Source organism: Sander vitreus, chromosome 16 (genome assembly GCF_031162955.1).
Source record: "Sander vitreus isolate 19-12246 chromosome 16, sanVit1, whole genome shotgun sequence".
NCBI classification, from domain to species: domain Eukaryota; kingdom Metazoa; phylum Chordata; class Actinopteri; order Perciformes; family Percidae; genus Sander; species Sander vitreus.
The window spans coordinates 16,888,360-17,380,992 of NC_135870.1; the positions used below are offsets into that span (position 1 = coordinate 16,888,360).

Below are 492,633 nucleotides of genomic sequence, written 5' to 3' on the forward strand. Positions count from 1 at the left end.
CCTGGTGGTCCTGAAGTCGATAATTTTCATCTTAACGTGCGTTCAAATTCAATGATAGATTCCCACATGATGAATGAGCCAGGTTGTTTTACAAACATTGTTTTTAGTTGTATTGTGAGTAGTATAAATGTCTGTTTAGATATATTCCACTGACAGTAGTCCATTTTGATAACTGACAGAGAAACAGCTACTGGCAGGTGATGGCGGCCACCTAAAGGTTTTTTTTGTTTCTGCTGGTCACTGAATTTTGGCCTTTGTTTGGTTGGGTCATCAGCTGCCATTCACCATTTGGCCTGTATTGGAAAAAGAATAATGGAGTTAATAGAAAGAGATTATACATGATACAGTATGTTTGTTTATTTGATGTATATTCATATATCTTAAAATATGTTGTGCAGCATCATTTTACTGCACCTGCTACATTCTGTTAAATGGGCAAACATACAATATTTGCTTATCAACTTTCTCCTTAAACCGCTATCTTCATTAGACCATTATCAGCCAATCTGCATTGTGTAATGAATAATTGGTACAAAAACAATGAATGATTGGTTGACAAAGTGTAAACTCAACAGCATTAAAAAACGATTAACCATTTTTATCAGCACATCTCTATATGTAAACCATATAACCAAACATGTTATTTAAACCGATTTTCCACGTCATCACGTTTTACGTACCTCCTATGCGCTGTAATCTCCATAGACCGTATAAAACCAGAGACGGTTTAGAATATATATATTCTCTAAACTCTCCCAGTAAACTGCTGCCTTTAGGTGGTGTGGGAAACGGGAAACAGCGACATCTCGATTGTAAGAATTCGCAGAAGCTTGTGGTGGTCGAGCATACGGTAAAGGCATAAAGATTATATGTGGGCATTTTCTTGATGTTTTTAGTTTGCATGATGTGAGAGTGGAGACTAATGTATATAGAAAAAATGAATTAAAAAATCCATATTCAATTATGATGATTTTTTTATTGATTGCACTTTTTTTGCTGGTATTTATTTTTTACTCCGTAATTGTCATGTTTGCCTTCGGTAGAAAATAAATAGATTGCCTATTAACCCCAAATTGAATGGCATCCTACAATAAGATTCTCAGCTCATTTGCTTCCTGTTGGTAACAGTCTATTCTTGACCTTGGATACAGTGTTTTGACCAACAACAACATCAACAACAACAACAACAAAGTAACACTCAAGCTCACAAGCTTTTTCTGTGGTATGTGTCAGTGGATGGAGTTTGCACAGTTGTCATGGGGATAGCTTTGTATGACAAAGTTTGTCATCATACTTGCTTCCATACAACAACTGAACAAACTCCTCCCACTAAAGAACAGCGTGATTTTTTTTTAAATAAAATAGTTTTTTTTACTTTTTATTGTAAACAAACAGGAAAGGACCAACTCTACTTTATCTTTCAATCACATTAAATCAAAATGGCGACTTTGTGAAAGGAAAAAAAAAAAAAACCTGTAGGTTGATAATGGACAAGTCTGCTAGGTGAAAAGTATTTTTTCATTTAGGAGTTTACGAGGAGACCATGAAGGCAGCATGTTAAACGTACGCACGCACCCTCACCCCCCTCCTCCCTGAAGCTCCGCTATCTTTAGCACCGCCACGGATTACAGTACGCAGTGTGTCACAGACTGCGTCCCGGTTCTACCTGCTCAGCTTATCGCCGTGTGTAACGTTACTCTGCTCTGTAGCTTTCTCGCATAAAAAAACAAATATAAACATCAAATAGAAGTGATGGGGGAATGACAACAAACTCCGTCCCCGTCTGCGGTTCTCCGTCCCCGAGAAGACCCCAAGGATGCTGCTGCTCTCCAGCCCGCGGAACGGACGCCTGCGCCGGGCCTCGCTGCTGCTACTCGCCACGGTCCTTCTCTGTGTAGTCCCTGTCAGTGCTAGCCTTCCAGGTAAATACACAACAACACACATTACAAACACAGAGTCAGCACCAGACAAACCAATTACCCTCGAAAGTGTAAGCTCATTTGTCTGTCTCGCCGTTAAGGGGGCATCTTTAACTGATGAGAACACCAAGACAGGGGCTTTTTATCTCACCGAGTAGAGCGTTTAGTGATACACGTGTGTTTTTACTTACTTTTGTATATAGTTGTTTAGGTGTTAGTTTTGTTGTTGGTAGATTAGCTTACTTGTATGGGATATCCCATGAGTTCAGATGGATGTTTTGGACAGGTTAGATATCTCTAGATATGTATACCTCTGAGTAGGTGACAGCAGAGCACAAGGAAAGAAGAAAAATACAGATTCCCTTCCCTGTTGGGTTACTGAATGCATTTCCTTGTATGCTCACAGGTCCATGTGAAAATAGCCATAGGAATATTTTAATACTGTGATATAGAGCTGCTTTTAAATTGTTGATTTTAAACTGTTTTAGATATTGGAAGTACCGTGTGTGTGTGTGTGTGTGTGTGTGTGTGTGTGTGTGTGTGTGTGTGTGTGTGTAATGGGTCTCCACACAGTGATGATTGCTGTTGATGTGTGCAGGGGAGATAATCTCCTTCTGAGCTTTTAACACTGAAACCCTGTGGGAGAACCAACAGCTGGACGCACACATAATCTTTAGCCTTTATCTTAGACACACACACACACACACACACACACACACACTGCCCTCACACTGACACTGAACATTTACTGCCTCGACCTGGACACAGGCTTGTGTGAATTTACAGACTTAAATATATATTTTGGAACCAAAACATAAACCCATCCATGGCATGGTTCACTAAAGTCTGCGCATGAAATCAAAAGTATGGTAGCTTAATTTTGCTTGTGCAAGACAAAGAGGATGGAGAGGATGTGGCTCAGTGTTGTTTTTCTCCCTGTAGGGTAACGTGTGACAATTTTCCGCTTTTCGTCAAAATTCAACCAATGCAAATATTATTGATTTTCTCTCAAGTGCTAAAAAACCAAAACTGCATGGAAAAACACTAGTGAAGTTTTCCAGTGTCAGAATAAAATCATAATTTTGGACAAGATGGAGAGGCAGACAAAGCTGTCAATACTGTTGCCTCCGATGTGTCTCTTGTTTTACATGTTCAGAAAGGAATGTGTGGTGTCGTAGGATCTTTCCAGTCAGATGTATTTTCAACACCTGTTGTATTTGAACGCAGCTTGTTGGTAACAATGTGTGACAGTGTGTCAGTATGTGGGCTATTGTTTTGAGTATGTTGTATTGAAATAAAACAAGGCGAAATAACATGTAGGCCTAATTCACTCCACGGTGAACATTTACAGCAGATTGCATAATGTAGCTGCACAGGAATTCTATTGGAGTCGTATCTTTTAAGTAAATGGTACTTTATTAAAGACCGTTTAAAATGTTGGAGACATCTACAGAACCTCAAAAAAGCACATTCAGAGTAACCAGTGAGTCAGGTTTCAGGGTGATTTTGCTGGAGTGTGACAACAGCACGAAGGGCATAATAATCAGGTGGCTGATTCAGCAACACATCGACACATCATCATGTGTAAATATGCCAGAAAGCTTTCACAGAACATTTGGTTCTTTTGATGGAAGTAATCCAAAATCTCTCCATGAACCCAATTGATTGCATACATGATGTCTAGTCTGCTGGCAAAGATACATAATTAATTACCTTTTAACATGCAGAATTTGTTGTGTAATTCAGGGTAAGTGAGGCATGTCGAATTAGCAGCAAAAAGTCTCTTTTTTTTTAACTGATTTATTTGCATGTTCTTGCTGCTCTAATTTTAGCACATTTTCCTATAGAAACATCATATTTACTTCTCAATATTCTAATTCAGCCTGATCATTGTTGTGCTGCCACGTTTAAATGCCAGGTTTGTCATTCACCAAACCCACATAGAACTGAGACACTGCCTCCTGCCTTTTCTTCCACCAGGATTAATCTTTAACGATTAATAGCTTCAGTGTCACACACACATACACACAGCCACTGGCTGCAGTGTTTTTCAATCACCATTTTTTGCCCTGCGGCAAAATTAGTCATCTGCGTACATTTTAGTAGGGATTGAGAGCAATGAAAAATTAAGGGGAACGACACACACACACACACACATTATACCTTGATTTGATATTGTATGGGAGTTCAGTGCTTCCAGGAAGTAATTTAGAATATGCAGTTTAGAGCTAACAAGTGCTCCCTCGGGTTTCAAATGGATCTGTTTGGTAGCTTGTGTGGTCTTTGAGGGGATTTGACATTAGCAGTGTTCATCAGTGAGAGAAAGGGGACATGACCACCCAATTATTGGGTGATAACCATCATACTGACATTATGCAACAGCCAGGAAAGATATTTAGCCCCATTGTGGTCTTTGAAAAAAAAAGTGGTCAGCCAATGCTTTGCTTTGCTGTGGTAGCTTCTTCAAGCCTCTCTCTCTCTCTCTCTCTCTCTCTCTCTCTCTCTCTCTCTCTCTCTCTGCCTGATCTTCGGCTTCGTCCTGTGAGTTTGTCGGCTACCAGACCTCTCCAGGAAATGAGAGGGCCACAATTAATCAACTTACAGAGCACTTACAGACCAAGCCAAGCCAGATGAAGCCATCGTTGGCACAGATTAGCTGGAATGAAACACACTATGCTCATTCAGTCTTAGTTCTACTCTTTAAGAACTCTTTAAACCAGCCAGAGGCCCACAATCATGAAAGAAAATGAAAAAATACTATATCAGGAAGCTTTTATTTGCCACATACTAGCTGCCATTGTATTTAAATCCCTTTAACTGTGTTCTGTTTGCTGGGTGTGCTGCTCTGCTCCACTCTAATGATAATTCCACGGTAATTATCCCCCCATGTAATGGGTTAGACTCGTCATTGTCTGACATGACAGAAGGAACTGCAACAGAAAAGACAAATGGCAGACAGCGGGAGAGATAAGACGGTAGAGACATAACTGCACCACGAGAGGTGAAAAACAAAGACCTGTTCCACCTTCTACAAACTTGAATTCCATTGAGGATGAAATTTGACTTTTTTTTATTTACATCCTTTTCGCCTTCACTGTATGTCTCAACTCACGTAACCACATCCACTGTATTTCCTCCCTCAGCATTATGATGTGTCTGTGTGTGTTAAACAGGTGCTAAGTCATGCCCCATTTTCCACCAAGCGTGGCAAAAAATGTTACATGTAGTCGTGGCATCGGATTGTGGTGGGAACCTAACACCTACCATACACTAGTATACTGAAACTGATAAGGTAGACAGTTTCCACACATTTAGTCATGTAATTCAGGCTTTTCTGACACTGTTTTCTGAGAAGCTATTTAAGTTGATGTGGCAGCTTTTTCCGCTATGTCGTTAAAGACTTAGACCTAACTAAATTTCGGATTAGAACTATTTTCAATGCCCTGGCTACGCAAAGCTGAGGAACAAGGAACAAAATGTGCTAATTTTTGTTGTAGTAGCTAAGCAAGCAAAACATACAGTAGTTTCTTTCTATATCCTCAGTTCTCATTTCAGTCTATCATACATGCTTATTTTCACACGTTTCGTTAAATCTGTTAACATCTGGGCACCATTATTTGAACTCCTAAATACTGCTTTCTTTTAATGTTGCTGATCGTAAAATGATGTTTTGTGTGTTTATTAAGTTCGTAGAAGGTTGTATTGGATATTGTGTATACTGCAATATGGAAAAATCCGGTATTACAGTATATGCGATTTCACTATATGACTATATCAATTCATGATATTGACCTTTTTCTGGGAGATCTATTGTGAACCTGTTTTTACATAAGATAAACTCACTGAACATTTTGTTTTTGGCTAATTCATTATTAAAATGGATCCCTAAAAAAGCATGACACTTGATCACATTGATGCAAAAAAAATTTATTAAGACAACTACGAGTCCATTGAGTTTTTATCGGAAATATTCAAAAATTGTTTAACTGCGTTTCTGTCCAACAAATCCCATATTTTCACACTTTGAGTAGATGACGCTTGGCCACAGGTAAAAAAGGATAGCGGCCACTGTATAATCAGTATGACAACATCTCTGACAATGATACATATTGTCTAATGGCTTACATAGCATAGCCAGTGTTTTCCCTAGCTTTGTGGAAAACTTAGGTGCGCGTATTTGGAGGGGGGTTTAGGTGCCATTCCTCGAGAAAATGTGATGTCTATCAATTTAAAAAATGCAACTTGCCCATACATTTAGTGTCTCTTTGTGGGATTTTGTCTCTTTTTGGTCATTTTCGTTTTCTTTGGGGTTGTTTTGGGTCTCTGTGGTCATTTGGCATCGCTTAGTCAGTTTGTGTCCCTTTGTGGTAGTTTTGAGTCTTTTTTTCACATAATTTTGGACCGTTATTATTACCATATCTGTGTCTGAAACGTTGGAAAAGCTAGAGCAGAGCTTAAATAAATAACACCCAAAAAGTTTAAAGACAAAACGGCTGCCCAACACAGCTTGGTGCTGCACCTAAACCTTATAATGGCAGGGAAAACCTGATATCATATGGACCTTTTTCACAGCAGACATTTTGACATGTCATAGTAGGAAAAGCACAGCTGAAATTGATAACCTTAACGATGGCTCAGTTCCATCAAGTGTCTCAGTAAGCTATTTCAGTGAGTCAGCATGCACAATACCAGGACCTCTCCTAAGTGGAATGCAGCCATCATTAATGGTTCAGAATACACCTGTGCTTTTCCTACTATGACATGTCTGCCATTGAAAAAGGTCTTTTGCCTAAATTCTATAATAATTCTATCTAATTCACAGCATACAATAGCAGTGTTTGTCTCAGCAAATGCCAATGAAAACAAAGCAGTAGAAACCGGCTGCTTGGCATCTGTTTGTTTTTGTCATTTGGGAGTGAGGCATGGTGAATAAACGGGAACGTAGCAGCATGGTTACACAAAAAGCCATACACAAACATGGGCACGCATACACACACTATCCATGTGGACATAAACAGTGTGGTTACATATCAAGTGAAGAGCACCAAGCAGAGCTCTTAAGTTTCCACTTGTTTTGGAGTGTTTGTCTTACTTCCTGTCTGCTATCAGAGAGTCAGGAAACGCACACAATGGGAATGTATGACCCTGCTGGCCTACCCATTTACTACTTCCTCTCTAAATCTCTCTCACATGCACACACAATTACAGATTGGGTGGCATTTGTTGTATTGTATCTGTAGAACAGCTTGACGGAGCACAAGTTAACGGTGACATGAGAGTGTGCCCTTGCTTGCCTGTGTGTCTCTGTGTGTGTCTGTGTGAGTGTAGGTGTTTATCAGGCTGTGTGAGAATGCCTCGGTTTGCCTCTCAGTTCTTCCTGGCAGAGCTGCTGCTGAGCACACAGCCTGGCAACAGCAGCAGCAGATGGTTAGGAAAGTCATTTTTCACTCGTTCCAAGGTCTACTTTCTGAGTCCCTGAGTTAAATAATGTTTTTTCACTGTCTTTGCCGATACCGAACGCCTTCATGTACTGCAGGAACGTGTCAGTTCCATCACCATCTTCCTGTCGGTCTCTTGTTTTGTACGCTTCTCTTCCCCTGTCTCCTTGATTGAGCTTTCTAATTAGCAACAGCACTGTGTGGGAGGCATGTTGGTGCAAGGCCACCCTCCTTTGGCGACGTCACATTCACTTTTGGGACTCCTTTGTTATGCCGGTAGATAGATTTGAGCTGCTTTGTCATATAAGTATCAGTGATGAGCATCTTCTTTGGTTCAGCTGTGTTTGGAAAAAAAGTGCCATTATGTACAGTTTTTGTGAGTTTGGTAAAATTATAATGATTAAATCTTCTGGTGCACCAAAATCATATTATCGTGGTTAGAACAAAAAGGATTTCATGCAACTGTTGGTAAATGGTAATGAATGCCGTTTTTGCTGTATTTGACCGGAGCTCATCCCTGATAGTCACACTCGCTTCACTTTTTCTCACCGTTGCCATGCCTCACATTTTAATATTGAAGCATGCATACAGTCGGTTTGTGTCTGGGTGTGTGTGTATATATAGGTGCTTGTGTGTGAGGACAATAATTATCTGCATTCATGTGACTGCAGTAGGTTCCACCATATTAACTTCCAACGTGATAAATAACAGATGAAATGCTGGCCAGTGGTGTTGAGATGCTAGCTTCATGATAATAAAGACTGCAGATTTTTTTTTTTATATATAGAGTGCATTGCTTTATCGATTTCATAACGGGGTTTAAAAACCTCTTCCTTTTTTGTCTTAGACACCAGTGATTCATTTATGTGCCAGGATTTCCACATTGTCTTTTTTGTGCATGATATTTAGGGTTGGGACAAATACATTAAATGATTCAGCAATCCACTGAGATACAGTCTCTTGCGATGGATCATTGCTACATTATTGCACCAATATCCCAATACACACTCCTGTGATTCTGAGGCATAGGTGTATCTTCCTTTTACAACGGACACATTTACTCACTCTTCTCATTACTGGCTGTCTAACATTTAAAGGATAGCACATGTGTATTATTGTGTGTATGTTTAAAAAAAACAAAGTCTGAGACTAAAGCATTTGTCTTAAAAAAAAAATCCGTAAAACTGAAAGCACTTCATAATGCAGTGAATAAATGTAATACATGACTAATTATTGCTTCTGTAAAAACGAATCTCTTTCAAAAGACTGACGCTGACAAAGAGCCAGTTGGATCTTGTATCGTTGTCCATAATCTTGAACTGAATAAGGCGCACCCTCACATTGCGTGACACAGTTTTAATATTTCTACAGATTCTGTCCCACTCCTCATCATCCAGTAATACTCAGATCCATTTCCCATGTCTTCTTGAGGGCTGACCAGGCTCCATCCCCCAGGTTCTGCATAAGCATACAATAATACCCAGAAGCCTCATGACCTTGTCTATATTTCAACAACACCGTATCTAAACATTCTGGTGCTTTTGGGGGCTGAAGAACTGGATCCAAAAATCCCCACTAACAGATGGCTACGTTGCAAATATCTAAAAAAAATCGAAACCACATCCTCAAAGGATTTGAATATGCCACCGAGATACAGATCCCCCAGTGTGACAATTCCCTTTTCTAACCAATACCTCCAAAAAGGGGGAGATCTACCAATACCTAATAACTTTGGATTTAACCTAATACTTGATGAAGTATTTAGATATGGATCCAGTTCGAACAGCCTGGGCCACTTTGGTCTAAATTACATTTAAGTGAGAGATTATCGGATGTGTTTTTGCCGGGTGAACTAATGTTGATGAAATCAGGAATGGGGGGGCTGGCATCTGAGTCACACTCACAGGGATGTGGAATAACTTGGCAATGGCGCAGAGCAGGTGAGGCATCAAATAAACGTAGAGGTGACGGAGTTGTTGCCAAGCCGTGGGAAAAGCTAAAGACAGAGCGTGACTTAAAACAACAACCAATGATCAAAGACGCATAGGGAGTTAAGCTTTCTACCCATAAATACAACAGTGAATAAAACATTGGCCCTCAGCCACAGATGTTTCACAAACATCCCAATCCTTTAGCTCTTTCTGTGTCTGACACAAACAAAAAACATAGCTTCTCAGATTACACACTCCACTGCTCACTCCCTGAGGCAGACCAGTCGTAAGAAGATGTGGATGTGTGTGTGTCCATTTCCCTTTGGGGTTGTGATGATGTATAGACTTGTCATATTGTGTGTGTTTGCATGGGTGTGTAATGTCTATGCCTTATTTGTTTAGCTATCAGTAGTGTTTGCACACTTGTGATGTTGAAAGATCGAGATTTGCATTATTATTTCTTTAAAGGTTTAGTTTCCAGTAATGTGGGTTTTGCTAATTTTAGCGATATACTATTATTTATTCTTTTAGTTCCACTATGGTTTTAGGATTTCTGTCAGATTTAAATACATTACATTAGATTAAATAGACTTAGTTTAGATAGACTGTATGGCTCCCAAATTGGGAAAATGACAGAAGTCCAGTTTTCATCCATCTTTAGCCACAGGTATTTTGTACAACAATTGAATTGGTAAATTTTGGTCTATTTTTTATTTTTTGTTTTGTAAAAAAAAAAAAAAATGTATTGATGGATGTATGCTTCCATAAATGTGTACACAGATACAACTGCCAGTCCCCTGCCCATCTTCTATCTGCTCGTCATCTCTGCAACACAGCTCTGAAACACCTGTCTGCACATGCGCTCCTTCAGTAACACATCTTTCCTGATGTTACTGGCCTTGTTGCCATGGAGGTCATTGAGACTTTTTTTTTATTTACATCCTTTTCGCCTTCACTCTATGTCTCAACTCACGTAACCACATCCACTGTATTTCCTCCCTCAGCATTATGATGTGTCTGTGTGTGTTAAACAGGTGCTAAGTCATGCCCCATTTTCCACCAAGCGTGGCAAAAAATGTTACATGTAGTCGCGGCATCTGATTGTGGTGGGAACCTAACACCTACCATACACTAGTATACTGAAACTGATAAGGTAGACAGTTTCCACACATTTAGTCATGTAATTCAGGCTTTTCTGACACTGTTTTCTGAGAAGCTATTTAAGTTGATGTGGCAGCTTTTTCCGCTATGTCGTTAAAGACTTAGACCTAACTAAATTTCGGATTAGAACTATTTTTAATGCCCTGGCTACGCAAAGCTGAGGAACAAGGAACAAAATGTGCTAATTTTTGTTAGAATGTTCTTTATGTTTGAAGTAACTAAGCAAGCAAAACATGCAGTAGTTTCTTTCTATATCCTCAGTTCTCATTTCAGTCTATCATACATGCTTATTTTCACACGTTTCATTAAATCTGTTAACATCTGGGCACCATTATTTGAACTCCTAAATACTGCTTTCTTTTAATGTTGCTGATCGTAAAATGATGTTTTGTGTGTTTATTAAGTTCGTAGAAGGTTGTATTGGATATTGTGTATACTGCAATATGGAAAAATCCGGTATTGCAGTATATGCGATTTCACTATATGACTATATCAATTCATGATATTGACCTTTTTCTGGAAGATCTATTGAGAACCTGTTTTTACATAAGATAAACTCACTGAACATTTTGTTTTTGAAACACCTGTCTGCACATGCGCTCCTTCAGTAACACATCTTTCCTGATGTTACTGGCCTTGTTGCCATAGAGGTCATTGAGACTTCCCCCTCAGCGATCAGCTGTCATGTGTAATTTTCTTCTCTTATGTAGCAATTGAAAAAAAATTAAGTTAAGTAAAGAGGAACAGACAAAGGGTTTTCAATATTGTTTTTTTTATTTTGTCTTAAGCACCTCTGTGAGTTGTGATTTATCAAAGCCACATTGCACAGGTAGTAATGATATGATACCGGTTTGTATTTTTAATGTCTAAATAATGTGTGTGTGTGTGTATGGATGGATGTATGTGTATATATATATATATATATATATATATATATATATATATATATATATATATATATATATATATATATATATATATATATATATATATATATATATATATTAGTCTCACTATACTGAAAATGCATGAGCCACACCAAGCTCAAACCTTTTTTTAACAACACTGTTCTGTCACCTATAGACTCGAACAACTCTGACCTTTAAAACCCATTATCCCTAAAAAAAAATCCAGGTTCATCCACTCTCTTCCCCCCTTATATCACCTCCAGTCTGTTATGTCAATATCAACACCCACTGTGCTGTTCACCTTTAGCTGGCCCGCTATGTAGCTCTGCCGGGCTCATTATCTGATAGCGTCCCAGTGGTCCACCTGCCCTCTGCTTCCAAACACACCTGCTGTGGTTCTGTGGCCCGCATCTTCCCTTGTGTGTGTGTGTGTGTGTGTGTGTGTGTGTGTGTGTGTGTATGTGTATGTCTTATCTAAACATGGTGTTTGAGCTCTGTTTTTGTTTCAAATGGGCAGTAATCAGGCCAAGTGGTTATCTAACCTGATTGTGGGCAGATCTGTGAGGGAGCCGCTGTAAATCACTCTTTACTTTGGTTTACCCTGACTCGGATTGTCAAACAGGTGGGGCCCACCATATTGCGAAATGCAGAAAATGATTCAAAATGTACTTTTGTCCAAACATTCTTGTCCTATCTGGCAAACCTCGCCCATATGTTGGCTGTGATGAGGTCACAGCAAACGCTAAAAACTATTTTCAAAAACAAAGCGACATCAGCAGACGCTCTATAGTCAAGGGCAGTTGTTTAATCTCTGAATGGAGCAGAAGAGCTGACACATCCACTAAGTGGTTGGTTGTGAAGTTGAAGCATCTCTTATTGACAGTATTTTAATAGTACTTCTTTCCGCACAAAGAGTGTTATTTAACTGCCTCATTAAAAGCATAATTTCTGCATCACAGCAATGTGGTTGGGATACTAATGAAACTGTTGTTGTCACTCTCTCTCTCACCCAGCTGGCAGTAAGTGCCATCATATAGACTGTGCCAAAGAGGGACGCCAATTCTGTAGGCCTGGCTCCTCAGAATGTGGTCCCTGCCTCTCCCCATTGGAGGAGAATGAAGAAGGACGCTGCCTGGTGAGGAATAGCCACCATCAGCATGGTATGAAATATACAAACATTTCACACACAAACACACTCATGCAGCTTTGCATTCACTACGCACACACAAGCTCATTTTCATTTGATCACATTAAAAGTGTTTACTACTTCAGGTGAGGTTGGTTCCCCTTGGTGAACTGAACTGATACAGAAAGAAAGGAAGTCAGAGAAGACGCTGTTCCTCTGATTTTCTTTCACTCACACTATCCGACTAGCTCATTTAGTGCATTTAAGTGCACACAAATAACTTGTTATGGTAAGATTAGGTCATTTTATATGAGATGGATGGCTGGTACCCTGCAGGCAAACGTCTAACACTACAAAGAAATAGTAGGGGAATTTCTTTTCTATTTCACATCTATGAATTTCGAAAGCAGACGGTTAGTTTTCACAGTCCACCACACTGTAACACAAGCATTACCTCTGTTCGAATTAGTGCTGAAGTGACAGTTGTTATTTTAATGATCAACTAATCGTTTAAGTTAGTTTTCAAGCAAAAATGACAAATATTCTCTGGTTCCAGCTTGTGAGGATTTGACGCTTTTCTTTGTCTTATATCATTGTAAATTGAATATCTTAGTTTTTTTTGACTGTTGGTCGGACAAATCAAGGAACTGGAAGACACCACCTTTCATAGACAAAGCAATTAGTGGAGAAAATAATTCCACAAACATATTTTTATGACTAGTGTCTGTTTCCTGAATGAAAACACAGAAAAGATTAGGCTTGACAAGAGTAAACTGAAGATGGATATATACTGACTAATTAAAACCTGCTTAAAGTGACCATATGTAACTTTTTAATGTTTCTGAAACTGTGTGATGTTCCACCTGATGATCATAAATGACCTGTAACAGTAAACGAGACTAACAGTGAAAAGAACGCTATTTTTATGTCGTTTTTATTAATGCCTCTGCCCGGGTCCGATTTTTCCCGCAAAGTCACAGAATGATTTTCGGCAGTTAGACGGCGCTACAGAGCACACAATCTGACGGGTCACAGATTTCATTCTAACACCGGAAAAGCCTCTGTTAGTGTTATTGTATTCAGCCAGGTAGAAGGTAACAGGAGGTTTCTTTATATAGGCCTTATTAAATTTTAATGTTATTTTAGAAGTTATCTGTTGTAGTTCTGGCTGATACTGGGGCAGGACCATCAGAGAAAAACTGAAATTAAACGAAGAACAACTAAAAGCTAAAAGGGAAAGTGAAAGACAACGGGTGAAATCACGAGTCACACTCGGTCGGGCTTTCAACAGATGGAGACAATTACGGGATTGTAAATAATTCAAAAATGTCCTTGAATTGGCCCTCAGGTATGTAATATGTCTATTTCGTTCATAAAATAACCTTAGATTGCGCGATGTGGTTGTACTCTGTGTGGTGTAGTAGTAGATGTGGTTGTAGTCTACATTAAATTACATCCCCCATCCATTTGGCGTGGGTGTTTTTATTCCTTTTAGTCCGTGTTTGTGTTGACCTACCCGACGCACGAGAGACGGGAGAGAATTTGGTCATTTTTCACAATAAAACATCTTTCAGACTCTGATAATCAGTTAAACGGAAATAATGTTTTTTGTTTTATGTGCGGCCCAGTACCAAATAACCCACGGACCGGTGGTTGGGGAACACTGCTTTAAATGACAGTTACGACCAGAGTGCATGCAAATGTACTGACTGACTCACTGCCGTTCTTTCTCTGCTTTCCTTAACATCTTCACTCCATGTTATTTCTTTTTCACTGCCTCTTTCAGTTTCAGTTGATCTCTGCATCCTGTTGCCCACAACTCTCTTCCACTCCACCTCTTTCTCTCAGTTGCCTATTGATTCTGTGCTCTCCTTCTCCTCCTCTGTCAATCTAAGTTTGATCTCTTTATTCCGCCTCCCTTTTAGTAGCTCATGTATCTCCTCTCAATTCGCTCCCATCTCGTCCATTTCTCTTCTCTCTTCGTCCTTGTTTTGGCCCTCGCTCTCCCTCCTCCCATCTATATCTATGACAACGATGGTGCCGTCTAAACCTCTGTTTATAATCCGCCCCTGCTGCGTCTGCGACACACACACACACACACACACGCGCGCGCGCGCGCGCACACCACCCCCACACTGCCGGCTTTAATCACTTAGACATACCTCTTTCTCTTTTTTTTCTCTCTCTCTCTCTTTCTCTCCCTCTCTCTCTCTTTCTCTCTCTATCTCTCTCTCTTTCTCTCTCTCCGTTGCTCTTCATCTCCATCACGGAATCTAATGTAATTCAATGAAAGAGCCAAGCTGCGAAAATAAATCTTATTTTTCAGATTTCCATGGCATGACATCGCACTGCTGGCACGCACACCGTGTTTCAAGACGGCGCAGCAGAAATTAGAGAGAAAACATATTGTGTGTGTGTGTGTGTGTGTGTGTGTGTGTGTGTGTGTGCGCGCGCGCGCTCTGCAGGATTAATCATTTAGATGGGTCTGTGGCAGTAGAGGATACAAACTTGGCTCAATTTATTGGCGGCAGCATTAGAGAGAGAAGTAAACATGAGAAGGAGATGAGTGTGAGGATGTATTGGAGAGAAAGGTCCCATCATGCAGAATAAGACAGGATGTTTTTCTTTTTGCAGCACACTGATATGATAATACAACCTGACCAGTTATTAGTATTTGGATTTTGGATTGTATCTCATATGTGATGATGTTGTTTGTGTGGTGTTCCAGCACACCACAGGCCTCAGCTTAAGCTCCCTGGTGGTTACATAAACTCCCAAGAGATCACAGAACACAGTGATCCGCAAGCGTGACCAACTCTGTCTCTTCTTCACACTCACATGCACACATACACACATACACACACACACACACACACACACACACACACACACAAAATTTTGACATGAACAGACAAAATTACTTTAATTTTACTCTCTTTGATATACCATGTTTGGTTTATTTGGTTTGTCAGGGGCAGCGCACATCTCTTAATGCATCAAAAAACAATAAAGAGCTGCAATCTAGCTGTTGCCTTGGTAGTTTGGCAGCATTACATACTGCAAATTACACCTCAGAAGTCACTCTGCTGTCACTTCAGGACTAAACAACTGCGTATCTAAAAGTTTTGTGCACTTGCCAAACCATGGAAACTACACATTGTCAAAACATTTGATTCTGACGCACGATTTGCATGCACCCCCAGTATAAGTCACTACATTCTCTCTCTTTTCTTTTCTTTTTCTCACTCACGCACGTGACTAAATCTTTGTTTTGTCAGCAAGCACAGTTTGCATCAGAAGATGTACCCATTTGTTCTTCCAATTAAATTTCTAACTTCAGTCTTACAAAGCACACATCCTCATCACCATCAAGCTGACTCACTGGCTCTGCAGCATGGTTGAATTTTCAGCTTTCCTACTGTTTTTCTTCTGCTTTGCTACACAATAACATAAAACACTTATTTTAAAGTTACATGTTTTGTGAGAATTAGATGCTGAGATTTTATGAGTGTCAGAAAGAAATTCTAGTCTATATGTACAAGAGTGGCAGGATGCATCCTTAGAATAAAAGAGACTGAAGCAGTCCAGTTGATCTAGGATACCCTTGTTTTACACCACCCAGGACTCTACCTCGTCAGGCTACTATAGCTACTGCTATAAGGCTGCTTCACCCCCAAATACCCCACCATGGCCTCTACACTGCCTCTGTTGGCTGCTTAGTAGGACTGTCAAATAATTAGGACTAATGGACATTTTTTGTCCATTAGCCATTTTATACAGTCTGGTTATCAAACATTACAGACTTGCACATTCACAATAATATTCACAATATGCTTTGACCTTTTGACTGCATCTTCATAGGGACAACATTTATTATTTTACAATGAAATCAATCGATTGTCAAAGAAAAAGTAAGACTTTTTTTAAAATTTATTTAACCTTCATTTAACCAGGTAGGTAGGCCATTGAGAACATTGCAACGGCGACCTGGCCAAGAAAAGCGTAGGCGTGCAAGACAACAAATAGTTTCACATTCAATACAGTACAAGAATAGAGAATACAAAATGCTACATAAAGTGCAGAATAAGTGGGCATTACAAATGGCATACAAATGTCGGCACGTAGTGAGGTGTAAGTTAGTCGATGGATGTGTAATATACATGAACAGAGAGTCTATATCAATGCTGAGAAGGTGTAAAGAATCAATAAACAGTTGGTCTAGTGGTCTAGTTAGTGAAGATCAGTTATAACACAATGTATATGAATAGACAGTCTAGATAAATGCTGAGGTGTAGTGGAGAGTCAAAATACAGTTAGTGCAAGTCTATTAAGTGATGTAGATCAGTAATAACACAGTAAGCAGTAATCAGTCTATATAAATGCTGAATGTAGAGAAGAGACAATATACAGTTAGTGCAAAGTGTGGTCTGGGTAGTGATGAAGATCAGTAATAACACAGTATACAAGAATAGACAGACTATATAAATGCTGAAATGTAGTAAAGAGTCAATATAGTCTATATACAGTTAGTGCAGATTGTGGACTAGATAGGGAAGTAGATCAGTAGATTGGCAAAAAATTGTGTGGCAACAATGGTGGGAAGAAAATAACGGTTGAGCATACAAGGGCAGATGAAAAGTGCAAAATAGCGTAAACAAATATGATATCAATGCAGGTGTGGATGTGCAACTATGCAGTGGGCCATGACAGATATAATGGGGTAAGGGTGTGCAAAAACAGTGGGTAAAAGACGGGGAACAGTTGGCACATACAGTGATCGGACAGGAGCACGGACAGAGGTGCTTTGAAGGCTGTAAGTGGGATAAGGGTTTTGAGTTTAGGGGTTTTTTGTAGTTCATTCCAGTCATTTGCAGCTGAGAACTGGAAGGAGTGGAGGCCAAAGGAGGTGTGGGCTTTTGGAGTGACCAAGGAGATGTAACTGCTTGAGCGAATGCTGCGGGTGGGTAAAGCTATTGTGACCAGTGAGCGTAGGTACAGCGGGGCTTTGCCTAGCATGGACTTGTAAATGAGTTGGTACCAGTGGGTTAGGCGTCGAGTGTGTAACGAGGGCCAGCCAATTAAAGTGTAGAGTTTGCAGTGGTGGGTGTTATAAGGGGCTCTGGTCACAAAACGTATGGCACTGTGATGGAGAACATCCAATGTTTTCAGGAGAGAATTAGAGGCAGTTCTGTAAATAACATCACTGAAATCGAGAATTGGAAATGCATGAACTTGGTTTTGCCAAAGTTTAGAAGTAATTGGAAGTTTACGACTACAGTATTACTCTACTAAATAATTATTGATGGCAGGGCTTGTGTTTAGCTCTCTCTTCCCTGTAATGTCATGGCTCTTATCTCATTTCTTGTGTTCAAAAGTATTATATCTATGCTTCTCTGTCATACAATTTTTTGCATCTGTGGCCTTGCACTTGTTGGTCAGTTTCACTGCCTGTACATTGCAGGAATTCAAGGTTATTATTCTGCTGTTGTAATCTCTGGATATTGTTTATTAAGGATCCCCATTAGTCATCACTGTAGTGAAGACAGTCCAACACAAGACAAACATAAACAAATATTATAAAGCAAAATACATATTGTTACTGTATATCAGAACATTGAAAACATCCTGGATTTTATAAAGGCACAGTAGCATGTTTTTCATGCTATAAAAACAACAAAACAGTAACTTGAAAATCCTCCTGGATGGAGTCAAACATGTCTAATATTTCACATACCTAACTCAGAGAGGATGAAAGTGCACGATAGGTGAACAAGTGAGGCATTTAGCATTTTTTATTGGAAGTAGGACCTGCTTGTATTTGACATGGAGGTGTGCGCCGCCATTGGTAAACATACAATATGCCTCGAAGCCATGTCCTTTGTTCAGAAGCTGCACAGACAGCAGTTAAATTGTGTATGTGCTAAAGACAGGTCTGTCTCCATGTAGCCCGGTGTACAGACTCTTTCTGTCCTCCTGTAGCTCGTTTTATTTAACATCCACACATATGACTTAATTGGACTCTGTATCCCCATTTTTGTTTATGCGTGTATAAATGCTTTTATTATTTAATATACAACAGCACAGTTAACAAACTGTAAAAACTAAGTCTCTGAAATGCCTGTTGTAGCGGCTCAGCGTCACACAACATGAACAAATATCCTGCAGCAGTTTACTTTGGTAACATGAAGTTAGGTCACGAAACTGATGGAGAGCCAAATTACAGATTTGGTTCACTAACAATGAAATAAACATTGTTTTACACCTTGTCAGTGATAGAGTATGTTGCTAACAAGGTGCATTGCATTCAACCTGTTAAAATGAATGGGCTCACCATCTGATATCACTACTGTTATATAAGATTTATGGTTGTTGATGTTAATCCCACCATTTCACATATATACCATTATTACACTTTGATTAATCTGTCAAATAGCTTCACCCTCACATTTGCTGTGAATTATTACAATTGGAAACAGTCTCATATTGTAAATGCATAGTGTAATGTTCAGCCAGAGCATCAAAATGCAGAAATTGTTTGAAAGATGTATGGCAGACAGGTGGGACTGTTTACTGAAGGTTAACATTGTAACAGATTTCCTGTATTTACCCGAAGAGCAGTAGACTAACTTTGCGACTCGCTGTCACAATTAAAAGGTGCACTACCTTACCAACTTTAGATTTTATGGGCAAATTTACATTTTAGCTGTGCGCCACTCCCTCGTACTAAAAACTACCTAAAAAAGTAGATACGAGTTTCTGTTTAAACTGTGACCTTTTTGGTCTGTTTCCTTTTAACGGTCTTGTAGACCTTTCCTTCAAATGCTGTGGAAAGAGCAGAGAAATAGAAAGATCTGAAAGAGGCAGGGCCCTTTTAGTATTTTCTTAGCTGTCAAGGCAGTAAAGAGAATTTGAGAAGGAACTATGAGTCAGACCTGTAGTCTCCCTAACTGTTTCTCTCTTCCTTCTACATACTCCACAAATTAAATGTCCCACTAGAGGGCAGCACAACACACTTTGTATAAATCAGTAATCTATGGACAGGACTGAGGACATGCTCACTGTGAGGGGGAGGCGCTGTAAACACTTCCAACTTGCCCTTCTTCGAAGAACTCAACATGGTGACGCGTCAAACTGGTAGTGTGATGAAATCAAGGAAGTTCTTTGTTGTAGCACTGAAATTATGAGTTGATTGACACAATATCAACCATATAAAAGATGGATGATAGATATTTTTGCCTGGTTTATATGGCATTTCTGTCACGCCACCTTTTGGTGCAAAATATAAAGAAAAATAGACTCATCTGAAAGGATTTCAATTCTTCAGATGTAAGGTTTTCTTTTTTCTAGTGTTAGGATATACACAGTACATTTTGCAATTTCCACACAAATGTTGGCCAAAAATTAGGAAATAAACAAGATCTGATCTAGTTGTCTGACAGGACAGCTAGGTGAGAACGGGGAGAGAGAGGGGGAAGATGTGCAGGAAATCGTCACAGGTCGGATTCGAACCCTGGACCTCTGCGTCGAGGCACAAACCTCTAAGCACATGTGCGCCCGCTCCACCCACCGAGCCAACCTTGCCACCAATTTAGAGTTTTTAAACAAGGACAAGGGGGGCAGGAAGGGAGAGTATGTGTGCGTGCATGTGGTTTGGGGGAGGAAGAAATGTGAATGTTTTTTAAGTGGGAAAATAGAACAGCACAGATGTGTGTGTGAACCTCAATCCCTGTTGAGCTGTTTAGTATTTGTTTGTTGTACCCAACTGCCCCCTGCGTGCCTCTCAAGAGGTTATGGGTCATTATCAAGCCGGTGACAAAACTCTTACACAAGGAGAGGTGTGCATGCTTAGTCAGTGTGTGACAAACCACACACATACACACAATGACCTTTTTTTTTTAGGTGAATTATCAGCCTATGTAGGGTCCTGAGGTGTATCCCTATAAATAAATACTGCTCATCCATTTTTAACTATTTCCCTGCATATTTTAAATCAATCTACACTTTAGAAATACAACCAATAAATAGCTCATCTTTTCTTTTTTAAATCTCCTCTAAAATTTAAACCTGTATAACCACATTCTCCTGGCAAGCACACGGGCACGGTTGGAGCTCTGAGCCACCTGCAAAGTACAGATGGTGCATCCCGCCTCCACAGAAACCTGCCATGGAGTGCACTAAATGGCCATTAGTGGAGGAGGGTAAGAAAATAACAAAGCAGGCAGTGAAAGTGCTAGCATGTCATATCATACACATTAGCTCAGCCAGATGGCCAGCCTTCTGGAGCGAAAGTGACACTGTAATCATTAATGTAATGTAGGTGGTTGTAAAAATGTGTAATAACGCATTTGTTTCGATAGTTATCGATATTTATTTTCCCGCACTGGTTTCTTCATGGATGTTATGTATACAAAACAACCGTACATGTATTAGTCCGGGATGCTAAATGGATGATGGCATGATCTTGCGTGATCTGCAAAAATGAGCTTTTCTTATGCAAGCACCTTCAGCATTTTTGCACCTTTGAGCTTTGAGTGCAAATACCTATAATTTGATATTTGATCAATTGCAGGGTAACTTCATAGAGGGAAATTGCACTTTGATCACCGCCAATTAGAAGTGAGCTATGGGATCTATTGTGAATGTAGCAACTGAAGCCCAGTGAAGCCAATGTTTGGGTGATTGCCCCGGCCCCCTGCAGTGCTTCCTCCCCCGGCCACACACAAACTATCGGCCCTAGTCGCCCTGGAGACCTCAGCAGTACTGTAGGAATGTGGCTCACTGTCTGGCCTCGAGGGCTGTTAACAACAGTTTAGTATTGTCTCCTTTTTTTATCGGTCAACAAACAAACAACAGTCATGGGCACACTCCCTGTTCAGCACTTCAGAGGCAGGACCCCGAAAAACCCATATATACATGCCTAAACCATATGCATGGACTCTCAGTCTCTACCTTTCTTACATGCAATAGTTAACCAGTTACCTACAGTCATGTATGTGGACAAGCTGCAAAATGTTGTTTTCCAGACCTAGAAAAGCCCAACCTCAAGCTAACGGGATATGACTAGGGACAACAACTAAGACAATTTGAGCTGATTTGTTGATTAGTGATCTGCAACTATTATAACTATATAATCGTTTAATCGTTAAAGTATTTTTTTGAATGTTGCAAATGAAGTTACTGTCAGTGGTTACTAACTGATTTGTATGTTATGTGTATGAATGAAGGTGCTTTGTTTATATTAACAAGCCGTTTGTGTCACTGTCAGCAGTACAACATTTAGTAAAATCTGGATTTCCTGTTGCCTTTTTTTCCTTTTTATTTTTATCTTATACTTAAAAACAATTGAAGACAGCTTAATGTATGTTCAAGTTAATCAGTGAAATTTGGAATCTTGTCTGTTTTTTATGTAAAGTGACATTCTACCCTGACGTGGATGAAGAGATTGATTATCTTCACTCCGTCATCGAAAAACAGGAAGTGACAGAGATCAGACCACCAAAAAAGCACTCCAAACATCCTGGTAAGAGCCCTGAGAGCAATCTTTAAAACAGAAATATAACTGTAACGGTAACAAACATATCACTTCCTGTTTTGAGTTGTGTAATTTACTTCAACTTCTTCTAGTATAGAGAGTGAGTATTCTTTGGAGTGATACAGGACTTAATTTTTTCCCCTCTAATTGAGGATAAGCTCCATCAGATATCGTGTAGTTTCCCTCATGGTATCCTTTGATTATGACTACTGTCTCTGTTTGTGTCTTCCTCGATCTCTCCAGCTGCCGTCACCTCCCAGACACATGATAAAAAAGTCAAGACAGATGCCTCCAAACACAAACAGAAAAGCCAGGATCGTGTCTCAGTAGAAAACGTGAATGCTCCCACTACGGCCCCCCGCCCTGTAGTTTCTGCATTTCCTGACACACCAACCCCCCAGCCCAGGGCCACTGGAGTTGCGGGCCACACCGGTCCTATAGCTGTGCCAGCATCCCAAAATGACAACTTTGTCAGTGAGTATGATTTTTGTCCTCAGCACAGGTCAGAAGGTTCAACTGCACCCAGGAAGTGAAAGCCTGATGGTAGAGAATGTATTGCTGATACAAGATACTGCTGTAAACAGACAGAAAATCAAATAGAAATTTAATCAAATTACATGTTGTTAAAAATTGGGTAATTTTTGTTCTACATTTGTCCCAAAAGAGAAAAGTTAATTCCTTTCATCCCAGTGTGATTATTGCTTCTCGTGTTTGTTGCATATCATTTTGATGATGGTCAATAAAGATGACCATAACAACTCATAATCAGCTCATTATGATGATGATAATAATAATAATAATAATAATAATAATAATAATAATAATAATAATAATAATAATATTTAGCACCTATAAAAAATGTCTCAGCAGGGTAGTCAATCGCTCATTATATAATCCTAAACATGCTTTGTTCCCCTTTTTATTGTCCTCTTTCTTGTGTTTGAACCTGTAGTTATGATCTCGCTGTGTGTGGTGGTGGGCGCTGGGGCAGTGATCCTGGCAACCGTCTGTTACATCAAGTAAGTCCGAACACCTGAATTCATAAGTAATGCAAGAGAAAGCTAAATTTGGTCTTTTTGCAAACCAAATTAAATACAATACAAAGACCAGTCTGAGTTTGTGTTAGTGAGATACAATTGCATAATAAACCACATTATGTCATAAGATCTGTGAGCTCAGTTGTAAGGATGGTTTAATGCCAGATGATGGAAACAGCCCTCAGTATTGCAGGAGACTCAGATTCACGATGCCCTCCTACAGGTTGCAGAAAGAATCGCGCCTGGCTCAGAAGGTGGACTACCCTGCTTTTGGAGGGGCAGGCTTGCACCCTGCCACAGCCAACGGTTCCTCGGTAAACGCATGGCTTCACCTAACTACTAGAGCTTGTTTTCATATCTCACCTCTTCTTCTGCAAAAACCACACGATGTGATTGTGCACTGACAACTGAAGCGTATTCAAACGTGTCATCCACACTTCATTGTTCTGTTGTGTCTTCAGATCGGAGATAAGACTCTGGCCCAAAGTGCTCAAATGTATCACTACCAACATCAGAAACAGCAGATGCTCTCAATGGGAAAGTACGTCTTTTTTTCTTTCTTTTTTTTACACTTTCTCTGCCACTTCCTCCCTTTCCCATTTTTTTCTTGTCTCTCATGTCTTAGTGCAGACTTCAAATTTTCAACCATATCATCTGACCTTATCACCTCTTTTCTTTTTGACTGTCTTTTTTTTTAATCTTCAGTAACAAACCTGAGCAGAAAGTCCTTGACACCGAGGTCACATCAGATGAGGAGGAAGTGGGAGGAGACTTCACAGTATACGAGTGCCCTGGACTTGCACCGGTGGGTAGACACACACACACACACACACACACACACACACACACACACACACACACGCGCAAGCGCAAAAAAACTAATTATTTCTGATGTTGTTTAATTACTAACAATCAATTTTCTTCTGTCCTTGACAGACTGGAGAGATGGAAGTAAAGAACCCTCTGTTTGATGACTCGACTTTACATTATCAGGGGAATCACAAATGAATGCTGAACACTTTACACCAAACATATATATACACACAGGCATACAAGCCACTTATCTGGAAGAAACCACTTGATCTCACATTGCATGCATAGAAACTGAGGATCCTGGCAGAGGAGGTGATAAAAATGATTGTTTTCTTGTCGGCCCTTTACTATATCAGCCCCTGAGAACGACTTTTAATACTACAAATGTTGGATTCCTTATTCATTTATTTCTGTCACTTATTTAGAGCGTTCCTTTCTTTTAACATAAGGTTTTCAGTGGGTTTGGTCCTGTTTAATGTTAACCTCTTAAGTTAAGATTTTCTCCTCCACTTTTGTTACTTTCCTTCATTTCTGCAGCTATTTCCAAAGAATGTGATACAATAGCAGACATGTGTACAACACACAGACATAGAAATAGGTGCCCTCCCTTGTTTTGTCATGCATAGGTAGTGACTACACCACTTTCCTAACAGATACCCAGGAAATATTTAAGCTCAGATCTCTGATACCTCTGTAAAAACTCCCTAGCACAACACAAGATTTAGCATTAGAAATGTTACCGCTGGTGTTGCTAATTTTATTCCTTGTCATATAAGCTGCACATAAAGATTTTAAGATTATGGAATATAAATATACAGTATATGAAAATGAAGTACTTGATGATGTCTGTTTGCATGGTTTGACTGTACTGTGTTTGAATCATGGCAATGCTTTGATGAATCATTTGGCCTCTTGTATGTATGCATCCTGCTGCTGGAGGAGGAATGTACAGTAAAAGTGATTTATGAGCACTTAAATGAAATGAAGCTGACGGACTATACTGGTGGATGTGTAGGTGGTAAATATCACTATCTTGTATCGTCTCTCTTTCCTCTCTGTCCTCTTGTCGGTCCCAAGTTAACTTTGTGCTGCAAAATGTACATACAAAGAGTGAATGTGTTCACTTTTTATAGATATTTGTACATGCAGACCAAGGATTGAAAAAAAGTTTTTACCACATGTGAAAATGACTTTGTTTCCTTTTCTGCTTGTCATTGTATACACTCAATAATAAGATTTAAAAATCTATTTTTTTCTGGACATTTAATGCCTTTTATTGGTGATTGTGGCGAAATGAGGGAGAGAGATGCAACAAAGGTCCAAACGTTGGACATTGCTGTTTTTTTTTGTTTTTTTTTTACAAAATGAAGTCCGATGCATTTAAATGTAGATTTTGACTTGCCGAATCAGCAAGTCAATGTGCAGCGCTATAAGCCTTTCCTGTTTAGATGAACACACTGTCTATGTCAACTGAACATCTGATGAAACATTTGTCTGTGTCATTTCAACTTTAAACAGTACTTCTGTTGTCTTGTTGCATTCTCTTTTGTTATGAATATCGTTCCGATCTAGAAAGCTTCGACGCAGCATTATTATGAGTCCCACTTGCTTTCTTGGCAAGAACCGCCCTGCATAGCACTCAAGTGCTTTGATTGGCCAGACCTCAACCAATCAGGGTGGGCGATTGGTTTCTTGGCAGGTCTTGCCAAGAAATCAAATAGGATTCATAAAAACGCTGTGTTGAGGCTTACATCATACTGAAGTGGCTGTGGTTTAATCTTAACTTGGTTGGAAAAACAGACGCCAGTCAAACGACACATCAGGATGACAATTTATAACACAGACAAATGACAGGGAGTGCACCTAGACAACCGAAGTACAGTTTAAAATTCACAATTCACTCACACAAATGTTCAGCTGAGCAATTGACATAGACAATAAAATTGTCAAAGTAGTTTTGTAACAACTATAGTACAGTTTAAAGTTGAATAGACAAACAACTGTTTCATCACATGTTCAGTTGACATGTGACATAAATTTGGCGCAAATAGAACCCCATATCTCTGCCTCAAGCTGTTGCTGACTGGTTTTTGTTGATCCTGTTCAACCTTGTTTTACCTTCAGGACACAAATGACTAAGAAAGGGAAAGCTTCTATGTACCTCCGTGTGGGTTTTGTGTATGTGGGTATGTTGGGAGGGGATGGGTCAGTCTCCTGTCCTCATTGAGCCACATGCCAAAGGCCATTAAAAGCCCTTTGTGCCGGTGGACAGTGGAAGGAAGGCGGCCATTGGCCCTCGGATAAAAACCTGGGTGGGAGGAGGACGGTCTGTAAAGGTGGGTATCAAAGGCAGGGCCGTTAGGAAGAAAATCAAAAAGCCATCAGACTTGTTTGTGGGAGACGTTTGTGCTGCTCAACAGGATGGGCTGTATTTACATTCCAGGGGCTTCATTGCAGAAAAATAAAATTCTATGTTCCTATTACAGAAGCATTTAAGAAATGCATGGCTGTGTCCTATCCTATCTCAGACCTCATATCTTAACATAAGAAACCCTACCTATAACTGTAAATTTGATTCTTCAATCTGCACTTTCCTTTCATGACTGTATCTTTGATTCGAATGTACCAATAGGCTGCTGGACATGGACAAGCCATAATATCAACGGCTCTCACTTATCACTGGCTAGCTAAATTGCTATCATGGACAAAAAAATTAAAATAAAGACCTTTTCTCTTTGGGGGAAATGTATATTGTGGTGTGAGAGTACAGATAGCTTATGTGTCAAGTGCATTTGTGATCTGTACAGCCACTGGCAGAGCCCCTCCCTTGTAGGCCTCTCCGGAGCCAGACGTAGTAGTAACTTAAAAGTAATGACTGATATTTATGCCCATATTTGTGTTTTGGGGAACCCAGACATTTATAACTTATCATGTATACCAATATTATGAGAAAACATCCACTCTTAGGGCATTTCTAATAAATAAAACTTCTCAGAAGTGCTTATTTAGTAACTACATGAACTGCAAAATGAAACTCACACATCAGTGTGTCATTTTCACATAACAAAATACATACATCCTCAAATGAAAGACATTGATATTTATGAGTATGAGTTGCGGTCACCGCAACATTTCCACCCAAAGCTAAAACATGCTTATTGGATCTCATCTTTAACATGTTTCTCACAGCAGAACCTACGATTCTCATAGAACACACACATACGCCCAGTATTTCTTTTCTTTGAATTCCTGCATCCTATAGTCATGGTGCTAAGAAAGAAAAAATTAGCAATGGGTAATCTGATACTTGATATTGGGGTTTGTTTGGTTCTATTGCTTAAAGTAGAGGTAGTTTTTTTGTTTCAAATATTTTTATTATGAAGCTTAATTTCAAAAATCAAAGAGGTAGTTTTTTTTATCCACTGGTGTGACTAGTTGAGGTGTGCAACACATTCACACTGCAGCTGCATCAACAGGCCTCTTTTATCTGAAACTTTCTCCCTTTCTCTGTTTGACCGGACTTTCTCTGCGAGCAGACCTCTGAGGTGTCTTGAAGAGGCCACTTAAAAAGAACTAAAGACAAGATCTGAGACATCTGGGGGGTTTTCAACTAAATCCCCAGATACTCCCCTCACACATCTCCTCACTGTACTGAGCTTTTCAATACTGCCCCCCCCACACCCCTCCCCTCCCTCCTTTGGACACCCTGAGAGCTCTGTCCTCTGCTGTCCCTTTCTCTCTGAAGCCCTGCCTGAAGTCTACTATCTCTCTTGCTGTCTGTCTTTTGCATGACAATTATTCCCCCAAGTCCATGGCTCAGGACAATGCTTGCATAGTTGGGGTTTGATGTCTTTTAAGCTATTGACCCGGTTCCCTGGTCCTACATAACGTATCTGGCAGGGCAGAGAGAGGGCTGATAAGAAATTATGTGTATATTCAATTACTGCTGTTTGCAACCTGATGTGACCAGAGAGGCCATCAGATAGGTTTGAAGTGTAACCAAATTACATTTCTGCTAGACTTCTTTATTATCATATTTCTGGCGTTTTTCCAGTCCACATTTTTTTGTTGTTGAAAGAATGCCTCTAAATCTCCTCTGGTTAATAATTAAATAGCACAAACTGCAAAAGTAACATCATTGTGTAATCAAATTGTTCACCAGTCAGGTATCACTTCATTTTAAGGGGCCACAAGGCACAAAAAAAAGAATAAACTGTGCTACAGGCTTAAAAAAAGGATGAACATGATGCTCATTCCTCTCAAACCGGATAAATGAACAAGAGATGTTCCAACACAGCTTGATTATTGCACCTGCAGACAGCACCTTGGTCCTCAGACCAGTTTTGGACCCTTAGGCCATATCAGACTGGATGCCAAGGTATTCAGGGTTCACCAGGGTGAAACTTCAGCGTGGTGTTTGTTTCAGAGGAAGGGAGGGGAGGAGGAGGTGGGTGTGGGTGTGGGTGTGGGGCTGAATCAAAGGGTTGAGACTTATTGTTCCAATCTGAAAAGAAGCTAATAGTCGACCATCGCAACTCGAGATCTGAAATCAACGGGGTGCCCCGGGGCCAGGTCGTACAATGGCACCCCTCTCCCTTCCCGCAGTGTGTCTTCCTGCCGCAATCTGCGGCCAACGGCTCGCGCTGGGGGAGCGCATCTGTACAGTGCTGCAGCCTTCCAGGCTTTTGAACGACCATCGATCAAGGGTGAATAGGAGAAGTTCAGCTGAATGGTGTTGTTGGTTTTATGAGTCAGTTCTCACTATTCTTCCATTTTTAGTTTGGCAAGAAATTCTGAATCAAAAGTAGGCCTAGCTCAGTGTCCAGTGTTTTATAACATTATGATTTTGCTTTTCAAAAAAAGTGCAAAAATCTGCTGTAAAATAACCCTGGTTGTTTATACAAATAGAAAAAGTCTCCAATACAATTAAGACAATTTAACAGACCCAAGGCAAACATACCCAAATATCCAACTGGTAAAAATAGAGATAAATAACGACTCATGTGTGGTCCATCATGTACTAATTTTCCCCACTTTACCACAAACAAGCTTTCAGAACACAAATAAAAATAAATTAAAAAAGTAAATTTCACCCTTCATTTAGTGACTTGCAGGTCATTTCAAGTATCCATCATACATTAATGTGTTGCTTAAGCTGTAAAAACATTCTTAAATGCATAAATTAGCTTGGCCCTTATCTGTTTTAAATTCATTGTGGCCCGATTCATTTTTTAACGTTATGTTATTCAGGATTACAATGTCAATCTATTTAATTTAGGCCTAGTTGACATGTTAGTGATTACGATGAATTCAGGTCTGAATGACAGGAATTTTAATATCAAAGCCATCTCCTTAAAGGGGAATAACTTAAACAAACCGAGCATTATAATTCATGAATGAGGTGAGCAAGTTATAGTGTTACATGTATTTACAGGAGCAGTGACCCGTGTCTATTTAGCAATGTAAATATGCTTTTTAAGGTGACTTCAAACTGTTGAATTATTAATATGTTCCTGTGTAATGGTTTTACATTACACGTGATGAGTTTTAAACTCGCTTAAAAAGCAAAAAACAACATTGCAGGTCTGCAGCAAAAATGGCTCAAAGTTTATGTGAAAACACGCCCACTACTTTGGGAAGAATCAAGGTCATTCACAAATTCACCATCAGCTGTGCGCAATTGTCTGCGCCAGCCAATGGGCGAAGAGATGGGACGATCGCCAACACCCGCAGCTGTGATTAGGAAAACCTGTGGAGCCAGCCCAGTATAGGAACATTTGCTTGATGGTGAGGTGAGTGGCGGTGGTGTTAAAGACAGAACTTCATGGACTAGGCCGTAGGCGTATTGGTGGTTATGTTGCACCAAAACAACTGGTCAGGCCTATGTTTTTGCACAATTTCCGCCTTAACGGACTTTTCTCGGACAGGTGCTGGGTTATTTCTGAGCTTCTTCCTCTCCCATCTCTATTTGATGTGTGCGTAAAAGTGAAACGGATGAGCAAGTTCTGAATCAGTCGTTGCAAACTTAACTTTCAATTTTGGACGCGCGCTAGGTTTCCCACGCGGTTTGGAAGATGTCTGAAAGATCGCAGAGTCCGGAGTGCCAAATCCGGCCGTATGACTTCAGCCGGACCAACCCTTGCACCCAGGTTTTGGGTCATGAGACTTTGGGCAGCGCTGCGTCATTCCAGTTTCCTCACAGCGTCCTACCAGACCCGAGCCTCCTCTACAACAAAAATGCTTATAGTGGCATCACACCGGCATCCGCGCAGACCTTTTTCCCTTTTCCACCCGTCACCAGTGACTATAGGGGATCCGAGCTGCAGACTGGAGATTTTGGGCAACCCAAGTACTGGTATCCCTTTGCTGCGCCCGAGTACACCAGCCAGGTACCCGGCGCTACAGCAGCTACCCAGCCTACAAACCTGAGTCCCCCTATAGCCGAGACCCGGGAGCAAATGAAACTACCCGACATAAAGACGGAGAAGGACCTCGATGAGGACTACTCAACGGAGACAAAGATTCAGCAATACCCAACGCCGCAAGCCTCCGCCATGTCCCATGGAGTCTTCTACTCTCCGGCCTGGAACCCCTCCTTCTGGCCCGGGATCACCCACATTACACCACCTGGCAGCAATAATCAAAATCCTTCAACATCCTCTGCATCTTCACCATCTATGTCCCCTTCACCCCCAAGCAACGGGCTTTCAGGGAGCACGTTTTTCAGCGTGAACACGACCCAGGCTGCCGCCGGGCCCCAGACGCAAAACCCGGCCTCTTCCACGCGAAGCAGCGGGTCCTCCAGCGGCGGGTGCAGCGACTCTGAGGAGGTAGGAACAGTCATTGAATTAGGACTCCAATTTTAACCAAATAAGCACTGTACCATTTTGTGAGAAGCAATGCAACTTCTAGGGGAACCTCTTAGAAATGACTCCAATGCCACCTAAAAATGTGCCCAAGTTTTCCATCTCAATGTTTTCATATTTTAAATGGTCTTGCTCAGGAGAATCTTTCCACGGAAGAACTGGAGCAGTTCGCTAAGGAGCTGAAACACAAGCGCATTACCTTGGGTTTCACTCAAGCTGATGTTGGCCTTGCCCTGGGTAACCTTTATGGTAAGTGGTTTCCATTGTAGATACTGATTTGTGCATTTTCTAGTTCAGAGTTGTAGTTCTAGTCCAGGTAATTTACACATAAAAAAAGTCCAATGCAAATCTGTAAAATCGTCATGACAAAGACCCCAGTCATCCGAGAACTAGTCTATAAACACTTTATGGCGGGCTAGTCCAGTTGGACACATTTTGGGAATTTGTATTTTGGTGTAGATCAGGACTTTATTAGGCCTTGACCTACATCACTAATAAAGGAGCATCTGGTCAAGTGTATCCAGATTTGTCAAGTATCACTTAAACTGTCAACAGTTTAGAAGAAAACAGATTTGGACTCTGCTGGCGTTGATGAATCTCACATCATAGTTTGGGCTTTTAAGTTAATGATCCTTAAACTTATTGTGCTATGTGAAATTTGTTTGTGTGTAGGTAAGATGTTCAGCCAGACGACCATTTGCCGCTTTGAGGCTCTTCAGCTGAGCTTCAAGAACATGTGCAAGCTGAAGCCCCTTCTTCAAAGATGGCTGAATGAGGCAGAGACCTCGGACAATCCCCAGGATGTAAGTCTGCTACTCTGACATCTGCCGATTAGTTTACAAGACAACAGATGATCGCCAAGCTTCTTGGGATCATTGGTCTTTTTAGGCCTGACTTCCTGCTGAGCAAACCTGAGTCAAGGCCCTCTACTCTTGTGATGTGTAATATGCCACCTAGTGGCCATCATTGAGCAGTTTAATGATGGGACACCTTATTTGAACCTTGAACACCCTCCCCCCCCCCCCCCATATGTGATGTCTTTTTTTATTTAGCATACACATCTTCATAAAAAATGCTGTATTCAACACTGCCTGAACCCATAGTAACGTGTTTTTCGTTCCTCAGATGTACAAGATTGAGCGAGTATTTGTTGACACCAGAAAGAGGAAGAGGAGGACCAGTCTCGAGGGAGCTGTGCGCTCGGCTCTGGAGTCTTACTTTATCAAGTGTCCCAAGCCGAACACCCAGGAGATCACACACATCTCAGACGACCTGGGCCTGGAGAGAGATGTAAGTAGAAGCTCTAAAAGTGATGCCATTTGTGTTTTTTGGAGGGTGGGGTGGTTGTGTCTGGTTGGTCCAAGTCTTTTTTTTTTATTTTTAAAAGACATATGCTGTTCCTGGCAGGTCGTACGTGTTTGGTTCTGCAACCGAAGACAGAAAGGAAAGCGCCTGGCCTTGCCACTAGATGATGAGTGCGACGGCCAGTACTACGAGCAGAGTCCTTCCCCACTGAACATGGCCCCCTCCCCCATTCCCAACCAGGGTTACCCTGCTTCCAGCTACCACGGTGCCCCTCCTCCCACACTCTACATGTCCCAGCTTCATCGGCCTGACGTCCTGAAACAACCTCTGCACCCTGGACTAGTTGGTCACCTGACTGGATAAACGTGCTCAGGTAGTCCAAGCCAGAACCACAGATTGCCTTCCCAAGCCTCTTTCCAACCTCACCAAGCTGAAGACATGCCTCTAAATGCTGTAATCAGATGGACCGCTCATATTGCCGTATTGTGGGATAGAAACATTGCAAGTGTGGAGGCTCCTCTTCTGACCACAGTGGTGAGATGGATCGAAGTGGTTTCTTGTTCCTGTAGTGATGACACTTAATGAACTACCATGGGCAACATCCTCGTACCATGACCTGCAACTCCAACAACTGCTGACTTCAAACTTATGAAACATTTTAAACTGAATGTGCCTTTCTGTTTTTTTTGTATTCTTAGATATTTCATAGTAAGTTATTCCATAGGCTTTAATCATTGCAGGTATAGATCAATGCAAAAGTGAGATTTGGTGCTGAAGAGGTCCAGGTGTGGGGTTGATGGTTTTGTAAATGCGAGCAAGGTTATAGCCAGGGTATTCCCTCTGTATGCGAAGTCCTTGGCAGGTTTTCTGGGGTGCAGATGAGAAAAGATCTGGGTTATCGAAGGAATAACAATGTGAAGGCTTGAAACCAAATTCATCTTGACAGTTTAGTCAATGTTTGTGCAATACTTGGTGTCATATCTGAATAGAGCAGCTGCAATATTTGCCTGAACTGTCAGTCATTGAAATGGAAAATGCAAATTCTTTAATTTTTCCATTGCTTTTGCACAAAGTTGCTTTTGTAATGTTGAATATTATGTTTTTATTTTTTTATGTCCCGTTTGTATACCAAACCCAGATTTTGGCCCTATGGTTGATTATCATCGACATCTTTGACCACTATTTTATATCGTCAATTTGGGAGGGGGGTGTTGAGATTCAAAATAAATACTTTGAGGGAATATGATTAATGACTGACTTACAATTGTCTTAGCTGCTAATCTGCCAATTGCACACTGTCAGTATTTTCTCAATGTCTCAGGTGAATGGCAGTAAGAAGTCTGATTTCAGTCAATGGTGTCAAATTTGTATTTCAATTTTCTTTTGTAGGGTTTTATGTTTATGAAATGTTTAACACTAGATACTATAAGTCAAGTTTGGGTGCTTATTTGAGTATTTCTAATGTCTGGTCTTTTTAAGAAATATTTTACTTGGATGACTGTAGTTTGTAGACATTAAATACTATTTAGTCACTCCTCTTGACTATACCTCACATGACTTATGTATTAACAAGACCCAAACTTAAAGCTTTAGTGCGTAACTTTGATATCCATGAACGTCTGTTACATTCAAGCCGTTGCCGAATGAGTTGCTACAAAGCTAATTAAGACTAACGGCTCCAACCAACTCTATTTCTCAGTATGGCTATGTGCAGAAGATTGTCTCGTCCGGTGACTTTCATGCACAGAAAATTTAAGTGAAGATAATTACCTCTTCTGAGGAGTTCATGTTTTCTTAATCCGCCATGTCCTCCTTGGTTACTAACAACTGCGTGGAGGAGGGTGGGGGCTGTGCGCGATCATAGAAGGCTTGTATCACGTGGATGCGCCGACAGTTTTGTTGTTACTTAAAATTCCTCATGGGGGAGACAGAAACTATGCACTATAGCTTTAAGGGTTGTCAACATTGACAAAATCCAAACCAGTCATTTCAGTATTAAACATTTTGTCTCAAATAATTTTAAACATATTTTCTAATGTGACTGTACATTCAAAGACACTAACCAGTAGTTTTTAATGTAACATTTTCCTGACATTTGTTTGATTAAATAATTTATTGAAATGTTAGCTACACTGAAGTTTTAAATCAAAACACCCTTAACATTAAATGTATCTGCATCTAGGAATCAAGTCAAACTGTTGAAACTGTCCATTTGTTGAGAGATGTAAACTGCTGAAGTTTTTTTCTCCAGTAAAATTTGTTTATGTCCCACCCTTTTGTTGGCCAGTTGCAGCTTAAAACAAGCCTAACTCCTATGGTCAACCCCTAAATTTACGACCATATGGATGCAGACAGTCTGAGGAACCGAACAGTGAGGAAACTTTCTTTGGTCTTAATGAGGAATCTCAACAAACTGAATCATTGCTCAAAGTAGCTGAAAATACATCGGTAGTAGGAAGTAGTTCATGGTGTTTCCTGCAATAAGACTCCGTGACGATTTATCTCATGTAAACCCTCGATTTTATTAGCAATGGAAGATGATCGTGAAAGAAACGAAACCAGCCCAAACTTTATGAAACGACAACCTTGAACAGCTTCAATCCACAAACCTGAAGAAACGATGTAAATGTGAAATGACAAACATGGCTTTTTGATATCCAATTCAACACTGCCTGAAAATATAAACGCTTACATTACTGTATTTGCAGCAGTGTGGAGTTTGGTGTCAATTTCAAGATTTCAAGATTTCAAATAATTCTTCCAAAACACTAACATGTTCTCTTCCAACAGGAACATTTAGTCAATCACTGCACAATGTCATACAAAACACTAACATCACATGGCATTACAGAAACTGCATTATTTGATATGTGTCAGGTCTGTCCTTATACAATAGACAATAGTATATTGTATTGACCATAGATTGTGTTTTGCACTGCAGTTTCTCTTGAAGCCTCTACATTTTTGTTTTGTTGGGTTTAGTAAATGCATGCATTTTGTTTCTTTTGCTGCAGAAATTCAATACCAAAAATGAATGACCCATCTCAGAGTAGCTTTATAGAATGTACGGTCTATGAAAAAAAGAAGACAGAGACAGAATTGTCCTGGTACTCGGCTTCCTCTGCCTCGTGCAGGCATTTCCCTCCTTTTTTTGTGTTCATCTATATTGTTCAAATAGGACCTCTTTTATGTTCTACCATATGGTCATGCCATTGAAAGAACCTCAACACCTGAGTGTGTTTCCTAGATGGGAATCAGTTGTGGTTGATCTTTTTGCATAGCTTCAATCAGCTGTTTCTCAGTAGCAATGGAATAAAATGGAGGGAGTATATTTGTGTTTATTTGTGAACAGCTGTTCACTTTGACTTTAGCCTATAAGTTAGTTTTAGAACATTATGTTATCTGTTCTGACATACAGTGTGAAAGCATTTGCAAATTGGTCAGTAAAGATCCATTGTTTTGGTCTTGGTTGAGCTTGTGTGTAAAAGAAGTTCAAGCATTTTAAATTTGTGTTAACTGTATGCATTTTGTGTCAAAGCAACAAGAAATGTGTTAAATGTATAGCCTACACAGACGGATGTTGTGCTAACTGTGTTAAGAGTTTAGGAAAGTTCTTAAAAGTATTGAAAAAATTGTCATAGTGATCGGAAAAAACTGTATTAAAGTTGTTCATGTTTTTGGGACCCTCAATTTCAATTCATTACCTAGGCTACATTTAAGAGTTTTCTGTTATAAAGGCCTCAGCCACTGTGTGTCGAACGAAGACCACTCAGAAGTATAATGGATGTAGCCTACTTTAATAAAATTACATCAGACTGTCAGTGCCGTTTACAGTAACGTTTGTGCGGGTTGGGTGTCCGCACAGTACATGTTGACTGGGACTCATTGCACAGTATACAGTATACGCTATAGGCCTGTGTTTATATCAGTGCCCTCAAAGTGGACTGGACTATAAATTTAGAAGAAATACTCAACTTTATTGGAAATACACTTCTTTGCTTTCTTGCAGAGAGCTAGATGAGAAGATAGTAAGATGATAATATTCTCAAATCTGTATGAGAAATGTGAAGCTACATCTGATTAGCTTAGCATAAAGACCGGAAACAGAGGGAAACAACTAGCCTGTCCAAAGGTAAAAATAATAATAATCTTAAACTGTTACCACAATTTAACACGTTATATTTCATAACTTTGGACAGCCAGGCTAGCTGTTTCCCAGTGTTAGTCTGTGTGCTAAGTTAAATTAGCCGGCTGATGGCTGTAGCTTTGTATTTATTGTGCATACATGAGAGTGGTAACGTTATCAATCCTCTCATCTAGCTATCTCATGGCAAAAAAACCTGAATAGCATTTCCCAAAATGTCAAACTATTCTTTTTTGGGCATTTTTAGGCCTTTCTTTGACAGGACAGCTGAAGACATGCAAGGGAAGAGAGGGGGGTTGGGGAACGACATGCAGCAAAGGGCCGCAGGTCAGAATCGAACCCCGGCCCGCTGCTTCAAGGAGTAAACCTCTACAGTACATATGGGCACTGGCTCCACCAACCGAGCTATCCAGACACCCTCAAACTATTCTTTTAATCCTAGAGAGGTCAGGTGTTTGTTTGATGTAAAGTGCTACGGATATCAGTGCTAGAGATATAATTCATATTGTTCTTAATATCAAGTAACGTTAGTTGAAGCATGTTAGTTGTGTGCATATATGTTTCCACAGTGTCCTTGGCCAAGGTTTCCTAAATCTCAATTATGCTAATTGGTCAAAAATGTGGTGACACATTAATCACAATTATGCAAGCTCAAGTGTTATTAGCATTGACCCAGGCCTCTAGGTTGGAGTAAACTTTTTCCTGAGGTAAACAGTTGTATTGTGAGCAGATCTTACACAGTCTCTCCCTCCAGTCTGTGTACAGCTTTACTCTCCACTCATGTTTCCAGGAAAAATATTCACTGTAGCGTTTTTTGTCCTCTGCAAGCTGTTGTAGATACTTTCCTAGGTCTTTGACCGATGCAAACTCATCAACATGGATGAAAGAATGAGGTGGAGCCACAGCTTTGTAGTCGCCTAATGACGGTCCCAGGACGACAGGCACGGCCCCGCCTTGGTAAGCATTCCTCCACAGCTTCTCTGTGATGTAATCTTTGGTGACTGAGTTCTCAAAAGCCAAATAGAAGTAGCAGCGAGAGATTGTAGGTAAGAGGCTGTTGGAGGGAAGGGGTGTATTTGTCCAACGACCGTAAACCTTCACTGGAACTATGGCATTGAGCTCTTTGTAGAATTTGCTTCTTTTGTGGTGGCTCATGTAGTTGCTGACCACCCAACAAACCAGGAAGCTCTTATTCAGAGGGACTTCTTCCACCAGATGTCCTTCAGCCTCCTTTGGTAGAAGCTCCCCATAGGGTACAGTGATATCAGCATCCCTCCGGTAGGTTATGGTCATGTTGAAGATATTTGCATACTGATGCAACTTTCCCTTGTTATTAGAGGCTTCCAAGGACATCCAGGCCCACCTCTGGCCCTGTGGCCGTGGAAGGTCAAGGGGCAGCTTTTGGCGGCCCAGTGCCAGCTCTATGTTGTGGAACACCACCACATCAGCTGAGGGGAACAAGGAGCGCTGGTCCACCAATCTACAGCGAGGGATGCGGTAGAGGTCCCAGCACACGTCACCTATCAGGTTGAATGACCTGCCGAAGGGCCAGTACCACAGCAGGATGGTGACGTTTCTACTGCTGCTACAGTTATGGGAGGTGGAGTGATTTATGGCGGTCAGGGCCTGGAATCCTTCCCGCCATCCATTAAGAAGCCACAGCAGTAAAACACAGAGAAAAGCGAGGAGGAAGCTCTTCTTCATTGAGCTGAGTACAGTCTTCATAGTGTTATCACACCCCTGTCACAAAAGGAATTAAGAAGTAGGATTATAAAGGAGCAATGAGGTTTTGTGGCTTTACCATTTGTCTTAAACAGTTGTTAAATGGTCATATTGGGGATTTTTGCAGGTTTAAGCCTTTTTGGTCCAAATCACAAATACTTGACATCACAACCACTAAGCAAACTATGCTGCCATTTTTCAGAAATGTGGATGCATTTTTCTTAGTGTTTCATGCATCCATTAATTTCCATTATACATATTTCATTTACATTATATAAAAATCATTGCTGTAACATTATGCAGCACAGATCTTTAAAATCAATCTGTGGATGCCAGATGGTGTAGGCATTAAGGCACTGATGATAACCGTAAACGTTGCCAGTTTGAGTTTGGCTGGGGATCTTTGGTGCATGTCATTTCCCGTCTCTCTCCCCTCATTTCCTGTCATCTCTCTACTGTCAACCAGTGGCATAAAGTGTCTGCAAAATTAGTATGTAGTATGAATGGAACGGAAGTATGATTGGAAACCAACGACCAATTTAGAATTTAGCACATCTTTACAATACAAAAAAAATAAAGTTTAAAAGTTCTGTCCAAAATCCATACAAACCTCTATCTATTTGTGCTTTTTTTTCTTTCTTTATCACATTGACATCTTTAGGCTCTCAATTAAATGATATCCGTATCTGCTGTAATAACAAATAGTATTCACTATTCCTTTAACCTTTTGGGTATGAAAACAGTGGAGAATTAGAGTCACCCCTGGACAAACAGTTTGGCTTAATGTATACATGAAAAGTAGCCCAACGTATTTAGGGACAACATTTCATCATAATATTTTTAGTGCTACATCAAGTTTACAATCAAAATGTACTCAAGGTTACAACTGGAGGCCCACAGACAGTAACACTGCAGTTGGTGAGAGCATGACCTTTCACTACAGTTTTATATTGTCGCTATGACAATCTTTTCAATTCTTTTAACAGCTTTTCTAAACTCTTAACGCACCAACACACCTACAACACACAATTGGCAAAACAGTTAATTTCATTCTCAAAATCACACATTGTAAACTAAACTCTAACACTTATTTTCAAAATACAATAATCCACTAACACAATGTACTATGTCTACCAAAACAATGCAATCATGTCTCAAAATCAAATATACATACATACATAATAAATACACTAACACATGTTCTCTTCCAACAGGAACATTTAATCAATCACTGCACAATGTCATACAAAACACTAACATCACATTAGTGTTTTGTATAGAATTACAGAAACTGCATTATTTGATATGTGTCAGGTCTGTCCTTATACAATAGACAATAGTATATTGTATTGACCATAGATTGTGTTTTGCACTGCAGTTTCTCTTGAAGCATCTACATTTTTGTTTTGTTGGGTTTAGTAAATGCATGCATTTTGTTTCCAATCCAGGGGATATATCAATTTACAATATGAACAGCTGTTCACTTTGACTTTAGCCTATAAGTTAGGTTTAGAACATTATGTTATCTGTTCTGACATACAGAGTGAAAGCATTTGTAAATTGGTCAGTAAAGATCCATTGTTTTGGTCTTGGTTGAGCTTGTGTGTAAAATAAGTTCAAGCATTTTAAATGTGTGTTAACTGTATGCATTTTGTGTCAAAGCAACAAGAAATGTGTTACAGTTTTTTCCGATCGCTGTGACAATTATTTCAATACTTTTACCAACTTTCCTAAACTCTTAACACAGTTAGCACAACATCCGTCTGTGTAGGCTATAGATTTAACACATTTCTTGTTGCTTTGACACAAAATGCATACAGTTACAGTTTTTTCCGATCGCTATGACAATTTTTTATACATTTAACACATTTCTTGTTGCTTTGACTGTAACTAAAACTGTAATTGTATAGCCTACACAGACGGATGTTGTGCTAACTGTGTTAAGAGTTTAGGAAAGTTGTTACAAGTTTTGAAAAAATTGTCATAGCAATCGTAAAAAATTATAACATACATAAACAGCTCAACCCCAACTCAACAGAAACTTGTGTATAAGCTTCCATTTTGCTATATAGACAAAAACGGGAAATTAAGCTTTAAGAGAATATAATAAGTGCTGTTGCCTAATCTGAAAAACCCACATTAGGATCCACCCATTGACATTATTTTACAATCGGTCACCACTTTTATACAAACATTTCATGCTGTTACTTTTTACATTTTTTCTGTAGGGGAGAAAAGAATGAAATAATTGTTCAAATAACAAACTAAACATTTCAGTTGATTATTATTTAATGAATTAGCATTTATCAAATATATAATTCAATCATTTAGTCATAGAAACAAGTTGCTAACTGCTGTACAGTATGTGTTTTCTCTTGGGAGCAGAACTGTGCAAAAGACATTTAAATTGTAGGGTCTCACTCTGTGTAAGACAAGGAAAAGCCCTTTAACTGAACAGTGTGCAAATAAGGAACTAATGAAGATTCACACAGGAAGAGGGAAACACTAAGAACTTAGAGCTGTTGAGAGTACTACAAAACCAGTAAGACTTTTTTTTGTTTGTGTGTTTTTTTTATACTAAAAAACAAACATAACAAAAATACTAGACGAAAAAGCAAGCGCACATAGCAGAAAAACACCAAAACACAGTACATAATTATATACATATTTACAGAGATGTATAGTAATGAAGTAGAACTACTTCACTACTGTACTTAAGTAGAACTACTTCACTACTGTACTTAAATACTAAAAGGCTGTATCTGTACATATTTTCAATGAGTTTAATACTTTTACTCCAATACATTTTTTATGTGCTGCATCGTTAGGCTAAACATTTGAAATAATATAAACAATATGATATTCAAACTTTTGACTGCTTTCTTTAATAACTACACAATTTTTAGTAGACTGGTGGACCAGCGCAACACAATACTTGTACTTTTACTTTCAGTACTTGAGTAGTACATTTTAAAATAAACTACTTGCAATACTTAAGTACAAAAAATGTTGAATACTTTAGTACTTCCACTTAAGTGTGGTGCTTAAAGAGCACTTCAACTTCTACTCAAGTCACTTTTTTGATAGAGCACTTGTACTTTTACTCAAGTCTGGGTCTCTAGTACTTTATACATGTCTGCATATGTATTACTTCATCCTGTGGACTTTATTAAACTAGGATGGGACCTCAAAATGATAACTGTCTAAAGGTTCTAAGACCACAGTGTTTGCAGATATTGACTTTTCTGTCTAAAATCATAGAACTAGCAAGATGTTTTTCTTCCTCAAACCACCGCACAACAGCTCAAACCACATCACACCACACCAGAACTAGAACATTTAAAACTGTTGCACTTGTTATCTTATACCATAAAACAGTGCTCACTTAAAGTTTATTTCATTCCCTTTCTTGTGAGACTTAAATATTTACCTACTTCCTAAGAACAGTTTAGTGATTTATCATATAATGAGAAAGTGTAGTTTCTGTAACACATTAGTGTACAGAGACAACTATATACACACAGTCTTTGCATAAGAATACTTGCCAGCAGAGGTGATGATGATTCGATTTTATTACAATCATTCATTTATAAGTGAACCTCTTTAGTTGAGACTTTAAGACCAACTGTGAAAAGGATGTGGTCAAAGATTTCTGTTGGCAGTGACACTGTTCTCCTCACTGGCTGCTGTGGAGCGATAGAAGGTGCAAAGGGCACATCCATTTACTTTCAATCCTAAATGTATTTATTAACAGACTAAACTATCAGCTTCGGCAGACACTGATGATTTTGTACCGCTTGCCATAATGGGAATACAAAAGATATGTGGAAAACAACACATTTCAGTAGTCAGAAAACCCCAAGCTTCCTCAAACTTACCTGATCATGAGATGAGTGGTCTGTCCTTCGTCCTCAGTCACCACTGATACAATGTTTGGTTGCAGCTGGTAGGAATGTGATGGTGAGCTTGTGGCTCTATAAGAGATTGTTGAATGTGATTTAAGATCAGCATCGTGCTACGTGATATGAGAAGGTGTTTGGTGCATGTGTGCACTGATGGTAAAAGAGGAAGTGTTGAACGGAATGAAGATGGGGGTTACACAAGGGTGAGCACACGCCATTGAGTTGTCAGTGTAGCTATGTTGTGAAGAGTAAAAAAGATTACCAAAATGTAGTTATTTGGTATTTATTGACCACATAAATCTGGATGTTTTTTTTTAAGTTAGTGCTGGATGTATGGTGGGTTGTAAAAAAGTGTGTCCTTGATACAAATGAATGACCAGAAAAAGCATTGATGTGCAGGGTAATAAGCACATTTTGACAAAGGCACTGAATGGTAAAATGGCCTTATGTTTCTTTTTGTAAGGACTGTGTGCATGTGTGGTTCATGTTTTGTAATCATTTGATTCGTTTCTGTTATTAATCATGCTTTTTTTCTTTTACAGTTATAAATTCCACTTACACAGTTATAAACTTTAGTGCATTAAAACATGACATGATCTCCAATCACAAATAATCTTCCACGCAGACTGAGCAGCAAAAAGCTGTTGTGCTGTTTGAAGATGTAAAACTACATTCACACCGCAAGTCTTAATGCTTAATTCGGATTTTTTGCTCAGATCCGATTTTTTGTTTGGCTGTTCACATTACCTTTTAAAATGTGGCCTATATCAGATTCCAGTGTGAACTGTTTGCGGTTTCGAACTGACCCACATGCGCAAAAGAACAATTAAAGTTAGGGATGTTATGGAGGAAGTAAGCATTTTCGCATTTTTTCGCATTTTAGCATTTTTTTTAAATTTCATAACAATCATCACTTTTATTCATGATCTTAGAAGAAAATACATTATCTATCTTTAACACAGTTGTAATATGTACTGTATATATTTTTATTTAACTAAAACAATGCACTGATGGTTTCTTGTTTGTTTACAGCTGTCCTGCAGCTGAGCTTCACATCTTACGAATATCTGAACAGTACAGAGACAGGACTAAATTATCTGTGTGACAGCTTATACTGCATTTGCTATCAAAACCGTGTCCAATCCAAATCCTAAAATGCAGCTTCAATTTATGTCAGGTTTACAGTTGTGCTTTCATTAATGTCTAATGTATTGCACCATCATCTGCTAGCTAACTTTTTTTGAAACTAACAATTACTATTTTTACTTTCATAATATTCAGTTTCACAGTTTATTTATACAATGTCTATCTTCATTGTATGTATACTGAGCATCTTGGGCACAACAGTTCAATCTTATGTTATATTCTTTCTGAATGCTACACTTCATTAAATCTCCTGCAGGACCCACACAAACTCTGCCTACTCCACATTCCCTATCCCCCCTGCATTGCTATTTCTCATCAGTCCACCAGATGGTGGACTTTTCCTACTTTCCCCATCACCTGATTGCTCCACCCATTTCTACGCCTGCATTTCATTTCATCATGAGCCTCTCATTTCATACTCCAGCCTACTTCCATTCATTCCCTGCTGAACCATTAAACATGAACATCATGAACATGACTCTTTTCCAGAACTTAAACCGACTTTGCCCTTTATCTGAACCTGCCTTCCTGCCCTCCTGTATCTGAACTTTCCTGTCTGTAAGCCTTTATACAACTCCAGGTTTGAAATAAATCATTGAACTGTCGCCTTCATCTGCATTTGGGTACTATCCCTTTTTCATTTATCACCGCATTGTGACATTGTATCATTGTGATCATTGTATTTTTTCTTATTGAACTCCTCCTTTTATACATTGTTTAAGACCACTTAAACAATGTCAAAAACAGTGAATATATTTGACTTATTTTAACATAGTGTTTGTTTTAGTAAAGATAAGGCTGCAATATATCCCAGTGGTTCCCATCTTAGAGGTTGGATAAATTAAGACACAATAAGAAAATAAACATTTTCATTTCTGCTACAGAGCTTATTTTTATTTTTTAATGTGCAATACTAGATAGTGTCCCTCTTGATGCTTCTAAAAACCATTAAAATAAAACAATCTTAATGTAATGTAAAACTGATAGGAGGGTTTTTAAGGGCTGTGAGTGGGAGTTTATTTACATAATCTTTCGGATTTAGTCAACAACAACAGCAACAAATAACCCAGTAGCTTCTGTTTTGTTTCTGTCAGTGTTACCAGGGATGATTGAGTTGATAGAAATGAGAACACCACTCAGTGAGATCTCTTCATAACGATACTGCATATTAAATTATTTTAATTCACCTTGTACAATCTATGACTCCAATTTGTGGATTCCACAGCACAGAGTCATAAGTGACTGTCAATCACACCCTCATGATTTCCTCTCTGGTGTGTCCACGCCTATGAAATGACACTTTCTGGTTTGGCTTAAGCCATATATCTCCATCAATCTGTTTCTTTCTGACCTTTATCTCACTTCTCTTAGCTCCTCTTAGTCTCTCTTTATGACAACTTGCGACAACGTTGCTTTGTTTCTGCCTCCTCTCTCTAACCCTAGGTGAATACCTGCAAGCTGAGAGCATTTTCTGCCAGTCATAAATGCTGATGAACAACTGAATGTAGGCTGTGAGATCTTGGCAAAACAAACACATCAAACTGAGAGGACGACAGGAAACAAGCAGGAGACACACAAAAACATTATTGACAACTCAGAGAGCGAGAGAGGCAGATATGGAGGCAGGTGTTTTATTTCCAGTGAGATGTGTTAAACTGCCCTCAGTGTGACAATTTTTCCAATTCTCAGTATCTTTTTGACATGAGAAAATACGCCCCAAAGTATGTAAACACTTGTTCTGAAGCTGTTTTATTGTGTAATGGTTAGTTGGAAACTCATAATCAATACTATGATATTTTAGCAGTTCCTGTTTCAACACGACAATCCCTCCATGCACAAAGCCCGGTCCATAAAGAAATAGTTTTTCTAAAATAGATTCTGAGAGTTTCTCATTAATGCCCTTGAGGCTGAATGGGACCAAATCCCTGCAACCAGGTTGCAAAAATCCTGTGGAAAGCCGGAAATCAGAAGAGCGGAGGCTTTTGTAGCAGCATATTAATGCCCTTAGAATAAGATGTTAAACAATCACATATATTTGTAATGTTCACGTGTTTTACAAATTAAGCACTTGAAGGAAATAAACATAGGTGTGTTGTTTAATCATTGTAAATCAACATTTTAAATATACATTATTCTAGCTGTACAAATTATTCAAAGTCAACTGTGCAGTGCAAATTCTATGACTGTATTCAAAACGCACTTTACTATCTTGTGATTTCTGTGACATGCTAATAATGTAACTCATTTTAGTCAAAGTTACAGAGAGAAAACAGGGACAGACAGATATGGATAAAGATCAAAGTGGACAGACTGAGACACGTACAGATTGAGAGAGGCAGGTTTCTGTCAGAGAATATGCTGGAAGGCTAAGAGGAGAGATCCAGATATGCTGGTTTGACTGGAAAGGCTGGAGGGGTGTAGCAAGTCTCTCAAAGCGTGACAGGTGTGGTGAGAGACTAACAAAAAACAGTAACAGGCACACAGAAGAGAAGAGAGGGAGAGGTCAAACACTGAAATAAAAAAGAAAGTACAGGTGGAGTGAGGATAAAGCAGTGTTCTTGTATCCAGTGCTGACTGTGAGTATAGTCTTCAGTAACACATCTTACTACCAGTGACGTGTGTTTGAGTGTAAGAATCAGATTGCAAAAATAGGAATGTAAACTTCACAGTCACAGATTTAAAAATGTTTGACTTGTTTTTGCATTGACTGATTTGTGACACAGAAAGATGGCCGAGGCCCCGAAGGTTGAACTCTTCGTTAAGGTAAGACCTACAATAATTGTGATGTCTGTGTGTTTGAAATAAATCCTGCTTATAAACACTACAGATGTGGATAAAACAGTATAAATTCAGTGTCTGTTATTATACTTATGATATATTTGTTTTTAACAGAAAACATTCAGTAACCTTGTAGATAATCCTGTAATCCTTAGTTTCCTATTTTAATCTTAGCCCAACTTCCAGGAGCTTGGGTATTGTTTAGCTACATGATTTTCTGTTCTTTTTTTTTTTTTTAGCTCATACTGTCTTTCAAATATGCTGATGAAGAATGCTTAATCACACTATATCTATCTCTTGTTATTTAAGGACAGTATCAGAGTGGATACTTGTGGTGAAGAGTAGAAACTGAAAAGAGGCCTGTCCAGTTTGTTAACCTGTGTCCTGCCCTTTCAAAAATGCATTTGCCTCCATGCACACCTGTGACTTAATTATATCAGGCTGTAGTGGAAAATGTCTGCTATAGCAGAGACACTATCTAAATTCTGGGTTTTTTAATATCTGGATGTAAAGCAGCCTCAACTCTCCATTTGAAATTCCTCAGCGGTTAGTTTAAACTGTCAGAGCAATGCAGGCTCGACAAGAATGCAGGTATTCATAATCTGGCTAGATACATTACAGTGCTGATGCAAGAACCAACTTAGCATTGTCCCATTTAAAAAAAAAAAGTTTGCTTCTATTGTCACTGTTGTGTTTACAAATGAATGTCTGTTTGTCTGTCAGGCCAGTGTTGATGCTGAGAGTGTGGGGAACTGCCCTTTCTGTCAGAGACTCTTCATGATTCTTTGGATGAAAGGGGTCAACTTTACCCTCACCACTGTAGACATGAAGAGGTGAACATTCTTTTTTTCTTTTTTTGTAAAGTTAGTGGTCTTGTCTTTGACACTGACAGAGGTTTGACACATACAACTTACAGTATATTGTGATGGAATACAACAACATGCAGCAACTCCCTTTATGATGTACTCACAACAAAAATAAACATTGCAATATTTTCTAAAGTTACATTTATGGCAATTGCATTTTATCATAGTTTGTCTTATTGTTCACACACACTATATTTCAACGAGAGGTTGATGTGATGCATACTGTACAGCTCACAGGACAATGCTTAATGTTAAGGTTGGAAGGGGAATGCACTTCAATATATCATTCATCCATCCAGAGTTCAGACAGGGTTGCAACCTATGGCAGCACACATGGGTGAAAAGGGTACAATAGACAAACACATATACAGTATTCTTTTTTTGTAAGATTTTGAGTTTAGGAGGAAATGAGGGGGTGAGGGTGTCCTACAGACAGCACCTTGTCCTGAAACCGTAAACACAAGTTAGGAAATGTATCCAAAGTAAATGTGAAGAAACTGTTAAGGCAAACTGTAAGGCCTATAAAAGTGATCTTATTATTCCTTTCTTACTCATTTGTCATTTTTATTATTTGACGAACTTTGGGGAAGCTAAACCTTGTTTGTTGTTTGCTGTTCTGTTGCAGGGCACCTGATGTGCTGAAGGCTCTGGCTCCAGGCTCTCAGCCTCCCTTCCTCATCTACAACGGTGAGGTCAAAACGGACACTAACAAGATTGAGGAGTTCCTGGAGGAAAAGTTAGCCCCACCACAGTGAGAAGACTATAGTATATAGTAGAATATGTTTTCTGTCAAGTATTTTTCACTTCTTAAACACACTGAATATCTCATTCATCATCGCATTGACACACCCCCATCACATTTTTATTCTATCAATGGCAGGTATCCAAAATTGTTCTGTCGATACAAAGAGTCCAACGTTGCCGGAGAAGACATCTTCCGAAAATTCTCAGGATATATAAAGAATCCCAATCCTGGATTAAATGACAGTAAGGACATTAGTTGGATACTTCAAAAATGAATTTACATTTTTTTTATATAGCCACATGATGGAGACCTGGAGGATAACAAAAGCCTGTTACACCTTTCTGACTTTCAGTGCTGGAGAAGAAATTTCTGTCAACTCTGGTGAAGCTGAACATGTACCTTGAGACGCCTCTCCCTCACGAGCTGGACAAGAACCCAAATGCCACTGAGTCTTCACGCCTCTACCTGGACGGTGACACCCTCACCTTGGCAGACTGCAACTTGCTTCCCAAACTCAACATTGTCAAGGTGAGCAGAGTTCAGCAGTATAAAAAAAATTATTTTCATCATTGGGACAGAGATCTAGTTTATTAAAGAGGTGTTAAAAGTGTGAGCTGTTCCTGGACTTTAAATTCTACTATCATGTCCTTTTTGCAAATAATAGAATCTTAATTCCCCCAGGTGGTGTGTAAAGAGTACCGCAACTTTGCCATCCCTAAAGAGCTGAAAGGTCTGACACGTTACCTGGATAATGCCTACAAACAAGATGAGTTTCGTTACACCTGCCCAAATGACTCAGAGATCCTCATTGCCTACCACTCTGTGGCAAAGTACCTGAACAAATAAATCAAGGGGGTGAGCTGAAGCAGTGTAAGTGAAAACACTTACAAAAGGTGACAAAATGCCTGAAAACTGTAAATTGATCTATGTTTTATTTGTGTCAAAATAAGAAAATTGTTTGCAGTGGCATGTTCAATAGTTGGCTTTGTATAAAGTGTTGTTTTCATCAATTGGGTTTTAATATATTTGCCAACTGCTACTTCACAGTTGCTTAATTATTTACAAATGTGTATTTGTGTATGTAGTGTTGCATGCTCTGGTTGTACTAATGTGGATTTATTCAGCCCCTGTAAAGATTGAGAAAGCACTGCAAATCCCAGAGGACATTTATGTTATGTTTCATTGTGCACGCATGTATTGTGCATGCATGCATTTAGATCATGTTGATTGCAATTTATTAATTACATTTTGACATGAAATCAGATGCATTTTTAAATCAAATATATTTTCAGACAATTACTAGTGTAAACATAAAAAAACAAATGGCCTTGGCTGTAGATAAGGCAGACTGTAAAGCTACACCCCTAAACATTTTTCAAGAGTCCATCCTCTTTGTGTATGTGTGTATGTGTGTGTGTGTGTGTTTGTGTGTGTGTGTGTGTGTGTGTGTGTGTGTGTGTGTGTGTGTGTGTGTGTGTGTGTGTGTGTGTATCTCAGTAGTGACTCACTTATGTAATGTAATGTAACTGAATAAAGAAAGGGCGAAGAAAAAGAAAACTATTTTGATATGGTAAACATTAATGAATGTGTGAAAAAGTTTGGTTTGGGTTGTAAGAATATTGAGTGAGTTTGCAATGATGTGGCATTAAAGTGAAAGCTATGTACATGTCAATGTCAAGAAAAAAATATATTTAGTTATATAGTATGTTGCCTGGAAGTTAATGAATGACATTATATGTAATAATAGAGTAGTAAGTAAATAACATGTAAGCAGCATTTACATGTAACTGGTCAAGGTGGTGTTAATTTAAACTACTTTATAGACAGAATGTCCCACTGGGGATCAATAAAGGTGTATCTTGTCTTATTTTACTTTTGGGTATTTTATTATACTGTATAACAATGCATTATATTTCATATGCTCAAGATTTAGAAAATCTTAATCTTTAAACTGGTAACGACAGCTGTCAAATAAATGTATTGAACTAAAAAGTAGCCTACAATATTTGCTATATAAAGTATAAAGCATAACATGATAATACTTACTCAAGTAAAGTACAAGCACCTCAGCATTGTAGCCTACTTAAGAACAATACTTGAGTAAAAGCACTTAATCACGTTCCACCATTTGATTTGATTAAAAGCCAACTTCTTTTGTTAGTGTTGTGTAAAGACCAATGTACCAATGACTATATACAGTCTATGGCAGGGGTCTTCAACATTTTTTAAGCCAAGGAGGACCCCTTATCTCAGAGAGAGACGGAGCAGGGACATCCTACTACATATTGTATAAAAATTAAGTTGCATATTAAACTGGCCTACGATAACGTGTGGGCGGCCTACCTGATTGGACAAGTGCTTTGAACGGTACCAAGGCAACAGCAAACATTAAAAACGCTATTGGTGGATGTATGAACATGGGCGGGACTAAGCAAGTGACAGGAAGCATACAGAAAACTTTGTTAGCTAGCTAACTATGCTCCATCGTTTGTTTGGCAATGTTACTAGCTTGATGCAGGACATCAACAATCTTCAAAAAGTAAGCCTACTGATTTCTATCCACTGATAATTTCATAATGGTTAGATGCGAAGTTGACTTTGGTTATTAAGTATGACTGGCACGACGGCTAACCTTAGACAGCCAGCTGCTGGCTAGCGTTGTTTTAGCTAACGTCAAGCTAACGTTGAACCTGCAACCAGTTGAAATCAACAACAGCCGCCTGTTATTGCGGGCTCATTATACTAACGTTAGCTTGTCGTTATGTTATGTCGTTATGTCCTATAGCTAGTCATATAGTTGTATTTGAATGAAGACACGAAGCCAGATGATTAGGGTGGCTGGCGGAACATGCTGCTAACTCACAAATTCATGTTCCTCTTTTCATAGTCTCCCCATTGTTCCTCCTGAAAAATCAATCAATTTGTGTTTCATATTAAATCGTACGAGGTACAACTTGTGAGCTTTCCATGAAACCTAACTTCCTCATATCTGCCGGCGTATTCTTTATTACCATTCTTGTTTTTACAGGATGGAATGCCATGGAGAGGATGATGGAGAATTGTGCAGATGGATGAGTTCAGTAAGCACCACTATTTATTTTAAAACAACTGGCATAACAGTGGTGACTGATAATTGGAATAAAGCAACTGTGCTAACCAAACTATGTTTTTAGGTGCTGGTTAACAGCAAAAATGACATCAGAGCACGAGTGCAACAGTTTGTGGAGGAAAGGATGCAGACCACCATGGTATGAAATAACAATTAATTGTGATAGCCTAGGCTTTCGACAAGCTGCATAAACGTGCTATGTCCCAAGGCCATACTGCTACAACATACTGTTTGTTTTGAGCATGTATTATAAGCTAATTTTCATGATATACTGTTACGTACAGTTATTATAGTACAATGAATCAATACTATGCTGTTTTGTACTAACATACCATGACTTTTAAATGTTACATGTGACTTTATTTAGTCTCTTTTTCCAGTGTGAATGCACTACATACTCAAAACCTGCTTTAAATTATTATGTGGTATTAAACTGGGACACAACTTTGGGATGTCAATGAATGATAATGAAGGAAAAGGTTACTAAACCAGCAGATAAAATGTCCTATTCTGTGGGAAACTACACTACAGTGAGTTTTCATGTGTCCACACTATTATTACAATGCTCTTGTTGGTCTTTCTAGCTCACAGGTGTGCTGATTGGAGCTGCAGTCGCAATCTCACTAATTGGGATTGTAGTACTCTTCCTTTACAGGAGATTCAAGCTTGCTCGTGAGTCATCCAACCTCTTCTTGAACTTCATACTTATTCTAATGCTATAATACATATTTTGTTCGTCTGCCCCTTATATGATAAGGATAAGGCTATTCAGAAAGTTCTATATTTTCTTTTTTAAGTTGTCTATAGAATGTGGTCTTAACATGGTTTTATCTGCATTTTGTTTTTTGGATTCTGTGTCAAGGTAAACAACAGCCTGGTGTACCTCAGTATCGCTTCAGAAAACGAGATAAAGTGCTCTTCTATGGAAGGAAGATGATGCGAAAGGTTTTACCTTTTTTTCCATTTCTATCACAGTCAACAGTCATACACAGATATTTACAGTTGGTTCATATCAGTACTACAAATTAGGTAAATAGGCTTTTATATGTATTTTAGGGCAGAAATTATGCAGTGAAAATTTCGAATTTCTACATTTTCCCTGCTTCAAACTGAATGTAATCCTGAGAGACTGAGTGTTTGTATCTTGTTGCACCACTGCATTAAACATACTCCACTGGCAATATAACCACTAAGGTTCCAGTCACTTATCATTGTAATGCATACTGATGCCGTAAGAATGAAAATTAATCGCATGCATTTAACTTAGTAATAAATGCAAATCCTCATGATAGTATAAACTCCTTACATTTAGTCAAGCATTTTTTTTATTCTTTTTTTTCTCCATCTGTCTCTATTGATAAGGTCTGCTGGTGTCTGCACACAAAATATATTTTTTCTGTGTGCCGGAAGCAACAGGAAAGTTTAAAGTCATAACTATTTGTTCAAACTGTTTTTTTTAAGGTTCAGACGCTGTCCTCCATTCCTCCTTCCACCTCTGCCTCAGTATCAAAGCAGCCACAGCGCATACGCAAAAGAACCAAAGTTCTAAGCATAGCTCGCAAGTATGCTCCAATAATACCTACCTAATAAATTTTGGGTGTGCAAGTGAATCCTTGAAACAATTTTTCCGATTTGTTTAACCCTTGTTTAGTGGAATTTGTTAAATATTGTTTTGTGCTTCAACAGAATCCTGAGGATCCGCAAAGATCCTCCCACCCTGCAGCCCAAGGAACCTCCTCCTTCCCTGCTGGAGGCTGACCTAACAGAGTTTGATGTGCAGAGCTCAAACCTGCCCTCCGAGGTCCTCTATATGCTGAAGAATGTCAGGTAGACAAATGTACAACATTTCTTTAAGATTTAGCCTCTCCTATTGTTTCTTTGGGATGTTTTCATAATGTGTGTGTTCTGCAACTTGTTGTAGGGTCTTGGGTCATTTTGAGAAGCCCCTGTTCCTAGAGCTGTGTCGTCACATGGTGTTTATCGAGCTGCAGGAGGGTGAATGTCTGTTCAGGCCCGGAGACGATGACGATAGCATCTACGTGGTCCAGGATGGACGACTGGAGCTCTGCATTCATGAGAACGTATGTGGATGGCATGTTGATTTTAAGTTAATTTTCTTTTCAGAAAATCTTTGTTCTGTGGTATAGTGGTTCTTGTGCACTTTCACATTTTATGAGTAGCTTACCTATAATATATTTATATAATATATTACACACAGTCATTTGATCCATTGTTAATAGACAAAAATATAAAATAGAGAAGAGAATCTTTAACATTTGTACAAGGCTCTTGTTTTTTTAGGCAGAGGGATAAACGTGAGTGAAATGTGTTTTTTCTTTTTATACATGATGATAAAACTGGGACAGGCCATCAGCGATGATGCCTCTGATCATTAAGACGTGAATTTTGTGTAAAGCAAAGGCACATAATCACTTTAATCAGTGTAGTGTGACTGTTTCAACATCCTCCTCAACCTTCCAGTACGCATTAGCATAGCTCATAATAAGATATGATCAGGAGAGGGCAGTAATGCAACACTTTTCTAGATCCAGTCTGCTGTTTGAGGATCAAGAAGTAGAAGAAAATTATGGCTCTTCACACTTTTTGTTTGTGTTTAAATGTCATGTCTGCTGCTGGCTTCTGTCAATATACACAAATTAGAAGTGCCATCTAATTTCATAGTTTAAGATCTCGCCATTGTGGCTAGTTTTTAATGTCCTCCTCCTATCCCACTGGAATCCTGCAGATTTGTTTGAACAATGCAATATATATGTGGCTTCACAGTAAAGTTTGAATAAAGATTGTTGGTGTCATTTCTTGTGTGTGTGTTTCCTGTGTTTTTTTTTAGGATGGTACAGAACCAGTGGTGAAGGATGTGGCCCCAGGAGACAGCGTCCACAGCCTGCTCAGTATTTTGGACACAATCACTGTGAGCTCCTTATTTCTCCATCTGCACATCAGACTAACTTCTCCACTTCTGTCCTCTTTTGCCCTCTGATCTGTTTGTGTCCTCTTTCCACTGTTCATATTTCTACTCCTGCTTCTCTCGTTAAGAGGCAATTCTTTTTAAACTTCCTGTTCAACTTAATTAGTTTGTCCTTTACACCCATATATCTGTGTCAAGTATTTCATTTTATGTTTTTTCCAGTGACATGCTCTGTTTTGTTTCTATTTCCTACTGTATGTTGTCATACTTTGTTTTGTTCCTCCATTAAGGTGATGGTCACAAATGTGTATTTGATTAGTCAACATCTTGGAAAAATTCGTTCAGAACAAATTTAATTGATTGGTTAGTAGGGCTGGGCGATATGGAGAAAATCAAATATCACAATATTTTTGACCAACCACCTCGATGTCGATATTCTAGGGTTGACAATTGGTGCTTTCACAAAATATCTTCCACATTTAGATTTTAGATCAATAATCATCAGCAATGTGGACATAATGTCTAAGTGGTTAAAGGTAAATAATAGAACAGCTAGAACAGTCTGGTAAATTCAGAAAAGTACATCACTTTACTGTAATGCAGCCTTTGAAACCAGGAAAAGCCTAAACTTACCATGTAACGATATTACAATTCTTCAAAATCTAAGACGATATCTAGTCTCATATCACGATACCGATATAATATTGAAATATTGCCCAGCCCTGTTGGTTTGTCTTCAGTACAAAAATTAAAAAATAAAACCAAGCTTGAAAAAACTTGCCGGTAATGGAAACTTTGATCATTAATCAAAGAAATGATAAATGATACAAATCTGTATCTTACAGTATGATACAAATTTGTTCTACATGTTTAAGATGCTACAAGCACAAAGAACAAGTTCATATAATAAAATTGAGATGTAAAACAATGCATAGTCTAATTCATTATTCCATGGACAGTTCTAAATAGTTGGCTATTAACACTAAAGTCTAAGATTTATGTGAGGTTTTAGTGACTGCGCTCTCTTTGCTTAACTTTTTCCTTTTCTAACTGTTTTGTCCTGCCTTTGCCAGGGTTATCCAGCGCCATATAAGACTGTATGTGCGCGGGCTGCAACTCGCTCCACCATCTTACGTTTACCTGCATCAGCCTTTGAGTCTGTGTTTAAGAAATACCCAGAGACACTTGTTCGCGTCATTCAGGTAACGTATTGTTTACCAACAAATATACAGTATGTAGTTGAGCTTTTCCTTGAGGCAATTTTTCCTCCCTTTGGAACACATCATTAGAACATAAAACATATTATTTGAATGTAATGACAATCTGATGTGTATGTTCTGCTCTGTTTAACTCTTTGTTTTTGTATGTGTTGCAGATAATCATGGTGCGCCTCCAACGAGTCACCTTCTTGGCATTACATAACTATCTGGGCCTAACAACTGAGCTCTTCAATCCGGTAGGAGTGAAATTAATTATTTGTGTACAGTACACACACAGTCACACAGAGAGGCTCACATTGAATACCTAATTACCAGTGGGTATGGATTTGTACATAAACAAGCACAGAAAGGCACATACACACTCCGTCACACACATGCAAGCTAATTTCACACAGCATTAAGCACAGTATCATAACTCGTTCCTTCATAAAGCTCAGTGAAAATGATTATAACCCCTCCACAGAAAACGGGGAGGCCAGTAACCTTTAAACCTGGCTTGCCTCAGACTTTATGATGATGTTTGATGATGAACCAAAAATACTTTTTGCGTAGAAGGGCGTTCTTCTTTGCCAATTCCTGAGGGCTTTAAACAATGGATTTTAGATTGTAGTCATACGTCTTCAAACATCCTCATATAACTAATAAATTAAATATGAATGAAAATTCAAACAAAAAATACAATCAAATGTAAATCAGACATTCTAAATCAAGACAGCAGTATGCAGGCGTAATTGGAAAACAGTGTAAAAAAAGTGATTTCATACAAATGAGAAGAATGGGGGAAAAATTAGAAACACATTAAAGAAAACCCATCTATAAAAAGTGCATTTTAAAATAACATTGATGGGACTACAAAAACGTATAACTGTACTATGTAAAACAGTCACAGTTAAAATGAATGAGACCCCTATTCAAACTGTTGAATCGACATCGATACCATTGGTATTAGTGCATCCAATTTTAGATCGCTCTGTCAGACAGGTAGGGTGGGCAATATACTGACACTGGTTTTTAATTTTTCCCAGAAATTTGTAAATTTGCCCAGTGATGATCTAAATGTGTACATTTTCCTGTGATTCAAATCTATTATGCATAAACTATTTCATGGTTACTCAAAATGTAACTTTAGTCCTCCTGACTAACTGAATTGTGCACTTGTTTGTTTTGTTGACTAATGGACAGGAAAGTCAGGTGGTGCCCTTGTCCAATATAAACAGTGTGATGGGAGAGGCGACTTCTGGGAAGATCACTCGTCGTTTGTGCTTCCAGGACGAGTTACACGCTGGGACCATCGAGAGCCCCACAGAGACAGGTCACATACACATAATTCTAAACACACACTGCACACATATTTGAAATTGTACTTTGTGTTGTGTTGAGACTGATCCAGTGCTGGCACTTAACAATAAACAGATGGTGTAAAGGACAGTTCTCCAAACAGCTACAGGAAGCCGCGATCCATCTCGATGCCCACTGCCGACTGCACTGGTAGGTCACTAACTTGGACATAAGCAATCACCAAATGGCATACGTCTGAACAATTATCTAAAAAGCAAGGACACACACACACACACACACACACACACACACACACACACACACACACCGACATACCTAAACTCATAATCCTCCTTTTCCTGCAGGTAATGACCTGAACATGGCTTGTGAAAGAGCTCGAGTCACTATAGATGAGGCTCCATCCAGTCCTGTCACTCCCAAAGTAAGACTACTGCCAAGTCACTGGTTGGCTGTGTAGATGTAACACCATATCCCAGCATCCTCTGCATCTTATGCTGCTGCTTGTCTTGTTTTTTTTTCTCATTAGTCACTTTTCTTATGTCTGTTTTTGTAGTCCAATCTGAAGAAGAGTGTGACAATGCAGCACACACCCACTGAAGTGTTTCACTACACAGAGAGTGGGGGGCACTCTGATGCCATCCACCTCAGCAAGAGCTGCACAATCCTCCAGGCTGCTAAGAAGGACCTGCTGGGAATCATCCAGCTGCAGGTGAGAGCTTGATCACAGAAAATTATTTGGTATAAATATGCATATTATTGCATGCATATTATGCAATGTGACACATTTTATAGGGACATTCCGATCATTGTTTTTGGATATATTAGAGGTGCAGTAGGTAAGACTTATAAAACTAACTTTCTGTCATATTTGCTGAAACTGACCCTATGTTTGAGTAGAACTACATGAAGCAGGTAATTAAAAAAATAAATCCAGCTTCTCTGGCACCACCTACAGCCTGTAGTGCGATTTGGAAAAATCCACAGCTCCCTGTTCAGATCCACCAATCACGGCCGGGGGGGGGGTCTAACTGCGTGTCAATCACTGCTCATGCACACGCATTCATTCTCCCTTGTGGGGGGAGGGGCTTAGGAGACCGTTTTGGGCTTTAGCGGAAAGGGGGGGGACTGAGAAGTTGTCGATGTGCAACATTTTTTGGCTAAGTCCTGGATGTTCGCAATCCTACCTAGGGCACCTTTTAAATTGGCTGGTCTGATGCATTAGGAGAGTTCAGTGTCTTTTGTGATTATATAAATAAGCAGTTATTCAGAATATTGTTTTGTTGCAGGACCCCAGTCTCCTTGAGGGCAGAGTGACCCTCCATCAAGTCAAAGCTGGTTCTGTGGTGGCTCGTCAGGGAGACCAGGTTAGAACAGCAACTTACAAAGCATTCACAACGTTCTTTCTGTTTCATGACACTGACTATGTTTACATGCACATAATATTCAGTTTTTTTGCCCTTGTTCCGAAAAAGACGTTATTCCGACTAAGCTGTTTACATGGCTAATATTCCCGTGTACATGTAGATGTGTGAAATAAGATTTTTTTCAAAGTTTACCAGCGGTGGCGGACTTGTTGGACCGTGCGAACCCAGCGTCCCTCTTTCATTCCTTCAACCAGCTTCTTGAAAAGGTCGGCGTAGCGATGTGTGCGCATATCCAAAACACTGTTGATATCCAAGTCTTTGATAATGTTTAAAAGTAGCAGTGTTTCTCCTTCTTATCGGGTCTGCAGCCTTGCAAACTGTTGGCTGGTTGGTTTGTGTACAGCAACCATAGCAAAGCACAGAGCTTACCGTAAGCCGTAAAAAGGCAAGAGGCCGTAAACTGCGGTTAAAAACCCCGATTGCAGACTGATCTCATGAAGTGGCGTAATTCGTATGCCATTATTGGCGCGTTATCAAGACGCATACTCACTTTTTAGCGTGTTTATCAACGCCGTTTGGCCTCCATTGACTTACATTACCTTGCGATTGCGTGTGAATTTTAAGCCATAGTGAGTAATATGAAAGAAAAACGCAGGACTTTCACCCAGGAGACTGGGGATCGTGTCCTGCGTGTTTTCCTAAAGTCAACCGTCGCTTTCTTCTTTTACTAAACCCAACCGTCCCGTTCTTCTTTTACTAAACCCAACCGTCCCGTTCTTCTTTTACTAAACCCAACCCGTTCGCCGTGATGCTAATCCGTCTTTCCTGCTCCGTCTCTGTGTCGCTCTTACACTGTTGCCCCTGGCAACCGATAGCGTAGGATCCCAAAATGGTGGGTGGGCTAAGACACCTCCCAAATCGTCACGTGACAGCAAGCTACCATGACGTACGTCCTCATTGTCAATAGGGCGTAGACATACACGCGGATAGCTCAAAATGCGTACAGATACTGTGTGCACTTTCCTAAAGCCAAATGGCGTGTATGTTTACGCAAAGTCATGATGTCATGTTGCCGATTGAGACGCGCATTCTGAAAGCGCTGTGTACATGATGCCTCTAAAACCCGAATAATACCTGAATATCCCACGTCTTAATCGGAAAATGCTATGTTCGTAAAAAGGCCTTATTCGGAATATTCAACCGGGAATATGCTGTTTACATGATCTGTACCAAATTCGGAATATTGTCATATTTGGAATAATAGTGGAATATTGGTGTGCATGTAAACGTACTCACTAAAGGTTTAATGTAATGGGTTTTCCACGTTCACGCTTGTCTTTTTTTTTCACTGCTGGAGGGTGTAGAGGCATTGCACGACAAGGTTCACTGATAGAGCTGTGTGTCTTTTAATGGGTTAAACTTGTTCTGTGGTAACATCAACAACAAAAATGTAATTGCCTTGACTTATTGTATTCCAGTACAGTATTTAAGTTTTGTTCGAGTGCAGCTCCTGTCTTCCACCTTCTCTGTTACACTTGATCTGGCAGCATTTTCCACAAATGTGTTGTAAAAAACTATTTCAACGCAGTGATCCCCAGCCAGATATGTAGGACAAAGGCCTGAACGGAGCCACACAAATAAATGAAATTTAGATAGATTTCAATCTTTTCTCTTTAAACTTAAGGCAGCTTGGTCTGTTCAGATGCACACATTTTCTGACAACTTGTAAAGTCATGTAAGACAGTTGCAAACCATTAAAGTTTTAAGTGCTGTTTTTTTGACTCCTCAAGATAAACGGAGATTAACTTTTTGTTTGTTTGAAATACAAAAGTACAATTCATAACTTATCAATAATTAACTAATGCTGTTATCATTATTGTGAAATATATATATTTATATATATATATTTTTTTAACAACAAATCAATGTGTGCCATTAGCACACCTGATTCTCAGCATTCAACCTTCAGACTTTCAGATAGATATGTGCTCTTCTTCTCTCCCCTTGGTGCTTTAGGAGGTGAGCATCCAGTTTGTGATCTCTGGCCTCCTCCATGTTTACCAGCGGATGATTGACCGTGAAGAAGAGACGCGTCTGTTTGTGACGCACCCCGGAGAGCTTGTTGGTCAACTTGCTGTCCTGACCGGAGAGCCCCTCATATTCACTGTTCGAGCCCAGCGAGACTGCAGCTTCCTCTCCATTTCTAAAACCCACTTCTATGAGTCAGTCACAAAACTAACATACTTGCACTCAAGAAACATGTTTAAAAGAGCAACGGGAATGGTCTGTTGGCTATCTTCTACCTTGTTTTTCTGTTGATTTTTGTCTATTCCTCAGGATAATGCGTGTGGAGCCAAAGGTAGTGCTGAACGTTGCTCACACAGTGGTGAGGAGGATGTCATCTTTTGTCAGACAGATAGACTTTGCTCTCGACTGGATGGCTGTGGAAGCTGGCAGGGCGGTGTACAGGTATTCTACCGATAACCTTGTATATGTTGGAAAAATGGTCTTCAGACAACAACAACAACACAGTGCATTAATGTAAGAGCAGTCAATCAGCTTTAGATCCATTCCAAACAAGTCAACAGTGGAGGTTTTGGTTCACATGCTTGTTTGCACATTTGCAGTGAATTAAAGTTATCTGTATATTTTTCAGGCAGGGAGAGAAATCCGACAGTACTTTCATAGTGCTGAGTGGTCGACTGCGCTCTGTGATCTTGAAGGAAGATGGCAAGAAGGAGCTGATAGGAGAGTACGGACGCGGTGACCTGATTGGAGTGGTAAGGACCATGATGGGAAAGACAGATGGTGGATAGTTGGAAAACTATAAATATCTACTTTTTTGTTGTTGTTTTTTTTTTTTACTTCTAGTTTCTTCATAAATATTAATGACTGTATATCGGGATGAAGAGTTCTGAGGTTTTTCTTCAAAGTCTTAAAAAAAACATGCAGATTTAAAAATCCAGGAAAATTGTGTGTCATTAACAGTAGTTAATCATCACATAACATTCTCTGTCAGTATGTACAGTTGATAAAACAGGTGCTGCCAGTATGTTCTTCAAAAACATGACCATAAGACCACACTAACTGCCAGTAAATAAAAACTCAACCGAGTACATCTTATGAATATTTAGGGGCAAAAAAAGTGACTAAACATTAGCTGCAAGCTAACAGAAATTGAATTTAAACAACAACAAAAACATCAAGATAATACTGAATCTTTATTCTCCCTATATACATTACTGTATGTCATAGTTTACATATACTTCTATTCCTTTATTCAGCATACATCATAAAATAAACACTTTGTCTCAGGCTCTTTTTGGGACTCAAAACACATTTAGATTAGATTTTGCACCAGCATAACTATTGAATGTGTGGGGGTGTGCACAGTGCAGTCGTTTCGTCCTTATCTTGTTTGAAAAGAATATGATACGTGTATGTTTCCCAATATTGGCCTTCATGAGTTGGTGCCTAAAAGTGGATACTCATGCCAGGTTTGTGTTTTCATTTTGATAAACTATATAAAACAAAGTCACTTTGTTACACTTCACCCACTTTCCTATTGGTTTGTCTGGCTGATCTCTGCCACAATGCTTCTAATAATACCTGGGTCGATGGATGCTATGGTTACTGTTACCTGGAGGAGGGAAGCTGTCATTGCAGCTCCTGCGATGGTGGCTAATATTCAGAGACATATTTAGCATGGCTGTGTTGACGTCAACTCTGGATGATGAGATGGAAAGATGTTATTTTTACCTTTTTTTTTTTTTTTTTAATTTTATTTATTTTTTTAACTTGAATATAACTCAAACTCTTGGAACGAACAGTCATGGACTAATTTTGTAACGTAAAACTGATTAAAAAACTTAAATTACAAAACCCACTTACATAAGAATGTATGTATTCCCCAAAGTATCTGTATCTTGAAGTGAATATTTATTTGGTAGTACATTATGTCATGTGTTGTAATGATCTGGGTTTCTTTTCGTGATGGACCTTTTTTTGTTTTCTGACCAAGTAAACCATGTGCTGTGTCCTTTTTGTTTCTCTGCAGGTGGAGAGCCTGACCCATCAGAACAGAGCCACCACAGTGCACGCTGTACGAGACTCTGAGCTGGCCAAGTTACCAGTAGGAGCTCTCAGCTCCATCAAGAGGAAGTTCCCACAGGTGGGGTGAACCTCAATGACAGTTAAATTGTCAGCTGATGTGAAAAAAAAAATTATTTGTGGTTTAGTGTATAGCGATGATGGGATTGAACCTAACCCTTGACACTGAGCATTTGAATAAATCATCATCAACTGGACAATAATATGGGAAAGGGTTCCTGTATTTATTTTTCTTAACATTTTGAATGTAAAATACTTCACATAACTGATGTTTTAAAGCATTGATGTGTACATGGTGAGGAAACTGCAGCTGTCTGTCTGATGAGTGATGAGACTGTGTCTCTTATAATGTTGTGCCTCTCAGGTTGTAACCAGGTTGATCCACTTACTGGGACAGAAGATCCTCCAGCAGGTCAATGGTCCTCTCACAGGTGTGTGTGTGTGTGTGTGTGTGTGTTACAGGGTTTGCCCCACTGGTGTTGGTGTTTATTTCAACTCACTATTGAAGGGGAGATTTACTAATATGTATGCATGTGCCCAGCTCGCAGTTTGGCCGTTCGCACTCCTGGCAGTAAGTGGGATGTAGGTAACCCAGCCTCCAACCTCTCCACTGTGACAGTCCTGCCTGTATCAGAAGATGTACCTCTTACCGCCTTCACCCTGGAGCTGCAGCATGCACTCATGGCAATAGGTAAGAAGAACAAAAATACAGGAGCTCAAAGTTTCCTGAATGCATGTTTCACTGCCATTCTCCACAGAGAGGTCAGAGCTCAGGGTCGAGGACACTTTAGGTCCTGGATGGCTTTTTGTAAACATTTAGCCACCACACTTACAACTTAGGTGTAATGTGTCTGGTCATCTTGTATAATAGGTACTACCCGCTACGACGTAACGGCTCTGGATTCTCTCCTGTAGATGAATTTTAGATGTCCTGTTTTACTCCAGTTCGTAATCTGAATGGATGGTGCCCCCCTTTCCTCTGCTGTATGTGTGATTTGAGTCTAGTAAGATAAGCAGGTTCAGTTTATAGTGAAGTGAGGAATTAGGTTTTATTACAACAAGAACATTTAAGGCCAGTAAGACGGGTGACAAACCTGGTGTATGTATGTGCGTTTTAGGGAGTTAGTTACCTGTACTCTCATCACAGCTCCCTGCTTTTTGTTTTATTGTAATATTTTGATTAAAAGCACTTCATCCACTCATGCTAGTCAATAGTCAATGTGTCTGGTTTAAGCACCTGTCTAATCCACTTGACTTAGACAGGTGCTTAAACCAGACATATTGACTGTAACTGCTGTGATATTTCACACACAGGTCCCACTCTTCTGCTGACCAGTGATACTATCAAACAGCGACTTGGATCTGCAGCACTAGACAGGTATGTTTTGTCGCTGACTAAAAATGTGTGGGAATGTTGCGTTCTATTTAGAACCCCCCAAATATTCATACTACTACTCATAACTACTAGTTGGCCGATTTAGATTTTTGCTTGGGCTCTCTCTTTCTGACTCACTCATTAAATTCTGTTTAAGTATGCTTTATTGGCACAAAAGGAAAATGGATCTACTGTGTGCTGCCATTAATGGACTCCTTTTCAGTGTCCATGAGTACCGTCTGTCCAGCTGGCTGGGCCAACAAGAAGACCTCCATCGCATAGTTCTTTACCAGACTGACTACACACTGACCCCGTGGACACAGCGGTGCATCCGTCAGGCTGACTGCATCATTATTGTGGGACTAGGAGAGCAGGACCCTGCTGTTGGGGAGGTAAGGTGTTAGGGGTAGGTTACAGGGGAAGAAAGGTGAGAGGAGAATTAGTAGCAAGCTATGGGTTTAGGAATTATTTTTTTGTTTGATGTGTTTAGGGTTGCTTAACTCATCATTTGTTTGTTCTTTAAAACATCAAAAAATAGTGAAAAATGCCCATCACAAGTTTCCAAAGTCCAAGACAACATCTTCAGATTGCTTGTCTCCAACCACCAGTTCATTTTTATTCAATTTACAATTGCATAAGACAAATGAAAGCAACACATCCTCGCATTTTTGTCAATACTTCAATATTTTAAAAAAAAATAATTGAGGAGCAAAGTGTGGATGGATGTTGTGAAAGAGAGGTGGGGTGCAAGAGAAAGAAGGTGCCTGTCCAGCTGATGAAGGGGAGGTAATTGCCTTCCAAGGGAAAAATGGGCACAGAGAAAAGTAAGGAATGTATCCTCGTTTAACAGGAGATTGTGGGAGAAATGGAAAGATGGATCAATATTTGCTCAGGCTCAGAATGAGTCATAGCTCTGGGGTTATCTTTCAGAGCACACACACAGACACCCTCTTACCTAGCACATACATTAAACCTTTAGCAGAGGGCCTGATGACTGAGTAACAGATCTGACCTTCATCTCAGACTGATTTTTTTTTAAAGACAAACCAAACGGCCTTACACTTAAAAACATGTGAACGAAATAAACTAAAATGTAATTAGAGATTCAGCTCTCAAATAATCTCCCATTCTGCTCTTATTGAGAGAGAGAGAGAGAGAGCGAGCTCCTTGATTTGCCCCTTTTTTAAAACACATCTGAAATTATTCCCAAACACAAATATGTAATTGCAATCGCATATCTGTATACGTGTTGATATTGGGCTCACTTTAGTCCAGTGTAGTAATGAGTTTGCAGTATCTTTCGGGGCCAGCACTCAAAATTGTGTGCAATCGCAACACAGGAGCCACTCTGGGAAAAAAAGTGACAGGAATAAAATGTTCTAAAACATCTGTGCTCGATGTCTTCCCTCTAGCTGGAGCGTATGTTGGAAGGAAGTGCAGTGCGTGCCCAGAAGCAGCTAGTGCTGTTGCACAAAGAAGATGGCCCCCCTCCCAAAGGAACTGTGGACTGGCTAAACATGCGAAGCTGGATCTCCAGGCACCTCCATCTCTCTTGTCCCCGAAGGGTCTTCTCTAGGAGGAGCCTGCCCAAACTGGTAGGAATGGACAATATGACCAGAGTTGACCAGATGAGTTGTTTTTTATGACCCCCCCCCCTTTCTGGCTGTTCCCCCTCTCAGACTCGTTTAGTATTTTCTCATAACCTTTTCTTATTCAACATATTTTCTCTCATCCATTCAATTCTTCTTTCACCACCTCACTCATTCCTCTCTACTTTTATTACAGTAATTCCCCTGTTTTTCAGTTGGAGCTATATGAACGTGTGTTTGAGAAGCCAGCAGACCGCCACTCAGACTTCTCCCGCCTGGCCCGGGTCCTCACAGGCAATGCTATTGCTCTTATCCTGGGAGGAGGAGGGGCCAGGTAACCAACCTGCTGTCTGTCTTTCCAACAGTAATTTCTAAAAGTTCATGTCATAATTTACTGCATCTAGCACATGAACTTTTAAATATAACATTTGAATTCTGACGCCTCTTCTGGGCTTAATGGACTTTATAGTTGCCAGAGCCTCAGACCATGATTTCAAAGCTTTTTGGGGTTAATCTTCCTGTGTTTTTTGGGGGTAAATAGTTACATTTCTTTCTGTCTTGTGTGATTATTTCTCCACCCTCCTGTTCAGGGGTTGTTCACAGGTGGGGGTAATGCGAGCTCTCTGCGAGGCCGGCATCCCAGTGGACCTCATTGGTGGCACCTCTATTGGTTCCCTGATGGGGGCACTATATGCCGAGGACCGTAGCCACAGCCGCATGAGGATGAGGGCCAAAGAATGGGCAATGGTGAGAGTCAATGCAACAATGACACTAGTCTTGTAATAAACCCAAATGGGAAATATGAGAGCCGGTGATATTTTAATCTGTAGGCATTTAAAATGTTATCCCATAACCCGAAATATTAACGGAACATCATTAAAACGTACTTCAAGGAAAAGAGAAACAGTTTAGAACATAGTCCCCATGAGCCATTGCAGTGCTTCGGCGCAGAGCACAATGGCGTCCTGTCGGCCGTTACAGTATTGTTCACACAACTATGCTAAAGTTAAAGAATACAAACGCCCGTGTCTTCCATGTATTCCCTGTATTAGCCTACTGCTTGTGTCGCTATGACCACCTTCTCCACCTTTTGCATTCATTTACGTTTTGTGAATGTGCCTCTGAGGCACTGTGGCTGCTCTCTGTGTTCGTCTGTTTACTTTGCCTTTGATTACCATAACAATCAGTGTCGGGAAAAGGGGGTTGGGTGCATCGGGAGTGGACAAAAAAAAAAGACAAATTATATTTAGTAATTCAACATGTTAATTTTTAAATTAATTTAAACTAAGTGCAGTGCTGTCTTGGTTCAGAAGTTGAAACCGGTGTTTTTAAGATGACCATTATTATCCAGTGATCTCTAAACAGCTGTCGGATCAAAACATAAGGTTGTCAGGGCAACATTACGGAACATATCCTAGTTAGCGGCAACGAGCGCTTCCTCATAGGAAACAACCACACAGACAGCGCAGAACGGTTTTACCACAGATCATGTGTAGGCAGCTTAATAGGCTATACTAATCTACCTCCCACATTAGCCTACCCGAACCTTCACCTCACCCGCTGTCTATGGACGGAGGAGGAGAATGACAAACAAATCTCCCCGGACGGATTTAAACCAGTGACGTTCTACCAGTGAGTCTTAGGCCCACAGGACACCCCTTCCCACAGTTGTTTTTAACCTTTTGAATTAACTTAGTGCAGTTCTGATGTATCATGACCTTGATCAAACATCTTCAGAATGTTACACATCTGCTGACTGCAGAGCATGGAGAGACAGCCTAATCATGTCTAGAATTAGAGCAAATAATTATGACAAACAAGTGGTTTATATGGGGATCATTTAGTAGACCTTATTCTATTTGTGGAAGAGAAGCTGATTTCAACAGCTCCTCTTCCACTTGCGTCAGTGTGGCGAGAGGAATATTTTCAACCAGTAGTAATTTTCTGTTTGTGATTCTGTCGTTGTGTAGGGGACTCTAACAGCATTTTTTAATTTAATTTTAATGCAGTTTAGACCTTTTTATTCTGCTTTTTATATAACTAACCAAACTGTGCCGATTAACCACCAAAAGTAACAGGTTGGTGTTACACACACAGCCCTGGATGGTTTGACCATTAAGCTCATGAACAGAACCTTTTTAGTTGTAATATGGAAATGATTCATGTCTTTAATCGTGTGACCATCCATGACGGCTGATTTAAGACACCTAAGTTTACAGGCTGAACATGTGGTATGATTCGTCTTCCCCCAGTGTATCCAGACCCTCCCCCTCTGGCTCTGTCTTTGCTTCTGAACCTTCCCTCTAGAAGCAGCTGGCTGGGTTGCTGCTCCTTGGTATCAGATTAAAAGAACTACTTTTGTAAAGTTTGTCCTTTGCAAAATCAGGACAGTTTGCTCTGTTGAAATGTTGATGCCTTTTTATCAGGAGTGAATTTACCTTTTTAAAATTGTTCTAATTACCATGACCACACCAGGAGGAAGGAAAAACAATAAAGGAACCTTCATATACAGCACTGTCAAAAACAATGAATGAAAATCCATCAGATTTTCTTTTATGTCAAATTAAACTGTTCATTTTCAGGGATTAATTCTGCTTCGTACTGGAAAAAAGCTGATATTGCAATTGTGTAGATAAAAGAAGCCATTTGACCTTCATTTTCCCTCGCAGGAAATGACATCGGTCTTTAAGAAGGTTTTGGATTTGACGTACCCAATCACCTCCATGTTCTCCGGTGCTTCCTTCAACTCCAGCCTCAGCAATGTCTTCAAGAGCAAACAGATTGAGGTGAGTTTAAGAACCCAAATATTACAATGAATTAGTGTCAGCTGATAAAGACGGTGGTGGCGCAGGATGAGCAAATGCATCATGTGAACTTATTATGTTTATCTTTTTGGATCTAACCTTTTGTGTATGCAGGACCTTCGGATCCCGTATTTCAATATTACAACTGACATCACTGCCTCTGCCATGAGAGTACACACTGATGGTAGGCACAGTGTTCTGTTTCTTTTTGTTATTTAAAAGAACCCTTTGTTACTGTTTGCTTAAAGTGTCAGTTCATCTAAATGACAATAGAGTTTTCATACCTAAAGTTGTATGTTGCAATGCTATTTCTGTTTTATCTGCCTTCTGCCACTACTGTCCTCATTTGTGAACTGACCCACTGATTAGTCTTACTGATGAGTCTATTTTCTTTCATTTCAGGTTAGTTGCTTTCAATTAAATAGGCTTAATAAGCACAAAACTTGAGTTACCTGTGTGCCGTTTCAGGTTCTCTGTGGCGGTATGTTCGAGCCAGCATGTCTTTGTCTGGGTATCTGCCTCCTCTCTGCGACCCCAAAGATGGACACCTGCTGATGGATGGAGGCTACATCAACAACTTGCCAGGTGTGTTACACTTTCAGTCTTTTAGTTTTAATAATTTATACCTGCCTAGGCATTCTTTCTCTCAGTGCCTTGATCATGTCAATTTTTACTATTCTAACACTCATGTATGATTGATTATTTCTTTTCCCCCCCTCCCCCTTCTGTCCCACCTTTTTGTTTCCATTTCTTCCTCTTCTCTTAGCTGATGTGGCGCGCTCCATGGGGGCTAAAGTGGTGATAGCTATTGACGTGGGCAGCCGAGATGAAACCAACCTCACTAATTACGGCGACTCGCTCTCAGGCTGGTGGCTGCTATGGAAACGCCTCAACCCCCTAGCTGAGAAAGTAAAGGTAATGGATTGATTAAAAATAAAGACACAGCAGACTGTGCGAGGATACGTTTTTAAAAGTAAATGAGTTCTATGAATAACAATGAGGACTTTTTTAGAGGTGTTTTTCAGTGATGCGTATGTTCATTTCTACACTTGCTACACTTATGGTCTTAGGTGTTAAACATGGCAGAGATTCAGACTCGGCTGGCCTACGTGTGCTGCGTTAGGCAGCTGGAGTCTGTGAAGAGCAGTGACTACTGCGAGTATATCAGACCTCCAATCGACAGATATGGAACACTGGAGTTTGGCAAGTTTGATGAGATTGCTGTAAGTTTAAGCAACAAATATCTGACAAATTCCCACAAGGCATTGTGGGGTATCTTTTTGATAATTTTGTCTATCAGTAGAGAAAATAATATTGACATGTGAGCGTTTGTGTAATGTAGGAGGTGGGATACCAGCATGGAAAGACTGTGTTTGACGTGTGGATTCGCAGTGGAGTGGTGGAGAAAATGTTGAAAGACCGACACCAGGAGGAGTTCTTCAACACCCAAAGCAAGAACAATGTAAGGATGGAGGGAGGGAAAAAACATATGGGAATGCTGTAGAATATATGACAACAGAACCATTAAGGACAGTTCCATGTAAAGCAACAACAGAGTCTAGGCATAATTTTGATTTGTGGTTTAAGGTATAACTATAGATTCTCATCACAACTCAGGGAAGTAGCTGACGGGGGACGTTTCTATCTTGCATTCATGGTTTAATCAAAGCTATTTAAAAACATGTAACAAACAGAGTTGCAATGAAATACTATGTCTTAATCACTTTTTGTTTTGATCGTCTGAATTTTGCAATCAAACTGATTAGCTCAAAAACACATTATCTCAGTAACTGCTCTAATTAGTCCCCATCTGTGCAAAAACAAAGTAAAATTCTTCTTGAGTTTGGTCGGTATGGCAATCTCATTTGCAGGCCAGTATGTTTAATCGACCACATGGGTAATGGTTACATTTTCTTTAATTTTTTGTAAATCGTTTCTACATTATGTCCTCATTGTCAGCTGCATTTCATCAACAGCCCCATGTTTGCATCACTCTGCTCTAAAAGTACAGAGAAACAGATTTACCGTACACCAAATTTGTCCCCCAGCAATGGCCAAGAAAGACAAACGACAAACTAAACAAGGAAGGACACTGAATGCTCAAGAAAGAATGAGATATTTACCCCCAATCTGAACAACATGATGGTGAAGATAAAAATAGCTGGGTTGATATTGAAAGGAGTTCTGACAATAGCCCCAAAGCAACAAACTAACAAATGAACCTGAATGATTGTGGAGTTAAGGATGGAGCTGCAGCCATTGTTGTAGATTTGAAACTTATAAATAAATCAAATTTTCATACTTAAAAATAGTTATCCCGCGTAGGCAGTTAATGAGTGCCTTTTCTATTTTCAGGTGCTACTGTAGGATGCAACTCTCAGGGGAAATAATGGATCTCTTACCGTGATGGATTTTACATTGTGTGTTCTGTAATGTTGCACAAAATGCTGAACAAAACAAGTGGCAACAAAAAAGTGGTTACAGTGGTTAAGATCCAGAATAGGCAGCTAGTGATTGATTCAATTACAGTCAGTGAGTGATCATTAAATTGTTAAATGTGAGGCAATAGCCTGATTTGGCCCTAACCAAAAACTATGTTTGCACAATAAAATAACATTAAGGTTAGTAAATCCAGTTTAGAAAATCGATCGAAATGAGCTTTCAAATAACGACATCAAAAGGAGGATCGGGGATTTTTACCATTTGGCCTTAGTGTGGTACATTACCAAAACAATAAGGCGGTTATAATACCATATAGCCTACTTTTTTCAAGAAGAATTTGAAAATGTGAATGACCTTTATCAGGTCATAAAACCAATTATCTGTTATCTTACAAATCAAGACTCCATAGTCTGACAATGACATAGTTGTCAGTGCTAAAAAAAAAAAAAAAATGTTTATATCGAAAATTTAATTTAATTGTGACCTTAAAATCGAAAATTGAATCGTCAATTTAGAGAATTGTGATACCACTAGTTATTTTTGACATCGTGTTTTACATGGTGGAGGGCCTGTCAATCTGGAAATGTGTGGACTTCTCCACATCATCTTTTGGTGTCTTAATCAGCTTAAAAAAAGGAAGTCACAATGCAGCAGTTTAACGGTGTGGTATATGTGCACACTGTTGCCTAAATGGAGACATAAAGACAAAATCCAAATCGGCTCCCTTCTTCTTAGTGAAACTGCTGGCTGCTATTAAATGTTTTCATTAACAGTGTATAATACGTAGGTACTGTAAGGAGGAATACGTTAAAGTATTCTAACAGACAAGGTGTTGACGCCTGGCAGCTAGCGTAGTTAAAGCACCCAGTACATGACATTTATGAGAGTGTGTTTCTTTCAGGTGGTGACGTGTCCCAACGCTTCCTTTACTGACCTGGCAGAAATTGTGTCCCGTATCGAGCCTGTCAAACCCGCTCTGGCTGATGGTAAGAGTATTGACTGACGCTCCCTTTCAGCCATACCCATGCTTATGCACAACACAATGTCTACGAGAAGGCATGCTTTTACTGTTTCTCCCCCATGTTTATCTTTTCCGTGCTTGCTTTTTTTGTTTTTGGATGGGTTTTCTTTTTCCTGTCATACTCTATTTGCAAATGAATCTGTTTAACATCAAGGACGAAATGGGTTATGTACGGTGGCCCTGAAGTGCAAATCACAACAGCAATAAGAAAAACGCAACAACAAATCATAAAACACGACGGCAAATAGGAAAACAAAACGGCAAATATGAAAACACGACGGCAAATAGGAAAACACGACAGCAAATAGGAAAACAAAACGGCAAATAGGAAAACAAAACGGCAAATAGGAAAACACTTCAATAAATCACAAAACGCAATGGCATTAACTTCTACCGGAAAAGGTAGGGCCTATCTAGCAGAACGGACCCTCCTAAATCTTGAAGCAACCCTGTGATTTGTTGAAGTGTTTTCATATTTGCTGTCGTGTTTTCCTATTTGCTGTCCTGGGGCCTGTTCATTCTACAAAAGTAGAATGAAGAAATCCAGGATAACTGAAAAAGCGCAGCTTGACTTAGTGTGGTCCGCTCATCGCGGCTTAATCGGTTGCACGTTTGCCGAGCCAGGATGAGAAGGTGAAGCTATGTCAAGGCAGGTGTAGATAGCTGGGATAAGTGCACGTTCACGGCTTTCTTAAATAGACCACGGTATCGATCACAGATTTACTGATGCAGAAATGGAGAAGACGCGTGCGGCATATGTTTAACCCGCTGAGCAGCAGCTGTTAATGGAAAATTACGAGGAGGTGAAACATATAATATACAAAAAGGGAAATACGGCTGTTGTTATCAGACAGAGAGAAAAAGTCCAACAGACAAAACAATGCGTAAGGATTTAAAAAGATCTACTTAGGGCCTACTAGTCACTCCACATTTTTACAAAGTTTTAATTGCTTTAAATATGCTTGTTTTGTGTTGGTTGTATTGCTGTATTTGTTTTTATGTGCTAAATGGGTTTTACTGTAAAGTGTCTTTGAGTAGCCTGTAAAGCACTATATAAAAAAAATGTTTTATTATTTAGCCTACTTTGCCTTAAAAGTGAGCAGAGGGAAATCATGTTCCTCTGGAAATTTACCCTAAGGACTAGGCTTAATTTCAAACCCTTATTCATAATGAGAGAATATGTTTTACAACCATATCCACAAATCTCTATAAGCTATAATTCTAAATATCTTTCTACAATTGATGTTCATACAGAACAAACATGACTGGACAAAAACTAGAAAAAGAAGTAAGTGACTTCAATACACACTGTAAGCATATCTGTAAAACAATATAGCCTATTATTCATGTTTTTTTCTCACTCCCAAGCTCCAAGATGCGTGACGGCACCAAAATAAAAAGATTAAGAAGCTTTGTGGCATTCCAACACATTCTCACTCCCATCTCAAAAAATACGGACGTTTGGTCAGGTGCCATTGTCGTCGTTATTGACGCTAAAAGTCGCTGCACGGTGTGGGAGGATCCCCCTGCCTCACCCCGCCTCTCCATGTTGCACGGGGCATATTCACGGGGAGAGCAGCAGAGGAAAAGCCCCTTTCCTCCGCATTGTCCCACTTTATCTCCGGTGCATGTGCAACCATTTCTTACCATCCAAACAACTGCAATAGTAGGATTTAAATCAAACTTGTGACCGCAATAGTGACAAGTAATGCATGTTAATAAAAAATAAAGCAGAACACATTCAGAAGACAACGGAATAACTGTTAAACACGTTTATTTCGGATCAGAGCAGCAGCTGATTTAACACGAGACTCCAGGATTAATCTTAGCCTAGCTGTTAGCCTGCTCTATAAGATTTTTTAATGAATTTTGACATACTATACTATGACTTCTTATAACATTTTATGACATACTATACTAAGACTTTTTTTATATTTTTATGACATACTATGACTTTTTGATGGCAAACTATACTATGACTTTAATAAAAATTCTATGACATACTATGACTTTTATGACGTACTAATCTATGACTTTTTATGCAATTTTTGTGACATACTATACTATGACGTTTTATGACATACTATGACATTTCTTATGGCATACTATGACATTTGTTACGATATACTATGATTTTTTTGTATTAAAAATAATCTAGTTTATGTGTGGGAAATGGCGTATGCATGGTTTTTGTGTGTAGGCATCGTTTAGTCGCTGGTCTGTATGCCATAATGGGTATTTGTTAAGAGGGAACTCCTGTGACATCACACTCCTCAAGATCACAAAGTTTCATAATTACTTTTTATCAAAGTTTAAAGTTTATTGGTCAAATAGTCAAGTCAAATGTATTATATAGCCCAATATCACAAATTTCCCTTAAGGGACTTTACAATATGTACAGCATGCACCCTCTGTCCTTTGACCCTTGCTTCAGATAAGAAAAAACTCCCTAAACAAAACCCTTTTTAATGGAGGAAAAAACAGATGAAACCGAGGAAGGATCTCTCTCTGAATAGATGTTGTGTGTACAGTATAGACCAACATTATAAAATTACAATATAGACAATCCATATGACAAGATTATACATACATATGTGAACATATATTAATAGATTTCAATGGATGGAGGATGTCAAGCAGCTTCCAGGTGTCTCCAAACAGCTAGAGTCTGAGCCACATGACCTCCTCTCCACCATGAAATCTGGAAAGAGAACAGGATACACAAACACACAAGAAGCAAAAATGAAGCACATCATTCACACAGATAGGAGAAGAGAAAACTGGTTATACAAGTACATGTAGTGAAATCATTGACCTCCAATTCCTTTGCCATAACACATGTAAAAGATGAGAGAGAGATAGAGATATATATATATAAAAAAAATAAAAGCCTAATAACAGAGTGTTTATATATTTAAATAATATTTAGAAACTATCTTTAAGTGCAACCTACAGCAACCAATGTTGTTTTTCTCAGACATCTCCATCCTTCTCATTCTTCCTCTTCTTTCTATTTATAACTCATTTGTCATCCATCACTCTTCACACTGCCCTGTTTGTCACAGTTTTTCACATTTTTGCTTTTCTGACTCATTCACCTGTACACCCACTTTCATTTGTCACCGCTTCACCCACAATGTGCTTCTTTGCTTTCTGTCCTCCACTCCTTCCCTTCATCAGAGGAGTCAGACTACCACACTGACTATGAAGAGGAGGCAGTGGAGAGCGCTCTGTCTGACATGGAGCTATACAATCGCTACGGAGAGCACACTGAAGGGGAGGAGACTGCTGACACGGTGCGACCCACTGCTTAAAAGACACACTATGGGGTTTCTTTTCTATACAACATAGCCTATGCATTTTAGTCATGTCTAAAACAAGTATCTCATGGTAAATATTTACCTTTGCAGTGTACAGTGCACACTACATTTAATACTTTCACTTTTATTGGGCACCATAACTTCTTGTTAAATCTAGACGTTTGGAAAGTCAAGTGTCCTGTTTGGTTTGTGCAAAAAGAAATTAAAGTTTACTCTGGAGCCAGGCCAATCCATGCTTTTAAAGGTGATCAATTTTACCATAAAATATATCCTAAAAGTAATTAGAAGACACTGTAGGGCCACCTAATTAAACTAAAATGACATGTCTAACAGCCAGGGCCTGAGAAAGTTGTAGGGCTATGACTTGACCAAAGAGAGGGGGAAACAATTTATGATGCAAAATAGAGAAAAAGTTTTAAAAAGAGGCATGAAGGTCAAGTGACACTAGACAGTAAAGCTGTGTTAGTACTTTTAAACTGGAATGCCTTCTCCTACTGAATAAATCAAAGATTATAAACCTGTTACTCATATTTCGGACACAAACTGGAGTAAAAAGATAATTGGTAAGAATGGATTGGTGGTGTCCAGCACAGGGCATTAAAGAAAGAGATCTCTTGTCGGAGAGATTTTAAGAGCAGGATGAAACAGTTCAAACCAGATAAAATTTGAGATTATTAAAGGATAGATCACATTTTTAGAAGTCTATCCTTACCATATTATTATGGGCCCCGTAATCATTCCTTCTGTTCATACTGGCCTGTTTTTAAGTGATGAGGTTGATGATGCTTTATAAAACAGAGGGAATACAATTACCAATAGAAAGCAAATGCATTGGACAAGGGCCATGTATCATAGTAGCCATGTTATTTGATAGTGACCCATTCAGTAAGAGTCTATTTCTTTACAGTTTGATTAGATGTGTAGAATATTATTCAGATGAAATGTAATTTAACTCCTCATCCCTTCACTGATACATAACCTTACTTCTGATTCCCAGGATGAAGAGCTGGAAGGGAGACGTGCATGCCACATTACGTCACTCACCAGCAGCCACCCCCAGTCTCCCACCGTCTCTGACATTCCGTCAAACCAGGAAGTCCTTTCCAAACAGTCCGTTAAGTGAAGACCGGTCTAATGAACTCTGCCCGATTAGGTCATCACAATTTAACCTGCCTGTCTTTAACCCTCCAGTCTGTCCCACATCATGACTGAAGACCTGTCCCCTGCCACTATGACTGTCATCGTGACTGCGATTACCATTTTGCCCTCTGTAACATGGCCTCGTTAGCTGTGTGCTAAAATACAGGCAGCTAGGATCACATTTACTCAGCTGCAAATCCTATGCATTCCTATTATACAGCCACAAGTCTAATTATTTCTCATATTGAGATAGTCAAGCGTATTCTCTGTAGCTTTACATGAATCAGTCCAGTGGAAGATAGGTTAGGATATTTCCATGAAATATTTATTACATGAAGCTAGGTGAAAACAATGAATCTTTTTTTAATTATAATATCTGTAGACAGATTTGAGATCGTTAGTCAGTTCACCTAAATTCCCAAATAACACTCCCCTGTTATCTAGACATGCAGATAGTTTTGATATGATTTCCCCAAGTGTTGACACATCCATCTGAGATTTCTGCCACACAGTGTTAAAAGTTTACACACAAAAAATTCAACATGTCAAAAGAAAAACACCAAATTTGTTTTTTTGTATTGTCTTAAAATTCATACCTTTTCAGACCACTAAACATTATTTAAATGAAAGCAAAGAAGGAAGAGTCACTCTTTGATGGGTCACGAATATATATTACCCTGCTTTGTTTTAAGGGGCCAAAAATGTCGGGGATACACAGCTCTGAGTAATCTACAGAACAGAGTCAACAGTTTCTATCGGAACTGATTCCTCAGTAGAAAGTAGGTCCTGTGCAAATTGTTGACAGTGAGGTCTGTGGTAGTATCTGCGACACTGCTTCTAAAGACAGATATGTTTTATGAATTTTTAAAATGTAGTTTTTCAAGTGTGAGCGCCACAAGAAAAAGTCCATTCACCTCACTTGTATTTAAAGCGACCAAAATCTCAGAAACTTGGGCAAATAATACCAAAACTATCTAGGTGGCTAGATACCACTAGAGGTAAGTAAGACAAATACATGTTATCAATGCTTTTACACCACTTTATCAGATACACCTGTACAATCTGCCATAACGTCTATCTTTACAAAGATTTTTTATTACTGAGGTCATAGTTCAAGGTGGTGGTGTGCTGGACTGCATTAAATTGAAAGGTGTTTCTATTTTTTTTCGTCCTCCCTATCGACAAACATGACTGAGACAGAATAATCGAGGGGGCAGAATATTAAAAACAGTTATCAGTTATGACTACCTACGACCTCAATGCTAGAACATTGAATTATCACCTTTTATGACGATGTTAAAGAAAACAATTGATTATAGGCATCATTAAGTACACTTTACGGCAGAACAGTTGTATTGGATTGCACTTTGTGCATTTGTACCTATTAAAGTATTGCATTGTTGTATTCAGTTTTGAACCTAACCTGTAATGTTTTATACGCTCAGTCTACATTCTGATTCACATCAGGACTGATTTACAGAAAGATAGCAAAACAAGCAGCACACTCAATGGCCATGACTGCCCAGTGTGCCAGGGACATAGATGGAAGAAATGATTGCAATCCACTTCATAGCACTAGTTTCCCCTCTCAGTTTGCAAAAGAACTCTGAAGCTCCACTCGCCTCAATATAGTTCATGCACAGGGGATAAGAGCAGAAGGACAGTTCTTCACTAGAACATGTTGTAACATGTAACTTGTCAAGACATGTTTTCGATTTTTTTTTCTCCAGTGATTTGGATCTAAATATTCTTTTGAAACTGCCATTAAGATAATCAGATTTTTGTTGCATTATTGCATACATAGTTTTATAGTCAAAAAAGTGAATAAATATTCACCCTAGATGATTTTATGCACAAGCCACAACAGCTGGACAATCACTCCAGCAATGCACAAATATACTAACAAATCGTTTTAATGTATAGCCTTGTTTAAAATGCCTCTCTGTAAGACACTTTAGAGTTAACTTAACCTTAACTCAAATTATTGATTAGTGTGATATTTATTCTCTTCATTTTTGATTAATGTGATCTTTATTCTTCCAATTGGCAGATTCATATTTTGGTCTACGTCAGAATGTCAATGTCAACATTTCTTAGAGCTCAAGGGGACATCTTTAAATAGTTTTTGTCTGACCAACCGTCCAAAACCCAAAGATATTCAGTCTACTACAACAAAGCCTCACATCTGAGAAACTGGAACCATCAAATGTTTGGCATTTTTCTCAATGAATTGAGTATCAAAGTCAGTAGTTTTCTGTTGATTGACTAATCAGCCCTAATAACCTTATAACCAGAGCCCCAACAATACTGCATAACAACTTTTTTGAATGAGGATCTTCGTAATTTGTTTCTAAACTAATTAAGATCAAAATATATACTGAGTGGGGACATTTTTGTTAATAAACAAACTTGTCTGTGTTAGACAACCTATGTAAAAGTGATTATACTGTGATTGTATGACACATGATAAAATACAAATATACTTGCAATAAGCTCATATCAACCGGTCAATTTATCCGTCAGGCTCTAGTCATTAGAATATCAATGCAACTTTTTATGGTTTTATTTTCTTCCCACTTGATATAGCACCCTGCGAGCCTCACCGTATGAAGCTGTGATCTCAGCTAATACTGGTGCTATAGTGCCTGCCACCATACATGTGTAAACAGTAGGAGAAACCCTGTGATGATAAACACTATGGGGATGCCATATGGTGTTGTTAAATGAAGTCTGGACACAGAATGAGTAAGGCAGAGAGGGACACGTTTACTAATGCGGTAATGGTCTTTGCACTGGTGTTTTCTTTTGTACTTTTGGGCGTTCTCCAAAAACGGAACACAATGAATTTATGTCTGGCAGAATGAATGTTTCGCTACTTTATTAAATTGGACATGGTAATGTGTGGATGTGGATGAAGTGCTTATGTAATGTGTGGAACTGTGCCAAGTTAATATTACAAAGCCTTAGATGACCCGTACAGAAAAACAACCACTTGTGCCCTCATTTAACATTAGTGTCCAATGATGAATGTTTGCCAGTAAGCCTGTACTGTAGGCCATCAGTTATTTGTCAATATTTATGTTACTTGAAAAATATAGTTTTTGAAAATTGTTACTAATAAATCACTGTTTGCTGTAGTATTCTGCATGTCTTTAATTTCCCAATAAGCCATCTGACTTTGTAGTTTGCTGTAGAAAAGAAACAACTTTAACTTTTAACGATTATTTTCACATTTGGTTAATATGTTGAAAATTGGTAATAAATTATTAAAAAGCCATAGTATAGTTGAAAAAAGTTATAGGATGTGGAAAAGTCATGAAAAAGTCATAGTATTTGTCAAAAAGTCATAGTATGGGATATGGAAAAGTCAAGTCTATAAAGAGGAAAAGTATAGTATGTCAAAGTATAGTATGTTGAATAAAAGTCAGCATATTGTGTGGAAAAGTCATTAAAAAAATCATAGTATAGTACGTGGAAAAGTCATAGTATGTCGAAAGAAAGTCATAGCATTGTATGTCGAAAAAAAGTCATAGTATACTATGTCAAAAAAAGTAATAGTATAGTATGTTGAATAAAAGTCATAGTATAGGATGTAAAAAAAAGTCCCTAAAAAGTAATAGTATAGTATGTCAAAAAAAAAAGTATATGTCAAAGAGTCATAGTATTGTATGTTGTGAAAGTCTTTTAGAAGTCATAGTATAGTATGTCAAAAAAAGTCAGCGACATCCAGTGATCAGACCGCCAACCTGACGTCCAGCGACCAGACCGCCAACTTGACATCCTGCAACCAGACCGCCAACCACCTCACACAGTAACTTATGTACTTATGTTGAATAAAAGTCATTGTATAGTATGTCAAAAAAGTTCTAAAAAGCCACAGTTTAGTATGTCGAAAAAAGTAATAAAAAAAAGTCATAGAATGTCGAACAAAATCATAGTATATTTGGTCGAAAAAAGTGATAAAAAGTCATAGTATAGTATGTCGAAAACATTTATAAAAAAGTCATAGTATAGTATGTTGAAGAAGTCATAGTATGTCCAAAAAAGTCATAGTATAGCATGTCGAAAAAGGTGATAAAAAAAGTCATAGTAGAGCATGTTGAAAAAAGTCAAAAGTCATAGTATAATAAGTAATAGTATATAGTATGTCGAAAAGAAGTCATTATGTAGTGTGTCGAAAAGTCATAGTATAGTACGTCGAAAAAGGTGATAAAAAAAGTCATAGTACAGCATGTCGGAAAAAGTCAGCAACATCCAGTGACCAGACCGCCAATCTGACGTCCAGCGACCAGACCACCAACAACCACACACTTCTGTACTTATGTTGAATTGAAGTCATTGTATAGTATGTCGAAAAAAGTGATGAAAAAGGCATAGTATAGCCTGTCGAAAAAAAGTGATAAAAAAGTAATTACGTAGTATGTTGAAAAAAGTCATAGTATAGTATGTCGAAAAAAGACATGTCAAAGAAAGTGATAAAGTCATAGTATAGTATGTCGAAAAAAGTGATGAAAAAGGCATAGTATAGCATGTCGAAAAAAAGTGATAAAAAAGTAGTCACAGTAGTGTGTCGAAAAAAGTCATAGTATAGCATGTCGAAAAAAAAGTGCATAAAAAAGTCATAGTATAGTATGTCGAAAAAGTCATAGTATAGTATGTCGAAAAAAAACTGATAAAAAAGTCATAGTATAGTATGTCGAAAAAAAGTGATAAAAAAGTCATAGTATAGTATGTCGAAAAAAAAGTCATAGTATAGCATGTCGAAAAAAAGTCATAGTAAAGTATGTCAAATAAAGTATGAAAAAAGTCATAGTATAGTATGTCAAAAAAAGTGATAAAGTCATAGTATAGTATGTCGAAAAAAGTGATGAAAAAGGCATAGTATAGCATGTCGAAAAAAGTGATAGAAAAAGTCATAGTATAGTATGTCAAAAAATAGTATAGTCTAGAATGAAAAAAGTCATAGTATAGTATGTCGAAAAAAGTCATAGTATAGTATGTCGAAAAAAGACATATGTCAAAAAAAGTGATAAAGTCATAGTATAGTATGTCGAAAAAAGTGATGAAAAAGGCATAGTATAGCATGTCGAAAAAAAGTGATAAAAAAAGTCATAGTATAGTATGTCGAAGAAGTCATAGTATAGATGTCAAAAAAGTCATAGTATAGCATGTCGAAAAAAGTGATAAAAAAAAGTCATAGTATAGCATGTTGAAAAAAGTCAAAAGTCATAGTATAATAAGTAATAGTATATAGTATGTCGAAAAAGAAGTCATAGTATGTAGTGATAAAGTCGAAAAAAAGTCATAGTATAGTACGTCGAAAAAGGTGATAAAAAAAGTCATAGTACAGCATGTCGGAAAAAGTCAGCAACATCCAGTGACCAGACCGCCAATCTGACGTCCAGCGACCAGACCACCAACAACCACACACTTCTGTACTTATGTTGAATTGAAGTCATTGTATAGTATGTCGAAAAAAGTGATGAAAAAGTCATAGTATAGTATGTCGAAAAAAGACATGTCAAAGAAAGTGATAAAGTCATAGTATTATGAAAAAAGTGATGAAAAAGGCATAGTATAGCATGTCGAAAAAAAGTGATAAAAAAGTAATTACGTAGTATGTCGAAAAAAGTCATAGTATAGTATGTCGAAAAAAGACATATGTCAAAAAAAGTGATAAAGTCATAGTATAGTATGTCGAAAAAAGTGATGAAAAAGGCATAGTATAGCATGTCGAAAAAAAGTGATAAAAAAGTAATTACGTAAGTGATAAAAAAGTCATAGTACAGCATGTTGAAAAAAGTGATAAAAGAGTCATATCATAGTATAGCATGTCGAAAAAAAGTCATAGTATATAGTATGTCGAAAAAAGTGAAAAAAAACTCATTACGTAGTATGTCGAAAAAAGTGATGAAAAAGTCATATAGTATGTCAAAAAAAAGTGATGAAAAAGTCACAGTATAGCACGTTGAAATAAGTCATAGTATAGTATGTCAACAAAAGTGATAAAAAGTCAGTAATATGTCTAAAAAATTGAGAAAACAGTTAAAGTATGTCAAAAAGTGATAAAAAGTCATAGTAAGGTATGTCGAAATAACTGAGAAAAAAGTCATAGTATAGTATGTCGAAAAATGATAAAGTCATAGAATGTCGAAAAGAGTCATAGTATAGCATGTCGAAAAAAACGTGTTAAAAAAAATCATAGTATAGCATGTCGAAAAAAGTGATAAAAAAGTCATAGTATAGTATGTCGAAGAGTCATAGTATAGCATGTCGAAAAAAGTGATAAAAAAGTCATAGTATAGTATGTCGAAAAAAAGTGATGAAAAAGGCATAGTATAGCATGTCGAAAAAAGTGATAAAAAAGTCATAGTATGTCGAAGAGTCATAGTATAGCATGTCGAAAAAAGTGATAAAAAAAGTCATAGTATAGCATGTTGAAAAAAATCATAGTATAGCATGTCGAAAAAGGTGATAAAAAGTCATAGTATAGCATGTCATTAAAAAATCATAGTATAGCATGTCGAAAAAGGTGATAAAAAGTCATAGTATAGTATGTCTTAAAAAATCATAGTATAGTATGTCGAAATAAGTCATAGCATAGTATGTCTAAAAAAGTCATAGTATAGTATGTCAAAAAAAAGTGATAAAAAATTCATAGTATAGCATGTTGAAAAAAGTGATGAAAAAGACATAGTATAGTATATCGAAAAAAGTGATAAAACATCATAGAATAGCATGTCGAAAAAAGTCATAAAAAAGTCATAGTATAGTATGTCGAAAAAAAGTGATGAAAAAGGCATAGTATAGCATGTCGAAAAAAGTGATAAAAAAGTAAGATATAGTGTGTCGAAAAAGTCATAGAATAGCATGTCGAAAAAGGTGATAAAAAGTCATAGTATAGTATGTTGAAAAAAGTGATAAAAAAAGTCATAGTATAGTATGTCAAAATAAGTCATAGCATAGTATGTCTAAAAAAGTCATAGTATATAGTATGTCAAAAAAAAGTGATAAAAAAGTCATAGTATAGTATTATGAAAAAAGTGATGAAAAAGACATAGTATAGTATATCGAAAAAAGTGATAAAAAAGTCATAGTACAGCATGTTGAAAAAAGTGTTAAATAAGTCATAGTATAGCATGTTGAAAAAAGTGATAAAAAAAAATCATAGTATAGCATGTCGAAATAAGTCATAGTATAGCATGTCGAAAAAAGTGATAAAAAGTCATAGTATAGCATGTCAAAAAAAGTGATAAAAAGTCATAGTATAGTATGTCGAAAAAAAGTGATAAAAAAAGTCATAGTATAGTATGTATGAAAAAAAGTGATGAAAAAAGACATAGTATAGTATATCGAAAAAAGTGATAAAAAAAGTCATAGAATAGCATGTCGAAAAAAGTGATAAAAAAAAGTCATAGTATAGCATGTCGAAATAAGTCATAGTATAGTATGTCTAAAAAAGTGATGAAAAAGGCATAGTATAGTATGTCGAAAAAAGTCATTAAAAAGTCATAGTATAGTATGTCAAAAAAATATATAAACAAAGTCATAGTATAGCATGTTGTAAAAGGTGATAAAAAGTCATAGTGTAGCATGTTGAAAAAAGTCATAAAAAAGTCATAGTATGTCGAAATAAGTCATAGTATAGTACGTCTAAAAAAGTCATAGTATAGCATGTCAAAAAAAGTCATAAAAAAAAGCATAGTATAGCGTGTCGAAAAAGGTGATAAAAAGTCATAGTATAGTACGTCGAAATAAGTCATAGTACAGCATGTTGAAAAAATTGATAAAAAGTCATAGTATAGCATGTTGAAAAAAGTGATAAAAAGTCATAGTATAGCATGTCGAAAAAAGTCATACTACAGAATGTCGAAAAAAGCGAGGAAAAAAATCATAGTATAGTATGTCGAAATGAGTCATAGTATAGCATGTCGAAAAAAGTGATAAAAAAGTCATAGTATAGTACTTCGGAAAAAGTCATAGTATGTTGAAAAACGTCATAGTACAACATGTCGAAAAAAGTGATAGTCATAGTAAAGTATGTCGAAAATAGGCATAGTATAGTATGTCGAAAAAAGTGATAAAGTCATAGTATAGTATGTCGAAAATAGGCATAGTATAGTATGTCGAAAAAAGTGATAAAGTCATAGTATAGTATGTCGAAAAAAGTTATAGTATAGCATGTCGAAAAAAGTCATTAAAAAGTCATAGTATAGCATGATGAAAAAAGTGATAAAAAAAGTCATAGTATAGAATGTTAAAAAAAGTGAAAAGACATTACGTAGTATGTCGAAAAAAGTCATGGTATAGTATGTCCAAAAAAGTGATGAAAAAGTCATAGTATAGCATTTCGAAAAGAATTTAGAAAAAAGTCTTAGTATAGCATGTTGAAAAAAGTCATAGTATAGTATGTCTAAAAAAGTGATGATAAAGGCATAGTATAGCATATCGAAAAAAGTGATGAAAAAGTCATAGTATAGCATTTCGAAAAGAATTTCGAAAAAAGTCTTAGTATAGTATGTCGAAAAAAGTGATAAAAAAGTCATAGTACAGCATGTCGAAAAAAGTGATAAAAAAAGTCATAGTATAGCATGTTGAAAAAAGTCATAGTATAGTATGTCTAAAAAAGTGATGATAAAGGCATAGTATAGCATGTCGAAAAAAGTGATAAAAAAGTCATAGTATAGTATGTCAAAAAAATATATAAATAAGTCATAGTATAGCATGTCGAAAAAAGTGATAAAAAAGTCATAGTATATCATGTTGAATAAAAGTGATAAAAAGTCATAGTAAGGTGTCGAAACAATTGAGAAAAAAGTCATAGTACAGCATGTCGAAAAAAGTGATAAAAAGTCATAGTATAGCATGTTGAAAAAAGTGATTAAAAAAATCATAGTATAGCATGTCGAAATAAGTCATAGCATAGTATGTCTAAAAAAGTCATAGTATATAGTATGTCAAAAAAAAGTGATAAAAAGTCATAGTATTATGAAAAAAGTGATGAAAAAGACATAGTATAGTATATCGAAAAAAAGTGATAAAACATCATAGAATAGCATGTCGAAAAAAGTCATAAAAAAGTCATATTATAGTATGTGAAAAAGTGATAAAAATCATAGTACAGTATGTCAAAAAAACTGAAGAAAAAGTCACAGTATATCATGTTGAAAAAAGTCATAAAAAAGTCATAGCATAGTATGTCGAAATAAGTCATAGTATAGTATGTCTAAAAAAGTCATAGTATAGCCTGTCAAAAAAAGGGATGAAAAAAGCATGGTATAGTATGTCAAAAAGTGATAAAAAAAAGTCATAGAATGTTAAAAAAAAAAAAGTGATAAAAACGTCATATGTAGTATGTCGAAAAGAGTCATAGTATAGCATGTCGAAAAAAGTGATAAAAAAGTCATAGTACAGCATGTCGAAAAAAGTGATAAAAAAGTCATAGTACAGCATGTCGAAAAAAGTGATAAAAAAGTCATAGTATAGAATGTCGAAAAGAGTCATAGTATAGCATGTCGAAAAAAGTGATAAAAAAGTCATAGTATAGCATGTTGAAAAAAAGTGATAAAAAAGTGATAGTATAGAATGTCGAAATGAGTCATAGTATAACATGTCGAAAAAAGTGATAAAAAGGTCATAGTATAGTATGTCGAACAAAGTCATTAAAAAGTCATAGTATAGTATGTGAAAAAAATATATAAAAAAGTCATAGTATAGCATGTTGAAAACGGTGATGAAAAGTCATAGTGTAGCATGTTGAAAAAAGTCATATTATAGTATGTCGACAAAAGTGTTAAAAAGTCATAGTACAATATGTCTAAAAAATGTATAGAAAGGTCATATTATAGTATGTGAAAAAGTGATAAAAATCATAGTACAGTAGGTCGAAAAAACTGATGAAAAAGTCACAGTATATCATGTTGAAAAAAGTCATAAAAAAGTCATTGCATAGTATGTCGAAATAAGTCATAGTATAGTATGTCTAAAAAAGTCATAGTATAGCATGTCAAAAAAAGTCATAAAAAAGCATAGTATAGTATGTCAAAAAAAGTGATAAAAAAAGTCATAGAATGTTAAAAAAAGTGATAAAAAACGTCATATGTAGTATGTCGAGAAAAGAGTCATAGTATAGCATGTCGAAAAAAAGTGATAAAAAAAGTCATAGTATAGCATGTCGAAAAAAAAGTGATAAAAAAGTCATAGTACAGCATGTCGAAAAAAAGTGATAAAAAAGTCATAGTACAGCATGTCGAAAAAATGTGATAAAAAAGTCATAGTATAGAATGTCGAAAATAGTCATAGTATAGCATGTCGAAAAAAGTGATCAAAAAGTCATAGTATAGCATGTTGAAAAAAAGTGATAAAAAAGTGATAGTATAGTATGTTGAAAAAAGTGATGAAAAATGCATAGTCAATAGTATGTCGAAAACAGTCATTAAAAAGTCATAGTATAGTATGTGAAAAAAATATATAAAAAAGTCATAGTATAGCATGTTGAAAACGGTGATGAAAAGTCATAGTGTAGCATGTTGAAAAAAGTCATATTATAGTATGTCGACAAAAGTGTTAAAAAGTCATAGTACAATATGTCTAAAAAATGTATAGAAAGGTCATATTATAGTATGTGAAAAAGTGATAAAAATCATAGTACAGTAGGTCGAAAAAACTGATGAAAAAGTCACAGTATATCATGTTGAAAAAAGTCATAAAAAAGTCATTGCATAGTATGTCGAAATAAGTCATAGTATAGTATGTCTAAAAAAGTCATAGTATAGCATGTCAAAAAAAGTCATAAAAAAGCATAGTATAGCGTGTCGAAAAAGGTGATAAAAAGTCATAGTATAGTACGTCGAAATAAGTCATAGTATAGTATGTCGGAAAAAAGTGATGAAAAAGGCATGGTATAGTATGTCAAAAAGTGATAAAAAGTCATATTATAGTATGTCAAGAAGTGATAAAAAAGTCATAGAATGTTAAAAAAAAGTGATAAAAAAGTCATATGTAGTATGTCGAAAAGAGTCATAGTATAGCATGTCGAAAAAAGTGTTAAAAAAGTCATAGTATAGCATGTCGAAAAAAGTGATAAAGTCATAGTATAGTATGTCGAAAAAAGTGATGAAAAAGGCATAGTATAGCCTGTCGAAAAAAAGTGATGAAAAAGTAATTACGTAGTATGTTGAAAAAAGTCATAGTATAGTATGCAACAGGACAATGACTCAAAACACCGGAGCAAGTCCACAACAGAATGGCTTCAGAAAAACAAAATCCGCCTTTTGGAGTGGCCAAGTCAGAGCCCAGACCTCAACCCAATAGAGATGCTATGGATTGACTTGAAGAGGGCCATACATATGAGATGTCCAAAGAATATGAGTATAGTACACATGCACGTGCGCACACACACACACACACACACACACACACACACACACACACACACACACACACACACACACACACAGCAATGGATTACACATACCAATGGGTGATTAATCCCACTTTATTGATGTGTCCTATAATCGCCTACCCTCCCTGGGGAACGCAGACTTGCATCAGCTAATTAATGAGCATGCAGGGGGGAATTTAGGTCACAAGAAGGGAGAAGAGAAAAAATCGATACATCACAGGGAAGAAAGCGGAGGGCCTACAAAATGGGGTGAATGAGTACAGGCTCCCAGGATATGAGAGTCTTTTGACAGAAAGACAAAGAAAGAAGAAGAGGTGCCATTGTGCTGGTCTGGTGGCGGACAATGACCCCACTCTGGACTGAATTACTGCGACAGGCAGCAAGAGATTTAGAGAGCCATTTTTTTTTTTTTAAATGAGGCAGGCGAAGTGGGGAGACAAGGGGAAGTTTTTGCCCTCAAACAGATGAACAGTTTGATTTATAAAAGGTCATATGTAACGGTCCAGCGCCACATACTGTATATCTCTCTCTTTCCATCTTTCCATCCACACAGCGCCGCTCTTTTCCCTCCCTTCCTCCCTCTCGTTCTGCTGCTCTCATTCTCTTTCCCCTGCCTACAGGCTTTTGGAAAAATTGGGACAAAAAGGACTTAAACAGGTAAGTGGGTCACACCTTTTGTTGCCGTAGTGAAAGTACCTCCGTGACGTGTGAATACAAAAATAGAGTGTCAACATAGAAAGGTCCCCGTACAAAAGTGTATTAGTACCACTTACTGAACCTAAAATCATTACATGAAGGTAATAATACAATATGTAACTTAGGAGCTGGTCACATTTTTACAAACTAAACAATTACACCCAAAAAAATCAATAGATAAATCAGAAATAAAAAATAATAATTACTGGTCATCTACCAAAGCATGCTGCTAGGTAACAATTACATGCACACTTAAGACACAATACCTACACACTGCTATATCGTTCCCGTTTGTTCTTTTATTCCAACGTTTTGACCGGAACCAAAATGGAACCAACGTAAGAAAGACCATTTCTGGTGAAAAGGTTTGCCTTTTTACGTAAAATTACAGAAGATTGGAGGGAGAAAGCTGTGTGGGAGCAATTTTTTTTGACAGATGCAGTCTTAATAAATTACAACTTAGATGTGAGTTCAGGTTGGACTACACTTGGGATCTTCCACAAAAGCAACAATTCTGACAATTTTTGAGGCCTCACAGCTGAAATCATTCTGCTGCAGTCACTTCTCTTCACTACCCTCGAGTTCATAGCTCTGTCAGCATGCAGCTACCACTTGTGTAAATCTTCCCCTTTCAGCATGTCTCTGCCATCTAAAACATGGGACACTTTGTTCCAGAACAGAAGCAGCAGCAGCCATATCTCAACATGCTCCCTTCTTAGTAAAAAAGCTCTCAAGAGATGATTTTCCAAACTGCAGCACCGGGTGTCATTTGAGGTAAACCAGTTCATTTTAGTGCATTATATTCACTGTAAAAAAGTTGCTGCAATTGCAAATGGGAGCGTTAAAAGAGCACTCGACATTTGAGAGCTTTAGAACAAGATGTTGTCTGAATGTTAAAAACTACTTTGGAAATAATTCCTGCTGGAGGTGGATCAAAAGGTGGGTTGTGTAATGCCTTTATTTTACCATTTTTTTCCCCCCTAGCTGTCAAAACACTGCAATTAAAAGAGCAAAGCTAACAAGTCAAAGGAGACAGATCCATATTTATCAGATGGCTTTAACAAAACAAAATAATGCTACAGACATAAATGTCCATAAAGTAGATCTGGCCTCAGTGTGATGAGTTACTATGATAAATTAGTACTGAACTTATTAATCGAATAGTCAATCAACAGAGAATTAATTAAGAACAAGTTTGATAGTTTATTAATCAGTTACGCCATTTATCAATCAAAAATACCAACTATCCAACATTATTTTTCTCTGGTTTATATATAAATGTAATGTCTTTACATGTCTATCTTTTGCAATAATTGGTTGGACAAATAAGGTTTTGAAGATGTCATGCACATTGGGCAACTGGTGAAGGCCATTTTTCACAATTTGTTCCACATTTTACAGACTATATGATTAATCACAAATGAAAATGACCATCAGTTGCATACCTTGTTCCAATAAACATTCCAATAAAGCCAAAAACCACACTAGATTTTAGCTCATCCTAAAAAAAAATTACAGCGTGTAAAAGCAGAATGAAGCTTGAATCTTATTGCAGGTGGCAAAGCAATGACCAGAGAGCCAGATTTAGAAATCCCCCCCAAAATAATCACACATTGATAACTTCAGATTTTCTTGTGCCACGTACAGAAACTAAATGCCATGTGGATTTGATTTGTGTCAGGGATACAAGCTCCAATAGAGGACAAAGTAATTTTTCACAAAAACCTATTCAACAGCGTGCTCTATCTGCTCTGGGCTCTGTAGGGTCCAGTAAATTAAGGTTGTTCATTATCTCGAGATTTTTTGTCTCGGTTTCAATCTGTCACAGGGTGAGTCAGACGATCACGGCCTCAGGCCTGTACAGGATGGAGCGATAAGAACAAAATGAGATTGCATGTTGTTCCAGTACAGACATTATTAACATGCAGCTGTTGCCTCCTCTTTTTTAAAGCTGTTATAGTATGTGAGGACACAGAAGTGATGACTCACATACTGTATTACTTTACATAACACACATTTTACATCTCAGACATAAAGTTAAGTAAATGAAGCGCTTAAACAGTTACGGTAAATGTAACACCCCCGTGCATACACTAGTGAAGTACTCATTTACATAACAAAATTCAATCTGTGTGCACGACTGAACTGCTCTCATATACAGTACACCACTTTGACACCTTCGCTTTACTGAAACACTCACATAAGTCAACTACTACAGATTACCTGATTTACCAGATTACAACAACAACATGCTGAAATATGTGTGAAATGTTCAGCCCACCTGTATGCATGTTATTGTTGTGACTGAGGGAATATTTCTAAAGTGCTATTGTCTGAGAGGAAATTAGTTAATAAGCAACCAGGGAAACAGAGGACGTAGGAACAACAAGAAGACATTCGCCCACCACACAGGTTTCTACACTGACTATGATCACTAGGACACAGAAGGAAGAAGGATACTGTCTGAAGGAAAATTGAATATAAAATTGTCAACAGTCAATTTTGCACTATTGTAGAAGTCCACTCTTTTCCTCCTCTTACCATATCACTATGCCTGTTATGTTTGTGCAAATGTCTGGCAATAAACAATGTATGCAGCCCACATTTCCACACAGAAATGTAACTTTATCTATGATGTCTGTCAGCAACAACCTGTATCATCCAAGAAAAATTAGGCCAAAAAAAGGCCCATTCAGGCACTTTTCAGGCCATAGCAAGACTTCTGAATACTGGCATCTCTACTGTTAGGTTGTGAAAGTCAATTACGATCCACACAAGAAAACAAACCACTATTATTTATTGAAATATATTTAGCATGATGGTGAGCTTATCAATTAAATTCAATTGCCTTCAACATTTATTATCAGTGCACCCATAGTTGATTTTTTTAACATCAACTTTCCATGTACTGTAGATGTACAGCAGAAAGTATCAGTATGTATGAGCTGAAAATAAAATCACGTCCTCAACTGGCAGCTTGTGTGGGTCTGGATATGAGTCTGCTGAATCCCAGTCAGGATATGGCTACAGATTTGTGTGTGGGAGTGTGGGTCCTGTGCGCTGTGTGTAATATGTTCACAGACAACCTGCATCGGAGGTCAGGATGAAAACAAAGATGCCTTCATAGCTGCTGGTTGATCCAGCATAAGGTCTGGGCAGAGCTGTTGCCTCTTTCAGCTCTCTGCCAAGCTAATAATATCCTGCTAACGCTGAAGATTGGGAACACGAGGTGAGAGCACCTCACTGCCCAAGTACGTCACCGGGGTTTGCAGCTTCTAAAAAAGAATAACTTTTCCCCAGATACAAACAGGGTCATGGGTTATTTTAATACGCACAACAGAAATATTCCTACATACTTGATAGAGGCTAAAAAAAGAGCAAATACAGAATGCAATTATGTGAATAGTGTATTTTTACTCTTTTATGGGTTTGGTTGTGTATTTTGGGGTTGGTTAGATTAATGAAAGAAACATTTAAAACAGGTCAGGTTACTTTTAGTGTTGCGGCAGCACACAGCTAACAAGGTGGAAATGCAAAGGTTTTCATTTTAATCTCATTGTCAATTTGGTTGGGTGGCTACAGGCCTTAAAATCATGAATGATTATTTTTTTAATTTCCATGCTTTTTTTAAACAGTACTGTACCAAGTGTATGAAAGTTCAGTTACTTTGTCCACTTATTTTGGGCCATGTGAAGCTGGATTCTCTCCAAGCTTCCATTAAAGGATTGGCAAAGAAGAACTGCCTGATATTTTCAGTATATGAAACATCAGAATCCGGACCTCATAAAACTAGATCAGAGCTGTGATTTTGGCAAAAATAAAAATAAAAAGAGGATATTTGAAACGAAGCAGGAACTTGTATTGTTCACTAGAAGCATTCTGGTTTTATTACATTCGGTAAGAAAAGCAACCAAGTTCCCATTAAAACCTATAGTCTCACTTCTTCTAGTGTGTATTTTGGTGACATTTAAAAAAGGCACAAATAACTTTAAGAGTCAAAATGTCACCAACATTAGATCCAATGTTTTTCTACAGACCGTGATAAATATGTTTCAGTGTCCAAATGTTCACACATCTGTCCCACTCTGTTGGCCGGAGCAAAACTGTAAATACTGTTCCATTTTTCTTAGCGCTGTCATCAACATGGACTTTAGCATTGTCCTTCCCTTTTGAAACTGGGGTGTGTGTGTAGGTGAGTGTTAAGGTCTAAGGGAGTGCACAGTCTGTCAGCACCAGGGTCTCCAATAGCTCACCCACCCAGTCTTCTGATGGCCGCTTGTTTATCACTTTCTACTCTCGCTCTTCACTCGCCTGTTTGTTCGATTCTGTGCTGGATGGGCTGTCACCACCAGCCCCCTTCCCTCCATGTTTCATTGCTGTATGTATTCACTCTCCTTCCCTCTCTGCTGTACAACAACTCCACATTCAGACACCATCATATCTTACTAATCCAGACCTTTAACATTTTCCTCTCTCCCCCCTTATCCATTTCTCTCAATGCCCATGCCTTCCTGTGATTACCGTTTTTCGTTGCAGGAAAACACTTCCTCCTACAGTAAGTTGTCTCTCTCTCTCAATGTTTGCCAACCAACAGAGATCTGAGGCATTTTGGCAGGGCTGCCCTCAGAGGCATTAGGCCACATTGAGTGAGAAACCAAGTCAGAAAGACCCTTTCCCTAGCTGAGCAGCGAGACAGAGCAGATAGCTGTGACACAAAGGAGTTTAAATCAGATCAATGTGCCCTTTGTCATCTCGCTGTCTGCCCTGTCAGTCTGTGTATCTATCTGTCCATTTGTTGTCTGTTTGTTCCTCAGCATCTATTTTCTGTGTGTAATTAATCTGTCTATCTATCTGTCTATGCCTGTTTGATCCGTTTTGCCTGTGAAACCACAGGTGTCTGAGCAAGTTTATATTTACTACATATAATAAGTGATGAAAATCAGACATCACGATATTCTTAATAGGCCTGCACGATTAATCGTTATAAAATCGCGATCTCGATTCACCCTGTCCACGATTACATTTTTTAATAACTTATTATTAACTAATAAAATTTTATATATATATATATATATATATATTTTTTTTTTTATGACTTTGATTCTCATTTAATTTTACGAGCCGACTGCATCACAAACGCTACTACTTTCTTCTGTGAGTTTTAAACATAGACTATAAAAAAGGTTTTAAAGTGCTCCCAAGCGCTGCAGTGCTCTCCCTTCTCTTCATTGAAGCCTCTGTGTTTACAGGCTTGTGGTGATGCGCAATGTGCTATAGGTGCCAAAAAAAACCCAATGTTTGGTACTGACAATTTGTTTTGTTTTGTCATGGTTCATGTGTGCAATAAACATTACACTTCGTGAGAAAAAAATCGTGGCAGAGAACCGTGAAATCAATTCTAAGCTAAAAAAATCGTGATTCATATTTTTCCCCGAATCGTGCAGGCCTAATTCTTGACCAAATACATCAATGTTGATATTACGACAATATTGTAGGGTTGACAATTGGTGCTTTCACAAAATATTTACACAATGAGATTTTAGATAAATAATCATCAATAATGTGGATATAATGACAAAGTGGGTATAGGCAAATAATAGACTTTACTGTAATGCAGCCTTTAAAACCAGGAAAAGACAACACTTTTGCCATATTAACTATATTATGATATCCAAAATCTAAGACGATATCTAGTGTCATATCACAATATAATATCTATATATTGCCTAGCCCTAGTCTGCACCAAATATTGTACCAATCAATCTAGCAGATGTTGAGATATTTCACATGAGAAGTGAAAACTGCTGGTGGTGCTTCAGGAACATTCAGGGATCACCAAAGTCAGTAGGATTCATCCTCTATGGACGTACCATCCCTAGAGCCATTCCACTAGCATGGCTAAAAATTATTAAAGTTTTTTATATGTGAAATGTGTTCAAATATCCTTTTATTTAGGTAAGGTGTTGGTTTAGAGAACTTCTTTAAGCATCGAGCAGCTATTTTGTTGTTGACAAAAGCTTTCTCTTGGTTTAGTTTCCATCCATATGCCACTTATTACATCAGCCAGTGTGTGTGACCATTTCTATCCTGTTTGTGGATTTCTTTGTCTGTCAACTGTTCTTTGCCACATTCCTGTATATCTGCCTGTATCTCCAGGTGTCTCGCCCGCTGTTCGCCATGGTTCTTCAGGGAGAAGAACTGCAGCACAGGACAGAGAGACGCTTTCTGGTGCTTTGGCTTCATATTTAGCTTCATCATGATGTTCCTGGAACTACATTAAATCACTAGCCTCCCTGCGAAGGACACATTGTTCCTGGTGGTTTTTGGTATGCGCAAACAGAGTTCTCAGAATAAAGGAGCAGTGTTTGTGAGAAGGAAATCTATTGTTAGCTGATGTCTGGTGACATCATTGAGTTTCAATTTTACACCTTTAGCGTCTCTCTCTCTTTTTCTCTTTCACATACACACAAGAAGTGAATGAATCAAGCAAGGGTACATTTGTCTATTTGAGTAAACAATAATTCATCATTTCGGTCTCTGGGAGGACAGCCAGCGCTGGCCTCAGTCTCCCATTCATCTGCAGTGTAACACTGCTGCAGTGGAGCTCCATTCACTCTGGGCAAATCTTAAATATACCCAGTGGACACTTCCCAAAGAACCACTCAAACTTGTTTATATTCTAATACCTGCTAACGCTGCAGTTACCATAGAGAGAGTCCCACTGGATCTGCAAATAACACATTCATGCTGTTGTAGTTTTTTATGGTGTCTTAGATTGTTTTGCAGTTTTATATGACGCAAACCCACACCCAGAACATCATATTTCCTTCTTTACAGCTAACTGAATGTTGTAAGTACCCTTAAAGTGCTCTGTTATTGTCCTGAGGTAATGCCATTGAGCGGAGACCATTTTTTAAAATGTTCCTGTCGGTACATTCAAGGACAACATCAAAGATTTTAAATTTGGCTGCCAGACAGCAACTCTTTTACTGAAAGAAAATTAGGGGTGGGCGATCTGACGATTTTAGATCGTGATCAATCTTGAAGGCGTCCACAATCTACTTTTCAGTCTAATTGTAGAGATAGCGGTATTTTATGTTCTCTCATATTTGTTATCAAACTTCACATAATCGTATTGACTAGCACATCCAAGCTACGTGAACAAACCAATTGAGTAATGTAGTCAACTAGATGGCTATGCTGGACAAATTACTTCAAGTGGCTCTTTCTTGGGTAACGTATTGTAAAGTGTGAGTTATAGTTGTTATCAGCATGGCGGATGCCAAAAAATAACTTAACGTCAGTGGTATGGAAATGGTTTGGCTATGCAGTCTCATATATTTACCAAGACAAAGTTATCTGTAAACTTTGTCGAGCAACAGTGGGCTCTTCAGTAGGTTATACAACAAACCTACCACCTTAAAGATCGTTCTTCACGCAGCTTAACTCGTCAGCATCCCACGTGACAAAAACAAAACAGTTATCATTGACCGATACATTTGAGCGATCAAAAAAACTCAACCAAAGCAGCAAGCAATGTGTAAAGAGGTACTGTAACAGAGGTCACATTAGCGAAGGATATAGTGCCATTTAAAGTTGTTGACAATGTGGGATTTAAAACGCTGTTGAAAACTTTAGATCCTATGAGCTGCCGCAAATATTTTTCTAATACCGCCATCCAATATTGTGAATGTCCAATATTTTTATGACTTATTGGCCAGTAAGATATTTTTCAGAATTTGAAAATGCAATTTTGTGTTTACATTTTGCTACTTTTGAGTTGTGAGTACTTGAAAAGTGTTATTTTATGATTATGTTATATTTTGGTTTCTGTTTAAAACTTCAAATAAACTCAGCTTTAATCATCATTTTAAAACCTGTGTTGTATCTTTTATGCAATGTTGTGTTTTAGTGGTGCAAATGGAAAAATTCATAACTGAGAAAAAAGATCGCAATTTGGATTGTCGATCGTGATTGTGATTAAATAGATCATGATGTTATTTTTTTCGGCAAATTGCCCACCCCTAAGCCAAATTCATACTTTGTTTGTTCATATTTTTGGAATTTGATTTTCCAAAAACTTCCAAAAAGGCAGTGCTTTTAGGTCGCTCACTCTTAAATGTCAGATGTCAAAGAGTCCTGAAATGATAGCTTTTAAAATGGTTCCTTCATAATTTACAAAACTTGAAAAACTTAAATGTAATAATAAATATGACCGAATGTGCAGGAGTACCTATCTTGAGCAAGTTTTAAGTCTCTGTACAGCGAATCTTAAACCACACCGACATGAACTGAAATCTGTAGCTGCCTGAGAGGTGGGAGGAATCTAACCTACAGCCAAAATAATTAGTTGTTTAATCAAATAATGAATTAGCCAATGGACAGAAAAGTATCTGCAACAATTTATAATAGAAGCGAAATGCAATTTCATGCAATGTAATGACATTAATCATGAAAATATTAATTATTCCCAATTCAAATGCTTGAAAAATGGTCAGCAACAATGCATTATTTTAGCCATGCTAACTGTGTGGCTCTGGGGGCTGGCAGTGTTGGTTGGTTGGTCCACCATTTTGGTCCAGACTGATATATCTCAACAACTATAGAATGGATTGGCATGACAGTTTGTACAGGCATTCATGGTCCCTGAGGATAAATCCTAATTACTTTGGCGATCCCCTGATATTTCATCCATAGCCATCATCACGTCAAAATCAACTTAAAATTACAAAGAGTAAACTCTTGTGTGTGTGCGAAGGCAATAGAGAGGCAAAGTCCCTCCCCTTCCGGTGAACCGCCATGGGACCTTAACTCGGAAAAAATATGAACGGTAGTGAATGGGTAAAGACAAATAATTTTTTGATCCCGTTTGAATTGAGCCATGAATTACACATCATCAGTTTAATAGATCATTTCACAAGTCACGAAAGTCTCAGTTTATTGTTAAACCGTTGAAGTATAAGACTGTGAAAATGCGTAATTAGAAAGACTACACACTTCAAAGTCGGATGGATGACGTCTTGCTGTAACGTTACTCAAATGAGCAGCGGATCTTGCTTGTTCTTTTGCTTTTCTGCTGAAAACACTTCACTGGATAAAACACATCAGGTAAGATAACGTTACATGTGTTGTGAAACAGAGCTAAGCTAGCTAGCTAGCGATCAAGTTGAGCATCAAGCTAGGTGACGAAAATTGTGTCAGCCGAGAGATGTAGTTCACTGAGCGGTTTCACACAAAACTAAGTGGTCATATGACAAACCTACGGCTAACTGAGACTTTCTTCGGTTGAAAAATTATCTTTTAAATTGACGAACATCATATTTGTAATCCATGGCTCAATTCAAACCGGACCAAAAAATAATTATTATCTCTCAATTGATTCCAGTTCATATTTTTTCGAAAGATAGGTCCCATGGACCAGAAGTAGAAGGGCGTGACTTCGGCTCTCTATTTAAATCCAGCGCAGGAATGGCGGACTCAGCCATTAACAATGAAAACTATTATATGAGGAAATAATTATAGAATATAAATACACTAAATGGCTATTGCTGAAAACATGGCAAACATAAAATCAAAATTGGGTTTGATACAGTATCATGAAAATGTTAGGGATTATAACTTTAAAGCAATGCTTGGGCGCCTGGGTAGCTAACATGGTAGAGCGCGCACCCATATACAGAGGCTCAGTCCTCGACGCAGCAGCCGTGGGTTCGGTTCCAACCTGCGGCCCTTTGTTGCATGTCATTCCCCCTCTCTCTCCCTTTTCAAGTCTAGGCTGTCCTGTCAAAAATAAAGGCTTAAAAATGCCACACAAAACATATCTGCATAACCGTCTTTATATGCAATTTGTAGACTACACAGTTTTGTAACTGCTACATTAGACAGACAGAAATTCACAGAATCAAGCTACAAAGTGAAACAGTTCAGTCCCTCTTTCACCTACTTCCTTGACCATGACTCTTATGATCTGCTCCTGCAGACGCCGCATCAACCTGTGCCCCTTTTTTCCATTACACATTAGCTATCTGTTTCTCCTTCTCCACTTTTATTCCCATTTCTTCCAATCTCTCCTCATTTTACATCTTCTCCCCCTTCCATCAGCACTCTAACCAGCATCTCCTTTACCTCTCAGGGAATCAAACCACTACTCCTCAGCCAACCAGAGAGTGCAGGAATCTATTAAGCACAATAGTGGAAATATGTCACCTGGGAGCCGATGTTACGAGCAATTTAGTATGGAGGGAAGGGTGGAGAAGAGGAGCAATGGAAGAGGGAAGGTGTGCTGCAGTACCAAGGTGAGACAAGGTGGGGATAGACATGGGTGTCACGTACGAAGGCCTTCCCCCTCTCTCTTACACCCCCTCTCTCTTACACCCTTACACACCCTTACACACACACACACACACACACACACACACACACACACACACACACACACACACACACACACACACACACACACACAGAAATGCCATTAGTCTCAGAGGTATTTCTGGACCAGTAATGAGATTGGAGGACTGCCCTGTTAGAGTTATATCACCCTTAACAACACCATAAATTTACCTGCTTACACTGCAGTGGACAGATATACATATTTTTTTTTTTTGTACTGGATGGTTCATATCATATAGAGCCAGTGAATCAAAGTATTAATTCATCATCCTGTGTAAACTAGAACAGAGGTTTGGAAACACCAATAAAAGAGATATGTTGACTTAAATACAGAATACAACTTGTTTTTTTGAGAGTTTGTAGTGTACTTTTTCTTCTCTAGATTACAAGTACATTAGGGACCTGGACGTTTTACTGCATTAGTACAGCTATAGCTAATTACTTTGCATATCTTTTTCATTTCAATATACATGTGGGGTCATAAAATATGAGGTGTTGATGGAGTGTAAACTATGAATCTGATAGATGGGAATGTGTTGGCTTCATATTTTAATGTGGATCAAGTTTACTACCTAGAGCAGTAGGCTTTTAAAAAGAATATGAAGGTAATTTACTTTTTATCTGTAATTAATTTATAGTGTATTTCATTTTACTGTAGCCTGACTGTAATACTTCTGAAACATGGAGCATGTGCTAACTTCACTTACCAATAAAGTGTATTATGAGTAAAAGTAATTACATTTCAGATAAACCCCCCCTCTTTGTAATGTAACACTGTAAAAGGAGCCATTTAAAGTTTTAGTTGCATACTATTATGATTATTCTGTCAAATTACATTTCTTAACCATTTATGGACTAAATTGTGTTATATCCTCTGAGCTAAGCAGCGCGATCTGAAATGTTTAAAGTGGAATGCTGAACATTTACACACCATCAACACCTCTTATTTTATGACCCCATATGTATATTGGAATGAAAAACATATGAAGTAATAGCTATAGCTGTACTAATGCAGTAAAACTTACCGTTCCCTAATGTACAGCAGACCCAATTTAAGATAGTAGTATAATACTAATGTTAATCATATGATGTATATGTACATACTCATACATTTATATTTATATTCTATTTCTATGGCATGAGCCACTGAGAAAAAAATTATTTTGTCCTACAAGCCATGCATGTTATGTGTATTGGTCTGCTAATGCTAAAATAACTGCATATATTTAAACTTTACTCCACCAAGTGCTATGTGTGTGAATTAACAGCCTCTTCTGTCAGAAAGCACTGCAGAAGGAAGAAGTCACTGTTTGACCTTATAGCTGAAGGAGCTTTGCCCTGGCTTTTCTCTGCTTCACTATTAGGAAGAGAGCCTGCTGTTGTTCAGGAGTGTACAGATGACAGAGCTGACAGTGATAGCTGCCTTTGTAGAGCAAAGGGCCATCTCATCACTGTCAACACCATGCAGAGCTGCGGCTGAAGCAATTCAATGTACACATCTTCAAAAATCTTTTTGTATGCAGCCAATATCAAGTGTTGAGTCAGTGGCATCAATAACTTTCTCCAAAAGTAATGAAAAATAAGAATTATGACTTCAATATTGGTGAGAGAATTGGGGGGAAATGCTTAATCCTACTGGTTTTAGGTAAACAGATTCAGTTAAAACATAGACAATGATTAAGTATCTGATGGGGAGGCCAGAGCGGTTAGAAAATGAGGACTAAACAAATGAACAAGAGAAAGAGGGAAGAACACAGATGGAGGGGATAAAGGGGGGCGTTCAGCTGAGCTTTGTCATTCCCTGTGTAGTGTCATCCCCTCATCATGTGAATGAATTAAGAACTTTTATCCTCCACATTATCTACGGGATTCCACGGCTCATTTATATCACTGCTGCCTGTATGTCACAGGGGCGTGGGTGGATGAAGTGACTACGGGGATTCCCGTTAACCAGGGAGAATGACAATTACCATACAGCCACCCTTGCCCAGCAGAGACGAGAATGGACATGGAGCGATGGAAGATGAGTCACTAAGAGAGGAACCACGGTTTAGCTCTCTAATGAAGCTCATGTCCACTGGTGATAAATAATGAGGGCTGCCCTAAATCTCTGGGGAGTTTAGGAGGACGTGGAGGTAGGCACGCTGCGTGATGCAGGTTCACCCGGTGTACACATGTCCACCCCAGACATAGACACCCCTTTGTCAGGGATAGTCATACTCTCTATCTCTCTTTGTCTAACATCTTATTCCATTAGCCTGTTTCATTTCCCCCAGCCCTCTCTACCTCTGTCTATTAAATTTGTGTTTCCCATCTGCCCACTTACTGTCCTCTATTTTGAAGTCTCTGTTCTCTCCTTTCTGCGTTTCTCCTTGGGCTTATTTAGGGTCAGCCATCTTTTTCCAAGACTCTGCCAAATGCACTGTCTAGGTCATTCTCAACATTAGTATTCACAGCAGTCATTTGCCTTAGTGGTTCTCATTCCAGTTCAGGAGAGTGTCTGGTTTCAGCACCATGGAGAGCTACGCAGACTTTTACCTCCACATCAGGGAAGGTTTTTTTTGTAGTTTTGGTGATCATTCCTTCGAGTTTTGAGAACAGTTCAGTCACTGACTTGATCATAGGGGTGTGCAGGTGAGGTGGGGATTTACAACAGATGGAGATAATAATAGAAAAAATAATGTGAACTGCAGGTTTTGTTAGCTATAAAGGAGGACTGGCAATCACCGCTTTCATACAGTATGTAGTTTTCAAAGACAAACATGGAGACAGTGAATGGAGCCCCAAAGAGGCCTATATAACAGGAGTCAGTCAGGAAAAAAAGACATCTGCCAAACAAACTCCGTCAACAAAGATGAACAGCAGTCCCAAGTTAAAGGATAGATCTGGTGATATTCTACATGTTAGCCTTGTTTTTTAAGTAATATAATTTAAAAATATATATTTGTGATCCATTTTAAAGATTTACCTCGTCAGTGGGAAAGTATTTAGAGATGGCCGAAAAAACTTTGGATACTGGAATACGAGAGATTAAGTATTTTAAGGAGTGCTTAAATTGACTTGCAAACTAATATCATCCATCTTTGTACCAGTGTTTGCAATGTTGATTTAGTTACGTTTTGTATTTACATTATTTTGTCTACCCCCTGCATGCAATAGTCATCAGACACAAAATCAAGCACTTCCAATCCAAATGAACAGCACACTCCTCTGCCTGATGGTGAATATGAAATGTTAAAATGACAATGTAATTTTAAATGGAACAATTTGTCAAAAGCCATATTAACATAATTCCCAATTATTATTTAAACAGACCAAACAGCTCATTTAAGCTGCTGCTGGCAGCTTGTTCGCTCTGTTTAGCGGACAAGTCTAAGGTGCTGACATCAAGTACAAATTTGGGTGAATGCTACAGTCAAAGGAATCTGCTTGTATGGCAGCTTATTCCATGCACAGTCTGCCTGCCTGCCTGCCTGTTGAAGTGCTCATGGTTCGTTTATCAGCTCCAGTGAGAGTGTGTGCCATTGTAATTGTATTCACACAGGCTTCTTAGGGCGAGATTGATGTGGTGGCTAGTCCATGTATGCATAAGGGGAATGAATGTCTCTCGGCCGACCTTGTTTGTTAGTTTATTTGCCACTAGCTCTTTGGCTCTGAGAGGGTGGAGAAGCAGTGAAAACAGAATCACTGCACCTGAAGAAATATGGTTTGGATTTTTTTCTACGCTTATTTTGTGGGGGAGCAATATATCAGAGTTAGGCCAAGAATAGCCATCACAGTTTTTTAGTATTCTAGGTCTTTACAAGGACAAGTCCTGACAAAGCACTGTTTGGCTTTAGGAAGCTGCAGGCGGGGGAAATACAACTGCCCAAACTGATTTGGAGTACATGTTCTTGCTTTGTAGGAAAGATCTACATGTTTTATGAAGCTGCAGTAATATAATATGTTATATACATTTGTGATATGTTCTGGTAGACAAGGTAAACTGAGACTTGAGGCCTCCCTGGTTACCCCGTTAAACCTGACACACACACACACACACACACACACACACACACACACACACACACACACACAGCCCACTTTGTCCCTCCCACCCCACATATTGCACTATCCATCATCTGCCCATGAAAATCTCTCCTCCTCCAACAGCACACATTTCTGTGCCTTGCTTTCTGTCACTTTACTGCTGCCATCCATCTCTTCTCACCCCTCCTTGCTCTGTCAGGTGAGCATGTCACTGCCTATCCGTGACTCAGGCATTAGTGTTTCCTCTTTTGGTGTTCTGTGTGTGTGGGAGTATGTGGGCAGGCGTGGCTTTCTCCAGGGCACCTGGCTCTCCAGCGCAGCTGCAAGTGATCTCCTAATCAAGCTCCAGCATAAGTCCTCCTGAGATCCAGGCAGCCAGCACAAGTTTGTTTCAGTCACTTACGTGGTAACATACTCTCGGCCAAACTTCTAAACTTAGCACAAAAAGTAAGGAAATTTGTGTTTGGTAGATTATTTCTCTGTGGTAACAATGTCTTTTGGCAATAAATCTTATACCGTTGGAAAGCCTATTTAGTTCCCTTTCAAATGGTGGAAAAATTTGCCAAATCTTCTTTGCCAATGCCAAACAGCTTATTCTGCCATTGACTCGTTTGGTGTTTGGTGGATTTAAGTTTGAAGAAACAAGACATATTGGCAATTTAACAATTTATTCATTTCACAAACAGGAGCCTCAGTAGCGTGTGGAAGAATCATACACAGCCACAACAGACTGGCACCTCCTCCTCATGCTGGTCACCAGCCTGGTCACACACTACTGTGGGATGGCATCCCATTCTTCAACCAGCATTTGTCGCAAGTCAGCCAACGTGGTTGTGTTGGTCACTCTGGCACGAACAGCACGCCCAACCTCAATAAGGTTGAGGTCAGGACTGCTGGCAGGCCATTCCATCCTCTCCACTCCCACATTATGGAGGCAGTCTCTGATAAACCCCGCCCTGTGGGGGCGAGTGTTGTCATCTTGGAGGATAGAGTTCGGTCCCAGACTGTGGAGATATGGGAATGCCACTGGTTGCAGAATCTCATCTCTATATCTCTCTGCATTGAGATTGTCTCCAATAATGACAAGCCTCGTTTTTCCAGTGAGGGAGATGCCGCCCCACACCATCACACTGCCTCCACCAAAAGGTGTTACTCTATCGGTGCAGCAATCAGCATAGTGTTCTCCGCATCTTCTCCACACTTTGACCCTACGATCGAACTGCGGTAGGCATGAATCTGGACTCATCACTGAACATAACGTTCCTCCACATGTTCAGGTTCCAGTGCACGTGTTGCCGACACCAGCGCAAATGGGCCTGACCGTGAAGGGCAATGGCAGATAAGATTTGGCAAATTTTTTATGGGCGCAACCCACATACTCAGCGCTGCTGCTCATCCCACAAATGCATGTTCCTTACAAATGGGGCACCATTTGAAAGGGAACTAAACAGGCTTTCTAACGCTATAAGATTTATTACCAAAAAGCATTGTTACCACAGAGAAATAATCTACCAAACACACATTTCCTTACTTGTTGTGCTAAGTTTAGTATTCTAGTGAACCTTTTGTTGTTGAAGTTATCCTTAACACTGTGTTGTCTCTATGTGCGCAGAGAGACAACACTGCTCATATTAAAAAATATGAATCGATTTTTGGAATTCTATGAATCGATTTTGAATCGGTAGAGCTTGAATCGCGATTCGAATGGGAATCGATATTTTTGCACACCCCTACTATCTAAGCCTGAGAGAGAATCCATGGAAAAATATATCACTGACTCGTTAGCTGCTGGTCTTATCCGTCCCTCCTCCTCCCCTGTGGCCGCTGGTTTTTTCTTTGTCAAAAAGAAGGACTCGACTCTGCGGCCCTGTATAGACTATCGCGGCCTTAATGAAATAACTGAAGAATAAGTACTTTCTTTCCCTCATTGATCCTGCTTTTGAGCCTCTGAACCGAGCTAAGGTTTTCACCAAATTAGACCTGAGAAACGCCTACCATCCCATCCGCATCCGAGCTGGGGATGAGTGGAAGACAGCTTTCAACACCCCGCTCATGCCGTTTGGTCTCACTAATGCTCCAGCTGGTTTTCAGGCCCTTGTCAATGATGTCCTCAGAGATATGCTCAACCGTTTCATCTTTGTCTACTTGGATGACATTCAGATTTTCTCCCAGAACCTGGAGGAACACATCCAACATGTCAGGTTGGTGCTGCAACGTCTACTGGAGAACAAGTTGTTTGTGAAAGCTGAGAAGTGTGAATTTTATGCCCCTTCTGTGAGATTCTTGGGTTTCGTTATGGAGCAGGGACAGCTGAGACCGGATCCCAACAAGCTCAAGGAGGTGACTGAGTGGCCGACCCCCGCTACCCGGAAGCAGCTCCAGTGTTTCCTTGGGTTTGCCAACTTTTATCGTAGGTTCATCCGTGATTACAGTAAGGTTGCTGCCCCACTTACCTCCCCCTCTGTCCCCTTTACCTGGGGTCCCAAGGTACACACGGCATTCACTACGCTCAAGCAATTGTTTTCTTTTGCCCCTGTGTTAATCCACCCAGATTCATCTCTTCAGTTTATCGTGGTGGTGGATGCCTCGGACACTGGAGTGGGAGCTGTTCTCTCACAGCGGTCCCCTCAGGACAAGAAGTTGCATCCCTGCACCTTTTTCTCCCGGCGCCTGTCGCCTGCTGAACGCAACTACGATGTGGGGAATCGTGAGTTACTGGCGGTGGTGTTGGCACTGGAGGAGTGGAGACATTGGCTGGAGGGAGTGGAGCAGCCATTCCTGGTATGGACTGATCACCAGAACTTGGCTTATCTCCGTTCAGCTAAACAGGCTTGGTGTGCCCTGTTTCTTGGAAGGTTTATTTTCAGAGATCAGAGAAACCCACCATCGAGCCAGAGACCATCTTGCCCCCCGCCTGTGTGGTCTCCTCTTGTTGTTTAACACTGTGTGGTCTCTCTGTGCGCAGTCATTGGGAGTCAACGTCACCTACGCTACCTGCTACTCCACCAGCCCTGTGTTTCGTGCCTGCCTTGTCTACCTCCACTCCTCCAGCCATTTGGATTACCACCTACCTTTGTTGCAAGATTTCTGTTCAGTTGAGCATTCATTAAAGACCTGTTACTACCTCTAACCATCTAATCGGTGTCCGCTCTTGAGTCCCGACCTCACAGACACAACAGAGCAGGGTCCTCACAGATATGCAGCAGCTTTTTGATTCCCTCTCTTTGAACAGTGACACTGATTCTTGGCAAATGAACCATTACACTGATGTAGATGTCGACCTTTTCTTCTGTCCATTTTAATATTCGTTCACACAAAGTAATGCCGGCAGTGAAACATTATTTTCTCTCTTCTTGCCATCTTTCTAACCCTCATTTGCCCTCTAAGATGCATTCCTCTTTGCTTTCTTCCCATCACTGTCTTTCTTTTCCCTCATCTCCTGACAGCCTGCCTGCCTCAAGAGAATATGGTTTAGTGCAAAAGTCCTTGATGTTATTAAAGAGTAAGATGTAAAGTTTGTGTAACAAAAGTGCTACACAACAGCGTGGGACAGATTGATGCACAAATCAGAAGCCTTTTTGCTTAACGGGTTAGAAAGGCTTCTGAGTTTTTCCTTGATATATAAAAGCAGTGGCTGTGGTAATGGAGGTACTAGCAGAGCAGTCATTTACATGGTTGTCCATTTCCTCACTTCAGTAGCTTACTAGTTTATTCTTTAAATAAGAGAGATTCAACAGCCGTGCTAGTAGGTCTGTGAAGCTGTACTGAGGCAAAGCGGTGCTGTGAGCTCAATGCTAGTGGTAGCATGTAAACATGCTTACAATGACAACGCTAACATGCTGATGTTTAGCAGGTGTAACATGATGTTTACCATCTTAGATTAGCGTGTTAGTATGCAAACATTTGCTAATTTCTACTAAACAAAGTTCAGCTGAGGCTGATGGGAATGTTATTAGTTTTGTAGGTATTTAGACATGAAGCAAAGTATTGAACAAATATACATTTTAATCAGATGTTGGTACTAGATGAAATAGTCAGGGATCACCAAAGTCATTCGGATATATCATCTGGGGACCATGAATGTGCGTACAAAATGTGCCAATTCATCAAGTTGATTTTGAGCTATTTTACAGGATAATCAAAAATGCTGGCAAAATGTTGGATGAAAAGTCAAAGGGTCGCCAAAGTCATTAGGATTCATCCTCTGAGGACCTTGAACATCTGTACCAAATTTGACAGTTGTCGAGATATTTCACTCAAAACCAAAATTGTTTTCCTGAGATATTTTAGTCTGGACCAAAGTGGTGGACTAACCGCTAGCATAAAAACTAAAGAAGTGCACACTATTGATAGAAGTGAACACCCCACTAATCCAAACAGATATACTTACCTCCCTTGTTGGATAGGGAAGAAAGGCTATAAATCAAAGTAAAGTCTGGTGTTTGTAATAAATGTAATAAAAGACATTTATTACAGGAGGAAGATCTAAGAGCCAGAAAAACAACTAAACGCAGAAAGCTTAACAATCCTACTACCAGTAAAATGTAAAATCTCAGCACACTGGACAGTCACGTCATTAAAATCTCAAAAAAAGTATATTTTATGTGACCCATAAAGATAATGGTTCATATTGTGAATAATTAAAAAACTTATGAACTACTTGACTATGAAGCTTTGTGCAACCATCCTCTCTTATGGTCATGAGACTTAATTAAGCGTCAAATAAGGCAAATGAGATTATAATGCACTACCAAAGTTCATTACCAATGGGAGGCATCATTCTTTAATGCAGATTCAACCCTCTAAACCATCCTCCTTAAATTAAACAGTATATTTAAAGAAACAAGGATTTCAGAGTTCAGTGTTATTAACATCCCCTTGGGTCGGTATCAACGTTTAATATCGTCTCACTTAAAGCCTTTTCGAGCTTTACAAGTCTTAATCCACTCTTAAGCTATCCTACCCCCCACTTTACCATCTACACACACATTCATCACCCTCATCTTTATCCTAAAATTTGATTAGCCTCCAAAAATAGGGCACACTTCATAGTTTTGTTTCACGTTTGCATTGTACAGATTAAATATCTGGACTGCCCAAGAGGTATAACACATTCACAATTCATCATCACAATTTCTCACTTCTTCTTTCGCCCTGTCACCCAAGTTCTTCCCTGGTATTTTTATCAGCTGTTTTGCACACATTTTCTCACTTTTAGAGGGACTGAATAAGTCTCAGATAAAAGGACTGATATTATGTGACAGCTACATGTGTTGGGACTGTAGAAGTTTGATAATGCTGAAATAAAGTAGAGCTGGACTTTATCACTTAGGGAACTATCTATGATCCACCAAAACAACAAGACCAAAAGTCTACAGCCATGCTAGCTGCTCTGTGAGACTGTACTTTGTCACATGGGTGTTTTGATCTAAATGCTAATGCCAACATGCTCACTGTAGCCACGTTTTCATCCTAATGTAGCGCAAATTTTCAAAGAAATTGGCAAAAGAGAATGTGAATTAATGTGTTTCCATCCCCTACTGTTGTGAATATTAGGAGTTGGTTCATTGACATGAGCAATAGGTGGCGCTAACTCTTCCATTAGGTATGCCATTTCAGAAGCAGAAGGCGCAAAAAGATGACTAAATTAAAAGAGTGCCAGTCAAACCCAAAATGGTGGGGAAAAAATTGATGTGGTATTTATGTTCATTTCTTGTATTCGTTTGAGGAAGGTTACCAAAGTTATCAAAGTGACACTTTGTCTTTCGTTACAAGAGGTAAACAGTAGAAATATGCCGTTCACTTTACAAAATAATCCATCAGGAATGTGCGCTTGTATATGATTGGCCAACGCAGCACCTTGGCTAAAAATGTTAAGTTAAATTACACTTTTCACATTAAATGACTGTATACTGTATGTCAACTTGGTTCTACTCTTCATTAATACTGAATGAATTTTCATTTCTCAACCAAATCAATATTTGAGAAAAATCTGATTGACTGAGTGACTCCCGGGCTACTTGGCTGGCTGGTTTAAATCGTTGCAGACTTAAATATTGATCTGCTTTGCAATCAATCAAATGTGGCGAGTGCTTTTCAGGGTCAGAGGAGACACTAATGTTTTGGGCAGATGTGGATTTATGGCTGCATGTGTCTTTCTTGTTCTCCCATTTTCACTGCCTTTAATCTATTTTGTCATTACTTTCCTCACTCCTTTTCAGCATATTGTAGCATTACTGTAGCAGGTATTTGCTGGTAGTAGACACATAGCTGCACTCCTTTTATAGAATGATTAACATGAATCGCTTCTTTCATTCATCCTTGTGTCTCCCTTTCTCGCCTCTGCTCTCTTTGCTGTTCATTCACCCCTTCTCTTTCCATCATCTTTCTCCTCTTGTTTTTCTGGCTCGTGTGAGGAGCTCCACCATCCTGTCCTCCCTCCATTCATTCATCCCTCCTTCCCTCATGCTCATCTACAGTCCATCCACACACGTTCACCTCAGCCTCGTCAGAGCTGCCTGGAATTATTTACTGCTTAATAGCCTACAGCAGCTCACACCAGCCCAGTGGTGCTTTGCCTTTATTTATTTTCATTCCTTTTGTCTTTGTGTGTGTGAGAGAGTGACTGAGCGTGTGCAAGAGAAGCACATTTTAAAAGATTTAAAGCTCAAGGATGCCCTGCACATTGAAGCTGCTGGTGAAATGACCTGTGGCTTGAAACATTCACTGATTTGATGTTTGAAGGCTAATTGACCATTACTGGGTGATTCATCTGCTACCTGTGCATGTGCCCGTAGGTGCATATATGTGTGTGTGTGTGTGTGTGTGCGTGCGTGCGTGCATAGACCACGGTGACCAATACTCACTATCTTCTATCATTGACTAGTGATTAATTATCTCTGAGCAGTGCGAGTTAACACATCTTCTATACTGCTGGGACTTCACGGACGGTACAGTACGCTTTAGCCACCAAGCATTAGCATGAGCCACTCTTAGTGTAGCACATTGTAGTAAGCTGGATTGCTATTGAAATATCATATCATGTATAATATAAATTAAGTCTTTACTGGATTACTGTGTTGCAAAGTGGCATGCAATTAATGAAAACATGATGTTGTGTGGCAGAAAGAAAACGATGTATTACTGTTACTGAGTATAACTCTTTGACAATGTATGTTTTACAATTACTCTCAAACATCATCACCTGGTGTTTCCCGTGTTTTGACGAAAATTAGAACGAGGGGTCAAAGGTTATAATGACGTCATTGAAATGGAGGTCAACTGTTTAGGACATCAAGTCATTGCAACTATTGCAACCACAATTGCATAATAGGCCTCAGTGGTCCCCTAATACTGTATCTGAAGTCTCTTTCCCAAAATTCAGCATTGGTGCAGAATTACAGCCACTAGAGACAGTCCCACAATGAGCTTTCCTTAGGATCTGCCATTTCTGTGTCTGTAGCTTTAAATGCTATTGAGGAGGAGAGGGGGGGGCAAGGTGGAGGGTGGGGGTGTGGCCTTGACAAACTGCCACTTTGCTTGTTTGCAAGCCATGATGTCTCTTTCTCATGGGTGGGCCAAATTCTCTGGGCGGGCAAAGCAGAGAAAGGGGAGGTAACCTTGCTCCTTATGACCTCATAAGGAGCAAGATTCCAGATCGGCCCATCTGAGCTTTCATTTTCTCAAAGGCAGAGCAGGATACCCAGGGCTTGGTTTACATCTATCGCCATTTCTAGCCACTGGGGGACCATAGGCAGGCTGGGGGAATGCATATTAATGTTAAATGGGAAATTTTCATGCCATGGGACCTTTAAAGAAAGAAACCTCTCATAGGAGTGCTAATCAGTAGCTGCATGGTAATTTCTCCTCTACAGATACTCAGAGCTGCCCTTTGTGATCTGCCAGTCTCCTGCACTCTTTTGAATACTGATAACAATGGCTTGAAAAAAACATTCAACAGCAGACAAAAACAGCACAGTCTAAAGCTATTGTTATCATGCTATTTGAAGAGATGCTCACAGAGCACTGCAGCACCTCAACCTCACTGCTCCCTCTGTCCTTGGCTGTGGATGAGAACCATTTTGACGGTTGTGTGTGTGTGTGTGTGTGTGTGTGTGTGTGTGTGTGTGTGTGTGTGTGTGTGTGTGTGAATGTGTGAGAGAGAGAGAAACGGGTGAGAGGGGGTTTTTACCAAAATTACCATTTCCAGAACACAAGGCAATAACTAAATAACAACATGCAGATAATTGTTCAAAAATGGATGCGATTAAAGGCCGAGGTTCCTACATGGACGGCACCAGTGTCCCTCACACAGCCCCCTCCTCTCTGTGATGATGGTGATATCACTGCCCCAAGCATCCTCCCATTGCATTTTCAGATCAATGAGAGAGAGAGAGAGAGAGAGAGAGAGAGAGAGAGAGAGAGAGAGAGAGAGATAGGTCTGTGTATTTTCATCCACACGCTGACAGCTGTGCAGCTACCCCACGTACGTGCTCATATCCCATATCCGGAGAGAGAGAGAGAGAGAGAGAGAGAGAGGCTAACATTCCTCTTTATATGCATCTTTTGCTCTGCAGACGCGTGCGTGACATATCTGCTCCCGGATTTCCCTTCAACTTTTCTTTTTTGTTGTTGCGGTTTTTAAACTGTTTTCATTGTCGCATTTCCTCCGTCCTCCGTCCTCCGAGTCTTTGGAATGAACCGTTTTCCCGCCTGCGTCGTTTCCATGTCAGCATGGGAACTGCCGTGTCCAAAAGGAAGAATTTAAGAAACGATGCGATATCCTCTGTGGCAGCAAAAGTTAGGTGAGTGACACCCGAAGCTCTCCTCCTTTGTAACCCGTTATATAGCAGCATCAGAGAGACAGTTGACGAGTATTTCAGTCTTCAGGTGCGACCCAAGCAAAGACCATGTGTGCCAGTTGAATTACCACTGCGCTATCCCTTCTTTGTAATGCGCAGAGAGGCTCTTTGCCCTTTTCGCACGTCTGCTGACTGTCCCGTCTAGCCTGGGGCGTGCTTCTGAGTAAATGTGTGCTTAAATCAGCCCCCTCAAAACTGCACCTGTGATAAGCAAATGTAACCAACTATATGAAAGGTTGCCCTGTAATTCCATTAGATTGTGTTTTATTTGGACTACATTAGCTGGAAGAGGATATTTGCCCCTGGCGCGTCGGAGCTTTTACTGATGTGAATGAAGCATCATTGTGTAATGAAAGTCATGCAGAGGCAAAGCGAGGGCTGCTGTGACTCACAGTAACCATTATACATGTTCTCACGTTGGCATCACCTAATATAGACTATAATCTGCTGTGAAAAATAGCCTGCAATCTTATTTCTAATGGTAACTTAACAAAAACGTCTGGCCGCATAGACCCGAGCGGAGCGCGCAGCGAGGAGGCTGCTGCCTTCACCCAGCGGACAAATGAGCCAGTCGTCAATTAATCAATCACTGCAATCGATTCGGTCGTTTGCAGTGATCACCTATCACGGTCAGTTATTGGACCAGTCACATGGGGCAGCACTGGTAAGCGGCTGTTCATTTATTCAGCCTGGATAAAGCAGTGGGACTAAGACTGTTTGGCACGAGTCCAAGCCGTTAAAAGCTGTTAACGACTCACTTGTTCACTGTATGGGAATGTATGGATTGTTTTAATGGCTGAGTCCGGATCCAGCTGTTCTAGCACCATATAAAAGCTGTCTATGTGTCTGTCCTGTGCTGTCTGCATGACTAAGGTTGAGCTGAACCTGCAGTTTGAAAAGAAGCACGTGTGACTGTGTTCATGTGTCCACACATGAAGTGCGGACAGCGAGCTGCGATCTCGAGTGAGATCGGAATACAAATGTAGCCTTCCTTCAACAGTGGCCTTACAGCAGGCCCTGCTGTGGGACTTTAATTCAATCAATGACCTTGACTTGTGCAGACTCCAACGTCCACAGATGTGGGCTGATGTGCTATTACGTCATCATCTCAGAATGTAGGATATGTGTCTTCCTTACATTGCACAGCCTGTATGTTAGCCTTCTTTGCATGCATTGCAGATTGTGTGAGTGTGCGAGAGTCCATGTCAAACTGACATCTTATTTTCATGTCTTCAATGGAACTACTGAAAAACTATTACACATCTGACACAACTGGTAACTATTGAGGATGATCCTCCCCCCCTCCACACACACACACACACACACACACACACACACACACACACACACACACACACACACACACAGACACACACACACACACACACACACACACACACACACACACACACACTCCCCCTCTCTCTCCCACAGAACCACAAACACACACAATTCAGAGTTTAATTTTTCGGAGTTAATGGCAGAATGAACTTTGCCTCCCGTAGATGAAAAATGCAGCTGAATCACATCCAATATTGATCAGCTTTTCACCTGTAGTCGACCTCATGAATGTGGAAGCAAGCATTCAAAAGTGTTTTTTTTTCTGCATCACTCCACCTCACACACAAACATATCTATGTGATTTAAAGTCACGCATGTGTGCATATACTGCTCTCCATTTCACCTACATCTACTTGCTTCTATTCCCATTCTGTCTGAAGTACATGCTGGACTGCAGCGTCAGATCTATATGGACTTATTTCCATTACAGCCATTAAGTAGCAATGCACATTTATATTAAAGCAGTTTACCTTTAAACACAGTTTCTTTTTCCAATTTCATTTTCAATAATCTGTTTTGCACTAACATTAAGCAGCTGAATGCGCAGCAGTGTCCCTCTGTGAAACATCTGGAAACAACTGGACTTATCTGCTTAGTATCTGGGATTATCTGGGATTTAAGACTCTTTTCCCTGTTTTTGTTGATGCAAGATTATCTTTTTGTTTAAATATCTGGTGAAGCTCTAAAAGGTCAGTTTACTGCTATGTGGTTGCAACTCAGTTTCTGTTTATGTGAAAAGGTTAGTATGTGCCTCTGTGTGCAGTCTACCATATGGCATACCTTTATCTGCCTGCATGCTGGGAATTGTGTAATAGTTGAGGCACACACACACACACACACACACACACACACACACACACACACACACACACACACACACACACACACACACAGTTTTGACTCATCAGTTAGAGGACATACCAGACTCAGGTGCACACACACACACACACACACACACACACACACACACACACATATGGCCACACACCTTTCTCTTTCCTTCTCTCTTTTGCATATACCGTACACACACACACACACACTTTTCTGCACATTTAGAATCCTACAGGCAATTAAATGCAGGTGTATGTGTATACGTCTGAGTCATCATCCTTTATCAACAATTCCAAACATAACTCAACATATAAACTTATTCTTTTCTCTCTCTCTAAACACAAAAAGTCAAACACTCTTTTGGATCATGAAGACCCACTACGGACTTTTTTCACTCCCTGTTTCCTATCCAAAATGCCTAGAACTACACACATGACCATAACCTACTGTAATCTTAATAAGTACCTACCTAACACCATTACCTAATTTAAACCAAATTAACTAACTCTAAACCCAAGTCCTTATCCTAAAATACCCTCTTAAAGAAATGTCCTCACTCTGCAGGTGTAAGACTCACACAAACACACCCACATACTGCACATAAATCTACACAGAAACCCATTTATCATTCCTCACAACTTTTTTAATCTGTTCCTCTTGCATAAACCTTAGTCTGACAGAAACTCACAAAACATTTATTGAATAATATGACCTGTTTGTGGAGGCCATGGCATAGATAGTTTGTTACACTTCATTTATTTGCGCAATGAACCAACCAGTGCACTGCACACTGTGAAGACAGCAGTGGTCATTTATTTAAGTGTCTAAAAGCAACTCATATTTATTACTGTATGTTTTCCTGACAGGCGACATCTTGTGGTTGTGCAGATAAATACTGTCCTCTCCCAAAGCAAACAAAAAAATAGGCAACAGTCCTTTGTTCACACAATCATGTTTGTTCAATGTTCAGTTGCAAAGCAGGAAACATCGTGATATATATATATACCACCTCAAATATAGTCTAAATATTTGTAGAATTGAGCATAAAAGCATCTGATTTTGACATGGGGGACTAGGGTTTGTATGCTGTTTTCTATCAGTGTTGGTTTCATTAAACCATGAAGACAATGTTTCTCCATCCTTAACCATGATGATTATATGTACCAAATGTCATGGCAATCGGTCCCATGGTGGTCATGACATGCGACTAAAAAACAAAAAATGTCAACCTACTGGTGGCTGTAGAGGTGAAGTCAGGGGATCACCAAAGTCAGTAGGCTTCACCCTCTCTGGGCCACTAATGTCTCTACCAATGTTTATGGTAATCTACCAATAGTTGTTGAGATATTTCGGAGTGGAACAAAGTGGTGGACAGACTGACATTGTAATTGTTACTTGTTACTTAATTGTTACTTGCATGTCCAGAATATCTGTCTTACCGATAGGTGTTCCAGATCAGAAAACGCTCATAAGAGTCATTTTGGAAAGCACTGACAAATTACCTATTTTGTCATTGAGGAATGAGGATTTGTTAGCGGACAAAGAGTGAATAACCACAATCGTAGGCTTGCATACAATACACAGGAAACACTAGCTTCTTGTGCACGGTGTTCTTCTGTGCCTGTGTCATCTTATGCATGTTTATGGATTGCTGGTTATAAAACGGGTCACACTCTCCCCTCCAGCAGCTCATGAGCAGTACTAGCAAGAGACTGAGAGCGACAGGGTGAAAAAAGAGAGGATGAGATTACCTCCCATTTGCACAGCAGAATTCTGCGACACTGAGTGAAAAAGCAAATGCTTTGATCTTTCTATCAACCAGAGAGGAGGGCTGTGCTGGTTCAGGTGAAGGGCTTCGGACAACAACTATCACAGAGCTGTGGGGGTGTGAAAGATAGCATGAAAGATGAAAGGATTGGTTTCTACAGACGGATGCAAATGTAATATTGTGTCTTAGTTTATTCATGGCAGTCGGCAGGTGCAACTGTCTTTGTTGTAGACCAGGAGGCACTTTGTTCATGCATGTGAGGGCTGTTACCTAATTGTTTAAAATAAGTTCTGCAGAATCACTCAAGTTCAACAAAGGGAGGCTGTGTTTCTAATCATTCTTTGCTAATAACCTGCTTCATTGTGCTTTCTTATTTCCTTTTTTACTCATGTATTTCAAAAATATGTACCCTGTGTATTTTTGATTTTCAGTAGTATGGCTCAGTGCATCCATATTTGAGCATTTCTCCCCCCTCCTCTGTTCAATCAGACAGTGTAAGTCTTTGCCATTACTATGCTAATTGAGGCAGGTTTTATTGATTACAGTCTGAATAATGATTAGGGCTCCAGCAGTGTTGTGTGATTGTCTGTCTGTGGCTGTCTGCTATTGCGCATATTTATTCTCTTTTGTATTTATTCTTAAAAAAACAATCTCAACCCAAGTCGAAAGGTAGATGTTAAAATGTTAACCACTATTTTGAGCACCATTTCTACAGTGCAGTGACAACTGAGCGAGCTTAATTTGATGATAAAGACCTTGCAATATGGTTGAAAGCTCCAGAACAGACCAGTAAGTGAATCTTGAGTGAAGATTGGTTTGTCAATTTCCAAGTCCAAACTGTACCTTGCACAATATTTATGTATTTTGACATTTTTCTTTTACATTGTTTACATTCTTTTTTTACAATATGTTTTACTTTTTATCATTTTTCTTACTTTCCTCCATTTAAAAAAAACAAACAAAAAAAGTGAAAATGTCTGCTGCGAATTTCGAAAGTTGAATATAATTTGAATAGTAAAAAAATCAATACTTTTTGAATGCTGAAATTACTATTCGAATGCGATTTTTCTTTTTATAAATAGGTTGGCTAACGTTAGCTAATCTCCCTCTTCTAATGTCACATCTGATGAACAATAAGATACGTGAGTGAGAAACGCAAGGCATTGTGAGCTAACGTTACGTACTAAGTAACGTTAGAACAGGAGGGAGTGACAGGCTGTGGCTGGAAATCGGAAGAACGATGGGAAATAGTTTTAACATGACTTTAAAATCGACATCCACTGAGCCAAAATGCTTATGTTGTAATTTATCAATAGTTAGCTCGTTCTGGTTTCCTATCTGCGTCGCGAGTTATAGGAGCTTTAGTCTTGCTTTGCCAGACCCTCCTCCAAAGTGCGCTGGAGGAGAGTCTGGCTACTCCACATAGCATTCGGGGATGGGAGGAAAACGTGGTCTGGTTTATTGGCATTTCTTTAAAGCAATCACAATTGCCTTGGGCGGTGCTAAGCACTGGAGAAAAGCTGCGGTGCCACTGCAAAATAGGCTCGGAAGGAACTTGTTCTGGTGGAACACGTGTATGTTTAAAAGTTGTTTTAGTCGTGCAACAGAAAACAACAGAAAAAGAAAAGGTTAACCATAGTCCTCATAAATCGACCGGAGTTTAAAATGCCAACACAAAGGAAGCTCAAGGCAACAGATATCTGGCCTAAATGAGTGAAATCCGGCGGATTTTCCGGCGGCAACAGAGCAACCCGGAAGTGGAACGTCAAGGATATAGACTATAGGAGCTTAGCTTAGGAGCTTCATGGAGATAGCTAAAGTTAATGTTAGCTGTCCTAAAGCTGTCAGAGTTAGCTTTGACTTCATATATTACCTTCTAACAGCTGTATTCTCAGTAACGTGTTAATCTGCAAGAAACAGGTTGCTTATAAATCACTAAAATAGTAGTGGCAGCACCGTTTGGCTTAGTTATCAATGCCGTTAGCATCGTGGCTAACACTATTGTTACTTAGTTTATGACAAATCGTTTCGGCTGTGCTTTCTAAAATGATGTCATTGTGCTAACCGAGCAACTTTGCCTTTACAACAGAGCCGCTTCAATACACTAGTTAGATAATCTTTCATTACAGAGTTCTCTGTTGATTTGTGTTTGTCGCTGTGTGCGTGGTGGAAAATAATGTCGACAGCGTGCGGCGTGCCAGAAATGCAATGCGCCATGACGTAGATCCCCTTCAAGGCCAGGCTGATGTTGGAAGTCCCTCTAGTGGACAGGACGTGTAACAACAACCACATGCTTACAGTGGCATTGACAATGCATAACCCTGAGTAGTGTAGTACATATTTATAACAGGCTGCATTTGAGCATTAAATATTCAAATATTATTCGACTATAAAAAAATAATAAATTAAATATGAATGGTATAGAGGAAGACTGAGAGCTCTAATGTGTGTGTCTGTGTGTGTGTGGAAACCCAACTTAATTAGACCATCTGAGAGGAGGATTCAATTAAGGAGCATTAAGAGTGTGGAATCTCTTTGCTTGGCAGCCCATTGTTTACAGTGGAGAGAAGCCTGGGGAGACATCAGCTCTGATGATATTCAGACCAGTGGGAGCACTGCCAGGGGAGTGATGGCCTCGAGCCGCTTGTCCTCTAAAGATATACTATGGTCACAGTGTTAAACGGCATGAGAATCCACAGAGAAAGGGCATGAGATGATTAAATAAGGGTCAAAAATGGAATGAAATACTGTACAGTATGTTGCAGCATTATAATACATGACTCTCAATAAGTACCTGTATGTCAGTTTGTTAATATCAGAGTATAACCTGTGAGTCTTTAGGGTCCATCTTGTAGCCATGGAAATAATTTGTTGGTCAAAATTACATCCTAAAGTTACAATCTCCAAAATCTCCATTTCGTTCTCTTTGGCGGCAGCTATTTTTTTTGTACTTCACAGAGATCACAACAGTGTCGCCTGTGTGACATCAGTCAGTTGGCAGTTGCCTTCTTCTGAACATCAAATTTGTTTCCTTTTCTTTAGATTTGCACTTGTTTCAGCGTCTGTAGTTATTGCTTTTTGTTTGTTCTGCTAACGTAACTGTTTTCTTGCAAAGTTAGCAAAGACCAGAAAAAAACACAAGGCCGCTTCAGTCTGTTACGTTATCTCCGTCTACCCTCTCTGGCGGACCAACTACTGCTGGGTGATGAAATGAAATGAAAATGCGTCACTAACTGTGCGGCAGTTCGTAATACTGCAAATGCAAGGGCTAACCCCAATAAGCCATAGGCTCAATCACCATTCTGTTACCTCATTCGGTGATAGACAGTAACTTAACAGACATTTATTTAAATAAAAATCTTTAAGATTATCACTTAAATTTAATGATGGTGCAAGAAGCACCACCTTCTTACCTATTTGTCAAAAGCGTTATATATTTTTCTCTGTTGCAAATGATCTACCCATCTAATTATCTTATTGAAACTGGTTCTTTATTTTACATTTAATTACATTGACTTTACCTACAATCCACACATTACATTTACTTCAAATGTCCTCTGATTTGTAGCGAAAGATGGTTTGCTTGCCTGTCGCATATCCAAATATTGGTGGGCATTTTACATACTGTATGTCAGAGCAAACGGGACAATTGAAGTCATACAAAAAAAAGTCAAATAAGTAGAGGTGTAACGATACATCAATCTGGATCGATATATCGATTCAATGATCAACAATCCAATATCAACTTTAAGATGTGCCTTTATTTTGAAATTCACAGTTTATATCAGTTTTTTCTTTAAAAGAATAATTTGTTTTTCATTTAAATGTCTGGAAGAGCTAAGTAATATAATTGTCAAATCAAATTTTAGTTGCTTTTTGTTAGATGATATAAATGTAACTGTGTTAAATGGGCATATGATATTGTCTCATAATAATCGCAAGCCCCTGAATTGAAATAGTATCGTGGCAGACTTTGTGATATTAGCAAATATCGTATTGTTGTCCAAAGAATCAATATGATATAGTATTGTGTAGTCCTGTCATGATAACACATTTTGCTGGACAATAAATTGTCCCAGAAATTATTGCGATAAACGATAATATTGTCGTTGAGAGACCATTTTCATCTAATATAATGATAATGGCATAATAATGCAGGTACACCTTTTCAAAGATCAATAAACCTTTATTTCTAAAGAATATTTAATACTGGAACTGGAAGACATTTTAAATATCCACAATAAATGAACAAAACAACCAAAAACAATAAATAAAATGAACTCTCAGTCTCTGTTAACAAAAAATTTACTTGAATAAAAATCAAACACAACCAAAAACAATAAAATGGACTTTCAGTTTCTGTTAACAAAAATGCACTGGAATAAAAACCAAACACAATCAAAACATTAACGTGACCTGAAAACAGCGTGTAGTTTCTTTTTAGCATCTCACATCACACTTTCAGTCACTATCAGGGGCGGTGCTACATTGAATTACACCCAGGGTGAGACCCCCTTCGAGCACCCCCCCCAAAAAAAAACACAAAAAAAAACACAAAATTGAAGAATTTTTCAAAATTACTATATTATTGTGTATATTTTAAGTTCTGATTACTTATACTGCCATATTTTGTGCAGAATTGTGTTCATTGTCTTTTGAAAATGTTGGAGGTGGAGATTGTGTAACTTAAAAAGTGTTTCCTGTTGTAATTGCAATAGTTAAATAACTGGATTTTCTTAAGTGTGTTTTTCAAATGTTCTAATGAAAGATTTGTGCAATTGAGAAATATAATTTTCTCTTTCACTTATGTTGTTAAGTAGTCCTGTCGCGTCCACCCATGCTGTGCCACATTATACCCCGTAACGCCCTGCTGTGCCCTACTATGACATATGACTACTACGACTGTAGTCACTGTTCCATTATCTTTATTGTGACTATTACTGCCACTGTTCATCACACCCCAACTGGCACCGTCAGACACCGCCTACCAAGAGTCTGGGTCTGCCGAGGTTTCTTCCCGAAAGGGAGTTTTTCCTCGCCACTGTCGCAATAGCTACCGCTAATGCTTGCTCTTGAGGGAATTATTGTAATTGTTGGGGCTTTGTAAATTATAGAGTGTGGTCTAGTCCTACTCTATCTGTAAAGTGTCTCGAGATAACTCTTGTTATGATTTGATACTATAAATAAAACTGAATTGAATATATATAAATGTGCCAAAAATATATACAATCAGATATATAAAAAATGTAACAAGAGCAGAGAGCAACAATAATATAAAATATTAAGAATAATATGCAAATAAAATATAGAATAAATATTCTAAATAGCACAAATCCTTCATCACACAAATGTGAAAATGCACTAAAGAGAATCTGTTACACTATAGCACTAAGAACAGAAAACACAAACTAAAACTAAAACCTGACCTTTCTGGCCTTCCTTGATGCAAAATCATCAATGATATCGTATGAAATCTGCTCCCCTATTGAGTGATTGATACTGACGGAAAGGCCAGTGAGCCGCTCCTGGGACATGGTTGACCTCAGGTATGACTTGATCAACTTTAGCTTTGAAAAGCTCCTCTCTGCTTGAGCCACAGTGACTGGCAGAGTAAGTGCAATCCTGAGAGCAGTCCAAAAGTTGGGGTAGATCTCCGATAGATCCTTATCATCCCCCGTTCCACCCCTTGTCCGGACCGTTCCATTTGGGAGACCAAGCAACATAGGCGCCGATTTGTTTTCCTCCGCGGGTGCTCACGGGCGCACGCCCTTTAAAAAAAAAGTAGTCAAAAAATGTTTGCATTTCAGACGGCCGACACAAACACACACGCCTATCAACTCGATAATAAAGCCGTACAGTAGGCTCTCTTTCAACTCAGGATAGGATTGGAGATGAAAAGTTTAACTGACACATAACCGCGATCAGCTTCGTGTGTGAGTATTAGCGGAGCACCAACGGTATCGGCGACTATTTGCCAATTCCCCACACGGTGACATGATAGATAATACAATAGAAAACCGCTTCGAGGATTTTTTTTTTTAAGTGCTCGTGCCGCCCCCATGTGTCATGGGGTTGCCCGGTTCGCCCGTGCCAAAAACCGCCACTGGTCACTATGACCACTACTACGCTCAGAAAATTGAAATTGTGCCAAAATATGAACAATAACGTCGCTGTCAACAGGCTTATCTGCTAATGTTAGCTACCGACCGTTTAAAAAAAAAAAGCTTGAAAACCATCAAATAGACGGTACCCTAGGGTGCCGTTACCTGAAACCGGTGATTTAACGTCACCGCTCATTTTACACACAGTTTAACAACAAAACAAAACACTGAGTGAACATTACTACGTTTTTCATGTTGGTTTTGAGCGGTATGCACCCCCACTAACCTGGAAAACGTGGTAACGTTAATACAGTGTGTCGGAGGAATACAGCGTTCTCCTGCAACGGGAGGCAGAGGCAGAGGGACCGTCACTGCAGCTTTCGCTAACGTTAGCTTCTTGTCTCATCTGGGGTCTGATAAACAGTAAATTCATCAACTTCAGTGTCTACAATGCTATTTTCCAATAAACTGTAGATGTCATATTTCACAGGACCCGCGTGAGTGCGGATTTCATGTCGCGGCTTTCGTCGCTGTTTGTCACTTTGCCTAAGATTGAGTGACAAGTGTATGCGGCCTGTTGTTTATTTGGTTGCCATGACTTTGCGAGCGATGACATCCTGTCACTGTTCCAGTTGCTCACCCTAAAGGGGAGAGAGAGCGGATGACAGTTCGCTTGAGTTCAGTAGAGCAGACGGTTCTGCAGAGTCGTGTAGTTACGACTTTATGACTTTTCATAAACAGCTGAAGGAGCGGCGGTGCGCGGTGTACATAGCGGAAACCCTGTTGTGCGTCCCTATTTCTGATACCGTGGCGGCAGAGGAAAACAAACAAGCATGCAAATGGAAATTATCGCGCCTGGAAAAATTATCAAGCTCATTTTTATTTATCATGCAATTAATTGATTTATTGACTATCGTGACAGGCCTAGTATTGTGATAAAACTTATGATTTACACCCCTAATAAGAAAAGTAACACTGGAATAAGTAAAGAACAATGTTTCATCACCTGCATTCATTAGTAAGCACAAACTTAAAGAGACTAAAGAGATAAAGGGTATTTCTCACTTTTGTAATGTTCCCATCTGTCAAGTATCTAGTTATGTATTGTTCCGTCCAGATCCATTAAAAGAGATGAAGTGCTTCTGAGGTGTATCTTCCTGTTGTTGAGGATTCTTTTATGTGACTGCAAAGTGGAGTTTTGTGGTTTAGTGTTTAAGGAGGAGTGGAGTGTTTGTAATTGTGTCTGACTCATTCAGCTTATGAAATGCTGAGTACACTACAGTGTGTGCTGAACTGTAGACCCAGACAAGAGGATAAATATGCTTATGTTCACCCTCACTCAGCAGGAGCTTCAGGTTGTACTTTGCACCCACAGTAGTTAACATAACAGAATTAGAGCTAATCTTGGAGAGGAGTTTGGTCCAAGACATTGGACCATATAGCATCCTTGTTTCATGACATTGTAGTTGGAGACTGTCCTCCCAAAAAAGATGACAGCATCAGGAGTTTCAGCAAATGATCAAAACGACTGTAACGACTGTTAAAGTGACAAAGCTTACTTCGTAGTAATCATGACTGTTGTCCATCGCGAGAAAAAAAAGGAAGTCAAGCGATGTTATCTTTTGAATTACAAAGTCTGCATACAGAGGAGGTCAGGGTGGATGGGTCTGTTCGGCCGGTCATCCGACCCGCATGCATGAAAGATGTCACACCAGCGCGCTGTTGTGAGCTAATGTGTACAAAGTATAGAGGCTCCGTAATCTGAACCAGAGTGAACCAAGACGCCCCCCACACAATTATTACGTCCCATGTTGACAACAGCAGCGCATAACACTAGCTTCACTCTGACTGACAAAATAAAAACGACAGACGACTCAACTTGGTTCCCAGTTAAACAGCGACTTTCATTACTTTTCATCCTTTCTCTAACTGGGAATGTTGGTATTGGCAGTGTTAGAAGAAGTAGGCCTACTCAAAATGTGAAGTAAAATGATTAATACCACACATTACAAGTCCTGCATTCAAATGTTTACTTAAAGCTAAAAAAAAGTGCGAAAGGCGGCGGTATGTCCCTCTTTGGCTAAGGTATTTTAAAGATGGAGGCGCTACATGGCTGCCGTCATTCAAGCGACTCGCCTGTATGTATTCTGAATTACGCCCTGCAGTGCCCTGATATGCCATGAACTACTACGATTACTATTTCTAGTCACTGTTCCATTATCGTTATTGTGACTATTATTGCCGCTGTTCATCACACCTCCAACCGGCACCGTCAGACACCGCCTACCAAGAGCCTGGGTCGGTCCGAGGTTTCTTCCTAAAAGGGAGTTTTCCTCGCCACTGTCGCACTAAATGCTTGCTCTTGGGGGAATTACTGGAATTGTTGGGTCTTTGTAAATTACAGAGTGTGGTCTAGACCTACTCTATCTGTAAAGTGTCCTGAGATAACTCTTGTTATGATTTGATACTATAAATAAAATTGAATTGAATTATTATAAATGGCAGATTCTACGCTTACGAGAATACTTTGATTAGTTGGTGGAAGTAATTATACATGAATGAGCACATATTTGTGAAAGAACAAAGGGGTTTTTGAGATAGACATTTTTAGCACATTTACGTGTTCTTCATGTCTGTTCAAGATGGAGCTTTCAACTCTAATATAATACTTGACAGTTTAATAAATAATAATGCATAATATTTTAATTGTGATATTTTGTGAGAAAAATCTGAATCTGCAACGTAACCAGCAACCTTTCTCTGTCAGGTAGTCTAAATGTACAGTAGTACAATGTTTTCCTCTGAGGAAAACGTATGCAGTAAGTCATTAGTAGTATACAGTTGAGTTGCATAATTTTTAAGGGCTTTGGGGTCCTTCTGTATGTTATTTCGGGGTACAATGAGTTAGAATTGTAATATATTCATATCTAAACATATAATAAATAAATCTATAGCTGTTTGGGGGTTTACTTCGGGCTCCCAGGCAGTTGCATACCTTGCCTTATGGTAAAGTCTGCTCTTGTTTTTGTTTCCCGTGAACCAGAGTGTATTTCACCGGTGTTTCTGACTGTGAGTAGCTGCTACTTGATATGTGACGCAACTACGTCATGGCAGGGATAGGAGAAAAAAAACGCTCTGGGTTGTTTGCATTTCTTTAAACCAATCACAGTTGTCTTGGGCAATGCTATGCTTTGGACACAGCGACCGTGACTCTGCAAAAGGAACTTGTTTTTGTGGAACATTTGCACCCTACAAAAGAAAATGCCACATACAATATTAAATGAAGTTAACTGTTCACACAATACAGTAACGCAAGTTATTTAAATTAGCTGGATAAATGGTTAAAACATAATTTGCTCTTACCAGTGCATCGCCGTGTGTACTTCGTCCACATAATCCTCTCCAATCAGTCCCAACAAGTCCCAGTTACATAGTAAATGCCGTAAACATATTCTTTGTAAATCTTTACAACCATACCCCGAAAGAACCAAGCAAGCCTGCCTTGTTCCGCAATCCAATTTTTTTTTTTTTTAAACTTGCTATTTTCAGCGTGTAGATTGCAAGCTAAAAGTTTGTTGTTGTTTTCCGAAGCGAATGGAGTTTGAGAACGGCAACACACAGATCCATTGATCCAGACTACTTTCAGCATATCTAATCTGGTCTGATCTGAATCCAAGACACTGAACTTGAACCTGTGCCATCATTGTCACTGCTGTTTGACACGTTTCCTAGCGTACATACAGTATCACACGTAGTGGGCCTGTAGAAGCCCCTTTAGAGGTTAAATGACAAAGGATTTTAGGGATGAGTTGATGCAGCTGTCTAGAGGAGGAAACCGCGTCTTTCTTCCACATTGTCCTGACTGTGCTCCCTCTGTTTTCTCCAGTTCACCTATCATTTTTAATATGCCCCCATTTTTCTCTGTACACTCCTCTTCATCTCTCCTTCTCAGATACTCCCCTCCCTAACTGGTTTCTCTCCCCAAACCCCTGTCACATGTCTGAGAGCATGCAGGACGAATTTCATATCTGCCTGTCAGGCTCTTCCTCTTTCTTTCCACCTTCTATCTTGTTCTTCCTTTTTCACATGTGCGCAGGGTATCTCTCCCCTGCTGCATACCTGACATCCCCTGCTGCATACCTGACACCCCCTGCTGCATCCCTGACACCCCCTGGTGTCTGACAAAACAGACAGAGGGTTTGTTTAAAGGATGGATTGAGAGGCGCTTTGCTCTATCCGTTTCCAATTCTGTTTCCTCTCATGTATAATGGATGATGTGAGTCTCTTGCACCATTGTTTGCTGATTCTAATCAGAGTGCCTGGCCTGTTGAATAATAAAACAGTAGGGCAAAATGAAAATGTCTCAGAGCTTCAGAGGAACACCTGCTGATTAGAGTGTAGACTACATTTATCACATTTGTCCTTAACGGGAGTGGTTGCTTGTTACATCATTGCACGCAGACACACACAAGCCAACATCTCTAACCCTAACACACACACACACACACACACACACACACACACACACACACAGATAAAGGGGGAGGTGATAGTGTCAAAACGTATGCTCTTTAATTACTGATGTATATATTCACAAATAATTAATGTGGCAAATGATGCTGAGGGTTATTAACTTGAATAATGAAGTCATAGAAATGTGTGTCTGTTTTCACTGCAATCCTGCTCTTACTGTGTGTGCGCCTGCTGTGTTGGACAGGCTTTAATAATTGACAGAGTTGCCAGGAAGGAGGCCTTCACACACAGACTCCCCTGCATTCAGGGGATTCTTCTGCTCAGTCACCACACATCTGAGCTGCATGAGGAAAACGGGCCACTTTCCTAAATGTACTAAAGGATGTAAACAGTTAATTGACCCTTGACACTTTAACTGCAGCTGTAGACACATCAGGTTATTTTGCAGGATCGCATCAATATTAGCGTAATAAATTATGCATAATGTGTTACACCAGGTTAATTATGTATATGTAAAATAAATATATATATATATATATATATATATATATATATATATATATACACACACACACACACACACACACACACACACACACACACACACACACACCTAAAGGATTATTAGGAACACACTACTAATACCGTGTTTGACCCCCTTTTGCCTTCAGAACTGCCTTAATTCTTCATGGCATTGATTCAACAAGGTGTGGAAGCATTCTTTAGACATGTTGGCCCATACTGATAGGATAGCATCTTGCAGTTGATGGAGATTTGTGGGATGCACATCCAGGGCACAAACCTCCCGTTCCACCACATCCCAAAGATGTTCTATTGGGGTGAGATCTGGTGACTGTGGGGGCCATTTTAGTACAGTGAACTCATTGTCATGTTCAAGAAACCAATTTGAAATGATCCGAGCTTTGTGACATGGTGCATTATCCTGCTGGAAGTAGCCATCAGAGGATGGGTACATGGTGGTCATAAAGGGATGGACATGGTCATAAACAATGCTCAGGTAGGCTGTGGCATTTAAACGATGCCCACTTGGTACTAAGGGGCCTAAAGTGTGCCAAGAAATCATCCCCCACACCATTACACCACCACCACCAGCCTGCCCAGTGGTAACAAGGCATGACGGATCCATGTTCTCATTCTGTTTACGCCAAATTCTGACTCTACCATCTGAACGTCTCAGCAGAAATCGAGACTCATCAGACCAGGCAACATTTTTACAGTCTTCAACTGTCCGATTTTGGTGAGCTTGTGCAAATTGTAGTCTCATTTTCCTATTTTTAGTGGAGATGAGTGGTACCCGGTGGGGTCTTCTGCTGGTGTAGCCCATCTGCCTCAATGTTGTGCGTGTTGTGGCTTCACAAATGCTTTGCTGCATACCTCGGTTGTAACGAGTGGTTATTTGAGTCAAAGTTGATCTTCTATCAGCTGGAATCAGTCGGCCAATTCTCCTCTGACCTCTAGCATCAACAAGGCATTTTCGTCCACAGGACTGCAGCATACTGGATGCTTTTCCTTTTTCTGACCATTCTTTCCTAATCCCTAGAAATGGTTGTGTGTGAAAATCCCAGTAACTGAGCAGATTGTGAAATACTCAGACCAGCCCGTCTGGCACCAACAACCATGCCACGCTCAAAGTTGCTTAGATCACCTTTCTTTCCCATTCTGACATTCAGTTTGGAGTTCAGGAGATTGTCGACACCCCTAAATGCATTGAAGCAGCTGCCGTGTGATTGGTTGATTAGATAATTGCATTAACAAAAAATCTTACAGGTGTTCCTAATAATTCTGGTTGGCTCAGTTGGTAGAGCAGGCACACATATACTGAGAGGTTTATGCCTCAACGCAGAGGTCCATGGTTCGAATCTGATCTGTGACGATTTCCTGCATGTCATCCCCCTCTTTCTCACCTAGCTGTCCTATCAAATAAAGGCAGAAAAGCCCAAAATATAATCTTTTAAAACAAAAAAAAACTAGCATGCGTTAAATAACAGATTAAAGCTGCAGTATTTCTGAAAGGTAGTGGAGTGAAAATATTATGTCTCACAAAATAGAAATTATCACAAATGCACCAGTGCCTCAAAAGTATACTCAAGTAAATGTAGTTTGAAAGAGACTGTGCCTTATTGGCAAACCAACTACAGTCAATTGAAGGAATGGCAATCTCATCATGAGATTGCAATAGAGTAACTCAATATTATTAGCATACAGTATTCGAGTTACTCACATTGTCTTCTTTCCTCTCCTCCCTCCATCATTCTTAATTACTGTCATGAATCTATATACCTAATAGTTATTGCTGGGGTTCATTTCCTCTCAGTTCCAGATTGACATTGAAAGCACATCTTCAGAGTTATTCGTCTTTCTTTTGGCCTCTCTCTTTCCTCATTTTCCCCTGCTGTCACACACTGACTAGAGGAAGATTAGGAGGTCAGTGTCATTCAATTGCGAGACCTGGGACCTTTTAAAAAACAAAAAAAGCTGACGCCCACTATGATATTGAGTTTTTGCTGTATGTGGCTGAATGAACATCTGTAGCGTATTTCTCTTTTTCTGTGTGTGAGTAAAATAATAGAAAAAGGGAGCTAAGCACCAGATTCAGTACTGTGTTTATGGAGCTCACAGCTTCTATTTTCAGCACATCTCTAAGCAATCGTCTTCAGTTAAGTATTTTTCTCGACACGAAGATGCAGTATATACATTGACACATACATTCTGTGTGTGTATCAAACTAGGAAACAAACACTTCAGCCATGCCAGCTGCAATTACATCCACCGATGCAAACTGAGGTCACACTGAGAAATGAAGTCGAACAATCCTTCACTCTATCTCCTATAGCGGTCTCATACTCTGTCTCACTTTCAGTCTGAGGCTGCCTGAAGTGTGGAGATAAAACAGCTGCATCTTTAATCTGTGGGTGGCACAAGCCTACAAAGAAGGCAATTAGGTTTATAATTTACAATTTCCTTGCCCTTCTCTCTTCTCTACCCTTCCATTTCCTCTCCTTCCAACTCACCCCTCCTTTCCACCCATGAAGTAATGTCTTTATGTGTGTCATGTGTGTGTGTCCCCACAGAGCAGCGCGAGCATTTGGAGAGTACCTGTCCCACACACACCCTGAAAACCGAAACAGATCAGGTCAGCGTCTCAGCCATCCTGCCATTTGCCCATCCCTCTATCCTGCTCAGCCTATTCCTTTGTGGTCTCTGATCCTTCCTCCACCTGTTTCACCTCATCCTCTGTTGAAATGCCAGGCTGTGATCATTAGTGTGTCACTACAATAGCTGATAACCAAAGAAAGATATTATTCTCTGTGTCATCCTCAGCTTGTCATCTTCTTTTTCCTCTCTCTCTCTTCTCCTTGCTCCTCTAGCACCTTGGTATATCTTTCATTATTTAACGCTCATATTTGTCTTTTTTTTTTACCATCATTCTAGCTCATCCTTTTCGTGAAACCTTGGTGGGTCCCGACCAGGAGTCGCCAAGTGACACGATTGGCCCCAACAACAACAACCACCTCCATCCTTACTCCAACACCACCAAGGGCTGTGAGGACAACCGGGAGCCCAGCTTGGTGAAACCCCAGCTGGGTTTACTCCAGCCACCTCCCCCTTCCATCATCATCTCTACCAAAGCATCGCGACTGTCCCTAGAGCGCAGCTTCTCAGCAGAGGAAGACCAGCAGAAGTGCATTGAGTGCACCCTGCAGCCTGCCCGCGTGTACACCATCACCACCCAGCGGGGTATGCTGATGAGCAGCGGCCGGGGCAGCAAGGAGAGCCTAGAACTGGACGTCCTGAAGGAGAAGTCGGGGAGTGGCGGGGTTGGATCCAGAGGTGGCTTGATCCAGCCCTCCACTTCCCCTTCTTCCACCTCATCGTCTCCAACCCAGTTCCACCAGGCCAGCAGTGGTCGTGGCACCAGCCACCATCACAGAAACCATCACGACACGCACCACGGGAACCACCACCACAGCGTCTCGGGCACCAATGCCCCTTCCAGTAGTGGAGGAAGTAGCGGGGCAAGTGGAAGCAGCAGTAGCAACCAGCAGCAGTCTTTAGCCGTCGCTGGATCCCACTCCCATCATGGATCACACCACCACGGCCACCACCATCACCTGTCTCAACCCCCGCTGCAGACCTCTGTCAGTGCCCACAACATCCGCGGCTGGGGCGAGGGTGGAAAAGGGGAGGCGGAGTGCAGCGGGCTGGCCTGTGAGTCATGCAGCAGCACCCCCTCGCGGAGCCAGGGCTCCCTGGACCTGGAGAGCGCGTCCCGAGAGGCAGGCAAGCAGCACCGACGCCTAGAGAGGATGTGGAGTGTGGACCGGGTGACTGGTCTGGAGAGAGGTGAGAGGGCGGAGGACACAGAGGAAAGGAGAGGCGTTGAATTCCAAACAAGGGCGGGAGGGGGGCAGGGTTTGTTCAGAAGACCCCGTGAATGGCATTGGTTGGTTTGACATTGGACCAGAGATGAAATAGCATTTGACTAATTTCAATTACTTGCCTGACTGCATTTTTTAGGTAACAATTAGGGATTCATTTAAACATGCTTACCCATACGTCTAGTGTTTGTGACAGTTTAATTATATTTTTTAGTAATAATTCTAGGCTTCATAGAGGTTTAAAGCTCACTTTAGTGAAAACAAGTAACAGTCACACTTAACCCTATGGTGAGCATCTAGTAAGGAATAACAAAGAAACTTTGCAGTTTTTAATTGTAAGTTATTTTACTGTGACAAATCAGTCTAATGAAGAGTTTAGGCCTATGTCTGGATGAATTAAAGTAAAACATCCGTTAAAGTGAGTTAGTATTACAATTCAAATCTATTTCGTCTCAGCTCTGGTGGGGATTGAGGGTTTGTTGTTGGATGTGACGTGGTGGTCTGTATATCTGACTCTCCGTCTCCTCGTCTCTCTCCTCTGCTGTCTCCTTCTGTGTGTCTCCCTCTCTCCATTTGTGGAGTGGTGGACTGTGAAGTGCTGGTGCTGTTGCTTCCATATTTCTAATATATATTTATTACAATTGCCGATATGGTATAGATTTTTCAGTTTTTTCACTTAACACTGACATTATCAATTTTCTCTCTAATTGCAGAGGACACTAACTGGTTTCCCAAGGAAAATATGTTCAGCTTTCAAACTGCCACAACAACCATGCAGGCGTGAGTGTCGAACCTTTGAAGCACATATACATGTTGTATTTACACAAACACACATACATGCACACACAGCCACATTTAAGGTGTATGAAAGGTCAGGCTGGTGTGAGTTAACGGAACATACTTGTGTTTTTGCACATTTTAGGCCAATAACTACAAACTGCATACTTTACATCACCGCAAACCATTTTTCAAAGCTTGCTATAGGTTTTTAGATTGATTTCTTACCTTCCAGGTTGCCATTGATTTTCATTTCAGTAAGCTATAAAAACAGCTTGCAGACCCTTAAGGCTAACTCGAGGACAATCCATCATAGTGAATAATTTCTCAATTCTTCTTTTTGTTGTAAAAGTTGAATAATTGATGCATAGTAAAGTTGTAAGCAGGGTTTGTTTTGAAAGCTCACCTTATGGACCATTTGACATTTGATTCTTGGGAAAACGTGACCACAGTCTCATTATCACTTCCACAATGTCTGAGTTTGATTGTTGCTCTTATAGATTTAATTTGACTACACTGTTTGTCATTAAATGATTCATATAACAGTGATAAGTTGTTGAGTTAATCAAGCTTCAATTGTCTGCAAGTAAATTTTTCATAGCGTGCTAAAAGAAACCAATTATTCCCTTAAATCAAGTAAACTAACCTAAAAAGGCAAAGTCTGAAGCCATACTAGCGGCTGTGTGAGGCTGTACTTAAGCACAGTGGTGCTAACATGGTCACAATGCCAACATGTGGCTGTTTAACAAGGATGTTTACAATGTTCACAATCTTAGTACAGTGTATTCACATGCTAACATTTGTTAACTACAGTAGCAAACCATTCGTTTTGTGAGTATTTGGTTATGAATGAAAGTATTGGATGTATTGGATGACATTTTCACCTGTTGGTGGCACTAGATGAAAAGTCACAAGATCATCATTTATTAGAATGTATGCATCCAAAAGTTGTTGACATTTTAGTATGGACCGAAGCCGACCAACCGACCAGCAGACCTGCATTGCCATCCCCAAAGGCATGCTGCTAGCATTGCTAAAATTCGTACTTGACTGACAGGATGTAACGTGTGCAGTTTCTAGTTCATAGGCTAAAACACGTAATACCGATTTCTTAACACCGTTTCTTTAAAGAAAGTTTTAAAGAAAGCATAGTGTGTGAGTGGGAATGAGTGTGTGTGTGTCTGTATAAAAGTGCTTGTGAGCATCCATCTGTGTAAGTATTATAGCAGGCTGAGATTCTGTCCCAAGATCACCTGCAGCTGTAAAAGATATCTTAACTGCCACAACCACTTCACATAAAAAAGTAGAATCTCCAGCAGCTTCCAGCAAACCTCTGTTTTTTTGGACTCATTGCTCACTGGTGCCTAAACTGTGTTGTTTTTTTCTCCCTCTCCTCTCTTCTTGCTAATTAATCATGGGATACCCAACAACAGGATATCGTGAGTATACTTCCCTGCTGGCTTCATTTTTTTCTTAGCTAGCTTACCTCTTGTTGTTAACTGCTGTTACTTAACTATGATGTCTACCATTTAATCTTCATTTTTGGGTTTCATCTGAAAACTTACAGACCATAACGAGATGGAACCAAGGTGCTTGTTTGGGTAATTCTGGCCTGGCAAAAAAAATATTTTTTTAGGAAACATCAATCATCATCTGATTGACAGTTATGGATTATCAAGTAGAAACCTAGTCAACACAAATAATGCATTTTAATTAAAGTGAAAAAAAGCCAAAAGGAGGAAAATTTAGTAGGGATAAAGTCCAGTGTAATCTACTGCAGCTGAGTAAGTCTGCCAAGCTCAAGTTAGGAAAATGTCCGTCTGTGTCTTCTTGCCTGACCTAAACCCTGTCAGCTCACATCCAGCCAGCAGTTCTGTCAGTTTGGCACACACACACCTGCCCTCACTAAGGACACAGCGATAGATAGAGTTTGGCCATTTAAGATTTTTGTGGCAGGCATGTTAGTGCTCTAATTTGGCTCCACAAACGTCGCCAAATATCACTAAATGTGTGCTGGCTGACTATAAACGTATTTGGAACTGACTGTGGCAATTGGCTCTGGAGAGATTTGTTAAGAACAAGTATTTATAGTGCTAACATGATCCATATTGCCTTCTGGTAAAACTGTTCTATCAGTTGTAGTTTGAAAAGAAGTCAGTTATCAGTCAGATGTCCAGCTATCTATTGTCTAAGTCAAGTAAAACCTTGGTAGGTAAATATCCAATGTGAAATCTGGTGCGTGCAAATTGCCAAAAGGAAAGGAGTGTATAGGTGATCTTAGAAGTAGGTTAAGCAATCAGATAAATGTTAATATTCACAACAGTCATAGTGTATTATGCCTAAACCAAGCCAAGTCTTTGACATTTCATACTGCACAACCCCTGCTCCAACCACATCTCGCCCAACTAAACCCAACTAACCCAAGCTGCTCTTTGTATACTGACCAAGCTAACCTCTGGCCGCTAGCTTGAAGTAAATGTTGAGGGTTTATTCTAAATTCTTACAATAATAAAAAGGAAACAGTTGATGATATTCTATATATCTATATGGCCAGCCTTAACCTTTAAAAGAACATTTTGTTTTTTGGGGAATTCTACAAGCTACTTTCCACTACTTACCCAGAGTCAATCAATTATGTTTAGCACGGTTGGAGATGCTCTATCTCTAGCTCTGTCCCTGGACAAATGTTAATCAGCTTCACAGGATTGTTGGGTCACATCTTTTCTGATTAACAACAATCAAGTTTGATGAATAATCACACATCGGCAGTGATGCATTTCACACCATGTTTGTACTATGACACATAAAGTGGTGTCACTTTCTGCTACCCAGAACATTTTCAAAAGTTTAGCAATGCACAACAACTTGCACATACTGTTATACAACTACTAACTAATTCTAGGAAAGTATCAAGAATCATACAATTCCCCCAAAACAAACAAAATAATTAAATCTCAAGTGGAACTACTGAAAAGACACATAAGGTTACAAGATCAGTATCTCTATTGAAAGATGTATTATACCACATGTAGACTTGCACGTGTTGCACGGGTGAATAGAAAATAAGATTTGAGCTGGCGATGTTATTTGACTTTCTGGTCTTCATACTCAAAGCTAGCGGCTGCCTACCTACAATAGCTTCCCCTTCACAGCTAAATAAACCCTGCAGCTAAAGGCCCTGGCATCAGCCCCCCTTGCACTGTCCTACCACTCGTTACACCAGCATACTCGCGCTCTCATCCCTTTAATACTGTGCCACGTCCCGGCAGGGCTTTACGGAGATTTGTGCAGAGAAAAAGGAGAGAGAGGGAGCAGGATTCGGCAGAAGTCATCCAGAGGTATGAAGCAACCCCTGCCAGGGAGTGCTTTGCTGTCGTGCTGTTTGCAATTGTTTCTGGCTATAGCTCTATTGTCGCTTATTTACAGCCGCGTCCAATCGGACTAAGCCAAAGAGTCACAACGTGGTATTTGAAGGTGAGAACGTCAGCAGCTTTAAAAAGGATCTGCTTACTGGATGTCCTGCTACAGTGCCCCAATTTCTAGGCTGGATTTTTACTGCTACCCACAGAGAATCAGATTTTCATCCTCAGACAAAATTGAAAAATGAAATATAGCCTACACTGTATGAGTGGTTTTGTGGATTCTACTCAGCCACGCCTAGATTAACTAAATTGGTAGCAAACACACACCTAATCTGTGAGAATGTGACATTAAGAGTTATTCATTCAGCAGACTTCAGCATTCAAACCTACAGTACAACTTGGTATGTTACTGCAGCATTCTGTCACAAATATTTCTGTAATGCCCTTATCAAACAGGTAGCCTGGTTGACAGCAGACCCTTCTCAGTTGTAACTGAGAGGGGGTCTGGGCAAGCTTCATTCACATTCCATTTCCAAAGGGGCATCACCAACGGACGCCGCTCAAATGCCTCTGGGCGTAATTGGATAGCCCTTCAACCAATCAGACCAACGATCCGGGTGACAGCAGCGACAGCGGCATCAACAGGTTGCTGCGCTTCAGTGGCCGTTATGTTGAATGTAAACAAAAAGCTGCTTGCCGTCGCTGCGCTATCGTCATCGTGTAAAGCACGCCTCAATGATTGTGATTGGTGCCTCGAGTTGGAAAAATTGGAAATGGGCTTGAATGGGCTCTTGGCCAGACGGACTTGCAGAGCAAATCTCAAATTTGCCAGAAGTATGTCAGGGTTTTCCCAGGCTATCAAACAGGTTGAATTTGTGTAAAAAATAGCATAGCATTTTTTAAATCCATTGGAAACATGCAGTGAGATTCTGTAACACTTGCAGGAGTAATGACATCAGTAACAAGTCAACTGTCCCACTCAGGCCCAGATGCTCCATCACACAGGGGCAGATGGTGAAAGTGACACCATGCAGTATATCTCAATTCCTTGGACATCTCAGTGTCAGTGTCGCAATAAAATTTGTGATTTGAACATGAGGGAAATATATAGCAGAACAATGTTTTAGGAACACTTTGCCTCCTTGTACTAAAATCCACTGGAAAAATAGTCCTGCATCCACCAAATACCATCACTTGAAAAACAGATTGTATTTTATCACACTAAGGCCATGTCCACCCTAAGGCAGTCAGATTTTAAAATGCATGTTTATTTGTTTCCATTCTTGTCTTTTTGTTCTCATTAAGATGGGTATTTGGCCACTGAAAACAGATCAAACAGGAAAACCAGTTAAAAGGAAGACCTGACATTTCTTGATGATACACTATATGTTGTATTCCTGACTTGGTGGAACAATTTGTTCTTCAATCTTATTTCTTATTAACAACACTTTTAAAACAGCAGATATGGTGTAGAGCTGCTGGCTCAAAATTGGAGCATTTCTGTATTTTTTTATTTCAATCTGGACGGCAAACTTTAAGTAGGCAATAAAAACACCAGTCTGGGTTAAAACCTTTGACGCATAAACTGTTGTTTTTTTTTGCATTAGAATAGATATGGCCTAAGCCACACAGCAGAGCAGAAATTATTACTTTCATACGGTAGCAGTTTGCAGACAGTGCTTCTGTCAAGTACCACATTCCCATCACCACATAGAAGACAATATTAACCAGTAATAAACAACAGCAATGCATAAAGAAAAGGTAAAAGAGCCATTTCAGCACTGCTCTTATTTACCCCCTGTAAGTGCTTTTCATCATAGAAAAGTAGATTTTACCCTGTACTCTCACTCTTTGATGTGAGGTGTTCATTTTACTTTTCCTCATGCATTACCATCTCTAACAATGAATCTGGTTCTTTTCTTAGGAATTTCTGAAGACTGACTTTACCTTAGTACAATTTTCAGACTCTTTTACTTTACTTGAGTATTTCCATACTTTATACTTTTACTCCACCACTTATCTGAGGCAAATACTGTACTTTTTACTTCACTGCATTTATTTGAGAGCTTTAGTTACTAGTTACTTTGTAGATTCAGATTATTACGAGATACACTCAACATACAGTATAAATACAGTATACATACAGTATACATACAGTATAAATTCCGATGTATTATAGATACACAGCAGTAAATGAGTTAGTAGTAGTAAGAGCATTAGCCCCACCTTTACCTGCTGCACAGTAATGTTTAGTGCATCAATGATCCTAATCCAATAATTTTGCCTAATGCATAATATTCTGAAATAGGTCATTCTGCATATGGAATACTTTTATTTTAGTATGTTATGTACTATATTTAGATTGTAAAACTTAGACAAATCCCTTGGCAGCCAATAAGTAATAGTATAAGATAGTAAAAGTAATAGTAAAAGACATTATCAAAGAAACATAGAAGACTGAGCTCACACGTTCACAGATTAATTAGTTAAAAATATTAATAATTTAGGGAATAGTTCACTTATTTCAAATTGTATTACATCAGTACACCCATAGCAGTTATAAGCAGATGGGACAGGAGTAGAGAAACAAAATAAGTAAAATGTGAAAATGTAGGCGAAAATATGGAACATATCAATGGTAAAATGGATAGAAAACGAGTTATAAAGTTATAGAGCATTACAGAAAGAAGTGAAGAAGAGAGGAGGGCAAACCTGTCAGGTTGTCTTTAGCTAGAAGTGGAGGTGGCCATGGTGTGTCTCACATTTCCTCTATTTCTGACTAAATATCATTAACTGTGTCCACACCTCTCCATTGTGGGTAGCTGAAGTTTAAGCACAGGACATTCAGGGTGACTCTGTGTATTAGTGTGTGTTTAAAATCTCTTTCTCAAAGTACAAAGTAAGTAACAGGGATGTAATTAGTACTAACTTATATTTGCTCTTTATTAGACAATGTTTTGGCATGATTTAATTTGTGTTGCTCATAAAATCAAGCAGTGAAATTCACTGTTTGATGCTGCAAGTTAACTGTTGCTGACACTTTTATGGAGGTAAACCAAGGCCAAAGACTCCAAAGTCTATTCCTTTTATGTTGCTTCTATTTTTATATGCTTCTCCACTACGAGATAAACATGGTCCACTCTCACACTCACACACACACACACAAACCACATGCTGAGATCATTAATCATGAGTGTCGACTGGTAGCTTGGTGTAGTGAAGCTGTGTGTAGATGCAACATGGGAGGGAGGCAGAAAGATAAAAGGATGTTTATCTGGGGCTCTTGCATAGAACATCATGTCAGGATCTGGCAGAAAGTCGCAGAGAAGACTATAGAAAACCCTATTGCTTTGTTGTTATTAAATGCACTAAATGAATTTTATTGTTGCTAGGAGACTTTTGGGAGGCTACTACAAGAAGCAAAACCTTGCAAATTTAAACATTTACAGGAATGAGGGAACAGACCAAGTGTGATGACAACCATGTTGCCAAAATATAGGGTTCAAAAAGTAAATAATAGAAATGAATACTGTTTTACTCTTTGACAAATGTGTATACATTATCTTGATATAGTATAACAATTACAATGTTGCTCTATCAGGCTGATGCCACAGTTCTGCATCCGCGGCTCTTCTGATGAATAAGGATGTCGACAGAAATATATTTATCATTATATAGAGCATCATCAGCCTGTGATTAGCCTCAATGAGATACAGCAGTGTATATTCTTTATAACTACATTTGAATAATGAGGATGAGAAAAGCCTGCTTTGTGCATCCAGGTCCTTTAAGACCAAGGATGTTAAATGTGTTGTGTTTGATCTTTGTAACCATGACTCAGATAGAGCATGACCGATAATTTGCCGGCTGAATTATGTGTTGTGCTCTCAAGCAACGCCGGCATTATTACAGCATTATTTCCACTGACAGTGGAAGTGCAGTTGTGGAAGGTAAATGTAGATCAATCTCAAAGCACTAGTGAAAGATTTGGTCTGACCTTCACCACGTGGATATAGAAGTGCTCAAGAAATACATAATCTAATGAAAATCTGAAACTAACGTAAATGTAAAAGTGTATATAGTGTATATATAATCCAAGCTAGCAAGAGATATATACGTACGTGGTGGTGGCTCACCATAAATTCATTTCATGGAGCAGAGGCTTGTGGATTTTGCTAGATTGTTGGAACACCTGATGACAGCACAGAACAGCTGTGCCTGGTGTAAATACCTTTAGGCAGGGTAGGGCACTGCCAATTGTATGTTCAGCTGAACTAACCACTCTTTGCAGGGCTTTGCAGTACTGTTAGGTGCTGTTTCCATACCAGGCAGTGATGTTCCCCATCAGGATGTTCTCAATGATGCAGGAGTAGAAATTCCTCAGTAGAAATTCCTCAGTATTTGAGGGGATACCCTGAATTTCTTCAGATGCCTGAAGTGAAACAGTTTCTGCCTTGCATTTCTCACCACTGAGTCATTATGCAGCGCCCAGGGCAGACCCTCTGTGATGTTGACACCAAGGTACTTGAAGCTGTCCACCCTCTCCACTGAGGACCTATTGATATTAAGTTCCTTCCCTGCTTCTTCCCAAAGTCAACTATCATCTATTTAGTCTTGCTGGCATTCATGAGTTGATTGTTGTCCTCACACCATCAGGTCAGGTCTAGAGCTGGGCAATATATCAATATTATATCGATATCGTGATATGAGACTAGATATTGTCTTAGATTTTGGATATCATAATATCGTAATATGGCATAAGTGTCGTCTTTTCCTGGTTTTAAAGGCTGAATTATAGTAAAGTTATGTCATTTTCTGAACTTACCGGACTGTTGTAACTGTTTCATTATTTACACTTAGTCATTATATCCACATTACTGATGATTACTTATCAAAAATCTCATTGTGTAAATATTTTGTGAAAGCACCAATAATCAACACTACAATATCGTTGCGGTATCGATATCGAGGTATTTGGTCAAAAATATCGTGATATTTGATTTTCTCCATATCGCCCAGCCCTAGTCAAGGCCTTTACTTTTTTTCAGGTAGGCCTTTTTTCATTGTGGTCTGTTGTCAGGCCCACCACAGCTGTGTTGTCAGCAAACTTGATAATAGTGTTGTTGGAGTTTAAAGTGGCTACACAGTCAAGGATGTACAGGGAGTACAGCAGAGGACTCAAAACACAGCCCTGGGGTGCTCCAGTGTTAAGGATGAGAGTGGAAGAGGTGTGTCCTCCCACCCTCACCACCTGTGTTCTGCCTGTCAGGAATCGGTCTGCATGTCAAGGATTCACATGCACAGTGAGGTGTTTAATCCCAGGTCCTTGAGTTTTGTGATGAGCCTGAAGGGAACTATGGTGTTAAATGCTGAACTGTAGTCAATGAACAGCAACCTCGCATAGCTTTCTTTACGTGAGATAGGGTGGTGTGTGGAGGATGTGTGCTATGGCGTCTTCCGTCGATCGGTTTGGACGGTAGGTTGGGACGGTAGAACTGTAATGGGTCAACTGTGCTGGGTAGTGAGGAGCAGATGTAATCCTTGACCAGTTGTTCATAGCATTCCATCCCTACAGAGGTGAGGGCCACTGGGCGATAGTCATTCAGGCAGGCTGGTCTTGTTTTCTTGGGCACAGGAATGATGGTGGACTTCTTGAAGCACATAGGTATGACAGACTGAGCTAGTGACAGGTTGAATATCATTGTGAATACCGGCGCTTGTTTGTCAGCACAAAGTTTGAGGACCCACCCGTTGATACCGTCAGGTCCTGCTGCTTTCTTGGTGTTTACATGCTTGAACATGTAGCATCTGATCATCATTTTTAACGTATCGCTTAATACTAAGTATTAGTAAGTATGCCTTAATGTTAAAAAAAGATATTGGTCGATATATTTTTTAAATATGTTATGTGCTGTTGGGAATTCGTAGGTGTACAGATCCAATTATTGGCAAATTATCAAAGATGTTTTATCAATATTGATATTGTTATGAATCTGGTTATTAATAACTTTATCAAATCAACAAACAATCAAAACGGGGCACCACCCTGGAACTTCAGGGGCCAATAACCAAACTGTGAAATAGTCTCATTAGGTGGTATTCCCTCTAAAATACCGATCTTAACTTGGTTAAGATCTATCTGGTATTCTTTAAAGGAACAAAAGGAAGGGTGAATCCGAGCACTGACCTGTGTTCAACCAGCAATTATTACAATAAGTACACAAATAATCACAGACAACTGTTAATTAAAGTATAGTAGAATTTATTAACTTCAAAATCATCAATGGCCGATCAATAATTCTTCGATCAATTAAAACCAATATACTCTTTTTAAACTACAACAAAACAAAGCAAAAACACACCAGCATGTCTCTGTGAGATGCTGTGTGTGTGTGTGTGTGTGTGTGTGTGTGTGTGTGTGTGTGTGTGTGTGTGTGAGAGAGAGAGAGAGAGTGCGAGGAGGAAGGGGGTGACGCAACCCGGGGTTGCTCGGTCACGCACAGATTAGCCGTTAGCTCATTGAAGCTAGGCTATGTGTTAGCTGCACAAAGGCTATTTAGCCTCAAGAGGGCGGTAGTGGGCTGCTTTGCAACGCCACGTGACTAAGCTAGTCAGTTAGCTCTCAGACTAACGTGTGGTTGACAAAGAGGGACACACTAAAGTACTTCGCTATGTGCTAGCTGTGTAGCTATTCTACATACGTGACTCGCTGTTGGCCAGCTGTTCACTTGGGCGTGTGTATGTCCGTACATGTGTGTGTGTGTGTGTGTGTGTGTGTGTGTGTGTGTGTGTGTGTGTGTGCATGTGTTAGTGATAGAAGAAAGGAAGCCCCTTAGGAAAGGAAAGACACTTTGAAAAACCTGATTATCTCACTCAGTACCACTAAAACTCCATGAAAGGGGAGTTAGCAGGTAGCAATTACAGTTTTAACAAGCTAGCTGCAATATTCAACACAACATATCAACAATGCACCATGATCACAGTACATTCACAGTACTGCAACAGTAGCGCTTATTAATCGATCATATTAATGGTAAACAATGGCAACATTAGCCTCCACACATTAATAAAACACTATTCCTCTGCCCAGAAAACCTTAAGCCTTCTTACTGTGTGTTCAGTCCGTTCGTGTCTGTCTATAGCTTTCCACGCTAAAACAGAACGGGTCCGTGTCGCTCGTCAGCGGCAATGGAGAAACTTGCTGGACCCCAGGGCAGCAGGGAACAAGCCAGAGTCGACTTTGAAGAAACAACGGTGTCTGTGTCCGATTTCCTTCTAGAGAACGTGTTGTTCTCTTTGCAGCATTGAAACACGACGTGTGTTTCCAGGATCCCCTTAATTCAATCCACTTTGTTCAGAAATGGAAGTTTTGGGCACAAGAGCTTGTGTTCTTCCTTCAGCAGCGTTAGCCACCAGTGGAAGACATTCGTTTCTGTGTGTCAAAGGGTTTTATAGTTTAAGGCTCCATGCTGTGTTTGAGGAACCTCTGAACCAGCAAGGTGCGAACCTTATCTGCAGGACCCTCCCTCTGGCCATTTTACACTCTTCTCTTCATTTAGGAGTTTGGAGCAAGGGATGTGGAATTTACATGTAGGCCGAAACCCTCTGTTTGAAAGACCACATGGTCTCTGAGTCTTTTGTCTCTGAGTGCCGGTTGGTCACATGTGTTCTTTTGTACAAGATCAGTTTATGCACATTTGTTTGGATCCAACAGTGCTATAAATAAATAATAAATATGTAAGCAGTATTGGTCAGGCTCTAGACCCAAATATAAAAAAAATGATCAGGAATGAACTTCTTGGACAAATTCCAAGCGTGTTAAACACATACAGACACAACAAAGATCAACAAATCAACATCAGATCTGTCTGGAACAAAGAAATATTACCATCATGCTCTCTAATGCATCATTGCCTCTGATGTGGTTCTGTTTAGAGCAGATGCACCAAAACCTACAAAAAAAACTAAAGAAGGGTTTCCCGTTTGGCTGTTGTTACATGAATGAATCTCATGTGTCTCATAAATCTACAATATAAAGGATGAAAATAGGTACTTTGTCAAAGTGGCACATTACACCCAAACTACTCCTGTGACAAGTATTTTCCACTCACATTGACAAGAAAAAGTGTATATTTACTAGGGCTGTCAAAATAACGCTTTCATTTTGATTAATTAATGAGAATAAATAACGCGTTAAAAGAAATAACGCAGATTAATCCATTCCATATTGACGTTTGACCCGGAGCTGTTCTAGCCACCATTGGACTGGAAAATGAAGGAGGGAGACGAGAATGTTCTGCCTGGATTATTAATTGGAACATTTACTTGTAAAAATCTTCTTCCTGCCAACCCTGGCTACTGAAATCTGGTGCCACTGATATATCTGCGCTTCTCTCTGATGCTCTGAAACACAAACACCGCTGCACATGACGCTAGTTAACACTATACTCGACAGCAGCTAACGTTAGCCTACTGCTAGCTAGTAGCTGGATTAAACACGGTTAAAATGCTGACAGCTAACGCTAAATGGTGTAAAGTTTGACTGTGTTTTACTGTAGAGGATTCAACACCGGTATGTAACAATCTGCAGCTGCCGTCGGAGAAACAACACAGACGGTGCGTTCAATGAAACTGGTAAACTACAGCCTCGTGGTGCATTTGAAGTTAGTAAATGTCCTTTTCCCATATGATGGTTCAACAGCAATTTACTACTGAAATGAGTTATTGTTATTGTTATACATTATTATTAAATCATTTCATTTTGACCATATGGCCTTAGCAATAAAGAAGCCGTTCTTTAATGTCACCGACTGTTGTTTGGTACCCTTTTTTTTTCTTTTCTTTTTTTACTTTCTTAAAAAGTATCGGTTCAGGCACCGTTAATTATGTATGCGATTCATTTCGATTAATTAATCACAGAGTATGTAATTAATTAGATAACATTTTGTAATCGATTGACAGCCCTAATATTTACAAATAATGATCTCTTTTCTTTTAGTAGAAATAGAAGCTTGACACTAAACTCTCCTATTTGTCTCCCCTTGCTTTGTCATTTCCTGCCCACCCTCTCCTCTTTCTTTTCTTTACATTTGGGTTCTTCCTCTGTCCTCTGTTATCCCTCCACTGCTTTGATTTCTCTACCCACAGGAACTTCCGGAAGCATCTTCGGATGGTGGGCAGCAGGAGGATGAAAGCACAGAGTGAGTCAGAGATGTGTGTGTGTGTGTGTGTGTGTGTGTGTGTGTGTGTGTGTGTGTGTGTGTGTCTGTGTCTGTGTCTGTGTGTTTGTTATATGTTTGCTCAAATTGACTGTGATGTTGTTCACTCCACCATCATCTGTGTTTTTTTGTCGGTTCCCTGGTGTGGTTTTTGCATGTGTGTGGCACCAAATGCTGCTGCTTTACTGGGATTTTGTAACGCTCTATTGAATTACCTTGAGGAATTATATGATCGTCAGTGTGTGTGTGTGTGTGTGTGTGTGTGTGTGTGTGTGTGGTGTGTGTTGATAAGCCAGCGATATAAGTCGGTGCATGTGTGTATATTTGAGTGTGTGACTGTAGGTGGTCTTTTCCTGTTGCATCACTTCAGACAATAATGCTAAGTTGTATATTTAAAAAAAAGAAGCAAAAATAGATGATTGGTAATGATAAAGGGGTGTGTGTCTGTGTGACTGTCACTGCAAACATATAAGACACTAATAGAAAACCAAAATATAGTTCTGGATTAGATGTGGCTTTGTGATGTAACCGGTCTGTAATCTATTAGCTTGTCCACTGTATTGACATTGAAAATTAAACGGAAAGAAAATGGTGAAGGACAAAGTAAGCTTAACTATGAATCTATGCCCCAGTGAATAAAATCATTGGTTACATTTGTATTTGTGTCAATAGATGCAGCGTTAATGTGACAAGTAGCTTGGAAAGGTAATAAGTGTTGTAGAGAGTATGCAAAACCTGGTAGCACATGTCAAAGCTGTATTACCATATTGCAAACAATATGTTTCTGGACCATGGCAGATTTGTGTAGATGTATGTAGACATTTACTAAAACCCAAAATCTTTTTGATGCTGTAATGTCAAAGTTGTTCCACACCTCAGACCTGCTGTGAGGAGGAACTAGTTCTCCTGGAGACCATTTCTTCTCCATTTCTGCATAGCTTTGGGTGAACGGGCATTCTCCTCATGGTCATAGAATCTGGTCCCAAGACTGCAGTGTTGATTAAGTCAAAAAAAATAAATGATTTAGATCAATCTGGTTCCGACTATGAAAATCAACTCTAGTCAAGATCAGAGTATTTGTGATGTTTTGATGTCGTTACAAGTGATTTCTAAAAGAAAACCTTGTAATAGAAATGCAATCCAAAAACTGTTTCCTTTTGATCACAAGAAGAAAAAAAAACATTAAAAAGTTGACCCTCTGAATGCTTCAGGCTAATGAAAAGACATTTGTCCTTGAAAAGAACAAGTTGGTGTCAGCAGCAAAATGAACGGAGAAGCATTTGCAGGAATTAATCACCGCGAAAGCACAGAGGGAAACAAATTTGGAGCCTTGAGGGACACTGTTGATTAACCGTGTCAAACACTTTCAAGTCAAATATTGTAAGAGCACAGTGATTACTCTTCAAAGCAGAGCTGATTTTATCGAGGCTTGGTAAATTTGTGAAACAAGGACAGTCCTTTCAAATTCATACTGATGATGAGAAACAAGATCCTTTATATTTTGAATTTTTTATATTTTTTATTTTATAATTTTAAAGTTAAAGATAAATATGATTGTTAGCATACTGTATGTTTGTTTGACAGTTTGTATATGCAGGCATTTGTTTGTGCGTTTGTGCAGAGGAGGGATGGCATCATGTTGTATACTTTATATTTGTGAGCTGCATCCGCCTTTTCACTAATGTGCTTTAGGTGGCGAGTGTGTAGAGGAAACAGCCAATTTGCGGGTTTGTTAGTGTGTGTGTGTGTGTGTGTGTGTGTGTGTGTGTGTGTGTGTGTGTGTGTGTGTGTGTGTGACTATCTCTCCCCGCCTGCACTAGCATTCGCTGAGCGTAGATCGAAGAGTTTCAGCCGTTCCTGGAGTGATCCCACCCCTTTCAAGACTGACTCTCCTCATGAACCCAGAGACAGTGAGTTAACACAGACTCACGCATGTGCATCTACACGCTCACACACAGATGCTGACACACAGAGTTTCTTACAGTTGCAGTGGTGCAAAAATGGTAATTAAAACATTTTGGAAGGCTTTAACTCTGAAGTAACCAAATCACATTTACAAATGGTGTAAATCTATGTCTAAAGTAAATTGTGCTTGGGAAGTTTTTAGTTTGTAATCCTGACATGCAGAGAGAGAAGAAAAAGTAAAAATTGACCTGGACCTGCCAGGCCTCGCCTTTTAAATGATGTCAGACTACTTCAGTGCAGTCAAAAATTTGTCTACATACAAAACTGCAAGTTAAATATTACAATAACTGCCAGATATAAATATGTCCTTTTATGTAAAGTGTCCTATTGTTCTCAAGTGTTTACAATCTACCAAAATAGCTGCAGTAAGATTTGTGAGAACATATTTTGAAAAATGTGCTATGTCTGACCCTTGTCCCCTCATGTCTGACTGGCAGATTCATTACAGCTTAAATGTGCTTTGTGCACAGGTGGCTCATACCGAGTTGAAAGCTACTTAGCAGCATTTGTCAGCTATAAAAATGGGTTGGTGATCAGCACTTTGATATACGAGCGACTTACAGCACACCTGGAATGAGGCCAAATCATCTGTAGTCTCAAATGAAGGTCAACCAGTCACAAATAATGCAAAGTACAGTACACAATGTAGGGGGCGACAAATACTGCCAACTGCAAAAGTATTTTCAGTTTGGGAGATTCGTGCTTTTAATCGACATTGTATCAGTAGGAAATATTGCAAATTTTTCTCCACTTCTCCATTTATCTGATGGTTGATATTATTAGTTACAAATTCAGCCGTTTGTTAGTAGGATACACTGCAATGTCTCTTCAGAACAAGCCAATTGCATGGCTTCTGGTATTGCTGCTTGCAGCTTTGTCGAGAACCACTCATCCAAACAACTTCACACTCAATACTGCGCTTCCTTGAGTCCGGAGCAATACACCTACCATGACATAGTTACAAATTTGGGACCAGGCTACTAAGGAACAAAAGTGTTACATCGCTGATGCTTGAAATGAGTTTGCTACAATGTAACATCTCTGGTCTCTCTTTCTTCATCTGTTCTTGAGTGAGCTGGGATGATCAATGAGATTTTGTGTACTGATATTTGTATGTGGCTATGTGTATATCTATATGTAGTAGCTATGTGTACTGACTGTGGAAACAAATATCCTTCTGGGAAAATACATCTAAATCTGATCAAATGTACTGTAGTCAGCAAACTGTACACTGCATGCTGTTGGGCAGTGTATTAGTCAGTAAAAAGTTGCGATAAAAGTTGCGATGACTTTTGTATGTTTGTTGCAATGAAGTTGAGGGAGACAGTGAAAGTTGCAAAAAAAGTTGTGATTTCTTTTTTTTATAGTTCTTTAAAAATAAAAAGGAAACTTGTTTTGGGGAGAATAAAATTACTCTGGGCTGAGATTTCCTATAATCTTACCAAAAGGGCTCAGGATGCTGCAAATGTTGGTATAATATGAAAATGGCTGGTGGATTAAAGACAAAAATTAATAATTTATTGAATGAATCAAAACTAAACATATCTGTCAGTGGCTTGTTGAGCTTTACATTGTTAGTTAATTTCCTAACCTGGCCTGGGACACACATTCATACGGTTTGATAAAGTACTTATTGGACTTTAACTTATCATTGCACTTACAATAACGAGCGTAGCTGTCCTCAATTTAGGTCATCGTGTCGTCTCATCTCCAGATTTTCCTGCATCCACTGTATGTGTTTGTGTGTGCGTGCGTCAGTCGCAGGGGGAACTGAGCTGCAGCCGACAGGATTGAAACGGCAGCAGCTTTCAGCGACTTTAGAGTGAAAAAAACGTTACAGCGTACATTGATGTTAAAATGTATACAGTCTTTCGCTGTATGTTTTGTTGGTAAATGTGAGATGTTCGAGTCACACACGTCTCGCCTTCATCAGAAATAAGGAAATGATCAACCCGTGGCCGTTCTCACTCCTGCTTGGTCATTGGCTCTCAGAGTCACATACTGACAGCATGTGGGACTGCTGGGATTGGTTGAAGTCGCGGGAAACTTTAAGTTAGGTTATTGGTCAAATTTGCGAAAAAGTTGCGGTGATTGGTCAAAATTGCGAGTGGCACCAAATTCGCGGTGATTGGTTGAATTCGCATGAATTGGCGCAATCACGACATCGCGAAATCCTGGAGGGACTGATTAGTTTATATGGGTCCCCTCTCAATAAACTACACGGTGTGTACATAACACACTACTAATAAATATGTCCTGAGCTTGCACTCGACACTGCACTTCCTTAGGTCCTCAGCAAAACACCCACCAAGTGTGAAGTTGATCGGATGAACGGTTGTCGAGAAAATCGAAGGATATGGACACAGACACCTTCCATTTTAGTTGGATTTAACATATTGAGTTTGAAGTCATATTTTAATTTAACTAAGTAGCGTTGCAAAGGGGCGGAAATTTTCCAGTAAATTTCTGGAAACTTTGCATGGAAAGTTATGCTGGGGAACATTCCAATTTGGAAACTTTCATGGTAATTAATGGAAATTATGGGAATTTATGGAAAATTATGGGAATTAATGGGAATTTATGAGAATTAACTGTAAATGGTGGGTAATTCATACAAACTCCATCTTATAAAAACATAAAAATAAACATTTTGTTTTGTAATAAGCAGACAGGTATATATAGTGAATACAAATGTTGAGTTATTGTTGGATTCTAGAAATTATCTGTGCAGTGAGTGTGGCCTCAATAGCCCTGCAGTAGGCTAAATAGTAGCCCAAACCATTGACCTTTAACTTAACATATGAAGGTAGCTAGCATGCTGCCTTTGATTTACTATGGTTATACTGTAGTTATGGTTATATGCGTGCTAAGCTAACCATCAGCGCTGTCTATTGTTTCCAGCCTATCAAGAACAAGTGGGCTATACAATTAAGACACGTAGGTTAATAGCAATTGGTTATGTATTACCCCCCCCCCCAAAAAAAAAGAAAAAAAACTCCCGTATTTTAAAAACTAAATGTTGGCAAGTATGTAGTAGCCTATGCTGATTACTGTGTGCATGTCATTGACGAATATAGGGAGGACATTCAACTGAAGTTGCATTAAATCAGGTTGTTTTAACCAAGATTATGCTGCAAGATGTTTTTTTTTCAACTACATTTAAGTTCTCTGTTATAGACGAACAGTATTATAACAAGCGATATTACAAATATCCAGTTTTTTCCCCATTAATTCCCGTTTATTCCCATGGAAAGTTTCCAACTTTGAAAATTCCCAGAATTTTGCAACCCTAGAACTAAGTAATTAAATGTTTAGATATGTCAATAATGACATCCCTAATTTAACTTCTTAACCTTTTTCATAATTAGCCAACAGAAGGCGGCCTTATATGACTCACATTTTTGTGTGTGTTTTCGATGGTGATTTAGTTACTTGAAAGTTAAAGCCACTTTTCATCAAGTATGTACAAAGACCTCTCTGTTGAAGTAAGGTGACATTTTGTCATCACGGTTTTTCAGCTCAGTTCCACATTTAGGCAGATCAAGAACAACTACCACAAAAAATCCAAAGACACTTGCACATAAAACACACTATCACATGTACAAACTGACTGTCTCTGCTGTTGACTCTGACCCTGTCCATCTGTCTCCCTATGACCGTGGGTCTTTCTTCAACTTTGTGATGCTCTCTTTCTGTGAGTATGTCTTCCAAAATGGAGTGTGTGTCTCAGTCCGATTGTCCACTGGTACAAATGTTAACGCAAGGAACGTGTGTAAGTGTTTTTTAAAAGGCTTTTGAATACAAGTAGCAACACACTGTGTTTGCATGTGCTGTTTGTCTATGTTGATGTCTGAGTATCTGTGGATTTATGTTTTTTCTCCATCTCCATCTTCAGTGTTTCTGTGTTTCAGAGTGTGATAAAAAATAAATGAACTGTTGATGACAGTCTAATGGTGTGGTTGATGCCTCATTCTTCCTCTTTCCTGAGGGAAAGGTATTGCTCTCTGGAGGAGTGACATTAATCGTCAATCTTGCTGGTCATTTTCTCCTCTGTCATACTCTCTCTCTTTCTTTACTCTCTCTTTTCACACTGCTATTTCTCCCTAGGTACCTGCAGTCTTTTTTTATTAGATGGTTTACAGAACCTATTGACAACATTTTGATTGATAACAGAGGCCAATGCCAACATAGATATTTGAGAGTCCTATAGCGGCATACCACCCAATTATTATTTTAGGTTTGTTGTCTGAAATAGTAAAAATATGAGCAAAGCATTGATGTACAGTATTGATAACACACTCGAACACCAACACCGTAGGTAGCAAATATAAGAACACACATATGGCCATTCTAAATGTCATGCCATAAGCTGGCATTGTAAGTAAACTACAGTATTGGAAAATGGCAATTACATTTGAGTGTATTAGCACTCAAATAGGAATAGCAAATATCGGCAAGTAGTTTCTATCAAAGCACTGACCTATAAGGAGGATTAAAACTGTCAACAAAAACATACGTGAAATAATTACCATGACAAATCAAAAACTCTGCTGTTAATAAGTTGAATTCTCTGCTTACGCTAAAGTAATAGAATCGTTGTTGGTTGCATAGGTTTGATACCAATTAGTAAATATCCCTCAAGATGTGAAATAATATAACAGCTGTCTTATACCATAGTCCAAGGTAATACAGAGGCCCAGAATGACACTAATCAATGCCTCTGCCTCATCAAGTTTATAAAACAGAATCCAATATGGAAAAGTGTCTTCTTTCTCAAACATTCAGATTCCTAATATCACACATTACTAATTCTAATGAGTTATTTGATATTTCTTGATTCTGATAGTGTGGTATGATTATATTTGAGTATTTTGAGTGATCACAGTAATATTTAGTGGATCATTTTATAACCTGATAAAATACAAATATAGTGTTTAATATACATGACATGATGATTACATGTCAAAAAGCAAGATTTGATGCTACACAACACCTTCCCTTCTTAAAATAGCCGCGCTCTGATCCCAGTTTGGTTTTCATATCTTTCCTTGTTAGCTGATGCCAGAAATCCTGCTGCCACACTCACTATCAGTCACTCCTTTTTTCTCCTTCTGTCAGTGGTCTCTTTTTCCCTGTTCCATCTGTCTTATGTCACCACCATTATAAACAACTCCATCATGTTTCCTCTCCTCTGCACCCAGCTCTCTCCACTTCCTGGACACGTCCTTCACTCACAGATTTTCTCACCTTTCTTGCCTCCCACCCAACACTTCTGCCTACACCCTATTATCTCAAGTATTTTTGCTCACTGGAGTGTTATATTCTCTTCTAGGTGGAGACCTGCAGACCTCCTGTGGTACCTTGGATGAAGGAGGCCTCGATGACAATATAGACTGGGAGGAGGAGAGAGAGATGGAGAGGCTGGCCTGTGAAGGAGATGACTTTGTACCTCCCAAAATCATGGTAAGAGATCATATTGTTCACCAATTTAATATTAAGCTTAAATTGCCAGACTTACAAGGGACTTAGGTTTTTTTTTTTTTTTAAATGATCAAAATCAAAGCAACTGAGGCCGAGATATCCTTACTTTTAGTTTTAAAGGTCCCATGACATGCTGCTCTTTGGATGCTTTTATATAGACCTTAGTGGTCCCCTAATACTGTATCTGAAGTCTCTTTACTGAAATTCAGCCTTGGTGCAGAATTACAGCCACTAGAGCCAGTCCCACAATGAGCTTTACTTAGTATGTGCCATTTCTGTGTCTGTAGCTATTGAGGAGGAGAGAGGGGGGGCAAGGTGGAGAATGGGGGTGTGGCCTCTAACAAATGTCACTTTGCTCGTTTGAAAGCCATGATGTCTCTCTCTCATGGGTGGGTCACATTCTCTGGGCAGGCAAAGCAGAGAAAGGGGAGGTAACCTTGCTCCTTATGAGGTTATGAGGTCATAAGGAGCAAGATTCCAGATCGGCCCATCTGAGCTTTCATTTTCTCAAAGGCAGAGCAGGATACCCAGGGCTCGGTTTACACCTATTGCCATTTCTAGCCACTGGGGGACCATAGGCAGGCTGGGGGAATGCATATTAATGTTAAAAAACCTCATAAAGTGAAAGTTTCATGCCATGGGACCTTTAAATACAGATTAAATTAACTTGCACGTCAGCTGGATTGTCGCGGTATCACACGATAAGCATGGAATCCCGAGAGATCACCTATAGGCTTCAAGTAATGCGTTTGTAACCAATCAGCATCCTGTGAGGAGCTACTGGCAGCTATGGGACTGGTTTAGGTGTGTGTGACATCACAGAGAGGCAACTGTTCTTTCAAAACAACAATTCCGGCTCCTAAAGCGGTAACAGATGCTGCAATAGCATCAGCTATAATAAAACTGGAGAATATTTCTTCATTAAAAGAATACAAAAAAAAAACAGCACTGAAGGTTTTTTTAGACTGAAAAGACGTTTTTTAATGGCTTCGGCAAGAGTTTGATTTACCAACTGGCTCTGTTGGAAGTGAAGAAATCTGATTGGTTAAAGTTAGCCTGTGATTAGTCTGGCGCAACAACAGTATATTGTCAGGAGCCATCCTGCACATGCCAACGTTTCAGGACCATTTTTTTTCCCTATCCCAGAATGTAGGCCTACAGTATGTGTGGTGTAGCCAGACCTAACACCATCGCTGACACAGCGCTGTGGAGATAGGTCTGGCAATGTGAGACTAGCCCGTGATAGACACCTGCCAAGTATATTTACAATGATGGATTCTCAGATGATTCTGGGTAACAAACCATCTGGCGAGTCAGGTTACAGCTCAAGTCCCAAAAACCCTCTATCCTACATTTCCCACAATACAACTCTCTAGCATATATTGTTAAATCCTCCCTGCCTGTTAAATACTTGTCTACATGTCAAACTCCACACCCCACAATTTGTAAAAATAAAAAATAAATGTGGATGTGGAGACTTTGGAAAGGTCCCTCTGTCGGGTTAAGAAGTAAACTGAACTTGTGAAAATTGGTGTCTTTCCCTGATTCATAGTAAACAGGTAAAAAAAAATGGTTATTTTAGGATTACACAATGATGGCAGATTAAAATTAGCTTAATCTCAAGAAGGTACATTTATGCAAGTGCAGTCGCTTAAATGCACCTAATGTTTTGTCAACCATCTGGCTGTGAATATTACATAGAGCTGTACATGCCCTGCCGGCATGAGAGTGTAAGGGAGTTTGCTCCTTTCCCCTTTACTCTCATTTCCCCTTTACTCAACCGTTACTGTTACTCTTCTATTCCCCCCGAACCTTGCTCCATTTTCTCCATCTTCCACTCTTTCCTTTCTTTGCATCCTACTAAATCCGTCATTTCTTCTGCTTATTCGGTTCCTCTTTTTCCTTCAGCTGATCTCTTCTAAGGTCCCAAAGGCGGAGTACGTTCCCACTATAATCCGCAGGGATGACCCGTCCATCATCCCCATCCTCTATGTGAGTCGAACACACTCGGACATCGACATGTGTGCATTATGGACATACCAGGCATACGAGTTGTTTCTTTAAAAAGGGATTCCATTGCTATCTAAATTAAAGCATTTTGCAATTTTAAATGATTATGTTTTACGTGAATGTCTTTTTCCTTAGGACCACGAACATGCAACGTTTGATGATATTTTGGGTGAGTAAATATATATGAAAATGTAATTCCAATAAATGAGTGAATAAAACTCTTAAAAAAGAATATTCTAAAATAATGATAAAAATATAAAATATGGAAGTAACACTTGAAAGAAATGATTGAACTGAATGAGATGATTTTAAGGCGTAAGAGGTACACGTAACACTAGTGTCCAACTAATGAAAGTTGTCTCATAAAGATACAAATGAGTTGAACAAGTATAGAGACATAATTACTTTAAAATATAGTCACATATACATTTATTTATATACAGATAGACATATTTATATGCTATCCTGGGATGGAGGAGTGGAGTCTGAACTCTGTGGGAGTTAAAGGTCAGAAAAATAGCTACAGGCTAAACCTAACCTGCAATCAACATCTTAGAAAATATCGTAAATGTGGCTTAATCACTCTGTTGATTTAGAATCAGTTAAAATGCTCCGAAATTAAAGAAAGAAAATGATCATCTTGCTCACAACAGAAGCACTTACTGTACATGAAATGGTCCCTAGAGCTTCCCAAGATAATAATGAACTCTGCACTGAATAAAGCTCAAACAGAGTTAGTGAGAGGACGTCAATGAATAATTGATATAGATTTCAGGTTCCCATTTTACTGTCTTTCATTGACCTGTTTTATTTTGCTGTGACATTTTCTGCTGCATTAAGTACACACTGTTGAATTCAATTTAAACTACATCTTACGTTAGTGTCTCTGCTGTCTATTATTACACCTGTACTTGAACTCACCCCCCAGAGATTTCCTTTGTGTTCACCGTTCGCATTTCTCCCTCTCTCACTACACTGTGATTTGTCTCTTTTCATATTCATATTCTTTCGGTTCTCGGTCCCTGTCGTTAACATCAATCCAACCCTTTTTCTCTCTCTCTCTCACAGAGGAAATAGAGAAGAAGCTTACAGCTTACAGGAGAGGAAGCAAGTTCTGGAGGATGCTCATCTTCTGTCAGGTAAGGAACAAGGAGACAGAATAAGTGTAATACTGTATTTCTTGTAGAATGTAGGTTTTATTTGGAATATATGGGGTTAGGTTATGTGTTCATGCACTACATATGGAACTCCCTGAGTACCCAGCTAGATATGTAAAGTACCTTCCTTTGGGATGTAATCTCTCTATTTGTGTGTGTGTTTCTTAGGGAGGTCCCGGTCACCTGTATTTACTGAAAAATAAAGTGGCAACTTTTGCTAAGGTGGAAAAGGAGGAGGCCATGAGCCAGTAAGTTACCACTGAGTCCATCTCTGTTTGACAAGTTTATAGTAGTAGTATAGTAGTTTAGTTTATGTCTCCTATAGCCTCCTATAGTCAAATATCTTGACAATTTCCATTTCCTATGTCTTATAAAGCATTGACATGTGATGGTGCTTTACAAGACATGAAAAACATGACTGAGAGCCATTAGCTAGCTGTAAAAAGAGACGTAATTGAAAATTATTTTATTATTAAGATACCTTTGCTGTACTTTCATTGAGGCTTTTATTCCACTGATAATCAGAAAAAGGTTTCAATCAAAAATCCTCTGGTTAAAATCTCAACCAAAAGAAACTTGCTCACTCCTAAATAAATCTTCATTTTACTTTAGGCATTCAAAGGATTAAAGATTCTGACATAAATATGTCATGTAAAATGCTCTTTACGCTATTTTCAGAATATGAATACTATTTCTCAGACTTGATTTAAATCAAAAATGTTCCACTGTTAAGATTCAACACACTCGCTACATTGGTTTGTCATTTATGACCACAATATACTACTTTTTGGAGTGATGCATCTCTCCCAGGGGGACCATCTTTGAATAGTAGATGTTAACTTGTTTCAGATATATAAAACAAAAGGCTCACCTCTTGTTCCATATGTATATTCTGTTAAAACAGCGGTTAACCAATAAAGAGTGACAAGTGCTCGACGCAGGCTTTTCTTTTTAAAAGTTACATTTTGTGGATTTAATGGAACTGTCGATGATTGACTACATTCAGAATGAAAACTCTCCGAGGCGTGTAACTGTAGCCTTTGTCTTTGTTCAGATTCTGGAGGAGGCTTAGTCGCTTCATGAGTAAAATCAACCCAGAACCCAACATCATCCACATAATGGGATGCTATGTCCTGGGCAACCCCAACGGAGAGAAGGTACACAGACACTGATGCAAAAACACACACACACACACACACACACACACACACACACACACACACACACACACACACACACACACACACACACACACAAGCACTTCCTAACTACACGGCAGGGCTACAGAGATACAACATTGAGACTGCAAGACCTGTGGTTGGTCAGCTTGGCTGCTTATTTTTTCTCCAACAAAGTTGAAGAAAGGCCCATTCATGTTCTCTGCTTTCAGTAACACAAGCAGCAAAGCCAGTTCCTCTTGTATCACAGTGCATGAATGTACTGTAAACACAATCACTTCGGTTATCAATGACAGTAAGACAAGACCAACCCTCCCTTAGTCGCTCTTTGTCCCCAATCGAATGAAAGAATGTAAACAAGATTACTGTGGAGCATACAGGCAGATAATATACGACAGATACAGAGCGGTGAAATCTGATGCAGAACTATGACTCAATTCCTACGCTGGTGGGACCATCGCACACCGTCACGCGAGAGTAGAATTCCAATTCATTCATAATAAGGTCTCTGTTGATTTACACACTAAAAAGTTAAGCTTAATGTGTCACACAAATTGATGTAATAACTTAGGATGCCCAAGGAATATAGATGTTTTGTTCCCTGTCTCTTATCATTAAAGTGAACACTTCCTCGTGCTCACACCTGCCTCATTTCCCTGTTTGCTGCCCTCTGCTTTCATATTTATGCTCACTGTATCCTTTAGTCTGATAATCACCACAGTATCATCCTGGCTGTCTCAGTTTCTCCCGCTCTCTTTCTCCACATGTGTGACTATTATCTCACTCTGTGTGATGTTACTGGGAAACAGGCAGCTGAAGAGCATACAGAACATGCTGAGTGATGCTGCACCTCTCTCTACCTGGCAGGAACATATAATAAGATACATGACCATGTAAAAAAACACACACACACACACAAACAAGCTGGCAGACACACTCACGCATACACACACAGACGCACACCACAGCCAGCGGTGTTTGTCTGGCCTAACTGTCTTTTCCAGTCATGTCTGCCAAAATGCTTTGTTATATAAAGTGGATCTCTCCAGAGTTGATGGACAGTCTGGCATTCTGCAGAACAGACTGCACATCAGTGATATCTCCACCCCTACGACAAACACACACATGCAGTTGTTTCAGGAGAGCTACAAAATAGGTGTGTTTCTCTTTTCTTTTCTCAAGGCTTAGTCCCAAGATCCCAAAGTGATATTTTCACACTGGTAGCTTGTCTACTATAGTCTTTATAAAACATCAGTCAGAAAATAGAGTTAATGAATTTTTGCTTGTACCTCTCTGGAAGAATGTGTAAACACACATACCCTTTTAAGGATGTAGACATGTTACCAGCTGTGACCTAATTGTTAGTGCTTTCCATCAAACCTATTCTCCATTGGCAACTATACTACACGGGCAAAAGTATGTGGACACTTGAACATTAAACAGTATATTATATGCTGCTGGACCTTACTTTGTGCCTGGTGGCATTAGGCTCATTCGAGATGAGCCAGGTCTGCGCAGAATCGATCACCGGTGATCGCCGATCGCCCAATGCATGCCGGTTAGATTTTTGTCCGACTTGATCCCGACCTGCTCTGACGTTATGCACACGTGGTCAACGATAACCTCACGAGATCAAGGTGGCCGCAGGTTTGAGACGTAGGCAGCGCAGTTGCTTTTCACCGACTGCAAGACCCAGGCAGACACAGGGTATGCTGGGAAACGCCTGACTCTCAGCTGATTGGTTCAGAATCGACTCAACATGATGACGTTTTATATAAACCTTTTATTGTTTTTGAATTGGAGGGATTTTAATTGCCATTTGTCTGATTTAAAGGCTTATTCTGTACAAACCACGTGTGGCTGATAGTTACGTTTAGAAGTCAGAGAGACTAAATCTGTTCAGATTACGGATCATCTACACTGTGTTGTTAATTAAAATCAGCAAAGTATGTAGAGCATTTTGACAGCTACTCTGTCATAATAAAAACAACTGAAGACTGTGTACAAGCTGATATATGGGTCTGATAACATTTTATTAAATCGGAATCGGACCTAACAGGATGTGAGTGTTTCTGTGACTTCCTGTGCAACCTGAAGGCTGCTGGAACTGGCTGTAAACTGTCCGACTAGACAGCAGATTTTTGTCACCGCCCCCGGCTGCTGCCGCCTGCTCTCGTCCTCTTTACAGGCGAGGCGCAGTTTATCTCGAACGAGCCTACAGTCATGTTGAAACAGCAAACGGCCCTCCCCAAACTGCCGCCACAATGTTAGAAGCAGGTTATTGTCTAACATGCTGTATGCTGTAGCAATAGGAGTTTCCTTAATTGGAACTAAGGCTGTGTTCAGAGAGACAACAAGCGGAAAATGCAGAGGGCTCCAGCAAACAAAACTTGGGTTCGTCCAGCAAAAAAGTTGAACCTTGCTCAACTTTTACTTCAACGCAATGCAACGTCATTCATCAAGTTGCTGAGTTGTTCAGTCAAATATGTGCACATTCCTGGTTGATTACTTTGTAATTTGAAAAGCATAGGCTATTTCTTTGCCTCACATTGCTGTTAACATGATTGCCACCCTGATAACTTTGAAAAAAACCTGTCTAGGTCTGGGCAATATGGCCAAAATCTTCTATCCCGATATCCCTCAAAGTGGACTTTCTGGTTTCATGGTACTCATTGGTACCTGAAACAACATTCTCCCACCAATGCTGAGGGGCCTGGCACAAACCATGAAAAACAACCCTAGAACAACAATACACAAAAGTATGTGTCCACATACTTTTAGCCATATAGTGTATTGCACTAACTGTACATTTGTTTGTTAACTTCCTTAACAATCACATAACCTCCACCCAGAGACAGTACATTATCAACAGAACACATCACTCCCAGCCCGCCTGTTTGCCAAAGTTTTAATGGAGTCAGCTTGGGTCCCCAAACACACAACAGTAAGGGGCAGGACTTAAATTATTAACAGCCAGAAAGTTATTTCAAATACCAAAGCACATGTTGAGCTACAGCTTCCTGACTGCAGATTTGAAAAGCAAGCCATACACATAAAGAGCCTCAAGTCACATGCTGCAGCTTCACACGCACACTCACTCAATGATATATGTCCACATGCTGCATACGAACATGCGCAGTTGTGCTTGGGGGAACTTCAATCTTGATGTGTAATAAAATGTATATTTAAGCTTAATATTGACATGCCTGCAGCCATGATAGAGTGGATTGACTTGAGAGAGGTCAATTAAACCACCGCCACTCTGTTTGAAAGGTAAAAACACAGTGGCTAACTCATGATTAATAACATCACTCAGCAAGCACAACAAAGCTAATTTTGAAATGATAACTGTGTTGTTTTATTGATATGAATGTCATGTAATGTAAGAACTGAATGTTTGCTGCATTTCTCTTAGTTTTGAATCTGATGGGGAAAAAAAGGTAACAAGGCCAAATCAATTTGCTGATGTAAGAGGGGTGGATGTTGTTATACACAGTTACTGTATAAGGCTGCACTTCAGCAACAAAGACCACAACACTTAAGAAATGTTATGTTTTAAAACACAGTTTTGGGGATGCAGGAATAAAAATAGGCTGGGGATGGAGAACAGCCGGTCAGAGAGGCAGTCTGACCCAGTTTTCATTCTGAGATTTTTCAAGCATGTTTCGGTTTTCTCAGCACAATATCTGCATCACTTTTGACAACAGCCACTGAGAGCTTGCAAGAAGCCATGCAGGATAGAAACGAAACTACCCAACTTGCAAAACATTATTTGAGTTTTTTCATTTGCCTCCAGCTCTCTGCACTAAAGACAAAACACGCTGCCTGCTTCTCCCTAACCATTCTTTCATCCACATCTGGCATGCAGCCATCTTCTTTCAGCTTTTTCAAAGGACTGCAAACACAAGGAATGAAAGCTGCTTTTTCTTCACCACCTCCATTTTAACATCATAAAGTGAAAAACAAAAGTGCATTCGGCCTTTGATTTCCCTGACAGAGGGTTATTGAGATCCGTCAAGACTAAATTGGAGCGAGAAATCAGTAAGCTTCAATTTTTAATGGGCATGGCACTGCGTCAGTGAGACACTGCAGAATAACCTAAAATTGCTATACTGCAATTAAACAGTCATCATGTAATTAGAGATGCAATTAATAATTACTACATCTACTATGACTACACTCACTATTGATTAATCCATCATTTCAGGTCAAAGTGCTCGTTTTGTCTAACCAACAGTCCAAAACCCCAAAGTATTTCATCTAAATTATATAATACTGAGAAAAATCTGCAAATTCTCACATTTGAGAAACTGTAACTTGAAAATACTTCACAATCTTGGTTGATGGATGACATGGTGTGTGCATAGACTGTTATATATTATTAATAATAATTAATAATATTAATGGACAAGGCATCCGGTTTGGCGAAGTGCTACAAATGCGGAAGTGCCTTAAACCTGCATTATATCTGAATTCCAGCAGGGGGCGACACGTGCGGTTGCAAAAGGAGGTCGGTTTCTGTAGAAGTCTATGAGAAAGTGACTCACTTCTCACTTGATTTATTACCTCAGTAAACATTTTCATAATGAGTTAATGGTTTCAATCGCTAGTTTTAGGTCTTCTGCAACACAGAATGATGTTTATTTGTTTAATTATGGTCTCATTGATTTTAAAATCGGCGATAAAGCAGGGGATGTTTTAGGGCGTGGCTATGATGTGATTGCCAGTGAAAGTGTGTAACGTAACGTAGAGTGCAAGCAGCACCTCCCTCACTCCTCCCTCTCGTCTAAAATCGTCACATCTGCAACCAGGATGGCCGCGCCCGTAACGGCAAACTCGACGACGGATAGCAGATCTCCACAAACCAATGGGTGACGTCACACATGCGCTATCCATTAATATACAGTCTATGGGTGTGTGTCATCCATTCATTTTCTTAAGCGACTAATCATTCAGCGCTAATTTTCATATTGTATTATGAGAAAAAACACTTGCAGGACTACAAATGCAAGCTATCCATGAACATCTCAAAACGTTCTAATGTACAAATAAATTCAGTTTGATTTTAATCTTTCTTGGAATTTCCTGAACATGGGACTCTACACTAGGGATATAGTCTGGATCAACGGAAGTGCATTTCCAGGGTAAAGCCCGACATCTGGTGCAAATGGAGGGAATGATTGTAAAGATTTAGAAAGAATATGTTTATGGCATTTATCTAACTGGGACGTTTTGGGACTGATTGGTGGGTATTGCTCTGGACGAAGTACACACAGCGATACACTGGTAAGAGCAAATTACGTCTAACCATGTATCCAGCTAATTTAAATAGCTCACATAACTGTATTGTGTGAACAGCAGTTAACTTTGTTTAATATTGTATGTAGCGTTTTCTTTTGCGGGGTGCAAATGTTCCACCAAAACAAGTTTCATACAGAGACTATTTTGCAGAGGCACTATCGCTGCATCTGGAACTTAGCGCCACCCAAGACGTTTTTTTTCTCCTATCCTAAAATGTATCTGTGGTGTAGCCAGACCTTACTCCACAGCGCTGTGGAGATAGGTCTGGCAATGCGAGACTATTAGGGATATGACAGGGACTGGGCTCCTACTCTGAATCTTTTACAGGCTCTGCTGTTTCATGGAAAAACAGAGAGGATATATGGAGACAAGCAAGGTTACCTGCTCAGGAAGAATTGCCATATGTCTCTTTAGCAGTAATGAGCTGGATTCATTGCTGTTCTTGTTCAGTTTCTGTGTGTGTGTGTGTGTGTGTGTGTGTGTGTGTGTGTGTGTGTGTGTGTGTGTGTGTGTGTGTGTGTGTGTGTGTGTGTTCCTTTTCATGCACTGTGATAAAAGAGAAGTGGAACTGGCTTTGCTGCTTGTGTGTTACTGAAAGTAGAGAACATGAATGGGCCTTTCTTCAACTTTCTTGGAGAAAACATAAGCAGCCCAAGCTGACCAACCACAGGTTTTGCGGTCTCTATGTTGTATCTCTGTAGCTCTGCCGTGTAGTTAGGAGGTACACAAGTGCTAGTGCTATGCCGTAATCTGGACACTGGAGCAAGACTAGTCAATAGCTGACTAATCCCTAAATAATCATATCTTTTGTGAAATACTGTGTGCTTGTTGGCATCTTTTCTGAGTTAATATGCACATTTTGAATATGTGCTCTGGCTTGAAACTGTAGTGGTGTTAAAGATGAGCTTTCTTGTGTGTGTGTGTGTGTGTGTGTGTGTGTGTGTGTGTGTGTGTGTGTGTGTGTGTGTGTGTGTGTGTGTGTGTGTGGTGTCTGAAGATGCATTCTCCCCTGCTGCAATTGTATCCAAGTGCAGTAGGATTAATTGGTGTTTGCTTTCTTATCTTGGGCCAACAGCTGTTCCAGAAATTGAAGAATCTGATGAGGCCTTATTCTGTCGAGTTTGAGTCGCCGCTGGAGCTGTCTGCACAGGGTGGGTCTGAACAAACATACAAACACACCCCGAACATGCAGATCACACGGACACATGCATGCATAGTGATTCACACACGCGAATATACACATGACGAATCCAGTGCAGTATATGGAATATTTGTGAACAAACTTGAATGTCTTGTATTAACACCTGTTGGAGGATTTTACTCAAACAGCTGTTCTCTTATTTTAATTTAATTGAAATATAATTTATTTGAACAATGTGTCACTTGCTGTAACCGTCTCATCCTGTTCTTGTACTGTACACTCACTTGCTCTCCTTCCTCTGTATTCTCTCTATTTGGGTTGGCTATTTTTTTAATGCAATTGATCCAGGTCATATAAACTTTCACTTCCACCACACAGGAGAAAGTAGTCATATTACTTTGCACTCTTCTCCTCCCAAGCTCCAAGTGGGAGTAGGGACATACAGTAGGCTACTCTCTACTCAACACAATAGTTAGTGTTACAAAAGCCTGCTCTCAGTTACTGGAACAACTAGAAATTGTTGTCTGTTACACCCAGATCCAGACTTCCTCTTCATTAGCCCTTTACTTTCATCAAAGGAGAATTCCAGCCAATTTTTACATTAATCTTGATCGCTATAAATATGCGAGTACAGTCGATAGAAGAAAAAAAAAGAGCCAAATCGGTGCAGTCAACATGGAGTAGCTGCAGCTACATCTACGAGCTTCCACTTAGCTAAAACCTTGTCGGGGCAAGTCTTAGAGTGCCTTTGTGCCTCTTAACAGACACAAAATGCAATTAAAATGTCTGTGCAACATGAACAGGGACCTTACATGACAACAAGATGCGTTTTCAACTCATTGTTTAAATTCACCTACCCTGTCTCTATCCTGCCGGTAGCTAGCTCAACCTGCTAGCTGCCGTGTGTTCAGCCAGGCTTCTGTGATAATCATCACGCAGCAGTTCCGTGTGTATTTGTAGCTCATCCATTTTGTGTGTGATCGATCTGGTGTTGGTGAGTAGGAGGCTTGGCAGTGGTTCCCTTAGCTGGACTAGCAGGCCCGACCGGCATCCTTGCTTCTGATTCCTCCCCGCCTTCGTCGCCTCCCGCTCCCCACAACAATCCACCAAGCACCCGCTGTTCTGGCTATGTCCTCCAGAGGACAGGTCATGCCTTTGTGACAAAAACTTGAAGTTTATTCAAGCGGGCAAAATGATGACTGTGGCTTGCACAGTGATAGCATTAGAGAAGGCTAGCTGTAGTCTCGCGCTGAAGTCCCATTGTAGCAGGAAAAGGTACAACGGTACAAAGGTAAAACAGTGTGCAGATCGCTCCGAGAAGCAATCCTTGCAGGAATCAGAAGCAAGGATGCCGGTCGGGCCTGCTAGTCCAGCTAAGGGAACTACCATACAGATCACCACTGCCAAGCCTCCTACTCACCAACACCAGATCAATCACACACAAAATGGATGAGCTACAAATACACACGGAACTGCTGCGTGATGATTATCACAGAAGCCTGGCTGAATACACGGCAGCTAGCAGCTAGCAGGGCGAGCTAGCTACCGGCAGGATAGAGACAGGGTAGCTAGGTGAATTTAAACAATGTCTGACTTGAAAACGCATCTTGTTGTCACGTAAGGGCCCTGTTCATGTTGCACAGACATTTTAATTGGATTTTGTGTCTGTTAAGAGGCACAAAGTCACTCTAAAACTTGCCCCGACAACTGGCGTTTTAGCTAAGTGGAAGCTTGTAGAGGTAGCTGCAGCAACTCCGTGTTGACCGCACTGATTCGGCTCGTTTTTTTTTTCTATCGACTGTACTCGCATATTTATAGTGATCAAGATTAACGTAAAAATTGGCCGGAATTCTCCTTTAAGTTTTCCCTCCTGTACTCTTGGTGCGCATTAGATGTCCCAATCTCTGCACCCCTGATGATTTACAATGTACACATAACAGAGGCAATAACTGTAAAACACAACGGAAATCAATTTTCACAGGTAAACTGTGGTAAAAACAAAAAACTAATTCAGAAATGTATGACCAAAACTCCCGTGTTAAATTCATTGTCATATCAAACCACGCTAAACTTTCGTCCCATACAAATCAACCCTGTCGCCTAGAATTTACTACTAATTTGCAAATATGTTTAGAAACGACCTTAATGCCACCAGAGTTATAGTTTTTATCAACATTATGCTTTTAAAAATATCTGGAAAGTTACAAAATGTCAATATGCAATGTTAATTTGCAAATAATGAATTCAGCTCTTGCAAGCCAATATCCACTCATAGCACCTAAAGCATGACTGAAGTTTTTATGTTTATGTTTAGGCACTCACAGCTCTTGTTAAGGTTAGGAAAAGATTGTGATCTTGGTAAGTCGTATGGTATATTCTGCTTCCATAATGCGTGATTCAAACTTCTCCTGTCTCATTTACAAACCAAGGCAAAGAGGTGATCGAGTTGTACTTCGACTTCCGCCTCTACCGGCTTTGGAAGACACGGCAGCACTCCAAACTCTTGGAGTATGAGGAATTTTTGTGACGAAGAAACATGGATAAATGGTCCAGTGTCACGAGGAACCAGTTAAAAACTGGTCCAATGACTGAACATTGCTCAACTATAGTGCTCGACTCAATATAAATGGACATACCTGCTTTCATTCTGGAGAGGACCGGGAGAGGAGGAAGAGGGATGACAGGCAGGACAAGGACGCTGAAGACAAACAAAATGATGCTGTGCCTCTGCTCCTCCTCATTTTCAGTGTAAGGATCAAAGACTAACAGAAAGGGCCGAAGAAATACACATAAAAGAAAAAATTAGGAAAAAGCAGAGACAACTGGACTGTCCACATCTTAGTCACCAATTCCCTTTGCCTCTTGAGTTTGAAAGCAAAAGGAAAATCAAAAATTCAAATGTGTAAAAAGCAAATATCATTTTAGTCACATCTTTGTTGCAAAGACACACTTTTTGAGGCTGATGCGCTTCAGAAAAATCGCTGAAACTCATTCTGCCATAATGTGGTTCTGTGTTTTGACTGAACCTCTCAGATGATCTCAGACCCCCGGAGACATACATATACAGGTACATAAATAATCCATATGTCGATGTGTGTATATATCACATGAATATATTAGCATAGCTTTAGTCATGCAAATAATACTCTATATGAGAATAATGATGCATCATTTATTTTTGATGTGCATTGTTGTGCAGTTTCATATGGAAATACTTTGGAATAACTCAGGTTTTAGCCATGAAGTAATTCATCTGTTCGTCTATTCTATCAAGATATTGTAATCTTCATCGCCATTGCTTGGAATGAATGTATTATCTCTCTAGACATGTATCTTCTGTTTGAGGAATTGAGCTTCATGTTTTGGTAAAAAAGAAACAAAGAAGAAAAAGAAAGTGCAGATTTTGTGTGCGAGTGTGCTCGTTTTCCATGTCAAAAAAAAAAAAAACATGCAGATGTGTTCTGTGTATTTTCTCTTTCTGCTATTTTGTTGAAGCAAAAATAATTGTTTCTTTCGTTGTATCACCTTCACCCCCCCCCCCAATTTCCTTTTTTTCTGTCACATACACACAAACACAAAGACAGTCTAGCATGATTGATGATGTCAAGACGGATGTAACAGCCATCCAAGTGCTCCTGCCACTGTAGTGTAGGAGTTGCCCTATTGATCCCTCCTGCTCTTTCGCAGAAGGTTCAGGCCACTTAGTCGGCCCCTGTCAACAGCGCCAGCTGCTCTCACTATCTGCTAAACACTCTTGGCTTCTCTTAATGGCAACCAAACCAGCTTCCGCCAGCTCTCACTTCACTGGGCTATGATCCAGTCTGAGGACCCGAGTTCTCTGAATTAAACAGATCTGCCAGGGGTTTAAGCTGTTAACAGCCATCTGCTGCCCCTGCCAGGTGTCAGCTAGTCAAAAGGCCAGAAATACGCACTGAGTGTGTGTCTTGTCTTGTGTCCGAGAGACAGTCGCACCACCTGAATGACCTGAGCTGTCTCACACACTGTAGATTAAGGATGGGCAAATGCGGAGAGCAGCAGCTGAGCCTACTGCTGGACAGCAATCTGAAACAATGCGCAAGTGCTCACACGCACGCACGCACGCGCGCGCGCGCACACACACACACACACACACACACACACACACACACTAGAGGTGTTGAAATTAATCAAATAATTGATGCATCGAATCGTGGACATGGACGATTCTGCATCGATAATCGGCCGGGCCATAATCGATTATTTCTGTTTACAATTTAATGTATGCCTAACAACCTTTCTGTTTACATATTCTGTTATGTTTTGCACATTCAGGAAGTGCCATGTGCTCAGTGCTGTAGTTTTATGTATCCAATTTATTTAGCTTTAGAGCACTGCAGAATGTTTTGTTTTTTTAAGCTTGAAAAGCTATGAATTAAATATCCTATATGGCTTTAATAGAAAAATTTGACGCATCGAGATATCGAATCGAAGACATGATAATCGTAATCTAATCGAAAGATCAGTGAAGATTCACACCTCTAACACACACACACACACAAAGAAAATACTTGGGCTGGGACGAAAGGAAATTCGAAGAAAGAAAGAAATCAGGACAAAATTAAAAGGGGCACTCCACAGACTTTGCATGAGGTCAGTGTACTCGTCATGAGGAATACTACTCAGCCTGTCAACCATTTATTAAGATGTCTTCTAAAACAATAACCCTGGTGATGTCATTGAGACTTCAAATTTATAACAGAAATCCTTTGTTACAAACTGCCAGTGTGGAGTTTGAATTATGTGGTTTATGCCAGGATCAGACTACACGACTTTTTTGTCTTTCACAACAGTGGCTATGTCAGATTAGACAGACATAGTGCCATAAATTCTTTCTGTGTCTTGGACGGAAGAGTGGAAACACTACAAGTATGACAGCAATCACGTGCTGTCGCCAAGATTACGAGCAAGTTCATACAGTAGGTCGTCGGACACTCACGAAAATCTTTTAGAACTCACGAAAATATTTTAATTTGAAAGTTGTTGATCTGAAATACAGACTACTCTATTTCCTGCATAAACAACATAACACCTAAACTTGGACAGTGACACTCCAAAAGAACAAAAATCTCAATTTCTAGCATCCGTTTATTTGATTTCTCAGGTTGACATGTTTGAGCAAAAGGCTCTGCTTAAGGCAGATACGATCCTCACCCAAAGAAACAAGCTGCAGCCAGAGTATGGAGCTTTTGCGCTTCTAGAGTGCTGCAATGCAAGTTTTTATGTGTCTGACTTTTGAATAAAACAATGCTGCCGCATTTCAGTCGTAAATTTTACCTATGTGGCAGCAATCCAAGGAGACATTGCTAAGTCACGCCACGGCTCACTACTCAACCAATCACAGCAGTGTCCCACAATGACAACGGCCCCTGAATGTCAGCGAACCATCGCTGCAGAGCAACACTGCTAAGTGTGATTTTAAAGCCGGTCATTGAGTGTTCGCATAGGTAACTGGCGTACAGAAAGTTTACAGAGTGCACAAGGAAAAAGATTTGAGTTATTTAATAGAAGCCAGTGGTCCCAGCCCTGCATAACATGTACACAAAGATACTCTACATCTGTGTACTGTAAGTTAAATACTTTTCAATTTGTCGTTATTTGTGTGGATGTGTTAATATTTGGAGCATTATGTGCAGGCTTCTTTTGTGTTGAAGTCAACCAATCTCACTGGTGTGCTCTCTATCTCTCTACTGGCAGAACTCTGTTTTTATTTGCTTTTGCCCTCTCTCTGACATTGCAGTGCTGGCCTACAGTTTGTCTGGCACAGACAAGTGCTCTCTCAGCCTGAGTCATGCAGTACATGCTTTCACTCCAGATTTAAAATGCAACACTTACACAACCTGTCATATCACTGAGCCATTTTAATTCCAGCAGAAGCATTAAGCTGCCGAATTCTCAAAGACGCTGCCTTCAACAGCTGCTGGGTTTAATGAAATATTGTTTTTGGAACTTTACACCCTGGGTGTCATTTTCACATCAGAAACATGGACACCGGTTAATAAAAAAAACAAAACGCAGCAATATTATGGATTCTGTCAATTCAAAAAGCGTTTTTCTTATGCCATAGAACACATCACAAAAAAAATCTCATATCCAGTCTATAAAGAAATTACTAGTAATTCATCTTCTGTTTGAATCTATCAGGCTGAACTGACCGTGATGTGAAGAGAATTCTGACTCAGGAGTTTGAGAGAGCTATATTGTTTTCTTCTTCAGCAAAAAAAAACCCAAACAACCCAACCCATTTCACCGGAAATCTAATTAAAGATGCAAACGTGTCTATTTGTCTTTCTCTTGTCTGTGTTGTATTATTTGCCTTTTCTTTTTCTTTCACATATTGGGAAAATCAAACAAAAAAGGAGCAAGAAATCTGACCTTTTGTTTAATTAAAAACGTGTGTAAAACAGACTTGCGCTTAAAGATGTAGGAGACACAGATAATGCAGTTTGATAGGACTGCAGAGAAAAATTGCTCATTTTATCATTTCAATGACTTCAATTTCCCATCCCTGATTATCCAAAAGAACACATATGAAACTCCACTATCATCACTACTCTTTGTTATGTAACTGAACAAGGTTCCCCATTTCAAACGAGAGCTGTGACAACCATAACTTTAAGGTGCCTTATCTCTTATCTCTCTGTCCCAGAAACGCCTCGATCCCTAATCACCATGCACTCTGCCTCATATCTTCATCTCTTTTTCTTCTCTCCACTCAAATAAACATTGAGTTTGAGATGCAAAACAGAGTTTGCAAAGATCACAGTTTGTTAATATTCAACTGCAAACCATTGGGCCCAGTCCACACAGTGCGGATTGTCTCGAGGCTTAAAATCCACTTCTTTCCCTACTGCAACACCAAATTTTACAAACTTTCCTTTCACGTCTCTCTTTTATGTGGCAGACACAAACATGACAGACTACTTCACAGAGGAAAAAGTTGAGTGAAAATGCATGTGTGCAAAGAGACAAGATTAAAACTTTGTTAACATACAGAGTTAATGGAAGTGAGCATCCCATAGTAGGAAGCTACAAACTGCAGAGTGCATGAAGAGGCCATGCCTAGTTTAACATGGATAATATGGTACTCTTACACATCTGGTACTAGGCGTGTGTTTTTACGTCATACAATTGGTATTTGTATCCAGATTACTATCACAAAAATCACGTCTTCAGCAGACAATCTCTTCTTATGTAATGCTATGTAGCGTGATAAGCAACAGGTGACCATCAGTACATGGATATAAGCTTAAGGTTGGAAATGAAAAACCACAAAACAGGAGATCAGATAGATATTTAGATATTATGGTATGAAGACCAGTAAAGCAAGCTGACAAAAAAAACATTGGTTTTGTATGAAACATTTCTCTAATGCTCAGCTGAATACCAGGAGTGTGGAGAAAGAGTGAATTGACCAGCTATGGCCTGTGTGCCTGGTTAAGTTTCCCATCAGGCATGTGTAACGTTACTAGATCCTCGAAAACAAAGGAAAGAACCATGGTTGCCATGAAACCAATTCAGCCACCCAACATGAAGCGTCATAAGCCGAACAACAACCATAACAAAACTTAGCTCAGCCACCAATATTCAAATATATAGCGATACATAGATAGATAGATAGATAGATAGATAGATAGAAGGATGGATAGATAGATAGATAGATGGATAGATGGATAGATAGATAGAAGGATGGATAGATAGATAGATAGATAGATAGATAGATAGATAGATAGATGGATAGATGGATAGAAGGATAGATACATAGATAGATACATAGATAGACAGATAGATAGATAGATCGATAGATAGATAGATAGATAGATAGATAGATAGATAGATAGATAGATAGATAGATAGATAGATCTTACCTTGGTGGAGCAGTTAATGTTAGCTCTTTGGCAGGTGTTGTCCTTCCACAGCAGGAGTGGAAACTCCACTTGGGGCTTGAAGTGGCCGATAAACTAACGTTACTTGATCCACAACAAGGCAGCAACAGCATAGAGGAGTACATTATTCCTCCACAAAGACGTCGCGAATCAACACAATGTGGCTATTGGTAGGTTAGCTTCTTAATGACGTTACAGCTGCACAGACAAGTGGAAGTTTAAATACCCCGCCTAATTACGAAGGGTGCGTTTGATAGGCTATGTGTTACAGCCAGTGGCGTAGGTGGAGTGTGAGTGAATTGCCAGCAGTGATGGGAGAAGTAGGCTACTCGGATTATTTACTGTACTGTAAATTTCAACAAAATGTACTAGCTAATAGCAAACGTACTCATTAGGCAGAGTGGCGCATTTCAGAATAATGTAACGTTATATTATAGCCTATGTTAATTATTGGATTATAATGTTTATGCATTAAAGTATCACTTTAATGTTATGGTGATTCATTTATCTTCTGGGTAACTTGACTTCCCCCACGGGGATCAATACAGTTTAATCTGAATCTCTAATATAAGGCCTGCATGATCATTTACAGTATTTGTTGATTATATTTTGTCTAATGAATCTGAAGATGCAAAGTAATTAGTAACTAAAGTTTTCAAATAAATTTGAAACTTTCTAAAGTAGAAAGTAGCAGGAAATGAATATACTCAAGTAAAGTACAAGTACCTCAAAATTGTACTTACATAGGCTACTTGAGTAAAGGTACTTATTCCACCACTGAGTAAAAGTAAAAGGAAATACCACATTACAAAAATACCAAAACTGCAACACTGATCGCAAGTGAAGTGAAGTTGTCTGCAGGAAATAGCCTGCAGACTTTGTTTGAATCTTTTTAGAATACCAAAAGCAACAATCATAATATGTACCAGCCTTGTATTCCATGTTGAAAACTCCACATGGTCTCAATTCAAACATGGATTATTTGACATTTGGGCAGAATTAAAGGGCACTGTACACATATCAAGCATTGTTTAGTTTTTTTTTAACTCATGCTAGTTCATAATAATCAAGATTGTATACCATATCACATCCTCATATTCCAGTGGATTAGATCTGGATTAGTATTTCAAATATGGCTCAGCTTTAGGCAAACTAGATAAAGAATTCCTTTCCATCTGCTAACAATATGTTCAGTAAGGATATTGAGATTGTGAGTATTTTGCGACTGAGCTTTGTGTGAGTCGTTCCTCCACTTCCGTTTTCACTTCTTGAAGAAGAAGTGTTATATTTTTTCCCAGTAGCTTATCAATTTTAACACTTACATTAGAATTTTAAAATTATTGATTATTTTGTGAAATGACTTTAGACTTAAAAACAATGTGTTGATCTCTAAATCTCCCTTTCCTATAGAAGTACTACATCACACAAAGACTTTATTATTCAAATGTGAAATGAACAAAGTCTGACTAAGATATGGAGCTGCATGTTCATTTCTATTCAGCAGCTACTTCCTCTATCTTTAATTTTCATGACTGATGTCAAGTGGCTCACATTTTTTATCTCACTTTAAAGGCTTTTTATAGCATCATTCACATAGTCCTTTAATCTTTCCAAGTGCAGCACTGGAAGCAAGTTGATTTGGTTTTGCTCTGTTACTAATTGAAAGGTTATTTTGCTCTTTATTATACTTTTCTAATTGCTCAAACTTTTGATGTTATGATCTTTATTTTTGAAAGCAAGCGAGAGCAGCCAGCTTTAATTGAGCAGACTACAGATACGGTGTACTGAAGCAGGGAAAAGGGGTAATGAAAGAAATTGGTACCACTGAACTTAAACATCTCATCTGCAGAAGTAGATCTAAGCGTGTAGTTTTACAGAACGCTGAGCAAGCCTTTTGTCGTATAGTTTGAGTGCAATTTCTGTTCTTTTCTTACCTCGGGCAGCCTGCAGCAGGTAAACAATTAACTGAGCATGAAGACTGAAGGCTCAGATTCTGTCACAATCAGCACTTCTCATTTGCTGATGTGGGGTTTTAGGCTCCCTTATGTATCTCAGTGGGGAGCATAACACCACAAGACCCAAAGTGGCATCTAAGCTGCATTTACACTGTATCTTATATGATGAACACTTTTTCTGCAGTGAAGCCTGATTTGTGACGGCTTCAGCCCCGGAGACTTGACCAATTTCAAACCTGCCCTTTAGATTTTTTCCTGCTGATGTTTTGATGTTCATGGCTGTTTGTAAAATGGCTGATGCTCAATTGTTGTTGTTACGCTCTTTACACTTATGAGATTTATAACTCACAGGTTTACTGTGTGCATCAAACAGCGGTTTCTATTTGGATTTTAGTATCATAAAAACAAAAATCCCGATGATGCAATGCACAGAAATAATGTGTCCCGTTCCCGTATTTGTCTAATATAACATGTAATTTTTGGTGTGTTTTATTTACGTTAACTTGATATTTATATAATATTTATATTAGCCTGAATCTCAATAACAAAGGAACATGTAATCTGTCAAAAATAATTGAGAACCTAAAAGTTATCAGTCATTCCAGAGTCTTATCACTTGGACAGATGAACGGCAATGCTATGAAATTATCACAAGAGGTCAGTGTCACACTTTGTTTCCCAAGATGGTTCAAACCTTCTGAAGTGTGGAGACATTTGTGGAGGTCAAATTGTTATACGTATGTTGACATATTTTCCAAACTAAAAACTGACAAGTGCAGTGTAAAATGCAGGTGACACAAAGGCCAAATCAAGTCAACATCATGATTAAACTAGGAAAACTATTCTACGGGAGATTAAGGCATCACCTAGTAGATAGGAGTTAGTAAATATTTTCATTATTGGTACTTTGAATCATGGATTTATTTCTAACATACTCTTTCTTCTTATTTGAATCTTTTGAGGACACAAAATAATGTACTTTTCACATCACACTTTTTAAAACATTTTCTAAATGGACATTGGTAACACAGAGATGTAATGTAAATATGTTGCACCATTACTATGAAAAATAAATGTAAATGCCTCTGACAAACTCATGTAGCACTTCTGAGGAACATCATTTCAACAGCATTTCTCTTCTATTAGAAAATTAAGAAAGCTGGGCGGCCTCCAGCTCGCCCAGTAAGAGCATTCGCCCCATGTTGGCTGAGTTCTGCAGTGGAACAGGGTTCAATACTGACCTGCTGCCCTTTGCTGCATGTCATCCCCTGTCTCTATCCACTTTCAAATAAAGGGAAAAGTCCCAAAAAAGAAAATTAAGAAAGAGAGAAACCCATATCTGTTTAGCTAAAGTCTAACTCAGGATAACAAGGTCAAACTTTTGTTTTTGTTGTCTTTTGCACACAATTTGGACTCTTTTTCAGTTTGCTTGATGTCAGCATCTAGTGGCAATTAGAGGAACTGCATCTTCAGTCACTAAGGTATTAACTTCTGCATTTAAATGCAGCTTTCCTCATGCAAACACAAATTTAAAAAAGTAGTAGCTTCAGAAAATTTACTGAGCACATTACATGTCTAAATAGTGAGTCATAAACACAATATAAACGAACAAGGAAATCTTGTTGCCCCAATTAATCTGTACAGTTTGAATGTAGAAAATATGTAAATGCATTCCATTTAAAGCAGTTGCAAGAATATGGCAGATGTTGAAAATCTGCTGTCGTCATATACAAGGAAGGAACAAACTGTGATATACAGCTCCTGCCCAAGAGACAGACTCTGAAATGTTATGGTACACAGCACACACTAGTGGTGTATTTCTAGAACTGTTAACAACATTCAGGCCAAAAACTTTGCAGAAAGGCAATTATATTTTATTCAAAGATGAACAAGATACAGTTTGTATAGAATAATTATTTTAAGGTCCGTTTTGTTGTCAAAGACCTCACATGCTATGACAATACATTGGTGTTCAGTATGTTGGCATGCATTTAGGGAAAAAGAGCATCCCAAAGATCTTAATGAAATCAATTTACAGAATGTGAATCGTGTGAACAATAAAGGTTAATCACTTAGTCGGGCCCTTCTGACATGAGTGGGCAACGACTGTATTCAAACAATACAAACTACAAGTTTAAATATTGTACGTATAAAATATTCTTACAGCTTTTCTGTGGCTTGCCCTTGTCAGTCAGACCCAAACTGTCCTTCAGTTCATTCTTGTTGGTCGTGGAGGGCAGAATCTTCACACCAAAGGGGAAGTTGCTGTCTTGTTTTTCTTAGATAACAAAAGCAACATCCAGTATATGAGAATGTAATATCTCTTATCCCTATGTGGAAAGCGTGTTTTAATGAAGTAATATTTCACAGTATAACACAAATTGGAGGCATTTCTGCAATTACTTCTCTGGCTAAATCATGGGCATTAAAATATCATTGGCTATCATCATTGACTTATATCTTTTAGAAGTACAATGCAAGTAGTTTTATGGAAATCTATAGCCAGAGTGTCTGTCTCTATTTGCAGCACTCCACAGTGAGGAGTACAATTTAATTAGATCTTTCTGGAAAACACGTCGGGTAAGCAAAAATCAATTAAAATCAGTCAACTGCATACAGCCCTCCTCATCCAGCCACTGTACGTGACAATGTGCCAGGGCGTACCACTGCACCATACAGAGAAAGACACATCATATGCATAGTACTAGTCTTAGAAAACAGGCAGTTTAGAGTGACATGCAAGTAGTAAGTAAAAAGAAATCCAAAGTCCCTTTATTATACCTTCAACACATTAGTGTTGACGTAATGTGGAAGCATTAAATGTTATAATTAATATTGTGTCAATATTCTATGTTGGAGACGCATTAAATGCCGTACACTAACATATCAAAATATGAAATAGAAAACATGGTGGTAAACAAAAGGAAAAAAAGACAAGCAAAAATGCTAATTTTCTGTTTTAGGATCATCTAAAGTGAAACACATCAATACATAAGAAAAGTAGTTTATAATTAATTTAAAATATATTTGCAGTGGCCTACTCCTCCGATCAAAGCTGACAACTTTTATAGTTCAATACTCTACAAATATGTCATGCATAGATTTGTACAAAAAGTCAGCAGCTGCACTATGCTTCCATCCCGAATCTGACTTCGGTAGCCAGTTCTCACAACTTAGTGAAGAACAAATAGTTTAAAGGTCTGTTTACTTTTAAGTTACTGTACTATACTTTACAAAGTTAGACATAATTGAAGTTTTTTGGTGTCCTAAAAATGTGAGCTTTTAAAAAACACCAGTGATTCTTAACAATACAAAACAATAAAACAAGAACATTCACAATTTTAACTTGAGGTCATTATTTTCTGTTTTCAGTCTACATACAAGCATCCACTTTGAGAAGTGAAACAAATACATGACAGTTGAAACTCAACACAACCTTGTTTGTCCAAATAACTTAAAAGAACTTGTTTGCAGTTTAAACAATAAAAACAACAATTTGAACCATTGCAGACAGAAACATTTTGCACCAACACATTCTGCTTTTCTCATATGCATTTCGTAGATCAGTACCTTCGTTACTTAATTCGTTGTAGCTCTATGAATTTAAGAATACACCTACAAATCATACAAAGATTCCCTACAAGCACTAGCTTCGGAGAAGAAAATCCATTATTTTTCAATGCAATCTTGTATACTGTTTACGAGGAATTTGATTGTTCACAAAGCACTGTAGAAACTGTTTTAAAGCTTTCTATTGATTGACGTAAATAGGAGCTAGTGATACGACTAAAAGAAAGATTGTGTTAAGTGCGCCTATGAGCGTGCAAATGTTCATAAATAGCTTATAGAGTGTTTGCATTAGGAAAGTAAACACATGCATTCAATGAAGTAAACATTTTTTCACTCTGCTTTTTCATTTTGGGAAAACTGTACAGATTCTTTAAAATATGTTACAAAACTGGGCACTGCTACTCTGAAGCAGAGTGAACCAGACAATCATCGTCAAGAAACCTGCTCTACTAAAGAGAATGTCGAAAGTGATGGTTAAGACAACCATCCCAACCCCATAAACCATCACCAACTCCTGTTCCCATGCCCTGTATACCTGAAAGAATTGTCAAGTAAAGACAAGGAGAAACACAAGTGGCTAGACTACAATAAAACACAAAACTGTACAGTTGAAGCCTGAGACAAAGCATGCTAGGACTATAAATGCATGCGGGATAAGAGAAGGAGAGTGGGTTGGGCAATAAGAGCTGAAGACAGGTTCAAGGTTCAGGAGGATCCTCTAATGGACGGTTCCCATGGGACAGTCTCAAGTCCCACAACCCCAAACTGAGCCTTTTAAGAGGAGAGAACGGAATAAGAGCTTTCAAAGTGATGTTCTTAGATCCTTCGTTTCTCTTTTTTTCTGCGTCCGCCAGACTTGTCCACCTAACCCCGGGGAATGTACACAGGTGTCGGCAGCCAGTATAAAACTGTGAGTAAAGGGGGGTTTGTGCTGTGTGGTTGCAGGCAGGAAGATACCAGCGTGAATAATGAACCCTCTGCATCAGGAAAGAGCCTCATCCTCTCCCACGTAGGGCAAGTCCATACTTCTCATGCCATCACCGCTCTCCTGTTTCCTAAGTAACACACCAGAGACACAGCCTTAGATAACACACTGCTATGGGCCTGTATCACTAAACAGAGAAAGGGATAAGATACTCTTAAGCTATGTTTAGGAACTGAAACCAACCATTTAATTGTTACATAATGTGAGGCAGCGAACACGAAGGAAATGCTGTAGGGCAAGTTTAGATATCATACACAAGGGACAACTCAAGAAAATAAAGAGAAGGGAAAAAAATGGGGAAACATTATATTAAAGAAGTTAATCATTTTGTCAAGTAGACACAAATAAAGGTCCTTTGAATAAGTGTGGAGAGTGGGATTCATGCAAAGGATTAAGGAACAACTTAAAAAAAAGCATAAATGGATGCTTTGGGCTCATGATGAATGAGTGAATGATACTTGAAAATGCTACTTTTGTTTTGACTGTCAGACAGGCCTTGATTCAATTCTCTGAAGTTGTATTAAGTGTAGCACTATTACATGTAGCTGCTTACACATTAGCACTTTATAATATAATGCCAATGAACACAACACCAAAACTTGCAGCCTCAAGTATCACTGCAAAGTTGTATCAACACCTCTCTACACAGTGTCAACTACAACTGGATTACAATTGGGTTGTGGAGGTGTTCATGATATTATGTCCACATCCCCATAATATTGTGCATTATTCCACAGATCAGGTGCTCAGAACATGATAAGCTCTGGTCATTTGTCATGGCCTTGTTCATACAAAATAGTCAAATTTAGCTTTAACTATTTAAATAACTTCAATTATTATAATATGGTATGTCGTCAAATGGGATTTTCTGCACTACACACCGCATGCTTCACCAAAAGCACCCTTAGACAAAAGAAATACAGTAAATCAGCCTGCAGGTACTACAGACTCTAGAGCAGGGGTCTTCAATGTTTTTTAGGCCAAGGACCCCTAACCTGAAAGAAAGACGATCAGGGACCCCCTACTACATATTGTATAAAATAGAGTTGCATAATAAACAGGGACTACAATAACATGTGGGGTGGCCTAAAGCTTATACACATACCCTATTATGGTGCCCTACAATACTAAGCTATTAAAACAATAATTTATTTAAATATTCATATATAATCATGTTTTAATGTCAAAGACACATAAGCTTAACTGATAGCTACCATAGTGGCTATCTTACAGGACATTAACCGTATCATCATTGTTGTTGAGGTTGTTGTTTTTGAGGAATAGGCCGATTTATCTTTGCTAATAATATGTTGGATTCATGTTAATATTTTCAGACATATTTTAATTTTGGGGGGGGGGGAAAACTTTCAAAAAAGCATTAAACAATAATTTTGCGGCCCCACCTGCAATTACTCTGAGGACTCCCTATGGGTCGCGGAACCCCCCGTTGAAGATCACTGATCTAGAGCACAGCACAACATTCCCAAAGATGGCTTGTCCAATCAAAACTAAACTAGCACAGGCTAGTTTACACACTCGATGCACAAGAGTATTTGATCATTAAAGCAATATTAAGAAATACAGCTGCTTATATCATGCCAGGGGTCTTAAAAGTATACTATCTAGCACTTAAAGGTCCCATATTGTAAAAAGTGACATTTCCATGTCTTTTTTTTTTTAATCATACAGCAGGTAGAGGTGCTATAAAAATTCTGAGAAAGTACTGAAACGCTCAATCTCCAGAGAAAGTCACACAGCCCGTATTTAGAAACTGTGCCTTTAAAGGAGCCATCAGGATGTCCGTACAGTTGTGCTGTTGAATTTAAGTAAATCATTTACAACATTCTTTTGTTATAATTATATATTGTGCAGCCCTTCTATATATAGATAGACAGTTCTGCTACAGTGCCATTACAGTCATTCCCTCAAGACACGGAAACACTGACCAATCTGAGCAGACTGGGCTTTTTCGGGAGGGGGGCTTAAAGAGACAAGCACTAAAACGGAGCGTTTCAGACAGAGTGTAAATACAGGTATATTCAGACAGACAATAGGAAAAAATATTAAGTTTTTTAATCATGTTCTAGTTGAAACCCAAATTAGTAGTAGAAATCCAAAATACAAGTATGAACCTGAAAAAAGCATAATATGGGACCTTTAAACAGTACTACAGCAGGCAGGAGTTGTGCTAAAGTTATTTACCTTCGTTGGTTACAATGAATGTAGCAGTATCTCACATTGCCTGCTCTGCCTTTCCTGCAGGGCAGGAGAGGGAGAAGAGAAATGATACTTGACAAACATTCGCTGGCTATACTGTACAAAAGTGAAAAAGGACCCAACAGCTCTAAGTGAGAATATGGCAGTAACATCACACTGGTAAGAGTACTTTGACTCCTAATATTACTGCAAAACCGTTGCGAGAGACTTTAGAATCTTTAATGTGTCTGTAAATAATCCTTACGTGAGCTTTTGCCCTGGAGCACACAAACTGCTGCGGTCCTCTTTACGGCCCCAATCAAAGGGGTTCCCAAAGGAGCGCTTCCTCAGCATAGTTCTCACCATGATCTAAAAAAGAATAGTGAACAATAACACACAAATCCAAAATGTATGCTTAGAAATGGGATAAAGAAAACCTTTACTTTGATTTTAAACAGTGTCCTGTTGTAAAACAAGGGTGGGGTTATGGTAACAGCAACACTTTTTATTTTATAAACTTCACTTATGTAATGATATATCACTGTTCTTACTAGACAAATGTACAGAGACTTAGCAATTAATCCAGAAAAGCATTAATTCACAGTCACGTCTCAGTAGGTGACATCTGACAGTTGTAATGCCTCTCTCGGGGTAGTTGAATTGAAAACAAACTGTACCCACTGGTGATATCTGACTTAATGAAACCAGAAGCAAAAACAAATTAGACTTGGGCACGACTGTGTTGTTCATTAATGAATGTTTTTTTTATGAGACAAAAACAAGTTCATAAACTCACCACTGTAGCCAGGCTGGGGATGTGTTTAACAGAATTCTCCACCTCCTCCTCGGTCACCTCAATCAGCATACAACAATTGTCATCCTCCGGGGGAAGAGGCTCAGCGCCGTGCCTTGTCACCCATGGGTGCACCTGGATGGAAACGTGAGGAGTAGATCAAGTTAAAGTGATGGTTCGGAGTAATTTCACCCTAGGCTGCTTTGCACATTGACCTCGACCCAAACAACCCCCCATAAGCTTTTTTCCCTTGTTATAACGTTGGTCGAGTTAGCGTTATCAGCTGGTTAGCTTAGTGCAGGCGCTAATGGATCCACGTTTGTATCTCGTAAATTACCCCACTAATAATGCCCGGAATGATACCAAACTTCTACAGTAGTACAAATAGTTTCTGTACTTATAAAACGAGGCATTAGAAAGTTTGTAACTACACCAGAAGTATATTTAAATAACACTTGCCTGATGGATACTCCTCTCGGCTGCTACCGCGCTATTGGCGCTATCGCGCAGTACTTACATACTACTACTACTACATACTTCTGGTGTAGTTACAAACTTTCTAATGCCTCGTTTTATAAGTACAGAAACTATTTGTACTACTGTAGAAGTTTGGTATCATTCCGGGCATTATTAGTGGGGTAATTTATGAGATACAAATGTGGATCCATTAGCGCTTGCACTAAGCTAACCAGCTGATAGGCTAACTCGACCAACGTTATAACAAGGGAAAAAAGCTTATGGGGGGTTGTTTGGCTCGAGGTCAAGGTGCAAAGCAGCCTAGGGTGAAATTACTCCGAACCATCACTTTAAGCTATGCAGGTCACAGGTTACAATCTTTTGACAAACGCATTACTGAAAGACTTTCATAAATGTCATATTTAAATTAACATTACAAAACAGATTGGATTGTCATGTATTGTGTGTAGTATTGCCAAAGATCTAAAGCTGACAAACCATTTTTTTGTTCCAACCACAAAAGGTTTGTATTACACCACAGCACATTCACATCACTATCAGGACAGCTTAATGTGCAGATCAAAGAATGACTTCCTGTAAAATGCACTGGTCTCTCTTCATTTAGTCTCGCATTGCCAGACCTTCCTCCACAGCGCTGCGGAGGAAGGTCTGGCTAGTCCACACAGTATTCTGGGATGGGAGAAAAACGTGCTCTGGTTTATTGCCATTTCTTTGAACCAATCACAATCCTCGTGGGCGGTGCCAAAATAGCCTCGGGAAGGAACTTGTTTTGGTGGAACATGTACGTTCAAAGGTTGTTTTAGTCGTGCAACAGAAAACTCAGATTGGACAGATAGTCTAGCTAGCTGTCTGGATTTACCTTGCAGAGATCTGAGGAGCAGTTAACCATAGTCCTCAGAAATCAGCCAGAGTTTATAACGCCAACACAAAGAAAGCAGAAGGTAACGGAGATCCGGCCGAAAAGAGTGACATCTGGCAGAACTTCCAGTGGCACCGCAGCAATCCCGAAAGTGGAACGTCGTGGATATAGACTACTCTTCATTTAAACCCATTTACACAGACACTTCTTCTCTTTATAACGTTCTGTGTCAGGTGGTTTATACTGCTCTCCATGTAATATCAAATGTGCTTAGATGCAAAATAATGGAAACCAGCATCTTAATTGAAAGCGAGTGTTTACCTTAATCTGTGGGATTGATATTCTGGTCTCTGGATTCTTGTCCAGCATTTTCAGCAACAAATCTTTGAGATCATCTGAGATGTCAGCACTGCTGAGACAAAAATAATCACAGCTACTGATGAAGTCACATTTAAATCACATTTTGCAAAGTAGAAGATGATTGGAGGAGCAGAACTGACCGTTCAGGTAACTCCACAGGTTGTGTTTTGATTTTCTGGTGAAGACTAACGATGCGCTCGTCCATAAATGGACACTGTGAATGAAAAAAAAAAGATCTTGGTTTCAATAGAACACTAGCAGATTTGGGAGAAACTCCAAAACAACAAAGAAAAATCTAAATGTTCACTCTATTTATTTTTGCCAAAGCACACACTCACAACTCCAAAGACAAAGCAGTAAAGTGTCACTCCCATGGCCCAAACATCCAAAGCCTACGTGATAAAAAAACAAAGAGTTTACGTTAAGAAATTATTCCATCAATGCATGATAATTGAAATCCACCACTGTACTCCCCATAAATATATGAACTCTAGGACAGTAAATTATATATGAATATTAAGTACTAGTATTCATAAAGATTTAGTTACCAAAAAACAAAGGTTCATGCATTTCTGTAAATCATCCCCAGAGGGCACTAGTTAGCCAACTGTGTCTTCACCTTTCCAGAGAAGTTCTTTCTGGTCTCAGAGAGCGCTTCAGGGGCAAGGAAAGCAGGTGTTCCCACTGTGCTGGTCAGAAGGGCATCAGCCCCCTCAAACTGGTTACTGACTCCGAAGTCTGCTATTTTGATGTGTCCATCTTCTCCCACCAACAGGTTAGACGGCTTGACATCTCTGTGGATGATCCTCTGGTAATGTACTGTTGATAAATGAATTTAAAAAAAAAAGTATTACAGCAACAAGATCCCATTTGAGGAATTCTGTTTATTGCGAGATATCATGAAACTTCTCTTACAGAGGGGTCTTAAGTAGAGATGCACCGATTACAATTTTCTAGGCCGATTCAGATTTTTCACTGAGTTTGACCTGTCGATACCGATTTTAGCCGATTCCGATTTCATTTTTTCTAACCACTTTACAGCACATTTAATTTATATCTTTTCTTTAATAGAACATTTTACATTTTCCATAGAACATTTTTTGAACAGATAATCGATTGCTATAGAACTATATAAATTACTCCTGGTGTGGGAAATTCACACACATCTAAAGTGCAATGTTATGGAAGAACCATTTCATTCTTTTCACATCCAATATCCAACTAAATATATATATATACATATTTAGCTAACGCTAAACGGTGTAAAGTTTGACTGTGTTTTACTGTAGAGGATTCAACACCGGTATGTAACAATCTGCAGCTGCCGTTGGAGAAACAACAGAGACGGTGAAAAAAAAAACAACACAGCCGGTGCGTTCAATGAAACTGGTAAACTACAGTCTCGTGGTGCATTTGAAGTTATTGTAAATGTCCTTTTCCCATCTGGTTGTTGTTTTTGTTGTTAAACAGCAATTTACTAGTGAAATAAGTTATTGTTATTGTTATACATTATTATTAAACATTTAATTTTGACCATATGGCCTTAGCAATAAACAAGCCGTTCTTTAATGTCACCAACTGTTGTTTAGTACCCTTTTTTTTCTTTTCTTTTTTTACTTTCTTAAAAAGTATCGGTTCAGGCACCGTTAATTATGTATGCCATTAATTTCAGCTGATTGAGCGGCGGTGCCCTGATGTTGCGCGATGTTAATCATGCGGCGCCCGAGTGCATTTGACCTGCATAAAATCGGCATATGTCAAACTGACCGGCCGGTCGCCGGTCATGGCCGATCACGTGAAGATTGGCCAATTCCGGTCACCAGCCGGTCAATCAGTGCATCTCTAGTCTTAAGATAACATTTTCACCTTCTCAGTATTTTAATTTTAAAGGAACACGCCGACTTTAGCTTATTCACCGTATCCCCCAGAGTTAGATAAGTCCATACATACGTGCTCTTTTACAGCAGCCTGTAAAAGAACAGGCTCTTTGCACTAGACGCATCCAAGGTGGCGTGCGCCATCGTGACGTCAAAATGACGTAATATTCTGCCGGCATGGGCGTAAATCTGATCTAACAGTAGGGGGGGACAATAAACATAAAATTTCTGAAGAGCAATTTTTGAAGAGGACACAAATAATACAGCCACAATTATACTCGTAGAGAACATGTGTACACAGAGGAAAGCCTTAATACTATCATTAGTGTAGCATGGAGACTGTACCATTATCCTTCTTTTCAGCGTTTCTCTTGATTCAATAAAAAAGCTGACTAAATTGAACAAAATATTCTTCTTTAAAATCATGTATTTATTTTTAAGTTGTTTATAATCAAGCCACAAAAATACCTTAAAACATATTGACTTATTTTGAAAAAGTGTCCCCATATAAAATAAATACAATGCTTTTGTACACTTGTTAAATTAGCTGATCATAATGTAAATTAGTGAGCCACTGGTGAAGCTCATCTGCTCACACTGACAGCCACACACCTCCAAAAATATGAACTAAGCTCAACACACTTACCTGAGACTCTACACCTGACTGTCCCTGGTCTCCCTGAGACTCTACACCTGACTGTCCCTGGTCTCCCTGTTCCTCAGTTCTTTCTGTCTCCTTTGCCTGTGACATAGTGACGTTAGTATTTCCATAAGCACCCATTCTTATAAAGATGTTACCAAATTGTCTTGATATGAGGACTTATTGTACTTACTTGGCATTTTGGTGTAAGCCTACTGAAAAAGGATCTGTTTTACGTCATTTTTAACAACAACACAAATCTTTAACGTCAGATGTCTAAATATGAGTTAGTTTCATAGGTTCACCACGCGGTCATATTATAATTATAAAATGATCTTGCGTCCTCCACATAAATATTAGGTTTCTTCTGGGACAGAGGATATATATTTAACTGATCAGCCACTTAACTTCATATTGAGCAACACACAACTGTAGATCTTCAATATTAACCCTAATATCAGTTCACACACAAAACGTTCGGCTTATCGCCGTGGTAACGTTAGTTGTAGTGGGTGCATTTCTATCCAACAAGCTATAAGCTAGGTAACGTTACATTATATTACACTAACATAGCAAACTTTTTTGTCATGACTAATTTATTAATTACTCAGCATCATTTCTATTTGAGAAAAGAAAAACTTAATCCGATGTTTAATGTGAATAAAATAGCCTTGAACCGGCTACTTACTACACTCCTGTCGCTACCCGATGTGACTGTGAGTCTAGCGCAGATCCTACAGCATGCAGTGCACCAAACCACTGTGAGGCAAGGGAGGGGGGACTCAAAATGTTTCTAAACTTAAAAAGCATTTTTGGGGGTTTGTATTGTTTTTCTGCTTACACAGATATTTTAAGTATAGATCATTATGTTATTTACAATACACAGCATTGTTCTAATGATATTTCTAGGGGGGGACAACCCTTAGATGGGGGAGGGTCCTGACCCCCCCGACCCCCCCCCCTGGGATTTACGCCCTTGCCTGCCGGCGGGCCCGATTTATGGCACGCGAGCAGAGGTCTCTGCTCCTCACCACGGGGCCTCTCAGGTGCTGCGAGCAAATCACTCCGGCCAAGTAGCAGAAGCTGCAGTGCTTTGCCTTCTGAGAATATAGTTCCCAGTTTTGTAAACACATCAGTTGTTGGCTTGATGATGATGATAACATAAAAAATGGCTTGAGGAGGAATCTCTGGCAGTGCATTTAGACAGGAAGTCGGATAAACATTTAAGCAATTACAGCCATCAAAACATATTTTTTAACCTAACTACCAAGCCTTGTTCAGTTACAATTACTTATAATGAGATTTAAGGTTCTGACAGTTTCAGTGTCGCTGGTGCAGAGCCCTCCCTCTCCTCCTCTTAGTAGTCTCCTAGACGACCCTTTCGTGCAAAACCTCTCCTCCTGTGCTGAAATACATTAAGAGCCACTGAGCTGATGTGAAATGAGCCTTGTCGGTAGCTAGAGTCAAGAACAGCACAGACGAAGGCCTTATGTAAATGAAATGGAAGAATTGTAGGATAAAGACGGATCAAGATACAAAACAGCTTTATCTTGATAGCAGGATTATATTATTCTAATTTAGACAAGTCTGTATATAGTAGACCATTATCTCTATTACATGGAAGATATTAGAAAATACAGCAAGTACAGCTAATTATGGGATATTATTGTGTATTAGGCTAATTTTGCAACAAAAATGTTTCATTTAAATGAGAAATTAGTGTCTGATGATAATTAAGCACAGGCATAACGCAAAACATTTTCAATCCAGGTTGGAGAACTAAGAAAGTATTGAGTTTCCTTTTGTGGTAATTCATTTTAAGTCTCAAGTCAAAATGAATCTAAGATGATTCTATATTAAATTATCAGTAATGAATCAGCGTTCAATCAAAGTGTATCTGGATGCGTAACAAATCATGTAGGAGGGATAGATACACGACCCTAATCACCCATTCTTAATGCTCTACCATGCAGTCACAGACTGAGTGGAAAAGGAGGTTTAGAAGACTCACAATACTCGATTCCCCGGAGCAGATCTTGGAAATAAAAGCGTGACTGGTCCTCACTGAAAGGTTTATCTGTCGGCACCTCCATCACAGCCCTAATACACACACACACACACACACACACACACACACACACACACACACACACACACACAGTTAGCAATGATAATTAATGAGCTCATTCCAGTGACACAATCATGACCATAAAAGAGGCTTGGCTTACCCTTGATTGACCAGCTCAAAAACTGCGACAGAAACAAAGATGAGGTAAGTGATGAGTTAAGAAGACACAAACAAACACAAAAAACAAGATCTTTTAAGATGGATTTCTAACACCTTTGTTGTATGCTTACTTTATACATGACTGTAACTGTGTGTGTGTGTGTGTGTGTGTGTGTGTGTGTGTGTGTGTGTGTGTGTGTGTGTGTGTGTGTGTGTGTGTGTGTGTGTGTTGTTCTGAAGGCTGGCTGTATTTCTGTCTGGAACGTACCCATGTACAGATGGTCCTCGCTTGGGTCATCCAAAACCTGGCACCAAATCACAGAGAAATGGAAATGAGTGTAAACACACACACACATATGCACGCGACAGACAGACAGACACACAGACAGACAGACACACAGACACACACACACACACACACACACGATCATCTTTTGTATGCAGTAAAAACAAATCAAAACAAATTTATATACTACCTGATATATATGTACGAAATAGTATCATATTATATAAACTAAATAATACCACATTTGTAGTCATGTAGTACATCACATTATATTATTTTAATGTTTTTAATTATTTGGAAAGGGTAGTACTTTTCAGCACATCAGGTAACCCTAACAAAAGGTCCCTATATTTTTTTATGTAAATCTTTCCTATCCATCAGCTATCTTTCATAGGAGGACATTTTGGCTATTTCATCCATCCATTCCTTCACTGATATTATCTCCTTTAGTTTTCAAGTGTTGCAACTAGGGCTGTCAATCGATTAAAAAATGTAATCTAATTAATTACGTACTTTGTGATTAATTAATCTAAATTAATCGCATACATAATTTTTGCCCGGTGCCTTAACTTACTTTTTAAGAAAGTTTAAAAAAAGAAAAAGAAAAAAGGTTACTAAACAACAGTCGGCGACATTAAAGAACGGCTTGTTTATTGCTAAGGCCATATGGTCAAAATTAAATGATTTAATAATAATGTAATAACTATAACAATAACTTATTTCACTAGTAAATTGCTGTTGAACGACAAAAACAACCACCAGATGGGAAAAGGGCATTTAACAATAACTTCGAATGCACCACGACGCTGTAGTTTACCAGTTTCATTGAACGCACCGTCTGTGTTGTTTCTCCGACGGCAGCTGCAGATTGTTACATCCCGGTGTTGAATCCTCTACAGTAAAACACAGTCAAACTTTACACCGTTTAGCATTAGCTGTCAGCATTGTAACTGTGTTTAAAGTGCCCATATTATGGAAAAAAAACTTTTTCTGGGATTTAGGGTGTTCTTCTGTGTCTCTGGTGCTTCCACACACATACAAACTTTGAAAAAAATCCATCCATGCTGTTTTGAGTGAGATACGGTTTCTGAATGTGTCCTGCCTTCAATCTCCGGGTGAGCTGTTCAAAATCGGCACAGCTTGTGACGTCACAAGCCGAAACGAGCTGGCTAACCGTGGTGACACAGCTGTGTTTCTGTTGCCTGTAACGTCCGTTTTCAGAGCATCCGAGAGAAGCGCAGACATATCAGCACCGGCACACAGCACAGCATCGGCACCGAAATGAGGCGCCGAAATCCGTGTTGCTATTCGGTCTGGTAGATACCGGTCGTTAAGGCACCGGTGCCGTATTAGCACTGGATTTCGGTACCCAACCCTATTCAGGAAGAAGATTTTAATGTTCCAATGAGTAAATGTTACAATCAATGATCCAGGCAGCACATTCTCGTCTCCCTCCTTCATTTTACAGTTGAATGGTGGCTAGAACGGCTCTGGGTCAAACTTTAATATGGAATGGATTAATCTGCGTTATTATTTTTTTTTTAACGCGTTATTTTTTTCTCAGATTAATTAATTGAAATTAACGCGTTATTTTGACAGCCAGAGTTGCAACACTATCCTACTTCCAGTAATAAGTGCTGTTCTGCACCAGGAGATCTGGTGGACATTCAGACCACTTCCTTTGGCAACACGGCTAATAGGCAGTTTCAGTCATTGCTACTCTCAAACTCTGTTTTGCAAAATGCAATTTGAAATAATGGCGATACTTATTTGTTCCATTAGTGAGTTGACAACATACCTTTGTTGCTCTTTAGAGAGAAGAGGCATAATCAAAGGATTGTTTTACTGTATACGGTTTTAGCTTGAGTTGGCCCGATATCATGTTCAGATTTTACCTAAATCTAATACCTGCACTTTTTCCTTCCTGAAATGAAAGCCACTATGGATTGGAAAATGTTGTAATATTTGAATACATTACAGATATCACAACACACAATTCAGTTTAAAATGTTTTTAAGGAAAATCTCAGGTTAAGACTAAATGTAAACAGCAGAAATGTACCTACTTCTACTAGTTTCACCACATTAGAATGGTCAAGCTTTTTCAGGATGGCAATCTCTTGATAGACCCGCTCCAGGGGTCCTTTGAGCTGAAGGGGACCCTCTGGGACTGCTTTGGCTCCACGAGGGGGAGGTCTCCCTGATGGAGGAGAGAGGGACAGTGTGGGTGGACATGAGTCACAGATGGTAGAAGAACAAGATGGGACAACAACAGGGTTTCAGTATTGGTTTGCAGTGTTCATGTACCACTGGAGCATTACAAGAGACTGTGTTATCTGCTGTTTAAGCCATCTGGCCCTGGCTCCAGACTTACGTGGGAAACCTGCCTGCCTCATCAGCCTCCTCTTGGACAACACCTTCATCGCCTACAGGAGATGGATTTGGACAGAAGGGAGGATAAGAGAAGGAAGGCAGAGGGGTTGGGAGAGCCAAGTGGGCAAGAGATCCAGAGAAAAGATGAACAGAGAGGTAGACAAAAGAGGAGAGTAAGACACAGCGGAGTGTGGTGATGCATATATGACAGTGCACCCACTCACACACCTACAAATGAATATCCCAGCACCATTACATTGCTCTCCTCACCTTGAGCATCCTTTGTGACTGCTTACACTGTCCAGCATCATCAGCACAAAGGATTACAAACGTATAAAAGCTAGACTTACAAAAGAAGAACCCTGGTGCAAAATTACTGAAATGTAAGCATACATGTAATGCACAATGCCTTCTTATCTTAAAATAATACTCCAGAAAATGTGACAATACGTTGACACAAATTTGTGATTTTGGACTATATAAATAAAACTGCCATCTACCCTACTAGGTAATACGCTGACCATGGATAAGTACCTCATACAACCACATTTCAAAAAATCCGAACTATCCCTTCAAGCATTTATGTTATCGGTCTATCATAAGTTTGGCTTTTTCTGCATATTGAATTTTTTTTATACTGTCTTGAACAATTACCATTCCTGAAAACCATCAAGGCAGTGTTGAACAAAAACAGCTACATTGTTTGGTAGATGTTTTCCCTGTTCTGGAGAAATATACTTTTTTTTTAATAGCCTCAATTCCTTCAATTATTATGGCAATTATATAATCACTGAATGCGACATGTGGGCTTTGTCACTTGGGAGGAATATTAAAATAATCCCCATGTCATTGCCTGTCAACATCATGCAGCTTAATGAGAATTGCAGAAATAATCGTGACCGGCAAACAGAAAATCTCAAGCTGACGTGTTATAAACAGTACTCAGCAAGGCACAATTAACTGGAAACATTTTCATATGTGGAGGATTCAAATGAAATCACACCAGCAAATTTGACAAGAGGGTTTGATTATTATCAGGTTTGTCTGTGCGTCTGGGTAGGTGTGTGACAAGTGAGAGAAACAGAGACTGTGTTAATAGTTGGGAAGAAATCCCATCTGTATTTGTGTGTGCATGTAGAACTCACATAGTATGTGTTGTCATCCTCATTGTAAGCCAGCTTGACAACACCATAGGAGCCCTGGTCCAGGAATAAGTCAAATGGAACAGAAGCCAATAAAGTGAGATTGAGCAGCTGTCATTGTTCATGTGAAAATCACACTATGTGCAAAGAAATCTAAATAAATACAAATACACACAGGAACAAACACACAAACACACACACATACACACCCACACAAGGGAAGTGTGGGCTGACAGTGTACACTGAAAGAGTAGCAGCTGCTTCAAAGTGAGAACAGAGAAATTCAAATTATCTCCCCCTCTCTCTTTCATTTTTGATGTCAGGCTAATTAAGGAAACTGGATCTGGTTTATGTTATCAAGCTTCCCGTGCCCACACAGGAAATGCAGGATAAAAACTAGGCCCAATTAGTAGCCTGTGTGCACAAATTCATGCCCAAAAAACAAACAGAGAGAGAGCGAGAGAGAGAGAGAGAGAGAGAGAGAGAGAGGGGTGGGCGAGAGCAGGATCTGTTCCTGCTGGGGGAGCAGATTGGAGAGGCAGCACAGAGCTCGTCCTACAGTCCCAGAGATGATCTGATAACAGGAGCCTCTCGAACAGTCCTGAAAGGCTCTAATTGTCTCAGCTGAACACAAAACCACAAACACATTAACGTGTCTACCTTCATGCAGAAATCCACAGCGCCCATGCACATTCTGTCTTATGAAACCCTCAATCTAAAACATGCAAAGTACACACACACACACACACACACACACTTGTATCCACTAAGCCTCGCACAACCCTCAGAGAGCGCTATTTATACCAGCCTCTCACCCATCTTCCAACTCTCCCATGGTCTGGTAGTTTACACAGAGTTTGGGAAATGAGGACAGCCGGGAGAGAGGATAGCAGAGACTGTTACTGCATGTCCCTGATGATATGCGCTACTTGACAGACATGCAGTAGGCGGAAGGGAGAAGAAAAATGGAAGAGTCAGTGAAAGGGAGCAATCAGTGAGTTGTCTCAGATGGTACCTTTCCAATCTCATCTTTCAGCTTGTACTGGTTGAGTTGAACACAGTCCTTGAAGAGAGAAAGAGAGGTAAGAGAAAAGAGAGGAGAAAATGGTTTCTTTTCAAATGAAATCACATCAGCTATTTTAGCAGCTACAGTATACATCATGAGCGTTCTTACAAAATCAGCTTTTTCTAAGAACGCCGTACGAAATGCTATGCAATAGTATTTTCTTTTTTACGTTTCCATTTCAAACCAAAACTCGTGAATGCAGCATTTTGCACTTAGTGTACCCAAGGGTGTCAGTATGACTCTGCAATCACTGTCCCAGTTCAATGTCATTTTTCTCCCGACGTAAAACCTCTACAAATACAGGTTTGAGCTTAGAGAGGTAGGATGTTTTGCCAAGCTATCACAGTTTTGCAGTGCATTTTGTAGTCTTTAGAGGAAACTTAATAAAGAACTAGTCTTGTACAGGTGTGTAATCTATTCTGGTGAAAAGCAAGTGTGAATTTAAAACAATGAGTGACAGCAACATATTCAGTGTTGAGAACAACATGAACCCAGCCTACAGGGATTGAGTCATACAAACACCTAGGCATGCACTGACTAACCAGCTCTTTATTAAAAAAACACACATCTAAATGTAATTCATTTGATTTTTGGTCTCTGAACTAGATTATTAAAAGACGAGGAGAATTCCGGTTGATTTCAAAACGTAGCTCTGTTGTTTGTAAATTTGGAGTACTGTCAGTAGCGAGAAAAACAAAAACAATTGGTGCTGCCTACACCGTGTTATCCTCCTGCTAGAGTTAGCACCCAGGAGGCTGAAACCGGGCAAGTTTTAAACGTGCTTTTAGCCTCTTAACATGTTAGAAATGTCATTACAAGTGCCTACTCATGTGAAGTGATTCCTTCCAAGTGAACACAGTGAATCTGACTGCAGTAGATGTGAAAGAAATGCATTTTAAAATGTGTGCCAATTCAGCTCTGTTTAGTTCCGGTGTTGAGACTGCAAGACGCGTGCTTCGGGACCGTCTACAAACTACAACACCGAAAAGAGATACAAAATCTACATCTACTGCAGTCAGATTCTGCAGGTGTAGGCAACACTGATTGTTTTTGTTTTTCTTGCTACTGACAGCACTCCAAATTTACAAACAACAGAGCTATGTGTTGAAATCGTCCGGAATTCTCCTTTAAGTGCCAAAAAGACAGTAAGATGATGTGTGAATATAGAATTAAGAGGAATTACGATGACCAACAGCATTGCATGACACTTTACAGTAACGTCAAGGCTTGACAAGGATGTCTCCACCATAAGAGGATATTTCAAAATAGCTCACCTAATTAACCTTTACTAGTGCAGTGCCTGTTGAAAATGTGCCTGTTTGCAACGGGCCGATTGCTTGGCCTGTGGTATTGCTGGTATTGCAGAGGCAGACATTGTACTACTATATTTACCTGACAGAGAACGCTGCAGATTCAGAATGTAATCACAAAATATCACAATGAAAATGTGGAGTAATCAGACATTAGCCTCATGGACTCATGGCAGTGCGCTCCCCAACTGGCCCATTATGAGAGCTAATCAGCACCTATCTGCGTTCATCAACCACCAGAACCGGACCGTGTGTGTGCACGCGCAGAGAGAGAGAGAGAGAGAGAGAGAGAGAGACGTTGTGTCGTATGATCGTTAATGAATTTAACACTTCAGCAGAGGACGTGTTCATTTCCATACAGGTTTAGTGGCTTGACGGTTAACGGTGAAGTAGGAGATTTGATTCGCAGGGGTATTTTAGGCGACGGTAATGTTATTAGTGTTGTAAGTTAGCAGTAGACTTAATTAACCCGACCCAGGGTGAGTCTGATGAAAACTGATGTGTCTGCCCGGTTCAATTCTGAGATTTTCTCGCATTGCACAGCGCTCTGAAGGAATAATCTCCGAGATTACGTTATGTTCTGCCAGCTCACAGCAATTTAATACAATAGCAGGAAAAGAGTCCCCCCGCTGTTCTAAAGCGTTCTGCATGTGGCGTCTGCGTGTGATGTGCAGGTTACCTTCCCCCCAAACACGCTCCCAAACACAGACACACATATATACAGATACGTCTCGCTTTATAAGATAGATAGCCTGCATCACGCTCTGTCTGCACTCGTTGTCTGTAGCTGGTTGTGCTTTGCATGTGTGGGATTCTGAAACGTCCTTAAATTCGGGAATTGTCGTTTGTTTATTCGAAGTCAAAGACAGTCCAAAGTAGTGCAACTTTGCACATTTTTGTGGATCTAAGGCGTATGTGACATTTTAGCTGCCAAAGCTCCACTGCTCTGTCTCTGGTCCACAGTTTGAGAGGGGGAGTGGCCAGCTGCTAGAGCGGCAAAAGCCAATGTGTGCTTCTTTTACCTATATATTTAACGATATCTTTTGCATTTCTAATCCAAACAACGTCAACTTAGCACTGCACTTACTCGTCCCCGTAGCAAGACACCTGTCAAGTTTGAAATCCATCGGACTAACGGTTCAAGAGATATGCGCATAACATACAGTCAGACAGACGTTCCTGCAATTTATAGATAGATGTGTACTTTCTTTCCACATCTACAATATGTAATTCTGTGACAGCAAAAAAATTATATAATGCTAAAGGCTCTAAATATAGGACAACCTCTGCAGCCCCTACGAGAGATTCTACCTACATTTACAGGTTTCTGCATCTATGTGTAACAGGGATCACAGCTACTATCTACATCTACTGAGACCATAAGACCTTACCTTTGCATCCACAAAGTCTTCACTGAGTGTGTTGCTGATTTTAAGACAAATGCACATGTAGTTCTGCTTTACTTTCAGACAAGTATGATGCTGAATATTTTGATAACTAACAGATGTTCAAAATGAGCACAAGCCTGGCTCTGTGTGAACATTAGTTAGTTTGTTCATTCATGTGTAACACTTTATGCAATACAGCCCTTAAGGGAGTACACTGGTCAGATGGTGCTGAGACAATCAATTATATAATCACAATTATAACACTGGCTGTAGCCTCATATTAGCTAACTTCCCGGGATTGTTTTGTTATTTATAGGGTTGTTGTTGTGTTAGACGTATTGTTTGTTTGGGGACACATTTTAAGCAGCAAAATCAACTTCCCAGAAGGTCTTAAATTTCAAATTCTTGACCATACCTCGAGGTCTGTGATGGAAACACTGTGGGACTCCACCGTAGGCCGGCGGGGCAAGCGTGGAGAGGAGTGGGGTGATGTGATGGGAGAGTAGGGCAATGATGGGTAAATATAGCGCCCGTTGAGTCCCGGTGAGCTGCAGGGTGATGTCGCAGTTTGTGAGCGCTCCTGCAGAGATAGTTTCCGGTCTGACAGGGTTAATCTTCCCCTTTGCTCTTGGCTTTCGGGTAGCAGAGCTTCCGACTGGCCGACTGTGTGGGACAGCAGGTCGCAGGAAGGAGTCCGGAAAGATGCCGCCACAGAAGAAGCTGGCGTGGGCGTCTCAGAACTGTCCATTTCTTCGACCTGAGATGTGATGCATTTAAATCTTATTTATTTTTCTTAATGCATGGTCACATATGTAATGTTGTCTACGTATAGGCATTATAGGATGGTAAATATGTAGTATTTAGTTTGTATCAACCTTGAAACAATGCCGTTTGTGCCTATTTTCCAGCTGACATTCTACATTTCAACTCAAGGCATTAATATAAGTTAATGCGAGCTTTGCCTCCATTTTTTTGTAATAACAAAATAGATACAGTGCCATCAATACATGTATAATATAACACAATCCAATATAACCGATGGGCAAAAAAAACCTTTGTGAAATTAATAAACTTTAGTAGTTTTATGTTATGACTGTGTCAGGTGTGTTAAATGTTGATTCCACTCATGCTAATGTTTCCTAAATTTAGATTTATTTATGGATCTACAAAACACAAATAAATGCATGGGATATAATGTTAAAGTGAGAACACTAACTAACTACCTACTTGATTTGATGAAGTCTAGGAGGTATGAAAAAAGAACTATGGCCATGTTTCATCACGTGTCAAGCAATCATTTCATCCAGTATATGTCCAATTAGGCTCCAATTGAAACTCCAATTAGGAGTTTCATCTTACCTCCTTCTCCCCAGCCTCTCCAGGTTGTCTGCTGGGTTCGTACTCTGTGACCACGATGAGGGACTCCATGGGGTCTGGGGAAGGCGTCTCAGAGTGGGTGTTCAAAGGTGGAGCGGGACAGCTGCACAACAGATCAGGCAGGGGTTGTGAGGGCTGTGCTGGGGGTGCATGACCGCAGGGGGCCGGCGGCTCCGCAGAGGGCCAGGGAGTTACGTGACAAGGAAACATGGTGCCTCTTCACAAAGACTGACAACCACTGCTCCATCAGATGAGACACTTGGGGGGGTGGGGGGAATTGGTGCCTAAAACAAAAGGGCAAATTACAGAATAAAAAAATACACATGGAGAATAACTGCTGGCTTTTCAGACATCTACTGCCCTATTAACAGGTGGAGCCCTTAAAGGGTGCAAAGTACTGAGTAGGACAGAGCAAACTGACAATGGACAGAAAGAGTACATTTTGATTTATCTTGAAAAAGCTACCCTAAAAAGAGTACTACTCTTTTGAAAATCTAGTAATAACAGTAATATATAACAGTAATATTACAACACCCTGTATCCTCCACTAGGGGTGTTGAAATTAATCATTGCATCGATGCGTCGAGATGTGGACGTGGACGATTCTGCATCGATGCAGTGAAAGACAATAAACCATTATTCTCTACTGATGTTTCTTTTGTTTTTGCCTTTTGTCTGCTGTGTTCAGACTCCGCCACATTCAGGAAGTGTCTTTTTTAGGGCAGATGCAATACAAATGGGAGTTCATATATATCTGACTGCTTGAATTTGATGATGAAAAACATGTTTAGCAATATATATTAAATTTGAGGAGATGGCGCATCGTGATATCGAATCGTTGACAGGATAATGGTAATCAAATTGAATCGTGAGACCAGTGAAGATTAACACCCCTATCCTAGACCATATATTATGCAAGTAGGAAGAACAAATATTGATAAACAATAACCTGGCCTACCTGAAGTATACTCCTCATACTATCTCAATGCCCAGTGAATTTCTTACTGTTTTACAAGTGTGGCCATGCAGGAACGGACTTAAAGCAACTGTGAAGTGGGAGTCCAGATAAACAAAATCTGAGGGTAGGCTAATTATATCTCTTTAGCCAAGATTAATTTAGGGCTGGTATAAATCCTGTGACAAATATGATAAAATGTATATGCATAACTAACGCTTAATTACCTCTGCACACAGCTGGAGCACAGTGTTTGACAGGCAAGCATGAACCAAGTTGTGGGTGTAATAAAAGGGTGTGAGAAAGAGATGTTGTTCACGAGCTGTGAAACATATGTAGATACAGCTCTTTCCATATTCAACATCCGTGAATCTGGACTTGTTCCACACATTTTGTTAAGTGCTAATTAATGCATGCAAACGGGTCTCGTATCACAAACTTGGACAAAGTTGACATGTCTATAAAAGCAACAGTTCAGTCTGCTTTTGATGTCAGTTATACAACATGGTTAATTATTATATGTACAGCATCTAACCAATATCTCCAAGTCCACTCAGCTTGTTATCTGCACATTATACGTAATAGGAATAGAGAGAGAAGGAAAGGAGGGATGGAAAGAGACAGAGACAGAGAGGATCTCTTGATTTCCGTCATGGTTTTGACAGGATTGTGGCACTGTCTGTGTGGGAGCTGAGCAAATCTCACAGACGCAGGAAAACAAAGGAAAGCCATAAGAAAAACAAGACAATGGGAGCTCCAGCCATGTTGAGAATGAGAGCTATGTGTGGGAAGAGACACCCACTCCAGGTGGCCTCTCTACCTCCATTGCCAGCCTATATATAGCGATGAAAACTCCCAAAGAGGAAGAAAGAATCACCACACATTTACAAAGAGACTCATACGAAGCATAACTGTTTTAATGGTCAGCAACTCACTTCCTGGTCTTGTTGACTGCCTGGTCTCTAGCTGTAAATTTGCCATTACAAAAAGTACTCCATCGTCATTTCTAAGGTGTAATCATGTAAATCACAAGTTTTTATCACGATACGATACTATATTGATTCTATGGACAACTATACAATATTAGCTGATATCGCAAAGTCTGCCACAGTACGTTTTGGATTTGATTCAATTCAGGAACCTGCGATCGATATGAGATAATATCACATGCCCATTTAACACAATCAGTTACATTTATATCAACTAACAACTTAAAAAAAAATATATATTATTTTTAATTTAAAAAATAAGTACAAAGTGGGAATTAAAAAATAAAGGTGCATCTTAAAGATGATATGTGTCGATGTTTTCACTTTGCATCGATGATATTGGATCGTTGATCATTGAATCGATATATCTAACCAGATCGATGTATTGTTACAACCCTAGTTCCATGGTTACTAGGTTACAACCCTAGTCAAAACCATGGAATGTTACAACTTGTCCTACAATACCCAGTATCAAATGCAAAGGCTTTGGGTTAGGAATGTCGCTTATCTCTGGAAGAGACCTAATAATATTCTTTTCCTCAAGTCTGTCTAACATACACTCACCTAAAGGATTATTAGGAACACCCTACTAATACCGTGTTTGACCCCCTTTCAACTTCAGAACTGTCTTAATTCTTTGTGGCATTGATTCAACAAGGTGCTGGAAGCATTCTTTAGAAATGTTGGCCCATACTGATAGGATAGCATCCCCCACACCATTACACCACCACTACCACCACCAGCCTGCCCAGTGGTAACAAGGCATGACAGATCCATGTTCTCATTCTGTTCACGCCAAATTCTGACTCTACCATCTGAATGTCTCAGCAGAAATCGAGACTCATCAGACCAGGCAACATTTTTACAGTCTTCAACTGTCTGATTTTGGTGAGCTCGTGCAAATTGTAGCCTCATTTTCCTATTTTTAGTGGAGATGCGTGGTACCCGGTGGGATCTTCTGCTGGGGTAGCCCACCCGCCTCAATGTTGTGTGTGTTGTGGCTTCACAAATGCTTTGCTGCATACCTCGTTGTAACGAGTGGTTATTTGAGTCAAAGTTGATCTTCTATCAGCTTGAATCAGTCGGCCCATTCTCCTCTGACCTCTAGCATCAACAAGGCATTTTCGTCCACAGGACTGCAGCATACTGGATGTTTTTCCTTTTTCAGACCATTCTTTATAAACCCTAGAAATGGTTGTGCGTGAAAATCCCAGTATCTGAGCAGATTGTGAAATACTACAGTCCGTCTGGCACCAACAACCATGCCACGCTCAAAGTTGCTTAAATCACCTTTCTTTCCCATTCTGACATTTGACGTTTGGCGTTCAGGAGATTGTCTTGACCAGGACGACACCCCTAAATGCATTGAAGCAGCTGCCATGTGACTGGTTGATTAGATAATTGCATTAACGTGAAATTTAACAGCTAGGCAAGGCAAGGCAGCTTTATTTGTATAGCACATTTCAGCAACAGGGCAATTCAAAGTGCTTTACATGAAAACAGATTAAAAAATTAAAAACAGATTTACATGAAAACAGATTAAAAAATAAAAAAAACAGATAAAATACGAGAAAAAAAAAGAAGTTACAGCTGTTCCTAATAATCCTTTAGGTGAGTGTATTTTCCCAGTAGTACCTCTACATTGTCATGACTATTCTGAAAAGCAGACACTCTAGTGGAATTTACTGTTCAGGTAAAATGATCCTTCATTCATCTGAAAAAAGAAGCTCTTAAAATCCAGTTGGACTTTTACGCACACTATCACTGCCACCAAAGCAACACAATGTGCCCTGATAAGTGGAATGGGCCTCAAGGGAGTACAACATATAGAGACATGACCCTGGATGAGACTCGCAATGCACCAGCTACAGTGGGCTTTTAATATCCCGAAAAGAGAGGCAATTTACCAAACTCAACCTACTTTAACCTCAGTTAAATGGCGAGGCCCATTTCCATTCACATTAAGAGGTCTCGGTGCAGTTTCTACATTGGTGATGGGAAAATGTCTTTTACATGATACTAACACATAGCAAGACACACAATATCACTGCAAATCTCATTCTCCGCCCAGCAGGGTTTGGAAATTAGCCCTGAATATCAGTCAGACAGTAGTCCACTTTGTCTTTGGTGGTTTAATGTCTGCATTCATTATCTGGCCAGCAGGATTTGCAGTAGAATGAGAATTCAACAAAAGGCAGCTGAATGCCAGCTGAGTTTCTGACGATGTTTCTGTGTCAACAGCCACTATATTGGAAGTGAGTTTTTGAAACTGCGAACTACTATTAGCCTAAGCACTCATCAGAATCCCTTACCTTGGACCTGAGAAAGCTACTTTGACAGAGCGTTGACACAACTAACCCACAAATTAGGGGGGGGGGGGGACAAAAGCTGAACCTTGGTGGGACAAAACAGCGTAGCCCCAAAGTCTAGTTCCTAGACAAAGATGCTTTATATGGATGACTAAACTGCTGGCTAAAGCCCTAAACTTCCTTGATCCCTGGTGATCACACCAGCTAGACGAAGAACAAGCAGTTAGATTTGAGCCTTGTGAAACACAAACAGATGTCGCCTAGCTCTAGATGCTGTACTGCGACTCTTATAACAAAAGTCGCATGACTGACCTGACCTTCACTATCTGAGCAAGAGGGGAGGGGGAGAGAGGAATTATCAGAGCTTGCAGGAGGTCCAAGCCATGTACAGCATTAATAACAACACAGACACACAAGTACAACACAGTTCCATCTGGAGCAGAGGAGGATCCCCAGCTTCATTAAAAGATCAACAAGCAACCCTGTCAGTGATCTGCGGAGCCGTGCAAAAGATAAGCTCCTGTAAATGGAGGGATGAGCGTCCTCGACCAACTTAACTGCAGTGTTATCGCACAATCACAGCTGAATAGTCCTGAAGAATCTGAAATCTCTAATCAACATATCAACAACAGTCAACATATTCAACTCCAAAATGCACCACAATTAGTCAGTGTTGTGAAATAGCCTTTAGAATTGTTTGCCCATTATCAACTCTGAATCAATCATCAAATCACAGATTATGTTATTAGGGCTGCTACAAGATTATTTTTGTTAATGAATTGTCCGAAAATGGTGAAAAATGAGCAACATAACATCCAAGAATCCAATGTGACATCTTAACCACACCACTATATCATTATAATGGGGCATTCATTTTGATCAGGAATTTTGCAACTCCTGTTTTAAATTTACGGATTAATATAATTGTTGGTCACATCCCAAAATACTAATGAAAATACTGAAAGAGACCCAATTAAAAAAAAGAAATAACATTAAGGTCGATTATGGATGCTTTCTTTTATAAAAGGGCATGCGACTTTGGATTCTTAAAAAAGATAACAATAGAAACAGTTTTACAATCCACATATACAGACTATGGTATTAACTAAACGTTGACGCAATCAAACCATAGACCAAGACTCATTAACGTTATCTTATGTTAACTCTGAAATTTAAGAAATACAAAAAAAGGTTTAGTTTCCCTAGTGCAATTACGGTCATGATAATCTTATACTCACAACTGAGAATTGACTCTACAGTCTTTTTGATCGACGCTGTCACAAAACCACAGAGGAAACGAGTGTCACCGTCGTTTGAGGTTCCATCAAGCTAACTTAGCGCTGAGCTTCACATAGATATATATATATACTATGTGAGCTTCAAAGCCTAAACAGCTCAGCTAACGTCAGCAGCTGTCTCAACTGTCAAGATACAGATGTTGCTGGGCAGGAGTCAAGGATGCTAGTGCGACTGAGTAACGTCCACAGTACGCCCGATGTAAACGCTACACATGACAACAAAAGTCAAATCATATCTGTAAAAAAAATAACCAAAAGATTACCTTAACCTGTAATTTAGGCCTACAAAGTCAGAATTGTGAGGTTTCTTCTCCTTCTTCAGCTGCGGTGTAACGTTACAGTAAGTAGCCTCTGTACTACTACGACAGCTAGCTAGCTGTTTGAGAAACTGAGAGAATGTAGCAGACTGATAACCGATGGACCAATCCAGCTGACCACACGAGTCCCGTGCTTCACATGGCGGAAGTGTTGAGGAAACGGGCAGTGTGTTAATTTAACGTAATAGTTTCAGCAATATCCTTCATTAAAACCTACATCCTCGGAGGAGTACGTTGGGCTACCTTTTGTTCTCCTTTTCGGTTAACTCACGACCTCCTCCAAAACACTTGGTGGCTCTTAAGCTATAAGCACTTTGTGGCCAAGTGGCTCTCTCTTGTGGTGTATTGGAGAGTTGCACTCCGGAATTAACAGCAACTTTGTTTTTACACCACATGAATTTTGTTTAGTTAGTAATTTTGTAAAAAAAAAAAAAAAAATGAAACTGCATAATACCCAGGTTTAAAAAAATATCGACTACAGTAGATGCATATCCTATCAAGCATGTCACAGTGACCAAGCATAGTGACCATGTTAGCTTGTTAAAAGACCGCCAACGTTTGATTTTTCAAGATGCACTGAAGCATATTTGCTCAGTATGTGGTGAAAAGTGTATACCTTTAGTGTCACACAGACTGAAAAATGGGCATTGGTTTACAATTTCACTGACAACAATGGAGCAATTTTCAGACATTGATCAAATGCATTCACGACATGCAAGGTGTAACTGGTGAATATTACCAACCCAGTCAAATAATTTGAATTTCTTAACTTTGATTTATCGTTTATGCATGCAAAAAATAATGCAAAATCCAACTGTGGCAGGTAGAATGCCGAGAACTAAGGTGATCAAATTAAGAGTAGCCATTTAAAATCCAAGTAAATCCGGCCTGCAGTGAGGAAAAACAAACTAGTGGTCACCAAGAATATATAAGTTGAGTTAACCAGAGGACAGGACACATCAAATTGAAATATGTTTATTTTCATAAAAAAATGAAAGTAAAGCAATAAACTGCAAAGCACAGGATTGCAAAAAATACCAACGATATCCAATTCAAAGAAGACAAACTGAAAAAACAAAAGACTATACAATGCAACAATCTTAAAGATGGAGCAGTTATCGCCTCTTCTGGAAGATGTTGCCTCGTCCCATTCCACCACGGCCCCGACCCCTTGCAGCCACTGCAGATTTAAAAAAAAACAAAAAAAAAACGACAAATTATACCAAAATGACAGCATATAGAGAAATGGACATTCTTTAGGACCTTGAACAGCGACAAAGACTATTGAAAGAAAATTAATTACAGAGGACAAAACAGAGACACCGGAATGTGGAAAGCATTTCTCTCCTGAGAGGTTTGAGTTCTTTTGCACAAATAAAGTGATCAGATGTGTAAACGGCCGAGGATAGCCGGGGAGATACTGGTGGTCCAAAAACCTTCCACTCACCTTGTGCTTTGAGAATAGCTGCCTTGCCCCTTCCTGCGCCGGATCCCTGGTTCTTGTTCTTCATACTCTTTAACATAGGAGCATTCTTTAACATGTCAGGTAAGATCAGGAAGCGGATCTTGCTGCCACGGATGTAGACTTGTTCCAACTGTGCCACCCGGCCGTCACGATAAGTTACTGTTATATTAGACATCTGTGGAGACAGAAAAATTGCAGTTTTAGCTAGAAAACACAGTTAAATCACATGGTTGAACGACAATCTTTTTACAGGCTAGAAGGGAAGGGGCTAGGCGAGAACACTAATTAAATTGAACTCAATCTAAACTACAGCTTGGCTAAATATGGCAGCGCAAGCATACATGTTTACACTGACAATAGGTCTTTTCAATCAGAGGTTCACAATCCTGGTCTTTCAACACTACAGCTCTGCTGCTTTCATTTCTTACCATACAAGTAACTAGTTAGCAGGATTGAGAGCCATGGCTCTAATACTTGAGGAACATGGTTGACAATAGGGGTGCACGATTCAGAAAATGTCACGATTCGATATCGATTTTCAGGCTCAAGATTCGATTAAAAATCGATTTAATTACAAAAACGATTTGATTAAAAAAAAGGATTCACAGTATGTAAATGTAGTTACTTTTCCCATGTGATTGCAGTAGACATAAAATAAAAAAAATTAAAAAAATATGAATCGATTTTGAATCGGTAGAGCTTGAATCGCAATTCGAATGTGAAACGATTTTTTTTGCACACCCCTAGTTGACAACTATTGTGTTCAATGAGACACGCCACCAGATAGGGGAGCACGCAAAACCTTTGATTAACTAGAAGTCAAGAAACTGTATTCATTCATGGTCCAAAATATTTAGCTAGTAGCTTCAAACCGAGTTATGTTGGAAATGAGCAGATGAGGAACACAAAGAAGTAACACTTAATCCATACAATACATTAAAACATGTCAATATAAAAAGCATACATGCCCCTAATTCCAATATATTGGAGGTTTATTTGGATCTCCATTAGGTGTTCATGTCAGGATAAACCAAAAAAATTAAATCAGCCATCAAGAAAGTTAGACAAAAGGAGGGTAATCTGTAACTCTCCTTAAATCTCACTCTCATTAGGCCTAAGTGTTTCCTTTCTGTATAGGTACTCGTGATATTATTCAAAACCCAAGGGCTCACAACAAAAACTGAGTTGTGTGTACAAGTAGTCGAGCATGCACGCTATTTAAGACAAAACGCAAGGAAAAGTAAAATTAAAAAAAGTGTCATAACACTGTGCGCAAATCAGGCTGTAAGGAGGAGCTTCATTTATGATTATTATTCAGCATTTATTGTCAAGGACCAACCTGGCAGTTCATGTTGTCCTCAGCCTCAATCAGCTTGCCCCTGTACACCTCTCCAGTGTTGGTCTCACAGGTCACAATGTGTCCCTCTGCCTCATGCAGCACTTTGATTGGTACGCCGATAGACATTTTTCAATTGTCTTCCTGAAAAAACATGCAACGTTATTGTAGGAAATGTTACACATGTTGCTGTTCCATAATAAATGGCAGTTACCAACATATTTTCTACAATCTACCTTTACTTCAATATATTTAGAAATTGTTTTATTTTATTTAAACTACTCAGAAATCACAAATTGGGCCAGTCAAAATCATGGTTATGCGAATCCATTAACGTTATTTGCATTAGCCATCTCTATGCTGCTTTAGCCCTGGAAAGTTACTGTATACCTAATCAGTCTACAACGTAGCAACACCTAGTGCTTACAACATTTCAGTTAACTACTACATACTAATCACAGGCCTTTAGCAGGATGCAGTGATTCATACATATGACCAATGTATTTATAAAAGCAGAGACACTTAACGTTAGCCATTAGCTAAATTAGCTATATTAGCTAACGTTAGTCCTCCATGAACTACAACAATACAACGCTAACGTTACCTAACAAGAGTTAAGCCCTGTATACATTATTTTTGAAGTAATTACTACAAACCAAAGCCTGATGCAATTTAAATACTTAATCTAACATTAACGCCCGATTCTTTACTAAGACACTTTTGAGTTTGTCAAACAGGCGGAACCATATTAGCCGACTGAATGAATGTGCTCTTAAATACAACACATACAAACACCACTGCTGGGTAAACTGAGTGATAATGCTGTTTTGCCCAATCTGTTAAGACGGTTACCTTGATTTTGTCTTGAAAACTGATTACTTTGTTGTTCCTTCTTGAAGAGTGCAACGTGCGTTTGTCGCTTTTCGCGTACCTTTTGGAGCCTTTTCCGCCTACCCACAATGCCACAGTGGTTCAATGAAGTCCTTCCTGTGCCATCCCGCGGTGCATTGTGGGATTGCACCGCTGATTTGTTTATGGAATTATATTTCTAATACCCTGTAACACCAAGCATCCACTTTTCATATATATATATATCTCTGTGAAACATACACTAATATACTTTCACTCTTTACTCATGTATATAAGTAACCTGTTAGATTTATTATTCTGTATTTTATTCTAGCATAATTTGTACTCTGCACCATTGCACATTGTCTCTATGTGTATATGCTTACACACTTTTTTACGATCATACTTATATATGTACATAACAGACAAATGTTTATCTTTGTTCAGCTTGCTGTCTTTGTTTTAGCTGTATGTCCAATCTGTGTATGTACACTGAGAGCAACAACAAACAGGAGTCAAATTCCTTGTCTGTGTGTACACTTGGCCATTAAAGCTGATTCCGATTCTGATTATTATACTGGTTTGTAAGGTGCTTATGGAAAATCTGCCTGGTGTTTTGCCAGAGGACTAAAGCTCTGTTTGCCTGACCCTTGGTCTTTTCTATAATCATACAGCAAGTGTTTTAATAGATTTATTCTCAAGAGGAACACAGTTAAAAGAGTTTAGGCCATCTATGCATAAATATCCATGTAAACCAACAACCTCCTAAATACACTAACATCACAGATGCAATAGTCTACATTTATTAAAATAATAAAATTAAAATAACTACATAGGGCATTCACTTTTTTTTATTTTCCTCCAGCGTGGTCTCTCACTATAGGAAAGTCAAGCCACTAGATATTAGACACCAGATGTTTTCTGTATGTTGTGGGTCCATGTCTCCACTGCATATTAGCCTGAGAGAGATCACAAAGAGAATCCTTAAACAAACATTGTTGTTGCCTCTAAACAACTGAGTTATTCTGCTAATTTGCTTGTACTATCAAAATGGCACGCAAAAACTTTGCATGCCAATGTCATGGTTCCCATATAGTAATTTATTACAACAGGTCTATGGCGTTCTATAAAGATGCCCACTGTATTGTACACTGTCAGGACATGCTTTTTTTATTGTCATAAAAATGATTCATGCTTGAATTATCCATAACCACATACTTTTCATAACTCCTCAAAATAGCACAAAAGAAACAAAGCATTAAAGTTAAATTGTTTAATTCATTTTAATACCCCTGGGCATGACCATAAAGTATAACTGATATGCATAGTTTTTGAATAGGCATACAGTACATAAGCTAGATACATACCCATATGTTTATTCCTGGAGACATGTCTCTGGGATTGCTTTAAGACATGTAACTTTGACGTCATTTTTCAAAACTCTAGACACAAAACTCACAACCAATGATCAAAATACACATTTTTCAATTGCTTGGATACAATACACATAAACCAAAGATCATTTGTTCATTTAACAAAGCTCACCTGCTCAATATGACACAACTTAACATCAAAGTACTACTATTTCAAAAAGCAATTCACACATTACATTTCAGATGATTGTCTATTCATTTCATTACAATGATCTAACTATAAATCGATACAACTACTCAAAATGATAAGTAACTGTTGAATTACTCTTAATGCATAGTTGTATGGAAACAGACAAACAATATTCCATGTTTAGATGATGAAAGTTTCAAGATAACAAGATTTATTGTCACCAATTAGTGTGGAGCATGAACCACATTATCTATGGATGTAATATTTCATCATCATTCTTTACTGTAATGTACTACTGTTTATCAGACACTGTTTCTATGGTCCCATGTACCACCTTTAAGACTATTCACTGTATTGACAGTACTGCACTGTAATGGATGCAGGCCCTTGGAATTGCTTGTCCAATTCTGTCAACTTGTTACTGATGATTGAGGTATATACTTTATATATAAAGTACTATATATATATATATATATATATATTTATACTGCTCAGTGGCCAGCAGATTAGACTGGGGTTGTACTGGGAAGCTTCCAGGTATGAATGTGGAACTGTGTGAATGTGACAGGTCGTCATTGCAAATGATTGTTCTAAATCAACTTACCTGGATACTGTAAATAAAGGTTAAATACAGTAAATATAAATATATATATATATATATATATATATATATATATATATATATATATATACTCGTACCACATTGGTCTGTAGTATTCTCTCTACTACTGCAGTACTTTTACAGGGATATATTTATATGTAGTACCATAATGAAACATGTATCACCTATTTTGTACTACAATATTTAATGATTGTACGAACGATGACCCAGTGAAACTATGGGTAGCTTGTGTGTGGGTGATCTAAAGTAACGTTTCAATGGTATTTCACAATAAATTAGTTTTTTGAACCAATGATTGTGCAAGTGCAATATTTCTTTAAAGATATGAATGCACAATGCAGTGTTTTGAACATTGGACAGCCTGTGTTACAAGTGATGACCGTTTTGAGTTTTGTGTCTAGAGTTTTGAAAAACGACATCAAGGTTCTGAAATTAGTAGCAAAGGGATTGTAAAAAAACTGTAATGCAGGCCTTTCCCACACTGTGAGGGCTTTCTAATGAGGAAAGAGAAAGCGTAATGGCATAATAAAAGACATCATCAAATGAACCTGCATTTCATTTCCATTGCATCAGGCTCATTGACTGGCGTCAGCAGCCAGTTTACTGTAAACACCTCTTGCTGAGTAGTCTGGGGTCATCTGTTTGTACTTTAAGTGTGTGTGTGTGTGTGTGTGTGTGTGTGTGTGTGTGCGTGCGCGCGCGTGCGCGCGTGTGAGTGTGTGTGTGTGTGCGTGTGTGTGTGTGTGTGTGTGCGTGCATGCGCATGTGTGTACATGTGTGTTTTTCAAGTTGTCTATTTGTGCAAACCTGACTCTGAAAGTAGCCACACTACAGGCATATGGAGTGATATTTGAATAACTCAAACAAGCTCTTTGTTTCGGATGGTTGGTAACTGACCTTTATACATTGGGTGACTTTGATACACATGTCACATAGTTGTTGAACCAGCAACAGACACATGTTGCCTGGCAGTGATTAAATCACTGATGAAACTAGTCAAATTTTCTGTTGCTGTAGCTATCCAGAGAAATTACTTTATCCTGAGTTGTCTGTTAGGACTGTGTTTTATGGTTCATTCAGACCATTCATTACTGCTCTTAGAAGGACATACTTCAGTCTGTGGGTGCTTCATATATGACAGTATGTATGCAACTGTGGTATGTATAGCTGATTCATTGTAGTTCTGTAGCAGAAAGTGAACTCAGCTGATGAAAAACAGTGAACTAATAAGTATTTAAGACTTTTAATTCTCTGTTGAGTAAAAACAATACATATGGCCATTACAAAAGGTGACCTGGTGCAACCTTATAAAAAAAGCAGTTTAAAGTCTGTTAAAAACGCATTGCAAGATACAGTACAGTTGATAAAGCAATGTTTTCTGTATTGCTTTGTCTTTATGTGTACATTGTTTAAAAGGCATGCAACCTAAAAAAAGGGAGATTTATCTTGGAAAACGAATACATAGATGTAATTGGACTGCATGTCAAGAAAATGTTATTATCAGCCTGTTTTAAACGTCCACGTGCTTTTGACAAATGCTGTTGTTTGCTTGGAGATGTGACCCAACTCAGAGATGGTTGATGAGAAAAAGTAACAAAGCAGACCAAAATATTCCCTGGCAGAAACAGATTTGCTGTTGCTGTTGATTTGTTGAGGCCATATTAATCCTTCTACATATTGTCACGTTTGCACTCTCTTTTGTTTTATGGCAGTATAAATATATTTTAAACATCTTTGTTATGAGACTTCTGTAAGCTCTGTTGGTCAGACCAAGTCTGTTTTAGGGAGAGAGCCTGAACATTCTCAAAAGTAATGCAACTTTTAATGTCTTTCACTTCCAAAACATCCGTTCCCCTCAGATGTGTGACCGACTCAACTCCATCCTCTATGATGCATGGTTGCTGCTGCATTGCTGGAAGGGTGCTACCCTTTATTTGGTGTCCGTTGGGTATGCAGCTGCTTGGTGCAGTGTTTAACATTGATGTCCAATAACAAGAGGCTTCATGAGCATCTTTTGGTGGAGTTCGGTCAGGACTGGGGTCCAGGATGTAGCTATTCACCACTGTGCCACCTGATGAACCCTCTCTACTGGTATAGGAGGAAGTCTGTATGATACTACTGTTGCCAACACTTCTGCCATCACCACTCCCAACCCTAAAGTCATCCCTCTGCCTGAGGATGTGCTGATGCAGGATCCTCCGAAAGGTCTGTCTGAACTCCCGAATGCGATAAGCATAGATGAAGGGATTCACAACAGAGTTAGCATGGGAGAGGATGATGGCAATGTTCATCAACCATATATGTGCGCGCCCACAGTCCTGACACAGGTGGTTAAAACAGTTGATGATGTGCAGCGGAAGCCAACACAGAGCAAACAATCCTACAATGATGGCCAGCGATTTAGCAGCATGCACTTCCTTCTGCAGGGTTGAACGAGATGAGATCGACAAAGACGTTATTTCTCCAGGAGAGGGTGTGTGCGCAACTTCCAGCACCATCAGCCGGAGCTGACGCCGAGCAGCCATAAAGATATTGGCATAGATGATCAGCATGACCACCAGGGGCACCAGCACACAGCCGAAAAAATTGAAATACACCATGTAGTCCAACGTAACCACTCCTTCAAACAGGCACTCCGTCATTCCGTCAGGGCAGATTTGGCTGTTGATTGCGGCGGTGGTATTCCAACCTGCATAACAGAGCCAAGGGTGATTAATTGCCAGTTTCATGTTTTAATAATGTCAAGCAAATATTTGCAGAAAGAATTCTATATGGTAAAACATTTTTCATTTACAGTAATTATGGCAAGTTAATGTGCATTGGTTGGGTTTCAGACCAGGTTAGCTGGATTAAGGCCAACATGAAAATGCCAGATGCATTTCTTGTAATTGTCAGTATTGAAATGAATGAAAACACTTTTCTCTCGAAATAGAATACAAATGCATTTCCCCATTTTTCTTAAGTGTCTTTTTCATGTATTTTCATATGTCGGACGTTGAGGCTTAAATCAGGTTTACTGTGAATAACTCTTTTCCAAAATTCAGATTTTCTGGCTTTAAACAACTGAAAATGAAACAAAATGTAAACCCAACCATCTCCTCAGAAATCTGTGGACGATGTAACAGATGGCACCTTTATGTTTTTCTACAGGCTTGGGTAAGTCAGGTTTACATTTGCCAAAATGAATCTCCTACCTCTGTTCCAGCCGAGCATGGGTGTCAGGCCGATGCCTACTGAGAGAACCCAGCACAATGTAATGAGGCCCTTTGCCCTATGTCCTGTCACCAGGCTGTGGTACCTGAATGGTTGAACAGAGCACAATGATACATTAGGGCTAGTTGCTTTATCTAATCTCAGTTTGATAGTTTCCCTATGAGGAAAAGTCAATATTTGGTTATTTAAATGAGGAGGAAATGGTCATGCATTCAAACCTTAATGCGTTAATTATTTAAAAAGCCAAAGCCAGAGTTGAATATATATATATATATATATATATATATATATATATATATATATATATATATATATATATATACTTACTGTAACCTCTCCAGTATCTTTGCCTGCTAATAAAAGACAAACCACACATCAAGTGTTTTAAATATCTGAATTCATTCTGCAAAGGTCTGTTAGCAACACAAAGGCCTTGATGACAGTATTTTTGTATGTTCTTCCTCCCGCCCATGCTAAAGGATGGAGTAAACACAGTGTGAGATGTGTCGTTGCATGACTCTGCAAACAACCTAGGGGGTGTGAATACATCTGTAGTAAAGGGCAATTCCTTCCTGTACTGTCATTTACCGACACACTTCTTTCTTTTCTAAGCTGTAACGTTAGCTCAAAGCTATGGAGATTTTATTGAGCAATGCAGTGAAATACAAAAATAACAAATATTACAGTTTTTTCCAACTGCTTACACACATTTTCAAAACTATGTCTCCTTTTTTCAAAACTCTACACACAATTCCCAAAACTGCACACACAAAATGCAAAATGCCTCACATCTCCTTCAAAATGAAACACTGCATTCAAAATACCATAAACACATCTCAAAATGAAGCATTTGCATCAAATGACAAACACTTTTTTCATAATAGTACATTTTTGGTTATACCATGTACACACTGTTGTTCTAAATCTAAAGCTCTTTTGTCTTTCTTAGGCTTATAGCTACATTTACAATGTTCTAGAGAGAAAGTAATCTGCTAAAAGTGGTTGAAAAGTGCACTGTAAACAACAATGTAATGTTACAGTAAAACAGAAAATATTTATTGGGCAAAACATTACGTTTGTAAGAGTAGCACAGTGTTATATACAGTAGCATGAAACAAGAAAACAAAAGTACAAACATATGTAAACCAAAGGTATCATTTTTGGAATAAAGAATATGTGTGTGTGTGTGTGTGTGTGTGTGTGTGTGTGTGTGTGTGTGTGTGTGTGTGTGTGTGTGTGTGTGTGTGTGTGTGTGTGTGTGTGTATGTTAACTTAAATATACAATAGCTTTATGTTATAATGTTGAAGATTTTTTCTTTGGTCTATTTCACTGACTCAAGGACATACAAAAATCAATAGTATTTTTGGGTCTGATATATAATTCAGATTCATGACCACTTGCACACAGTCACATGTGGCAGGCCATCTGAGCTATTAATATCCAGACTACTGGACCCGATTTTAAAAAGAAATCCTGCTTTCAACATTTCAATTAAGTCTTTTCATAATTGTTGCTCCATCCTCGAGTTATTAGTTGTTGTTTTTTTTGTTGGCAGCATTATTATGGAGATTGCTTCATGCAGACATGAGGAATGCACAAAAGAAATAAAAATAGAAAATCAGCATGAATAACCACGGTATTCTTGGTAACATTGTCCCATGATGTGACTGAGATCTTTCATGGCCAGGGTGGTGGTCGGTAGGCTATATTAAGCCTCCTATAACTCTGATTAATTATTAGCTCTCTGGTCTTTGGTGCCAGGGGGTGTGGTGCGGGCACCAGCGTGAGCACTCAGACACGTGAAGAAGCCGTTATGCAACTGCTCATGCAAATGCGTCACATGCTGTGGCTTACTTGATGAAATATCCACTCATGGCAGGAGTAAAGAATGCAGCTGTGGCTTTGGTTACACACAGATGAACAATATGAGTCAATGGTGTGTCAAAATGTCTTGTGCAGAGAGAATGAACAACACTCTTTATTGTAAGCTGCAAGACATTTTAAAGAAGTATCATTTGAATGGTGTTGATTCACATGGATAGAAATGATCAAAGCCTTCATCAGATTTAGTCCCTCCAACAGCACACAAACAGTAAACTAATAAAGCATGTGGAGACATATAGCTATGTCTGCCCACAACCGGCCAGATTAGCCTTAATTGAATTAGATCTCTCTATAAGATGTCATCTTATAGATCTCTCTATAATTCAATGTGTTTCACTACATGACATCTGCTTTGGATGCCTCTCACGTTTAATGGTTTACCCACACTATGCCTTGTGTGTGAGAAAATGTAATGTAAAATGTAAGGGAACTGTGCAACAGTTCACAACCAACAGCCAATAAAAATTAATTCTGCTAAAATCTTATTTACAAGACAAAATGCAGCTCTATTATCAAGTCCCAGAGAGATTTGGACAGTCTGAAAAGTGAATTTGGTGAAAGTGACAGCGTGGGAAAGCTGTCTCTAGGTTTCAGTTTTCAGCACAGTCGATGTGACCTTTTTGTTTCCTCTCACCTGAGTGGGTTCTTGATAGCAATATAGCGGTCTACAGCGATGGCCAGCAGGCTGAAGATGGAGCTCTGAGTGAGTATGAGGACGAAGCAAGCAATGAACAGGCAGCCGTAGAAGTTGGCACAGAAGCCGGTACTGATGGTGGATTGAGAGAAAACATCACAAGTAAAACAAACCTCAATATTACATTCTTTTAAATCTAATAAAGCAATGTTCCTTAAGTTATTACCCTAAATCAGACCCAGTCTGAAGATTACACTGAAGTGAAGTCCTATAAAAAAAAAAAAATGATTAAGAAATATTTAAACGAAATAAAAAAACTTAATGATACCTAATAGTGATAGCGAAGGGAATGGCCAGCAGCCCCACAGCAATATCAGCCACTGCCAGTGACACCACAAAGTAGTTGGTGATGTTCTGCAGGTTAGAGTTGAGACAGACAGCCCAGCAGACCAGGACGTTCCCAGCCACAGACAGGCAAGCGATCACCACCTCCAGGCCGATATAGACTAGCTGGTCATACCAATTCAGCATGGTTATTTTTTCCACTTTTTTGCTTTCTTTGCGTTTTCATCCCACGGATTCAGCTGCTTGATTTGTTTTTAAACAAAATACCTTCTTGGCACAACTTAAGGGAGGAGTGATTGTGTCACAGGAGGACAGCCAAGGCAGGACGTTCACACCACAAAATATTGGCAGAAGTCTGACTTAACTTTCTACTGTCACTCACACTATACCAGTCAGTTTTCCTCTTTGTCTCTGCAACCGTCCCCGCCGCTTTGCAGTGGTCTAAATAGAAAGAGAGAGAACACAATATCAGTCTAGTCTGTACAAACAGATAACCCCACACACACACACACACACGTGCGCGCCCATACACACACACACACACACACGCGCGCCCCCACACACACACACACACACACACACACACACACACACACACACACACACAGATTAGAAAAGCCATCTATCTTTGAAAGACAGGGGTGCAGTTTGTTTTCCATCCAGGGCCAAAGCAGACAGTCCAACAATGCACCTTTTATTTCAGGAAAAGTTTCCCAAAACCGTTCCACACACTAATCATTCCCGTCACTGACATGCTTTCCTCCAAATTCACTGATAACTACACAAATTAAACCACCTATAAATTTGAAAGCTATTGTACCAACATTTTGTTAAGCTATCTTTGCTGTGTTTTTTCAGGTTATTTAGCTAAATTCCTCTATATCAGGGGTCTTCAACGTTTTTCAGGCCAAGGACCCCTTAGCTAAAAAAGAGACGGACCCCTGACCACATATATTTTATACAATTGAGTCGCAAGGTGTAGGGCGGCCTAAATCCTTTATACATACCTTTTTATGGTGCGTACAATACCAAGCTTTTAAAATAAAAATTGCTGCCATAGTCGTATATTTATACATCATGTTTTTATGTTAAAATGTGGCACATTAAATCCTTAAAGCTAAAGTGCGTAGTTTCTGTCTCCCCCATGAGGAATTCTAAGTAATGACAACAAAACTGTCAGCGCGTCCACATGATACAAGCCTTACGTGACTGTGCACCACCCCCACGCCCCCCTTCACACTCTTCAGAAGAGGTAATTATCTTCACTCGATTTTCTGCGCGGGAAAATCACCGGACATCACAATCTTCTGAACATAGTCATACTGAGAAATACAGAGAGAGTTGTGTGGAGCTGATAGTCTTAATTAGCTCTGTAGCAACTCATTTTGCTTGAATGTAACGGACGTTCATAAATATCAAAATGTCACGCACTAAAGCTTTAAGCTAAACTGTATCTGTGTGGATGGCTGACGTATGGCTACCTTAGCTGTAGGCCAGAAAGCCTATCATCAGTGTTGTGTGCATTAAAAAGAATTACCTTTACTAATAATATTTTGGATTCATGTTAATGTCTATTTTTAGACATATTTCCATTTTAAACCATCTAACAATAATTTGTCTGCCCCCCTGCAGCAACTCTGAGGACCCCCTAGGGTTCCCAGAGCCCCTGTTGAAGATCTCTGCTCTATATTGTAAGCAGAGGGGATATTATAGATAACCTCCAGAAGAAGTGTGAGTGAAATGTAGGCCAAGTAATTCAGATTACTCAGATAGACAGAAAGAAGACAGACAGGTTTCCAGATCATGTCAGATAATAATAACCAAGGCTGCATTGATCCTAGTTAGGGCATTACTATTCATTTTCTCTCCAACGGTTAGAAATCATTGAAATTATCTTTGAACTACGGCAACGAAGTAAAGTTGTTGGGAAAGTTTGTGTGGAAGCCTGCTATGAATTTGAATGACAATAATTTGCCTCTTGCCTCTGATTTGCCAAACAAGTTCATCTGGTTGGAAGAAACACAAAAACATTCATATAACACTTGCTTTTACCTCCTTTGACTTGAAAGACAGAGAACAAAGCAGACATATGTTGAAAGTGAAAGTTATTGACGATTTATAAATATGACCTGCCCAGGTCCATACAGAGGGTAACATTTGATAAGATAAGATTCAACAAGATTGAATGTGCCACAAACAAAATGATTCTGTGTCAACAAAGGGAAAATGAACACTAGGAGCGATGCCTGGACCATGACAGCATATCTCAGAGAATAGGAATTTCCAGTCCAGTCATTCATTCAATTGAACTGTTTCCCATCCCAGTGTTCTCCTACTGGGTATCCATAGAATAATGTGCCACTGATGAGTGTGATCTTAACAAACAATTACCAACTACGTAAATTGACTAGTTTCAGTCTTCATATGTCCATATACTCTATAAGTCATCCTTGGAGCCCATGAGAATGCTCACTCACCTTCTCCCAACATCTAGTGGGGGATGTCAAATTATTATTTTTTTCAAATCTTAAAGCCTGTCAGATTCTCAACCTCTGAACAGCTTTGAAGCAGATGCAGCTTTGTATAAGGGAAACTGTGGTGCTAATTATTAATATTAAAACAGCTAAGTTAAGTTTAAATTCAGCGAAATTCAGTTAATGGGGAATTCCCCATTGACTAACATCAAACCACACACACTGGGGGGATGAAACTCACATTTCCTTTAACTGTTTTGTTAAATTTGTGTGGGTTATTCCTGTCTGTGACGGTTCAGGCTTGTCTCAATTAAACTGGCCTCACTTGTACTGTATGAGAGCAAAGCTCGTTAAAATTCCCTAACTGCCTAGTGTCTTTACATGGAAATGGAAACTGCCAGTGCCTGTGTTAAAAATCAGAAAAAAAGAACAGAAAAACAACCATTTGGTTCGCTCCACACGTTGTTCTTTGATTAATCTTCCTCTGTTGGCCACATATGACCCTTTAGCTCCACCAGCAGTGATCCTGCTTGGCATGTAGGCTACATCGGACCAATGTTCTACTTTTCCCCTATTGTTTCGCTGCTGAAATCTTCTCACAGACCAAAGGAATTTAAAAACCAGGCTTTATTCAGTGTGTTTATGCGGCGTCCAGTCAATTAGTTTTTTTTTTTTTTTTAAGACCTCAATAGGCTGCAAAAGTTTCTGAACCTGCACAAGAAAAAGAAAACAATTTCAAAGAGAAAAAATAAATAACTCACATAGCTTTTCCCCAACGCTTCAGTTTATAAATTACAACATTAAGCTATCATATGGCGAGCCCCTCTGGCTTAACCTTCTTCCAGTTGGCTGCTTTGACACAAACTATTCCCCTTTATTCTGATCGTGGCTATATGGACCTAGAAGCCTTGGAGGAAGTGATAAGAACATACACATCCTGCTGGTGGGGATCTGTCTGCCCTATCAATCAGTGTACCAGCTCAGCTCCACCAAAGTCAAAGGGAAAACAAACAAAAAGGGAAAAGCTGCTGTATTACTATTGGCAAAATCAGTGTGTGTGTAACTAACCAGTGAGGCACTGACATCATTATTGTAGACTCCTGATAGCAGGAACAGATAGGACAACAGAAACATCAGCTGAGCCAATTCTGAACAATCACTGCAGGGCATGTTGTGTGTAATAGATATCAAGAGATGATGAAAAGGCTTCAGCACTGATCACACAAACCTTTCCACAAACTGAGATGAATACACACACTCTAACTATTAGTCATTACAGTGCTTATGCATTATTATGTATGTATGCTTCTTTTTTACTTCAACCATCTAATTCATCAATTCATTGTCATAAAACTCCACAATTCTATCAGTGAAAGCTTCCATAGTTTAAGTTAAAATAACCAACAATTTACCGTCAATTTATAAAAAACAGTCGTTATGCCATAGATTATTGATCAAAACACCTGTTAAGCTCTTACTACTGGTGTTAGAAAACTATGCAAGCATCAGTTGACAAACACATTTAACAGCCTGAGCAAGCAGAAAACGACATTTCTTACCTTTTATTATTGTGAAAATAAGAAGTCTTTCCACCCAATCCACATGTTCAGATGTTCAGATGTTGGCGGAAGCGCACATTATAAAGTTAAAGAACACATACGTTGATGAGTTTACCCCAGTAAACTTACATGTAGTGAAAAAACACACTGAATAAAGCAACAAATGTGGTATATCCTCTGATATGACACCGCTGCTCATGTTTGCTTTGTCAGGAGAAGTTTGAAGGTGCGCACTGTCGCTGCGACAGGAAAAACACGTGTGTGTGTGTGTGTGTGTGTGTGTGTGTGTGTGTGTGTGAGTGTGTGAGAGAGAGAGAGAGAGAGAGAGAGAGACGTTGTGTCGTATGATCGTTAACGAATTTAACACTTCTTGGATATGTCAGCCATTAAGAACGCGAGAAAGTCCGTTCTGAATCCATGTGCACACCCTCCATCACGCACCTTGTTTGGTTTAGTGTAAATGAGGCTGTGCATAAAAATACACACGCAGTCAAATAGGAGGAAACTGAAATGCACTCTACACCACTTCTGGGTGTTTGTTGCTGCAGTGCATGTCAGCATCAGTTGTATCAGTCACATCCATGATTCACCACTTCTAAATAAGATTATCTAATTCCAAGCAAAAATGTTCTGGATGATTTCAAGGAAGTTTAAAAAAGTGTGGTGAGACTGCACCAAGTACCTGTATATCCTGTTCTTTGCTTGCTCTACATGAATGGCAGCTATTGTGTCTTCACTGATTTTATCAATGAATGAGGGGGGTCGGAGAGAGGGGGTAAAGCGAGCCTAGTGTATGTAACTTTCTTTAAGTTCGTAAAATAAAGGGCTGCAATCATGTGTACCCACAGTGCCCCATCTGCCAATATTGGGCTGCATCACATTGAATTATCACAGCTCTTTACACACCTCATGATTAGGATTATCCATCATTCATTGCATCCAACGTTTGCATGCTTTAATATATTGAAACAAATGAAAGCTTATATAAATATATTTCCCGGTTTTGTTGACAACAATAATATATTTATATGTATCTAAAACAAGTTAAAGAAGATTATAGCTACCTTTTAAGTTGTACCTTTCCAAACACATCAGGGAGAATCAACTAAGTAAAACTTTTATTGCATTCATGCTAAGTCCATCATGTCATAGTTTTCACCTAAGGAGCTACCTGCAATCTCAAATTTAAACAGAAGATCTGTCATTCTGTGTAGATACAAGGAGAGTTTATTTAACATTTTTGTGTACAAACATAGGCTGCAAATGCCTTCCAAACATGTTTGCCCTCAGAATACAGTATTCATTTTTACAGTTCTACAAGCAGAACATTGAATATTGAACAGGAAGTTCAGGAAGAGTTCCAAAAATGTAGGAAGTTAAAAAGAGAAAGTGTGTTGTGGTTGGTAGGCAAGTCTCCTCCTCAGCTTTACGTTATGTGTCGAATAAAACCAAACTAGCATATTTCCAAAGGTTGACGTTATCTAATTTAAAGTCAGTTTGATGTCGTAGAAGTGGCAGCAGAGGGTCATTTGAAAGTCTTAACTATAGCATGGAAATGTGATAATTACCAGAGTCATGTACAATAAATGGAAATTTGTAACTTTCATATAGAGCAATATGTTCCATATCTTCACGCTATTCCACAGAACAATTAATTATTGTATTTACTTTATCATGTACAGAGGGACTGAGGTTATGGAGGGTACATGCAGTTACACTGACAATCAACAGACCAAAAAAAATGCAGTTTTCAGAGCAATATAAAGACTCTTTTTTCCTCTACCACATACTGACAGCTTGGCATTTTAAAGAGACTAGAGGCGTACCGGCTCAACCCTTAATGATCATACGTCAGCGGACGCCACAATAAATAAAACGGAAACCAAATAATGTACTCTCTAGTATAATACATATCATACAACTCCATGGAAATGAAAGAGAATATTGAGTTGCGTGAACTCACAGGATCTACCATTGAAATGGACAAGATCCTGCATCTGCTATTCAGTTATCTAAAGCAGATAGCTAAACAGTCACAGTGACCAGTCTGGTGTACACCACATCTAACTTACAGAGATGAGCCGACAATGCAGGGGGGGGCTGTTCAAACCGGTGTTTGTAGTTGTACACAGTGGTTGTGATTCTGGGACAAAATAGTGACAAACAGTTGCAACTTTAACAGGATGTTTGATAAACAGACTGCAACATAAGACTTGTATTATCCCAAAGAAAGCACACCATATAAAGACCATTTTTCTAACATTAATTTTGCTTCAGATAATATTATATCATAAATAAATAGATCCAGTAGACCTTCTTATACCAAACAGGGACAAAGCATAAATAAATAAGAAGAAAAGGCATTAAAGGAGTAGAAACTTTAAGAGCCAAAACAAGGACATGTTGGGCAAGAAAAAAAGGACATGTTGGGCAAGAAAACAAGGACATGTTGGGCAAGAAATTCTGTCCTTTGTCCCATTAAGACTGACGCTAACACAGTTTGAATTCCAGCCACACAGTCAGATGAAGGGGGCAAGTAGAACGGGCATGTACAGTATGAGCTAAGACCATGCTTAAGGTTAAGGTCCTGTCTTAGTCTTTAAAAGATGAAAGGAGTGTGGCTTTCCACAGCAAAGGCAACAGGAGACTTAACAATGTTTCAGAATATCGCGCAAAACAAAAAGTGTCGAGGCACGATAGGGTAGAAGAGTGTAGGCAATCGGGACTTATTATAAAGATGACGGACGAATGGTGGATTCATTTTCTGTCTCACATACTAACATATAGATGAGGAAACAATGTGCGCATGCTACAGTAGGGCAAACGTAGTGGAAGTACATAAAGTGGGACTGAAGGCATGAAGACTTTCAGAATAAAATCTCGACATTGTTATTTATGGGGTTGATACAATAATGGTGTTTAAGTTCATATTGTCATGTGCATATGAGTGTTAGCATGTAGAGAGCTGATATGTATCCAAAAGGAAAGCCTCCTCTTGCTTTCGAAAGTCTAAAGACAATTATGTTAAGAACTTAAAATGTGTTATAACATTTACTCATATGTGCCCTCACCTATGTTATCTTAAACATGGACACAGCCACACACAAGCCCTTATCAGATTCACTAAACTGGTCAGTTAGCTATAGTTTTATACTGAAGATATATATGGGAAACCAACCATGAAATTTACCCTTAAACGATAGGTTCATACAAATTTTAATTTGCTAGAAAAGGACATGCTGTAATAATGTAAACCAGATACTCACAAGTTAGTTACCAACATCCCAAAGTCTATGATGACACATTTGTGAACAGGACAGCAATAACCATAGACCAAAAAAATTAAAAATCCATAAAACATGCCTGCATGTTAAATCAAGGACACAGAAATTAAAATGAGAAATATGCAATTTTAGAATCAACAAATGATCTTAAGAGATTTCTTTCAAATTGGCCATTGAGTTGAACACCTTCAGGCGTAACGGGATGAAGAACAGTTAAAGGGACAACGAATTAGTAGGACATTTCGCCATATGCATGAGATAAATAAAAAATATGTCAGGAGAAGATGAGACAAAACAATATTCCTTCATTAAAAACAACAGATATGCTCTTCAATGGACATAAATGTCGAGTGCTCAGGTCACTTGAATTGTAATACAGTAGTTCTAACATTGCAGGAGTGCACATCTGCAGCCACAGATTAAATGGTACAAAAAGAAACTGTCATATGTGTGCGAGTGTGTGTGCTCTATTATGACATTGCATAATGTCTACACTAGACTTTCAGGATTTGAGACGTTTCGCCGAGGAACACCCAGCAGTTAAAGAGCTTGTGCCTTTTTCCACAGCAGCATACAGTATGAAACTACAATGTGTGTGTTACCTTCATAATAATATCTAAATGAATAATCGATAGGCTGGACAGAACAGCTGAGTAGTTTCTATACGAACAAGGCTAAATCCTGCTTATTTACCGCAAGACTTGAAATCAAGGCTAAGACCTACCACTTTCTTAATCAAACAGAAAAAAAAGTTGACTTAGAAAAATTAACTGATTTCTCCCTCCCAGGCCCCCAAAATAAATTACAATAATAGCAACACTGTTAAACAAAAAGAAAGAAAAAAATACAACTTTAAGATTATGTACAATGCTGTATCTGTAATTACAACTGCTTCCTTTTTCTCCTAGATACAAACAAATGAAACAAAATTTGGCAAGATGTCCTATGTTACAGTAAGAAGGACATTTTGTCCGCAAAGATATGAACACAGGCAGTTCCTATGTTAGAAAATATATTGCTTCCTGGATATTTGAGGTGAAGACTTGACACACAAACAATACAAATAGAGGAACTTTGCTTTTATGATCGCGAAAAACCGCAGGCAGTCAGATTGCAGTGTATTACTAATCATCGGGTTCCTTTTGTTTCTCTTACAGTTCCTATTAGAGCTTTGTCTTTGACTCCAACGGGGTTTGTTTACGTTGTAAACACTTTAACATAACAGGTGCTTTCTGACACAAAGAAGAAAAGCCAGTATCATGACAGCTCTGGATTTTTTAAACTCCCACAAACAGCACAAATGTCTCCTCTTGTCTTTCTCAGAAACAATGCGCTGAGTTTATGTAAGACACGGTTAGAATTTTCCTCAGCAGGACATGTTGCGTATTGAGTCTTGAGCTGATGATTGTCCAAAATAAACACAGATTGAGAACAATGCCCAAACACAAAGGTAGAAGGAATTTCTGATTTGTTGGCAAACTAATTGAAGAATCAAGAAAGACATATTTTGTTCTCTTATGGATTGATTTTGATAACTTCTCGATGTTGTTTATAAACCACAACGCGTCTACACGCTGTAAAGGTTCAATGTTAAGACCAACAAAAGCATGGTGATGAAATTTAGATGGCAGACGTACCTACATCATCACTAAAGGTAGAAGAAATCCTATTAAATATCAGGTAATGACATATAAATGGCAAGGACCTCGCATCCTCTGAGCTTCAGAGGTCCAATGGCGCCCTCTTGTGTTTGAGGGGGGCAGGCATTGCCACAGACGATCCTTTCCAGCTGAGAGCCTAACGGAATCTGGTCAGTCAATTCAAAAACATACTACTATAGGCTCACTTTGAGCCACTGTCTCTTTTTCACTCCTTCATGGTCAAATCGTCAGGTCGGCAGAGTCAATGTTAGCTCTATACTTCAGTGGAGAAGAGAATGCTCTGTCGTTTACTGTCCGGGGTGGGGATCGTCTCCAGCTGGAGGAAATACAGCAACACCTGGACCTGCAAGGCGATAGGAAGAGGAAGCGAGACAAATTGAGGTTTCAGTTGTTCAACCGTGCAGCTAGCGGAGCAGCTTTTGTTTTAGAGAAAAAAGCTTCACAAAATTTAAAGATAAAAATGCCAGAAGAAGATCTGTGTGGCTTACCTGTGCCATGACTTCCAGCGACCAGCTGTCCCCCATACTGATGGGTTGGGTGGGGTTAGCGGGGATCTTGCTGTCCTTCTCGGAAGGCCTCAGCAAGGTCGGACCAAACACCGTTGCCAGGTTGTGGAGAGACATCTTGTTGATGCTTTCCTTCTCTGCCACCCTGAGGAGAAGAGGAGTCCATTAGTGGAGAGATGACAAGAGCACATGCAGAGATGGGTCTGTGTACTGAATATCAGAGATGCTAAAAGTTTTAATGCCTACAACATTACATTACATGTAATTTAGCTGACGCTTTTATCCAAAGCGTCCCTACTAAAAAAAATTTAACTTTCCCCATAGTTTTGCCTTTAACAAAATATCAAATATAACAGTGAATGAGAAATAGTTTTCTTCTTATGACTCTACATCTTTCAATCTCCTGCTTGGAAGTTCACATTTTCTTGATAATCAAGGCAGCTATAACATTGCATTATCAATTTTACACAATCATCCAATGTTTGAGCATCTTGTTATTCAAAATCACCATGGTAACCAGGAGATATGTTGCTGTTGCAGTTGAATGATATTCCACAGTAGTGACTGCTTATGCTTTAATAGTATAAAAGCCATTAAGGTGAATACTGCACACAACAGGATGCCATTTTGAGATTAGCATGTCATGTCACAGTGATATTAAGAGTCATTCTTCCATGCAAGTTTGAAATATTATATCAACATTTATTTATTAATTTAAAAAAAAATTAAAATCTATCTGAAATATTAAGTTATGTACATACACTTGTTTGCAGTTGGATGCACCTCCTGTATATTTACGGCTTGTTGTAGTGCATATATCTGTTTTATTAGATTTCTTTGGTGTATGTGGGCATTCCTGTCTACATTTTATGCAAACACAGTGTGTTTACTTACCTCTTCAGGTGATCCAAAAGGAAAAGGAATGTGACCAAGTTGGGTTCTGGCAGCGACAGCAGTAAGTTCAACATACAGCTTTCTTTGGCAACACTATCAGACAGGGCTGCACGGAAGCAAAGGAATTGAGTTTTTACATATTCTGCAAATGAAGGTCTTTCTCTTGCTATGTTTGAGAATGTTGATAGCCCTGTGACTTACTGATGCCGCCTGCAAAATTGGGGTAGAGCTCATCAGTGAAGAGTGGTTCTGGCAGCTCTCTGAAGTACAGCTTCAAGGTCCCAGCAATGGCATTGACGTCCATCTCACTCATCATCACTGACACATCTTTATGATCTGCAGGAGAGACACAAGAACAACATGAAGACAGGAGGTCAAGCAATGACCAAGGAAGATAAGACGGGGAAACACCTTGGCACAAGCAGCAGTCGCCATGCGTCTTCTCAGATTCTGACAATGCAAAATACCAGAGTTCATTCTAGGATCAGACATTTAGGGGGGGCTCAGCCCCTAATGAGAATGGGATGCACCCCTCCCGTTAAGGTTTTTTGACACTATGAAGGAACTAAACCTCACACTTTATAAGTCACAGTAATAACGACCAATGTGATAGAATGTTCTAACATTCAACAATTTTAGTTGTTTAAGTTTCAATTTGGGTTCTAATTTGCACCATGAAATCACCAACTTCTTCACAACTGCACTCAGCAGAAGGCGAAGGCGTGAGTCAGGCACAACCACCTCTGATTGGCCAACACTACGTTTCTGTTAACCCTTTCCTTGACTGGGTTACAGGTGGATAGCATCGGCGACAGCAACACAGGATATTAAACCTGTTGCAAGCCCTTTGAACCTGTAATTGTTTGTCCTTTGTCACTAAGAGACAAGTACGCAAACTCTCACTTGAAGCACTAAACCTGATTTAAAAAAAATTATAATTTAGGAGGGCTTGAGCCCCCCTAAAAAGGGTCTAAAATCGCCCATGTAAAATACACACACTCCACACAAGATACTTTCACAATTAGCACACACAGAATGCAAGTTCAAAAGGAATTAGTTCAAAAATCTGGTTAAATCATTTCACATCAGAGAAAGGCCTCATGTTAACTCACAGTCAGACACAGATTTACAATAATGATCACCTGAGCAACAGAAACAGAAATATTACAAAAAATGGTTTCCTTCAGGTGACGGTCAATTAATCCTCTTAGCCTTCTTTCCTAGAAAGGCATGGCAGTTGCAGTATTATAACCACAATAGGGGATGTAAAGACACAGCAAATATTGTACATATTCAAATATAATATAATCTTTTAGTACTATAACTATTTTTCAGTTTACCTGCCTTCTATGAAGGTTTAGGGATCTTAGAACAAGTCTACTAAATCTAATAGGAATAGCAATAAGAATTCCTTCATGAAATTCCAACACATACACACCAAGGAGAAATATGGTCACATTGACATGTTTACAAGTGACAAATGAAATAAAACACATTTTGACTTTATTACATGAAACCTCCTCTCCGGGGACCATCACCTTATTGTGGTGGAGAGGTTTGTGTGTCCCTATGAACCTGAGGGCTGTGTTGTCTGGAGCTTTGTGCTCCTGGTAGGGTCTCCCAAGGCAAAGTGGTCTCAGGTGAGGGGCCAGACAAAGAATGGTTCAAAAACCCTATGAGTGAACGAGGTAGAGATGGAGTGACCCTGCCCGGAGGAAGCCCGGGGCCCCCGTCTGGAGCCAGGCCCAGATGGAGGGCTCGTCAGCGAGCGTCTGGTGACCGGGTTTGCCACGGAGCCCGGTCGGGCACAGCCCGAAAAAGCTACGTGGCACCTATCTCTCCATCCCATGGGCCCACCACCTGTGGGAGGAACCGCTGGGGTCGGGTGCACTGCCATATGGGTGGCAGTGAAGGTCAGGGGCCCCGACGGACCAGACCTGGGCAGCAGACGCTGGCTCTGGGGACGTGGAATGTCACCTCTCTGTGGGGGAAGGAGCCGGAACTTGTGGAGCGCTACCAGTTAGATCTGGTGGGGCTTACCTCTACGCACAGTCTCGGTTCTGGAACCATACTCCTGGAAAGGGGTTGGACTCTGTGGATTCCGTCCTGGTCGTTGAACAACGGACCAGCTCTTTACTCTCGCAAGGATCCTGGAGGGAGCCTGAGAGTATGCCCAACCGGTCTACATGTGTTTTGTGGATCTGGAGAAGGCGTATGACTGGGTGCCCCGGGAGATACTGTGGGAGGTGCTGCGGGAGTACGGGGTCCCTTCTCAGGGCCATCCAATCTCTGTACGACCAAAGCGAGAGCTGTGTCCGGGTTCTCGGCAGTAAGTCGGACTCGTTTCAGGTGAGAGTTGGCCTCCGCCAGGGCTGCGCTTTGTCACCAATCCTGTTTGTAGTATTTATGGACAGGATATCGAGGCGTAGTCGGGGTGGAGAGGGGTTGCAGTTCGGTGGGCTGGGGATCTCATCGCTGCTTTTTGCAGATGATGTGGTCCTGATGGCATCATCGGCCTGTGACCTTCAGCACTCACTGGATCGGTTCGCAGCCGAGTGTGAAGCGGCTGGGATGAGGATCGGCACTTCTAAATCGGAGGCCATGGTTCTCAGCAGGAAACCGATGGAGTGCCTTCTCCAGGTAGGGAATGAGTCCTTACCCCAAGTGAAGGAGTTCAAGTACCTTGGGGTCTTGTTCGCGAGTGAGGGGACAACGTAGCGGGAGATTGGTCGGAGAATCGGCACAGCGGGTGCGGTATTACATTCAATTTATCGCACCGTTGTGACGAAAAGAGAGCTGAGCCAGAAGGCAAAGCTCTCAAACTACCGGTCAGTTTTTGTTCCTACCCTCACCTATGGTCATGAAGGCTGGGTCATGACCGAAAGAACAAGATCCAGGGTACAAGCGGCCGAAATGGGTTTCCTCAGGAGGGTAGCTGGCGTCTCCCTTAGAGATAGGGTGAGAAGCTCAGTTATCCGTGAGGAGCTCGGAGTAGAGCCGCTGCTCCTTCGCGTCGAAAGGACCCAGTTGAGGTGGTTCGGGCATCTGGTAAGGATGCCCCCTGGGCGCCTCCCTAGGGAGGTGTTCCAGGCACGTCCAGCTGGGAGGAGGCCCCGGGGAAGACCCAGGACTAGGTGGAGGGATTATATCTCCAACCTGGCCTGGGAATGCCTCGGGATCCCCCAGTCGGAGCTGGTTAATGTGGCTCGGGAAAGGGAAGTTTGGGGTCCCCTGCTGGAGCTGCTACCCCCGCGACCCGACCCCGGATAAGCGGACGAAGATGGATGGATGGATACATGAAACCTGCAGGGTATACTCACTGGTGTCAAAGGCTGTCTTCAACGCCTGGATATCAGTGGCCACTCCTGATACTCTGTAGATGCCCACCTCCTCCATACCCCTCCTTTCAATCTCCTCTAGGCACTGACGGACAATGTAGGGCACCTTGGAGCGCTCTTGCCTGTATGGAGACAAACATTAATGATCACAAACAAGCCATTTATATTAAGTAAAACTTACCGGCAGAAAATACTGAATAAACCACAAGGCACTAAACGTTTTGTTTATTGAAAAGAAGGAAAAGAACAAGGCTCAAAGCTGTGTTTTGCATTGTTATGACTACTGGAAGGGCTTGTAGTTACCTCTGACTCTTTGCTTGTGTTTCTGTAGAAATATTGTATCTACAGGGATAATTGATTTTTGCTGTTAAACCTAGTTGTTATCTCTAATTCTTATTTAAGCCACTCATTAGCAACAACAATGTTCAAAAACACACAACACACTGAACACATAACGCACTGATGCTTCTACTACATGCTTTCTCCCCCTTTCCCTCCCAACTGTCTCCCTTTTCCTTCTTTGACCTCCTTTGACAAAAGAAATTAAGGCGACAAAGTGTTCAAATTAACAAATATTTAAGTGTTAAGTCTGCAAGTGGGAAATAAATGGCAGGCTGCCTGTTTTTAGAGCTAATTGGCAAATGTTACATGCATTAACATAAACTATAAGAGACATGTGAAATTGAACCATCATCCTAACATTATGGGATTTGAGGAAAAAAACAAAAAGATTAGCATATCCATAAAAGAAGAGGAGGCCAAGAGTCGAGCCCTGAGGAACGTCACTGGAGAATACAAATGTGTCATTGATGCCTGACAGACCATTAGAAGCAAGGATAAATGGCGTTTAACAGTACAGTACAGTATTGTGTATTAAAATGTCAACTCACTTGGTCACTGTGGAGATCTTGACTCCAAACACACCCATGGGTTTCCGTGAGGGCATCCTCTTCAGGCTGAACTCTCGGCTGGTGAACTTCATGGAGAGTTTAACCTCGATCTGACACAGGAAAAAAGGGCTTTAAGTTAAAAAAGGTTTGCATGTTACAAGCCTGACATCCATCTGCAATGGCTTTCCATGATCTTGAGGAAATCCTGACATGTTGAAACCAGATGTAGTCTTCACAGAGAAATCCACTGCTAAACAACGTCCCCGAGATTGTATTCCTCATTGCTGTGTGCTACTATAATAAAGTCTATGTCCTCGGCGTCCAACTTCCGGGATTGCTCCGGTGCCGCAGGAAATTCCGCCAGATGCATGTTTTTTTGCCGATGTCCGTTTCCTTCCGCTTTCTTTGTGGTAGAATTTTAAACTCCGGTGGATTAATGAGGACTATGGTTAACTGCCCCACAGATCTCTGCAGGGTAAATTGAGACAGCTAGCTAGACTATCTGTCCAATCTGAGTTTTCTCACCCACAACTAAAACAACTTTTGAACGTACACGTTCCACCAAAACAAGCTCCTTCCCAAGGCTATTTTGCAGCGGCTCCGTGCAGAGCTTAGCACCGCCCATGACAATTGTGATTGGTTTAAAGAAATGCCAATAAACCAGAGCACGTTTTCTTCCCATCCCGGAATGCTATGTAGACTAGCCAGTCCCTCCTCTGCATCATGGAGGATGGTCTGGCAAAGCGAGACTAACTATAATATAAATGTGAGGCTCTATTGGAGCTAAGTAACAGTGACACCTAATATGAGTATTTTGAGAAAATTGATAATTATCAAATATGTCAACTTTTTAAACGTGAGGGGAGGAAATACAGGAAAGCAATACAAAAATAGAAGAAGTATAATAATTTACTCACCCCATTCATGGGAATAACTGTTCTCTGCCAGTCTTTGCCTTGGAGAGTCGGAGGGTCAAGCTGGTAGAAGCAGCACAAAAGGACAATACAGGTAAGCATATATTGGGTGATATTACATTTGAACTAAAGAGATATTTCAACACATCCCCCATAGTTGGTCCTTCAAGATTTGTAAGCTTTTTTTTATAATTATCTTCACTCGAGTTTCAAAGCGTGAAAGTTGTCGGACGACACCAATTTCTAAACACAGCCATACAGAGAGAGTTGTGTAGAGCTGATAGTCTTAATTAGCTTTGTATCAACTCATTTGGCAATGGCTTGAATGTAATGGATGTTCATTATTATAAAAAAGTTACGCACTTAAGCTTTAAGATTTACTTACTTAGATACTTTATGAAGCAGATACTACTTTTGTACTTTTGTAGTAAAGGATGTGAATACTTCTCTCACCACTGTCCATTGGTTTACGTGTCTGTTAGCTCTTCAGGATATTTAAAACATTTTTGAAATTAAGGAAGGTTATAGGCCATGGAAAAAGGAACGGTCTCACTATTTTCTCATGAACCACTGCAGCTACATGGATTTTTTTATGTTTATTTGTTTTGTTAAGATTATGTTATCTTTACATTTTGTTGTCATACTTATGTCCCGTTCAGTTATGTCAACAAAGCGGTGCATAAAGTTATAATTGCATCAACAGTAAAAAAAACTTTCCTCTATCGTAGTGGAATGTTTTCAAAGGTGTTTTTTTGTTGCGTTACATCCCTTTACTGCATTTTTCTAAATATGACAATCTAATTTGTTTAAAGAGCCTACATTCACACCCAGAAGTGCAAAAACACACTCAGATCTAAAGAGACATGCCATAAGGAGCAATAAAATCACACACATCTTGACACAACGAAACACACACAGTTTACTGTATGTTGTATGTTTACCTAGACTGAGCCCCATCTGGTTGTGTGAAAAGCTGGATCATGTTTCTCATAACTGAATCTTTCGCTGCTGAGAGTACTCTTTGATTTGAGCCGGTTATCCACAAAGAATTACATTCCACTAAAAACAGCAAAGCTCATTTTATAATGTATACAGTACACAATGTGAAAATATCATATATACCGTATATAGATAATGTGATTTGAGATAAAAATAGATTTCAATTTAAAATTTGATTAGAATAAAATGATGTAATTGTATTACATCATTAATTAGCAGCTGGTACCGAAAACGTTCCACAAAGTGGAGGGAACTCACAGATGAATAAGTCAGCAAAAAGCACACAAAACAGATGACAGAGAATAAAGAGAAATACATAATTGCATTATATTAGCATGTGTTAGAAACACATTTAGGCAGGTAAATGGTAATTTACACCTGGAAGGTATGTTCGGCTAACTGCCACTCTGACAAGTTTATTTTATTCTAAACATTTCTTTAGTTGTTAAACCAGTGAAACTGAGCAGTAATCTGTGGGATTTATCAGCCACTCTGTCTTCTACTGAAGACGGAAGGCAGTTTCTTGCCCTGGATTTATGTCCTGCGAGCAACTTTCTCACCACTCAGGCTGGTTTATTTGAATGACATCATCTATTAGGAAGTGATCATGTCACAGGTTTACCAAAGGAACCACTAGATGGAGTATGTGACTGTAATTCACAGTTTGGCAGACAAGGAGACTTATACTATTGTGGATGGCTACTGCAATTTGAACAAAGTGTTCAGGATACAGGCTGCTTAAAATTAACACTGCTCACATTAATTCAGTGTGTGTATGACACAACATGAAGCTAATGTTAAACCATGTGTTCTATGATTGGTTAATTTAAATATCACTCATATAAAAAGGGATCATTAGTATTTTCTCTAAAAGTTTGATATTTAGGGTTTTAATTTCTGAGTTTGTTTACGAAATACAAAATAAGACATTACACATCTTGACACCAGGTTCTGCAGTGTATAATCTGACACACACACACACACACACACACACACACACACACACACACACACACACACACACACACACACCTGCCCTGCTGTGGGTGGAGGAGTAAGAGAAGGAGGTTTTTGTAGGCTGTGAATAAAAGAAGAGACTCATGTTTCTGACTAAATCTTTCCATCTGTCTGTATCTTCCTCTCCCTCTCTCCTGTATCTTTGCTTTCCCTCTGTTGATCTCATGAGTGAATGTTGGCATTATCGCAGGCTGGCGTCATCTTAGCAACCTAATCACCTGCTATCTAGATCTGCTATCAACCTGCGATCAGCCAGTCTCACGGCCAGGCTGCTGAGGACAGTGTCTGTGTTTTTTCCCCCCCGAGGTATTATCAGGATTTTGGCCCTTTCTTTTTAACAATCAATCAATGCCATGAAAATAAAAGCTTTGCGTCATTCTATCAAAAATGTTGCACATCATCATCCTCCTGACATGCACTGAACAGCAATTTATAACCATTATAACAATATAACCGATCCTTACCCATCCATTACATATTAGGGTAATTCATCTAATCAGCCAATTTATACATTATGCTCAGTTTAAGTCATTCACTGAGCAATAATATGGATTTCATGCTTTGTGGCAGCGGTGGTGACATAACTGCCTATCAGTAATGAGTCATGTTGGGTCTGTTTGGGGGGGGGGGGTGACGTAATGTCATACCGGGATCTGTCCTTTCCCCATGATGCGGTCTGTGCTCTCTCCATCCTCTTTGTTCTGCTTGGTCTTGTTGTAACACTTCTCGTAGCAGAGCAGCCTCAGGGTCTGAGAGCCCTCCAGCTCAATCTCAAACTCCTGAGGGGAAGAAAAAAAACACAAAGGTACTGTAGTTGTAGGGAGATTTGCAAAAATGTTCAAGATGTCCATGAGTAGAATGACACTAATAAAGACGAGAAGAACAAGAATGGCAATATACCTCCAGAAACCCTACAACCTCTGCATCCACCCTACATTTTAATTCATACAGAGCTGACCAACATTCTGACTCTGTTATTGTGTATAGGAGCACTCTGCATATGTTTTGCACATCGTTCTGAGGCCCACACTATGTTGGTTCACTTAGCATTTGGACAGATGTGAGTCATCACCAGCAGCTCCTCGTTAGCCGATATTATTTCCACTCTGCTGAGCAAAATCCTCAAAGAGTCTTTGGGTCCACGATGGAAAACTGATTCCACAGACTGTGTCTTAATGCTCTCCTTCCTCTGTAGTGCTAACCTCCAACATCCAGCTGTGCCATGTACATGAGTTCATGTTTGTTTGTTTGTTTGTTTGTGTGTGTGTGTGTGTGTGTGTGTGTGTGTGTGTGTGTGTGTGTGTGTGTGTGTGTGTGTGTGTGTGTGTGTCTGCTTGCACGCATATATGGTATGCATAATGTGTGTGTTTTTGCTATACGTCTGCAGGGGTTTACTCAAAGATGGACAGCTAAATGATTACAGGACCAGATGTCAGATACATGACAGGCAGTACAAACTGTTCCAAGAAGGAAATGTGTTCATGTATGTCTTTGTTAGTTGAAAAGAAACAAGCATCATGATATGGTTTTCCAATAAAGGAAATGTAACATCTTACAAATCTGTGCATACATAGCAATACCATTTTTAACTTTAAAAGGCCTTCAGGTTGCAACATAGTCATGATTAAGTAATTAAACCGTAAAAATGTCAAGTATTTTAGAATTGACTCATAATTGACACCTCAATTATCTATATACAGACTCTGCAGGGACATTTTATTCCAACTGGAATATTTACAGTTGCATGCTGTATTGTGACAGTGTCTTACCTCGTTCCATTTGGGTTCAGTAGTGTATCGATACACTCTCGTCTTGGCTTTATTTGAAAAGAAGCCAAAGGAATCCACCTCCAATGTGCAGTAGAGATCTGATAGAGAGGAGAGGATTGAAAAGATATGACATTTATATTGGCTACTGAAGTGTTCTTTGTGAATGCATTACAGTACTGTAGCAATCAAACTGGCTGAATGTGAGATGTTATCCCAGAAAGCAAATTAGGAATGAATTACGTTCAATTTGTCAAAATGTGTTTCATGCAGGTGTTATGCAACTCAGTAAATATACCAAACGACAATCATAAATAAGTTCATTCTTATGAATTAAACAGACATTTAAGTAGTGAAACTTAAAAAAATAGCCTAAAATAAAAGTAAACACATACTTCCAAAAGTTTCCCACTGCTCTGTGATCACATTAAAGCTGAGCTTGCTCAGTAACTCATTTTGTCTGATTATCTGTATTTTCTGTTGTGTGCATGAAGGCTAAAGGTGAGTGACTCACTCAAGCTCTGTTTGAGGCCGGAGGCAGAGTGGACAATTACATTCAGGAACCCGTGGAGACCGGGGGATTCATCCTCTGGAAAAACAGTCAGTTAGCAGAGAAAAAAGAAAAAAAAGACAGCGAAAGGGGATTAGAAAAGCATGCAGATCTCTGTTTGTTTTGGAGCAGAAATGGACATGGAAGGAAGGGATAAAACAGCCTTGTACAGTATAAAACACAAGGCATAAACTTCTGTGTACTTTTTATTCCCATCTGAATTACAACTATTTAAACTAAATCATAAGTTTTTTTCCAGGGCAATTTCTCTAGCATTTCATGGTTAATAACAGAGCTGCCACACAAAGACAAACATATGAAATCAAGCAAGTGTAAAAGTGTAACCACACACCTATACATAGAGCCACAAACCGCTTATAATTTCACTGTGGAAATATCTACTAAATCCATCATATGATGAGGACAACTTTATTTTAGTAAACAAGATTTGAGTGTTAAAAACAACTTTTAAATGTAAAAATGAGTACCTTACCTTCTTTGTTAATGCTAAGTGGAATGTGGTGGACAGTCTGCAGCTTGACACAGGAGTTGGTCAACATTTGCAGCTCCATGGAAGTCAAGGAGGAAGTTTTCAAACCTTTAGGGAAGACAATAAATGTAGACTGTAAATGATAATGTATATTGGTTTCTCTTTCTCCATCATGTTTCTGTGCCTAGAATGTTCTTCACAAATGAAAAAAAAAATCTTGATTTGTAGATATTTCTGGGGCACTTACATTTCTTCTGCTGTTCCTTCATTAACTCCCTCCACTCTGCACGTTCATAGTCAGACGAAATCAGGAAACTATAACTCTGAAAACAAAAGAAACGGCTGTTAGTTCATCACTGATAAATCTGGTGAGAGGCAGACTGAACAATTAAAAGGACATCTGTGCTAATACGTTTTTTTTTGTTTTTTTTAAACATTCTTTTAATTTAAAAATTTTTTTTTTGTGTGCCTATTCTTCATGTACTGTATTGTGCTTAGGCCTGCACGATTCGGGGAAAAATATGAATCACGATTTTTAAGCTTAGAATTGATATCACGATTCTCTGCCACATTTTTTTCTCACGAAGTGTAATGTTTATTGCACACATGAACCATGACAAAACGAAACTAATTGGCAGTGCCAAACATAGATTTGTTTTGGGCACCTATAGCACATTGCGCATCACCACAAGCCTGTAAACACAGAGAAGTACATACTGACCATTTAAGTAATTGTGCTTAGCAAGTTGTACCTACTGACCACTATTGGACTACTACTATGTGATGTGTGTGGTATATTGTGATGTGTTGCTGGGTATGTGATATGAACTTTACACTCACTGATGTTCTGAACAAATATAGATAAATAAAGTTCATTGAATTGAGTATTGAAATTTAAACTCTGCACTTATGAATTCTTGTCCAGATCATCTTTAACACATAGAAGATATCATACAGCAATTGCTCCATACTGATACAAGAGATTCTAAGTATGAGACATATCAAGGAGAATGAATTTTGAGTAGTAGGAGGAGGGTGATGGGGCAGAAATGATGATTAAGTTGGAGAGTGCCATCACCTTTCCGTTCTTGTTGTAGACTCTGATGGGCATGCTCGGAGATGTTAACAGGAGCAGAGACTCCTGTTCAGACAGCTTCTTCCTGAGACGGTCGATGACTTTTGAACCCTTGTTGGCTCTCTGAAATCACAGAGGTGAAAACTTTTGACTGTGTGTTTATGTTTGTGTGGGGAAACCTTACCTTTATCACCTTACATTGGAAGAAATTTTGTATCCAATAAGTCGTATGAAACACTTTAAAAATCCCAGAGGACAAACTTGTACTGTTGTCAATCTAAAAATCTGACTTTTTTTCATAGTTCCTGAACAGATTTGGTATAACAGTGTATCAACGCTACCTTCTCTCTCTGAATCTCGCTGCGGAGGTGTGAGATCTTGACCTTCATGGCATCGAGCTCTTCATCGGGGACCTGGGGGATGGTAAGTGGCTCCGTCTCCTCGGGGCCCTGGAAGGTCAGCTCAGTCAGTGGGATGTACCACTTACTGTCATACTGTTGGTTTTTACTGCAGTGGGAGAGAAACAAAGAGAGCGGATGTGAAGGAAGTATGAAAGGAGGAGTGGTTTGATGAAGACAGATGAAAGATGTGGATGAATAGGGGGGATTGTCTGTTGTTTGAATTTTAACTTGAAAAGTGGAATGTGTGTTGGATAGTAAGATGTCACTCTGTTTACTTTTCCAAACATTTTTTGAAATCTTGTGTAACTCAGGTTTCAGAAATCTCATTTAACCAAAGAAAGAAATGTTTGAGAAATTTGAGATATCTGACCATCTTCTGCATGGCTGCAATGTTGGGAATCTATGTATTTTGGTGTATTTCACTGTGGCAGTCACTTTTACTTGGTGAGGATAAGTTAAAAAACAAACAAAAAACAGTCAGGTTTCTTACCCTCCGATCTGTTTCTTCAGTTTGGCGCAGAGCAGCAGATCAGTGAAAAGGAAGACATGCCGCAGCTTCCTGGCTCCCTCCACCAACTCCACCATGAAACTGTCCCTCAGAAGCTGACGGCTCTATGGCAAGAACAACACCAGTGGTGGGTCAGTAACTGTTACAACTTGTGGACAGGAAACAGTTAGTTTGCAGAGCCTTTGTATTGGGATGCATCCCATAGATTAATGGCTTCTCCTCTCTTCCCACCTTACCATTCCTGTTTTACCAGCAAGAAACGTGGAAGAGACAAGGCAAAGAACGGAATGGAGGTGACGAGGAACCCAGGGAGACTCCTTATCATCAAAAATGTCCACTTTACTCAATCATCAGTGACAAAGCTCATGTGCAACCTACTTATGTTCATTAAACATTAACCACATTATTACCCAAAAGGTGTGGAGGGTCTTGCATTAAATTGCATGAATTAAATGAATCACCTGCTAAATGCTTTTGTCATATTCTGGCATAATCATCAATTTTACAGTATATAGAGGAATGAATGAGTTAATGGCAGACTGGGAATCACTGATGTCAGACTATGTAATGAGATGTGTAATACTGTCATTTGCCAAAAGGGGGCAGTGATGTCATTTTCCAAATAAGAAAACCTATTTACAAGAATGGACTTAACAATAACAGGGAGCAGAGAAATGCCAAACCACAACTCAGTAGTAAATGATCCACCTTCACATGCTCATAACCTTGGTTTAACTTGTGGTGCGAGGTATAATAAACGGTTAGGCAGGTTATATATTTTTTTTAAGATAATTTTTTTCCCCCTTTATTAGATAGTGACAGTGGATAGACAGGAAAGGGGGAGAGAGATGGGGGATGACACGCAGCAAAGGGCAGCAGGTTGGATTTGAACCCGCCCCGCTGCAGGACTCAGCCTACATGGGGCGCACGCTCTTACTGGGTGAGCTAGAGGCCGCCCCTGCCTTCAATTTTTAGCTTGATTGTACCTATTTATTTGAGGTAATTACCTGATAATTTGTTTGAGAACAAACACTTGCAAAGCCATCACAGATAACAATGTATTAAAGACATTAAAGAGTAGGCACTGCTTGCTGACAACATTTGAGCTGCAGGTTTCTTGTTTTAATAAGAAACACTGACAAGAGGAATGACAGCTAATGGGCTATAACATTATCAATATGCAGAAAGAAATGAGTTGTACAGTCCATTTATTGCTGTCCTACAAAGCAAGCAAATCAGAAAGTAGTGGTGTCCACCAAAATCTGCTAACAGAAAATCTGTTTTTCTTCCTTCTCACTTCCATGTTGTTCCAGGGGCCACACCAGCAGCCAGCCAAGCCAACCTTACAACGCCCTGGCAGCAAGGCCATGCATCACACTTGGTCTGAACCAATCACATCCTTATCTTCATATTTGTGCCCTCCTTTCCCCTTCCTCCTCCCCCCTCCATCATGACCACACAGCTACTGTCACCGCCAGAACAGAAGTGAAGTGGAGCTGATTGCTTGTGTAGGAAAGGTTTGTGCTTACAAAAAAACCTGACTGGACATCTGCTTGCAAAGAGGAGGATCATGCTGTGTCACTCAGTGTTAACGCTTGTGCATGATGGAGAGGGTGAACGGAGGGTGAGCAAGACAGAGAGAGCCTGAGAGTACAGCAAAAGGGAAGTAAATGGCTGAAAGAGAATGGAGAGAAGGAGAAAGTGGAAAGAGAGACAGAGTAGCTCCCAACTGGAATACATAGCATGCTGCAGTTTCTTACTGTACTGATACCCAACACAGCTCCACTGCAGTAATCCGTTGTTGAGGCATTCATGCACATGCACTTGCAAACACACATGAAGATACTGCAGCAGATTACAATCCTGTTTTGATCCCCAAAATTAGGATCCAATTCCCACTGGTGGATGTAATTATTCATTACCAGCTACATAATGAAGCCTGCAATGATGACAATCTCTGATAGAGAACTTCCAGATGAGTTGCCTTCTGTCTCTATGGCATATTTCTCTAATGGCAACTGGCATCCTACACCTGTCAGACCAACGCACACAACAACTCATCTCATGATCCAGTTTATGTTGTAACACAGACTTGAGATAATGATGGAATTGCTCTTTGTAATGAGTCCCTGGTAAGTATTAACTGTAATGTTCATCTTTCAGGCTCAATCTTTGGGTTTTGGGACTTTGATGCCACAAGAACAGCACATGTATTAAGTTTTTCCACATGTAATGTAATCCCCCTGAGGATATTTTCTAACTAGAATATAAAACAAGGCTCCATCTTGCCTTACTTCCATCAATCTACATTCTGTCATGTCGATCTATTTTTAGGACAAGTTGCCTACTATACAGTAGTTAGAATAAGACATTGGTCAGACTGCTCTGCTTATTTTTGGCACATTACTCAAATACAACAACAAACTAAAGGAAGGAGGAAAACTGATGCCATACTGTGAGGCTATACATGTACTGTATATTAAAAGCACCAATGCATCAGTCTGATCCAATCTGATTTGTGGTGTAAAGGGCATTTAATCTACTGACAATTACATACAGTATATATATATATATATATATATATATATATATATATATATATATATATATATATATATATATATATAAACACCAAAGTCATTAGGATTCCTTACATTTTAATGGCTGAGACATTTCACTAAAACCCTAGAACCCCAAAAATGCCAACCTCATGGTGGCTACAGTATAAAGGAAAAGACAGGAGGCTACATCCTCTACCTGTTCATACCAGATTTGCACTACTACACTACAGTTTTATGTTTTATACTTCTATCTATTTTTATATTTGTAAGATTTCTTCTGTCTGTATTCTCCTCCTCCAACTTTTTTTTTAATTTAACTTTTCAAAGAGTAACTGTGCCCAGTCTATTAATCCTGTTTGCCCAGCCAGCTAGTGGTGGCAACATGCTTTTTTCCACACCCTGTGCAGCAGTGCTGTAGCATGGCACTATGGTACCACTCTACATCGCCAGTTGGCTGTGGTCACAATTATGACAGACCACACCTGACCACATAGCTATGATGTTGGGTGTATACCTTTAGACCAACAGAGGCCAGTTCAGCTGTTTTTCCTCCTTCCAAAAGGAGTGTGGACTTTTTCTATAGATGGTAATTAGAGAAGACAGTGAACTAAGAATGCTGTTCTCTAATTATCCTACAGAAAAGTACAAGATTAGATTAGGTTGGATTACTATACAAAAAATACCCTAACTGCAAAACTATAAACGCCGACTCATGCAGATTATAAATGAAGGGTCAACAGAATTGTTAGATTTATCTTCAGTTACAGGTAGATTAACTGGACTTCAAATGACCCACTGAGAAACTACGCAGCCCATCAAGCTTCAATAATAATAATCCTCTTCTCCGTTGATCTCATGATGAAGAGATGAAATAAAGGGAGAGATAACAGCTATCTTAAGGATTTACAGGCTTCTAACTGTGTAGGAGTGAATGGGAATCGGGATAAAACAAGACTGGCCAGTAAAATACTGTGACACAAAAGCAGCTGTTTAACCTGCCTATTTAAATCTGTCAATACAAAAACCTTAACAAAGGTTTTGACTCCATCAAATCAGAATTAAGAGATTATGAATATTCATTTCTGAATCAGAAACCAAACAGAAAAAACACATAAAAATAATAGCCTAAATAATGCTGTTCTAGTGAGTTTTATTATTTTAACACTGAAAGAAGGTGTTGACACACTCGCTAAATGCCTGCAGATCATTTTTTTCTCATTTAATCAAGGTTTATTGTTTTATCTTTGAATGCAGACACATATTGCAGTTCATCAGTAATCTGATGAATTTAAAAAATGTGCTTACTCTGCTGCTTTGCTCTGCTACTGGGGGGAAAAACATCCTTAACAAACCAGCTGTCTCAGCGCATCAGATGACATTTTCATAATATCGAACAGCCAGTAGGAGAAATGTGACTTCATCTACAGTATTTCTCATAATACCGAAGACCGAAACATCAGCAGCACCAACGTGGAAGGAGAGAAACGTGAGGCAGAACGCAGATTAAATATTGACCATCTTTTAGAAGAGCAGAGAGCGTGTGCACAAGTAATGGCATACATTTACAAAAGATCCGTGTTTATTTTTAGAACACACGCTCGGAGGGGCTTCTCTGTACTTCTCTGCTCTTGTGTGTTTTGTTGTTGTATGTGTGTAAAACAATTTGTGTATATGGGGACCAGTTATGATAGAGTGAAAGACAGACGTACAGACAGATGAAAGTGGTTTGCATTTCTACACGAAATACACGCACGCACCCACGCACGCACGCACACACACACACACACACACACACACACACACACACAGTCACATCAGGAGCACATCTTTCCCACAGGCAAACAAAGCAAAACGAGGAGGTGAATTAAGATTTAGGCAGCACCATCATTTGCATTTTAATTAAGCAGCTTGTGTTTGTCCCCTCCCCTCATCTGGCTGGGCCAGGGTCTCTGGGGGCCACTTGTGCTGCTCTGCTCCTGCATGCCTCCACTGAACAAACCACAGGTTTTCACTACTGTGTACACATGGAGGGTAAAAAAAAAAAAAAAAAGTGACACTTCAGCGCTCCTTGAATCGTCTAAATTTCAGGTCAGATCATAAATCAACAAAAGGGTTTCCCGCACCCGTAAATCATCACTTAACTCTGAGAACGGACAGATCAACACCATGCTAATGTTTGTAGACTCAGTGCTCCTTTGACATTTCTGACTGTTTGAACAGCTACTACAGAGCGCTGTGTGCAGCCAAACAAATCTTCAACAACAAATATTCAACACTTAAATTAACAAAAAGAAAGTTACAACTCATTAGTTCTGTAAAATGTGTGAGCCCAGTATCGCGATCAGCCACTAAAAGCTACTGTATAAATTTAATAAATAAAATGTTGCCTACACATATCCTGCACTCATCAAATTTGTGTTCACACAAATCATCACATCACACGAATAAAAAATAATGAGGGCAACTCCTTTACTAAGTTAAATCATCAGCGCTTCCAAAGGCCCGAGTTCCCCTTTGGACATCAAAAGGCACAGAAAAGTACAGTTAACACTGTAACAATGTTAATGTGCACAGACATTGTGGAGCGGTCAGAGAACAGATTCAGCTTCAGCAGAGCGACCATTTAGGAGGGCGAGGGTGTGCTGACTTGGTAACTCAAATTACTTGATCATTAGAGATATTAAAACAGCAATACAAACACATCTCTATTAGACGTGATTACATTTTTATTTTTGGCTGATGCTTAGTTTAAGCATCGTTCTTCTTATTAAATGCAACATCAGCTTCCCAACTTTCCAGGTAAAGACAATCTTTTTTTTTTTTAAGGTTATTCTTTGGGGCTTTTATGGCCTTTTATTGACAGGAGAGCTTGAAGACAGGAAAAGGGAGAGAGAGGGGGGATGACATGCAGCAAAAAGGGCCACTGGTTGGACTCGAACCCGGGCCCAAGGACTCAGCCTACATGGGGCGCACACTCTACTGGGTGAGCAATAGAGGTCGACCCAACGACAATCTTTTGAAGCGAGTTATTTGTCGCAGCTCCGACGATGACATGTAGACAAAAACCTCAGGCATATTATATACTCTAAAGGTATGATATAATGAGCCCCATTGATTTCCATGTGCTGCTTTCATGTAGCCATAATAAATATTTGATGACTGGTGTGGAGGTCTGGACAGACTTGGATGGAACTGGGGCCTGCGGGGATAGGAGGGGGAAGTGTGTGTGTCCGGGTGAGTGTGTGTGTGTGTGTGTGGAAAGGGTGCGGTAATGACCCCCCTGTGAGCAGAGGGAGGAGCCGGCACAGCCTTCTCCATTTATGAATAATTAAGTTGGAATCTGACAGTCAGAGCAGACCGGTGGCTCATTACAAAGCATTATGTACGGCAGTGTCACGCAAGCTATCAATCAAGAGGTGTCCATTCATGTGCGTCAAGTCATCTCCGGGGATGACAGAGACAGTGGGGGGTAGGTTTTGAGTGTGTGTGTGTGTGTGTGTGTGTGTGTGTGTGTGTGTGTGTGTGTGTCTTTGCGTTAGGGGAGATGGAGGGATGGGAAGCCACAGGAGAGAGACAGAGCAAACAGAGAATCACCCTCAACTAGGCAACCCTAGTATGACCATATAAGGGCATGGGTTCTGCTTTAGGCTGCAGATTGGCGGCTCCTGTGCACTCATTTGGCAGCGACTTCATGGTCATTTAGAAGGCGGGGTTATGACATCATCATGCTTAACACCAGAGCTGGAAAGAGAAGGGTACTCTAAAAATACTATTATCTTTACTATCAGCTGTCTGTAGAGCAGTGGAGGAAATAGATTGCTTTGTATCACCTTTGAGTCTTTTATTTTATTCTGTATGAATCAGAATTTGATGTATTGTTATTTGCTGCCGTTCATTGTCATGTTGTCAGAGATACATTAAAACAAAAACATTTCAAGCCACAACACAACATATATAGATGTTGTAACCCACAACAATCCATGCCTATCAGCTGTTTGAAGAAGAGCATGACAATATGGTATAAAACTGGGCTACATATTGGGGCTCATCACAACTCATCAAATGTTATGTAAATCTCACCTCTCCCTTCTTAACAGTCATAGACTGCCGTCGGGGTGTCGTCTCCTCATTGATGCTGGAGAGGAAGTTCTGGGAGATCCGCAAGGCGTCCTGCAGAAGCGGGTGGTCCGGGTGGCTGGTGGGCGTGTGTTTGAGCAAGTCCTGAAGTACAGTGGTAGATGGAGAAATATTAACTTTAAACCAGGTAAAAAAAAAACACATAAGGTATATGTATGAACAATTCATATTATTATTTGCCATTCTTCCTCTCTTTAATTCTCTTTTCTTTTCCTTTTTAGCTTATTAATGCATAAACCTCTGTCTAAAACAGCGTATATAGGTTATTACTTTTTCATAGAGGCAATAAACTAAGCCCTGAATCCTAAATCGTAAATTGTCAAATTAAGTTTAAAGACAGTCTTTATCTATAACTTAACTATCTTATCTAATACTATTCAGCATTGCAAAAATATTTCTTTATAGCGACATGGGTTTGGTACTGATGGAGAAAATGTTGTAAAGATCGTGATGGTGACAAAGCAGATTTGTAAGAAAAACATGAAATAAAATACAGTTGTTGGCCGGTTGGGTTTTGATCACCTGTGCCATGCCTATCAGGGTTAACTTGTGAGCATAACAATTTGTGATGTGACAATATTAAAATGTGTTGCTGCTTTAGCGCTCAGTCGTACTCACATGAAGTACCAATGTGCTGCGAGTCACTCTGTCCACTGGTTTATATAGCAATGCTGTACATGAAAAAGGAGAGAAACCAGACTGAATTACTATAATATGCTATATGTACATATTTTAATTTATGTATATATTTTAATAGATAGAATTAAGTGAACACTAGCACGATGTGATATGTGACTGACCTTCTAGAGAGTTCTTGGCCGTCTGGTCCTTAGAATCCTTGGGGCTCCTCACCTTCAGGTTCTGTTTGGAGACAAAAGGCAGGTTCAAAGAGGAAACCCCTTTTAAAAAGACCTTTAAAAAACAGTTTAGTATGGTTCAGCCATATGCAAAAAATAGTGAGGTTATTATCCTTGCTCAAGCACTGAGGTCATGCGCTTCCAGATTAATTATGCCATTCTCAGCAGCTTTTCCCCCCACCATCTTGCTTAGATGGCTCAGAGTCATACATCATTACTTAGGCCATTAACAACCACCGATGATGAATTCCCCATCCTGCATGTAGACACCAGCCTCAACGCTAACTGGTAGAGCTCATAAAACATAGACGAAGACTGATGGTGTACCAGAAACTGCTTGAAAAAATGTAGGAGCAGTGGTCTGTGTGTAGGTGATACTGAGCTCAGATTTTCCTGGTCAACGATGAGAATGAAACCAAGCAACGTTCCTCTGCATTGTTCCCAATTTAACTGATGTACACACATGTAACTGAACAAACACGCACACACAAAATTGCCTCTGGCTGCATTTGTAAAGAAATATTCAGCAGTACATGCAAATTTAAATGCAGGGAAATGTTAAAAGCTGCGTGGGTGAATAATGGGAGAGCGTTTTGCAAGTACACTGAATCAGGGACAAAACTGTTAAGCAGCCGCAAAATAAACCCTCTCTTTACAACACCTTGTCCTAATACCACATAATTTAATACTCTGCTGCAAGTCAGTTATCTTCTTTGTCATCTTTGTGTGACCATGTGATGCTGCCTTTCTCTTACAAACTGTCCACAGTTGGGCATGTTTTAATATATATATATATATATATATAAATAAATATAAATTAGTATACAGCTACACACGCCCAACTATTTTAACAATAGCAAATCAAAATGAGAAGAAAATGTTGCACATAAACAAAGAAAGTGTGCAGAAACAGGATATCGTATAGTATAGGCAGGAATTATGGAACTCCAACAAAGAATTACGTGTAATGTTGGTGAAAATCACATCTGTGATAAATGTTCAACTGAACATGTACTTGTGTGTTGTCCATATCTAAATTAGATACAGCATTGCTCCACACATCAAAAACTTGTGAAACTCAATTGGATAGGTTGCTGGTATGTAGGGGGTTAAGTGTCTGACTGAATGATTTTACACAGTGGTTAAATGACCCCATAACTGAGAGATCACAGCCTCAACTCCTGCAACAGCTTTGAGGTACAGTAGGAGCTAAACCAGTAACTGTTTCCAATTCCTTTCCCACATCTGGATTATCACTTTTAATAAAAACAGGTATTTCAACCCCTTAGTTGGTGTTGTTATCCATTCTTTCCTGTCTGCTTCTTACCTCGGAGATTTCAGCAAACTGTGTGTTAGCCTGGCAACACTTCTCCGCTGTCTCCACAGCCAGTTCGTAGTTATCCACAAATGCTCGGTAGACTCCAAGCTGGCTGGCCTGATGGAGAGAGAAGAGAAACAGAGGAGGTTGACATATTGAAATGTTGGTCAGTAAATGTGATTTGTGAAGAGCCTGCAATCCATCCTTTAAATCCAAAAAAATAATAATAATACAGTGACAGTAAACTCTAAATGAGCTTCTATATAGGAGAAATAAATAGCTGGTGGACAGCATTCCCTGTGCTCTCAGACAGAACAGTTCAAAGACAGAGGTGGGAGGATGGAGGATGGAGGAGGGAGGATGGAGAAGGGAGGATGGAGGAGCTATGAGCGAGGATGGAGGCGCTATGAGTGAGGATGAAGAAGGGAGGATGGAGGATGGATGGAGGAGCTATAAACGAAGATGCCTTTTCTTAACTTCCAGCACTTTCCTAAACGTCATACAAACTGCAACCTTGCTGCTGCTCTAAACATAAGACCAAACTACTTGAAATAAGTAGAAAAAAGAAAATGCATTAGAGAAACACAAGAGACATTGGACAGCCAGACAAATGGAGGCACAGCAGCATGATGTAGCATGCTCTTTATGGCCAGTCAGTACAAATACCTTTGATTGAACTGTTATTATAAAGCCTCCATTTTAAGAAATATGTATAATTGTGAAATATTGGACATCACAAATGAAAAGATAAAATAAACAGAAACTGCAGTAGTGGGATGTATAATCGTTAAAATTTCATATCTGAGCTTTAGTCCAGTCAGCTGCATCTGAGAAACCGCATATGACTCACAGACAATCAAACGAAACAACCAGCAAATAAAAGACACAGATCACGGTCACAACAACAGCATGTAACCACGGTGCACCTTCGCAGCCGGGCCCGTTTCCGTAGCAACCGGCGAGACCTGCACTGTGGCGGGATGAGTAATTAATGATTGGTGTAATGGAGGCTATGAAAGCACATTTAGGAAGCTGGATGGCTGAATAAAACTCTGCCTGCCAGTGCTGCAATCCATCTCGAAGGCGAACAAAGGGACAATCAATTCTCCTGAACAAAAGCCAGAGGAGAAGAGAGTACAGTGGAGATGGGCTATGTGTGTAAAGTCAAGAACCACACAACCACCCACACCCACAAGCCCCCCCCCCACACACACACACGTAAATGATTACCTTTAAAGCTCTTCATGAACTATCATATTGCTATATTTCAGACCTTTTAGCCCCATATGAGCCTATGTGGAGCTTCAGTGATTTGGGCAGATGTCTTTTCCAGAGAACAGGCTTAAAGGGTAATCCAGGTTTATTACAACGTGGGTCCTACTTTCGTAGATCTAGCCATGATTTCTATCTGTTATAGCAGCATTTTACTCAGCATTGAGATCTGGCACCATGGCAACAAGGCTGTAATAAAAGTCAACAGGGTGAGAAACGAGCGGTCAGATGATCAGACTCAGGTTTAGCCAGATTATCTAAATCTTTATTTGGAGATCGAACCAAAAGTGAGTCCACCCAAAAGTTGATAATAACCGCTCATTGCACAGGAACACTCATGCACAACTGCGGTAAGTACGGGTAAGTAAGTGCGGGTCAAATTCGAAACAGGAAGTTGGTCTGTAAACTATGATCGATGTAAACAATTACCAGTTTGTGTCTTCGTTTTCTAACTGACCTTCCTTTCCTATCCGATGGTAGGCCCAAGTTGCAACAAAACCAGAATGAATCTTTAAAACTAGGAGGCTCAGAGACTTTACAGTCAGGGCCCTGAGGCACTGGAACAACCCACGGCAGGAAATAAGTCTGGCTGAGTCAGTGCTTGTATTGTTGATTTTTAATTTGTTGCCTTGTGTATAGCACTTTGTAATTAGATTAGACTACAAATAAAGGACCACTACACATCTATAAGCCAATAACTATTCTTTTCTCAAACTGACCCCATTCGTCCCCTAACATCCTATTTTTAGGCACAACCCCTAACCCTTCTCACATGCCCTGATCATTGCTGTCATGGGGAGGTGTGAGATTCAATTCTGGCAGGAATGTGAAGTCAGTTTTCTAAACAAGGTTTACAGTTGTTATGTTATCGCTGGCTGACAACATGTGTATTGTAGTGTTTGGTAGATCTTAAAAAGTCCAGAAAATCGCCAAGAGCCACCGTGAAAAAACACAATAAACACACAATGGAAATGAGTACCTCTTTTGTTAACAAATAACATTCCTAACGTGTGTTTTACAAATACTCGATGAATTTCAGGCAGGAAAATAGTTAAAAAATGGATCTACAGTGTTTTGAACATACAGTACATCTGCACACTATGAAGAAGTAAAGTTGAGGAAGGCGAGGAGAAAAGCAATTTTCACAATCCTGCAATCCTGTGTCCTGCCCTGGGCCACACAATCTGCACTACCGCGGAGGCCATTCAGAGCATGACAGTTTGACTGTGGAGAGAACAGAGAGCTTGAATGTCTGCCAGCCACATCCACCGAGCTGCACACAACACCGTGAAGGCTTACAGAACGTGTGGCTGCAGCTACAGTATCATAGTGGAAAATGGCTTTGGGTGAAAATGCTTGGGTGTTTGGATTTCTCAGTTCGGGATTTGTCCTGTGTGAGAGTTTGCGTGTAATCCATAGCAGAAAACAACATTAAGAAAACAGCCTCATGGCAGACTTCGGCCATTATACGAGAAAGCTGGATTTAGCTACGGTACTTGGTTTGTAAGGGAGTTTAAGGAGACTGAGATATTTTCTTACACAGGGAAAAAAGCACTGTTTAGTCTACGATAATATAATGATATGAATAGACAGAATTAGAACAGATGACACCCTTCATTTGCCAGTAGAGCAGGAGTCTACAGCTATGCTGGCAGACCTGTGAGTGCTGCTTTGAGCTCAATGCTAACATAAGCATGCTGACATGCTAACAATGCCAATACCAACATGCTAATGTTTAGCAGGTATACCATGTTCACTATCTAAGTTTAGCGTGTAAGTATGCTAACATTTGCTAATTAGCACTAAACACAAAGTACAGCTGAGTCTGATGGTATCATCATCAATCCATCTCATAGTTGTTGAGACATTTCACACAAAACCTCATGGTGGCCCAAGAGGAAAAGTCAGAATAATCAAAGTCATTAAGCTTCATTATGGGGAAACATGCAAAATTTAGTTAAAGTGAAAATTCGGTAGGCTTCGTCCTCTGGAGACCACGAATATCTGTACGTATAACCTTTCATGGCAATCTAGCAGATGAGATTATTCAGTCTGGACAAAGTGGTGGACCAACTGACAGACCGACACGGCCATCTCTGGAGCCATGCTGCTAGCATCGCCAAAACCTATTGTATTTTAATTGTAAAATGCAGTGACCCAAAGAAAACCTGAAAAAGAAGTGACTGAGATATAGATGTGATGGAGCTTGCTGCTGGAAAACAAGACCTATCAGCTGTGTGGACTGGCTGCCCCTCAAACCTTAAAACTTGTGAGAAACAACTGCAAACAAGTGTCCAAAATCTAACATTATTCCACATATGCATGGTCTATTGGTCTATGGTCCAGGATTTATCCAAAACCTGATTTGGTTGCGATTACATTTGACAAAACCAAGGAACAGCCGAGGGGGAAATCAAGGATGTTTCAGCGAATTGCAGTTATCAATCACTGAAATTAAACGTCCCAAACTCAAACAAATCTTAGCAATCCTTCTGTCCAACAACATACTTTCTTCAATGATATAAGGATTCATCTTTGGATGAATGACAAACAAGCAGATGTCGCCTATTCTCTGACATATTGAATAATCTCACAAAATCACAGTTGCCACCTCAGAAGAATGTCTTCACTAAAAAAAATCTTCTGAGCAAAGAACAATTTGTAGGTTGGCTGTGTGAGGCCAAATAAAGGATCATTCTTTTATAAATTCACAGAATCAGGCTTTTTTTTGGTTCTCCATCTCCGAAGAGCAACATTCAAAGCCAGTTTATCAGTTTGCCGGTCTGTCTTCGTGGCGTAAAACCTTCACTTTGTCGCTGTGTATAAAGTGTGTGTCTAGGAAGAGAAGAAGTGTGATTTAGCCCTATTTTCAGCCTTCAAACACTTCTCTCTGACACTCATGCTCATTACCTGTCAGTGACGCTTTGCCTCTTCCTCTTTTCTCTCCGTCTCTTGCCTTTCTTGTTCTGATGTTTTATGATTCCTAAGCCTGTCTGCTCCCCTCGCAGATTTCAGAGTCATTGTGGAACAGCTCTATCAGAGTAGTTGCAGCAGCCCGTATCTACTTGCCTACCCAACTCTCATCCTCTCTCAACCCTCCCTCCCCCCAATCTTTGCCTGTATCACCTCCTTTACTCTCATCTATTCTCTTCCTCCCTCCCTCTCCAACTCCTAACGGAACGGCTGTCATATGAGATTTTTCATTCTTTTCATTTTTGTAGGCACAGCGTCTTCTCTTTCTGACTTTTATTAACTACTGTCTGGAGAGAGGGAGGGAATGGGTCAGAAACTGTGTGAGCGTGTGCATGTCTGTGTAGAAACAGTCTACAATCAATCTCTATTTTACCCACACTAGAACCATGACATCACATCTTTGTGGGGCAGTTTTGTTGGATGGAAAGGCTCATGTGAAGTCAAGAAGCAGTTTTAGGAAGGACAAAATATATATAAACAAGCTTTTAAAGAAATGATTAGATAAAAACTGGATTTTGGCGTATGGCTCCATGACGATAAAAAATACAAATTAAATCCTAATTTCTTAGCTAAGAGAGAAGAGGAGCCTCTTGAGATAAGTTATTAAGTGTGTGTGTATGTGTATATGTGTGTGTGTGTGTGTGTGTGTGTGTGTGTGTGTGTGTGTGTGTGTGAAGCTCCTATTTATAGCAGCTTCCTCGAGACACAAAGCACATAGTGCAGCGATGGCCTCAGCTGCCTGAGGCAGAAAGGCGGCTTTGTGAAACACGCCTGCACCTCCCTCTCTGTGTGTGTGTGTGTGTGTGTGTGTGTGTGTGTGTGTGTGTGTGTGCGTGCACGTGTGTGTTCAAGCATAAGTGAGTCTGAGAGGGGGAGAGACAGAGAAAGAGAGACAGGGAGAGGAGCAGTATTTCGGAGGGAATTAACAAATGATTCATTGTGGGTTAATTGACCCATTGTGAAAATGATTAAATAGACCCAGTGTACATTTGGCCCTGACATCCTTGGCAGAAATTACTGGAGGGAAGAGAGATTGCGAGCGAGCGGCTGTTAAGGAGGAAATAGGAAGAAAAGGATGATTCAGATTCAATTTGTCTAAATTTAAAATGATAAAGAAGAGCATCAGTACTAAAATCATTACATTTCAAATACATTTCTCTTATTGGTTTATTGAATCATGCTAACAGATTCTGCTTCTTAAAGCCTCCCAATTCAAGACACATTATTGTGAATAATGTCACTCTAGCACAGGGGTTTTGCTTTAGGTCTGCGTCTATAGGTCAGGAAATGCAGCTGTAGTACCCTGAATGTCTTCTCTAGTTCGGTCTATTTTTCTGGGTGCCCAATGTTGTCACTTTGATTAGGAGTAAAGTCAGGCAGTAGCATATGCCATCATGGGTACAGACACACAAACTGTAACCCCAAATGCCCCAACCCCTGAACTAATCTCTTTCTTTTTCCTCACCAGTTTCTGGAAGAGGTCCCCGACTCTTTGGTGGTGGCTCCACTGATGGACGCGGGGCAAAAGTCCGTCATAGAACTCCCTGTGGATCTCATAGAGCTCAGGCACTTTGAAGAAGATCGTTTCTATCTGGGCCACAGTAAGCACAGGCTGCGACGTTGTAGCTGCGGCCTTCAGAGGCTTCATAGGCTGAGAGGAACAAACAGTGGAGATAACAGGTATAAATAGGGCTGGGTACCGAATTCAATACTTTTTAGGTAGCAACCGAATTGCCTCTAAAGTGTTGAGTATCGAAAAATGCCTTGTCATTCAATTCCCAATTTCAATACCTAATGAGTCAATCTCATCAGCGACAATTTTCTACCAACATCTAATAATGCTGGGGATTGGCTGTCTAACGTTACATGTCGCGGAGGCAGGCAGGAAAAACTCTACGTTACACAGAGATGAGGCTCACGTAGTAGGAGCAGAAAAAGATTTTTTTTTATTTGTGCCGTAATGTTGTAATTTATTTTTGTTTATAAAATTGGTATCGAAAAACGTATCGTTAAGAAACCGGTATTGAAGTCACGTATTGGTATCGGTACCGGTATTGAATATTTTTGAATGATACCCAGCCCTAGGTATAAAAGTTGCTTTTGAACTGTAAGCACTTCAGACATTACTGCATTAGTTAGTTGCCTTTATGACTCTATTCTACTTCCAGCAGACACAGCAACAATATCAGTCATATTTCTGTCCACATGATGGATGTAAGTCCAATATTCATTCTTCTTCTAGCATTGTTTCAGTCTTCACAAACTCCTCATCTGACTCTTTAGCCACTACAGTAAATGCGCCACTATGTTTTATATACATTCATATCACCCAACCCTATAATGTTTTCATGTCTCTTTCTTTTTTTTAAGTTTGCAATTTGGTTTTGTGTTTTTATCTATTTATTTGGCTATTCTTAACTGTATCCATGTTCATATTTTGCAGATGGATCTAACAGCACTAAATAAAAATTAAATGTGATGAGTCTCTCAATAAATAATTCCATACTTAATACCCACTTTGCCTAATCAATCGGCCTATGCTAATAACATTCTACTGTGTGTGTGTGTGTGTGTGTGTGTGTGTGTGTTCTCACCAGCAGCAGTGCCTCCAGGTGACTGAGGTATGTTTCCTCGGTGGCCAAAATCCCAGACAGGACCCACTTCCTCATCTCCAAACCTTTTTCCAGGTCACATTCATTCTGTAGCAAACACACAGACATATAATAATAGAGTTAACGATACAGCAATACAATAATATGCACAACAAGTGATCCAATCATGTACGTGCCTTTATTTTTAACTTACTTATCTTCTTTTCTTAACTGTTTTCACACTGGATACTTTTGTGTCTGAGGCATGGCGAACATTCAAAGCATCATATTATTCCTTACACCAGCTGCTAAAAGGACTTCTAATATCACTTGTTTGTGAATCTCAAATTGAAGGGTTTCTAGTTCTTAGCTGAGCTTTGCAGGTTTGAGGTTTGTGAGTGTCACAGCCTAGAAAATCAAACAGCAACAACTGCACCTTCGAGAAAATCCTCCCCAGTTACCTCCCCATCCCCTTCAGCCCAGTCAAAGCTCACTGAGGAGTACGGACATGAAAGAAAACAGAGAGACAGACAGATTCCTTGGGCTGTCTTGTTTAACCACAAACTCTGAAATAACTCAAACAGGCAGGGTCTCCCATGGGAGCAGGGTTGGCGTATAAATATGTGTCTGTAAGAGAATGCGCAAGTGCCGAGAGCACGCACGCACGCACGCACGCACGCACACACACACACACACACACACACACACACACACACACACACACACACACACACACACACACACACACACACACACACACACACACACACACACACACACACAGCTCAGGTTGGGACGTGGAAACATCTGACTCCTTGGGCTATGAGGAGGAAAGAGAGGAAACAGGAAGGAAGGGTGAGAGACAATGACTAAAATAAGAAGAGGAGAAGAAGAGATGGAGAGGGAGAGCAAGACAATGCAGATTCAGGCAGAGTGAGTCCATTGAAACATTATTGGTTGCAGCAAATGTTCATCCTGTCCAAACTGGCCGCGACTAGATCCCTTCTGTGAGACAAAATCTACAGTCCTTGTTCTGCGCAGAAATGGCCATGAGAAATGCCAAAGGTGATATTAGGTTTCAGGTTATTTTAAGATAGACTTGAAAAAATGTGAACCTATCCACTATTTAGACCTGGTGATTATTTTTCAGATGAATCAATATTATATTATAATATATAATTTCCTCAGTCTAGAAAATGTCAGAAAATAGTGAAACATGGCCATCATAATATATTCCAGAGCTCAAGCTGGTGTCTTCAATTGCTTGTTTTGTCCAACAAATAGAACAAAAGCCAAATAAATTAGATTTACAACAACATAAAATTAAGAAAAGCTGCAAATCTCTACATTGTTTGGCATTTTGGTTAAAAAAATACTTCAACAATTAATTAGAAAAAATGAAATGTTTTTGAGTTTATGTCTGTGCATGTTAAGCCACTTGTAATTCTACAACTACATACAGCAGTATAATGTTCATGCTAAAACGATGTGGAGTATTCATGAGCTGCATTTTAGCATGTACTGCGAGTACTTGGATGTCTGTGGGAGTAAAGTATAACCATATTGTCCTCCTCTACATTAGTCTGTTTATCTCATCTTCAATAGTTAATATTTCTACTATATATTCTCTCTCTCTCTCTCTCTCTCTCTCTCTCTCTCTCTCTCTCTCTCTCTCAGGTGAAGCATAAAGGAAATCATTCTGACAGACATGTATTATGCATAACACAGAGCTGTCTGGGGATCTGTGCTGTATAAAACAATATCAGAAAAAGCTTTAATTGCTCATCATGAAAAATGGAAAAGTTTCTGCTTTTTGTATTAAGAGTGCAAATAAAATGGTACTGAAAGCAAATAAGTAATGCAATTATTAAACATGATATTCTCATTCATTTATTTACATTGGCTTTTAACATTGCATTACATGTCATTTAGCTGACGCTTTTATCCAAAGCAACATACAATTGCTATATATGTCAGACAGGAACTCAATGGCTGATGTATTGCAGTGGGAATCGAACCCAGATCTCCCACACCATAGGCATGTGGTTATATCCACTGCGCCACCCCCATATATTTGAATCTGTCTAACTCAAAAGAGAAAGCCTGGGGCAGTAACTGAGCCCTGAATGTTTGTGAATTAATGAAAAATGAATGAAGTTATCTGACTTTACCCTCACAGGATATGCCCGCTGGTAAAAGAGTGTGAGAAACACGAGGGTCCATTTGCAGCATCAAGAATATTTGAAGCAAATCACAGGGAGGAAACTTTAACATTCAACCACATGTTACTAACCTACTGTAGCAGAGTGGAGACGAAAGTGTTTATTCATCGTTTCAGACCTCAGACGACTCCCCTAGGAAGTACCCACATCTCCAGACATAACATCTTTTATTCATCGCCGTGGCAACTAATGAGCCCATCTCTGGGTTCAGACTAAAAGGGGTGTCTGCCTGCATTTTTTTGGTAACAAAATAAGAGACATTATTCCTGCTTGGGGTATATTTGGGATGGTGTGTCTATGTTCTCAACACGCCCAGTATGTGCAACAAGGCTAATATTTTACATTTGAACCCACGCTTAAACCCTTTCAGCTACACACCGGCTGTACCTAACATGATTTACTAATTCTGATTTGCTTCTGATTTGTTTATGCACAGATACTGTTCGTGGGAGACGCACGACAATCAATACAAACAGTGTTTATTTGACAAGCACAAGGACATAGCTCAGGAGGCGCAGATAGAACCCGAGCAGCAGCGACTGTAATAACATTATTCCCCATATGTCTCTCTCTTTCCCATGGAGTGGAGGAGACTGTCAGCTCATATAAACATTCAGAGCCAGGCTAGAGAGGAGAGAAGTGAGCGGCAATGCATGCCCTATTCCACACTTTATTAACCATTTTCATTTTTCAATCTCTTTAGCATCCTGTTCTGCCATCCCTCGCTTTCTGAAAGGCCTAATGTGATTGCTTCCTATCGCCACATGTCTGCTAAGTAATGGAGCGGTCTTAGAATTATCCTGTGCTGCAAGAGAAAGTCATTTCTTTTTTTTAAATGCAGCATTACTTATAGTTATTTAAACTGCACTTCAGCCAGATGTGATAGACTTTGACAGAGTTGGTGTCTGCAATTTTTTTTTTTTCTTCATTTGCAAGGAAACAAGCTGTCCAATGAGTGAATTTTCAGTACAGATGTGAGGGCTCATAACAGAGCAGATATCACTCTTTCTAAGCCTTCTAATCCACTGAAGACAGTTATCTAAAGGTTTAGGGCTGGCTCAGTAGGAAATGAAATGACCTCCCCTCTTCAGGTCTTTGCCTCAAAGTGTGAAGTCAGACAGAATGAGGGAGTAAAGAAAACGAGGAGGATTTAGATATTTAAATATAAATCAGGGATCCAAAGGAACAGAGAAAACGTTTAAAGACTCAAGAGGAATTCTGGGGCTGGCCACTGCAGTGTCCCACATTTGAATCCAGCCAAGTACCTTCGTTGCATCGTTCCCCATCTCTCCCTCTTTTTAATTTTTTTTCATTTCTACTGTCAACTATCTAATAAAATGCATTAAATACCCAAGAAAATACTTAAAAGGTGATTTCTGTTTAACCTGGAGAGGGGGAAAGTGGGATTTGGCTGTCCTTGTGCACTAGGATTAGATCACACTTCAGCTGACTTCCAATCAGTGCCCCCCCCCCCCCTTCAATGCAGGGAAGAGTCACATTTTGAGAGAAAATTAAATCAGCAGTATTGCTGATGGGGATGACTCATCACAGTTACATCATAAAAGAATCAGCCAATCAGAGCTCGTCTTGGCTCTGACTAATCAATTATAGAGGCCGACCGGGAGGATGTTTGAAGAGTGGTTGACCAAGGCCAAATCAAGGACGATGGCAACTCCATTTAAATAGCAGTTATTGAAAGCATAGCTGGCTGCATGGATAATATGTTGATGGAAAAATGTTGTTTGGCTGTATAATATATTTAACTGGCCATCAGATGCTGCTTCTGCCAACACTAACCAGACAAAGCGTCGGGTTCGCTCTAGGATTCTGCCTCTAAAAATTTGAGTTTATTCTGCAAATTGTCTTTAATGTACACTACAATGAATGTATCATTCTGCTCTGAGAGAAGAGGATGTTTGCATTTCTGTACTTAAAAATTGTCTAGTGCAACCTAAAGGAGAGACGACATATGTATGTGTGTGTGTGTGTGTGTGTGTGTGTGTTTGTGTGTGTGTGTGTGTGTGTCTGTGTGTATAAATTAAAACCATTGAGAGTTCCAAGCTCACAGGTCAAAGGTTGGATGCAGTCAAGGGACTTATCATTTATTGGCAGATTCGATCCATCAATCAGATTGAAAGGCACTCACTCGCTCACCAGCTCAGACTGAGGGGGTGGAGTAACTGAAACTGCTTCATGACCACTGATGCGATTACTTCCTCCAAGGGCACAGCGGAGAGAGGCAGTATTAGCCTATTATATTCTCCCAAAATACCTCTCTATCCTAATCAAACATTTGGCTCTAGCATGTTCATTTGCTACTCACAAATTCTTTGGAGCAAGAAATAATATGTAAATGCTAAAATAGAGCCTGGCTCTAGTATCCATGTTCATTCTCATCTTTGCTGACACTAGGTTTTGTGTGTGTGTGTGTGTGTGTGTGTGTGTGTGTGTGTGTGTGTGTGTGTGTGTGTGTGTGTGTGTGTGTGTGTGTGTGTGTGTGTGTGTGTGTGTGTGTGTGTGTGTGTGTATGTGTGTATGTGTGTGTGTGTGTGTGTGTGTGTGTGTCCTCTCCATGGTAACCTTTGAAGAGCACCAGACGTCATAGATCACTGGTTTTCTCCAGTAAACTGTAAAGGAAGGAGGGTAAGAGAATAAAGGGAGTGATGGTGTAATGGAGGCATTTTTGCCTAATACTCTGGATGAGAAAAAGCCAGACTCTGCGGGATGAGTTTCTTCACTGTATGACTGCCTCTGGGGTTATGAGGCAGGCAATATTGTCCTTTATCAATCCTCTCAAATGGCAGATTTGATTCCTCGTCAATTGACAGATTTTTGATGGATCGGGATTTCTCTAAGAATAGATTAGCCCACTTCCTGCGCGGCTGTATTGAGGTCAAAGTACGGAACTATTGGCCAATAAAGAGTGATTCCAGGCACGTTTGTAGGATTGTACATTCATATGGTATTATGCGTTGAATCAATAGTAAAAGAAAAATCTATCAAAATCAAAAAATAATTTGTGTCAATTTCCGAAAGACAGCTGTTGATAAAATTTGCCCGATGCAATAGCCAGCAGGAGGAGATAGCGGGATGGCGTACTAACCGACTTAGAAGACTCTAAGGATCCAGAGGAGAGCGTGTCCCGACTGCTGCGGCTCTTGGAGCTGAGGTGCGGTGAAGATGATGGCGAGTCATCGATGTACGGCAGGATGTCGTGGTGCCTCCGCTGCTCCTCTGCACGGTCTGCATCGTAACCGTACGTGGGAGGGGTCCCGGTGAAATGACCATCTGTGACAGGGAAGAGAAAAAGAACCTTAAGTACCTTGTACATTCTTCTAACTTTCTTTCGACCACTTTAATGTAGATATCAAGACATCTTTTGCAAATCAATAATAATTTAATATCTTTTACGAAACCCAACTTGAGTAAGCTTCAGTCTAACCACAGATCCATTAATGTTACCTGTGCCTTTACAATGCACACTGGGTAGATTCATACATTTACTGGTTGGCCTCATACTCACACATGCATCGCAGAGTTAATTTTCCAACACTAATTAATGCGGTTTTAGAAACTGGGGCACACAAAATGAGTTCCCCCTGCATCTTTGTTCGTGCACTCATACAAAAACATAAAGCTCTGAGAGGAAGCACTTGAAGAGGCCGACTACAAACTGGGTCAACGTTCAAATAATTTGAACACTGAGTGCAGCATCTCCGGGGAAATTTTCAGCAACTTCCCACTTCTGAGGTGGGCGCTAGGGGTGGAACGGTACATGTATTCGTATTGAACTGAAACGGTACGGGTGTCTTGGTTCGGTACATGAATTTACACGGAGAATACACGGTATAAAAATAAATAAAACTTACGTGCAAATTAATTAATGTAATGTGGAACTACTGTTAGATACGCGTTTCTTTAGGGACACCTAATCTGTAGCCCCTTTAGCCCCTGTAGCCTAGCCTATAGCGAGTGGTGGCGACCCACAAGAGTTAGAAGACCCGTTTGGGAAAACGTTGGTTTCCCAGTCAGTTACAGTAGTACAGGCGAGAGAGTGGTGGATAAGACGAGGACTGTGTTGTCGTTGTTCAGCAGTTGTTGGGTATGTGAGTGGAAATACATCTAACATGCTAACGCATATCCGTCGCCATCACCCAGGTGTGCCAATCACTGGAACGAGACAAAAAACAACTTCCTAACTTCTCCCTACAGTGCTTAACCAGCCTTTAGATACAAATAGGGCCAGAAAATCACTGAAGCAATCAGAATTTACATGTCATCTTCAATGCGCCCATATTCACTCGTAGAGGAACCTGGCTTCAAGTATTTGCTGTATGTACTCGAACCTCGTTACAACATGCCATCCCGTCCACACATAATGCAAACTGTAGTCCCTTCAATATACAACCAAACACGGACGTTGATGGAGCACGAGTTTTCAGCTGCACCCTCCGTTTGACCGTTAACGACTGATGGTTGGACTTTGCGTGCTACGGAAAGCTATCTCACAGTGACTGCTCATTTTACTGACTGAGTGGGAAATTAAAGCGTCAGTTCTACAGACACGGCCCTCACCTAGCTGAGAAGCTACAGGAGGTTGTGGCAGAGTGGAAACTAGAATGGTATAGAGGTAGAATTTTGTTTGTTATTTGTTATTATACTTTCATAAATAAGAGATGCTGTATTTTCAGTTTTATAGCTTGTTTACAAGTTACAGCTGGAGTCTGGAGATGATGTGGGGTACTTATTGTTTACTGTTTACATCTTACTTTACATACTTCAGGCTGTTGCAGCTAGCTCAGGGGAGAGACTGTATGACACTAGGTCGTACAGCCTGAGACATGCACAATAAAAAAAATTGCCTTCTGCATTTTTGTTTTCGCTTTTCCCTCCATTGTACCGAACCAAACCGTGATGTCTGAACCGATGTATGAACCGAACCGTGACTTCTGTGTACCGTTCCACCCCTAGTGGCGCTATCACTTCCTCTGTGGGAAAATAACAGCTCAGCCAGCACAAAGTGGTTTTGAGTACGATTTTGTGTGCTGCCCTCTACAAGGAGAGGTGGGAGAGAAAGAACTCAAAACAAGATGGATGCAAACAAACTAGAATTTGATGACAAACAACTTGTTTTACAGCGTCACACTCAGTGAGGTGATGCATTCCATTTAAGGTAAAGTTGTGTACAGTGCGAGTACAGTCAGCGGTTCGAGGAATGTGGTGTGTAACAGCTGAGGGGAAGCCATCATGCATCTTTGATGCCAGAGAAGACCTTTGGCTCATCTCCTCCCACTCCTACATTCAACAGAGCCACACTTCTCAGAGAGCTGGCCGGGCCTCCTCTGTGCTTACTCAGACTAATAACATGCCAATGCACTTTCTAGAGTCAGACTCTCAAACCAGTTCATGCCATTTATAAGCATTCTGTAGCTTTAGAACATATTCAGCTGACATCTACTTCAGTACTGATCCTTTTCTGTGCCTCTACAATTTCTCTTTCATTGTGTTGTCTGAATTTTTGGCTTACACCAACACATACACAGACATATGCTCTTAAAGTCATAGGTCATAGCGCGAGGAAAAACTAGAGAAGAACTGATAGAAAGAACAATGCAAGAGTGTTCAGGGCCCGCCTGACCTTTAGCCCACCCAACGCTCGCTTCGCGTACTCGCTGCTGCCTGTGGGCGGGTGCTGCCCACTGCGCCTGCTTCGACCAACAGCATTCTGCCAGGCAAAGACCAACATAGAGGCTCTCTGTGTGTGTGAGTGTGTGTGTGTGTGTGTGTGTGTGTGTGTGTGTGTGTCTCTTCCCACAATGCCAAACTTTGCGAACCAAACTGAGTAGCTACTAGACATTCTTCATTCATTTTTAGTCTTAACCCTTGTATTGTCTTCCCTTCAACCTTGAACACGTTTTTGACGCCTTTTTTTCACAGTTTGTTTTTGCTTTTTCCAACATTATGACATTTTTAAATTTTTCTTCTACACATTTTCAGCACTTATTTCTACGTCCCATATTTTCTGATATAAAACAAAAATTTTAAATGGGTCAATGTGACCCGAAGTCAACACAAGGGTTAAGTATGTGCCGCCTGCACATATTCTGTTATTTATATATTTCATAATTTCCAGACTTCTGCTTTATATGTTTTTGTCCTCTGCTGGAGCTGCTGCCCCCGCGACCCGACCCCGGATAAGCAGACAACGATGGATGGCAAAGCACATGCTTACACATTCAGCCTGTGTGCAGTTAGTTGTATTTATGCCAGTTAGCATTGATGTTTTAGCAGATCTAACTGTATTAGAGATTGTTAACATTCAGAAGCAACATGCTTACAAAAAGATACTGCACATTTTTAGGTCTGATTCACTGCTTGTCTAAAAATACATGGTGTGGATGTGAAAAACACCAAGTAGGAAATGAGTGAGTGGTATCCTGGCATGGTTTTCTTTTTAAATTTCCCAAACCACCTCTGTGTGTTCATGTTAGGGGGCATAACATCTCTAGCTGACTGCTAATTTAATCTTCCTACCACCTTGCTTAAGAAAAGTTCTGTCACTGAAAACACACTGAGGTTGTGTTTGTGTGTGTGTGTGTGTGTGTGTGTGTGTGTGTGTGTGTGTGTGTGTGTGTGTGTGTGTGTGTGTGTGTCTCGGTTAAAATTGTGCACAGTCACAGACCAAAAACCACAGTCATGAATAATAATGATAAACTGTAGATAAAATATTTGAAATGCCATATGAATCACCGCAACCCTGACTCTGATTAAACAGTGTGTTTTCTGGAGAACGTCTCTAAGGTACAAAAGCTACAAGGTTTACAGTTCTAGTTTACAGGCTTTTTACAAATAAAACAAGTTTTCTTTTATAAAAAATTAAGGATTCATAAAGGAATTATATATATATAGTTAAAAACGGTTGAGGCCAATACTAGTCTGCCAATAGGCTTACCAAATACAGTGTTCATGTATACTTTCAAACCAGCAGTTTCCAGTGGGGGAGGGACTGAGCTTTACAAGTCTGTTAATGGGTGACTATAGCCTGTGGCCGTCAAACACTAGACTTTAGTCCGTCCACGTCTGACCTCATCTCGGCCCAGACACTGCTTCTAACTCCGCCTTGAGTCAGTTTCTCTCCTACTGTCTCTCATGCTCTTTGTTTCTATGCCCCTGCATCTCTACACATATATCTAACTGCCTCTTTTTTATCTTTTGCTGTCTCTACTCTGTATCCTTCTTGTGAACAGATTGCTTGTGTTTCTGCTGATTTCTGGACAGCTGGCCTTTTCATCCTCATGCTGCTCACAGATCAGCATCTTCCTCTTCCTGATCTGAGCTGCCTCACTTTCCCCTCCTCTCTTGTTTCCCAAACGATTCCCCCTCAAGAAAAGAATAACCTGCAAATATGACAGAAGAGATAATAAACACACACACAAGCGCCTTATATAATTCTCATAAAAACAGTCCAGCCATTGATTTCTTCCTGGAGCTATCGGCAAAATAAAACAACCAAACCCCAGCATGCATGCACACACACACACACACACACACACACACACACACACACACACACACACACACACTCCTGTAAAATTTTTTTTTAAATGGAAACAGTGTTTGGGAGGGGAACAGGTCTTTTTCCTGCTGCAGGTGGAAAACTACAACCACAATAGGAACAGCTGGTGCTCCGCTGCCATGGCAACACACAGGTCTTTCCAAAACAATATCACAAACAGGGCAGGGGTATCAGGGTGTCATGTGACACTGATCTGTTGTTGGAATGTCCTATATAATAGAAGACTTGGGGCTTCAAATACTGTACATGGGAGCTGTTTGCAACGGTTAAATCATTACAATTTCTGTATGCTATGTGTGTGACACACTATCAAGAATTTTTAATCGAGCTTGATACACTTTGGAAAGAATGGATTGTGCATCTAGTTGTGACTTTTGTGTGCAACTCACCAAGTACCTGAGAAGACTAGGGCTTGGTATGGGACCTCAATACGTTTTTGGTACAGACCGAAATGTGCCTGGATCACAGAGTATCGGAACCTTACCAGTTTCTTTTGTTAAAGGAATGGTTCAAAATTTAGGGGAATTTACTTGCTTTCGGAGAAGATTGATATTACTTTCATGTCTGTATCGTCTGTATGCAAAATATGGAGCTGGACCCAGGAGATGATTGGCTTAGCTTAGCATAAAGACTGGAAGCAGGGGGAAACAGCTGGCCTGGCTCTGCTCAAATGAAAGAAAAAATCTGCCTACTAACACTTCTAACTTAAACTCACCATTTAACATGTTAAAACACAACTTGGTAGACTAGAAATCTAGACGCATCCTATCATCAGCAAATGTAATTTGCAGCCAGGGTCGTCTAGCAACTCTCCGTTGGCTTGCGAGCTGGAAAAGCCAAACTCTAGCCGGGCCAATCACATCGTGTATAGAGTCGGTGGGCGGCTTTAACATAATAATGGCAGAGTTACGACGGTTCCGCGTGAATTCCCTGCTACTTGAAAACAAAGACTATGGCTGTTGCTGCTGGCGAACAGAAAAGTCTTTCGAATCGGCTTTGGCTGTGACTCTGGAGACTTGGAGTTAAGCTTTTCTTTGAGAACAAAACAAAGAACGGCACTGAAGTCATTCTTAAAAAAGGAAGATGTGTTCAGAGTTTTTCTGACCGGATATGTTTAATCTATCAATTTGCGTTGCTCTGGTTGGTTGTAGCGCTATCCTATAGAGCTCAACAGTCCCGCCCCTTGTCCGAGAGACCTTGGGTTCCAGAAGTAAATTTCCCATTCATTTCTCCCATTGACGTCTGGAAAAATCCATGTATAAAGAGTTTTAGACCATGCCTTAGGCTAACCAGCTACGACGTGACTCATAAGCATACAACATATAATTTCGAGTGAAAAAACGAACAGAAAATCCCCAAAAAGTCAAAGGTACAAGACTGTGTACATATTTTCATTATCGAGCGAAGGAACTACTCATCCCATAAACCACCGCGCACCACTGAATAAAAGGTAGCTAACCTTAGTTTAGCTAACAGCTAATTCGGCTAACCACTAGCTGAGACAGCATGCAATAACTTTAAAAGACCCTCAAAATAAAACCTGAAAATAACCGTTAAAATATATAACAGCTGTTACGTCAGTTGTAGCCTGCTTTTCCCAGTGTTTAGTTTGAGTTAAAGTTATTTTAGACTGAATCAAGCTGTCAGCTAGCGGTTAGCCGAGTTAGCTTCCCGGTGGAGGCTAACGGCAGAAGCGTGGAACAGATCGTGATTCGTGCAGTGTCGTAAATCCTCGTTAAACAGGATTATCATCTTGCGCATGCCCATGACGGATCGTGGAGGCAGCACAGTTAGGGTACTGACACCCCCCCCCCCTCCTCACCAGCATGAGTTCCACCAATCAGAGGCATCACTGTGGGATTGTGAGATTGTTCAGGATTGTGGGTAATGAAGTACTTATCCAAGACATCGTGAATAAAAGACATCTATCTCAAAACAAGGTTAGTGCCCCATGAACTTTTGGCGTCTATATGAGCATATACAATCGCTTAGTCATGTCGTAGCTGGTTTTAAGTCTATCATCGACGGTTACAATTTGATGGCTTATACTCCAATTGTCAATGGAGAAATTGCATTGTATTTTTACTTCCGGAACCTGCTGTGGGCAGGACTGTTGAGCTCTATTGCGTGCAGAGGGAATTTGAAAGACAACCGTTTATCCCACCCCTCGGATTGAGCCTTGCCAATGGTAAGTTCCCAGACCCAACATCTTGATGTGGGTCTGGCTTGTCTGGCTTGTCAACAACTTGACACTTCTTTTTACACTTCTGTTTTTGTACAGATCACTGTTTTTGCTCTCAGTCATAATGGATCATTCAACTCTATTCAAATCTATTCATACTGTAACAGTGCTAAAGTGCAAGAGCTTTAAAAAAGATGAATGACCTGACCCTCTATTTGCCTTGCTCATTCTCACACATACAAGGAATTAAGAGGTTTGTCTGAGTTTAATTGTAATAAAGAGTGCACCGGCCGAAAGACAAAGGAAAGAATTGTTGCCTACAGCCCTGCAATGTTCTGTGTGGTGCTGGCGGAAAGGAGGGGAGAAAGAAAAAACAACAAGGAAACGAGCCACTGTTAAGACAGAAATAATTATGAAAACTACCATGATAAAAAAGAAATATTATAAAAAGCAAAAAAGAGAAAGAAGACAAAGACAATGGGACAGACTGAGAGCCATGAAATTGGAGAGAGAGAGGGAGTGACTCTCAAAGGAGGCATAAGATATCCTAGATAGTGAGAGCCGCCTCTCCAACCCCCCATCACGCTTTCCACTCAGCATGGCCATCATAAATCTGCCCCGGCTGCTGACGCCTTTATAGAAGGAGGCCTGCCATCCTAACACTACCGATATAACCCCACCTCTGGCTCTTACTCTCTCACACACACACACACACACACACACACACACACACACACACACACACACACACACACACACACACACACACACACACACACAATTACAAATACATTCACACACTTACCATAAAGGCCCACCAAGCCCCATAGGACCCTAATGTTACACTACAACACTCAGAGTTCTCTCTCTTAATCCTGCTATTTGATGAGAGAGGAGAATGTAATCAGAGATCGAATGGTGTGTTTTAATGGCTTCCTCCAGCCCCCCTCCACCCTAAATCTGATTCATATACAGTGTGCTGGATTTGGGAGGGTTAAGCTTATTGAAGAGGCCACGTCTGGATACTGGAGATAAATAAGACGCACCCCTGTGCAACATTATTAGGGAATAATGTTGCACTTTCCATTACTGCCCCTAAAAATGGTGTAAAATACATATGCAGTACTGTACTGTAAATTATGATGGAAAAGGAAGTGGGGTGAGAGTTTCTGCAAGGAGAGAAAAGAGAAAGCAGAGAGAAAGCACCCCTTCCCATGAGTTCCTACCTCCCCTTAAATATCCAATTTAGAGGCAATTTAACTCAGAAGAGAGGGGGCTGGTAGACAAGGGGAAGTGGAAAGCTGTGGAAATTAAAGTGAAGGCTCAACTGCAGCATCGCTGGGGGGGACAGACATGCTGTCAAATGAACTTGCACACAGCGTTTCACTCATAATCCTCCCTCGACTGCACGGGCACTTGACAGCAGTTCATTTGATAAATGTCACTATCTTGTCATTAGAGGGCAGACGTTGCAGAGTGTCATACTTTGAACATGTGAATTTATTCTTGAAGTCCTCAATATCTGCAAGTTAGGCATGAAAATGTGGAGGTGTGGCTCCTTTCACCTACTCAGAAGATGCGACCATGGCATAGACAGTAAAACGAATGGACAAAGCGAAATAGAGTCTTTAAACGCTTCAGATGTAAAGTTATTCGCTGTCAAAGTGACGCCAAAATGAATGGCAGTCAATGGAATGCTAACGGGAGGTGATGGCTTGATAGCATCAAAATAATTCCATAGGAGGTACGCTTTGTGGAGGCTCGCTTACCCCCCTTGGACCATGGGGACACTTTAGAGAGGAATGCCTTGCTTTCACTTGAGGTCACAGTGGGCACTTTGCATCCCTCATAGAAACCATTCAGTATAACTAGATTGGGACTCTCACAAGATAAAGATGAATCCTAAAGGCATTCTTCAAAGAATTGCTGTAAAATATACGACTGTCTTGGAATCCATGTAATGAGCAAAGCGTGTATTTGGCTACACAAATCACCATCCCTGCAGAGACAATGTGTCCCAGAAAGCTTGTTTTATTTTATGAATTTATTTTTATATTTCTATCGCTCCTTTGAGAGGACCAAAGGACCACACATTCCCTATATGAAGGCAGCAACTTTCCTCATCTCATTTTTCAATCACAGTCAATTTATCATGAATACTATTTCAACCAGCAATCACAGCCGCCTGACATCTATGTGCTGGTGAATTCCTTGTTCCCGCTTCCTGGCATTATCAACATTACTCGAGTTGAGAAATCATAATAAACAAATTTGTTTCCTGGAGGTAATCTCTTTGCCTCAGCGTTGATAATCTCTGTGGAAACAACCCAGCAGCAGACCGTTTCAGTTTTTAGGCTGGGACAATCGCCAAGTCCAAGATGCTGCTCCTTTAAAAAAAAAAAAGCAGCGCCCCCTGCAGTGAAGTAATCATCCCTTTGTCTCAGGGTGGAGGGATGAGAGGCAGAACAGTGACGAAAGAAAAAGGCTACATAGGAAAGCACATGGCCTGAAATCACACCACTGGAGGAAGAGAGATGAGCAGAGTAATGAGGATATTTGTGTGTGCATGCAGAGGTGCTGTGTTTACTGTGTGGCTTCACAATGCTAATGTTTGTGTTATGAGCTTAGATAAAATATGTTTAAATGTGTGTGTGTTTTTTTTGTTTTTTCAAACTACTCATGGGGACAGGCATCTGCTTAAGTGTCATGTCATAAATATCAGCCACAGGGAACGAAACAACGTCAGATACAAGAGCCAGGCTGCATGCACTGATGAGTTAGATTCACCCGCAGCATTGCCTGTGGCAACAGTATGCTGCTTACTGTGATCTAAAAGAACAACTTTTTTGCATGTCTTTCATGGCAGTCGTCAAAAGGAGCATCAGCTAATTTATAGTCAAACTTCACTAAACCTTAAAGCTGGGGTAGGCAGGTTTTTTGTGCGTCATTTGGCCAAAAATTCCATAATAACTCTACAGCATATTGTAAGTCAAGTGGTCTGAGAGAAAACTAGACTTCTGCGCCTCCTCTTGGCTCCATTTTCAGGCTTTAGAAAATCTAGCCTGTGATGGGAGACTTTGGCCAATCGCAGGTCATTTCAGAGAGAGAGAATACTCCTATTGGCTGTTCTACAAATGCAGATGCCCATGCACGTCCTTTCAGATGGTGAAAGCCTGATTCAATGTCTGAAAATCCTGCAGAAAAATGTGCTATTCCAGCATTGGCAACAACAGCCTACACTGCAAAGCAATCCGGAAAAAAAGGAAGACAGACTTATCAAAATAGAGTCTGACAACAAATGAAATAAAACACATGTCAATATTGGTTAAGCAATTCAGAGATGGAGAGAAAATGATGCTTTTTTTTAGCCTTCTGCTAACCGTAGACAAGGCTGTGGCTAATTGAAGTTCATGTTTATGTAGCTAGCTGGCTTTACAGGCCCACAAGTTTACAAAGGCAGGCAGGTGGCGGATATACAGAAGAATATGAGACAATCGCAAAAATAAACATAATTACAGTAGAACTGAAGACATGGACACAAAGATAATTACACAACCAATCGTACACACAGCCACACGTCACATCTTGTATATTGTGTCAGATTCCCTCGGCGCTGTGAGTATTAACGCTTCTCTTCCTCTCTCTGTTTCAGTCTACATCTTTTCTATTCTCTCTCTCTCCTTCCTGCCGCCGCTTCCTTTGATCACACAAGACTTTCAAGGAGAGCGCTCTCCAGTCTCAGTGGACACATGCTCAACCACACACCCACACACACACACACACACACACACACACACACATTACTCTACCCTCATCCTGCCAGACAAACCTTTGATTCTACAAGCGCCTGTCATGTCTTCTCTGTCAACTGCTAAAGTCATTAGGAAAGAGACTCATTACCCCAACCCATGAAGCATTATGGGGGAAATAAGCGTTCAAATTGCTGCAAAATCACACAGTGACTCTGATTAATAATACAACATGCTAAATTACCAGCTCCGCTCTGGAACATGGACAGCGCTCATTAGACTGCGGTTTCTACGGGCAAAGATGGTAATGTGTAATGAAAAATAGAAGATGCTTGGCTTTTAGGTTGTTAAGTCAGCAAATGGTAGACTATGGGTATTTAGCGTAGAGGGTCTTTAGTGGTATTTACAGATGTGAAATGTCTTGAAGGTAAGAACAATAATAACACATTCCTATCTGCACTCTGCTCTTTCCTTTCATATTACACAAAAGCTTTCTTTCTCTAACTTTCTTCTTCTAAATACTACCTTTCCTCAGCATCCCTTCGCGTGTCTCTCTGCTTTCCTCTCATTTCCCTTCCACGTTGGCCTTTGCAGGAGCCAGTCTGCGATCTCACTGCGGCGATAAATCTCGAGGGCAGACCTCAGCCCTCTGACACTCTCTTTAATGCATGATGAGCACCGCAGCCATTGCGTGTGTTTCAGTGTGGGCGGAGAGCAGCCTCATTAATTTATCTACACTGAAGCTGGCATTTAAACCTCCAAGGCTATCTGCAAAACAGTCTGTCGCCTATCCTAAGTAATGTGTGGGTTTTAAACGCTCTAATTTGCCCGATAAAATTAGAATGAATGGGACTGACAGGTATGCTATTTCTTTATCTTTGCAATAGTTGTTGAACTTGGTTAAAGATGCAGACACAGACCAAGGTGTGACTAAAACAGTTTATCATGACTGAATTTAAGATGTGGTTTGGAGACTAAAAATCCTACTATTGTGGATGACTACTCCTCACATCTGGTAAATGCTTTTTCATCTTTTCAAAATGTGTGACCAAACAATTTCAATGGTTGCTAAAACTGACCAGAAAACTCATTGGGCTCTCATTGCCTACAGAACTCAGAGGTAAAAATGTGATATGTGACATCAAACAGTTTGACAAGTATAATGTTTATTGTGTTCAGTTTAATGAGTAACTAATTAGAGTTGCTAATTAGCACTAAAAACAAAGTACAGCTGAGGCGTATGGGTATCCACAAATGTCAACCTCATTGTGGCACTCGTGGAAAAGTTAGAGGGTGATCAAAGCCATCAGTAATCATCTTCTGAGACCATAGATATACAGTATGTACACAATTTCATTAAAATCCAGTCAGTAGTTGTTGAGATATTACGGTCTGGACCAAAGTGGCGAACAGATCGACTGACCAATATTGCCATCTACAGAGCCATGCCGCTACGTGGCTACTAAAAAGACAACATATGAATATCTGACATAACATAAGTTTACCACACAATCACAGGTGTTAAGTGCTTTCATGTGTCTGTTGCTGGAGGGTGGAGGCACTCAAGGCCCCAAGCAGAGCAAAGGTTGGAGGTTAAAGGTTAACGCAGTGAAGGAGTGGGGACAAAGGTCACATGGGTTTTGTGTTACTGTGTGCTCCTATGTGTGTGTGTATGTGTGTCCATGTATGCCCTCAGCAGGGGAGCTCAAATCTTATTAACAAACAGTATTACTACTTCAATCACTAGCTAGGAAGTAGACCATACCTCCCCTTAAAAACACAGGCATGTCTTGAAATCATAAAAGCATCTCTAATCAACTGGACCAAAGTGGCTTTGACTGACCAACATCAGTTACAAAATGATATAGAAATAAATAGAAATACACAACTAAAACTATAACTATTTCTATATCTGTCTGTATCTGTTTTTAAATCTGGATAGAGTGATCAAATGTGGGTGTCATGCTGCTGGGGAGGTATTATTACACACAACATGATGTGAAGAGGGAGGGTCTGTGGGCTGGGGATGAGTTTTCCATAAGTGCTTCCCGACAGCCAAACTGAAAGTCAGTTACTGTTTCCAGTTGATAACTGTGAATGAATACAGTTTTTTATAATAGTAGTGTTTCATTTTAAACGCACTACATTTCCTAAATCTCATCTCTGTCTATTGCTCTCACCCTTAAGGTCACATCAGGTGACTAATCTTCATATTTCATTTGGCTTTGTTTTAGCTGATTACAGAGAGGAATGACAATGAGGTTTTGCTCCCGTTTCATTTCATCTAGTCTGACAGAGCCTCATGATGTGAAACCAGAAGTAAAACGTACTGAGTGATTGTTTCACATTACTGTCTTACATGTGCTTGAAGATTTGACACTTTAAAGTTATCATTGATGAGGGATATTGAGTGCACTGCCACAACCCCTCTTCTCCTCCTCCTCCTCTTCTATTTGGATCTGATTGGAGACAATGCTGACAGTTGGCAAAGATGAATGATTGAGCAATAATCTGTGACACAATATTCCACAAATAAAAGGTAAATTATCTGTCTGACAGACTGATGTTTAACAGGGGTCTAATTACTATTGACACGTCTTTTCAGTTTATTTGTACCACATCATTTTTAGTTCCACACATATCTAATACTACTATTACTCCTATTATTACAACCACTACTGAGCGTGCTATCCACTTCTATTTGGTTTCTTAGGTTACTCAGAAAATGTGATACATACAACTTAAAGCAACACTAGAGAACTTTTCCCGCTTCTCCCCCTATAGGTTGGAAGCGGAATTGTCCCATTACGTCTCATTTGAACTACAGATCCGCAACCCGATCTGGCAAACTTGCATAGTGCGGTTATAGCCGGTAGAGAGCCACAAAGCGAATGTAGAAGTGCCGTTCACCCTGTTACGAGTTGATGAACCACTGAAACGATTTTGGAAACATTATTTTAAGTTACAAAAAGTTCTCTAGTGTTGCTTTAAGGACGAGCAGTTGGCAGTGGTGGAAATTTAGCACATTTATTCATGCATTGTACAATTTCCAGTTACTTTTAATTGTACTTCAGTATTGTCAACTGGGATTGGCTCCTGCCCCCGATAACCCTCAAGGATAAACTGGTATAGTTGATGGATGGATTATAGATTAAGCCCCCCAGCAGTATATAAAGTAGCTAACATTAGCATCACATTTACCAACTGCAACATTAAAGTAGTGCATTGCTTAATGCATAAAAAATTAAAATCCTCTGTTCTCTTCTTTAAAATTAGTACTTTTACTTTTGGTACCTTATATACATTTTTATGCTAATATGTACTGTTACCTGAGCAAAATTTGGAATGCATAACTGTTGTATTTCTACACTGTGGTAATGCTACTTTTACTGAAGTAAAAGATGTTCTTCCACCACTGGTGGTTGGTTTCACCATGAAACGACAGACCAACACCAAGTCATTACAATGCTTTGTTAGTTTGTTAACTGTGGTGGTTTCGTGTACCTATGCGTAACACTTTTTATTACTTACTGCACTTATGTGCAGTAGTTGTGAGTTTTATGGTTATGGGATTATGGTATATGTACTGTTTAGGTGGTGCAGAGCTGCATAATGGAAATACAGTCGGCAAATCAGATACAAAACTAGCATCAGCCAGCCGGTAGGTGTGGCTAATTCCATAAGCTTGGTGATTGTCTAAATGTAAAGCCATCATGTCAATGTATTAATCACTTATTTAAGTTTTGAGGAGTGTGCTATCACAGCATGTGGAGTTTCAGATTTGTGTAAATGAACCAATGAAGGGCCACTGCTTTCTCTCCAGTGTAGGACTAAGCTATAAAATCCTTGAAGTAATGAAGGAAAGGGCGAAATGGCTCATATGTTCTTCCAACCATGCTGCTTGAAACCGCATCCAATCCTTTTATGTGCTTCATACAGCATGTCGACATTCAATGAGTGTGTGTTCGTGGCTTTATTTCATCGCACATCACATCATCCACATTACAATCCCCCGAGTCCTGTTACGCAGGTAATATTGCACTCCTGCTGCTGCAGCTGAGATTGTCTCTAAGAAACCAAGTCAAACCCTCAGTACTTCTGCAAAACATTTGTGCAAAACAACTGACATGTGCCTCTTTATAATATACTGCAGTTAGCTTCATATAGCCTATACAACTGGCTGACAGGCATTCAAAGCAATTTTAATATCTAAATATGACATCCAATAATTATTATGGCAAATATGACAGCGGGCAGCTACATACAAAATCTGATATATGCTGATGATTGAATGCTAATTTAAGAAACTGCAGGATTTCATCAGAAAACAGTGAAATGGTAGTTGAACACTTCTTTAGACTTCTTTAGTGTATTTCCTGTCAAACCAGGATGTTGCATTTGTTGGTTGGGATCATTCAAAACTGTTAAGCAATAGGTTATCAGTTAGGTAGTTTAATGGGAGGGGTGGGATTGTTCCAAACATGGTGATCATTTCATTGTTTGGGTTATATTTTACAGGTACCCATTAAAGATAAAGATATACACAAAAATGCCAAAAATTTGTACTTCTTGGCATTCACTTTTTATTAGGTGTATGACACCAGCTAACAAGCTGAAAAGGTTGTTTCTAATTTCACTGTACAAACTACTGAATACCCAATGACCCCCCTGCTTTGGAAGTGCAACACTGTAACACTTTGAGGCATTATGAAAATCATCAATCACTAATATATGCCCAATCAAACCTGAAAAGGCTACACTCAGTTTACCTTAACCCTGTCCCCTCTCCCAGAGCTCCTGACTCAGACATTACAGCCTGCAGCGGCGCTTATCATCGGCACACAGCAGAAAGAGCACAAAAGGCACCAATCTGCCTAATCTCTGGTCAAACACAAGCCGCAGCATCATCGCTGCTCAGGGCAATAAACTGCTGCTTTATGCTGGAGCAGTTCAGGGGACACGCGTTAGGACTTTGCTAAACGGACCATAGAGATTTGCCAAAGCACATCTCCAGGGGAACTGTTGCCTTGGTTACTACAGCCAACAGGAAGAGCATTTCATTTATGATTAGGTAACCTGTCACGATGCAGAGGAGGCTTTTATTCACACTACTTATGAAATATAACCAGAAGGAATTAAGTATCCCAAGTGAATATTTAATAAATGGTTATTTTTTGTTCAAATTAGGTAACTGTGCAAACAGTGAACCCCCCCAAAAGACTAATATTTGGCTCATGGTTCCTTATGCACACATGGATCTAACCTGCATCTGCCCATCTTATCTTTTGTTGTTTGACATCCACCTCAGGTGTAGCCTATAGAAATCTAGACGCACCCTAGCAGCAGAAAATTTAATTTGCAGCCAGGGGGGGTCTAGGCACTCTCCGTTGGCTTGCGAGCTGGAAAAACCAAACTCTAGTCAGGCCAATCACATCGTGTATAGAGTCGGTAGGCGGGCTTATGGCGGCTGCTGCTGGGAACAGCGGTCTTCTGGAAGACTTGGAGTTAAGCTTTTCTTTGAGAAAAGAACAAAGAACGGCACTGAAATCATTCTTAAAAAAGGAAGATGTGTTCGGAGGCTTATGCCTCGACGCAGAGGTCCAGGGTTCGAGTCCTGTGACGATTTCCTGCATGCGTTCGCCCTCTCTCTCCCCCCTTTCTCACCTAGCTGCCCTATCGATTAAAGGCGGAAAAGCCCAAAAAATAATCATTCACTCAAGGAGTATTCTAAAGCATGCTACCTTCGAAATATAGAACAGGAAAATTGTAAGATTGTATTCCACCACAAGGTAAACTGTCATTTTAGCATCCTTTTAATTCATTTCGAACCTGATCCGATGGTTACCATGGAATTTGTGTGGCCTCTATCTCTTCTTTCCTAATTTTCTCCCACTCCCTGCTCTCTCCTTCAGTCTTTTTTATATTGGCACTGGGCCAGTCTGACTGTCTGCCAGTTTCAAGCGTCCCAGCATCAATTACCTGAACCCAGCACTCACATATTCCCATAATGGTTCTAAAACCAACACACACACGCACACACACACTTACAACATTATGTCTCGCCCCTGCACAACGTCTGATCAAATACACACTCATGAGATACTAGAACGTATTTACACTTTCAAAAACCTAGACTCTCAGCCTTTCTCTGTTCATGTGAACGCACACACATTTTCACAAAACGAGGACACTGAATAATTAGGGAGATGAAAAAAAGAGTCACAGCCTACACAGACAGTCATTTCAATTATCTCTATTCAGCTGGCTGTCTGAATGCGGTCTCTTGAAGGTTATGGTCTCAGCTCACCACAGTCTCCTCTGGGACTTAGTCATGAGGAACCAGTTTGCTATTTGATTCCCCTCCACACAGGATCCCATGCTAGATCTCATCACTTTGCTGAAAAACCGCTGTGTCTCCATCCCACCTTTCCTGCTATATGTGACACTGTCTGGACCAGGCAAAAATAATTAATTCAAAGCATTCATCCACTGGTTTTATGACGGATGGAGGATTGTAGACATATTCCACAGTGAACTTGTGATGCTAAGACCAACAATGGCCAGCAGCCAAGCCAACTGCATGGCATTTCTTGTCTCTTCACAGCTGCATTGTGATATGATAAACAGGGATGTTTGAATGAAGCAAACCCCTATCCACCCCTCACTCCCACTCCTAAATCCTCCCAGGTATTTATTGGATGCATTCCTTGCCCGGTTTCCTTGGCAAGAGAACCTAGCAGGGAGACACAGGAAGCTCTCAGTAGACCTGTGTATATGTGTGTGTGCACTTTATTTGCTTCCCTGTGGAAACGCAAGCTGGCACAGTGTCCTCCATGTCTCTGCCGCAAGAACACAACTCATAGTAACCCAATGTCACACTGACACTTAACACCTACACATAAACACAAGCTAATATAGGAAATACTGTATGTTCAAAATGCGAAAACAAAAGCAAACACAAGTGCACAGATAGATAACTGTAGATACAACAAGATACACATATGGCAAATGTATACGAATAAAAATGCCTGTCAGAATGAATAGAAGCAAAGCGCATGTGGCTCTATATAGCAGGTACATAAATATATGCATGGAATAGTGCAGTGTGTTATGTAATAAATGCATGTATACATTGAGCGCACCCTCTATGGGAAAAAGCCCTGAAAAATGTTTAGTAGCATCTGTTTCCATCGATCCATCGGACCATTAACTGTCCACCCATCCGTCAAGAGATTTGCATTAGGGCTGCACGACATGAGGAAATATCATGTTGCGATAATTTTTGACTGATATTGCGATTGCGAAATGATTCACAATATTGGAGGGAATGATACATTTTATTTATCATTATTCTCATTTTCATTGAAAAATATTAAAATAAAAAAAATAAAAAATACTTATAGTGTGATTTTTGCAAGGATCTGTACCAAACCAAGAGTCCATCAGCATTTTATTTCTTAAAAACTACAGTTTCGCATCTAGGTGAAAAATGGGCACTAAGGGAATAACTGCTAGATCATATATTATCACTGTTTATCCTTTAAATGCTCCAGAGAGTCTTCGGCAATCTAGACACAGTGAAGTGTACAAAAGAACAATTTCCATTGGGGGTGGTGTGGACATGTCCCCTTACTTTTCTAAGTCCCACCATAGCTGGATTTGCTTACTGAAACCTCACTGGAATTTATCCTCAGACTGTCCAGCCCCCTTAGACCAGACGAGAGAAGAGAGGTGTAAAAATGTTGATATACTTATTAATGTCCTTCAATTGCAACAAAGTAATAGGTTTACATGGCATACTATTAATATAATAACCACTTTCATCATAATGTGTTAGTTGTTAGATTTATGTCTATATATGCTGAATATGTATGCAAATGCATGGTGCTGTTTGAAAAGTAACAAAGAATCTGCTTCTGCTTAGTTTATGTGCAATTACCTCAGTGTGAAATAGCAGTAAGTGAGTAAGAGAGGGCCCAACCTTTAGCCATGCGTAGAGTAGCTCTTGTTCTTGTTAGTCACTGTGGCATTTTCTGATAAACAAATCTCTCTGAAGACATGTTCTTTAAATTCTTCATACACTTCCCTGTCTAAGACAGCGGGAGAGAGATATTGTCAGTGTTGAAAGGCTCGAAACTGGAGAAGAGTGTTGAAAGTTGAATTTATTTGGACTTTGTGTTGTGTGTTGCTTATACAGGAGTGAAAAGAAGAAGTCTGGCCACCCCAAATGAAATGTCTCCATAGAAATCAGCGAAAGATTTACTTAAAATCTGCCTTATCCTAAATTGTGAACACAACTTGAGAAGGAAAAAATGACAGGCACAACAAGGAACGCGGGTTAGTGAGAGAAAAACAGAGATGAGACAAGATAGGAGTCTCTCAGAAGCATTAACTACTTAGAGAGAGACGGTAAGGGGGGCAGTGTGAATTAGAGTCTTTCTTCTCTGGCGCCTCAAGGGAGGAATGATATATTCAATTTGGGTTAAAAGAATGCGTTTAGAAAGAAAACACTACCACGGGCCCTGAGTGCATGTAAGACACGCATTGGATGGCTAATGCCTTTCTGTGTTTCTCTGCTGGATCATAATTGAGAGATTCGTGAGTGCAGATTTTACTGAGCCAGATCAAGGCTACAAGCTGTCAATGAAAACTACAAACATGGCCACGAGGGCAGCTGACTGTCACTCAAAACTGCTAAAAAACAAACACACAAACACGTTCCCTCCTTGGGTTCATCTCGTTCTTTATTTCTTCATCTTTACCTCTGATTCTTTACTAACTCCACTCGCGTCTTTTACCTTTTCAATCACATCTCTCTGTTTCTCAGACCTCCGTCTCTCATATTTCAAACTTTCTACTAATCATTTTATTGCTCTCCTCTGCCTCTCTTGCCCTTTTCATCTTTCCCCTCTTTCTCTCTGGGGTGATGACTGACTTTGAGGTGCCAGTTACATGGCTTGCGACGGTAACATTAGCCTGCCTATGTAACAAGACACTACAAGCAGGGGAGGGCATGGCACCGCAGGTTGTATGGCTGCTCATATGTATGCACGGGTGTCATTTAACTTGAGTAGCTTACGTTATGAGAGAGCAGTAGAGCAAATAAGTACTGTTGAAGCCTCAATTCCTACAGGCAATCAAAAAGCTAATACTGGTTTAGCTTGACTGTAAAAAATGAAAAATATCCAAGAATATGGATTCTAAACCGCAGCAACACATTTCTTTTTAAGACAGACTGATGAAAGAAATGACTTCAACACCTCAAGTCTGTCATTACATCCCAGGAACCTCAATGAAAGTCTGCTACCAACCAAGTGAGGTAAAATACCAGTTTTGCTGCTGAGCTGAACTAATAATACATACTGTACATCAGTGTATACCGTAAGGGGAAACATGATGAAAGCACAGCAGTTCTTGCACTCATTCAGGCAAAGGCAGATTTCCCAGTGGAGTGTGGGTGTCCTCAAACTCTGTGGAAACGACCTCCTTTGGTTGGTGTGTGTGTGTGTGTGTGTGTGTGTGTGTGTGTGTGTGTGTGTGTGTGTGTGTGTGTGTGTGTGTGTGTGTCTACAAAGTGACTGGGAGGGCAGAGCAGGTGGGGGGTGGGGCAGTTGCTGGTGGAAATGGTGCACAGCAGCAGTACTGCACAGTTTCTCAACCACCAGACAGATGTGCAAAGACCCGCAGTCCCACATGCTTATTACCTACCAAGGACAAGGCAGGACACACACACACACACACACACACACACACATGACCTCATATAGAGCCCAATGCACCACAAGGACACATGAATGTCATCTATCTAGCAACTGTACTCCACAAACGCACTCAAGCCAGGTGTGCATATTTTGTACCAACAGCCAACGACAATTTCAAATGGCAACTTCCTCATCAACACAGACATACAGAGACATTAAACTCTATATGACCCCCAAAAAAGAAGGCAGACAGAGACGTACAGAGCATGTGAAACTACAGTAGAAGAACAAAGGAGTCACTTTTGTAATCATCCCTGAACGGCGTGTGTGTAACAATGAATCAGCCCTGTTCCACCCCTCCATGAGTGTGCGTGTGTGTGTGTGTGTGTGTGTGTGTGTGTGTGTGTGCACACGTGATGTGTGATCTGTTCCCATGTTGTACTGTACAGCAATGCAGTTGAGCAAACTAAAAACGCTGCTCCTTCAACTAAAGCCCCATTGTCCTTCTGCCCTTGAATCCAAACACTTTCTGTCTGAAAACCCTTGATTTAGCTTTACCACCCAAAACTGCCAGATAGCTACAACATACAGGGTATGAGTTTAATTCAAACTAAAATATAGCATTCCTTAAGACAGGATTTTACGAAGCACTGTTGTATTAGAATGCATTCATTAGAGTGTATTTGGTACTTGATTTCAGTATGCAAAGCTGTGATGCAGAAACAAACTTCTGTGCAGATACTTTCCACTCATATAAACACACACACAGGTTGCATTTATTTCTGGCTGAATCAAATCCCATTCATAATATACTCTGACAAAGTCTGAAGGTGGTCTGGCACCTTAATAATCATTTTAACATGTTTTTCTTTGGATTTCTTTTGGAGGGTTTTGATCTCACCTGAACAAAACTGTTAGTTCTCTGTAATTTCCTGAGAGCAAGTAAACACTTAATTGTCTACTGAAACATAATGCACTCAATGTACATCAGAACGCCCAGCTTTAGAAAATTACGAATTAGGGTAACACCAAGCTGCAACTTTCTGGCCTGAAAAGACATCTTCCAACATGGTTCTCTGACTGTCCTGCATGTCAGCTGTATGTATGTGTGTGTGTGTGTGTGTGTGTGTGTGTGTGTGTGTGTGTGTGTGTGTGTGTGTGTGTGTGTGTGTGTGTGTGTGTGTGTGTGTGAATACACACGGAGTGGGAAAATTATTGGTTTGCATATGAGGAAGGGATGCACAAATGGCTGGATGGATAGACGCTATATGGAATAAAAACAAGGTTAATTGGTGGGGCGATGATGAGATGTGACAATTCTTTCTTATCAAATTCTTAATGTCAAGTCACACCAGAAAGTGGCAGAGTGAAATTCAATCTGCCTTCTTCACATATTATGTGGTTCTAGAGGTTTGGTGACATAAGGACCATTTATAGGGCTAGTTGGTAAACTACTGTAGCTGGTGAGCTAACGGCTAAGATGATAGCCAGCCCTTTTTAGGTCCTGTCATTGTTTCAATTTGACAAAAAAGTTAATAAACCAGTCCCAGTCTTTTAAATTTGAAATAATTCACTAATATGCTACAGGTTAATGAACAAGAGACAACTTAAGCTTATTGTCTTTTGACTGTATTTCCTCTCCTTAATGCCTATATCAATAAATCAATCTTTCATACCGGTTACTGCGGTTACAGATGACTGACAAGCTGATGATAATACTCCTTGCATTAAGCTATGATAAGATCCAAACACAGAGGCACACACATTTAAAAAATACATACATGAGGCAGAGACAACATTTAATGGTCACACAGCAACACAGGCTGATGCATAAAGGTAAACAAACAAGAAACACAAACACACAGGGGAACAGCGCAGAGCACACAACACCATCAGTGCATTTTTAGCATCTCCTCTGCATGAGACTAAAACATTTTTCACAATTTAATTTTGCCTGATGCAGAATTAATTCTTCAAATACAACTATCAAATATCATTTTACAGCAACAGAGCAAGAGTAAATGTACCATTTACTGCATTCAGTCCTTTGCTTGTACGTTTGCTCAACTTTGACATGTTGGCCTTTCTGACCAAACCTGCTCTCACAGCTCACTCAGAGATGGATGGAGGCTGTCAAACAGGCACAGCAAGTCTCAAAACAGATTAGCTGCAATTTAAAACAAAAAAAACCCAGAGAAACAAGCTTGCAGACATGTTATATTGTGTCAATTAAAGTTAGTTTAATAGGAAAGCAGGCAAATAAGTTAAAAAGCTGATCTAGAAACCATGGAGTAGAGTGTAAAGAGTTTAGTCAATCAAAAAGGCTTGAAATAGAGATGTGACCTCAAGAACAACAATCTAATTAAAACATTAGTTTCCCAAAAGGTTCTTAGCTTGACTCAGCAGAGCCACAAATGCAACTATTCCCCTGTGGCTGTTGTGCGCTCCACTAATCTGCACGCAAGAGCTTCTGAATGATAAAGAGAGGAAGCAATAGTATGTGCACGAATGTCTAGCCGTACCTCTGTGTGTATGACTATATTATTTTTGTGTATGTATTTGTTAATATGGGATCTGTCCTCTGGAATAAACTGTTCAAATGAGCATGCTGCTGGAATAAACACTGTCAGCGCACACACACACACACACGGTAAGCAAGGCAGCATAGTGTCTCTAGACAACGCAGTTCTGAGAGCATGGTGTCACTCTCTGTCAATGAACATAAAAACAAAACAAGCTTTACGTGAAAAAGCCATTGAAACATAAATTCCTTCTTTATACAGTATTTCTACATTGTTGTCTATATTAGAAGCTAACTGACCAGTTAATTGCTTTAATTGTGGCCGTAACACATGTAATACCAGGGCTGCACCTGGACAGGTGAGAAAGCTACTATCACATCTTCCAATTAGAAAAAATACATAAACACAGTAAAGAAAAGAACAATCATTAACAACTGCTTCCATCTGTTGCTGAGTATACAATAATTTGATTTGACACTGTCTGCTTTGTGGTTGTTGAAATGTTCAAGTGGGGATGATTATTTTCATGTTTCATAAAGCATTTGTCAACTTTCTTTCTTTGTCTGGGTTTGGTTTTAGGATCAAGGGTCTTTATTTTCCCTGTAATTACATACTGTACAGTATGAATGCTACAATGCAAAGTGAACTGGTGTGTGAATCTGTAATCTGTCATTATATTTTAAAGTATTCATCAGATAACACCCAACCACCAGGATGCTCCCACAAATGACCAACTGAATGAACAATGTAGGAAAATGTAGCCATGTTTACACACACACACACACACACACACACACACACACACACACACACTAATCTGCCAAAAAAAGCAACCTTCATATAACACCACAGGAGACCTGTCTTACAGACATTAGAAGAAACTGATAGCACCGAGCTACTGTTGGGATATCAGTGGGATCCAAAAGCCAGGGACCCTAAACACACACACACACACACACACACACACACACACACAAGTCAGTGTGAGAGAGGAGGTGACTGACCCAAATCCTGAATGTCCGGCTCAGAGGGTAGAAGATTAAGTGTGTGTGTGTCTGAGTGTGTGTCACTAGACTTGTCAGACAGGCTGTGATAGGAGGAAACATGAGGAGGTACCAGTTCAACTGTGTACATGGAAACAATTAACCCAAATTAGTGACAGAAGAGTAAGGACATGCAGTGTTTATACTTGTGGTGTTGTAACACTTCTGTCTCAGAGCACTACAAAGAGCAGCAAAGCACATTTTTCAGTACACCACTACTATACAGCAGGAAAAGAAGGTTAAAAGCATTACAAATCATCATCATCCATGCTAGCATTCATCGAGTTATATCGAGTTCAGTCAATGTGCATATCCACAGAAAGTAAATACCAACAAGTAAAATTCTTGCATTCAAAATTGTACGTAGCTAAAAGTACAGAAGTATTAGCTAAACTAGAATGGCACTCAGAGAGAGCAGACCTCCACCAGGCCAATGGGGCATTCATGTGCTCCTCTGATAGTCCCATTTCCCGAGTTGGGAAGGCCGACTTAGGTGTGTTTATGAGCTATAAGTTGTAATGTGGAAACAACATGGACGCTACAAAAAATGTGTGTTGTATTTTATTGTTCAGTGTTGAAACATGTTGAGAGCTGTGTACAGTATTTGCAGACAATGTAGAGCAAAAAAAAACGGATCAGGTAAACTAAGAAATATAAGCTAGAGTGCTGTCAATCTGACAATTGTGATTTCCATTGGATCAGAGTACGGTCACTTGGCTGCCTGTTCTGCCAATCTTCCCAGCCCTGTCACATGACCAACTAATGTTTCCATGATGACTATCCAAAATTCTGATGACCATGGAAACAGCACTGGAATTGTTTTTTTTAAAAGTGGCAGACTGAGCCTATAGGAAATGTGTATTGTATTCGGATATACAATTTGTTTAAAATGAAAACAAGGACAATTAATAATGACTATGATGTTTTATTTTGCAGAATTACATTGTGTTGTTCTAGCCTATCCAATATTTCCTATATTTCTAAGCAGATTTTCTATGCTGTATTCTGATAAAATGTCCCCCGACTCATGTCAGAGTGTTAGATTATCATACATATGACATTATTGTATTATTATTACTGATGCACTGATTTGTAAGCAGGATTGTAATGTTGTAGCAAGTGGAGCCAATTTAAACTACTTTATATACTGTTAAATATGGGTAGTTCAATCTACAGTAGTCACTATAGCGGTCAGATAACTGCAGTGGAGCAGAAGTAAAACGTCGCACAAAATGGAAACAATCAATTAGAAGTACTAAAGTACAATTATTGAATCCTCCATCTTTCTCACAACCATTAAACACATGTAAGTGGACAGGCACACAAATTGACACACCGTTGTCAGTGCACTCAGCAAAACATTTGAGTGATCTCACACCCTCTTCAGCTGCGCTGGCCAAAGTAAGTAACCTTTTAGCACCGAGTCGTGAGCCATTGGCAATGAGCCTGAGGCAATACTGAGTCAACCAGTGGTCAAGGATGGACAGAGAGAGAGAGAGAGGGGCAGAGAGGAAAAACCATTATCCATTGAGAAGTGAGACAAAGGACGTCGGGGCCTCGTCACACTTGAGTGAGAACAAATAATAGCTCCCCAAAAAAATGGGACAAGACCCTCGAGTGACCCACTTTTTCTGGTGATACTCCAATGATCAGCAAGTCTGCGTGACTGTGTGAGGCTGAGGCTGTAGAGGTGTGTGTGTGTGTGTGTGTGTATGTGTATAAGATGTGCATGCGTGTCTGCAGAGATGGGGAGGGGCATGGGAAAGCAGCATGTGCTTCAGTTCATCTTCACCTCTCTCTTGATCTCTGTCAGCTGTGTTTTCTCCCCTTTTATATCTCTCTGATCGCTGCAACATCAGTCATAAATGATCTACAGCTGCAACTAATCATTCTTTCCATCATCGGGTAACCAGCTGTATATTGTTTTGATTAATCAGTTAATTGTTGAATCTATAAAATGACAGAAAACAGTAAAACAGTTCCTTCAAACAGCCATTTCAGCCAATTCCAGTCTGTTGTTTTTTTTTTCCTCTTTAGCAACATTTATTGCATGTATCTGTACACCTCGAGAGCAACCTGAGAGTACTTTACCCATGAGCAAAATATAGTGTGGAGAAATAATAAACAGGTAAGGCAGGGTGCGAGTGCCTGGGGTGATTCAGTCTCTAATTGAAGCCATCAGTAACACAGCACGCAGGTCTCCCAGCGATATCAGGGGGGCTGACAAGCTATCTGCGGTCCACACATTCTCTTTTATCACCCACATACGCACACACACACTCTCTCTGAGGCCTGTAAAATGTACAACTTTGTCAACTCTTTGATAACCTTGTTGTCGTCTGAGGCTATTATCAGCTGCCCTCTATAAGTCATTTTAGCATGGAGAGGTATTATCACTGTTCAACAATTTAGGCTGAATGTTCACTTAAGTTTTAGCCTCATTGTTTGGACACAAAAATCTCTGATGAAATGATTTTTATTTTTACATTTCAATCTTTTTATATCTTCCAGGTATTTCCTTTATTTATATACTGACTTTCTTGTTCATTTTGATATTTGCATGCTTAGTACTTTATTTTTGGGATTATTTTGTTGTCTGAGATGATGACAATATAACGCTCCTGATCCTGAACCTCTAATATTTTAACAGAAAAGTATTCCCAACTGCATTTAAAAGAGACAAGCCATGATTTAAATATCAAGAGGAAAATGAAAAGGTCCACCATTGCACTCCAACAGATGTGACTGAGATCCAAATTAGTACCTGCATTATCCAGACTTTCTTTAACAACCATATGGGACCCAGGCTTGTTTTGTTTGAGTCACCAAATGGCACATGTCTAAAAATGCTTTAATAGGCTTTGCCTCCAGAGCAAAATTAACTCTGCTTATGTTGTGTCCCAGTCTAGAAATACTTCACAGCACTTATTCTTGCGACGGTCGCTCTTATGACTGCAAACCTTTTATGGCAATTTTCTTACTTACTCATCCGATGAGTTTATTTAAAAATCTGTTTTGCCCTCTTTTCCTCTGTCAGCTGATGTTCCACGCCTTAAAAATTACCCTACCGGAACAAAAATACTCATTCTCATTCAAGAGACCGCGGATGAAGACATGCATGTAACACACACATGTATTCACATTCATATGTGATGTCCCACCCCTGCTGTCCCCTCAGTCAGATGTTCCGCCTGAGATCCATGAATCAGCCTTGAACAGACAAAATGAGTGACTGTGACATCAGTGTCAAAATATAGCAGTGCTGCCGACATCTAATTTAAAAGCTTTAGCAGAAGCGTTTCTGCTGTCGGCCAGCCTTAACCAATATTAAAAACCCATTTAAAAAATATCCACATTAATGCACAAAGTGGGTATTGGCCATACATATGGTATTACCCCCATGAAGGTCATGTAATCCTCGAATAATGTCATACTCATGTTTTATGTTTGCTGCACCAATACTGCTTTTCACTTTGAAACATTAACATTTACGTCTGTGGCTCACAAATACAGCAAAGTAACGTAAGGTGACCAGATTTCTGAGACAAAATCCGGGGACATTTTCAGCTCAGAAGCGTAAATACTCCCAAACAGGTAATGTTTTTATCTTTGTAAACTTAAAACGGGGACACTGCCCCAGGGCCCCCTAGGGGGGTCCATGGGCATGCTCCCCTGTAAGAAAATGTTGTATATTTTAACGTTTAAATGCATCAATCTGGTGCACTTTGAAAAGAAATTCAGAGGTTGATTATTCTTATCTATGGATGGAAATATTTGTGCTGTAGCCTGAATTATTTTCACTTTTTGAAATATGAATTCTAACCATGCACACACAGGTGGAATAGTTTTTTCTTCATATTTTTGCATTAATGTCACTAGGAAGCATACCAGTAGAAATATATATATATATATATTCATATTTGTAAGTGGGATATATATAAGTAAGTGGGATTGTCTGGAATCTGGCAATATAATAACCATTATGGTGGGATACACTGGCTAAGCAATTTACAAAAATGTCTGTGCTGACATAAATAGTTTACATGAGAATAAATTATAATTTTGGCCCAAAGTTGGAGACCATGTAGAAATTTTGTTGCAGTTTAAAAACCAGATTACCCGGGAACCGCTTGTTGTACTACCGATGCATGTGTTGAGTGAAGAGTTTGTGAGATATTTCACAGAGAGTAATGGGTGTGCAGAGATTTATGCAGAATGCAAATATGATAACATTACATGTAAGTTCAATGTAAATTGTCTCGCAAACCATTTGTCACAGCAACTGGCGCTAATATCATTGGAAAATTTAGATTGTGGTTGAGGTGGTTGTGTCAGACTCACGCCTTTGGCTGAGTCTCTATCTGTCAGAGGGAGAGCAGGTGTGCAGTTGTGAAGAAGTTGGTAATTTCATGGTGCAGATTAACACTTTTGCATGCACTATATCCGTGTCACATTCTCATTAGGGGCTGAGCCCCCCTAAAGGTCTGATCCTAGAATCGCCCCTGCTGCTACTTCATACTTGTACTCCACTACACCTCAGAGGGAAATGTTTTTCTTTATTGCTTCACGCTGGGCTTGTTTCTGCAACAGCTCATTGAGTATCGGATACAATTAAAACTATTGAGGAAATATTTTCCTTTGACAATGGTCCAGTATTAAACGAGATCGCTGCAGTCAGCAACGGCAAAACAAGCTACAATGTAAGTTAATAGGACAATTGTCCAGCTTGTATTTACGTTTATAAAAGTGCTCGTTTTGCCACTGATAGGCTCAAATTAATATTTTTATTGAGGATTTATATTGATATAGGATTTCTAAGGAGGTCGACCTTTCTGTTAAAGATTAAGATCCTTTTTTAAACATAAAAAGTCCGCAAAATTGCGTTCGCTAAACCCACCAGACTCCATGTAAATAAACAGTAATTTTAGCATCGTAAAATATGGGCACATGCACGTGTAGGGTGCGCGTTTTGGTCAATGTTTTCTTTCTTTTATTCCAATTTCGGGTCTGTCAGTCACAGTGAAAACCGGGGACAGGTCACCGAAACCGGGTCTGGTCACCCTAAAGTAACGTCTCCACAAGATTAAAATGAAACTACTAAAATGCATTAGCAAAGTAGCCATGTTGAAAAGGGGAAATTCTGGTCTTTCTCTCATAACTGTGGGGTCATGCTAACTCGCCACCGCCAGCAACTCCAGCAAAACAGTATAGGGACAAACAGCGTAAAGCTTTCCAAATAAACTGAATATTTTACATGAATAATTCCAAATGCTTGTCACAGTTCAAACAAACAAAACTCCCAAAGTCCTCTAGATTAGCTATTGTAGCTAACTGCATAGAGAACGTGTTGCAGGGAAACCATACGGTAACCAAGCTAGCCGTTTGGTTAGCCATCTAGGAAACTACCTCTTCAATAAATACTGGAATTTCCTTTAATGTTGGCAGTGTGAAAATGTTCAGGAGGTAAATGACTAGATGTGTAACTGTTTGCTAACAGGCTTGCCACATCAATTCATTTCAATTCACTCAGCCAGCAAATAAAGTGCACTTGCCTTTGTAAGTAGGAGTGTTTGTTTTCCACCATATTTTACTGAAAACCTTCTCTCACCAGTGATGCATTTAACAATTTTTGCTTATCATCTCTGTTCAAATCCTACACTGCTTCCACTTTAAAGCGTGTTAAAAATAAGTCGAAAGTGACATGGCACTTTTGTTTTTTGCGCAGGGAAAAGGAGATAATGGCTTTTTACTCGCAGATAGCTTCCTTTTCTCAAGAGGTCTGGCCTTGGGACTAAAACGGCAACAGAAAATAGCTCACCGTCAATACCAAGCTATTCACCTGAATAGGATAACACCCTTTAACCTGGATATAGCCACTATTACATTCAATTTAACTTTGGATGCTCTACAATATCTGGTTTTCTGTTGGATTAATATGTTCAACAGTAACATTCTGAAAAGTGCCACTGTAAGGATCTGAATTTCTGCAATAACCTACATGTGTCTTTTGAGTGCATGAGCACAGATCTGACTGAATTACAGTATCTATGCTTTATTTAGTGCAGCGAAAAGGTAGGAGAACATTACTCTTTGCTTAAAGCCGTTTATAGACCTTCACAATATAGAGTAGAGATGTAATAGTACTGGACTCACTACGAAAGGAGGAACACATGAATTCATCTTGGTGAAAAAAAAATTACCAAGGATGCATTTCTCTGTTTTGGAAGATTCTGGAGTAATGAAAGTAAGAAAGGTTTGCAGATCCATAGCAGAATCAGCTGCATTCAACTTCATGTTTAAATATTTCTCCTCAGCTAGAGAGGGATGACATAAGCCAGCTAGTCTCTGATCGCCAACACAGCACATGAAAAATGAAACGTTACATTGCCAGCTAATTCACTTACATAAGAGCCTCACTGAGACATGAATTTTAAAGTACAGTGACAGAGAGAAATCCGAAGAATAAACAGACAAGAGGGCAAGACATTATTGTCTATTACAGGCCTGTGCATTTTAAATTGTCCTTTGAATTTTAGCCAAAAATAGTACAGAACATTAATATGACAGAAAACAAACTACACGGCAATTATTCTAATATATACTCTTAGGTTCGGGACGTTTTTTATATCACAGTGGACTTCTCAGACGCCCTGTGAAGATTTCTTCTCCCACAAATCATTTGGAGTCGTTATCACACACAGACACACTCACAGGCGGTGAAGATTTAGTAACTATGATCAACACTCTGGCTGGCTGACAGAGAAGGGATGTAATTCTCCTGCAGTATTTCTGGAAAAATGCCACTTTAGTTGTGATCGAGACAGAGCTGCCAGGCTGTTTTTTACTTCCTCTTCACATGCATCACAAATGTTTCCAGCTTGTGTGTATATGTACAGTACATGTGTGTCCTGAATGACATTGGAGAGCTGCAGAAGCACACATGAATTTGATCTTTTTTTTAAATCTCAGTCTCTATAAGTCTATCTGGTTCTTGTCTTCACATGTGACTGACAGTTAATACTTTTCTGTGACTGGCCAATTACCAGACTGACTGACCAGACTGAGGCCAACCGACAGCGGGCCAAACAGCATTGACTGGAGGGCGATACATCCTAATCAAAGCTACTGTAACAAGAACCCTTCCTTTCCCCTGACGTGCACATACCACAGAGCAGTTTTTCCAGTGGCTGACCAGCTTCCCCTATAACACGTTCACACTGCATTTTCTGGGCTTGTTTGCCAACAATCTTCCGGTTACAAGCTTTCTGCTTTAGCCATGATGTTATCTTCGCCATGCTGCTAAATCGGACAAACTCACTGTTTGCATTCAAAGATTTATAATGTGAAAAGGGAACTCACCAAGAGGTGCAGACTAGAAATGTGTGTTAATAGTATACAAAGTCAAGAAAACGACACAACTGGACACAAGCAAACGGACGCAAATTCACTTTATGTGGGGCAAAATGAGGGGGAGACATGACCATGCGAAAATGTTTCACCTTTTCAAAAATGTGTGCATAACAAGGCTTTATCCATAAACATACAGTACAAAAGGGATCTGGGATACAAATAATAGGACAAGCTAGAGTTGCTGCTAGTTTTTGAGACAGTCAATCTCAACTGTCAAACAACACAGGAAAAAACAAAAAAAAACAAAAGTTTGCTTTGCATTTAATCTCAAAAGACAGAGTGAAATAGAACATATTTCCAAATTTTCATGTTTGTGTGTTTATTGTTCAGTTATCTCTTGTTATATGCTAAATATAAAGTCTCAAATGTCAGACGATCACTTTCATATATGTATACAAATAAATAAATCACTTTTATAATAATTATACTCGTCACATTACAGAAGCTAAAAAAGCTCTAACTGCCATTTGACTATGACTTTAAGCTAATTTGGGCCTCTTGGAAAGACAACAGAGGTCAGTTTGAGATTGTGTTGTGTTCTCGACTTTATGTACAATATGTAACTATGGAAACAGTAAAGCTATACTTGACAAACTATATAATTATCGGTCACCAGGCTCCTGTTTTCACAGAGTGAGTGAGATAGGGGGATACCTGTGTGGATTCACCAGTATAATAGCAGAGCTGCCTGCATGCAGCTGTTGGGCGGTCGCACACACACTGACACACACACATGTTCTGATCCAAAATTTAACTTGAGCTCTCATCTAAACACACTTCCATAAAACTAACACATTTGTTTGTCCCCGTGAAAGAACAGAGGCCTTGAAGCAAGATGCCACGATGTGTCTGCCAGAGGAGAATCTGATTCTCTCGGTGTTGTGTTTTTCACTTGAAGCCATCTCTACCTTGGCGGGCTGATTCAATTCATTACAGCTAATTGCGTTCCAGTGTAAAACACTGGAAGTTTCCACTGTGTGGAGCACTGCGTCTCCTCACACGGTGTGCCATCTGTTTGGTTTTCTGGAAGCCTTCACTCTTCAGGAGACAAAGGAAATATTGCAGGTAGCTGGATGCCATTTTTATGTGCTTGTGTTAAACAACCAGCACAAATACACTTATTGCACTATTGCTCCAAGCCCAAGAGGGAATGTGTGGATCTTTTTCTTCCATTTCCAACTACAAAAACCAAAGAAACGGTCTAGTCGGATGTGACTCTGCTTGCTGGCATGCTTTGTTCAGTTGCAGAAAATTGCCTCTTGAAAATAAGACTTCAGCAAATTGAAAGCTTGTCTAAGTAAAGGGCAGTTTCAGTCAGTGACAGGCCACATGGCTGCCTAACATTACCATCATCTCACACAGACAAGAGTTCAGCCATCTTCTGCTAAGTGGGCGTCCTCACTTAAGTCATCGATAGAGTTATGAATATTTCTTAGCGTGGTACAACAGTAATACAATTATTCCACTTTGCTCTGGCCCAGAGAGCAGACTGTGGGCACCACAGGTCCTCGTATAGATCATTTTCTGTTTTCAATACGAGGTCACACTCAAGACAGTCTGAGAAAAGCACTTATACACACACAATAAATACAAGAACACATATGTGCCCACACATTAACAGACAGACACACATCCACAGCAGGGAGTGGCATCCTTCTGTAGCCAGTAACACGAGAGAAGAAGCTTTCAAAGAATCAGCATTTCCACCGAGGGACTAGTGTGTTAGCACTTCCAGGCAACACACCTAAAGAGCAGTGTCTTCTTTTTGTTTCAGTCAAGATCCAATGACAAGGCCTAAAGCCGGAGGAAGTGTCTAGAGTAAATAGTACTGGGTGCGAGGTTATCTGCAGTGGGTTTTATCTTTGTGTGTGTGTGACAAAGCTTCTTAGGTGACACAGGGATTCCTTGAGACCCCTTGTCCGCTGGCCACCGTCCAATCCACTGCAGAGAGGTGGCGGGGGACAACACCATGTCAATCATTTGTCACAGCACTGCGGCTGCTCTTTATCCCTCTGAGGAGGACATTCAAACAGTGACTGTGGTGTTTCTGTGGACGACCAATCAAGACATTATTATCATTTTTGTCCTAGATGTTTAATTAGAATTAGAGGCTGTCCAATCAGAAATGACGCTCTCACTGTGGGTGTCCAATAATAAATTGAATCAGAAACTATCCTCCAATGCAGAAAAGCCTATTTCATTTTTGCATAAACAGAAACGTCAAATCATTCAAATCAGATAAAGGAAATAAAACCTGAAATTGACAAAAAGCAGCACAGTATTGTAATGATTTAGAATTTTATTTTTTTATGTTGGTTGTTTCTATCTTCTAGTCAATTAGATATTTGCACTCTGTTTCACATGATGGGTGATTAACCTATTGTTCTGACAGATGGAGCCACATGACTGCGATGCAGCCAAGCGCTAGTGCTGTTTACACTGCTGCATATACTGTTCATTATCTGCTAAAGGGGCGACAGTATTTACTAGCTAAATCCAACATCAAGCATACTACCAACATTTCCATTATTCTGTAGATATCAGTTTACCCATCAGGCTAGAGTGTGTGTAAGTGTGCAGACATGTGCATGTTAGCATGGGTATGTGCATGTTCCTTTGTGTGAATGAGGGTGTGTAGACACAGTAGGCTGGCTACTGGGTGGGGAGCAGTGATGCGCGTTACTCTAATCTGACCACTTTTTTCAGTAACGAGTAATCTAACACGTTACTATTTCCAAACCAGTAATCAGATTAAAGTTACTTATCCAAGTCACTGTGCGTTACTATTTTTGTCTCGGGGAGTGAAGTAACGTATGCGACAAGTCACGTTTTCAGCATGTGGACAGTTCACTTGTACCACGCAGCGACACAAACGTAAACAACAATGGAGGGAGGAGAGAGAGATGCGTGTTTTCTAGCTGGAAATACAGTCACTATTTTGAGTTTGTGTTAGCTAAAGACGGCAATATTAAGGTTCGTTGTACACTCTGTGCTGGTGGCGACAAAGTGCTATCTAGCTACAAAAACACTACGTCAAATTTGAAGAAACATTGGGAGTCGCAGCACTGCAGTCAAACTTACAGAGCAAGTCCCACCAGGTGGTGCGAAGCAGAGAGCAGGAGGTCCCCCACCACCCAAACAACAAAAGCTGGACCTCGGTGCAAAACCAGTAAGTGGGGGAGAGTTGAAGAAGTTGATCGGGCAGTATGTTGTAGCGGAAATGCTTCCCTTAACACGGTTGACTCGCTCTCTTTCGTGCCATAATAAACAAGATCCCTACTACTGGCAATGCCGAGCTGCCTCACAGTAAACCGGTTGTCATTTTTATGTTGAGGGGTGTTGTCGGCAGTTGTTGTACAATGTAACTAATAAAGTAATCTAACTTCGTTACTTTTAAAATCAAGTAATCTGTAAAGTAACTAAGTTACTTTTAAAATCAAGTAATCTGTAAAGTAACTAAGTTACTTTTTCAAAGTAACTGTGGTGGAGTGGGGAGTGGGGAATATGACACCCTGTGTCACGACAGTCACTCGTAAACAAATGGTTGAACTGAAATATTAGGTTAAATCATTTTTAACATTATGGTTCTTCTTCCCACTGGTTCTGGTCCAAGTGGGCTACGCAGCATCAATAATGGATGACAGAGAAAGGGATTAGGTGGGAGGCAGAGTGGTGCGTGCATGCAAGCAATCATGCCCTTTTATCAAAATATTAGTGGGTAAGTATTCAGCTCTACATGTGTATGAGATGGTGAGTTTGTTTCTAAATACCTGTATTTGCATTTTTTGTGAATTAATTTGGTGGGTACAGGCAAGGACACTAGGACTGCTACAGTTTGACGTTTAATGTCTAAAACTTTCCTTTGGCTTTATACTGTTAGACAGAAAATACACACACACACACACACACACACACACACACTCTCACTATCTTTGTGGGGACCCGTCATTGACATAATGCATTCCCTAACCCCTTACCCTAACCTTAACCATCACAACTAAATGCCTAACCCTAACCCTCACCCTAACCATAACCTAATTCTAATCCTAATCCTAAAACCAAGTCTTAACCCACAAGGCTGTGCAGACCCCACAAGTATACTGTATTCCCCGGTTTTTGGACCCCACGAATATAGTAAAACAAGCACGCGCACGCACACACACACACACACTTTCAACAAGGCAAGCTACTGTGCATTCTCCTTAAAGATGTGACAGAGAAAATACTTCTTGAGTTGTCACTCCGAACCAATCTCACACAACCGCTTTTGCCCTGAGCACACTCTGCCATTTATAGGTCTATAAAGTGGGCCAAATGAGAGAGAGCTGCAGTGACAATGACACAGGAAGATATGTAAAAAAAACTGGAGCACTCAGAAAGAAAAAGAAAAGAAAAACAGAGAGAAAGAAAGAGCAAAGAGCTGACAAGAAATGAGAGAAGGGAGAAGAAAAAAGCGCCTGTAAAATGAGACTGTTTTGGCCATGTGGACGCCATGGAGGAAGCTCAAAATCCCACAACAAAGCAGCACATGAGGAATCACTTCATATTCTCCTTCTCCTACATTCACAAGATTCTCTGTCACAACATTCTGTTTTTTTAACACAGAGAAATATTCAAGTCATGTCAAGTGAACCAAGTTTCCAGTCAGCTGGTGAGTTTTTTGACATTACACACCAGAGTGTCAAAGTTTTTTCCCCATAATGCTACTGGTCTCACTTTTGATGTGTTAATAACATAAGAGCTTATGTTTAAGTCAGATTGCCCAAGTTATGGGGTATCAGCTCCAGAGCAAACATCACATGCCTTCAGTATGGCTTTGTTTTCTTGCAGGCAGGGTTATTTGCACAAGGTTTCTGTTGAAGACTTACAGATTGCATAACTCGGAGAGAAACTTTCCAGAGTGGTTCTTAAGCCGAGTTGAGCCTCTGCATCATTCTGAAGTTATGTAAATTATCTTTAACCTGAAAATATGTGTATTAAGTGCTCGGCTGGGGGCACAGGTTGAGCTGGAAATGCGAGAGATTTGGATTTCTTGTCTCCACTTATGCTCCCGGGTAGGTATGTAGGAGGAGAATCAGGCCAAGAGCTGCTGGCATGAATTCTGCTGCCTGTCAGAAGAAAAAAAGAGCACTAACAATGGACTGAAACAGAAAGACAGAAAGGGACAATACAGCAGCACAGAAAAGGCTTTTAAAATCCAACTGACTGTGAAAAGACTCGGCATCACACGTTTAACGACAGATTTTTTGCAGATGAGTGATTTCCATTCACATTTCTGTCGACCTGCTCAGGATCACATTGATCTCAAAATCAGTCGTTATAATGGAAACAACTTCAACATAACCATGACTGCTTCTTCTTTAAAACCCCTAAGATAATGTCTACCGACTGGTGAAGAGCTGCCTCTCCACAAACTCGAAAATCAGTTGTCAAGGCCAAATTGGGCTTAAAATCAATCTTTATATTGCATAGTGTGCTCCAGGCGGAATAGCACTGAGTGAAAGAGGCAGGCAAAAAGACAGAGAGAAATGGTCAGGGGGATAGAGAAAGGGATATTAAGTGACATAAAAGAGATATCACAGAAGGAGGGAGATTACCGAAGGGCATTGAGGGAAGAGCTGGAGGAAGGGGAGGGAGGCAGATCACGACATGAAATCTGATCTTCCCCAGGAGCCTCCAGTTATCCAGTCCCTCTGCAACTAGCGGCTCAACAAACAACACAAAATCAGAGGAGCCAGAGTCAGAGAAAGCATAATGGGAATCAAACTTGTCTTCCCATCTGGTAAACATTTCTTTCCCCCTTCATGTTTTTTGACATTTAACAAATGTCTGTTGAGACAGGACAGATTCTGCTCTTCCTCAAAATCCATCGGACCACAGCAAAGTCAGTGTCTTTCTCTTCCACTCCTGCCTCCTCCCTCCATCTGTGCACCCATGCTCCAAACACCTAAAGTACAGTATCTATCTACAGTATCTATTCGGAATATATATGCATCCATCGGTGCCTTCATATGGAGTCATATATACCATGTCTACGAGAAGACTCAACTTGAATTACCCACTGACGTCATTTTCACGACTTTGTAAGAGGAAATCTTTGTGACAGTAAGTTGTGTTGTGACTAGGGTTGGGTATCGTTTGGGTGTTTTCCGATACCGGTGCTAAAACGATACTTTTAAAGCAGTGCCAGTGCCTAAACGGTGCCTGAACCGAAATATATATATTTATAATGTATATAATATAAAATATAAAAAAAAGGAGCACAAAACAGTTGGCGACATTAAAGAACAGCTTGTTTATTGCTAAGGCCATATGGTCAAAATTAAATGATTGATTAATAATGTAATAACAATGACTTATTTCACTAGTAAATTGCTGGTAAACGAAGAAAAAAAAGCACCAGATGGGAAAAGGGTATGTTACAATAACTTAAAATGCACCACAAGGCTGACGAGTTTCAAGTAAACGCACCGTCTGTGTTGTTTTTCCGACAACAGCAGCTGCAGACAGTTACGTCCCGGTGTTGGAATCCTCCACAGGGAAATACAGTCACACTTTACACCGCTTAACGTAAGCTGTCAGCATTTTAACCATTGTGTTAATCCAGCTACTAGCTAACGGCAACGTAGCGTCCCATGCAGCGATGCTTCTGAGAAAAAAAAAGAAAGGCAGGCACCGAAATGAGGTACCGAAATGTTCGTTCTTATTCGGTCTCGTTACTACCGTTTACGTCGGAACCGGTGCCCTACTGGCATCGCGTTTCGGTACCCAACCCTAGTTGTGACATAATTTATTAATTCCTCATTGTCTTTTTGTTATTTAGTGAACCAGGCAACAAAAACACGTGTTTCTTTCAACCCAATAAAAAGTGCAGACATGTACTGAGGAGCGACAAAATGTAGATTTTCCCCTCGTAAACAAATGGTTGAACTGAAATATTAGGTTAAATCATTTTTAACATTATGGTTCTTCTTCCCACTGGTTCTGGTCCATGGCAGTAGCCAGCAGCAACACTCATTTATTTGATAATGTGTTATTTTTATAGCATAGCTGCCTCATTCCACAGTTTCTCTCTTAAAACGTCTCTCCCTCTGTGTCTTTTTCCAACTCACTCGCTCAGGTTTGCCTGACGAAACCTAAAACACACACCCCATCGCCCCATAGCCCAAAACAAGTGCCATTTATTGAGCAAACCCATCAAGCTGCCCAGTGCAAACACAGTCCAATAATAGAAAGCCTGAGGAAAGAGAGAGGGACACACACACACTTACAGAACAAGAAAGTGAGAGAGAGAGAGAGAGAGAGAGAGAGAGAGAGAGATGGAGGACTGGCTGGCTGTAACTAGTACTGTGTGTGTGTGTGTGCGTGTGTGTGTGTGTGTGCGCGTGTGTGCATGTGTGTCGAGGCTAATGAATATCTTATCGAATCTTTAGTCTCTTCTTGTTCATATTTTATTATTAGCTAGCGGCAAATCAGTGTTGTTCCTGCCTATTCAGGAGGTCTGAATTACATTTTTGAAGTTAAGTTATTTTTCAACTTCAGTTGCTTACAAATGTTGAAAGCAAAGTGGCTGCGATAAGGGATTTGAAAGGATTGGAATTTGAAAAGCGGATTCCATACTGGATCCAGTTTCAATTCAATGACCCAGAGAGATAAATACAGTACAGACAAATACAGTTTGACAAGGACAAGGTGTCTCATCCTGTAGCTCTTCATCATCTGCAGCTACAACAAAAAGCTAATAAGGTCTGAAGCACTTCCTCCCTCTTCTCCGGCCTTTCAGCTTCGCTATGGAAACTACTCCAGGGGGTTTTCTGTCCCTGCAGGAGTGCACTGATGACTCATGTGCTTCTCTTTTAGCAAAGGGAGGTAGTCCCCACACTCGATGTTACAAGCCGCCAAGTATTTAACGAGCCAATGTATTGACCATCAAGGGCTTCGTCAGGATTATGTCCTGCATTTGTGCCCAGCTAGACTTGGATATGAACTTCTCTGCTTGTCTTCTAGAAGCCAGGATACATTCAAAAGAATGTCACTAATAATTAGCATCTACAAAATCTGCTGAACAACATATGGCAAAAATAATAATCGGATTGATGCATCCATGAAGCTCTCGATATCAAGGACTTCGAGGACCTTCAAGAAGCGAAGGACGGGGAATGCTACGTTCTATATCTTAACCCTCAGTGATCCTGAGACCATCCTTAGCACTGACAGTAAGCCGAGGTTAACTCCATTAAAGACAAGTAAACCCGTTTTCCTTAGAATCGTGAGCTTTTACCGTCCGTCCACACATGCTCACATTTAAGCTGAACAAATTGGACATACGTGTGTGCAAGGAGATCATAATGGACAGGCAGACGGAAGAAAGAACAGACAGACATACAGACATAAAGAAATAGCTGGAGGAAAAGAGAGCAAACAAAAAGGCTCTAAGGCGCAGGGGGAATACACTAGGCAGGTCTATACTGTTCTGCAACAAGGAGGCCGGCTGCTGACATTTGGCATTGATTGTGTTGTTTTATAGGCATTCGTCAGTTAAACCCCTATTGGACAATTACAGAGAGAGCCTGCTTGCTCTTGCAGGGGGGGTCGTGACTTTGATCTCTCCCTGCTCCCCCCCACCCCCGGCCCTTTGCTTGGTGGAAAACCTGCGGAAACAAAGACGGAAAGGTGATGCACCTCTAATTGGCCCCAAGCAAAAGGAAACCAGAAGCAGCTGTTTGAATGGAGCGTAGATGGAGGGAAAGAAGAGGAAATGGGAAAAGGTAGGATGAGATGGAGATAAGAGAAAATAATAAAGTGAAATAGAAAAGGTTTAGGGAAGAAATAAGGTGGAAAATAAAGAGAATGCCTCACTAAATAGAAGCAAAGCTCCATTGGATACGTTCATTTTCTAAAAGCCAGGAATATCTACACACTGTAGTGCAGGAGGAATCAGTCTAAATGTCTAAACACAAACCACCAATCACACATCTTTGATAATCCCAACCGTAATATATAGGACAACATGAATTAGTGCTGTAATGAGTGCAGCATGGTGTGAGCTGTGTTATACGAGGAGAAATGGTTAATCTGATTGTTAGCCAGTTTCCAATTCCCAGACTAAAGAGTGGAGATTAAGGCTTACATGTTTGCATGAATAGACAGGTTTATGTTGCCCTCTAATCCAGAGAGGAGTATCAATTGGCTTTCAATTGTACACGTGTGTGACAAGTTTGCAATGTGGAGCCTACTTCTTGCATCTTTTCTATACCCTTGCCTCTTTAAGTACATTTTGATGCATTTCTGCAGTACTTTTTAACAGCCCTAAGGGCTTGGATAACGTCTGAAAATACATCTGTCAAAAGACTGTCAAGACGTGTTCTGTTAAACATACGTTTTCAATCAGACATCAGTAATATGTACTATATTTTATGTTTTATATTATATTTTTGGTGTTAAAAGAGCAACCCAGCGATTTAGAATTTCACAAAGTTGGGGGACTCACAAGAAACCGATTAAGGAAAGAGTAGCAGAGATACAAAAACACTGGATCCTAAACTTCCCATGATGCAATGACTGACTGGTTAACATCCAGGTCTTTTAAACCCACACCTACAGTTTGTAACATAGGATATTTAAGAGACGTGACTTGAGTAATTTTCTTAGCCTTGACAGAGCTCCTCCAGAGCCACGAGGAAATTATCCAACTGTTTTCACAGGCTGTGTTGTACTCCCTGTGATTTTGCATACTGACTTTGATATGTAAAATAGGTGGAACGGTCCTTTAATTTCTGTACTCGAGCACTGGTAAATCTGGACAAGTTCTCTCTAAAAAGGCCTTTTGGGTCTTCATAGACGCCACATTGCCTTGTGGTCTCAACCAGAGACCATAAACCAAGTCTTTCTTTCCATTCCACCCCCCAAACTTAACCCGGTCCCTTAGAGAGCTGGCTACGATTAACGGCCCAAACTAAGCTAGGATATAGAGTATGTAGAAAACCAGAAAACACACACCAGCAAGCAACCACTACTGTGGCCTGTGGTGAATGGTTAGAGGCGGACGCAAACTAGCACAGTTTCCCTGCACTGTCTAATCCAGATGACAAGCTCAGTGACCATGTTACAGGGAGCCAAGATGGCTGATGTTCAAAAGAGTAAGCAGCTACACATGGGGCGAAAAGAGTCACCAGAATTTATGTGTAGGGACTTTCCAAGTTTCTTTTTTTTTCTTCTTCTTTTTGTTCCAAGAGCTGTCAGATACTAGAGGAAATATTGTGTCTGGATGCTTGGCATAGGAAGTATACAAGCACACACAAAAAAAGGAGGAAAATAAACAGAAGCAGGGAAGAGCGTTTACCCTTTGGAGGGCTGGGAGTTTGTGTTCATGTGTATTTGTATTCACATGTCTGTCTGCAGAGTCCAGTTATGATCATCCAATCTGCTTCCCATCACCCAAAGGTTAGCTTGAATGTCCGAAAACCCTCCGAAAGCCGCTCCACCCATCTGTCTGTTGCCAAGCGAGCGTCGCCATGCCAGCCTCAGCGCCAGGCTGGACGTCATGGGATGCAAAAAAAAACAGACATGAATGCTTTGTACATAGAATACTGATTGGATCTTGTGTTTTTATTTGATCACTTAAAAGTTGTATTTTATAGTGTTTATATTGTTACATTGAAGAGTGTTGTTGCTGGAAGCATGATGCTATGTCATACCAAGCATGCTGCAAAAAAGCAGTACATATTGCATATTGTGCACGAACTCTGAATGAGTTAGTGTCTTGAATTAGTTCACAGGCTTTTTGCTTTTTCTCTGATCGCAGCAACAGGAACAAAGGGGCTGTTTAGTGACGCCATACTTGGTCCGAGCAGGTTGCACCAGCCCAATGAAAGGCTGAGCTGAGCACCTAGCTGGCAAAAGGGGCAGATCCGCTTTCCCCCTCCCTCCACCTCTTCTTTTTATCCTCCCATGCTTCTCTTCTCCTCTCCACCACTGAGGGCCTGACTGTGAGCCTGCAGCTCCTGTGTGCCGGCTGAGGTAACGGAGGCTTTCACTGCCAAGCTCACTCAACAGCACAGACTGAACAAGCCATTTTAAGAGCTACAGTCACTCCCCCTTCCTCAGTGTGAAAAGGGGGTCACTGTGCCACGGCGGACTACTGTACAGCATGTGGGCTTGGCCAGAGGTACTACTAACAAAATCTCTCTCAGTGTCTTGTGAGCCATATCTTACCCATCATTCCTTTCATCTTCTGACCCCCCCACCCACACCCACACACACACACACACACACATAGAAATATGTGCAACACCTGCACATATACATATACACACACAGCTGCCAGCCTGCCACAGACCGTCACCTCCACTGTTCGCCCGCTTGTTGCTGAGACAAACATACACACAAGCAACACGCTCAATTTCCTACAGTAGGGAGTAAGCGTGAGTGCATGTTTGTACTCACAAATATATTTAGCATGACATCATTGGATTTGATCTGCAAATGTACCTCAGTGACACCGAGCCATTTTCTTTTCTCAGTGACTGTGCGTTTTCCTTTCACTCACACACACACACACACACACACACACACACACTATAACCACTGACAGGCCCCAGCTGAGGGAGGTGGAGGTTGTGGACAATACAACCATTGAAGCTTTCTCAGGTCTGTCCTGCTTTGGCATCCCCGCCCTCAGAGACACAAAGCCACAGGTATTCCCTGGTTTAGAGGCAGATTTCCCTTCAAAATGAATCATTGGAAAACAGCGTATGGAGAAATAGTTACCACCCATTTCATTACAGAAGGTAGTGAAAGCTCCCTTTCTTCAATGAACTGACCTCACTGAAACTTTCAGCGGGTAATATGTGTGGGATTTGGTTTTTATCTTAATCCATCTTTCCACAAATCAGATATACCTCCTACCTTTAACTGCAGTCCTGCATGTGAGAAACATTTGGATTGCTCTGTTGCTTTCAATTGTAATGTTCTTTATTTAATGAGAGTTTCGTCACTTTCGCAGCAGTTTACTTGCAGGTTAAAAAATGTCATGGCAATGTAAAAGAAACTTGTCACTCAGTCGTCTAACTCGGCACGAATGCCTGACGTAACATTGCATAACATGTTTGGGGTTTGTTCGGTTCAAAAATGAAAAGTTGGCAGTTGTGCCTCCAAACATGTTTTGCTATTTTTTTTTCCCAAGAGCCTAGCTTTAACTTGCCAAGCGTCTCCGCTTTCCCACTGAATGACACTCGAGGGAGACGTCTCTATTTTAATCTTTCACTCATTTGGATTTCTGTCGGAGCTACAAAGACATGCTTGTCTCTGCTAAGCATGGAAACTTTTCATCCTGAACCCCCCATCCCCCCCCCCCAACATTAAATAAACAAAACACACCATGAGGCAATTACTACTGTTGTTGGCATGCAGAGAAGAGAAGAGAACTAATCACTATAGATCAGAACTGCTCTGGCAGATGGTGTAAGAGTGGCGTCTCCAGACTCGGGTCAACCACTGGCAGGAAGCATCCTTCCTCTACGACCCGGTCTGAACAACACATACGTAACCTGCACACCTATTGCTGAAGGCAAAGCAGCCTCAAGGTATGAGAGTGAACATCAAGCTTGTGCGTCAGTGTGTGTGTGTGTGTGTGTGTGTGTGTGAGCCTGAGTCTGTGTCTCTGTTACGCAACGGGAGAGTTCTTCCCATCTGTGCCTCTCTGCAGCCCACGCATCCCTGACCAATGAAGCAAGAAACGACAGCTCTGCCTTGCACTCTGCCTCCCTCAGTCTTCCTCCCAACACTGTCCCACTCTTCATGATTATCATCAGCCGCCCACCAAAAACACACTCTTCCTTCCCTTACTATCCTCTCTCTGTTGTGGTCGGCTGAAACTACACCCCGCGGGGGGCCCAAAATGATGCAATATTCATCGTTGTCATCACCTTCGCCGTCAACATCAAGCCTGTCTGCCCTCAGCTTAAAGCCCAACCAGAAAACAAAACCACTCTGCAGGGTGTCTAACCAACATTTTTTTACTTCTTATGCTCAAATACCAGATTATCCCACTAAATGCATCGCTGTCTACAACGCCCCCCTCCATCCTCTATCTCTGTCCCTGCTCTTCCAGCTCGCCTAACTCCCCACAGGGCTCATTGTTGTGGAAAAGATGTTAAAACAAAGAGAGCAGACAGTGCAGCGATAATCCTAAACATAGCAGCTGGGAGAATTAGCAAGCCATTTTCCAGGGACTCGCTATCTGCTAACTTTTCACAATCTTAATTGCGGTTAAGAGCTACGAATGTTCACCAGAGAGAGAATGGGAATTCAAAGGGAAGATGTCTTTCACTTTCACTGCAAATATGTCTGAGAAGGTTTTCCGGACAGGATCCTGTAGTTTGATGATCGCATTCCTGTCTGGAAAAAACATTTTAGTTGATTCTACCAGGGCCACTGTGTCAGTGGTTCTATTCAAATAAATGAATAATAGATACACAGAGACCTGTTCTCTGTTCAGGATATTTAGGCAATGAGCGGCGGAGTTTCAGACAGTAATGCTACCCAGAATGGTGACAGTAATGTCCTTAGTGCTGTATCACATATTACAACAGCAAAACAGTTATATTTAGCCTTCAAATCATTTAAATTAGCTATAACGTTATTGTACGCGTACAGTGGGCATCTTCTTTTCAGCTTAAACACTTTCCTTCTCCCTTTCTCTTTAAGTATTCTCAGTCCCCCATTGAATACTCCAGTTCACTCTCTCTTTCACTATCTATCTGGCTAACTCTTCCCCTCTTTCCGGTTCACCCTGGCACTGGATCGGTCGTGTGATGCCTGCACCTGGTTGCCTGTCTGGTCCAGCAGGGCGCCAGTCCCAAATCTGTTACAATATAGGCTATGATGAAACACTACTCACTTCAACACCAGAAACCCAGAGAGAGACAACAAGCAAAATGTGCTTGAATCCAGCAAACTGCTGCTAACCGCACCTCGGTAAACAACTCTCAATGACTAAAAATTATGTCAAATATTTGAACCACCCGGGCAGTGTTTGTTTTCACTTCTTGTGAGCTGGCACAGCCTCTGTAATGGAAACTTTACTGAGGAATTACAGTAAGCTAAGCAACTACTAATGTGCTTCTTTGAGCAACAAACTCCACTGTTGATGGGCTTGATTGTGACAGCCAAGTCAGCCACTGCCCAGTTCGCTGCAGGCTGCACATCTATCTGCTCTGCTGTTCTATTACAGGTGCCATAGCTCAAAGGCTGCAATTAAGTGGTTAGGGATACTGCATGTAATTGTTTGGAGAGTGGATTTCTTTTGTCCTGCTCTGTGCTAAAAGCTGGTGAAGAGTTGCAGCTTGATGTTCAGGGAATTGTCTTCTAGTCTGTCACGTTTCAGGCAGAAAGAGACACCTGTAATTGGAATTCCATACTCAGGGCCTCAGGAGTCGTCTGAGAAGGGCTAGACCTGCAGCTTCAACCCAGACTGACCACATTTATTGTTCACCCACCCGAATGACATTCCAGGAATAAGCAGAGATGGATCTTTAGTCTGTCTCCCACGCAAGGCCTTCCAAAAAACACACAGTATTGCGCGTTTGCGTGCACTGCACACACATCCTATCAATGACGTCAACATTTGGCTGCTTTGTGGTTTTATGAGGAAAGACATGAAGAAGAGGCTAAAAATGCAAAAAGAATAGATGCTAACACATGACTAAATTACACTCATTCACTCAGGTATTCATTCACTTTTCATTCCTCCGCACACAAACAGCCATACTCAGCTTTTGTGTGTGTGTGGGGGGGGGCTGAGATGTCCTTTGCAATCCAGCCCAACCCGCTCTCAAACAAAACAAAGATTAGAGACAGCAGCAAACACTCACCTAGGTGGTCTCCATGGAAACTGTTGTCATGGGATGTTCTACCATGGGGCACGAGGTCATGATGGGCAGCAGGTGGCCAGATTTGACCGGTCTTGCGAACGCTCACAATAGTGGCTTCAGACATGACCACGTGGCCTCCCTGCTGCCGGTGGTGACGCTTCTGGGACTGCGGCGTTGGAGGGCTGCTGCTGTCAAAGGAGTGCTGGGAGTTCTGGGAGTTTTGGGACGGCGAGCGGCTCTTCTCTCTAAAGGGCCGGCGGAAGGCCGTGGTAGGACTGGGTGAGACGTGGCTGGACTGACCTGAGGAGAAGTCCTCCTCGCTGGACGTCAGGTTCTCGTTGGAGCTGCAGTCCGGCGTGTAGCCTCCGCCGCCTCCGCCGACATCCTCAAAGCTCCCTGGGGAGTAGGAACGGCGCGGCCAGGTCAGGAGGTGGTCATCACCTCCCCCAAGGTCTCTCATTGTGACTCCACTACCACTTCCACCGCCGCCTCTCCCGTCTCCACCGCCACCTTCACCCATCATCACCCCACCAACATAAACACTAGAGTAGGCCTGGAACTCGGAGGGCTGCCAAGGAGGAGGCGGAGGTTTGCCACCATTGGCCCTCCCTGGATGTCGCTGGTTGGGTTCCCCGTCTTCATATTCTGCATCATAGCCACAGGTGCTCTCAGTGGACCGGCCTCTGTACACAGGCCTGGCGCGCAGCTCCCCTGCCACCGTTGCCAGGTTACCTGGGAGGGAGTGAAGAGATCTCTTTCGCTCCATCTGCATGGCCTGGCTGCCCAGGGAGCTGATCTTGTCAGAGACGTCACGGTCGTTGACCCTGATCAGACCTCTCTCGTGGTGGAATTCCATGTTAGAGTAGAAGGGCGGTGGTGGGGGCGGCAGCTGCTTCTCCTGGCCCTTTGCTACATCCCCCGCAGAATGAGAGTTGGCCCGTTTGATCCTCTCAAAGTTGGATCTAAGAGCTGCCACGCCAAGTCCCATCCCCAACTTGTCCTTGGGGTCAGAGGGCAGTGCCAGTTCCTTGTCTGGGGGCGGAAGGTTGAGTCTGCGAGGGGAGACGGAGATGCCCCCTCTCTGCTTGGATGGCGAGAGACCATCTAGGTTGTCACAAGACATGGACTCAGCCTGCTGGGGTACCTCAAAGGCTGACTCCAGGCCGTCTCCGTGGGAGGCTGACTTCCTGGCTGGCGGAGGCCTGGGTTTGGACCTTCCGGCTCCATCTCCAAGAGGCTGATAACGGCTCCTATCCCCACCAGCATACCCTCCACCAACTACCCCTACTACTCCAACTCCACCAGTCTCCTGCATGTGCGGCTGCTGGGACTGGCACTCCGCGCCTTGTGTGGCCGCAGGGTCCATCCCCTCGTTCAGTGGCGTCTTCCTGAAGCCCCACCGCTGCTTGTCGTAGCTCTTCCTCTCTTTGGCCAGGAGGGTCTGCAGGTAGATCATGCGGAAGCGCTCCTTGTTCACCTCCTGCTCCAGGCGCCGGATGGACGCTTTGCACCTCTCCAGCTCCTGCTCGATGCCTCCGACAGATCGCAGCTCCATTTTTGGGGGCTCGGACTCCGGGAATTGTGCTTTCCACGCCTCGGTGAATCCCACCGGCTCCACCATATTGTGCCTAATTTATTTCTGTGACCGACCCCGGCTCACACACACTAGGTGAATGAAGCCAAGGGCGCACCGTTAGTCCTTTTTTAGTCCAGTTCGCGTCCTTATCGACAACAATGGCCAATTACAGTTAGAAAGCAGTGACAGTGTTTGGGTAACCCGTTCAGAAACACACACAGTCTAATTGCTGACACTTGTCGTGGGCTGCGCAGATGCAACAATACATCCCATTCTGAACAAGAGAACCCGGCTGCTCAGCCACAGGAATAGCTGGGAATGTGTGAGGCATAAAAAGGAATAAAAGGCGGCAATAGCGCTCGTCTTTATCATGCATTATTCCAGGAAAGGACACTTTCAGAAGATTTTAGTTTTTATTTCTTTTTTAAAATCTCAGCCTCGACACAATGACAGCATCTGTCCTCGCGGGGTGACACTGGGATCTGGCTCCCGGGAAGGAGAGAAAAAAAGAAGAAATGTGTTCTAATCCTGCTAGGTTTACTCACTGTCTGTGTTTACCAATCGGGGTCCGTCCGTGGCAGCAGGTCCGTTCGCTCTTGCCCATTCATATGGCCATATTCCCAGGTGCTGCTCCAGACCAGGCGCCTTTGTACCAGCAGCGCTCAAGGAGAAAGGATAAAAAGCGCAAAACACAAGCGAAGACAACATCTGAGTTGTTCAGAGGACGCGATCAAGCGGTGTGACCCGGTTTAAGTAGAATAATTGTTTCGTTATACCATTTTTTCCACGGTACCTATGTGGTATTGGGTTTTTTTCTGCTCTTTTCCAGGTTTATCCCGTTTTTTCGGCCGTGATGGTGCCGCCGCTGTGTGCGCTCCCATCTCAGGCCAGCAACACTGGAGGGCTGCAAGAATGGGAGGGACCAGAGTGACTGAGAGCCCGCTGGTTAAAGAGACAGAGCAAGGATGCAGGCAGCACTCACATCCTATTAGTCCAGGTTTACTTTCTGGATATGAAATGTTCTGTTCAAACTTATTTTCATATGTTACGTTTTAAAAGAGTCTTCTGCATGCAGCCTGTAGGTCTAATTATTCTGGCATATCCTGGCACATAGGGCTCTATTCTTTACTGTAGGCTATTGCATGATTACTGGTTTGTCCTGTCACACATTCAGGCAGCTATAAAGCCTACAGATCATATAGTATAACCACATATTTTAACATCCTTCAAAATGTTTTAGGAACCAGTCAGCTACAGCCTCTCCCGATCCTACAGTTTTTATTAACAGTTATTAATAAGAATAAATTCAGCATATTACTCCTTCTGGGTTCTCTTTAAAAAGCTAGTGGCTGTACCTGTCAAGCAGGCGTTAAAGAACATGGAGTGCTGTTAATCTTTAACCCAACACTGCCACTCAGTGGAGTAATATATGTATGTCAGATTTTTTTTCTTCTAGTTTACACACCGACTTCACCACCTAAACAATCTCAGTGTAGGTCTTTGCTAAACTGTTAACCCAGTGGTATGGATGTTTTTAATCCTATACATGACTGTATTTGTGTCAAACTGGAACATCACATTGGCCATGCAAGAATGCAAAATGACACAATTCAAATACTATATTGTTTTATTTACCTGAAACCACAACCTCAGTAATGCATGTACAACCATTATTAAGTTATCAATAATGATCATCTTTTTACATATGGTTAATATTGTTCTTCAACCAGGTGTCGCTGAGGGGACTGCAAACGCCCCCTCACCTTAGATCACAGTTTTACAGCAGTTGATAAAGATACATGATAATAATAATAGTAATGCAGAGGCAACAGAAGAACACTGCTGTACTGCAGGATTACCAATGAATCAAAGTGTTAGTCTGTTGTCCTCATTGCAAAGGACTACATCATCAGAAAGTAAATAGATCAGTGATCGGCCTACAGTAGTTTTCAAAAGGGGAAAATTAAAGTTAAAAAAACTCAAGTAGAGCACAGTCAAGTTCAGCATGAATCACTTTTCCATGTCTAATATTGTGCAAATGACCCAAACCGTTACAATAAAACAGTGATTTACATATCTATGGTATATCCATCTTAAACCCATCTTAATGTCAGAGTATTATACATTAGAATCTATAAATACAAATTGCAAAGCTTACATACAGCTGGAAACGCATGCATGGATGTTTTGTACACTGATGTACAGCTAAGACCATTCAACCCAGTGTTAAAGATTATCTATGTGACAAGCTAACATGGAAGTTCTTCATGCAAGAAGGAACATTGAGGGTATTGAACGCTTCCCTGCACACAAAACTGGAATAGTGTCATATTGATATAGCATCTGCACACAGAGGTATAAGTAGGTTAAGAAGTGAGTGTGTTGTGGTGCATTAGGGCAAAGGTACCCGTTTTCCAGCCCAACCACTTTTAAGTTATGCATTTGGTCTTATTACTGTAAAAACGTCCTTTTTGTCTGTGCAAGGGTACACTGCTGGTCGTCATGTCTGGGGTGTGTGAACTTAAGAGTGAGCACACATGCTGGAGAGTAGGACGACCCCAGCCTCTGAGCCCACTCTTATAATTTGCAACGCTTTTATGAGAGCCAACCTAAAAAGGGAGAGAGAAACTACATTAGTAAAAAAAACACAAACATTTCATGACCAGTTTACAATTTTAAAAGTTATTTTTTTATTGGTTTTGTGAATATAGGAAAGTGTCAGAGCGGTGCAAAGAACAGCACACAGTGACATTCACAATAGTAGCATGTGGGCAACATCAACATCTAATCAGTTTTTATTTGTATGGATTGGCCACCCATGAATTACATGTCAACATTTCCCCAAAATGCTTCTTAATTTAATGGTTGAATGGTTCCTCTGTAGAGTCTTTGCCGTCCTATTGTTTTATTAGATTCTACTGTAGTTAATTTGTATTTTAGTAGCGTGAAAAAAGCAAATGGATACTCACTCTAGTGACAGGTGAGCCAATGGAAGGCATTGAGGAAGAAAAGCACACAGTTAAGTGGAACACAAACACTCCAGGCTTCTACCCCAAAAAAAACATGCTTTAGAATTCTCACATGGAAATTTCCACACAAAATAATGCTTAAGTGATCCAAGATTAGTCCAGTTGACTGTATGGCCTCTGATCCAGCATGTTCACACTACCACAAAGTGTGCCAATCCCAGCACAAACTAAGACCTCTAAATATTAAAGCCTGTAAGAGTCAAATATACACAAGATCTGCTTCGCTGTATCTCTTGCCTGTCATGTTGTGCCAGAAAGAAAGAAAGAAAGAGAGAGCGAGAGTGTGAGAGAGAGAGAGTGAGTGTGAGAGAGAGAGAGAGAGAGAGAGAGTGTGTGAGAGAGAGAGTGTGTGTGAGAGAGACGCACACACACAATAACAATTGGCCTTAATCGTATTAAATGAAGACAGAAAACACTTTGATTCAAAGGGTTTATGAGGGTTTTTTTTTTTTCTTGAAGTAAAAAAACATTTTGGGTTCTTAATCGCAATCCAATTTCATTTGGACTCCTTTCTGTATTAGTATTTTTTCTTCCGATTTTATTATTACTGTCCTTTGAATCAAACGCTATGGAGATGTAATTAACATACATCACCCCCACTCAGTTCTATCTCCAAAGCAAAACACAAATAAAGTTAATGAAAGTCAAAAATCAATACAAACAAAATATATCCTTAAACATGTTAAGAGGGAATGGAAATTGTGTTCCTTTTTTTCTGCACAAGAAAATAGGGGCACACCTCATATGTTATGCTTTAGCAAGACCGTTTAGGAAAACCATCTAGAGATGAGCAAAAAAAAACATATCTTTTTATCATATTGAGGTAGCTGTGCTCTGCCCAGTGCAGAAAAACTGGCTTATTTTCAAATCATTGTAGTAAAAAAAATAATACATCCATGAGGTTAATTTATACTTGAGGGGCGGGGGACATGTACAATTAAATTAGAAATGAGAAACCACATACAGTTCATGCTTGGTCACAGGACATGCGGCTTTGTTTTTCAAGATTTCTTTTTCATTTGTTTAAGCGGAGCATTCAAATTGTTCACTCCCAAACCTTTCCCAGTCCTCGTCTGCCACACGGAGCTTGTCCTCTCTGAAAGAGTTCTGAGTTTATACTGAAGACACAATGGTAAACATGAGAAAATAAATGAAGGCGGTATATCTAAGCCACGCTGATCAAACAATTGACAAAAGTCATTTAGAAAAAAAAGTTGCATAAAGTTCCATCTCTGTACAGATCAATTGATTTCTGATATCTTAAATTTTCTTTTCATGAAGAGGGAAGCTAAACAAAACTATTTGCTGTTGTTACTGTAGTGACATAAGACAACTGATATTCCCAAAATCATTAAAAAATATAAACCTTAAAAAGGCAATATTGACAATAATAATAATAAAAAACCTGGCAACAGTATATTTTCTTTCAAACCAGCAACACAACTACTAGAGTGATGGTCTTCTGACACTCGCATTTAAAGCCTCACCCATTCAAAAATCCTATCCCAACTCAAACCAGGTGACTTTTCAATGTTAACATTTTATATTATTTGTTACGTTTCATGTTAAAGTTGGTCCTTCTCGTACACACACGGTAGGCACGCACAAGTACACTCTACAGACACGCACACACGCAAGCTAATCACATGTAGGAAGGCAGAGAGGGGAAAAGGGAGAGGACAGAGGGAGGTGATGGTGGTGGGGGTGGGGAGGAAATGGAAAAGTCGAGGTTGTGCTCAAGTCAGTCAGGACCAGAACATGTCGGCCATATTAGTGTCGGTGCTGTAGATCCAGAGGACCAAAGGGAGGGAAATGGCCACGAAGGGCCAGGAGATGCCCTCCATACATGCAGACAGGCAGCAGCCTTTGCAGCTGGCAGGCTTCTCCAGTTCTTTACCGGGCTCCAGGTAGTTCCTGGCGGCAAACTTGAGAATCTCGTCAAGTAGAATAACAGGCAGTGAGATCTTGAGCACCATCAGCCATTGTGTCATATTCAGAGGGGTGATCTGGAAGATGATCTGAAAAGAAGCACACAGGACGAAAGTCAAACAGTGGTTCAGTCTGCATGGTACACATTCCACTGTTGAGACAGCAGACTGGATCACCATTTTAGCTTCATATTTGACAGCTGAATAAATAATTATTGTATCATGACAACACTACTTCCGTTCCTCATTTCACAGTATCCCATTCTATGTGTCAAAGTAAAAGAAATATTTCTCACTGGAAGAGGCTCCACATAGAGGATGAGGAAGTGAAGGGACATAGAGAGGCAGATGGCTCCCAGCAGCCACACGTTGTCCCAGGGCGGCATCCTCACCAGGGACTGGTTCTCTGACACACTAAGCAACAACAAAGACAAATGGACAGGTTTGTTAAAAAAATAATTCACTGACAGCCGAGACAGTACTTACAAAAACTGCAGTGTACGTTTACACATGGGTTGAGTGTGAAAGTGGAAATGGAGATATAGACCAGGGTTATGAAGCACAGAAATACTAACAAAACAACAATTAGGCCAGCAGTGAATAACAATGGAAAATGTAAAGATCTGGAGTTAAAATAGTCACATAGAGCATTTTCTGGAGACATTTTATTTGTTTCTCCTGACTAAAAACAATAATTCTGAACATGTTGGACCTGCTGACCTGCTGCTGGATGCTTTGCTCAAACTAACCTGTTTAGGGCATTGCACATCTCAATGGTAACCAGCACGGACAGGGCCATGGTCATAGGGTAAGGGGACTCAAACACCTTACAGTCTAGATTAGCAAATTCTGGATTGTCTGGACTGCACTGCAGGAAGTGGCTCTATAAGAAGAAAAAATACAGATTAAAGCTAACAGCCGATACAATTAAGTTAGTGGGTTGAAGTGTGCATAATTAGCATGATTGTAGTTGTTTGGCTGTAATTCATACCAGCTGGTAAAAGGTGATCCTTGGACCATCCTCAGCAGCAACAAACCACCAGGCAGCAGCACCAACAGTTGCCGCCCCAACATAACCTGGTGACACAAACCAGAAAGACGACGTGTTTGAGTGACTTCCTACATTAACACTACTTTCACATCACATTCACTTTCACAGGCTAATGTGGCAGATTTGAGCAAGCTAATTGCTAGGTTTTGCATTGATTAGATGGACATTAGTCTTGCTTTACCAGACCATCCTCCAAGGTGCTGCGGAGGAGGGTCTGGCTAGTCCACATAGCATTCCAGGATGGGATGCTCTGGTTTATTGGCATTTCTTTAAACCAATCACAATCGTCATGGGCGGCGCCAAGCTCCACACAGAGCCGCTGACAAATAGCCTCAGGAAGGAACTTGTTTTGGTGGAACGTGTACGTTCAAAAGTTGTTTTAGTCGTGCGAGAGAAAACTCAGATTGGACAGATAGTCTAGCTAGCTGTCTCAATTTACCATAGTCCTCATAAATCGACCGGAGTTTGAAATTCCAACACAAAGAAAGCGGAAGGAAACGGACATCGGTGAAAAGACATCCGGCGGAATTTCCTGCGGCACTGGAGCCATCCCAGAAGTGGAACGTTGTGGATACAGACTAGGTGGACATACAACCAGCTGTCCCAGTGTATGATTGCCTGCTTATGGTTGATGCTTTCCAAAGTTTTCTACCAGCACCTTTGTATCAACAATAAGGGAAACAAAAGATCAACCTGTAGTGGTCATTAAATGCCAGATCGTCTTTGCTGTTGAGTCGATACGGTGAAAAACTGAAACACTACACATACAGCAACCACTTACATCCAATGGCTAGGTATCTGAAGAAGAGCCATCCAGAGATGAGGGGCTCACGGGCGTTGCGTGGTGGCTTACTCATGATGTCCAAGTCTGGTGGGTTGAAGCCTAAAGCAGTGGCAGGCAAACCATCAGTCACCAGGTTGACCCAGAGCAGCTGAACAGGGATAAGGGCTTCAGGGAACCCCAGAGCTGCAGTCAGGAAGATGCTACACACAAAAGTATCATGATTATGAAAGAGTCAAAGAAATTGTGTGATGTTAAGGTAGGATCGATATGTGTGTGTGTGTGTGTGTGTGTGTGTGTGTGTGTGTGTGTATTACAGAGGGATTGAGTTGTACGGTGAATGGAGTGTGTCTTTGAGTGTATAAACCAGTCATCCTTACCAGACAACCTCGCCCACATTTGAAGAGATGAGATATCTGATGAACTGTTTCATGTTGTTATAAATAGCTCTGCCTTCCTCAACTGCAGCTACAATGGTGGAAAAGTTGTCATCAGCCAGCACCATCTCAGAGGCAGTCTTGGCCACAGCTGTGCCTGAGCCCATGGCAATACCAATTTCAGCCTTCTTTAGAGCAGGAGCATCGTTAACTCCATCACCAGTCTGAAGGAAGAGTGAAAACAAGGAAATTATGAAGAATTATTTTACAGTGTATTATAAACTTTCCATTGGAGATCATTGATCTTATATGGTTACGTTTAAAGAACATTTTGTTTTGGAAGAAACTGTGCATGTTTAAAAAATAATAAACCAACTGATGGTAGATAGTAATGTTTTATCAGCATGCCAGATGTCCCAAACACACTTTGAATAGGTAAATAGACACACAGGGCCTTTTTTCTTACCATAGCTGTAATCTCATCATAGGACTGCAGATACTCAACAATCTTAGATTTATGTGAAGGCTCAACACGGGCAAAGCAGCGGGCCTTGACCACAGCGTCTCTTTGAGCAGCAGGAGAGAGATCATCAAACTCTCGGCCAGTAAATGCCATGCTGGAAACATCATCGTCCTCTCCAAAAATACCAATACGTCTGCAGATAGCCACTGCCGTGCCTAAGATACAAATGAGGGAGCATTTACTTTGCGGGGCTTCCTGGAATGCAAGTTAGTATGCAGACACGTGCGTGTGTGCGTGCGTGTATTCGTGGGGTCCAAAAACTGGGAGTCCAGTATAATTGTGGGATCCCGACAGCTTTGTGAGGCCAAAATGCTGGACCCCACAAGTTTAAAGGGCTGTTTGAGGGTTAAGACTTGGTTGTAGGATTAGGGATAGAATTAGGTTATGGTGAGGGTAAGGGTTAAGGTTAAGCCTTCAGTTGTGATGGTTAAGGTTAGGGTAAGGGGCTAGGGAATGCATTATGTCAATGACGTGTCCCCACAAAGATAGTGCCACAAACCTGTGAGCGTCTGTGTGTGGTTAAATGTTCTCTTGCACATTAGAATGAACATCGTAAAAAAAATGATTATAATGATTTGAGTCAGTTTTCTCTCCAAGCAGATGTGACGTTCTCTACATACCCTTGTTGTCTCCAGTGATCATAATTACTCGGATGCCTGCAAGGCGGCAGAGTCTAATAGAGGCTGCCACCTCTGCCCTGGGAGGATCCAGCATGCCCACACAGCCAACAAATGTCAGATCAGTCTGGATGATAAAAAAAAAAAAAAAAAAGATGCAACATTCTAATTATTTTTTCTTATCGGCACTTATAACCATCAGACACTAAGAGCCAACAATGTTACACCTGAAAAGGAACCTAGCCACCAAAAGTGAGACCGAAGCTTTAGTTGAAACCATCGACCATATCAATCTGCTTGGCTCTCACCTCATACTCAATGAAGCGGGTGGAGTCCTCCAACACCAGCTCGTCTTTGCTCATGCGCTGGTCTCGGGTGGCGAGAGCCAGACAGCGCAGAGTGTCCCTTCCACTTCCATATTCCCTGATCACAGACAGTATTTTTTCCTTGATGCCAGGGGTCAAGGGCACCTTGTTACTGCCTACACGGATGTGTGTGCACCTGTCAATCACTCCCTCAGGGGCACCCTATGAGCAAGCACGAACAGGAGAATGAGGATACAAAGAGGTGGACTAAACAGTACAAGACAAACATTTTCATCAAGCAAAACATTTTATTTTCTAACATTTTTGGGAAACAAATTTTCCAAAATGTCTAGTATGTTTTAATGGGGGAAAAAAAAACTCTAAGATGATCAGTAGTAATAGTAATATCAAGTTAATGAAAAGCATTTATTTTAATGGCATGGATAGACTTCCAGAAAAAAAGCTGGTCAACACCAGTAATGTCATGTTTTTTATGTCACAGCCTTGGACAATTTATATCCTACAGTAGTTCTCGATTTGTCTGTTTCTTACCTTTACAAACATCTTGCCAACAGAGGACCGGGCCTTATTAGCAGTGCAGTACACAGACATGGACTTCCTGTCTCTGGAGAATTCCAGTGTAAACTCTTTCTTCATCAGCTGCTTGATTACCTAAAGATTTGTGGAACACAATGGAAATTGTATTTTAACAGTTTGTTAGTCTTTCTGCATTTGGTTTGTTTCCTCTTATTTGAATAAAGGACAGAACATTGGTTTCTATTGCAAGGAAATGACTTTGACTAACAGAAGGTTACATACAGAATTACAGGCGTTGGCTCTCTCAATCTTGGATAGGCCTTTGACATCTGTATCAAACACGTTCATCTTCTCCACCAAGCATGTGAGAGCCGTCTCTGTGGCCTCACCCACCTTTTCATACACACCTTTGGTCTGGACACACACAGAAAAATGAGAAACCATATGGTTGACATCACACAAAACATGTAAGGCATTGTCAACAGAGCCACATTAGCACTTAAGGATTATGTGCCAGTTAACTTGCAAAAAGATTCAATACCAACCTCATTAAAGTCCAATGAGGAATCATTACAGAGAGCACAGATAGAGGCCAGCTCCACTAAGGCATCATATTGGGAACATTTGACTGTTTTGCCATCATGGAACCTAAACAAAACACAGATGTAGACAGGAAGCAACAAGTGAGCAAATTGTGCAGATTTTCATGAAAAACCAAGGTGGAGAAGGGGTTTTTATTTGTAACATGTTGAGACCCACATGGTAGAAATCAAAGCATTCCAAAATAAATGTTCACCTGAGCTTATAAGTTATGGGATTTCTTTTGTTATAAATACATTATTTTCATCTTATAGCACACATGCATATGAGAATGAATACTCACACTTCTCCATCCGGGGCATATGTGGAGCCAGTAATAGTGAATTCCTTTAATGAGCAGTGATCCCCCTCTGCCTGATCAACAATAAACATCTACAAACACAAACAATGTAAAGACAAACTTTTAGAAATGAATAGTCACACAATTTGTTGACTCTGTGGTTAAATGCCCAAATTAGAGTTGCAACAATATTTTTGTGCCACATTTTAAGTGCTGTAGGCATTCCATTATACATTCAGGTCTTAATGCCAAGAGAAAAGATGGGCAAAAGAAAAGCTGAGATTGTGAAGGACACTGCATCCAGCAGGTGGCAGCAGACCACCATCCACAGGAAAGGAACCTTCATATCACGAGTCCGCTTGAACATAAAGCAGAGTATAATAATGAAATGGTGAGCCAAAGCAGACACTGAGCACTCTCGTGGGAACAGGTCCATAAATGTCATCTTACAGCAAGGCAGACACAGAGTTCCCATGTGCAGTCACACTACATGAATACAGTGTATAAAAGTGAATCAATTTAAGGCGGAAATAGTTTGACCTTGAGTATCCAAACCTTTGGGTAAGGAGACTGGTTACAGTGTCTGGTTTACTAAGGATCTTCATGAAGTAGATCCAAAGTTTTTAAATTAAAAGTTGAAAAACAGAGAAATGAGAGGCAGTTCATTTTTATATAAAGACAGGGACATTTTGAAATCAGCAACCAAGGCCAAATCAGAGAAAAAAAGCAAAGAGGTAAACAACAATAGAGGTTTTGAGTCAGACAACACTCACTGTTACCATAGACGTCAAGGGTATGCATTCACTCATTACACATTCTTACATATTAGCACCACATTTGGCCAAAATTGAGAGGGGCAGGACAGAGATACATGAGGGATGAAACAGAAATATCTGAAAAAAATGATGAGCTGGCATTATGGCTGCACTCCCCTCAGGCACCAGCAAGACTACAAAAGTAGTGATGTCAGTGGCAGTCCTATTCAAAACACAATAAGTAAGGAATTGAATTCACTCAGGGCACTAAACTTTAGTACTGCCCTATTCGGACAGGAGTGATTTGCATGCGCCAAGCACAAGCTTCTCTTTCAGCGATTATCAAATAGCTAGGAATAGCATCCTACAGTTTCCAAAATGAGGCCTTTCAATTTCAAATTGTTAAACACTATATTGACATAAAGAAAATGATGCTCAAGAGAAGAGAGGGGAGAGAAAGAGTCTTTCAACACAAGGTCAGTTATGCAACTCTACTGCTGGTTCTGCTGCAAGTGACTAACTACTGCATACTGATCAGCATGCTGCCTGAACAAGAAGGGGGAGGAGAGTCAAAATGAGAAGGGAAGAAAGGAGAAGGGAAATAGCCATAGATAAATAGATAAAGGGCTAAGGAATAGCACTGAGAAAGATGGAGGGACATAGCAGGAAGGAGAAATACCATGTCAAAAAATGAGCTAGAAAGCAACACTAAATGGGAAATCATACATACTTTGTAAGACTAAAATAGACAGTAAATACATAATAGTTCATATAGCCTGAAGTTATTCATGCTCATAAGGGATGGAAATATAAATACGCACACAACAATTTTGAATCATATTTCATCTCTACCTGTGTAAAACTACATCCTTCATTATCCCATATTAGCCATTCAACATCCGTAGTGCTTAGTGCTCAATAAATCCCTACTATCAAAAAAAAAAGAAAAGAAAAAAGGTCCTAACGGGTTCTTTACGTCTCAGTTAAAAGTTCACACTTGAAAGTTCTCAGATGCCAGGAAAGTAACCAGACATTACTCTTTCCATGTATGGCAACTGTTCCGTTTCCTGAGAATTTTGGTACTGCCTTTAAATGACAGCTGTCATTAGCAACAGATTGCATGTATTAATGTAATACATATGCAATATTAATGTAGATGTTTGCCATTAAATTAGATAAACATTCAACTTTGAAACATCTAACAGCCAGGTACAATTCATTTCAATTGTCTATGAGAAGGCTGAGACAGAATTGGCTAACAACATTTTTGTTGTTAGAACATTAATTAGGTCAAGAGGTAATGGATGACACATGTTCTTTAACATTATACATAATTATTTTATGTCTCTTTTTAATTGAAATTTGCGTCTCCAACCTTAATTTGTTGAAGCTGTGAATTCTATTCTGCATCTAGAACATGGGTGTGTATTTATATCAGATTTATGAATAACTCCAAGAAAGTCACAAACACAACACAATTCAGCTTTTGCTGATATGTATCAGGCTTCTTTTCTCTGTCCCTGCCACTGTTTACTCTTCTCTTACCCTGCACACAGACATCTGATTGGTGGTCAGCGTGCCGGTCTTGTCAGAGCAGATGACAGATGTACAGCCAAGGGTCTCCACAGACGGCAAACTGCGGACAATGGCATTCTTCTTGGCCATGCGGCGTGTTCCTAAAGCAAGGCAAGTAGTGATGACAGCAGGCAGACCTGGAGAAAGAACCACAGAGGAAAAGAGAATTAGGACCTATGGTAGAGGAGATAAGCAGTTACAGAATTTATTTACTCAAGTATCGACTTTCCAATAAAAGATTCCTGCAGTCTGAGTAATGGCACAGCATTGGAACCTCTCAGAGCAACAATCATGTCAAGGGCAAAGCTGCATGTGTGGCTCCCCAGCTTACCCTCAGGGATAGCAGCAACTGCCAGAGCCACAGCAATCTTGAAGTAGTAGACAGCACCTCGGATCCAGGAGCCTCCATGGACAGGATCATTGAAATGTCCAATATTGATGATCCACACAGCAATGCAGATCAATGTAATAACCTAGAATCATACAACATTAGTTTACATTTAAAGATCATAGCAACAATTAACTGAAATCAACATTACACATTTTTATCAAACAGAAATAGCTAAGGTTGTTTTATTTACATTTAGTTTTGTAATAAAAAGAAAAACAGAGTGAGAGAATAAAGTAACTTAACAAATTACCTTGGACAGTTGCTGTCCAAACTCATCCAGCTTCTGCTGCAGTGGTGTGCGCTCCTGCTCCGTTGCTGCCATCTCATCTCGGATTTTGCCAATCTCTGTGGCGCCGCCGGTGGCCACCACCACGCCAATAGCCTTACCAGCTGCAATGTTGGTTCCCTATGGAGGAGAAGTGAAAAGCAAAGAGTAGAAAGCAAAACATATTACACATTAAAGGTCGACTCTGCATCCTTTTCAGGTTTTTCAAATAGAAATGCAGTCAGCCGATAGCAAAAAGCAGTGACGTAGGTTACCCCAGTACCCTAATCAATAAGGTTATGAATAATATGAATGTTAGCACTAGCCGAGTCACCGTTAGCTGTGCTAAATTTGGGAATAACTGAGTGTTAGGTTTTTGAAGTGGGTTTGAATGAAGTACTTATCCATAGTCGGTGGAAATATTCTGATTAAAGCGTACACTTAAACTGATACAGATTTTTTTTTTTTTAGGTGGGCTAAAATATGTTCTTCTGCTACCCTACCCCTGTCCACAGCAGTACTTATCGCCCACTTTAAAATCACCAGACTCCTTTGACAAAAATAGTAATTTTGCCTTGCAGAAAACAGAGTTGCTGGTCTACTGCTGCTTCGATCGGTTTGTCTGTGTTATTGTGTCTTTCAGATCCAAATTAATATGGCGTCTCCAGCATTACATTCACACAAAAATCTAAAAATAAATTAAAAATAATGGATCCGTCCTTTAATTCTGCTTCTGGGCGTAGGGGTAAAACTAGTTTACCAACTATTCTGAGACGTGTCACAGAGAGGAGGTTCAACATGCAGCATGTGTAAACATGCAGCGAGTCGATATATTGCGCTCCTAAACTGATTTTAGAAACAGTGGTAGCTGAAATGGAAGCAAATGTGACAATTTCTTTTGTAGATAAATGGAACGTAATTGTAGATGAATGGGCACTTCAGCTGTTTAGTCATGCACTGTTATTGTGTGCTCTCTTGCATGTATGAGATGGACAAAGTAAAATTATAATAATTAAAATAATTTATTATTTTCCAAAAGTGTCATCACTCTCAAAGAATTGGATGTGAAGAGGGATGGTAGCATAAAAAACCAGGAGGATAAGTAGTAGGATGACAGCAAAACACTGTTGCCTTAATAGGTGTAGTCAGACACTAAAAAAGTAACTAAAATGGTCTTGTGAGTCACTCACAGAAAAGAGCATGTTCTTCTTGTCCTGGTTGACAGCACGCGGGTCTGGTACAGGGTCAGTGTGTTTGATCACAGACACAGACTCTCCTGCAGGAAGAGGAGACAAAGGATATGGGAGAGGGAAGCAGTGAGAAGGTTTCGACACAGGAGAGAAAAGTTGTGATGAATGGTTGACAATTTAACTGCAGCTGACTGGGCAGGCCTGACAATTATCCAATACTTCCTTTCAAAACCCATATCTGATGTGTGCTTGCACTGTGTATGTCTGTGCATGTAACCAACCATGCAAGGTCTGCACTGTTCTGAGTTAGACAGGGAGCATTTGAAAAGCGGTATAGCCATGAATGGGGAAGGGAAGAGAGGGGAAAAATAGCTGAAACACTAAAATATCCCATGGAATTTGCTTCCAATTAAGGCAGCAGAGGAAGACAAGCGATTTAAGGACTTGATTCACATAAACCTATTCTCTCGTGCATTATCCATCTCCCCTTCCTAATCTCTTCCATCTACACCGCTGTCCAATTATTCATCCATTTACTTTTCCTCTCATCCACATCACACTCACTTCTTTTTGTTTTGACTGAGCGGCCATGACAACAGGGTGTAATGAGGGCATGTGCATCAAAAGCAGGAAGAAAAAGCACATTCTAGTTTTGTGTCTGGGTTGATCAAAAGAGGCGAGTCTGTTGCAGAGGCAGGCCAGGAAATTATGTACAAGTAATGCATGTCTATATATTTATTTGTAAGCCGTAGCCAAAATATATAAAATGTATAATAATGTGTAATGGGTCAGGCCACAGAGACACAAACAAACAGATAGAAGTTCACATACAAAAATGGGATGAACAATTAAAAAATGGTTTTACCTGTAAGAATTGATTGGTCTACCCTCAGTGTTGTTGACACGATAGACGACAGCCTAATGTCTGCTGGCACTTTATCACCAACTGTGGACAGAAACAACAAAGCACAGGACATACTTAAGTACCTCATTACAATTTAAAAGCATCTGTAAATGGCAAGATACAAGCAATAAATACAAGCTACAAAAGCAGATAGGTGGTGTTCGGATTTGATCAAATACTGTATCCAGCCATGTAAATGTCCTACACGTACAAAGACATATTAGAGCATGTTATTATGAAGAGATAATACTTTAAGATAAGCACAATTAACAAATAATCAAAAAATCACCACACACAGACACCAAGTCTTTAGAAATGAAATCAACTGCTGTGTTATCCCAACTCATGCTCCTTGTGACTGATCAAATAATCAAACTCCAGTTATTTGTTGTAGAGAGGCTAAGGGAAAGTCATGCATTAAAAACTTATTAAAGTTCCACTCCTCTCCTGGACTGGACACAAATAGATTTCTCCTCATTCTTTCCACTAACACATGGTTTTAGCAATCTCCAGTAAAACAAATGTAAAATGTAAATATACACCAAATTCCAAACAAGCGTTTCCTCTGCAGAAAGCAGTTAAGTACCATCAAAGCCAGTGACGTTTATTAGCTTTGCTTAAAAAGGGTATCAAACTGTTTTACTCCTCTGTAGGATTTCACATGCAGTTTGGTTTGGATCTGGGCAGATACAAGGTGTTAATAATTCATCTTTCGATCTTTGTGAACTGATTAAAGAAAAGGGTATTTAAAAGTTAGACCACGTTGGGCTTTCAATGCACATCTCCTTTTAAGTGATATTTTTCTTTAAGTTTTCCATTTCAAAACACTTACAGTATATGGGATGGGACTGGAACAACAAACTAGCAATATACTATGTCTTGACAAGTCACATCTATGATGAAGAATAAGAAATAAATGTCCTGCGAAGATGTTTTAAAAAAGGAGTCTGTAAAGTACATTCAATTCTTGGAACTATTAGGTTTCTGTAAAATACTGTACTATTACAGTAAGACTATGAGACAACTAAGGTCCCCCATAGCACCCAAAATGAATGGCTGACATTTTAATGAAATTCCAAAGCACAAAGGAAAATGTCACGGTCACCAAAATGAAATATTACAGTAAGACATCATACAGCTTGAAAGGAAAAAGCAATATAAAACAATGGCCTAGAGGCTCTTAAGAGATCCCTCTGTGGACAGTGGAGAGTGGTGACAGACATGTAAACCAGCCCTTGGTCCTCTGCAGTGTACTTCTGAGTAGAGAGGAAGAGAGGGGGCAAGCAGGAGCGGAGAGAATGGGAAGGGGGATTAGATGAGTCCTGCAAAAAACACGTCCAAAAATGGGAAAACTATTTTGATCAGTTGCAAACATGTGCTGCTGGATTTGGGGGAGGGGGGGGATGATGAAAACTTCTGTTTTAAGCAAGGAGAACCCTCTCCACGTCACACGAGTTGAATTAGTGTGTGAGGTGTTTGGTACAAACTGTTCATTCATTCCCACTATTCTCATAAGTATAGGACAGATTTAAGCAACTCATACAGGGACTCTACTCGAGAACTAAGTAACCATTGAAACAAATGCATCACTGCATGGTTTCACATTGTTTTTACACTACACCAATATTTCCAAAAACAAAGTCCTGTGGGAAGGTTCCTACAGAAAGTCACTAATTAGAAATGATGCAGTCGATTGAAGCAATACATTCCTCATTGCGTGCATTGACAGAGAAATCTGCAAGTTGCAGCTGCAAAATCTGTTGTTCTGTTCTTCCTGGATCCAGTGACATGACAGTGAAGTAGTTGGAAGCAAGGAAGAACTACAGGCTATTCAGCGTAGAATTTTCTTATTCTCTTTAGTTGTTTTGCAAACTAGCTACATTTCCAATAGCAAACATGGCATCCATAAATATGAGTACAGAGGATATTATGGAGAATTTTTATAATGTACATTTTCCAGCCACATTTATTCGATCCAGGGTATATGGCCCAAGAAATGCAGTGGAGAGAAGCCGAGGCTGGGAGGATATGACCGGCGCGGACCATCCAAAACCTAAGCCACTGAGAGCAAACATCAACTGGTGGTGCCTTTGCTCAAACTGCCCTCCGATGCCAACAGCAACAGAATTATTTTGCTGAATGTCAGCGTTGGGCAGTATTTGTTGGGTGCCGACACCAACATGGAGAGCTTGTGTGTGCATTACTATGCATGACAATTATACTCCTCATTGGAATAAGGTGTGCTAGAGACCTTCTTAAGGATCCTGAAGATAAACTGGGAACAACCAAGACCAGCAGGGCAGAGAGGGCAGATGATGAGTATTTTTGACCCGTAACGCTATGGCCAAAAATCGCTATGGCCAAAAATCCTATCCTACAGACTAAAGAGAAATTCTTTGTTTGGTACAGCTTTTTGCAAAAAATTACACTATAATCTTAAAAAAAAAAAAAAAAATGTATTCTGATATTTTTCAATGAAAATGAGAATAATGATACAAAAATGAGAGAAAATAAAAGGCAACGAAGCGAGAAATGAAGCAAACCTGCTTTGTTATTGCAGGACACAGTCACCTGGGGAGTTCAGTGCATGCTAGGGCTGAACGATTAATTGCATTTGCGATAATATCGCGATATGTTAAAACGCGATTTCCTAATCGCAAAGGCTGCGATTTGGTCACATGACTCGCGAGAGCAAATCAGTCTGCACTCCGCAGAGAAAGCATCAACTTAGCACGCTAACGCTACGCCGTACCTTGAGCTGATTTCTGTCATTCAAACAACTCTGAGTTGTAGTTTAAAACTTTACAGCCATTTTAATAAAATGAAGGGTTTTATTCGGGCTCGATTCCATACATGCAGTTAATGGATACAGGCACGCAGAACTGACGGCTCGATTGGCAACGATTAGCTCTGATTAGCGGTTAGCTCCGTTATAAAGATATGGAGTGGAGGAGCTGCCACTGAGAGGGGTAACAATCAGACTGATAAATTACGTTCGGGGAGCTTTCACAGCAGCGTGGCCGCGGTATTTCAATAGTTAATCCCACGGCAAGAACACCAGCAACTAGCTAATGTAACGATAGCCTCTCTGAGCAAGTGCAACGTTGACGGCGTCATGCACACGGCACACAACTTCACGAGGGGGAGGGGCTGGAGGCAGCTCCTCTCTGTGCACTGTAAACAAATACACTGGTTGTGTGTGTGTGTGTGTGTGTGTGTGTGTGTGACAAACAAATCATTTTATAGTATGAACAACACACAATTACACACTAGACAGTTAAGTAAAAATTAATAGTGTGTGTATATGCGTATATGTGTATAATAGTGTGTGTATACACACACACACAATTAATTTTTACTTATTTAACTGTCTAGTGTGTAATTGTGTGTTCATACTATAAAAGGATTTATTGTTTGTCTTTGTTGAATAATACAGAAGACAAAGCTTAAAAAAAAATAATCGAATCGCAATATTTGGGAAAAAATCGTAATTAGATTATTTTCAAAAATCGTTCAGCCCTAGTGCATGCGTTTCATTTTTTACCTTCATAGTGTTTAAAACTTTTTACATTGATGTTACGGGACTCGCACTTCGCGACTGACGAGTCTGACAGCCGATTAATGTAACATGATTGTCCACAGCAGGCTGACGTCGGGTTGCTTTTCTCCAATAGTTGATTCGGACTTAACTTTTTGCCACAGGCATTCAAAATTAACGAAAAGACCTGCATTTTTTCCAAATCCCAAAATTGAAAACCTACCCATTGAACGAATATTCGAATCCAGCCCTAGTTGTTTGTCATATAATCAGTGTAAACAGGCTATTGCAATATGACAAAAACATCAGGAATGCTTTACTTTCAAGTAAAATTATTAACTAACCTATTTTTCACTTACAGAGCACAACCATGTAATGTGCACTGTGTCTAACTAATGACAGCTTATAAACTACCATCAACACATCCCCCAGACTCTCAAACCCAGTCTAACGTAACTAAATAAAACTAACATTACATAATCAACAATAAACCTGTAACCGGTTTGTAGCCGGCGTTAATAATTAACGCGGTGGCAGCCAGCGGGACGTAAATGATCACATAACATTAGATCCCACAAAAAAGTTTGCCAAACAAACAACGCTCATTTATCTTTTCATAACATCTAGTGAACGACAGTCGGAGTTAACCTCCCGTAGATCGTAGCTAAAGCAAGAAGCAGGCTAACGTTAAATGGGCAATGCTGAGCTTAACATGTTTAGATTAATACAGATGAATGGCATTAACTACAATTATCAATGTCTTCATTTTTCAATTACTGTTACTGTTTAATGTTGCTACAAGTAATTTTACACACAATGAATAGTTATTTTTCAATTATCTACAGAAATTTGCTGCAGTGCCCCAAAACTTGCAGCTGTCTCAACTTAAGACATTAGCTTTCATTTAATCTTACATCACATGCTCCTTTTTGCTCTCATTTTCCTGGGAAAGAGGGGACAGCCTCAGGGATAGGGACCTTTCTTTCTCCCATGTGAACAAAGTATTTCATCGGTTTTATCCGTTCCCTGGAGTGAGGGACAAATGTCATCATGCATACACTTAAAGTGATAACACCCCATGAGCTTGGAGAGACTCCTTTTCATACCTTATCCAGGGTCTGTATCCTCACCATTCTTCCCTTACATTAGCTTACTATGGTCGAAACCCCTACTCCATGTGACTGATAGTATAAGCCTTGACTCTAAGAACATATAAAAAAAAGAAATAAAAGATAAATCTAAGAAAGTGTTGTAGAAGACAAAAAATACCAATATAACAAAGTCTTTTGGATTGTAGTGATAGAGGCAAAGCCTCTCCCCTTCCGGTGGACCACCATGGGACCTTATTTAAAGAAAAAAAAATTCTATGGTAGTGAATGGTGAGAGAAAATAATTATTTGATTCCCGTTTAAATCAAGCCATGTATTACACGTTTGTCAATTTGAAAGATAATTTTGCAAGTCAAGAAGTCTCAGTTTGTCATAACACTGTTGAAGTATAAGACTGTAAAAAAATAACGCAATTAGAAAAACTACTCGCCCCAAAGTTTCATAAGGGACGTCTCGCTGAAGCTACGATGCCTGTGTGTCGAACCAGGATGCAACGTTACTCACACAAGCAACGGGTCCCAGTGAAACTTTTAAGGCCTTAAGGGGGTTGTATATTTTCCCTCGCAGTGACTGGGCCCCCCTGATGTGCTAGCACGTAGTCTACAGCCTTCTGGGACCGTTCATAAGGTCCTCCAGCCCTCAAGGGACTCCTCCACTCCTCTTATGAATGGAAAAAATGAGATCAAACCCTAACACACACAAACACACATGACACTGCGCATTCCATATAATGTGTGTGTTCCAATGACATTTATGGTGAACACTGCCCTCAGACTGTGGTTAAGATAAAACCACAAGCCAGGAGAACAGACGTGATCAGTCTCGCATACAATCTACATCCGAGTTACATACAGCCAGAACAAATTAATCAGGGAAGAGAAGGAAGTTGGAAGAAAAGGGCACTCTTTTATTCCTTATGCACAGGAGGCTTTTGCTACAAGGGTCAAGGCCATCACTTTGGCAACAGACTGAGAACCTCTTTGCCAATGAATTGCAAAGTAAAACAAAAGCAACCCGAACCACTTGGGGTTTTTAATGAAACATAGCACATACTCAGGAGACCAAACAGTAAACGAATGGCTCAACTAGCTTAACACAAGCTAGAAACTGCAGGCATACCTGAAGATAACTAGGAAAACTAAGAGCCCTCCCTGTAAAATGAGCTGATCTAAAACTAAAAAACATATCTTTGGCTTTTGCAAGCAACTTCAGAGCCCTTAGAGTTTGAAACCGGTCATACTACTTATCATGGTCCAGCATGACCAGTTACATAAAGCAATCCTTTCTTACATTCTGTAGGTAATACACAACTAATATGTCAATTGGGCTAGCAATAGCTTAACAATAGAACAATTTAAAGTCAACGTGACTTGAAATTTTGCTTAAATATAGTAGTATTTGAATGTACCAAAGACCCCCATATTGACATCATCTCATTTAAAAACATTTTCTCTGAGACGTGACTGTGCTAGGTGACCACTAGCTAGATCCTTTCCCATTGAGCTGGCAGCTCAGAACTATGCCACTGATGCATAAGTGGACCACTATGTCACATGATGCTGTGCCCAAAAAGACAGACAAGAAAAACTGTGGGCAATGATACCCAATTCATATTGCAGGGTTACAAAAAAAACACATTATCAATATAGAGCAAGATAGATAGACCATAGTAATTCAGACAAGCAGCACACAGAGTTCCACTAACCACTTAACAATTGCTCTGACGGAACAGCTGAGCTTGTGATGGCAAAATCATCGCAGCTCTAGATCTAAAAGTACTTAAAAGGATAGAAAACATATGCCTGGTCTGACAAGACACTTTGCAGCCTGGCATCATCAACTATCACACTGCAACTCGCTGGTCGACTAGGTGGTTTCCCTGCCGCTGTTAACAATTAATATTACATGCACAGAGAGCTCTTTGGCTAAGTAAACTATGGTAGTTTCTGCAGATACTGTGCAAGTCAAACACGTTAATCAACTCAATCCGTATTACTTATGTGAACTCAGTGGCCCATGTATTGGATTGAGGACCATGTTTATGTGAACAGCTCGTCCACTGTCTACAACAGACAGTAAATCATATGGCCGTAAATAAAGTGTACAGATCAGCTTGTTTGATTCAGCTACTGTCCTACTAAAACATTAAAGTTGGCAGGTTGAATGATCTACAGTATAAGACTATGGGGCAACAGTTGCAGCAACACAAACAGCGGTTCTACTTAGATTATAATAAGACAATGTCAAATACAGCAGTCCATGCTGAGATGTTCTCCTTTCAGATAGGAACATGATGAGGAGGCCTTAGTGGCCACATCACCAAGACTGTGAAGCTGCGGCCTTAAAATCTGAGAATCATCTGAAGCTGGTGTCAGTACATTACAGTAGAGTTACTTGGTTCTGATTCCAATTAGTCTTACTGTGGTTTTATTATCGGAGGAAGGAAAGAAACCAAATTAAGTTGAAATAAAAAAAAAAAATCGAGCAGATTAAGGCTGCCAAAAATGTACTTTTTAATAGCATAATGTACTTTGTGAGTCTCTTTAAATAAAAATAAAAAATAAAACATTCCTTATTTTCCCCATGCATAAGTTAGTTTAGTGCTTTACATTTGTTTTCACTTAAGATGAGAGTGCTCACATTAGTTGATTCTAAGGCATTATGACGTATGACTTAGTACATCAATAATGCTGCAATATTATACCATTTTGCAATAAATACTTTGGCATGGTAGGCAGGCCTCTTCCATTGCATAAAATTATTCCTGTATAAGATTATTCTTATAGTCAATACATTTTGCTATACCATTATTGTACAGTGGCCATTTAGAGTGGCTTTGTTCAGTCATTCATTGTCATTTGTTGGAGGCAGGCAAAAACATTGTTGTGCAGCAGCTGCAGTAAAAAGCTACAATCACTATAAGCCATGACACCATGCCAGGCAATTACAATATATAAACGTGGATTATGGTTTTGACTAGGAACCACGCTGAATTTTTTTTCCCAATGGTTAATAAACCCACAACAACACCTGTGTTACCGATTACACTGCAAATGCAACATGGTTGTGCCTGGCCTCTCCGATACTCAGGTTGAGCTTTTGCTGCACTGCTCATTTTGGCATTCGCTGGGTTGAGACAGGAGGCGGGAGCACCGCAAAGCACTGCCGGCTTCCCTTCGGCACCCATGTCAACCATAGATTTGTGTGGATATGATGTTAACCAATTGGGCTGTTCAAACAGCCGCATGGAGCTCCTATCTCATCTATTTTCTGGTCCATTTTCTCCGTAAGTGAACCAGGCAAGAAAACACACTGATAATCTACGATATAAATATATTCTGCACTTTTGCTTTTCACTTCGACACCAAGTCCTCCGCTATCGTCTCGTCAGTTTCACCGGGCTACTGATACGCAAAAATGAACAAAATGGGTTTTCTATCTATAAAAAATAGCAAAACAACTGTGGGCAAGAAATGTAATCGGTATATGCCCAACCACTGTGCAACACCGCTACCGACTAGCGCAGCAAGCCTAGTTTTGACCCAACTGATGCCTCAATTCTTCCTCTCCTTTTTTAAAGCCAAGTCAGTATAAGAATTAACAAAATCTTTTTAAGCTCACTTAACGACTGAAATAGTTAATTATTTAAGTACATTTGTGCCACAGAATGTAACACAGCGTTTACTCTGAAAGGCATTGGAACAAAAATGAGTGACTCCACAAGCCTTACCCTAACCCTTTTAGCTTCTGACAAGATTATAAACAGACAGTAAAGAAATCTTTGCTGTAACTCTACTCTGCTAACCTTTGCTTTGAGACAAAGACAAGAAGTAGTTTATGGGAAGCTACATAATTAACAGAAACAGAGACAGAATAAAAGAAAAGACAACCAAAGATAGACAAGATAAAAGACAGAAAGAGGCCCACTGAGAATGACTGATCAGTAAGAAAACACAGAAAACAAGAGAAATGAGGAGCAGTGACGCAAAAGGCATAAACACATGTGGCCCTATTCAAGTTAAGGTCACTATAAGAAGATGTTGGGGAATAGATTGGGCCTCTGTTCTTACATAACTGCTTTACTTACTCTGTACTACCATTATTCTGAAATAGTCAAGGGGGATGAACAGGATGAGGGATCAGCTGCGTGTGTGTATTTAAAACTGTGTAAAGTGTATGTAATAACACTGTCGATGATGTTAACAGAAGTGAGGATCTTGTCTGTTCATTACTTACAGTCACCAAAAGCCTCTGTGTTAAATTACTGGCATCAATTCATCATACATATTTAAATAATAAAATGCCTGCATATGCAGTGGGCACCTAGTGTAAAGAATTTGGAGGTGCACAATCGTGCAGAGCCAACACACTTAACAAGACCAGAGACACAATGACGTCACTTTTGGTGCACGCGTTGAGCATAGAAAAAGCTTATTATTAACCCTTACCTGCAACCTCCACGATGTCCCCAGGGATAATGTCCCTGGCCTTGATTCTCTGGACACTTTTCCTGTCCTGGCGGTACACCTTTCCTATCTCTGGCTCATACTCCTTAAGTGCTTCAATGGCATTTTCTGCATTTCGCTCCTGAACAGTGGAAATAGGAAGAGAAAAAAAGTTAAAAACAAGTTAATTTCACATAAACACAGAGTGGTCCCTGGGAACTGGATCAAACAGAATACAGAAACAAAGCGACGTCTCAGATATGCGGTTTCAGTTAGAGCACCATTATTCAAAATGGACTGATAAGTGTCTAATCTTTACATAAGCAAAGCAACAAATAAAAAATAAACCAGATGCACATGATGACTAGTCTAGGATAGACAGCGGAGTAGACATATGTAACACTGGGACATGTTGTAATAGGCTAGAATAATTGAAAAGAAAGCTTTTGCCTCAGTCACATGGATTTCTTTTCACATGTGGAACTATTCACCTTAAGAGTTACCCTAACAATGGGGATGTTCTATACAAAAAAATATGTGAAAGTGCCATAATTTTAAGACTATAATGACATTCTTACTTAGTTTGTCCAAACGTTCCCTTATTGTTTGCTCAGTTCCTTTCTGATCAGTCTTTACTTGCACTTTTCTGTTAGTGCTGACTTTACCGTGTCTGACAGACTGCTCTCAGACTGGACAGTTTTAGTCGCAGCTCCCAACCTGGCTGGCAGGCAGGCAGCACTCAACGAGACATGGCAAGACAGGGAACACAACCTCAGGACATTAAGGTATTTTGTAAGAAATAGAAACAGGGGCACAGTCATTAAAATGGCTGCCAGAAAAGGTGAGGGTTTACAAGGTTAAAGGAAGCTACAAAAAGCATACAAAATATCAGAGAAAAACTTCCATCAGTTCTAAACAGGTAGGTGTATACCAATAACAAAAACAGCAGATACAGCCTCCCCCAGCTCTACATGAATCACTGATGCCTTGTTTACATAAACAAAGTCAAACAACCAGCCACTTAGTGTAACAACTCCCCATGTACACAAGACTCAGCAGGACCTTCAATGAGCGTTTCATTTACAAAACAATCCAGCATAGACCCAACCAACCTGCCAGGTATCTTCTTTGATCTATTGTGGTGTTATTTACAATCACAGATTTGTTCACAAATTAGACATTTATCCAAGGGAACTTGCACCAGCAAAAACACACTTTTGATCTATGACAAAAGTAAGAAAAATAGCCTTACTACAGCCACTGATATTCCACACTGACCTCAAGGGAGAAGTTTTCATTTGTAGACATAGCGAAAGGGCTTGTGAGCGGGAGTGGTATATTCGGGGAGAGAGCTACGGTAGAGACCGAGTAGTAGAGAGGAAGTGACATGCTGCGGCTGGGAATCAAAAGAAGGCTGGGAAACACTGTTCAAGCATGCAATAAAACAACCGAGTCTATATCCTTATGTTATCATTAATTAGCTTGTTCATTTTTCCAAACTGCGTCACAAGTTATAGGACCTTAGCTGGGAGCATCATGAAGACCGCTAGCTAGCCCTTCAGCTGTCAGAGTCAGCGTGAACTTTATAAATTAACTTAACAGTATTCTAATAGTTTGCCAATAACCCGCTAATGAAGTAGTGACAGCACAGTTTGGCGTAGGCCAACTGAGCTTGACAACGTAGATGTGACGTGAGCAACCTGTCTGAAAGTTGGAAGTCTTCTGGTAGCTGTGCGAAGAGAAATCTCAATCATTCCCAATCTTGCAGAGACGGAGAGCATAGGTATATGTAAGGAGATAACATAGGCACAGGCTAATTTTTGCTAACTAAAATACTAGTTAACATTAGTAATTAAATAGCTAACGTAAGTCGAAACTGCCTGCGAGCTTCTCCTGTACTATACGGCAATTCCTCTATTATGCGACAGTAAGTTGCATTGTTGTGTTTCTTAAGAAATGGACAAATGAAGATGTTGAACACTTCAGATGTAAAAGTTATTCCCTGTCAACGTGACGTCAAAATTAATGGCAGTCAATGGAATGCTAACGGCGGGTGAGTGCTTGTTAGCTTCAAAATGGCGCCATAGGAGCTACGCTTGCCAGACACTCGCTTACCCCCTTGGTTATGACAGCTATGCGGAGAGCTTCATGGAGACAGCTAGCGCTTCAGCTGTCACAAAGCCAGCTTCAATTTCATATATTAACTTCTAACAGCAGTATTCCCATTAACATGACAATCTGTAGTTAGTTAGTTAGTGTGGACCAATATGCAACCAATATGAACATGCGCAATGAAAACATGGGAAAAAACTGCCTGAAACGCGATATTTCAGTCGGCTCTGTTGCAGATTCTCATCCACTGCCGTTACATTTTACACAAGCACAGTGCGCTAGCTTGGCTAATTGCGAATTGTGACACTCTAAAACAAAAGCTGTATGTATAAAGTCTAATTGGTTATCTTAGTTTGCCACGTATCTTAAATGAGCTAATTCTTGTAAACTTAGCTGCTGGCTGAGACGAACCAACCCATACTCTTTCAGCAGTAAATCCCCATGGCTAATTATTATGCACTGTCACTGTCCAATGATGTCAATGACGTCATTGAACCTCAGGGAGGAGGCCAGAGGACCGGATAAATGACCGATACTGACTGATGTCTGTGACAAATAAATCTCTTGAAACATTTTTTCAAAACTTCACTCAGTATTTTGATGTCAGGATATTATTTAATTTAATATTTTAGATTGTTTCCAGTAAGACATTAGCTTATATAGTATTGCGGTTGTTAACGTTACTGTAGCTGCTCTACAAACATCATTTAGCCTAGTTATATTTAAAATGATCAATTATAAGCCAGTTTAGAAATTAAAGACAACCAGGCTGACATAGGAAATGTATAGCCAATATGCACACTTCAAAATGTCTTCATATTGCCATCCCAATATTGATGTAGGTTATCGTACATCGCAGATATTCCTTAATATTGTGCAGGCCTAGTTAGCATGGTGGTTAAGATAGATAATGTTGTATTACAGGGTTCTCTGTTGATTTGTGCTTGTTGTCGATGTGTGCTCGTGGTTGAAAATGAATGAATCAATGTAAACAAATAACGTAGTTGCCCCTTCTCTATCCACAGATAATATGTCAAGGTTCCCCTACTTGTTCCCCAGATATGTATAAATGTTCGATGGTATTTTAAGCCCCCGACGTCTCCTTCCAGGCAGCGTTGCGACCGTTGACTTCAAGGCACCTAACCAGTGCCTAATCCTAGTGCATTCCAGGCAGCGCTGCCTGGAAGGAGACGTTGGGGGCTTAAAACACCAATAAATTGTATAAATCTGTTTGGGACACGCAAGGTATTTCTTAAAGTAGGTTAGCGAATGTGTGTGTGTGAAACAAGCAAGAATCTAGTGAAAAAATCTACGGGATGTAGATTTAATTTACTGTCCGTTTAAATATTCTTACATAAACTTTAAAACCAACAACAGAGACAAACAGGATTACATCAAACAACTGAAAAGGTCTAAAAGTAGCTATTACCTAATACAAGTCAGGTAATATGGCTACTTAAGAGATGTCATTCAATAATTTAATTAATTAGCTTGACATATGTGTTACTTAATGCCTTATTGTTAATCATGTCAATTATATCTGCCCTGAACCATTTTGGGGGTGCATTAATCTAACACTATTATCCACAAGCAGGTGCAAGGCGCGCGTGTACATATTATAACTGACTCCAGGGTAATAATATGCTGTATTCTGGGCAATTCTGAATTTGATCGAAAAGGTGTCAGTAAAAAAAACAACAAAAAAAACAGAGTTTACAACAGAGATTAGTTTTTCTGTGTCCAGATGAGTGCCTCCATCTATGACTGTTGCTGCCTTTGCTTCCTGCCTATAATTAAGGTGTATGTTGACAAATCAATACTGCTTCTCAGAGGAACTGACAGCATAATCCTGGGAGAAAGCCAATACTCTGCAGGCATATATAAACAGAGGCATAAAAATTCCTCTTCGCAAGCGCCATTAAAAACATTTGTATTTGTTGGCTTCTTTCACTCTTGAACAGGGCTCGACAGTAACGGTTGCCCTTGGCAACCAGATTGGCAATCAGATTGAGTCAATTGGCAAACATACAGGCAACGCAATTTTCTGTTCATGTTAACATGTTAAAATCCGGTGCTAATATGGCACCGGTGCCAGGTATCTACCGGATGGAATAGCAACGCGGATTTCGGTGCCTCATTATGGTACCACCTAAATGTCTGCGCTGCTCTGTGATGCTCTAAAAAAGAAGTTAGAGGAAACAGAAACATCGCTGCATGTCACGCTAGTAAACACTAACAACACGTTACACAGCAGGTAACGTTAGCCTACCATTAGCTACAGTAGTAACTGGATTCAACTCGGTTAAAATGCTGACAGCTAAACGGTGTAAAAGTGTGACTGTATTTCACTGTAGAGGATTCCAACAGCAGGACGTACAACCGTCTGCCGCTAAAGCTATGAGCTAAAAGACTCAAATTAGCACTGGTCACTGCTGCTGTCTGTAAAAACACAGATGGGACTAAATGGTGCGTTTACTTAAAACTGGTAAACCTTGTGGTGCATTCAAAGTTATTGTAAAATGTCCTTTTCTTATGTGTTTGTCTTTTAACAGCAATTTACTGGTGAAAGAAGTAATTACTCCCCCCTTTTTTGTGCTGTTCCGAAAATGTATCCGGTCCGTGACTCAAAACCGTGATCTGAACCATGAGTTTTGTGATCCGTTGCTCCCCTATTTGAGAGGGATGGGAAATTATATTGCAAGCCATTATCTCATTGTTGCAATATTAAAATGTGTAGTATAGTAACATAATAAATGAATTGCTCCAAATATAGGCAGTTTAAAACATGGCAACCTTATTGTCAATTTCAGCAACCAAAAGCTGATGCCTGGTTGCCAAGCCGGCAACCACTTTAAAAGGTTAGCGTTGAGCCCTGTTGGAGACTGAATGTTGCCCTGCACAGGAACAAGGGGTAAAAACTAGAGTTTTCCTGAAAGGATAGGTTAATGAATGAGGACCAGAATATACCAAGTTAGAAGGAAGTGGAGCAGGACAGGTTTCCAGTGCGACAGAGTATGAGACTGGTGTGTTTTTACACTGAGGGTCCAATAGGATGCGTGTTGTATCCTTGGCCTAAATGGGAAGTGTTATATTTTAAATTCCTGTCATAAAAAAAAATTTAATTATAAGCTTTTCAATTACATTTTTATGGCATCAGTTTCCTCCTTCGGTAAGACTCCTATTCAGCTTGTACATTCCCAACATAGTTGAGTAGTAGAGTTTTAGAGTAGAGTTGAGTAGTAGAGTTTTGTGTCTTCAGCTTTTTGCTCCAGCTATTGAGCTATCATTATTATTATTATTGACATAATAGGTTTGCTATAGGAGCAACAGTCAGGTAGCAAAATTCCACCGCTCCTCATCATTTCAACATTAACGTTAGACCCCATCTGCCATCCCCCCCCCCAGCAAGGCTCAACTAACTATCCACTGTTAAGTGATCATTTTAAATTGACAATACATTAACAACCCTAACCCTTTGCTTCAAGAAGACATGTTTTTTAAAAACCCATACTTAGGTAGATTTGTAAATGTAATGTGTTTACCTGCCAGACTCCTACAATGGCATTTGCTATGAGAATAAGCAGGATAACAAAAGGCTCCACAAAGGCTGTAATGGTTTCTTCTCCCTCTTCAAACCAGGCCAGCACCTACACACAAAACAGAGAAAAATAAATTAACAGTAATTAAATACACTACAAATAACAAATATTGAAGTGTTAGATAATGACACCAATGAAGTCCTGACGAGGTAACATTAGCTGCACCCCCATAGAGCAACCAGAAATAAATAGTCCGGCTATCTGGATAACCACAGTAGCATGTATCTGATTCAAGTGTGCAAGTATTTTTCAAATATACTGTGTTTGCCATGAGGCCTTGCTACGATCATCATTTTGGAATTTACTTCCAGTCTTTTTCATGCACCTTCGAAAGTAGTTGGAGTTGTGCCAGAACTCCACTTTAACTTTTAATTTGGCACAATGGTTTTAAGTATCTAACAGTAATTTAATAATTTAATAATTCAAAGTCAACTTCTGCCAGTATTACAGAAACTTGGCCAAATGTGTTAGACAGCAATGGCAAAAAAACAGAGTGTAGTAACCACTTTCTCCTCTTTTAGAATCTGTGCCAGGAGTGAAGTGTGTCAAACAAAATGCCAATGGCCCCTTTTTATACTCCAGCCTATTTATCATGGCCAATCAAATGTCAACTTCAATTCTAAGTGTCAATAAAAAAAAATGGTGCCCAACTTAGTTCCTGAACAACTGAATGTTAAGTTTAACAAATGTTTGTATATAACTTTGTAGTCTGTAGTCTCAGTATCTTCATGCTGAAATAAATGGAAATGCGTCTGCATGTGCTTGTGTGATTCTGAGCGAGCTGCGTACTACAGCTGGTGATTTAAAGTATAAGCTTTGTAACCATAGCTGGCTGTCATCGCCATGCCTTGGTGACTGATGATATTCTCAGCCAGTAGGCCAAGAGCCAATCCTAGTAAAAGCAGGACCACATGATAGTTAACGCTGTGTTACACAAACTACACTGGGCACTGCCACTCACTTGTGACAACAACACAAGCATCACAAGTTATGCCTGTTCATTTATGTAACTGTCATGTTGTATTGACTGACATTAAAACTGGACATCAAAGTAAAGTTGAGTCTTGTCATATTTCAGTCACAGCTTAAGTGTTGTGGCACATTAGCAGCAGTAAATTCAATCATCAGAGAGACATGTGAACTCCTCATGTATCTGTCGCATTTAAAAGCAAAGCACGCTGCTCATTCCAACAACATGCCACATAATCAAAACCACATAAGTGACAAGCTATCTGTTCCCAGATTAATAACATGTCAGCATTCCTTATTAGCTACGGACTTCTTGACTTTTGATCCATTAACATAATCTCTTTAAAACAGGCTCAAAGAGACTGCAATGACTTAAATTACTTCAAGAGCAAAAGCATAGCTGAGACAATACCGCAAGACAAAATTGTGGGGAAAAAAGGTTATCTGGGTTGTGTCACCAGACAGATTGTGGCCGTCTTTCAGCATTCTTGCTAAACTATGATCTCCACTGAATCAGTCTGAAAAGATCTATAAACACTTTGTAGAATGACAGAGCTGTGCTGAGAAAAACAAACACTGAACTCATCACTAAAAGTGTGGAGAGAAAGATGGTGGCGGAGATGAACACAGACAATGTTCAACTGGCAGAATACCATGCATTAGTATTTCATTTTGCCCCAAACACGGAATATTCTGTCTTAAGGAAATTAAGTCTTGTATTAAGATATCAGTGTGAATTACCCTCTCACTACTCCAGCACCAAAATACCCAATCTTTAGTCACCTTTATCTTGAGTTGAGTGTTGAACACACCACCCCTTTATAATAGTTGACACAACCTGCTCAGAAACTTTTAGTGCAACTAATCTTGATAAAGTATTAGAGAAGACATATAAGGGCTATTGGATTCGTTTTACTAAAGACAGCTATATCAGGTCAATATTGCCACCTGTACAGCTAACAAAACGTGTGTTATACTTACAAAGGATATGCAGGCAGCAAGTAAAAGGATCCTCACAAGCAAATCTTCAAACTGTTCAATCACAAGTTCATAAAGGGATTTACCTAGTAAAGAGTTGAAAACATGATCAATTTTTCCCTTTAATTTAAAAATTAGGAATGAGAGATTTTAAACATATACAAGTGACTTCTTGCATTTATACAAGTTGGTCCACTCACCCTCCTCAGCTGGCAATTCTGCAGATCATCCCATTCAGGCCACAAGCAAAAGAGAGATAAACAATCATTATTTAAATGTCAGTACTTGATATACAACAATAGCATTTTGCTATAGCAGTAGTGATACAAAGTACACATATGCATAGTATAATGGACGACGGTGTGTTGTTTACAAAGTGAGTCACAGAACTGATGCTTGCCAGTATTTCAACATACAGATAGTGACGTCAACAACCTTCATTTTTGTTCGGCCTGTCTCTCCGGTTACAAATCATCGGGAGCCAGGGGCCATAAGTTAGCCTCATGACACCGGCACAGTATAGTTGCATGTTCCTGAACAAACTGGTGTTAACAGGCTTCTTACCGTTTGGTCCATATCGTTCCCGTTGTTTCTTCACTTGCTCTAAACTCAGACCTGTGCTTTCATTCACGTTAAAAAAGCTGTAAACTTCTTCAACCGTCTTTGTGTGCGCGTTGTCCATGGTGAACGGCCACTTGAGGACACCGCTTGTTTCGTCTTGCTGGTCCCAGCCTCAACCTGTAACGGTTCTCTCCTCCTTTGGTGTGTCCGCGGAACTTAAAACAAAATACTTGAAAATATTAGAGCGGGTCCCTACGATGGTGACGGTTACCGATTAGGTTAGTTAATTAGCTAGCTATAACACGGGACTGCGTGTCTTGCAGGTGCCTGGTGAGAGTGGACGAAATATCAGATTCTGAGCTAACGGATAGCTACAGGCTAAAGCTAGCTAACGTTAACCGTTGGTCTCCGCTTGAATTCGCCGGCTGTACTCCGCTAGGTTTCCTGTGAGACCTTGAACAAACAATTCAGATCACTATCGCAGTCTTAATTGGATGTTTTAATATTTCCTCTTCTTTTAAAGCAGCGAATTCCAGAATAATTCTGTCCAAATAGATGGCTTAGGCATGTGGCTATGTTGTAATTTGGCTCCCTTCACCCTTCTGCCTGTGTTGCGGAATCACCAGAGTCCTCATCGGCACCAATCGCGTTTGTCCGCTGCAGCTCTCGCGTGCGTCGAATGCGGTGCTCAGTCCGCATGTGGAATCAGCTCATTGGTTGGAGACACCGGAAATCCTACTCTCTCTCTTTCTCCCCTCTCTCTTCACCGCTCTTCACGACGGTGCTCTGTTGTGTGTGGTGCCACTCTGAACAAGACAGTCCACGTTACATTTGTATTTTTATATTTTCGACGCAATTTCTAAATACCAGCCAAGCCATATACTATTTTGTTCGATGCTGTCTCCAAAAGTGATTTTAAGAAATGGTGATGATGATAGCCTTCTCTACTGATATGAATTTCTCTAAACTAGGCATAACATAACATAAAATACATAAAATATTTTTTGGGAAATGAACAGTGTAATAACAGAAATTATGTTTCCTTCATCATCAAAGTATTTCTGCTCTGCTCTTATCAATGAAATACAAAAATAAATGTGATAAGCACTGGTATATATACAGTAGGCTATATATATATATATATATATAGCCTATATATACATACATATAGTTATATTATATGTTAGTTGATCATAAGATAGATAGTTATCATGTAGATAACTATCTACATGATGTAGATTTGTAGATTCGATAGTCAAAACAAAATATATTTTCATAAATATAGCTCATGTTCAGTTAGGAACTAACCCAATATTATTTCAACATGTACTGTCAATCTTCTGTTCTATTTTGGGTAAGAGTGGTAGGTTAATGAGGATACAAGCTTAAATGTATGTTAAATACTTACATTTATATTTCCCCCAAGAAATGCTTCTAGCACAAACACTCATAATACTGTATATATCAGTTTTATTATCTGTCAGGGTTATTGGAATCCCATTCTCCGTCAGACTGACTGAGCAACAGTGGCAGTGATAAAACACAGTCAGTCTTATCGCTTCGTGGTCTTTTATCATAGTGTCAGAAAGAATCTATCTGTTAAAGTTATCCAAAATATGATACCATAGTCACATTGGGCCGTGACATGTGTAACCTTTTTGCACTGGGACATATATGGTTTCAAGAAAATAGAATACATATAGGCTACATTGAAAGCAGTTACAAATATTGTATCCTACTAGGCTACAATGCTGACCTCGTAGCTTATAGGTAACTAAAATAATCCTTTAAAGCAGTTAAAATCGAAATCCCTACAGACGCTGAGATAGCTCCTGTGTGAGATGGTTTATGTCTTTTGCAGCCTATCTGCTGTTTATGTGAAAGACAAGTTATTTTAGGAGGCTGTGATTAAGGTGTGCTGCCACATCAGTCTCCTGCTCAGTGGCAAGGAAAGACTAAATCTGTGCAGCTTTAGTGACAGTCTGGATAGCCTGATAACATTTTTTGTGTATTCATAAACCCAACTGCTTGACATAAAAATGAAAAAGTGCAGTGAATGAGAGCTGTCATAGATTGTTCAGCTAGCATTACTTTAATACAGATTAATTGATTGTGATTTTTTCACGGTATTGCCAATAAACATATACTTGCTTTAAAACAAATATGTCTTAAAGAACAATTACTAGTTGTTTTTTGTGACTACAGCAATAAGTAATATAATGCTTCATTATCAACAAACATGCTGGATGTGAAAATAAAAGATACAGACATATGAGAATGCAGAACATTAGTAACCTGGAAAGGTTTAGGTCTGTTTGTTTAGTTGCTCACTGTGAGGCCAGTTCACACTCTTTGGAGACCGGAGAATCTTTCTTTGCAGTAAGAGATCTTACCAGACTTCAGATGCATCTCCACACACTGAGGTTAAAAACAATGCTGGCTTTGTTTAGGTCTGACTCCAGGGGATAGATGAATATTGCTGCTAGTTTGCTAAAGACACCATTGACATGTCACATGACTCGTTTGTCATTTGAACCTTATTCTTGGGGGTTATTTTGGAACATCTGAGTGAAACAACATACATTTACAATTACCACATGCTAACTAAAAAAAGATTCTTGCTTCACACAGAGATTTAAAGCTTTTTAATTTTATGACTTCACACTCACCCGTGCCCCCGTTTGCTACTGTCAGGCTAAAGCAATGATAATTTAACTAAAAGTACTCCTACTCTGATCTGTTTCATACAGCAATATCAGTTGCATTGCCAGGCTTGACAAATCACTGTTTCACATTAGGCTCACCAGTGTGCAGTAAGTAACTTCAGCATTTGGTACACAATTAGGCACATGCTGTGTGATATGGGATTGTGGCAACCGGGGCCCTTTTCCCATTGCATGCCTATGTTTGACTTGGGGTTTCAGCAGAAACATACTTTATCACCTTATAAGGTGCTTTGAAAAAAATGCAAGGGTGCAATCTAGGCCATCCCAGGATGAGAAGGTTAAAGGGTTAGCCTCATGGCAACCAGTATCTAGTTGTTGTGGTGTCCTTGAAAAAGACATAAACACCTCTCTGTAGGAAGTGCGGTACCTCTTTGCCACTATAATTTGACTGTAGCGTTTACTCCTCTGTGTATTCCGGTTACACGAGTCCTAGCACAGCATGATGAGTGGCTTCTGTAAATTAATATAGTACGACTTCTTCATATGGTCTAAACATGGTGAAGAAAGGTTTAAGCTGTGCATCATGTAATTGGTTTATACAACAAACCCATTTTATCATCATGTTTGCTTGCTTAAATTGTATGAAGCGTCTCTCAGGTGAAGTCTGGAATAAGGTGATTTGAGCAAAAGTGAGGGGAAGTCTTTTTCAGAATCAGTATCAGAATCAGTTTTATTGGCCAAGTCTGCTTTTGCATACAGGGAATTTGACTCCGGTTTTCTACAGCTTCACTCAAAAACAGAAAAAAAGGAGTGCTTACATATATCACTCAAAAAAGAGAAATGTATGCCCAACAAAGTACGTCACAGCTATACAGAGTGTTATTATGACTGGATACATTTTGACCAGTATACAGTTGAATATGTATTTATACATTTATATTGCCCATCTATATAGCAGGACGTAGTACTAATGAGAGTTAAGTATGTGAGAAGAGAGTCTGTCTCCGGTACTGGTTACAAGTCTGTCTTTTCACAAAGATAATGATTATCTTCACTGACAGTCCCTGGACACATGACAGAATATAATAGTACTACAAAGAGAGAGGGGGCTATTTACAAAGTGTCATGTTTACCTAACAAATGTCCGTTATTGTTAAGTGTTCATGAGAGAGATGGCCTGTGGGAAAAGACTGTTCCTGTGTCTGGGTGTGTGGAGTCTGTGTGTAAGTCCTGCAGGATGGGCAGGGGGTCACCAATCATTTTTTCATCTTTTGTAAACCTCTAGACACAAGCAGCCAGTCTAATAAGGTATAGAATTACCCTATAACATGATCAATTGTAGTCTACACTATATGAAAATTATAGGGATTATTAATTATAAAGCTTATTGATGTTTGGCCCTGACTATTAATTAATATTCCTTGAAGGCAACCTGAGGAAAAATGAATATAACAACATGAGATTTAGCCTACTATGAGAGTCAAATAAGATTGCAAACCAAAACCTAAAATAGGCTACAACTTGGTACCATTTGCATTTAAAACATATTTTCCAAAGCAGCTGGATGACTTCCCTATTTGTGTGATTTTGCTGCACTCAAGTGGACAAAAACATTACTACATGTGTATATTTCTCAAAATTGGCTGTAAACTGTAGGCTTTTTGCTGAATGTGGTGAACATTGTCTTTTATGTTAATTCCATTTCTATGGTTAATCCTCTACTTAATGTAAACACGGGAAACCAGTATTATTACATGCTAATAGATGATAGTAGAGGTCTTGAAGTTCAACTCTTAAAACGTGCAAAACGTTTGAAACAGTTGAAAGGTTTGCATTTTTCATATTTTGGATGTAAAAAATCCCATGTAAACCATACGGTTTAAAAACAAGCGATTCAGCGATTCAACACTGCAATCAAAGATGATCTTTATATTCTGTCCACCAGAGGCTAAATGTAATTACCTTTTTTCCTTCTTTTTTTTTATTACATGTTTTAGCAATTACATTGCTATGACGTAAGCAAACGTGAGAACAAGACGAGTCTCGCGATATTTCCACCAGGGTTCAAAGTTGACATTGCCCATGTGTGCATGTTGCCGCATCTACTACGGACTGTTAGCTACAGCTACAGTTTGCACTTTATTTATAAATATTTTTAAATATACACATTCAAAAGTCTGGCTTACGTTTTTAGAAGACTGTATATTTCGTCCACCGATGCTAGTTTTATTAGAATAATCTGCTCCGCACCGCGTTAGCTTCCGTAGCGTTAGTTCAGCTGATATGTTTGAATCCTTTAGCTGCATGATGGCTTAGCGTGACATGTTTAAAATCCGACCATTGTTGAGTGCCTTAGTTAACCACAAACTGACGTTAGAGAGAAACGGTAAGGAAACAAAGACGATATGACTGTTACACAGTCTGCAAGCTGTAGATGAGTGTCTATTCCTGTGCTATTTTTTTTTAAATACCCTGTCGTTTTTTGTTTTGTTTATGTGTGCAAATACGCTTACAGGGCATGCCATGCTGTACTACTACTAACACAAAGGTGGTAGTATAGCAGGGCATCATCATCATCATTCTCTTTACAGGTGGCCTTCGTAAGTTATTTTGCATGATGAGTGAAGGATCCAGAGATGAACAGACGGCCAAGCTGCTGAAAAGAGCCATTGAGGAAAATGAGGACTCTGACGCTGAGAAAGTGAAGGATACAAAGAAACTAAAAGCGGAAGTGGAAACCACTGAAGATGAGAAGAAATATCCCAAAAAGAAAGTGGTCCTCCTCGTGGCATACTCTGGAAAGGGATACTATGGCATGCAGGTACATAATGTAGCTGGTTTTCCTCTCTCAGTTCCAAGCACTTTCAGAACTCCAAGTCTTACTAAATTTAAATGTTTTTCAGAGAAATCCAGGAACCTCTCAGTTTAGGACCATTGAGGATGATCTGGTCACTGCACTTATTAAATCAGGTTGCATTCCAGAAAACCATGGCAACGACATGAAGAAGATGTCTTTTCAAAGATGTGCCAGAACAGATAAGGTATGCGTTTGTACAGATATCGCAGCAGGAGTTAATTTCATAGCACTAGGCCAATAAGGGGATTTTGAAAAAGAATCAAATATCCACTGTTTTGTGCTGCCCAATCGTTGTTGGGTATTTTGTCAGTTTTAATGCGTAACAAGTGTAATGGGTGGTGTTGATGTTTTAACAAGCCATGATATGAGTTTTCTTAAATCGGTATTACTGGTATATCATGACAAACTGTGCTGGTGGTTGTCTATTTGAATATGTTTAGGGTGTGTCTGCAGCTGGCCAAGTGGTGTCTCTAAAGCTACGGTTAATTGAAGACATCATTGAAAAAATCAATGAGCATCTGCCACCACAGATCCGAGTGCTCGGTGAGACATTGGTTCTCATAATCCAGTTTTATTGATTGGAGCTGAGAAGATGGGTTTTAACATTTAACTTTTGTTCCAACAGGTCTTAAACGGGTGACCCAAGGTTTCAATTCCAAAAACAACTGTGATGCTCGTACATACGCCTATATGCTTCCAACTGTGGCCTTTTCCCCAAAAGACTATGATACTGGCAATATAGCAGCCTTTTGCCTTGAGCCAGAGACACTTCAGAGGGTGAACCGTCTGTTTGCTCTCTACAAAGGCACTCATAACTTCCACAACTTCACCTCTCAGAAGGCTCCAAGTGACCCCAGTGCCCGCCGCTATATCACAGAGATGTCTTGTGGAGAACCTTTTATCAACAGCAATACTCAGTTTGCAGTGATCACTGTACGAGGCCAGAGCTTTATGCTGCACCAAATCCGGAAAATGATCGGCCTGGTCATTGCGGTGATAAAGGGCTATGCGAAGGAAGACGTGATTGAGCGGAGCTGGGGACAGGAGAAAGTGGATGTGCCCAAAGCTCCAGGACTGGGGCTGGTCCTGGAGAAGGTTCACTTTGACCGGTACAACAAACGATTCGGAGGTGACGGGCTGCATGAGCGGCTGGATTGGGAATGCGAGGAGGAGGCAATCAAGGCCTTCAAGGAGGCTTACATCTACCCCAGCATTGTGGAGACAGAGTGTCAGGAGGGCTCCATGGTCAGCTGGATGTCCACACTTCCTATCCATGACTTTGAAGCTTCAGCCACAGCCACTGACACACAAGACAATAAGGACCAGAAACCGGTATCTGGAAGCCATAATAGAGTACCAATATGTATTTAGAACCCTGATGTTTGACATTAACAATCCATTTTGTTACGTATTCTTAATCGTTGTTGCTCTCCTTTTCCCCCAGGACAATGCAGATGTAGGAAATGACTCCGATTAGGTCACCCTGCCTGCTGTAAGAAGAGACGTTTTTCTCACCAAAACATTCTCTCTTTGTTAAATATTTGCTTTCATTTTAATATATCTTCCAAGTTTGACTTTTTTTTTAGTGGTATTCAATTCTGCTTCTCTTATACAAATGTTATTAAACAAACGTGACAATAAAGCCTCTCTGTTCTTTATTGTACCCTATTAAGCAACTATCTTTTGTAAAATCTAAGTGATCAGATATTTATTAGGCATAATTTGTATTATGCCTTTTTTGTTTAAAATGTTCATTAAAGAGCACAATTTTCATGCCCTGTCTTCAAATCTGTATAGCCAGTTTAATGGTCTTTGTTGAAATTATATTTCGTGTTTGTAAGATTGTTGATAAATCCTCTGACGCAAACCTTAGAACATACAGCTAATTAAAAAAAACTGAAAATGGAATGAGAAACTTGAAGTAATTCCTTTATTTTCTATTTCTATTTCCTATATTTTGGCATACTTGGAAAGTCAACATAGGACACTATAGCTTTTATGTCAGAGCTGCAGTAGTGAAGATGTGGTCTACATGGGACAATCTGTTTTATCATATAGTTATTCATTTCAGTTGAGAGGCACTCAATGTAAATATTTTTTGATAAAATGTTTTTAAACTGTTCTCCTGCAGTGATTAGGTAGCTACTTTCAAGTGGTAAAACCTAAGCCAGAACTTCACCCTCCAGTCACTAGGAGGCGACACAAGTTGAGTGTTTAGGACCAGTGTTGCATTCACTGTCCTTTGGACATACAGTAAAGCAGAACTCCCACCTCAATGATTTCACACATTTGTCATGGATATAATGACACTTTCATGACCATGAAAGATAATAATGAATCAAAAAAGTATTAAATGTGAAGCCTTATTCGGTCAAATTAAATAAAATATTTTAAAAAAAATTTTTCACAAACTAATTTCTAAGATCTTCCATGATGTTTGAAATGAAACATTTTTCGTATTCCTCAAATGTCACATGAACGTAGCATCACTCAGTCATGGCGCCGGCCAAGAAACGCAACGTGAGTTCGTCAAAAACAACAGAACAAAGTGTAAAAACAGCTAGACTTGACCTAAATACCAAAGTCGAGAGTATACTTGAAAGTAGAAAAAATGCCAACGACGTTTTTGACATCCTCGAGATCCTTCAGGTAAATATATGCAACTTTTTGAGCACCCCAACTGAATAACGTTACATGCTTGTTAGCTAACGTTAGCTTTATTGGCACCAAGCAGGATGTCACTTCTCTAGACTACTAAAACAATACTCCTCATATGTTTGTACCTTCCGTGTCCTTTTGCAGTCAGCAAAAGAGAAGGATGTTGTCAATGCTGTCAATGCATGCAGCAAATTGTTCTGCACCTTGTTGGAGAAGAAAGAGCTGTTTTTGGGGAAACTGCCCGCAGAGGAGGAGGCGTTGAGTGGTGAGTACAGGCTGATAATGCATTATGCAGCAATGAGGTGGATGTTAACAAGTTTCACACCAGCAGCACTGCTGTACCTACTGCTCATGAGGTTTGTGGAATATCGAATGAAACGTGTGTTGAAAATGACATTTAAGTATTGGCATTATAATTCATATTCATAAATATTCCGGCAGCCATGATTATATAACGTTTTCCCTCCTCTGGGTTTGACTTTGTTGTACATCAGACTAGAACATGGTTGCGAATCATACCATCATTTAGTGTGTCTGTCTGTATCTTTTCTGGTTCAGGAGGGTATAGTGCTGAAGAGAAGTATCGCATGTTCATGCGACACCGTTACAACAGCTGTGTGGAGATGCTGCTTGAGCACCTGAGCCATGAACTTCACGGAGTCAAGGCGAGTTGACTGAAAGCTTGAATGGAAATGGTGCTCAGACACACTAGACAAAGAACCATGCTGCTCTTAATGTAAAAATGTGTTTGAGCAGATACTGTAGTATGAAATCATGCTTTGTGTTCATTTCTTTAGTCGCACATTTACTAAAGACTAACACATAAGAGAAGGGTCACATCAAAGTGAGTATGCACGACGAGACCTGTGCAGGAAGCTTTGTTCTTTCAGTCCTCTCTAAGGCAGTATAGGTGTGTAGTGTGCATGGGTTTTTCACTTTAAAAAATAGGTACACTGTTATTACTGCCAATATCCTGGAGTCAACATCTTCTACTTTCTTTTTTATTTTATTATTATTTTTTTTTAAAGATTATTTTTGGGAATTTCTGCCTTTTAATGGATAGGACAGCTGAGATATGAAAGGGGAGAGAGAGGAGAGAGACATGCAGGAAACCGTCACAGGTCAGACTCAAACCCTGGACCTTCTGCGTCGAGGAATAAACCTCTAGATATGTGCTCCCGCTCTACCAACTGAGCTAACCCGGCCACAGTCTACATCTTCTTTGATAATAACATCTTGCCCTGTTAAATTAACTATCGTTTGTAAGCCGTTTTTTTATTGCTGAAAACCATGAAAATAATCATAGACGACATTAAGAGAATCAAGTATTATGTAGTAAATTATTGTTTTTTATCTTGTGTACTGTCATTGTATAATCATGTCTGCCAGTGCCAGTCATCATTTACTAATCTTTCTGATGTTACATTTAAAAACAAAACCAAAACAAATAATTATCCATCAAGCTGTGCTTGGGGACCTGAGAAAGAAAATCAGTCTGTTTTTAAAAACAACTCCTGCACTCTCCTGTCTGAATACAGGAGAGTGCCCTGTGCTGCCTGATGAAGTTTGCTGCAGGAGAAGGACAGCATCCCCTTGAGGACTTGGACTGGAGTGAACACTACAGCTTCCCAAGAGAACTCATCCAGGTAGGACTTTGTGTCACGCAAACCTGCTGGGAAAAATAATATCCTTTTATCTGTTCTTTTGTGTGACTTCAAGAAGTCCCCCATGTTTTTAGCTAAGACAAGAAATAGACTTTTTTTAAATTTTTATATCAACTAGACGTTTTATAAATGATTTTGTCATTAATGGCACATGCACCTTCTGATATTTCTATTATTTCATGATCAGGCAGTGGTGAAAAGACTGCTGTCCAAAACTACAGACAACTCCCTGATGATCTCCAGATTCCAGGAGTTCCTTGAGATGGAGGATGTACGCTATTATGTCATGAGCTCCATCCGTGAGAATGTGGGCAAAGTCATGGACAAAAACAAAGGGGTAAGAGACCTCTGTTCAATGCTAGGCTAATCTGCTGTAGCTGGGCTTGTTTATTTCTTTAGTAAATATTACTTGGTTTGCTGAATGCTGTTGGCTTGTCTTGTTCTTATCAGGCATTGGATCCCATATATCAGAACAATGTGTTCACCCTCATGTCCAACATCAGTGTACCAAGCCAGGAGTCGGAACTCACCAACTTTATGGTCAAACAGGAAGGTGAGACCTGCTTTTTGAACTGTGGGGAGAAAAGGCTGTTTTGTTAGTTTAGTACATAAATGTTATTATTTTTTTTTTTTACAAATCATTAAACTGATGTATTTTCCCCCAGCCAAGCATGATGACTGGAAAGTTGCTAAACTGAATGTAAGTAAAATATTTTGAATCAGACATTCACATTTCTTAACTTTTTAAATATTTCCTGAATACGATTTTAAATGTTGTACTTCATTACAGGAACACAAGCGTGTCTTTGAGAGGATGTGGCTGGGCTTTCTCAAGTATAAGGTATTATAAAAAATCTTGACTGCACTATTATGCCTAAATGCTTTATTTTTTATATTAAAATGTATTCTCTGTACACATAACACTGTGCCATCTCATTCCTCTGTTGTAGTTGCCAAGCAACATGTATAAAAAGATCTTGGTGATCCTCCATGACTCCATTTTACCCCACATGAGTAAACCCACACTGATGATTGACTTCTTGACTGCTGCCTATGAAGTCGGTAAGTTGTGCATGTGGCTTAGTAGTGACAATACTCCCAACAACTTCATGTGAGCTGACAATAACTACTTTAAAATAACCGTAGTGGTATTTCTACATCTGGTCTCTGGGATGTATTATTTCTATAGGGGGATGCTGGTAATCATGATATGGTATTTTGTCATGTTTTTGTTGAACAGGTGGGGCTATCAGCCTGCTGGCCCTCAATGGCCTTTTTGTCCTCATACATCAACACAACCTGTAAGTATTACATGAAAAATTAATTAATTTGGCCACTTTTAGTAGTCGCATTAATTACCCAAAAAGGTTTTTGAAGTGCATAAATACTGACAATATGTTGTGTGTGTTTGTTTGTGTTTTTACAGAGATTACCCGGATTTCTACAAGAAGTTGTATAATCTGCTTGAGCCTTCTGTTTTCCATGTGAAGTACAGAGCACGCTTTTTCCACCTAGCTAACCTCTTCCTTAGCTCCAGGTAAGATCATTCATGCTACACTAAAGTGTTTTTCGCCCTCAGTTTATCCACATTGTCTGCATCTGTCCTCTTGGAGCACTGGACAGGTGTACAGTTGTAGTTAATACTATTTCCAGTTGACCTTCAGTGCCTGAGTTACAGGTTAAAGTTCCCATTATAACCACACATTTGATTGGCCCCTGATGAGCCCCACCGATCTAAATGGAGGTCAAGTGATGCTGCTTATCTAATGCAAACTGACTGTATCTGGCATATTTAAACTGGTTACCTAATCATTTCCTTACCACCTCTCAAGATAATGACATACTATCTCAAAAAGGATATATGTATTAGTAATATACATGCTCTATATGCTTTTGTGCATTCCTCCAGTCACTTGCCAGTGTACCTAGTGGCTGCATTTGCCAAACGCCTGGCTCGTTTGGCTCTCACAGCACCGCCTACAGCCCTCGTCATAGTGCTGCCCTTCATCTACAACCTGATCCGTCGCCACCCATCCTGCAGAGTCCTTATTCACAAGCCCAGCACAGAAGATGGTGAGCATCAGTCACTTTCCTGGTGGAAATTAATAACTACTCAAACTGTCAGTCTGGGTTTTAGATTCCCAGTCTGAATCATTATATTTAAGAAGCTTGTGAGAATTTTACTATGATGTACAAGCTTCTTCTACAATCCAGGGAAGCATTTTAGGATATATGTTGATGTTTGTTCCTATTCATAATTACAGAGCCTTTGGAGGACCCATATCTAATGGATGAAGAGGATCCTGCTCACTGCCGTGCCTTAGAGAGCAGCTTGTGGGAGATTAAGGTGTGTACCGCAGCATGTGATGGTTTTGGATTCACAAATGAGTCATCCATGACACTGACTACAACTGAGCTATGCCTTGTGTCAGCCAAGGTTTTTGTCATGATTGGAAAACTAGATGAAGGATTATCAGATACATTGAGTCTATTGGCGCTTACCCACTGCTAGTACCAGCTAGGCTCAGCTCAACCGCGGTGCCCCGTGCTCCTTTTTCCATTGCAGATTCAGTACCGCCTCATGAGTGAGGCGAGTGTAGCTGTTTGTCATAGCGACGCTATGGCGAGGAAACTGCCATGACCTAATGCGACACACACACAGAACGTCGAAGGTGTGTTGTTTTTGAAAAAAAAACCACAGCTGGCTAAACTATTTAAAAATGGCGGGTTTGTTCAGGACACCCCCGTCTGTCGCTAGCAATGATGACGCAGTGATTAGTGACGATTCTCTCCGACCAATCGGTAGTCTGCAGGTTTTCACGTCACCTTTTGGTATCGCCTCAGCTCGCTTGGAACCTGGACGGAGGTGATACTAAAAAAAGTACCTTTTGGCAGGTACCAGGGACTTTTTTTTTCTTAATGGAAAACCAAAAAAGGCGAGTAAAGGCGAGTCGAGCAGGTACCATGTAATGGTAAAACGCCATAACTTAATGGAAACATACTTAATTTCAAATGAAAGTTTAAATTCTTTTCCTTTCCTGTAGACACTGCAGAAGCATTACCATCCAGATGTGGCCAAAGCTGCTATGTCGATCAACACACCTCTGTCAGAAAAAGAGGATGACATCAGCGAGGTGCTGGAGATAACAACATATGAGGTGATTTGACACTTCCAAACATAGAATTACACAATGTTGTCTAACTCTAATAATACTAATAGTCATCTGAGAAGCATGAGTAATATGTCCCTTGTTCTTATCCCCAGCTGATGGAGAGAGACCTGAAGCAGTCTCAGACCAAGAGTGTCCCACTGGAGTTTGAAACTGCCACACAGTTACTAAAAGGAGGGGCTAATGTGTTAGGACAGCACTACTGTCTGGATTAAAACAAAGTGCTGCATTCACAGCGTGGTATGCATTTCTAGGACCGGTTCATCTGTCAAGGTGAATGTTTACAGCTGTTTGGCCTGAACAGGAAGTGTGGACAGACCACTCTGAGACCAGCTGCAGCAACAAGAAAAACAGAAATGCATTTGATCTGGAGTTATGTTATTCTCCATGAAAATTGATGTGTAACTATTGTACATTAGTAAAAACCTTTTCCATAGCTCATGATGAATAAATCTCTCTGTTTCTATTGGGCTCATTTTTTGGGGGTTTTAAATGAAAATGGTTACACATGAATGCGATTTAGCTGAAGGTCTTACTCCCATTTAAAGTTTTGTACAAGTTTGAGTACTGTACAAACTCGGTTATCAGGGACACGACTTCAGCTGAAAGCTAATCTGTGTCTGCTTAATGTGTAACATATTGCAATCTTTTGCTAACATGTTAGCCTAACAACTTATAAGGCTAACGTTATGGCTAATGAGGCAAAGTGGAAGCGCGTGTGTGCGCGCGCGCCGGGGTTTCTGCTAACGTTATGAAGGATCTGGACAGTTGCGACACCACCATGAGGTCAGGTATCTGCTCAAATATCGTGTGTACAGGTGAGAGACATTATCAAACGGTATTTTCCATCTTCTGTCCGTGTTCCATTCCTTTAAGTGTGCCATATGGTCACACAACATGCAGCCTTGGGTACAAGCACGCCATGAGAGAAAATTCTGAACCTAACTGACTTCTGTTTGTAAAGAGCAAGTCATGTCCGGGTTGTCCAAAATACGCAACGTTACAAATGGACATGCTAAAGAGCAGAACACATTTGAAGCCATGCTTCTGTAGTTCACTGATACACAGCATCCCTGCAGTTTTGGAGTGTTTGTGTATTTTATTTAGTTTTTAGCGCTAGACTCTGCCAAAACTGGGAAGGTGAGAAGCCAGCAGAACAGAAGATCACTGTGAAGAGGATGAGGGAAATAGACGAGCATCACCAGGGTGGGTAACAATCTTTCAAAGTTATTAGTAACAATATACAGTATTTTACACCAAATATATTTCACTGTATTTAGTTAATGATTTTTATGAAAATGTACAGTCTTTCAGGTGCAACATATCTTTTAGATATACTTTTTTTTTACGGATATGCAAACTGCAGTTTTAAAGTGTTTCTCTAGTTGCTGAAACTCCAGACTACAAAGTGCATGCATTGTAAGCTTTAGACACATACATATCTGGAAGCACTGCTCCAGCTTTTTTATGAAAATATTTTGTAAGAGGAACTTCTTTAGTTTAAAATGATGCGGCAGCCCCATAACTGAACTCTACTTCCCATGACGTCTAAAATGCTAGGTTGTTTAATTGGGTATGGCTATGTGCTCAAGTAGGATATAAGTGCAACAATAACAATTGCTCAGAATCAAGCTGAGTTACTACATAGTGTCACAATAGTAAGGCTGTCTTCTTCAGAGGGAGATTACATACTTAAAAAGACAGTGTTATCATGAAATCAATCATAGTAATGGGCTGATAGAATACTTTTATAGGTAGAATGCAAATGAAAAACACCATTCAGGCCTGGATAATGACGCACACATGCACGCACAGCACCCTCCTCTTACCTTGATAAATCTGTGAGAGAGATGCTTACCGCTGCAGGTTCATTGGCAGGATGGGACATTTCTGCATAAATCTGCAGGACTCCTGAGCTTCGTGTGTTGTTGTTGTTGTTGTTGTTTTTCTCCTCCTCCAGTCCCGGGTGAGGAAATAGAAGCTGTCCAAGGTGCGTCAGCAGCACGGAGAAGCAGTTTGAGCAGTTGGCTGATGCTCTAAAGAGAGACAGGGGAAGAGGGAGCTGATTAATTTGACATTTTTCTTCCCATTACCTCGTGAGAAAAAGCAAGTATGAAAACAAATCACTCATATTTCTTAACAAAAAATAGCCGGTGCAACACAGATGTCTTCTTACTTGATGGTTTTATTACTTAAAGTGCAAAACAGTGACCAACGTTTCGATGTAGAGTTACATCTTCATCAGAGTCCAGAATTTCTTATTTGTCCATTAGTTGCTGACACTTTGTTGTTGATAGTATCCAAAAAAATACTTTTTTAAGTATAACTATTTAAATAATTTTTCAAATGTGATCTTGTTCTGCAGTTTGTGTTTATTACAAAAGAAATGCATTAGTCTAAAAGTCCGAACACAGATGACTGAAATCTGCTGTGTGATGATGCAGCAGAAGAGTCATAAGTCAAATCTCCTGAGGTACAAGTAGCATTAACCTTCTTAACCTTACATGTGTCACTGTATAGTAGTTACTGTGTATTCGTGTGTGTGTGTTTTGCACAAAGGTACAAAACAGGACAACATAGATGGGGATTTAGCACTGACTGATAAAATTAGATGTTTTTCCCGCGAACCCCCCCCCCTGTCATTGTGTTGCTGTGATACAGTAATCCTCTCTTATGTAACTGAGTGCCACTCTCTCTCTCTCACACTGAATACACACATACACATGGAAACAAACATGTATGTACCAATCAGACCAGTCAGCACCTACAAATGCATGTAGACGTATTGATGCAGGGGGCAGCAATGTTAAATTGGAAATTGTTGCTGTCAGGGATTAATCACATACGTACACTAACAAACAAGTAATGTGATTTTAATGAAAGAAGATGAAGAAATTGTACAGTAAGTGCTAAGAAACTCTTTCCTAAATTAGTAATCTTTTCTATGTGCTTATGTTTTCTAATTGCAGTTGCACATTTTTGTTCGCTTCATTAAAATAAGTTAAATTACACATTGTTTTGGGTGGCAGTCTACCAAAATAAAATGAATTGTCAGAAAATTAAAAGAAACATGATCAAATGTAATGGTAGATCTGCTGAATGTAAAGTAAATACTTTAATGTAATCTGCTCACAGTACATTTATATTGCACACATTCAGTTTTATGTTTTGGTTTTGTTTGTGTGTGTGTGGTTCAGTAAGTGTATGTTTGTATGGAGGTGTGAGGTTTGCAGTGTGACTTCAGTCTGTGTAATCTCTGGTTGTGTGTGTTTTGCAGGTGATAATGCGGGATCACACGTCTGGTGCTAACGTGGAGGAGCGGCTGAGGCAGTCTCATATGGAGTTACAGTGGATCCAGAGACAGCTGGCCATGCTCGCTGCCAGAAACCTACACCGTCACCACCTGCACACCAAGGGCAAGGTACTGTGGTACCACACACTGTAGGCCTGTGTTTCTACTACTGCTACTACGTGATAAGAGTACCGTGATCAAACTTTATGAGGGGGAAATTTGCCCTTGAATACAAACTTGTCTGTAAGAGTTTATATTCCTAGTAGCCATGATTGAAATCATCTTGTTACTAACATAAAACAAACCTCCTCTGTTATTAGTCCACTTGAGAGGGGGGAATCTGGGGATAAAGCACCACATTTATGGGCTGTCTTTAGAAAAAAGGATCAGACAGATCTTCATTACACATCATAATGACGTAACATTAGATGCTGATGTTTTTAGAGTTATCGACTTTTCTCCACTCGTGATGATGGAGTTGCTGATGCAGTTTGTTAACAACCTTCTCCAATACACTCTTCACAACACAGTACTAGGTATATGCAGTGGCAGTAATTGTGGTGTGTAGCTTTTTAATTTAACAACTCATACTTTGACAAAATGTTTAGCCCTGCATATGCCATTTAATGGCCACCTAATTGCAAGCGTTACGAGGAAGAATTTAATGTTGTGAGAATTACACCTCATTGGAATATCTAATAACTGGGAAGGTCTGATTGCTTTATTTTCTGTAGAACACACAAGCAGAGCAAGAAGTTCATTTAAGATTTTTCAGGGTGTGCTATAACCAGTGCAACAACATTTTCTATTTTTGTACTCCAGAACCATCGCTATGTTATTGCTAAATGTTATTTAATCTCAATCCAGCTCCTCCTGTCTTGCCATTTGTAAAGTACATAGTTTTGTGTTTTTGACTGCAAATCTGTTGTTTTCAATAATCTTTTACCCCATCCAACCCTAACAAATGCACACCTGTCTGCTTTTGTGTTTTTAAATCTACCTATACAACAAAGTTTTTGGGAGCTTCGATGGCAACTTGCATGCTGTATCCTGATTCAGATTTGCTGCCTGACACGATAGATTGTAATAGGCTCTCTATCTTTGACTGACAAAAACAGAAGCACTGCCATGGCTCAATGAGAACACTCAGGCCTTGAAGTGAAATATCAAATCACTTTTTTAATGTAAATGTTCTAAATTATTTTTGTAAGATGCACATTTAACAATACATCCCCATTTTGTTTTTCTATTACAAAATGTAATTGGTTAGCTTCCCGGAAAACAAGTGGCATGTGTCACCAGGTGCAAAGAAAGTGTTCAATATTACCATCCCAGGTGTTTGGATTTTTCTGCCATTACTTTTATTCCATATGGCCAGAAGAGGACAGCATACTTCTGAAAGCACATTTTTCAGTGTTAAAAATCCACCAAGTTGAGACAGAAGCCATGACATGCTCCAAAGGCAGCAGCTTGTTTAAGTAGTTAAATGACACCTTGCCTTCAGCTATTTGCATATTTAAAGGGGTCATTGCATATTTCTGCCCAATTCAGTTTCCGTCTGTTCCGGAACCCTGGTCTTGCAGGGCTTCATGTCATGGCTGAAAACCAATTCACAACGAGAGTAATGCGTCTACAGTAAGGATGGGAACAGACAGTGAGCAATGGTTGCTAGGCAACAGAGTGGAACAGAGCGTACGTTCTACTTTCTCTTCTCACTCACGCACACTTAGTGTCTCTTTCTTTCTGTCCTCTCCTCTGTCCTCCCCTCCGTCCCGCTGTTAAACGGAGGACGCCTATCGACAGAATACATTGAATGCCTGCTGCTGATGCAACCTCACTAAAACCCACCAAACTGATTCAATTTGAGGGATTTAGAGGAGGTGAAGAGAGCAAAGGGATGGTCATATCTGAGGTCTGTCAAGGAACATGACAGTGTAGATTTGATTTGATGCTAGAGGAAAAGTTCCAAGTACCAAGGAAAACACTAATGCCTGAAACGTAGTGAGATATCATGTATATGTATAAATGTGGGCTGAAGTGATGTATGGATCGTTTCTTCCGTCAGCAAAACAGAAAACCATTATCTTATCTGTCTGTTTGAAAGTAAGATACAGAGGAGACAGGGATGCTGTACCAGGATCTGCTCTGCTTGGCATATGTAAAAAGCTCATTTGTGATGTAATGATTTACACGTCACTGCTCTACAGATTGACACTGACCATTTAAATAAAAGCCGTCTCCACATGTCTATTTTTTGTGTAATGTTGTTGTTGGTCAGTTGAACACGGCGCGCACATGTCTGCGTATGAGTGAGACAGAGAGCGGAAAAGAATGGAGGGGGGATTTTTAAAGCGCGACTGGAGGAAAGAGTAGAGAGCATGAGAGGAAGTGTTAACACATTAAGGGCTGGGCTCAGGGAGTGTGTGTGAGCTACTGTAGCTTCTTTTTGTTTGCTTTCACTGTTAGGGTGAGACTTCCAGATTGTTACAGTGGCATACAGACTAGGCAAGCTATTAAGCAACAGATCGGAAACGCTCATTGTACCGGTATACACGTGCATTCGGGAGGACGCGTCACCTCCGCCTTCACTGCCAGCTTGTGATGTGACGAGAAGGGAAGAGAGTCATATTGGGACAAAAGGGGTACTACTGCCTTTAAGGTAGGGACATAGTCATTATCTGTATCAGCAAAAGAAAAATACATGTCTGTACGCACAGCTGTCCCAGTCCCCTTTTTTTTTTTTAGACATTTTGATACTGTTGGTTTTCTTAAATCTCAAAACACACAAGTGATGGACTGGATGCTGCTGTTAGCTGCTGTGCTTCTCAGAGATTTAGTACAACACAAGATAACATGTATTCCCTTAATGAGAAGCAGCGACTGTTAGTGAACGATAGTGATTTATTTCTCTCCTGAGTAGTTGACTCTAGATTTATAACAGTCTATATCCCACTCCAAGTGAAACACAATTTATAACAACACTTATGCTAGACAAGAGTAGCTTGGTAGGCTTGAAAAGACTGATTTTCTCTTCTTTGAAAATCTGTTTAATGGCAGGTCAATAGCTGTACATCCACGGCTGACTGCATCAGGCACCACCGATGCTAGTATTTCACTCACACACCAGATGGCGATATGGCAATCTATTTAAATAACCCCTAGTCAAAATAAGATTACCTTGGGTAACCCTGGTGGGTCGGTTGGCTGAGCACACGGCACTTAACCACAATGCCCTTGGTTCGAAGCCAGCCACCGCATGCTGCTTTCCTAATCCATTCTCCTGTGTTTGTCCACCATAAGTCATCCAACAAAGCTGAATTGCCATAAAATCCTAGACAAATATATTTTTTAAGTGAACCATTGAATGAAAACACACAAAGCATTTCTCGGTGTCATTGTGAATTAAAATCTGTAGCTATTCATTATTGCAGAAAGTGGAGGACAGCCAAACTGTGCACAGCATAAAGTACTAAAAAAGCCCCTATTACATAATTATATGCTGTAACCTCTTAATAGCTACCCACATTATCTGCTTTGCTTAACAAACAGTTACCCCAGCCTATAGGTGTTCATCAGTTTTAAATGGATAATCCGTTCACAGTGTACCCATCATTGGTGCTGTCAGAACAATTCACAGAAATGAAGTTTCCCGTATGTTATTTTTTTTCTTGCTAGTGAGAAATATGCTTCTGCAGATGTTGCTTTCATAGGAATGAATTGTTGTTTTTGTAGGATTTTAGTTTTTCCAGCAATGTGTCCATGAACATCTCATTGAATCGCGGCCTGTAAAGTGTGCTGCCCCTGTGTACTAAAGTTAAACTCCCATTTTGACCAGGTTTCTGCTCCGCCGACATGCCTTTGAGCCATGCACTGACTTGGACCTTTTGTATTGTGATTGGTGAACACAAAAATAATTTCTCTCTTTGGAAGAAGGCCACAAATAATAATGTGCATTTGGAAGAAGGCCACAAATAATAATGTGCATTTGATATAGCATCTGAAGTGGTTAAAACATCTTACATTGTGTGACAAAAATCAACGATGATAATCAAAATATTAACCTAGCAAACTGAACCAATGTGGAGGACATGGACTATAGATCATTAAATGATACTAGGGAAAACAGACATCACCTTCAACAGTAGTTGCCTAGCTATTCCAATTCAATAGGTTTATTGATCAACACGTGGTTAAATTTCCATTATCGTTGACTTTTCCTCTCAGCGCTGTATGTCTGAATCACATCTGAGGGGGCATGTACTGTTGAGTAGGCGTTACCTCAAACCTTTTTCACATGGCCTTTATTTGCAACCACTAGTAGGTCTTGGAAGTCAGTTTCCATTAGGCCAGAATGTCTGTTTGATATTTCCTAAAAGCTGTCTCGGTCCCGTCTTACCTCCAGTCAAAACTTCATTCATAGCTCGAGTAATCTTTTACTTGTGACTGACCCCTTGACAAGGACTAGCTTCATTCAATAATATTAAAAGACATGAATGAGGAAACATGCCATTTTTTAATACAGTGCTTGGGTTGGATAAGAGCAACTTATGAGATATTTGTAATAGTTGTAGACAAACACTTGTTAAATTATTATTTTTGTGTTTGTCCCACTGTGAAAAGGAAGAGACAGACCTAATATTAAACACAGTTTTACTGGCACGGGGTCTTCTCTATCTCATTCTTTCTGCTTAGTGTGCAGTCTTTCTCTATTAAACAAAGCTTTCTTATCCTTTCACACATTCTCGATCTACTTATTCATACACTATTTTACTACTTTAAGGTAGTTTATTTATGTTATTTTTGACTGACTTTCAAACTAGATAATAAAACAATGTTCTGTGGCATTCATTCTCTGTATGTACATGTTTATGTTTTACAAAGGGTTTAACCTGAGCCAGGCCATATAACAATGATAGCAATCATATCATATCCATACCGGGTTAGTAGTATACAGCTTCATACTGCTTTAACTCGCTGGTATCGGATCAGTACTCGGTATCTGCCGAAAGTTCACGCATCAGAATAAGGAAACGGGAAGGGAACGAAAAAACTTGTATTGGAATATCTCTTATCTTATGGTCATCCACAGCAGTGTAATGATGTGGACCTTTTTACCAAACAAGACGAAGCGTATGGAAAACAAAAAAATACAGGTTACCAGTGTTCCATTACATAATGACTGGATGAATGAATGCAACATATTTGATGCATTTGTAACAATGCATGTAATTGCCATCTGCTGATCCACAATTAATTGTTAAGGCTGGCATTTAGAAAGTGTGTGAGACGATGTATTTATGGGAGTGGATGCATGGCCCAGAATGTTTCTCTGTACCTTTTGACTGTGTCCCTTTAAATTCCTCCCCTCCTGGCTCACATTTAGCAGGAGATGTTGTCGGTATTTCTTGTGGCCCCAGAGTGCACAAGTGCGTCATAATTCCCAACTCTGACGCAGCTCCTGTCAGGGCAGCAAGGCAAAGGATGATGTCTCCAAGTGAAAGGCACGATTTTTGATGCGTTTGTGATGTTTTCTCTCCCCCTGACCCGCCTTCAGACCCATTTCTGTGTTCCAGGACCTCCTGATTTACACACAAAGCTCTGAATATAACACATGAAATGTACCATACTCACACAGTAATGTAAAAACCATTCCCCAGACTAGAATATAGCCCTTTCCCAATTCACACATTCCGTTTTTGCCCCAGTGGTTTTCTGGTCTAAATGACTCATAAATCATTTCTCCCATGGATGTCCATATGGCCTAATATCTCACTCATAAATAGGCTGACTGAATGTCTATCTGTCTGTTTGGAAAAACCCACAGTACTGGTTGGCAGGTCTATCTATCTCTCTGTTCTTGGAAAGTCCACCATATTACACTGGTGGGTCTATCTTGTCTGCTTGGCAGGTCTGCCGTATTAGCAGGTGTATCTGGCTCTTTCTGTCTGCTTGGCAGTTCCATCATACTGGCTTTTATAGCGTTGGCTGGCTGTGTTAACTGACATATTGCCTGCAACTTTGTTTTTTGTATTTATTTTGTGTGTGGAGGATGATAGTCTGGCTTGCAGTCAGGGGAACTGGTTGTTATTTATGTATGTGTGATTTCTTTTGTGTGCCTGACAAGATACCAAATGCTCTGCTAACGTGCTAATTGATATATCAGAGTAATACCGGTATAAACTGATATTAGAAACCATCTGTTGGCTGTTCAGGCGTTACTACAAGGAAAAAGTATTCAGAAGAGAACAATGGGCTGGTTTTTTCACCTCTTCTTTAATTCTCCTCCAAGTGGAAAAGGGTAATTTACATTTCACAGAGAGAGCAGAGATAAAGAGAAAAGTGAACAGGCATCAGGGTAATGCAGCACAGATTTATTGTGTCTCAGGTGTTAATATTTTTCTTTTTATAGATGTGTTAATATTGGAGTGGTTGGGCTGGCTAAGTGTGCTTTTTCAGGAGGCAAATGGGAAGACTACACCCTATTTGGGATTTCAGATTGTAGCTCTCCAAAATGTTTCTATTCTATTCATACATTTATATTACTAAAAGTAGATATTCTGGAGTGGAGCATCTAATCCATTTTTTAGATTAACTCATAGGGAAGAGTTCTTTCCTGGGGGTGTTTAATTTCAGGAGGCATAGGCAGAGTTTACATGCACTTATCCTAAATCAGCTTCCCCCTTACCTCAGCCAAACAGCTGCACAGCTTTCTGCACTATCTGCAGCCCCTCTGGTGGCCTCCAAGTTATTGTAAAATTTGACAAGCACGAGATAGACAGCAGAGCAGTTCCATTCCAAAACAAGACAATTGTGAACTCAAAAAAGTGCCATCAAATTGTGCAAATAGATGTCTGGCATGAAGGAAAACTAACTGAGCAATACAAGACTATTCGCAGACCTCAAGAGAAGCTTCCGGCCTGCCTATTACAGATATGCAGTGTATTTCCATGGAGGGTTTAAGCGTCAGAGTGAAAATTCACTTTCAAAGGCCGTTCTAGCCCATCAAGAAAACTTCTAAGGAGGAAAACACTGACTGGCAAATCCTGCTGAGGCTCAAAACCTGTTGCAGTAGCAGCTTCATTTTCAGGCCTGGTAATCCTTTTGCTGTGACTGACCCCACGGGATGGAACTAAAGCCTGTAGATCACTGTAAGCAAGATTGACAGTAGCCCTATGCCCTCTTCCATAACTTCTATTAATCAAGTGCTCCTTTTTGCCTTATGTATAATTTTTATAATTCAATTCAATTTTATTTCTAGTATAAAATCATAACAAGAGTTATCTCAAGACACTTTACAGATAGAGTAGGTCTAGACCACACTCTATAATTAACAAAGACCCAACAATTCCAGTAATTCCCCCAAGAGCAAGCATTTTGTGCAACAGTGGTGGGGAAAAACTCCCTTTTAGGCAGAAACCTCGAGTGGTGAGGACAACTTCCTTTTAGGGAGAAACCTCGGACAGACCCAGGCTCTTGGTAGGCGGTGTCTGACGGTGCCGGTTGGGGGTATGATGAACAGTGGCAATTATAGTCACAATAAAGATAACCTAAAGACTAGAAATAGTAGTTGTAGTAGTTAATGGCATAGCAGGGCGTTACAGGGTGTAGTAGGGCACTGCAGGGCATAGCAGGATGTGGCAGGGCGTAGCAGGGCACTGCAGGGCATAGCAGGGCGCGGAGCAGCAACCATGATTACGGTGCCACCCTAATCCAGAGAAAACTGCGGGGAATAAGCTTCCCGAAGCTAAGTTAGTAACAAGCATTTCTGGGACATGAATGCACACAGATGAAAAGAGAGAGGAGAGAGGAGCTCAGTGTGTCAAAAGGAAGTCCCCCAGCAGTCTAAAACTATAAGAGCATAATTAAGAGCTGGTCCAAGGCAAACCTGATCCATCTCTATAAGGGTTGGTAGATGAATCTGACGACTATTAAGAGAAGAAGAGAAGAGAAGGGGTGCTGTGTCTGCAGCGATACACCCTCCCCCGCCGGTCTAGGCGAATGCTGCAACTGCTCACTCCCTAACTATAAGCTTTATCAAAGAGGAGAGTTTCACGTTTACTCCTAAATGTGGTGACAGTGTCTGCCTCCCGTACCCAGACTGGGAGCTGGTTCCACAGGAGAGGAGCCTGATAGCTAAAGGCGCCGGCTCCCATTCTACTTTTAGAGAACCACAAGTAACTCTGCATTCTGGGAGTGCAGTGCTCTAGTGGGACAATAAGGTACTATGAGCTCTTTAAGATATGAAGGTGCCTGACCTTTAAGAGGTAAGTCAGGAGAAGGATTTTAAATTCAATCATGGATTTTAAAGGAAGCAAATGCAGAGAAGCTAATATACCGACTAGTCGGTCTGTCTGTTGGTCAGCTAGACGGTCCACCACTTTGGACTGAAATATCTCAACAGCTACTGGATGAAATGCCATGTGAGTTTGTACAGATATCTGGTTGTCGCAATAATAATGTATCCTTGGTAGTCCCTAAAGTTTTTCCATGAGGTTCACCATGTGGTTCACGTTTATGATTTTGAGTGAAATGGATTGCCATGAATTTTGGTACATACATTCATGCTTTCCCTAAGAACAAATTGTCATAACTTTAATGTGTCCAGTATTTTGGTTTATGACTTAATACTTTCAAAACTAATGACATCCAGCTGTACTTTGAGTTTGATGCTAATCAGCAAATATTAGCATGCTGACACGCTAACAATTGTGGTACAGGTCAAACATTAACCTTAGCATCAGCATGTTAGCATTGTTATTATGAGCATGTTAGTATGCTGATGTTAGCATTTAGCTCAAAGCTCAAGTCCAGAGCTGCTAGCAAGGCTGTAGACTTGTATCTGTATATTTAGTTTAATTAGTTATGTTAGATTTTTACATGGAGTAGTATGACAGCTAAAATTCATAATAATGATAATGAAACAATGAATAATGAGTAATAATACCAGAAGTGTCTAATATTGGTAATTTTTCCTCATCTTTATTTTCTCACATGCAGACAAGATTTGAAGTTTCATCCCAGCAAACTACAGCACAATCAGTCTACAATGTGAACCGCTTTCGATTGCTGGAGGAGAGAAACCGAGCTCTGAAGCTTGAGGTAGCCACGCTGCGCCAAGAGAAACAGCAGTATAGGAAACTGGTAAACTTTCCACTCACACCACCCCACTTTTGTTTGTTTTTCTGACACAAAGATGCACCCAATCTCTGTCTTTCTCAGCCATTCTGCACATTTCCCACTCATTATTTTAGATGAGTTTTTTTTTTGCCTGCAAATGAGCACAATATTTTTTACTGGTAACTCTCCTCTGGAATTGAATCTATTGAGATGTGATTATTGTGACACTTTACTGTATGTACGTAAAGAGTGTCAGTGAGGCACTACATTCAAGTCCCTGTTGCAGCTTTTATTCTTTAAGGATGCAGCTGTGTATTGTAGGGGGACTCGCATGGCCTTGACTCATACAAATATACTCCCTCTGATTGGTCTTGGTTATGCAGACATGTGGGCATGCATGTGTAATGTTGTGTAAAATAGATAAGGAGGTGTGTGTGTGTGTGTGTGTGTGTGTGTGTGTGTGGGGCCATGTGTTTTTTTGTTTGCACTGTATGTTCATGCACGCATTTGTGTATTTAGTCCTTTGGAGGCCTCCCCCAGGTGGTCTTGGATGGCAAGGTGTGTGAGCCGTTGTCTTGGCAACACGCCCATTTGCAGGAGTGTGGACAGACAGGCAGAGGGGAACTGACACAACATAATGGCTGCTTCTGTTAAAAGCCTCAATGGCTTGAAATTAGTTTTAGTTAAATAGAGCGAAACCTGCTTGCTACAGTCTGCATTTACAGTTTATTGACAATGTTTCAGTTCAGTGTAGCTCTCAGGCTAAAAAAGTTTGTCACACACCACTCATTTGGTTTGTGATTGAGAACACTGTCACCTTCTCTTTATTGATGTGTTATATAAGCATACATGAGTTCATATTTGAAAACCTATTTGTTGCCTCTATATATGAAAACTAGATACAGTACACATGAAGAACTAAGCATAGAGAAGAACCATCATGTGTAAATGAAGAACCATTGGGTAGCACTCTCCTTTCACTATATATACTATGTATATATAAATGAGCTGAGAAATCACTTATAAAATGGCACAATGTTCACTTTTTCAGCATTTTTCCCTATTTTATTTGCACATATTGACACTTTTCTGTTTGAATACTGAAATGTATGGTAAGCTCCCTAGTGGGGCATTTTGTCCATCTTCACAGCCAAAACCTCAGCACAAACCATGTCTGTCACCATAGCTAACATGCAGTCATCAGCAACACTACTCAATAATGTTATATAATTGTGTGTGTGTGTGTGTGTGTGTGTGTGCGTGTGTGTGTGTGTGTGTGTGTCAGTCATATATGGGTAGATACTGTTGGAGGTAGTCCAGCTGGGTGCCTGCTGGCAGTCTTTTTGCTGTCGCTGCTACACTACCACAGACTGCATCATGGTCATTCATGCAAAGACAGACTCAGCTATGGATCAGTTATGCTAACAAAAGCTCAGTCACGAGAGTGGATTTGCTCATGCAGATATACAGTACCTTGGGCTTACACATAGTGAGGGTATTGACAGAATGAAACAAGATGGCGTGGTCACGGAAGGCTTGTATCACTTGGATGCGCTGACAGTTTTGTTGTCATTACTTAGAATTCCTCATGGGGGAGACAGAAACTACGCACTATAGCTTTAATGCTAAAATAATTTTCCATTAATTTTTTTAGGTGAAGAAAAATATGGCAAACTAAATTATCTATATTTATCAACCGGTTTTCAGTGGCGCAAAAAGTGGGTATGCGCTATATGCGGCGCATAGGGGCGCAGCACCATGGGGGGCGCGAAAGCAATGGTAAACAAAAAAAAAGAAATCTTTTTTTGGTATTTTCAATTTTCATTTCTGCATTTCCTCAATGTTATTATATAACATTTTAGAGGACTAACAGGCTAGAGTAGGCACCCTGTCTCATAAGATTCCATCATAGAATGCTGACATAGAATGTTGACATGGGGGAGGGAGCAGGGAGCGGGTGGGCGCTGTGAGTGCTGAGTGAGCAGGTGCGAGCGTACGAGTAGTAAGTTGCCGTCTATGGAAAAAGAGCAAAGCAAAACAGCTGTTGGGGCTAAAAATAGAAAAAGAAAGAGGGAAAAGAAGATGACATGTCCAGGGATGCGACAGCAGTTAAATAAGTGGATGGTGAGAGGCAACAGGTAGGATTCAAAGTGTGACGTCTGGGCTTGGAGGCTTGCAAATATTAATGTTAACAGACTAGCTAGCGTTTGCTAACACTGGAAATGTAGCAGCCAAATGAGGGTTTACCATGGAATCATGCATAGATTTGCTACCAAACTTGGAGGCTTGCAAATATTCATTTTAACAGACTGTTGTCAGACTAGGTAGTGTTTGCTAACACTAGCAGCTAAAGTGGGGTTTACAGCTAGCTTACAATATGCAAAACCAAGGTTGCTGAGCTGAAAACTGATAAATATAAGGTAACATGTACAATAAATGACAAGAATCTGGAAAACATAACTAATGCTATAACTCTGGTTTATCATTGAATCATGCATAGATTTACCAAACTTGGAGGCTTGCAAATATTCATGTTAACAGACTAGTGTGTTTGCTAACACTAGCAGCTGAAGTGGGGTTTACGGCTAGCTTAATGCAAACCAGTGTTGCTGATAGCTACATTTAGATTTTGGTTAAACCCTATGGTACCAATCCCATGCATGACATATCTCAATTTTATTAAGGTAAAATAACAACTGGTAAATATAAGGTAGCATGCATAATAAATGACAAGAAGAAAAATAAATAAATATGACAAAAAATATATAAATATTTAAAATCCAAAATGTGAATGTAATTTCAACAGCAGCACAACCTTACTGCATAATAGTTGTATTATCTGATGCCATCACTAGGCTGATTTAAGAATTGAATTTAGGCTGCTATATTTAACAGTGATATTTCATTCAGGTGTGAGGATGGTGGATCAGGAAAGACACGGGAAGGCAACAGGTAGGTCTAACATCAGGTGGAAGTGTAGGGGGAGCCACTTGATACCAACAGATTCATTTCTTAATATTATTAATATGGAAAAACTAATGAAAAATCTATTACATAATGTTTGTTTGATATTATGTCTTAGTGGAGAAGAACACAGGCAAGGAGTGAATGAGACAGACATGAGGTTGGCGATAGCATCAAGTAGAGATGAGACCAGTGATGACATCACGTAGAGATGAGACCAGTAATGACATCAGGTAGGAGTTCTATTAGACCACACAAAACTAAATGTCCAGTATGGTTTGAAGTTGTGTTGACCAACATATTCACTGTGTCCTTTTTGGGGGAAGAAATAGTGCAGACAGAGATGGAAAGCCACCACCACTCAAATCACATCAACCAGGGGTGATGATTGGGTTTCCAATTGTCACAATTTGGTTGCCAAGGGCAACTGGGCAACCGTTAACGTCGCTGATATACTTTAAAATAAACCTTTATTATTTAAAGCCCATACATGATGATGTCCGGCACTTTTGTTTTTTTTGGGGGGGCCTAAATTGTTGCTGCATACCCCTCTGACACTGGGTAGTTGCGCCACTGCCGGTTTTGATAATTATCAAATGAGGGCGATGGTCAAAAGATGTGTTGTAGCAAATCCAGACAAAACACAAGAAAGATATAAGATTAAGAGGTATTCTAGTACGAAACACACACATTTGCACACCACATGGCTGATGAGCCAGCTAGTTAGTTATGGTTTAAATGGATGGCTCTTTAATGTCAACTATATTCTATGCTATTACAGAACAATGTGTTATAATATGTAATCACATATTTTGTCACATATTCACAGCATGACATAGCTTGCCTCTAGCTCTGTTGCACAGTGTGATGTTGGGTGCATAAAATGTAGCTATTTCTAAATGTATCTAAATGTACCAGCAAAATAAAGAACAAAAATAAACAAGAAAATAAAAAAATTATGAACTTTACAAATTACATATTTATATAATATCATAGCAGCTTTAATCAATGTAATTAACATGACTTTTTATATGTGAAAGGGGCAGCTCATATTCGCCATGAAGCTATTGGACTCACATTGTCCAGGTAATGAATGCTAATGTTGCTCTGTATCGGCTGGATGTGTTAATAGGCAACTGTTTGCTAACATTTTCACCAACTTTAACAGGTAACAATATGCCAGTGATGTGTCCACAGCTTGTTTCTACTGCTCCTAATGGCAATAAACACTTTTTTGTTTGAGTAATCATGTTTCATAACTAACCCATGCCAGCTGTGTACCGTGCCCAACATGCACATTCTGGTTGAGTGTACATTGTTCTCATCCTAGCACAGACAGTGTAGTTGAGTATTTGATTTTAAAAAGAGTGACCATACCCAGATCAGTGAAACTGTTGTACAGTTAGTTAAAGGTGCTAGATCAGGCTGTCAGCTACAGGGGCAGTCTTAGGCAGTGTCCTCATTTAGGATCCTAGTGGCCTAAGGGTAGAAGCTCCTCTTGAGCATCTCCGTGCTGGCTGGTAGTCAATGAACAGCAACCTCGCATGTAGCTTCCTTTCTTTACCAGGTGAGATAGGGTGGTGTGTGGAGGATGTGTGCTATGGTGTCTTCCGTTAAATGGTTGGGACGGTAGGCAAACTGTAATGGGTCCACTGTGCTGGGTAGTGAGGAGCAGATGTAATCCTTGACCAGTTGTTCATAGCATTCCATCACTACAGAGGTGAGGGCCACTGGGCGATAGTCATTCAGGCAGGCTGGTCTTGTTTTCTTGGGCACAGGAATGATGGTGGACTTCTTGAAGCACATAGGTATGACAGACTGAGCTAGTGACAGGTTGAATATCATTGTGAATACCGGTGTAGGTACCAGATGTGCTCGGGTGGTCAGAACTGCTCGGGGCCCTGCGTTTGTCGGTGACGTCACAGTACATGATTGGCTGTACGTTGGTATGATGACGTAGCAGATTGTGAATGGCTATAGAGTTTACAGGCGTTGTTTTCCCGGGTCTTCGGATCGGATATAACCAAGAAGAACTATGGAGAACTTTTACAAAGAGTTAGAGCACTATCTATAAAATGGTACTTACCACAGCCTTACAACAAACTGTAAAAGCCCCGAGAGCCGAAATAAATGCAAATATTGTATGGATGTAGAAAAACCAGGAACTAATAACAAATTAATTTCTTTGTAGTGCTGTATTGGTTGTAGATAATTCCACAGAAACTAGAGACACGTTGAGTCTTAAGTATAGTGGCGGGCAACCCACACACACAAAAACACACACACATTAGTTTAACTTGATCGGCAGCTGACATTAGCGCCGTAACGTTCATTCACACTGTTTAACACACACACACACACACACACACACACACACACACACACACACACACACACACACACACACCTACACAAACATTGGCTTAACTTGATCGGCAGCTGACATTAGCGTCTTAACGATATTTTTTGACGTATTAGAAATATGTATTTTCAGACATAAATATTGGAATTGGTATATATATATACATATATATATATATATATATATATATATACATATATATATGTATATATATATATATATACATATATATATATATACATATATATATATATATATGTTGTGTATATAGACTACACTACTAGTTACATTACTTTTGGATTACTCCATAACATCACCTGAGATGCACCATAAAGTTAAACATCCAGATCAACACAAATCCTTATTATAATATGGACATAAACAAGATCTCTCTTTTATGCTCTTTAATACCATAATGCTGACAACAAAGTTGTGTACATCAGCCCAAAATTAGTCAAAAACAAGGCTACAGTACTGGCGGTCGTCCGCTCTTTATAACCTGTATTTTACCCAGTATGTTTCGGAAAGACAGAGATTCCACTGTTGAAACAGGCAACATTTTTTCCACTACTTTACCTGCTGTTGAAAATCAAGTTGGCTGCTTGGCTGGTGTTGGCAACATGCTCTTTTCATCAGTGTCTCAGGGTTCGGGGGTCTTTAGCAACAGCTTAGATTGGCTGTTGTGTTTTTGGCGGTGGAGAGGTGTTTGTGACCAGGGCACAATTTAAACTTTACAATCAAGTTTTTGTCCTTTCGCGTAACTAATTTGAAGTAATGGGCATACCTCCACCCCTCAAAAGATGTCTTAAGTGGTGGCTCTGCCAAAAACAAATGTCTCCGTCTCCTCAGATGAGTGTTACGCAAACACACACAAGAAGGGATGTTTGTTTTTCTCTCCTCCCGTTATGCAGATAGTTCAAGAACCAGTAACGCAAAAGTTTAAAATTAAAAAAAAAATGTATTAGTAACTGCTATGTGATTACTGGGTTATCAACAGTAATGTGTTACATTACTTTACTTATTATTTGCAGACAAATGTAATCTGATTACAGTACCCAACACTGGTCAGCACACAGTTTGAGGGCCAGCCCACTGACAAAGTCAGGTCCTGCTGCTTTCTTGGTGATCCCATGCTTGAAAGCTCTCCTGATGTCATGTTAGGACAGGGAGATTGGGGTGAGAGGTGCACCCACCGTCCATTAACCTCTGCTTCAGCTGTTTTTGTTTGTTGGCTGCCGATGGCCTCAGAGCAAGCATAAAATGTGTTTAGCTGACTTGCTATAGGTGCATCAGCACTTGACAAGGAGGAGGTGAACTGTCATAGTTCTTAGACCTTGCCACATGCTTTTGGGGTTGTTCTGCTGAAATTGTAGATCCATTTTCTTCCTATAGTCTCTTTTTGCCTCCTTTACTGAACCTCTCACATTGTACGCTTGTGCTTTATAATTGTCCATGTTTCCATGTTCTTCCAATTCATCTGTTATTTTGCAACCGAAATGGCAAGAAGAAATACTGAGAGGGTGCATTGCTTCCTGGAAAAAAACAAACAAACCAAAAAGCTTTAGACCGGTTGCCTGGAAACTATCTGTGATGGACAGTCGGAGAAAGGTACCTTAGGTAAGGAATGACCTTCTGTGTGCTGTGTGGCTGCTGCTAAAAGGCCACAGCTGTCTCCCTAGAGACCATCCCTATGGCAACGATTGTGTACTGCTAGCAGCTGGCCCACTCAGACGATATTCCTCATGATGATATGGGCTGTCCCACTGCGAAGAGGAACAACCTCTAATCAATAATCCGTAATAGCCGTGTTGTCTCAGTTGACCCAGTAATCTCCATTTTAACTCCTAATCGAAGATGCACAGACAAACCAGGGTTAATAATAGTCTAGTGTAATGTAACACAAATCAGCTTGAATAATACTTCCACCGCCCACAGGATTTTTAGAAAATCCACATTCATTTGTCTCACAAGGCTGTTTTAACAACTGGTATTAGACGGGGTGTGTTTAGGCTGAAGTTTCTATTCTTTTCTTAATTGAGTTTATCTTGGACGTGTTCTTTCAGATGGCTCGAGTTGTCTCTATATAACTACATTATCCTCTTTTTTTCCCAGTCCATATTCCATTCCTTGTCGTGTAGCTTAAGTACACCTACTGAAAGCTAAGGCAAAGCACAATAAGCTTTAGAAGAAATGGTGAGAAAAGGCTTGCTGCAAAGCATATCACTCCGCCCAAGTAGCAGAAGTAGCAGAGCTTCGCCTTTCTGAGAATATAGTTCCCAGTTTGTTTACGGTTAGAAGATGGCTGTGTCTCATGTTACGTTGTTTTTTTTACACGCTGTGACTCTACAAATCACAAAATGTAAATAGGAACATGTTGGCATTATTTTGTCACTTATTCGGAGCAGTAGGCTAGTTGGAACCAGTTACCTGCAGGTTCTGTGCTAGGCTAAGCTACCGATGGAACCGTCAGACAGTGTTAGAACACGCACGGACACGAGAAGGGTATTTATCGACTTGTCTTACTCTGGGGGTTACGGTGAATAAGCTAAAGTCCCAATAAGTCGGCGTGTTCCTTTTAAGCAATGCACAGCAATGATCCTCACCTTGAAGTTATAGTAGTTTGGGTCTCCCATCTGTGAGCCTCTTTCTTGCTTTTTATATTTCCCTCTTACATCTCCTCTGTTCTCTCACAACCTCACTTTGTCACCCATACATTTCATGTCTTTCCCCTCTCTCCACTCCGCATATTCAATTGCCCTTTTTTGTGTCCATTATTTTTCCTACTTCCTGTCCTAACCTCCTTAATTCCCCTTACCCAAGCAGGACGGCTGTGACAGAGGGCATTGATCTGGCCTGTGCAGGTTCATGCCTGCAGTAATTTAAGCAGATTTGATTAATCAGGGAGGGCCATGCCAGCCTATAATCAAATTTCAGACATTTTCTGAGAGACACAAATTTTGAAATGAGTTATACTTTCTTCCTGGTAGTAAGTGGATACTACTTAAATGTTAAAACCAATGTCCTGTTGCCTACAGATTCCACATTCATTTGCAGATATGAGTTTATAGAGATCATCTGTAAATCTAATATAAATGTCCTTAGTAATGACACCGTACATCTTGTAAATTATTCAAAATCACATTTATTCACAAGTTACGTTTCCGGGGTAAACAGAGGAAGTGATCTCTGCCTTGGTGACGTTGCAGGGTGTTCATAATGGAGAAATTCTGTCGAGGGACGTTCCCGAGGTTTCCCTGAACAGGGAGTACTTTTTTATGTACACTGTGGAATGGAATGCAGTTTAGGTTTCCCCTATGATTTGTATTATTACTATGCTATACTATACTATACTATGCTGTCCACACCTGACAGCATAAGTGCTTTTAATTTTCAAAAAGCCTGGTCCGAACTATGTTTAATGGAGGGTTTTCACTTATCACTTATCTTTTTCATCAACTTTACACTTCACTTTTAATTTCCACCAAACAGTACTACTCATTGACAACATTAAGTCATTTACAGTCTATATAGTCATAGATGTATCATGACTCAAAATCGGCATAACCACAATTATTAATATAGTTTACTCCACAGTGCTGCTTCCTAGGCAACTGCTGCTTTGATCCGTCTTTGAGTTGGAACTGGCTATAGAAATAACAGTGAAACAAGTCTGTGAATAATGGTTACAGAGATAGATAGTTGCATAACTGTCCAGCATTGGCTTGATTTCAGAGCATACACTGACGCAAGTGTCCGAAACAATTTTGCCGTCCATCTTGTGAGAGCACTGAATCACATTAGCTTTAAAACTGCAAGGGAAAATAAATTCAGAAGGAAGCTGTGCTAAAAATATGGCACTGTCAAAATGTAGGGCCCTCCTGGATTAATTGAAAATCCCCTTAACCGGATTAAATCATTTTAGGGACTAACTGTGGTAAACCCACACTCACACTCACACATACACATGCATGAACAAGCGTGAGCCCCCACACATAAGCTGATGTCAATATAATATAATTACTCATTGTGACAAGGAAGTGTAGGCAGTGTGATAGCAAGTGTGTTCTGTGTTGTAGTTAAAGGCTAAAGCTGTGAAACTGTGAGGATTACAGTTAAAACAGACCGAAAATGGAATAATTGGTCGCATGGGGATAAATTGAGCCCCACAATTTATGCATGAAGAATTTAAGTTTGGTAGTGTTTTTTGGAAAACTTCATCACTTTTAGCACCTCAATCAAATCTGAGTATCTCAGCAGGGGTCCTATGAGACTATAAGTGTTAAGTGAAATTACAGAAGTGATGCAAGTAATTTCTTTTCAAGATTATTTTATGGGCATTTTTAGGCCTTTATTGACAGGACAGCTGAAGAAATGAAAGAGAGAGGGGGGGAATGACATGCCGCAAAGGGCCGCAGGTCGGAGTCGAACCCGGGCCCACTGCGTCGAGGAGTAAACCTCTACATATGGGCGCCCGCTCTACCGACTGCGCTAGCTGGGTGCCCAATGCAAGGCATTTCACGGTCAGTTGGTCCACACTTTGGTCCAGACTGAAAAATCTCAACAACTACTGGATGGATGGGCTGCAATGTGGAGGCAGGTCTGGCAATGCGAGACTAGCTGCAATGTAACCCAATGGGGCAATTGTGCACCTGCGATTTTTGTCCATTAAAAGTGATTGTTTTTGCCACTGACAGGCTCAGATTGTTATTAAAAGTGTCTGACAACATTATTGATGTTGCGAGGTGACTTCTTGTCCGAAGACAGCGTTGTAGAGTGTGGAACGTAAGTCGGGTGAACGGCGTTCCAGGAGATGTTGTTTTGGAGTACAACATTATAGGTTTGTGTTATCTAAAAAGTGCCATGGCTCAATATTTAAATTATTTCGACAATGTGGATTAGGTTGTTGATTGCCGCCTGTGTTCATTTGAACCAGAGTAAAGGTTGAAAAAACAAAAACAAATTACCCTTCAAACAGAATAACGCGTCACTTCCCAGCTCACAAACATACATTATAAAGTGTATTAAATGTGCAAGCACACATCAGCTGCAGACATACCTTGTTATATAATAATTTTTTTAAAGATTATTTATACGCAGAAAAGGGCTGCAGGTCGGATTTGAACCCCGGACGCTGCAAAGGACTCAGCTTACACGGGGCGCACACTCTACTGGGTCAGCTGGAGGCCGCCCCGTTATATTAATTTTAAAGTAAATGAAAGTGCCACTTTTAAAGGAGTTGTGAGATCCAAATTTAAGTAAAATACACTTTTATTTGTATTCATAAACCGGTTTGCCTTTTTTCAATAATCTGATGTCAGGGCTTTTCACAGTGATTGATATATAACCTACCAGCTAAAGCTATACCCTATTTATGAATACCATCAACATCATTATTAGATGTGTGTATGTTAGTAAAAGAATCGGCATCAATCAAGACCCTGTTCAATTAGTGTCAGGGCTGAGGAGAGGAGAGGAGAGGAGAGGAGGAGAGGATCTGTCCAGCAGCAGCAGCCAGCATCATGCAGGCTGCCGTCAATTCAGTCAATTTGGCAGACAGGCAGAAAGGTCCAGACTGTGGTTGTACAGGGCAGCTTTCCAATAAACCATCCTTATTTGTATCCCGGACTCCCAAGATGTCTGTTCCCTATTGCCAACGATACCTCTTCTCCTAACAGTAGCTTCTGATGTAGCTGATGGTTGTAGCAGTGGAGCTGGCTGATTAATTCAACGGAGTGGATTTCCGCAGCTCGCTGCACACGCATACAGCGTGCAAGAGAGAAATGGGGAAATTGAGCAGGGGGAGAGAGAGAGAGAGAGAGAGAGAGAGAGAGAGAGAGAGAGAGAGAGAGCGCGTGTAAAAGAAAAGGAGAAAATGATGGAGGAAGGGTGTTAAGGAGGAGGGTCTTCGGGGGTGGGGAGAGAGTGAGAGGAAAGGGAGAATAGAAAAGAGAGAGTGTGTGGAGAGGGGGCGGAGGAAGAGAGAGAGAGAGAGAGAGAGAGAGAGAGAGAGAGAGAGAGAGAGAGAGAGAGACACGCAGGCCCTGAAGCTGCTACTGATGCTGCTGCTGATGCTGCAGCCGTTTGACAATTCCCCACCCAGAGAAAGCAGGGAAGAAGGGAGGAGATCAGAGCAAGGAGGAAGAAGGAGTAAGTGACACCTCATCCAAGATGCTCCTGTGCTAGCAAACACTCACGGTAAATACCAATCCTTTATCACCACTCTGCTTCCTCTTTACGGCTGCTGTATTTCTCTGTCTCTGCATCATTTGGCCCGAGTGTGTTTGTGTTTGATTTAGCTCTGTTGAGTCCTATATATAGTGCACAGGGTTAGCATAGCCAAGCAGCTGGGGAAAACCTGTCTGTGCAGCTGCTGCAGGAGGAGACGGACATCTACAGAGAGGTGGAACGGAGAGGAGGATTTGTACATTTTGTCTCTTCTGGGACTTGATGAGGAAAAAGCAACCTCCAGCTTCTCTGTTTCTTGACTGTAGCAGGGCCACCTGTTTGGAGTGTGTTTGGTGTGTGCGGTGTCCGTTGAAGGGTGGGTGGGGGCGGGAGGGGGTGGGGGTTTACGATGTATGGGTCTAATGGTGTATTTGTGGCTTGGAAAGGTTAGTGTGTGTGTGTGTGTGTGTGTGTGTGTGTGTGTGTGTGTGTGTGGAGTGTAGTGTTTCCCTTTTGTCTGCTGTCAAATAATGAATTTCATCTTTCCGTAGTAGGTGTGCACATGCAAGAGTTATTATTTGTAAAACAGGATATGTAGACACATGTTCACATGAGCACTTAGACACACTGGGAGAGAAAAAAAATGTGTGGTGCTTTCTTAAACAATGTGTGTGTGTGTGTGTGCGTGTGTGTGTGCTTTGGCGTTCACCTCCTGTAACCTGAGCTTTTCCTGGTTCCAGCCTACTGAGGGGTTGCCAGGTGTTGGTGATTAACCCACTCAGGGCTGATTGACACTTGCTCTTCAGTTATTCATCCTGACAAAGTCTCTTGCTAAATGTGTTTGTGTGTGTGTTTGTGTGTGTGCGTGTGTTTGTGTGTGTGCGTGTGTTTTCCAGTTTATAAGTTACACCTACAGTAGCTAAAACTAATGCAGTCAAATATAGCTGCCCTTCAATCCCTACCTTCATGTTCAGTTTTTGTTGAAAGAGTTTGAGACATATTGATTCAACTTTATGGTTCATTTGTAGGCTATAGTTTGTGGCACTGTTGTTATTTATATATAATAGTGCTGTCAGTTAAACGCGTTATTAACGGCGTTAACGCAAACCCATTTTAACGGCGTCAATTTCTTTATCGCAAGATGGCCTAGCAAACTTTGGAGTTTTTTTGACATGCTGTTGCAACAACTAGTAACGTTAGAAAAACTACAACACCACACTGGATCTAGCTAGACCGGAAACAAAACAACAGGCACGCCACACACACTTGTTTGGGCTTGCGAGCTGGCCAAAGAGTACTAGGCTAACGTTACGTTTTGAGTGGATGGCGAGCGCGAGACGCCGAAATGGATGCCAGTAAGATTCTGAATGGAAAGTTTACTTTTAAAAAGTTGCCAAATGGTTCCATTGACAAGACCAAAGTGATCTGTGTGTTTTGTCGTTGTGAACTGAGCTATCATCGCAGCACGTCCAGTCTGAAATACCACTTGATGGCCAAGCACACAGCTGATGCCAATTCTCCGCCCCCTCGTCAAAGCCAGGCGACAAAAGCACAAAGCCAGGCCGATCCACTTTTCCATGTTGATAAGAGCATTAAAATGAGAAAAAAGTAATGGGACAAAAAGAAATCAAGGGACATTTAGAATAGATAAAAATGTGCGATTAATTGCGAGTTAACTATGACATTAATGTGATTAATCGCGATTAAATATTTTAATCGTTTGACAGCACTAATATATAAACATATTTTGTATTTATATTTAAAAGGTATTTCTTATATTTTGTCAACCCACTTTATATTAGGGTTAGCTAAATATTAGGAATTATTACACCTACACTTACAAACCGTGATAAATACACCAACATCACATTTTTAATAATAAGGTTTTTGGATCTTTCCCTCCCATGTTGCTGCCCATACTAGCTGTTGTATCTTTATTAGGGCTGTCAAAATAATGCGTTAATTTCGATTAATTAATCTGAGAAAAATGTAATTAATTTTTTTTTAAATGCGTTCTAGCCACCATTCGACTGTAAAATGAAGGAGGGAGACGAGAATGTTCTGCCTGGATCATTAATTGGAACATTTACTTGTAAAAATCTTCTTCCTGCCAACCCTGGCTACTGAAATCTGGTGCCACTGATATGTCTGCACTTCTCTCTGATGCTCTGAAGACGATACAGGCAACACAAACACCGCTGCACGTGACGCTAGTTAACACTATACTCGACAGCAGCTAACGTTAGCCTACCGCTAGCTAGTTAACACTATACTCGACAGCAGCTAACGTTAGCCTACCGCTAGCTAGTAGCTGGATTAAACACGGTTAAAATGCTGACAGCTAACCCTAAACGGTGTAAAGTTTGACTGTGCTTTACTGTAGAGGATTCAACACCGGTATGTAACAATCTGCAGCTGCTGTTGGAGAAACAACACAGACGGTGCGTTCAATGAAACTGGTAAACTACAGCCTCGTGGTGCATTTGAAGTTATTGTAAATGTACTTTTCCTATCTGGTTGTTGTTTTGTCGTTCAACAGAATTTTACTAGTGAAATAAGTTATTGTTATTGTTATACATTATTATTAAATCATTTAATTTTGACCATATGGCCTTAGCAATAAACAAGCCGTTCTTTAATGTCACCAACTGCTGTTTAGTACCCTTTTTTTTTTTCTTTTCTTTTTTTACTTTCTTAAAAAGTATCGGTTCAGGCACTATTAATTATGTATGCGATTCATTTTGATTAATTAATCACAGAGTATGTAATTAATTAGATTACATTTTTTTAATCGATTGACAGCCCTAATCTTTATATTTATTCCAAAAACATATTCTGTAAACGTGAACGATATTGCTTCCTATGTGATACCAGGTGTGTTAACCAGGGGTTTAGAGCTGCAAAGCTTTAAAGCCTTAAAGCCTACTCAGTGAGCATTAATTTTGGTGAAAAGATTTGGATAGCAATTAAAACAACTGGGCAAGGCTAAGCTAAAGCTTTGGTGACGGTTAAGTATAAAACAACAAAAGAGAACTCCACTGACGTTTCTTGTCATGTCTCACTGTACATTTTTCATGGTAAGAAAACTTAGCCCAATCACGTTTTGTTAGCGGCGCTAGCAGCGATTTTTTTCAAAGACCTCTTGATGAGTACAATAGAAGTTGGTAGAGAAGGAATTGGTGCTTTGACAGTCTCTCTTTTGCAGCATTTTGCTGTGTTATTAGCGGTCTAACTTTCTCTTTCTCACTCTACCCTCTTTTGTCTCTCCCTTTCCTACCACATGAAGGTATAAAAACCCGGTGGAAAAATTGATGGGGAAAAATTGTATATTCTCCCTTCTGATCGCGCTCCACTTGCACCATTCTCCCATTTCTTCTCCCATTTCTTCATCTCCATGCGGCAGACTGGTTGGCTGTGCCAGCTGACGTTCAGTTGGATGCGAGAGGGTGAGAAGGAGAAACAGAGGAAAGAAGGTTGGGGAAATTAAACTTGTGTTTTCAGTCTCATGGCTGATTTCCTTGCTCCTCTCCTGAGATTATCAGTGAGTCTGGCAGCCAAATGACACCCTCTTCGTCTAATCAAAATGTTCCTCAGGACATAGAGCCACTGCAATAGTCCCTGAACAGAAACAGCCTCGTAGGGGTGTGGCAGCACATATTACACATACGCACACATGCAATAACATGTGGTGACCTCAGCACATCAGCATACCTTTGTGACTTTACACACAGACAATCACACATTTCAACGTTTACATCCTATTACATGCCTTCATACACACTGCCCCACATTTCCACTGTATTATTAACAAGTGTATCCATGCATGCTTACACTTACTGTACAGTACTACACATCCACATCACTACACATCCACATCATATAGAGTCGACTCAATGATGTGTGTTTTTTTGTACATTTCATTGCTTAGTGTGCACACTCGCTGTGCATCTTTGGTGTACTAACTATTCAGTCATCCTGCAGGTTTAAATAGCAAATAAATTAGGCGGCTTTTGTTTGCAATACGCTGGCTTACTTTCACACAATTCAAAGGGCATCAGATATGTTGGATTTGATACTTCATTGCTACTTTTTATCATTCTGACACTCCATACCTGAAAGAGAACAGTTTCTATAGCAACCCCATCATCCCCTCCCCTCACCCCTGTTGTGTGCGTATGTGTAAGTGTATGTGTGGACACGCAATGTGTGTAGCTCTGAATACATGCCTAAATATGAGTGAATGCTGTATTGATTGCTAGCATACATGCCGTAAGTGTTGATATCATTTAGCCAGCGGGGGAAGTAGAGAGGGAGACGATAAAGGAACATTTCCTCCTTACATTTCCTGGCAGCTTTTCAAGATACAGAGAAGTTATATTAAAGGGAAGACACAGAGCACTGCAGAGGGAAACAGCAAAAAGGAGGGTGGGGCAAAGAAGGAAAGTGAGAGGTGGAAGAGCGGGAGTGTAGTTAGTAAATGCATGTCTGATTGAAGTCTAAATACAAATACAGTTTAATAAAAAATAATACTAGGAGCACTTAATGTATCTTGTCATGCAGGTGGTGTACTTGCTCCTTTTCAAATTTCAGATTCCCCATTTCATGAAATAAATGGGTGCAGATGGGTATTAAGCACTAATTTACCTGTTTAATTAATCAGATAATATTGCAATGTGATCTTTATCCAATGTATATAAAATAGGGCTGTCAATCGATTAAAAACTTTAATCTAATTAATTATATACTCTGTGATTAATTAATCGAAATTAATCGCATACATAATTAATGGTGCCTGAACCGATACTTTTTAAGAAAGTAAAAAAAGAAAAGAAAAAAAACGGCTTTTTTATTGCTAAGGCCATATGGTCAAAATTAAATGATTTAATAATAATGTATAACAATAACTTATTTCACTAGTAAATTGCTGTTGAACGACAAAAACAACCACCAGATGGGAAAATGACATTTACAATAACTTCAAATGCACCACGAGGCTGTAGTCTACCAGTTTCATTGAACGCACCGTCTGTGTTGTTTCTGCGATGGCAGCTGCAGATTGTTACATCCCGGTGTTGAATCCTCTACAGTGAAACACAGTCAAACTTTACACCGTTTAACGTTAGCTGTCAGCATTTTAACCGTGTTTAATCCAGCTACTAGCTAGCGGTAGGCTAACGTTAGCTGCTGTCGAGTATAGTGTTAACTAGCGTCACGTGCAGCGGTGTTTGTGTTGCCTGTATCGTCTTCAGAGCATCAGAGAGAAGTGCAGACATATCAGTGGCACCAGATTTCAGTAGCCAGGGTTGGCAGGAAGAAGATTTTTACAAGTAAATGTTCCAATTAATGATCCAGGCAGAACATTCTCGTCTCCCTCCTTCATTTTACAGTCGAATGGTGGCTAGAACGGCTCTGGGTCAAACATCAATATGGAATGGATTGATCTGCGTTATTTTTTTTAACGCGTTATTTTTTCTCAGATTAATTAATCGAAATTAACACGTTATTTTGACAGCCCTAATATATATATATATATATATATATATATATATATATATATATATATTAGATATATATAATTGGTATCAGTGTAGGATAGTGTAGCAGACCAAAGTGCCTTTTTAAAAACGTCATTTTGTGACCTATTTGGTTTTGTATCGCTACATAATTTCACCATGGCACCGCCAGGCAAGGTGAGCCTTTTAGCAAAGGAACATGCTGATAAAAGGCCTGTTAATTCTGCAGCACTAATTGTTTCCCGCTGTCTCCTGTACTTTATTTAGGTTGTCTTCTCCCTCTCTTTTCCCTTTTTTTTCTCCTGTGGCTCCTTTCTCTCACGATCACTACTTGATTACCTGTCTTGTGCCTCTGTCTTTCTCTACATTTTCCTTCACTTAACCCTTTATTTCTTTCTATCTTTCTTTCTTTCTTTCTTTCTGCCCCCAGTGTGTCTGGAAGGGCTTGAATGATTAAACATAGTATAGGAGCCTTTGGTGGACTGAACACCAAGGGCATCTAGATGGAGGATTTGAGGGAAGGAGGGAAGGAGGGAGAGAGGCGTACACCATGTCAGACAGACCAGCCTGTTCGGATACAGATGACATGACAGGACCTGTACTCCTGTAACTGTCACCTATTGCTCTGTGTCACTGAGTCCTGCTCACTTGAGACTTAAAACTTGGCCATATGCATCTGCTGTGCGGTGTGACAGGAGCCATTATAGAATGCTCCATATTTGTTTCATTGAATCATAAACAAAATTTCAAGCACACAAATAAAGGTTAAAAATAGCAGATAGAAATCTGTTTTTACAGTAAAACCTTTTTTGTACCCAGATGATGTGAACCAGATGCGAGAGTTTGATGTCCGTGAGTGAGTATTTTTAAATTCCAAAGTCTCATTATCCAATTTTTTTTTTGACGGGACATTCTCCAGACATCTGTGAGCTTGATGGCAGTCTGTGAGAGATTAAACTGGTGCTTTGCATGTTTTGTTCAAAGGCTAGTAGTCATGGTAGCAGTCTCAATGCTTTTTTCCTCTGTGCATGACAGCTGCATTGTTGCTCTGCTCACAAGAGGAACCATTTGGTAGTTTGTTTGCAATACTAATGTGAAGAAATAGTAGGTAAATGTGTAAAGGATGCAATGATTTATTTATGTAGCACTTTTAAATGTCAAACAGGCAGGATGGTAACAAATGCAAGAGCAACAAAACCGAAATAATAAAACCGAAATTACATCAACAAAAGAACAATTTATCCATTAAGAAATACGAAAAATATTAATGATCAACTTTAATATTGAGCGCGGAAACTATTTGAAAGTTTAATGGTCATTTTTCATTTTATGCAAAGCAGAGAGGAACATCCAGTAGTCACTGGTTAGAGGAGCTGACAGACAAGTCAATTAAGAAATGTACTTGCACTTCAATGTCTAGTGCCTGCTAGATAAAAAAAAAAATACAATATATATATAATATTCTAAAATCTAGTGGCAGCCAATGGAAAGAGGCCAATAACCCTCTCGCAGCACTTTGTCTTTGTTAGAAGATGGTCTGCAGCATTTTGAAGTATCTGCTTATTAGTAGAAGATGCAAGTTTGGTACTGCCATTGCAGAAGTACTTTCGTTTTCCATTTTTTTGTAATAGGATATGCATACAGTAGGTGCAGTATTTTTTTTTTCTATATATAGAACTAGTTTGTAATCCCCCATAGAAATCAGTGGTGAGGAAACCTCGGCTAAGGCTCTGTCCGTGTATTTCAAGCGTACTGTACATTTTAGCAACTGTGCAATGGGGTCAGATGTAAATTATTTAGTACCTTGTGCAGTATGTATTGCTGCAGATTGGGGTCACGTGAGTGTGTATTTGTGGTTATTGTGTGTGTGTGTTTGTGTGTGTGTCTATGTATGCACATGTCGGGAAATGTGCGCATCCCTGGTCGGGTGTCGTTGGTGTGTGTGTGAGAGAGTTTTATGGATTTGCTTGTGTGTGTGTGTGTGTGTGTGTGTTTGTGTTTGTGTTTGTGCACTTGTGTATTCTGAGCATGAAGTTCCATCCAAGCATTATGTGAGCATGAAGGTCCATCGAAGCACATGTAATCCCTAACCAGCTCTTGGGCTGCTCATTAGCATTACCCTGATCTTCCTCAGAACTTATTTTTCAGCCCTCTGATATTTTCTGTGTGGCCTGAGGGAACAATAGGTCCTGTTCACATCAAATGTGTTATGTCATCAATGTGACTGGAAGCTTTGCTGCCCGCATCATTGGAGCCCTAGTTCACTCTCACTGCCTGCTCACTCAGTATGTACATACAGCACACACACACTTCAGTATGCACATTCCCATGCCATAATATTCCCCCTGGGGCATGTCGATTCTCAAGAGAGTTCAGTGATTCGCCCGCAGGGCCCTCCATATACACTACAGCTGGAACACCTCTACATATCACATACAGTATAGTCAAAGTTAATATGCTCACATGTTCCCTGTCTTTCTCCCTGGGCCTGTTCAAATCACTTCCAGATTGGATTTAGATCCATTTAGGACAAATTGCAGTTCACATCTGGCGTCAAATTGTGCCTCAAATGTCTTTTTTCTTTTGTGAACTGTAGGAAACTGTGACTGCTACTGCCATCTACATTAAAGGCCCTTTTACATAGGGCGAATATGGGCTGTCCCAGATGAAAGTTGACAGTCACGAAAGAAACATGGTGAAATCTTTGGACGCCAATCAAAAATGGTCCTCAGATTGTATTGCGAGTCCACAGTCTCAGACTGATTTCATGAAGTGGCGTATCTATGACACGCCAATCCATATGCCATGATTTGCGTGTTATAAAGACGCATACTCGCTATTTCGCGTGTTTATCAACGCCGTTTGGCCTCCATTGACTTACATTACATTGCGATTTCGTGTGAATTGACGCTGTATGAAAGGCCGAAAATCTGCGTAAGGAGGTTGGTTGGGGTGGTGGATGGGTAAATCACAGGACTTTCACCCAGGAGAGCGGGGATCACGTGTGGCGTTTCCTTTGTGTCCCTCGTGTGATGTTTCCTTTCCACATTTGTTGTTTTCCTAAACTCAACCCCGTTCTTCTTTTCCTGATCCAAACCGTTTTCTCTTTTCAACCCAACCCCCACACGCCACGTGGCTTTAGAAAGACGTTGCCGACTGCAATCAGCTGTATACAACATAGACATACAATCGGACAGCTGAAAATGCGTACAGATAACACGCCTCTTGCCTTTAGAAAAGTGGCGTGTATGTTTACGCAAAGTCATGATGTCACGTTGTGACGATTTACAGCTTCGGTGACCAAAGCAAAGCTACTTCAAAATCTACCAAAATCCAGAATACGCTGATGAACTAGTGTGATGCTAATGCTTTTAAAAGCAGGGGTAAAAAAACATTTTTACCCCACATTTATTTTACAATATTGGTTTTTTCATGTTTCCCTCTTTCCCCGATTCACAATCTCCTCTCTTTATTTTGTTAGGGGTTTTTTATGCATAAAAGTGTGCTATGGCCAAAGTATTAGTTTATGTTTTTGCTACATTTTTAGAACATGACAGTAGCGCATGGGGATAATGTGAGTTGTTTGCATCTGTTTTTACATCAGCGCTACGATTCATCAGGCATTCATCGCACAATCTGACAGATTGCAGATCAAAACTATTAGACCCATGATCTTGCACAGTATGTCATGCACTTACCTTGTAAGCTTGTTGTTTTGCACAGTCTATAGATGCCTTAAGGCTGCAACTAACAGTGGTTTTCATTGTTGCTCATTCTGCCGTTTGTTTTAGGCCTATATGCTCATCACAAACTGTGGCAGCATCATGTTGAAAAAATTTGCAGATACTTTTTTGAATGCTACGATGCTCTCACATGCTCACGCATTGGTTGCAATTATGCTGTTTGGTTTGTGTCACATTAATGAGAGAGGAAATTATCTCATGTTGCTAAGTGCAGCTTGCATGTTGCAAATTTGTTGTAATGGGGCTCCTGCTTAAGAAATTGATAACCACAGCTATTTTGTATCTTGCCTTAGATGTGGGCCTCAAACTTTAAATTAGTTTGACATGTGAAAATCTGCTCTGCTTTGTTACTATATGGTCACATGCGTCCCTGAGCATCTGTGGAGACTTAAAAGCAAACACTGTATAAACTGTATCTATATTTACAACACAAGCACAAACATTACAGAATCCAGGCAGAGCTCAGATGAGAAGCGACAGAGGAGGTTGAAGAGTGAGGTGAATGAGGATGTGTGTTACGTGGATGAGAAGTTAATCTCTCCTGGCGGTAGCGCCGGCCTCTCCCTGCCTTTCCTCTGTCTTCTCTCCTCCATAAAACTGTGAATTGTCTCCTGCTCTGTGAGAGGCAGGCAGTGGAACTCACATGCACACACACTAAAACACACGAGGCAGGATGTAGAAAAACCAGGGCGTTTAAACAAAACACTAGCTGTTTGATTTTTGCTTAAGAGAGGAGGTGAGCAAAATTTTAAACTACATATCCCAGAAGGCTCTTTATTTGTCTTTAAACACATCATACTTGGTAAAATCTTGAGTATGTGGTTTTACTGAGAACAAAAGACTTTCTGTACAGGGATTCCTTCCCTGTAAGATTTTGTTTGTGCATAAAATGTTCGCAGCCACATTGACCTGATGTGTAGTCTTTTGGGCTTGCGACATTGTTAATATTAAATGTATGTGACTGCATAGGCCGGGTTTCCATTCAAGCTTCAGTTGATTCACATCATTAAATCTGCAGGAGTTAGTCACAAATTGCATATTTAGACATGTTTTTCAAACCTTTATTTATATATTCACCAACAACAGGGGGTTTCCTCAAATTATTAGGGTATTATACATCGTGAGAACATACAGTTTTAGCGTAATAGAGTGTGTATGTGTGTTTATTATGTGAGGTAATTCTTGCCACATTAATACTTTTTAGGGATTTTGAATCCTTGGATTCAGATGAGAGGTCTGAAACACTGTGGATGCAAAAGAGCTATGTATGGCTGGAGATGCTAGTTATGCAACTCATTCATGCTTGCACACTCACACACATGCATGCATGCATGCATGCATGCACGCAGGCACACATACGCGTACGCACACACACACACACACACACACACACACACACACACACACACACACACACACACAAACAAGATTAGCCACACGTTAATGTTTTATGAATGAGGCACCTGCAGAGACACATTAGTGGCATAGGTTGACACATAAAGGGGAATATTTTGATAGCATGTTGATGAATAATCTATTGATGACATTATGGTAACAGTCACGGTGAACGGCACTTCATTAGAAGAAAAGCTGAGCATTGCAAAAGGTTGCAGTCAAAATCTGAAAGATGGATTTTCCAAGTTAAAATGGAACACATGAACACAACACAACTTAAAGGTTAAACGAAATCACTGTTTGTGAATGTACTGTACTGTGCAGCCATTGTAAAGTAGCTGTCCAGGTGTAATGCATGTGTTGTAAACCAGGGGATGCACAACATTAACAGCATTATAACGATTGATCTCAAAATGCTCCTGATACTTGCAACAGTCTGCCATAGAAGCTGATACAATAAATATCAAATGTCCCTCATTTTCATAACCATTCTATAAGTGGGGATGCACACATCCCCCTTGAAAGTGTGTATTCTTTTGGATATGTTATATTGTTGGTAATGGTTGTGCAATCTACAGTGCATTTTCCTACTGGTAGTTTTATGTTTTAATCCATTGACATTTTTTTTTATTCTTATAATTCTGCCAACCATTTTCAAACTGATTTGATTTTTTTAGATTTTGTCCCCCTCTTGTCGGTTATTGGTTTCTTTTCATTTCAGTATGGTATGGCTCTTGAAATATGCTTAACACAGGTGATCCATCAATGTGAAAATATTCTGTACTACCTCTAGCTACATGGTACCACAGTTGCAATCATTTTGAGGTTTTGCAAAGGGCAACAGTTCCTGCTCAGAACTGCATTACCACATTATAATATAACAGAACAAAAAGATGAAGACACTACGAAGCCCTGTTCTCACCAGAATGTACTGTATATAGTGTGTATCCTTGAGGTCTAACAAACGTGTTGATATATTTCTTTCCTCATAACACATGTGCAGAGCTGATTTAGTGTATGTGAATATTTTAAAGGGGCTATATTATGAAAAGTGCTTGTGCACATACATTTTGGTATTTGGAGTCCCTACCATCCCACACACTGTGAAATCAGACAGCACAGTCAGCTTGTTGTGGGCTGCATAGATCAGAAAACATGGGATTCACAATTCATTTAGGCTCTTTAGAAACCTATAGGTGATGTCACGGTGACCACGTCCATATTTTATACAGTTTATTGACACAACGTGCAAAATCACAGTCGTACAGTCCTTTTTAGCATCTGTCCTGATCTACAGTAGTTTAAAAGGCCTCAGTTAAGGAACTATCCATGGTCCTGACTGCTCCAGCCATTAGACAATGTTGAACAGACAGCTGATGTTGCAGCAGCTATTAGTGGTGAGAAAGTTCAGGCTTTGCCTCCATTTGCCCATTCTCCAATCCACGTAAATGCAGAACAATCACTGACACAGATACACACACACGGTTGTTGGTATGCACACAGACACACACACACACACACACACACACACACACACACACACACACACACACACACACACGTAGTCATCCTATTAAACCACTCAGCACAAAGTGAAGCGGATAGCAGCGGAGGAAGTTATCTGTTTATAATAACACAATATTTCAAATAAGATTGAAATAATCTGAAACAGTAGCGTGTAGCCTTTTGTTTGAGGATCAGTTTAAACGACCAGTCTGCGCTGTCTTTAATAAAACTCACAAAGAAATACAGAGAGCGAGTTGAGGTCTTTGTACAAAACGTAAATGTGTCTAATATGATCTCTTCTCCAAACTTAATTCATGAACTCCAGTTTAACTTTCACATGGAGTTGCTGTTAGAAAAAGAAAACTAAAGTATTATATAGTGTGATCAAATGCAGTAATCAGTATGCTGCAAAAGTTTATAGATTATATATAAGATTATATATTAATTCATATGAATGTTATATCTTCACTTATTACATTTGATGGACACATGGTACATCTCTGCTTGTCTGGGACTTTACTGGTGCTCCCACTGAAGACAGCAGATGCCATCAGTGTTTTTCAAACCACAGTTAAGTGGAACAAAGTGTTTCCACTGTGACATCTGATTAATGACAATCCCCCTGGGAGTTGAGGGAGAGCAGCAGCAATCCTCTGCCCACAAAAAAAAAATCCCATTTAAAATCAGCAGTAGCCATTGTAGAAATATCTGCACCAATTATTTCATCCTTCATCTATTCTCCATTAAAACTGCAGCATAGATAGATAGATAGATACTTTATCCATCCTCTTGGGAAAATTCAGGAATTTACCAGTATGATTAAAAAAAATTATATTTCTAAATTGAGCAAATTCAAGAGCCTGTTGGTGTGATTTTCTGTTGGCTTTCAAGAGAAATTATTTGAATGTTGCAGTTAATGCCCATGAATGTCTGTTTTATTCTTACTGTAAGTGGCACATCCACAATTCCAAAGCATTAACACTTCTTTAAATACGTTAGAAGCCTGAAAATACTGCATGTACAAGTCTTTACTTCTAAAAACAGCTATGAGGACAGACGTAAATTTGATTAAACAAAACTGGGTGTGCTCTGTAATGAAGAGAGATTCATATTTAACACAGTTTGGATCAGTATGAATACGTGTCAGTAGTACATTCAAGTACAAGTACATCAAATCCAATCATTTTCAATTACTTTCTACTCAACTTCTCATCATCAGGTAATCAGAACCCAATTGGAAATACCTGGAGCAAAATAACCATTTGATTTACTGACATCTCGTTGGCCAAATCAAAGTAACTTCCTGCTCTGGTTTGGACCAGAGCAAACATATGATATTACGATAACCAGAAGCACTGCTTAAATCTAATATGTTCTAATTGTGTTATATGTGGTTCAGCTCGGCCCCTTTCCCTTCAACATGGCCAGATCACAACATGGTTTTGGTTTGAAACAAATGAAGGATTTTTAAAATGACAGTTATGCTCCACCCAAAATGTATCTCTTGAGGATAAAAAAAAAACAAAAAACAAAGTTTGAAGAGCAGAGGCTGTAAAAACTTAACAGTTGTAATGGATTCTCAGCAACCTTGTCAAGCTCGTGAGCAGGGGCTGGTGTTGCTTCTCTTCTCTTGGAGAACTGGAGAACTGCTCTTCATCAATTCCAAACATTAGCATGTCATTGTGAGCTTTGCTTTATTTTTCTGGGTTTGCTCTCAAAGGTGACTTTATAAATGAGCTGGTACAGTACAGTAAGGCCCAGTGCTAACCTTTGACCTCTTTATACTGTAAAATGATCAAAAACACTTTACTAAAAATATGTTTTTGAAGTAAAGATACTCTCCAAAGATGCAAAGATGACAGGGCTAAAGCAAAAGCGTATTCACTTTTTAAAACAGCTAGCATGTTCAAAGGTAACAAAATTAGCATATCTAAACTCACAATTTAACATATTATGTCTTGTTTGTTTAATCAGTGCAAAAAAAGTGTTAAACAATACCTTTTTTTCAGGGAAACAGCTAGCCTGGTTGGATAGAGCCAGGCTATCAGGCTAACAGGTTGGCTGTTTCTGCCTGTTTCCACTCTTTATGCTAAGCTAAGCTAACATCTCCTGGTTGTAGCTGAATATTTAGTATGAGTGTTATGAGAGTTGTATCAATCTGCTTCATCTAACTCTTAGCAAGAAAGCGTAGATAATTAGCGCATTTCCCAAAATGATAACCACATTTAAAGCTTTAAAGTCTCGCCAGTTGTGGAAAAGTTACCAATAATTGTTTTTCTGAACCATATTGGAAAATGCTACTCCTGATGCAGCAGACTTTTATTGAAATTGAAACAGAGGAGTGGCTTGTATGGATACACAGTAGATTCCGGGACTTTAGAAGCTCAGTGAGAGGCCACAGTGAGCAGAGCAGATTTAGGGCCAGCAGCTAAATTAGTGGGTTTGGGGAGAGAATGATAATGATGGTGGTGATGGAAGGGAAAGTGTGTGTGTGTGTGTGTGTGTGTGTGTGTGTGTGTGTGTGTGTGTGTGTGTGTGTGTGTGTGCGTGCGTGTGTGTGTGTGCGTGCGTGTGCGTGTGTGCATGTGCGTGACACAGAGATAGATGTGACAGAAGACAGAAGAGGAAGGAAGAAAGAAGTTGTCAGAGTAAATTAGTCATTACTGGTGTTGAGGTCTGTCCCTCTAGCCTGTCCAGTCTTTCCGCACGCACATATGGAGCTCAAATTTTACAACCACACGCAGATTCACACACACACACACACACACACACACACACACACACACACACACACTCACGCATGACACATTTTTCACTCAAACATGGAGCTGCACAGATGTCCTTAGAGTGCTGTTATTCCCCTGTTAAGTTGTTTATCCTTAAAGACAAGGGCTCATTATAATATCTTTTATATATTCGAACCAGATTTCTCTGTTTGTTTGTGCATATTGAAGGTTTAAATTGGCACAGGAATGTGTGTGCGTCTCCCTTGGCATAGCAGTGGGTTTTCAAGATGTTATGAAGTGTTATGCAGAGCTGTGAATGTGTGATTCACTGGAAGCGGGAGGCAGTGGATAAGCAGACATCATTCCCAAGGCCCATAAAAAGAAACCTTTAAAAGGTCAGTCTTTTTTCTTTCTTTTGTGATCATAGCAACCTTAACCGTGTCCTAAACTTTCTTTGTCTCGACCTGTCCATCCCTTCTTTCCAGTTATCTTTACATCCCTGCCAACCCCCACTGCACATACTTATGGTGTCAACTACAAGGCCATGTCCTGTGGTGTCAGCACAGAGGACAACTGCAGCTGGCACGTCATGATGTGCCATGTCTCCATAATTAGCAGTCAAAGGCAGAAGAACAAGATCATTTGTGGCTGTAGCTAGGTGTGGTTCAGTACACTAGGTGCTCTGTAGTCTGCAGTGATGTGATGCAGAGACAGCGTTACACAATAAGAGCAGCGAGTGAACTCACTCACCAGTCTCTGTGTCTTCCTGTCCTTGTCTGTTCTCTATCTGTGTCTCGGTGTGATTGTGTCTTCCTCCGACAGCCTTGGCTGTCTCTCTGCCTGCAAACAAAGAGATGGATGAACCTGGCTGGCCCCTCACTTTGTCTGTTTTTTTTCCTCTCTTCTCCTTTTGGCTCGCGTTTATTGAGTTCCCTTGATTTGCACTGATAAATTTGATCATAAACCTCTGAGCTGCACAATCTTTTCTCGTGCAGACGCTGAAATACAGTGCTTGAACTCCTATTTTGCTTGAGTATATCATAGCAATCAGGCTCAAGAGAGCATATTGCATGTATATGTGGCGTACCACAGTGTTTACATGGTGCAGCTCATCCGTGTAGAATAAAAGCAACACAGACAACTGTGCTTTATTGAACTATAATGCATCATTCGCCAGTCAGATTGTGTTTTTTTTTACCAGTTTATGGCACATATTTAGAAGGCAATTAGATTCAATTCTCTTTTGGAGACTATAAATCAGCATGTTTTTATTTTGGGGGCTATATTTTTAGATCAATAAGACACGTTGAAATCAAACCCTCCTGGTCTTGAATCCACCATTTTATCCAGCTTGACACACCAAAAAATAAAAGTGGTGATAGAGTCTTTTTGTTTAAAGACAAAGCTGAACAGAGAAAAAGCCTGCCTGCTATTATAAATGACTTATCCACATATTATAGTCAGGATGCTGAGAATGCCAATCAACAGTATGAGCTCAGTGCACTAGCATGAAGTGGTATTATGTGCCAGGATATGACCAGTTGAATGCTCAGAGCCGTGATAGGAGGAGAGCGTTGCCCTAGTTTCAGTCTGGCGTAATTATGTAATGCTTGAGTACCTGCAGCACCAGCGGCATGACAACTTCTCAATGTGAATCTGGGCAACGGAGAGCGCAGACAGCAACTGCACACCGCCACCCAATCCTTTTTATGTGGTATGCAACTTAATCTCATCTTGAGCTCGCTAGCTCTTTACTGACATTATGCACTCATTTGCTTATTTAGCATTCAACGGACACATTCAGCACTCTCTTATTCCATCCTTTCATCTCCTCAGTTTGTTTCTTTGTCCCGCATATTTCTCCATTAAACCTTTTTCCCCACTTCCTATTCCTCTCTCCGACCATCCCTCAATCCCAGCATCCTTCCTCTAACCGTCTCTCTCCTCGTCTCTTTCTTCCTGTGCCCCCCCTCTTTTAGGCTCTCCCGCTCCATACCTAATGCCACATACCAAATGGAGGGTGACAGTATGCAGCTGTGGGTTTTTGTCCTCCAGACAGCATCTTAGAGGAAAGCTTAGCCCACCCCCACCACACACACAGGCGTACAGACGGAGGGAGAGGTCAGCACTAACCTGAGTCTTTCATCTGTCACTTGTATAATAGTTGTTAAGATGGAGTTGCGTGGCGTGCATACATGATGCGGTCAGACATAAAAGTCTTTGCAATGAGGAAGATGATGTATCATAATTTAACAGCACGTTAAACTCTCTTTTGTTTCTCTTGTTTCTTCTTCAGAGAGCAAAGCTCCATGCTGCCTTGCAGGAGAAAAATTATCTGAACCTTGAGCTGATCAACCACCACCTGAAGACGTCCAAGTATGACCAGGTATGGCAGCGTACAAGCAAGGACTCACACGTAATGATGGTTGATCAATGGTCAACCAGGCCATTGATCAGTGGTAGAATCTATTGTATATTTCACTACAAATGACATAGGGGATATGTAGCACATGCACACATGTCTTATAAATGGCTGTAACATCAGTCTTATGTTGGAATCTGTAATCCATCTCTGCAGATCAATACAACTGCATCACGTTATCATGTGTTACCATCACAGGTCGGACTCGAACCCTGGACCTCTGTGTCAAGGCATAAACCTCTATGTATATGTGCGCCTGCTCTACCAACAGCGCCAACCTGGCCACCCGTTATTGTGTCTTTACTGGCACAGTCAGCCAGAGTCTCCCACTTCACACATGCATATACATAAACAGGCACACATACCCAGACGGAGACAGTCTGTGATGGTAGGCGATTAGCTATTCTGGCGCTAAGAGTGACTTTCACAGAGGGGGCAGATTTGACATGTGTCCAGGGACTCGGCTCGGAGCTTTTGCTTCACCGTGCAATCTGTGCACCGACAAGGTGGGCACAGAGATGAAACGGAAGTGGGGCAAAAGTGTGTCCAGTCCCGCCAGATGATACAGTATCAATGAGTGTGACTGGCTTGTAAAGGCAATCCTGGGCAAAGACATAGGCATCATGTGGTGGACAGTGCATAGAGAGAAAATGAAGGGATGAAAGAGGGAAAAGAGAAAGACAGAATATGAGAGTGAAAAAGGAAGAAAAGAGAAACATGAGCATTTGTCAGAATTCAACTATTAACAATAAACTGTGGATATCTGACAGTTTCAAAAGGAAATATATACACTCATAATCACAGTATTTATTGTAGGGCTTGGATTGGACTCAATGTTCATGTTAGCGTGTACACCCCTATTCGCCAATGGTGCGTCACGGTGTTGTGTGAAATTTGACAGTGATTTAAATTTTTGAAGAAATACTAATCTAATTTAGATTAGAATATTTATTTAAGGGAGACACTGAAATACTAAAACATGGTTTTAGTACCAGACCACTGTTTTAATGTTTGATTTTATGTCTTGCTCTATTCTGCGCTTATATTGTGTTTTAGTTTTTTTTACTCATCTGATTTAATTACGCTATGAAGCATCTTTTGGGTATCTAGATAAATGCTTGAAAAAGATTATTATGTTGCTTGTCTGACGTGATTTAGCTCAGATGGTATTTCTGCTCCAGTCATGAATTACACAATATAAATGAACTCCTTTCCTTTGCAACAGTCTAATTCTATGCACTTTGAGCAAGCTTATCTATTGTACACTCATCACTTTTGCTAGTTAATAAGAGGATTGGTGTTTGGCTGAGGGATGGTTGTGCTCGATCCTATGAGGCCACCTTTAGAGGAACCAGCTTAGCTCAAGGCCTCTGACTGATGCAGAAACGAAAGGCGAAACGCTCAAGTCAGTAGCTCTGTCTCATCAAGGCTAAATTGAAATGTGCTGATTAATTTCTCTTCAGACTCTGAACTCCCTATCAACCCTCCAGCAAAAAAAGAGAAAAGAACAGCCTCTATTCACAAATGCAAAAAGTAGGTCTACTGGTAGAACAAACCTCATAACAGTTGCATGCTTTTCTCTCCTTAAACAAAAAAACTGAATAATGGGTACATTTTGAAGCTCTTTAAAGTGACTAAAGGACCAAAGCGGTAGTGTTTTTACCACACCTGTTGTCGTAAAGGTCTTTTCTTTACGGTGCTGTATTGCCCACTGTATATTACCAAGTTAGTGTTACCAGGAGGTCATATAGTTGCGATGAATGTTTTGCTCAGACAGAAAATCATTCATTTAATATGGGAATACTTTACAGATGCATCGTTGCATTTTGAAGTGTTGCATACGGTAACTTAGCCTACTTTGGATGTATCGTGATTCATGAGCTAAACCGGGTAACGTTATTACTGTCACTGTGTCACGAGCCAAAGCATTAAGAGTTTGTTGTAGCAACAAACGTAATAATAATATAGCGCATTTCATGAAACCCATGGACACTTAACACAAGCACAGGGGGACAAGGGAAAAGAAAATAGTAGGCCAACACAAACACGGATTGAAAATAAATAAAACCGGGCGCTAAATGGAAGCAGGACATAATTTATTGTAGGCTACTGATGTACAATCACATCACGCGTTGTAAAGTTATTTTATGAATGAAATAGACATATTACATACCGGAGGGCCAATCCGGGAGGGGTTTTCAATCATTTACAATCTCATAACTGTCTCCATCTGTTGAAAGCCAGACCGAGATTGACTCAGGTTTCAGGTTTAAAATCTGTGACCCAGAATGTGTTACTGTAGCGCTGGTCTACCTGCTGTAAATCATTTTGTGACTTCGCTGGAAAAATCGGACCCGGGCAAAGGCATTAGTAAAAACTATATAAAAATAGCATTCATTTCACTGTTAGTTTCATTTGCTGTTACAGGTCATTTATGATCATCAGACGAAAAAATATGCAGTTTCACTAACATTTAAAAGTTACATATGGTTACTTTAAGTTAAAAAAACAGGGAGGAAATGATGGTGTTTTCCTCTCTTTGTTGTGTCTTTCTATTTGCCTGTCTCCACTTTTTTATGACCGTTTACATCCATGTTGTTTATAATCCTCTTAACCTCCTCTTGCTCTTTTTTTTTAATCTTTTCTTCTTGTCTCTCCCTCCCTTGCATCTGTTCACATACTGTAGGTGCGATCAGACTATGACCAGCTGAGACAGACCCTTGCTGTAGTGAGCCAGGAGAGAGACGTGGCCCAGCAGCAGAGGAGCCAACTCCAAGGCAAAGTGGAGGACCTGGAACAGGTTCTAAAGGTGAGACGCCGCTGCATTTATGTTTGCCTTCATCCTATATACCCCAAAATACAAATATCACTTAAGTCTTCTTTTAAAAACTCCAGCTCTTCATCTTTCTCTTCATCCCTCTATTTCAGGGGTCTTCATCGTTTTTTAAGCCAAGGACCCCTTAGCTGAAAGAGAGACAGAGCAGGGACCTCCTACTACATATATAGCATAAAATGAAGTTGCATATTAAACTGAGCCTATAATAACATGTAGGGCGGCCTAAATCCTTTATACATATCTTTTTTGCATAGAATACTAAGGTATTAAAATTGCCTACAAATTGTTGGCATGATTTTATAAATCATGTTTTAATGTTAAACATACATGTGGCACAGTGAATCCTTAGGATTAACTGTATCTGTGGATGTCCTTAGTGACTACTTTACTTATAGGCCAGTAAGCAGTGGTGATTTATATTTGCTAATAAGACTTTTCAAAAATGAACAATAATTTGGAGGCCCCCCTGCATTGACTCTGAGGACCCCCTATGGGTCCCGAACCCCCTGTTGAAGATCCCTGCTCTATTTCAGTGTCTCCTCCCTCCACCAGTATTCTTCTGTGCGTTCGTAATTTTATCCCTGCATTTTATATTCTTTACAAGTGACATGATAGTATATATTTCCTATTTTCATTTTAAGTTTGATGACGTTTTCATACATGCACATACAATATCCTTTAACCTCTTCACATTTTGGCAAATCCTGTCCCTGATTTCTCACTAAATGACAACTCTGAGTCCTGAGTCATCTTTACTGTAGTGCTGTCGTAGTTTTAGTTACATGGCAGTAAAAAAAAACAACAAAAAAAAACACGGCTCCGAATAACTTAACACTGTCAGAAAACAATTTTGAGTATTGTGGGAGAACTCCAAAAACCTGTCAGTAGGAGTTTAACCTGAAGAAACTCGTGGATTACTTGATCAAAGGATTCCAATTTGCCATTTTTCATATATCCCCCAAGGAACGAGTTTCCTTTATCTCCCCACATTTAATGATCTGCAGTTATGGATTAAATTATATAAATCAATCTAAATTTAGTTCAACGATTGATCATATAAATCTGGAATAGTTTCTAACTCGTCTCTTCTGTTCTTTGGTGAAGAAGACCACTGAGCAATGTGTCCCACTCCACATGTCTTACTGCTGAGTAGGCAAAGCGAAAGATTTAGGAGACCCAAGCTTAAACCCTTTATCTTACTTTATCACCACTGACTTTATTTGTCCACTTTTTCACTGACATACTGTATATCTCACTACATTTCTCCAGCATTCCCACCTGCACTTATTCATCCCTCACTTCGCTGGTTCTGTTCGGCTCACACCATTCATCAGATTTTGAGAGTTTTTTCTTCTGGATACATCCCCATCTCCCATGTGTTTGTTTTCTAAGAAAACTTTAGAAGGAAAAGTGATGCAACTCATGAGGTGAAGTGTCATCTGATTCGCAGAGAGGCTCTTTTTTCATTGTGTTATGTTCTGCCAATAGTAATCAGACACAGTCTCACTGCGCCGTGAGAAGCACTTTCATTACAAATCCTCGCCTCCCTGCATCTCCTATCGATTGTCTGTTTGTCAGGATATTTGAGAGAGAAATGTACCCATCTGAGGAAAACTGACCTGCTCTCTAATACAGCAAAGAAAGGTTTGTCACTTTCTCATTGTGTATTGATTATAAAGCCAAAGAGACTATTTAGAGAAAATTACACAGCACACAATTACACAACATTTAAAAAACAAAAAATGGAAAAAGACAGACTTTATTTAAAAAACAAAAAAGCGTTATTCAGTCAAAACTAATGAGATGCAGTACTGTCAATCTTGGTTTTAATCTGGTAACAAAAGACTTATTGACGTATATATTCTATGGGGGAATGAATTACCACTCGCACATCTTATTCTGGGCCTTTCTATCATACAAAAGGTTTGAAGGGAAAGACAAATGCATTGCTTTCATTTCACAAAGCTGTAGTCTTCACTGAGGTTGCCTTAAGCGACATCACTTAAGACAATTGATCAGACTTTGTGCATCTCATTCTGGAGCAACGAAAGGCTTAATACAACGTATGTTTCACATACACAGCAGTACTCCCCAAGGCCTGTAGATACACTTTAATTTATAAAATGGGTGGAGTTCCCCTTTAAGTCTGATTCAAGTCCAAATTCTCAGGTTTCATGTCAATATCTGTCTTTGTTGTGTTACACCCTAATGGCATTTTTTCAACACATTGTGCATCTCCTCTTGCATTGAGCCTTCAGTAGTCTAAGGGCTGGAGCTGCAGGCTTGTGTAAGACAGGTTGTTGGTTTAAAACCAATGTCTGTTTCTGTTTTAACATGACATCACAGGGGGTTTGCTGAAAATGTAGGTGAGTGCATCAAGCCCTCCCTGAATATCCAAGAGTTAAAAAAAAAAGAGTCTTAGTTTTCACTAAGACTCCAGTGACAGCCGCTCAGCCAGCCCAGTCCTCTGCAGCTTAGAACTTCTCCCTGATTATGCAAAGCAGTGGCTGCCTGCTCAGGACACCTCCAAGCCACTCCGGGAGGTAAAGAGGCTTTTCTTTTCTTTTTTTCTAGTGAGAGAGAACACAGAGAGAGAAAACTGATGGATCTTTTAAAGCTGTCTTTTCTTCTTAAGCCCACAGAAACATCTTATGGCCTTAACTCTGTTTCTGCGAGATGTGGCAGCTGGTCGTGACTCCACGGATAGATGCTGTATAGTCATGACTCGGCTAATTTGGGAAAGGGTAGATTTAGGATCAGTGTGGGTGACCATGCGTAACAGCTTTGTCTGAGTCAGTTCGGAGTGTACACTGGGTTGCATCTGATAGACATACATTACAAACGATATGAAAAACTCACACTGAATGACACTCTTTACTTTACTTCCACAGTGAGCTTGATGCACACTGCTTAAGTGCTTTAGATGTTAAAATCTGACTTTAAAGGAATAGTTTGACATTTTGGGAAAAAAAGATTTATTTTCTTTCTTGCCAAAAGGGGATACTGTCAAAAATCATCTCGAAATAACATCATTCAACGTGTCCACATCCCCTCCCTCTCTCCGTTACTCCCCCAGCGTATGCACCAGGCTGTAGAGCTGAAGCAGCAGCTGCAGATAGAGCATGAGCGAGCCTTGGTGGCCCTTCACACCAAGCAGAAGGAGATCAATCAACTGCAAAAGGTATGGCCATATGGACAAAGGCAAAAACAGAAAATTGGTCATTGAAAGCCTTTTTGTTTTTATACTTTTGATGTAACTCTCCTTTGTCATTGATTTTGTGATAAGAGCAGTGATAAACCGTAGCTCCTCGTTCATTAATTGATGTGTCAATAGCCAGTTTGTGCTGAATCTCTGTCATTGAATCACTACTACTCTATCAGAAAATATGAAGACCTCCGAAAGCTGTCGTTACATTTATGTTAGAAATGCAGTTCCAGCACCTTTCATATTGTTTGATAGTGTGATGAAGAGCTCGCTGCTAAAAATGTTTCCTTTCTAGTTGATAAATGTATACACTTTGTCAATTGGCATATATTCTTACTCTGCTTAGAAAGTCATTAAATACAAATTTGCAAATATCACAAGGGACACATGAAAAGTATTTTTTGATACTTTTGAGGCTGTTCAAATGTCTAAGATGTTAAATTATCCGCATTACTGATGACTTAGTCTGGCCCAAATTGGATGCTCTCAAATAATGCAAGTACATTTCAATTTAGTTTAGGAGGAGAACCAACATTTATAATTGTTAAATGAACAACTATTTAGTTTTAAACATTTTTATTTTACTGTTGCAGCCCTATTTACTGTTCATTGTTTACACACTGTGCAAAGATAAAACAAAAGCCATTTCCAAAATGTTCTATTTAAATGACTAATATGTAAATATTCTCAAAATACCCACAGGATTAGACCACTCGGGCTTTGATATGGTCATAAACGAGCTGAATAGTGACTGCTTCCTCAGAAATCGGTCAGGTTTTTCAGTCGGCTGTCTCCATGTACCTGCTTATTGTCCTGTATTTGCATTGGTGTCTGTTCAAAGAGAAATAAACAGTCATTAGCAGTCAAACAGACACAAATATATCCAAGCAGAGGCTAAGTGATTTGTTGTACAATTACACAAAGAGGTTTTTACTGTTGAAAACTGTGCTTTTAGTTTTGCTACCAGCCTCTACTTGGACACTAACAAACCCCAAAATAAATCTCTTACTGCTCATCAGAGCCGTGCCATCAGGAGTAGGCATCTCTTCTAGTACCAGTTCTGTGATCAACCAGGGAGCCTCTGCCAGGGATCTGGGTGGACAGTGTGTCAGCCGTGTGCTGTCTGTTGTACCTCATGGACTGTGATCACAATGTCAGCTGCCACTGTGTGTTTCTGTGTGTTCTCTGCAAGCTCGTGTTCAAGCTGACCAAGAGCATGAGGAAGCAGTACACCTGTTAGAAGTCCAGTAACATCAACCAACACAGATCTACCTCAGTGTTACCTTTCTTAAATATAGCTTAGTTCTGTTTTAAGCTGATAAAATAAAACTAAATAACCTCAGGTTGTTTCATGTAGTATTAAACAGATGTGGAATTAAGGGGCACTACAATATCAACTCTCTAAAACAATGCATATTAAGATGTAGCTAAGAATTCAAATTAAAAATGAACAACACAAGCACTTTTAGGGGAAAGTAGTCTACCAAATGTCAGCTTACACACAATAAAATATTTATTAATCAAAACAAATGTACTTAAATTACTCTGGCTGATTGCGCCTTTGCTAGGACTTTACTGTTCGTTAAGCCCTGCCCCCCCCTTAATTCGCGTTGCTACGCCTGTCAAGCTTTCTGTTATTTTACAACAATAATAAAGGAAGATATACCACTCGAAAGTCAGTCAATTTGTTACGTGTCTATTTCAGATAGAGCTAGGCAAAAGCTGGCTTCGCATTTCTAGCCAGCAACCGTCAATTTTGCTGTCTTTGACAAATGACAACTTTTGCTGGCAGATTTCTTTCACTCCATGTAGATGACATATCAATTAAAAAACAGCATTTATCTAGAAAGCTACTTAGTCCCAAATATTATACTCCCAAATAGTATAGTAAGTATGAAATGGAAAAATGTAAGATTAAACTGTTATTTCATCAAATATAACCCTGTTTGGAAGCTTAGCTTACCTACTTACATAAGAGTAATGGCTTTTAGGATGAGGATTAACCAATGTGTGTATGTCAGGTAGCAAGTTTGGCTGGGTTTGCTGGAGGGTATACTTACCCCATATCCAGTAACATTAGCCTAAACTCTGAGAGCATCCAGGACCAGTTTCAGCACAGTGGGGACATAAACAGTGGAGGAGCTAGTTGTGAATGAGGCTTTTGTTTTTTGTTTTGTATCGCTAAGCTAAGATTTGCTGTTCAGGGGAGGGATTTACTGAGTGGTCAATTATGTAAAGTCACTAAACTCCATGTGCTAATAACAATGATAAAGGTATGAACAGGTGCAACAACAACATGTTAAAGAGATGTCAATCAAGCACAGACTGCACACGTCCACACAGCCCAAATAAGTGAGTTGACAATGAATGTATAGTGCAGTGTCAAACATGCGGCCCGTGGGCTAGAACCGGCCCGCCAAAAGGTCCAGTCGGGCCCAGTGGATGACTTTGCAAATTGTGAAAATTGCAGGGAAGTAATTCATTCCAATTCCAAATTTACCACTTTAATCTCAGAGAATATCCGAGTTTTTCCGTAAAAAAATTTTTTTTTGAGTTTTTTCTCGGAATATTACCCCTCTCTCCCAGGTCCGTAACATTATTTTTTTTCCTACACTGGCCTTAGAACGCTGTCGTTGCAGATGCAACTTGCGTTTGCCAACATCAAGCTGACAAGAAACTCAGCGGTTTACTGGTCTGGCCCATTTGAGATCAAATTAGGGCTATGTGGTCCATGAACTAAAATGAGTTTGACACCTCTGGTATAGTGGCTTTTATGTTAAGCAAGATGAGGCAAACCAGGCCTAGGTTTAACCTGAACGTGTGCAGAACCTGAAGAGTTCCACAAGCAATTTGATTGGTTTTGAATGTGAATGAGACACATACTGTAGGGACATTGTGAGGGTGCTAGCCGATGCCCTCCGAATTTCACAGATGGTACACTGGCCTCTTCCTGCCCAGAGGTAGTTGAGAACAAACACTGTAAAACTGTGTAGGTTTTTCAATACTCCACACCACTTTGTGACTCATACATCAGAGAATTAAAACAAACAGTAGCTCATCTTCTGTGTGTGCAGATAGATTTCCTACCTCTTTCTTTGTCTCCCTGTAGGTTCTCTGTACTGTTGTGTAAAATATTACTCCAAACTTTCACAATAGTTGCAGACTTCCATTAATCCTGCAAACCAGGCTGACCTTGAATACTACATTTCCCTATAATCAAATCACTGACCCGCCGTGTTTCATCAAAGTCTTTAAGATGCTTGTCACTGGCTCATCTACTCTAAATGAATTTCTCATTTCACTCCAAATCCTTTTGTCACGACAACAGGGTGCAGACTCCGTGAGTGTAGTTCAAGTGAGGTCATGTTATTATCCATCTGAAGCACTTTAATACGATTTTACTGAGTTTGGCTCAGACAAACATTAAGTGTTTGGTCAGAGGATTGGAAACGCCACCGTCAAGGAGTTACTTCTCTTCTTGCAAACCCCTTGAATAAATGTATAGTTTCTTTCACAGGCGTGTTTCTCGACACTAATGGACAAACACACACTTCAACAGGAAGAAAAACATAGTCCGACAGTCTGTAGGCTCAAACAAGCAAACAGAGCTCTTTATTCTGTGAAACCACAGTCCTCAATCACTTTGTGCTTGGAAGTTTCAGTTTGACAAACATAAATAATTAGTTTTTCTTTGTAGTTCATTTTACTTATATTTCATATTGCTTATCGTTGCTGTCGGGTGAAAACCTTCTATCATTAAAACTTGTTTTTAAGGAAATGAAAAAAGACTAATTTGAAAACATTTTATTGAGATATTTACCTCAGACGAAATTGCCTTGTCACTCTTTAAATGTCTGTAAAACCCACAAACAGATAGAAAGGGTGACCAGTAGCATTGAAAAACATTAAAATGACGAAATATGGAGAGACAATGTTTTTGCCCAACAGTGACGTTTTGTATATTTATCTGCACTGATAAATATTTATTTATATATTCCTCTTTTCCTCCTTTGCATCGATCGCAATGGCATTTATTGGTGTTGGGTTCCATCTCAAGTATGTTTTTTCTTTTAATTTTTCTTCTTTCTTTACTTTTTTTTCTGTCTCCCTCCTTTTTTTGTCTAAACAGAACAATATGGACAGAATGTTTCAGGTATTTATTTTTCTCCCTGATTAGTTTCATGTGTGAATATTCAGCAAATCACTAAAGCTTTCAAAGCCTTTGGTGGGTATTTTGTGCAAATTGAGAATCCATATGTGCGCTGAATGAGGTTGAGTACTATTATACTCATTGTAGACCCCATCCATCTTTTTTGACTTCCTCTGATATGATATATCTATGATAATGTTTTTAATGTCTATACTGTAAGTGTTATAATCCTCTTAACTCTTTGCAGTACTCAGGCGTCGTTATCGGAGTTAAACAGTTATGTATCAGCGGCTGCAGCAGTGCAGATGACTCTACACTTCCCTATGCTTTGATTAGACTGCAGTGGTTTCAAACAACGTGCTGCTGTATGCTGAAAAATGGCTCTTTAGGGATCCATTTCTAATTGGCTCTGTGTTTGATCAGCATTAATAGATGAAACGTTGGCTCTTCTTCAGAGAATTCATATCTGAACATGACATATGATATATATATATATATATATATGTTTCTCTCTCTATATATATATATATATGTTTCTCTCTCTCTCTCTCTCTATATATATATATATATATATATATATATATATATATATATATATGTTTCTCTCTCTATATATATATGTTTCTCTCTCTCTCTCTCTCTCTCTGTTTTTCTCTCTCTTCTCGGCCATGACCACCTCTCTCTGCTCTTTTCGTTGCCTATCACAGGTCAAGGTTCGTGACCTGGAGCAGAAATGCAGGTCACGGAGTGAGCACTACCATCAGCTGTCCAACGAGCTGCTGAATTTCCGTTTGCAATCAGATACTGTGGACATCCTAAAATTTAATCCTGCTTCCACATCCCAGATCCTTCTCTCACCAGAGAAGAAACTCTCACAAGTCATTGTTGAATTTGAACCCCAGAAAGAGACAGGTGGGTCAGTGGTCTCAGCTCAAAGCCAAACTTCACACATATTTCATTTTTTTCAAATGTTTTGCAATTCATTATCCTGATTATTATTATTATTATTATTATTATTATTATTATTATTATTATTATTATAAGTAGTAGTTGTGGCAGTAGTGCTTATGGTGATGGTTTATAAAGATTTAATTCAGATTTTATATCTTTACTTGATGCTGATTGTGGCACTGTGTGCTTTAAAGGGGAACAATTTTACAATTTTTTTCCGGACTCGGTCTGTCACCGGTCTGTTAAGTTGCGTTTTAGGTAGGCTCCAGGTTTTGACAAGGAAGAAAAAGGCATTTAATGAGAAAAGACAGTGGCTTTGAAACGCCTACTATAGCAGTATGTACTGATTTGGCCAAAATGTAGCGTGCAGTATGCAGTATGCAAACAAAAGCAATTCTGCCAAAATACCAACACCAAAAATACCCAGATGTTACACAAATTCAGTAAAAATCTCCAGTATGCGCCGGACCAGTCTACCTTGCCTGCTGTGTCCCACGATGCAAAGCGCTGGAACAGTCACAACAACTTGTTTACTTTCACTTTCTAAAACCGGAAACCGGCTAAGCCTAGCCCAGCATACTGCAAAATAAATCAATTTAACAGTTTCATACGTCATACTACCGAAGAACACAGTACACAGTAGTATACTGCATACTGTGTTTGTCGGTTGTATGCAGTAGGTGGTTTCAAATACAAGCAAAATGTTGTTTGTTAAATACAATATGTTGTTGTCTGTTTCTGCTGCAATGATTTTGATACTTTCTTTTTTTAAACTGTCCATCGGGAGTCCGACAGTGTTATAGAAGTGCAATGCTAAAATCGGTGGAGTACTTTTAATAATAAGAAAATGTCACAAAGACTATCAGGGTTAAATGGTTCACTCACAGTGAGGTCTACCCATTCTTAAAAAAAATGAATGCACACTAGACCATGTAGATAAAAGCATCCACCAAATTACATGTGATCAAAAGGCTTGTGATCAGAACGAAATGAGAGTCCGAGGGATCTAATCGCCAGACGGCTCACACAACAGCTGAATCAGCTCACTCCTGACTAGAGGTGGACACCATTAGTGCAGATACTGCTTAGTCACGATCAATATCTCGCCTAATTGATCACAGGCGTGATGTATGACATGAATGTGGTTTAACACATTAGTATTCCAACGACACAACCTGCAGAGCCAGCAGATAGAGCCATATCAGTGATGTAGATTTATACCGTCTGGCACAGACCAGAGGTCTTTGAAGTGCTGGAAATCTTTCTCTTCACTTGAAACAGAGGGGGGACTCACTGATGCTTTTGTGCTAATGCATAATATTACTCACTCACAAATCCACAAGAACCCACTGATACAGTGGACCCATGTTGTTGACTTACTTTAATTTCCTCAAGGAATTCAGCTGTTCACACTCGTTGACTGCAGTTTTCTATTTTGTATCGCCTGCGTTTTTCAAATGTGTGTGCTTTTCTTCCCCCGAGGACCTCAGTGTTATTTAAGGACAAATGTGTTGCAGATGTAAGGTGTTGATGGGGGTGGAATAGCCTTTGCCATGAAGAGCGTTTGCTGTACACTCGCTTCAACAGGAGATCAATAGCTGTACAATGAGCAGCAAATGGGTGCAGAAGAAATGACAGTTGCTCTTTATTTGCTATGGAAATCAATGTCTCCCAGGCGATGAGAGCGTGGCACACACGCCGCTACTGATCTCCCAGTTCTTGCCCTGCACACCACATACTGGAGACAGAGAAAGACCAGAACTGCTGTCTGTCAAATCCAGCACCGTGACAATAGACCGCCCCAGAAGCCCTCGACAGCGGACCCCCTCAGAGGTGGGTCTGAGTGACACCACCATCACATTAATGCATGTGTAACTTATCAAGATAGTTTTAAGTTTCCTCTGTTCTCAGCATTAACCCGATTAGGTTGATTTATACAGCCATGTATTCAAACTTTAAGGGTAACTACCGTTTTTTTCAACCTGGACCCTATTTTCCTATTTTTGTGTGTTAGTAACTGATAGGAACAACAATCTTTGAAACTTATCCAGTATTAGGCATGAACGCTGTAACCGGCAGCTGCAATGTAACCCTATGGAGCAAGTGTGCATTGTCAATTTGGTCCACTAAAAGTTCTTTTTTTTGCCACTGAAAGGCTCAGATTATTATTATAAGTGTCTGACAACATTACAGAAAGGATCCCTACAGAGATAGGCCTTTTTAAAAACATCTTTAAGACCTTTCTGTTTAACCAGAAACAGCTCTGAGGTCGCTAGCGCTAAACCCAAGACTCTATTTGCTTTTAGTATGTATAGAGCCAACATATTTTCATATGTAAATCGAAAAACGAAAGTTGTGATTGTTGGAAACTGGAAAGATGACCCAAAACGGCTTTTTATAGTTTTATTTTGTTTCTGTTGACTTTGAATGAAGTGTATTTTACGATGCTAAAATAATATTTACATGGAGTCTGGTGGCTTTAGATGTTTTTATGTTAAACAAAGGATCTTACTCTTTAACAGAAATCCTTTCCATAATGCTGTCAGACACTTAGAATATTAATCTGAGCCTGTCAGTGGCAAAAACAGCACTTTTGTGAACGTAAATACAAGCTGCACAATTGCCCTATTAACTTTCATTGTAGCTTGTTTCACGGTCTCGCTTAACACTGGACCAATGTCAAAGACTGTTGTTCCCATCAGTAACTTAGACACAAAAACATGGGAAAATAGGGTCCAGGTTGAAAAAAACTTTAGTTACCCTTTAATAGCTTACTTTGCTTACTCTTGGGTTGAATCTCAATTATGAATAGGATGTTAATGACATTTTTGGGGGGTTCTGTTGTCAATCTATAGATGGAGGATGAGGCCAGCCCATCACCCAGGTCCAAGCCTCGCTATACTGGCCAGGTCCGCCTTTGCACTGCCCGCTACAGGTGAATGAGATCAGCTTTAGGAATCGCCTTGATTTTATTGCACATAATCATTTAAACTTTTGAAAAATGTACAAATGATTGGAAAAATAAAAGCTGCAGTAGTGAAAGCAAAAAAAAGAAAGAAGTGAACTTCTCCTTTCAGTTATAACCCTTACGATGGACCAAACGAGCATCCTGAGGCAGAACTCCCCCTTGTGGCTGGAAAATATCTGTACGTGTACGGAAACATGGATGATGACGGCTTCTATCAAGGTGAGAAGTGAAACAAGACTCCAAGATGACATGGGAAATGAATTGTCATTATTAACTAGGCTTATTAACTGACAAATGTCTAAAGCAAATATTGCAGTCTAAAGATCAGAGATTACAGTACAGCAGCCTTTGTTGCTTTTCAGGTCTGTGATTTAGGCAGAGTACCTGTCTGCTGCTGTAGCAGAGAACGCTTGACAGTCACAGCAAGCGTGTGCATCATCAAGTATTAATTATCTCACAATGAGACAAAATGCCAAGACGTGTGTGTCAGCTCACAGTTATCCCCCAATTAATTTTTTCTATTTACAGTGTTCTATTTGGCATCTAAATCCCCTCGACATCCTTTTAAAATGACCACGTCATATACTGTACTGTACATTATGGGTATATAGATCTTGTATATGTACAATGACATGTATTGCAAGCTTACATCATAATCAAGACTATAATGCTGATGCATTGCTACAAACATGGCTACAAACGTGGCTCTTCTTAGGTTACATGACAGTTACTCAGCATTTGTCACCCTCATACTGTTTATGTCACATCCCTGCTGGTTATTTTCATCCTGTGACCTGACCTCATCTTCATCAGTGCAGTGTATCTGTATCTGGCTCGTGTTGTCATGCCTTTTAAGACTGTGGGATATCAAATATGTTGTCTGTTTCCTGCCCAGGGACTCCAGACCTAAATTAGCTTATAATTAACTCTGGTACAGCTAAGAAGCTGTGCACTGTATAATAATAAATAAACAGCAGGTAGAATTCAATTAATTTTCTTTTGACTGATCCACCTTCAGTTTAAGCACAGATGATTGTGCTGTTGTTAAGCTGCTCTGATGTTGCTTTGAAAGCTCACATATTAAAGTTGTCAGAACAATCAGAATCAACTAGCTGACATTCAACGTTTCTTCAAAGTCATTTTCCCAATAGGTGATTATTTTGGCTACACCTGTATGTAAGTATGCTCTGTGTCAGTGCACCAGTGTCACCAAGAAAAAAAAAATCCTGTTCACTTTAATTACAACTGGTGATTGGAGTGATTTTCTGTCTAATCTCTTTAGAGTTATGAAGGCTTCTTCATCAGAGGCAATCTTAATCCTCCTGACTAGCAATCCTGCAGACATCGCAGCCTGCTACAGACACAGTAGTACTCAGCCTCAGTGATTCATTAGCTGTGGGCGGTGAGATTGCATGGCATCGTGGAGGAGCCTTGTATTTACCACGCAGGATGGAGACTCGGGGCTTTAAACCAAGCTGTTGTCAAGATGGGACCTCGGTCCCTTTTAGGTTGATGACTAATCCAGCGAGGCTCAGCTAAATCATCAGCACACACAAACAACATGCACACACACACACACACACACACACACACACACACACACACACACACACACACACACACACACACACACACACACACAAGCACACAGACGTACACAGATGGTCTTAAGGTCTGTGGAGAAAGGGATTGAAGGACAAGATGATAGTGAGATTTTTTTGAAGACAAACATCTTCCCTTTGGGAAAGAAACTACGGTGCAAGCCTAAGCTGGTGTTTTTTCTGCATTTCCGCAGCATCTACGTACATGCTCAAGGGTGTTCCTGAAAATGTTCAAAAGCACAGCAAAGCTAAAGTTCAAGTTCTTCGAAATGTTGAAATGTTTTCTTAGTACTGTGTTTACTGGAGAGAGTACTAAAGATAGCATCAGAGAAGCTGTGGTAAATCTTACATCTTAGGGAATAGTACATACTGTATGTTTACATCTCCCACCTCTTACTCACTGACTCATTCCCACCCTGCAATGAAAGTAGCTCTCACTGATGATTAATTGTATTCAAGTTACAGCTTTCCTTTAGTCTTTGTCTCGTAAGGAACCATTAGTGAAACTTAATTTTAACATTTGCATGAGGCATCACTGAGGGACTGCTGTGCTTTCCTATAAAGACGGTTTTTAAAGGGTAGCATTTTCAGGTCGTTGGCATTAGACTTTTTGTTCTTCAACATGAACAGGAAGAATGAGACACTACATCTGCCTCTCTATGTCTTTCTCTTTCACAGGGGAGCTGCTAGATGGCCAGCGAGGACTTGTTCCGTCCAACTTCGTGGAGTTTGTCCAGGACAAGGAAAAGCTAGCGATTCAGTCTGGGGAGGGAGGAGAAGACCCGGGCCCACTGGACCATATGCCCCTGGCCTTGATGGCAGTGGATGGAGGTGCCTCACAGGATGGTCTCCTGGGCTCATCTAACGCCTTGGTTCCCTGTAGCAATGGGACAGGGGGGCCCATGGACCCTGAGGACCTGGCTGAAGACGTTGTGCCTTATCCCCGAAAGATCAACTTAATCAAGCAGCTGGCACGGAGCGTCATTGTGGCCTGGGAGCCTCCACTAGTGCCTTTGGGCTGGGGGAACATCTCTGGCTACAACGTGTTAGTAGACGGGGAGCTTCGTGCCAGTATAGCGTACGGTGGCCGGACCAAGTGTTTGCTGGAGAAGCTGGACCTGGACGGCTGCGTTCATCGCGTGTCGGTGCAGAGTGTCACGGACCGGGGCTTGTCAGACGAGCTGCGCTGCACCTTGCTGGTGGGAGCCAATGTGGTGGTGGCGCCGTGCGGCCTTCGGGTGGACGACATACAGCGCGACACTGCCGAGCTCTCCTGGTTGCCTAGCAACAGTAACTATGGTCACACCGTGTTCTTGGACGGGGTAGAGCATGCAGTGGTAAAGCCAGGAAGGTATATACTACGCTTTATCAACCTGAAGCCCCTGACGGTGTACAAAGTGACGGTGGTGGCACAGCCGCACCAGGTGCCATGGCAACTGCCTCTGGAGCAGAGAGAGAGAAAAGAAGCCGGTGTGGAGTTCTGCACTCAGGCTGCAGGTCAGCAAAGCTCATTTCTATACATAGAGATACAGTATCAATAATATATGCAGAGCTCCATACCAGACAATTGTCAGTTTTTTTTTTTATGATTGCTCTTTACACGTTTTAAACAATGTTGGAGACAGATAGAGATGACAGACTGCTACTATTCTACTGTAACTAACTCAAATTATACTCAAATATGTAATGCCATATCAATGTTAAGGTTATTGTACTGTGCTGTAGAAGAGTACAGTACAGCATTGCCTTACCATGCCATTGTTGTGTATTGTATTTTGTCTAGGTCCACCACCATATTGCAGAACAGGTCAGAATGAAACATCAGTCCTGGGCTGGGTTTCCCAAATGTCTGAGCACTAAATGATTTTCTTCTATTGCAAACCAATGGGCAGAGATGACATTAGTGCTATGATAATTTTGGAAGAGGGCCATAGTCATGACACTGGGAATGATTATGACATATTGTTCAATATGAGCAATCAATGAAGGGATCTGGGCAACATGGCATTTATTGAACACAATGCTGTCATTTGTGTATCTATTGGAATTTAAATATATTTAAAGAAAACAAAGAAATTCAAATGCAATGTTGCCCAAGTTTGCTTACTGCACTGAGCACATCACTAATTACAGAGCAGTCATGCATCGCAAGATATGATCAGTTATTATTCAGATGAGTCATTTCCTCAGCATATAGCCTAGCCTGTAGGAACCAGTGCTATATAAAGCAGTGTCCCTCCACTGCTCACTGGAATGACCATTTTGTATGAGTGTGCATTTGCCTCTGCTTGAATGCAGTTGTGCATGTTGTATCCAGTGATCCAGAAGAGTGGAAGAGAAAGAATGGGCTGCAGTCAGTCTCTCTGGATTGTTTCCTGCATGCGGAGACAACAGCGCTTCTCTCAGGAGGCCCAGAACCCCACATTGTTTTATTTTACCTTCAATGTTTCTCCTCCCATAAAGAGTAGTATAGGGTTATGGGACAGTGCTAGACCAGAGGAATACACACATAATTGTTCATATTTGATTTTGTAAAAATACGACTACACTAAGAGAATTTCATTTTACAACTCAGTTTGATTATGGAGTATCTTAGATTATGTTGGTGTTAGTGTACTGCCATGATAACATGATCATTTAGTTAAATGACATTTTAAAAACACAGCACACAACTTTTGAATGTCCCCCACTGGCAATGTCACATAATCACAAGTATCCGCATGAACTGTGTATATCTACAAAGTACAAATAAGGTGTTGTGTCATTCTTTCACAAATTGAAATATGCAGAAATAAATGAACCCAGTTTGTTGTTTCTTGAATCCTCACTCCCACCTCACCCCCCACCCTCCCCTCCCCTATTGTATGTGGACATTTCTATGCATGTTGTGTGTGCCAATTTGTGCATTTGATGAATGCTTCACATCCTTTCCTCTTGTTTATATATTAGTGATATTGAAACAGTAAATATCTGACATAACTTTTTTAATTAAAAAAACAAATACCTGTTCTCTCACCTCCCAGGCCCTCCCCAGCCTCCCCAGGATGTACAGGTGCTCTGTGGGCAGGCTCCAGGGGTCCTACAGGTCCGCTGGAAGCCCCCCATCCTCTCTCCCATGGGCACATCCAATGGGGCAAATGTCGTTGGCTATGCAGTCTGCACTAAAGGACAGAGGGTGAGTTAGCAAGTGTTCGTATTACCAACCTACATCCTCTGTTAAAAGGTATGGTGAGGGGCTTATCTTGGGTTAAAGGCATCACTCGTGGTTAGAGGGAAAATTAGGTATACTTTGTACAGTACCATGCAAAGTACCACGGGACCGGTTTGTGGAGAATTCACATGCATATTGGATCCATATTTTAAAGGCCCACATACAGTACACAGAGACAGTATGTACACCATTGTGTGAGTTGTTTAATCATATTTAATCCAGTTGAAACATGAGCACCTACATCACAGATGGGGTGGTAATAGCCTCTGTTTTGTGTTGAGCATTATGTCATCAGTGCCCTCAGCGCACACAGAGTGCCACCTACTTGTGATTTATGTTCAGTGCAAGACTCTCAATCTGGGACCTGTGAACCTTTCGGAAAGGTCTCTCACTCCCTCTGGTGACTGCCAAAAAAATAAATCAACACAGTATGTTGAAACTTTGACAGCACAATGTTTTCTGCCTTATTATGTGCTTCACATACTTATAGCAAAATTGATAAATTGTAAGGGGTTTTTGCTCAGAACAAAAAGAATACTTTTATCTTAGTCTTGGAGTCTTAGGGTGGCACTAAAGGAAAGAGTTGTGTCAGTTGTTAAAAAGAATCGTGCAGCTTATGTTGATGTCACCTTTTAATTTTCTCTTGTTTAAATCCAGATAGCTGAGGTATTGTTCCCAATGGCAGACTATGTTACTGTCGAGCTGACAAGGATTCAGTGCCTGGAGGCCAGGGAAGTCATCGTCAGGACGCTATCAGTACAGGGAGAATCCCAGGACTCTCAAGTTGCCGTCATTCCAAACAACCTCCTTGTGCCTCTACCTGCTCTGCCCCTGCCACCGCCAATGCACCCCCACGCAGGCCCCCCCTCCGCACTCCCATGCTCAACCCCACCTCCAATCCCCTCACCATCCTCATGCCACACCCCAACTTCCCGCTCCACCCCAGGCACACGGACAACCTCTCCAACCACACCCTCCTCACCCTCAACCCCATCCCAGAAATTCCCACCCAGGTGGACCCCCGCAACCCCAGCTTCGACCCCCACGTCCTCAGCCCCTACACCTTCAGCCTTACCCTTCCCAACAAGGTCCCAGGCCCCAGCACCAACTGCCTCTGCTACCCCACCCCCATCACCACCCTATACCTCAGAGACCAGTATGTGCCAGAGACCTGGATGCCAAAGAGCACGCGGCTCACCACAGGGGAGCCTTTCCTCCTGGCCAGCCTAGCTGGGACCCCACACGCTCGCCCTCTTCCCAGCCTCCTGTGCCCATGCAAGGCCACACCCTTGAGGCCCCTCCCCCTGCCAATCCACGCTCCCCCTCCCCCCAGAGGATTCTTCCACAGCCTCGAGGCACACTCATCCCGGACACGGTGGCCAAAGCCATCGCCCGAGAAGCAGCGCAAAGGGTGGCAGCCGAAAGTGGCAAGGTCTCATGATAATTTCTATGACTGTCAGTATATTTACAACATAAAGACAGCAAATTGCAATGTCAAACTAGTAAAAATGTAAATATCAAGTCAAAAATCAATAATGAAGTACTACTGGTACCCCCTTGTCTCTGTTACTCACTAACCTCACTTTTCATGCATGTTTTCAGGGGGACAGGAGGCAGGGCAAATACGGAGAGCAGGGTCGTTCATTTCACCAGCATCACTCTGATGAGGAAGAGGAAGACGAAGAAGGGTTTGCGGGCGGCCGTCGGAGAGGACCCTCAGTTGATGAGTTCCTCAGAGGCTCTGAGCTTGGGAGGCCGGTAAGAACAACATGATAAGTGATGGATCTTTTTACCTTCTTTAGTCCCAATGTGTTTTCAATGGACAACCTCTTACGTGTGTGTATGTTTGGACGTGTGTGTGCATGCATGTCTGGGTGGTTGCATGCATACACTCCTTTGACCGTGTCTCTGTGTGTGTTCATGTGCGTGTGTTTGCCCATCCATGTGTGTTTGGTGTGTGCATGTCTGTATGTATGTATGTGGACTTAAACAAATGCGTCTGTGTGTTTGTGTGTTTGTATGTGTGTGACTGCCAAAAGCCTCACTATGGTCACAATGAAGATTATCACAGCGAAAGCAGCCGGGGCTCTGACCTGTCTGACATCATTGAAGAGGATGAGGAGGAGCTGTACTCTGAGATGCAGCTGGAAGAGGGACGTCGACGCAACTCGCACAACACACCCAAGGTGCAGTTCTTTGCACTTATTCTAAACCCAAGAGTCATAACCACCCAAATTTATTATTATTTAGTGAACTGCACAGGCACAGATACTTCAATTGAGACTGCTGCCTTGACTTGCATTTGATGTGTTGTTAGTGTGTGTGCTGAGTTTAATTCAAATTCATAGAAAAAGGGAGAAATAAATCAGCACCATGGAGAGAAACAGAAAGAGCCAGACTGGGTTTTAATGCTTTCAGGCAGCATATCAACATAAAGGTACCGGTACCGGAGCAGTTTGATCATCCGGTCTGGACCAACTTTTATGATATTAGTCATCAAAACTTGCTATTTTGCTAACAATCTACTCTTTTTTTAAGCTGCAATCTTCTCTATTTAGCTATGTGATGAGATTATACTCGGTACATAGCAGCAACCTGTGGTGTATGATACCGGTTATTAGTAGGATCGGAGGTAGTCTCGTTGTCAGACCTTCCTCCACAGCGCTCCGGAGGAAGGTCTGGCTAGTCCACACAACATTCCGGGATGGGAGAAAATTTATTGGCATTTCTTTAAACCAATCGCAGTCGTCATGAGCGGCGCTAAGCGACGGACACAATGATGGGGCCTCTGCAAAATAGCCTCGGGAAGGAACTTGTTTTGGTGGAACAACAATGTGTGTGTTCAAAAGTTGTTTGAGGAGCAGTTCACCATAGTACTCCTAAATCGGCCGGAGTTAAGAATGCCAACACAAAGAAAGCGGTGAGGGACATCTGGCGGAATTTCCGGCAGCACCTGAACAATCTCAGAAATGAAACGTCGTCGATATAGATCGGCGGTAACATGGAGCTGCGCCTTGCCACCGCCTGCTGGCACAGAATCAAAATACAGAACATTGTCACAAAGCTGCAGAGAGCACCTTTAATGTTTCAGCTCTATGGAGAGAAATGAAGATAGACTGGGCGTGAGTGTGTTCAGCACCTTGGAGAGAGACACAGAGAGAGACTGGGTTTGAACAGTTTAGCGCTGTGAAGGGAGACTACACAGTAACATACGGTAGACAGTGCTTACCAATATCTTTGACACCATTTTTTTTTTTTAACGTATGTTATCAATATTCGCTTATTTGGAATGTTAACATTTCCCGTGGGCTTGTGTGTGTCTGAGTGTGTGTCTCTGCGTCTGTGTTTTAGTGTGCCTGCCTTTGAGTGCTGCATGATTTTGTTTACATACAATTTGTCAACGTGCCTTTTTTTCACATACTGTTTTGCGAGTATGTCCATTTGTCTGTGAGCAGCTCATGAATGTTTAATGTTTGCGAATTTTTTCTGTGGTTTATGTTTATTTCAGGCCAACACTGGAGGCTGTCATGACCGGGAGACTGGGCGAAGAACTCATCATGGCGGTTCCCAGCCTCAGAGACGACCTCTAATGGTCCCCTCCATTGGTCAGTATGGGTGGGTGGCTAGAGAGAGCGGAGGGGAGTGTCTTTAAGATATATATATTTTTTTATGTTTTCCGTGCCATAGAACAGAAGCGTTTGTTGCTCTGTTAAAACCATCATGAGCTTCTCTGTGTCTCCAGATCACCACTGTGTCTATGAACCATGCTCATGCCCTTCACTACCTGAACATAAGTTTGATCTTGCAGAGATTATTATGATGCAACAAGCTGACACTTTTCTTAAACCGCTGTACACAGTTGCACTACACACTGATACTCTGATGAAGAATCTGACAATCACGACAGTAGTTTTCTATACTTTCCTGTGTCTATGTGTTTTTACCTTGTTGTCTAAGCAGCAAAAAATCTTCAGTTAACCTTTCGGGAGGGGAATGTTGAGATTTGCATTGTAACCCCATCACCCTCTAACTGGTGTTTCCTGTAGAGGTAACCTCTGAGAATAATGGTGAGGGAAACCCCATCACCGAGGATGTTTACTATGGCAAAGTAGCTCGGCACAGGAAGTGGTCTTCCCGCAGGCACATGGGCGGTACCAGGTCTCCCCATGGTATGTGCCTGCAGTCCTGTTTCTACCATCACAGCATGGCAACAACAATGCCACCAGCAACTGGCAAAAAAAACAAAAACAGCAAGACATAGCTGTGGACACTTGCAAGTGCCTGTTTCTCTGTCTCAAATAATAATAGTTATTATTATGCTTACAGTTGAACAGCATGACTGCACTGCACTGAAATGGTGGACCCACTGGCAAGCCATACCTGTGGTCCAGGATGAACGTTTCCACAGTTGCAGATGATAAATGATTGACTGCTCAGAGAATGCCTCACTTACTGCACTGAACTCCAGATGCCTGCTAAACCCCTTCCCTTTGTGGTACAACCACACTTTTAATGAGAGCATTCATGCATGAGATTTTGAAGAAATATAAGTGGTAGACATTAAAGAATGACTACACATTCACTGCTTTCTTTTCTTTTAATAGATGTTTAAGTTTCTTGAGTATGAAATACAGTATCAGTTGTTGGAAATGCAGTTATCCCTTATACTTTTTTTTTTTTTGCTAGTACCGCATAAATACAATTACCAAACCTTCTGTAGCTTGGCATATGCTCACCCAGGAGCAATGCATTTCACATCATGCTTGTTTTTTAAAGCACCAAAATAACCCTTTGGCCCAACAGTATCACACTTTGCTAGCTAGTACATTTTTCCAAATTCGAATATATATGACAGGCTTCCACAACTGTGCTTTAGACCTCTTGCGGCTACAAGGGTTGGCAATGTGTGGGAAGTTTGGGATTTTTGCTTCAAATCACTTTCACTCAAATGTTTTTATATGAAGTGAAAATAGACATATGGAGTTGTATCTTTATTTTTCTTTAGGTTTCATGTAGCATGCGTGTCTTGTGTGTTTCTGGTGTACATGAATCACACTTTGTCTGTGTATTGCACCATGGTTTGTCTTGCTTCTCATTTGTCTCACACTGCATTTCCAAACATAAAAATAGACAAAAGTGTGTGTGTGTGTGTGTGTGTGTGTGTGTGTGTGTGTGTGTGTGTGTGTGTGTGTGTGTGTGTGTGTGTGTGTGTGAATAGTAAATAGTTGACTGACCACAGATTTCTTCCTGCACGCTGATAGGCACAATTGTGGCTAGACAGAAAAATCAAATCTGTCATGCAATACAGCAAATCAATGAGACATTTTGAGACAAAATTGATTCAAGCATGGCTAAGACATCAATATGTAAACATATGGACTTGCTCTTCATAGGAGTGTATATACTGTATGCAACAATTTATTCAGCAAATGATTTTCAAGTTTAGTTTCTGAGCCCTGAAATCTGTTCAATTTGTGACTGAACACCACAAACACAGGCTCACATTTTACAGAAGACAAACATAAAAACTATGTTTGGAAATATTAAATATTTCTACAAAGACACAAAGTCTCCTCCAAAGTTCCTGTTTTGTGTGTTGGACCACATTCAGTGGTCGCTCGTTCTAGTGATGCAGGATGATGGAATGTGTTTGTCTTCAATGTATTTAAGATGACTATAGGGATCGGGATCGGGATCGAGATCGCCGCTCTCCCACCTACTATGATGAGTCAGAGCCCGAGGAGTCTTTCCGGATCTTTGTGGCCCTCTTTGACTACGATCCTCTGTCCATGTCCCCCAACCCTGATGCAGCTGATGAGGAGCTGCCCTTCAAAGAGGGGCAGATCATTAGGGTGGGAGTTTAAAATTAAGATTGGTCAGATACTTTGACGTACAGCATATTCTGTCTTCCTCTTTGCATCCAAGCTATAAGGTTATAGTTGTTTGCTGCATTTTGTCCATTAACAAACACTATAATACTGAAATTTGTTGTTTGTGCAAGATTCATTTGTATAGTTGTCAGTAAAAAATGTTAATGTCTTGAATCTCTATTTGTCCTTCAAACTCTATTTTACAGTACAATTAAAAAAAACATACATTTTTGTAGCAACTGACAAATTTGCATCAGTGGTGCATCATAGTCATAACAATTTTTGTACAAATTGTTCTGGAATTGACCTTTATATAGGGTTTGCCATGTTCATCTGAAAATATAAAATACATATGCTAAAGGGCATCTAAAAAAAACATGTAAATCACTGGCATGGCAAGTTTTAAAGCGGGAGTGCTAAACATCACTCTTTTACTCTCTTGTCTGGCAGGTGTACGGTGATAAAGATACAGATGGGTTTTACAGAGCAGAAGTGAGGGGCAGGATGGGACTGATCCCCTGTAACATGGTCTCAGAGATCCGAGCGGAGGACGAGGAGACCATGGACCAGCTCATCAAACAGGGCTTTCTGCCACTCAGCACCCCTGTGGACAGAATAGGTAGGCCTACTACGCTGGCATCCTCACTTTCATGGACAAGTTAGACAGTTATGGAACTGCTTCAGAGTCAGTGGGGTTGAAAAGTGTGATTGTGAATCGAAACACGAGATGAAATACTTTGTGTTAAACACGCCACCCATTATTGATTGCAGAGCAGAACAGAAGAGGCCTCCGTCGAGATCAGGCCTCGAGGAGGATGGTGGCTTTGTACGACTACGATCCCCGAGAGAGCTCCCCTAATGTTGATGTCGAGGTATCACTAACTGATAATGACCCCTCGCTGAACACACACACTTACAGATCCAGGAAGTGCTGTATCAGACAATAGCCATAAACACATTTTTATTTTTTATTTTAATGTTTATTTGTATAGGGACAAGTATGTAGCATAAACCTATGCCACACACCACAGCATTTATAACATAAGCTAATATGCATATGCATATATATATATATTACATGTCATTTAGCGGATGCTTTTATCCAAAGTGACTTCCAATTAAGTGCTTTCAACCTTATATATATATATAAAATATAATATATATTATTATTATTATTATTATTATAATAATGGTATAACAGATTAAGACATAGTATATCCCTTTCTGTATTTCTGTCTCCTGATAGGCTGAGCTGACCTTCTGTGCTGGTGACATCATGGCTGTGTTTGGAGATATTGATGAAGATGGATTCTATTATGTGAGTGCTGCTTGGCCATGTTTGCTTCTCTAATCAACGTGTTATCTTTTGTTTAATCTGTAAAAAACTGGACCAGCAATCCTTACTCTTTTTTTTATACAGAATAAATCATCAAGATATGACATGTTCATTTTTAGAGGTACTGGTGGGCAGTTTTTTTTATTTTAAGGCAGAGCGAGGCGAGCTGTTTCTACATGACAGTGGTATCTTCTCATGAAACTCTAAGCAAGAAAGTGAATAAGCGTATTTCCCAAATGTGGAACGTTGTACAGACCTTTCCTGGGTATTACTGTAACAGCAATGTGTTAACTGTAGGTTCCCAATTTTTGCACATTGAATGATTACAGGCAGGATTGTGGGTGTCAAACAAACCAGAAGTTTGGGAAGGATGATGGCTCTGCAAATGAATCATTTTGAAACAGAGACATGAATGTAATAATAAAAAGGTCCAGGGAGTGGCAGTGTAGATTAGTTTCACATGCTGATTTTGGAGAACAAAAAGAAAGATTTCATTGAAAGTGACCTGATATATCCCTGAGGAGATTAAAAGAAATTAGAGCCTAAACAGTGCATATACAGTATGACGTGTTGTGTATACAGTATGAAATGCGTCATGTTCAGACAGAAATGTCTCCTCTTCTCATTTCCGTTCCACAGGGTGAGATCAACGGCCACCGTGGTCTGGTTCCCTCTAACTTCCTGGAAGAAGTGCCTGATGACGTGGAGGTGTATCTGACCGATACTCCGTCCCACTACCCCCAGGAAGAGCCTGCCAACCGGCCGCCTGCCAACTCTGCCGCCACCGTCTCAGAGGGCAAACGGGTACATCATCATCGCCGCTCTCAGCGCTAGGCCCTGTGTTCATCCATCCTCCGTCCTCTCTCTTGATTTCCGTCTCTCGCTTCCTCCACTTGCCGTCTGTGTGCTGTTCATTGTGTGTGTTTGTCCATGTGGTGACAGTGGTGACTCTATACAAACTAACAAGCCCTCCCCCTCCCCCCTCCCCGTTTGGAAAAGGGGACAAAAATCCAGTGTTAACACCTTTCTGAGTCTCAGAGAAAGGAAGAAGCAAAGCCTGACATGGACAGAGAGAGGATAGACTGTGGGAGCTCTGCGGGTAATTTATGCATGTAGCACTGGTTATGGAGGACTTGAAAAAGGCTCAACTCATTTCTTACACAAGATAATTTGGTACCTCTTTGCAATGGAACACAAAATCAAATGGTGGTTATTGTGTATAATAATAAGTGCTTTATTAACACATAACAATGGCTACCCAATGACACGGAAATAAATAATTTGAGAGAAAACTTTAAAGATGAAAAAGAGAGCGAAGCATGCCTTTTTCAAACTTGATACATTTTATAATAACTTTCTTGGCTCGACTGCTGTATTTCCTTAAAGAGGCTTTGTTTCTTTATGTATATTGCACACACATCAAATCTATTTTTCAGCCCTGTTGACAGCGGATATGCCATGTTTGCTTTGAGCTCGAGAGACAAAACTAATCGCAGCACTGATACATCCATACTGTATTGTTACAAGAGAACAATAAAAGAAAACATTGGATATTAAAAACCTTCTTTTTTTTGCGCTCTGTGTTTATGTGTGTTGGTGTTGATGTTGTTTTCAGTTTGCATAGTGGTGTGTGTTGTTTTTTTTTAGTGACGATAACTCTGCTGCCACATCTGATTTCTTTTTTGTTTTTCCTCACCCGCTTGGCAAAACAAAACAAACACACAGAAGAAGATTGTTCATTTCACACCATAAATGGCTCTGTCTGCCTTGTACAGTAAGTCAGCAACTTGAGATACCAAACTCGTGGCTCTAATGCGCACAGCTTGTGTGGTCACAGCAAAGGCTTTCAAATGCCAATTCACATTATGGACGCACTTAAGTGTTTATGTAATGCTCTTTTGTTCACGGTGACGTAGCAGATCAGTAAAATGTGTCATTTCTCCTGGTTTAAACTTTTCAAATATATACTGTACATATTTATTTCAAATTGTTCAAATGTTTTAACACAATACTGAATAGCAGCATTTTTGTCACCCAAAGGCGGTATATTTCTGTATATTTATGACAAATCACTGACAATTTGGACCAGAGTCTAAGAAAACTAGACTCTTCTAAATCTGAAATTTCATGATATCAAAATACAAACTATATCATCTTACTGATGATGCAGACACATACCTTTGTATCCAGCTGCTGCATTAGATGAGAAGCCTGGTATCTACAGTTGTGTCCCTGGGTGTTGTACTGTATATGACTGTACTGTATGTTTCCTCATGGCCTACTGATGGTGGACTTCTCCAGCTCTGTCTTGTGCTGATGTCGTGCTCAACATTTGATGGCTTCTTCCTCAGTGTTTCTTTTACATATGTACAACTTAAACTGTGTGTGTGTGTGTGTGTGTGTGTGTGTGTGTGTGTGTGTATTTTATTTTGCTAATTATTTATGAAACTATGATAAAATCTATAGATAGATAGATAGATAGATAGATGTGTTGTGATGTTTAGCTTTTTAAAAATCTGTATTAAATGCATGTTGTGCTGGACAGCCATGTGATACATGTGCCATTTGGTAATGTTAAAAGAGAAGAAAATAAGTTATTTCTTAACCCATGACCTTACCATCCATCACATTGAATAGAAATGATAGTTTGAGATTTCCTGCTGATCAACAAATAGGGCCAAAATGTAAGCTCCTTGCTGGAGGGATAAATAATGCATTTGAATTACAGAATAAAACCAATCAGACGTGTTTCTCAACAAGTACAGTCAGGCAACACACAAGCAAGTAAGACATCATTAAGTCAGTGGATACTTGTTTAGTGAGACAAATAGACAGACAGACAGACAGACAGACAGACAGAGGCCTAGTCTGCAGTGTAAAAGGGTTGCTTCTTTTGTAATACGCTGCCCCATGCCTCCACACCTCCCCAATCGCTTCTCTCCTCAGGTTACCACAGAAACCACCGACACGGTCGACAACGACGCCACACCTGTCCGAGCGCCGTCCCCGATTGTTCGGCCCCTCCTCCCAGGCACCATGAGACCCCTCAGTCCTACGAGGGGCCCCCGCATCCCTGTGGAGTCTAGGGACCCCCGAGACCAAGATCTGGCAAACAAGAAGAAGAAAGGACTACTTTCCAAGGGGAAGAAGCTCCTGAAGAAACTCTCCCCTGTGAAATAAAAAAAAAGGCATACATGTACTATACGTGTATATGCCAGGCTCTGTATATTGCATCCATACAATCAACTCTGATCCAACAACACATGACAGAGAAGATGTGAGCTTTGTCTCCTGGACTGCCTGAGCCTATTTTAATATAACCAGTGATACAATTATTCATGTACGGTGATGGACACAAATCAATTATGTACAGTGCAGTGCCAAAATCAAGAGAGAGGTCACCTGCAGACACAACAACATACTACTGTGATGTATTTTAAATCAACAAATGACTAAAAAAACAACAAAAAACTAGGATTTTCATGACAGTATTTTTCTGTTTTCTTTATCATTACTTAAAGAAACTATTCATTTGTTTAAAGCAGGGTAGCTGTGAAAACAAAGCATCTGGTTACATCTTCTAACAGGCTTTTTTTCTCAGCAAAAAAACAAAAACATAAATATTTGTGGAGTATTGATGTCACTTCAAGGAAACGGAGACCTTACTCCTCTATGAAGATCTCAAATAGACTACACTGTTATCGAGGCATTCTGTGAAGTAATGCTGGCTGCTAACACAAAGGCTTTATTCTGTGCAATATCATAGAGAGGCGGTAGCATATGTATGTGGGAAGAAAAGAAACATTTCCACTTGTACCTGTGATTTCAGCAGAGGAGTTTTTCTGCGATGAAAGGCATTTAAAAAAATAAATAAAATAGAATAGCAGATTGGCAACAGGGCATTAACGTCAGAGACCCCGGGCGAGCTTAGCTGTCTCAGTGGCCTTTATTAAAACAATATGAGCGTGACATTCCTCGTTTGATGACGTTTGATTTACACCGGGTTTTTGTTTTGTTTCATGACGGGTTACTTGTGCTTTGTCATTTTTTTTTAATTAAATAAGAGCAGAAATGTGTGTCTGCGTCCTCACTGTCAAACTGTCATGAAACGCCTAGTTCAAGACAAAACTTTGTGTCTGTCTTCCTATTGCACAAAGGTGGGTGTTTTGATTGGTAAAAGACATGTTTTGTGTGCCTGTGTGTGTGTGTGTGTGTGTGTGTGTGTGTGTGTGTGTGTGTGTGTGTGTGTGTGTGTGTGTACGGCAGTATGTGATGCGTTCATGTTTTGCACCTTTCATGTCTCTTGTTCACTTTTCTTTTCTTAAGGAGAGGCCATGCAGTTATTGGTCCTGTGGTTTAGTGATGTGCTGCTACCTCCATTGCCTGTGCACTGTTCAGTTTTGTTGTCTCATGTTAAAAGGCCGTTAAAGCCTCAAAATGTCAAGGTGTGCATTGTTCGCTGGTTATGTTTCATCGAACTGAGGTCTGTGGAGAGAAACACTAACTGATTTCACATTTCATATCTGGTTGCATTTATGTTCTACATGACTTGTACTTACAGTACTTAAGGACTATACCATTACAATTTAACATGTTCCACCTTTTCTGGTACGGAATAGATTTGGACTTTTTTTCCTTTGATCTTGGATATTTTAATAATTTATGAAATAAGCACATGTAGTCAAAGCCTGAGTCTGCATGGAGACAGTTATCAGTGATGTCAATTTTCTGTTTCTCCATTTAGTTTGTTGACTCACTGAATGTTTCACATATATTTGCGGTATGCCACTAAAAGACTCGCAATGGGAAATGTCATCACATCAGTGGAAACTACTTGATATCCTGCAGACTGTCACACTGGCTGTCTATTAATTCAGTTTGTTATTCATTGTCAGCGTAAAAAGCTCCAAAACGTGACTTGAATACAAGATGGATGAGTCTGCAGTGAGAAAATACTGAAATCTAAATGAAGTGTTCTAAGTGAATGACAGCATTTCACTTTTACTTTCCAAATTTAATTAGTTTTTGCTTGTTTCAAAGTTTTTGTTCTTCAATTTATTCTGTTCCAGTTCTCCCACAAGTCCTCCAAAACACACATCCATATGGGTTGTTTATTCCTTCCCTCTTATACGACCAATAGGAGCGTTTCATAAATTAGCGCCCCTAGCGGTGCCAGGACATACAAGTCGTATTTTAGGGTAGGACAGTCTGTTTAATGATAAACTTTATCCTACATTCAGCATGAATTTTCAACTTTCAGATATCCTTCTGCAGCTAGTAGTTCCAATTCAGCCTATATTAACCTTTTTTTTTTTTTTTTTACTGGTTTTCACATCCAGGTAAATTGGAAAACCTGGAGCTTAGAGAGCAAACCAACTTCTAAATGAAAGAATGGAAGCCCTAAAATGCGCAATGCCCCCCCCCCCCAAAAAAAAAAAAAAAAAAAGGGAAAACCTACCTCAGTTTTTGGCTTATTATAGTCATTGTACAAGAGTATAGAAATAATAAATTGGAATTTTTTTAAATTTTTTTTTTTAAAGCAAATATTACCTTGGATTACTAAGAGGAATACTGTACCAACATTCTGTGTGCTGTGGAGGTGACTGAAAGTGCTCAAGAATTACTAACTGGAGGGATAGTATGTCTCATAGCTTTAATACTTAAAAAGCTTATCCTCTCTCTGTTTAGTTTTAAATATCCAGTAAATCCTATGTATCTCCAGTTGTCCTTTACGTCAAGTTGCACTTGAGGGTTCTCTCTCCTCATTATTTATTTATATTATTGATTCAATGTAATGACTAGAGAGGGTTTGCCAAAATGGAATGTAAGAAAAGTTCGGCTGACAACCGGTTTACATGCTTTTGGTTCCAAAGCTGTTTATGTATGGTTTCTCATTCACAAAGTCACAAAGTTGAATTACTGTAACATGGTGTCCCAAAACCAAATCATTCACTTGTGAATGGGCGTAGAGTCTCTAAACGCTGTAGCTCTTTTGTACTTTGATCCATTTGTAGATAATTTATAAATGTTTCTACTTGATTTTACGACAGCCTTTTTGTTGTTTGAGATTTCCTCTCCCTGTAACAGACTGCAAGCATTCTCCATAGTGTCCTTTGAAATCAGATGTATCAGTCCACCGTATGTGCTTGCTTTGTAAATCAAAGTTTAAAAAAGAAAAAAAGAGACATCATTGGACAGTATTTATGGTGATTCATTATGTGTGGGTGTGCATGTGAAAAAATACAACTTTTATAACCAAATTAAATTTGATATTTAAAAAACAAATCCTTGTTTACATTCATTTGTGTATGTCATACATTTTAACTGAAGGTCAAATATTGTATTTAATACAGCAGGAAGTATTCAACCCTGTGTGACTCTCACACTTTGACCTGACATATACAGAACAGATGTTACTAAGTGACTTTAATATTCTGCTCTTTAAGAAACCATCCTTTAACGATCAGTGTTCTAAATTTGGTAGCTAAGGGTATGCATTCACACCTGAAAAGAAATTAGATTCCTTATATAAATCAACACAGTATTACGTTATCATGATAATATAAACATTTTTTTATTAAATGTCTCGTTGTAGAAGGGAACAAATGTACAACATTTCCAATCATATTTTCATATCCTGGACTGGTGGACCTGACTGATGACTTTCATAGACTTGGGTTATCTTTCATCATCACAGTGTCACACAATTTAATGACACATGATATTTAAAAAAAAAAAAAAGAAATAGGATGGTAGACACGTAGCGTCTGACATTAGTGCAAGATATGAAGTTCCACATATATCTCCTCTGATGGGCACATTTTAGTGACATAACCTGGGATTGTATATCAGGATCAATGTCCATCGCCAAGGTATCATGGCTTATTTTGTTATGGCTGCACCTAACAAAGCTAATCACAGCCATCTGCAGAGCAATATACTTATCTTCTGCTCAGATGAATGAACCGAGGGACACGACTATTAGAGGCTCTTCAAGTAAAAGGCTTGTCAATAGAGACTGTGTCCTAATGGGTGCAGTAAAATGTATTTCAGAGGTTTCTCTGTGGATTTGTTCGCAATTATGGCACTTGGTACACTCTGTAAGACTGCACAGCCTGAAAATAAATCCTACTTTCAGTAGCTTCGGTCAGTGGTCAGTACTGGTTGTCGTAGGTCGCTTAATGGGACATCGGCTGTTTGTCTGATTTAATCATGACCCAAGGTTGTAATTGGCTTCAACAAGTTGTTATTTGGATAGAAAATCCCTAAATTAGCTTTAGAAAATTATCTGTGGGGCGCCTGGGTAGCTCACCTCACAGCCATCAGCAGAGGCTAAGTCCTCAACGTAGCGGCTCAGGGTTCGAGTCCGACCTGTGGCCATTTGCTGCATGTCTTCCCCCTCTCTCCCCCATTTACTGTCTACAGCTGTCCTGTCTATTAAAGGCAAAAAAAAGTATCTTTAGAAAATTCTGTTTGAGCTTCACGCTCATTAACAAATGACAATATCAGGATGGCAGTGTTTTGTTAGAATGTTGATTAGGACATGTATGACAAGTTCTATGATTTGACACACAGATTTATGCCATTTATTATACTACCAAGTGATTAGCATTTTTATCTAAATATAATATTCTCAACACAATTTTAGATTTTAGAGGTCTTCAATTTCATCAATGCAACAAGAAGAGGAGGGAATTAGTGAAGTGCTGTTAAATGAGATCTGGGTGTAACAGATGTTGCCTCTCATCCATGACTATTTTTGGACTGGAAGAGCCTGACAAGGCTGAGTCTTAAATCACATTTTAACAATTAGAGACTCAAAGTTCCAACAATGATGCTCCGACGTGATTAATTTGTGTCATTTCAGAAGTTTGAAATAAGAAATAACACATCTAACTACTTCATAACTTCATCATCATCATTTCTGTCACTACAGTCCATTACAGAGAGATAAAGGTTGTATATATATTTTTTTTATAACTACGTAACTTCCCTCCCCTTTCCTCATGTTTTATATCTCCATTTCACCAGACACACGCTTCACTGTGTCCACCAAATTTACATGAAGGCAGGGAACATTGAAATGAGAGGCGAGCACAATTGAAGTCAGCGTTGTGGGTGAATTATTGCTTCAAATCAAAAATGCAGAAAAACAAATAACCATCAAAACAACAGCCAAAATAACTTACCATTCTTTTTTTCTCCCCCATTTGTGTGACCGGTCGCTGTTTAATGCTGTTACACTACAATCCTCAGGAGGGCAGCAGTGCTTTCCAGTTGGGCATTGACAGACTGTGATTGTGAGGACTGCTGTTTCACAATGAGGGATGTAATGTAGAAAGTGACAAACCTGTCTCCCATCATATTTAATTGTCTGATTTAACATTTGCTGATCACAGTTCAACACAGTCACACCAAGCACACTGACACATCATAAAAAGTACGTAGGGCTGAACTTGAGAAAACGTCCTTCAGCCTCCTTCTCCTATTTTATACCCTTCTCTACATGCATTTCTTTTTAACCTTTTGCTTAATTTGAATGTTGATTTAAACTAGAGAGAAGCTCAAAGACTGAGAGAAAACTGCAGTGTTTCAGCGGGGTTACACTGAAACACCCATTGTGCTCTCAGGGAGTCGAGAGAGAAAGGAGATTGAATTTGTAAATCAATGAATATTTGTTTTGTTGCTTCTAATATATTTGCCCTATACTCTCCTCTCTCCCTGTCCTTCCTCTCGTCTCCTCTCCCTCTCTCACTCCCCTCCTTTCCTTTTTTTCCCCCTCCTCTATCCACCACCTCCTCTCCTCTTCCGCTCGCTCTTGCCCTTATTTTCCCCTCGCTATCCAACACATCTATATTGAGCTGTAAGTCTGTGGAGTCCCTGAGGGCCAATGGATGTTTTAAAATTCTTGCCAGTTGTAACCTCTCTATCACTCGCTTTCGTCCTGCCTGCCACGCCACCAGAGGGGGGCATAAGGAGACATCCATCTTCTGCTGGCCTTTCTGAATATTTCACAAAACCTCAGAGTGCCAGTTAAACACTCAACATCCATTTGACCCTTCTGCCCCAACATCACAGCAGGGATCTCGCAGGTAAAATATTTTAATTTGACTTTGATATATACCGAGAGACGAGTTGGAGATTTCTTTTGAAGTCTCTGGGAACACTTTTTAAAACTTCCCTAGGCCCATTCAGTAGGTGTATAGTAAAGAAGTTAAGGGGGCATGCACATCCATTGCCTTGCATATAATAACTCTCTGCTTTCATTAAATATCTTAAATATCCTTAAATATCCTTCTATGGATCCATACAGGGCCGACTCACAACTTACCTTTGGGCCTCTATTTACCCCCCTTTTGCCCTACTTTGTTAACATTGTGTATGTATTCTCTTATCTTTAACCTTAATGTACACATCAAGCATGACAGCTTCATCATGCCATACTCCAACTAGTGCTCCCAGGCTGGATTACCAACCAGTCCCCAGGTCCATTTAGTTAGTTTGTGGCAATATGATTGAACGCAAGCACAGGTGAATTTATCGCCGTAATATGAAACTTACTCATACTAATTATACTTACAAACATGGTGCTGGACTATGACCTGGGGTTGTGTACAGTAAGTTTACCATTCATTTTTTTCAGCTCTTTCTTAACAAAATAAGCTAGATCAAACTGTGTAGTTCTGTGTGTGGATGGACTGTGTGTGTCCATCCATTCCAACATCCCAGCGGGTGGTTTCAGGCAAGCCTCTTACCTGTCCCTCACGGCACTCTGAGGGCCCATGGGAGGATATACCACCTGGCCGGTAAATCATTTGAGGCATCCTGCCGGGATGGAAAACTGATGTTTATGGCGCCCGTTCTCTGAGAAGAGCATTCATTCGTCTTCAGTGGACGAATGTTGGCCGACGTCAGCAAAGAGAAGAAGCCAGGGCACAGAACTCGCCTTGGTGATTAATCTTCGGCTGAGACTGCTCGGCATGGGAGACGCTCAAAGGGCACAACTTGGCTGAAGAACCCTTAGAGCTTGAGCACCATGAGTGTTGAAAAGACTGCCTGGCTGGCTGGCTGCCCCCTGGCAGGCTGTAGTGCTAAGTGTTGTTACACAGGTGTAACGGCAGCTTTATGTTAAGAGACTGGACTCCAGCACTTCCTGGAGATCAGAGTAGAGAATACAGAAGTTTTCATATATTTTCAATCACAGATCTTTATAAATGCTCATGGTTTCAATTGTCTTGGGTATTCTTCAACCACATTTTCTGTGATTATTCTGTTCATGTTCCCCCCTCCCATCGGATGCAGCATCAGCAGGATGATGCGGAGATGAGTTGATCCAATCCTTGTTTGACGGATTGATGAAAGTTAAGACAATAGGATTATTAAGATGGAATATTGCTGTAGTTCAATATCCATTAGTGAGCTGGATTACTGTCAGTAAAGTTTAATAGAGCTACTAATCATCTGATGACCCCAGTGTGCACCGAAGGAGTCAGGTCACAGATCACCTGGATGTCAACTTTCAGATATATGTAGACATGGTCAGGATCTGTTGAAGTTCAAACCAAGCATCAGGATGGGGAAGAAAGATGATTTAAGTGATATGAACAGTAACTCAAATAACCACTCGTTACAACCGAGGGATGCAGAAGAGCATCCCTTAACACACAATATGTGAAGCCTTGAAGCACATGGGCTACAGCAGCAGAAGACCACATTGGGTGCCACTCCTGTCAGTTTAGAACAGGGAACTGAGGCTACAATGTTCACCATCTTAGTTTAGTGTGTTAGCATGCTAACATTTGCTAATTAGCACTTAACACACATACAGCTGCTGATGATTGGAATGCAATTAGCTTAGGTATTTGGTCATACATCAAAGTATTAGACAATTGAAATTTTGACCTGATGATTGCGCTAGAGGAAAAGTAAAGGGATCACCTAAGTGATTACAATTCATCCTGAGGGGGACATATAGCCTGACAAGCCAGACCCACATCAAGATGTTAGGTCTGGGAACTCGCAATTGACAGGGCTCAATCCGAGGGGCGGGATAAACGGTTGTCTTTCAAATTCCCTCTGCACGCAATAGGATAGCACTACAACCAGGCAGAGCAACGAAGAAGGTAGCGAAGCTAGTTGATAGATTCAACTTTTGCCGTATCCGGTCGGCAAAACTCCGAACACATCTTCCTTTTTTAAGAATGACTTCAGTGCCGTTCTTTGTTCTTTTCTCAAAGAACTTTGAAGCTTAACGCCACGTCTTAACGCCACGTCTTAACGCCACGTCTTAACGCCACGTCTTCCAGAAGACCGCTGTTCCCAGCAGCAGCAGCCATAAGCCCGCCCACCGACTCTATACACGATGTGATTGGCCTGACTGGAGTTTGGTTTTTCCAGCTCGTAAGCCAACGGAGAGTTGCTAGACTGTCCCTGACTGCAAATTAAATTTGCTGCCGCTAGGGTGCGTCTAGATTTCTAGGCTAGGGGACATGAACATCTGCACCAGATTTCATGGCAAGCTATCCAATAGGCCTAGTTGTTGAGATCGTCTGGAAGAAAGTGGAGGATCAATCGACCGTCTGACCGACATTGCCATACCTAGAGTCACACTGCTAGTGGCTAAAAATAGTCGATGGTCTATTTCCTGAATTCTTGACTAAGTTTTGGCTCTGACCAGTTGTCACTGAGGTCATTTATCCTGCTATCTATATGTTTCAACTTCTTAATGAAGCACAGCTTCCTGTTAAAATGTTGAAAGGTACACATCTACGGCAATTTAGTTCTTCTTGACCAGTTTCTCACATTTAAAATGTCCTCCAAATACATTTGAGCCACCTGGCAGCTGCTAAATATTGAGTATTGGAGTCACACATGGTGCATCGGACCAACTCTCTGTCATCTTTAATAGCACCAGCAGCAGGTTGCATGTCTGGAACAACAACTGAGATCTGGAGACGTTCCCAGACTCAATAGTCGGTGGCCTCTGCCACTGACAGCTTTAATAATCACTTCCAGCCAAAAACCACAGACAAACTGCCCACATTAAAGCTTAGTGGCTTCAAAATGCAATGCATGTACTAACCCTGCATTGTAAACACTACAGCAATGTGTACAATAAAATCAAGTTCCTCTCCTGAAATAATTAAGACTCCATTAGTTGTTTCAAAGTGTTATTGGCATTTAGAGATCCCTAAATATCTCTCTGAGGCACATATCAGCCTCTGCTGTCAGGAGAGTAACCTTGGCACTGACGCCATCTTTCCATAAAACAGGCATTGAGGCGGTGGGCACAGTGGGTTTAGTTGGCAGCCATATTCTGCCAGTAAAGCTTATTTGTTTCAGTGAACAGGTATTTAGTGGGATGTTGGGGAGTGGAGAAGTAAAGACTAGTCTGACCAAGCTCATTAAAGTGTCCTTTACTGTAAATCTGATGTCAGCACTTCTCTGTGCAGAACCAGGATGGATGTCACCATGCTTAAACTGCACAACCCCTCCTTAGACACAAAACTACTCAGTTTCGCTTGCCAGACCATCCTCTACAGCGCCGCGTAGGAGGGTCTGGCGAGTCCACACAGCATTCCGGGATGGGAAAAAAACGTAGTCTGGTTATTGGCATTTCTTTAAACCAATCACAATTGTCAGGGGCGGCGCTAAGCTACGCACGGAGCCGCTGAAAAATAGCCTCGGGAAGGAACTTGTTTTGGTGGAACGTGTACGTTCAAAAGTTGTTTCAGGGCGTTTTCACACCTACCTCATTTGGTCCGGACTTTCGGACTTTTCAGTTTGATCCGAACCAAAATTACAGGTGTAAAACCTCCCCCGGACCATGGTCCGGATCAAAAGACCAAATTTTGGTCCGATAAAAAGAGGTGGTTTCAGTCCGGACCAAACTGAGCCATGGTCCGGTTCGTTTATTGTGTGAAAGAATTTTTTGAATGGTTCGGACTTTCGGACCAAATACAAGAAGCTCTGGCAGGCTCTCCTTGTGTTACAAGACCGGGGAAGCTCCTTTAAGGAATAGCTCAGTGCTTAGTGTGTAGGCTACATGAGAGAGTGTGTGACGGTGAATGCGCTCAGAGCAGACAACTCTCGGCTATCAGAGCAGAGAATACATCAGCAGTTTATTTGTTAAGTGGTAGTAAATATACAGTGTAGGTTTCCGTTTGTCTCTGAATAAATGCTCCAGAAAGAAAGTTCCCGTGTCTTGCTTCACAACAAAACAAAAAGAGCCGCGGCAGTAGGGGAGAGCAGCAGTCAGTGGAAAACACAGAGAGAGGATACGATACCAATCAATTATAAGTATCTGGAGATGCAGCTCACGTATGTGATGACGGCAGGACGTAGTTTTGTCACATATAGATCTTTAGTGCGCTTGCATAACTGCAGTGTGAAACCAAAACTTACCGGATCAAATGTATACAATGTAACAAAAACATGAACCTTGGTCCGGACCTTGGTTCGGACTTTCAGGTGTGAAAACGCCCTTAGTCGTGTGTGACAAAACTCAGATTGGACAGCTAGTCTAGCTAGCTGTCTCAATTTACCCTGCAGAGATCTGAGGAGCAGTTAACCATAGTCCTCATAAATCCACCGGAGTTTAAAATTCCAACACAAAGAAAGCGGAAGGAAACGGACATCGGCGAAAAGACATGCATCCGGCGGAATTTCCTATGGCACCGGAGCAATCCCGGAAGTGGAACGTCGAGGATATAGACTATAGGCACATGGCAACAAGACACCACGCTATTTCACTTCAGGCTTTGATTTCGCACTGATGCTCAGTGTACCTCGTTATTATGAGTGTATGGAATTATAGGTCAAGGCAGATGAAGTGATACATAAAAAAAAAAAATTGTGTTAAGAAATGAAATGTGGCCTGAAGGCCTGATGTAACACAGAAAAAAAAAGTATTTCTACTTTATTTGAAGTGTGAACCCCAACACATATGAGGTTGTCTCAAATTGTCAATAAACAACTTTATGTAGTTCAGCAGAACTCATACAGGACTAAGGTGGAGTTTGCATGAGTGTTTGCTGATCCTTACCATGTGGCCAAATGTATAGTGTGCAGTGACACCATGAGGCTTTAGCTAAAGTGCCTGCATCCATCTGCTCCATCCTACGCAGTATGATCCCATGTGATGCTGTGGACTGAGAATATGCAGCTGACAGCTGCTGGCAAAACCTACACTAAACTTTTTTTTAACCCCTCAGAAACTCGAGTGTAATATGAACATCTCGGAATTTCTTAAAAAAACTTTAAATCAAGTTAAAAAAAAAATGAAAATTGTAAAAGTGCATAAATATAAGAATGCCAATGGGAACTTTTATGTTCCTAATAATAATAATAATAATAATAATAATCATGATGTGTTCCTGCATATAAAGTCGCCCTTCAGCCCAGAGTCACATCCTCTAATTTGTTAAATCAACATTAACATAACTCGTGGAGAAACCACTGATCCCTTTGACCTCATGTGCATTTAATTTGCTCGCAGCTCTTCCCCTACCGGCGATTACCCACGTGGGTCCTGTTAATCTGACAGACTGCACATGTTGACTGATTTCTATCATGGGGATAGCCGTGCCTGTTGCTGCCCTGCCGTGCCAGCTCGAGCGGTGTGCTCCCGGAGGAAAACATCCCCCTCGTCATTCAGATGAACCAAAAGGACACATTTCAGAACTATTCCAGATGCAACAAGACGAAGCTTTATGTGGATAAGGAAGTAAACCAACATTCTGTTTTTCACTTGATCCTCTACAGTCAGAGGAGGTAACTTAACCGGACATCAGACAATGTAGTGATTTGCTTCCAGCTGCTTTCTTCCAACCGACTGCAGACAAGTCACCAAAGCTCACCTTTAGGTGCGCACCCGGAGTGCGCAGCGCGGCAGAACCTGCTGAAACTTTGCTGAAACTTTGCTGAAATGATGCTCAACCTTCCCCTCCGTTCATTGCTCCCAGTCGTCGCAGTGGCTGTTCTTACAGCTGCTAAAGGTGAGGTTTATGATTGCTTTTAATGAACTCTTTCTGATTTTATTCATCTATTGGTCATGTGTGAATGTTTGAGCAGTCCCACAGGAACGTCCTCACATATATGAAAAGAAATGGGTTGGAAGTAGCCTGAAGGCTCCATTAATTAAGATGAAATGAGTATTTGCTCTTGCTTTGATGATCTAAACACACACACATTGGATTAACAAGATTTGCTTTATTGCTTTATTGCCTCCCTGGTGTAATCTCACATATGCACAGAATAGGACAGTGTGCAGCTGTTTCCTTTGTAATGTACGCATAAGGAGGAGGAGGTTTATGAGAAGGAGGTTTAGTTGCAATGATGTGTTCAGGTGACCTGGTTTATAAGGCTGTAGGATTGTGTTTTCCTATTTTTGTGTTTTTGTGGTTACTGTACTGCCCATGCTCTCTGTCCATTTCATTGTCCCTCTGTCTTAATGAAAGTGACAGCATGCTCTCCAGTGTGCATCCGGTCGTCTCATCTGTGGGATTATAGAGGCCTGAAGCCGTGGTTGCACAGCTGTTTCCCTGGTTGTTTAAAGATAACCTGCATTGGGAGCTATGAAGTCACAGTAAGCCGCCTGTCTCTCTGTGATACCGATATCATGCGAAAGACTGCTTTGGGAGATTGCTTGGGTTTATATCTGCACGATATCTGCGTGTGCATTTTTCATCATCATACATATGTGGGACTGCTGTATTTTTGCTCGTGCAGGACTCAGTGGTGCAGCTGTGCTGTTAATGCATTTCTAAGTGATATAGTTCAGCCTTTGATATCTCCTCTGCATTGGGATTCATGAATATGCATGGCAGCCTTATCTTTCAGTCCAGTCCAGAGATTGAACTAACATTTACAATAGTAATTTAAATATTTCAAATAGTTCCTCTAATGTCACAAGTCATGATACTAGGGGATCCAGCCAGGACTCATCAAATTAATATCTGATCAATAATAACATATTCACTGATGTATAGCTGTGTATATCAGCAGTGGACTAATTAAAAGAGCCTCAGATCAGAGACTGCAACTAAAACTACTGTGATGTTATCACATTAATTTTACACACAAATCCATCTACACTTTTATTTTTAATGTTTGTTTCACATAACATGTATTACTTGCAATATGAGTGTGTGAGCATTACTTCTAATAATCACCTAAGTAAGAACTTACCCAGTCACTTTATGGTCACACATGTTGCAGACTTGTTTTAAACCAGACTGAGGATTATTTTTCTCTGTGTTTTCTCCATTCCATTAACTGCTTTGACCTGCAGTATACACCTGCAACTTGATATGGGCCAGTTAGTATGATGAGGATATATTTTTAACTAGATGGATTCACAAACGTGAGACATTATCGGCCGGTCTATTACAGATGTAGAGTAGTAGTATGTAGAGTCTTCAACAGATGTCCAAAGTATACAGATCTCTCTCGCATGCTTGTTGGAGTAGAATACTGACAATAAAATCAACTACAGAGCACAGACCTCTGCCAAAGAATACTTCTTTAACTTCAACCCAAATTCAGCATTTATAAAAACTTAAAATGTATGTATTTATCCTGTAAAACTTGCTAGGATTTGGAGTCATATCCCTTGATTATGATCTTTTAACTATTAATTCCTTTTATGGCTAAAAGCCAATAATCATCTAAAAGTGGAAATCTCAGACCTGGATCAACACCAAAATCTAATTAGTTGATCCTTGGCCTGGGGCCTATTTAAAAAAGGTCTGTTCATAGATAAATGTCATCTCCTTAGTGGAGATGATAAAGAGTCCCATAAAATGTCAGTTTATTTAAACAATTTAGACGATTAACATTTTTGTTCTGATAGCCGCAGATAGACAGATTGGATCATCTTTACAGTATGTTTTATTTTCACTTTTGGTTTGTCTTAGTTGTGCAGATATCATGCAAATGCAACGTGTACCAGCCAATATCTACTTTGACCTTTTCATGTGAAACACTGAGGCATCAGTCTGATCTCTGGAATCTATTTCCTGTGTGTTTCTCTGAATACTACATTTTTAATATAAACTCTGACATGTAAGGTTGACTGTATTTATTTTTTTTCGTAGATGTTCTTTTGCCTTCAGAAAGAAAATTGATTTATATTTAGATGTATTCACGAAATATGGTTCGAAAATCAGGAAAATAATTATATATTGCATGGAAAAGGAGATTCTGCTTCGCCTTACATTTGCCTTCAGATAAGTTATTTTTGTGAGGTACTTCAGCACGGAGGATGGCAAATAACCGAGTTATAGAGTCTTTGACAGGAGGAGGTGGGAGCTGTCACATACAGCATCCTGTTGGGACAAACAGTCACCACATGGAAGTTACAAGCAACGCTTTTTACCACTCAGACACTGCATTTGCCATTCCCCTTATTGCATCGCATTAAAGTAGTACATGGAGAGCAGAACAAAATCATTTCTATTGACATATATAACTTTGGTGCACAAAATAGCACCTACAGTTATACATGCAGTATGCCTGTGTTTTAGTGCTAGAAATGATAACTACAATGGAGAATTTAATGTGTTTATTCCCTGAAATCAAGCCATTTAACAGTAGTGTGTCATTTGGCTGAGCATTTAATATGCGACCTGTGGATTTACTATAATTGTTACCATCTGGTTACATTGTATGCAATAGAAATGACATGGTATGGTCTTTTCCCATCAATCCAACTACATTGAGCACCATCATTTGCCTGTTAGATCAGCACTTCATAGAAGTTAATTGCTTTAGAGGAGTGTCGGTGGTTTGCTTAGGGTCATGTTAATAGTCTCTTCAACTTTCAGAGACAGGAATAGCCAGGGTTTGCAGTCGCTTGAAAGGCAGTGTGAGGGAAAAAGTGCTGAGCATAAAACTGTTAAAAACATCCCTTTATGTTCTTTTATGTTCGGTTATGATGGTCCCAGAACTTAATGATCTTAATGTTGCAGTAATTACTTTTAGAGTTATTTTCACGTACATTTCACTCTCAAAAGTGCAGATCTATCCGTTTCCTAGCCCAGTTTTAGGACTGGACACTCACTCATCAAATGCCAATCCTTTTCATGCCTAACCCCTCTCTCATGTTTGTCTCAATTCTCACATTTCTCCACTACAAACACCTTGTGTGTTTTCCTTTGCTTTCCTTTTCTTTCAGTGCAGGAATCAATGAGCCATTGCCTTTGACCTGAGTCTCACCGCCCTTGGCTCTTCGAGATGACCTACCTGCCCTCACCAATTTTTCTCGATCCCTGTAGCACCCAACTTACTCTTGTCCTCGACCCTTTGCCTGTTTCTCAAGTTGTGATCCTTATGTCTTCACCTTCCTGCCATCCTCATCAAATGCTCTCAATTAAAGTAACTGACTGGTTTTGTAAGTGGCAACTGCATATCTTAATAGCAGATTTGAAACCTAATACTGAAATGTTGAGTTTAAACAGCGGTAGAGTAGTTATTGCACTAATCCCTTTTTGTAAATTCTCCCCTCCCAGTTGCTGAAAGTCAGAAGGTTTCTGTGGAAATTGGGACATCCTCCACCCCATCGGCAGTTTATCCCACCGTCAACTTTCAGGTCCTCGATGTGGACCATGTGTTTCTGAGGCAGGACAGTCCAGAGCCATCAGGGAACTCCAGCCTGAAGTCTCAGACTTTTCTCATCACTGGTAAAGGCGCTGGGCTCCTCCAGCCTGCTGTCAACGCTTCATACGGCCCCCTGACTGTGGATGCCCCGATTCCTCCAGACCTGCTCCTCAGTGGGCGCAGGATCCTGCCAGTCATTTTGGTCCGCCAGGTTCGTTCCTCATCCCCTTTTGTCAAGATTCTCTTCCACATGCCCACAGAAAGTGACATCACTGTTTGGCAAGAAAGGAGGAGGTCTGGAAAAGATATGTCCAAGGCAAAGGATGGAGCCCACTGTGTGACGGCTTACGCCTTCTGGGAGACAAGGGAAGTTCGTGGGGCATGTCTGGTGTCTCCAGGTGGATTCTGTGTGGCACAGCTGAAGCCCGAACCTGCCTGGTTCAGCTCAGGCAGCCGATCAAGCAGCTCTAGCAGGGAAGCAGGAAGAACCGAAGGAATTAAAGGGCTTCAGGGGAATCTTGTGGAGGTTTACTTTCAGAGTCAGAGGAATCAGATAGGCCAGTGTACCCCGCAGGATAGCCTGCAACGTGTAGGAGTGGGAAGAGGAAGAGACTCTGGGGGATCAGGGACCCCTATGAGGTGGATAGGAAGTGTTAATCTGCTCAGAACTCCACCAGGGAACCCCACCTTTTTTCGACTGAGGCTGGGAGGCGCCGTGGTGATCCAGACCTCTTCCAAGCCCCTGAAGGCCACAGATGTTGCGACTTTCTATGTCTTCCTGGCGAGCTCATCTACCCTGGAAAATTTCACTCTCAGGTGAGAGATCTTCACTGTTTCTTTATCAGCTGTCACTTAAATCTTTTCTTTATCTGCACTTAAAGGAATTGTTTGACGTTGTGGAAAATAAGCTTTTTTACTTTCTTGCCATGTTAGACAAGCAGTTTTGGTTTTACAGGGGGTTATGTGCCAGACGTATTTTCTTGGCCTTGAGCAGAGACTTCTGACAAGATTCAAGACCAAGACACAGTCCGGCACATAACCGGTTGTGTGTATAGATTTCTTTTACAGAACTGAGACCAAGTAATTTCAAGGTAGAGGCCTTGACATTAAATATTCAATGTATGTGCATAAACAAGGCCTTTGCTTTCAAGTTTTAGTCAATAAAAATATTTTAATCAAGTCAAGATAAGCTCTGGTTCTCATTTTTCTGACTTAGGTCTTCACTCTCATGTCTACAGTTGTGATTCATTGCCATATTAAATGTTATGGACATTTTTAACACTTGTGTATTATTCTGTAAAGGTTAGACCCATTTCTGGATACATTCTGCTGGTTGTTTTACATGCATTGTGGTGAATATGTTGTCAGATTTGGATAGCTAAGTAGCTAGTCTGTTATCCACAGATGTCAGTGCTATAGCCTATACCTGCTGTTTTGGTAGAGAATAAACTACACTGAACCAGGATAACCACATTACACACTGTAGTATGCCAACAATATATGTTGGCCCTACATAACTAAATAAAGCTTTAAAATGTAATTCCCAGAAAACATGATAATTATTCAACTATGTTGATGAGTCTGCAGAAGCCAAGAGTTCAGGAGTCACATAAAATGTAATTGTCACCATGACATATGAAGCAGAAAAAGAGACTGAACCCAAGTTAAATCACAATGATGAACAGTATATTTGAGCATCTTCATGAAGGATAAGCGCCATGCATTTAAATGGTTACTTAAGGCACTTGAAAACGGATAGGGTTCGCCATCAAGGCCATTCAATAAAATGCTTGAGCACCAACATGACTTGTGTTGTCTGCCAGTTTCACTGGCTTCATATATTACAAACATGTTATATCCTGTCTACTTCAACTTCTCAGTTAGTGGGGGAGTTATGGAGAGCACTCTTCCATAAACAGGGAAATAATTGGCAAATTATTCACCGGTTTCCATATCTCAACATCCCACTAACATTTCAACAAGGTTCTCTGGGTATTTGACTTCATACATAATGCATCTATTTAATGGAGCAGGAGAACAAATAACTAACATCTCCCTCACTCCTGTGGGTAAAAGTGAAGTTAATATAAAAGTAACATTGTCGCACCGACACCCACAGCTCAATCTGTTTCAAAGTTTCTACTTGCTGCCAATTTTACTCCACTCAGTGATGTGAGTGGCGTAAAATTGTTTTTATCACAACACTTCAGATCAGTAATGTGTAGAGCCATTGCAGTGAGGTTTGCGTCTTTACTCATCTTAATGGTTTTGTCTGAAACGCAAGACAAATTATTCTCTAATCTGTGATTTAGTGAAAGCATGCTGCAAACAACATACAAACCCTGCAGTAATCTGCAGTGGGATGCAGGCAAATAGAGAGAAATGTTCAGATATGTGTATTAATCCATAGGGCACATAGTTAAATCTGTGGCTGTGTGTCAGTCAATCCATTGTCAAATATCAGACTTACCATCCACAGACACAAACATGCCTGCACAGTGTGCACACACAGACCCATCGACCTGAATGAAGCTCTGCTAGCATTGTTGAAATTACTTGAATAAGATTTAGTAGAGAGATGCTGACCCCTTATCATCTGCTGTTGTTTTGACTATTTGGAAGGATTTACAGCCTCTCCACCTGAAATCCCCCAAACTCTGACTCACTGACTGTACCGATTGAGTTCCTCCAGTCAGGTCAGTGATTTCAGTCCGTGTATTTCTGACCTAGTGCAACATCCAGAATGAGATTGGACAAGAGGAGGGGACTGAGTCCAGCGGTTAAATCCAAGGGAAGGCTAGCTGTGAGGAGCTTGGCAAAGTGATTTATTCCTCCTGGGAGAAATCCTTGCTCTACTTCACTCTTTGGCCCAAGATTGAGTCCACTCCAACAGGGTTAGGCCAGATAATCTTTGGCACTGATTGAAAATGAATCAAGAGGTTAACCCTTTAGGGTAGAGCTGATCTGGGCTGACTGCCAGGATTAACTGTGTGTGTGTGTGTGTGTGTGTGTGTGTGTGTGTGTGTCTGTGTGTGGATTGCAAGGCCATCATACACACCTGTTAAGGGCGCAGGCAGCTTGTAATATTCTATTTTAAAAAATGTCATCACATGGAATTACGCACATTTCATCAGATTGAATATCAAACATTTTGTGGGCTCACATTTAGGTAAAAAAGAACAGAAAAAGTCACAGTTCAACATGAACTAACATCAACAAAAGTGAAATATACAGTGTAGCAGAGAGAGAGATTGACTGAGTTTGGCAAAACAGCAGTGGAGAGTTGTTCACTTTACCAGTCGATATCCATTCTGTCTCCCTGACCCGCGGTCATGAACTCTGGGTAGTGACTGACAAAGACAAAGAGCGAGGACAGAAGTGGCCGCATTGAGGTTTCTCCGCAGGGAGGCTTGCGTCTGCTTGTTGTTGAGAAGCTCAGTGGTCCAGGAAGATTCTGGCATTGAGTTACTGCTCCGCCACACTCTAAAGGAGCCAGTTGAAGTGGTTCGTACCCCTGGGAAGGATGGTCATCAGGTGCTGTTGTCACTGTGACGCTGAGCTGGACAAGCAGCAAGAAAATGAGTCAATGGATGCAAAAAATACATTTTAAACTTTGGGAAAATATTTATCGTGAGTTACAGTTGTCCTTAATTGAAACACATTTTAATTAACAAATCTTCACCTCTTTTTTAAAAGAAGAAATCAGACAAATTAAGATTCATATGTATTATATGTTGAACATTTGTTCAAATTGTAAATGAAAATGTAATGTGGAGATTGATCCAAAAAATTATCTTCTGCACAAGAATGTCCTTTTCCAAACCTTGTTGAATTGTCAACTTGTCAATTTGCCTCACAGATCAATTGTGTGTGTGTGTGTGTGTGTGTGTGTGTGTGTGTTTGCGTACTGTGTTTTGTCTGTCAAACAGCTCTGACCTTGACCCTGTCTCAATGGTTATTGATCAGTCTGGTTGTGGTTTGATTACTAATCAGTATTAGTAAGTGTGTGTGTGCTGAAAACGAGGGCATGAATACTGACGCTTATTCTTTCCGACTGTTTTGTAAAATTACAGGTTGCCACTCTTTTTTACCATTACTGGGCAGCGTATATGTAAAAAAAAAAAAGAAAGGGTTAAAATGATTGTCAAGTATATTATCTTCATTTCAAGGCTTCGCCTTTCAAGGCTGTATCACTATCAGGTCATGAAGTGGATGTGGTAGAGGGCCGCTGCTAGAAAGTAGAAAACTGACACTTCTAATAAATCCTGTTTGTGTCTCAACATGCTGACAGCGGGAATAGAATTCGTGGTGGACATAATAAAAGTGTAGACTTTTACTGGGATCAACAGATGGGACAAATGACGGAGGTTTAATGGTATTGTGAGTGTGTTTACTTTAGCTTTCATTTCGTTCCGACAATAAGCATACTCTCACGGCCGCAGTCTACCCATGTGGATGTCACACATCATCTGAAGATAGTTTCGGCGGCTTTAATCCAGCGGCATTCACAGTTTGCAAACCTAATGCTACACCTTATTGAGGTTGAGGTTTTTCAAATTATTCTCAGTGTGTATATCCTGCTGATAAGATGAGTGATGATCTTGAGTGAGCATGAGCTAAATTCCCTCTGGAAGGTTTTCTAGCACCTCGTTGAATCCCTGCTGTGAGGAAATTGGAAACACAATGAAGCTCCCACCCCGTAGCTAGGTGTCTGTGTGAGTGCAGATTAGTGAATCATTGCATTTTGAACATGGATCAGAAGCGTTTCCTGTCCCTCGTATCACTTTTCAGCCTATAACTTAAATAACTGCTCTATGACCCTGTCTGACATTTGACGCAACGATTTAGCAGAAAGACATCTGCTTTACAAAGACAAAGGCTCTGTGATTGTTGGACCTCCAGGACTGTCTGCTGCATTCACATTATTCATAATAAGCGTTCTATCTCTCCGAGCAGAGTGATGCGTGTGTCTGAATCAGACATCTGATTAACTGATTCCCAGTTGTCCCCAAAGCTAATAGGAATAAATACCCCTGCTACTTCTCATCAGTCTGTCAGTGACTCACCTCGTTAGGCACATAAACGACTAAACACACAAACGAACACATACAAAAAAAACATACAAAAGATGCGAAGATGTTACCATGATTTACAAAAGCTTTGTTACAGTTTTGCTGTAGATTCAGAAGACACATGTCCATAATTCAAGTATTTCTGTAAGGGCATTATTATACAGTATTGTACCATCTACGGTAGAGGTAATGAAACCTTTGTTGGTATTAAGAGTCAGAAACGCTACATAGAAACAAAGTACAGCACAAGAAGTTTTAGTCTTTTACTTTAAACCACTATAACCTGAGTTAGTTAAAGCTACATTGTGGAAGAATTTCTCCCATCTAGCGGTGAAATTGTATATGACAACCAACTGAATATTACTTTCTAGCCCTTCCCATTCCGAGCGCGGTTTCACTCCTACGGTGGCCGAACCCAAAATTAGCTCTTAGTATCTGCGTCGTTTACACGCAGCTGTTCTAGCCACTCCAATATTAACTTTGGTCTTGTTGCTTTGCCTGTCGCGTTGTTGTTTTAATTCTCTTTTTCGCTTCCCTGGCGAGTAATCTCCCGGCTGGCATTCGTCACGGTGCCACTGATTGTAAAAGCGCGAAAGGCGGAGGTATGTCCCTCTTTGGCTAATGTATTTTAAAGATGACGGCGCAACATGGCTGCCGCCATTCGAGCGACTCGCTCGTATGTATTCTGAATGATTCTGAAATTTCCAAACGATTTTGGACAGATTTGGAGTGTTACTTTTTTGAACCCACCAACTTTATCTATTCCTTTAACTTTAAAGATATCATCTGTTTCTACGATAATTCAGGTAATGGTGCTCTTGAATATCTAATTAATTTTGTTATTCTGTATGCAAAATTCTATATTCACAAGCAGAAATATTCTAACTCATCTCCTAATTTTGTACCTTTTCTCATAGAATTTAAATCTCTACTGAAGTCACTTATAATCTATATAAAAAAAGTATCAAAATTGTGGAAACTGTAGAGCTTTTTTTCCCTGAAACCTCTGACTAACTGTAAATGTATGTCTTCTTGTACTTGTTTGTAATGTCTGTTATTTCTTTTTTTTTATATATATATATATTTTTATGTTATTTCTCGTTTGTATTGCCTCGTATGTTTCTATTTATTTACTTTTTTATTTTCATAAGTTTGTGCACTTGTTCATGTGCTATTGTTGCTTACCTAATTTTTTGTAAACTGCATTTTGTCAATAAAAAAAAAATTAATGAATGAGCACATATTTGTGAAAGAACAAAGGGGATTTTGCTAAGAATCAACTTTGCACTAACTGGATTATGTATTTACTTATGTATTTATAATGCAGGGCAACAGTAAAAACGGGCCTGTCATTCAGTGGGGCGCGGCCCAGTGACACAGCGCTTTGGGTCATCGTAGTGGAGCCTGGCAGAGGAGCAACTCCCAACACTGTCTCCGTTGTCTGCAAGAAGAAGGTTGCTGTTACCACAAAGAGGTAAGTCATGTACTTTCTCCACACATAAAAAAAAATCTTTAGTTTTTGTCCCTTCCCATTGTCTCTTATTCTCTTTATTTTCTGAGATTTCAATAACCCTGCTGCTCCCTGAGAGAAAATCGATCAGTGATCTTCAGTGTTACATTTTACAGGGAAATGAATGATTTGTGGCCTTGTACCCAGCGTACACACAACTTTGTTTTTGTCTGTGTAAAAGAATGTGTTACGACATCACTTTTCATGTAGTCTTTTATTAGTCTACATTTAGACTATAATTCAGATTATGTGCAGTAGTTCTTCCTTAAGGACTGATCCACAGATCCACAGATACGTCATGTCTAACACTCAGCAGAATATTACAATGATCCTGCAGGAACAAGAACATTGCAAAACGGAAGTATTAAATCCAAAGCATCATCTGAACAGTTTAAAATAGTTATTTGTGTTATTTCTCAGTTCCCTGCTAAGTTTTGATTAGGATGCACCGAAGAATTTAACGGGACACAGCGATGCTCAAAAATAAAAGATGGATAATTGGGGCTTACTGAGAGTTCCTTTGATTTTCTTTATATTTTCTTAAAATACTTAATAGTTAGTTATTACAATGATTACTTTAAAAAAGATAGGTGTAACAACTTTGTCTGTCACCAGCCTTCACGCCTGCACCCCACAGAAAAACACATATGCACACGAATATGCCTGTTTATAATACCTGATACAAAAATAAATAAATGACTAAGTGAAAATGTACAGAAAGAAAGAGAAAGAAAACAAAAAACAAGAAAAAACAGAAATTAAGGGGAATTGGTTTTAAATAAATCATCTTAATATTTACTGTATATTCCTAATATCTTATACCGTCCCTTTTTCCTCTCTATGTTCATATAACTATGGAATCTGAAATATATTTTCTCAATCTATAGCCTCAGTTTTTATTTGAGAATGTCTTTATTTCTTATGGTATCTGATATTAAATCAAATAGTTGGTTAATCAGAACCTTTGTTCATCTTAAACACCAACTTTGTGAACCCATTAATTATCATTTCCACTATAGGATCACCGCTTTGATGTGACTAAAATAAATTGTAAATGAGAAATTTAAACGGCAGCAGTAAATAAATCCAAGTGCTGTTGAAGGGCTTCTTCTTGTTGACTTAATAATAGTAAATGAATATTAATTGCATGGCATTTTCAATGCCTAATGTACCTGATACACACCAGTTGACTACAAGCGTTTTGCCTGATGCTTATTGTGGCACACACCAGCAGCCACCTCTGCCCAGCAACCTCCCGCCCACACAGACACACACCATCCACCGGCCGTCCGACCCACTTATCTGTAATCATCCATAATCACGGCTACGTTATCCAGGCTTAAGCGCTTGCACGTTCAGAAGGGGAGATTAGGAAGGAGAGATATTCCAAGTTGTGTCCCTTGTGCTGAGCTCCCGCCAGGACACACACACACACACACACACACACACACACACACACACACACACACACACACACACACACACACACACACACACACACACACACACACACACACACACACACACACACACACACACACACACTCACACACCACTGTGCTTTGAAGTGATGATATGTCCAGGGGTTTAAAGTCCCCCCTCGACGAATTTCCAGGAAATAGGGGCATTAACCCCTTCTGTGTTTCTCTGTCGCAGTATTTCCTGTGTTCCTCATTTCAATCCATTTAAAATATACCTGAGCCCATTTGATTTAAGAAAATACAGGAAGACAAGAAATTAAGTAGACACTTTAATTGGACTTAGTGTGGAACAAGTGAATTTGCCCTTTGGTACAAAGACACAGATTAGACATTCACTTTAATTCACTATAATTCCACTAGAGTTTAGATTCTCTGCCCGAGCCCGAACTTGGCCGATATTTTCTGCCGCTATCCTTGGGCCGGGCTGGGCCCAGCCAGGCCGGGCCCTTGATCAAGCATTTGTGTTTTTTTAATCATTACTTTATTAGCCTAATTCGGTGGGGAGAAAACTATGCCTCTCCAGCTTCTCTCATAGCTCTGGGTGCATGTCCTGCACTGACTTGAGTGTGAGGTAAACTGTGGTACATCGTGTCTCCCCCATCTGCAGCACTGTTGTCTGCCAGTGCAGACTGTGTGAAGGACAGTTAGTTATTTAGGTGATTGAGACAAGAAAGTCTGCTATATGGTTCCAGGGCTTTGATTATGTTGCTGCCTTGATCTGTTACCCACACTATTCGGCTGAGGGAGCTGCTAGGATCGAGTCTTTTTTTTAACGTTTCTTCATTCAGATCCATTTGTGATCCATTCCGTTCTGAATAACAGCGCAGTTTACAGGCTTCGTCCTTGATGCATTATTCATTAAGATAATTCTAAACAGATTTCTGTAGTTCAAACAACTCGGAATTGTAGTTGAGAACGTCAGTTATAACAGCCCACGTATTTTTCAGGTTTAAACAGGCTCATAATTCCAGTTAACGTGTCGGGCTGGACCAGCTGGCTCGGACACAACGTGCATGGGCTCAGGTAGGGTTGGGCTTGATTTTTTGGGCCCGATCTAAGCTCTAAATTCCACACAATATCTCAACAGAATTCCTTTTTTCTAGTTTTGTCTAATTGGACATTTGACATATGGAGTTCAACCCTGGATCAATAACACTCTATGGAAGTTGTTAAAGAAATAGTTTGACATTTTGGAAAATGTATGTTTATTTGCTTTCTTGGCAAGAGTTAGATGAGAAGATTGATACACTTATGTTTGTACAATAAATTTGAAGCTACAACAGGCAGCCGGTCAGCTTAGCTTAGCATAAAGACTGAAAATGGGGGGAAACTACAAAATCCGCTACCGACTATTAGTAGTTTTACATTGCCAGGCTAGTGTTTTCCCACTGTTTCCAGTCTTTAATGCTAAGCTAAGTTAGCAAGCTGTTGGCAGTAGCTTCATACTTAGCTGACAAACACGGGAAGGGAATAAACGCATTTCCCACAATGTTGAACTTCTCCTTTTTAACTGCGAGGTTTGATAAAATCTCATTCTGTATAGTGTGTCCAAGACTTGTTTTTATCTCTGTTGTGCTTCCTGGTCTCCATTTCTTACTTGTCAGGTCTATTTGTGAGCTTGTCAATGAAATGACTCAGCAGAAGTTTTGTCTTTGTGGAGCTAGAAATTAGTATCACTGACCCTCTGTGAGCAGCAGGAGAATATCACTCTCAGAGATGGGGAAACATGGGAAAGCCTATTTCAACTCAGCTTGAATTGCGAGTGTGCTGCTTGGAGCATCAGCTGTAGTGTAACACTAATTATAAATACTTTTTTAGATTTTAAAATATCAGCCGTCAGACCTTTTAATCTTTAACCACACAGTTAAAAGCTTATCGATGCACACAGGGCAAAAAGAAAACTCAGTCCTTGAGTATTTTTTGATAGAGCGGGAATATTTCTATATGTTCGGTACGTTTGTGTCTGTCCTGGTTGCTGCTTTTCAATATTTGTGACGGTTTTGAATGGACGTTTTAGCAATGTACTGCAGAGGTTCCTTGTTTTGCTCCATGCAAAGTTTTGCTCCACTTCAAAGAGCCACAGCTCCATTCACATTTTGCTCTATTTTCCCTTTGATCTGTTCCTACTGGCAGGTATGCCTACACTCTCTCTGCAGCATCAAATAACATCACATGCCTTTTCTTTGACAATCCTTTGACCAGAATACTTGGCTCAAGTCTCTGCCAGCTCACTTAATCTTCCTTCCACACTCTCCCATCTGCTGATGGAATGAGACCTCTTGTGTATTACCCTCACTTTTGGTTTAAACTCAAAACAGTTAGCTTTTTCACAAATTTAGAGAAATCTCTGTAAATTGTTTTCATTTTCATAGGCAGTGTCTCCTTATAAATATTTACATTCATCCCCATTGAACACAAGTACACAGCTCATCTGTCTCTTGACACCTGTGTTTTATACAAAAAGTCAAATGTGACAGCTTCCAGCAGTTTGATAACAAATATTCAGCAGGTTTCTATTGGATTTCTAACCAATTGAAATGACACCTGCTTGTGTTGGTTATTTAACTGCATCACTTCTAGTAATTTAACAGTAGACTGAACAAAATAATCCCCATCATGACACTAATTTAACTTTAGATATTGTGCTAACACTCCCCAATATTACCCTCCAAATGAACACCACGGTAACATTACATTACATTACATGTCATTTAGCTGACGCTTTTATCCAAAGCGACTTACAATTGCTATATATGTCAGAGGTTGCACGCCTCTGAAGCAACTAGGGGTTAAGTGTCTTGCTCAGGGACACATTGGTTGATGTATCGCAGTGGGAATCGAACCCAGGTCTCCCACAACTTATTTAGTGGTGATTGTGATCAAATGTAAACTGTACGTGGGCAGAGGCTAAGTGCTAGTTCATGTTTCATTACTCTCCACAATTAAACTCTCGAAACCCCTTCCATTTAGTTGTTTTATTATGATTTTTGGTATAGCCATGATTTTGCTATATATATGTCTGAATTAATGTGAACACATGTGAAACTCTTAGAACAGCATGGCCTTTTTATTAGGAATATATATATATATATATATATATATATATATATATATATATATATATATATATATATATAAATAATACATTATTATTATTATTATTTGTGCTACTGTTACTCTGTTTTGCCATGTCTATTGTATTTTAAAATGTTATCTCTAAACAGGGGTCTTTTGGAAGTTTTGCAACTGGACTTTGTGCCAAAAGATGTTTCAGAGCAGGCTGAGAGTCAGACGATCTCCTGGCGTCTGGAGTTGCCAGGGAACATCAAGGATGTGGGCATAATGCGAATCTACACAACTCAGAGAGACTATGTGGGGCTGGCACCTCTGGTCATGGTGAGGATAATAGCTGTATTCATTTCTGTACTATACATCTTTCTGCTTCCTACATATACTGTACATCTATTGTAGTCTTATTGATCCTGATGTTTGAGGAAGGAGGGGACCCTATAAAGTATACAATGGATGGGGAGGATCTGTTTATTGTAGACAGGCCTCACAGCAGGTCACTTGGCTTTGTCACAGGTGGAACATCACTGCGGGGCACGAAAGGGTGTCCCACTACTACCTCACTCAGCTTTTAATGAAATTGGTTGGTTCCTTGTCTCGATAAAAGACAGTTTCATCCACTCACACACACAACGTCCTGATGATTCCCTTTACATATAAAGAGTCAAAATTATCTGGTGTGTACATCATGAATATGCAGTTTTGTTTCATAATTTCACTTGTAAGAAAAGGTCAATAGTGCACTACTGTTTGTAAAGAAAAGTGCTACACCTGTTGGTCGTACTTGCAGTTCTATCCATGTAATCATTTTCATATGATCTGTTCTGCCTGTCATAGCATACAGAAAAGAGCAAAAGTCTTTAGAAAATTTTTGTTTTGGCATTCAACTAACTCAAATAGTTAGAAAATCCTCACTAATGTGTATTCTGGTCTGACAGTATTGCTTTTGTAGTTTTTCCTCAGTGTTAAATTATGCACTGCAGAGTTCGATAAGTTTCAGATCACCTCTGCCTGTTTGCGAAAGACACACTGTGATCACAGTAATATCTATGATGCATTCATATTATTTTTATGCTTAGACCGATCCCCTTTTGCTATGTGTACTCCGAGACCTCTACATTTTTAGACAACCTACAGAAATTACAAGGTACAGTAGGTATATATCACTTTTTGCAGGAGATTCAGAAGGCTATTTCATGGTGCAATAGTCAATGTGAATTAAGCATACATTGGGGAGCAAATATGTTTTATGACTTCTTGTCACTTAGAGGATTCACATGGGAATTTTTCTCTTTTCATGTAACGGTGGAGTGAATAGACAGAACAAATTACTGTTACAAACCACATGTGAACCACTCCACCACTGCAGATAAATAATATAAATAAATAAAAGCTGCACAACAACCAGAAAATGTAAATGTATTACATTCATTATGAAAGGAAAGTGAAGAAAGGGCAAGGCGGATGTTGCCTTACAGTAAAAAAAAAAGGCTCTTTGATTCTCTGACCTTTCTGCAAAGTGTTTGCATCTTCATCTCCCTTAACCCTATAAAGGATTCAGCACTCACTGAATGAACAAGTAAGTGAAGGAATGAATGAAGGCACAATACTAAGGCTTGCCACGAGTGTAAATATAACACAGTTTTCAGAGAAGAAGCAGATTTAGAGCTGAGCTACTTGAGCTGAACTTGATCACTGCGAGCCAGATTATTGCGGAGCTTGCGGAAACATCAGACGTTGAGATTTCTCAGTATGCTGCTGGCAGCACCGCAGAGCGCTGATATTGCTTTCTGATTTTGTGCTACCCTTGATCCAGTGGCTTATGTTTGGGTCAGTGTTGCAGTCAGAACTAGAGCATGTCCTTTTTGAATTGCGGTCAGCAGCTGTCAAGCCGACAGAATGTGAAGCGGCCGGGGAACATCTGCCGAGTGTTGCCTGATCCACAAGCATCAGGAGGAAAAAAAATAAACTTGCTGATCACCCAGAGCTCCTTACACACACACACACACGCACGCACGCACGCACGCACGCACACACACACACACACACACACACACACACACACACACACACACACACACACACACACACACACACACACACTGTCACTACCTATAATAGATTAAAAAGACCTTATCAGAGATCTTGTAAACTGGAAAATAGTTGTAAATCCATGTTGAAGGAGGAGTTAAAGTGTAAAAATGAAGCTACATCAGGCTTGATGTATAAGAGCTTAACTGCTGCTAAGCATTGACAAAGATACAGTACAAGGTGGAAAAATGGCCATTTGAGTGTTGACCTACTGTATAGATAATACAGCAGAGGATGTAGTTTCATCTAGGTGTGTGAGTTTGTGAGAGACTGACATGTACTATATAAATATCATCACAGAGAGATTTTTTTTAGCACATCTGTCCAGTTTGTATGTGGGCGTTGCATAAGTGTGATTTAAACAAATTCATGTTTTAATCTCAGTGTTTTTAGCACCCTCTGCCTGTCATCCCTGGCCCATACAAATAGTGATGATTGTCAGCAATGGAGAAAGTAATCTTTCTATATCCTTTACTTAAAGCTGCAGGAAGTATAAAGCAAACAAACACCAGAATTTCAAGTAGAGTGGGACCTCTTCCTGCAGCCCTATTGTACTTAGTTAAATTCCACCACTGGTGATTGTATTGTTAATTGTACAGTAGTCTAGCATGATGTTTAAACAAAGTTATCAGTGTGTGTCAAAAACCTGCCTTCTTTAAAAAAAAATGTCACCCTTATAACAAAGCAGTGTGCTAGTTTGGGTTTTAGAGACATTCTGCTATGTTTTGTAGTTACCCAGAGTAAATTTGATAATAAGGGATACTTTTAAAAATGTACTATTTTTCGGCGCCCGGATAGCTCAGTTGGTAGAGTTGGTGCCCATATATAGAGGTTTACTCCTCGACGCAGCGGGCCCGAGTTTGACTCCGACCTGCGGCCCTTTGCTGCGTGTCATATCCCCCTCTCTCTTCCCTTTCATGTCTTCAGCTGTCCTGTCAAATAGAGGCCTAAAAATATTAATTATTTTTCTGTGTGCAATTGGAGGTCATACTGAACATTAACCTATAGCTTTGCTCAATTGCTGGGCGTCTATGTGATGAGGTAGCAGCTCCTAGGGAAAGTAATGTACATGTAGTATTAAACATTACATCCAAGACTGTTTACAGTAAGACTCTTATTGCTTACTATATCTGCTGCTGTGGAGTGAGGAGGATGAAGAAGAAGTGGACTGGATTTTTGATAAACTGAATTCCTTGTTGATTTTGAACATGTAGTAGAACAGCTATTCATCTTTGGAAGGGTTCGATGTATTTCCCTATCTTTCATCTGACATCCAGCAATTAAACTAAACTAGGCTAATCTCAATCTTCAAACTACCAAACTACACTTAAAGATATATGAATGCATCCACACGTGTGCCCTATTCTAATTTTTTTTGCCCTTCTTTCTGCACAGAACACCGACATCTTGAATACTGCTGTGCTTACGGGGAAAACGGTGTTGGTACCTGTGAAAACTCTGGCTGTGGAGGCCGATGGCTCAGTCATCGATGTGACCAACTACACCAACTGTAGGTCTACGGACGAGGATGTTCTCAGGGTAAGACGTTACCACCACAAATTGAATCAGCTGTAACTGTAATCATTTCCATGTTGCACTATGGAACTAAAGACCACTTAGAGAGTGCAGACTTTTGCCAAATGCCCTATCTTGCAATATGAAAAATAATTTGTGTATCCACCCGTGATTCGGCTCCGCTCAAAAATGTAATGGGTCGTCACTGGGCCATGCTACACACTTCCACCATGTATCATTAGAATTGGGCCGGTAGTTTTCCCATAATCCTGCTGACAAACAGACAAACAAACCAACAAACTGAACCGAGAACATAACCTCCTTACTTAGGAAATATTTTATATATAAAATGTATAGCATTTGTGATCGGGCTCGTTATACCGTATACCTTGTTTTTGCACTGCCAGAATTCTGGACATACACATATACGTAAATGCATGTTCAAAGTGGAAAAAGAAATTCTAAGAAATCCTTATATGGCAGCTATGTAACTGTCCAATGTATCTTGCAGATATATATAATTTACAAGCTTTTTTAATGAATGTTAAATGGGCTGCATTTATATAGCACCTTTCTACCTTACCAGACAAAGTGCTTTACAATTTGACTCTCATTCACCCATTCATACACCGATGGTGGTGGAACTGCCAGGCAAGGCGCTGGTTGCCAGGTGAGCAAATTCAGTGTTATGCTCAAGGACAATTTGACACGTGGACAGGAGGAGCAGGGGATTGACCCACCAACCTTGTGATTACCGGCCCGCGCTACATCCTGAGTAGTATGACTCAGTGGATGTAGACTGTGGGTAAAAGCTGCTGTTTTGGCCGGCATTCTCCTCCCCTTTAGCTATCTCCACTATTTATGGAATTTTGCAAGGGCACTGTTGCTGCATCCAGGGCTTAGTGCTGCCCAAGACGATTCTGATTGGTTTACAGAAATACAAACAAGCCAGAGCATTTCCCCTATAGCAGAATAATGTTGAGTAAAGGTGCTTCCAGACCTTTTTCTAGCACTGTGAAGATCTGTGGAGGTCTGGCTACACGAGACTACCTGCTGAGCCACAGCCGTCCTAGTAGAGTTTCGCCTTTGTGCCACCCAACAAGTTAATCTTACATGCACCCCCTACAGTATGCATAGATAATATGTAATCCACTGCATGCATGTCAAACTAATGGAACATTTTATATACAGAAAACATTTGCAGCCTTTGTTTCTCCTATGTTACATTTCAATATGAATTGAATATATCATTCAGGCCTAGTTTGCATAGAAAAACAAGATGCATTCTGGTGTATATAACTCTTAAAACAGCCACTGTTACTGTGCCATCATATTCAAGTGTGTGTGTGTGTGTGTGTGTGTGTGTGTGTGTGTGTGTGTCAAAGCACCATGGATAAAAGCAGCCTCTTCCATATGGCATTAGAGATTGAGCTCATGATCAAAGCACTCAGTCCATAAGCACACTCATTTGACCTTTGTGTAATGTATCCATGTTATTGGGACAGTAGAAACAGAGAGAGGAAGAAAATATTATATTCCATGAGACGGCAGGGCAGCCACTAGCTTTGTGAGTGTGAGGCGGTGTGCTAAGTATAGTAAGCTTAAGAGAGTGAGAAAGAGCCAAAAAGAGGGAGACTGTGTTTGTAATGATTTTCTGTATCAGTAGAGGAACTTAATCCAGTTATTATTGTGTCTCTCAATGGTCACTTCCTGCAGTCACTGACCCTTCTCAGAGCAATGCCACTGACCAGTAGAATCAGGTCTTTTAAACTATAACTGCTACAAGGGTGAATCTCTATAAGGGATTGATTTACATACAGTACACTTACTCTTAGATTTAACTAACATAACATCGGTTGTGTGTACATTGAAAGAACAAGTTATAGAATAGTTGTGTGGTTGCACGTTTGACCTCTTTTAAGCAACATATTGATTTTTTTGGCTACTTGCGGCAGTGGAACAAGCTGACATATTAACATGTTATCGTATTATAAAATCGTTATTTGGAACAAGCATACAGTTAAGCAAGCAACATTAGCCTTCATTTGGAGTTGTGTTTCTGGCCAACTGTTGATTATAAGTTCAATAACCGCTCTCTGTTTTAGTCTGATTTGGTCTCCACCAAAACTTTGTCAGTTAGCGACTAGCTAAGTTTTTTTGCAGAAGACAACTGCCAAAATAATGAGTTGAAAGATGCTAAGAACCAATATTTTAATATATTGATTGTTGTTGTTTACTTTTTCCCTTTTATTGACCATTAAGAATACATCCTATAACATTTTATATAGGGGTATATACATATATACACTTTGCTCCTCATTTCTTTTGAAGATTTGAACAATCTGAATTCTACAGTACATGTACAGTAATTGCACTGGAGACATCAGAGACTTTGGTCTGGACCAGTCAGCATGATGGGAAAAGGTCTTCACAGACTGGTCTCCATTAACATTTCCACAGGAGTTCAAGTTGACTTACCTTGGACGTCATTCCTCCCTCTGCCTCCTCACTTTTTTCCGCCTCCCTTTTTTCACCTCCCTCTCTCCTGTGCTACACGCTACTCTCCAGTCTAGTACCCTACAATTACCGCTGTGGAGCCACTGGTTTGTTAAGATAAGTGAGGCGGCAGAGAAGATAGGCCTCCAATCTGAAATAAACCAACTGCTGTGTCTCACCTCATTGCTCTCACTGGTGGGGGACTGCAATGCTCCCGCCTACCACACAGCACTACAGGAACAGTCGTAAGGCAGAGCTAATTTATATTCCGTAATGTTCATAGAGACCCTGGTCGTGAATTTACTTGACATAAACAGAAACACTGTGTGATTCCTCAGCCAGACGAAATTAATAAAATGTGTTTGTTTGTATGGTTTTAGCTTATTTCTATTGGTGCCTCTGTTCCACCTCTCCTCTCTTTGTCAGTTCTTACTAAAACTTTCTTATTTATTTTCCATTGGGCTTTACATGGAAAAGCCTCCGCTAGTGTTTGTCCAGAGAAAGTTGTATCCAAATCACAAGATGACAGGTCAGTCCCAACTCTAGCCCAGTGATTCTAAAGGGACTCTGAACCTCTTAAAATCACTTTCTGCCCAATCAAATAAATGTTTATAGAGTGACAGACCGGCAAGAAAGAAAGGGCTGTCTTTGTTTTCAGGCCAGATGCAAACACAGGACATTGCATCATTCACCTTTCCTCTTTCTCTTTTTTTCTTCTCCGTCTTATCCAGGTGTCGGAGCGATGTGAATATGTGTATGTAAACGGGAAGGAGACAAGAGGGAAGAGCAGGGTGATGGTCAACTTTACATACGGTTTCCTGAGTGCCCAGCTGGAGATGAGTGTATGGATGCCTCGCCTGCCCTTGCTAATCGATGTGGCCGACCCCGAGCTCAGCCAGATAAAGGGCTGGAGGGTCCCTGTTACTACAGGCAACAGGAGGTAAGGCCAGGCCAGTTCTGTGTCAAACAGTTGCATCTGTTGTTGTGAGAGCTCCTGTTCATTTCAAACTGTAAATGTGCTGCTGTATGAGGTCTGCTGCTGCATGAGTCAGATACAGGTACAGTAGGCACTGGGGGACTTGATTTAAAAAACTTTTGAATATATTTGTAACCACAATAGTCGAAAGCAAAGCCCTAAGTCAAGACCAACAAGTCCCACATTAAGACTAACTTTACTTCCTGCCACCTATAAATGACAGATAGCTTACGTTAGACATGGCCCATGGTTAATTGAATTTAAAAGACAATAATAAGACTACTAAATCTATACAGCAATTTTGTTGCCACCCTGACTAATTACTAATTTACTTAGCTCCTAGGTAACATTAAGCTAAGCGATAGCTTGTCAAAGAACAACTCGTTCTGACTCCCAACTCGTCAAATACGGACACTTGGTCAGTTTCTCTCAGCGTCAGATATGACACAAAAAGCCCCCTTTAGCGTCTGTATGGAATGCACCGGGTTAGCCAAGTCCATTACTGTTCTCTGTGAAGTCATCTTCATTTGTGATTTTTGAGTCAAATGTTTTGCATGTTGCTGCAAGTTTGTTTTGTGACCACAGTCTTGTGAAAATCAGAAGTATCATGTTTGTGTGCTGGTCTGTGCACACAAACAAAAGCACTTTTGTCAGTTGTCAGAAAAATGCACCACTGCACCTATTTTTTATATTTCTTTTAATCCGTAGACTCAGTAAGGACATTAAGTCATTTCAAGTCAAAAATAATTTGCTGTAAGAATGAATTATCTGGGAAAGATTTCTTGTTTGTTTTTCCTGTTAAATTTAATTTGTTTAGGTGGCCTTTTCATTCGTAAGCAACCCATCATTTGGTAATGCAGTAGACCCTGTAGAGATATTTAAAAGGAGAAAGCATTAGCTGTGCTGATGTACACTGAGTTAGCCATGCAAGAAATCTTATTTTTCTTTGTGAAGTTTATAATAATCAGTTTTGTTGACAGCAGTGTCAGAGAGATGTGCTTTCAGCTGTATGGTAAGGTCTGTAGTTAGTGGTGATATTGAATTGGGTTACAGCATATTGAGAGGTGTGCTTTTTAATATCCGTCTGCATACTGTAAATGCAGTCAGTCTCATAAAACCATCACATATGGGTTTAGTGCGTTAGTGGATAGGACACTGTAGAGGCAACACAGTTGCCCTGGAGACAAAGGTTAGTGGGATTTCACTCAATATTTACAGTAAAGTCATTATTTTTTCACTCAATACTAATGATGATGGTCGACTGATGGGCTGTTTCCCGGGGTAAAAACTCTTTGAGGCTTTCATCTCCCAAAACATTCAATACCCACAAACAGATACTAGGTCAGAAATGTGATATTGCTATGGTGATTGTAATGGCCAGCCTAATTTTCTGTGCCATGCTTGTTGTGTTTCTGCGTGCTACAGTGTTGGACATGTGCATAGTGGCAGAGAAGCAACTGGAATTTCTGTCTAATTGGTAGCGACAGAACAGACTGGTATTAGACTTCATACACTAGGGCTTCATACACAAAATGTAAATTCAGTTTGACTTACTTTGAAACTGTGGATTGATGAAACATCCTCACCCCTGCTTTGCTGTCTTTTCTTTTTGTGGGTGTATAGCATCAGGTTGTAACAGATAATGATTTGCAGTAAAGTTATTACTGTTATTTAAAAACTTGTTGGATTCAAAATGGATTGAAATAAACACTATTATCAGTTACTACTAACAGAGTTTTTTTTTTTTATTTATAATAAGATGGTATTTGTTGATGTTAATTGGCTGCCAGCTGGCAACCTAATAGAAGGCATAATGTCTCAAGGGTCATCAAAGAACTAATTGAAAAATTGAGTAACCATTGCTAAGAGACTAAAAATCTTTTGTGTTCAAGTGTTTTTGGAAATCAGCAAGTCAGTAAGTACAAAAAATGCAATTAAACAAATGCTACAAAAGCTGATATTTCAAAGTCTCGTACTTTGAATCCAATCAAAGACAAATACAAGACAAAAATATAGATTGAACTTGAAATAAGTTAAAACAGTTAATTATCTGCTAAAGTAATTAATAACCTCCATAGACAAAAGGACTGAGGAAAGAGTTAGTTTGCTGCCTGCTGTTGAATCACACTTATTTAATTAAAGCAGCATCTCCATCACATGTTAAGTTCTGACCTCAGGCAATATAATAATGATGTTTATTTGGACTGTAGCTCCTGACAATAGCTTTCTGCCTGCAGTGTAAAAGCACACCCACCAGCCCTCCAGCACACCTGTGGTGCAGTGCGTTGCAGACCAGCTGTGTCTACGATAATGATGCAGAATGATCATTGCTGAGGGGTTCGAGGATGGTTCACAGCTTAATCTCCATCGGCCACAAACAAACCAGTCAGCCGTGGGATCCTGGTTAATGTAACTTAAATTCATTTAGAAGGAAAGGTCACTCTGCAAATGTTTTGTGTCTCGACGGCATCAACAGCCACAATGTTGGTCTCCAGTATTGTTCTTGAGTTCATAGTCTCTCTGCTGGCCACTAGAAATGACATTTAGGAGTTCACATCACAGATTAACTGCATGATTTTGTCGTGTCATTGTTTAACTATTGTTGTTTACTTATCTCTCTATGTATAAATAAGGAAGGATCAGCACTCATACTATGCATATATTTTTGTGAATGAGTCTCATGCCGTTTACTCAATAATTCAGTCATTTGGTTGAAGTTTGGTTAAAAAATACATGCTGTTTTGCAGCAGATTCTTAAAATTGACATCACACTGAATTTACACTTCAGTAACTTCACATAATTGTGTAGAAGAATGCATGCAATAACACATCATTCATAATTCTGTGCTTAAAGTGCTCATATGGTGGACTTTGGGCTTTTTCACTTTGTAAACCTATAACATGCACAAAAATATATAGAACACAATAAAGGGAAAAAGCCAAAAAGCCAAATATGAGCACTTTAAAGTATTAGTTTTGCTTTCTTGAAGAAGATACCTCTTTAATGCCTGTGCGCTAAATAGTATGCTACAGTAAGCAGGTGGTTAGCTTGGTTTTTGTATGGTTAAACTAAGGATTTATAATGCGTTAATTTGTTAGCTTCAGAGGTTCTGCTCGGCGAATTCTGTTATATAAGGACAGAGCCAGGCTAGCTGTTTCCCCCTGCTTCCAGTCTTTATGCTAAGCTAAGCTAGCTGCCTCTTGACTGTGACTTTGCATTTAGCATACGGGTATGAACATTATATCAATTTTATCATCCAACTTGCTGCAAAAAAAGCAACAAAAAAAAGAAATGTTTCCTTAACTATTCCTTTGAACTGTAAATAAAGTATGTGACTTATTGTGTTACCTTTGTGTGTCAGGTCGACATGGGACAGTGAGGAAGATGAGGAGATGAGGAAAGGCAGGGGTTGCATGCTGCAGTACCAGCACTCTACACTCAGGGTGCTAACACCATTCATGGCCCAGACCGATGCTGAGGCGCCATCTGACCCGCTTACTGGTGCAGACCCTGTTGAGTACTTCCTGGGTCCTGACTGGCAGGTAAAAACATTTAACAGTCTGACTGAAGATGACATGCTAGCACTTAGCAGCATTTAGGTTATCCAGTCTTAAATGGGTTTGTCTGAAAATAGTTTGAAGTTCAGTGGCCCAGAAGTTACAACACCTAGCTTGACACTGAATTAGTGGAACAATAATAATCATAAATTACCGGGTAAGGATGTAATGCAATTAACGTTTTTCTCATTTTTTTTATTGACAGGTGGATGTGACCAATCTTGTACGGTCTTCTCTAAAAGTGGCAGATCCTGATGTAGCCAGGGTGCAGGATGGGGTGGTGCTGCAGGGACGGGCGGTGGGCACTACTACTGTACAGGTGAGCCATGGCTGTGATCTTGGTTAGGTTTCTCTGTGTGAGTGTGTGAGTGTGTTTGTGTGTGTGCGATTTTAACAGGTGCAGTGCATGCTAGAATCATGAATATCCATTTGCAGTTTGGCTGAGGTTTAACATGTTGCAGGTGCTGTCCCCACTGACATCATCGGCCCTGGCTGAGAGGAGCATCAAGGTGCTGGATGATAAAGTGAGCGTGACAGAGCTGGGGGTGCAGTTGGTATCTGGGCTCTCTCTGTCCCTGCAGCTCAGTCCAGGGAGCACCAGGGCCCTCGTCGCAACAGCAACCACAAGGCAGATGATCACTCAGCTCAAACAGGTAAGTAACTGGAAAATTGTAAAGCACAAAGCATGAAACTGTGGGGTACAGCTCAGCTGTTTGTGATGGTGCTCGTCTCTTTTAATGCCCTTTTTATGTTAGTTTTACAGTGACTCATTTTTAGCCATGCCACATAACTTGTGAAGGCCAGTTCACCAGAGTGTGAAAATCAGACGGGACAAGAAATAAACAAATGCGGTGAATCGTGTACGTAACAACAGATTATAAATTCAATGTGAGATTATGAACGTGTGTCTGCCTATAGAGGGATTATTTATGATCAGGAGTAAATCATGGATCCATTCTTTTATTCAGATTTTGAAACAGTGAGAAAATATTCATAGAATTTTTTTCATCAGGGGGCTTACATAAGAGCAGAAACGCAAACGCTGAATTCAGATTGCTATAGGCTATTATTAAATATCAAAGGTAAGAGCCTGCAATGCTTCTGTGTCTGCATTCATTCTAATTGTGTAATTATTTATTGGCCTTTTAACAAGTAAGCTATTTCCCTCTTGTAGTGAGCAGCTACCATTGCAGCTATGATTTTGACCTTGTGTCTAAAAACATCCCTTTTTTCTTGTTCTTGTTGCATCCTAAAAGAGTGGGCACATTTAACAAGCAGGCCCCTGGCATTCATCATTGTCTTCCACTGACAAGCTTCCTTCTTTTATTACCAGTGTGGAAACACTCACAGATGCATGTATAATAAAGCAGGCAGGATAAAGCAACAGCATGAATTTCATCAACATCCTCACAGAACTGCTTAAGACCAACACGCTTCTTGCACTGTTAGCAGATTAGACAAAAAAAGATTTGTGTTGCTGCTTTTTGATTTTCCCGCATGCAAATCAAACCTTGTACATAAGACTTTAGTATTGATTTTAGTGTTTAGATTTAGGGTTTAGCACTTAATCATAGGCAGGCTGAAGCCAAAGGAATTCCCTACATTGCAGGTGTAGTTAACCCTGATTTACTGATTCATTGATTTGATTGATTTTAATTTTGATTTCATTTGATTAGATCGTAAATCTACTGGGTTGTATACATGTGTGGAGAGTGCATTGCTAGGAATTTATAGGAGTTGTTGTGACCAGCGGGGTGACAACTTGCATCATACTGTATTTGGGCAGCAGTAGTTGTGCTACAACCACGTCAAGTGTTTGCCAAGACATCTGGAGGGACGGAATCGTCGCAAAGCATTATGTTCAATGAAACATTTGATTTAAAGTGTTCATATTATGCTCATTTTCAGGTTCATAATTGTAAAAGAGGTCGTACCAGACTAAGTTTATGTGGTTTAATTTTCAGAAAACACCATATTTTTATACTATATATATTAATAATTTATAGTATATTCTATACTTCTGTTCCATCTTTGTTGGGAGTCGCACATGCGCAGTAAGTACTGCTAGGTTGTCAGTTGCAGAGTATGAGGGAGTGCCAAGCTAGCAGCTAAGCGAGCATTATAACGTGTGTTACAAAGTGACGCACGTTCGTCACGGAAGGAAAGGCTGGACTACAATAGAGCTGTTTGGAGCAGTTTGTCAACAGTGTTTCCACTGGAAGATGGTAAGTCCCTTTGGGTTGACTTTGGGCTTTTTCACTTTGTAAACTTATAACCTGCAAAAAAAAGATATATAACGGGAAAGGGAAAAAGCCAAAAAGCATAATATGAGCACTTTAATATATCAGGGTACAGGTGTATATGATCATGCAAGGAATCAAAAGGTCCTACAAAGGGTCCCTCACCTGTTGTTCAGAGAGGTGGTTGGAGGGAAATAAAAACTCTACAGTTGGTGGATGACAGGGTATTATATCTGGTCGAAGGATAGAGGAAAGAAGTGGCATTTTGACTTTAGAAAGTCACTTTGAGAGAAACTCTGAATAAAGGAAGAAATAATCAATCTTGTTTCTGGAGGGAAATTTTGGCACCTCATAGTTAAAGATGGAAGTAGGTACTGGTCTCTGTTGGAGTGATACAGTATGTAAAATGTGCCACTTATCCTTGTGGAGTCTTGGCTTGCAAGTCAGATTATCTTTTGAAAAATGTATTTTGTCTCATGTTTGGACAAAAAATAAACTTTGCACTGTAGAGATGACCATATTTACCTCAACAGTTCCTAGTGTTATTATGTTTAATATTCTTTTGGAAATGTGTTGGGGAAATGCAGTATTAATCAGCATTGTTAGTTATTATATTGTGAAAAAATGTGAAAGCACTGCAGGATCAGTGTCTCTTGCATAGAGATGGATTTCAACTGCGTAAATCCCAAGGCCAAAAGCAGAAAGAAAGAAATGCCTATGTTTGGTAATAACCACACTATTCAACATTCATTAAAGTTTTCTCCAGTGAGGTTGTTCCTGCACAGGGAGCAGAAGCAGTACTGTATATGCACCACAAACAATATCATTCAAAACAATTTCATTGTAAACCCTCTGTGAGGGGAGGCTTAAAATTACACTTTAAACTTGCTATGACAAAATTGCGTGCTATTAATGTATCCTAAATATTTATTTTCCAGCAACGATATAATGTGCTTCTACAGAGAGGATTTGAATTGCCACAACAGAGCAGATTTACGCAACAATCACCTTAAGGGTGTAATGATATTTGTGTTGTTTTTTTTTTGCCTCCCAGAATGTGAACTCATTGTGTTCACAGCCCCGACCGTCATCTGCGGTTATCATGCTGTGTAAGAGAGCGGAAGAGGCAGACAGGGTGCACAGATGACCATTTTAAAAGCTCACTCACACATTTAGCCATGGCAGCTTGCCCATTTTAAACCAGCTCCCCGAAACAGGCATGGAGCAGCAATTAGGCGGTCCATAGCTATTAGTGCGACAGCTCACTTTACCTACAGTACACTGTCGCTGTGGCTGGTCTGCCCCTGTCAAAAACAAACTACTGGATACATGCCAGTGCAGATGACCAGCCAATTGTGTATGTGATGGCAAGCTGTTAATGTTCTGCTCATGGGGATTCATAATGTATTCAAAACCACAAATATAGGTTAGGTCTGTGGTGACACAGTGGCTCACATTAGCAACAGGAAATAGGTCATTGTGTATTAATGTGATTGGATTGGCTCTTAACATGACCTCTGTCGCTGTACTTTTTTGTTCTTGTTTAGAGGACTTTCATTATAATCTCATCCACTTTTGTTAAATTATAATTCATACTTTGACTTCATAAGACTGTATGGAACAATAACACCCTACTGAGTTTAATCATGAAGAGATTAGCTTAGGCAATTTAGTGTTATTAACTATTATAAGAATATTGCTCTCACTGAAGGCAGGAGGGAGGATATTGGTTTGCTTTTCTACATTTGAACTCTGTATTTTTTAGGTATCACAGTCTTTTCTTTCTTACTTACTTACTTACTTTATATCTTTCTTTCTTTCTTTTTTTCTTTCTTTTAGGAGGCAGTGGTCAGCTGCTGGGTTCAGTTCAGCGATGGCGCAGTCGCTCCACTGGAGCTGTTTGACCGCAGCATCTACTCTCTGACAGTCTCTACCCCAGATGAGGGGGTGGCCACGGTACGCCGCACCCCGCAGTCCACATTTGTAGTAGCACAAGGTGAAGGTGAAGGCCAGGGGGCGCTAGTGAGAGTAGAGCTGAGGATCTGTGAGGAATGCCAGAAGTCCAAGAGGAAGAGCAAGTTGGCGGTGGGCACGGGGCTCTTCAGGATCAACCTCCAGAGTAGCAGCAGAGTCATGGCAGTAGAAGGTGGTGGTGGGGTTGGCACTGATGTAAATAAAGATTTTGATGGTGGTTCATTAGAATTGGTAGGTGAGCTTAAAACGACGGTGACATCACAGCGTGCTGTCACAGATGGGGAAAAATGGCCGTTCAGAAGCACAGTACCTGACCAGTGGGAGTCCACCACCACAGAAACTACCACCTCAACCACATTATCGACAACCTCTATGATTGAAACTATAACCAGAGCTACAAGAGGTAAGACATATACTGTCATTCCCACGACTGCCACTAAAACTATGAGCAAACCGAGCTTTAATACACCACTGAGCACTGCCAGGCCTATAGATACAACAGTGGGTTTAGTAAGTAAAGGAAAAGGGCAGAAGATAAGCTATGGAAACATGCTTGATAACCCCAATTCACCTCCTAACAAAGACATTCCTAAAGCAGAGGTGACACCCAAGAAGGAGCCTCCCAAATCTAAAACTCCAAAAGTAGCTGAGAGCGACCTCATTAGGACATTCAGAGCCATGTTGGACATGGAAATCGGCATGTATGCTTTGGTGGGGGTCTCCTGTGTAGCTATCTTGGCTTTTTTGCTCAACTGTGCTTCATATAACCTCTGTTTCCGGAATCACAAGACCCCCCTACAGGCCGGCCCGGCACTCATCGGGGACCCGAAGGATCACAAGCACGACTGGGTGTGGCTGGTGAGCAGCAATGATGGCACTCCTGCTCCAGGTGGCCCAGCTCAAGTGTCCACGCTAAAACGTGAGGCTCACCGCCCTCTGGAGTCCCGTCACTCGATAGAATCCATAGATCACCGCAGCCTGGAGGGCACCCTGCCCACTGTCAGCGCCCCCGCTGTCCCTGAAAGAACTGCTACCCTGGGCCGCTGCAAAGCCAGCTCCCAGCAGCAGCAGTTTAAGGTAAAGGTGATCGACCCCATGGCGAACCGTTCAGCCACCTTGCTGGCTAGGCCACATCGCAGCGAGCCGCTTCATTCCCCCACCAGTAAGCGGAACCAGGTCCAGTTCACCACCTTCACCACGCTGGACATCAAGCACTTGGCTGCACTGAAGAAGAATGGTGTGGACTTAAACTGGGCCAACCAGCAGACGCAGCAACACCAGGCCCCTGCCGAGCCCCAGTTACCTTTACCTGACATGCCGTGGCCTGTAGTCAAACCTCTAGCAGAGCCCCAGTGAGTTAGTTGGGGTGTTTCTGTGTGTGTGTATGAGTGTGAGTGAGTGAGTAAGAGAGAGAGAGAGAGGGAATAAAAATTGTACATACACAGCAAGTTCTGGTGTAGAATGTATGAAGAAAAGAAGCTGGCTTTTGTTTGTTTTTTGTTTTGATAAAAGATACAGTAAATCACTTTAGAGGATGTATTTATTGAGATTAGATAAAGGACATTTTATATTAAACTATGTGCTCAGTGAAACCTATAAATACATTATGTAATGGTGTACCCATTAAGAGAAACATAAGAGATGCTGTGTTAATTTTTTTTAAGATTAAAGGCCTGATTTTTATCCTTGAAATGCAAAGTTCTTGTATTTGAAAAATATGTGCTTTCCAGATCGGATGTTGTAAATATAAATATATCTATACTATTACTTATTTCTACATTTCTAACTAAAAACAAATGCAATTTCATCTCCTTTAACTTTTGTACGATTTTGTTGCCCCCTTAGAAATGGCTCCAGATATTTCTAGTTGTCAGGGTAAATGCAGTACGGGAGGAATTATTTCGTAAGTAAGTAATTCTATTCTTTTCCAGCCTTTTGTACTTTTTTTCTCGGATTCCTCCAGAGAATACCTGAAGAGTCTGTGCAATTTGTCAGACAATATGCAACATTTATCAAGTTATTTTGAGCAGTCTGTCACTGCAGTCTTCACCGGATATTTATTCAAATCAAATGCATGCTATGCAAATATAGTCTGTGCTGCGTTTGAGGTGGACATTGTTTCTGAATTTTTTTAACAAACTTACCTTGGGCTTCAGGCTTCTCCCTGGGGCCTGCTTCTACAATTTGTAAAAATGTTTAATCTTGGTCTCTTGACACAGAGCAATACATATTCAGCTGTACGATTGTTCGTGTGTGAAAGAAAAATGATGATGCCTTTTTCTATGTAACATCCTCTTATTTTGAAACCAAAATGTGACGTGTATTTCCTATGAGACCCTATCAATAAAGAACAAAAGGATACATTTGTTATAGTTGAAATTTAATTTAATTAATTGTTTCTAAAGCCGTTAAACTAGTAATGTATCATTCATGGGAAAGCACAGTGAATGGTTTGGATTATAGGCTAAAGCTCTGCTATGAATCAGTGGGATTTGATTATGTTTAATCACTATTGAATGTGATTCAAGGCCGATGTCATCATTCAGCAAAATGTCATACTGATAGCAAGATATTTGATATGCCTGCCAATATTTGGATTCTGTACTGCTGCACAAAATAAGAGTTACACAGAGAGCAAGAGAAAAATGGGAAAGGAGACAGTGATTCTCATTTTGTGTATTGTGACAGTGTCCACAATGAATTACAAGTATTTTATCAATGGTGGAGGCTTTCATACGATAACTCATGGCTCATTTGTGTCTTTTTCCTCCGTCCTCCTTCCTGTGTCTCTGAGGTGACCACACTTCTCAAAATTGCATTCTAGGAGCTGTGATAAATAACCGGCGTCCCCAGCTTAAAAAAACCCAGATAATCTGATGCCCTGCACCTCGGGAATTGGCAGCTGTGGATATGACAGCAAGCGTCGTCGCTTCCTGCTGCACAACCGCATTGGGTGGATTTAGAGTGTTGATAAAAGCAATTTTAATAACTTTCTCCCAAATTCTCTACCTACCGGCCCAGCGTTTCTGTATGTGTATAAATTTTTTCTGCTTTTCAGTCAATTTATCTGTCTAGCGGCAGTAGGAAAAGTAAACAAACTCACCTCGGAGATAAGCATTGATTCAAAGCTGTCTCTGCGGTGCATCAAGGCCCGGCATCTTTGATTGCGATCCTGTTGTATCATAGAAGATGCTAAATTTCAGACACAATCATGATTAAGATATAAAAGCTGAACAGTTTCTATGATAACAACAGGGCAACAAAAATATATCTCAATGTGCTTTTGAAATGCTGTTGCTTACTTGATTCCTCTGACAATTTCGTTAACTCAGGCTCATCCCTTGGTCTCAAACACCATTCAAATGGTCAATGCTGTCAATGCAAGTACTTGGCTTCATCACTGGGATCTTCAGTTAATCACAGTCATCATGCTTTGGCTGCAATTGGAGTTTGTCTTGAGTGGTTTGGAAACAAGCATAATGAATATAATTCCAGTTACATTATTTTCTCATTGAGATACAGGTCCATAAATGAGACTGTCCTCCCCAGTAAAATGCTCCCATAAGTGGTTTGTTCAAGCAGCAATTACGACTCATATTTATGTTTAGGTATTACATTCAATTTATCGCACCGTTGTGACGAAAAGAGAGCTGAGCCAGAAGGCAAAGCTCTCGATCTACCGGTCAGTTTTTGTTCCTACCCTCACCTATGGTCATGAAGGCTGGGTCATGACCGAAAGAACAAGATCCAGGGTACAAGCGGCCGAAATGGGTTTCCTCAGGAGGGTAGCTGGCGTCTCCCTTAGAGATAGGGTGAGAAGCTCAGTTATCCGTGAGGAGCTCGGAGTAGAGCCGCTGCTCCTTTGCGTCGAAAGGAGCCAGTTGAGGTGGTTCGGGCATCTGGTAAGGATGCCCCCTGGGCGCCTCCCTAGGGAGGTGTTCCAGGCACGTCCAGCTGGGAGGAGGCCTCGGGGGAGACCCAGGACTAGGTGGAGGGATTATATCTCTAACCTGGCCTGGGAACGCCTCGGGATCCCCCAGTCGGAGCTGGTTAATGTGGCCCGGGAAAGGGAAGTTTGGGGTCCCCTGCTGGAGCTGCTACCCCCGCGACCCGACCCCGGATAAGCGGATGAAGATGGATGGATGGATGGATTTATGTTTAGGGTGGCCCGCCCTCTAGTGGCCTCCAGTAATTACTATGGGAGCAAAGCAGAAAGCGAGTTGATGAAGTAGAAGAGCGCCAAACTCCACATGAGGAGGCAGGCTTAGGATGGCGGATGATTCAAGTTTAAAAAAAAAACTTTACGGAACTACGTCACTTTCTGCTTCACATGCGTAACCGGAAGTTAAATAACTTAACAGATCATTTTAACCCAAACCACGATCTTTTTCTAAACATAATCAAGTAGTTTTTGGGCCTAAACCTAACCAAACTGCGACTGTTTCACAATGTTGATGACATGTTTAAAACCAGGACCTAAACGCTCCTGTGGGTCGTATTAGAGGGTCGGAAAAAACAACCTTTATTGTCGTATGGTTTGGAGGACTTGTTGCCATAGACGTAGCAGTCAGGGCTACTTTGGATATAATGAAGTATGCAAATCATAAACCATGTGTGTTTGTCTTGCAAACAACAAGACATGGAGTAGAGTCCTTCAGTATCATTACAGCAAGATCTCTAATCTGGCGCATCAGCTTCCCTATTGACAGATTTAAGGGATTGGGGTCATTGTGTTGGAGGATTAGTGTGCATTAGCAGACCCTCTCCATGGCGCACTCCTGATAATGTAGGCCAAAAGAGACAAGGTCACTTACTTCAGAAGGCTGTTTTCACACAGGTTGGAAACAAATGATCTGGAGGCAGGTGTTTGTGGGAAGGTGTAGCTGCAAATGGAAAAAAAATCACTTGTGAAAATGGACTGTAGTTGTTATCCACAGCTATTGTGTGATCCGTTTAATTGAATTGACATACAGAAACAAAAACTGTAACGTGATTTTTTTTAAAGAGAACATAAAAAAAACAGATAGGCAGACAAAGTTAGACAGAAGAAGACAGGCACTCACACAGAAGTCAGTCCAAAGATGAATCGGGAGATGAGAGAGGTTACTCTCATCTCACAGGTGGAGGGGAACTCAGATGGTATGGCAGCTCATTAAGACAAAGTACCTCGCTGCACTCGTCACTGTCATTTCCTGTCAGCACAGTGTCAGTGCTGGGAGTGCATCATGAGATAATGTCACCAATTTTGCAAAGGATAGGACAAAAAGCAGAGCAGAAGTTCTTTGTGTTAATGAGACGGATTGAAGAAAACAGCAACGTCAGAGCAGCCTTAATTGACAAAAGAGGAATCTTAACTGGATGAAGCTGTGTGTTAGGCAACAGCTACATGAGCATGGTCACAACAGTTATTTTGTTTGTTTATTTGAATAAGGAGACAATATACAACACATATTAAGTGTGCAAGTATAATGAATGTGCTAAATGGGAGGAGAGGATGAGGGTGGGAGGAAAAGAGACCGACTGGGACACAGAAAGACAGGGTGACTCATCACTGCAGGCTCATTAGAAATCATTTTTAAATTATCCCAGTTATGCTGCTTGGTGAAGGAATTGTACAGAAAGAAATGCATACCGATCCATCTGAAAGTTGTCAGTATTTCAGTCCGGACCAAATGTGGTGGACTGACCGCCAACATATGCCACTAAAAAGACCACTGAAATATACAATACCAAATAAACAGAATAGTAAAAAAGTTAACATTAATTAATTTGAAATATTAGAAAAAGAAAGGGTCCCTGTAACTGTTACATGTACTGTATTTTCCTAATAAAGAAAAATGACAGAAAGATAACAGAAGTGCAAGGGCATACTCAAAATGGTACGTGTGCACTCCCATTCATTATGATGCATTGTGTTGTAGAAACAAGCTAAGTGCAATAGAACGACAAAGTGGTTTATAGAATAAGAAGCTCTGACCGAGTATGAATAGTTTCTGTTTTCAAAAGAAAAAGTGAAATGTTGATCGAACCAAACATGGTGGCAGGCAGGCTTTTCAGGTATAAAAATATAATTTAAAAACTGCATAGGGAGCTTGTGCTTATTATGAATGGACACTCCTGTGTATGGGTATAATTTGAAGCAGGTTGGCTGAGAGGAGCTGTTATATCTGTGGGATTCAACGTAATTATGTCATGCTTTTATTATTGAACATGTATGTATTTATCATAGGAAAGAAGGAAACATATGGTTTTAGAATTGTCAATCAAATCAATGTTGTTGAGACATGTATTGATTCTCATTACTTATTTCAATCATTCATTATCAGAATCATCATCTGTGTGCAAAACACATTTGCAGCTAATTCTTAATGGGTAAGGTTGCTTTTTATTAAAACACAGTTTAAGGGAATCAGAGCTTTTAAAGGAATATTATTTGCAAAAACCCTCGATAAAATCTACCACAAACTTCACATTAGATTACACAGCTGCGACTGGCGGATTAAAATAGTCTACGGGAATTAAGAGTGTTGCTTTTATAGTAATCCTGGCTCCACAGATGTCACAAGTCTTTCACACATCACAGCAGAGTTGATTTTTTCCCCCCTCCAGCAACTCGCTTCTGTTATCTGAATTTATTTTCTGAGGTTGTTAATGTGTTGCACACAACTAAACCCAGTTTGGAAAAGCAATGAAGAACTTGTTATGCCTTCTCATTAAAAACGTATTGCTTAATTGCCGTTTGGCCCTTTTTATGAGTTTCGTGCTGCAAAGTTGTAACCAGTAATTACAGTGTTAGTACCTTCAAGAAAAATTAAATGATGTGACTGCATAGCAGACGCACCATGGTGACATTAAAGGTGTTTGTAATGGAATAGTTGTATTCATCTCTGAGATAGCTGCAGGCGCTCGTCTGGCTTCGCAGTTACTTTTCCACCTCATTTCAGATCTGAAGAGCAGGGTGTGTGAGAGAAATAGGCACACACTCACGCTTGCACACAGAGAGTGTGCCTGTGTCTGTGCATGCCTGTGTAGGCGTGGGTTAAGGATGAAGGTAAAGGAAGCCAGAGCTAGTCTTTCAGACACAGCAGAAATAAGGAAAACACATGACAGGGGGCAAGATTGGTATTGTAGAGCTTATTGAAGCTCACACAGATGTTTGAAATATTTCTTGTTTTTAGTTGACGGTGATTTGGAAGCAACAGTACACATCAATGTTTAATGTACAGTCTGCCCAATTGTTTTGTAAATGTGGTCTTGTCTTGTACAGCAAAGCAGACAGTTCTCTATATTCATTTAATCCTTGACCATTATCCCCCCCCCCCATTCGTTCTATACCTCTCTGTCTCTCCACCTCCTCCTTCTATATTGATTCTCCATTCGCTTTACACTTTTATACACATGCTGCATTCATCTTGCCTACAGCCCTTAAACAAAGACTGCCTGTCTTGCTATTTTTCTTCATTCCCTTTCCTTCCCTCACACCTGCCACTCTCACCGTTTCTTCTTGATATTTGTTTTCCCCCTCAAGTTTTTTGCTGACACTTTGTTTTCTTCTGTCTCCGGAATATCTCAGTGTCAGACACAAGGTGATACTACAGGATTCATTCCGATTTGAATCTTTAAGGGATCCTTAATTGGAGTTTATTTCTTACATTTTTCCACCCAGAAACAGTCATTGTTTTGTAAATTGAATTGAATTTTTAAACAAAATGAGACAGAAATATGTTAGATTGGGTGACAAATAAAGGAAAAAAAATAACATGGTCTTCATAAGGTTCAAAAGCTTCAAGCTCCTTGGCATACACTTTCAAATCATTGCAACTCTTGAATAAACACAATTCTTCCAAAAGATAGGCCTAATCCCTCATTTGGTGTTTTAATGATGGGGATGAGAGCGCTGGCTCTCTCTCATACTGTAAGGCCTAGGTGTATAATTGGGTAGAGATCTGTTGACTGTGAAGGCCATAGCATGTCTGTGATTCACAACATTTTCATACTCATCAAACCATTGTGTTCTTCTAGAGGCATCTGTATTTCCTGTGTTTCTCCTTTCATGTATTTCAGGTCTTTCCTGAATTTGCCCCGTTTAAATGTAATATTTAAATTTATATTCAGGCTGTTTTGACAGTTTTTTTTTTTAAAGAAATTTGTATTGCATAACTGCCACAGATCTCCCGGATCCATTTTCTTCATATATGTTTACATACATGTATAGTTTTGACATTTGGATTGTCTATACATTTACTGTAATTTTATTATGTTGTTTATTCTGTACACATGACATCTATTTCATGTTTTTCTGTCCTGGGAGAGGAATCCCTCCTCTGTTCGTGAGATTTCTTCCATCTTTTCCCTTTTTTTGGGGGGAATTTTTTTCTCACCCGAAGCGAGGGTCAAAGTACAGAGGGTGTCATATGCTGTACAGATTGTAAAGCCCCTTAAGGCAAATATTGACTTGACTCAAACATCAGACCCTGAATAAAAAGTATTGATTTCTTATAAAAAACTAAATGCTTACAGAAAGTTTGCCCATTCTAATGGACGCAACAGCCAAACACAAGTGGCTTTGCCCCATTAGTCTTGATTGACAGACTTTGTGATGTAAAGAGGTATTATGAATACAGTTGTTGTGAATTATACACATACAAATACCAAGGATATTTGGAAAGAAACAAGAATAAAATAACTGCAATAAACTGACAAATACGCAGGATGAAATAACACTATTGAGCTCACTTTAGATTGTATTTTTGACATTATCATGGTATCTGTCTACATCATGCTATATTGATTTAATCATTTCTCATTTATTTATTTAAGATTGTTCACTTTGAGTCTCCATACTATCAGGGTTGCCAACTTTAGGTACCTGGTTAATCAAGCAGAAAATTGGAGCCTCACATTTTACATCCTCAAGTTGCTGCAAAAAATATGGTATCGAACGCACCCTTTTCAAAATGGCGGGCTATTTAAACTACCACGGATCATGGATGGATGCCACGGACCTGTCCACTACTACAGCAGTATTTGGAGAAGTTGGAGATAGCAAGATTGGATACCGCCCTTAATTCTTCCTCCCTCCGTTTTCACGGACCTCATTAAATCGCCGAGTCTGCCCGACTTCTCCAAATACTGCTCTTTGTAAGCACCTACCAGATGCCCTACCTCGACCGATAACGGCACGACAACTTGTTGTTCAATAGAAGAAGCCATAAAGAATAAGATAGTAGTATTATTATTATTATTACAGTTTATTTAGTGTTATGTATTTTAAACTGATTGAGACTAATGAAACTTTCCGCTCGTCTACTACACATAGAAGTAGATAATGGACCAACAGATTCCGTTTCTCTGGACGGAGACCAGTGAAGGATATTAGAAGCACTTTTCCGGTGATGACTGAGCGTTAGGCTACTGCGCAGCCTCCAACTAAGCTCGAAGACGTTATGTGACGTGAGCAACCTGTCTGAAAAAGTCGAAAAATTCTTCTGGTAGCTGTGCCAAGAGAAATCTCAATCATTCCCAATCTTGCAGAGACGGAGAGCATAGGTATATGTAAGGAGATAACATAGGCACAGGCTAATTATTGCTAACTAAAATGCTAGTTAACATTAGTAATTCAACTTAAACAGCTAATGTGAGTCGAAACTGCCTGCGAGCTTCTCCTGTACTATACGGTAATTCCTCTACTATACAACAGTAAGTCGCGTGGTTATGACACAATCGTTAGCCTATTTTTATAAAAACGTCTACTACGGAGCCATAACGTGAGATACAAGGTAATGGAGCCGTTTATACATTGTTGTGTTTCTTTATAAATAAACAATGGACAAAAAAAGTCTTTAAACGCTTCAGATGTAAAGTTATTCGCTGTCAGAGTGATGTCAAAATGAATGGCAGTCAATGGAATGCTAACGTTGGGTGATCGTTTGGTAGCATCAAAATGGTGCCATAGGAGGTTCGAGTTCTGAAGCGAAGCTTACCCCCTTGCTACTACACTGTTTCGCTTGTGCTTCCGGTGATTCTGCCGTCCGTCATCGTGTGACTGCAGTCCATTCCATAGCCCTAATTATTTCCCTGTAACGTGTTTCTCAAAGATAATCACATTTCCTTTAAAGACTATGTTTAAACTCAAAACTAGAGGTGCAACAATGAATCGATTAATCGATTAGTTGTCAACTATTAAATTAATCGCCAACTATTTTGATAATTGATTAATCGTTTGAGTAATTTTTCTATTAAAAAAAATAAGATTTCTCTGATTCCAGCTTATTAAATATGAACATGTTCTAGTTTCTTCTCTCCTTTGTGACAGTAAACTGAATATCTTTGAGTTTTGGACAAGACATTTGAGGACGTCCTCTTAGGCTTTGGGAAACACTGATCCACATTTTTCACCATGTTCTGACATTTTTATAGATCAAACAACTAATCGATTTATCGAGAAAATAATCAACAGATTAATCGACTATGAAAATAATCGTTACTTGCAGCCCTACTCAAAACAATAGGTTTATTTGACAACTGGCTTTACTGTCATATTTAGATAAGCTGCTGATATCCTGTTCTTGTATTTACATTTTAATATTTGTTTCTTTTATTTTTGCACGGAGCTGCACTCATAGCCTAATCATATACCTGCTGCTTATTATAGGTATGAAGATATTGGCTGCTCCATTTTTGTGATATGCTGTTACTAATTGTCTGCAGCATAGTTGATGGGTTTTAGCCTGCTGCTGCTGCTGCAGTGCAGGTGCATTGCTAGATTAGATTTAGCCATGTCAGGTCGCTACATAGTATGCTCCCTTGTGGTCTGAGGTGCTTAGCAGGTGACTTGGCACACAGTGGTTGGTCTCAAATACTGTAGTAGAAGAAAGCTTGTGTTGGGCTCTGTAACTAATGCGGTTTGGAGGAGAATGTTAAATATTGTCCTGAGCTTGTTGTATGCTTGTATGTGGTGATGAGGTCCGAGCCTAGATGCCAAATCATTCCTATACTTGTGTTTATTATATATGTATAATACATTTGTTCCATGTAAGTTGGCTGTGTAAATGAGTTATTTTGCTCAAAGAAAGCTGGGAATATATTTTATTCATATTTAAGCATTATGCATCTGTACATGTGTGCTACTAACCAGGAAGCATGAATGCATGAAGTTGATTTGTAGATGTATTGCTGCGCTGTGTCTCTCTTTTCTCTCATGCTTTATCTCTGTCTCTTGCTTTCTCCCACATTCAGCTGCAGGCCATTATGCTAATTGTGCCATGGTGCTAAACTTGTCTTATCCAGGCCAAGAAGAGAAGGCGATTCGATTTAGATAATACTAATTCAGCAGTGGTGTGTTTACCGCAGCAGTTGTCTTGATTCACTTTGCCGCTGCTTTAAGGTTGGCAGTACAGCTCCGTGGGGCAAATGCAGCAAGTGTCAGACCACACCTGTGGTGGGCACTATGGGGTGCAAGTTCGGTTAAAATTTTTTAGCTGATAAATTTTCAACATTTAGCTCACTTTCCTCACATTTAGCGCATTTTCCTCACATTTGAGACAGAAATTATATATATATATATATTATATCTAAATGTTAAATGTTAAATCTAAATGTTATATCTAAATCTAAATGTTAAACCTAAATCTAAATGTTAAATATATATCTAAATGTTAAATGTTAAATCTAAATGTTATATCTAAATCTAAATGTTAAATTTATATCTAAATGTTATATCTAAATCTAAATGTTAAATCTAAATCTAAATGTTAAATATATATCTAAATGTTAAATGTAAATGTTATATCTAAATCTAAATGTTAAATGTAAATGTTATATCTAAATCTAAATGTTAAATTTATATCTAAATGTTATATCTAAATCTAAATGTACAATTTATATCTAAATGTTAAATGTTAAATGTAAATGTTATATCTAAATCTAAATGTTAAATGTAAATGTTATATCTAAATCTAAATGTTAAATTTATATCTAAATGTTATATCTAAATCTAAATGTACAATTTCTATCTAAATGTTAAATGTTAAATCTAAATGTTATATCTAAATCTAAATGTTAAATTTATATCTAAATATTATATCTAAATCTAAATCTTAAATATATATCTAAATGTTAAATGTTAAATCTAAATCTTAATATCTAAAGGTGTCGCCAAGTGTAAAGCTAAATATTTAGAAAATATTCAAATCCCCAAGGAAACCACGCCCACTGCAGTGGCTTCAAATCGTGCTGCACCGCAATTTTCAGTCAACACCTGTTGGTACAGTAAATACTGACTACAGTGGAGCTGTTCGACTAATGTTACTGGATTAAAACACATTTCGTTCAGTATTTTGTATTATTGACTTATATCACAGAAATGTCTTAATATTTGTGTGTACTATAATGCCGTTGTTTTGTTTGACTCATATCTCCTTGTGTGTTTAACGTTAGTTTGACTCATCCTTCACAAGCAATCTAGCTCACACACTGCAGCCGACATGTCATCTGAACAGGCCTCGCAGCACTGTAACTAGCTAAGTTAGCTAGGTCTCGCAATGCGAGACTGAACAGCAGTAGGCCTGTCACACTATAGCCACATGTAAGTAGTTTTCAATACTTTGGTTACGTTACTGTATTTTATTAACCTGAATTATGTTGCTATATTAGCTTGCGAAGGAGCTATCCGTTGCTAACGCTAATTTATCTCAAAAAGCAGAAACGTTAGCTAACTACTGCCAAGATATGAGACCAGAGAGGTGTTGCAAGACTCGTCAAGTGTTATCATGTGTTTACACTGTCTTACAATGAAACCATATCTTGGCAGTAACATTAGTTAGCTACTGCTTTTTGACATAAATTAGCTAGCTAACGTTAGCAACGGATAGCTACTTTGCAAGCCAATAAAATATAGCCTTGGCAAACAGAATTAAGGTTAATAAAACACGATAACTAGCTATGTAACCAGTATTACAAACTTCTTACAAGTGTCTGGATTGTGACATTTTAGTTGCGTTCGGATGAATATGTTGGATGCATAGCTGGACTTTATCCATGCTGGGCTAATGTTAGATTGCCCTATCAATTCCCAATGTGTTCACACTATTTATCATATTAAAATGAATATTCTTACATTTTCATGCAATTGAACTGTAAACATTTAGGTTGGTTTGGTCAGAAATTCTACTAACTAGACCTTTTACTTGAAGTTTGGTTAATGTTTCAAAAGTCATCCATTACCTTTTAGCTAATCATTTCAACAGTTAGCTAAGTCAGTAGGCCACTTTTAGCTATTTTTTTCTACCATTGATTACTTCGCTATATGTTTTAACATATGTGTTGAGCTGTTTTAGCTGATATATTGTTTTAAAACAATCATAATTCAATTATTATTTTGATTAGTTAAGCTGCTCCACAATCTTTCCAAGTACCCACTGGCTACAGCAGAGATACCCCTTGCTGGGGCATCACTGGGTGCAGCGCGATTTGAAGCCACTGCAGTGGGCGTGGTTTCCTTGGGGATTTGAATATTTTCTAAATATTTAGCTTTACACTTGGCGACACATTTAGATATAACATTTAGATTTAACATTTAAGATTTAGATATATATTTAAGATTTAGATTTAGATATAATATTTAGATTTAACATTTAGATATAAATTTAACATTTAGATTTAGATATAACATTTAGATTTAGATATAACATTTAGATTTAACATTTAACATTTAGATATATATTTAACATTTAGATTTAGATTTAACATTTAACATTTAGATATTATATCTATATATATATATATATAATTTCTGTCTCAAATGTGAGGAAAATGCGCTAAATGTGAGGAAAGTGAGCTAAATGTTGAAAATGTATCAGCTAAAAAATTGTACCCGAACTTTTACATTCGGCACCCGATAGTGCAGCTCCATCAGTTGAGTTCATGTTAAGTATTTGCTGTAGGGAGAGTGAAAGACTTTGAAGTGACGTTGACAATTTATTTAGCACCATTTTAATAGCATATACCGCTAATCCTAATTTAACATACAGATATTCCAGGTTCTCAGAACAATGACTCCCGGTCATGACAGAGTTCGTACACCATGCATTGTTGACATAAATGCACAAACCACCGCCTCTGGTCTTACCAGAGTCTTCAGTTGTTCTGTCAGCTCTGAACCTAGTCCACCCCTCCAGTTTGATTGCAATGTCTGGAACAAGGCCGTTCAACCAGGTTTCAGTGAAAATCCTGATATTACAGTCCATAATCTGTCTGTGAGAGGTAATCAAAGAGTCGGATTTCATCCAGTTTATTCACCAGTGACCGCACATTGGCTAGGAATAAGCTTGGTAGTGGTAGCTTATGTGGGGTTAGCCTTAGCCTAGCTTGTAGGCCACCGCGCTTTCCCTGCTTCTGTTTACGGTCTTGACGCCGCCTCCGGGCCCTCCTTCCCGGGAGAGCTGATATCCTTGACCCCGGCGTCCTGGCTATCTCTGGTGGAAGTTGAAGATTTGGAAAAACGTTGCTCGTGCAGAGTGCATGGATGTCCAAAAGTTCTTGTCTACTGTACAATATATTCCCATGGTTGTGTCGATGGAAAACCGCTGCCAATAATTTAAAAAAAACATCTCTAATTCGCAAAAACTGCGGAGACGCAGAGTCTCGCGCTGTACTCGCGACGCCATCTTGTCCTGATGGACAACCCGCATATCTAACAGTAGTTCTGCATTACATTAATTAATTATATTATAATAATAATAAGTTTTATTTATTTTTATACCGTGTTGTCCGTGTAAATTCATGCACCGAACCGTGACGCCCGTACTGTTTCGGTTCAATACGAATACATGTACCGTTCCACCCCTAGACATGACAGCTCGTTCACTCGCTAAACAATCTTTCCTCAGGGTGATGTCTCGTAGGTAATTTAGGCATTCAGTGATAGGAGAGACTAATACAGCGATCCCAATCAGTGTGTGTGTGTGCAGGCAATGACCCGGAGTATCCTTGTGTCAAACCATTAACACAAGATGTGGACTAGAGCTGTGAGTTAGGCAGTACATCACGTTGTTGTCAGGTCTGTGGTCATGCAGCCAGTTAATTACTCATGGCTTAGTGACCCTTTTTATATAAGGACCAGTGGTCCTGTTTTCAAAGTGGGTGGTTTTTTACAGGCTTTCACAATGATGGTTAACCTGTGTTGGATGCTAAGCTCTGGAAGATAACGGTCCTATTCTGGATGTGGAAAAGTAGCCACAATGGTGGAAAGCAGTTGGATGGGCTTTAACTACAACAATCCCATGCCTAAACATAACCTCTGTATCTCTATTATTTGAATATGTTAACATTTGTAACATAATACATATATTTAAACATGAGACTTGTATTTAAGTTATAAGTCTTTGTTTAACAAAGTTGTACAATCACAGGCGCTGGTAAAACATAGGAAAAAGTCTCAGAAGAGTTTATTTAGAAAACCACATATTTACCTCAGGCTTCCATCTGGCAGTAACTGCATCAGTGCACTTGTCACCAAAACTGATGGGTGCGCTGTTTGCGACAGCTTTCAGATCACGAGGAAGGTGGTGTCATTTTGAGACATGGGACTTTGATTGTCAGTATTACTACATATCTGAAATAGTGCAGGATTGGTTTTGCCGATCGAGCAGCAACGTGCACCCAGCAGGTGGTTGACTTCCACAGCCGTCTGATGTTTTGACACTCACAGGACGTCTGTGGGCTGGTGTGTCAGTATCAAACGTTGCCACCCTGGGTTCAGTTGCAGAGTGATGTAATTACATTGTGTTGCATGAAAAATGAAACAAGAGAGGCAGGGAGGAGGAGAGAGATAGAAAGTTATTACCTTTGCAGTGTCAGCTCACTAGCAGAGATGGGGGGGGCCTTTGATGGTGGCCCCCAGTATGTATCTTTGTGATGTCAAATTGGAGATCTGAGGATCATTTATTCATGAATCTACATCTATAATGCTTGCTGGTTAGCTAAGTTGTTTGTATTGCTCGCCTCAGGCCTGAATAGTGGCTAAATTGCTCCTGAATAATTTCCTTTATTTACCATTTTTCAGGTTTATTTGGCTTCAGAGGAAGTCGTCACATTCATTTGCGCCCTCTTCTCTCTGTCCCTTGTGTCTTGTTGCTCTTTTTCCAAAGTCTTAACAACTGCCTGCTTGTTCTCCTCTCTCTCTCTCTTTCTCTCTCTCTCACACAAGTCTACAACAATGGTCTGGTAAGGATCTGGAAGTCATTAATGTGTCTGATATCTCACAAGTCTCATTTGAGAGCTAGTTATGCCTAGTTTACGCAACACGTCTTTAGCCGTGACGTGTGGAAACGGGCTATTTTGTGAACATGTGTGCCAACTACGAACGACAACATCAACAAGCTGACTGCAAGGGATTCCAAGAGTTTTGCGGATTGCTTGAACAAAAAATCCTGTCTTGTGCATGGTATTGCGTCATTTCCCGTGTCACTTCCCGCATGTGCTTTAACGTAGTTTTAGGACCATACATACTCATCGGGGAGTCCTCCTGGTGAAAGATCTTGTAGTGTATAGTCGTGTGAAAACAGTAGTGTGAACAGTACAGCGATCTGACAACTTTGGAAGTTGTGTAGTGTGAACTAGGCATTAGGTGCAAAATAAAAATAGAAAGGGGTGAGACGCAGTAGTCAGATGTCTGCTAATCACATGCTCAATCAAACGTTTTGTGAGGCTCATATAGTGTTGGGTGTCACTTGTTGGTCTTGGTTTTGAAAAGTGTATAGTAGAGGTGTTGAAATTAATCAAATAATCGATGCATCGGGATGCGGACATGGACGATGTGGCCCACCATAATCGATTATAACGCAATGACGTCGCTCGTTAATTTTTTGGACGCGGCATAAACATTCAAATGAAAAATAACATTCTCAGTAGCCTAACCCGTTTCACACACACACACACACACACACACACACACACACACACACACACACACACACACACACACAGACAGACAGACAAACAGACACACAAACAAACAAACGGCTGAGCGGAGAGAATCACAAATCGAGAAGAGGAAAGAAAACACTGAGAAACATCGAGAGACACTAGTTAGCTTGGAGAAGATCTAAGTGGAATAACGAAGCTGAAGAGGTGTAGCTACACTACGGCACTTTTCCTGTCTAACAGCAGTGGTTTAGAACAAACGTTGTGCTAGTGTGCCTGGCTAAAGTTGGAGCTAACGGACTACCTAAAGTTGGAGCTAACGGCGGAAAGTTGCTGATTCGGAGGACGTTGATTTTGGACTGTAGAGGACAACAGCGTGTTTCCCAACTGAAGAGGACTTTGCCGTAGCTGGTGACTGGTTTTCGTGTTTGAGCTGTGTTTCTTGGACTAACAGCTAACTGTAAGTTGGATTTCTGTGTGTTTGCTTCACTGAAGATAACGTCCTGCTGACTGCTGCACGTCCACACGAGCTACCGTCAGGCCCTCAACTTTGTTTTTTTTCCTCTCGGCGTGTGTGGGTGTGTGTGGTGGGTAGGTGTGTGTTAACACAGTGGTTTAATACGGTTTGAGTATGTTTTACATTGAAACTGCTGTAAGGAGGAATAATTTTTTGTAGCTGGAGTGTTATAAGTGAAAACTAATAGAGAAACGGGTAAAGGGGTAGTTGTGTGTAATATCATTTGAAGAAATATTGCAGTTAGCATATTTGAAGGGTGTGATTTGTGTTATGTTTTTTTTTTGTTATTCAATCTAACGGCTAAATATTATTTGTACATTTGAGTTATTGTTCAGTAAACAATACCTTTTTTGTTAAAGAGTTGTCTGGGGTCAGTTATTCCAATACAGCACAATAGATTTGCTGGTTAAAAGTAGGGTGGTATATGACTAATCCAAAATAGGTAAACCTTCGTGGTAGCTACCTTAAAGAAATTAACCCAAACACTTCATCCTTCCAGTCTGAAGTTACGTATTGCAGCTTGGGCATTGCACTTGACAATGCAAGTTTGTCAAGTCAAATATCCTATATGGCTTTAATAGAAACATTTATTTTGAAGCATCGTGATGCATCGTGATGCATCGAGATATCAAATCGCTGACCTGATAATCGTAATTGAATCGGGAGATCAGTGAAGAGTCACACCTCTAGTGTATAGTGAAATGAAGATGAGATGGCAGGGGAATAATGTTGAACCAAGATACCTCATAAGCCAAGGGCATCACAAGTTCACAGAGGAGCCAGAGTGGCTCAGGTGTTAAATAAAAGCCAGAATTTAGTTTTTTGTTAAGGTCCAAATTTAAATAAAAAAAATGCATATTTTTTGTCAGGGGTGTCAAACTCAACTCCCCTAAGGGCCACACTAGAAAATGAGAATCATATCAAGGGCCAGACATAGATCTTATTGCTTTTATGTCATGGGAAAAGTCAAATATCTTCTCACTTACAGTTTGGTCGACAAAAATGTCAAAGAAAATGCCAAAAACGTTAAGAAAAAGCATCAAAAATGTAGAAAAAAACGTTGTGAAAAGTGACAAAATTAGGTGGGCCAAAATGTATTGTGAACCTAAATGTATATAGGGGCCGGATCAAAATTAGCAAGGGGCCGGATTTGGCCCGCGGGCCTTTAGTTTGACACGTGTGCCCTACAGCATGACGCATTTGCTTTGTCAAATCATTTGTGCTGTGTTCTCCTTTGAGAAAAAAAATCTCAAACCAAAAGGGAGACATTTTATATTTGGTATTTTCTCTTCACGATGTCGCCCCCTATCTTTGCATGAATTCAACGGAATGCCATTAATCTGTCTACAAATATGGGGAACATTTTTTCCATACAGCCAATGAAATTTATTAATTTTAAACCGTATTTGCTTTAATCAGTAATGTCAGCGTTCTATCATAGGCAGACAGTCACACTGACCAACAAAAAGACAGCAGCCTGCTACGCAACACAAGAACAGCAATCATTTCCTGCTAAAGTTATCTTTAGCAGTCTTATCTAACAACACACTGTCTGTCCGTGGCTTTTAAGCACAAGTTTGTTTACCTTGTGAATTGTTTCTTTGCCAGACAGTTACTCGAGGAATCGTTTCAGCTGCCAATAAAAACTATACTAACTATATGTATAAAACACATTGACATTCATTTTGACTGCAAAACGGGATGGTGTGGTTTCGGCTGGACTTTTCAAAATGCTGACATAAAGAGCACATATAGAACACAGATGTTCACATTTCGATTGACATTAATTCAGGAATCTACTTTGATTTACACCATATGTCTCAGCAGCAGTCTCTCCTTCAGAAAACATGAACTTTTTAGATTTAGACCTAGTAGTTGTTTGGTGCATGTATAACTGTGAAAGAACTGTCAGTCATTTTTGTGAGTGACAGTGGAATAGTAGCCTAGTCCTGTGTTTGAATGTTTTCTTAAAACATTTTGTAGTTGGACTACCTTTTCGAAAAATGTATACTTAAATCACAGATTGTGCCTTTTTAAATAACTAAAGTACTAATCATACATTCATTCCGATTAAGAAAACAAAACAACTAGGCTATGAAATGTACCATTTGCTTCTCTGCAACATCCCTTTTTAAAATGTCTTCTCAAAAATAATATTGCAAAAGTAATAAACCTAACAGGTTTTCTAGGCACTTGCAGTTCTCTTTGTTGATCAAAAGTGCATGAATATACTTGGCAGGTGTTACCATGTATAAAGTTTTGAATATTTTTGACTTTCCCCATCTGCTCACCTAATCATGAAGGGCTCATTTTGTTCAGCTAATTGACTTGGTAGAAAAACCAAAAATGGAAATGTTTTGAAACTTCCTGACTCAAAATAGAGTCTGTTGTCCAATGGCTCAAATGCATTAGAAACCTTTTAGGGTATAATTGACAAGTTCATTCAAGCTAAAAATGTGTTTTCCATTTTCCATTACGTTTGCTGGAAATGTGTAAAGCAAAGTTTGGACTTTACTCTAACAGAAGTAATGTCCGTAGCTTTCGACCTTGTTTGGCACATAATAAGACAAAGAAACTGTATCCAGTCTCAGTGTTTTCCACAGGTTGAGAATGTACTTGTGGTGGCGGGTGGCGCAGGATGTGACGGCTGGTTGGTTGGTCATACATTTTATGGTTCAGCAGTTAAAATAACCTACCGGATTACCCTGAGCCCAAATGTTATGTATTAACAACTTAACCTTAAAACCATAGCCTGATCCATACAGAAAGTAACATTATAAATCTCAACACACTGTGTGTACGCCATGTCTCCTTCCTAACTCCTGTTAAATCATATTACACTAAGGCTATCCAAAGTTTTTTTTTAAGTAACACGCTGTTTTGTGCTATAACATTACATGTGTCCTGTTGCACTCAAGATCTCATCTGAACAGATGTATGTCATTCAAAAACTCTGGATTGTAGTTTAAAAATGTTTACAACCAACTTAACTGTTTGCACCTTGGATAAAAATGACCCATTTTGTGTTGTTTCAATCCAGGACAACTGGCTGAGTCCTTGCTGTCATAATGAGGTTGAAAACTGTTAGTTCATTATGGATTATATACTGCAACACACATGCGGCCCTCACCAAGAGTATTCATACATATTTTCTTTAATCGGTTGTATAAAGAAGAGCTGGAAAAAGTGACCTCTGCTGAGATGTTCCCAGACACTCAGCAGGGCGATTGGAGCCACCAACCAGAGTATTACAATTTGTATATGGCAAACAGTAGGACCCACTACCAAAGTACAATCAAAAAATCCAAAATAAACACACATGCACACCCTGTCTCTCTTTAGAGTCTGTATTCATGTATGCAGGCCCCATGGTCTGTATCATGCAGGCTTCATCCTCCATCACAGCCTCCAAATGTCCTGCTGAGATCGCAGAACAGCTCGTCAAAGGCTCCGAATTCCACCAGCCAAGCAGAGGAGCCATAGTGAGAGCAGACACTGTTGAAATAAGAAATGAGGGCCCCCACACACACATACACACGCACTGTACACACAAACACTACAGAAAAACTGAGGAGTTCAGGTGTAAAAGTGAAAACTGTTATTCTAGACCCAAAATAACTTTTAAATAACATATTTGGCATTTCCCGGTGATGAATTTTAGTTTAGGTTACCAGTGCTTATGTTTCTTATTGGTACCATACTATTTAAATTCCTTGTGTACCACTTCAATTATGTCTTCTCAGTAGCCACCAGCTGGTTCTCTTTATCCCACTTGCACTGACGGTACCTGACTTGTCGAGCTCTGGCATCTGGATGGATGAAGGAAAGAGGAGAAAGAAAGGAAGAAGGGAGACAATTTGCTCCTGTTATGAGTCTATTGTGTCCCCACATGCTCTTTTCCTTCTCTCTTGTGAGAGGAGGCATGTGTTGCACTGGGAGACAGATGGTTTAAAGCAGATTTCTTTTGGAGCCAGGATGGAGACAGGGGGAGGAAGCAGGAAATGAATGAAAAAAGTTGGAGGGCATTGGGAGAGAATTAGAAAGAAGTGAAGAGATTATTCTCTGAATAAGCTCACTGTTAGAAATCCTTTGAGTTGAAACACACAGCCGTTACGGTAAATCTTATGCATTTTAGACAGGATGAAAAAACAAGAACCTCACTTGAATTTGAATTATAATCATAGACAACAAATTTATTATTTTTATTCCCTATTTTTTATGATCCCTAGGAATTACGTTCACATTGGGAAATTCTGTAGCACATGATTGATGTTCAATGCTAAAGTTCAGTGCAAAAGCAGGCAGTACTGTGACCTTAATGTAGCAAGGCTGAGAAGGAGTGAAGGTAAGGTTAGTTGGTAGACGTGTCGTGTATCTGACTTTTTATATAGGTTGCCTTGCACAGATATGATATAATAAGTAATTGAAAAATGTTGGAGCTAAACCCTCAACAAGAGTCCACAGCCACACTAGCAGCTCTGTCTGGCTTGACTTAAACACAGCAGTGCTTTGAGCTAAATGCATGTGACCACATGCTCACAAGCACAATGCTAAGGTGATAATCTTTAGTAGGTATTATTTACCGTAGTCGCCATCTTAGTTTAGCAATGTTAGTATGCTAACATTTGCTAATTAGCACTAAACAAGGATGATGGAAACAATAAGGACGATGGCTATTACTGTCATCAGTTTTGCTAGCATTTGGTCATAAACCAAAGTACTGGACAGATTACAATTGTAAGAGTCAGAACATTTCAATCCGTACCGAAAACTTTCTTGTTGGTGGCACCAGAGTAAGAGTCAAGTTATGAAGTCATTATGATACATTGTCTTGGAATTAATCTGTCTGGTACAGTAGATGTGGACACTGGATAAATGAAAATTATGATCTGCTAATGGTTAGGGGTGGGGGAAAAAATCAATACAGCACAGTATTTCAATATGTTCCTTGGCAATACTTTATTGATACACAGACGCCAAGTATTGATCTTTTATTATAAACTGCATGTGTCGGTCAGTTTGTCTGCTTTACAGCAAATTTTGCAGCAATAAAACTGAAGTGAGATGAACAAAGAGAAATGTATGTTTTAGATAAAACAGATGTTGACAAAGTTTCATTTAGGCGACATCATTTGAAAATGGGAAAAATTTGAAGTTGGAAAAGTTAATAAATTGCAATATATCGCAGAATATTGCAATTAGGGCTGAAACGATTAGTCGAATAACTCGAATAATTCGATTACAAAAAATCCTCGATGCAAAATGATTTGCCTCGAAGCTTCGTTAAATCAATGTTACCAATGTTGTATTGTTGACGGACGGTGTTTCCACACGGATCATTATTACTGTCGCACACCAGACGCTGCTCAGTCTGCGGGCGGCACGCAAAATTACGAATCCCACTATGGCCACGCCGGGGGGTTTTCAAGATGGCGGAGTGAGTGGCAGCACTTTTTGCAGGCTCCGGTAAAAAGTTTCTTTTTAGTCCTGGAAATGTGATAAACTAGTGTAACAACCCCTCTACTAAACAGCTATTCAATGTAGGGCCAAAATTAAGTGACAAAAGTAAGCTACTACATCATTCTGGGTTTATTTTCTTCGTTGTTTGGAATCATGTCTGACCACAACTACAACTTGGCTGCTCTTCACGAGGCATGTGATGATTTTGTCATTGAGGAAGAAATGGAAGTGGAGCAACACTCATCCAAAGAAGACAAAATTAACAAAGAACACACGCCAATTAAACAGCCGAATCCAAAGAAACCGAGACACCAAAGGGAAAGTGAGGACGCGAATACTGGCGCCGCAATTCTACAAGCTGTACAAGTTCTGACCAAAAAAATGGACGAGCAGATGGAACTTTTGAACAGTTTGACAGATGTATTGAAGCTAACACAACCGCAGCAAAAGAAAACCGAGAAGAAATCTGCGTGCTTCAGAAAAAAATAGGAGGCCTTCAGAAAGAAAACAGCTTGTTGAAAGAAGCATGTGCAGAGCAAACCCGGTACAAAAGAAGGTGGAATCTGAGGATGATTGGCCTCACTGAAAAGGATGGCGAGGACACGAGAGAAGTTGTCATAGGGATACTGACAAGAGTTGTTCCAATATCAGTGGAGAGGCTGCGTGACACCGTTGACACCGTTCACCGGCTGGGAAGGAAAGGCGACGCCGCTACCTCAAATAACACACCGAGAGCAATCATCATTCAGTTCGGGATGAGAACGGTGTGGGATGATGTTTGGAAGAAGTCGAAGGATGCAAGAGTGTGTAAAGACATGCACATACGCTTCAAAGACTTCTCGAAAGAAGACCGGGAGGCGCGTGCGAAGCTGTGGCCACTGGTCCAAGAAGCCAGAAAGACAGAAGGTAAACGGGCATTCTTGAAAGAAGGATACGCTCTGATTGATAACCGGAGAGTGGACCCAAACTGAACACTTGTTTTGTTATCATTTGGCTGTCGTTTTTCAGTGAAACTTTAATCTTATTGTTTGTTTGACATAAACGTGCCGATATGTAAGTATTAACACCACCCGCACTTTGTTTGTTAATGCATCACTGAACATTCAAGGTTAAATAACCTGATGTTATGATTGGAGCATGGTTAATGTTACGTTGTTGACTTCAAATATATTTGCACGCCAGTATATAGCAGATACTGAATGTTTACCTTGTTTACCTGTTCATATTTGGTATTGCAACTGGTCACCCCTTGACATCTCTTGTTATTGCCAAAATTAAGAATATTATAACAAAGTAGGCGAAATTGATTTTATATTTAAATAGAACTTTGCTACAATAGCTGTTCGGTTTGTAGGTTTCCCTTTCTCCCTCTATAGTTTTACACAAAACATATAGATTTAGGACTAACTACTCATTCCTGCGCATCGTTACACTCTTTTGTGCATTGTTTATAGATTATTTACTTATTACCTAAATGTTGTCCTTTATTTCTTTAAATACTAGGGGGATGAAAGATAATGTAAAACGTAAGGCTATTTTTCTTTTCTGTAAGGAGCAAAAGGCTAATTGTGTTTTTTTACAAGAAACTCACTCAGCTGAAGCTGACACAAAATTTTGGAAATTGCAATGGGGAGACTCCATCTTTTTCAGTCATGGAACGTCACACTCCGCAGGAGTTATGATTTTATTAAATAGATTTCCTGGGAAAATTATTGACCATAAAAGTGACTCTACTGGTTATTGGTTAATGGTTGCGACAGAAATGAACGGTATAAACTACATCTTATTATGTGTGTATGGTTATAACGAGAGCACAGAACAAAAATCTCTTCTCATCCTTAAGTAAGTACTTAGAGGAATGGAAAATGCTTTTTTCAACAGATAGAGTAATAATTGGGGGAGATTTCAACCTAGCCCCTGATCTTTGGTTAGACCGCTTACCATCAAAGAGACATTGCCACACACTTGATGTAACAATACTTGAATTGATCACAAAGGCCAATCTAATAGATTATTGGAGAATGAAAAATCCAACCAGAAAACAATTTACCTGGTTCAACTCATCTAATAATGGCCAGTGCTCAAGATTGGATTATTGGTTAATATCAGACATTAATAATAATCTCATTAATGAGGTTAATAGATGTGATATTGCAGCATCACCCCTGACTGATCATTGTGTAATATCCTTGACACTTTCTCCGGGTGGAAGAGAGAATAACATAAATTCCATATGGAAATTTAACAATAACCTTTTGGAAAATACTGAGTTTTGTAATGTAGTTAAACAACTGGTTAAAGAAGTAGGTGAATTGGAAATGTCTTTTCTGAGTAAATGGGAATGGTTTAAATTTAAAGTTAAACAAATAGCTATCAGAACAAGTAAGCAATCATCAAAACTTAAAAAGATAAGACAAAGGGACATCATTAAGCGCATCAATACGCTATGCTGTAAAAATGATTTGACTCTGCAAGAACAGACTGAATTAAACTATTTACAGTCCCATCTTGATAATATACATCTGGAAAAGACCAAGGGAGCATTTATTCGTTCAAGGGCTCGTTGGATTGAAGAAGGGGAGAAAAACTCTTCTTACTTTTTTAGTCTGGAAAAACAAAGACAGACGAAAAAAAAAATTCGGAAGTTAAATATCAATGGTATTGTTGAAAATCAAGAAGAAGTAAACGAAAACATCAAAGCTTTTTATAGTAACTTGTATAAATCCCTTTTTTCTAAAGAAGATTGTTGTTTTTTCTTAGATAAGATCCAGGGGTTTAAAAAGACAATGGACGATAACTTTAAACAACTTATGGAAGATGAGCTAAGAATTGAAGAGCTAGACTTAGCAGTTCAACCGATGTCTAAGGGGAAGTCACCTGGAATAGATGGGCTAACCGTAGAGTTTTTGTCTTTCTTTTGGAGTGATATCAGGGAAATGCTCTATAATGCCTATTTAGATTGTATCTCAAAAGGTAATCTTTCTCCCACTATTAAACATGGTCTCATCACCCTAATTCCCAAACCTAACAAAAATAATCTTTTATTGGATAATTGGAGACCAATTACCTTGTTATGTAACGATTATAAATTGCTGGCACTTGTCTATGCTAATCGTCTGAATGAGGGATTATCACATATTATTGACGACTGTCAATCAGCTTTCATGAAGGGTAGAAATATACATAACCATACCAGGCTGCTACTAGACATGCTTGATTATCTAGACTTCATTAACACTGATGCTTTTATTTTATTTCTTGATTTTTATAAGGCATTTGATACTGTTGAACATACCTTTTTATTTGAAATCTTAGATTTTTTAGGTTTTGGGAGTAACTTCTGTAAAATAATTAAGATGTTTTATACTGACCTATATAGCTCTGTGTCCCTGAATCCTAGTATAACTCCTAGGTTTGAAGTGCTCCGTGGTATTAGGCAGGGATGCCCGATTTCTCCCAAACTGTTTATTCTAGCCACCCAATCACTTATAATGCTCATTAATCACAACCCGACTTGCATGGGATCTCAATATTTGACAAGGAATTTAAAATTAGTCAATTTGCAGACGACACAGCAATCCTTTTAAGGAATAAATTCATGGTTGATGTTGCCCTTGATTCAGTCTCGATTTTCTCTAAAGCTTCAGGATTAACCCTTCAATATTAAAAAATGTGAGCTACTTCCCATTCACTCATCAACGGATTCCATCATCTCTTCAATTGAGGTTAAAGCTGAAGTGAAATATCTAGGAATAGTTTTATCTAAAAATGCTATTAGAAGGGAAGACGTTAATTTTTCTAACCGTTTAATAGGTATGAAGAAATCTTTGAGTCGCTGGCTTACCAGAGATCTCACTATCTTTGGTAGAGTCACTCTGTCTAAAGATTAGATCAGATTAACTGGTTGAAAACATATCTATCACAACCAGATTCTATGTGGTTTCACATACCTAGACATCTATTTAAAAAAGTAGGAGGGCTTGACTTTCTTCTGCAATGTGATTTTGAGGTGACCAAAATTCCTGTTAAGTTGTCAAACTTCCACAAACAAGTTCTCCAATATTGGAAAATGATATTTACCCATAACTTTTCTCCACATGGATCCATCTTATGGAACAATAGGGTCATTATTATCAATAGGAAATCATTGTTCAGGTATGATTGGTATGAAAAGGGCATTGTTTTTGTGAATGATGTTGTAGATGATAATGGTAACCTTTTGGAATATAAAGCTTTTTTAGACAAATATAATTTAAACTGTACATATAGAGAATACAATATGATCTGTAAAGCAATACCTGTACCATTATTACAGTTAATTCATAACACATTGTTATATGCAAGAACAAGACCCTTACCAACTTTACCAAATGTTGTTATTAATGATTGTACTTTATTTGACAATAAATGTAATAATAAATATATTAGTGATGCTTTGAAATCTAAATTATGTTTTGGTTATAAAAGAGGATTGTGTGTACAGGTTCCGAACATGGATGCATTGTCCATAGAAAAAACACATTTTAAATTCATTAAATGGCCCATTTCCCCAAAAGTCAAAGAGACTCACTTTAAAATAATCTAGAAGATATATCCGGTCGCTGACTTTCTTAGAAGAAGATTCAAATTTGATGTAGACCCTTCAGACCTGTTTTTTTGTGAGTTGGCTGATGAGACTCTGGAACACATGTTCTTTTTTGCCCCGTGTCTAACAGCTTCTGATCTGAGATACATAATTGGCTGTCACTTAAGATGGATAATATCCCTACTCTCACCTTGCCACACATCCTCTTTTATATGGATAATATAGATTCATCAGTATCAGACTTACTCAATATGATTATTCTAATGGGTAAATATCATATTCATTGCAGTAAGTGGAAGTGTTCTAAGCCTTCCTTTGTTTGGTTTATAAAATTACTTTAAATTGTTTTGTTCCTCACTGAAAAAGATCAAATCTACTAAGATTGCAGGGAAAATGTGTAGTGACATATCTGGGGAAACTACTGTTTTGATTAGTCTCTCCTTGTGTACCGCTCTAAATGTTAATTTTACTTTCTCTAGCCTTTTTGCTTTTGACTTGTGTATTTTAAGCAGCTCCCCCTTTTTGTTTTATTCTTTGTTGTTTCTTTTGATCAGGTAATTCCTTCTTGTACATTGACAACATTTGTATTGTATATACGCATGTATATCCTTTTCCCCAACGAGAGTTTTGTATGTTGGTGCTTTTTTGTCAATAAAAAAAAATAAAAAATAAAAATAAAAATATGGCCACGCCAAGACCCGCCCTACGAAGCAGTTCGATTGGTTGGGGTTAGGCATTTGACCTTGAGTGGTTAAGGTTAGGGTTAGGGGATTGGTCAGGGGATAGGACCTGTACATGTAAGCATGGACGCCTGGCCAATAGTAGTGTGTGAATGCTATTGAAGGGCGGGTCTTGGCGTGGCCATAGTGGGATTCGTAATATCGCGGGCGGCACATGCCAAAGCGTAAATAGTGAGGGGCTAAGAGAAGAGACAGGCTGGAGAAAACAACAGAAAGTGTCCAAAGATTGGAATCAGTTCAAACGTAATTCAAACGAAAACTCTGTACAGTATGTCTACTGCAAAATCAAACTAGCTTACCACAATAATAGCACGACGTCAATTCTTCAGCATCTCAACAGAAAACATTTCTCATCCATTCCACGAAGCGGGCCCGACAAAAGTAAATCACGGAGTTGTATGGACGATGAAACTACACCAAACACAACAACTAGCAAAAACAAAGACAAGAAAATACGTAGCAGTGACCACAATTTGATCTAAAGAGCCGACTTGTTGACTATCCCTTCGCAAAAACAGCTGATTGTTGCGCACCACTCTCTCTCACTCTCTCTCTCTTCACGGAGAAACAGCTGATCAACGATCTACTAGCATAAGTGTAACAGAGCTGTGTAGCATTGTAATCAAATATATAAATGAAAATAGATTGAGTATAATTAATATTTATGTAGTGGTGTGTGCAGTAAGCTTTGCACCCTGTTGGTTCTTGAACGTACCTCAACTGTTTGGGCTTGCGAGCTGGCCAAAGAGTACTAGGCTAACGTTACGTTTTGAATGGATGGCGAGTGCGAGACGCCGAAATGAATGCCAATAAGATTCTGAATGGAAAGTTTACTTTTAAAAAGTTGCCAAATGGTTCCATTGACAAGACCAAAGTGATCTGTGTGTTTTATCGTTGTGAACTGAGCTATCATCGCAGCACGTCCAGTCTGAAATACCACATGATGGCCAAGCACACAGCTGATGTGAATTCTCCGCCCCCTCGTCAAAGCCACGCGACAAAAGCACAAAGCCAGGCCGATCCACTTTTCCATGTTGATAAGAGCATTAAAATGAGAAAAGTAATGGGACAAAAAGAAATCAAGGGACATTTAGAATAGATATAAATGTGTGATTAATTGCGAGTTAACTATGACATTAATGTGATTAATTGCGATTGCATATTTTAATCGTTTGACAGCACTATAAAAAATGAATACAAAATAATTTTCATTAACAGATGATAGATTTGTACGACCCTGTCCGTCAACTTGACGACAAAAGTTTGATGCAACCACCGTTATCAGTTATACCTAAGCAGTCCAGTAAAGACTTCAATATGTGGCATTGTATGATCTTATGCTGAAGCACTTTATTGCCCTCATATGATATGAATTTTAAGGCAGAAGTACAGTAATTGCCTGTAAGACCGTTCCTGGCATTAATATCCAGAAAAATACTGGCCATCAATAACACTAGTTTCAAGTGAAAAGTGCTAAATGTTGCCGAATTGTATCTAAAAGCCACAACTGGCCACTGTTAGGCTCCTGATCCATTTTGCAGGCTATGCAGCAGGTTGTTTTGGCTTCCAGAGTCATTTAATCGTGCGCTCATTTGCTGCATAAGTGAAGTGACATTTCTCTGCTGTTGCTCCCTCCCAGGCGGTTGGTAAAATGGCACCCAGAATTATTTCCACATTTAACACTTTTAATTGAGCTGCCATGTGCTCCAGAAAGTGTTTCTCCTGTCCGCTGCGGAAGTTCCATTCTGGTCATTCATCTGTAATCCAAGGCAGGTTTGGGAGGCTTTTATTGAAAAGGCTAAATGTCTGGCTGTGATCTGAACTGCCTACTGTAATGGGGTTAATTGAATCAGTAGTCTATTTACACTTTGCCCTCAATTACTGACTTAATTGGATGCTGAGTCACTGTGGAGGCTAGGTATCCCTCAGGCAGAACGCTAGCACTTCTTGCATTCAACCCATGACATCATCGTACCAAAATACCAAAATTAGCTAATCTTCATACTCACACGTAAAGGAATTATAAAATTACATTTTCCAAACCTGTGCCGTTGGGGGGGGAAAAAACCTTCATTGCAAATTCCATTACTTGGATATTAAACTTGTCAGGTTGTGTGAAAGTGTTGGGAATAAAGTTTTGGGAATGTTGCTAAGTGCTATTAGAAAAGGGTCACATAATAGTGCAGGCTGCCTTGAAGCTGCAGAGTTGGCAGTACAGTAAGCCCAGCTCACTGACGGAGAGGCAGAAGGGGCTTGACAGGGTATGTCAGGGCAGCAAATAAATGTTTAAATGGGAGAGTGGGCCCAAAGAAAGGAAGTGTGCACAGGCAGACAGGCTGACACCCCCCAGATAATGGAGCTGCCAGAGCCTCTCCCATAATACATCTCACCTCACCAAAACGCAATCACAAAACACTTCCACTTGCACATGAAGACATGCTCCTACACACATACGCAGGCATGTCACATACATACACTCAAGATTTGTATTGAGCTCTTAAATAAATGGGTGCCTAAGACAGGTTTGATAGGTGTGAGGAGAGAATGCTTCATTGATTAGAGGCTAAGTCCTAGGGCTCCGCTGAAAAAACACCTCTCCTTCTCCGTGTACTGGTAATCTCCTCTGCAAGCTCTTAGAAACAAGCTGTAACTTGATAAATCACTGGGATGAAGTGAGTTTGATAGTGCGGGGGCCTTCCATCCTTTGACACCAATCATCTGATCCCTTTTCACGGCACATTAAATATAGAACCCCTTTCTTCCATGGCTTCACGTTAGGAGACACACTAACGATTTGTGTTGCCAGGAAAAGAGTGGGATTAAAAAGCAAGAGGCTGTGGTTGTCACTGCAGAATAATAGCAAAATTGTAGGCCTTTAGTTAGAATTAAATTGGTTTAAAACAATTCAGAGCAGTGACCCCCCCCCCCACCTTTGATCAGTAGTCTGGATTGGTTGTTTCACACGTCGTCATTCAAATTTCAAGGCACTCTGTCCAATAGTTGTTGAGATATTTTAGTCTGTGGTGGTGGTGGTCCGATCGACAGACCGACATTGACATCCCCAAAGCAATGGCTGAGGCTGTCTGGATTTTGAGCCATAGCATGGCTGAAAATCTCCAGTGAAACAAAGTTATGTTGTCTCGCTGCATATATCATTATATTGCCCACCCCTATCTACAATGTACTGCTTAAACGATTAGTTAATGAATCAATTCAAGTCATTCAACAAGTTAATCAACAGTCATTGAAGTCACTTAACAAGTAAAAAGAACCACACAAACTGGAGCTTCAAAATTGACCAGTGTGAGTCACCACCTCTCTGACAGATATGGGGGAAAACATAAACTATAAAAGCTTTAAGAAGGTAACATTGTTGAAAACGTATTGCATTGGATTGCACAGGTTTTCCAGTAACGATTGCGTCTACCTGCAGCATCTTTATCATTATTAGTAGGGAGCATGGTGTGGGCTTTTATACACACCAATAATATCGGAGGAGCTTTTGTGTATGAACAATATCTTTTTCTTGAAAGAAGTGCCAGTTGAAATATGTACAATCCAATCTCAGCCACTGCAGTGGTCACAAACTAGGTTGAATCTCACAGTAACTGTTGCTGCTCTTTCCAAATTACCAAAGTGTAAACATGTAGGCATATGGTAAATGAAAATTCGTGTTGTGCTTGCACAATCAGTACTTGTTCCTGGTAATGAGAACAAAATGTAAGTACTGACAAAAGGTATTGTCTGCAGGGAATATACATTGTATATAATGTACTGTATATAATTGTTTACAATTCTGAAGCAACGGCAGGCACGTGAAATATGACAGCAACACTAGCTTAGAAAGTAGCGATACAGGGCTTTGAATTTGAATTTTCTATTTATCATACCACAAATGACATAATAATTAACTAGCTAGCACACCCCGCGGTCCCAGCTGCTAGGAGACCACTGGGAGGAGAGCGGGCGGCAGCTGCGGAGATGGACCTTCAGTCCAGTGCCAGGGGTCACAGTGGGCTGATGACCAGCGGCAGCGATGGGTCTAACCATAACGGCAGCAACACAAGGTTGGCTGATACGGTGGGGTACGCTGCTGAAAGAAATCCTAGAGGAAACCTTGGTCTATGATAGTGTGTTAATTTTTTTAAATATAATTTTCAGCAAAGCATATGTTGTTTGTGCTAGCCTACATCCTTGTTCAGGGGGCTCCAAATAAATCCTCAAAGTGTGGGGTGATCCTGTTGCTACAAATCACTGTGCATGTAGCTCACATAGTAAACTACTGTATAAGACATTTCCCCATTGTGCTATGTAGAAAATGTTGAGTTTACTGACAGAAATACTGAATTCAAATGTTTACGTAAAATGATACTGAAGCCTCTTGCTAGAATCAAAGCTTAAACATAATGCTCTCACCAAGAGTGCTAATACCAAACTGCAAAAATGTGTGTTTATGTGCGTGCGCTTTCGTCTGCTTGCATTGTTTATTCTGTGGAGCATTTACTGGGAATGCTCTAGCCAATATTTTTCTATCTCTACACAAAACACACACACACACACACACACACACACACACACGTACAAGTCCACCTACTATGCACATGAACAATAGCTGACAAAAAGACATAGCACACATGGTGTAAGCAG

At 40.0% G+C, this 492,633-nt stretch overlaps 15 protein-coding genes across 26 annotated transcripts; 9 read left to right on the forward strand and 6 right to left on the reverse strand.

Annotated features, from left to right (window-relative positions):
- Window positions 1–1,607: 1,607 nt before the first annotated feature.
- npdc1a (neural proliferation, differentiation and control, 1a) lies at window positions 1,608–25,113 on the forward strand. Its single transcript, XM_078271479.1, has 9 exons — window positions 1,608–1,922; window positions 12,371–12,517; window positions 21,896–22,003; window positions 22,259–22,489; window positions 22,968–23,034; window positions 23,276–23,366; window positions 23,514–23,593; window positions 23,758–23,857; window positions 23,989–25,113. Exons 1-9 carry the CDS (start codon window positions 1,817–1,819, stop codon window positions 24,058–24,060), a joined length of 1,002 nt encoding a protein of 333 aa, XP_078127605.1. The 5' UTR covers window positions 1,608–1,816; the 3' UTR covers window positions 24,061–25,113.
- Window positions 25,114–29,626: 4,513 nt separating this feature from the next.
- Window positions 29,627–34,460, forward strand: pou5f3 (POU domain, class 5, transcription factor 3). The gene is made up of 5 exons (XM_078270802.1): window positions 29,627–30,695; window positions 30,869–30,980; window positions 31,404–31,534; window positions 31,857–32,021; window positions 32,139–34,460. The coding sequence occupies exons 1-5, from the start codon at window positions 29,940–29,942 to the stop codon at window positions 32,397–32,399; spliced, it is 1,425 nt and encodes a 474-aa protein (XP_078126928.1). The 5' UTR covers window positions 29,627–29,939; the 3' UTR covers window positions 32,400–34,460.
- Window positions 34,461–34,542: 82 nt separating this feature from the next.
- Window positions 34,543–42,012, reverse strand: fut7 (fucosyltransferase 7 (alpha (1,3) fucosyltransferase)). The gene is made up of 2 exons (XM_078270803.1): window positions 41,781–42,012; window positions 34,543–37,920 (listed from the first exon to the last, which is right to left on the reverse strand). The coding sequence occupies exon 2, from the start codon at window positions 37,903–37,905 to the stop codon at window positions 36,832–36,834; it is 1,074 nt and encodes a 357-aa protein (XP_078126929.1). The 5' UTR covers window positions 37,906–37,920; window positions 41,781–42,012; the 3' UTR covers window positions 34,543–36,831.
- Window positions 42,013–45,397: 3,385 nt separating this feature from the next.
- clic3 (chloride intracellular channel 3) lies at window positions 45,398–49,211 on the forward strand. The gene is made up of 7 exons (XM_078270805.1): window positions 45,398–45,526; window positions 45,674–45,713; window positions 46,452–46,561; window positions 47,220–47,345; window positions 47,475–47,581; window positions 47,692–47,867; window positions 48,021–49,211. Exons 2-7 carry the CDS (start codon window positions 45,678–45,680, stop codon window positions 48,183–48,185), a joined length of 720 nt encoding a protein of 239 aa, XP_078126931.1. The 5' UTR covers window positions 45,398–45,526; window positions 45,674–45,677; the 3' UTR covers window positions 48,186–49,211.
- Window positions 49,212–49,787: 576 nt separating this feature from the next.
- Window positions 49,788–78,195, forward strand: pnpla7a (patatin-like phospholipase domain containing 7a). 5 transcript variants are annotated; one of them, XM_078270743.1, is made up of 36 exons: window positions 49,788–49,878; window positions 50,368–50,419; window positions 50,513–50,587; window positions 51,033–51,120; window positions 51,311–51,393; window positions 51,910–52,010; window positions 52,135–52,275; window positions 52,370–52,529; window positions 53,297–53,377; window positions 54,448–54,576; window positions 54,750–54,830; window positions 55,777–55,906; window positions 56,008–56,082; window positions 56,238–56,314; window positions 56,447–56,602; window positions 57,180–57,257; window positions 59,274–59,479; window positions 59,595–59,726; window positions 59,914–60,037; window positions 61,315–61,428; window positions 61,732–61,798; window positions 61,909–62,058; window positions 62,682–62,745; window positions 62,966–63,134; window positions 64,155–64,337; window positions 64,547–64,665; window positions 64,922–65,078; window positions 67,001–67,117; window positions 67,250–67,319; window positions 67,604–67,720; window positions 67,902–68,050; window positions 68,206–68,358; window positions 68,478–68,597; window positions 70,479–70,563; window positions 73,779–73,894; window positions 74,916–78,195. In XM_078270743.1, the coding sequence occupies exons 2-36, from the start codon at window positions 50,369–50,371 to the stop codon at window positions 75,039–75,041; spliced, it is 4,044 nt and encodes a 1,347-aa protein (XP_078126869.1). In that variant the 5' UTR covers window positions 49,788–49,878; window position 50,368; the 3' UTR covers window positions 75,042–78,195. The 5 variants fall into 5 exon arrangements, with proteins under 5 accessions (XP_078126869.1, XP_078126872.1, XP_078126873.1 ...); XM_078270746.1 differs by lacking the exons at window positions 73,779–73,894; window positions 74,916–78,195 and adding exons at window positions 71,853–71,886; window positions 71,967–72,656; XM_078270747.1 differs by lacking the exon at window positions 73,779–73,894 and having other exon boundaries at window positions 74,916–75,004.
- Window positions 78,196–110,122: 31,927 nt separating this feature from the next.
- On the forward strand, window positions 110,123–167,034 carry nsmfa (NMDA receptor synaptonuclear signaling and neuronal migration factor a). The gene is made up of 15 exons (XM_078271491.1): window positions 110,123–110,383; window positions 128,047–128,108; window positions 128,408–129,307; window positions 130,068–130,134; window positions 133,401–133,469; window positions 142,641–142,693; window positions 144,532–144,621; window positions 150,009–150,139; window positions 152,066–152,149; window positions 152,303–152,336; window positions 153,236–153,306; window positions 153,493–153,572; window positions 154,379–154,481; window positions 160,879–160,954; window positions 163,374–167,034. The coding sequence occupies exons 1-15, from the start codon at window positions 110,136–110,138 to the stop codon at window positions 163,469–163,471; spliced, it is 2,166 nt and encodes a 721-aa protein (XP_078127617.1). The 5' UTR covers window positions 110,123–110,135; the 3' UTR covers window positions 163,472–167,034.
- A 5,645-nt stretch (window positions 167,035–172,679) lies between these two features.
- camkk2 (calcium/calmodulin-dependent protein kinase kinase 2) lies at window positions 172,680–199,914 on the reverse strand. Of its 6 annotated transcripts, none has more exons than XM_078270754.1 (18): window positions 199,567–199,912; window positions 193,729–194,030; window positions 192,785–193,126; window positions 189,621–189,668; window positions 188,609–188,662; window positions 187,465–187,516; window positions 187,157–187,290; window positions 185,074–185,110; window positions 184,807–184,828; window positions 184,590–184,678; window positions 180,681–180,880; window positions 180,400–180,453; window positions 180,202–180,275; window positions 180,023–180,113; window positions 178,369–178,500; window positions 177,838–177,941; window positions 177,579–177,632; window positions 172,680–175,446 (listed from the first exon to the last, which is right to left on the reverse strand). In XM_078270754.1, the coding sequence occupies exons 2-18, from the start codon at window positions 193,954–193,956 to the stop codon at window positions 175,374–175,376; spliced, it is 1,788 nt and encodes a 595-aa protein (XP_078126880.1). In that variant the 5' UTR covers window positions 193,957–194,030; window positions 199,567–199,912; the 3' UTR covers window positions 172,680–175,373. The 6 variants fall into 6 exon arrangements, with proteins under 6 accessions (XP_078126880.1, XP_078126879.1, XP_078126882.1 ...); XM_078270753.1 differs by having other exon boundaries at window positions 199,561–199,912; XM_078270756.1 differs by having other exon boundaries at window positions 180,023–180,110; window positions 199,561–199,911.
- A 659-nt stretch (window positions 199,915–200,573) lies between these two features.
- snrpd3l (small nuclear ribonucleoprotein D3 polypeptide, like) lies at window positions 200,574–203,381 on the reverse strand. The gene is made up of 4 exons (XM_078270760.1): window positions 203,268–203,381; window positions 202,419–202,559; window positions 201,062–201,254; window positions 200,574–200,794 (listed from the first exon to the last, which is right to left on the reverse strand). Exons 2-4 carry the CDS (start codon window positions 202,542–202,544, stop codon window positions 200,730–200,732), a joined length of 384 nt encoding a protein of 127 aa, XP_078126886.1. The 5' UTR covers window positions 202,545–202,559; window positions 203,268–203,381; the 3' UTR covers window positions 200,574–200,729.
- Window positions 203,382–206,676: 3,295 nt separating this feature from the next.
- adora2ab (adenosine A2a receptor b) lies at window positions 206,677–216,092 on the reverse strand. The gene is made up of 5 exons (XM_078271767.1): window positions 215,560–216,092; window positions 211,510–211,967; window positions 211,182–211,313; window positions 208,644–208,747; window positions 206,677–208,138 (listed from the first exon to the last, which is right to left on the reverse strand). Exons 2-5 carry the CDS (start codon window positions 211,710–211,712, stop codon window positions 207,174–207,176), a joined length of 1,404 nt encoding a protein of 467 aa, XP_078127893.1. The 5' UTR covers window positions 211,713–211,967; window positions 215,560–216,092; the 3' UTR covers window positions 206,677–207,173.
- A 682-nt stretch (window positions 216,093–216,774) lies between these two features.
- On the reverse strand, window positions 216,775–303,290 carry bcr (BCR activator of RhoGEF and GTPase). The gene is made up of 23 exons (XM_078271871.1): window positions 300,840–303,290; window positions 254,887–255,071; window positions 249,565–249,669; window positions 248,436–248,621; window positions 242,735–242,842; window positions 241,351–241,411; window positions 241,169–241,221; window positions 240,494–240,634; window positions 233,835–233,956; window positions 233,285–233,450; window positions 232,947–233,066; window positions 232,116–232,191; window positions 231,872–231,976; window positions 231,343–231,417; window positions 230,832–230,929; window positions 229,710–229,841; window positions 227,050–227,109; window positions 226,133–226,242; window positions 225,225–225,364; window positions 222,106–222,240; window positions 221,905–222,010; window positions 220,993–221,155; window positions 216,775–220,847 (listed from the first exon to the last, which is right to left on the reverse strand). The coding sequence occupies exons 1-23, from the start codon at window positions 302,458–302,460 to the stop codon at window positions 220,758–220,760; spliced, it is 4,158 nt and encodes a 1,385-aa protein (XP_078127997.1). The 5' UTR covers window positions 302,461–303,290; the 3' UTR covers window positions 216,775–220,757.
- Window positions 303,291–305,081: 1,791 nt separating this feature from the next.
- Window positions 305,082–335,506, reverse strand: atp2a2b (ATPase sarcoplasmic/endoplasmic reticulum Ca2+ transporting 2b). Its single transcript, XM_078270637.1, has 23 exons — window positions 334,838–335,506; window positions 334,474–334,491; window positions 334,277–334,359; window positions 332,270–332,374; window positions 326,619–326,757; window positions 317,485–317,565; window positions 316,620–316,705; window positions 315,415–315,570; window positions 315,105–315,246; window positions 314,744–314,910; window positions 312,447–312,535; window positions 312,109–312,211; window positions 311,846–311,977; window positions 311,579–311,698; window positions 311,030–311,248; window positions 310,725–310,848; window positions 310,048–310,259; window positions 309,585–309,805; window positions 309,205–309,407; window positions 308,364–308,449; window positions 308,122–308,255; window positions 307,669–307,786; window positions 305,082–307,462 (listed from the first exon to the last, which is right to left on the reverse strand). The coding sequence occupies exons 1-23, from the start codon at window positions 334,953–334,955 to the stop codon at window positions 307,190–307,192; spliced, it is 3,129 nt and encodes a 1,042-aa protein (XP_078126763.1). The 5' UTR covers window positions 334,956–335,506; the 3' UTR covers window positions 305,082–307,189.
- A 4,053-nt stretch (window positions 335,507–339,559) lies between these two features.
- pus1 (pseudouridine synthase 1) lies at window positions 339,560–342,130 on the forward strand. 3 transcript variants are annotated; one of them, XM_078271609.1, is made up of 6 exons: window positions 339,560–339,886; window positions 340,092–340,321; window positions 340,404–340,541; window positions 340,798–340,900; window positions 340,983–341,689; window positions 341,802–342,130. In XM_078271609.1, exons 1-6 carry the CDS (start codon window positions 339,823–339,825, stop codon window positions 341,832–341,834), a joined length of 1,275 nt encoding a protein of 424 aa, XP_078127735.1. In that variant the 5' UTR covers window positions 339,560–339,822; the 3' UTR covers window positions 341,835–342,130. The 3 variants fall into 3 exon arrangements, with proteins under 3 accessions (XP_078127735.1, XP_078127736.1, XP_078127734.1); XM_078271610.1 differs by having other exon boundaries at window positions 340,049–340,321; window positions 340,983–342,130; XM_078271608.1 differs by having other exon boundaries at window positions 340,983–342,130.
- A 706-nt stretch (window positions 342,131–342,836) lies between these two features.
- Window positions 342,837–348,315, forward strand: noc4l (nucleolar complex associated 4 homolog). Its single transcript, XM_078271606.1, has 15 exons — window positions 342,837–343,006; window positions 343,160–343,280; window positions 343,574–343,680; window positions 344,554–344,661; window positions 344,867–345,016; window positions 345,130–345,232; window positions 345,345–345,379; window positions 345,470–345,520; window positions 345,630–345,741; window positions 345,920–345,980; window positions 346,106–346,216; window positions 346,589–346,752; window positions 346,944–347,026; window positions 347,724–347,837; window positions 347,945–348,315. The coding sequence occupies exons 1-15, from the start codon at window positions 342,854–342,856 to the stop codon at window positions 348,062–348,064; spliced, it is 1,593 nt and encodes a 530-aa protein (XP_078127732.1). The 5' UTR covers window positions 342,837–342,853; the 3' UTR covers window positions 348,065–348,315.
- A 279-nt stretch (window positions 348,316–348,594) lies between these two features.
- Window positions 348,595–421,447, forward strand: LOC144531592 (RIMS-binding protein 2-like). Its single transcript, XM_078271826.1, is given in 24 exon segments — window positions 348,595–349,959; window positions 351,127–351,270; window positions 360,139–360,282; window positions 388,929–389,018; window positions 391,741–391,863; window positions 394,967–395,071; window positions 399,953–400,157; window positions 401,872–402,029; window positions 403,052–403,131; window positions 403,274–403,383; window positions 405,444–406,262; window positions 406,549–406,572; window positions 407,789–407,940; window positions 408,634–408,837; window positions 408,839–409,408; window positions 409,579–409,734; window positions 410,016–410,162; window positions 411,485–411,581; window positions 413,647–413,828; window positions 414,297–414,465; window positions 414,618–414,718; window positions 415,093–415,164; window positions 415,822–415,986; window positions 418,129–421,447. Coding segments are annotated over 23 exon segments (4,245 nt in total). The 5' UTR covers window positions 348,595–349,959; window positions 351,127–351,132; the 3' UTR covers window positions 418,363–421,447.
- An 8,661-nt stretch (window positions 421,448–430,108) lies between these two features.
- On the forward strand, window positions 430,109–461,117 carry LOC144531437 (transmembrane protein 132D). The gene is made up of 10 exons (XM_078271569.1): window positions 430,109–430,178; window positions 433,692–434,595; window positions 440,179–440,325; window positions 445,067–445,238; window positions 448,398–448,541; window positions 451,745–451,953; window positions 455,352–455,532; window positions 455,753–455,866; window positions 456,009–456,200; window positions 459,627–461,117. Exons 1-10 carry the CDS (start codon window positions 430,109–430,111, stop codon window positions 461,115–461,117), a joined length of 3,624 nt encoding a protein of 1,207 aa, XP_078127695.1.
- The last annotated feature ends 31,516 nt before the right edge of the window (window positions 461,118–492,633 follow it).

Coding starts and splice junctions, on each gene's coding strand:
- bcr (XM_078271871.1), bottom strand. CDS start 302,460: ATGGTGGAGCCGGTGGGATTCACCGAGGCGTGGAAAGCACAATTCCCG. Junction 232,192..232,946: donor TCTACAACAAGAACGGAAAG/GTGATGGCACTC, acceptor TTTTGTTTTCAG/AGTTATAGTTTCCTGATTTC. Junction 231,977..232,115: donor GAAGGAACAGCAGAAGAAAT/GTAAGTGCCCCA, acceptor TCTTCCCTAAAG/GTTTGAAAACTTCCTCCTTG.
- LOC144531437 (XM_078271569.1), top strand. CDS start 430,109: ATGATGCTCAACCTTCCCCTCCGTTCATTGCTCCCAGTCGTCGCAGTG. Junction 455,867..456,008: donor TGGGCACTACTACTGTACAG/GTGAGCCATGGC, acceptor AACATGTTGCAG/GTGCTGTCCCCACTGACATC. Junction 456,201..459,626: donor TGATCACTCAGCTCAAACAG/GTAAGTAACTGG, acceptor TCTTTCTTTTAG/GAGGCAGTGGTCAGCTGCTG.
- fut7 (XM_078270803.1), bottom strand. CDS start 37,905: ATGAAGACTGTACTCAGCTCAATGAAGAAGAGCTTCCTCCTCGCTTTT.
- camkk2 (XM_078270754.1), bottom strand. CDS start 193,956: ATGTTTCCTTGTCACGTAACTCCCTGGCCCTCTGCGGAGCCGCCGGCC. Junction 184,829..185,073: donor CGAGGACCATCTGTACATGG/GTACGTTCCAGA, acceptor TTTCTGTCGCAG/TTTTTGAGCTGGTCAATCAA. Junction 177,942..178,368: donor TCCCCAGCCTGGCTACAGTG/GTGAGTTTATGA, acceptor ATTCTTTTTTAG/ATCATGGTGAGAACTATGCT.
- npdc1a (XM_078271479.1), top strand. CDS start 1,817: ATGCTGCTGCTCTCCAGCCCGCGGAACGGACGCCTGCGCCGGGCCTCG. Junction 23,367..23,513: donor CCACAGCCAACGGTTCCTCG/GTAAACGCATGG, acceptor TTGTGTCTTCAG/ATCGGAGATAAGACTCTGGC. Junction 23,594..23,757: donor CAGATGCTCTCAATGGGAAA/GTACGTCTTTTT, acceptor TTTAATCTTCAG/TAACAAACCTGAGCAGAAAG.
- pou5f3 (XM_078270802.1), top strand. CDS start 29,940: ATGTCTGAAAGATCGCAGAGTCCGGAGTGCCAAATCCGGCCGTATGAC. Junction 30,696..30,868: donor GGTGCAGCGACTCTGAGGAG/GTAGGAACAGTC, acceptor GGTCTTGCTCAG/GAGAATCTTTCCACGGAAGA. Junction 32,022..32,138: donor ACCTGGGCCTGGAGAGAGAT/GTAAGTAGAAGC, acceptor TGTTCCTGGCAG/GTCGTACGTGTTTGGTTCTG.
- pus1 (XM_078271608.1), top strand. CDS start 339,823: ATGTTTAAAATCCGACCATTGTTGAGTGCCTTAGTTAACCACAAACTG. Junction 340,322..340,403: donor AGGGATACTATGGCATGCAG/GTACATAATGTA, acceptor AATGTTTTTCAG/AGAAATCCAGGAACCTCTCA. Junction 340,542..340,797: donor GATGTGCCAGAACAGATAAG/GTATGCGTTTGT, acceptor GAATATGTTTAG/GGTGTGTCTGCAGCTGGCCA.
- snrpd3l (XM_078270760.1), bottom strand. CDS start 202,544: ATGTCTATCGGCGTACCAATCAAAGTGCTGCATGAGGCAGAGGGACAC. Junction 201,255..202,418: donor AGGACAACATGAACTGCCAG/GTTGGTCCTTGA, acceptor CTGTCTCCACAG/ATGTCTAATATAACAGTAAC. Junction 200,795..201,061: donor AGCTATTCTCAAAGCACAAG/GTGAGTGGAAGG, acceptor TTAAATCTGCAG/TGGCTGCAAGGGGTCGGGGC.
- noc4l (XM_078271606.1), top strand. CDS start 342,854: ATGGCGCCGGCCAAGAAACGCAACGTGAGTTCGTCAAAAACAACAGAA. Junction 345,521..345,629: donor TGGGCTTTCTCAAGTATAAG/GTATTATAAAAA, acceptor CCTCTGTTGTAG/TTGCCAAGCAACATGTATAA. Junction 345,742..345,919: donor GACTGCTGCCTATGAAGTCG/GTAAGTTGTGCA, acceptor TTTGTTGAACAG/GTGGGGCTATCAGCCTGCTG.
- nsmfa (XM_078271491.1), top strand. CDS start 110,136: ATGCATCTTTTGCTCTGCAGACGCGTGCGTGACATATCTGCTCCCGGA. Junction 128,109..128,407: donor TGAAAACCGAAACAGATCAG/GTCAGCGTCTCA, acceptor CCATCATTCTAG/CTCATCCTTTTCGTGAAACC. Junction 154,482..160,878: donor GCAACCCCAACGGAGAGAAG/GTACACAGACAC, acceptor TTGGGCCAACAG/CTGTTCCAGAAATTGAAGAA.
- pnpla7a (XM_078270743.1), top strand. CDS start 50,369: ATGGAATGCCATGGAGAGGATGATGGAGAATTGTGCAGATGGATGAGT. Junction 52,011..52,134: donor GTTCTAAGCATAGCTCGCAA/GTATGCTCCAAT, acceptor GTGCTTCAACAG/AATCCTGAGGATCCGCAAAG. Junction 68,051..68,205: donor CCCTAGCTGAGAAAGTAAAG/GTAATGGATTGA, acceptor TTATGGTCTTAG/GTGTTAAACATGGCAGAGAT.
- atp2a2b (XM_078270637.1), bottom strand. CDS start 334,955: ATGGACAACGCGCACACAAAGACGGTTGAAGAAGTTTACAGCTTTTTT. Junction 309,806..310,047: donor ATGATGAGATTACAGCTATG/GTAAGAAAAAAG, acceptor CTCTTCCTTCAG/ACTGGTGATGGAGTTAACGA. Junction 308,256..308,363: donor GGATCACCTTTTACCAGCTG/GTATGAATTACA, acceptor TTCTTCTTATAG/AGCCACTTCCTGCAGTGCAG.
- clic3 (XM_078270805.1), top strand. CDS start 45,678: ATGGCCGAGGCCCCGAAGGTTGAACTCTTCGTTAAG. Junction 45,714..46,451: donor AGGTTGAACTCTTCGTTAAG/GTAAGACCTACA, acceptor TTTGTCTGTCAG/GCCAGTGTTGATGCTGAGAG. Junction 46,562..47,219: donor ACCACTGTAGACATGAAGAG/GTGAACATTCTT, acceptor GTTCTGTTGCAG/GGCACCTGATGTGCTGAAGG.
- adora2ab (XM_078271767.1), bottom strand. CDS start 211,712: ATGCTGAATTGGTATGACCAGCTAGTCTATATCGGCCTGGAGGTGGTG. Junction 211,314..211,509: donor CCCTTCGCTATCACTATTAG/GTATCATTAAGT, acceptor ATCCACCATCAG/TACCGGCTTCTGTGCCAACT. Junction 208,139..208,643: donor CATGCTCGGCTGGAACAGAG/GTAGGAGATTCA, acceptor TCTGTTATGCAG/GTTGGAATACCACCGCCGCA.